The sequence below is a fragment of the Bombyx mori genome, chromosome 10 (assembly GCF_030269925.1).
Source record: "Bombyx mori chromosome 10, ASM3026992v2".
Classification (NCBI taxonomy): Eukaryota; Metazoa; Arthropoda; class Insecta; order Lepidoptera; family Bombycidae; genus Bombyx; species Bombyx mori.
Window position 1 is genome coordinate 4,015,461 of NC_085116.1, and position 452,105 is coordinate 4,467,565.

Below are 452,105 nucleotides of genomic sequence, written 5' to 3' on the forward strand. Positions count from 1 at the left end.
CCCAAGTGTATAGAATCTAAGCATAATCGCTGGAATTAGCTTCTCGAATTCTTTCAACATCAACATTGATCTTTCATTAAATTCCATCCAATTCATCGAGAGTTCACTTTGTGGCGTTTATGAACGCACATTTTTATGATGCGTAAGCCGGAACGCACGAGATGTGGGAAAAAGAATATAGTCTGTGACACGGGACCTTTTTACCGCCGAAAATTTAAAACGTAAAAATAATTTATAATATGTTTATTAACTAATGTAATATAATTACTTTGCCTCATTCAACACCTGCGGTATTGCTTTTTTTTTCATTCAATACATAGTCAGGCTTACAGTTAGCACTAAAACGCCTGACTCGTTAACACAAAAAACATTACTGAAATTATTAAGTATTATTATAATATCATGCTAAAAATAACATTATTTTGAAAAAAAAAATCTAGTAGATCTTATCTTCCCTCATTTCATTCTGTTCGAAGCAGCAGACCTGGCTTCGGTCTTTCCTCAAAAAGCATTTGGCTGTATGGTCTACGTTACTTTTGCATGTTCGATGGAAGAATCAAACATAAATAATGTCTGTGGGAAGGAAAGGTACAGCACTGAGTTAGCCTTGATTGAACACTGCTAAAAATGCTCAACCAATCACGAGGCTCCAAGCATACAGTGGAAAAATGTCGTCGCAATTGTTGATAATTTGCTAAATATTTTCATTTCAAATTATTTTAGTAAACGTAGGTACTGTAGTTTCTCTCCAAAATATAATTAGTAATCAAATATTGTTCTTATTTCACTCACAGAGGCAAAGGAAGTGACTTTCAGTACCTAGGTAAATACAATTTATCTCTAAATGACATTTTAACAATTGCAATATTTTTGTATTTGTAAATAAAAACAAAAGTAACCTGGTTAGGAGTTGTTTTTATTACTTCTATATCACAAAGGAAGTAGTAGCTCTTGACGTAACGCCTTCGTTTGTACAAAGTCATGAAGAATTATGTTCATATTAATTTATTAGTAAGTCGCAAAACTGTCATGACAAGGATAGGAAAGTGTAGTTTCTTCTTTTTTTTTGAGTTGTGCAATTTTTTTTTCAGTTATGGGTGATGAAATGGATCCGTGCGAGTGCCTCTGGAATCATGAGCTGGCCATGCGCCGCTTAATCTCACTGGTAAAATGAAAATATTCTTTGACCTTGTATGTTATTTCTCCAAACTAGTGTTTATCCACGTCAACATAAAATTTGCTGTACATAGTTACTCAATTTCAAATTACTATGCAAAAATAATAGTGATAAACAAAATATTTTATAGAAATTTTAGACAATTATAGTAGTTTAGATAAAGATTCATTAAAAAAATAACTTGCAAAACTTAAAGTTAATTTTGATATTTATTCCTATAGCTTTGATGACACACACCAACTGATGATAATTAATAATTAATGGGTTTTTTTTTTTTATAATCCATTATTCATTCATACAAATATATTTAGTAAAAAATAGTAAGATTTCAATTTGAAACATAATCAGAAATAACAATTAAAATCTTCTTTTGATGATCTTACAAAAGATACCAGATGATTGTAAAATAACAAAAATGTCAACAGTTTCAACTATGTACTAAATAATCTACTACATATTTTAGTAACGACAGTGATAACCTTCCACTAAGTGGAGCATAGATAAAACTTTGCAAGCGTTTTGTTCATTGTTTGTACATGTGATTGTAACTGCAAGTGATTATATTTTAAAATGGGCTTTACTACTTTCATCTATGGCAATATCCTCACTAATATTATACGAAAATTTTGTTTGTTTATCCTTCTTTCAAAATGTAATAACAGATTGATATGATTTTTAAAGTGATAGTATTAGATCAAGAGAGTTACATAGGCTACCTTTTATGCCAAAGAACATTACATTCCCTTGGGGAACTAAACTGACGTTTTTCCTTGAATGCACTGGCTAAGCCGCTTGTAACATTATACATAAAGCTTTATGTAATGTTTGCTTGTAGCCAAGAGTATAAAATTAGGTCATTACCCATAAAATTGCTGTTTAGTATACAGAAAGATAGTCATTTTTAAGTCATTTTTATTATATATGCAAATCTGTATATGGAGTCACCTTACAGGAGCCAACAAACTCTCCAAAGGCATTTTGTACTCCCCCTCAGATATTGAATTTTTTACCTGCCAAAAAGTTGTTCAAATTAAGAAAATGTAGAAATCTGTTGGTGCAAGGCTTGTTGTCTATGATGGATGATGCAAAACTTCGAAAACTAGCTCTTGTAGCTTAGAGACGGTCTATTGCGCCTTACGAGGTTGTCATGTAGGAGCAGCGGGGATGAGCAATTAACTAAGACTGGCTAAGAGATTCGTGAGTTTCTCCATCAATGTGTCCAGTTTCTCATAGTATACATTTGCAGTAATACTGGTACTATTTGGTAAGACGCTGTGATGAATTATACTGGCACTAGACCACCAAACAGTGATCATAACTTTTAAGGGATAAATTTTCCTGTACACTTTGGTTTTTAGAATTGCCTGAGTGCTGACCAAAGTCAAAACGACAGGGTGACCGATTTGATTATATTAAAAAGAATTTACTGGTGGTAGGACCTCTTGTGAGTCCGCACGGGTAGGTACCACCGCCCTGCCTATTTCTGCCGTGAAGCAGTAATGCGTTTCGGTTTGAAGGGTAAGGCAGCCGTTGTAACTATACTGAGATCTTAGAACTTATATCTCAAGGTGGGTGGCGCATTTACGTTGTAAATGTCTATGGGCTCCAGTAACCACTTAACACCAGGTGGGCTGTGAGGTCGTCCACCCATCTAAGCAATAAAAAAAAAATAAAAAAAACATTTTTAATTGCAAGTGACAATGCACTTAAAAATCCCTTCGTTTCTTTATCTGTTCTATTTGTCATGGCTTAACGCGTTTGTCGCGCTGGCGTTGGTTCAATTCGTGCGGAACTCACCGATCAAGTTTTTTTACATTGCCAATATGACGCAAATGGACCAATATTGTTTTGATGCTGAGGTTGAAAGCTGCTGCTAACTCAGCGATAGATTGACTATATTTACCTTCCACTATCGTCTTTAATACGTCTTTGTTGACTTTAGTTTTCGGGCGACCGCGGAATTTATTTTTTCGATTGAAATTTCCATATCGGAAGCATTTAAACCATTAAAGAGTCGTGCGTTCGTTTGTAGTATTCACTCTGTGTGCTTAGTGCGAGTTTATTAACGTTCTCGATAGCGTAAAAGTTAACTCAAGTTTGTATGCAGTTTGAACAGCGCCGTTAGCGGCAAACGTAGGATTTTTTTGTTTATTGCCTTTGTAGGCAGACGAGCGTACGGCCCACCTGATGGTAAGTGGTTACCGTCGCCCATGGACTTCAGCAATGCCAGGAGCAGAGCCAAGCCGCTGCCTACTGCTTAATACTCTCCACAAGCCTCGTTTGAAGAAGGACATGTCATAGCGCTCGGGAAACACCGTGGAGGGGAGCTCATTCCATAGCCGGATGGTACGTGGCAAAAAAGACCTCTGGAAACGCACTGTGGATGACCGCAGTGGCTCCAGGTAGTATGGATGAACTCTACTCCGGTAGCGGGCGGTGCGATGGTAAAAACGAGACGTTGGTATCATCTCGAACAATTCCTCAGAGCACTCCCCATGGAACATGCGGTTCAAAACGTTCCAACTCCATAGCACACGGTATTATAAAACGGCAACTTCATAGGTATTATTATGCTAACATGTGGATATAAATGTCGTGAACTCTTTTTTAGTGCTCATTGTTGACCTTGCGATCTATGATTCTGACTATGAATATACTATTTATTTTCTAAATAATTATAATGCCTTAATATTGCTGAGAAATATATTATTGTGTGTATCTCTTTGAAGACTCAAATATGCTAGTTTTCCAAACCCTTTTAGCGATTCGACTGTTATTTGTTACTCATTTTTTTATCTGTCACGTAAAATGTGTTCATATTTATTGCAGCTCCGTCAAGGCCAATCGTATTGCACGGAAAGCGAATGCCTCGAGCAATTACCAGGGCTTCCGCAGCCGGAGTCGGCTGGCAACAGCTTCATCATGATGTTCGTGATGATGGCATTTGCGTTAGCTATGTATATGATGCGCCCGCGACGCAACCAGATCCAAGATGCGGCCAAACCAGCGCACAATCCTCACGTAAGATTTTACATTGTTGAAAGTTCTTGACTAAGGCTGTCTTCTCCACTTCTTTCTGTCTACCTAAATGCTAGCCTAAGCTATTTCAGCTACGCTCTGACGGGTAGGTCAGCTCACGGGCTCAACCTCAGAGAATTGCTAACACGAACCCTAGCAAGAGCCGTGCTTCGCAAAATCTACCACCGGATCGGAATCGCGACCCACTGAGAAGATCTGGCGAGAAACTCATTGGATTAGGTCTTCATAAATGAAGGATGTAAATAGTGAATTGTCATGTCATTGTCAAACCGAAATCTGCTATGTGCACTTTTTGAGATTTTTACTTTTTGACCTTTTCGGATAGTTCACAGCCCTATCTGCCGTATAAAAAAAAACAGTTATTTGTCTATAGCTTTAATATTTATCTATAGCTTTCATTTGATATAGTTCTTAAAAATAAAATATAATACGAAAATGTTTTTACTCGTTAATTCAAAATAGAATTTTTGCACATAGCAGATTTTGGTTTGACAGCGACGATGTGCTGTATAGGAATACCGAGCAAATAAGTTGATTCAGTATCCTAGTGAAATTTTGAGTTTTGTGTCTTCGACGCGCGAAAACCAAAGATCTAGATTTCTTAATTCGAAAATTTGCCGGTAGATTGACAGCGGTCATCGAAATTGTGACAATGGGCCAAAAATTGGCCCTGATAGCCTTTGCAAGCGCCAATAAAAATTATTATTTTTTATATTGCGTAGCCAGGCAAAGAAGCTCACGGTCCGCCTCGTGTTAAGTAGTTACCGGAGCCCATATAGACATCACGGCTTGAACGCCGCCACTTAGCTTGAGACGTCAGCGGTCAGGCCTGTCTCAATGGTTTTAGTAATTAGAAAAATTTGTACCTGCCCACGGAATTTGAACAACATAGTCGCATTGCTTATTGATCGTAATTTATCTAACGTTTCGAACTGTTGTTATACAGGTACACATATAACAGTTAACTAGATTTTACATCACAGTGAACTCCGATACAAGCTGTTATTAAACATTTAATACGTAACTTTATAATCCCTGTACCGTTTCGATAGAATGCTCATTTATCTTTGATAAATGTACGATACTAATAAATTTATAGTTTTTAAAAGAAACCGTAAGAAAAAGCGATAGATCACATTTCCAATAGAAATAAATATTCAATATAAAACAAGGATTTATTTTACATTTTGCAACTATATGATTCCAATTATTGAAACTACTGCTATAATCATTACATACTATTGTTTTTGATATGGATTAGTTCGGAAAATGTTGCAATGTTGAAGTTTAGATAAACGATCACATAAATAACATGACTGTGTTATCTCTCGTTGGAAAATGCTAAGATATTCTAGCATTTTGATTGCACATATTGTAACAAATGCTATCTGTATTAAATTAAATTATTTTCATCGTTCCATAAAAAAAATATAATTGTCATCGTAGGTAAGAAATGCAGACAACGCTAGTTTTGAGGGACATATTATTATCTATAGCAAAGAATTCTAGCAACCGACCCAACGAATCTGTGGACCGAATGGTAAACAGTCGACGTCGCCCTAAGCACATCATTACGGATCCTTCCGATCCTTTAACAGTGCTTTTAGGTACCTCAAGCACCGGTCATCGTCCTCGCCGAACCCGTCGCTTGCGACGAAGGACTCTATGAGTAAATTAACCCATAGACACAGCCCACTGAGCTTCTCGCCGGATCTTATCAGTGGGTCGTGTTTCCGATCCGGTGCTAGATTCTGCGAAGCACGGCTCTTGCTAGGGCCAGTGTCAGCAACACTTCCGTTTGAGCCCCACGAACTCGCCTACGCGTCAACGCGAAGCTGAAATATCCCCTCAAGACTATCAGTATAAGTAGGGAACAAAAGCAACCGACGTATCTCAAAGTATTGTGTGGTTGACAGTCACTGTTAGTGGAGCATATAGCCCGTCAATTGACGGCCTATATGCAGCCAAGCTACAAAATATAGATTTCGTCTCAGCATTTTTTTTTCTCTGCCTATTTGCTGGTAGCCTAATAGGCTATTACAGCTACGCCCGGGCGGGTAGGTAAGCTCACGGGCTCAACCTGAAAGGATTTGCTAACACTAGCCCTAGCAAGAGTAGTGCTTCGCTGAATCTACCACCGGATCGGAATCGTGACGCACTCAGAAAATCCGGCGAGAAACTCAATGTGCTGTGTGTATCTATTGAGAAGACTTATTCTACATAACTTTGAACGTCACTTGTGCTCAAGAGTGCTCATATTCGCAGGCGTTCTTAGTGTAATGACATAGTAAACTGCATGGTCAATATAGGTAATGGCTTCCTGAGTATGTTAGTTATAAATTGGTAATATAATTTCGTGTAAGCTTTAATTGTTTGCTTGTCGGGTACATGAAAAACAAAACATGTTTTTTTAAATGATATTAATTAAATAGTGTTATAGATAGTTTGTTATCGCTAATGATGATGACCTATCGTGACGCTACATTTTTGTTCTGTTGTTAGAAATGCCGATTTTAAGAGCTATTGTCCAATTTACTGACAATACAGTTTTATTCTAGTGATCTTGAAATTGAGACCGTTCTTTATATGATGCTACCGAAACACGAATGTAAAAGGTTTTTCATTATTGCTTAAATGGGTGGACGACCTCGGATCCAGTCTGATGCTAAATGGTTACCGGAGCCCTTGGACAAAGACAATGTAAATGCCGCAACCCACTTTGATACATAGGTTCTAAGTCTGCCGCACCCTTTGAAAACCGATACTGCTTCACGGCAGAAATAGGGTGGTGGTACCTACCCGTGCGGATTAACAAGTCGTCCTATTACCAATACGCTGTAATGTTTTTTGTTTATCGTAAACGAAGCGTATTCTGAGTGTACACGAGCAGATATCGCTATTATTTCTGGCACGATTCATTTGTGTTTTCCGGTTTTAAAAGCGGTCAGTACAGCCGCTAATATGATACAATTGACACTTCGATGCTATGTCGCATGGCATTCATACTGGTGGTAGGACCTCTTGGGAGTCCGCACGGGTAGGTACCACCACCCCGCCTATTTCTGCCGTGAAGCAGTAATGCGTTTCGGTTCGAAGGGTGGGGTAGCCGTTGTAACTATACTGAGATCTTAGAACTTATATCTCGAGGTGAGTGGCGCATTTACGTTGTAGATGTCTATGGGCTCCAGCAACCACTTAACACCAGGTGGGCTGTGAGCTCGTCCATCCATCTAAGCAATAAAAAAAAAAAAAAAAAAAAAAAAAAAAAAAAAAAAAAAAAAAAAAAAAAAAAAAAAAAAAATTTTGTGGTGACGATTCTCTGGTAACCATCCAAACAGATATAAATTATGATTGTGTTTCTACTTCTATGTTAACAATTTTTCCTAATAGTAGACATTTATAAGGATTATAAGGATAAACAAGTTTGTATTAAATTAATCCGCTCATCTACAGCGAAATAAATTTATACTAATTAATATTGTAAACGTGAAAGTGTCTTTGTTTGTCCTTTTTTCTTTTAAAGTGATAATTTTAGATCAGAATGAAAGCAGCTATAGGCTTTTCTTTTATACCGAAAAAACATCTCATTTCTATGGGGAAATGCACCGACATGCGTATCCTTGATAAGGCAAACGAAACCGAGGGCAACAGCTAGCTGTTTATATGTCTGTACGTGCATGGAAATATTTCCAAGAGGATGCTCGATAACACTGCTGTTTTCCTATTCCTTTGTTTATTAAAATGATTAATTATAATATGTATTACACAATGTTTCCTCTACTGTAATAATCGGTTTCAAAATATAAACTTTGATTTTTCTACGCGTTATAAGTGGCACGCGGTTTTGTGTGCGTTATTTGAAAATTAGTAAATTTATTTATTTATTTATGTACACACAAAAAAGAAGACATAGTACAGAGTAAAAGGAAAATTATGTACAAAGGCACTGCTTATTTCTTTAAGAAATCTCTTCCAGCAGACCTGCGAGAGGATTATGAGAATAATAATTAAAAGTAATGAGTGTGTGTAGAACAGCTAAAATAACAAATACAACAGATTTAATGTCACAGAGGAAGAGTAAATATTTAATACATTATAAAAGTGAAACAGCTGTTAACCATACAATAGATACGTCCACTTTGTGCCTCAATGTTGGTCACTGATGGTGGTGACACCATTCACGTCGATTCTCTGGGCTCGACTGAGCACTTAACATCAGCTAGGCCGAATGGTCGTACACATATTTTAAGACGAATACTTAATTAGCATGTTTTATCCATCGGGGGTCTGTGTAAGAGATCGTTCAAAAGAGAAACATTGGCGAAGTGCAATATTGTATGTTTTTTCTCCTTCAAGTAAGCTTTAACACGGAAATTTTATTTTACGACGACACGCTCAACGACCGTACTTATTTTCGATTAAAAAAATGTAGTATTCGTCATAAAAGAGATTTATTAAGAAATTGAAAAATAAAAAAATATGTAGTTATATAGTACTATATGATCTGAGGGTCGTGGTATATTAATTGCCCGAGGTTCCAGTTAAAATGATCACTTTATAATTTAATTCGCCACCTGCCCTGGTAAAACTGTAAAGGCCTCAAGGACAGCAGTGACTTCCCATACATATTTTTTTTTTTTTTTTTAAATAAATCAATGATGTAGTTTCCCAACGGTATACCTACTAATATTGTCCGCATTTTAAATAAATAGGTAATATAATAAACTAAATATACGCATGGTATCTTTAGTTACTTCTAACTTTAATTGACTATAAGTATTTAATTATAGTTTTTACTAAAACCTATGCTGATAGCCTTGAGAGGCTATTTCAGCTTCGCCCTAACGTTGGTGAGCTCACGGGGCTCAAACCGGAGTGTTGCTAACACTGGCCCTAGCAAGAGCAGTGCTTCGCAGATCGGAAACGCGACCCACTGAGAATATCCGGGAGAAACTCAGTGGGCTGTGTCTGTGGGTTAATTTACTCGCCAAGCCCTTCGTTGCAAGCGATGGGTTCGACGAGGACGGTGATCGGTGCTTATGGTACCTAAGAGGACCGTGAAATAAAGCTAGTTACAAGAGCGCCCCTTTTATTTTATTATTTTTCACACCTTTTGCCTACAAGGGCAATAAAAAAAATGTAGTATACAAATTCTACTGGCTAACAAATAAGATATTTTTTTTATTATTTCAGGACCGTGACGGTGCTCCCCCTACACCTCCAAGAATTTAATCAACACTTGCCGAGGCGACTTGTTCATCCCGAGTGGTCGTTGCCACCTTTGAATTCCAGTTATTTGTATTATAAACACAGAGTTGTGATACAACACAGACTCGACGTGTATTAACGTAAGCTCTTGAGTGTCCTATCTACACATAAATGATTTTCATTAAGTGATTTGTGATATAACAAAGATCATCATTTCAGAACATGTATTGAATTAACGTTCCGTTTACAATGTAGTCACTTGATTATTTCAAGATTTTCCATTATGAGATGCTAAAATAAATTAATAAAGGTTTAGATTTAAAAAAAAAACCAAACATATTTATATGTAACGGGAATTCAAATAATAGTGCAATATTCGAATATCGTGAAAACAATTCAAAAGAAATGATCTGATGTAGATTTTTAAGGAAATTTAAATGAAGTAGGTATCTACCGTCTTTTTGTTTTTAGAAATTTGAACATGGCAATTCCAAATAAATATTAAATTATTAACGAGAGAAATATGATTTCTCTCTCTAGCTCACAGATTTTATTTGGAATGTAGCAAACGCACGTATACTTTGTTAACGTTGGTTTTGAGTAATGAAACGAGATTATATAGCTTAGTATCAGTTAACCAAACATATCAACATCTCTGTGTAATAAAAAAAGTGCTGGTACTTGGCAAATGCTTATTATCCTTTATTTTCATAATCAATTAAATATAGGTGTTGTCACAAATCATTGGATTCCATTACATCCACTTAATGTGTTCCAAAGGTATTTATTTACCTATTTACTAAATAGAGCGACCTTTGTCCATATTTATGTGAAAGTGGTGGAACAATTTATTTTCAACCATCTAAATGTTATACATTAACGATACTGCTATATTCCATTAGTTTTAATTCAATTATTTCTTCGGGTTGGGCAACTGTTTATGTATGTACTCATATCATAAAACAATTAAGATTTATTTACATATTTACCATGTGCAGACAAATAAATATTAATGACATTAAAACTGTGTTTGTTTGGAGGCGTTTTCTGTTTCTGTACCCTTTTTTATAGGTTTGTCTGTCTTCCTGGATGAATGGTTTTCTTCATACTATTTTACGAATATCAATTATCTAAAATAATTAGCTAATAATAGTTAGCGTTGTAGCTAAGAAATTCGACTTTTTTTTATCCTACCTATGCTGAAAGCGTTGAGAGGCATTTCAGCTTCACCTTGACTTGTAGGTGAGCGCACGGGGTCCAAACCGGAGTGTTGCTAACACTGGCCCAAGCAAGAGCAGTGCATCGCAGAATCGCGACCCACTGAGAAGATCCGGCGAGAAACTCAATGGGCTGTGTCTGTGGGTTAATTTACTCGCCGTGCCCTTTGTCGCAAGCGACGGGTTCGACGAGATAACTATGACCGTTGCTTGAGGTACCCAAAAGCACCGTTATTGGATCGGGAGAACCAGTAATGACGTGTTTAGGGCATTCGACAAAAGATACTGGTAAAGACAAGAAAATGCACGTAACATAACATAAAATTTAATGTCGCTTATCCCGGTATGATTGTCAAATATTAAAAGTATCAAATTAGGAAAATAGCTCACACTAATCATTAGAAGAAATATATGCAATTTAGGAGAACAAAATGTATTTTTCCTATTGTAATTTTAGTAACTAACGAACGTTAACGAACTCATGGCCCATCTGAGGTTAAGTGATTACCGGAGCCCATAGACAACTAAAAAAGACTAGAATATAAATGCCGCCACCCTCAAGACGAGTTCTAAGGTCTCAGTTTTTATAGCACAGTAGAACGGCTGGCCCGCTCTTCAAACTGAAGCGTATTACTGCTTCACGGCTGAATAGGCAGGGTGATATTTCCTACCCGTGCTGACTCACAAGACATCGTAACCACCAGTAATTACACAAAATACAATTTTGCGGGTTTGATTTTTATTACACGATGTTATCCCTTCACCGTCGAAGTCAATCCTGAACATTTGATAAGTACGTAATTTGTTAGATAAACTGGTACCCGCCTGCGGGATTCGAACACCGTTGTATCGCTTGATACGTCTGCACCGAGCATCTTATCCTTTAGGCCACGGCGACGACATATCTGTGTGGCCTCTGAAAGGGCAATTTTTTTTTTTTTTTTTTGCAATAATTGGGATATAAACAAGCACAACACAAGACACGTGTAAAAATTTATTAGGTACTAGAAATTAAAACTGTTTAAAAGTATGTATGTACATATATTAACATTAACAGTTTCATTCCATGATTTAAAAATATTGTACTTTGTACAAGAGCACTAGATAGTCAAAATGAAACATCAATATGAATTGATATTTGGTTAATAGCTTTAATAAGACTTGCGTCGGCTAAGTAGGCCGCGGACTAAGTGTACCCCTGACATTGCCATGTCCACGAACAATAATGGTGAGTGCTGTATTCTTGTCTATCTATAAAGGTAATAAAATTAACAATACTAGGGCAAATATGAAAGATTTTTAGTGTCATGTTTTAATATTGTATATAAAATCTTAATTTATTTAGCAATCCAAAGTCAAATGTTATATTAATATTAATATGTTTTACCTAGAAAAAATAAATTTTAGAATATTGTTGTACTTAAAGAGCCCAAAATCTTTGAACGGAACTACTATCTGCGACACAAATTAGAATAACCGAGAACATTCTGGATACAAACAAAATGACAGTCTTCTTGAATTTCGAACTTTCAAGGTAATTAATGAGCCGCACAAATGTTTATAAAACCCTTTATCTAATTATACCACATACTTATTGTAATCTAAATGAAACTCATTCTTCTTTGCCCCTGTAGGACCCCATAAGGACACGAACAAAAATAAAAATTAAACGCTTTAAAATACAACAGTTCGTCACTTGATGACCCACATTTATTTCAATGCGGAAATAGTGGATCATGAATCTTGTATCCTGTCAACTTCGTCTTTAACTTTCTTGAGCAGGGTGGTCATTTTTTTATAATTTCCCGTCGAATTTGGCAGGTTTTCGAAATATAAAACGTCACAGATGTCTTTGGCGAATTTGGTCCCGCTCGGTAGCTTGCGGTAAGGAGACGCGATGTTGAGGACCGGAGTGCCGTAGTCCGTGGTCTTCACTCGACCTGTTTGCTGTGCGTCTGGTGTTTTCAATACATCGGTGTCACTACCAGCTGTAGTAGTCGGCGTTTCGTCATTACTGCTACAAGTTGTGTCGCGTTTGGGAGTGAGGATTTGATCTCTGTTGTCCTCTGAACGCGCTTGCTCTTTCTCGACGACCTCTCTAGCCGGTCGCGGTGTCAATGATGATTTCTCATCGCTTAATACTGAGTTCGGTGTTGGAACTCTCCCGGCATCATTGTTAGATGTTACATTTTCAACAGCGATGACTTCTTTCTCCTTATTTTCTGCGTCGATTCCATTATTACTTTCATTCTGAATTTCTACGTCTTGTGCAGCTTCCTCATTTGCAACTTCATTTTCATTTTCAATGACCTCTAATAATAACTTCTTCTTTGCTTCTAGATCTTCGATACTCGGACTATAGCGGCCATTAGAAGTATTCGATATTTCCTGGAAAGTAATAAACTGTTTAAATATTGTAAGTGATACAGGCAAGCACTGGACAAGATTACAGACGCAACAACAACAAGCGTAGCGCAGTGCCACCAAAATGTCTCGACGGATATGAATTAGGAATTCAATCATTATATTCAGAAAATATGTTTTTATTTTTAATCGCGAAAGAAATGCTTATTAAAGCGGCAACACTTTCTTTACTGGCAACATAAATCAGTAGACAATTTAGGATCATTGATTATCTGTGTTCGGTAGGTGCGCCTCTTCGTTGTAGTTTTCGTACACAGAATTGATGTCCATAGATATTCGGAAATATTGGATTGAAGAACGCATCGTTGTGTTCGGGTCGGTGAGATACGTGGGTCGCACCGTCACATCGTCACCTACCCACGTGCACAATGAATGACTCGTTCACTCCATAACTGCTCATTCAATTGCAAATGTCATCATAAAAAGTTTGGACATCTGCAATAGAATTTTATAATTCCACATCTTATGGAAATCGTGATAAATCGACAACATATTCGAAATAAAGACATATTTCATAATATGTAATTTTAATGTTTGTAACTATGTGCACTATAATTTAAGATTTAAATTAGAAGTTAAAATTTTAAACAAACATTTAAAATTAAATTTATTTATTTATTTCCATTAATACTCATTAGACGAGCCCGTAAACATCGCTAAGTGATTGTCGCCACTCACATTGAGACAAGAGGTAATACCAATAGTTATAATTTTATAACTACCTACTATATTTATAACCAATTATACTTATACTTTTTTACCACGCTACCCGCCAGATGCCTTAAAAGGCCATTTTAGCTTTACCTTGGTTCATGGGCGAGCTCACGGGGTTGAGAGAATTTATTAACACCAGCCTTAACAAGAGCAGTGCTTCGCAGAATCTACCACCGGATTGGAAACCCAACCATTAAGAAAATCCGGTGAAAAACTCAGTGGGTACTATTTATCACTTACTGATTGAGGTTGACATTTCAAGAACCACCAGTCTAATAGGGCGGTAGATGGTCAAATGTTTTCAGAGGTCGTTACGCCCACACGACTGCTGGTTTTTTATTGCCTCACATTGATAGTAATGCAAAACGGCGATTTTATATAGTTTTTGCAAATTTATAACATTGTTTCTGTTTTTTTATAACAATAACTTGAACCCTTAATGTTCCACTTAAACCTAGTATAACTCAAATTAATTCTAAAACATTTAGAGCCGGTAGGTACAGTAATAGTCTAATCGCTGACAATATGTATTTTTATACACACTTTTTAAGTTCGACATTGATTTTTATTTATTTTTTTGTCCTCATCTATATATTAATATGTGAAGCAAAAACTTTGTACCCCTTTTAACGAAAATTGCGCGGACAGAGGGATAGGGAATTTCTCACACTTATACAAAATATAGAGAAGGAGTGCAGAATGCTAATATTTTTATTAAATAACACCTAAAATTACATTAAACCAATAAAGAAAACATTACACACACTAACATGCATTTGACACACACACGGATATATACTATTTTGTTTATTGTTAAAGTGGTCAAGTTGAGAATAGATTAATATTGATATCTTTAATATTACTAGAGGTTCTGCAGTAGTCGAAATTCGACTATAATTAATTGGATTTGTAAGTGTATAGACTATTATGATTATATTTTCAACGCCCAGACTACACTATAGAAAAATATTAATAAAGACAAACAATATTTAATCTATTCTCAATTTGACCACAGACGTCAAGAACAAAAGTTTGACAATAAATAAATAGTATGCATGCGTGTGTGTGTCAAATACATGGTAGTGTGTGTAATGTTTTCTTTATTGATTTATTGTATCTTTTATGCATTATTTAAAAAAAATATTAGCATTATGCACTTCTACTCTATATTCTCTATAAGTGTGAAAAATTTCATACTCCTCCGTCCGCGCAATTTTCGTAAAAAGGGATACAAAGTTTTTGCTTCACGTATTAATATATAGATTTGTCTATAGTGTAGCCTTAGCGAAATCTCTGATTATAGATGTAAAGTCTTTGACGATAGAACCATGATACTGTTCAAGCTTATAATTTCGATTAATAATTAGGTATAGTCGAATTTCGACTACCGGGCTACCACTAGTAGTAATAAAACGGATATCATAATGCTTTCGGTAGTTTAAATTTTCATTTATAATGCATTAAGATATATATAGTTTATTAAAGGATAATCATAAAAAGTTACTCACTTGTCCCTATTCACCCTGGCATGGGGGTGAATCGGGTTACGTATAGGGACAATAAAGTTTTTCGATAGAGCTGGCACTATTTAGTTGGTAAGTCGGTACCTTACTTTATGTACCTAATCAACTTTTTAACATCTTTAATGAGTTAGAAAACTATGATGACTAAATTAAACTATTTAATATATTTTCAGTTTAGCAAAGTTAAATCTCTAACAACCCAACAAAAATATAGTGACATCCCAGATTTGTCCCCATTTACCTCTAGTCCCTATTCCCCCAATCTACTGTTTATAACAAAATATGACAGCAGCCTATTTTTAAACTACCAGTTTGTGGAATACTTTACAAACTGCAATTCAGTTGAATTAGTATCTTTGCTTAATATAAATTGAATTAATAAAATATCATAATAAAATTTGAAAGCTACATTAACTACAAAACTGTAGAATGGTCAACACTATAACTATATAAAACTGGTAAAAAAATTTGCACTTACTATTTCATCTGTAGCTGTTACGGGGTCACTAATTGATACGTTCTGTGTTTCATTCAATGTTTTTATTTTTTCCTCCATATCTGTTTGTGTATGTGGCGGCGGAGGTGGCGGCGGGGAAGGCGGTAGAGGGGGAGGAGGAGGAGGCATCTCGTCTGGTAACGGAGGGACAGTCGGAAACGCTATCTCCTCTGAAAATAATATAATGTTGTCATCTTCAAAATGTAACCAAGGATAATTGAAGACATGAAGGGGTTAAATACCATTTTTAAGATTTCTGAGTTTTTACATTGAATGAAGGTGTTATGTGCCTATAAACCATATAACACCTTAAAACTCAAGGTTTAAAGGCTATTTTTAGAAATTGCATGTAATCAAGGAATTATGTACGAAAAAAAATTCAAGTAACAAAACTTAGTTGCCTGTTTTCTCAAAATTAAGAAATTGTATCATATCCCCTTCATCCACTTGTGTCTTCAATTGTAATGTTGTATGACAGTCTACTTTTGTGTGCTTGAATCGAACTAACCATCTCCGCTGTCGAGTTCCATTTCAGCTTCGCCTTCAGGTTTTTCCAAATTTGATGAGGGAAAGAAAGTAAGTTTCTTCCGTTTGTAAGCCTTCATCGCATTTGGAGCCAAATTTTGCAGCATTGCTATTTTACTGTCCTGTAAGGACAAGGATGGGAAGCCGAATTGTTCGCCTTCCTGAAAAAACATAACAGATGTAATGTTGAGCATGCTGCCTCAATGTCAGTGTGTGAGATGCGCAGTAGTACCGCATATTGATAAAATACATTCTTTAAATTCTTGTTGGTTATTTCTTTTTTTGCAACAAACCTCTTTGTATCTAGAACTGGCGGGAACATTGAAACCAGGGAAGTCGTAGATCTTTTTAATATCAAACTTGTCTTTAGAACCAGGCTCGCATACTTCACCATCTTCCTCGTCAAGTTCTGTTATTGGATTACCCTGAAAAATCGCTTTGATATTACATTGTTACTGGTGGTAGGACTTTTGTTAGGCCTTATGAGTAGGTACCACCAATCTATGCCTATTTTTTCTGTGAAGCAGTAATGCGTTTCAGTTTGAAAGGTGGGGCCGCCGTTGTACTGTAAAACTAAGAACTTAAACTCATATCTCCAGGTGAACTGATATTTACGTTCTAGATGTTTATGGGCTCCAGTAACAAATTAATAAGAGGTGGGTTGTGAGCTCGTCCACTCTTCTAGCAATAAAAAACAACTAAAAAAACCTATACTTTTATATACATTAATAGATTTACAATTAATCTAGATTGAACTTCCATCTGTCTCTTGGTTATAATTTGTTATTAATGTTATTATAGATATATTACTATGAGGCATAAGGCATAAAACACCTTACCATGATAGCATTTATTTATTTACAAAACTATCCCTGAAAAAACTTATTGATAAGAAAAATTTAAATGTTATTTCTGCCTACGCATGTTATTTTAAAGGTTTGTTGGGAATCTCAAATTATTGAATATTATTTGAAGTTAAAATTAAAAAAAAAAAAAATATCTTACAGAAGAATCAAACATTGTTATTCCAGAATGTGATATCCGAGCTTCCTCTAGCCATCCTGGCGGATACCCCAACACCCTCATGCGATAAATATGCATTGGTAATTCGTGTCTCTTCAAACCTAATGCGTGTCGAAGTTGTCCAGAAATACGGCCAGGCACCAAGTGCCCATACTTTTGTTCATCTTCCACATGGTAACGGCTGGAATATTATAATTTTATTTTTTAAAACATTATTTTATGTAGCTTGCAGGACATTTTAAACCATTTTTGCTGATGATCTACACTAATTGCAATTAAGTATGAGCTTGTATGCCCTACTTCATAAATGTAGATTAATGATATTTTATCAGTATTTGGTGAATTACTTAGCAAGAAGATAAAGAGGAGAAAGATTAATGTATACTCAACAACTATTTCAGAAGGTATAATACATGCTGGTATTTTGGGAGTTCTGTGCCACAGATTGACGATTGCCCTATCGTGGTTATGACATGAGCAAACAAAAAGTATATTAATGAATATTATTAGGCAACAAAAAAAATATTGAATAAAACTGTATAACTGTTTTTCAAATTTATATAATAATTCAAATTGAGAAATCTCTCCTTTCTATTCCTCCTTTTTATTTCAAGTCAATTAACTATACTTAACAAGCAGTCGTTGCATAGAAAATTTGTACTGAATTATGTTTTATAATAATGAAAAAAGTTAAATAATAACAGTTTTGTAAATCATTTATTAAATTATTGTTTTGATTGAGATTATTACATTATTAAATAAAATATTTGCATTTACTCACCCAACCTTCGTGAAATTACGCCGTTGTTCGGCTATTCGAATTGCATCTCTAGGCTGTTTGCATTCTCTCAAAGCATGGCTACCATCACAATTAAAACAAATTGGACCTCGTTTTAACGGGCGGACTGAATTCAATGGCAACTCTGTTTCCACATTATCTGATATTAAGTTTGATCCCTGAAATATTGCAATGATTTGATTATTTATGATGCTCATTCTTAATTTATTTATATATTTTTTTAATAAGAAATAAATGCGTCAAATACAGCCTCAATAATAAAAACTGTTTGAATGTGAATGTAGCAAAATATGGACTCATAAGTATTTTTGACATGTCTTCATAAGCATGTATCCCCATTAAGAAACCAATAATTTATTTAGGTATTTGTTCCACTCTACAAGCATACAGACTACATAGCATGCGTAAGGCTATCATCAAACTGTTAGAAACTGCAATTTCATTTTAGGAAGGCTGAAACACTTTAAACTTTTTTTTCCTTTAGTTGGGCAGATAAGCTTATGGCCCTGGTGGAAAAGTGTTACCAAAACCTGGCCTATTTTTTGAACTGTAAAAACCAACAAATAGGCAAACGGTTTTCTCCTATGCTACCCTATTAAGATTGCATAAGTTAAAAATTATATTTGCAAATTGAATGAAATCAAACAAAAGGTCATAAAGTAATATTTATTATCCTAACCCTGACTAATCTAGAAATGGCATACAGAATTGCACATACAGTTGTTTAGATTATATGCAAAAGTGTGTATAAAATTCTTATCTATACTTAATAATAATATCAATAAATGCAAAGCTGAGTTGGTTGCTTAATACCTTTCACAGCAATTATTCAACCTATATTTTTGAGTAATCAAAAACTTCATAAACATTTTCCGGAGTACAGAAAAGAAGATAGAATATAATATTCTATTTTAAGAAACATACTATTCTTGGACAGTGAAACTCTTGTCTACATTAACACAAGTAAATACACTTTACAAAGGCCGATTTAAAATATTTTATATACATTAAGATGTTTTTAAGATCTTACCTCACTGTATCTAGGTATTTCTTCAATAGCACAATTCACACTTGGATCTGTATCAACAAAGAAGAGACTATCATCTACAGTCTTCACTTCCTCTTGTTTAGGAAGTTCCTCAACAACATCTTCTGGCCAAATGTCAAGTTCTAAGTCTGTCTCACATTCTGAACCTTCTAATGCATCGTCATTATGAATCTTTATAAGTTTCAGCATAAACGCTTTTACTTTTTGCTTGTAGCTACTAGCCAGTTTTTTGTCTCTAAACTGAACGCTCACAAGAGGTGTCCTGTTTACACAGCCTACTACACTACCGTCGCTATTCGATGTAGGAGTGTCTACAGAAATATCATCATTAAAAATTTTAGTGCTTTCTTCAGTACCTAAGTCTTCATCTACACATATTGTATATAGTTCACTAGAGTTGTCATTAGATCTCAAGGGTTGATTCGTTATTTTCCCTCCATTTCCCTCTTTTTCATCAGCATTGTTTTCTCCAGCATCCTCGCACGAACTGTCAATATTTATAACGTCTACAGGTGTTTCCTGGATAACACAATCGCTTTCAGCGGAATAAGGCACTACATCAGTATCTAAACGCCTTATTTTTGTCTCCAAAACGTCATCTTCACTGCTGAGTTCGAGATCCTCATTGTCTAATTCATAAATGATATCTTTGACACCAGTCTTCCTTTTAGGCATGATGATAATTTTAGATTATGATTGTTGTAATTTATGCATATTAAAGCATATGCAAGACCGATAATTTGATCAAAAACCTCGTTAAAAACTAAAATAACAATAAGTTTTTCAGTTGTAATCAGACAACATTTCACAATCACGTCAATTCTGTCAACATAGATAATACACATAACCAAATATATTAAGTGTTTAATGTATAATCTATGCACATTATATTTTTTTTTTTTTAATTTATTGAAAGCATTGGCAACACGGCCATCAGCTTAAACTAATTTTACAAAAAAATAGAACATGAACTAGAACTTACAATAAAAACACAAATAAAAGAAACAAACCAAACCAAGAAACAATTACAAATCATTGAAAACAACAAATTCATGACAAAATGAATTGCAAGAACTTACTATAAAAAAATACAAGTTTTCTTTCAACAAACAACAAAAAAGAACATGAGTCGTTATAAAAAAATAATTAATTAAACTTGCACATAAGCAGGAGACCTATGATACATTCATGAATTATACATTCATAGTCGTCCTATAGTGTGAAGTACAAAATTATACACTATTGAGAATAGTTGTGGAAGCTTTAAAATACCTTGAATGGAATTAGGAATAGATTTTAAGCCTGTGTCTTTACATAATGCATTAAACAATAATCTCTGTTGATTGAATTCAGGACAATTAAAAAAAATATGATCTAGATCACACATGCCAGAGTTACAATAAGTACATGCAGCTGATTCACTTAACTTTAATCTAAAAAGATGCGCAGGAAAATGGCCGTGGCCTATACGTAATCTACAAATAATCGATATAAAGGCTCTTCCCGGGAAAAATCTAAAATTATCAAACCAAGATTTAGTACTAGGTACTGGGACTATTTCAGCTAACCATTTACCTTTCGTTTCTCTGGACTTACACAAGTAATTAGACCAACGTTTCATCATATTTTGTTTAATTGAATAAACTAAATCTGAGTACGGAACTTTAAAATCGGAAATATTTATATCTTTTGTAGATTTGGCTAATTTATCAACAAATTCATTACCCACAATACCAGAGTGACCTGGCACCCAGCAAAATTCAATAAATATATTTCTGAAATACAAAAAACTCAAACAACTTCTTAACTTATAAATTAAATAATTTACAGATGCACTAATACATTTATTTTTAAGAGCTTGCAAGGCGCTCATTGAATCAGATAGAATTAAAATTTTGTTCCCTGCAGAGTAATTTACTCGAATGTGCTCTAAAGCATATATAATACCTAGTACTTCAGCCGAAAAAACAGAGAAAAAATTGCTACATTTATAAACTGATCCTATGTTCATGGACGAATCAAAAAATGCAAAACTAGTTCTATCTTTAGTTTTAGTTAGAGCCATCTGTATACACTTTAACAAAATCAGTCTTATCTTCAAGGAACTCCAGAAAATCATTTTTAGATTTAAACTTGATTAGATCAACAGCCACATCTCTCAACATGTCATGAAAGTTATATTCGAAACAAGGCAATAGGGTAGACCAAAATACCACATCCTGAAATTCAAAATTCAAGTACGTTATGGCACTGGATATCGATGAAGAATTAGGAAGCGGAATTAAATTATAATTTGGAATATTTGCATACTTCAAATACCTGTAAGTTACTTGATTATCACGGCTAATAAGCTTAAGGCAATAATTATCTATTATAAAACTTCTTCGTATGAATAGAGGAACAATACCAGCCTCAACTTCCAAGGAATTAATTGGAGACGACATCATAGCACCAGTAATTATTCGTAATGCTCTATTTTGCACAATATCTAATTTCCTAAGAATAGAAAAATTCGCGTCCGAAAAGAACATACTGCCATAATCGAAATGGCTTCGGATTGTTGCAATGTAAATAGTTTTTAAAACTTTGGGATCAGCTCCCCATTTTACTCCAGTTAGCGATTTTAATATATTCAAACCTAATTCAGCTCTTTTACAAATAACATCAATATGAGTTTTCCACGAAAGATCAAAATCTAGAGAAAGACCAACATATTTTACGAAAGATTGAGCAGGAATAATATCATAATTGTATAAAACTTTAGGGTAATGCAATCCATTTTGGGAAAATAAAATTGCAGAACTTTTGGAAATATTGACCTCAAGCTTTAGGGAATTAGTAAGTAAATCGTAAATATTACGCAAACAACTATTCATAACCGATTCACCACTTTTAATATCATTACAGTTTACATAGAGAACAAGATCGTCAGCAAAAAATAAATGTTTAACAGAATTTGGAATTTTCTTTATGAAACGTACTAAACTAAGTATAAATATGAGAGGTGATAAAACGCAACCTTGAGGAGTACCTTTAGTAGAAATTTTAGGACCAAATAAACTAGATTTAATTTTCAAAAACATAGAGCGCTTGTTCAGAAAATTGTACAGCCAGAACAGAACATGTCCTGGAAAGCCTAAAGAATGTAGACTTTCAATAAGGTAGGAATGATCTATATTATCAAAAGCCCCTTTAATATCTAAAAATACCGCTAATGTAAATTGATTATTATGGAAGTTATTTTTAATATCGCCAATCAAACAGCTTAAGTTATCTATCGTACTTTTACCTTTACGAAATCCGTATTGAGTACTTGGTATTAAGTTGTTATTTTCAGTAAACCACTCTAACCTGTTTTTTAACATAGTCTCGAAAATTTTCGAAAAACAAGAAGTTAGAGAAATGGGTCTGTGAGAATTGATACAGTTGGGATCATTGTAACATGAATCTTTCAATAAATTAATAGTGAACTTACCATTTGGTGGTGGAGGAATGTAAACACATAGAATGTCAAAAGAAAAATTATTAATGTAAACTGTAATTAAAATATTTTGAAAATGATATTGAGAAATTGTGTCTATTATTTTAAATTTATACTTAGAGCGTAATGCAATAGCAACCCCACCATGTGGGTGGTTGGAATCTCTTCTTATAACATTAAATCCAGGTAATTTGATGATTTTATGTGAAGTTAACCAGGTTTCATTAAATAAAATCATATAAAACACTTGTCAAGTTTACTGAGGAAATCTTTTAGTTGATCTAATTTAGGAAATAAACTTCTAGAGTTCCAATGAATGATATTAAACTGACCAACAGAATTATGCATATAAGATTGAGTAGAAATAACCATAATTTATGATGTAAAATTTGTTACTAGCATTTCTTTAATTAATTGAGTAGATATAGGTCCAGAAGGGGATTTAGAATCCTTTTTTTTTAACAATTCTATTAAAGTTTTTGTAATGGTTCTGATGACAATTTCTGAATTGATAATGTCTGAAATTAAAGCCCTACCTTGAGGGGTCTTCGCAGATATAGGTATGCCAGAAGAGGTCACGGGGTTCTTAATTACAGGATTCTTTAGTATGGCTGCGTATGATGTTTGCTTGCCGATAATCTTATTTTTTACTTCAGCAACCTTGGCTGCCTTTACTGAGCAAGAGTAAGAAACTGCAGAATGTGGCCCACTGCAGTTGGAGCACTTGAAGATGTTGGGAGTGCTGCACTCCCTATAAAAATGATTGCCTGAACAAATAGAGCAAACTTGAGTGGCTTTACAGGCACCACTTCCATGTCCAAATTTGTAGCATTTGAAGCACTGTAACACAGGTCTAATATAATCCGAAACAGGCATCCAAATATGCTCGTATGTGACATGATCAGGATGGCTAGACGCCAAAAATGTAACCAGCACAGTTTGCAGTGGCTTGTCACTTCCATTTTCTTGTTTTTTGAAAAATCTTTTTACTCCGAGTATTGTGCATGTAGCTTTTAAATTTACTAAAAGAGATTCTTCATCTAATTCCACAGGAGCTCGAATAATTCCTTGACTCTCAATGCTATCGTAAGGTATTTTTGCTGTCCAATTGTTTAACTCCATAAAGCTTACATCTAATAAAAAAGCGTTGGCATCCCGAGCACAGCCAAAGTAAACTTTAGCAAAAAAGTTTCCAGCAGCTTTGACATACTGTACCCCTTCAACATTTTTTAAAGTTTTGTTTATTCTTAACAGGTCCATTGGGACTCTGTTATTTGGTTGCGAGAGGCTTGACTGAAGAAGCACTGGATATTCTTTTTTTGTAAGGTCTTCATATAGAGCATGGTGGTCTTTAAAAAGACCGCGCTTATTTTTAATGAAAGTCATTTTTATTTTGCGGCTTTCGTCGTATTCAGATGAGGTCAATCTTCGTTTTCCCATTATTTTGGGAGCGGACACAGGGGCGGAGCTGAAGCCCTCACCCCCGTCGTCATCGTCCATTAATACGGAACACACTTATGGAATATAATTTTAAACTCTAACACAGTGAAAAATTAAGAAACAATGTCGTAAAAAAGGGCTAAAACCAAATAAATATAAATGAACTTGAAAAAAGCGCCTATTTATTTTGACGTTCCCGCCCTTTTTTCTGCACATTATATTTATGATCCACAGATAAGATTGGGGTGATCTGTGTTATGATCTGACATCTGACTTTTTGGGAGACTTTTTGGCGGGAACGCGAGGAGTGAAGTTGTGTGATTTGTTTTATTTTGTCTATTTAGTGTTTCTTCAGGTTTAAATGTGTAATAATGGTGGTTTATTATCTGCTTAATATCTGTGAAAGTGCACAAATGTGGGAAAATGAAACAAAGCCGCTGGACGTAACTTTTCGGGATCCTCCAAAAAGTCCACTGAAAAAATCTTAGTAAATGACCACCATTTTACTGAGATTATCTTTCATCCCATTTCATTACATTTAATTTCATCCCAGTTGATTAATGTCTCAAATTAATCATCTTCATATCATTTCACTCCATAATATCATTTTTCATAAAAATATGATTATAAATTAAAATAAGACACGACTTAAAGGTCTCAGTTACCAAGTCATAAAATCCCTTAAAAAAAATCTGACTTTTTGGCGGGAACGCGAGGAGTGAAGATGTGTGATGTGTTTTATTTTTGTCTATTTAGTGTTTCTTCAGGTTTAAATGTGTACTAACGGTGGTTTATTAAGTGTTTAATATCTGTGAAAGTGCACAAATGTGGGAAAATGAAACAAAGCCGCTGGACGTAACTTCTCGGGATCCTCCAAAAAGTCCTCTGAAAAAATCTCCGTAAATGACCACCATTTTACTGAGATTATATTTCATCCCATATCATCTCATCTTAACATGTTACATATTTCATAAAAAATATATAAAAAATTAGGCTGTATGGTATGATACCTTTGACTTTCCATTTGGAAAAATAAAACTACTACTTACTTACTACTTTACTAAATCGAGTTTTCAATGGTTTTGAATTTTAAATGCTAAAATGTCTTTACTGTTACAAAAAATTGCAACGAAGCATGTTAAAACATTAATAATAAAATATGAGCCGTGCGTTCTAGTTATATCCAATCGAAAATTGAACATTGTACCATCATTTTACGGTAAATATAATAATAACCTTAACCAATAAATTGTGTTTATCTGCTTGATATTATACAACACAAACCTATTTTGACTATACAGATGGCGAACAAGACCCGGCTCCAAAGTTTTTTACACCAAATGTACAGAATCTATTAAAGAGATTGACTCGGCCAGATTTTACTAAAGTTTTCCGCAAGAGAAACAATCAAGGTCTACATGCCCTTAAAACTCCCAAATATAAGTTTCTCACGAAAGAAGAGCTTGAATTGGAAATTGCTAAAGCTAATGAAAAAGCCGATGTGCTTCTTCAAATACCTCCTGTCCTCAAAGTGAGTAGTTTTCAATAATTTACGTAAAAAATTTTATTTGAGTCCAAACCCACGTTAAGAACACTTTCTGTCACTCGTGGTAATCACAACCCAGCCACTGCTGAGAACTAAGGTCGGAACACACATACAAATATATTGATTCCAGAGAATAAGTGCTATCTACTAAAAGTTAACTGTGTTATGTGATGTGAACTGTGTGTGATGTATGATTTAGCAGTAAATAAGTTATGAGGAAATTATCAGAAATGGTTATTTAGAACACTACAACTGAATTGCAGTTTGTGATCAAAAAATTAAATTAAGCCGTATCTAAGGGATGAAAGTACATGAATGTTTAAAGGCGAATGAAAGGTATAAATAAGCATTGGCCAAGTAACAAAAGTTATTCTAAATTTTAAATTTACAAAAAAATCATTTCAGATTCACAAACCCATTGATGAGGTTTTATCAAGAGACCCAGCTTTGATAGGATATGACACATCAAAATATTTGTTTACCGACATCACATTTGGTATTGCCAATGAAGAGAGGATTATTATTGAAAGGTATTTAATGCATACAAAAGTATACTAAATTGACAAATATATTTATCACCATTACTTTACCTATAATATGTAATTTAAATAAATAACAAGAAGACAATTTAACATCATTGTGTCTTCTACTTGTCAACTTTTTTTATAGACAATATTCATACACTCAGCATTATGAAAATACAAATTTTATTTTGGTTGTTGTCCATGTTCACAAGGAAAAGATATCACTAACATAATATTAAGAGAACAAAAAATTATTATTTTTAACCCACTTCATCTATATTTAGTTTTAAAAATCCAAGAAATGAAACTTGAGAAATAAGGAGAGCACAAAGTAAGTTTAATTTTCTAATTTGCATAATGGGATCGTGGTTCATATATATGAAAAACAACAACATATATAATTTTGTTTATTTTCAGAGACACTGATGGAACTCTGCGCAGTTGTGATCATGATATCAGAAAGAAATTAAATCAGGTAAGCTATATTATTATAATGTTATAATGGAGAACAAAAGCTCATACAATTAGAAGGAAAATTTTATTTCTACATTTAAAATACATTCTTATACTCTTCAGGTGTACTTTCCAATAACCGGACGCAAAATAAGAGAACCACACATGTTTTCTGATGAGGAAAAATTTCACAATCTGCTGGACAGGGGAGAGTACGAGTTTGTTCTGGATCGAGCCTGCATACAATATGAACCGGACGAACCAATATTCCAAAAGATTACCAGTATTACATACCAGCATGTGGACAATAATAAATGTTACAACACATTAAGGTTTGAATATAAAATATTTATTGCCAATGTTCATTCCTTTTTGCTGCTCAGAAAATTTGGCCAGAACTCACTACTGCACTGTAAGAAAAAATGCCAAGGTGGTGGAACCCACTAATATGAGCTTACAAGATACCCCTTACCAACTGTAATTACGAAAGTGACATCATAGTATCCCTGGTATTGTTGACGCACATGCAGGGAACAAATCTTGAGGCAAGTGACCTCATCTGAACACTTATGGTAATAAATAAACAAACGGACTTGTAGCCAATGAAAATTAGATAAAAATAAGTTTATCTGATGCTACCCAAATTCCCAGTGCTAAGATATAATAGGTAGTATAAGTGTTAAGATATAACCTGCATTCAATAATAGTTTTGGTTGTGTAACATTTTTGTAACTGGGTGGGCAAGTTTTTTATGGGCCATTGTTGCTAAACAGAAGAAAGCTAAAAATGTGTCGTCGTGGCCTAAAGGATAGGACGTCCGGTGCATTCGTGTTGAGCGATGCACCGGTGTTCGAATCCCAGGCAGGTACAAATTTTTCTAACGAAATACGTACTCAACAAATGTTCACGATTGACTTCCACGGTGAAGGAATAACATCGGGTAATAAAAATCAAACCCGCAAAATTATAATTTGCATAATTACTGGTGGTAGAACATCTTGTGAGTCCGCTCGGCTAGGTACTACCGCCCTGCCTATTTCTGCCGTGAAGCAGTAATGCGTTTCGGTCTGAAGGGTAGGGCAACCGTTATAACTATACTTAGATCTTAGAACTTATATCTCAACGTGGGTGACGCATTTACGTTGTAGATTTCTATAGTCTCCAGTAACCACTTAACACCAGGTGGGCTGTGAGCCCGTCCACCCATCTAAGCAGTAAAAACAATTTATAAATTATACTGACTTACCAAGCTTACTTAAATAGCTCACTTCTCTAAGAAAGCTATTTTGCAATGTGAAACAGTATGTATGTACAGTAACATGACCTTTTATATCCTCACAGATCAACAAGACACTTTGGTTCAATGACTTTTTACCTGACATGGCATCAGAGTATTGATAATCTGATGCTCGAGATCATACAAAGCGGTTTCATCAGAGAGGCGGTTTTGCTTGCTGCGCTACGGCACGATGTTCACAACGACGTGAGGGAAGGTACCGCGGCACAGTCTTTAGCTCAAGAAGTAAGCACACATTCCCTATAATATTAATGAATTGATAATAGGCCATTGTTTTTGCCTCTGTTTTTATGATATAATTTCGTACAAGCTCTTTACTTACACTTGCTCTGTGGGAGAGAGACAGATCACCCCTCTAAATCTCACCAAAAAGGTTTGTTAGTCATCAGAACACTGTTATCCAATTCTGAAATTGTATCTTATCTATACATATAAATAAAATTGGGGTGTCTGTTTGTAATATTGAAACAATCGCTTTTTACTACATGCATATGAATATATATACGGTACATACAGCAAAATAAGATTTTTTTACAATTTTTATCTGTCTGTCTGTCTGTTTGTTCCGGCGAATCTCTGGAACGACTGGACCGATTTTGACGAGACTTTCACTGATAAGTAGCTGATGATATAAGTTATTTTTCGGCCTTCGCGCTTCGCCCCGCGGCGTCACCCGCGGTACGACAATAACCGCGGCTAACATCGCGGGACTCAGCTATCGATAATAAAATGTAATGTTTCCGAAGCGAAGCGAAGGCGGGTCGCTAGTAAATTATATAAACGTAAATATTAAATACCCTAGTCAATTGTTTTAATGGCTGTGTTACTTTCACAATGTTGTAATCTCTTCCAGATTTTTACCACACCTCTGCTGCTATCTAAACTAGAACGTCTCACTGAGGAGGACATTCAGCTTGACAGTAAATGTATTCAGTGCATAGAGAAATATATAGTGAGCAACTCGACGATAAAGAGTCAACATGAATTAGCGCTGCAAGGCTTCAAAGAAGATTTCCAGCACCTCTCCGAGCTTAGAAAGGGTTTAGAAAAAGCTCATGGAAACGTTTAATTTTGATTAGATGATGGATTGTGCATTAAATATTTTAGTTATGTAAGAAATTGTTGTTCTTTTTTTATTATAACTAACAAGAGAGTTATGGTATCTTGTATTAATATTTTGTATCAGATACTCAACTGAAGTTAATTCGTTGTTGAATAATATACATATAAGCAAAAGAAGTAAATTAACCCATAATACTGATTGCATTTAAATAGTTTGTTAAAAAATGTACTTCATAAACCATTTGAAATAATGCTTCTGTACCGTATGTGGTTAGATACGTATATTACTATGTTATTAAAATTTAATCTTGAACATAACATGTTGTTATCGGTAGGCCTCCCACAAGATGAACCGACGACATGATGCTATGCATAACGTTGGATGCAAGCAGCGCAGGACCGATCGTTGTGGCGAGGCTTGGGGGCCTATTTTTTTTTACCCTTGCACGCATACGAGCATACGACCCACCTGATGGTCACCGTCACTCATGGACTTCAGCAATGCCAGGGTCAGAGCCAAGCCGCTGCCTACCTATGCATGCCTATGTCCAGCAGTGGACGTCTGTGGGCCGATAGATAGATAGAACAAAATATGCTGGTGGTAGAACCTGTTGTAAGTCCGCACGGGTAGGTACCACCACCCTGCCTATTTCTGCCGTGAAGCAGTAATGCGCTTCGGTTTGAAGGTTGGGGCAGCCGCTGTAACTATACTGAGACATTAGAACTTATATCTCAAGGTGGATGGCGCATTTACGTTGTAGATGTCTATGGGCTCCAGTTACCACTTAACAACCAGGTGGGCTGTGAGCTCGTCCATCAAAGCAAAAAAAAATACTTAGATGAGATTGACATCGATCGTACTTATTATAACCTAAGCGCCATTTAATATATACGCAATAATAGGGTATAAAGTATGAAATTGCCGTTCTATTGTAATAGGTACTTCGAATTGACATAGAACCTTCATGGCTTGAGATTTTTTAGTAAAACTTTATTCAAATGGTACCTATGAGGTTCTTCTTTTAAAAAATGTTCAACATTCGATTATCGACTTTCAGTTGGGTTTTTTCATTAAGCTTAAACAAGATGCGATACTTCGAAAATCGAGTGATTTTTGACTAAGAGTTCCGACGCGGAACTAACGCTGCAGAAACAGCTTGCAATATCAAGCACCGTTTGATTTTGGTTTAAGCGCTTTCGTGATGGAAATTTTGATTTGAAGAACGAACCACGTGGAATACGGTCGGTCTTGTGATTAACAATGAATTGAAAGAGATGGTGGAAGCCGATCCGAGCCAAACTACCCAGGAGTTAGCGGCATGGTTTAACGTTACCTTACCAACAGTATTGAGTCATTTGCGTCAAATCAATAAAATAAAAAAATACGAAAAACGGGTGCCTCATAATTTGACTGATCTGCAGAAAGAAACTTGTGTTGCCTTGTTGAATCGATACAGAAGTGAAGGAATTTTGGATCGAATTGTGACATGTGATGAAAAGTGGATTCTTTACGATAACCGTAAGCGAAAAATGCAGTGGCTGACCCTAGGTCAAACGCCGCAACAGTGTCCTAAAGCAAAGCTTACCAATAAAAAGATAATAGTAACTGTTTGGTGGTCTCAGCATGGTGTTATGCACTATAACTTTCTCCGATCTGGCCAAGGAATAACGGCATGTCTACGTGCCAAACTCCAAACAAGGATAGCAAAACTTGCAATGAAAAATAGCCCCGACTCATGAATCGATCTTCGCCATTATTGCTCCATGATAACGCGAGACCTCATACAGCACGAGAAACCGTTTTAACTCTACAGGAACTGCAATTAGATATTATTCGTCACGCTCCGTATTCGCTAGACCTTGCTCCAACGGACTACCATTTTTTTCGTGATTTGGAAAATTTTCAACGTAATAAAAAGTTTTCTTCCCAGGAGGCAGTACAACATGCTTTCACACAGTTTGTAGAATCTAGATCACCAGAATTCTATGGCAAGGGATAAATGGCCTTCCTATTAGATTGCAGCAATGTATAAATAATAATGGTAGATATTTTGAAATAAATATGCTAAATGAAAAAAAAAAACTAATTTCAGTTTTTCAGTACAAATCGGCAATTTCATACTTTAACCCCTAATATATTACATACGAAAACTGAATGTTGGAAACAAAATATAGTAACATGACAATAGTATTAAACAGCTAATCGTAAAAGTAGTCTGAAGTTATGCCTAGAAATAATCACAGTGTAATATATTAGTTATGGTAATAATTTCGAACAAAATATAAACTTGATTTTGAAATATTTCTGGTTCCATGGAAGTCCGAGCTTGACTTTCAAGTTCCAATCGTCAATCCTATTGTCAATATTTTTGAAATGTCATTTTAACTAATATTTTTTTTAGTTACAAAACTAAATAAATGCCCACAAAACGCAAGCTTAGGTCCTTTACGCCGTTATTAATAGAAGCGGAAAAAAGATCTGTAAAAAATGGAGTTCACCACGCCGTGTTTACTTCTAGGTTTGATAAATACGTCGGGGATTGGAAGAACGATTTGAAGGACGGTTAGTGTCGTTCTAAGGTTATTAATTTTTATTTATTGGTTACTGCTCACTGGTGGTAGGACCTCTTGGGAGTCCGCACGGGTAGGTACCTCCACCCCGCCTATTTCCGTCGTGAAGCAGTAATGCGTTTCGGTTCGAAGGGTGGGGTAGCCGTTGTAACTATACTGAGATCTTAGAACTTATATCTTGAGGTGGGTGGCGCATTTACGTTGTAGATGTCTATGGGCTCCAGTAACCACTTAACACCAGGTGGGCTGTGAGCTCGTCCATCCATCTAAGCAATAAATAAATAAAAGTATATATATGTAAAGTAAGCTAGCTGTTCGCATTAGAGAATTACACTATTGCTCCTATGCTATGTAGTCTATTAAATAATATTATCTACTGAATTGTTCAGGGAAAGGCGCTTTTGTCACTGTTTCTGGAAAATTATACGAAGGAGACTGGTATAAAGGTTTTAGGTATGTAGGTGTCGATTATATTTTATACTAGCTGTACCGGTCCGCTTCGCTGGGCATTTAAAATTAACATTATTATTTCTCACCCCCACAAAGATGCTCATCATTGGCGCCCCCGAAACTGGTGTAGGGATTCCAACACTCATATATGTATTAGCCTAGTATAGATTATAATATGTAATAATTTAGTTTTAACTATTTTCACTAATCAATTTTAATTCATTATAAGGCTTCTACTAATAGTCTACCGTCAAGTTCGCTCTTAAATATGATTTATATTTTATTTTCGTTGTTGCGGAATTTATATTACATCGGAAAAAGAAACCGTAAAACGGCTTTTAAATTTATAAATACCTATAGAGAAAATTTATTAAAATAGGTAGGTATTCATTTACACTTTGATTCAGGCACGGTTTTGGTGTCTTAAGTAATAAGCTGCCTGATAATACCTATAAACTGGAGTACCGTGGCGAATGGGTTCGCGGAAAACCAGAAGGTGTCGGTTGGCGTTATTACGGCAATGAAGACGTTTACTTCGGTTTCTGGAAAAGTGGTCAAAAACATGGGTACGGTAAAATGTGGTATTCTGACAACACCTTTTACACCGGGTATTGGAATAAAGACCAGAGAGAGGGATTGGGAATGTTTGTAGAAGGTGAGTCTACATATGCGTGTTTTGCTGTTATGAAACTAAATTGAAAATAATTATAGTACAATAAAAGCTTTGTCGAATTTTAAGGATTTTAACGAAAACCTTTTTTTTGCCTTTGTCCTATGTCAGCATATGAATATATACACGTGTACATATTATGTACTATATGTTATTACAAATTATCATACCCGATCCTGTAAACAGAATGGTAAATAGTCGACGTCGCCCAAAACACGTCATTACGGATCCTCCCGATCCATTAACGGTGCCTTTAGGTACCACAAGCACCGGTTACGGTCTCGTCGAACCCGTCGCTTGCGAGCGAATTAACCCACAGACACAGCCCACTGAGTTTCTCGCCGGATCTTCTCAGTGGGTCGCGTTTCCGATCCGGTGGTAGATTCTGCGAAGCACTGCTCTTGCTAGGGCTAGTGTTAGCAACACTTTGATTTGAGCCCTGTGAGCTCACCTACACGTTAGGATGAAGCTAATATAGACTCTCAAGGCTATCGGCATAGGTAAGAAAAAAAATATTATGAACTTTTCGATATTGTGTCTATGCTGAGATTTTTAAAGGAATCAATGGCAAGTTTAGGTTACTAAAAAAATGTAATAGGACACTACTATTGGTCGATGAGGAAGTAGCAGTTAAGTATATAGCTTTGTAGCCGGAGTTAAATCGCCAATGATGACAATTTCAAGTAGGCTACGTATGCAAGTAATATGAAATGCTTGGAAAAGAGGAAGAGGTAGAAAACCTACGAAACCTACCTAAGAAAAAATGGATGGATTGCGTGAAAGACGTTATGTGTAAGAGGGGAGTGAGCGAAGAAAGGTATATGATAGAGGAGTATACATGTTGCGCCGACCCCAGGTGACTGGGAGAAGGGCAGGAGAATCTTGATGATAATGAAAACTTCGAAAACTATACTCCAGTCTCAGAATACGATTAAAATTTTCGTAGTTAATGGAAACTGGTATGAAGGCCACTGGGAAAAAAATTTGAAGAGCGGTTTTGGCAGATACTATCACATGCACACTGGACAACTACAGGAGGGCTGCTGGGTGGAAAACATCTGCGTCAAGTCAATGATGTTAGATATTGATGTGAGGCAGTATTGTGATAGGCCCACACAATATCCGATACCAATGGTTTGTAACTTCGATTAAGATTCAGACGAAAATACATTGAAAAAAAATCCATATTCAAATCACGTTGGAAATAATCAATTCATCGTCATAGTTAACTTTACAAAAAATAGTTGGAATCTAGCAGAAAAACATTAGAACAGGAAGCGCAGAAAGTGCACTAATTAATACCTATTTTTGGTTAGTAGGTATAGGACTACATAGTCCCTTCTCGTAAAAAGCCATTAATAAATTCACCGGTCAGTGGGCAGCAGCGACTTTGGTGTATTCGGTATACCGAATTGATTTTGAAGCGACCAAAGTCGGGCAGTATACTGCCCACGCTACTCTTGCCTATTTTTACCGCGAAGCAAACATGCGTTCCGGTTCGCAGGGTCAATACAACGGAGACTTCAACCACATCACTCAGGGTTAATCGTATTCAAATTGTTATTTCTATGGGCTACCTACACTATAACTTAATACATACCTATAAAATAGAGTAGGTATATTATTTCTTTGCAAATATGTAATACTTCTGAATATGTTTATTTTTGGGTAGGTACATATTTTATGAAGGGGTTTATGGGATAATATTTACGTTTGAAGTGCACTGGTTTAACACATTATGAATTTACGTTTGCATTTATCGTTCATTGTCTTAGGCGCTTACTAAGTATTCTGTGTAGTCATTTGTGATATTGAAACCGACCATTAAGCTAACCATAACAGAATATTTAGGTACTTGCAAAGATAAAACTTGACCTCGTTTCGGCATATAGGTAATATTAAGCTATATTATGTTACTACTACTAGTCAAAATAGACTCGCATTGCTGGCCGATCTGCGATTTGCCTTTGATCCGATCGCTACCAAACTTCAAAGGATCCTCGCTGGACCAATCTAAATCTGAAGATTTTATCGAAATTAGCCGTGTCGAGGTTTTTAAGGAACATCACATCGACTTCTTTAAACTAAGTAAAAGATGTATACATACTTACACCTAATTAAAAAGAATGGCGACAATATACCGAGAGTTTAGTACCTACGCGAACCGTTCATCAGAAAGATGACAGAGCCGATAACTTCTGAAGAGTAACGTTTAAAAAGTTATCTACCTTGTGTTGACGGTTAGGTTAGTTACGCGGGACCAATCGCCCGCCACTACCTACACGATACAGATTGCGGCTTCATAACAACGCTAAGTATTTCTGTATGAAAATTGCTTTCGGTATATTTTGAGGTTATTGTTAGCATTATTAGCGTTCAGGCTTCAGTGGCAGTTAAATCTGTATTCAATTAGACAGGTTTTTTTTTTTAATTTAGTGTGATTGGTCTGACTTGGCAATTTTCTTTTCCTTCAAACCCTAATCTATTAAAAAAACAGTAGACTTGTAAAGTAAACAAGTGGTAGTCTTTTTAGTGAACTTTTTACGCATGCACCTAGTTTTAATTTAGATATTGTTCTTTATTTAAATTAGTTATCACTTTCAGGAGCAACTTCAGGACTCTCGACTTATATTAGAAAAGAGCGAATTCTGGGTAAAGCAAAAAATTGGTAGAATTGATAAAAAATTACAAACGTGCATTGATAAAATGAATTCAACGTGACTAAAGATTTTGTAACATAATTTTATACACATACAGTACATTTAAAAAATATTTATTTGATATAATTCTTATTTTATTACACAATGTCATTATCACATCACAATTTACATAATAAAATGGATTAAGTAGTAGCTAGCTATTTATTTAATTTTAATTGTAAACAGTACATTTTTATGCCTCTGAATTTGTGTTGGCAGTAATCATACCGAAACTATCATTTCGTTCCACATTAAGATCAGAGCTATTCATACGATACCGATTTTCAATGATCATGTTCGAGATTCGTTAGGAATCACATATTACTAATCAATGCTACGACATCAGTGACAGGCTATTAGTGTTGTGGTAAATTTCAATGAGGTTATTCTATCAGGGCCCCCGATTCATTTCCCAATACGAGTGAAATTTTACATTACAATTTTTATTACATTACATTGAAGATCATTTAATTTTGTACACAAAGATGAATAGTAATTTCAGGTTATAATGCCAAGTAAATCTTTTTATAATTGAAGCCAAATGCATCATTCATGGAGCGATAAGCTCATTAATGTCTTCATAAAAACGCAAAACTCTGTTTTGGTTATTAGATAAATTTCAGCAAATTGTTTTGAAATGTTGTTTATCATTGACATAAAGGCCTTCGAAATTGTTTTCGTAATGATTTGTTAAATGCGAGAATATTATTTCTTCTGTAATTGACCATTGCTACACCACTTCTAATGAACCCGATTAACAAATGGCTATTTAATTGGTGTAATATTCAGTATTAACTACCTACTCATAATGATTCCAAACATTAATATTACATTAATTTACTTATCCCTTCAAATTATCATGCCATATCACTTCAATTTAAATTCAATTCATAGATTATCAACGAGTCGATTTTATATTCTTTGGATTTTATTTTTATTGATTTTCAAAATTTAATCATACAACATTGAATACATCGTTGACCAAACAAATTTATGGAGATTCACTTCTCAACCTTGTCATGTTTAGATAAACATTTGACCGAAAATTAAAATAAACGTAAGTATTTTAATGAGATTATTATTATATTAAGTTTTGAGACCGGTACAAAGATAACAAAGATACACGTAGATCCGTAGCTGAAAATAAACGTAGAAACAACGGATACAATGAAGGCACGTGTTATCGCGCATTCGACGTCGTCCAGTTTACATGTTTAAGTACTATTTTACAACTAAGTACATAATTTTTAATAAAACCAATAAAAGGCTAAAAACAATCCCAGTAAATAGTAAAAAGATCAGACGACCCGACTTTGGTCCAGCAACGTTAAGCTGTTCATTCTGGCGTCGTGGTCGCCCATTTCGATCTGTTCTTTGAGCAATTCTAATTCTTTGATACCTGTCACCGTGACTTCGTACTTGTGCGTCGCCAGGGACATGTAAAAATGTATTGCGAACGCCAAAAATACAATCATAACAGGTATAAGGACCACACAGGCCGACCAAGCTGCCGTCGGACTCAAATCGTAGAATTTAACCCAACATAGTATAGCTATCTCTATCAAGAATAAGATTAAGCCTAAGAGGGTCGAAAAAGCCCAAGCCACTTCGATGTACCAGTGGAGTCTCTCGTGTGGCGACTCATGGACGAGCGCTATACTATGCAAGTTGCCGACTGCTTCGATGTTTGGCAAAATGCAGGTGCTAATCATGAGCGCGAGCATGTGGACTGCGACTAAGAGTGTTGTGCACACCGTGAAAGCGACGAGCATCTCCTTTGGTACTGCAGTGGGGGCTGGATTTAATTGTACTTCGACCATAGCCACCTGAAAATAAACGAACCCATTTATGTTTTAAATCGAAATACAATAATAATACACGTATGTATAATTTGATTATAATATTGAGTACATACGTGTTTTAAATCGAAATACAATAATAATACACGTATGTACTATTACTTAATAATTTGATTATAATATTGAATACATGATTATGTATACCAATAAAAAATCAAATATTTTTTTATTTTCAAACCGTACTCTGACATAGATATCGAAACAATGATGTTAGAATAACCTGGCGATAACTTCGTAGATTATCTCTAACAATTACTACCTATATTCACCCTATAAGTAGGGGTGTGAATGTGTAAGTGTGTTTGTTCCTCCTTTTTTCACGTCAAAACGAAACCTATACCTTCCTGGTTTTGTAAACTTAGGAAATTGACATATTTAAAAAAAAGAAGAGATAGTTAATAGGGTGACACGCGGGCGAAACTGCATTACAGCCAGTAATATTTTAAACACATAATTGTACGATTCATTAACAATAATACGAATAGAAGTTGAACAACGCCGAAATTTATGATTAGTAGATTTTAAACGTGACTTCTCTTTGTCATAATCGATGAGTTCGACGAGAACGGTGACAATTTTATTGTAGTAGTAGTTCTCACGTATCCCTCATGAATAATACTTTTTCCGGTTGAAATATACCGTGTGCCGTTTTCTGTGGCCTGACAAAGTGGATGCGTAATTTAATGACCATCAGTTAAGCTGTAATATCGTGAAATGTGATTAACAGATTCACTTTCGCTTTTATAATATTATGATATTTATTTTATAATATAAGCAATAGTATGGATAATATGTTAGGGGGCGTCCATTAATTACGTGAGGTGTTCTAGGGGGGAGGAGATCAAGCTAAATATTTCCAAATCTCACTTAGGAGGGAGAGGAGGGGTTTTGGCAAATATCACGTAATTATATTTCTCGCAGAAAACGGTGTAAAATTGCGTGAAAATTTATTTCTAGAATAAAATATGGCCAAATCTGAGAAAATAATATTTTTCGTATTCATCCGAACTTCGCAGAGCAGCAGAGCAAGTTTTTTTTCTCAATAATCCAACACGTTTACCGTCCAAATAGAAGTTTTGAAGAATCTTGCGTTAGATTAGAGGAGGGGGAGGGAGTTGAGAAAAAATTTACGATATCTCACCAAGGGGCAGAGGGGTTCAAAAAATTCTCTAAAACGCCTCACGTAACTAATAGACGCCTCCCTTACTACAGTTCTTACCATAGCGAAACCGGAAAGTAGGGCAGATGTTTTGCTGGAAGCCTTCAGTTTCGCCCTACTAAGCTGCAACTTCCTCCACGAGAGGTACGCCGGCGTATGAAGCCCGTCCCCCGACTGTATCGGCGTCTCACCCGACATAACGCACTTGTGCTAATGCAAGACAATGACAAATTAAACTAATTTAGTAAACGGTTTGCGTTTAATAGTGTGAGAAAGGTTAAAGGGACCTTCGTCACTAAGACCATCTAAATCAGGCCTTGCATGATAAGCCTGTCTGGGCTATTTTATCATGCAAAAACCCGATTTGGATGGCCTATCTGAGCTATTTTCGGATGATACAATTACCTGTGAAACTTATATTTGATTTTTGTTCAATCTGTAATCACCAGGGTTATACTTATACCTAGAATTCAGCTTAGTACCACTAAATAAGCTAGGTAACACTAAGGCCCTTTTAGTTCTAGTCTAGAGGACAAACAAGTGTTAATGTTATTAACATCTCAAAATTAAAAAAATCCACAAAAATTAATCAAAAGCCCATAATTGTTATAAGAGTAAGAGTTAATTTTAATATGGTTTATTTTAAATACAAAAATAATTTAATTACGCAATTTTCTAAAACTAAACTTTGTCATTTCCTTTACTTTGTGTTTTTGTTTATCATACGTTAGTTACATTATTACATTTTAACATTCCATAGGTCTGTTGTTAAAAATGTTAATAACAAAACAAACAAGATATTATAGTACATAAATTGAACCTAAATCTTAAGTTATTTGTAGGCAGCGGCTTGGCTCTGCCCCTGGCATTGCTGAAGTCCATGAGCGACGGTAACCACTCACCATCAGGTGGGCCGTATGCTCGTCTGCCTACAAGGGCAATAAAAAAAAATCTTATCAACCACACAAATTGAAAAATATTATTACCGTTTAAATTTGTATGAACTAATCTGTTCTCAAAGGCTCACTATAACATAATTAAAGTTAAATAGGCACAAGTCATACATATTATTAAATAGTGAACTAACACATGGTCGGTATTGATAACTCTTAAAGTTTTAAAGATTGAGTTCTTATACTGGATAATAATTTTTAATAAAGTTATTTTTATTCAATATATTTTATAATTATTTGGAATTTACTACTTTATGTGGTAGTGTTTTGAAGCATTGCAAGTATTTGAGAAATTAACTTCAGCCTAGTATTACTTGACCATATAACTTGAAATAGAGAAACCCATCTGGCCTAAATGAAAAGTAAAATTCATAAAAACTGTTAATCCGTGGTTAAAGATATTCAAATTTCTCATTTACGATTAGCACAAAGTACATAGATAAACTTAAGCAGTTTTTCAGTTAGAACAATCACTTTTCACATCACTGACTGCTGCTATAATACTGCCTCTGATTAAATGAGCCATATAGATAAATTCAACAAGCACAACATATAGAACCCAAGCATGACAAAATGAAGATGAAAAAGAAAATTGTGCTATCATCTTTGACTATAGCACAATTATACCTAACAAGGTCATTATTATTTTGGATATTTCGGCTAATAATTATAACAGGTGCCATACAAACCAATAGTGTGCACTAGAGCTAAATCTACTTATACTATCAAAGATACAGCTAAATGGTGTTTTTTTTTATTGCTTAGATGGGTGGACGAGCTCACAGCCCACCTGATGTTAAGAAGTTACTGGAGCTCATAGATACCTACCACTTAAATGCGCCACTCACCTTGAGATATAAGTTCTAAGGTCTCAGTATAGTTACAACGTCTTCCCCATCCTTCAAACCGAAACGCATTACTGCTTCACGGCAGAAATAGGCAGGGTGGTGGTACCTACCCGCGCGGACTCACAAGAGGTCTTACCACCTTGCCACCAGTAATTACGCAAATTATAATTTTACGGGTTTGATTTTTATTATACACGATGTTATTCCTTCACTGTGGAAGTCAATCGTGAACATTTGTTTAGTACGTATTTCATTAGAAAAATTAGTACCCGCCTGGGATTCGAACACCGATGCATCGCTCAACACGAATGCACTGGACGCCTTATCCTTAGGCCACGACGACTTCGTTAAAGCCAATCAGGCCAAATGGCAATCAGGGCCAAAGTGTAATTTTAATTTACCACAAAATATTGTTGTATGTGCACTGAAAATACTTTTGTATAATGAGATTGAAGCTATAATATAGTACTTCAATATAAACAAAAATGATAATGGGTGGTAGTGCATCTTGTCAGCCTGCATGGGAAGGTACTACCACTGTATATTTCTCCCGCAAAGCAACAATACATTATAGTTTAACGGGTGTGGGGGCAGCTATTGTAATATAGAACTGAGACTTAGAACTCATATCTGTGTCATTTACGTTGTTGATGTCTATAGGTTCCAGTGAACACTTAAGATTGTGTGGACACTGAACTCATTCACTTGTGTAAGCAATTCAATTTCCAAGAGAGACTCTTGTGGAATAACAGATCTTTTAATTTCATTATATGTAGGTAGATAAATTGTGAGCAATCAACACTTGATATGCAAATGAGTATTTTTCAAGTTTTTTCTCAATGTGCGAAGGTAGGTCAGTGAAGATTATGGGAGTCTGATAATTTTTTTTTATTTTGATGGTTGGACGAGCACACAGCCCACCTAGTAGTAAGTGGTAAACAGAGCCCATAGACATCTACAACATAAATGCTGCCATCCACCTCACGACATGAGTTGTAAAGTCCTACCCCCAGTAAAAAAACACAACACAGAACACAAGGTTATCTAAATCTTCACATAAGTTAATTTGTTGTTTATGAGAATTTAATGGGGTTTTTAACTATAGATTCCATTTAAGTAGGCTGTCTAATTTTTTGTTGTAAGAATGGCTCTACAGGATTCTACAGGCTAAAAGAAACAATTTTCTGATTTGGTTAATAACAGGTTGATTGGAAGGAAAAATAATATAGAGGGTAAAATTTCTTAATCGGTGTATTGTGCATATTTAAAATGTGTGTTGTGAAACATTTCTATTGCAAACCCTTAACCTTAATAATATATTTGTTAAACTGAATAACTACAAGTTTCATTTACTTTAGTATGGTACAACACCACATGAATCATGAACAATTTGATAACAATTAACAAATTATTTATTAGTACTTCAAGCAGATTTACCAAAAATACATGAAGTACACATTCACTTGATAAGCCCTCACACCTGAATTTTAATGGCATAATAAACTCACTTTTTATAAGAGGATAGATCTTATATCCTGCTTCAGTGATCAGAGAATAGAATATTCGGGATTTCGTTATGCAGCCATTCAGTCCTTGATAAAAGAAAAAAATCAATATTTTTAAAAACCCTTGTTTGTTATAAAAAAAAGTAATTTTTGAGTTGTGCATCAAGCTTATATTTTCAGTCTAATATTGATTTCAACTAAAAATTAGTATTAAATAATGTGCTAAACTAAAATAAGTTATAATATAGGATATAATCAACCCATCATACAAAACTAAACTCTACAAACTTGCAGTAGTAAAACTACAAAACCGATAGTACAATGCCAACTGAGTAATTAAATTTATCTTCGCAATTAAGTGGAAGCCACAAACAGATAAATAGTTGCAACATGCTATCTGATTTCATACCTTGCTCAGTTTTGGACACCAATTACTAGAAGGATATCGGCCGCCTGGTAAAACGCAGTGGTAGTTGTTTCCACCAGTACTGGCTGACCAAACCGACATACCTAAACAAGTTGCACGACAATCCTTCCTTCTGAGGCTTCGAGGTCACTAGCTGGTTATTACATTAACATAGATTATTTAGAATTAAGCCAACATTTACTTGAACTGCTTAACCCGTATCCGTAGTGCTTAATTTACAGTGCATAGTTTTTAAAACCAGGCGAATCGAAAAGATATATTACACGGTAAAAAAACTAGCTAGTGTTTCACAGTCCACTACCTACAGTTCGTAAATTAGAAGTTGTTTCCTACCAAATAGTGACATCGACATAATGGCTTATGTCAGACGTCAGTGCTACAGCTGGTAGATACCGTATTACACGTCAGCAACTACCATGACATGGGGTAAATTGGGATCCTGGGGTAAATTGGGACAAACCTGCGGAAGATTCTCAAAGTACCTGTAGCACGGAATCTACCTAATTTTGTTTATGTTAATATTTATCAATGTATAGAAGAAAAACCAAGTTAACTATGGAAGTACTAAATATGAGTTAAGTTGGTCCCAAAAATTCGTCAAATTAAATTGAAAATAGTGGTTGAAAAGTGCGTTTTAAAACAGCTTAAAGAACTTTTAAAAAAAGTAATATTATCGTTGTTTTTTCAATAAGATCACAGTTTATATAAGTTTTTAATACACCTGGAAATACCACAACAAACGGTAAGTTGCAATATTCTTATTTTAAATACAATATTTCGACAAAATAAAAAATGTATATTTTTTCCTTTCTTTTTGGGGAAAATTGGGACGTATGTAGGGTAATTGGGAACGAGACTGGAAAAATTAGGGACGAGAAAACACAAAATTGGAACGCCAAAAGACAAAATAGGGATGGCTTGTTAGGGTTGTCACTGATATCTTATAATAGATTTTTTAGCCTATACTATCACTTAATTGCGTGATGTAAAGAAGGTTAATGTGTTTATCAGTTAGTTTATGTAAGTATTATAGGTAAAAGAAAAGTATATATAAAATTACTTTTTTTTCGCGACATTTACCTTGTAATATCTGCCCGGTCGTATGTTCTTTATAGCAATAAAAAAAATTTAAAGTTAAAAGAACTCAAACGAATCAAAACTTTTGTTATTTCAGAATCTATTCACGCGTCGAATCATGATTTTGTTAACATTCAAAACGCACACACAAATAAAAACAGGCCTCAGATTTTAAATGTAACATTAATTAAAAATCCGAGATATCCAATTATGAGTGAGTGAATTAATTGAGTTTACTTATTTAGCTTAGAAAGAATTTCTTTTATTTTTGTTATTATTGGCAGTAATCAGATAAAGCTGTTTTTTTATCTTATTCACCTGATATCTTACTCTTGTTCAAAGATTATTTTGAAAATGTTGATTAAATAAAATTGTATTATTGCATTTCCAGTCCTTTTGTTTTCTATTTTTTATTCTATTTTATCATTTTGTTTCAGAGTTGTGATTTTTAAGGAAATTAAATAATAATTTTCTAAAATATAACATGCACATACTTTTTTTGATCATTGTATTGTTGATTATCATTCACGTCACATCGCTTCGGAATAGAAACCAGCTTAATTTACACTATGTTGTGTATTGTGCTTAAATTATGGATTGTATTCATCATTTCGGTCCATATAAATAATTATATGGCACCTACCTATATATCGCAGTACTGCGAGTTGACAACCCTTACAAATATCCCAATTTAACCCTTAACCGTGTCAATTTACCCCGGACGCTGGGTAAATTGGGACGGCCATTATTTTACCGATTATTTCTTTAAAATTAATAATTAAAATTATGTAACGGTTTTTATCACCTAGGTACGTTCAAGACTCAACTTATTTCTTTGGTTGAGCAGTGACTATTTAATTGGAACTATCTTAAAATTCAATCTGAAGGTCGATTTTGTCCCTATTTACCCCATTGTACGGTACGGTATAGCAATCGGCTTCTTGGAATGTGTTGCAATTGTTGTTTGGCCAAATATTTATAATAATGTCCATTTACTTTTTAAGAATTATTCATAGTCTTATGTAATCATTATATCCTTTCACTGATTGTCACTGAACGACGAACGCAGGCCGGGCATGAGTAGAACTCCAGTCAAAAAACAAAGCCGCAGAGTGGTTATGTTATTAGTAGATTATTTTAGTATGTAGTAAATTTATTTTTACGTCACTGAAGAAATAAATACGTTTTTTTTAATTAGACCATAATAAGGTCAATGCACGCCTTGTAAAAACTGGTTGAAAATATGGAATTCCCTTTAATTTCGACAAGGCAACTACGGTATTAATAATCTTATTCATAGTGGTTTAGAGCTACAGTATTATTGGTTTTATTCAAAAGTTAGAAAAGAAATGCCATCGCAAACGCAACAAGATATGACAAGCTAACAGTTGTCAACTTAGATTAAACACTTCATATATTTGAGATGCCAAAAGGTAATTTTAAAGGAATGGTTTGACGTAGATTTGTTGTGTCGCTTCCATAGATAATAATACACTTAAAACTTAAAACTGTATCATGTTTTCGAGTTAGACAAAAATTAAAATCAATGCAAGAAAAAACAATTAAAATGTTTTGGGTTGTTCAGAATCGATTTACCAAGCAAAACCATTTTTACAAATATACAGCCACGTAAAATCTTGAAGAACTATGAATTGTTGTTATTTAAATTTTAAATAATCGACTAATATCTCGAGCTCACCAAATATTGGATAAAAATTGCCGAGAGTGTGTTATAGTAGAGCTGTACAATTGTATTAAAGTAGATTGAAAGATTGAATCTATATTTAAAAAAATGAATTGCTGTTCGTTAGTCTCGCTAAAAGTGGAGAACGGCTGGACCGATTTGGCTAATTTTGGTTTTGAATTATTCGTGGAAGTCCAGGGAAGGTTTAAAAGGTGAGAAAATATAAAAAAGCTCGGAATTATATAAAAACAAACAATTTTGTTTTTCCTTTGATGTGTCCCCTTGATGTGTCTTTTATTTATCGATTGAGGCAATACGAAGTCTGCCGGGTCAGCTAGTCTTCAATAAATATGGTAGAATATAGTAACAGTGATAATTTTTTTTTTTGGAGTTTACCGCTTGTTATCTAGACCTTTAGGCCATGTGAGAGTGAATATAAGCATAGAGGGCTGCCAGATACTAAAATTAGCTACAAAATGTTTTAATTTGCTAGCCTTGTGTATTAACGGTATCAAGCAGTATTTGACGGTAAGCAGCGGCTTGGCTCCGCCCTTGGCATTGCTGACGTCCATAAGTGACGATGACCACTCACCATCAAGGGGGCGGTATACTCGTCGGCCTACAAGCACCATAAAAAGTATATGTCTAAATCATATTTTGAAAAAACTGTGAAACGAGTGGCCGTGTGTACTTTAAGCAATTAAAGTTATATTTTTCAGTAGATTTTGAGAAACCTCATTTTACAATGCATTTCTTTATTGTACACACAGTTACAATATAATAATTGCGAAAAGTTATAAAATGGCGAGCTTAACTCAACAATTGAGTTATCTACCAGCTAACCGTTCTTAAAGAGAGCTTTACATAGGTGGGTAGAAGAGTACAATCTAATCAATTTACTTATTGGTACAATACAATAATTCAATAATAATTCTTCCCTTAGTTCACTCAATAATAGTTGATAATGTAAAATATCAAGATATCGAGTATTTCAGTTCTGTCTATTTATTACTTCTGTGTGGAGATTAGAATAACTGCTAACACAAAAGTTAAAGAGTAAAATAATAAAAGTTAAAGTGTAAAAACTACTGAAATCTAGTTTTCTTTTATTGAAGAAAAATTTAAAAAATTGCAATCATATGTCGTTATACATAATTCAAATAATGTTGTATGTAGTTCAAACCTAGTGGTACATAATAAGGTAGTTGTACTGGCATCCCTGGTGTTCTATGGTGATGTGATTTGATGCAGATTACAGAAAAAAATCCAGTTCATTTTTCTAACGGTACTGTCGCGGCACAGGAGTGTCCGTAAAAGTCGGACGGGCCTCGAAAATGATAAGCGAGTGACAAGTGAACGATTGTTCTGTGGATAATGTAGGTCGCCGCAGTTTGTTGTCATAATTGATGTGAATAACTGATCCCGTGTCCGAAGGAATATATGCTGGCGACGCCGGTGGTCTGAAGAATTTGTGTGTTTAGTGGATCACTAGTTTTAAACCATGGCTGAAGCTGCAGGTGCTGCCAGCAGCAACCCCAACGCTGAGATTATTCGTGGCCAAGTGTTCGAAGTTGGTCCACGGTACACAAGTCTGCAATATATAGGCGAGGGAGCTTATGGAATGGTTGTGTAAGTAATCTGCTAATTGAAACTTTGTTCCCTAATGTCAGCTCTATAACAGAACACCGGCCCCTATCTAAATTGAAGTATATTTTCCTGTTAATAAGCTGCTCTAAATGTTGTCAATGTCTTTGAACACAATTACTTCAAATTTGTTAATGCTTGTTGTTTTGTTTTGTACTTGAGACAATGTTTATTAGAAGTATTTTGAAACTTTGCTTAAAGTTTGAAATCTTTTATAATTACCTCAATAGTTAGCTATCTGATGATTTTAATAATATGTATGTTAGAAACTAAACTTAAATCAAGATTTGAGACATTTAGTAGACAAATTCTTTGAGTTTTATATAAAGATGGATAATGTAGCTTAACAAATGACTTACAAATTGCTCCATGACATTATATCATATAAAGCTTGAGTGACTGCAATACATAATTTTATATTATTTTTATTTATTGCCCGTATTTGGGCTATTGTATTTCATTACTTTGATTCATAAATAGAAAAATATGTTGATCTTTAATAATAACAAAACTCCTTTTTCAAAAATAATTACTAGGTACTAGATATATTACTGCGATGAATTTTTCATAATGCCACAGTATCTATACTTAATGATCAGTGACTAAAGTTTACTAATTTGAAAAGACTATTGTTAGGTACCTAAGCCAGTGAATAAAAGCTGAAACTTCTTTGAAATTTGATGATATTTGTCCAACAGTTATCTTATCTCGGTTTTATCGATTATCACATTATGTTTTACTTTGTTGTTACTGTTGATAATGACATCATGTCTGACAATAAGTTTTGGATAATTTGATTAATATAATATTAGTTAACAATTTTATATCGTCATATTAAAAATCAATACTGGAGAATTGCATACACTATATTAATATTTAAATCGGAGTATATCTACAATACCATACAAGATAACATTATTATAATAATCTCACTATGAAACCAGAAAACAGAATTTTTAATGGCTGTAGTTATATTAATAGTAATATTTGCACGATGGAGTTTTATAAAAAAATAGATAAAAGGGATTATAAGATGTAAATGTGCAACTTAGGCCTTTTGGAGCTACTATTCAGTACTACTATTTACTACCATATGTTTCAATTGAGTTCAATAATACAACATAACAAACCAGCAGTTTTCCATAACTAAACATCCTTAAATTGTGCCTTCCTTAAATTAAAGTTAGTGTGGGTTGAGGGATCAGCACAAGCACCAGTTTTTAAAGTAACTTCTGTTGCTAGTATTACTACTATACATATATTATAGTATTTATTATATACCAGACGACATATTCAATGAACCTAGAGCCCACCTAGTGGTAATTGGATACTGACAGCTACACTACCATTCAAAAGTTTGAAAACACTAAGGTAATTTCAATAAAAATGTCATTAAAACACCTAAGTCATTATTTATATCACATATTAAAATATATTTAGGGCATAAATAAAATGTAACATAAAATACTTTTCATTAAATTCTTGCTTCATCAAAATAATTCACATAAAATATGTGATATTCATTCTTTTGATTAATTTACCAAAATATTCAGAGTCCAGTAATTTCTATTCATTTTGTAATTATTTCCACCACTGTGCTGAGCTTCATGGACAACGGTTCTTAACTTTTCTAACCAGCTCATTCCATACTAATTAAATGGGAGGGATATCTGGTGACCGATGCACATTTCATCTTGCAAAATTTCTTCCTTTTTTCCCCCACCTATTCGCCCGTAGCCTAAAAGGCTATTCCAGCTAAGCCCAGACCAGTAGGTGAGCTCACGGGCTCAACCTGAGAGAATTTTCTAACACTAGCCCTAGCTCTAGCAAGAGCAGTGCTTCGCAGAATCTACCACTGGATCGCAATTGCGACCCACTGAGAAGATCCGGCGAGAAACCCAGTGGGTTGTGCCTATAGACTAGTTCGCACTTCGAACTCTTCGTCGGAGTCGACGAGTTCGACGAGGACTGTGATCGGTGCATGAAGAGCCTAAAAGCACCGAGAGTGGATCCGGGGGATCCGACAAGACATGTTTTGAGTGACGGCGGCTTTGCTTTGCCCTGTCGCCTGGGTCGGATATACTATAGCTTTCTCCGATCTGGTCGAGCAATAACGGCAGATGTTTGCTGTGCCGAACTCCGAACAATGATAGTAAAACTTGCAGTCAAACAGCCCCGACTCATGAATCGATTTTCATTATTGCGAGACCTCATACAACACGAGAAATCGTTTTAACTCTACAGGAACTGCAATTAGGAACCATTTGTCACCCTCCGTATTCGCCAAACCTTGCTCCAACGGACTACCATTTTTTTCGTCACTTGGACAATTTTCTACGTGATAAAATGTGTTCTTCCCAGGAGGCAGGCTGTACAAGATGCTTTCACACAGTTTGTAGAATCTAGATCACCAGAGTTTATTGCAAAGACATAAATGACCTTCCTATTAGATGACAGCAATGTATACATAATAATGGTAGATATTTTGATTAAATAAGTATGTTAAATGAAAAAAAAGTACAAATCGGCAATTTCATACTTTAACCCCTAATATTTTTTCATTACAACATTTGGAAAAATCTTAAAATGTTGTATTAATAACACAAAAGCTATTTATAATATTTAGTCAATAGTCATAAAAAATAATAATTTGCAAACAGAAGAGGAAATGATACTTAATTAGCTTATTTATAAGATGACTTATTTGTTAGCAAAGTATTGGCAGGAACAGATTATCAGGAGTAAGAGTTAATATCACGGAAGCATGTATGATTTCGGAATTTTTGAATAAAGAAAAAAATAACGAAATTGTTAACCTCATAAAATTTTATTTCATAAAAACCAGAATTGTCTAGGCAAATAGTTTTCTCAAAAGTTTCTTTTCAGACTGAGTCAAGATAAAGACAAAAGAAATCAAAACAATATACATTAATGAATGAACTAAAATATTTTGGTTTTCTTCAAATTTTATCTGGGTGTGTACCTACTTATGCAATAAGTAAACCAGTAAAATAACTGTCGTGTACTGACCGATGTAGTTTGCCGAAATTGTAATTATGTATAATCGAAATTGGCTTTCGTTTTTTCCCTATAAATTTACTAAACAATGCTACCAGCGTCAATAGTGCTTGTAAAGCTTGCGCTTTCGACCCAAGATTGCCATTTGCGTATCTCATGCGAGGATGATGGGATCGAGACTGGGAATGATCTAGCAATATTCCCTTTTCTGGAACCGCGCAGTGATATGCACAAGATGTTAAGAGCTATTACGATCGCTCATGTTTCGAAGTCTCTTTAGAATTACATAATATGTATACTCGTACATATTTTATTAACTTACGGTGCTAATGCTAAACGGAAACTATGTCACCATACGGCAACGTAAATGACGTCACCAGAATTGTGATATGAAAGCGAAATTTCAATTGTGTTCTATTGATGGCAGTTTTATGTCATGATGAGTTTATTATGGAAGCACTGTGCGGAGGACAGGAAGGAATGGGAGAATATAGTCCAAACAAAAGTGCTCAGTAAAAGTCACGACCCTCAAGACTGCGGAACACGATGCAAGGAGAAGGAGTCCATCAGTGATAACTACTAAACATAAGAGAGACAGAGAGAGAGAGAGAGAACGCTACTCAATTATCTCCGCGTCTCTCTCGTGTTCTTTAGGTTTCCTTTCACAAATTCGTCTTGCATCATGAAAAAGTCCTCTAAATTCAAACGTTTCGTAGGATCGCTTACTATGTACATAAATACATACATAAACTTCAAAAAATCTTGGCCGCGTATTGTTTAAAAATAAAATTACAAGTATGTACATACAGTCGTGGTCAACTAATTAGGGACAATCTCTAGTTACGCCAAATTGTGAAATTTTTTTTTATTTTCCAACGAGTTTTAGCAATATTCCATATCTTTTACATGTAAGTGTAATTAGTCATTTATGTGCGCGATTATACAAACAATAACAACTTCTTAAACATTAAACCTCTTTACAGTATAGCTTATACAATATCATAGTGCTATTGGTTCAAAGAATGCTGGCTGGCCATTTAATTAGGGACACTGAGGTATTGCGTTCTAATTTCATAATTGGAATTTTAAAATTTTTTTGTTTCTTTTCTTATTGTTTAGTGGTCGTTTTGGCGGCAAACCAGATTTTTTATTTTAAGTTTTGAGAATTATTTTGAAGAAAAATGGGCAAAAATAAAAGTTGCGATCCAACACTACGAAAAATTATCATGAAGTTTGTCGAGCGTGGTTGGTCATACCGAAGGATAGCACAACATTTAAATTGTTCAAAAACTATGATATGCAATGCAGTGCAACATTTCAAGCGCTATAACACAGCTTTAAATGTGTCCAGAACAAAAAGATCGAGAAAAACGACTCCGCAAGAAGATAGAAGAAGGCTCTATTTTAATTAAACACGAAGTGTTTGGGGCAAACGAAAGAGCCGGTGTATCTGCGAGGACTGTTCGACGACGTTTGGTAGAAGCAGGGTTGTTCGGAAGAGTGGCTCGCAAAGTACCGTTGTTGAAGAAAGAACATAGAAATGCTCGTTTCGCATTTGCAAGTAAATATGGACATTGGACCTACGCCCAATGGCAACATGTACTTTTCTCTGACGAGACCAAGGTTAATTTGATTTCTTAAGATGGAAGGCAATATGTACGGCGTCCTGTAAAAGCGGAAATGAATCCAAGATTCACAAAAAAACAGGTGAAACATGGTGGTGGAAACATTAAAATATAGGGTTCATTTTCTGAACGTGGAGTGGGACCTGTGAGGAAAGTTCAGGGTAACTTAGACCAACATCAATACAAGGCAATATTGGAAGAAACTATGCTTCCCAATGCTGAGGAGCATCTCCTATTATATGGACGTTTAAGCAGGATAACGACCCGAAACATACCGCCCATTCAGTCAAGTCGTTTCTTACCAGTCAGTTTGTATCGGTGCTAGATTGGCCAGCAAATAGCCCGGACCTCAACCCAATTGAGCACCTTTGGCACGAAATCAAGAAAAAAGTTGCCACTTATCGTAATACAAATTTGGATGAACTTCATGAAGCTTTTTGTGAGGCATGGGCAAACATTCCTGTCGAAACATGTCAGAAACTGATAATGTCTATGCCACATCGGTGTCAAGCGGTAATTACTAACAAAGGTTTTGCTACTGGGTACTGATTTTACACGTAATAAAATGGAGCTGTTAAAGATATTATAACACTGAAGATTATAAGTTTTGTGTAACTGTATTTTTCATTATACTTTACTGTCCTTAATTAAATGTCCACTACAGAATTGTACCTTTATATTTAATACATGTTTAATATTTGATATTAAATACTTTTTCTATTTATTAAATCTTTTATTTACAGCCATTTATAGCATAATAATCGGACTACATTATGCAAATAATAGGTGCTGAGAAATCAATAGGGTTTTATATTTAAATGTACATAGCCGGTTATAGCCCTTCACTATCTTGAATGTCCCTAATTAGTTGACCACGACTGTATATCTCTACATCACCGCAGTTACGTCAGCATTACACAAATAAAATGTGCAACTGAATTGAAATTGTATATATCTTACGAATTTGTTCTAGAATATGGGCATAAATTGTTAAATATACAAATTCACATTTACAAGTTTTAATTGAAATTTTATTTAAAATTAGCAATAATTAGCTCGATTGCAAATCGTGGATATATCAAAATATAAAAATACCGTATATTATTACTGTAGATCTTTAAACATACACCTATAATTTCTTCTGGGACAAATTATCTGTGTAATTGCATCGAATTGTCATAAGATTTAAGAAAAGTTGTGAAACAATAATCAGAACATAGATCAGAAAAAATAAAAGGGGCGCTCTTGTAACCAGCTTTATTTCGTCACATGAACATCTGATGTTACCGAGATCCATGGGGCGACTGTGGTGCCAACTTTTCTAATCAAACTTGCCGTATCTATTCTGGATAAATTGAAATTCATCGCAACAAAAATTTGAAACTAAATTAGGGCGGACTCGGTGTTGAGTCTAAAAATGATATTTGTTTTGAAAATACTCACAGTACTTTGGAGATTGTACAAACATCCCGTCGATATTAAATTAGGATAAAAGGATATTCGTGTTTCTCCAAGGCTTGGCGGGCATCCGTCTTAGTTCCCTGGTCACGTCCGGAAACGCCGGCCTCAGCACTCATACCAATCATTTGTCGCATAACCAATTCAAATGTTTGCTATATTTAACGAAAATTGGGCGAATTCTTTAAGTAACAGATTGTAAATAAGTTTGTAGCACATTAATTACATTGTAACAGATTACTAACAGAATGTATGATAATACATACATAGTAATTAGCATTTCGCTTTTCCATATTCCCTACCTAATCTTTGGTAGCCTAAGGGGCTATTCCAACGCGGACCGGTAAGTGAGCTCACGGGCTCAACCTGAAAGAATTGTTAACACTAGCCCTAGCAAGAGCAGTGCTTCGCTGAATCTGCTAATGGATCAGAATAGCGATCCATTTAGAAAATATGGCGAGAATCTCAGTGGGTTGTGTTTATGGGATATTTCGTACGTCGAAGTCGACGAGTTCGACGAGGACTGTGACCGGTACTTGAAGAGCCTATTAGCACCGCGAATGGTGCGGGAGGATCCGACAAGACATGTTTTGGGCGACGGCGGCTTTGCTTTGCCCCGTCTACCTGGGTTGGATATGTAGTTAGCGGTGGTCACGATAAGAAGGTTATCATGCCGCGCCGCTTTTCAAAGTAGCGTTCTGATGATTCCCTGAGATATTTGCGTATCGGTTCTAGAACTTTTCCATTGAAGATCGGTTCTTGTATTAAATTGGTCGGTGTTTTTTTTTTCGTTACGGTATTTGTTCTTGCAATACAATGTATCAAGTTTTAACGAACTGTTGAATTACTGGTACCTATTAGCGGTCAACTTCTTTTTACCACCCTGTCACCCGCCCTCCTTCATCTACAGTGCTTTCTTTCTTCCCTACTCCAAGCTTCCCGGCTTCCCAGCTCTCGAATAATCTCGCCTCCGTGGTATTTCTCGGGTGGGTCTTAAACGATTTTAACTCGGGTCTCAAGTTGAACAGCAGTATACATACTTGTCTGTGGTATTAACCGCTACTAGGTGAACCGCGGGATCGTCTGCCCATCATGCATTAAAAAAACCCAAGTCTTCTATTATGTCTGAATATATAACATGATTTCTATAACGAACTAAACTTTCTAAATAAACACAAAACGAACCGGTTCTATTAATACTTTACGACAACAATTTCAATCTGTTACTCTTGAATGAGCGAAATAAAAATAAGACGACAATTGCATCTATGAAAAATTCCAACGATAACCGGTTTTTTTTTTCTTAATGTTTTTAGGGGGCATTTACCTTTAATCTCGGAAACGGCTCCAACGATTTTTATTAAATTTAGTATTCAGGGGATTTCGTTGGCGATAAATCGATCTAGCTACGATTTATTTTCAGAAAATGTTTTGATTTATTCGTGTTTTTAATAATCTACTTTATGACTCTTCCCGACATCTATTGGCGAATAATAATACTATTTTTCATAATTGAGAGCAACTAACTGCTTTAAAGACACAATCCCACAAGCTATTTCAGCAGATGGCGTTGTTAAGCCATCCGAAACCAATGAGTGTTTGCTTTAAGGTTAGACCAAGAAAATGAATTCTTTATTTATATTATTTGTGTCTTTTTAACTCACGTGTTCACTTAAAAATGCCTAAACGATCTTGGAATATTTCATAATTTTATCAATATGTAATTCGTATTTAATCAAAAAAAATAAAAAATACCGAGCAAAGCTCGGTCATAGTCTAGTTTCTATAAAGAGTTGTGTGATGTTAAAAATGAGAAATACGAACTATTACCGTTTCGGATATCTGCAAACACTCAAGTCCCCTATGGAACTTTGAAATTGAAGCGGTGTTACTGTTTTTAAAAGAATATATTTATTAATTTATATATTAAAAATAATAGCCTAGTATTCATAATTCAAACATACCATATTTATTTTCTTTTATTTTGTATAGGTAGTTTGGTTAAACCAAAGTAAACTTGGAATTTGATACATCTTTAAGGGCTCGTTTCATATTTATTGTTTTGCGATTTTCAACTTTGAAAACCGTTCAAATAAAAACTTGAAAACAATTGTGAATTGTGCAAAAACATATGTGTAGCATAGGCTACGAACGGGGTCCACAATGAAGAAACAACATTGTTTGGAATCGAGACCGCAAAATTTATAAATTTGTGAAATTACGGCCGCTCCTCGGCAATGTTGTGAATCTACACGGGTCCTTACAATTTTCCTATTTGGTTTCTGTAGGCAGCAAGCAGCTTGGCTGTGCCCCTGGCATTGCTAACGTGAAAAAACAGTGTTGAGCATTCATTATTTAATGGGTCACATGCTCACCTTCGAAGTCTATAAATAACCCACAGTTATTGTGAATGTCGGTTTGACGGGTAGAATAACCGTAATTTCAACACATTTTTGACTGATGTCATTTCACAAGATGATTGACGATATTCAAATTGTGATGATGCCTATGGGCCCCAATAATAACCATTAACCTCTGCGTGCTCATTTCTGGTAATAATAATAAATATCTAGCACGAAAGTTCTGCAAAATATGTCTATTATGCTTCTAAGAACGATTTCTGTCCGATTTCGCATAAAAAAATAGACGGGCCAAATAATTTGGTAAATAAAAGAGTTGATTGTATTAATATGTGGTCAAAAAATTAACAGTTGAATCGCAAACCATTGTCGCTCATTTATTTACCCAACCATCATATCTATATATATCATTTATTTATATTAATATTAATATTATTTATGTTAATCATTTATAAAAATCGATATAGGTATATTATCTAACTCTGGAACGGCTGGGCAGATTTCGTTGAAATTTTCAGGAAATCTTCAGATTGGCCTGCCCGATGATCCTGTGATTCGTAGAAATCGGATCAAAGTCAAATGTAAGAACGACCAGCAAAGCGGGCCGAATTTGACTGGCATACAATAAGTTAACATAAAACTGACACCGAGACAAATTATTAATGCACTGTAATATTCCTGTAATATTATCCTTGGTAGATATTGTAGATAACCATAATTTTTTAGTTTTGCTATTTATTATTTCTAGCGATGTTAAAAGGGCCTCAAACAATCACTTCTCTACATCAGATTATGATTTCGTGAACATTTTTCCAACATTGTTGTCCTGTGACGGAAGGACGACATTTTTACGTTTAGTAAAAAAAAAAGTTTTTTTTGCTTGAGGACTTTTAATCGTTCTGAATGTACATTTTCAATGTCAACAAAATCGATTAGTTTTAGAAAAGCAAGGTAACTAAAGGCTTAAATTTCTATGTTCAAATTCCTCATAAGAAATCTAGATTCGTTCCGCTATCAGTCACATTTCAAAGAAATCATCAAGGCAGTATTTACGATAAGGTAATGAGGTCACGATGAACGGCTGGCTTGTTTCATCAAGTTATTTATTTTTACAGTTACATTATTATTTAATATTATATCTACAATTACCTACAAATGTGTGTGTAGGTATTTGATTTTATCCCTCCACAAGATCAGACCTCTTGTAATCATGAGGGACTGGTAAAATTCGTGCATGTCGCTATGTTTCGATTCCTTTGCTAAACTAAAATGTCTTTGAATAGTAAAATAGCTCTTATAGGTAATGAAATTGATCTCATAGCTCAATGTAAGCAGTGGCATTCATGTCATTCACGCTCTTATAGAAGGAAATCGAGCGTATTCATGTCGGATAACGCACAGTGAACAATTCAATAATCGAATTCAATAATCGTATTCAATATCCATATTTCGATACAATATAACGGTGTAATCGATTTCTTCAGTTAACTACAGCAAAAGCTCTTTGTTCGCAGGGTATATGTTCCGTAAATATGCCGCGAATACAGAGATCGCGAATATGAAAAAGCGCTTTTACAAAGGATATTCGGTTGAATACCTACATATTTGAATCCTTGTACTGCAATGTACTGATTTATCGATTAGATCCGCGGATAGTGAAAACGCAAATAAAGGAAGCACCAATAAAGAGCTTTTACTGTATTTGCAAGGAATTGTGTAGTCTCATCGATAATTAAAGTTTGTGTAGTGGTTTTCATACACAGTGTGCCGACATCTTGTGTATTTTATCGGTTTAATTGTTTTTTATCTGAATTATAAAAATATGGCAGGCGTAAAGAGTATCTTATTAGTGTTAAATTGATTGATTTGCTAAATTTATTTGATTTCAAAATGCTCATAGAGTGATAAAAGTCTTTGAATATAATTGCTCTAACAAACGAAACTATGAAGGAATCTTTAGTTTTCAAATAATGGCATTTTTCTTGTTAGTGCCTAAGTAACTTTTTTGCATTTGAATAGAATAGATAAGTTGTGTGAAATTACCTTATTAAAGTTTAGAATTCAATATCTTTAAACATTTGAACCGAGAAATCTCATTTCTCTGTTAACGTAGATGAATCCATTATTCTACTATAAAAACAATTTAAAGAAGAACCATTAAAATTTCAGAACTTTTTGGTTTATGTAATAACGGAAGGTTTGAACTTTTAGGGCGAATCTGTTTTTTATACCGGGATAATATATCATTTTTACTGGCCTTCAAATTGGTGGAAATACAATATCTTCTGTGTTCTTTTAGCAGTTTTTTAACATAAAACATACAAGTTCTAAATTATTGTGTAGTGATGGATTCAGTCTACCAGTTCATTTAGCGCTTGAATTAGCTGTTTAAATCAAAGATACTAATGTTTCCTTTATCACAAATCAGTTCCTGCGAGAGACCTATGTTATAACAGATGAAACAAAAAGACACAACATTCCGATAGAGGCACCCGTCACGTGCGGACGTGCTCATCGTCCACTCGATCGCCCGGTCTTTGTTCGCCCGGCTTTTGTTAGCCCGGCCATTGTTCGCGCGGCCTGTGTTCGTGGTACATCTGCCGACTAAGTGCTCTTTCTGGAAGTTTTTATTTGTTTTGTTTCCTTTTGTTGTTTCTGTGTTCGTGGTACATCTGCCGACAAAGTGGTTTCCTGCAAGTATTTATTTGTTTTGTTTCTTTTCGTAATTTCTGTTTTGTTGTGCTTTTTCTTTGTCCTGTAGTAATCGCGCCGCATTGCCACCTGTGTTCAATAGAACCGCTCAGGTCCGAGAAGTTGGGGCCTCGCCGCAAGGCGAGTGTTTTCAAGACCCGGGGCCGCCCCACCTGGGTACTCAGCGATCATGGACGCTGTATTCGCGGAATTCCTCCGACTTCGCCACCCACAGCTCGCCTCGGAGTTTTTGGCCTTCAAAGCCAATCACACTGCGAGCCCTCTCGAGGACTCCGCCGCGCTCGCTGCTCCTGCGTCGCCTGTACCTGCGTGCAGAGCTTCTGCATTGAGCACCGCAGCCTCTGTCGTGCCTGCCGCTCCCGTGTCGCCTATACTGGCGAGAAAAGCTGCTGCGTCGTCCGCCGTGACCATCGTTTCAGCTGAGCGATCATCCGCGGCCTCCGTCGCGCCCTCTAAAACACCTACACTTGCTCGTAGGTCGCCTGCACCCGCCTCCTCGTGCTCCGACTCTGACTCGGACATGGAGGTCGACCTCGCCCCCGCCTCATCGACGGATGGATTCACCCTGGTACAGAAGGGTAAGAAGCGTGCCGCGGAGTCTCGAGCTCCCGCGGCCGCTAAAATTAGCAAAGCCGTGAACGCGTCGCGCCCCCGCCCTCAGACTCCCGTTGCGCCCCCAGCCCGTGCCACTCCGTCGCCGCGTCCGGTGGCACAAAATAAAACCCAGACCCCTCCCCCGGTTATCCTTCAGGAGAAGGCAGCTTGGGATCGAGTTTGCCTGGCCCTTAAGGCCAAAAATATAAATTTCACGAATGCCCGTAACCTCGCGAACGGCATTCAAATTAAGGTTCAAACACCCGACGACCATAGGGCCCTCTCTTCTTACCTCCGTAAGGAGCGTATAAGTTTCCATACGTATACGCTCCAGGAGGAGCGCGAACTCCGCGTTGTAATACGCGGAATCCCTAAAGAGTTAGATGTAGAGCTCGTAAAAGCCGACCTGTTAGAACAAGGCCTACCAGTGAATTCTGTGCACCGTATGCACACCGGTCGCGGTAGGGAGCCATATAATATGGTTCTAGTCGCTCTCCAGCCTACCCCCGAGGGTAAGAAAATCTTTAACACACAGACCGTCTGTAGGCTCTCTGGTATCGCTGTCGAAGCCCCCCATAAAAAAGGCACTCCTAGCCAGTGCCATAACTGTCAATTGTACGGGCACTCTTCCCGTAACTGTCACGCGCGCCCCCGATGTGTTAAATGTTTGGGCGATCACGCCACGGCCCTCTGCGCTCGCGACCAAAAAACCGCGACGGAACCGCCTAGCTGCGTCCTGTGTCGAACACAGGGTCACCCCGCGAATTACCGTGGTTGCCCCCGAGCCCCTAAAATAAATCGCCGCGTCGCCCGCCAAAACCGCCTCCGAGCTTCCGGCCCAGACATCAAAGCCTCGGCACCCTCTGCGTCGCAGGCTAAGCCAGCGTTCGTTCCGGCGGCGGTGCCCAGTGTCTCGGCCTGGGCAAAACCGCTGCCGTACACGAACACGGCTACAACTCCCTCCTCCGCGATTCGTCCCGCCCCCGCGACTCGTCCCTCTCCCGCGACTTGCCCTCCGACCGCGTCCGACAATCTCGCTTTAGCGATCGACTTCTTTCAGTCGATCAACTTTGAGCGCGTTAACGCTTTGGGCGACGCCATTCGCGCTGCCTCCACTGCACAACACTTTATCGCCGTTGTGCAGGAATACGCCGACGTATACGCGTCATTAAATACGTACGTCCTCCCCTCACTCCGCCGGTAATCAATGGCGTATATAAGTAGAATAAAGCCCCTATCCGTAACGATAGGATTTTTTAACGCTTACGGTCTCGCAAATCAACGTGATCAGGTTTCTGACTTTTTGCGTGACCACCAAATTGATATCTTTTTAGTGCAGGAGACCCTACTTAAGCCCGCGCGCCGTGACCCTAAAATCGCGAACTATAACATGGTCAGGAACGACAGGCTCTCTGCCCGTGGTGGTGGTACCGTCATTTACTATAGAAGAGCCCTGCATTGCGTCCCGCTCGATCCTCCCGCGCTCGCTAATATCGAAGCATCAGTGTGCCGAATCTCACTGACGGGACACGCGCCGATCGTTATCGCGTCCGTTTATCTTCCACCGGATAAGATCGTTCTAAGCAGTGATATCGAGGCGCTGCTCGGTATGGGGAGCTCTGTCATTCTGGCGGGCGACCTAAATTGTAAACACATCAGGTGGAACTCACACACCACAACCCCGAATGGCAGGCGGCTTGACGCGTTAGTCGATGATCTCGCCTTCGATATCGTCGCTCCGTTAACCCCGACTCACTACCCGCTAAATATCGCGCATCGCCCGGATATACTCGACATAGCGTTATTAAAAAACGTAACTCTGCGCTTACACTCGATCGAAGTAGTTTCAGAGTTAGATTCAGACCACCGTCCCGTCGTTATGAGGCTCGGTCGCGCTCCCGATTCCGTTCCCGTCACGAGGACTGTGGTGGATTGGCACACGCTGGGCATCAGCCTGGCTGAATCTGATCCACCATCGCTCCCGTTTAACCCGGACTCTATCCCGTCTCCTCAGGATACCGCTGAAGCCATAGACATCTTAACGTCACACATCACCTCGACATTAGATAGGTCATCGAAACAAGTTGTAGCGGAGGACTTCCTTCACCGCTTCAAATTGTCCGACGATATTAGGGAACTCCTTAGAGCTAAGAACGCCTCGATACGCGCCTACGACAGGTATCCTACCGCGGAAAATCGTATTCGAATGCGTGCCCTACAACGCGACGTAAAGTCTCGCATCGCCGAAGTCCGAGATGCCAGATGGTCTGATTTCTTAGAAGGACTCGCGCCCTCCCAAAGGTCTTACTACCGCTTAGCTCGTACTCTCAAATCGGATACGGTAGTAACCATGCCCCCCCTCGTAGGCCCCTCAGGCCGACTCGCGGCGTTCGATGATGACGAAAAAGCAGAGCTGCTGGCCGATACATTGCAAACCCAGTGCACGCCCAGCACTCAATCCGTGGACCCTGTTCATGTAGAATTAGTAGACAGTGAGGTAGAACGCAGAGCCTCCTTGCCACCATCGGATGCGTTACCACCCGTCACCCCGATAGAAGTTAAAGACTTGATCAAAGACCTACGTCCTCGCAAGGCTCCCGGTTCCGACTGTATATCTAACCGCGTTATTAAACTTCTACCCGTCCAACTCATCGTGATGTTGGCATCTATTTTCAATGCCGCTATGGCGAACTGTATCTTTCCCGCGGTGTGGAAAGAAGCGGACGTTATCGGCATACATAAACCCGGTAAACCAAAAAATCATCCGACGAGTTACCCCGCCCGATTAGCCTCCTCATGTCTCTAGGCAAACTGTATGAGCGTCTGCTCTACAAACGCCTCAGAGACTTCGTCTCATCCAAGGGCATTCTTATCGATGAACAATTCGGATTCCGTACAAATCACTCATGCGTTCAACAGGTGCACCGCCTCACGGAGCACATTCTTGTGGGGCTTAATCGACCAAAACCGTTATACACGGGAGCTCTCTTCTTCGACGTCGCAAAAGCGTTCGACAAAGTCTGGCACAATGGTTTGATTTTCAAACTATTCAACATGGGCGTGCCGGATAGTCTCGTGCTCATCATACGGGACTTCTTGTCGAACCGCTCTTTTCGATATCGAGTCGAGGGAACCCGCTCCTCCCCACGACCTCTCACAGCTGGAGTCCCGCAAGGCTCTGTCCTCTCACCCCTCCTATTTAGCTTATTCGTCAACGATATTCCCCGGTCGCCGCCGACCCATTTAGCTTTATTCGCCGACGACACGACTGTTTACTATTCTAGTAGAAATAAGTCCCTAATCGCGAAGAAGCTTCAGAGCGCAGCCCTAGCCCTAGGACAGTGGTTCCGAAAATGGCGCATAGACATCAACCCAGCGAAAAGTACTGCGGTGCTATTTCAGAGGGGAAGCTCCACACGGATTTCCTCCCGGATTAGGAGGAGGAATCTCACACCCCCGATTACTCTCTTTAGACAACCCATACCCTGGGCCAGGAAGGTCAAGTACCTGGGCGTTACCCTGGATGCATCGATGACATTCCGCCCGCATATAAAATCAGTCCGTGACCGTGCCGCGTTTATTCTCGGTAGACTCTACCCCATGATCTGTAAGCGGAGTAAAATGTCCCTTCGGAACAAGGTGACACTTTACAAAACTTGCATAAGGCCCGTCATGACTTACGCGAGTGTGGTGTTCGCTCACGCGGCCCGCACACACATAGACACCCTCCAATCCCTACAATCCCGCTTTTCCAGGTTAGCTGTCGGGGCTCCGTGGTTCGTGAGGAACGTTGACCTACACGACGACCTGGGCCTCGAATCAATTCGGAAATACATGAAGTCAGCGTCGGAACGATACTTCGATAAGGCTATGCGTCATGATAATCGCCTTATCGTTGCCGCCGCTGACTACTCCCCGAATCCTGATCATGCAGGAGCCAGTCACCGTCGACGCCCTAGACACGTCCTTACGGATCCATCAGATCCAATAACCTTTGCATTAGATGCCTTCAGCTCTAATACTAGGGGCAGGCTTAGGGACCCCGGTAACCGTACTCGTCGAACTCGACAAAGAGGTCGACGTGCAACCTAACCCATGCATCAGCCCGCTGAGTTTCTCGCCGGATCTTCTCAGCGGGTCGCGATTCCGATCCGGTAGTAGATTCATTCGCGAAACAATTGCTCTTGAGTTGTTAGGTCTCCTTCGGAGGCGCTCGGGCAGTTGTTAGCAAATCCCACCCCTCTTGGCTGAGCCTTTGCTCGCCCACCTGTCCTGGTGAAACTGGAAAGGCCTTCGGGCCACCAGTAAACTTTCAATCATAAAAAAAAAAAAAAAAAAAAAAAAAAAAAAAAAAAAAAAAAAAAAAAAAAAAAAAAAAGACACAACAGCATAGAGCAGTAGGGAATCAGTAATATTATTTTTACGTGGTCTATATGTACTTATTTACATTATGCTATTTAATTTTAAATTCAGATACCATAGCGGTATATGTAGAAGTTCTCTTCACTAGCGTGCGAGTCGTCTCATCAAGCACGATTTTTTTATTCCACAACATTGGATCTCTGGTCGAGCCGACTTCGAGAGGGACATCTGCTAAACGGACTATAAACAGCTCTGATTCATTTGTCAATCATTACGTTGGCTTGATAAATTCTATGCTTACACTGCAATATAGGTTGTATGGTTATATGCACACTGGAGGTGAAATACTGGTTTGGCCACATGGTGTCGCACGCTACGGCTATTTGAGCAAACAACACACCCACTTTGCTTTATATTGTTCAGACTGGTTTTTAAAGAGGCAACTAAGGGCGCAGTTTCATGTGCATTTGAATTAATCTCTCTCGATAAAAATCATCAAACTAAGTTTATGTAAATTAAATTAAAGAATTTTATCTGGTGTCTACGCATTTCATTTGATTAAATTAGGAAAAATCCAGTGCATAGACATCCATACGTGTAAAGTACTCTAAGCATACTTTTTGAAGTTGAGCTTGTGATTTGGTGAGGTTGTATTATGTATCACGTTCACAATAGTCGTTTTACCTTTCAAACACGATTGCTTCACAACAAATAGGCAGAATACGTGATTTTCAGTTATATAAATATTTATACACACACATATATATATACACATTTATAAATGAACAGCCTAAAAACCTTAATTGGTGTATATACAGTCGTGGTCAACTAATTAGGGACAATTTCTAGTTAAGCCAAATTGTGAATTTTTTTTATATTTTCCAACAAGTCTTAGCAATATTCCATATTTTTTACATGTAAGTGTAATTAGTCATTTATGTGCGCGATTATAAAAACAATAACAACTTCTTAAACATTAAACCTCTTTACAGTATAGCTGATACAATATCATAGTGCTACTGGTTCAAAGAATGCTGGCTGGCCATTTAATTAGGGACACTGAGGTATTGCGTTCTAATTTCAAAATTGGACTTTTAATACTTTTTTGTTTCTTTTCTTATTGTTTAGTGGTCGTTTTGGCGGCAATTCAGATTTTTTATTTTAAGTTTTGAGAATTATTTTGAAGAAAAATGGGCAAAAATAAAAGTTGCAATCCAACACTACGAAAAATTATCATGAAGTTTGTCGAGCGTGGTTGGTCATACCGAAGGATAGCACAACATTTAAATTGTTCAAAAAACTATGGTATGCAATGCAGTGCAACATTTCAAGCGCTATAACACAGCTTTAAACGTGTCCAGAACAAAAAGATCGAGAAAAACGACTCCGCAAGAAGATAGAATGATAACCAGGTTAGCTAAGAAAGATCCGTTTCTAGGCTCTATTTTAATTAAACACGAAGTGTTTGGGGCCAACGAAAGAGCCGGTGTATCTGCGAGGACCGTTCGACGACGTTTGGTAGAAGCAGGGTTGTTCGGAAGAGTGGCTCGCAAAGTACCGTTGTTGAAGAAAGAACATAGAAATGCTCGTTTGGAATTTGCACGTAAATATGGACATTGGACCTACGCCCAATGGCAACATGTACTTTTCTCTGACGAGACCAAGGTTGATTTGATTTCTTCAGATGGAAGGCAATATGTACGGCGTCCTGTAAAAGCGGAAATGAATCCAAGATTCACAAAAAAACAGGTGAAACATGGCGGTGGAAACATTAAAATATGGGGTTCATTTTCTGGACGTGGAGTGGGACCTGTGAGGAAAGTTCAGGGTAACTTAGACCAACATCAATACAAGGCAATATTGGAAGAAACTATGCTTCCCTATGCTGAGGAGTATCTCCCTATTATATGGACGTTTTAGCAGGATAACGATCGGGTCGTACCGCCCATTCAGTCAAGTCGTTTCTTACCATTCAGTTTGTATCAGTGCTAGATTGGCCAGCAAATAGCCCGGACCTCAACCCAATTGAGCACCTTTGGCACGAAATCAAGAAAAAAGTTGCCACTTATCGTAATACAAATTTGGATGAACTTCATGAAGCTTTTTGTGAGAGGCATGGGCAAACATTCCTGTCGAAACATGTCAGAAACTGATAATGTCTATGCCACATCGGTGTCAAGCGGTAATTACTAACAAAGGTTTTGCTACTGGGTACTGATTTTACACGTAATAAAATGGAGCTGTTAAAGATATTATAACACTGAAGATTATAAGTTTTGTGTAACTGTATTTTTCATTATACTTTACTGTCCTTAATTAAATGTCCACTACAGAACTGTACCTTAATATTTAATACATGTTTAATCTTTGATATTAAATACTTTTTCTATTTATTAAATCTTTTATTTACAGCCATTTATAGTATAATAATCGGACCACATTATGCAAATAATAGGTGCTGAGAAATCAATAGGGTTTTATATTTAAATGTACATAACCGGTTATAGCCCTTCACTATCTTGAATGTCCCTAATTAGTTGACCACGACTGTAGAACTTGTTTTAATACTGCTAGGACACAAGTGCGTTAAAGTACACCTTAAGGTCACGCTAAAGTGCGTACTATTAATCTTAAAAGGCTTTGTTTGAATTGAATAGTGTCGGGTTGCGTTGCCTAGTGGTTCAAGTTAATGTGGTGCCAACCAAGGAAGCGAGCTTCTTGGATTAATTCAACCTCTGATTGTTGTTATTAACTTTGCCATTAATATTGTAGTAGCAAATTATATTTGTATAATTAAATGTCTAATTGCTATAAAACTTGATAGTCGGATAATACAAAAAAATATATTTGAATATTTTGCATAGTGCTGATTGGGTATGGACATGTGATGAGACGAAATGAAAATGAGGTTGGTGATACGTGAATTGGATGAAATGGATTGCGTGAAAAACGATATTTGTAAGAAGGGAGTGAGCGAAGAAATGGTATATGATAGAGGAGTATTACTTCTGAACACCAAAAGGGTACCACAACCACATTCATTCATGCTAGTAGAGTCGTCACCTTTTTTCCAAATTTACGCATTAACTCCTATAATAATGTCTCTATCCAAGACTCGCCATTCTCAAGGAAATATCATTAACGTGAAAGCAAGTGGTTAGTTGTAAAACTAAACCAAAAAAAACATAGAATAAGGCTGTATCGACTGCACTTAGTGTGATAAAAGCGAGAGGAGTTTACAGTTAGATCGTCTACATAGATCAGAAATAATAAACAATCTATGCTAAAAAGGCTTCATTTATACTTCACGCTTTCCGAGCAGTTACCATTAACCTAAATTATTTTAATCATGACGTTCCTGTCGTCGGGACGTTGACCTCTTGTTGGTGACGTCATTCTTCTTTCATAGTGCCAGTGACGAATCGTTATTAAAGCCCATGAAAGGCTTGCCTTGACGCCGATGAGGCCTCGCCTTTTGTTTCCCCTGAAATTGATGCCGCTCCGGTTCCAGTTCCCTAGTGTCGTAACCAGTGACATTTAATTAATTTTCATTCCCCGACAATAGTGGTATTTTATGATAACGACGCACACACAATTAATGATTTGCGAGTTTACTCTATTATTATTACAGCTATCAAATTACGAAGGAAGAATATGAATCCCACAATTATTAATAGTTTAAAGTCGCCTTTTGATTTTGTGATGTTACAGTAATAACTAGCTCGCCCGGCAAACGTTGTTTTGCCATATAAATTATTTCTAGGACTGATTTGTAAATCTAAATCATTCTCGAATCCACCTGAAGGTACACAGAAAATTTCATTAAAATCGGTCCAGCCGCGTAGGAGGAGTTCAGTGACAAACACACGCACAGAAGAAATCTATATATATATGTCGGCACACGTCAGGGATGGCTGAGCGGTAGTTTCGTCATCACTCGTATTCGATTGAACTCAGTTTAGTTAATAAAACTTTTTGAATAACAATTATTGAAACTCAACACACACAACTTTCACAATGACTGGATAAACCGACAGTTTCGTTGCACATACCGACAGACCGACTGACTGAGACGGACGGAATGACTGCCTGACACGGAATGCCACGACTCTGTCCACGTACCGCCATTTTATACTGTGGCGTTACGTAGTCTACCCTTCATTTTGTGATATTTATCAAAACAACATCTCATCATTTAAAATAATAATCAAAACCACCGTCTTAATATTACTAAAAGTCGTTATCCACGACATATATATGTCAGCACACGTCAGGGATGGCTGAGCGGTAGGTTCCGTCATCGCTTGTATTCGGTTGAACTCAGTTTAGTCAATAAAACTTTTCAATAATAATTATTGAAACTCAACACACACAACTTTCACAATGACAGGGTAAACCGACAGTTTCGTTGCATATACCGACAGACCGACTGACCGACTGACTGACTGACAGAGACTCACTGACTGAGACGGACGGAATTACTGTCTGACACGGAATGCCACGACTCTGTCCACGTACCGCCATTTTATACTGTGGCGTTACGGAGTCTACCCTTCGTTTTGTGATATTTATCAAAACAACATTTCATCATTTAAAATAATAATCAAAACCACCGTCTTAATATTACTAAAAGTCGTTATCCACGACAACTAAAAGTCGTTATCCACGACATATATATATATATTAAGATCTACACTAGTAGCTTTATATTCAAACGCAGTAATATTTTAGGCGTTAAGACATATTGATGCTTTTTGAATTTATATCTGTTTTGTCTAGCAAGTACTGTGACGTCATAGCGCCTGTCGTAGTTAAACCTTGCATACTTCCATTTTTCCTGTTTCAAATCTGCGGACGTGTATTACGTGCTTAGAACGATGACAATTCGCATTGTGGTACTCGAACACAGCTGCGTCGTCTGAATCGAAGAAATAAAGCTTTTTTTATTTTTTTTATTGCATAGTTGTGTGGACGAGATCACAACCCATCTGGTGTTAAGTGGTTACTTGAGCCCATAGACGTCTATAACGTAAATGCCGTCACCCACCTTGAGATATGCGTTCTAAGGTCTCAGTATAGTCAAAACGGCTGCCCCACCCTTCAAACCGAAACGCAGTACTGCTTAATGGAAGAAATAGACAGGGTGATGGTACCTCCCCGTGCGGACTCTTGCCTAAGCTGAAAAAAAAACAACTGAAAGTCGATAATCGAAAGTTGCACATTTTTTAAAAGAAGAACCTCATAGGTACCATTTGATAAAAGTTTTACTCAAAAATTTCATACCATTAAGTTTCTATGTCTATTCGAAGTACCTATTACAATAAAACGGCAATTTCATACTTTAACCCCTATTTTTATGGATGTGTTCGGAAAGGCGCACCGCGATGCGTTGTGGGATTATGCTCATCCTTTACAAAGCATTCATCTTTAGTGCGTTCGTAGCATCCGTCCATTGCAAGTTTATCGGAATTTTATGAGTTTTTCGCCGGATCTTCTCAGTGGGTAGCGATTCCAATCCGATGGTAAATTCTGTGAAACACTGCCAGAGTTAGCACACTCACTCAGACTAGACTACCAGCGAATAATAATCGGAATCCGGGAGAGTACGGACATTATCAACCAACAAAACCTGTTCATTCCTTTGTATTCGAAGTATAATATGACTTCATTTGGACAATAAAAAAATATTTTGAACTGAAAGTAAATTCGGTTAGTCGAAGAACAGGCAACTATTTGTTGGCACCGTCATCTATCCGAAGAAGCCATTATTATTCCAAGAATAATTGGATATACCTTCAATTTTGGCAGAGGTGATTCTTCGTATTATATAAAAAAAAACAAATGACTTCAAATCGACAGAACGGCTGATTTGAGTACACTGAAAGGATGAGGACATTACAACGTGAATGCTGCCACCCACAATAAGACATGAATTCGAAGTCTCAATTGTCTCACCGAATCGGCTAAAATCGACAGAACTGTGGTACATAGCCGTGTGGGCTTACAATACGCCTTATCAACAACTACTATACACCAGATGGATTGTGAGCCCGTATATGGTACAAAAAGAAGTCGATTTAAGAGATTAGTGTATTTAATATTTTTATAGCATAAATCGGTGGACTTTCGCTGTATCTTTATTAAAACATGGCTCTTGGGACGCTCTTTAATCATAAAAATACTAATTAATCAAACATGCTTTGCTGGGGGCTCACATATATTATAACACTCGATAAATCTCAGGCTACTCACATCATGTAATACGACACGGCAAGGCCCATCTGGGACCCGACAAGGGTCTGATGCGGGTAAAGTAACAAGACTAAACGGAAACTCTACACGGGAGGAGGTTGAATACACTGGTCTTGGTCGTGGTACCATTAACCTAATGAAATGTTACACCGCAGTAGGAGTGGGTGATATAAATCGTATATAGATTCAATATCTATATATCGCAGCAATATCGTTGAATCCGATATCGCCCCGCACGAAATCTTTATATCGATATCAGCCGATACACGATATTGCTCGATGTGATGCGCATCGGCATATCGTACCGATTCGTGAATCGAAACCTATATTTCGATATCAGCCGATACACGATATTGCTCGATGTGACGCGCATCGGCATATCGTACCGACTCGTTAATATCAGCAATATTCGTTTGGTTCGTATCGAATCGGCCAGAGTGAGCGAGCGCACGATAGGGATATCATGTGATTAATGAAACAGAAACAGGCATTATCCATACAATTGTAAACCTTATATTTAAGTCCATATGTCTGTAAATTATTCTTAGCGTATCAGCAGGATACAATTTAGGAAAGAAGTTTTAACTTTCGACCCTAACTTGAATGCAGTATAGCCTATTTGCATCGTTGAATTTAATTTCACGCGCTTTGACCTTGAACTAGAATTTTTGGACAAGTGTTTATAAATATGTACTTAAAAGTTTTTTGTGTTTGATTTTTAAAGTACACATTTTTCTATTTTTAGTTGAATCCAAATAATTGAGTTTATTTCTTGTGTTTGTATTAAACTTTTGAAATCTACACTCTTTTGGTATATTTTGTAATTTTAAATTAAGACACAAAATACTAAAAACTGAAAATAATGTAGCCAGTCCTGTAGTAGCCTGGTAAAAGCATGAAGGAAAGTTTTTCTGATATTTTTATTTTCATGTTCTTTTTATTACTTTAAGATCATATTATAAATTGATATCAGAAAACCAACCGTATAACGTTGACTTAAATCTATATCTACTACGATATTATATCAGCGTATCGTTTCAAATCTCAAATATCATGAATCGAGAAAATCTACTAGCATCCATCAATATATAGATTCAGAAAATATATAGATTCAATATCCGATATTGATCTTCGATATATAGATACGATTCGATACGCGGCAAAACCGATATTACCCACTCCTACACCGCAGTGATATCCTAAGAGCTTTAAATCACTGTATCGCGTTCTCAAATATTAAATGTTTTTAATCGACTTAAAAAAGAGGAGATTCTCAATTCGACTGTTTATTTTTAATGTGTATTGTTATCCCAGAACGTTATTTTAGGTGAACCGATTTTGACGATTCTCAATTTCTTTGAAGGATTTTTGCTCCTCATGCGTCCATTGACATGACATGACGTGAATGTCGTCATCGGCATTTTAGCATGATAGATATCCTTTAGTCTTCGGGTGGTGTCTTTCTTGAACAGATATTAATGTTAAAATATTGAAATCCAATAATTGTGGGATGATAAAACGTCTAAGTTAAAATATGTGTAAGTGAATATTTAAATCTTAATTTATTGTATCAAGAATGTATAGCTTTGTGATTTTTCATTATATTTTCAATTTACATATTAGAAAATTTCGCCCGCCACGTCTGTCTGTATGTCTGTATGCTATAAACTTTAAATTATCGCACAGATTTTGTTATGATTTACACTAAAGGACGGAGTCTTTCATGAGGAATGTGTTTAAATCATTAAAGTTTTGTGAAAATCGTCTTGAAATATTATTGTTAAAGATGTTGGGAAAAATAATACCAACTAAAAGTTTCACTGGCTTTCGCCGCGTAAACCAATAAAGTAATATGATAACAAAGTATCGGTATAATTATTATTATTTTACGGCAACTTTTTTGAAGTAGTAGTTCAATTTTACATGTATTTTTGTTACGTTACTGTTTCGCGAAGTATTATGCTTTATTTGTCCAGCAGTGGGCAGATAAAGGCTGATGATGATGATGATGACTCGTCCAAAACCGGGGCGGGTTGCTAGTATTATAATAATTCAACTTTTAATCGTAATATTTGTGATATGTGTTTGATTAGTACATTATCTCGTTCATTAGTCGGCCCGTCAGATAAGATATTACTGACGTAATTTACAACCTTTGCTAGTAAATGTTTCGGTTAACCTTACTAACGTTCTGATAATCAAAGTTTTAAAAAATACAGGACCATCAGACGCTTCATCTTATACCTTTAAACGAGAAATTCTTATATATAATCTGAATCTCTGAAAGGGCTCCAACGATTTTAATAAAATTTAGTATACAGGGGATTTCGGGGGCGAAAAATCGATCTAGCTACGATTTATTTTCAGAAAATGTTGTTTTATTCGTGTTTTCAATAATCAACTCTTCCCGACATCTATTGACGAATAATAATACTATTTTTCTTAATTGAGGGCAACTAACCGCTTCAAAGACACAACAAGATGGCGCTATCAAAAACAAATCTTCATCTAGTAGAATATTATACTGTTTAATAAATAATAAAAACGCTAATAAAACTTTTACGACCATTCTTTTTGGGATTGTTTAGGATCGACTGAACAAAATTTAATGCCTGAACTCGTATACCTAATTTAACTAAACTAGATTAGTATAGGACTGAAATTAAAAGTAATTTCGTTAAATATTAAAGCTTTCCTAAACTACGTGTGTGTTAATTAAAAAGGGTTTACACTCTCGTCAATTAACTGTCCAAGACAACAAAGGCCTTTAATAATAAAAGAGATTTTGCTGGAATACGAACAGGGTACAGATAAATGAGAAAAAAAAACGGCCATATTAATTTAGAATTGCCCTTGTAAAGCTAAAATAACAACGTTTTATTCGTAAGAGAAATTGTTACCAATATGAAGGTTGGTCTATGTTACTGGATTAAACAAACGTAACGAGGCTTGTAAATTCGGTAATGGAAAATGTACGCATTATTACGTTTCTGTATTTATTCATCCAAGAGTCACTGTAATTTCTATGTTATTAATTTAATATTAACATTTGTTTTTATAGCTAAAGCAAAGAATCCGAGAACCGTTGAATTCCCAGAAAGATAACAGGGCTGATTTATAAGTAAAAGGTTATTCATTTATTTTCTTTCTTCCTTTCGGGATATTATGATATCAAAAGTTACTTGGTGAAAATACGACAGATACAAAGTTTATTAAAGCCCCGCTTTATTAAATTCGTTTAAGATTTTTTAAATTTCCTTCTAAGATACATGGCTAAGGGTTATTCGCCTAACTTCCAATGGATCGCTAACTACCGTCAAATGTTTTTTATTTATTTATTAAGTTCTTTAAATTTTTCCGAACTATAAGCTGAACTGGCACTACAGGCTCGTACAAGAGGCAGACTTGGAGACGTACTAACCAGTTAGAGTAAGAAGTACATTGTGGACTTTAATTCAATGGCTTGGTACACTGACATCCAGTTTGTCAACCCGCTCTAAATATAAGTGCTAATAATTTCATAAAATCTAAATACTCGTTAAATCGTTCACTGGTGGTAGGACCCCTTGTGAGTCCGCACGGGTAGGTACCACAGCCCCGCCTATTTCTGCCATGAAGCAGAAATGCGTTTCGGTTTGAAGGGTGGGGTAGCCTTTGTAACTATACGGAGACCTTAGAACTTATATCTCAAGGTGGGTGGCGCATTTACATTGTAGATGTCTATGGGCTCCAGTAACCACTTAACACCAGGTGGGCTGTGAGCTCGTCCACCCATCTAAGCAATAAAAAAAAAAAAAGTTTCCCGTATCAAAAAAATCCTGTGTCTTATCCGATAGCCATGTTGAAACTTTTTATTCTTATCGATATGTTTTAAGGATCATGCATTAACTTGTTGGAATCAACCCATGAAAAGAGATAAGAATACATAATTTCTATCGAGAATCCTCCCCCCCCCCCCCTGAGTGCTTTTGATAGCTATTTTGTGCGATCAAGAAAATCCTAATCCGATAAAAACAAGCGTAGCGCAAGTCATAGGTGGCCCGTTGGTATGACGAAAATTGTTTCATTCTTTTCTCTGTTTATTGCATTCGAGAGCCCGAGAGGGAGATTTTTGAAATTGAAAATCATAACGAAAAGATTGGATATAACAAGAATTCTTTGTTACAGTATATGGTTAAATATATAATAATTCAATTACATCATTGAAAACTTGAGAGAGAATAAAATCATATAGATATTTACATAATTTAATTGATAATAATTTTAAACTTACATATATAACTCTAGTACAAATTTTCAAACACTAACAACACCTTTTATTTTAAATTTCGTGTTCAGATAAATATGATAAAAAATGTATATGGTATATACTAGACCGTAGCTTTTTGTCCTCTCAAATTCGGATTGGCTAATATTGGAGTTCTATTAACGCAACGGGCTGGCAATGATCGAATTGTTCAAATGTTGATTCAGGACAGAGGGGTGTCCTCTGTGCCGTGTATTTGAGTTCAAAAGTCACTTCAACTGTTGATGACTTTGAGTGGCGCTGGCCGAAACATGTGAACAAAAGCTCATTTTCAAGTTTCGAGTAAGTTTAAAACTCATCAATGCAATGCATTGCACGGCGAAGTCTTTCAGACTTTGAATGAAGTAATAAAAGAAAGTCTTGTGGACTAACTATGTTAAACACGAATTTAGCTAAAGTATAAAGAAAAAGTTTTTCAATAACCAACCAATTGAGAACAGTTGCCGATAAAAACAATTTTAACATATTCAACAATTCACATAAGAACAACTTACTGAATCTTAAAACGAATGACTAACCCACTAAAAGTAGTTTTTTTCTATGTATTGACACATTTTTTATTGTTTTTATTGCGTAGACACTTGAATGAGTTCACGACCCTCCAGGTGTTGAGTGGTTATCGGACCTCATGAACATCACCACGAGAATTCTATCACCCACCTTAGGCCATGAGGTCTATGTCTCAATTGTATAGTATCACGAGTGTCCCACTCTTGCACATTGCTATATTGTATATACATGTATTGCTTTGCGATAGAAATATGGTTCCTATCCCTGCGGGCTCACAAGACGTCCTTACTAGTAATTAGGCATACTATATAACATATTATAACATAATCGAAAATATTCGATTTTCTTTAACATATCTATACTATCTATACTAATATTATAAAGAGGAAAGATTTGTTTGTTTGTTTCGAATAGGCTCCGAAACTACTGGACCGATTTGAAAAATTCTTTTTCCATTAGAAGTCGACATTGTCCCTGATGAACATAGGCTACTTTTTTTTTTTTTTTTTTTTTTTTTGTTTCATGTGTGTTTTAATGTTTCCGAAGCGAAGCGAGGGCGGGTCGCTAGTATTATTATAAAACACGAACAAAACTGAACACGTCAACAGGAAAAAGTCTATTCGATAGATCAAAGGAGGCAAATATCCGATTTAAATCTAATATGACTGGAAAATAAAGTCACACTCGTGTTACTGGCATCTTTTTTAATTTTTTTATGACATTTGATCTCTAAAGTATTGAAACTCAAACTTTGACAATTTGTCAATTTTTTTAATTCATATATTTAAATTATGAACTCATCTTTGGTTTTCACACCCAAGCGCTAAATCGATTTTGATTAAATCGTGTGGGAATGGATAACTTTTTTCTATTTTTTATTGCTTAGGTGTGGGCGGACGTGCTCACGGCCCACCTGGAGTTATGTGGTTACTAGAGCCCATTAACATCTACAGCGTAAATGCCGCCACCCACCTTAAGATATGAGTTCTAAGGTCCCAGTATAGTTCACGATTGACTTCCACGGTGAAGGAATAACATCTTGTAGCAGAAATCAAACCCGCAAAATTATTATTTGCATAACAACTGGTGATATAACGTCTTGTGAGACCGCACGGGTATATATCACCAACCTGGCTATTTCTGCCGTCAAGCAGTGAAGGGTGGGACAGCAGTTGTAACTAACTAACATGAACCCTAAGGATTCTGTTACCCCCTAAGGTGTCAAAGGTTAGGAAAATATACTAATAATACTTAATAGTAATTGTGGATAATTACTGTAAATTTTATATATTCAGCTAACTAACCTAACTAACCTGGGCTTCCAGTTTCCAAATCAGGATTTTTATTGATCAGTTTTCAAATTTATCTCATTTCGGATAAAATGTACGCGGGGCACGCGGTCCTACATTTTATTTGACTATACAGGAAACCTGAACTTATGCGACCCGACTAAACCAGTAACGTAACAGAGAACGGACAACCTAAATCGATGTACCGTAGACTTTAGAAGCACACTAACAGAAGACATTGTTACGCGCTGGGGGTTCGGGATAAATAAAAATTCTACCGAATTACAAATTGAAACTGTGTTCTACACTTAGAACAACACAGAACACTTTAAAATTCTCAATTAGCTTCTTCAGGCGATCCGTTCGCCGTTTCGCTTCGTGTAGTTCCTATTACGAACTGACTGCGTGCCATCTCTGCCACGCTTTTAAAGTCGAGACAAAATTCCCAGAATCGTCGGGAATATTCCACAAAAGTCAAGTATTGTATGTTTCCGCTATCTGACAATAGATGGCGTTGTACTCCTCGAGCGTTCTAGGTGTTACTGGATCCTTAGATATTCGTTTGGCGACTCAGCGATAGATGGCGTTACTCTTACCGGCGTAACAATATTATGAAATTTCATCTCTAAATCTTTTTTTGATGAGCTGGTGAGGTAGCCGATATTGAAAAAGTAATACTGTTATATATTGTATCTCGTTAGATTAAGGGGATTGAGAGGTGAAACAATAAAATACATAGTTTTTCGTAATCAAATACAACTAACATTACATTAACTTCCATTTTTGCGTACGATATCACGGAACCCACCTCTGTTCGTTTATAAAAACACGCGTTCATCTTTTTTATATTATGCTAATAAGATTATTATTCTTAGAAAAGCCTCTTAGTGTAAAATGATTGCGGGAGTTTTCTCGCGCGTGTTCGTAAAACAATCTGTTTATGATCACAAGAATATTAAGCGAAATTGAAAGTACAGCTTTTGGTTTTCCTTATTTCTTAAATCTGCAATATGGAATTGCAGATTTTCTTATCTAAGTTTTACATGGAGTTTTCAAATAGCAAAAAAGAGAATCCCTACAATTTCGTCTAGCATGCCTACCCATGTGTCTGGGACATTTAACTTAATATTATAAAATCATGTTGAGCCACCGACGGGGCTTGATATCATCCGAGTGCGGAGGCCAAAAGTCTGGTCTCGTTGTGGATTTGATACAAATACAAATTTGATATTTTTTTATTGGCCTTTTAGGCAGACGAGCACACGGCCCACCTGATGGTGAGTGGTTACCGTCGTCCATGGACTTCAGCAATGCCAGGGGCAGAGCCAAGCCGCTGCCTACCGATGATTTGATTTGATTTATATTTATATCAGATGGACGGCTGTAACAACTTCCACTTGAGGTGGCTGGATCGGTCCTTGCGAAGTAGGTGAAACGTAGCCGTAATGTTTATACCTTCCGGCTGATGTAAACGATAACGAGTCTCTACTTCGAATGTTAGCTGCATCGCGACAACCAAAGGGATCCAATGGACACAATGGAGCAGAGGCTCTCCACTTGTCCGGTATGGGAGGAGCAGTGTCGTGTCCTTGTCGGTCAAATAGAATCTGACTTTTTGTCAATCATTAGTGTAGTGATGAGTCGTAATAGGACGATACGAGACGGTAGACTCGCAGGAGATGATGAATCGTGACAGAGGCCTCTCCCTCACTATACCCGTTCTGGAGGCAGAAAAAGGGGCTACAACAAACTCTAGTTCCTGTGAGAGGCGGACTCCTTAGGAAATCCGGTTTGGGGCAACCGGCAACCACAAAGCCGCGCCACATAGATTAAAATTAAGCAGTGATCGGCGTAGATAAAAAGAATTTATTGATTTATTAGAGAATCTCAAAATGAATCATTTATAAAATGTTATCAGGTACAGCTTAAAAACATCAATAGTTTATTTTTTTGTTAAAAAAATTTGTAATATTCTCAATCCAATGTTGGTCTTCTAATATATTTACCAACGAAATTATAAGTAAAATGTTCACTACTTTGATTGAGATGTAATACATAACTTGTTCTAATATAATAAGTTATTCCATTAAGTTGATTGATCCAATGTCTTTACGATAATACAAGAAAATCTTGAATTATTTACTTATTTTTTTTTTTTTTTTATTTGCACTGCTTTTGGTTGACTGGTAGAGAATGCTATAGGCATTAAGTCCGCCAATGTATATTTTACATGAAGTGTAATAAATACATAAATAAATCTTATTACAGCTCTCTGTATTAGACAAATCATTGAATTGTTTTACTTGTACCGATTGGTAGACGATATCGACGACCACCTGTTGTTAAGTGGTTATCAGATTTAGACCGCAACACGAATGGCGCTACTCACCTTGAGATTGAAAACTGAAGTCGGAATTGTTAAGTAATAACCGCTATTCAGCCCTCAAAGCTGAATCGCATGATTGCTTCGCGAGAGAAACACACTAGACGGAGGATTTCACCTTAGCGGACCCACAGTCCATTAGAGATTAAACAAAATTCTACCTCTCTGATTTGAATTAAATAATATTATTCCTTAATAGTGAATGCGGTTCGTAAATATGTGTTAACGATATATCTTGGTATTTATATAGAAATATCGGTAATAGCCACATTTTTTTAACTTTGATACAATATGAGTTATTGAAATGAATACCCCAAACCTCCCTTTTTTTTGCTTAGATGGGTGGACAATCTGGTGTTAAGTGGTTACCGAAGCCCTTAGACATCTATAACGTAAATGCCGCCACCCGCCTTGAAATATGAGTTCTAAGGTCTCAGTATAGTCACAACGGCTGCCTTACCCTTCAAACCAAAACGCATTACTGCTTCACGTCAGAAATAGGTAGGGCAGTGGTACCTACCCATGCGGAGTCACAAGAGGTGAACCTTGTGACTCCAGGTACCAGTAAACTTTTTACGACTAAGTGAAAAACTAGCATGGAGGCATTTAAAGTCCATTCGTATTCATTCTATTTTGCTGTAGTAAATTTCGGTATCCCGACAAAGGACAGTAGAACAGTAGGTACTAAAAAACTGTTCCGGACATGAGGTACTTCTAACAGTGCAAAATTTGAAAAAATATACGTAAAAAGTCCAGTATATAGGTTATATAATAAAAAAACAAGATTTCCAACTTCAGCAGCACCAACCTAATAGTATTTGTGCGGTGTGGACGCAGGAAGCACCATACGAGACGAAATCCACCTGAACTCCCAATATAAACCATACGCTTAGTATGATTAGTATTCGTATAGTAGTCAGAATGTAGAAAAAAGAGGTAAAAACTCCAAAAAACAATTGCATGCAGCTCAAATTCAGGTCTCCAAAAGGTATTCTCAAAAAAGTAATCTTTTGGGGAGTTTAACGAAGGAGGGAAGATCTTCCACCGAGCGGGTGATATTGCTCGGTAGACCGACGGTCCAAATGTTGTTGTTCGGAACTTGTATATATGCGCTTTATCTTGAAAATGTCGTAAGCGAGATTCAGGCATCTGTCAATTATCTTGCGTTATATGATGGCTACCCGCCACAATCTCAATACTTAAGTAAAATAATAATAGTATAAGCTTTATTTATATGTTAAAATAGATGTTACTAGAGTCGGTTTATGATTTACATTTTTGTTCCCAGTTCTGCCTTCGACAACGTGAAGAAATCGAAAGTCGCAATTAAGAAAATATCTCCATTCGAACATCAAACGTATTGCCAGAGAACATTACGGGAAATCAAAATTCTAACTCGGTTTAAACACGAAAACGTAAGGAAATATCCGTGTCATTGCTGAATCATTCATTATGGTTCTTTACATTATGCGATTTAAATGGGAATGTTCGTTTACAGATTATCGATATACGAGATATTTTAAGAGCTGAAACTATTGATCAAATGAAAGACGTTTACATCGTTCAATGCTTGATGGAGACCGATCTTTACAAGCTGTTGAAGACCCAGGTACGTTAAAACTATATATCCGAAAGAAATTGCGCAACTAACATACACTAGGGACATTATCAAAGGCCAAAAATTGAGGGCTTTCAATTTTAAGTTAATACGTACTGAAAACTTAAATAACGCATACATTTTAATGGCTAAAAGTGATTGGTGTAAAACTAGATTACACAACTGTACAAAAAAATTCGTTCTTTGTCCTAACGTTTGTTCTAGGTTTATCCGGTTAATTATTCACAAAAACTAAAATAAAATACCTTTTTTTTTGCTATAAAGTTTGCTTTTGTGATAGTTATAGTAATAATAATAATTTTTAATTTTATTTTATAAATTTTAATTAATTTTAATACTTTCAAAAAAACCGCGCTATGAGAGTGGGGTGTTTACGTTTATACAATCGGAAACAACGATCAGGTGTTTTGTACAAGCCCAAAAAAACTTAAAATGTCACGAAAGTGTAAATACGATGCTGATGCGTTTTGTTTCATATTATGTGGTACAATTTATTAAAGTTCAAAAGCAAACTTTTTCATGCCATGTTTTTTTTTTTTTTCGTCTAGTTACGATCTAAAATACCGAAATTTTATGCTTTGCAATCAAAGTCAAATTTGGTGTTGACCCGTGTTATATATTCATATCTGGCTTTATAAAATGATATTTGACTTTAAATAATCGAATGTATTTTTTCATTTGTCTTCTTTGTTACAGAAATTAAGTAACGATCACATCTGCTACTTCCTGTATCAGATCCTTCGAGGACTGAAATATATTCACTCTGCAAACGTCCTCCATAGGGACTTGAAGCCTTCTAATTTACTACTTAATACCACGTGCGATTTGAAGGTAAGAAATTATTCGATTTTGTATGTCACTCGAAACTGTCTCCTTAGTTAATAATAAATTATTGAAATAGCTTTCCTATTATTAGAGAGGAAAAACGAATGTTGTATTTTGTATTCAATGTTGAATGCAATATACATAGTATAAATTCTTCTTCTTCGCAATCGTGTCACTCTTAACAGAGTGGTCGTGATCGTCATGTAGTGTTGGAGTGGGCAGACTTGATGCGTCTCACGATGTCCCGCCATCTCTTCCTCCTCGAGGCCATTCTACTGCACTCATTTAGGGGACCTCTTATTACAGTTTTAATTTGGTCGGTCCACCACATGGGTAACCTCCCGCGCGGTCTTGTGTATATATAAATATTATAGATTATATATATATATATATACATGAAAGTCGTCAAACATCAAAGTCGTAAGTACCTTGAATTCAACCACAAATCTGAATCGTTAAATTTATAAAACGATCGTATGATGGAAAACGTCGTACGAATCTCAAAGTACCCTACAAAAGGGTATATAAATTTGAAATCTTTCGGAAATGGCGCGTCGTGATGACGAAGCCTTGTAATGTCACACGGGATGTATATACGTTGAAGTGACGATCGACGATTTTGCTATAAAACAATCACGATAAGATAAATCTAAATGCTAATTGTGATATTTTTTTAGATTGTTATTTTGAAGCTAAATATACGGAAACGGCGTAATTTGAACTAAATGTTGCCGAACACGAGGTAGCGAGGCGTGACAAAGTACCACGCTAAGTTTTTACGATGTCATTCCGTGTTGTCGATCGATAGCGCTCTAAAGGACTATTTATACGTCTCCAGTGGCTATTTTAATGTTCATAAACGAAGAAATATCACTAAACTAGTACTTTATTGTGAGACGTTTATTGATACCTATGAAAGAAGAACATTGTATTTCATGGTTTTATTTATTGTACGAGAGAGAGAGAGAAAGGGAGCTTAATGCTACTTACATTTGAGTCTATATAGATGATCGGATTATCGAAAATCCTGTATAATGTTATTATACTGTATATAATCCTAATTTCACTTCATGCGAGCTTTGCAACCTCTCGGTCCACTGAGAGGCTTTGGTTCTCTTTGTATTTCGTGCCGTAATATCCACAACGAATACTTTGAGGAATTATTTGAAATGTATGTTTTGCATTCGCACCAATTGCCATTGGGAGTAGAGGTTATCTCTACTGTCCGTGGGCTTTCGGAGATATTTTAGGCTTTGGAGTGAAATTCAGTTGTTTAAAAAAAATATATAAAAATATTATGTAATAGTGGTTTTTGATAAACGAAAAATGAAAACATTATGTAATGTTCATAATAAATAAAATATGCAAGCAAAGTCATATTTTAATGTAAAGATACATCAATAGCAAAAACTCCGTTCGTATACTGAAACGGGAGAACTGAAGCGTTTAAAGAATTCGTTCGGCTTGGCAATAAAATATGTTCAGACTCTAATAAATTTGGATCGCCTATTCATAGATATCATCCAAAGTCATATTGTATAATATTATGGAAGATATCGAAGAGATAGGTATTACATACTTCCTGTCATTGACAAGCTTGAGCCAGGTATTGTGTGCAGATTATAAAAAAAGGAACTAGAAACAAATCTCGCACGGTCAAGTTGCTTTCAGCCTACGCCATAATATAATAGCATATATTAAATAGCTCATAGCACAACAATATCGCACACCATACATTGTTAAGGACATGTTATGTACTATATATTATTGGCTTAGTATACGGCTTACTATAGTATACTATACTACTTACTATTATTATATATTATACTTACTATACTATACTTACTATACGCTATACTATATGGCACTAGATCTAATTATTTAATCGTTTCATAATAATATATAACTTAATACAGGCGATAAACAGTCAAACAGTATTAAAACTGTTCAGAAATAAAGAAGATATACGGGGTGTAATACCAAGCTGTGCAGACAAAACATTAAATTAAATAATAACGTCATTTTCCAAATCCGCCTAAAGAATTCTATAGCCAATACACGTTTTTTCGGAAATGGACAGTGAATCCGCATTCAATCACACGTCAACCGAAAACGTCCTGAATATCGCAATCGTGAATTTGCTGATTTCAATTATTCATCCAAAACAGTTCTTTACATACGACAAACAGACGTAAGCACCAAATGACGTCAATCATGGGCTTAAATTGCAATACGTATTGTCTTTGCTTTGCTTCGATCTATATAAAAACTGCTTCTGTCATTATCATATGGTTGTAAGCTTAACATATGCGGTGGTACCAACTATGTTATAGAGTTACATTCCAAGGTCTTTGTAAAAATTACCCTTTTTTTTTTCTTAGTGTCACACAACTCTAATTTGTATTAAAACATTTTTAAAGGCAGGTTTTTTGATATTGGAAGCAGCAATAAATCTATTTTTTGCTAAAAACTATCAATCTATAAAATGGAAATTTCACATAGAGTGCTTTTAATTTGAGAACACACATATACAAGTGTGTATGTATTTTATTTTATGGAATCAAGCTAGGCCGACTCTATCTAGTAGTTGGTACAAGGGACAAAAAACTATTATATAAAAATAATTTTGGCTTACATTATATATATATTTATTTCCTTATATTTGTAATTCAAAATGTGATTCGATATGGCAGGTTCAGACGCTTAATTCATTTTTCACTGAATATAAAATCGTAGTCTAACTTTGGAGTGCTCACAGTGTACATTAATAAAAGACAGGATTGATAAATCATTCGCATCGATGGTACGTCAGAAAGTTCCGCTATCCTGGATTTTGACTGTCTTGCCAATGTTTTAGCATGTCAGTCGAATTTCAGAAGTAAGGTATCATTATAAACAACAGGCTTATTAAACAATGGTTCCATTTGCCTTCTATTACTATAATAGCTAATAAGCTCAGCACTAAAAAGGTTAAAGTCAGGTCCAGCCAAAAACGATTACGTGACTCCAACGACCAATTCAATTGCGTTTAAATAATCCAAATTTTTATTTTTTATTTTTTATTGCTTAAATGGTTGGACGAGCTCACAGCCCACCGGGTGTTAAGTGGTTACTGGAGCCCATAGACATCTACAACGTAAATGCGCCACTCACCTTGAGATATAAGTTCTAAGGTCTCAGTACAGTTACAACGGCTGCCCCGCCCTTCAAACCGAAATGCATTACTGCTTCACGGCAGAAATGGGGAGGGTGGTGGTACCCACCCACGTGGACTCACAAGAGGTCCTGCCACCAGTAATCCAAATATGCACTAATAGCTACTTAATGTGCACTTAGTATCGATCGTACTAACCTATGTCTAAATACATCGGACGAGTTATTATATTACGAGTAACCTCAATCAAAACAGTAAAAAAAAATATAGCAGTACAGTTCTACTGAGAGTACTATAGACGTTTTACGGTAGATGATTCTAGAAATAAAAAATTCATAGCTTCTTCAGTGTCTTACCAACCGTTAATCCTGAGCAATGTATTACGGCAACGTCGAAACTCCTCGAGATCTCGGCTTTTCGAGTGAAGGGGCTCGTTACAAGTGCTTTTCACGTTTTGGTTCGAGCGGATATACAATTTCTTTGCATATTTTGTTTTTTTAAAACTCGGGTATACTTTAGTGGAAGCTCAGTTATTTTTTCGTTGCTGTTACAATAATAAGTTGTTCTGTTTTTCTTTTGCGAAAACAATAAACAAAAGAATTAAATTCTGATCTAAGTACTCCTATTTTGAATATTCTTAACTTATCTTTTTTTTGTAACTTTTTTTTTATTGCTTAGATGGGTGGACGATCTCACAGCCCACCTGGTGTTAAGTGGTTACTGGACCATAGACATCTACAACGTAAATGCGCCACACACCTTGAGATATAAGTTCTAAGGTCTCAGTACAGTTACAACGGCTGCCCCGCCCTTCAATCCGAAACGCATTACTGCTTCACGGCTGAAATAGGCAGGGTGGTGGTACCCTCCCGCGCGGACTCACAAGAGTCACAAGAGGTCCTACCACACGTAAAAGTACTTCTGATCTACTCCTGTTTTAAATATTTTTAACTTATCGTTTTTCTTTTTGTAACTTAGGATTGCTTTGTTAATTTTTTATTATTGTATTGAACAGATTTGCGACTTCGGTCTGGCGCGAGTTGCGGATCCTGATCACGACCACACCGGTTTCCTCACGGAATACGTAGCCACGCGCTGGTACCGTGCTCCTGAAATCATGCTCAACTCAAAGGTATATAGTCTATAATATTATTATATCGAGAGGTGAAAGGCTATTTGGTTTAAGGGACATTTTTGCAACTTTAAAAGATAGGCATTTAAAATTAAAAATTTGGGAAAAAAATATAACAAAAAACTTCTTCAGCTATTTGATTTAAGGTAAACTTAATTAAAGTTCATTTAAAAACATCGAATTGTTGATGTAATTCCAAATAAAATGAATCTTTAATTACAAAGATAAATGATGTCGCATATTAAGCCAAATGTCGTTCAAACCAAATAGTTTTTTACCACACAATATAGTTCGGCTTGTTGTATCATGATGAAAACTGATAAATAATAATTTTCGAATGAAATGCTGAACGTACTTCGTTTTCTTCTAGTCAAAAATCGCGTTACAAGCTTATAAGAAAGACAAAACGTATGAAAATATCCGTGAATTCGTTTGAAATCCACTTGAACAAATAATTGAGATTACTAGAATGATTTTGAACAGCAAACATTGATAATACACTCACTAAATATGTTATTCGATAACACCGTAATACGTTACTATGTATGTGATATTTATTAAACGCGACGCGTAATGCGCCTGTATCGATGACGAATTGTATTTTTGAATGTTTGTTAAATGAATCATTGTTTTACTTATTAAGGCTAAGCGTAGACAACAATAGATGCTATGGCCCAAATTATTTAAATTTTCTCGCTTATCTATACTATTATCTTGTTACGACGATTTTTAGTTGGAATTCCCTATGTTCAGTGCTGTCGCGAGCGCGGTGGTCAAAGGTAGGCAAAAGATTGCGGGGTACGCGATTATCCGTGTTAAAACAAAAAAAAAACATGCTAATAATATTATAAATAGTATCGATAATCTATTGAAATAATGTTATCTAAACAAATACAAAACGAACACCAAGAACGAAGAATGTCCGATGGTTTCGTCTAAGTAATCTAGACTTTTTATGATTATTCTTAAGTTGGCCGACGCAGTTTTAGCAACGAACATACCACTCCATATACATAAAAAGTAAAAGCAAATAAAGCTCGCATCATAAAACTCAATGCCTCAAGAGACAAAACTGAGAGAATTTACGTTCCGCATAAAAGTCAACCTAAGCTGGAGTAATTTCTGTCCTGGCCCCCAAACTTGGCAAGAATTACACGTATCGTACGCAGAGGTATCTTTACATCGAGGCCCCGAACCTATTTGTTTACAGAAGAATTCGCATTCACATTTCACCTCCGCAATATACTTCACAGTTAAATGTTGAACGTGCCTGTGCGATAAAACACTTGAGGAAAGTAATACGATTTAAATGAAATTCTAAAGGACTTCTTAACTCACCAAATAAGTAGACTTCATTTGCTCTAATTGATTATTAACTTTATATGTTTCTAAAAATATAATAAACACATTCTTAACATGTGAAATATATCCTGAAACTTCCCTTACATATTGGCTTTACGTATTTCATTAGAACATTTTTGGATTCAATACATTCCTGCTATTCTCCTCGTTTAGGATATTTTGGCGTTATTCGCTGCCTCAATGTCAGTGAAGGCCTATAATATATGGAGACAAGAATCTTATCCGTCTGGCGTAATCGAGATCAAGTTTTGAGATGAAACGACAAAACAAAGCCCTAGTCTCTACATAAATTATATAATTTATTATGTTATTATCTGCGGCTTTATTTTGCCTTCTGAATAAACTATGGATGTTTTCAATTCTCCCTCAGAATTTATTACGTATTTAAATTTAATTAAAACAAAATGTCTTTTTCTCTCTCGCGCGATATACCGGGTAGACCTTAATAAAATTTCGTTTTTAAATCTATAGGAGACCGTACAAGCTCACGTATTCATAAATCCACAATTATTAGGTTGGTATTGTAGTCATAAATCTAGTCCCGAACGTTGACACATTTTAGGTACATCTGCTTGGGCGAGTAATGAAATTTTCTGATATAAAACGATTTTTGTTTTAACACAGGGCTATACCAAATCAATAGATATTTGGTCAGTGGGATGTATTTTGGCGGAGATGCTGTCCAACAGACCTATATTCCCGGGCAAGCACTATTTGGATCAATTGAATCACATTTTGGGAGTGCTCGGTTCGCCGAGTCAGGAGGATCTTGATTGCATCATTAACGAAAAGGTAAGCCAGTTGTAATATACCGATGAATTGTGAATGTTTAATATCCGAAGGGCCGAGATTAGTGGAAATTTTGAATTTCCTTTTAAAGTACTTTTGAAACTAATAAAAACTGTTGCATCATATTCAACTCAGTGTTTTACATAATGTTTAACAATTAATTATGTCTAATATTAAAATTTGTTAATATGAATTTTATCTGACTTGAATTTTTTGAATGATATAGTTTAGTATTTAGTATAATTCGACGTCGTCCAACGGTCATTACGAATCCTCTCGATCCATTAACAGTGCTTTTAGGTAAAACAAGCACCGGTCACCGTCCTCGTCGAACCCGTCGCTTGCGACGAAGGGCTCGACGAGCGAATTAACCCATAGACGCAGCCCACTGAATTTCTCGCCGGATCTTCTCAGTGGGTCGCGTTTCCGATCCGGTGGTAGATTCTGCGAAGCATTGCTCTTGCTAGGGTCAGTGTTAGCATCACTCGGGCTTGAGCCCCGTGAGCTCACCTACTAGTTAAGGTTACGCTGAAATAGCCTCCCAAGGCTATCATCAGCTTAGGTAAGAAAAAGAAAAATAGTATTATTTTAATTTAGAGACTATATTATTTATGAAGAATTTGCTCATTGTAATTACAAAGGTTGAACCATCTGTTTTTTTATTCCTTTGTCATTCTAAAAACTACACAGCCCGAGGCTACTACCATTACAGACATCCACTTTATTACATACAAAGGAAAATCCATTTTGATATCTGAGATCGCATCATATCATCTGTTCAACTATCCTGAAAATGATAGTCTACTGTTAATTATATATAGACTTATCGACAGTTACTATTAAAAAACTCGTTCGACGTATAGACAATTGAATCTACACCTCTCATTATACTCTGTAGGCTTTATTGCATCCTTTTGTCTGTATGTTTAGTGATTTCGTTTCTTATAAAGAGTGAATTCATTTCATACCACGTGGTAACTAATATAATAAGAGTGTGGGTGGGATAGTGTGAGTTTAAAAGTCTTTAATTCTTTTTTTCGGTATTTATTGAAAGAAATTTCGAATTTTCTGGTTATTCTGTTTAATTATTTTATTCAGGATAAAATATATTATAAATGGATTCTTTCGTGAAGTGGCGACTTGAATCGCACGTAATGATGTAAACTCTTCGTTTTTGTGCTCTTTTTCTAAGAGCCTAAGGGTTTTCTTGAGTTGACTTGGTTGAATAAGATACGTATTTAGACCGCGAATCAAATGAGTCCTTTAAAGGAGGGTCATTAAGAGTCTATGTCCCATTAAACTCTCAATACTGTTGAGCTGCATCTTAGTTTACCTTAATATGTGAGTGACACTTTGTCTGCCTATTCGATATTGTTTCGAGGTTTAGTTAATGCTTTGTACACGGTACTACTACGGGAAGTTTTGAAATCTAGTTGTTTTGCTATAATATGTAATCTTTTTATCTATCGGCTTATTCAGAACGTTGTAGGTAACATATTTATGCAATCGCAATGGGCTTTTGATACTGTTATATTAATTTTTTGATGTTGACTAGCAACATACATATTTTTTAATTAAACGTAATCATACGTTAACAACAAAATAAAATTGTTGCTAAAAGTAATGTGACGATGATGTTGAAAGAAATTTTCTGTAAATAGTCTTCGATTCAACATATTTGTTACAATACTTACAAATTAAGTGCTTTACAAAATTACTAAGGTTCTAACAATAACAGCTTTATAATATTATATTCAATTTTATTACTCTCGGGATTGCTCGATGTAAAATCAGCACAACAAAGACGTAAACGGAATGTTTTTAATTTTCCTTTTAAATCGACTTCGTCTATTATACGCAGCGTCGCGAGTGGAAAAGTTTTCATACCGCTTTTGTATAATTTTGGGCCTGAAATTTGCCGCATTAATTAACCTCATCAAAAATTCAATTATAATTGAATATGGCAATTCCGAAAAGGGCACATGTCGCATATTTTGTCAAATACGTTTTTTCATATACATGTAGTTTTGAGGCTTACTTACACCCATTTTATAATAATTCCAGTAATTTTCAATTACTAATTAACACTAAGATATATCTCAAAAGTTAATATTTTAAATTTTACACTGCTTTGAAAATAATCAGATATTTTTTTTCATTTCCTGAACATTTTACATTTTCAGAGATGTGCCCTTTTCGAAATTGCATATTCAATTATAAAAGACTAGCGACCCGCCCTCGCTAAGCTTCGGAAACTATAATTTATTATTGATTTCTCCACTATTTAATGGATGTTATTATACATATAAACCTTCCTCTTCAATCACTATCTATTAAAAAAAACTGCATCAAAATCCGTTGCGTAGTTTTAAAGATTTAAGCATACATAGAGACAGACAGATATAGGGACAGAGAAAGCGACTTTGTTTTATACTATGTATTGATTTACGAATGTTTGCGTTTGCTCCTAATGTTTAGCCCAAAATGTTGTTTGCTGTTCAATCAGGCTCGTGGTTACTTGGAGTCGTTGCCGTTCAAGCCTCGCGTGCCGTGGGTGGACCTCTTCCCCGGAGCGGACCCTCGCGCCTTGGACCTGCTCCATCGCATGCTGACTTTCAACCCTCACAAACGCATCACGGTCGAGGAAGCCCTAGCCCATCCGTACCTCGAGCAGTACTACGACCCGAATGATGAGGTATGTAATAAACGTTGTTTTCATAGACGCTTGTTTTGAATTGGATTCTACTATTATTGCTTATGGATTTGACATTGACCAATTCAAAACATCGAAGAAGTGCGTTTGGCCTTATGACCGAAAGTAATAAGATTTGACAACAATAAGACAAGACATGTCTTCGGCCTTACGATCAAGAACAATGAAGACGTGGCTTCGGCCTTTAAAACTACCAAAATTTTCCAATTATTACCAAAAACAAGACCTGGCTGTATGGACTAAAGTCCTTGGCCTTTCCCATTAGGGATAAATTAATATCATCATCATTGTTTTGAATTGTACGTTGCATTTTGAGTTGCACATGCATGCAGTGACTATGGTGTGTATGGTCGCAGACGCGGTGATTTTATCCCTTAGTACCAAAATATTTGCGAAGCAATCATGCTGAATTCATGCATGAATTGGAACACGATTATCCCATACTAGTAAATACTTATGCAATTAATTACAATCTTAAGTGAAATTCGTTTATTTATTGTATTATTATAATTCGATGAAAAGTAAATTTAACAATTTTATGTTCTATAAATAAAAACGAAAGCAAACAGGTGGCATACGATTGTAATTAAATGAAAAAAAAAAGAAAATATTTGAGAAAAAAAAAAAAAAAAAATGCCCGCTGTGTTTGTTTCGCCGGTTCTTCTCAAGACTGTGGCTTTTTTTGGAACCGGTGGTAGAGTTAACATTTTCATTTATATTTTACCATTCAACTAGTGTGTTTTTGATGACATCCAAGTTGAAATAAATGGTTTTGAATTTGAATTTGTATTTCAAAAGTTATATGAAAATCGATGTAAGTTAACAAAAAAAAAAGGTTTCACTAATAATAGGAACGAATGTCTTCTAGTAGCACGCAAATTTACGTAATACGTTTTAAACACTTTTTAATTAAATGCAAGCTTTTGCGTTCGGTGAAAAATTATGCACGGTCCTTGAAAGGGGGCTTCAGAATGAAGCTACGGCGGTGTAATTAAGGCTTTAAGGCAAAGCATTACTGCGGGGCTTAGTGCTCGGGCACCTGAATACGTTCACTTAAAACGAGACTTATGATTAGACTAGAGTCACTAGACTCATGTTTATGTAAAACCGGCCAAGACATACAACCGAAATTTTATACGTAATAAGTCGTACATGTACTGTATTTGAGCGGGTTCTTCACTAAGAATGCTTAGGAGCAGACAATTCGGTCTACCCTTTTGTAGAGATATACGATACAGGGAATATCTTCAACCGAGCGGGTGATATTGCTCGGCAGACCGACGGTCCTGGTGCGCTGATGATGAAGTGTGAAGGCTGCAGTTGTTCCGTCGCAGGTCACCAGTTTGGGGAGCTTAAACGACGAAAGGAATATCTTCCACCGAGCGGGTGATATTTGCTCGGTAGACCGACGCGACGGTCTGAATGTTTTTTTTTTATTTTTATGATTGATAGTTTACTGGTGGCCCGAAGGCCTTTCCAGTTTCACCAGGACAGGTGGGCGAGCAAAGACTCAGCCAAGAGGGGCGGGATTTGCTAACAACTGCCCGAGCGCCTTCGAAGGAGACCTAACAACTCAAGAGCAATTGCTTCGCGAATGAATCTACTACCGGATCGGAATCGCGACCCGCTGAGAAGATCCGGCGAGAAACTCAGCGAGCTGATTCATGGGTTAGGTTGCACGGCGAACTCTTTGTCGAGTTCGACGAGTACGGTTACCGAGGTCCCTAAGCCTGCTCCTAGTGTTAGAGCTGAAGGCGTCTAATGCACCCGCCACACCCCTTTCTAGTACTGGTGTTAACATTGACACTTTACACAAATCGATGACTTGTAACGTGACTTTTTGGCGGGAACCCGAGGAGCGAAATTGTGTGTGTTGAACTTGTTTTATTTTGTCTATTTAGTATTTCTTCAGGTTGAAATATGTGGTGGTTTATTAACTAAACTCTAAAACACTAAAAACTGTGGAAAAATGAATCAAAGCCACTTGACGTAGCTCCTTGAGATCCACTGAAAAAGTCTCAGTAAATAACCACAATTTTACTGAGATTATATTTCATCTCATATCATCTCATCTCATTTCATTTCATTTAATTTCATGCCAATTGATTAAGCTTCCCTCATTTTTCCCTCATTCATAAACTGTAAATAATTAAAACGGCGAATTATAAAAATCTTATTACTTGACGCTGGCTAATGCACAAACCGTGCTGGAGCCAAAAAAGTATAGAACAATAAGAAGACTTCTAACGTCCTACCCTCTTTCTTCAGTATACCCATGATGGCGCTTGCAATAGCGCCGCTATATCGGGAATTCATTAAATATGAGTCTTAATAATAAACCGTTGAATAATACTGTGTGTAATGCAGATAGCCGGAAAAACTTAAAACAATTCACAACAGTCTTGATGCAACTACCGTAAACAAATCTCATTTGGCCTGGGGTGGGCAATTGCAGAAAATTAATTTCAAATTGAAAAATAACAGGAGACACCCCTGTTACTGTATTTCGTATTGATATTAAATTAAGGTTTGAAGTCGTTCTGATGAAATATCTATTATTGACATTCTCGTATATTTCTCGTATTCTATTCTTGATTTTTATACTTGGATGTTTCTATTTGCATGCGACTACAACGTTCAAGGACTTCATTCGTTTGAAGGAACACAAAGTTGTGTTTTTACAATTCAATTTCTTTGGCTTATTCCTTATTGGCTATCCATGTAATAATATTGAGCGATATATTGAGCGTTGTATGGAACTGTTAAATTTGTCTAGCGTATTTTCTTTTAACAACAAATAACAAGAAACTAACAACAAATAATACGTGTATACTTTGTTAGCCCAACAATAATTAAAATTGAATATTATGCAATTTCGAAAAGGGCACATCTCTAAAAATGTAAAATGTTCAGGAAATGATAAAATCTGATTATTTTCTAAAGCAGTGTAAAATTTAAAATATTAGCTTTTGAGATATATTTTAGTGTTAATTAGCAATTGAAAATTACTGGAATTATTATAAAATGGGTGTAAGTAAGCCTCAAAACTACATGTATATGAAAAAACGTATTTGACAAAATATGCGACATGTGCCCTTTTCGAAATTGCATATTCAATTGCAAAGATAACGCGTGTGCCTTTGATTCGTGATGTTTCTCTGTGATTATGCGAACAATGATTCTGCAATTTCATTTTGTCGTTCTTCAGTCTTTTGTTATTGTGATGTGAACCCGACGGAGGCCAGACATCTAAGCTTCAACGTGGCAGTGACGATTATTGTGTACTAACAATAGCTCTGAAATGTTTTGAGCTATTTTTATTAAAATTATTTCTCAATCGCCTCCATTATAATTTTTTATAATATAATATGGCTATACATATATTGTATATTGTTATACATATGTATAGTATTTCAATATACCTACCATTATTTACTTTGCACTACATTTGGTTGACTGGTAGAAGATAATTTAGGCATTAAGTCCGCCAATGTAATTAATTCTAATAAATAATGCATGAAGTGTAATAAATAAATAAATCAAATAAAATAACTGATTCAATATCTATTTTTTAGTTTATCTAACCCATACTTTGACAGTTCTGCTTGTGAAATAAATGTGTATAAATTCTTGTATGTGACGTAAATTTATTAAATACGTCGGCAGGCTAGTACATGACAATAGACGATATATCGCTCGCGCACGCTTCGAGTTGCTTCGTAAACTTTCCAGGAAATTCTGCACCCAATACAAATAACTTTCTTTTCAATATTCTCTACGGAAATCTACAATACAATACCGTAAACTTTCCTATGTTTTCATGTAGTCGATTTTTCGTGTTTCTCTCGTCGTATGTGGATGATTTGTATTATTATTTATAAAAAAAAAACTACAGCAAAAAAACTTTTTTTTGCAGCCCGTAGCCGAGGAGCCTTTCCGTTTCGCGATGGAGCTCGACGATCTCCCGAAGGAGACGCTCAAGAAATACATATTCGAGGAGACGTTGTTCTTTAAACAGCAGAACGAAGACGCGTAAGTCTAGAAGAAAGTGGATACCGCTCGCCCCCACACTGTGAACACATCGCAGGAAACGGGGCGATCGGCGTTCTGCGCGTTCGCTCACTATTGTTCACCTCTGACCCGACGACCAGGTAATTTATCAAACTTATCGATCGAATGATGGGACGTCGTTGAGTGGAAAGCACTCGACCCGCAATAATACTTAAAAATGAGTTTTCTGCAGGACCGAAAATTAAAGGCAAAGGGAGCTAGCCGATAAACTCCGCGCGTCACTTTTTTTTTAAATTATGTAACATCGAATGCAATTCTAGAAACTGTCATCACTACATAGTATAAATCAAAGTAGCTTTCTCTGTCCCTATATCCCTATGTATGCTTAAATCCTTAAAACTACGCAACGGATTTTGATGCGGTTTTTTTAAATAGATAGAGTGATTGAAGAGGAAGGTTTATAGGTATAATAACATCCATTAAATAGTGGAGAAATCAATAATAAATTACAGTTTCCGAAGCGAAGCGAGGGCGGGTCGCTAGTATTTAATAAAAGTATAATCGTGATTTTTGATCACACTTGCAAATTCAAAGGCAAAATAATAAGAATGCGTCTAATGATTTTTATCATTCCGATTGTAAAAATTCAAAGGTGTGCATGCGTCTTGACTTCTTTCGACTCAACGCGTCCGATTTATCTTATCAGCGCATCTTTACATCGAAACCAACGAAATTGAATGTAATGTTGAACGTATTAGTAATAACAAAAGTTTTGTTGGTTCGTAATTCGGGAAACTTGAACAATAGTTTGAACGCCAGAACGATACGATCGAGAGCCTAATAACGTTCACGTCAGTCGAGTTGGCTGAGGACTGATTTACACAAGGTGAGTTTCGTTACTCGAATACGAGAGCCTATTGTGCGATTGCTGCCTTCAACAACGACTATCGCCTTCAACAATGATAATCGCTACGACTATCGCTTTCGACAATCGTAATTTTTAGAATCGGGCGATCAGAAGGCGAAATTTCTATGTTCATGTTACATTAGGTTTTTGTACTATGCGTGCCCTATAACAGGGATTAAAATCGCGATAGTGGGTGTCTTTATCTTGTTTATCTCTGCCGTGACGTAATAACGTTGCGGTTCAAAGGATGGGAGGGTGGTGTACCAACGCAATTGTGAGTTCCTTCTTATTCAAGCCTAAAGTTGAACATACACGTAAATAGGTATCGTTTAGTTCAGTTGGTTCGTAAAACAAAAGCAAGCATATTCCAAATGTTGCCGTCTGCTCCTATTCAAGAAACTCTCGTGGTGTAAATCAGCGCTCACAGCTGTAACACATTCATTACGCGTAGTCGGTTAACCAAAGTTGTTAGTTAACCATGATGTTGTATTAATAAGTATTCTTGGAGTTTCAACTCCGCTCTTTGTTTTTTTTTTATTATTATTAAATAATATGTAAGTGATTTGAGAACGAACCGTATTCAGGTTCAATGAACCGTTGGGAACTTTATAGCTCCGAATGTTATTTTTCATTTCCTAGACGTCGCTTTTCGAACCTGTGCCGATAAAAACAGGGCTGCCACATTCAGCAAATTAATTATTTTTGTTTACATCAAAATAAATATATACGAAATAAGTAAAATGATTAATCTGATAATTCTATAAACAATTTCAAGTTAATGTTTTTTTTTTGGCAATGTTGATACGATTAAAACTACGTACGTGTTCTGTCTTAAGAACACTGTAACAGTATGACTGGTTCGTAACTTAGATGGGAAACAGAAAGCATAGATAATATTAATGAGTAGTAAACTATAGTGTCATAGATAGGATTTTTCTGAAATTTATAAACGTTAATGATACCTAGTCTTACGATTTCCGGCACGTGGATGTTCGAAAGTGTTTGTGGATAAGTTTTTTTTCGAGGTATCCATCATCGTTGGCTTAAAGGTCTCGTTACCGGGCCATAAAATATTATAAAAATATATCTCTCATCGTTATAGAAATCGCAGTATTAAAAGATTGTTTCGCATTCGTGAACGGTGTACGATCTCCGGCTCATAGTCAAGCCCGCGTCGACGAGAGAAAGAGACAAAACAGTCGGGACTTGATGCTTTCATGAATATTTTTAGTATATGAGGGGGGATATATAATGAGAACAGAGCGAGACGGACGATTTATGGCCGTTAGGGGGGAATGTTACTCAGGGTTCGTGTTGAGAGGGTTAATTCCTCCGTGAAGTTATGCAAACACAGCGCGGCTCTTAGTTAAATGTCCGTCGTGTCAACTTGTAGCGACAGGACGAACTCGTGGGCCGTATGTTTTTAACATATTTATGTATTCTGAGATGTCATTAAATAACAATTTGAAGCACTAAATAATTCTGACGTCATCATAGCTTACGGTTCTGTCTTATAAGTGCGCGTTGTTCGTTGAAAAACTTGTATTCTACAAATAATTTTGACATGATTAAGTTAAGGTTAAGCTAAAGCGCATATTGTACGCCACTGCCGGTCTGCCGGCCACAGCTTCAGACGAACATCGGAAGTAACTGCGCATACATTTTGATGATTAGACCACGTTCGCATTGTCGAAAACTTAACCGACCGTTAATACTGTAACATTTCCGCTAGAGAGACATTAAGTGACTTGTACCGACGTACAATATGCGTCCGAGCTAAATGTTTGTTTTAAGTGTAGGTGTGATGTTTGAAAACTTGGATGTGCTATAAAAAAATTAATTCTAAATGTTATTAATGAATTTACGTCTTCCTTCTCTGTTTGCATGCTAGCGCACAATAAGACGTTTAGATTAGTTGATACTTCATATCGAATATTTTAATGCGGTGTTTTAATTGAATTTTAAAGTTAAGTTGTTTATTGTGTGGCGTTTTCCAATCGAAAACGAGTTTTTCAGCGAACCGAGAATCGGCTACGGCGAGACTCCGCGGGCGACGATGTTGGTCTAATCTGTTGTTAGTTTCATATTGTTAAGACGTTGTTGGATAGCCGATGCTTCCATTTCATATCTGTTGGAACGTGTGCGGTGTATTTCTGTATTAAGACTTGTATAACGTTGTTTGTTAAAGAATGTTTTAGAATGAATATGGGGAGGCGAAATTTTGTGGACGTTTAGCTCGCTGGAGCGTTTCGTGTTTCTTAAAAAGAGTTTTTCTAAGTGTTATTTCGATTAACTCGTATATCGTCGGGCTGTAGTTACGGTGTTGCAATATCATAAATTTTCTTTTTTAAAAATAAAAATAAAATGTAACATTATAACGCAAATTATTAACTTAATTTTTATATAGATTAAAAATATATAATAAGTTTTTTCACTCTCCCGAACAAATATCTGTAGCTACAGCCGTTTAGCGTATAGTTACATAAATTATATTGAATTCATCACCGACCCACGCTAAAGGAGTATTTCTCGTTCTATTATAGATTAAAAGTTTGTCGATCGTGTAATTTTTTTACTTATAATACGATATTTTTTTGCGATTGCTTATTAATTGTTGTTATATTAAACGAATATTTGGATGCAATGCACGGGCGTTCGTGACGTTGCGTGATGTGATGACAATGCTGCGTGACGCGTGACGTCACGGGATATACGTTTAATGTAATTTCATTAAACGTGATTAAATGGCGTAATATCAACTGTATTTATTAAAAGATAAAATGCTTAATCGTTATGAAAAGACAGAATGATATTCAGAACGCGCCTATGATAATTATTTTTCATAGTGCACTTGTAACATTTTCTCCGGTGTAATATGAGGCATTATTTAAAATCGTGTTCCCGATTCAGACGCACAAATTAACAATCTCTGCTTGTAATTCCAATTAAAATGCTATCTCACGTTGATGTGGAAAATTCAAATGAAATAAAATATTAAAACTGTTTTTGGGGTATCGCACCGGGAATCCCATGGCGCCTCCGTTTCATACACATTTAACCGATTAATTAATATTACCGGGCGCTGGCCCGACAAGCAACACTTTAATTATTAAGCCCGAACGCGGCGAAGAGGTCGCCGAGAATAAACGTTTCATCAAATTTTTGATCCATTTCAGTACTTCCTTTAGTAGTAAGTTCTGCTTAAAATGTTTTTTATAATCTTGTAACACCATACACCACCAATTATTTATTGTTAAAATATGAGTGTTGCCATATTTTCATAAGCCATCATGTACAAATTGGATATTTGTAAGATCGTTTGTTATCTGTCGACAGTTGAATATTACGAAAATAAATCAAATCAATGAATTGCCTTGTTTTATTTATACAAACGTTCCGTTCACAGTATAATCCGGCTATTTTCATAGTTTATGAATTTGAAGCAGTGTTTCGAAATAGTTTGTCCTATATCAATAAGGTGATTTATCTGGTAGTTGTCTCCTACCGTAAAACTATCATTTAAATAGCATTTTGAGATAGTTAAGCTGTAACTATAAAGAAGACAAATGCAGAATAGGGTATACTTAATTAAAAATCTATACGTAATATGTACAACAATGTATGACAATCCTTTTAAGACGGAGAATATTTAGAAAATATATGGTGTTTTGAACCATGGCTAGCTAGTTCTACCAAAAACACCAAACATTTAGTTAAGAAATACCGAATAAAAATGTGTACATAGATTACTGCAATATTTGTATAGATAACTGTGAGTAATATCATAGTTATTAGGTTCGAAATTAAAGCAATAGGTTTGTACACTAAGATAAAACGTAAAGTAGTCAAATAAAAAAAAACGAAAATTCCCTGTAGCTCTCACGATAGATTTAAACCTTTAATGTAATAATATAGAGAGCGACGGCGTCGGCGTGGAGAAAGCACGTGTCTTGGAGCACATAAACAGGCTTTAAATTTCGTAAGTGTCTTTATTTCCTTAATCCGAACAAAAGGCTGCGTCGATACGAATTGAATTAGGAGCTAATAAAATGAAATAAAAATAACAGCTTTATAACTAGGGGTTCCAGATTAATGGATGAAGTGTAGTACTAGGGATGGACGAGAGTAAATGTATTCATATCGATTTTTTCGATTGTAAAAACATCTCGATAATTTTCTTTCGCAGTTTTGTTAAAGCCACAAATCACATTGACAACAACCCGAACATGCTTCCATAGTATGAAGTCGGAGATGTTTAAAACATTGCAATTACATCACGACTACTCAGTAGTAGAAGCTTTGCTGTCCCTGGCATTATTGACTAGTATGTGCGACAGTAACCACTTACCATTAGCTGGAACGTAAAAACGATGACTAATAGAGCTTGTTCAGACGTAGCGAGATAACCGTAAATTGTAAACCGATTGTAGTTTGGCACCGATTACGATTATTTTAAAACGGATCTCGGACTCTGCCATCGCATTACGTAGCGTCGGTCGAGAGACGGGTAATCATCCGCCCGCTGACATCGACCGTTCGATCACCCCATTTAGAAGGACGTCGCCGTATTACACAATGTACCTATTTCGTTTTCCCTTTTTTGTTTATTCTCGTGGGGAATATGTAATCAGTTTTTATCGGTGGGAAAAAATTTCAATTGCGTAAGCGTACTAATTTATAAATTCTGTTCCTTTTTTCCCATACCCGATTCTGTGGACCGAATGGTAAACAGTCGACGACGTCCTAAACAAGTAATTACGGATCCTCCCGATCCATTAACTGTGCTTTTAGGTACCTCAAGCACCGATCACCATCCTCACCGAACCCATCGCTTGCTACGAGGGCGGCACTGAACATTTCGGGAATTAACGAAGTGACACAACATTACTATTTAAAAATGTATTTATTGCTTTTCGAAGTATTCTCCGCGAAATTTGACACATTTTTCCATACGATGGAACCAATCATTGAAGCAACCATTCCATTCGGAAGTTGGGGTCTCCAAAATGGCCGTTTTGTAGGCGTCCACAGCTTCTTCAGGTGATGAAAATCTCTGTCCACGCAATTTATTCTTTATTTTAGGGAAAGTATAGAAATAATTAGGGCTTAGGTCGGGGCTGTATGGCGGATGGTCTAATAATTCTATGTTTTCTTGCTCTAAAAACTCTTTTGTTCTGTGCGCGGTGTGAGAACTCGCATTGTCGTGATGGAGGATGATGCGGCGGTTGCAGTTCTCTTTACGGAGTTCAGAAACGACCTGTGGCAAACAAATGCTAGCATACCATTCTGCATTAACCGTTCTTTGTCCCTCAAGAGGAATAGTCGTAACATGGCCGGTTTTGGAGACAAACGTGGCCACCATTTTTTTGCAACACTCCGTGAACGAACAATTTTTGTTGGCTTTAACTCATTTTCGAACACCCAAACTCGTGACTGGTTTTTTGTTTCGGGTTCGTACGCGTATATCCAGGATTCGTCACCTGATACAATGTTGTATACAGCATTTGAGGATCCTGCGTGGAATCTTTCGAGAGTTCTGACGCACCAAGTAACGCGAGCCGCTTTTTGCTCTTCACAGAGCGAATGCGGTATCCATCGGGAAAACAACTTTTTTACACCTAATTGTTCATGCAAGATTATTTGTATTTGACTCATACCAATGTCTAAAGTCGCCTGAATTTCGCGGTATGTCACATGTCGATCTTCCTCAATCAGCTTACGCACAGCATCAACGTTTTCTTGGGTGAGTGCAGTTTTTGGACGACCTTGACGGGGATCATCACTGAGCTTGACACGTCCACGTTGAAACTCAGCAAACCAGCGATAAATTGTGGTTTTGGATTGGGCTTCATCACCAAATGCAGAAATCATCCGGTCAACACACTGTTTTTGTGTTAAACCACTTCGAAAGTCATAATAAATCATCGCTCTTGAATTTTCTCGAGTCAATTCCATTTTCTTAACGACTAAACAAGTTTGACAAAACCTCGTGACAAGATCTTTTTTAAATAAATAAATGGTATTCGATTTTTAAAACCAAGGATTTTTCAATTAAAAAGATTTTAATATGACAGGAACAGTGGAAATATTCCATTTCCGATACTTTTAGTGCAGCCTAGTACGAAGGGCTCGACGAGTAAATTAACCCATAGACACACCCCACTAAGTTTCTCGCTGGATCTTCTCAGTGGGTCGAGTTTCTGATCCGATGGTAGATCCTGCGAAGCACTGCTCTTGTTAGGGCCAGTGTTAGCAACACTCCCGGTTTGAGCCCCGTGAGCTCACCTACACGTCAAGGAGAAGCTGAAATAGCCTCTCAAGGCTATCAGTATAGTTTCTTTTTTCCCGGCGCTAGTTTGAGTAGGTATATGTTTTTCTAAAAAAAACGGCTTCGAAAGCATATATTACAATAGACAGCGGCAAAGCTGTCTGTGACGACTACTTTTCCTCGTGTAGGTCGTATTCACATTGGACTATGTAGGCAGTAAACAATCAAACCCAAATAGCATCAACAATAAAGGGTTATTTTTACCGAGCTCCCACTGGTGTACGAACTTACAACATCTTGTCTGCATACTTTTTATTTCAGGATGATTCTCTTACTAAAGGCTTCAATATGCATAGTACGTAGACTTGAGGATAAATATGAACCTCAAATGCTCATTAGGATCTAGTTAATAATAATTAAAAAAACTAAGTCCAGTTGAGATGTCACTTGGGTGAGGCTATTTTGTATTTTACTGAACTAATGAGGCGATAACTCATCGAATGACACTACTTAAATCAAAATTTTCAAATAGGTGAACTCTCAGCCAATTGATTTTAGCACTTATTAGAGATGGATAAAGCCACCGACAGTTTGGAGCATCTGAGTCAACGGCGGTACTTCTTTGTAATTTGGACCGTATGTTTCATGGGGAGCGCTTTAGCTACGCCCTTGATATTGATATTATGGCGTCCTTGAACGACAATACCCACTAACCATCATACAAAGATAATAGATAAAAACACCACAACGTGATTTACCGTCCACCTTGATACAAAAAACAGCTAAGCTGTGTAAAACAAGAAATGAAACCCAGTGCTCTCAATTTCGAGGATGTAAGTAAGGATTCAGAGACAAACGAAGTAGAACGAGTAACGAAATCAAATGCCGGCTGTTGTTTTTGGAAGTTTGTAACTCGAGACCAATTGAATGATGATATTATCCATTTTAACTCGGCAGCTTCTTAAACGATTTATAATGAGAAAAGTTTTGTTTATTGAGCGAGCGAAATGTTTTGTAAAGTTTATTGTTGTTTATTTTCTCAATACGAGTGACCCGGGATTCTTAGTTCATACTTACCTAGTCAGGTCATAAATTCTGTCACATGTTTAATGTAAAATAATTGAAACAAGTTTATTCATTATGTAACCATTCATATACCAAAATGAACTTAACAAAACATAGATTTTTATGACACTAAAGTTTATTCAAAATGACCTCCGTGATTTTGAATACAGGCCTTCAATCTGCGCGGCCAGTCGTCTATCGCAGCACGAACGAGGTCCATGTCAATATCGGCGGCTGCCATAATCAAGGATGTCTTCAGTGACTCCAATTTGGGATGAAGCTTTGAGCACGCCTTTTCCTCCAAGTGTTGCCATATCTTGTAATCTAACGGATTCAAATCTGGACTGGAGGAGGGCCAGTCTTCGTGCCGGATGAAGTCGATTTCACGCGCCGCCAGCCAGTCTTGTGTGCTCTTCGCTCTATGAGCTGGCGCCGAATCTTGTTGGAATACCCAGTGCCTGTTATTGAACATGATATGAGAAACAGGTTCCACAAGGTTCGTCAGGACTGTATTTTGATACACAACTGCATTTGTTTTTACACCTTTCTCACAAAAATGTACCTCTGTTAAGCCCCAATAAGAAACTCCCAACCATACCATGGGCGAGGATGGAAAATGACCTCGTTGGACACGCGGAATACGGTTGCTCGCTTCTTCACTACTGTGTGCGTACACCTTATCATTTTGTTTGTTGTAGCTCTCTTCTACGGTAAGAATTTTTTCATCCGAAAAAAGAATTTCCCGATATTTTTTTCCCGCGTACCGCTTCAACAAAGCGCGGCATCTCTTCAGTCTCAGGTCCATTAGACGAGCATTCAAACGATGTCCTGTTTTTCTTCGATATGCCCGAAGCCCTAAGTCTTCATTTAACACCCTTTTCACCGTGGTTCTGCTTAACCCCATCTGAAGGGCCAACAGTTTCTGCTTACGTTTGGGATTTCTTGAATTCGCGCCTTCACATCTTTTATCACTGCTGGAGTCCTAACAGACCGAGGGCGACCACTTCTTGACTTGTCATCTACACTAGAGTCTTCATTGTATCGTTTGATGGTACGATAAACGAATCTTTTGGTTATATTCAAATTTTTCAGTATGTTAAAAATTTGAATTGGCGCGTAACCGCAACGATGCAACGCAATAACTGCAACACGGTCTTCTTTAAGCGTCCACTCCATATTTAAAAATGAGTAAAATTCTAAAAATATACATTTTTATTTTCATGAACAATTCGAAATTCGAAATCAATAAACTTTTTTGTGGCCAGCATTCTAAAAGAAAAGTTTTTACTGTGTGACAATACTTATGACCTGACTAGGTAATTATACTGTATCTGATGTAAGAAAAGGGCGTCTAAAAAGTTTTTAAATAAATTTTATTTAACAAGAATTTTTGATTTCGTTTTTGTCAGGAGGAATTCGCGGGACTTCTGCCCACCACTGGGGATGGCGGGGGCATGTCGGAGTCGAACCGACTAAAACCTCCTGTCGTTCAAAACCCACGTCCGAGCCTCGCATGATACAGAACTCATGAAAAGGCAAAGGAGGGAGAGTGAAGCGTTATTGCGGATTACATCTCCGTCCCCCTCGGAACGCTGGACCGGCGATCGTCGGCGACACGACCACCAGCCCTCTCGGTCGACAGGCTATCCGAAGTCCGCCTAGATGGCGACGGTTGCAGTAGACTATCCCACGGAATAATCCGCTAGGCCAGCACCAGCGTGGGTCGAGGATAGCCGGCCTTCTATCACCCGGAATGGCGTGCAGAGCAGCTTGCACGTCGTCTTCTTAGGCTCCCCTCGCCGGATGGTAGACCGACATGTGAGGGGACCCGAAACACTTAGAGGGCCAGGGCTTGGGTGAGATCCGACTCCCTGGCCCCCGCTCTACGGCGGTGGACTTGTGCGTCTCTCACACGCCCCGTCACCTCCTTCTGCGAGATGGTGCACTCGCACAGCCTTCCACGACTCTTCGTCGCCGAGCATCGATGCTACAACACTCGGCAACGACAAGTGGTTTCATATTTTTGCGACGAGGACACGGCTCTACCCCTCCCATTTGGGCCAGACCCAAGGGAGCGTCCCAGCCAGTACACATGCCGAGATGGTGCGATAGCTACGGATGACCCTGACCGCGATGATGCGTTGCGGCTGTTGCAGCAGCTTCGCCATTCCCACGGCTAGGGACTGGTTCCCACATGGGCGCCCCGTATAAGGCCATTGATCGCACCACCTCTGTATAAACGCGGCGCGTCACCTGCTCAGGCCCCCCGACGTTGGGAAGATGCTGGCTTAACGGACCAAGAATTTTTTATAAGGTATTTCTGTCAGTCTTTGATCAGTGTGTGATGTTAGTGATGACATGATGGTGGAAAACCTTCAAGCAACTCAATGAGCAAGAGAGATGGCTAAGATCTTAGTTTTCCTGCGAAATACGAATAAAGAATGAGGAGATTCCCAGGAGAACCGTGGTAGCCGACTTTATTGTTATTATATTAAACCTTTCTCGAGTGGCAACCGCGCACCGGAAGACGTAGCGCGGGTGCGTTCCCCATAAGGCTTAGGTCGGGGGGGGTACGGTAGGGGGAGCTATATCCAGCAGTGGACGTCTGTAGACTGATGATGACCCGTGTTAGAAACTTTCCCAGAAGTACCTATCGCAACTGAATAAAGTTTCATCTCAATTGGACAACTGACACTCAAATATGTAAAAAAACAAAAAAAACACTTACAAACATTCATTTATATGATACAGAAGATAGATAAATTTAGTCGCATTTTACTTTTCATATCACCAATCTTTATCATCTTTAAACACAAACTTCGTTATGAGCTAATCTTGTCCGTATCGAATACACATCTGAATACTATTCTTATTTTCTGAGTTCGAACCTTTTCCAAACGTCCATTGAGTCTATAAATATATCGTATGAACGATCTACTTACTTACACTCTTAAACTTAAATTATGCAAAGGTAACTTTCTGAGAAAAATATCTTTCTTGTATATTAATGTATGAACTTTTGCGTACTAATACGCATAGGTAAATCTGAAGTGATTCTATTTTCGTTCACATTTGACGCAGCATTAAAGCGTATTTAAAGAATTCTGGAAATAAATTTCAAAGAAAACAACCTGTTATTATTCTAAAAATGCATTCACTACGCGATGCTTCGTAGAACGTAACTTTACAGAACAAAGAACAAGAAAACTTGAAATTATTAGTCGTATTAGTAGTAGTAGTATTAGTATAATATTAGTCGACTTGGGAACTTTGTAGTCGTCGTGGCCTAACGGATAAGACGTCCGGCGCATTCGTGTCGAAGCGATGCACCGGTGTTCAAATCCCGCAGGCGGGTACCAATTTTTCAAATGAAATACGTACTCAACAAATGTTCACGATTGACTTCCACGGTGAAGGAATAACATCGTGTAATAAAAATGAAACCCGCAAAATTATAATTTGCGTAATTACTTACTGGTGGTAGGACCTCTTGTGAGTCCGCGCGGGTGGGTACCACCACCCTGCCTATTTCTGCCGTGAAGCAGTAATGCGTTTCGGTTTGAAGGGTGGGGCAGCCGTCGTTACTAAACTTGAGACCTTAGAACTTGTATCTCAAGGTGGGTGGCGCATTTACGTTGTGTATGTCTATGGGCTCCAGTAACCACTTAACATCAGGTGGGCTGTGAGCTCGTCCACCCATCTAAGCAATAAAAAAAAAAAAAAAAAGAATACCACAAAATACATTCATTACACGCTTACATAATTAATGTGCGTTTATGATCGTTCAGTAAGTAGCTCGGACGTGATTGATGGAAACTCTGTTATGTCTTTGTGGAAAATACTGACGTTGATTAATCGACTAAAAATGGAATCTGTGGGCAGCTGGTCCGAGGAAATCGTGGACGGAAATAAATATCAGTTCCTTCTTATAGGAAAATAATGATAGGACTGGGGTCAGGATAAATAAAACATCTTCACCGAAGTATCTATTAATTTTGAAGAATTTGAATTAATACTTTGGTAAAGAGTTATTTATTTATTACAACAATAATTGAGGGTAGATTTTACTATCACAATTCACTTCTTCGCTTTCTTGAGTTGAGCCATTCGTCGTTTCGCTTCAAATAGAACTGTCTTTATATCCCCGATGTCACGCTTTCAAAATCGTGTCGACCAATTTTCCAAAACATTCTCAATACAACTGGAACATTCGAGAATGTTCTAGACTCATTTCGCTTATGTCGAGAACATTCTCGAGGCCATTAGAATACTTTCGATAGAACTACACTGAGACATTGTTCTAGAACATTCTACAAACATTTACAGAAAGTTCGAGAGAGTTTCGGTTGTTTGTATATCAGTTTTTGCTCTCTGAGAACTGATGGCGTTGCTCGTACCTGTATAACAGCCCAATGCGTTGGATTAGATCCGTACCACCTCTGATTCTACCATCTTTGAGTAGCCAAACGTGGTCACGACCCTTAAACATGGTGGTGTAGGAAGGACCTGTTGGGAGTCCGCACGGGTAGGTACCACCGCCCTGCCTATTTCTGCCGTGAAGCAGTAATGCGTTTCGGTCTGAAGGGTAGGGCAGCCGTTGTAACTATACTGAGATCTTAGAACTTATATCTCAAGGTGGGTGGCGCATTTACGTTGTAGATGTCTATGGGCTCCAGTAACCACTTAAAACCAGGTGGGTTGTGAGCTCATCCATCCATCTAAGCAATAAAATAAATAAAAAACATGAAAAACCTGACTGGAGGAAGAGGAAACTAAATATACGTAAGAACAGTTATAATTGCAAAAAAGGCAGTACAAGAGACCCATAACACTACTGAGTCATTAGGGCCACCCCTGTTAAAATATAATGTTGAAAATAAATAAGTAAATATTTATCTTGTTATATTTTTGTATGAAAATTTTTAATAATACCTATTACACTCACATTACGTAAATAAGTCTGTACTGTCGGATTCATTAAGAAGAATTGCTACTTCATTATTCATTAGAACATATAAAGTTCATCTCTTTGATGTGGCACGAAGAGTAATATACCTCGGAACGTGAACTAAACTAATTACTTGGAATCAAAACAATCGAGCCCGATTGAAACATCTTAATGTTATTGGAACACTAAGGTCGTGTCGATACATCGCGGCGTACAAAGGAATTTTATCAGAATTTACAATTATATTGTAACGGTATGTACCATTTTTTTTTTATTTTATGATTGAAAGTTTACTGGTGGCCCGAAGGCCTTTCCAGTTTCACCAGGACAGGTGGGCGAGCAAAGGCTCAGCCAAGAGGTGTGGGATTTGCTAACAACTGCCCGAGCGCCTCCGAAGGAGACCTAACAACTCAAGAGCAATTGTTTCGCGAATGAATCTACTACCGGATCGGAATCGCGACCCGCTGAGAAGATCCGGCGAGAAACTCAGCGGGCTGATGCATGGGTTAGGTTGCACGTCGACCTCTTTGTCGAGTTCGACGAGTACGGTTACTGGGGTCCCTAAGCCTGCCCCTAGTAATAGAGCTGAAGGCATCTAATGCAAAGGTTATTGGATCTGATGGATCCGTAAGGACGTGTCCTTAGGCCTGACGAAGCATCAAAGCTAGGCCTCGACTCCCCGCAACTTCAAGCAGAACTAGCACTTTTCTGGTAATCTGAGCGTGGACACTTACTGGGACGGTGGTAGATCTTATCTTTTTCATGACTGACAAATGGAAAATTTACTTGTTTCCTTTTTAATGGAAGCGCACGTTTGGGTATTTACCGTTAGGAACGTAAGAAAATTTGGGTTAGATAAGATTGAGATAAAAACAAGCAATTTCTTCTCGCCTCCAAATAAAAAAATAGCGATTATAATAAAATTGAAACATTAACATGATAATAATTTATACATTATGAGAGATACTATTTCTTATATGTAGAGAAAACAGAGATAAAATACAAGAAGAGAACAAGAACACATCGACCCCCGATGACAAATATCATGACTAAGATTATCGACCCAGACATTAGCGATATGAGCAGCATCCAAAAATGCTAAAAGAAAACTTAATTGGTAAACATTTTTCTCTCTTATACCTCAATAATTCATATAACATTAAACAGCCCGAAATTCTGAGATTTAATTTCGTTACATTACCGAAAAACTCATGCATCAAGCAAATTCTAATAAATGTTTGTAGGCCCGATCCCAAAGTTTTGTACCGTAATTATATTCAGGGTATGTAGCAGAAGTTTGTCTGTACGTTAAAGATATTTTAGTATGTTTTTACGAAATTATTTATCACATAATTTTTCTACGCGGCTTTGTTTTACTCAATTGATTTTGATAATAAGTACTATTTATTAACACGCTTTTAGTAGCTTCAGACGTATGTATGTTTGTAACGGAATCTGTGAACATGATTTTGATCCCCTTCAAAACGTCGGATTAACGCGAAATTTGGTATACTTACTAAGGACAGATGACAATTCAATATTTAAAAAAAATTGAAAAAATAGAAATTCAACTAAAAAAAAAAAATAGTTTAAAAAAAACTAACAAAACGCTTTTATAGAAAATCCAACTAAAAAATAGAAAATAAATTTTGCTTTTCAGGATATTATCAAAATAACCCTTCTACTCATATCTGTTTATAAAATATTTATAACTACTGATACCATGGACCCCACGCTTTTTTTTACAATAAAATCATTTTTTCTTACGCTGTTTTTAAATCAAATTAATTAAAATTTATTTTCTATTTTTTAGTTGGATTTTCTATAAAAGCGTATTTTGTTATAATAGTTTTTTTAAACTATTATTTATTCCGTCAGAACCAACATGCGTGACCTGCTACGAAGCTCCTTTCGGAGGCTAAGAACGGTTATGATTGAGGAGTATGTTATCTTTTAAAAACATAATACAATAAACCACTAATGAAGGTGCTAGGTGCCTATTTAAGGTCACATTGATAAAGAATATCAGTGCTTTTAAGACAAAAAAATATATATTTATAAAAAAATTGTATTCCAAAATCAGTTTATGCAAATTCAAATGTAAAAATCGAAAAAAAAATTAACTAAATGTGTTTTTTTTTACGTGAAATTGCAAATCGCGTCCTGATTTGTAGAAAATATACACGATTTATTTAAAATAACTCGTTCGTCCCTCGGGCGTACATTTTCACAGTTCAATCGGTTTTCCAATAAATGTGAGCATTCCATAATCTGTTAGCTTCTACGCGTTTGCTACGCTTGCTACGAACGTAACTCGTGTAGGATTTGACAATAACGTGATTTCTGATTTCACATCACAGTATTCCATAAACATGATATGTAACTTTAGTACGCTTATATCAAATCAAATCAAATCAAATCAAATCAAATCAAATCAAAAAAATTTTATTCAACATAAATGAAAGTACATACTTGTTGAACGTCAAAAGAACTACCGCCAATTCACAAGAACTAGCCTCCGTCCTGAGAAGAATTGGCAAGAAACTCAGCGGGCATGTTTTTTTTTTTTAATAAATTATTATTTATTATTTTTTTAATATTACATTATTTTTTTTAAATATGAGTTTTTTACAATGAGTATTATAACGTAACAATTACTACAATATTGAAATGCCCGGAGCGAGCAACTCATTCCCACTTTGTGCAATCTTCTAGATAATCATTGACTTTATAGTAAGCTTTATTGCACAGATGTTCTTTAACAGTTTTCTTAAACCTATGTATATGTAGGTTCTGAACATCTTGTGGGATTTTGTTGTACAGGCGCACAGACAAACACCCGAATGAATTTCGTATCTTATGTAACCTACTCATCGGCACAACAAGCTTGTGTTTGTTCCTAGTATTTCTATTATGTATGTCCGACTTTTTAGGAAACTCCTCAATATGTTTACGAACATACATCAAATTTTCAAAAATGTACTGGGATGGCATAGTGAGAACTTTAATTTCTTTAAATTTCTCCCTCAGGGATTCCCTTGAGTGTATCTGAATTCGGTACTGTCATATCATATTATAATTGTATTTTTCTTTAATCCTCTAAGTAAAACTTGTGAATTAACGTAGGTTTTGTGTGGTAGAACAACGGTACCTTTAGAGATGAAGAAAGTTTTATTTCATTGCATTTTTTTTGTTTCTATGAATATTTCTATAGCTCTATTGATGCCTAGACGTACAAAGTATATTAATATTCCTGCAATACAATAAAAAAATGGACATCACAAAAAAGGACGACGGTCCAATATTATTATACACACATATGTACATACATTTCGATTCTCAAAATTGAAACACGAACACACCGACATGCATGCTCTTAAAACATTAAAAGCAAGAAGAAGTCTCCTGAGAAATAAAGCACGTAAAATCCATTGTCGAAGGGAGAACTTGGAATATAAACAAAGTATTACCTGTGGTATTACGTGGGAACGAAGCGAAAACAAGATCCGACGTAATATAAAATCAAGATAACCTGTTTTCACGTGAAGCCGTCTTCATGTACAAACAACTTTGTGGTGAAGACGAACGAAATTTATCCTCCTTAATAGTTTTTTTTTCTCCTTTATAACCGCAATATTATTTAGATAACTATAAAATTATTATTATTTGAAACAGAAAAACTCTATCGTATGTCATCTATATACAGAAATATAAATACAACATGACTGTAAGTAAGGCATTTCAGGAACAAACAAATAAATAAAGCATATATTATTAATTGAGTATTTTCGTCGGTTTTCAAGAGTAGTAGGAAAAATACAGTGTACAGCGCGCTGTATGACGCCGTGGACAGGGGAAAGTGGAAAAACATCTTAAGATTGAAGCTCATGGGTGATGGTGGTCACGACCCTCAGACAGGAGGAACACGATTCGAGGAGGAGGAGGAGGAGGAATAATTTAAAACCACTATTACGGTTTTATGTCGGTTAAAAATAAAATAAAATAAAAAATCAATTTTATATTCATAATATTTTTTTCGTTGATTCCCGATTCAAATAATATACCAATATACCGTACATATACCTATAACCAATAATACATTTAATATATAAATAATATATGAGAGGAATCTAATGACACATCTTATGTTGAAATCGGTTTTTTTTTCTATCTATTCGCTGGTAGCCTAAGAGGCTATTCCAGCCACGCCCGACGGGTAGGTGAGCTCACGGGCTCAACCTGAGAGGACACTAGCCCTAGCAAGAGTAGGGCTTCTAGTCCTAGTAAGAGAAATGTTTGGCAGAATCTACCACCGGATCGGAATTGAGACCTACTGAGAAGATCCGGCGAGAAACTCAGTGGGCTGTGTCTATAGGTTAGTTCGCTCGTCGACTTGTTCGACGAGGACGGTGACTAGTGCTTGAGGGTCTCAAAAGCACCGAGAGTGAATTCGGGAGATCCGACATGTTTCGGGCAACGGCGGCTTTCACACTTCCTTAAGATACTTACGAATCGGTAATAGATTTAGGTCGCGGTGAAGAGCTACATTCCTCGCATACCATGGTGCTCCGACGGCTATTCTGCAGAAACGGTGGATTACCTGTAGAGAGTTAATGAGTGTACGGGCCGCGTGAGCGAACACTACACTTGCATAAGTCATGACAGAACATATGCAAGTTTTGTAGAGAGTCACCTTGTTACGAAGGGACAATTTACTACCCTTGCAGATCAAGGGTGAAATCCATTAAAAGATTTAGTTCTACTATATAGAATGAGTCGTATAGGTACATACGCGCGATAAATGTTATCCTCGACCGGCAGACTGCTAAAAAATGGAAGCCGACTTCAAATGTAAACCATTACCAAAAACTTACAAAAACCTCATTAGATGAAAAGAAAAAACAACTTAGTTAATGTTTCTGAGGAAATTTGTATTCACCTATAGGCAAAAAATATGTTATTTAAATTAAGAACGTAGGTTTTTTGGTATTCGAAGTATGTTTCAAAACGAATTCATAAAGCGCTGTTTTCTTTATACGATTATATTATTTTTTATCCAACTAAAAGAACATCGGACATATTTTATTTTATTTCATAAAACCTATCAAGGCTGTTTGTTTTGATCACATTATACAATGTAAAAATCAAAATGTACAATTTTGATTCTTATCGTGTCTACTATATTAAGTAATTTTGTCTTGTGATTAAAATATTTTTTAACTAAAGAAATTCTAAACTTGATTGTTTTGTTGTTAGCGATGATTGGCAGATTAGCTTCCGTCTAACCTCTTGAAAAACAGCTATCAGAATCTATGGATACCATTACAATTAGGCTGGGGCCATCTTGACGAGGGAGTACTTATCAAACTGTAATACATGAATTTCTATAAATCCTATAGAATGATAAACAAGCGTACCGTAGTGATTAAAGACTAGTAGTAGTGAGTAATGACAGATTAAAAACATAACGAGAAACATAAGAAAGCAAATAACATATACATACGTATGTAGTTAAGATTAATGACTGTATTACTTGTCCGCCATTGTCTTACTAATATGTACAGCCAGTTCACGGATATTACTTACTAAAGAGATAAGTATTTATTTTCATTTAATACTGCGAAGCCGTCACGCGTTCAGTTTTTGAGGCTGAAAAAGCTGTTAACAATACAAATTAATCAAGATGAGTGACAGCATCCAAGTTGTGGGCTCCTGGCAGCGTAGGACAGGGTCATATTCTCAACTTTGTCTTCTTTGTCTCGTCTCAACTTTGAATTAAAAAAAAACAAGTTTTATTTTACATATTGCTTATTAAAGACGGTGGTACCTACTTATGCGGGCTTACAGTACTAGACAAAGACTTTAATAAAACAACAAACTAATTGTTTTTAACAAAACATAAAACTTCACTTTGTTTCCACAATGCTTAAATTAATATTTATTGTCTTTCTCTTCGTAACGCCAGCCTCGGGGAGATGAGCCTTAAAGTTGTTAGTTTTAAAATATAAGCGCACTCAACAATGAATATCAATTAGTGCCTTTTGTTCTCGACCTTTATAAACACGATTAGTGTAATTTAAATTAAGTTTTTTTCTATTTATTTTAAAGATCAACCATTATATTAATACAAATAATTAATTAATAGATCATTATATTAATACGTGAAGCAAAAACTTTGTATCCCTTTTTACGAAATTTGCGCGGACGGAGGAATATGAAATTTTCCACACTTATAGAGAATATAGAGAAGAAGTGCACAATGCTAATATTTTTTTAAAATAATGCATAATATATACATTAAATCAATAAAGAAAACATTACACACACTACATACCATGTATTTGACGCACACACGCATGCATACTATTTATTGTCAAACTTTTGTTCTTGACGTCTGTTGTCAAATTGAGATTAAATATTGTTTGACTTTGTTAATATTTTTTATAGTGTAGTCTTGGCGAAATTTGTGATTATAGAAGTATAAAATACAATCATAATAGTGTACAAACTTACAATTCCAATTAATTATAGTCGAATTTCGACTACCGCGGGACCTCTCGTAATTATAAATTGTTACTAGACTAGAACACTTTTCTTCGACCAGAGGCAGTTTATGACGGAGTAAAATTTTACCCTGAACCATTTAACTTTCGTAGCCGTCGATCGTTACTTCTCGAAACCTAAAAAATGTGATTGGATCCTTCTTAAGTATTCCCAGAGTTATGTATTAGGTCTCACCACAAATTGGTTTTAAAAAGTAATTAACCTAAGTTACCCTTAAGACGTGGTGGGTAAGACGCCCGATGCACTCGTATCGAGCAATGCGACTATGCCGGTGTTAAAATCTCACAAGAAATTAATAAATTTTCTTATGAAATACGTGCTTACCATATGTTCACGAAAGGATTATAATTTTCGTAATCACTGGTGGCAAACTTATACGGATAAGCACCAACCACCACTCTGCCCATTTCTGTCGTATATACATCACGCGTTCTAGTTTGAAGGATCGAACGACTGTTATACTATACAGTTGAAACTCATTTTAATGACTGAAGTGATGATTTTTGAACCGATTCTGCAATAAAAAACGGCTAGGTACATGTTTCTGACATTGCCAATGTCCATGGGCGGCGCTGGCTACTCTATACCATTTGTGCCTTAAGTACCTTTACCTCAGATGTTCATAAATAATTTGCTTTTAATTTCATTAATACAGCCGACGGCCCTTGTCATTTAACAGAGAAATAAAAACGTTAGACTGAAAGACCAGTGTTTTTAAAATGTACGTAATTTTGCAGCATTGAAACGTGCACATATTCTTTAAATAAACGTATTTAGGTCGTTAAATACAGAATACCACTAAGCAGAAACCACATACAATGGAGTGGAGCCTGTGAAATACGACTATTAGTTTCAGGTTTTATTGCCAACACGCGTAATTTATAAAAGCTAGGTTTAAAGCAAAAATACTACGTGTTTTTATCGTAAATAGTCGGGCTACAGATTTGACAGGTTACCGGGCCCCATAACACTTCAAAACGAATACCACCCCTCACTTAAAGATGTCAGGTAAGTTAGAATTTCTACTGTTGGTAGGGAGTATTGTAAGTAAGCATGGATAAGTACCACCCTTCCTATATCCACTGCGAAGTAGGAATACGTTCCGGCTTGAAGGGTGCGACAGCATTCTACTATTTATATAACTAATACTATACTATACTTAGACCTCATGTCTCAAGGTGGGTGGCGGCAATCACGTTGCGATCAATATGGGAACTAATAAACATTTAACGCCAGGTACTAACGCCTTGAACTCATTAATTCGCCTATTAAAAAATTAAATAAAGACAAGATACCTTACTCATTCGTGACAAATTAAGCAGGTTAGTTAGTATCAAAATTTGGTCAACATTAATAAAAGGCCGTAAGCTAGTATTTTCTCATGTGTTAACGATGCCGGATATATACCATACAAGAACAAATATACGCAGAACTCTCTCTCCAAAAATCTCTCACGAAGATATATGCGTACTTCAACTGAAAAACGAACACCAAACGCATTACCACTACACGGCACCGATCCATTAACGGTGCTTTTAGGTACCATAAGCACCGGTTACCGTCCTCGTCGAACCCGTCTGAACCCATGAAGGTTCTATGTCTATTCGATGTACCTACTACAATAAAACGGCAATTTCATACTTTAACCCCTATTATTTCTCACCTGAACATCACAATTAGAAATAAACACTACAATTAAGAAAGCTTTAATTCAATGGTACATACATACATATAATTTTTTTTATTGCTTAGATGGGTGGACGAGCTCACAGCCCACCTGGTGTTAAGTGGTTACTGGAGCCTATAGACATCTACAAAGTAAATGCGCCACCCACCTTGAAATATAATTTCTAAGGTCTCAGTATAGTTACAACGGCTGCCCCACCCTTCAAAGCTTGCTTCACGGCAGAAATAGGCAGGGTGGTGGTACCTACCCGTGCGGCCTCACAAGAGGTCCTACCACCAGTGATTACGCAAATTATAATTTTGCGGGTTTCAGTTTTATTACACGATGTTATTCCTTCACCGTGGAAGTCAATCGTGAACATTTGTTGAGTACGTATTTCATTAGAAAAATATATTCAGATTTAGCAACAAATTTTAGAAATTGTTCTTCATGACTTCGGCACAATTAATTTGTAACGTGCCGAATAATTAAACGGGCGAGCCTTTCAGTTCCTTTGTAAAGAGAATTTGTATCGGAACAAAACTTTGTCTTACACAATTTGGATAAGACCCTTTTAATAAATTATTCCATATTAGGAAATCTCAAGTAACTATAATATTAAATGTGTATTAGTGTACTTATACATGAGACTATTAAAGATATGGTAGGTATATTATGTATGTATCTTCTATGATATTTCGTACTTTGATTTAAAAAATTGGTAAATGAATAAAACACCCTATCTGATTATAAATTTAAAGTTTATAAACATTATAAATATTAACATTTGTAAAACCCATGGTAAAGCCGCTTAGAATTTCTCTGTAGACTTATTTGAAAGAGAACATAGTATAGAACCCAAAAACACTGCAAACGCGAGTTCATAGGTCCATAAATCCATAATACAACCTTTAATCGCTCACTGGACTCTCTGTTGCGAACGCCCTGAGAGAAGCCGAAAACCGAAGCAAATGGAAGCTGATGGTACAAAGAGCCACGAAGGGCTTTCAGGGACACGACCTTCAGCAATGAGGTATTCGACTAAGAAGAGAGAATCGAAATAGCCTCTGATAAGTAGCAACAAGAATACAGTTAAATGTCACGATAATAACCAAATAATGATATTATTTTAATAGATTCTAATTATACTTATTATTTATTTTGATGAATTTGATTTTTTTCTAATTCTATCCTATCTTTTCTATCCTACCACCAGTAATTACCATAATTATAATTTTGCGGGTTAAATTTTTATTACACGATGTTATTCTTTCACCATTGAAGTCAAACGTGAACATTTGTTGAGTACGTATTTCATTAGAAAAATTGGTACATGCCTGCGTGATCGAACACAGTTGCATCACAAGATACGAATGCACCGGACTTCTTATCCTTTAGGCCACGACGACTTCGACTATATATATATCCTATTGTATTTTTTTGCCGAGAAGCACCCAAGCTATCTTATATGTCAATCCTTTATTTGTGGGCTCCAATAACTGCTAGACATCAAATGTGCCGTGAACTCGTCTGTCCATCTTAGATAATATAAAGAACGTACGTTATTCCATTGCTATTTTGTACTCGTACACGCCAATTGACCCATATTAGGCTCGGTAACAACGGTCGATTGAATCTTAGTACGCACATAAAGTAGTTTATCTTAATACGATGGACAAAAAAAACGGTTGTATGCTTTATTCTTTTTTTTTTATTGCTTAGATGGGTGGATGAGCTCACAACCCACCTGGTGTTAAGTGGTTACTGGAGCCCATAGACATCTACAACGTAAATGCGTCACCCACCTTGAGAATAAGTTCTAAGGTCTCAAGTATAGTTACAACGGCTGCCCTACCCTTCAAACCGAAACGCATTACCGCTTCACGACAGAAATAGGCAGGGTGGTGGTACATATCCGCGCGGACTCAATTCGCAATTATGTCTGCTTACCGAAACACTGAAGCCTATACCGTGTAATTTCACCTTCGGTTTTATCGATTGTATAACCTAAAATACCGGCACCATTTTTAATTTTGAATAAACCGTGAAGAGCAGAACGTTGCAAAGTAAAATAATGTAAAAAAAATATTCTCATTTTCCGGCAAACGTTCTTAAATTATTCAGATTAATTAAAGAGATAACATAATTATCAAATTAAAATTCAAGAGAGCAGCTACGAGAACGATTTACCATTAATTCTAACTTAACTTGAAGACCAAACCGGTTTTTTCCACGAAAACCATGAAGCGTTCGTCCTAAGTGGAAAGAGTAAGTAAAAAGGGTCAAATTACACAGCCACTAAGTACATAAATCTCATACCGTTGTTTGATTTGGACGACAATTTCGTACACGGCTCAATAAAAGCTTCGTATCACGATGTTCCACTATACGTAAAAGCTGGCAAGTAAACCTAATAAACTGACCCAGCTGATCGAAGTATGCTTATATACTCGTGGACGTATAACTATAGTATTATGGCACGCTCTAGCCTTTATAAGGTTACATGTCTCGAAGCTTAATGCTTAGTTGGGCTCATGGGGCGGTTCGCACGTAACATAGGGCTACCATCGCTAAGTGCTTAAGGCGAGCATTAGTGTTGACCTAAATGTAAGACTTGTATATTTGCGACTGTCTGAGCTTATCACGAAGCCATTAAGTTTCGTGAGTATGTATTATTTAAATTACATTATTTCGTTCAATTTCGTCGAGAATCCTAAAACTGCCTGTCTAAAAAGGGCATTATAATAACTATACATTTCACAAACAAATGTCAAAATTAATTAACTAAAGCTAAAATTATAGTAATTGAATGGATATGTTTCTGAAAATAACAATGCACTACTCATTGGTGGATTGATACTCTTATTAGGTAGCTTTGAATATCACAAGTGGAAAAAACTCTTTACAAATTTTCACCATGGTGGTGCGCTCGTTCTATATTTTGGAAGGTTCTGTGGGGGGAATATCACTAAAAGATGAACTAAAAGAGGAGCAGGCCGAGGCTAGGTAATGAGAAGTAGACGTACCTGCCAACCCGTCGCTGGCTTCTTACAGGCTACAGAATCCAAGGAACGAGACTACTGGACGACGCGTAATGGCGGCGGCCGGCGTGACGACTTGACGTCACTCTTCTCAATTGTTTTTTTCACAAAATTGGTATACCACTCGCGCAACGACGAGTACGATCGTCAGTAAGAGTTCGTAATTTAATAAAAAAGTAGTAAAAGTCCATAAAAATATTGAGGTGAAAAAACAAGCGGCGTGTGCGTATACAATGCGGGCGATGCGGTCGGCGATAGTCTTCTTTTTTATTTTTTGTTCTTTTTCTTTTTGAAGTGAAAACTTCTTTAGAATCGTGATTTCAAACCGGATGCAACGGAAAAAACGACAGGTAAGAGACACAAATACAAAAATGTGTAGGATGAAGCCAGCAAAGAATGAGACAAAAATATACAAACTATTTAATACAGCGCCATCTGTGAGATTTTTAAATACTAACGTGTGTATGAAAGCTCTTGTAGTGAATTTTAATTTAGGATTATACGTCAAATTAAAATATCAATTCACAGAGGGCGCTACCTTACAATTATTTACTAATGACAAAATTTTACATATACTTAAGACGTTTAGGATAATTGTATTTTAATTTTGGAAGGTTTCACTTCTACCACGTGTGAATTGCACACATGATTTAAATTTTTTTTTATAACTGACCATGCGATAGGTTTTATGTCTACTCTCATTAAAAAAAAAGAACCAATCACTTTAATTTATCTGTGTCAACATATTTTCGGATTTTATTTCATAAGAAGCATACTCGTGTTTGCTCGTATCGGCGTCGTATTTCAGTCAGTTCCGGACGGACACAGACAATGTCCTAACCATAGTTTAATTTGCTCTCTATTGCTAAAGAATCCTAACTCCAAACTTCGTTTGTCATGGGAGGAATGGGGATGAGAAAACATCAAAAAAATTAATAAAAGCTCCGTCTTTCTGATCTCGGCCTCAGTTATAAACAGATTGCTCATTTTTTACCTGCCGTTGTCTTTTAATTCGAGGCGAATCTAATTACGGAATTCTTCCACTTTATTTCCCTTGGAGTAAGAAAATATTTGGGCTTAAACAGCGTTAATGGCTCGGAAAAAGCTCTCTACAGGCATCGATCGTTGCCGCAATGTCACAATGAGTGTAATTTTGAGGAGCTTTTAACTAAATTAGAATTGAGTTGAGTTGACTTTTACAATTGTTGATGATAATTTCATACTAGCCGATTTCGTCAATAGGGACACCCTTCATCTCCGCCGTGAATAACGTTCGAGTACCTTGATGTGGATAATATTGTTATGTAAATCGAAGGATATAGATTAAGAACGTGGTATTGGTTTAGAAGCTGAGATATGGAGGTGACCACGCGTTACAATATAACGATCTCTAGCAGAGTGTGAAGTTTCTATCGGTGCGGAAAGAGTAGAATTTCAGACAACTATGCTTTTTATTGTTTTTAGGTCGGTGGACGAACTCACAGCCCATTTGGTGTTAAGTGATTACTGGAGCCCATAGACATCTACGATGTAAGTGCGTCACCCACCTTGAGATATAAGTTCTAAGGTCTCAAGTACGGCTTGCTCAGCAAACGGCTGCCCCACCCTTCAAACCGAAACGCATTACTGCTTACGCTTACACGGCAGAAATAGGCGTGGTGGTGGTACCTACCTGTGCGGAGTCACAAGAGGTCCTACCATCAGTATACCACTGCTGAACCAAAGGCGAAGTCCTGTCCCCAGTATCATAATTGATTGTGTGTACTTCTATATTTGACTTGGACATTGGTGCATTACTCGGGGAATTGATGAATATTTATTATAATTTTTTTAAGTAATAATTTACATTTCTCTTAAGACTCCATATTAATTTACACTAACTGTTTAGAAGATAACGGCATTATGACTTAATGACTCATAGCTTAGAATATGAAGTTGTATGCCCTCTATAAATCAACCGATACATTTAATTTTTACACAAACGCTGTCTAGCTAAAATTCACGAATAAAATTATTAAATATCAGTTTCGAATACCCTAAAATCGTTTATACAATTTAATTGAAAATATGTTGGCCTGCCTTTCAAAATCCACAAAGCGTTATGCATTACTGCCTCGCGACAGAAGCGGGCTCACAGACGCCCGACCACCAATATAATTCATGTTATCTAAATGAGAAAAGCGTGCCGTTCACGATTTCACGTACACATTTAACGCCTGGCAAGGCAAACAGAATATTCATAAAGTTATAACGTAGCAAATTGTAACCGAGAATAGCGTAAATGATATTAATCCGATGTAAACCGAGTGTTCTGAACAAAGCCTTCAGTAAAGGGAAGGCGCCGGGAGGGATTTCATAAATTAGTGCCGTGTTATCAAATCGCGTTGTGATATACCTACACATATTTTGATATATTAGTATTTTAACCAAACATTTTGCGTACGTCGTAATGAGTGTAACAACCAAAACGGCCTGGTTATTTGAAAATCCAAGCGATTTTCTTAGTTGTGTAGACAAGCTCATTGTCGACTCACAATACGAATACCTATAGATTAGGTTGAAGTTTTACCTGTGTATGACTTAGAATAGCAACAAGTACTAAGGAATTCACTGTAGACTAGGCAGCAGCGTTTTTTGAGTATAATACAAGAGCATTGCGATCGTCTTCACAAGGGTTCTTTTTAGGAAGCTTAGTGTCGCGCATCGAGCTATGGAGAGGGCGACTATGTTTGGTATTTCTCGAGATCGATTCAGAAATGTAGAGATTCGTAGAAGAACCAAATTTGCTGATATAGCCCGTAGGATTAGTAAGCTGAAGTGACCGTGGACAGGTCACATAGCGCGAAGATCGGACAGCCGATGGGGCAGAAAGATCCTGGAGTGGAGACCACGTACTGGAAAGCGCAGTATGGGACGGCCACCAGATGGACCAACGACCTGGTGAAAATCGCTGGGTCACGTTGGATGCAGGTGACAACGGACCGGCCGCACTGGACATCAGTTGGACAGGCTAATCTCCAGCAGTGCACAGTAGACAGGCTGAGATGGCTGCCATCGTCATTATCTAGTATATTGTAAATTATCATATTGTAAACCGGTAGGTATGTACCACGATTCTGTCTATATAAGCAATAACGTTGTGGTGAAACCATTTAACAGGCTGGACACAACTAGGTTATAGAAAAATAGTTCGCGGCAGAAATGAGCAAGATGCACTTAACGGCTTGTAACCCGGTAAAAAGTTAAAAGCGGTTTTTAATACGCGGATTTTAAATTTATTGAATTTATGAACGTTGTCGTGTTCAAAATTGAATAAGTCACTGTGGAGGCTTTACGAGCACAAACGCGCAGACGACCGCAACAAAAATGTATTTACGGTCTTATTATAAGCAATATAATAATATATGAATTAATAGACACCTTCAGCTCATAGAGAAACTCGTTTACAGAAGGAATATTGCCATTGAAGATAGTTCTAGTATTTTATGACCAATATATTTTTATGTTGAGAGTTTTATGTAGATAATTTAATAGTCTATCTGCCCATTAATCAGAATATAGGCACGTGTAGCACCTTACCTCGGCACATCTCAATAATATTTTCATCTTATTAATTTACATCTGCCACTATTTCGATTTATATCTTTTATTTATTTTGCACCGTGTGCTCCATGGGGCGGGAAGCCAACTCGTCTGCCTACAATGGCCATAAAACATCTCAAACGCATGGAGGTGGCAGAGTTTCTTTTTTTCCTTTAATGGGAGTTCGAGCTCACGATCCACCTAGTATTAAGGGGCCACCGGAGCCTATAAACATCGATATGTAAATTCCGCCACCCACCTTGAGACATGAGTTCCAAGTCTCAGTTTTTACAGTAAAATGGCTATCCCACCCTTTAAACCGAAACGCATTGATGTTTCGAACCAGAACTTTTTTTCCACAGGAGAAAATCGCCGGATCCGTACCGCCGTATGTAGGAGTTGAACCTCACTAAAAACTGCCACTCACAGCCGGCGCCCTGCCCCGGACCGGGCGGGAACCCAGTCGGAGCTATTGAGACGCGGGACAGGGTTTACCCAGAGCTTACGCATACATCCATCCCGCCGTACCCCAGACGCCGGACCGACGGCCGCCAAGAACACGACCGCTGGTTCCCTCGGTTGACAGGCAAGAGCCCGCTTGATGGCGCCGCGCTACACCTTACCCCGAAGCGGTCGGGGGATCGCGACCTACCACGCCGCCCCACGCCTAGGTTCCTCCCCGCACAAAGCGGGTGGAGCCCGAAGCTACAACAGGGTCGGGTTACGGACGGGACCCCGGTCGCGACCCCCTGCTCGGCGGCGGCGGATTTTTGCACAGTGAGGAGAGCTTTACCTCACTCACCCCGCCACCTGCTTCTGCGAGATAGTGAACTCGCAGAAGTCGAGCATAGCCTTCCAAGACTCGTCGCTGCCAAGCATCGACGCCACGACGCCAGGCAGCGACAAGTCCGGTCCTATCTTTGCGTCGAACCAGAACTAGGCAGACTTTGAAGGTCATCTGAACCGCACGGTCCACTGCCAAACCGTTGCCAACCATTCGGTCTATTTTTAAACCTAGTTTAAAGAAGGACATGACATACATCGAGGAATGGTAAGAACGAGGCAAAAAAGAAAGCTGAACACGTCATTTCGGATCCTCCCGATCCACTATAGGTGCTTTTAGGTAGGTACCCCAAGCACCGGTCATCGTTCTCGTCGAACCCGTCGCTTGCGACGAAGGGCTCGACGAGTAAATTAACCGACAGACACACAGCCCACTGAGTTTCTCGCCGGAGCTTCTCAATGCGTCGACCAAGTTCCAGTTCGACCAGTTCGACCTTCCGATTCGGTGGTAAATTCTGCGAAGCACTGCTCTTGCTAGGGTTAGTGTTAGCAACATCGTTGAGTTTGAGCCCCATGAGCTCACCTACTTGTTAGGTTACGCTGACATAGCCTCTCAAGGCTATCAGTTAATATAATAAGAAAAAAATATATAAAAAATCTATATGTAACGGAGTCTTTCAACATAATTTAAATTACTTCAATTACTTCAAGACCTCAGATTAGTTTATAATTGTTCATAAGCATCAAGTACCAATTAACTAATAGCAAACATAACTAAAAATTAAAATAAGCATATTTTTCTTCTTCTATCCCTAAAATCTCAACCAGGATCAACAACATACAAAAAGTATTACTTAAAATTTGGCTTGTTATTAAAACGTGTTTTTTCGTTTTAAAACTATGTCTTGTTTAACATTAATATTGCCTCAAGGTATTTTGGTATTTGTAATCGTTTAAAATACGCGTTCAATAAGTTAATAAATATATGTAAATTTGAACCATACTCTGTCGGTCTACAGTTTGTTGAAAGCTATCGCGATCGTACTAAATCAATTAGTCTAAGTGTATTTAGTCGAAGTGAAATTTAAACTTATTTGATATTGAAATTAAGATAAATTACTGTATACGGTGAAATATTAACGCTTATTTGTGTTCATTGTGTAAGTAGATTGTTTATCATACGCAAATTATATTAAGAGCAATGTTTTTGATTAATTTGCATTTTCGAATACATTATAATTTTATTATACTAAATACAAAATAACGTTATAAACTGAGACAGGAATCTATATACATATATAAAAATGAATTGCTGTTCGTTAGTCTCGCTAAAACTCGAGAACGGCTGGACCGATTTAGCTAATTTTGGGCTCGAATTATTTGTGGAAGTCCAGGGAAGGTTTAAAAGGTAGATAAATATTAAAATGCTCGGAATTAAATAAAAATAACAATTTTGTTTTTCCTTTGATGTGTCCCCCGTCGGACGGATTCCTTTTGTTTGTTTTAAGTTTATTTTATACAAAAGTTTAGGTCTTTTATTTATCGATTGAGGCACTACGAAGTCTGCCGGGTCAGCTAGTTATATAATACAATTATTCATTTATCACACGAGCCTTGCGAAGACTACTTAGTGGTAGGCAGCGGTTTGGTTGTGGCCCTGACATTGTTGATGACCTTGAGCAACGATAATCAATCACAATTTGTCATTCGTTTACAAATAATCATTCACAATGTATGCTGACATGCGCAATAATCGAAAATAGGGGGATTCAGTGATTTGTCTCAAGCTTTTATTTTATTTTTATTGCTTAGATGGGTGGACGAGCTCACAGCCCATCTGGTGTTAAGTGGTTACTGGAGCCCATAGACATTTACAACGTAAATGCGCCACCCGCCTTGAGATATAAGTTGTAAGGTCTCAGTATAGTTACAACGGCTGCCCCACCCTTCAAGCCGAAACGCATTACTGCTTCACGGCAGAAATAGGCGCGGTGGTGGTACCTACCCGCGCGGACTCACATGAGATCCTACCATCAGTAACTAACTAACTAGTACCAGTTATGGTAGCTCGGGATTCCAGAACTACCTGACACCATATGAGTCATGAGCTCACTTGTCAATTACCGCAATTTTTGTTTATTTCCGCATGAAATTTCTATTCGTTCTTCCAATACGACGAAAACGTGTTGGGATTTGATTTTTTTACTGAGAAAATAAATAAGACTAAAACGCAAAATAAGTACCTTGTGATCATTATTGGTATTGATATAATGTGTAAGTTATTAATTCAATTTAAAAAAATATTTAGCTAAATTTATTGCGTTCTCCTTTCTCATAGCGTGTTCATGCTATGGGAGTTCCCGTCCTAAATATATGTAACTACTAGCGACCCGCCCTCGCTTCGCTTCGGAAACATTAAATTTTATTATTGATAGGCGAGTCCCGCCGTGTTGCGCGCGGTACGACAATAACTGCGGGTGACACCGCGGGCGAAGCTAGTCTAAAAAAAGTAGCCTAAGTTACTCCTTATATCATCAGCTACCTATTAGTGAAAATCTCATCAAAATCGGTCCGGCCGTTCCAGAGATTAGCCGGAACAAACAGACAGACAGACAGACAGAAAGACAGACAGACAGACAAAAATTGTAAAAAATGCTATTTTGGTGTATGTACCGTATATATATTCATATGCATGTAGTAAAAAGCGGTTATTTCAATATTACAAACAGACACTCTAATTTTATTTATATGTATAGATTAATTAAATATTTGAATCAAATGTATATAACACAACACAGAACCGCCTACTTCGCTGTGTCATTCATTTATTAATGAAGAAAACCGTTAGTTTTGTGGGTTTTTAAAATTGAATTTTATATCTCATATCTTTTTAATTTATCAGTATGATAAATGTAGAAAGTAATTTAAATGAATCAACTTTATTAATTTTGAACTTAACAAATTTATGATGCTTAATTTGGCAGCGATGGCATCATAACGAAATCATTAGATTTATACAATCTGTCATATTTTTACTTTATCTATCTATAAATCCAGATGATAAAGCTATAAATTCCTGAAGAAAAGCTGAAAGGTGTCTCAAAATTTGTTCCAATTTCCAGCTATGCTGCTATTCTCCCGAGAATCAAACTATGTGTGGAGAGTCATCCGGAAAATATCACAAATAAAGACAAAGCTGCTAATGACTGTTCGTTTGTGACATTCTCTGCTGAATAAAGTGAGTCACACAAACTGTTTCGGCCGTGAAGCAGGGTAATGCGTTTCGGTTTGAAGGGCGGGACAATCGTTGTACTACAAAGCCAGCGCCAAAAAGGTAGCGCCATTAACATTGTTGATGTCTATGGGCTTCGGTAACCATTTAAAAGCAGATAATCCGTCAGCTACTCCAGTTGGCAGCCAGTTGCAACGGCGAAAAATATCAAATGATTCTAAAATAATAAGTTGCACATACCGTTTTGAAAGGCGTATCGCGCGATCCTCGGCCGCTGCCACAATTTAATTTTATTTCGTTACTATTATTAATTTTTACCCTTTTTTTTTTCTTCAATCAGTAAGTATATACAGTTGGCATCAATGCGCCACTTTAAGAAGGCGGCACGACACGAGAACCCTCTCATCGTGGCCGCCGGTAACTACATTCCCTATCCTGCGGACCGAATGGTAAACAGTCGACGTTGCCCTAAGCAAGTCATTGCGGATCCTCTCAATCCATTAACAGTGCTTCTAGATACCTCAAGCACCGGCGAGTAAATTAACGCACAGACACAGCTCACTGAGTTTCTCGCCGGTTCTTCTCAGTGGGTCGCGTTTCCGATCCGGTGGTAGATTGCTACACTGCTCTTGCTAGGACCAGCGTTAGCTACACCTCCGGTTTGAGCCCCGAGAGCTCACCTACACGCTAGGGTAACGCTGTTATAGCCTCTCAAGGCTATCACCATAGGTAGGGGAAAATAAACATTTATTCTATTACTATAATACCTATATTAAATCGCCCGGACTCAGCTCTTTATGCCTTCACCCTGCTCCTTTAGGCACCTAATAATTCATACACAAACCTACACAATCGTGGTTTACTCAAATATGTATATTATAACTTTTGTAAATTTCGAAGCCTACAACAACATTTAAGTACATAATATGTAAAAACTCACAACGTTATCATTCACAACCGCGTCAATTAGAGATTCAAAGCTAATGTCAAAACATTATTTCTCTTTTGTGGGTAAATAAACTGGAGTCAAACTTCTCAAACGGATAATTGCCTATCCTTTACACAAAGCAAACCTCCTCGTTATAACATGGCGACGGGTTGATTGTGTTGATGTTTGCACCAAACATATTACCAGACAGTATCGTAAAATCAAATTGATTTATGGGTATAGAGAGAACAAATGTCATTAAGATCTACTACACTCTTTACTATTTCCTTTTTTAGATTAAAATATGCAAACCATGCGCAGTAAATGAATTACTTATTAATAATGTACCTATAAATGCAAATGTTGAGCTGCTTGCTCGTAATGGTATAATCGTGCCTTATTTTCTTAGTTGTTTTGTGGTACTTACAGGTTGTAACGCGAGAACTAGAGTGCTACGGAAACATAGGCATATAGTCGTCTAGTCCGTCATTTTATCGCAGCTATTTCACTAGGACTGTGATGGAAATAGTGGCACCGTTTCCTTCTCGCACAAATGAGTATCGACTTGTCACGTATAATAACAGAATAATGCAGTTGTATGTGGTGGAACATGGGAGAAACCGCTATTCGCTATCCACGTCAAACTCGTCACTGTGGAGTTAGCGGCTGGGATAGGAAGGGCTGAATCCTGGTTCGCTGACTGACTAAAGAAGACGATGTATAAGTTGTTTTGCACACGTTTTACGAAAAGGCCGCTGAGACATTTGACTACAGCGGAGTACACTGGAGAATGAGTTTTCCGACTAGCCCGACCGTGAGGCTCGGAAGTCCTAACGTCGAGAGTCACTAGTGCAGGATCTCGAGGAGATAGAGTTGCTGTGAAAGATGCTATTAAATAACGCTCATCGATTCCAAAATCCGATGGCACGAAGACTTTTATGCCCAAAACTCCACTCATGAACATGCTTAAAATTATTATTATTTGTATACCCAAAAAGCTTCTAGTATCAGTATCAAAACTAGAATCCCTTGCATTATTGATAAGTAATTTCTAACACGAAAACAAAAAAAGTGAGCATAACAGGAATGTTATCACGTTTGTTAGGCAGACAGATCATGATGATAAAGACTTGATCTAAAAAGTAATTAAAATGAAATCGTTCTTTTTAAAATATATATATATATATATATACATATAGCGACGCTGACGTCATTCGATTAGCTGTTGTTAGCGAAGCCTTTCACAGTGACAGAAAATGAGACTCACTTTTCCAATGAATTCCATTTATGATATTACAAGAGTACAGTGATACCAACACAGAGCTCTGCCTCATTCGGCTGCTCGAGACGGGATGTATTTGTGCGTATTTTTTTTCCTTCCTAAGCTGTTGGTCTTCAGAGACCACTTCAGCGTAACCGAGCGAGTAGGTCAGCTCACGGGGCTCAAACCTGACGTTGTTACTAGCACGAATATATATCTATACTAATATTATAAAGAGGAAAGATTAGTTTGTTTGTTTGTTTCGAATAGGCTCCGAAACTACTGGACCGATTTGAAAAATTCTTTTTCCATTAGAAGCCGACATTGTCCCTGATGAACATAGGCTACTTTTTTAATTATTTTTTTTTCATGTCTATTATAATGTTTCCGAAGCGAAGCGAGGGCGGGTCGCTAGTATATTATATATTCGGTCGTCTGGTTGGTATTAATAATGTCTTTTACAAGTTACACACACAAAAATACAAAAAGTAAGCTTTTGTTTAAGACGAACACAAAAGTTAGAAAGAAGGAGAAAGTAAATAAGAAATAGATAGTTCAAGCAACACAAACAGGTACTACACGAAAACAAGAAATATTAATAAAAAGGCGTAGCACAGAAAGGTGGTGAGACAGGATAGGGTTCAACATAACCCTAACACTAAACTACAATTCAAATAAGGAATATAGTTGAAACCTATTGACCCACTGCAATTCTTTTCGGTTCAATTTATTTCATGAACATTTCACATTTCGTATGTTTTAGCACCTCATCTATATTCATCGCATGTCGAGAGAAGCTGTGGTGCGCACTAAAACACATTTGCCATGGTGATGTCAGCTCGCGTCTGCTACTGGCTATAACAATCAAAATACCCATTTGTTCAGTCTCATACAAAGAGTTCTTGAAGAACCTGATTCATAGTTCACACATTCCTTTTCATAGGCATCTATGAAAACAGAAGAACTGTGTTTATTGATTGTGAACATATAAATGGAATTGACGACATAGAGCTTGATTTGAAAATTTTGCTTATTTTTCAACATTCACATTTTAGTTTAATTTATAATCTATACTCATATTATAAAGCTGAAGTTTGTTTGTTTGTTTAAACGCGCTAATCTCAGGAACTACTGATCCGATTTGAAAAACTCTTTCTGTGTTAGATAGTCCATTTTTTTTTTTTTTATTGCCTTATTATTTTATATTTATTAAGGAAGGCTTAGTTGTTTAACATCACAGCAAAACCGATACAAGTGGAGCAACAATAAAGAAAGTTTAAAAATAGGGGTTTAAATAGCTCCTTAACATTCTATAATACAAAAATATTTTCACTTTCTACGTAAATGAAGTGGGGGGTAAAATTTAGCGTTATGCCTAGTAACTATTTCACGCGGACGGAGTCGCGGACAAAAGCTAGATATTAAACATTAATTCCATTGGAGATGAATCTACGAATCTCCGAATTCACAACAGTTTCTTAATTAAATATTATGTTTACAAATTCACGAAGTTGAGTTTAAAACACCAATATTATTTGTTTCGAAGAGAATGGAGCTTGTAAATGTTGTGAAAAGATGTATCCATATTGTTTACTTCGTGTATCTTATTATGTTAGTGAAATATTTATGGCGTTGGTGTGTAGTATAATGTAATACGAGGTAACAATTGAAGACGCCTACTGTACACGGCCATGTGAAAAAAGATCGTCATTTTTAAAAGGTCATTGATTACAAAATGTATCGATTAATAAAAATAGCAAATAGTTATCCCACATACTATATATGTTTAAATATTACGCTTGTGTTGTAACTACGTTTGTTGTAATTCCTGTACTTAAATGCATAGAGCATACTTATTTTCTTCTCGACGACTCAAAACATAGCTGTGTCTGTGGTTAGCCACAGACGCAGCCCATATTAGCTCTAAAGCTGAAGATCGACTCGTCTAGCAGTGTACTGGGCATCAAGATATTGTCATTAGGCGACATTGTATTGTTTGCAAAAAAAAAAAACGATAAAGGATGAATAAAATATTTCGTTTATTATTAAATCAAGTTTACAACCTGCATTGTGCTATTAAATCTATTTGAATGTAACTCCAGCGACCTCTATATAACTAGTCAGGTCATAAGTATTGTCACACAGTAAAAACTTTTCTTTTAGAATGCTGGCCACAAAAAAGTTTATTGAATTCGAATTTCGAATTGTTCATGAAAATAAAAATGTATACTTTTAGAATTTTACTCATTTTTAAATATGGAGTGGACGCTTAAAGAAGACCGTGTTGCAGTTATTGCGTTACATCGTTGCGGTTACGCGCCAATTCAAATTTTTAACATACTGAAAATTTTGAATATAACCAAAAGATTCGTTTATCGTACCATCAAACGATACAATGAAGACTCTAATGTAGATGACAGGTCAAGAAGTGGTCGCCCTCGGTCTGTTAGGACTCCAGCAGTGATAAAAGCTGTGAAGGCGCGAATTCAAAGAAATCCCAAACGTAAGCAGAAGCTGTTGGCCCTTCAGATGGGGTTAAGCAGAACCACGATGAAAAGGGTGTTAAATGAAGACTTAGGGCTTCGGGCATATCGAAGAAAAACAGGACATCGTTTGAATGCTCGTCTAATGGACTTGAGACTGAAGAGATGCCGCGCTTTGTTGAAGCGGTACGCGGAAAAAATATATCGGGAAATTTTTTTTTCGGATGAAAAAATTTTTACCGTAGAAGAGAGCTACAACAAACAAAATGATAAGGTGTAATGAAGAAGCGAGCAACCGTATTCCGCGTGTCCAACGAGGTCATTTTCCATCCTCGCTCATGGTATAGTTGGGAGTTTCTTATTAGGGCTTAACAGAGGTACATTTTTGTGAGAAAGGTTTAAAAACGAATGCAGTTGTGTATCAAAATACAGTCCTGACGAACCTTGTGGAACCTGTTTCTCATACCATGTTCAATAACAGGCACTGGGTATTCCAACAAGATTCGGCGCCAGCTCATAGAGCGAAGAGCACACAAGACTGGCTGGCGGCGCGTGAAATCGACTTCATCCGGCACGAAGACTGGCCCTCCTCCAGCCCAGATTTGAATCCGTTAGATTACAAGATATGGCAACACTTGGAGGAAAAGGCGTGCTCAAAGCCTTGTGGCGAATCACTTACTCGCCACTACTTGGACAACCGCCTTACAATTCAACAAAATCGCTGTCGCCTATGAATTCAGGCAATCATCTATTTTTGTTGTTTAACACTTCGGAATCTGAAGAAACTGCGGGCAGTACACATCGATATTTGCTGTGCTACCCATCGTTCGTGTCAGTGCTTTACTATTCCTATATGTTATTTCTTTTTCATACCACTTGTGTCATAGTTTGTTAGTGTATATTTGTATCTACAATAAACTATTCAAAGCAGTACATATTTATACTCACTGTGTAAACCATCCTTCGTGTCAGCGCCTACCTAATACAGTTAGAAGCAGAACTAATACAACTACTTCTACAGTGGTACATCTACAGCCTCATCCCAATTTGGAGTCACTCAAGACATCCTTGATTAAGGCAGCCGCCGATATTGACATGGACCTCGTTCGTGCTGCGATAGACGACTGGCCGCGCAGATTGAAGGCCTGTATTCAAAATCACGGAGGTCATTTTGAATAAACTTTAGTGTCATAAGAATCTATGTTTTGTTAAGTTCATTTTGGTATATGAATGGTTACATAATGAAAAACTTGTTTCAAATATTTTACATTAAACATATGACAGAATTTATGACCTGACTAGGTATTATCACTACTCCTGCTTTATCCGTTCGTATTGGGCCCTAACATTACCTTATTTTGTTGAGTCGTCCCATTTATACCAATCCAAGGCCTAATGTTCCGGACGAGGATTGACGGCCAACCGAAGGCGATCGTTAATTTTGAAGCAAAACAAAACAAAGCTAGTTCATACATAGTGTGCAGACTACTTTCATTGGGTGGATCGTGAAACAACACAAATAGGTATGTTTTTGGTAGTGGCTTGACTGACCATGAGCGATGGTAAACACACCATCACATAGGTGTATTCTAGTCGACCTACAATAAAAAAATAAAGAAAAAGATGTGTGGTGTCGTGGGACACCGGATAGGAACGAAGTTCCTTATTATAAAAAATATTAATTTTAAGTTCTATTCGAGGTATAAAGAAAATAATTCTGGTATTTAACTTTTATTATGATTTTTTTATTGATAAAAAAAAACTACTTTACAAAGTTATCAACTTTATTTTATTCACAATGATTTAAAAATATATATATAATAAAAAATATGTTATTTTTTGTACGCTATTAAAAAGTTAAGTCGTACACTGTGTGCATTACTAATAAAAATCTTACGTTACGGATGCTTTTTCCCGGTTAGAGTACCCCTCCGCATCGTCCCATAAGGAACTTCGTTCCAAAAGCAGTACCACTGTCACAATCCGTTTATTTCTGCTGCGAAGTAATCATGAGTCCAGTTAAGTGGGGCAGAGACTCGGAACCTACAATACAATTAGGACATCGATCTTATAGCTCACAAAAAGCTCGGTAAAAAATACTAGTCTAGTCTCTCCATTTGCCAACAGTAAAAAAATATCTAGAGTAAAATAAGAAGAAAAACTAAAACAATAAATGTAATATCACGTAAGACTAGTCTTGTTTGCAACTTATTTCACAGATTTTTCCTTCCGCTCCAATTTGTTAGGTTATTAATCAAAATGTGGGTTGGCGTTCGGTTCGACCCAGTAATACGAACAAAAAAGATGGATGACTCGTTTATTGTAACGAATTATCGATGGGATCAAGTACCTACATATCTGTGTTGACTGATCTGTGAAATTTGGAATATTTGAATGTTTGACAGAAACCCATAAAAGTAGGTGTAATATGAATATGTACAGTTGATAACTAATGTTATGTAAATGATTTTAACAGCTATACAATGCGTGCATCCTTCAACTAAACATAAAAAATTAACACGCCAGTATTTAACGTAATAATAATAATAATTTTGTGAAATAGGTAGGCACCACCATCCTGCCTATCCTCTGTGTGACTGTTTCCAGACATTGAAAACTGCTTGTATCATGACAACATTGATTTACTTTCATTGAATAAATCATCTTTTTTTATTACAATAAGCATGGATAATTCGTTTATGGTTCTAATATTTTTCAATTTTTTTTTGTTAGCTTGGTACTACTTTGAGGTCGTCGTTGCCTAAGGGATAAGACGTCTGGTGTATTCGTGTTGAGCGATGCACCGGTGTTCGAATCTCAGACGGGTACCAATTTTTCTAATGAAATACGTACTCAAAAAATGTTCACGATTGACTTCCGCGGTGAAGGAATAACATCGTGTAATAAAAATCAAACCCGCAAAATTATAATTTGCGTAATTACTGGTGGTAGGATCTCTTGTGAGTCAGCGCGGATGGGTACCACCACTCTGCTTAATTCTACCGTGAAGCAGTAATGCGTTTCGGTTTGAAGGGTGGGGCAGCCGTTGTAACTTGAGACCTTAGAATTTATATCTCAAGATGGGTGGCGTACTTACGTTGTGGATTTCTATGGGCTCCAGTAACCGCTTAACACCAGGTGGGCTGTGAGCTCATCCATTCATCTAAGAAATAAAAAAATAAAAAAACTACTGTTTTCCATTTTGGCTCATAGTAAGTAAGTTGATTCTGTTATTTAATGGTAATTAATGTTCATAAAACATGTTGCCGGCTTGGCAAGTCCCAAAAGACCCGAATTTTCTCCAAAAACAAAATCGCATAAGGGATATTGAGGACATGCTAGAACGAATAAATTCTAACCCAACATTCATGAAACGCATTGGGTCGGGACGTGGGTTCACGAGTTTGACATGCAAACTACTCAACAAGCTTCGGAGTGGCACCTTCCAATTGACCGGAAAAGGATAAAACCACGACAAAGTCGATGAAAAGTCAACATCATGTCGACTATTTCCTTTAACTATAGCGGCGTTGTGCACTCGAAATTCTTACCGACAAGTCAAAGGGTAAATAAAGGATGTTATTTGAGCGTTATGCGCGGGGTTTAATAAAGCTAAATCGACGAAAAATTCCATATTTGAAGAAAGAAAATTCTTGCATTTTGCTCCCTTTGCACAAGGCCACCAATGTGAACGAATTTTTAACTAATAGCTCAACAAATACCATCGAGCGGTTGCTCATGTTTATATTTGTTCATTATTCACTAGATATGGCCCCAGCCGACTTTTACTTTTTCCTAAACTAAAATTACCACTTTGTGGTACCCTTTTTAATTCAGTCCAAGATATAAAGGAGAATTCGTGGCAAGAATTAAACTCAGTTCCGGAAAAACCGTTAAAAAAATATTTTGATGATTGGATTATTCGTGAATGTATCGTTTCTAAAGAAGCATACTTTGAAGGTAATAAAATAAATTTGGATGAAAAAGATTAACATTAGTAGCATTAACATTCTTGCAGAAATATACAATATGTACATTGTGTATTAAATAATAATACAATATCAAAAGTGTTTAGTGGAAGCTTTCCTAAATAATCATTAAGGGCAAAGTCTAAGAGAATGTTTTTCCATATTCTTTTAGTTATACCTTTTTCAATTTATCCTTCGACTCAATGTTTGAAGTAAATTAGTTTATGTCGTACAGATACATCCTTTGGTTTTGAATGTGTTACCATTTTCTTGTTACGTCATTGGATGTCGATGGCAGATAGTATTATTGTTAACGGAAAAGCCATTTGTTATTGTATTATTGCATATAGACTAATCTCATATCATTCACGGTTCATTTCGCTTCGACGAGCAGAAGAAAGAGAGCCTATTATCTGTGGAGTTGCTCATTCTGATTTTCATTTCATTATAAGAAAATTGCGTCATACGGCATTTTTTTCAAAATGTTACTTTTAAATTAATTAATATACTATAAATTTACTAATCGTAATGAGTCCGAAAAGGAACAATTTCGAACGCTTTTTTTTTTATTGCCTAGACAATATACAAGTCAGTATACACGCAAATTTATAAATTTTACAGATTTAATTTTTTAGGAACGTCATTACTCCTTGATCGTAGAATTCGTTTATGATCATATATTAAAACCTTGCTTAGAAAAAATATTTACATGCTCGCGGGATTTGAACACCGCGTAGGCACATCACTTGATACGAACACACCGGCCGTCTAATCCTTTATGGTCGTCAGTGAGTACTTTCCATCAGATAGACTATGACTATAAAGAAAACAAGAAAATATAAAAGGATTCACCACCAGTTCCTGTAATTGTATTCCTGTTATTGAAAGCCTTCTCGCTTCCTCGGTATCAGGAGCATGATGCATCATGACGCATATGAGGTACATCAAAATAAGCAATAACATCTTGATGCACGCGGAATGTTAAAGCATTTTGAGTTGTCGTTAAAGTTAACATAATAAAAGTTGATTTATTTATTAAAAGAATTAAATATTTATTTCAAATTAATGTGGCCTAGTTTTTGATGACACTAGCTTATTGACTGAAATGACGATGACATTAATAATTATTAAAATCATATCGTTAATGTTAAAATCACTAGCGTACGAATCACACTGTAAAGTATGTATTGTTACATGAATGAGTAATAAAATACACTATAGACGTAAAATATATTAATATTGTATCAAGAGCAGCGTCCCAATTCCTCGGGTGTCACGTCACGGCACGACACCAATAAATGAGGCGCCGCGTAACTCTAATCCCACAGTACTCAGCTTACTCGACTTGAATAAATCTTATGACAAGAAATAATATTTGGTATAGTATTTACTACACCACATTGTCAGTAGGTATCTAACACATACGCGATTATTTAGTTAGAGAAAATATGTGAATATCCACCACCACCAAGTCTTAATTAGATTGCGTTATTTTTTTTATTGCTTAGATTGGTGGACGAGCTCACGGCCCACCTGATGTTAAGTGGTTACCGGAGCCCAAAGACATCTACAACGTAAATGCCGCCACCCACCTTGAGATATGAGTTCTAAGGTCTCAGTATAGTTACAACGGCTGACCCACCCTTCAAACCTAAACGTATGACTGCTTCAAGGCAGAAATAGGCAGGGTAGTGGCAGAAATAGGTAGGAAGTCGTCGTGGCCTAAGGGATAAGACGTCTGATGTATTCGTGTTGAGCGATGCACCGGTGTTCGAATCCCACGCGCGTACCTATTTTTCTAATGAAATACGTACTCAACAAATGTTCATGATTGACTTACACAGTGAAGGAATAACATCGTGTAATGAAAATCAAACCCGCAAAATTATAATTTGGATAAATACAGGTGGTAGACCTCTTGTGAGTCCGCGTGGGTAGGTTTTTTTTTCTTCGACGAGGATTCGAACACCGATGCATCGCAAGATGCAAATGCACCGGACGTGTTATCCTTTTAAGCCTTTAGGCTTATCCGCTCTTTGAATGGGAAATAACGATTGCTTCGCAACAGAAACATGGAGGGTTGTGGTACCCACACCCGTGTACGCCTATAATACGCCCTACCATTAATTGCCGGTTAGCGATCACAAGTATGCTAGTAATAAATATGCTGAAAGAGTTCTGCTGCCCATTTTCCGACGAATCCCTTAATCGGCTCTTTGACACCTACGGGAAGAGAAGAGGCGGTGTTATTCTAGGCCGACAAACACCACGGGTCGTACAAAATTCTTTTGTACAATAGAAATATTTTTTCTATAAATATTTATCTTTTTCTATCGAACAAACCGAATATGAGAAGCTTAGCAAAACTTTAATCGCGCTTACAGCAACGAGTAGTAGTAGTAGTAATAGGTATGATTTTCATTTTTGACTAGCCGCTGCCGTCCGCATTTGACCACGTTATGATCTAGTAATAGGGGTTAAAGTATGAAATTGCCGTTTTATTGTAATAGGTAACTTCGAATTGACATAAAATCTTCATGGTTGATATTTTTGAGTGAAACTTTTTTCAAATGCTACTTATGAGGTTCTTCTTTTAAAAAATGTACAACATTCGATTTTCAGTTGTTTTTTTTTATTCAGCTTCGACAAGAAAGATGAATACTTTGAAAATCGAGTGATTTTTGAATAGGCGTTCCGACGCGTAACTAACGCTGCAGAAACAGCTCGCAATATCAATGTTGTGTTTGGAGAGGTGACTGCTAATGAACGCACCGTGTGATTTTGGTTTAAACGCTTTTGTGATGGAAATTTTGATTTGAAGAACGAACCACGTGGAATACGGGCGGTCTTGTGATTAACAATGAATTGAAAGAGATGGTGGAAGCCGATCCGAGCCAAATTACCCAGGAGTTAGCAGCATTGTTTAACGTTACCTTACCAACAGTATTGACTCATTTGCGTTAAGTCAATAAAATAAAAAAATTATGAAAAATGGGTGCCTCATGATTTGACTAATCTGCGGAAAGAAACACTTGTTGAAATTTGTTGCCTTGTTGAATCGATACAGAAATGAAGGAATATTGGATCGAATTGTGACATGTGATGAAAAGTGGATTCTTTACGATAACGGTAACCAAAAATTGCAATGGCCTAACCCCAGGTCAAACGTCGCAACCGTGTCCTAAAGCAAAGCTTAGCAATAAATAACTCTACAGGCACTTCAATTAGAAACCATTCGTCACCCTCCGTATTCGCCAGACCTTGCTTCAACGGACTACATTTTTTTACGTAATTTGGACAATTTTCTATTTCATAAAAAATTTTCTTCCCAGGAGGCTATAGATAGTAATGGTAGATATTTTGATTATGTAAATATGTAACATGAAGAAAAAAACGAATTTCAATTTTTCAGAACAAATCGGCAATTTCATACTTTAACCCCTAATATTAACTAATGCAGAACACTGAAAGAAAACATTATTTTTATATCACAGAACCACGAGACGAAATGCTTCTCGTCTCGTGGTTCCGTGGTATAATAGTATAAAGTTATATGGTAAAATGGTATACAGTTAAGTTCTAAACTGTTGTTAATTTTATACCTTAATGCACTATGTAGGTTCTGTTATAATTCTCTATGACCCTAGTCCTTTGCTTTGAAGAAAAATTATTAGCTTATTACGGCTTCTTTGCAATTTAAAGCGCTTTTTTTTTCCTACCTATTCGCTGGGACCATTTAAGCTACGTCAGGACGAGTAGTTGAGCTCATGGGCTCGACCTGAGAAAATTTGCTGACAATAGCAAAAGTGCCTAAAGGCCTATTTGAATAGAGATCAAAAACTTGATAATAGTTTCATTAAAGTATTAAGATTAGAAATGTTTCAATTTTATCTTTTGATTTCAAAGTCCTTTATTAATTTACAAATTGAATGAGTTTGAATATAGCTACAAATTTACTTTATTCGTACTACCGATTCAAACTCAGATTTACAGCTTGCTCCCAGTCGATGAAATTAATAAGCGTGAAATACAAACGCGAAAGGTATGAATTCCTCTGAGAAGTGTCATCTATACTTAATATTATAAAGAGGAAAGATTTGTTTGTTTGCTTGTATTCAATAGGCTCCGAAACTACTGAACCGATTTGAAAAATTCTTTCACTGTTTGGAAGCTACACTATTCCCGAGTGACATAGGCTATAATCTTTTTGAAAAAAGTTAGGGATCCTTACTAAAACTCCAATAATATATATATATATATATATATATATATATATATATATATAGGTATAAAAAAATACCTAAAATATTCTTTACATCGCGTGTCCTGCGAAAACTATTGATGATAGAACAAAATAATGTACTAAGACTTTGTAGAAGACATTATTATTTACAAAAAGTGTCGCGACAGCATATTTCTAACTATTTTAGTTATACGTTATTATTCTTACTATTTTAATCGTTTTATCGTTCTAACTATTTTAGTTATAAGTGTTATTTTAGTTAAATAAATAAAACAACAGACATCGTTGAAAATTTTGTTAAAGACCCGAGCGGAGCCGGAGCGGGCCGCTAGTTATTAATACTAAAGGTGTTCAATCAAAAGTTAGAAAACTTCGTGAGCAATTTACGAGTTTATTAAAATTTTTAATTAAGTACGATTGAAATGTCTAGGTCTGAATAGGAATTTAACAGTTCTGGTAGATGATGTTTTACTATAAACAATTTACGAATAAAACAATAGGAATACATGGTGAAATTATAACTAAAAATTTCGTCCGATCGACAATATCTCATAGGTTTCTCAAAAACTATATTACTGACTATACTTACCTTACCCACAGATATTGAAATTTATTCTCATCCCTCAGATACACTTATGGAATATCCAAATTATTTTAAATTCGTGCCACTAATTTAAAAAAGAACTTACTGTAAAACACATCAATCATGGTTATGAAATACGAAAATAAGCAATGTCGTTTGCTTGGTTAAAATACTATTGCCAAATATCTCGATAAAACCTCTATGGGACCAATTTGAAATTCTTTCAATTAAAATTCCAAACAGGATTATAAGCGACGGAATTCTAAAGCAGTGATAATTGAAAATATATAATTAGGTTGTAGTAGTTTATGTTTGCCCAATCCTTTATTTTACATTTATTCGGTTTTTTTTAATATTTTCTGATCTCACGATCCACCTTGGTGTTACATGGTTACCGGCGTCCATAATCTCACAGCGTGAATTCTGCCACCCTCCTTGACACATAAGGCTTAAATCTCTATTGAAACCGGAACGCATTATTGCTTTAATACAATGCAACATCAAACAGGCAGGGTGATGGAAGCTACCCGCGCGCGCTTATAAGACGCCCTATTACCAGTGATGACGCAAATTATGATTTACATTCGTTACGTTTTATTCCACGACGTTATTCCTTCATTGTGGAAGTAAATCGTGAACATGCGTTATGTATACGAGTATATTTCATTGCAAATATTGGTACCCGCCACCTGAATTCGCAGATGGATTTTTTTGTTTTCTTTTTTGCTTAGGCGTTAAGTGGTTATCGGAGCTCATATACCATATACATGTAGACAACGTAAATCTCACCACCCATCTTGAGAAATGAGTTCTAAATATCTGTTTTATTGTACAATGGCTTTCCGCCCATCAAACCAAAATGCAGTAATAACGTCGGGGTGATGGTAACTATCCGTGCTGGCTCATAAGACGCTCTTCTTCAATATTATTTTTATGTTGTGGAATCCAATCTACTTGTATCCAGCCGATAGGGCTTACAAGACTGTCCTGCCACTAGTAATCCATAACGCACTTATCATGTAAACGAGATTTGACTACCCAACCAGAAACTACCATACTATTTCCAGTAACTATTCGAGTTTACGAAGAAAGAGGTACTTGCTGTGCTATGTACCATATGCTCTATTCGGTGTGCTCTGAGTGAATGTTTGATATCACTATTATCGGAGCTGAGTTCATTCCTACTACTGGAATTAATGCGTTTATTCATAGTACGTGAAGAGATAATTTTTTTCCACGTACCATTCGACTCTGAAATTAATATTCTAACATATCTTTCTTTAAGCTAGGTTTGAGAAAAAAGTGTGGCTTGATACCTCACATCGCCAACATTCACGAGCAATAGTGGCAGCTTATCTTAAACTGGTCCCTATGTTCATCTGCCATCAAAACATGTATAATGATAATGGCATGTATGACAACATCAAATCAAACACTAAGATTATTTTTATTAAAAAAAAAAGCGTAAGAAAAACGTCAGTTTTATTATTATTATTACTTGGTTTTATAATGATTTTATAACTATCGACTTATTAATAATCATATGTAGTGCATTACAAAAGTGTTAGACGGTTATATTGTAGGATGTTGCTCGTATTAAAAGATGATGATCGGCGATAGACAGCCAAACTTATAAAATACTAGCGACCCGCCCTCGCTTCGCTTCGGAAACATTAAAACACACATGAAACCAAAAAAATAATATAAAAAAAAAATTAAAAAAGTAGCCTATGTTCATCAGGGACAATGTCGGCTTTTAATGGAAAAAGAATTTTTCAAATCGGTCCAGTCGTTTCGGAGCCTATTCGAAACCAACAAACAAACAAATCTTTCCTCTTTATAATATTAGTATAGAAAACTAAGTTTTTTTTTTCTTTTCATGGCATTGTTTGGATCAACTTAACTGTCGCCTGTGCGTTATGCGCGGGTAATGTTCTCCATACAGTCCCCACAAAGCTGGAATGACCCCTTCCATCTTATACTTAAGTTCAGAAGTCAAAGAGAAGCCACAAGAAGCTTAAAATTTATACGTACGAGAAAACGTTTATTTGAAAAATGTATAAATCTTCACTAAGCTTGTTATTGTTGTTGAAATAAATACATTTATACACTTAATACTATAAATGAGAAAGCTTATAAGTTTGTTAATCACGGGAAAATGACATGGATTTCTTTAAAATTTCGTTCAATGATAATTTATACCTTGAACACATTAAATGGTTTTTATCATGATAAATCGTATCACACCAACGCGCAACATCATGATTAACAGCTATAGATAAATACAATAGTATGTTTGCTGTTGTATTGTTCCGTATTTTTACTGTACTTTGTATAAATCGAACGGTAGTTTATGGTCCAAAGTGACTGACATAAGCAATTCATCATACCGGGAAAATGCAACGTCATACATTGTTCCCGGACTACAAATATGCGCGAGAGAAACCGCAGGGTACGAAAAGTACCTAGTTTAGGGAACGTGTAACAAAGTGTAGAATATGATACATTTGTTGCGGGTAGCCATCATACAACGCAAGATAATTGACAGATGCCTGAATCTCGCTTACGACATTTTGAAGATAAAGCGTATATATACAAGTTCCGATCAACCACATTCGGACCGTCGGTCTACTGAGCAATATCTGTATCTAATACTTCCCTTTGTCGTTAAACATACCAAACATTGTTTTAATAGTCATGTCTATGAGCTTCGGAAACCACTCAACACCAAGTGGACCGTGAGTTGGTTTACCCAACTATGCAAAAAATATAAATATTTACGAATTCCTATTGAACAAAGCTTCTACTTTAGCGTATACTTAGTAAAGCATTTGATGGTTTCATTTATCTAAGCTGCCGCAAGCGGCTAGGGTACAACCCGTACAACGTTCGTCCCATAACACTCAACCCTATCGGCTTATCAGAAAATGAAATTAGACTGAGTGTCATCATTTCGCCCCCAGGGAGAAACAATAACCCCAAGCTACTTCTGATGTATTGTTAACCCAATTCAATACAAATTACAGAAACTTTGAAGGCTCCCGTAATTGAACAATCATGCAAATTTTGTTTATATTTTGTCAGTCATTTTACGGTGTCTTAATAAATGAATGCTAATTGTGTTTTTCCCTACCTTTTTGCTGGTAGCCTAAGGGGCTATTCCAACTTCGAGCGGACGGGTAGGTGAGCTCACGGGCTCATTCTGAGAGAAATTGCTAACACTAGGACGGCGACCGATGCTTGAGGGGTCTAAAAACACCGACAGTTGATCCGGGAGGATCCGACATGTTTCGCACGACGACGGCTTTATCCCGTCGTTTGGGTCGGATAAGTAATTAGCGGCAGCCACGATAAAAGGGTTATCGTGTCGCACCACTTTTTCGATGTAGCGCACTGATGCTACCATAAGATTACGTATCGTGTCAATTGTTGTTTTAGTTATACCCCGTACGCTTCATACAAATAAACCGACGACGTACCACTATTACAATTAGAAAACCAAGATTTAGATAAGATTCTTATGCAAGTCTCGGGCGGCTGGCTTGTGTGAGAAGAGGAGAAAGTTTTATCCCACAACCACAACGATTCAACGCATACAGCGCAGCGCATCTTATGCGAGATTAACCACGAGGGTGCTCTTTAGTGGGGCCACTCAACAATTGGCACAGCTCTGATCTGGTGCAGATACTACCCAAAGTAACAATGCTCGGTCATAACCATCATTAATCGCGATTCACCTAACCACCAAAGACTAGAATCAACTCGACGGTTCGCTACACACATAACTCAACATTTTACTGCGTTACTATGTTTTGTATTAATGTACCGGGCTGTTTACTTGTACGATATTCCACAATTTTATGAATCAAGCGTATCTTGTTAAATGTACCGATACAACCGCCTACTACACTCTCGTATGAGAAATCTGAGATTTTTACCATTCGAAAACATTTCCATTTCTGTACAGGTATGAGCGACCGCCGCATTAATGAACCGTAAATTTGTCTAGATAAAAGAAGAGACCAATATCCTCAAGTTGTCATGGTGACATCCGACATACAGATATCCGAAATTCTATCTACCGTGACTTCTGTAACTATAATACATATAATATAAAAAATATTCACAGCGATTAGGTAGACTTTTAATAGACGACGTTACATCATCACTACATAGTATAAAACAAAGTCGCTTTCTCTGTCCCTATATCTGTCTGTCCCTATGTATGCTTAAATCTTTAAAACTACGCAACGGATTTTGATGCGGTTTTTTTAAATAGATAGAGTGATTGAAGAGAAAGGTTTATATGTATAATAATATCCATTAAATAGTGGAGAAATCAATAATAAATTACAGTTTCCGAAGCGAAGCGAGGGCGGGTCGCTAGTAAATATATAAAACCTAAAATACCTTGGGGAAAAGGGAACGATAGTAAAAATTATGCTGCTGCAATGCTCAAAAGGTGTTGATTTCCGTCGTCGGCATTCAACGTCTTTGTTGACCTGGTCCAAGCCGGTGTTATAAATCTCGGCTTCCTTCTTTTTGAATCCTAATTCCCTCTTGTAAGTTACTTGGTCGACAGCGGACAGGATTCATACTTTAAACTCCGGTTTTTGTTTTTTTCGGTGTTGCGATTTTTAATTTCTATCATCCTCCGAAATTCCATAACTTAACAAAAAAAATTAACACGCTTTCTAATAGTTAATTTTCAAAACTAGTAAATGAAGCTTTGCGTCGATAATATTTTCATTTGCAAAATGACCATAATTGAATCATCATTATTTTGTTACCGAGTTCAAAGAAAGCTATCAGTACTAACAAATAATAAGCAACTTTGATGAGAAATATATTACTTAAGTCTGGTCGTGTCCAATTTAATTAGACTTTTTCCTTGTTTTCTTTTTTCGCGATTTCTATAACCCAGACATACTTTGCGATCGAAGCTATAGATAATGTTAACCATATGTCGTCCTAAGCACGTTTACCTACTGCATAACCACGAGCGAGAGTGTCGTGTTATTGCATAAATAGGTGGCCGACAGGGAGGGAAGTGGTGAGAGAGATCCCGCCCCACCAAGTAGTTCGCAGACAACATTTACGTCACAATGTGCACGCCGCCATTCAACTTGAGACATGAGGTCGAAATTACAATTTTATTGTAATCGCTGCTCAAGCCGGAAAGCATGACAGCTTCGCAGCAGAAACGTCCAAGATGGTGGTAACAAGCCGTGCGGGCATACGATACACCTTGGTTTAATCAATTATGTTTTTCATGCGTCGATATCCATTATATTGAGATAGCACCTACTTTAATAATAAAATGGCTGATGGTGGAAGCTCCTCTGCGCCACAGAGTACTATTGATCTCGGTCTGAATTAATGTTGTCGTGGTACAAAACCGAGGTCCTCATTTTTGAGAACAGTTTCCATAAATTATGAGATCCGATATGTATTTAATAAACTGGAGAAGTCTGACTATATTGATGACTATAATAAATTCACCATTCAATTTTCATTCAATAAATTTCATCTGCATAATATACGACGGTTCCAGACCCCGAGTAAAGATCTACTTAATAAATTGATTCTAAAAGCATTTTTTTAGTTTATGGCATGCTGTACTGGAGTCGATAGGCGTTGTAGAATATTTTTACCATAAGTTGAAGTTACTTACGAAATTGCTTATATACATACTAGCAACTCCATCCGATGTCACTTATCCATGCTTGGCAAAATAAATTTAAATTTTCTACGTCATACAGACCCATTAATATTATATCTCTGCAACTTAAATTGCCAAGTTCGTAAATAGATCACTTCACAGCATAACGTTATTTTAAGAAATCCTAATTAATGATTCCATTGATAGTGGTGTTATTACCGGGACGAGTCTTGACCTCAATGTACTTAGTGCGAGTTTTTTTTAACGTTCTCGATCGGGTAAAAGCTATTCAAATTTGTATGAAGTTAGAACAGCGCCCCTAGCGACAAACGTAGGCAAACGTTCCAACTCCATACAAATTCAAGAAGAAGTCCATTTTTGAGTCTGTTTGGGGGAACGAGGCAAGGGGGGAGGTGGGAGGTGGCGCCGGCCATGTTGATAACTTGATTTGATCTTCCTGTGTCGCGTCACAAACCGTCAGCTGTGATTGGTTCCCTGTGTTGTGCACGCGCATCACTGCAGCAAACTACGCTTTCATCCAATTTTATTAGTCACACATTTTTTTATCAACCTCATTTTATTTTTATTTTTTTTGGTAAGTCGTTATCAACTTCTTTATGAATATTATGTAATGTAATATTTTAAATTTTATTCTCAAAATGAAAATACACACATACAAGCAGTGAAGTAACCAATAATACTAATAAAAACCCGAAAATAAATCACCGCGTCGCCCGCCAAAACCGCCTCCGAGCTTCCGGCCCAGACATCAAAGCCTCGGCACCCTCTGTGTCGCAGGCTAAGCCAGCGTTCATTCCGGCGCCGGTGCCCAGTGTCTCGGCCTGGGCGAAACCGCTGCCGTACATGAACACGGCTACAACTCCCTCCTCCGCGATTCGTCCCGCCCCCGCGACTCGTCCCTCTCCCGCGACTTGCCCTCCGACCGCGTCCGACAATCTCGCTTTAGCGATCGACTTCTTTCAGTCGATCAACTTTGAGCGCGTTAACGCTTTGGGCGACGCCATTCGCTCTGCCTCCACTGCACAACACTTTATCGCCGTTGTGCAAGAATACGCCGACGTATACGCGTCATTAAATACGTACGTCCTCCCCTCACTCCGCCGGTAATCAATGGCGTATATAAGTAGAATAAAGCCCCTATCCGTAACGATAGGATTTTTTAACGCTTACGGTCTCGCAAATCAGCGTGATCAGGTTTCTGACTTTTTGCGTGACCATCAAATTGATATATTTTTAGTGCAGGAGACCCTACTTAAGCCCGCGCGCCGTGACCCTAAAATCGCGAACTATAACATGGTCAGGAACGACAGGCTCTCTGCTCGTGGTGGTGGTACCGTCATTTACTATAGAAGAGCCCTGCATTGCGTCCCACTCGATCCTCCCGCGCTCGCTAATATCGAAGCATCAGTGTGCCGAATCTCACTGACGGGACACGCGCCGATCGTTATCGCGTCCGTTTATCTTCCACCGGATAAGATCGTTCTAAGCAGTGATATCGAGGCGCTGCTCGGCATGGGGAGCTCTGTCATTCTGGCGGGCGACCTAAATTGTAAACACATTAGGTGGAACTCACACACCACAACCCCGAATGGCAGGCGGCTTGACGCGTTAGTCGATAATCTCGCCTTCGATATCGTCGCTCCGCTAATCCCGACTCACTACCCGCTAAATATCGCTCATCGCCCGGATATACTCGACATAGCGTTATTAAAAAACGTAACTCTGCGCTTACACTCGATCGAAGTAGTTTCAGAGTTAGATTCAGACCACCGTCCCGTCGTTATGAAGCTCGGTCGCGCTCCCGATTCCGTTCCCGTCACGAAGACTGTGGTGGATTGGCACACGCTGGGCATCAGCCTGGCTGAATCTGATCCACCATCGCTACCGTTTAGCCCGGACTCTACCCCGTCTCCTCAGGATACCGCTGAAGCCATAGACATCTTAACGTCACACATCACCTCGACATTAGATAGGTCATCGAAACAAGTTGTAGCGGAGGACTTCCTTCACCGCTTCAAATTGTCCGACGATATTAGGGAACTCCTTAGAGCTAAGAACGCCTCGATACGCGCCTACGACAGGTATCCTACCGCGGAAAATCGTATTCGAATGCGTGCCCTACAACGCGACGTAAAGTCTCGCATCGCCGAAGTCCGAGATGCCAGATGGTCTGATTTCTTAGAAGGACTCGCGCCCTCCCAAAGGTCTTACTACCGCTTAGCTCGTACTCTCAAATCGGATACGGTAGTAACTATGCCCCCCCTCGTAGGCCCCTCAGGCCGACTCACGGCGTTCGATGATGACGAAAAAGCAGAGCTGCTGGCCGATACATTGCAAACCCAGTGCACGCCCAGCACTCAATCCGTGGACCCTGTGCATGTAGAATTAGTAGACAGTGAGGTAGAACGCAGAGCCTCCTTGCCACCCTCTGATGTGTTACCACCCGTCACCCCGATGGAAGTTAAAGACTTGATCAAAGACCTACGTCCTCGCAAGGCTCCCGGTTCCGACGGTATATCCAACCGCGTTATTAAACTTCTACCCGTCCAACTCATCGTGATGTTGGCATCTATTTTCAATGCCGCTATGGCGAACTGTATCTTTCCCGCGGTGTGGAAAGAAGCGGACGTTATCGGCATACATAAACCCGGTAAACCAAAAAATCATCCGACGAGCTACCGCCCGATTAGCCTCCTCATGTCTCTAGGCAAACTGTATGAGCGTCTGCTCTACAAACGCCTCAGAGACTTCGTCTCATCCAAGGGCATTCTCATCGATGAACAATTCGGATTCCGTACAAATCACTCATGCGTTCAACAGGTGCACCGCCTCACGGAGCACATTCTTGTGGGGCTTAATCGACCAAAACCGTTATACACGGGAGCTCTCTTCTTCGACGTCGCAAAAGCGTTCGACAAAGTCTGGCACAATGGTTTGATTTTCAAACTATTCAACATGGGCGTGCCGGATAGTCTCGTGCTCATCATACGGGACTTCTTGTCGAACCGCTCTTTTCGATATCGAGTCGAGGGAACCCGCTCCTCCACACGACCTCTCACAGCTGGAGTCCCGCAAGGCTCTGTCCTCTCACCCCTCCTATTTAGCTTATTCGTTAACGATATTCCCCGGTCGCCGCCGACCCATTTAGCTTTATTCGCCGACGACACGACTGTTTACTATTCCAGTAGAAACAAGTCCCTAATCGCGAAGAAGCTTCAGAGCGCAGCCCTAGCCCTAGGACAGTGGTTCCGAAAATGGCGCATAGACATCAACCCAGCGAAAAGTACTGCGGTGCTCTTTCAGAGGGGAAGCTCCACACGGATTTCCTCCCGTATTAGGAGGAGGAATCACACACCCCCGATTACTCTCTTTAGTCAATCCATACCCTGGGCCAGGAAGGTCAAGTACCTGGGCGTTACCCTGGATGCATCGATGACATTCCGCCCGCATATAAAATCAGTCCGTGACCGTGCCGCGTTTATTCTCGGTAGACTCTACCCCATGATTTGTAAGCGGAGTAAAATGTCCCTTCGGAACAAGGTGACACTTTACAAAACTTGCATAAGGCCCGTCATGACTTACGCGAGTGTGGTGTTCGCTCACGCGGCCCGCACGCACATAGACACCCTTCAATCTCTACAATCCCGCTTTTGCAGGTTAGCCGTCGGAGCTCCATGGTTCGTGAGGAACGTTGACCTACACGACGACCTGGGCCTCGAATCTATACAGAAATACATGAAGTCAGCGTCGGAACGGTACTTCGATAAGGCTATGCGTCATGATAATCGCCTTATCGTAGCCGCCGCTGACTACTCCCCGAATCCTGATCATGCAGGAGCCAGTCACCGTCGACGCCCTAGACACGTCCTTACGGATCCATCAGATCCAATAACCTTCGCACTAGACGCCTTCAGCTCTAGGAGCAGGCTTAGGGACCTCGGTAACCGTACTCGTCGAACTCGACAAAGAGTTCGCCGTGCAACCTAACCCATGAATCAGCTCGCTGAGTTTCTCGCCGGATCTTCTCAGCGGGTCGCGATTCCGATCCGGTAGTAGATTCATTCGCGAAGCAGCTGCTCTTGAGCTGTTAGGTCTCCTTCGGAGGCGCTCGGGTAGCTGTTAGCAAATCCCACCCCTCCTGGCTGAGCCTTTGCTCGCCCACCTGTCCTGGTGAAACTGGAAAGGCCTCCGGGCCACCAGTAATCCTTCAATCATAAAAAAAAAAAAAAAAAAAACTAATAAAAAAAAGACATCAATAAAATGAATTAATAGATTTAAATTGATTAATGAATAACGATCGTGTATCGGATACCGAATATGCAGATTATTTCGATCAAGACACACATAATGATAATGAAGACGAAGTTCCTACTGCTAGTACTAACCAATTTGGAGAAAGTGATGTGTGGTGTGTCATTTCTGATAGTATGAAGTGCTTAAAAAATATTGTTCTATTTCATGTATGTTCTAGTATTATTAAAACAACATAAGCACATACTTACCTAAACTCTCTATTTATTGCATTGTAATTTAATCTATATATTTGAAACAGAATGAATTGATAACATTTTGGGATTCGGTTAAAAATAGAGTTATTTTTGAGTATAATACGAGCGAAACCCTGGGCAAAACTATTATAAAATTACTAGTACATTTTTAAATACGAAATTGAATTAAATTAATTTAATTATAAAAAAATATATTAAATACATGAATGAACCTTTTATTTCGACCCTAAATACACGATGCGCAGACGACCCCCCACTCTTTTGTCGAGAGTTTTTTTCTTTTTTTTTTTCTCTCTCTCTCTCTCTCTCTCTATCTGACTCTTTGTGAGTCCGCGCGGGTAGGTACCCCCCCCACCCTGCCTATTTCTGCCGTAAAGCAGTAATGCGTTTCGGTTTGAAGGGTGGGGTAGCCGTTGTAACTATACTGAGATCTTAGAACTTATATCTCAAGGTGGGTGGCGCATTTACGTTGTAGATGTCCATGGACTCCAGTAACCACTTAACACAAGGTGGGCTGTGAGCTCGTCCACCGATCAAAGCAAAAAAAAATTTGTACTCGTCTATACCTACGTCCACAGAAATAACAAAATTAACTTACACTTTTTTATATAGTTATACGTAATAACATTGGTTTGTGACCGTGGCCTTAGGTTTACGACTCTCCAGAGTACATACGTGCTGATGACGGGCGTCGCTCCTGCTCTAGTACTCTCGCTATATTGAGTGTTGACTACACATTGTTTTAATTCTCGAGAGAACATATTTTCTTTACTTTAAGAAAATACCTTAATAGAAAAGTTCAATATAGATAATGCAGACATAGATCTAGATTTAAAATCCCTTCGACCGAAGAAATCTTACCTATTTAACATTTCTTTTTTTTTATTGCCGCTTGTACTATAGGATTATCGGCTATAGGCTTCGGCTATAGGCTTGAAACATAAGCGTCCGATTCCTTAGACGCAGAGTTCGGATAAGGCTCAAGACCCGGATGACAAGTAGCGGTGGAACGGCGCATCGCCCCCGTGTGGGATCCCAAAGCGGAAGTCGTTAGCCTTACGACCCTCATCCCTCTCAGTTTTGCTTAGAGGGTTCTAAATGAATCTTTGGATTACTCCACTAGCTCAGAGCTCTGATTAAAGTAGATAGATTTTCCTACGAATATATTTTGTATCCATAGATAATGATTACTAATATCAAACCTAATCATAAAATTAGTCTTAAATTATAAATATTTTAGTAACTTCTATTGTAAATTGAAAGTGTAATCTTAGATATCGGAAATATTGTTTCTCTATAGCATAAGTAAGAGATCTATCAATGGAGTATTTCCCTGATACTGACATTTCCTTGTCCATAATGCAGCTGTAGCCATTTTATTGACCCCCGACCGCCCCACTGTTTCATTGGCCGCGCTTATTTTTTTTTCACTTTTGAGGATCCCATTCAATTGCAAATTGTCTATTCCATTACTGTTCGGGATCTCATATACACGTTACAGTTTCCAAATTTTAATGTCTAGGTAGGTAGGTAACTTTGTTTCTGTCTAGCAAAGGGATCATGTATTGTATCGAATTAAATGTCAAAATTGTTTTCATAATATTAAGTAACTTTAAATAACGAATTATTTATTCTAGTGATTTTTAGAAACACCTACATTTTTGCACGATTCAGTACTCCGAGTATGATTACATTCATATGTACCTATATCAGTGTAAAAGAATGACTGCTCTCTCGATAATATTTTTATAATATTATTATTGATATCATTCATTCGTTTAAGAAGAAATATACTTCGAGTGATTTGGTGCACGAATTGACAACTTGCAGAACTTTAATAAAAATACCTAATTCTCATCGAGAACGTGAGCGACATCTTATTATTGACCCACGAATCAATACGCCGTGAGACCTCGCCGTTTAATAATACAGACCACGCACCCGGGAGTTCATAACATTAATTTTTTTTTTTTTTTTTTTTTATTGCCCTTGTAGGCAGACGAGCATACGGCCCACCTGATGGTGAGTGGTTACCGTCGCCCATGGACTTCAGCAATGCCAGGGGCAGAGCCAAGCCGCTGCCTACCGCTTAATACTCTCCACAAGCCTCGTTTGAAGAAGGACATGTCATAGCGCTCGGGAAACACCGTGGAGGGGAGCTCATTCCATAGCCGGATGGTACGTGGCAAAAAAGATCTCTGGAAACGCACTGTGGATGACCGCAGTGGCTCCAGGTAGTATGGATGAACTCTACTCCGGTGGCGGGCGGTGCGATGGTAAAAACGACATGCCGGTATCATCTCGAACAATTCCTCAGAGCACTCCCCATGGAACATGCGGTACAGAATACAGAGGGAACCGAAGTCCCTCCGCAGACCCAGATTGCCTGTTTCCATCGCTCCATTAATAATTAATAGGGGTGTTTGTCTATCGTCTGTTTGCCATCTATTTTAATTTATGCAAAAACGGCATGAGTTAACATTAAGCGGCATGCGCTAACATAAAATGTATCTTAACTGACTAAAGACTCCAATGAATATAAGAGCTAATAAATTATTATCGTCCTGGTGAAACTTGTCAGGAAATTGCAGGCGAAATATAATTATTGTATTTTCATCGGTCCTTAATAGGTGTATAAAACGAAGTTGAAGATAATTATGTTATTGCTTATATGGGTGGACGAGCTCACAACCCACCTGGTGTTAAGTGGTTACTGGAGTCCACAGACATCTACAACGTGAATGCGCCACCCACCTTAAGATATAAGTTCTAAGGTCTCAGTATAGTTACAACAGCTGCCCCACCCTTCAAGCCGAAACGCATTACTGCTTCACGGCTAAAATAGGCAGAGCAGTGGTACCTACCCGTGCGGACTCACAAAAGGTCCTACCAGTAATTACGCAAATTATAATTTTACGGGTTTGATTTTTATTACACAACTAGCTGACCCGGCAGACTTCGTAGTGCCTCAATCGATAAATAAAAGACCGACGGGGGACACATCAAAGGAAAAACAAAATTGTTATTTTTATTTAATTCCGAGCATTTTCATATTTATATTTACCTTTTAAACCTTCTCTGGACTTCCACAAATGATTCAAGACCAAAATTAGCCAAATCGGTTCAGCCGTTCTAGAGTTTTAGCGAGACTAACGAACAGCAATTCATTTTTATATATAGAGAGAGATGTTATTCCTTCACTGTGTAAATAGATCGTGAACATTTGTTAAGGACGTATTTCATTAGAAAAATTGGTACCTGCCTACGGGATTTGAACACCGTTGCTTTTGCATCGCTAGATACGAATGCACCGAACGTCTTATCCTTTAGGCCACGACGACTTCATAGAAAGATAAGCCGTCCAATATCCATCACACTTTATTCAAAAACACACATTCCGAATTGTAAAGCCATAACTCGTCCATCTAACCATATTTATTTGTAATAAAGTTGTCAAATTTCAAACCAATAGTGACAGCAATAGTTTAAAAATATCAACATTTTCCTTCGGCAATTACATTATTATTCTCTTCAATCAAAATGATAATTCCGAATACTTGGGACCGAAATATGAATTCATATAAATGTTTTTAAAGCAAATAACATATTCATTAAAAATATAGATTTCACAAGGATTTTTTTATAAATAAGGGGTAGCTTTTGAATAAATCCACCTAGAGATCGTTGATGTCTAAGCGCATTATGAAATTAAAACAAATATAATTACTCTCTTAGACAACACCCAAGTGTTAGAGAAGTGTGCGTTACTACCTCCATTATCTACATTGTTTGTGATGAAAACCAAATAAACAAGATATTGAATTACTGGAATTTAAATTGTCAAAAGGAGCTCAAAGGATATCATTTTACAATAAGAAATCAATGAGGTTTATCTCCCCAAGCTATCACTTTCGCGGATGTGTTAAACATTGAATGCAGAAAAAAAAACAAAAAAGATATGTTTGTATTCGACGTACAAAAAACTTTTTTTCGACAAATTGGAATAAATGTTGGATTACCAGTTGAGGTTCCAGGAACTACTGTCAAAAGAGTGCTGAGTAATGATGTGCGACTGCGAACTTATCGATGAAAACAGACATTTTCATTGATTGAATTGAACATTGAACGTCGGAAAAAAATTAAGACCTAAGAGGTAATTTTGTTAAAACAGTAAATTCCGGCGAAAAGGTTTTTAAGGTTAAAGGACAACAAATGACCACAAACATTGCAGAGATGGTAGTAAGTAGGAAGGTCAATTAAATGTTAAAGATGCTGAATTATATGGTTCATTTACAGAAATCTATATAATTAATTTAGGTTTATCATTATTCAGGTTATTTTTTCTATGAAAATTGTGTGAAAATGAGTGCTGTTGCTTATCTATATATTTTATATAGGGTTGAGGAAACAATATTAGAAACGCGGTAGTCGATGTTGATAAAATATTTATTGGTAGCTTATTAAGCAAGCAAACTAGATCGCCCATGGAATCAAATTCACCAGATATAATGTGGTCCAGCACAGACTTAGAACCTTTTACAAAATGCAGCATTCGTAGGAGAAACCTAGCACTAAAGCTTTAATAATTTGAAGCCTCCCAAATAATTTGAAATAAACGCGTAAAAAGTATTATTTAAATATACCTACCTCAAAATTCGTATAATATATTCACAATGAAGCATCTGTCATAGAACTACTTGTAGCTTAGAAGAAGCTACTAGTTAAGCAAAACTAATAATAGTGGGAAAAAACTTAATCTTTACAATTTTTCACCACGGCTGTGCGCTGGTTCTATAATTTTGGCGGTTTCTGCGTAGGCGAGTATCGCCAAAAGGTGATCAAAAAACAGGGGCAAGCCGAGGCTAGATAATGAAAAGTAGACGTACCTGCCAACCCGTCACTGGCTTCTTAAAGCTGCAGAATTCAAGGAACGTGACTGCTGGACGATGCGTAATGGCGGCGGTCGGCCTGACGACTGAACGGCACTCTTCTAAATTTTTTGTTCATAAAACGGGTATACCACTAGCGCAACGACGAGTATGATCGTCCGTAATAGTTCGTAATAGAAAAGTAGTAAAAGTTCATAAAAATATTGAAATGAAAAACAAGCTGCGTGTGCGTACACAATAGCGCGCGGTGCGGTCGGTGATAGGCTTCTTTTTTTTCTTCTTTTTGTTTTTTTTTTAATTTTTTTTTATAACTGGCCACATACGATAAGTTTTATTTCTACTCTCATTAAAAAAGAACCAAATAAAATAGCAATTAAAACCATTATAATAATGGTGCGCGGTAGTAATAAAAAGAAAAAAAACCGCGAACTTGGACCGTAAAAATAATTTGAATTACATCTAAGGACTCACGAAAACCAAAAGAAACGCTAATAAAATAATATTCGAGCAAATACTAAAATGAAACATTATCGATACTTCTGTAATTTTCTGGACCATTTCACAATGATACTTTTGTATTTTTATTACCATTATTTTCTAAGTTGTAGTAAAAACAAACAACTTCGTTTGTAACATTTCCTATCAGTTTTTTGTTTCTGTTTATTTTGCTCAGACCTTTCATAAATAATAGAGATTAAAGTATAAAATTGCCGTTCTAATAGGTAATAGGTACTTCGAATTGACATAGAACCTTCATGGTCTGACATATTGGAGTGAAACTTTTTCAAATGGTACCTGTGGGGTTCTTCTTTTTAAAAATGTGCAATATTCGATTGTCGACTTTCAGTTGTTTTATTTATTCAGCTTAGACAAGAAAGATGGATACTTCGAAAATTCGAGTGATTTTTGAATAAGAGTTCCGACGCGGAACTAACTATACAGAAACAGCTCGCAATATCAATGTTGCGTTTGGACAAGGGACTGCTAATAAATGCACCGTGCGATTTTGGTTTAAACGCTTTCGTGATGGAAATTTTGATTTGAAGAACGAACCACGTGGAAGACACCACATGTACCACAATAACAATGAATTGAAAGAGATGGTGGAAGCCGATCCGAACCAAACTACTCAAGAATTAGCGGCATGGCTTAACGTTACATTACCAACAGTATTGAGTCATTTGCGTCAAATCAATAAAATAAAAAAGATATGAAAAATGGGTGCCTCATGATTTGACTGATCTGCGGAAAGAAACGCGTGTTGAAACTTGTGTTGCCTTGTTGAATCGATACAGAAATGAGAGAATATTGGATCGAATTGTGACATGTGTTGAAAAGTGAATTCATTGCGATGACCGTAAGCGAAAAATACAATGGCTGACCCCAGGTCAAACGCCACAAACAGTGTCCTAAAGCAAAGCTTACCACTAAAATGCTAATGGTAACTGTTTGGTGGTCATTCACTATAGCTTTCTCCGATCTAGTCCAATAACGGCAGATGTCTTCTGTGCCGAACTCCGAATGATAGCAAAACTCAATCAATTCAACAACAAATCAATTGGAATTTTATACTTTAACCTCCAATAGATTCGAGTATGGAAACGATCATTGTATTTTTTTGTTTTTTATTAAAGTTTGCATTACGTCGGTACTATCATATAATTAATTACTCATATAAGGAATAGAACTTGAAAGCAAAAATTGTGTAGGTACATTACCTATAGGTATTATGTTTTATCTTCAAATATAGTTTTTTTTTTATTGCTAAGGTGGGTGGACGAGTTCACGGGCCACCTGCTATGAAGTGGTTACCGGAGCCCATAGACATCTACAAATTAAATGCCGCCACCTACCTTGATAGATATAGTTCTAAGGTCCCAGTTTTAACAATATAAACGGCTACCCCATCCATCAAACCGAAACGCATTAATTTATTAATAGTTTCCTTGTTTTTATTTAAAACAATATTTAAAGTCACTGTGTATGTCAACATCATTTTTAATGTCATGCTGTCCATCTTTACGCAAAAAATGGGTTACATACCTTTATAATAAAGAAAAAACCAATTTAATTTGATATTGGCTACGTATGCTTTTTTTTTTTTTTATTGCTTAGATTTGTGGACGAGCTCACAGCCCACCTGGTGTTAAGTCGTAACTGGAGCCCATAGACATCTACAACGTAAATGCGTCACACACCTTGAGATATAGTTCTAAGGTCTCAGTATAGTCGCAACGGCTGCCCCACCCTTCAAACCGAAACGCATTACTGCTTCACGGCAGAAATAGGCGGGGCGGTGGTACCTACCCGTGCGGAGTCACAAGAGGTCCTACCACCAGTAATTACGCAAATTATAATTTTGCAGGTTTGATTTTTACTGCACGATGTTATTCCTTCACCGTGGAAGTCAATCGTGAACATTTGCTGAGTACGTATTTCATTAGAAAAATTTGTACCCGCCAGCGGGATTCGAACACCGGTGCATCGCTCGACACGAATGCACCGGACGTCTTATCCTTTAGGCCACGACGACTTCAAATTTATTCAGTGTTAACTTAATGTCTAGTCTATTTAATGTAAATATCACAATTCAATATGGGGTCGTCCAACCACCTCTTGAACGTCAGAACATCCCACCGACCTCAAAAGGCTGAGGATAGTCTGGGCGCGTCAGGATTACATTTATCTTTCTCACATTGGTGAAGAAGCTATCAATACCTTGTCCCGAAAACGTCCCAGACAGACTATTACTCATAATATTATTATTATAATATTTAACATAGCAACGCCTCGATACACATTTGAATGGGGTTCTCTAATATTATTTTATTTTATAGCGTTTCATAGAATATTCCTTTCAGATTTTATTGAATTATTGAATTTTGATTTGAATGAAACAACAGTAACACATGCCCAGACGTCGCTTGCGATGAAAGGCTCGGCGAGTAAATTTACCCACAAACACAGTCCACTGAGTTTCTCGCCGGATCTTCTCAGTGGGTCGTGTTTCCGATCCGGCGGTAGATTCTGCGAAGCACTGCTTTTGCTAGGATTAGTGTTAGCAACGTCGTCAGGCTTGAGCCCCGCGAGCTCCCCTACTAGTTAGGGTTACGCTGAAATAGCCTCTCAAGGCCATCACCTTTTTTTTGGTCAGGAAGAAATCGCCGGACTTCCGCCCCCCATTGGGGATGAAGGGCGGGGCATGTCAGAGTCGAACTGACTAAAACCTCCTGTCACTCTGCTGTCGGCTTGGCTCCGATCCGGTGCAGGAACTCACCGAAGCAACCATGCCCAGCACCTGCGTGAGGCGGAAAGTTAGGCGTCCTCTGTCACGAAGACCATCAGCTTAGGTAGGAATAAAAAGTCCAGATGCACCATAATGAAACACAAGTATTATTGACGCGATATAAACATATCTTTTACTAACCAAAAAACTTCGAATTACATATAAAAATTAACCACTAACAATAACTAACTAATAATTTAGTATAATCAACATTTGATCTATCACACGTAACGATGTAACCTAATGTAATTGACCCAGACTTCTACAAAACCCGGGCTTCGTTTCAATCTCGCGAACCCGCAATGGCGTATTTCAATGAAAGTAGACCCTCCATTGTGGAGCCTCCCAGTATTTAGGTCAAGGTTTGCGGGATGTTAAACATTTAGACGGTATTTTTAAATTAATGTTTGATTTTTTTGTGTGTTTACCAAGAAAACTGCTTTTTTTTTGTAATACGTAATAATTGTACAATAATTCGCAGTCAATATGTAGTAGACAATTTTTATTGCTTATGATGGGTAGACTCTTTTACAGCCCTTCTGATGTTAAGTGATTTTCAGGGATGATCAACACAAAGTTAATGGTAACTAATAAATCATTCACAGATATGACAAAAATGGACACACTTGGTGATCACGTTTTTTACCCCTCGAGTTAAGTATTAGAGTGCCAAATCTATGAATCTCTATAGATTATCTCTGTAGATTTGACACATGTAGAGTTAAATAGTGATGCGCCAAATTGTATTTTCACGATTATTCAAGATTGTCGTGACTATGATGAACATGATTGTTTGTTATTTGTGTGGGTGTTTAAAATCCATGTCCTATTTCATTTATACATTTTATAATTATGAACCTTTTTGAAGACATTTGAATGCCTTTTTTTTGAAGTGAAACTTCTTTGCGCGCATGTGAAAAAATTTTTTACGGATGAAACGCAATAATATTAGTGACACGAAAATGTGGGTCGTTTTTGTCCAAGAAGCGGGAGAGAGCGACCGAGACCGATTGAGAGAGAGTGAGGAACTGAGGAAGGGCGAACGTAGTATGCAGCACAGCCATGGAGAGAGAAAGAGCGAGAGAAAAAAGGAGATCGAGAAAATACACCCGCTATTGGTTGATGTATTCATTTGGTAGTTAAATATTAGAACTTTAGATGGCAATTATGTTGCAGAAGGTCTTGTAATTTTTTTATGATTGAAGGATTACTAGTGGCCCGGAGTCCTTTCCAGTTTCACCAGGAGAGGTGGGATTTGCTAATAGCTGCCCGAGCGCCTCCGAAGGAGACCTAACAACTAAGAGCAACTGCTTCGCGAATGAATCTACTACCGGATCGGAATCGCGACCCACTAAGAAGATCCGTCGAGAAGCTCAGTGGGATCAGCCCACTGAGTTTCTCTGAGTTGCATCACTGAGTATGGTTACCGGGGTCCCTAAGCCTGCTCCTAGTGTTGGAGCTGAAAGCGTCTAAGGTAACGTGATGGATCCGTATGAACGTGTCTAGGGCGTCGACGGTGACTGGATCCTGCGTGATCAGAATTCGGGGAGTAGTCAACTGCGGCGATAAAACGATTATCATGACGCATAATCTTATCAAAGTACCGTTCCGACGCTAACTTCATGTATTTCCGGATTAATTCGAGGCCCAGATCGTCGTGTACGTGGTCGTGTAGGTCAACATTCCTCACAAGCCACGGAGCTCCGACGCCTTAGTCTTGTACTACAGTAAACGCAAATCTTTTTTTATTTATTTACATTATCATTAATCAATATTTGTTAATTTACTTTTTTTATGTTAATTCGTTTGAAGGTAATCAGGTAAGCGATAGGCAGCGGCTTGGCTCTGCCCTTGGCATTGCTGAAGTCCATGGGCGACGATAACCACTCACCATCAGGTGGGCCATATGCTCGTCTGCCTACAAAGGCAATAAAAAAAAAAAAAAAAGTTGGGAAATTTTATACATATTTACAAATAACATGTGGTATTTTAATTTGCCACTTCTCATTTGAGATTTCAATAAATTATATTAATTACAATTAAATTCATTAAATTCCTAACATAACCTTTAATAGGTTGGGGAAAAGTATCTTCGCATTTTTTAAGAAAATTAACAATTTTTTTTTTATATAGTTTATTTACATTTAACTAAAGTATGTAGGCACCATTTTGTTCGATAACTTTTTGCCATCTTGTAGGTAGGGACATGATCCCATTGCTATAGAAATTTTGGGGCTTCTGATCAAAATACCGCGACAATTGGTTTTGACAGTCCTCTCGTGATGTTAACCTGACACTGCCTAAAGAATTCTGAAGAGACTGAAACAAGTGGAAATCTGAAGGTGCAAGGTCAGGACTATACGGCGGATGCATTAACACCTCCTAGCCAAGCTCTCTTAATTTTTACTGAGTGGCTAAAGATGTGTGAGATCTAGCGTTATCATAATGAAAAACCACACCCCTTCTGTTGATTAATTCCGGCCGCTTTCTCTCAATTTCTTGCTTAAAACTCATCAGTTGTTCGCAGTAGAGCTCAGAATCGATGGTTCTACCTGGTGGTAACAGCTCATAATGAATAATGCCCGTCCAATTCCACCACACACACAGCATCACCTTGTTGCGAATTAACCCGGGTTTCGTCACAGTCTGTGAAGCCTGACCGACCTTTGCCCACGATCTTTTTCGCACGTTCTTGTCGTACGTGATCCACTTTCCATCACCAGTTATCAGCTTCTTCAACAATGGTTCAGTTTCATTACGTCGTAATAAAGAATCACAAATGAGTACACGGTTCATTAGGTTTCTTTCAGTGAGCTCGTGAGGTACCCAAATATCGAGCTTTTTGTGTACCCAGTTTTTTTTCAAATGCGCCAAAACTGTTTTGTGGTCAATTCCCAGTTCTTCAGCTACATCGTAACTACTGATATGCCGATCTTGCTGCACTTTTTCAAAAAGGGCATGCATTTTATCCTTATCAGAGCGACGTGCATATTTGACATCAAAATTTCCGGATTGAAAACGCTTAAACAAAGTGCTACTCTCACAGACTAGTATAGTACACTAGGTCCATAAACATCGCAAATTTTTTTCGTGGCTTGCGTTGCATTTTTACCTTTTTTTTTTGAATTAATTTGAAGTCGTCGTGGCCTAAGGGATAGGACGTCCGGTGCATTCGTGTTGAGCGATGCACCCGGTGTTCGAATCTCAGGCGGGTACCAATTTTTCTAATGAAATACGTACTCAACAAATGTTCACGATTGATTTCCACGGTGAAGGAATAACATCGTGTAATAAAAATCAAACCCGGAAAAAATATAATTTGCGTCATTATTGGTGATAGGACCTCTTGTGACTTAAGATCACGTGGGCTGTGAGCTCGTCGACCCAACTAAGCAATAAAAAAAAAATAAAAAAAAAAGTTCTAAGGTCTCAAGTATAGTTACAACAACGAAATAGGCAGGGCGGTGGTACCTACCCGCGCGGACTCACAAGAGGTCCTACCCAGAGGCGGATTATCCGTAAGGCAAACTAGGCACGTGCCTAGGGGCGTGTAGTTACAAGGGGCGCGCGAGCTCAGAATTTTTAAATAAATAAAGAAAATAACATTTCATTGATTAAGAACTAAATGCTGATCTATAATCTAAATCTATAATAGATTATATTGCACAAGCATCGATATACTCGTATTATGGAATATTGCAAATCAAAAATTCTTCCACCTGCAGAAAGCTACGCTATTCCCACGGTAACGGGATCTACGCGGGTGAAATCGCGGGACGTTCTCTAGTGATATATTCATAACACACCATCATCTGTCAACACACATAAACATTAAGGCCTATTTCCCAGAGCAGAGAGGAATCATGAATTTAGATGTTCGTTCTGTCGTCCCTCTTGATTTTTTCACAGTTATAACGTCATATTTCATTCGCGCATTAGCGTAAGTACAAGGGTCCTGGTCTACTAAAGTCTAGGGCTTGATGATACAACGTCATCGTAATTGCAAAAACAACTAGTTAAAATTTATAGTATTATGATAACCATTTATGGCCGATACAGGGGTGCGCTTAAAGTGATTGCCTAGGGCGCTCTGGACCTTTAATCCGCCACTGGTCCTATCACCAGTAAAATACATCTGGTGGCGGCATCTACAACGTAAATGTCTCCTCCAGGAGGCCAATGTCCAGCCACTGACCACGTCTGTGGGCTGTAAGATACATAGATAACAAAGGATAAAAGGCAATTGACCGCTTTCCGTGAAAGTTTGGGATACTCTTCAACCATTACGTAAATCTTGTCGCGAACGTCCTACCGTCGAACGGCGAACTCCTAGGGGTCCGCGTACCCCACTTTGAGAAACCGGGCTCTAAAGCAATAAAAAATATTCAGACATACTTACGTGGTCAAATTAGAGATTAGGTACGTTTTCCTACGCTTCTGGATTCTGGCTACGAAACCCTAATTGTGTGACAGTGACGGTGAATATGACGGTGTAGCAACTATATAAAATCAACTCTATTAACCAAGACTTTGAAGAATAACTTAAACCAACACCTTAGTGGCTTGTGACCAAGCACACTTTAAGCTGGAGGTACAAAATATAACCGTTTATTTATATTTACATCTGGAACAAACCTGAGAAAATAGTTGCCTTTCACATGATTTTAAAGTGTAATTTTATTTCTGCTGATTCTGGCTTACTTTATGGCGTGTGATCACAATCGTTAGAAGACGCCACGAATACTAGGGGCACAGCAGACTCACAGGTGTAGGTTACAGGGAAAAGTGAAAGGACCAGGCCGTGGCGCAGTGTATGTCGGCGATACGGAGCTGCTGTGAAAGAGCAACCAGTTCCTGGTGTATCGCGGTTCCGACCCAGGAGGCTGGTTCTAGTCCGGGGGTATTGGAGAACACCAGTGGCACCGCCTGGTACGGACTAACGGGCGGCCGTATCGTGACTCCCGACGTAGAGGCGTCGACTATCAGCTCTGGTGATAGGACCTCTTGTCCGCACGGGTAGTTACCACCACGCTGCCTATTTCTGCCGTGAAGCAGTAATGCGTTTCGGTTTGAAGGGTGGAGCAGCCGTTGTAACCATACTAAGACCTTAGAACTTATATCTCAAGGTAGGTGGCGCATTTACGTTGTAGATGTCAATCATTTACGGTGTGATCAAATAACCGCCCTAACTGGGCTGCCAGTCGCAACCGCCATTCCAGAAGCTGAGGACCGGACGAGATGGAAACAGCTCACGAGACAGGCCACGGTCAATTTTCAGGGACACGACCTTCAGCAATTAAGAAAGCGACGAAGAAGAAGAAGTCTATGAGCTCCAGTAACCACTTAGCACCAGGTGGGCTGTAAGCTCGTCCTCTAGCAATAAAAAAAAAGGTCGACGACTCCGCCGCCGGCCGTCCTTGCTGTGAGCGTATGATTGTCATATCCACCGTGGTAAGTCCACCTTGGTGATTCCTCCGACTCTGCCAGTGCAGTATCGGGCGGGGATCGTGCGTCGGGCGAGAATGCATGAGAATTGATTAGTGGGTGAGCCTTTAACATCTTCGGCCCCCGAGTCCCACATACTCCTTATATAAAAATATAAAAAAAGGCGCAGCCAAACCACACCAACAGATATATTTGTGACATGTGTATTACATATATACATGTTTTGGTCGATATTTATATTATAGCAGCTATTTGAATGGAGTAAACTTTATGATCAATTAAAAACATCGAGCTGTTGATACTAATCTATACTAATATAAAAATCTACAGTGGTTTTTACGGATGTTTAGTTATAACTACTGAACCATGCATCCGATTGACTTGAAACTTGGAATAACATGTAGAAAATAAATGTACTTAATGGATAGGCTAATATTTATATGAGTGTTGAACTCCCTAATAATAATGACAATAAATAATAATGTTAATTTTAAATGCCCAGCGAAGCAGGCGAGTACGGCTAGAACCAAATAAAATTGATCTTTAATTATAAATGTCGCGTATTAAGCGAAATGTCGTTTAAACCAAATAGCCTTTCACCCCTCGATATGATAGGAATAAACATTTAACGATTGCAATACATAAATTAAACAGTGTTTTTAACGTGAACAAGTTTTATTAAAACATTTGCTAAATATGGCGCATAGACTACTATACCATATAGTGAATCTAACGTTAATCTGTAATTGAATTTTTGCCACAATGGACTGTTAGAACTAGGAGTTAGGTATTTGCCTGGCATGAATCCATCACATCATTGACCTATTTTGTTCTTGTATTTTCTCTTTTTCAGCTTAAAACTGTAATATTAACTACGTAAGTAAGACCAGAACATGGCGTGTTTGAAACTATTTATATTTTTAGATATGGAAAAAAAATCATCAACACATAAAGAGAAGATTATATTATGCCTTCCCGTTTCTTCCATTCATCTTTTAATTTGGATATTTTCTGTTTTTTTGTTGCATTCCGTTTATACTTTTTTTCTTCGATAAGTTTCCTCTGCGCCGATACACTTTCAGGGCCATTGATCATATCATCCAGTTTTTCAATTAACAATTCCCGGGCTTTCTTCCGATTATCGTCTTGACAACGACTTGTGTGACATTTTATGACGGTACCTGAAAATTTCGTTTAATCAATTGAAAAAGTGATTTAATTTTTTTCATTTGCAACAATGAATTTTTTGTGATGGGAAGATTGCTGTTCAGGTAAATGAGCTGGCGGGCTCAGATAGTATCGAGGGGTAAATCTGCTCATGACTCATCTGGTGTGGCTAAATAATAAAACAATGGACCTACAAATTATTATTTATTTAAATTATAATATAAATTATTATTTACAAACTTGTGTAATTACTGACAGTTGTAAAGAGCACATCAGTAAGTGCCACTATTCTCACTGTTACTTCAGTTAGCAGTTAAAGATTATGTTTTAACAGTAAGACAACTATGACAGGGACAGGACAGGACAGGGAGGCGGATCTCGCCCAACCCCTGGCCCTCTAGGTGTTTCGGGTCCCCCCTCACATGTCGGTCTGGGGACCGGCGAGGGGAGCCTAAGAAGACGACGTGCAAGCTGCTCTGCACGCGTTTTACGCAAGAGCATCCGGGTGATGGAAGGCCGGCTATCCTCGACCCACGCTGGTTCTGACCCAGCGGGGTATTCCGTAGGATAGCTCACTCTAACCGGCGCCATCTAGGCGGGCTCCGGATAGCATGCCGACCGAGAGGGCTGGTGGTCGTGGCGCCGACGACCGCCAGTCCGGCGTCCCGAGGGGGAGGGTGATGGGAGAGATGTGCTCCACACTAAACGCTTCACTTTCCCCCCTTTGCCTCTTCATGAGTTCTGTCTCATGCGAGGTTTGGACGTTGGTTGTTGAGCGACAGGAGGTTTTAGTCAGTTCGACTCTGACATGCTCCGCCCTTTATCCCCAGTGGAGGGCGGAAGTCCGGCGATTTCCAAAAAAAAAAAAAATATTAATATGAAATTAGTGTTTTGTCGTACTGACCAATTTGATCTGAAATATCTCCTTTTTGGTTAAACATTCCTAATTCAAATTTATAAATTCATTTAGCTCAGCGGTCAGGGAACCGGGGTAAATTACCCCAAATGGGGTAAAATGAAATTGGGGGGGGTAAAAATGAAACTGCCCTGAAATTTTCCCGAAAAAATATTTTTAAATTTAAAAAGCTTTTTCATGGGGGCTATATATAAATTTTAAACTAGTTTTTTCGTCTAATAATACAAGAAAAATATCATATCAATTATAAAATAACACAAAATTATCATTTACTTAAATTTTCTGTGGGGCGATTTTTTATCCTCAACTGTATATTACATATATTATTATTATTACCATTATGTATTACTATGTATTACATTGATAAATTGAATAAATGATGTTTAAATTAAATTTTTAGTTATTTGTTTTGTTTTCAGAATTATCATGGGGGCTATAATATGAAAGATGCTAAAAAGAAGCGATTTCGTTTTTTTTTTGTTCTTACACAAAAATATTTTGGGGTAATAATTAAAAAAGAAGGATTAATGATGTGTACGGCGCTGGTGTTGCAGAAGAAAGCACGGTACAAACTTATAGTCTTTGCTCACCCCATTAAATGCAACAAAGTCTAAATTACAATAAATTAATAACCACCTCACAATTTAAATTAAAATGCATGGGTTACAGTAGATCGTCATAACAATATTTACCTGTGGGGATGTGTGTAAGAACCACACAATTAGAATTCTTGTTTACAGCTGACCCTCCTGGGCCACTTCCTCTAACAAATTTTTCAGATAATTCACACTCATTGATCTTTGGTACTTTGGAATAATCTATTGTATGTTTAAAGGCAGCTGCTAAGCGTGGACTGAAATTTCTAAAATATTTTGAAGTGAGCAAGAACATGTCACACAACTGACCCTCTCTGCAGCAAGGCCTGACCTTTCTGTAAAATAAAACAAGTCATTATTTTTCTATATTATTATTTATTGATATTAAAAATAAAACTACTTATTACTAATTTAGTATATTTGAATCGTGACTTCATTACGAATTCAAATTTTGTTTGTAGCATGTTGGTTTTTAAAAGAAAACAAATATTATGTTTAAATAGGTACCTGATACGCGAAGCTAATTTTCTCCAGATCAGTTAAGTTTTGGTTATTTTTGAATTCGATTTTAATTGAGCGCCGAAAATAATCTGGGTCGGTGAGTTTTAATGATTTCGAGTACATCAACAAATTTCTATACAACCTTAATACTTCTTTCCGGGTAATATTCATAATTTTATTAGTAGATAAGTGAGAAAATTCAAGATATTTATGATTATTTTTCTATGGCCACGAAAACTGTAATGATGATTAAAAAAATGTCGTAATTATGTAATTAAATTCACAAACCCGGAATAAAACAGGTCAAAAGTTCTTATGTTTTTTTTTGGTTTAGGGTCTACCGTCTATGGTTATTTTATTAAGCAGTCTTCCCATTTTTCAACTCACACGGCAAAGGTATTAAACCATACAGCCCAATCCTTTGTATATTGTTTTATGAAAATAGATATGGAACGAAATGAAACAAAGTTGATTAATTTTAGTCATTATTCAATTGACATTGTGGGGCCTTCGCGTGAATCTTGGTTCAGGCAATATGGGGTTTGGGTCCGTTACCGGAATGACTGTGTCCAATTTCACACACACAGCTATTTATTACACAAAAACAATTAGAAGGAGAAAAGCAACAAGCACAAGCACAGTTGGATAGCTCACAGCAAACGATAAGAAAAAGTCCAGGCAAAGAAGGAGACATAAACTGTATGTTATACACTAAACATTCAATATTTAGTCGATCGAGACATTCTTAAGCGAGTAAATGTGACGTCAGCTTTGTGGTCAGAGGTCTGCGGACGACTGGCGCGAGAAGCTGCGACGGCGCGGCGCACTTCGCACCGTTCACACAAAGACTTCTGAACTACGCATGATGTTAAAGGAAACCACGCGAAGTAGGATAAAATATATTTTGGGTTTACTAAGATTTTTCAGTGAACTTTTTGGAAGATCTCAAGAAGATACATTCGACGCTTTGTTTCTTTTTGCCACATTTGCACACTTTCACTGATTACAGTTATTGCTTGTTCCGTACATCGTGTACGGAACATTCAGGCATCATACCTTCGTGTACATCTAAAAAAACACTAAGTTAACATAGTAATAGTAGGTACATAGTAATTTACACAACTTCACTTCTTTCGTTCCTGCAAAAAGCTTCTTTAATACAATTTTTTTTCGGTTTGTTTATCCATTTGTGCAGGCAAAAGCAATGTGAATCATAAGCCATTTTTGGAAGTCTACATCTTTTAGAATTAATCGTAGTTCTATATTTATTATATATTATTTATATTTCTATATTTATTCTATAGGTATAAAGTATTTCTCAACATCTTCATAACATACATAGATCAAACAAATCGCATGATATCTCATTGAGTCACTAGTTCATTACACATCATTCGTTGGGATCAGTCAATACCGTCTTTACCATAAGGGCACACGGGGCCCGTGCCCAGGGCCCTCATTCTCAGGGGGCCCCGAAAGACCGACAATTTCTCTCACACGTTTATTCTCAAAACATTTTTTCAGGCACATTACACTTTTTTCACAAATCAGTAATCACAAGGCATAGTATATGCGTATAATAGAAGATTTTGCTCAACAGAAATCCCGAATGAAAGCGTTATCGAAATCGTAACCAAAAAACCAGCAGCATTCTAATATCATTAATGACATATTATAAACTGTATTTGATTACCTATAATAAATGGGCATACTCACTAAAAAATATTATTATAATTAGCTTTTTTTACTTTCCAAAAGGGCCTCAAATTTTTGTGTGCCCAAGGGCCCCATCCTAGTTTAAGACGTCCCTGGGATCAGTATAGTTTGGAGTTGAAAAGTACGATTCTAATTGGTGATTTAACACAACGTTTTTAAAACAAAAACATTATTGTTTTTATTGAACTGTTATGTGAAATGTTTTATTTTACCAATTTTAATGTTCTTCGGACTTAAATCTTGTAAAAATCGTGTCTTTAGTTAAATTGTGAAAATGTTAACTAAATGAAGAAATAAAAAATTAACTGATCAACATATTCTGTTGGATAATTAAAAAAATATTTAAATCTTTAAATTAATTCCCACTTACATTAAAATAAAAAAAGGTTTTATCATCTCATTTCACTATTTGTCAAAAATGCTTGGCGTTTTGGTGTATGTTCCCTTGGCTTACTTAAAGTGCTTAATGAACAAAACCAAAACAAATTATCACCACACCAGCTTTGACACCAGCTCTGAAAATTAAAGTTGAAACTATTGCAGAGGTGTTGCAGAGTAAATTTACTTTTTCTCTTTGTTCAGTGTTTAATTGCGCTTTTAAATCGCAACGAAGTATTTTATTAATTGAAAGTAGTCCCTGTTGATTTTCTTTGTTCCTTATTGATATTTGAGGTTTCTCCTAAAAACAGGGACTTTTTTGTTGACATCATTTCGTTATTCGGCCAAAATGTTTCGACCTGACGCTTTAGATGAACGAGCTGCATTAGACCGACAGATTATTCACAGCAATCTTATAAATGTCGATGTCATTTCTCAAATCGAAAGAGAATTGCAAGATGAGCCGTATGACATGGTATCTCTAGTGTTCCTGTTGTATGAAGTACCGGATACTGCTTTGCAGAAGTTAGTTACACATCAAAAGATAGTGACAGAAATGCTTGGAACTAATTTGAATTTACTTCATGACTGGTATCAGCATTCAAAATCGAAACCCACTTGGAAACATGAGTTCCTGGAGGCACTTCTTATTTGTCAATTGTTTAACATAGTTCGAAGAATAGGATTTGATGTCCAAACGCTTCGAAAGCATTACCAGACAGATTACCCAGGATTAAGTATGTATGTTGATCCTTTAAGAAAGATTTTATATAAAATATGTGAAGAAATAGACACTCCAAATTTAATAAAACTTCAAAAATCCTTATTGACATATGATATAGATGTAAGCGGGCACAATATATGTGAAATTATATTACTTGAACTTATGTCAAGAAGATTCATAGGGATTAAGTATTACAGACATGATGAAAAATACCTTACTGAAATAAAAATTGATAAGTTTCTGAGAATAATTGAAAACTTTGATGGATTGAGAAAGTTATCATTAGATTTAAAATTTCTACAGAATAAATTTGCCAATGAAACAAATCCAAATAATTCCCTCAAGTGTAAGATGGATACTACATCACAACAAAATGAACAACCTGTATTAGTTGAACATACAAATGAAGGAGGGATTTTTGATATTAACAATCTTTTAGACATACATGAAGATTTAGAAAAATTGCAAATTAATGATGGTTTTCATTTTGAAGCCGATAAGAATAGACACATGGAAGAAATTTATGAAATAAAAAATAAAAATAGATTAGGATTGTGTTTAATAATAAATCAAGAGAACTTCTATCCATCAAGGCAAAGTATAGAACTTAACAATCAAATGGATCCATTACAAACAAGGACTGGATCAACCAAAGACAGAATTGCATTAGAAAATACAATGTCATTATTTAATTTCGTAGTTAATAGTCGTTCTGACTTGGGACACAAAGAGATGATTAATTTCATAAAAGATAATATCAAAAACAATATTCATGAAGATGATAGCATGTTCATGTTATGTATTTTGTCACATGGTGTGCGAGGGCACATTTTTGCAGCAGATTCAGTGAAAATTAAAGTTGAAGATATACAAAAGCTATTGGACTCTGATGAAGCAAAGAAACTGCATTGCATACCGAAAGTTCTTATAATCCAAGCTTGTCAAGTTATTGAAAACCAAAATCCATATCTAACAACTGACTCGCCCTTGGGTAATATATTCATAAAAAAATCAGATTTTCTAGTATACTGGGCAACAGCACCTGAATATGAAGCTATAAGACACATTACTAAAGGAACTGTGTTCATACAAAATCTTTGCAAAGCAATTAGACTTTATGGAAATAAAAAACATTTATCAGATATTTTTACTATTGTCAATAATACAGTCACAAACTACTGCATGAAACTGAATCATCCTCAGGTTCCCATTTATGAAAATAGCTTAAGAAGGGCACTTTACTTATTTAAGCCATGATAGAAATTAAGAATATTAATGTTAAAACTCAAAATTGAATGTAGATAAGAGAAAGTAATCTCCTTCAAGTAGGATGCCATATTTTTATATTGCTAATATTTAGGAAAGTAATCCTATTCTCTTTTTTTTTTGGTCAGGAGGAAATGGCCGGACTTCCGCCCTCCACTGGGGATGGAGGGCGGGGCATGTCAGAGTCGAACTGACTAAAACCTCCTGTCGCTCAACAACCAACTTCCAAACCTCGCATGAGACAGAACTCATGAAGAGGCAGAGGGGGGAAAGTGAAGCGTTTAGTGCGGAGAACATCTCTCCCATCACCCTCCCCCTCGGGACGCCGGTCCGGCGGTCGTCGACGCCACGACCACCAGCCCTCTCGGTCGGCAGGCTATCCGAAGCCCGCCTAGATGGCGCCGGTTAGAGTGAGCTATCCTACGGAATACCCTGCTGGACCAGAACCAGCGTGGGTCAAGGATAGCCGGCCTTCCATCACCCGGATGCTCTTGCGTAAAACGCGTGCAGAGCAGCTTGCAAGTCGTTTTCTTAGGCCCCCACGCCGGTCCCCAGACCGACATGTGAGGGGCACCCGAAACACTTAGAGGGCCAGGGCTTGGGCGAGATCCGCCTCCCTGGCCCCCGCTCGACGGCGGCGGGATGCGTCTCTCACGCGCCCCTCCGCATCCTGCGAGATGGTGCACTCGCAGGAGTCGAGAATCGCTTTCCACGACTCGTCGTCGCCGAACATCGATGCCACAACACTCGGCAACGACAATGTAAATATTCTCTAGGATATAAAATATCCTAAATAGGCTCCTGGATAATCTGATTTTTAAAATATCAGATATTTTGAGATCCTTGAAGTTTGAACCGAGTTGCACTGAGTGACTGTTGTTATTGGGACTTTAAAATTAGTGATATTATCAAACCAAATTCTTAATGATTATTTATTCCAATTGAAATTATAATATTCTATGAAAGAAAAATGCTCAGTAGTTTTATTATATGAAAACAAATAGCAACAATACCTGAACAATACTGTGTTATGATGAATCTCATGATTTGTATTTTTTCCACAAAATAATTTCATTTTTTTTTATTGCTTAGATGGGTGGATGAGCTCACAGCCCACCTGGTGTTAAGCGGTTACTGGAGCTCATAGACGTCTACAACGTAAACGCGCCACCCGCCTTGAGATGTAAGTTCTAAGATCTCGAGTATAGTTACAATGGCTGCCCCACTCTTCAAACTGAAACACATTACTGCTTCACGGCAGAAATAGGCAGGGTGATGGTACCTACCCAGGCTAACTCACAAAAGGTCTTACCACCTGTAATTACGCAAATTATTATTTTGCGGATTTGATTTTTATTACACGATGTTATTCCTTCACTGTGGAAGTCAATCGTGAACATTTGTTAAGTAGTACGTCTTTCATTAGAAAAATTGGTGCTTCCCGCGGGATTCGAACACCGGTGTGCATCGCTCAACACGAATGCATCGGACGTCTTTAGTCTACGGGCACGAAACTTGCGATGGCGGCAGCGAGGCGACGCGACGCGGGGCGGGCAGGTAGCGATATCTCACGCGGGCACGAAACAAGCTGGCAAGCAGTCGCGCTCATACAGTATTGTGCGAATCATGAGTTTACGTCGAAAAGAACTATTGAAGCCTAGTCTCCTAATGAGGGAATTATTATTACTTAGAAATGGTGTTCATCAAATAAATCAACGAAGACGCAATTTGGGAGAATTTTCTACGCTTTATTACGAGCTACGGTGTCATTCAATTAAGTTTTAAATTCTTTGTTAAATTATAAATTCCTCATTATCAATTTCCATTACTAAAATATAAATTCAACACAACACTGTAGCCGCGCAAGCGACGAAACCAAACTAGTTTGTTCTCGTCGCTTCCGCGTCGCCGTCGCCCCATCATCGCCCGTACATCGCTCAATCGCCCCGCTCCGCCATCGCCCGTTTCGTGCCCGTCCCCATACTGTGCAATGCTTTTGTATACATCGCCGCCGCGCCGCTGTCGCCATCGCTCGGCAATCGCAAGTTTCGTGCCCGTAGACTTAGGCCACGACAACTTCAAAACATAATCAAATATAAATAATTATTTATTTATTTCTCTCTTAAAAGTATAGTACAAATACAAATGGAAATTAACCTTATAATTTATTTAGTAAGCCTTTAAAAGAGCTGAAGTTTGTACTAGGTCCAAAGACCTGTATTACTGATCTCCAGGCTCCCTCCTTCTTAAGATAGATAGAATCGAGTAAACTTAATTGAAGTTTAATTAAAAACAAGCAACTCTTGATGCTAAAAGTGCTAATACTAAATAAAATGGACCTTTAATTACAATGTTGAAAGTCGCTTATACCCTCGGGTATATAATTATGCTCTTGAGCATCCGGATTCTGGAGGGACCGATTATCATTTTAATTGTTTTAATTATTCAACAGGTGAATGAATATTAATAAAGTGAAATGTTGCTTAAACCAAATAACCTTTCACCCCTCAATATTGTTGAAAGGGAAATTTAAATAAAATATTATGCATTTCAAGTTATATTTTCAATATTTATTTTAACATCAGTTTTTGTGAAATCCAAAACCGCTTGTTCCAATTGCTGCCTTTCCTCAGGTGTTTTTAACTTAACCCACCTTGCATCCAGATAAGCTCTTTGAAACTTTTGTATAAATTTGAAAGTATGTTTTAATGTTGCACCAACATGTAATGTATTCAGTCTAACATTTAATTTTCCAATAGTTTTAACAAAAGGCAAAGAACTTGTAACAAATCTGTGTGGTCCATGTCTTACTCGTATTATAGCAATTCTTGTGCTTTCATTGCAATATTTAGTTAAAAATCCCGACTTAATAGCAGCGACCCCAAAATCACCATGGATTTGCTGCACTTTATGCAATACTGTGCTATGAAAGATACCCGGTTTCAACTGTAATGGCGTTTTTTCTGAAACTGTTGGACATACAATTTCTACAGTTATATATCTGGAAAAATACAAAAAAAAATTTAGAACCTTATAGCTTTTATTTTAGACGTATCTTTGAATTTTGTAATCAATTTGAAATTTGTTTTTTAATAAAAAAATTCTACAATAAGCTTTGAATTCTGTTGGAGTTTGAATATGAATGTAATGGCAGGCAACACTTGACACATGTAAGGTTACAGATTTCGTATTTAAATGTTTAAAACAAATGACTGTCTTCTCGTCAGTGAAGAGAATGACTTCTCATCTAGACACGGTCAGAGCAACATCTAAGTTTTATAAAAAATAAAATATTGTAAATAATGTTATAGTGTACAAAGTGTATGCAATATAATTAAATTAATTTTTTTTTTCTACCTATGCTGATTGGTCTGCATGAGCCTTGAGAGGCTATTTTAGCCTCACCCTAACGTTTGTAGGTGAGCTCACGGGGCTCAAACCGAAGAGTTGCTAACACTGACCCTAGCAAAAGCAGTGCTTCGCAGAATCTACCGCCGGATCGGAAACGTGACCCACTGAGAAGATCCGGCAAGACGTTTTTTTAACAATAGAGCGGAGTGTTTTTAAATAGCCCCTCATCTACAGAACCCAATCCCCTCAAATTTAACCGTCCAACAAAATCTCATTAATTAAAATAGTTTTAAATGGACAGAGCCGTAAAATCATTAAACAATCTAAAAATGTATTAAGGAAGTAACTATTTATTTACTTACCTACCTATTTTTAAAACGAACCATTATTTAAACTTGAAGCAGGTAAAACAAAAAGACTCGGATAAACTCGGATTAGTAAATAAAAGTTAATTAGTAGTAGTTTTATTTTTCCATCTAGAAGGGCAAAGATATCAGCTACCGTACAGCTTAATCTTTTTTATATTTTTTATTTATGAAAAATGATGAAATGACATGAAGTTGATTAATATGAAACATGGCATGATATGAAATGAAATGAAAACGAAATGAAATGATATGAGATTAAATATAATCTCAGTAAAATGGTGGTCATTTACTGAGACTTTTTCAGTGGACTTTTCGGAGGATCTCGAGAAGTTACGTTCAGCGGCTTGTTTTAATTTTATCACATTTGTGCAATTTCACAGATACTAAACAGTTAATAAACCACCCTTATTACACATTAATACCTGAAGAAACACTAAATAGACAAAAGAACACAAATCACACAACTTCACTCCTCGCGCTCCCACATGCATAGGTATCTGTAACAAAAGCAGAGGAGAAATTCTACTGTCTTGTCCATTTAACAGTAACAGATGGTTAATATTAATAAATAGATCAATCTTAATTAATTATTATCAAAATATCCTTTTGTTTGGATTTTATAAAATCTCGGTATCATTAAATCGGCTTAAAATCATAAATATAAACTTTAACTTGTCCGAAAATTAAATTGTCTATAAGACAAATGGCGCAAGATTTGAATAGGTAGGTACTAGAATTAAACAGAATGCACTAAGAAAATATCACAAGCTCACAACATTTTACATTTTTTACAAATTACTTTGAATATTCACTATAATCATGTAGTTAATTTTGTAATCTTTTCGATATGAGGAATTTTAATAAAACCAAGGCTAAACTCAGTTTCTTATAAAGCTCGTCGCAAGGTTATCTAAGGGGAGGAGAATGCTTGTTTACTATCTATCTGGTTCTGATATCAATTCGCCAAGGCCAACATTATCATAGTTTTATTAGCATCAGATTTAAATGAAAATTTTTCGAGTCTTGAATAATAACGTGATAAGACCGTAGATGCTTAAAATCGTGTAAAGCACTTTTGTACCGATACATTTTTCGTTCTTCCAAAACTTTCAAGACTCGCAAATATGAGTAATGCTGTTTATTTTGTTGGCGTAGACGTGGGTTCAAGCAGCGTTCGTGCTGCACTTGTGGATAACAGAGGACATGTACATAAAACTTCGGTGCGAGAAATTTTAACTTGGAAACCCAAATATAACTTTTATGAACAATCTTCTGAAAATATTTGGAATCGTTCGCTAGAAGTAATTAAAGTGAGTACTCATAATGTATATCAGACGAATATAATTTCATATCTCTAAAGAAAGCAATTAACAAAAAGTTTATTACAAATTTTCATCTTGCACAAGTCTACAGTTTTTTTAATCTGCTTAGCTTTAAAGTAGCTATGGTATAGGCGATCTTGTTTTTGAATATTATGAAGTCTAAATTTCAGAATAGACTACACTTTTTTATAACTTACTGACAAACAATCCTATTCCAAAAAAGCCTTCAATAAATACAGAGAAAGAAAATAATACTCTGGAAATATTGAATAATAAATTAGAAATATTTTTCCTGTATTACTTTAGGACCAAAAAAGTAATTGTAATTATTAAAGTTATTTCTGTTTAGGATGTTGTTAGCGGTACAGATGCAGCTAATATTAAAGGCATAGGCTTTGATGCTACATGCTCATTGGTTGCCTTAGACAAAAACTTCAATGCTATTGCTGTGAGTGATTCAAATAACAATGATCAGAATGTGATAATGTGGATGGACCACCGAGCCTACAATGAAGCAAATGCAATAAATAAAACAAATCACACAGTCCTTAAGTATGTAGGTGGAAAAGTAAGTTTAGAAATGCAAATGCCCAAGTTGCTGTGGCTGAAAAACAATTTGTCGGAAAAGTGGTCACAATATGGACACTTTTTTGACCTTCCTGACTTTTTAACCTGGAAAGCTACAGGCTCCATGAGTCGGTCACTGTGTTCTTTAGTTTGTAAGTGGAATTATGAATGTTCAGCCAGAAACAAACAAGGATGGAATCTAGATTTTTTGCATGAGATTGGGTTAAATGACTTGGCTGATGACAATTATTTCAAGATTGGCAACAAAGTGTTGATGCCTGGAGAATATTGTGGGGGTCTAACTAATGATGTAGCCTGTATCGTTGGCTTAAAAACAGGTACTCCAGTGGCGACATCAATAATAGATGCACATGCAGGTGGTCTCGGTATGATTGGGGCCAGAGCACAAGGCATTGACAGTGATAAGTCATCACGCCTTTGTCTTATTTGTGGTTCGTCCACCTGCCACATGGCTGTGAATAAAGATGCTGTTTTAGTGGAAGGTGTATGGGGCCCATACTATAGTGCCATGGTTCCTAACATGTGGTTGAATGAAGCTGGCCAAAGTGCTTCAGGAATTTTATTAGATCACATTATAGAGAGCCATCCAGCTGGTAGTGCTTTATTAAAAACCAAATCATCTGGGGAGTGAGTATGAAGTACTTTCCATTTAATATTATTATTGTAACTTCTTCAATTATAACTTGCTATGCTATATAACACCTCCTGCTAAGCTTGAGGGAGTAATGTTTTTGTTTGTATTACTAAGATGGATGGACTTATCCACGGCCCACCCGGTGTTAAGTGGATACCAGAGACCATATACATTAACTCGTACAACGTAAATGCCGCCACCCACCTTGTGACATGAGTTCACAGTTTATAACTACAATGGCTCCCTCACTCTTCATATAGAATCGTATTACTACTTCACCGCTGAAATCGAGCGGGTGGTGGTACCTACCCATGCGGGCTTACAAAACATCCTAACACCAGTAATTACGCATATAATTTTTGCGTGTTTGAGTTTTACAACACGATGATATTCCTTCACGGTGAAAGTCATTCATGAACATTTGTGAAGTACGTATTTCATTAATATTGGTACATGCTTGCGGGATTCGAATAGTCGCGTCGCGTCGCTTGGTACGAATGCACCGCGCCTTTTATCCTTTAAGCTACGACGACGTCAAATTGTCAATATTTTTGAATGCAGTTCATATTTCTTGCGGCCTCTTGGTAAACCCCATTATTAAACATTATTACCGTTCATAATTAAATTGTAAATATACATTATTAAAATTCGAAGAAAAATTTAACGGAAATCCCCATATTTGCAGCAGCATTCAGATCTTCCACCAGTTTATTTTGCTTAGTGAGCAAAATAGAAGCTGTTTAAACATAACTGTCGCGCAAGCTACTACCAATATTGAAGGCTTACAAATCGTCAATCGCCTTATAGACAGAGTCCACTGAGTTTCTTGCCGAATCTTCTCAGTGGGTTGCGATTCCGATCCGGTGGTAAATTCTGCGAAACACTGCTCTTGCTAGGGCTGGCTGAGCCCGTGAGCTCACCTAGCCGTCTGTGCGAAGCTGTAATACCCCCTTAGCTACCAGGGAATAGGAAGGTGAAAAAAAGGTCAATCGTCCAACGACTGAGTACAAGTTAGAAAACTGAACATGAAGTTTGTAAGACATAACTTTTACTCTGAGGCGATGAGAAGTATGACCTACACCTGTGTGCTTAGTGCGAGTTTTATAACGTTCGCTATAGCGTAAACGTTAACCCAATTTTGTATACAGTTACAGCGCCCCTAGCGGCAAACGTAGGCGATTAATCCCATTCCCAAATATGAGATCTTTCACATTCTATTCTATCTATCTTTCTATCACAATGATATATTTTTGTAAAATAGTATTCTGTTGGTCTTACCTAACAATAGGCAATTGTATTCAAATTAAAAATATTTTTACACAATTCTAATTTTTTTTTTAATAATTCATTTGCAGAATACGTCGTCACCTAAGGGATATTCTATTGGAAATGGCAAAAAAAGAGGGTCTCAGTAGCATTGATTTCCTAACCAAGGAGGTTCACGTGTGGCCAGATTTTCATGGTAACCGATCGCCCCTTGCAGATCCTACTATGCGAGGCATGATGACTGGACTCACAATAAACTCCAATGAAGAAAATCTAGCCGTCTTATATCTTGCCACATTACAAGCTTTATCGGTAAGCTAGCAGCGTTTTAGCAGATGATAGTGTATGCCAGACGTCCACTCTAAGACAACACTGAACAATTCGAAATTCCTGATTAGCTATAACAATAATACATTAAAATTATTAATGCAATCTGACCAAATTAATTGAACTGACACAAATGCGTTTGAATAAAGATATTTTAAGCAATTAGAGGCTTGTCTGTGCGCCTTGCATAGGTAACATCAATGAGTGACGATTAATATTTACGCATGATGGCAACATTCTCGTGGTTATGTCTATGGGCTTCGAGTAACCACTCGATCATCCGTATAAGCAATATATTAATAATAACAAAAATAGAAGCTATTTATTGTTTAAATTTTGTAAATTACTGGTATTTTCTTATTATCTGTATGTGCGAAAGAACTTTAATTAAAAACAATTAACCACTTCCCAGTTTAGTCGTGATTGTCTCCACCCTAGTAGTTCTATGAAAATGTGATACCTACTCTATTAATATTGTTCATGATACGCTAGCACTAAAAGCCATCTGCTAGATTGCTGACAAAATAACACAACACACAATCTCAATGTAATTTCATTTTCCCAACTTCATTATCATTAAGACATCCCTGTGATATTTTTATCTAAGCACAACAACACAAATATTCAATTTGTATGCAAGTCTTTTTGTTCCAGTATGGTACGAGACACATCATCGACGCCTTGATACAAGCAGGCTATAAACCTTTTAAATCATTGTTAGTGTGTGGTGGCATTATAAAGGATCCGTTGTTCGTATCCACACAAGCTGATGCTGCAAGTCTGCCAATACTGCAGCCTCATGAAAAAGATTCGGTTCTGGTTGGTTCAGCAATATTAGGTGCCTGTGCTTCTCAATATTTCCCGAATATTCAAGATGCCATACACAATATGGGCGGTACAGCTGATGTGATTCAGCCTGATTCAAATACGAAATTATATCATGACAAAAAATACAGGATATTTCTGAAAATGTACCAAGACCAGTTGGAATACAGATCAATAATGAATTCTCAGTAAATATTGATTCAGTTAGATATCAGAATTTAACTACTTAAATTCAGATATAAACGGTGTTTATGTTTATTACACTGTAGTTATCCAATTAAAACAGATAGTATTGGCATTTGAATACATATTAAATGAATTTGATTGCTTTCATTGTGTGCATAGATATTGTGTTTTCAAACGCAGATGACTACCCGCCATTTTGGAACAGTATATGGCTCTAAAAAAGATATATGTGAAGAGTAAGTATGTACAAGATTTGAGTAAACATTACAGTATGGTATCTATAACTAATGGTGCTGTCTGACTGATAATAATAAAATGAAATAAACCTCGAACTTTATGATTACATTACGACTTTTATTGGGTTGGGTCGGGTCGTGAATCTTCGGATGACGCTGTGGATTAGATGTGTGAGACTTGAACCTACGTAAATAATCTATCGCATATCTATTCAAGCTTCCGATCCTCGTGGTGAGGGGGAACTGCTGTAGAGTGCTGGTCGCGCAAATTAATACCATCATTCCATGAGAAGGTGGAATAAATACATAAACCCGCCTGGTAATAAGTGGTATTTAATAGTATTTATTGTAAGAACTCACAACCAGCACAATGTGAATACCGCTGTTCACTTTCACTTGTAGGATCGAAATTATTTTAACTTAATTAATAATTTAGGAGCTGATGGGATAAAATATGTTAGAATAAAAATAAGGCTGTACCAACTATTTTCACTATGAACCTCTGACCTAAAAAAATATTTATTTACATCACTAATATAATATAATCGTTCCACGCTCAACAAACCTCACTAAAGGTAGGATTTTCTGCTGTATTTTGAATTGTGGAACGCTCGGACATACTATTATCAATTATCATACACCCAGACGCCTAATGCGTAATACTTTTTACAATGATACTACACCCACTGGATCAAACCCCAACCATATCGAACGGTAGTTAGGTTTATTGACTACAAAACGAATAGGACTGGTTTTATTATTATTAATTAATATTAATATTATAAAATATTAAATTTTAGGAGGGGGGAGGAAGATCTTTTTAGGAGGAGGCAGGCTTAGTGTATAGTTAATAGACTTATTTAGTATCAATTGAATGTAGTGTCAAAGTGTAATATTATATTGTATTTAATCTATCCTGAGAGACGGAGCCAGATAGTGGGGAGTAATTTTTTAATTTTGTCGTTTTGATGTTTCTTCTGATTTAAGTGTGTAGTAATGTTGTCTTTGGAACTCTCAATATTTTATTTCAATTTCATTCATTTTTCTTTTCGATTTATATACCTTAGATGCTTTTATAGTTTGGTTCATAAAAGATGGAAACTTAGAACTTAAACGACAAAATGTAAGTTTCAAATTTCGGTAATTTTTGTCTGTTCGTCCGTGGAGATGAAATAAACTTATTCTATGGTCATCATAGATTATACACTTAATATATGATGGTCATGTTTGATTGGCAACACTAATTTCTTTCCTTCTCATAGATATTGGGTGCATCTGTAATTTGAAGTTGTTACAGCATAACATAATAGTTTAGATACACTTGCTTTTAGAGCCATGACAGTATTGAACCAAGTTTTATGTAAAGGATAATAATAAACATGTAAAATCTAAGACCAGAAAAACAATATTCAAAATTGTCATTATTGACAAGCAGGTATTTGTACATCGCGACAAAATGAGATTAACCATTGCAATTACAGAATATGGATGTCAGTTGTAGCTCTTGAATTTAGTAACATTATACAGATCAATACCTTTAAATGTCCGTAATCATACACTTATGAAATCTGGCTGTATTTTTTACGGTTCATTTTCATGTCCTCTTAGGTTAAAATGTCTAAGCGAGGTGCCGATGAAGGTGGCAACGGCAGTAGCCAGCCACCGATCAAGAAGGTTCATTTCGAACCCCATCTTATAGGACCTGTTTCTACCTTGGAAGAAATGGACATTAAAGTTTTACAGTTTCAAAACAAAAAATTAGCTCAGGTATGTTTGAATATAACAAAATGTAAGAGTATCTTTGACTAACTGTACCCTGTTCTACTTTGTGATAATGTTTGGAAAAGTGAAACTACTCTAATTGTAATATTGAATTTATAATTATTATTATTGATTAGACACATCTGATTACATTGTATATGAACATATGATGAAATTCAAGTGAAGTTTTGTTTGTCTTTGATTATAGTTTTGTACCTGTTAGTTATGTTGTTTGTTTAACCCTAAAAATATTACAAAGTTGGCTAATTTAGAAACGAAATTGTCATGTATCTTATATTATACCATGGCCATCATTTACTATTGGCAATGTTTTCATTTTGCAGAGGATAGAACAACGACATAGATGTGAAGCAGAGCTCAGGGCTCGAATAGAGCAGCTTGAGAAACGTCAAACACAAGACGATGCTGTCCTCTGTGTAGTTAACCGTTACTGGAATCTCTTGAATGAAGACATCAGAGTTTTACTGCAGCGTTTTGATGCAGAAACAGCTGATGAATCAGAAAACAAAAGTAACTTTATTTTTAACAATTCATTTGTAAACCTTCTTTGTACATCAGGATTTTTTTTTCAATATTCAATTTTTTTTTGTTACTAACAATACCATAGGTCGATGGTCAGCAACTCGCGACTTGCAAGTCAGAGCTTTTTGTCTCCTTGATGGCTTTTCTGTGAAATGCTTAGTTTAGGCACAGAATTACTTATTATTTAGCCTTGTAAGGTACTAGTAAATATTTTTGAAACAAGACTATAAAAAGATACATTAAAAACTGAAAAACTGGCTCTGAATAAATTTCAATTATCTGTCATATTTGGCATATTTGGTTGACAAAGTTACTGACCATTGCCATTAATGAAATAATAATAATAATCATCATCAGCTGCATCAGTTTTAGCTTTAGCTTTGTTTAGTAATAAAAAAAAATCAAAATATTGCTTTAAAACAAGTACAAACTTATACATGATTATTATGATATTGGATATTAACTATAAATAATATATTTATTACTAGATGAGAATGAAGCCACAACATCATTTTTAATGCAGCTGTCAACATGGGACAAGGAAGAGTTAGATGCACAATTGGCTAACAGAGTGCAAGTTAGCAAAAGAGCCGTTGCTAAAGTATTACAAGCATTTGATCGCCTACAACAGAGAAATGATAAAATTTGGCGTGCAATCAAGGGTGATGGAGACGGTAATGTATATCTCTATATTAATAAGATTATAAAGAAGCAAATTATGTTTGTTTGTTTATGAATATATAATTTCTGGTACTACTGAACCAAATTTGAGTAATAACTTATTGTAATAAGATAGTAATCTTTTACTTTTATAGAAATAACTTTTCGGAATATAGTTGAAATGTGCAACATTGTTGCACCATAGGACACACTAATAACATAACTTCTAGTCTATCCTTTCCACTTGGAATGCATGTATGGTTTGGGTATAAATTTGCAGTAATTTGGTATCAATTTATGTATACTATTACACTCAACTATCAGGTGATGGGGAAGTAGTTACATTATTTAAGGGGGTCTACGACATACTTGCATCTCTAGGATAGCCAAATTGTGTGTATTTATGAATTCAAAGCAAATCATGTATGGTTAATACAGAATAAATAAGTTTATTATGTTCTTTTCTTAAAAAATGAATAATAATATGTTTAAATCATTAATGGATGGATGTTATTATTACCCATCAATTTTTAAGTTATTTGTGGGATAGTAGTCAATGTACCAATTTAATTGAAATCTTATGCCTCAGGGGTGGGTGGCAGTCCAATTCACGTTGTGCTGTCTAGTGGCTACAGTAATTGCTTAACACCAAGTGGGTTGGAAGCTCAAAGGCCATCTAGAAAAAAACATCAATGCATAATTTAGTAAGATGAAAATAATGGGTCGTCCGCATAGAAGGTGGGGCAGCCCCATCGTTGGATGCGACAGTTCGTGCAGCCAACGAGGAAGTGACGGCCGAAAATCGACGTCTGCAGGGACTTTGCACCGCGCTACACGAGGCGCACCACGCCATGACGTTGCGAGTCGCCGCATTACATGACTCCCTCAACAGCCGGGATACTGAGAATGCTGAGCTCAAAAATCAAATTGATGACTTGCAGTACGAATTGATGAAGGTACACTTTTTTTAGCTGATCACTTTGTACGTATATCTATAAAAACACTAGTAATAATTCAGTGTTTGATTTGTGTAAACAAATCAATTTATGGCTGTTGTGAAGGATCTGTAACACTGATCATAATTTTAAGTGCCTTATTCACATTTACATATGTAAGGCAAATGTTTTTGTGTTATATAAGACTGCTGTATGTTATAGCCACTGACATTTGAGAGGTGTAAAAAATAAATTGACACAACCGTTAAAGAGCACTGGCACTGTGTTTTTGTATTGAAACTGTCGACAAACAGTATATGGTCATTTGGTGCTAAGTTTTTACCAGAGCTTCAGAGCCGAGGCAATTGTATTGTGTATGCGATTGTCGTATTGATTTCTGCTAATTAATACAAGCGAACCGTGAGCTTTCTGCTGAATCACATTAGTAAAAAAAAAATTGGTTGTCTGTAAATTCGGTTTACTGACGATAGTTGAACGTGATAACGTCATAAGAAATACTGATGGAATGGTTTCATTTTTCAAAAGAAAATTTTAATTTTATTTGTTTGATAGATATGTTGTATGGACAATTGACACCACATTCACTTTTCACTGAACTTCATACTTGACGAAAACATGTAAATGTATTATTGTATAGCAGCTGTCCACGCGGATGCATCGCTCACTCAAGTAGGAGAGTGACAGATGTCGAACGCTGCCGAACGCGGAGGCCGATTGTGCCTCTTTGTCGCTCGTTACGCGCTCTCGCTTGCACTTCAAGCCCTACATGGAACGCCTCAATGAGTCATGTTTTTTCGTGCGTGCAGCCGGCTCCATCGAATTATAAGACGTTGTCACGTCAAAAGCTGTAAAACTGCCTCTTAATATCTAAAGGTTCGATCCCGCAACGACAAGCTCGAAAACCACTTGGCCGAGGCGATAGAGAAGCTGAAGAGTTACCATCAGTCGGGCGTGACCACGGCGGCCAGTGCTCCCGCGCACTCGGGCGCCGCCGCCGCCAAGCTTGAGGACGTCGCCGCCGAGCTCGAGGAGCAACGGGAGCTGGCCAACAATCGCCTCGCCGAACTCGACCGACTGCATCGCCAGCATCGGGACACGCTCAAGGAAGTCGAAAAACTTAAGATGGACGTATGTATTTCAAACGGCTACTGTATGGGGATGTAGTATTAGTATCATGTGTACTCAATGTCTTACCCACTTTTAAATTAGGTTTCTTACAAGTCGTCGTGGCCTAAAGAATAAGACGTCTGGTGCATTCGTATCGAGCGATGCACCGGTGTTCGAATCCCTGGCGAGTACCAATTTTTCTAATGAAATACGTACTCAACAAATGTTCTCGATTGACTTCCATGGTGAAGGAATAACATCGTGTAATAAAAATCAAACCCGCAAATTTTAACTTGCGTAATTACTGGTGGTAGGACGTCTTGTGAGTCCGCACGGGTAGGTACCACCACCCTGCCTATTTCTGCCGTGAAGTAGTAATCCGTTTCGGTTTGAAGGGTGAGGCAACCATTGTAACTGTAGTGAGACCTTAAAACATATTTCATGATGGGTGGTGTATTTACGTTGTAGATGTCTATGGGCTCCAATAACCACTTAGTACTAGGTGATTTGTGAGTTCGTCCACCCATCTAAGCATTAAAAAAAAATTATATAAATTTGAATTCTGTGAATAATATCATTCTAGATCCGACAACTGCCTGAGTCAGTTATAGTAGAGACTACAGAATACAAATGCCTGCAGAGTCAGTTCTCGGTCCTTTACAATGAGTCTATGCAGATGAAGACAGCTTTGGATGAAACACGACTCCAGTTGCAGAACGCTAAGAACTTGCACATGCGACAGATTGAAATGATGGAGGTTTGTAGCTTTCAATACGTTGTCTTGAATTGCTTTATCATTGTTCATGATAAGGTAATAGTATGTCTATTATTATTTTTGATTAGTTTACTACAATTTTTATGGTTTGACTGCTAAATGGTGTGGATTGCAAATGATTATTTCAATCTTCCATCTATATGTGCTGGTGTTTCCCAATGTGAGGCCCAGGCCCCAAAAAGAGGAAATTTAATAACTAAGGGGGCAATCGGACTAAATTAAAATCAATAAATTAAATATAGGAATTAAAATTAAATATAGAAAATCTGTATTAAAATTATTTTTAATTTGAATTTCAGTTTTTTAATATATGTTTTGAAATATTACTTACTGTGTTTTGATAACAATTTCATAGTGATTTCTTCCTAAAACTTATAATTTATGTTTCTTAAGTGAACAAATCAAGTTTTTAATGTTAAAAATTATGTATATAGGGAGCATAAAAAATTTTGAAATGTTACAGTGGGGCATGGCACAAAAAAGGCTAGGAAACACTGATATGTGCCATATTACTTAAATGCTATTAGTACTTTAAAGATGTAATTGTGAAGTAGAAGATTGGTATAATGAAATGGCGAATAAATTAAAATAATAAGAATACAGCACGCACTTCACTTATTAAGATATTGTAATAAATATAATGTGAAGATATTGTATACAACCTGTATTGTATTTAGGTTTTTTATATTGTTTAGAGCTCTCAGCCTACATATCTAATGTTAAGGTGTTATCGGAAACCATAGACATCAACAACTCAAATCCCACCACTCACCTCGAGACATGAGCTGTAAGGTCTCAGTTTTAACAGTACAATGGCTGTCCCACCCTTCAACCCAAAACGCATTACTGCTTCACCGCAGAAAATAGGACGGGTGGTGGTACCTACCTGTGCGGACTCACAAGATGTCCTACCACCAGCAAAGTGATGAATATAGCAATAAAACCCAACTCGTTATGTTTTAGAGTGAAGAATTATCGCGTCAAAAAGCGCTCCGAGCAGAAATGATTCAGTTGGAGGATGTATTGGGGCAGTTGCGAAAAGAGTATGAGATGCTGCGCATAGAATTCGAGCAGAACTTAGCCGCCAACGAACAAACGGGACCCATCAACAGGGAGATGCGACATCTCATTACTTCCCTGCAGAATCACAACCAACAACTGAAAGGCGAGGTACATCGTTACAAGAGGAAATATAAGGACACCAGCCAAGAACTAAATAAGGTGATCAAATTAAGGATTTTCATCATAAATATCTTGTAATATAAATAAACTTTTCAATTAGTGACTCGGTGCCTCTGACTACTGAGGGTCGCCGGTTCGATCCCAATATCGCAGCGGTCGGGGAACCGGGGTAAATTACCCTAAATGGGGTAAAATGAAATTTTGGGGGGTAAAAATGAAACTTTTGTGAGTAAAATGTATATATTGAAGTGAAACTTCTTTAGAATTGTGATTTCAAACTAGATTAAACGAAATGAAATGAAACAAAAAAAATTTTTTTTTTTTTTTCAAAATCCTCGTGTTGTCTATAATGTAAAAGATGCTAAAAAGAAGCGATTTCGTTTTTTATTGTTCTTTGCCATGGGGTAATATCAATTTACACAAAAATATTATGGGGTAATAATTAAAAAAGTTCTCCGTCCGCTGTAATATCGAGTTAACATTCGTGAGACGAACATGTTTATTTGCTCTTTGTCTGGGTGCTTAATGTCTATTTATGTTTATATCTAAATGTCCATGAACTGTGTTAGCTACCATCAGGTAGATTTTTGATATCGTCTGATGTAATATGCTCCACCTAATGTTCCAGGCTCGCAAAGAGGTGGAGGAGGCCAACACTCGTGGCGGAGAGCGCGGCGACGAGAAGCCCCTCACTGTCAAGAAGGAAGAACCCGACCCCGAGGTAACTCTGCTCCGGTGCTAGACGACAGCGCGGTCATTGGAGTCTGTCAAATCAAATCAAATTTTTTTTATTCAACATAAATGAAAGTATATACATACTTGTTAAACGTCAAAAAAAACTACCGCCAATTCACAAAAACTAGCCTCCGTCCTGAGAAGAACTGGCAAGAAACACAGCGGGCATGCCTTTTTTTTTTAATATTAGATTTTTTTTTTAAATGTACCGTACACGTCACAGCTTGACTCAACAATTTTAAATTCTCACACAACATCATTGGGTGTACGTCGTTTGGGACGAAAAAAAGCGCTGAGTTAATTGTGGCTGTCGCAGCTAGCAACGATTGATTGTCGCTCAATTCCTTCGTCGATTAATTGTTGTGTGACGTCAATGCAGGGCGATGACGTCACTTGCGGCAACAGCGCGGGCGAGACGAAGTTGCCTCTCTCCAAAGATCACGGCCGCGCCAAGATGCAGGAGCAGGAACAAATAATCAAGGATCTCAAACAACAATTGAAGTAAGTGGGCGGTAGCTACTAGGGAGTGAGCAATTATTATGAATTTATGTAAGTTTACAGAATTTCAATTTCAGTTTTGTGTGTGTGTTATTTTATAAAATTTTTATGTAAACATTTCGATAGGATTTTTAAATATTATTGAGTTCATTTTCACGGCACCGCTTGCCTCGCCTGCTGTCGTTATGTGCAATAAATACAGTTCTCGTGTATTCATAGTGAGATTAAAATTTTAAAACTATACTAGACCCACAGAAATGAAAAGTACCTAGTACAAATGTGTTTGTCGTGTGACTCTGCCTTCACCAGACGTATGTACCATGCTGGTATCAGTGCTTTATTAGTTTCTGTCGTGAAATCCAGCTTTGTTTGTCACCAAAATGTTACCCATTTTATCATATTCAAGTACCAGACACAATAAATTTTTTATTATTGCTTAGATGTGTGGACGAGCTCACAGCCCACCCGGTGTTAAGTGGTTACTAGAGCCCATAGACATCCACAACGTAACCGCCACCCACCTTGAGATATAAGTTCTAAGGTCTCAAGTATAGTTACGAGGGCTGCCCCACCCTTCAAACCGAAACGCATTACTGCTTCACGGCAGAAATAGGCAGGGTGGTGGTACCTAACCGCGCGGACTCACAAGAGGTCCTATCACCAGTAATTACGCAAATTATAATATATTATTATAAAGCTTTTTTTTTATATATGCGTACCATATTTACAGAAAAGCAGTGAATGAGCAGAAAGAGTTGAAGTTACTCTTGGACATGTACAAAGGAGTCAGCAAGGAGCAGCGGGACAAGGTTCAACTGATGGCGGCCGAGCGGAAGGCTCGACAGGAACTCGAGGATCACCGGCAAAAAGCCAAGATGGCACAGGTCTGTTTCAAATGGTCATTGATACTTCTATCAAGCTCATCAAAATTACACAAAATATCAATATGACAATGTGTGTTTGTGTAGGAGAGTAAACGAGAGCGTCGCATGGCGGACGAGGATGCGCTGCGTAAGATCAAGCAGCTTGAGGAGCAGAAATACGAACTGCAGAAGCAGTTATCCTGTGCGAGGCCCAATGCTGACGCCCTGCATGGCTTCTCCAGGCCCTTCGCTGGATCACCTGTCAGTATAACATATTCTTCTTTTTATTAAAGCCAATGACGCTACAACCCAAATGCAGCCACCAGCCTCAAGGCTCAAAGTGACGGGCCCATCCAGCATAGGTGCAGAGTTGCTTAAAGGTTGAAATAATCATGTAGCAACTCTTATCATTTTGCGCATTGATTCGTTCCATAGTCTTTGCCAGTTTGCTCACTTCTTTCTGATGTGAATACTGGGCCCAATACTTGTCTTGTGTTAAGTCACTTGCCTTCCATCACATAGGCTGAGTCGTTCTTAGTAACTGTTAAATACTAAGATAATGTGAGAGTGAATTGAGAACTTGTGATATACTTTTATAGGAAGAAGAAGCATTACTGAACGAAATGGAAGTGACGGGTCAGGCCTTCGAAGACATGCAGGAACAGAACTCGCGTCTCATCCAGCAGCTGCGGGAGAAAGACGACGCGAATTTCAAGCTCATGTCGGAGAGGATAAAGGCGAATTCATTACATAAATTGCTGAGAGAAGAGAAACAACTACTACAAGAACAGGTATGGGGTTTGTTATAAACTGTCAATTTCAGCCTTATGTAAATTTGATTCAATATTCTGACGAATATTCTTACTGTTACAATCTTAGTTTCACAATCAACTTTTTAGTACTGGCATCGATTTGTTATGTTAATTTGAACTATAGAAATACATTTCAATTGATTTTACAAATAAAACAAAGTTTGCACGGGGCTCGTACATACCTGATCTACTCATTGTGATCTCAACGATTGGCTACTCATTCAAGGTCTCGTAGTTATTAGCAATTTAAATCTGACGATATTATGTCACGAGTTCGATCGGCTAACAACGCGACGCTTGTTGGTTTCTAAATAATTCGGACATTTTGTTCTTCTACATTGCAGGTCATAACTCGCGACCAGCAGATAGAGTCAATGGGCGCGGTGGCGCGGCGACTCGAGGAGAAGGAGCGGCTACTGCAGGCCACGCTCTCCGCCGTCGAGAAGGAACTGTTGCTCCGGCAGCAAGCCATGGAGATGCACAAGCGGAAGGCCATCGAGTCTGCGCAGTCTGCGGCCGACCTCAAACTACATCTCGGTACACTGCACCTCAAATTTACATTTGCCATTTTTTATTTATTTAAATAAAATAAAATAAAATCTTTTTTGACGTGGCCCATATGATTGTAGCGTGTATCACGATTTGAGTGTCGAAAATATAAGAATTTTGTTGTCACAAGTTTTTGTGTCTCACAAAGTGGCACAAGACGACGTAACGTAATCTCCACATTAACTCAGAGATTTATTTCACTCTTTGGCATTCCATACAATATATCTTCATCGTTTTAATCTTAAAACTACAGTCAAAACCGTTTACTGCGACATCGTTTAATACAACATGCCGGTTATAATAACCAAGAACAAAGGTCCCGGCTGAATGCCATATGAATGCCTTATTAAAAATATTGCTTTCTACGACATTGGTAATAACGACATACCTCATAAAACGACCACATTTAACTAATATTTCGGAGAATTAGATCTGTTAGAACGACCGGCTAAGCTGTATTGTAAACAATTTGAATAGGTATCCACATTTGTCTTCAATAGCTTTTAAAATCAGGAAAGAAAACAATAGGATTTAGTTTAGTGTAGGGTTTTTTCTAATTCTTAGAAACAAAACACGTGCATGCGGTAGTCAAAGCCCACTTCTTCATATTTCTTCAGTTAGTTTGTTACTTATCTATACACAAGACGCACCAAAACTTTGTGGAGTTATTCGTGAAACTTTCAAAATCTCGCAAAGATAAAGAAAACAAATTAATATTGAAGAATAATCGCGTATTATGTAAATATATTTTTCCAATAATTCCCTATCGATTTGTTTGTACTTGCACGATACACATTAAGCATCACCGGTTGTTACGACTATCGGTTTTTACGACTGAATATGAGCAGTCCCTTCGATGTCGTTATAACAGATTTTGACTGTAGTTGCAAAGCAAATCAGAGTGAACACTGTTATAGTGTATTTACTAAGCAGGAACGTTCCACTGGCAAACAATTGGACTTTATTGAAAATCGTAGCGACAGCTTACTGCGTCAGTAGCAGTGACGGCTTGTTATTAGTTTAAAATACTAGTTTGTAATACTAGTTTAAAAATTTATAATTATATGTTAATTAAATTTGTCCACGATCGTATTTTTTTTAAATTTTCGTCTAATATGTGTAATCTGTAATCGTGAACAGAGAAGTACCACGCTCAAATGAAGGAAGCGCAGCAGGTCGTGGCCGAGAAGACGAGCGCTCTTGAAGCCGAAGCGTACAAGACCAAAAGACTACACGTATGTAACATTGTAATCCTACATTACATCAGTCATCAACCTGGTCTCATCCCGCACCAATCTAGTGAGAAATTATTAATATAGTTCCTTCGGATTTAAATGCGCAATAATGGTGACTAGTTCATTGTTTAGTATTGGTGGCAGTGCACGAGTGACCGATGATGAAGCTATGTCCCTAGATGAGGCTCCTCGTATTGTTCAGTAATCTGCTGATGTCTCATTAAATTCCCATCATTTTCCTCAGATATTATTTTATTTCATGTCATCTTTGTGATTGATTCCTCATTCATTTCACTCTATTTCATACATATATATTTTTTACTTTATAAACATTTGATCACATTAATATTTCGTTTTGTGAAGGAGGAACTTGCAATATTACGGCGAAAAGCGGAGAGGATGAAGAAAATGGAACAAGCCGGCAGCAGCATGGACGAGGTCTTACTCGAGGAGATCCGCGAGTACAAGGAGACGCTCACCTGCCCCTCCTGCAAGGTAACACTCGCCACCCGCCGCTCTGCCATTACTATTACGTTCATTATTACTGAAGGAAAGACCTTATTGTATTTGCCCCACTAATCGTTTTCATATTATTGTTATGATTTAAATTATTGCACGGTCCTTTTAAAGATATCTTTGATACATTGTTTATCTAATAATTATAACAAAAAAAAATTTTAGTCGTTTTTAAATAGGATTATATTTATTATTTTAATTTACTTTTCTAACATTATGGGGTATCCGGGTTCGCGGATGTCGTCACCCAATTATACTCGTAGATACGACACCAGCCTATTGCTTTGTAATACCGGGGATTAGTTCCAATGAAGTCTCATAACTGCGGCCGAGCGAGGCAACACATCGCGTATGTCGGCCGCGAGTCTAACGTCACCGCTTCCTGTGTCAGGTGAAACGCAAAGACGCGGTGCTAACGAAGTGTTTCCACGTGTTCTGCTGGGACTGCCTCCGCACTCGCTACGAGACCCGCCAGCGCAAGTGCCCCAAGTGCAACGCGGCCTTCGGAGCCAACGACTACCATCGCCTCTACCTCTCCACCTAGACGGTACGCACCACACTGTTACGTCTACTTGTACGCGGTCCCGTCTGGACACGTGTTCCTCCCCGCGGGCTCGACCAGCCGGAGGGCCTCAGCCGACTTGGACTGTCGGAGGATGACTGCGAGACCAGTTGAAGGGACGCAGACTATTTGTTAAATCACACCAGAAACTTGATTAAAACCGTTCAATTTGTTAATTATTAAATAGTAAAAATTGAACAACATTCTGAAAAGTTAAGGGCGATTTACATCGCTCCAGTGATTGGTGATAGTCGATATTGAACAATTTCACTGGATCCTTGTGTACACATGTCACATGAGTAAGAATTTCATTTTGAAATTAATATAATAGCATAATATAAATAATAATAAAAGATCAGTGTCGCGATGCCACAAACAGTTAAAAGGATGTATTATGCGACGCGCAATGGACAGCGTCCGTCGGAGCCTTCGCAATGCTGTCGTCTGTCACTGGATTGATGTAAATTTGCATTACGGACTGATGCGCTAACAGCCGCGACACGAGTGTACAGAGACTGGCTTATTGTTAGTGTTTAATACATAGTTTATTTGTGTAAATATGACTCCAATATCTTGACAGGATAAAAATCGATTCAGTACTTACCTATGTTTAATTGTATAATTTATTTGTAAAAGCTTCGCCTTCAGTACTTTTAAGCGTGTTTGTTGAGTAAAGATCGAGCGCGTGTGGTCGACGACCCGTTTGTCTATGTAGCAACCTTCAACTCAAACTGTACTAGAAGATCGATAACTGTTGACAGCCGTCGCGACACTTAGTTTCTGAGAGTTTAATGTTGATTAATTGTTCGACATCAGTACGCTTAGTGTGAGTTTTTTAACGTTCTCGATAGCGTAAAAGTTAGCTCAAATTTTTTTGCAGTTGGAACAGCGCCCCTAGCGGCAAACGCAGGCAAACGTTCCGAATGCATACGAGTTCACTTTTACGTTATCGAGAACGTTAAATAACTCGCACTAAGCACGCTGATATTCCATTAGTTCTATTGTCCGTGATGATTGTAATTATTTGGTAAGGTAGGTCGTCGGCGTTTTGCGTGAATGTTGAATGAGACAGCCACGCCGGCCCCCGGGCGCGCGCAGTGTACATATTGGTTTAACTTCGATCTCGCACCATTCACCTCATTTATGTGATCCCATTTTCTATCGTTTAAAACGAGATTTTAAATATGATATCCGTTTGATGCAATAAAATAGTAAATCGAACACCTGTCATATTGTTGTCCTCGTATGTACACGAAAGTGGAGTTGTTTAAAGTTTTGGTATTTTAAAACATTTCCATCACGTCTTAGCTGTTGACGGGTATGCTTCAAAGTCGATTATATTGATTAATATAATCACTTGCATGATTTAATCCGAAAAAAATAATGTTAATGAATAATTAAAATATCTTTGGATAAAAATACACTGATTCGAAAAAGTTATGAGTTTACATGAACGATGACGTTTTTTAATATCTTGTCATAGAAAAACAATGTTGTAATGTAGCAGTCGATATTGTCCTTACCGTGATAGTTAAGTAACTCTTTGACTGACATTATTTATATATTTAGGTTTTATTTCTCACCGGCCTTGCATTTTTAGCAAAAGATCTAGGAGATCAACATTAAATTGGCAATGTAAGAAGTATCTAATTATGAAATGTCTAAACTGCAGGTGAATGATTATGAAGTGTTTTTTTTTTCGTCTAAATAGTTTATTATTTAGAATACAAGAAATAGAGAACTTATTTTATTCACTCGTTATAAAATATGTATCATAAATCATAATACACATTTGTTTCATAGTCAGCCTGGAAGTAAAATTATTTAAGATAATGTGCTGTAAAAATCAAGGGAACAATTTATTTGACAGTATTTAGTTTATTATTTATAAACGCGATTGTTTCTACTCGTGTACTTGTTAAGTTTAAGTCGATAACAACAACTGTGAGCGCACGCGAGCGTGTCTCCTCTACAGCTGTAATAATTATTTTTAAGTAGGTAAATTTTTTGTAACGACATGCTTTTTATATTATGTATTATTGTTTTTAAATCTTACTTCGAAAAGGAATAGTTTATGTGTATCTTGTAAAGGATAGTTCTAGAATATAGTTAATGAGACTTGAATTTTCTATAATACGTCAAAGTGCATAAAAAAAATTTTTTTTTCTTTCCAAAAATTACTTTTCGAGAAAATAAAATAATTCAAAGCAATAACCACGTAAATTTTGATTTTTTCATTGATCCATACATTTGATCTACCCTAAATTTGTCATTAGCCTTTTCTTAAAGTTGTAAATTGTGAAACAAAGTTTGAACTTAAATTGTAAATGTGTTGAATTATGTGAAATAAACGTCTCAAATATAAATTACTCGTTTTTGTGTTTTCCTTAATGTTTGGAGACTAAAATGCATCAATATTTACGGCATGAATGTGTACAAAACAAAATGCTCCAGTCTCCTGGCCTGGCTGAGCCTTCCGGCCTCCCAGCCACCCCAGTGCAACTCTGGGCCACCAGCAATCCCTTCATGCTTTTTTTTGCTAAGATGGGTGGACGTGCTCACAACCCTCCTGGTGTTAAGTGGTTACTGGAGCCCAGACATCTACAACGTTAATACGCCACCCATCTTGAGATGTGTTTTAAGGTCTCAGTATAGATACTACGGCTGCCCCATCCTTTAAACCGAAACGCATTACTGCTTCACGGCAGAAATAGGCAGGGCGGTGGTACTTACCCGTACGGACTCACAAGGGGTCCTACTACTAGTAATTACGCAAATTATGATTTTGCGGGTTTGATTTGTATTACACGATGTTATTATTTTATATTCCTTCACCGTGGAAGTCAATCGTGAACATTTGTCAAGTAGGTACGTATTTAATTAGAAAAATTGGTACCCGCCTGCGGCACTTGAATCGCTATATACGAATGCACCGGACCTCTTATCCTTTAGGCCACGATGAATTCAAACAGTTTCTAGTCGAACTTCGGCCATAAGTAGACAATTTAAAAGCAAACTGGTTTTATTAATAATAAAGGTTGAATAGTGAATAACAACTGTCACGATTCTCATTATATGTATTTACATACTACTTTTTACATCTTAATAGTTAATGTGCGAGTCGCATATACTCAAGCTTGCCAAATCAATGGTTTATGTACTTATTTAATTTTAAATAAATTGCTGACGATACAAATGACATCGGAAAAAATTTGTACTACACAGAAACCAATTATTATTATAATTTAACTAATTTTTTCGTAATTTCTCACAAAACCTTATCGACAAATACAGCATCAGTCTCATGTTAATTTTAATTCGTATTACGTTGAACACAACATAAATACGTAAAATGGCAAATAACTTTTGTTCTGTGTCTAATCGAAAACGATAAAAACAAAATGTGAACATTGATGTCCTCAATAAAGTGCTAAATATCAAATTTTAATTTGACTAGATTAAATAAAAAAAAGTGAAATGCACAACACAACTCTACAAGCCATCCTAGCCAGAGATCACTGAACACAATAGTGTCAGTGCTGTCACAATTGACCTGGATCCTTACTGTATCTACACTACTGTATACAAGATCTCACGTTCCAATCTCCCTCGGCTTGCACCAAATATAGATATGTAATGAAAACATAATTCTTATGTGATTTTTTTCTTCGAGCGAATGTGCAGCGGCCTTTACAAAATTCATTGTTTATTATTATTTCTATACATTACGTCTTGTCTAAACAAATAAAAAGAGAGAATAAAAACAAAAGGAATTTAGACTATCAAGTTATCGTTAATAAAATCTATAATCTTAAACTAAATAAGTAGGAAACATAGATCACACAAAAAGTACAAGAATTAAACAATTAAGTAGATGGGATCGAATTTAAGCATTACAGCTGTTAAATACACGTGTAAGATTTTTTTTGCGGTAACAAAACAGTTTTGTTCTTGCTCTATGTAAACTTTGAATAAATACTATTTAAAATAATTCTTATCGATAAACACAAATGAAATGTCATATTCTTATTTACATATACTATAATGCTTTGATTTCTGATTAAATATTCTTATAAAAATTATCTTACAGCATTTAGGAGAACGATCTGGCACAAATGCTATATATATATATTTATACTATAAATGGTTTATTAAATAGGCATCATGATTTTCTTACGAGTAATATTGTAAATATGTTCGTTCTCGAAAGCTGAGCTTGCATGTTACTACGTTTTTGTTTTTCTACGTGTCATGGAGTAAGCAGGACGGACGTGAATAACGAAACGGCACGAAATGTTATGAAGCTCACGATATTATATCTATAGTCTATTCATTAAATATTACATTACACTATTTCTATTTCTGCGCTAAAAATACGATTACGACGCAGATCAGACATTACTCTAATAATTTATTTAATATAATTTTAGGAATCATGACGCATAAGACGTTTATTGACTTTTTTTCAGCCATCGAAATTTTCATCCCGCTGCATTTCAGGACGTATTACCTCCTGTTCTCGGCCGGCGAGACCGTAATCGACATTTGGCATATTTATAATTGAATATGCAATTTCGAAATGGGTACATCTCTGAAAATGTAAAATTTTCAGGAAATGAAAAAAAAAACTGATTATTTTCTAAAGCAGTGTAAAATTTAAAATATTAACTTTTGAGATATATTTTAGTGTTAATTAGCAATTGAAAATTACTGGAATTATTATAAAATGGGTGTAGGTCAAAACTACATGTATATGAAAAAACCTATTTGACAAAATATGTGACATGTGCCCTTTTCGAAATTGCATTTTCAATTAATTAATAATTAAAGTATTGCCAATTAAAATTCGAAATTCCATTGAGGAACTAACGCTTTTATCCAGTTAGGATTTTTGTTTTTGTTGAAAAGAATTTCATTTAGTATCGTTATCGCTTTGGCATTGGAACTGGTGTATAGAGAGTCCGCTAGAGGGCGGAGGGCGCGGCCAAGGCGGCGGCGAGGCGCTGCAGTCGCGCGGACAGCGGCGCGAGGCGGGCGCAGCGCGAGGCGCGCAGGGCGGCTGCGGCGCCGCACAGCGCGCCCGCACACTCCGCCCGCGAGACGTCGCCGCACGACCACGCCTCCTGAAGCGACGAACAATATGAGTGGTCAAGTACCTGAAGGTATGTAAATACTTTTTTTTATTTATTTTTTATTGCTTAGACGGGTGTACGAATTCACAGCCCACCTGGTGTTAAGTGGTTACTGAAGCCCATAGACATTTACAACGTAAATGATCCACCCACCTTGAAATATAAGTTCTAAGATCTCAGTATAGTTATATAAAGCGCCCTGTTAACGATCAAATTTGTTTGTCAAACTTTACGTTTTCATCAAACAATAGCTTAAACGATCAAACGAAAGAGCAAACAAGTTTGTTAAATTGTCCATAAAATTAATTTCTCTTTGCCGTAACGAGACGTCGTGTCGAGCAACGACTGAGATCTTGTTTGACAAACATTCCCATTCAGGTTCAAACTTGTTTGTCAAACACGCTGTCAATCAAGATTTCCATCAAACATCAACCTCGTAAACTGTTTGACAAAAGCGTCAAACAAAGCTGCATGCAGTGAGAATTCATCAGTACAATTGTTTTTATATCTTTAGATTTATGGTAGCTGTAGCAACAACCACTAAAATGTTTGTGAAAATAACATCGTGATTAGTTTTAAAATGATGGCAGTATTCATATTTTAATGACAGACTATAGAAAGAGTGGATAGTGGGAAGGGCTCGTCACGACATGAACCGTCTTGTGAATTCTTTACAAACTATGGAGGATAGAAGTAAGGAGCACCATCCCAGTGCACTAAAAATTGATCGTTGAAAGAGCGGCAAATAAGGTGGCGCCACAGTAGCAAGTGGAAGGAAACAGCGCCAAAAACTACCACACTTCACCTCAATTCAGTACACTTCCCTCTGTTTAAAACTGCTCTATTCATATCATTTCTACTTTCTACACTAGCGCTATTTCGATGAGTTTGCAACAATAACTTGCTCTTTTTACAGGTAAACACTTTTTCAACTTGAGCCCCGCCCCCATACAAGATGGTGCTCCTTACCTCTATCCTCCATATTACAAATATAGTTTCAACTAACCTCTTCGATTAGGTCTAAATCGTCCTCTTCATCGTGATGTGCCAGTTGATTTTTGAGCGTCTGTTGAACATTCACAATTATTTTAATTATAAAAACATTTTAAATAGATCTACGGTGTATATAATATTGAGGCGTATTTGTACTTTGAAAATAAAAGAATATAATATACAGGTACAGGATTTACATGTGTATTTACATGTTGTGCTCAAGCAACACTTCCCAAGCGAACTATGATTATGTCCTCTCCTTTTTGAGGCAATAATTTCGTTATTTCTCTCATTTTTTCTTCCAAAAACAGTGGTATTGTGTGAATAGGGAGAGAACATTTGTGTGTGCATACAAAGCTTTATATATGATACGAACGCTATCGATATTAACCTTGGCGTTTTATTCTTGACTCGAGATCGCCAAGCAGGCCCTGAATGGTGTAAATACCTGTTTCATATTAAACGAGTTAAACCGAACTAACTAAATTGTAAATAAATAAATACTAAGTAAGAAAAATAAACTACCAAACGTATAAATCAAAACAAAAGGATATCGGATATAGAAAAGTGTGGCAGTATAAAAAAATAATTTTCGGCTAATCGATTTCAATATCGATAGTAATAAATAACTTGTGATAAAAGGCTACTTTAAACATAACAAAAAAAAACATATACCAACAACTAATTAGTAAGTACATTGACAAATTCAATTCGTAACTTTTCAAGATTTTTTTTAGTATCAATGAGGAATAAGCTCACAATTCTAGTGAAGCACATATGAGACATGAGCTAGCCTCGCTTAGGATTACTTCGCGGCAGAAATAGACAAGACGGATCCATCACACGGCCCCTCAATATAACTCAACATATTGAGTTATTATAGATAGGAAAACGAAGTTCGGGTTGTAATTCTATAGACGGATGATGAGAGAGTGTTGGTACTAAGTTTGGGTTCATATATACGGACCGTATTGGAATGATTATGTGTTGTAACTGAATTGAACCCAAGACTGACCTCGACCGACTGTCGGTACTGCTCCATCATATTCTTACTTGCGTCGAGTTCAGCCAGTTTCTTCACTACCACGTCCGCCACGTTTTTTTCTGTTACGTCTATTTTTTCTCTGAAAGCAAAAAAGTACTAACTTAAAAAAACGATTATAAAAAACGTGTGGGTGAGTGAGTGCACTGTGCGTGTGTATGTGTCTGATCTGATTGTAGATGTGTACAAACTTTAACTGAATTCTATTGTAATGCAGTAGACTTTTTGGCGGGAACTCGAGGAGTGAAGTTGTGTGATTTGTTGTGATTTGTTTTATTTTGTCTATTTAGTGTTTCTTCAGGTTTATGTATAATATGTGTATAGTAACCGGCAAACATCGTGAGCAAATGACCTTGACTGCGCAGAACCGAATTTTAGATCACTTTGGTGGTGAGGGTGAGGCGCAACGGCAGGGGAAATCGTATCGAGCGCGTTATTGGTAGATCAGTCGAACCTTGCGTCCCGCACCGCGCCCTCATTCCGCTTGCTCCCAAAAGTACGCTTGCGTACAGTGAAAAGTCTATCGTTATTAATCGTTAATAAATTTTGTTATAATTGCTTGTTGACTTTGTTGCCATTGCTATTTGTTGAGTGTTTGTTGATTTTTTATAAAAAATACACTATGCCGCGACAAACTGGTGTAGTATTCAAAAGAAAGGGTAGAAAAATTGTGTACGACGTATATTGCTTCATTATAAAACAGGGGAAGAATGATATTATGGAAAAAGTAAAACAGACTTCGGAAGCAACAAAAACATCAGTGAGTACTGTTAGGTGCATTATTAACGAAGCTAAAGGCTCTGGCTTGCTCGTCGTGCTTGGGACTCCGGGTAAGAAAAGATCAGGGAAGAAGAAAGTTACCGGAATGGATAGTTTCGTTCAATCTGTAATAAAAACATGTAATCATAATAACTACATAACAAGCAGTGAAACTCCGTACCGTAGAAAGGCTTCGAAAATTTTAAAGAAGATATACATTTTAATGGCTCGGAATGAAGTTTACGACGAATTATGAAAGAGCTAGGCTTCAGATGGAAAAAAAAAACAGAAAATAATCGGAAGCTGGTAATTGAAAAAAGTAACATTCGATTACTACGAATCGAATATCTTCAAAAAATAATAAATTATAGACAATAAAGAAGATCGAACCGACCGAGTCGTAAACTACACCGATGAGCCCTATGTCGACTTATCACGATGATGGCGACTCGGGTGATGAAAACAGTGCTGATGATAATGGTCAAGATTATGATAACGAAAAAAAAATTACAAATACCAGCTTCGCTTCAACTGAACGAAGACCTGGCAACAGCTCTAGTTTTGACTTAGTAGAAGGAATATCTATTTTACCCCAAGATTAAATTATTACAATTATTAACCTATATTTTTTGTTGATGTTCTAATAAATATATAAATAAATACATATGTTGATTTTAATAATTTAATTGCATTATGACGCAGAGTAAATAATGTTTTTGCACGTGAGTGTACCATGCGCAAACTTACCCCCACTACGTCAACAAATGCTCAAGAAGTTTGCCGGCTATTATAATAGCGGTGGTTTATTAACTGTTTAATATCTGTGAAAGTGCACAAAAGTGGGAAAATTAAACAAAGCCGCTGGAAGTAGCTTCTCGGGATCCTCCAAAAAGTCCACTGAAAAAGTCTCAGTAAATGACCACCATTTTACTGAGATTATATTTCATCTCATATAATCTCATCTCATTGCATTTAATTTCATCTCAGTTGATTAATGTCTCAAATTAATCATCTTCATTTCATTTCACTCCATATTTATCATTTTTCATAAAAATAAGAATATAAATTAAAATAAGACATGACCTAAAGGTCTTAGTTACCAGGTCATAAAATCCCTTAAAAAAATGTTCTATGATGTCCCGCTACAGATAGTTACACATTCCCTGGGTGTATAGTTACCTGAGCGCGCTGAGCAGGGTGGCATCGTGCTGCTTGTCGTGGTGCGCGGCGGCGAGGCGCAGCGCGCCCAGCAGGCGGGACAGCGTGTCGTCCAGCGCCAGCACGCGCCGCATCAGCACGTCGCGCTCCGGCTCCTCCGCCTCGCAGCGCTGCCGGTGCGCGATGGCGGCCGACAGCGTGCGCAGCGACTCAGAACCCGACTCCACCTCTGCCATAGACAACCGACTCGCACGTTGGCATCTTATGATTCAGACTATCAATCAGAACGGGGGCAAAGAAAACTGTTCCTTACAGCCTCGACTCACTGTAAATATTACTTTTATCTTTCTGCCCGACTAAACTAAAGTACCCTTCGTAATTATCATAGCGTACTCTGAGCAATGAAGACTTGCGGCTGAAAACGAAAACTTTGAAATTTCGATAGTAAAATATTCATAGTAAGACCATCACTAAAAACTATGTAAATATCTACGGTTCTTCAAATAAAAAGTTAAATAACAACAACGAAACTACACAGTCAAAATGAAATGTTTAAACACCTTTCTCAAAGTCCACAGAGTCTCTCTCCGGCGACAGTTCGTCTCCGCTGGAAATGCCGATGCCGTCCGCCCCCTCCGGCCCGGACCACCAGTCCTCGACGCAATCTGTAACGAGTGCACAGAAAATAGAAAACACTTTTCTTAAAAAAAATAAGACGTTAGAAATTCAGATTACAGTTCAACAACCGGAATATAAATTCGATATCTATTGATAAAATATATTTTTAAATTGTACTCTGGGCATAAAATTTGACGCCCACACGGTCATGCGAATTGCGCTTTGATTTATGGTAGAACACCAATTGTCATATTTGTGACTTATAATTTGTTTTTTACTTTAGAATTTCAACCAACTGTTTACGTCACCAAGGCCATATCCCAGAATTTGGTAAAGGCAAAAAGCAAAGATGGATAGTAACGACCGAAGTTCTTCAAACAACCATTTCAAGAATTTACAGCTGCCTTTTTCAGGAATCTATAATGTTAACCCTGCGCAAAGTAGATCACATGAGTGCTCATTTGTATAGTTCAATCACCTTCCTTGCAAGTAGGAGAGCCCAAGTCTTGAAATCAGTTTTAATAAGAATGTAACGCGTGTCGTGATACTTCGGGAGCAAACGGTTGAGTTTAGTCGTCATATAGGTGGATAACTCACCGGGGTCCGTGACGAGACAGGGTTCAGTCTCGGAGTCGAGTAGGTCGGCGGAGTTGTCGTCGGAGGCGTCGTCGTCGTGCGTGGCGGCGGCGGCGTGCGCGGCGGCGGCGTGGGCGATGCTGGTGGCGATGGGCGGAGCGGCCCGCACGGCGCGAGCGATGGCCGCCAGCAGCCCGCCGCGCCCCTCCTCCTCCGGGGTGCCGGCCTCGCCGCTGTCACTGCGACTGTACAACATTAAAATTAAATAATGAGTTCACAAGCTTGAGTAACTAAAGATAGATTATTGATAGTATACTTTTTCATAGATTCAAGTTTTTTTTTTCTCGTACTTGGGGTCTCGACATCTACTGTGTACTTTTGATTGTACTGTTGTTTTTGCGAGTGAAATATTCGTCATTTTTTAAACAATGAACTTTCTTCTTATTTTTTCGTTCTTAGCACTTGGGTTCAGTTTTATTCAATCGTTTGTATAGATGTGTGGGTGCGCACCTGAAGGCGTCGTTGTGGTAGACGGTGGGCTGCAGCAGGTCGGGGGGCAGCCCGTAGGCGGCGAGCAGCGCGCGCGTGAGGCGCTGCAGGCGGCGGGAGAGCGCGAGCAGCGCCCGGCCCGCGCCCGCCGCGCCGCCGCGCACCCGCGCCGCCCAGCACAGCGCCTCCTGGCGACGCTGCTCGCACAGCCGCACCAGCTGCCGACACTCCGCACGTCTGGAATACCGTAAGTTTTATTTAAAATAAAAATTCAGTATTATGCATGCGGGATTCATTATAATCCTACGCAGTTTCAATTCGAAAATTATAAAACATAACCGGACCCTACAGCGTAATTCGGCTTTCAGTACGTTCATTATTAATTACCTTTTGGGTTAAAGTTTGTTGACCAATTCCAATTCTCAGACATGGGAAGTGTATCTATATGATCTATAAAAGAAGTAAAATATGATGCGCATGGCACTTACTTGCTGCTAATTTTATATTATTTCTTCTCCATGTCCATTTTAGGACATTTTTGATTATTATTTGATTATCATTAATGGTGAAGGAAGCGTCACCTCTTGTCGAGCTCGGCGTTGGTGGCGACGAGCTGTCGGTCGGCGTCCCTGAGCGAGTCGGCGAGCGCGGCGGTCTCGGCGGCGAGGAAGTCGTGCATCTCGGCGGCGTCGCGCTCCGCCTCCACCAGCCGCGCCTCGGCCGCCGTCGCGCGCTGGCGGGACGTGCACCACTCCTGCGCGGGACAACAACGCGGCCTCGTCAGCACGCTCCAACGAATACAAGCTCGTCAATTCAATACCAGATTTTTTCTTTTTTTTTTATTGCTGATGTGGGTGGACGAGCTGTGAACTATACGAACATAGTAGATTTTGGTTTGACAACGACCATATGGTGTTTTTGTGTGTTCGGTGTGTAGCCAGCTACATTTTTTACTGATGGCAGGACGTCTTGTGAGTTCGTGCGGGTAGGTACCACCACCCTGTCTATTTCTGCCGTGAAGCAGTATGCGTTTCGGTTCAAAGGGTGAGGCAGCCGTTGTAACTATACTTGAGACTTTAGAACTTAATCTCAAGGTGGGTGGCGTATTTACGTTGCAGACGTCTATGGGCTCCAGTAACCACTTAACACCAAGTGGGCTGTGAGCTCGTCCATCTATCTAAGCAATAAAAAAAAAACGTAGAGGCGATAACGAGACAAACGTTGCTTTATCGTCAATGAGATTAACAGGGACACTAACAATTTGCAGCTTATTGCAGTGGTCGCGCAGAGCGTCTATCTCCGCCCGCTGCCTGGCCGCTAGCTCCCCGGCGGACCGCAGCTGCTCGCCCAGCGCGTGCAGGCAGCCCTCCGCTCCGGCGTCCGCGCCTGCTGAACAAACCTCAACATTAATTACGTTAAACTATATATGTTTCAATACTTATCTATTTTAAAAAAATCCAATGACAGAAATAAAATTAGTGTTATTAAATTATAATAATAATCTAAATGTGCCTATTTTGAGACTGGCCGAAAACGATGTCACCAATAAATATGTCCAGGCAGGCGTTTATCTAAAAGGAGTGGAATTTACATGTACTAATTATATCTCGTCGGCCCCTGTCGCGCGCTTTACATGCCAGCACATCATACTTGGTGGTTTAATGTTATTAATATGAATACGTGAAGCAAAAACTTTGTATCCCTTTTTACGAAAATTGCGCGGACAGAGGAGTATGAAATTTTCCACACTTATAGAGATTATAGAGAAGAAGTGCACAATGAAAATATTTTTTTTTAATAATGCATAAAAGATACATTAAATCAATAAAGAAAACATTACACACACTACCATGTATTTGACACGCACACCCATGCATACTATTTGTTTATTGTCAAACTTTGCAGTCTGTCAGTTATAGTCTGTCAAATTGAGAATAGATTAAATATTGTTTTCTCTTTATTAATATTTGTCTAAAGTGTAGTCTTGACGAAATCTGTGATTAAAGAAGTGTAATAGTCCTTGACAATAGAATCATAATAATGTACAAACTTATAATTTCCATTAGTTATAGTCGAGTTTCGACTACCAGGGTACCACTAGTAATAATAATATTGTAGACCTATTTTCAGCTTGTGTAATGGAACGCGGCGCCGGTCACCGACAATTAGTTTGTCGAGTGATGTCGTGTTTGAACGAAAATGAAATAAATAATAGTTTAAAAAAACAAAAAAATACGCTTTTATAGAAAATCCAACTAAAAATAGAAAATAAATTTTAATAAATTTGAATTAAAAATAGTGTAAGAAAAAACGATTTTATTGTAAAAAAAAGCGTGGGGTGCATGGTATCAGTAGTTATAAATATTTTATGAAAAGATATGAGTAGAAGGGTTATTTTGATAATATCCTGAAAAGCACCACACGCTTTTTTTACAATAAAATCATTTTTTTTAAATACCGAATTGTCATCGGACCTTAATAAGTATACCAAATTTCGAGTTAATCCGACGTTTTGAAGGGGGTCGAAATCATGTTCAAGATTCCGTTACATACTAACAGATGCGAAACCTTTTATTTGAATCTGCACGCGATGCAGAGAGGGTGTCCATGTGAGCTCATCTATCAGTAGATAATAATGTTTTACCACAAATCGACATATGATCATAACAATGGTACATGTATTGCGGAATTATATTAAAATATATTATGACAGCTTACCGATACAAAACAAGAAAAACAATAAATAATTCAAAAATGGAATACAATTTGTTGCCAGCTGTGTTTTTAAATAATACAGGAGTGTCAACACTGCCGTTGTTTACATATGCAAATCCTGAACTTTTGTTTTTAACATAAAGGTTTTAAGTAGGTATATTTTAGCATGTTGTATTTATTACAAAAACACGAAATGTATTGTTTAAAATTTACGTAGGTATTTTTATATCGCAAAATATAATTCTTTCACTATATGCTATTGCGACAAGATTGTAAAATATTTGTATTCACGTTTATTGTCTATCATGTCTATCATATATTTAACGACTCCAAAGAAAGTTTGGGACAAAATGAAGATCTTCAGATCGGGTGATATTGTAAGCCTACGGTGTGAATTTTTTTTTTGCTGTGAATGCTGTCGTTCGGTACTTATAATCTATGCTGGCTTGTCTTGAAAATGTTGTTAGCACGATTCAGGAATTTGTAAAATATCTCGTGTTCTTTGATGGTTCTTGATGAACCGCTACAACCTTCGCTTTGGGGTGAAACCTACGAAGTGATTCCGACGCTCAAATATACCAAGGCTTCAAATGCCAATCATTAACAAAAATACCCACTATGATCTCTTAATCCAAAACCCAGACCCGGTGCACCAAAATCAGGGTCAGTAATCCCTAAATGAACGAGGCAATAACTACTTCATAAAAAAAACGATGCGCGTGCAACTTGGTGCATGTGAATGAAGTGAAACTTCTTTTTCGATGTGTAGTATTGTGGTTTTCATAATTTTTCATCCTTAAATCAGATTGCTCAGCATGTTCGAGTGCCACGCATTCACTCTTGCTCTGTCTCTTTCTAGTATGGTAGCGTTAAACGTTTAACGCAACCTTGTGCCCACTGACTTTCTCGCCGGATCTTTTCAGTGGGTCGCGTTTCCGATCCGGTGGTAGATTCTGCGAAGCACGGCTCTTGCTAGGGTTCGTGTTAGCAACGTCGTCAGGTTTGAATCCCGTGAGCTCACATACTAGTTAAGGTTACGCTGAAATAGCCTCTCAAGGCTATAAGCTTAGGTAGGAAAAAATGCAACCTTGTTGGAAGTAGCATTAGAAGTTTCATTTCAAAAAGTACCGTGTTCAATTTCCCATATTGGCGTTAGAATGTCTTGTGATGATAGTAAGATTGCAGTGGGATAGTGTACCTGCGCCGGCGAGCTCGAGCAGTCGGCGGGTGTTGTCGTCGAGCTGCGCGATGGCGGCGAGGCGCGCGGCGCGCTCGGCCCGCAGCTGCGCGTCGGCGGCGGCGGCGCGCGCCCGCAGCTCCGCGCACTCCGCCTGCAGCGCCGACAGCCGCGCGCTCTCCGCGCCGCGCGTGCTCGCCTGCACGCCGCGCTCGCACCGGGATACCGCGAGCTTTCTGAAATCGCACCACGAACGATCTGTTTATGCTTTATATACAAGTCGTGTTAAGGTTCGAGCACATTATGTCGGGCCGCAGCGGGGCGGAGCGGGCTGCAGCGCAGGGCAAAATGCTTACCTAGCACATTAGTGACGGGCCGGGTCGCAGTGCCTTGACGGATTTTGAGTACAGTATACTGCCTGCGCAACTGCTGTGTATTTGCGTGCAACTGTACGTTATGGATTGCTCTGAGGAAGAACTTTCTTTTTTGTTGATTATCGTAATGAGATCTTGCAAATCATAAAGTTATTTGTATCCTCAAACTAAATTAATTAAAAGTTCTTCATTAATTTTTGTGAACACCACAGGAACACACAAATACCAAAAAATGCAAATATCGTAAAATAAAGAAGTGCGCGCGTGCAATCCGCTTGCTATAGCACCCTGTTGACGGGACGCAGCGGGGCGTGGCGGGCCGCATCGCACGGACGCAAATCCGCGTCGCAACAATGCGAGTCGCTGCGGCCCGACACAGTGTGCGATAACTCTTACAAATTGTATTAAGCGATTTGAGCGGATTTTTGCGCTCCGCCCCGACACGCTGCGGCCCGGCATAATGTGCTTGAACCTTTAATCAACTAATGTTATTACTAACTGTACTTAACTATAGTATAGAGACTGAGCGATCCTAAACCAAAAGCTTTACGAGCAAAAATGGAACTTACGTTTCTATATTTGGCACGATGCCCGCGAGCGCCGCTTCAACGTCCGTTCCCAAGAGTACTGTCTGGGAGGTCCTCTCTGCGTATATCCGCACGCGAGTTTTTATGGCACAGCGTGAAGATGCCGACCTGGAAACGGTCGGTCTCCTCGACGTTGGTGGTGTTGTCTCATGTTTAGGTGAACCTTCGGTGTCCGTCTCACGTTTTCTCCGAGGCAAAGTAGCATATTTATCTGAGGTGGACCGAGTTACAGTGTTCTCTGGATTCGGCGTCAGTCGCGGTCCATTGGTTGGCCACCTTTTTTCTTCACATGGAGAGCTAGGGGTGCGACATCGAGCCGATGAGGTTTTGGTTGGCTTTGCGCGCAATGCGGGACTTTCTCTAACAAGATTCGGCAGATCTCCATTAGGTCTGATCCGAGGTTTAGGGGTGAGCGGTCGAGGCTTCTCTGGCAAAGTTGGTTTCTCTCTGCTTCTTGCACGTTCTCTAGTGGCCAAGTTCGGTCCGCGAGGTGCAGTAGCCGGTCGTGGCGTGGATGAACCGATAGGTGAACTTCGTTTCGGATCGGGAACGTTTACATTTACTCGTCGACGAGGTAGGGGAGGTGCGCCCGCCAACGAGGAGCTCTCAGAGCCGCAGCCCGAACCACACGACACGACACTAGAAGCGCACGATCTGGATCCTCCACCACTGCTGAGTGCGCGGCCGCAACCTTCAACACCGCTATCGCTGCCCGCAGCACCGAGCGCCAGTTCGTCTCCTGCCGGCAAGCTATCGAGATCTCCAAGTGATCTCGCATCTTCATTCGTTTCACACGCGTCTTGCTCCCCTAACGACTGCTTAAAAATAGTTAAAGGTTCTTGTTCTACAGTATCCACGACCACGCCGCTTTCGTCCTTGTTCGGATCGGTATCTTCTTTAATTTCACTTTCTTCATCTTTGATAGAACTTATATTTTCAGGATTTACGGAGATATCAGTTTCGGTTTTCGATTCGTCGAGTTGTTGTTGTTGTTGTTCAGAAATTTCACTGTTTTGAGTGACTCCCGCTGGGGATACGGTATCTTCTACACAAGTAGTACCTTCTTCCATGTCGAGTGTAAATTACATGTTCTGAAAAAAATTAAAGTTATTATGACTTTGAGAATCAAACGTATTAGAACAGAGCAGAGTAATCGGTTTAATGCAAATTTATAATAGTTTTATAAGTTGATGTTGTTGATGATGTTGAGTTGATGAGTTACAACGGGACTGCCGTTATAACTCCGATAGGTTCTCCAACCGCGACTATTTTCGACTATCAAACCCGGAAAAAAATTAATTTGGGTAATTGCTGTTGGCAGGGCTATTTCAATATTTAATCGAACCACCACCGCCCATCAAACAAATAAATAAAAAAAGAAACGCAGACAAACAAGGTACAGCAGTCTTTTGGTCAGTTTTCTTTACCGCTGACTATCTATCAGGTTTGGCAGTCAAAATAGCAGTAATTTAATAGCCTCTTGTATGAAGCCCATGTAACTTTAAATTTGTAATACCTACATAACATTGTAATTAAGTCTATAATGATACCCCCAAAACATATCAACCTAATAATGGATATAATGCAGGTCATGCAAAAATGGACAAATTAGGCCCTATCCCATATAAGCAAGATTCACAAAGATCCACTGTCGCCCAAATCTATTCTTCATATTATTTCATATTATTCAACCATATATTTTCCAAGATCTGAATTAGAACGAAGAAGGGATAATTCCGTAGTGGCAAAACTGTCTAGAATTAATTTCAATGAGATCCGGACTATTTCAATGAGTTCTACGTATTTTTCTAGAAGGTATGTTTACTGTACGGACGACGCAATCAACGATATAAACGAATATTGCGAGTGTGTACTAGACAGTAAAGTTCACGGTTACGACACAGGTTTACGGCTTCATTTGTGTCGACATCACTTCGAACATAAAGCTTGCTTCGTTCTACGTGCACGACGTATGTACAAGGTATTCTACAACATAAAAGCGGTTCGCAAACAGTACATGCTCGATTTACATTAAAATATCCAAACAGAATTACAAGTAGAGAAACGAGTGACAACGGAAAAAACCTATGCACGCCGCATTATGGAGTTTGTCTGTAGAATGCAGCGTTAAACACGCTGTAGTTCTCATGGATCGGAGGCCATTCGACGCTGTCTGTTTCGAAAATGATGAATACGAATATCTCTGTACTATCGATATTTTTGAAATGAATACATGAATTTTTATTTTGTATATTTATTTAATTTACTTTAGATTTTGCATCCATATTACATTCATTAGCGGGCTAAAAACAGAATATTAATAATAATACGAAAACCAAAAATGAAAATGAATGTCATAACTGCCTTTACTTAAACGGGCGGAACTCAAAATCGTTCGAGCATCACGAGGGAAAACGTGCATACATAGATTGTGGTATCAGCTATCTATCCACTTAATCACTTTATTGTGCTTTATGAATATAAACGTGCCGCACTCAATAGCCCCAACTTATTCCTATCTCGTCCTCGAAGGTCAAATATTGTTCGAATTTTAATATTCTCGAATATTTTGAGAAATTTCATCGAGTTGAGCGCGCATCAATTGTTACGATGCGCGTCCGCAAGAATATAAATACAAGTAATAAAGTGCAAGTAAGGATTCGAAGGGTCATCGCTCTTTGCGATTTGCTGCAGGGGGCCATTCAATACGGACTATTTAGATAGTGAGGCAAACTGTGAACACCTAGTACGATTACTGCCAATCTAATTTGTCACGGTTGTAGAGCGAGGCTCGCGTCGCGTCGCGTCGCGTCTGTACAAATGCCTCTTTATAAACAGTAAACATATGGTTTATTTTAAACGACATAAAAAGAACAGACACGTGAAGCTTGTTAGTTAATTGAACACGTTGAAAGGCCACGGCGAAGGTCTAAAGTCGAGGCCACATCATCATACTCTTTAAAAATACAAGTTCTTCACATTCTACCCGTAAACTAACGAGCTAGTTGAAGTTGACCACACATAAATCTCTAGAGACGCATTTTTACGTCGAGGAAACAAATGAATAGCTATATCCGCTTTCAATCCAAGTAAATTGTACTACAAACTATCGTATAAAAGTTGTATTCAATATACATTTTTATCAGGGAGTGAAAACAATATGTTTTAAGAGTTTTAAGTTAATTATTATTAGTATTAAGCGATAGGCAGCGGCTTGGCTCTGCCCCTGGCATTGTTGAAGTCCATGGGCGACTGTAACCACTCACCATCAGGTGGGCCGTATGCTCGTATGCCTACAAGGGCAATAAAAAAAAAGTGCAACTTTGGATACGATTGCGCTCGAGACATTGCTGATATTCATGAGCGCCGGTGAACGTTCACAAAGGGTAAAAATAAAAGTATTCATATAATAACGACGCTCTTTATACATCAGAAGATTCCGTGAATCGAAATGCACTTAAGGAACTTTCCCGGGCCCACGAAATCGATTAGAAAGATTTACTTTACATTCTGCAAGTTGATTGCGACACCGAATTAAGTCAAAACACGTTTTGAAAGTTTTAACTTTTAAATTATTACGAATGCGTTCATAAACCGCAACTATCGCATTAATATTTCACGATAAGATAACAACAATTTATGTAGCATCACTCGATACCTATTGGTGAAACAGTCGATGATTACTCAGATATATAATAAAATCGAATATTTTTATAACGAAATGAGTTTTATCATATACCGGGGAAATTTAAGTACTAGCCGCGATAACCTTTACGTCATTGAAATATGTCAAATGTATAAATCATTGTACGTCTTCTTACAGAAAAAAAATCTTGGTTAGGTACATGTGAGTCATGTCGGTCTGGGGACCGGCGAGGGGGGCCTAAGAAGACGACGTGCAAGCTGCTCTGCACGCGTTTTACGCAAGAGCATCCGGGTGATGGAAGGCCGGCTATCCTCGACCCACGCTGGTTCTGGCCCAGCGGGGTATTCCGTAGGGTAACCCACTCTAACCGGCGCCATCTAGGCGGGCTTCGGACAGTTTGCCGACCGAGAGGGCTGGTGGTCGTGGCTCCGACGACCGCCAGTCCGGCGTTCCGAAGGGGAGGGTGATGGGAGAGATGTGCTCCGCACTAAACGCTTCACTTTCCCCCCTTTGCCTTGTCATGAGTTTTGTCTCATGCAGGTTTGGACGTTGGTTGTTGAGCGACAGGTTTTAGTCAGTTCGACTCTGACATACCCCGCCCAGTATCCACAGAAAAGGGCGGAAGTCCGGTGATTTCCTCCTAGAGAAGGTACATGTGAGTGTGTTAACTCCTATGTAAAACATAAATTGTAATATCATAACGCATGCGAGTATTATTAATCTCTATGCAGCTGCCTGCTGCATATAAAATATGGCAAAATACTAAATATTAATTTAATCATAATTAAGCGAACAACGAATTGTCAAGACGCTTTTTAATGAATTAATTCAAAAAAGTTATCGTGATGCAATATCGATACCAAATTTTTATGTTAACAGTTTGTTGTGTGTGTTGCACAGTTTATACAAAATAATTTATGTGAAATTAACTATAAAAAATCAATTAATTGTAATATCTTAAAACTAGTACAAGTTTCATCGTCTACTCTATAACAGTGGTGGGCAAACATTTTCAATTGCGGGCCACAAAGTTTAAGAAATTCTAGAGGAGGTCCAGAATTATAGAAAAAATGCATTTTGTATTAAAGCTTTTTAATAAACAAAATACCTTTTACTTTTACGCCTTGTTAGGCGTGTGAGACGTGAGGCGTGTGATAGATAGGTGAAAAGCATGATTTTTTCCAATAAATAAACTAATACCTGTGACATACTGCCAAAATAATTATAATGATGGTAAGTTAATTATGAGATAGTGAAAGCTCAAATTTGAGCTCCTTTTTAATGAAAACACCCCTGACGAATATTCGTATTGTTTTAATTAAAAAGGAGCTTTCATTAAAAATTTGAAGATTTTCAATTATAAACGTCAGATTTTATTTTACGCGCCAAAATGCTGACTAGAATATTTAGGATGGATGGACTCTCGGCGGGCCGGATTAAATACTTCCGCGGGCCGGAGTTGGCACACGGGCCGTACTTTGCCCATCACTGGTCCATACAGACTTCGCTCAAAAGTGGTCTTGTCTCAAAGAGATCGCTCGCTATGCGTTTTTCATATTATTATGCGTATTGTCTTTATGAAAAATATTACTTTTCCTATTTGATACACCAAAAAGTTTAATAATATTTTAGTATAAGTACCATAGACACGAAACAAACGAAATTACATCTTTTTACATTCATAGACATTTAAGACATTTAACTCTAGTTATAAAATAAGCATAATGTTTTAGTAACTGAACGCTTTCAGTTATTTGGCTTGAATCCATCTGATGGCGTCAGTTCGACGAGTCAGTTAAATTATTATTAACTGGGTTAATGCAGACAAAGCTTATTGTGCATTAAATAAACAATTTAAAGCCGCCCTACGCCGCGATCTCTGTGTGATTGATCGCTATGATAAAATAACCTTTCGTAATTCTGAATCTGCAACGAGAAGGAATGAAATATAATCAATGCGGGTTCTGTTTATCTACAACTCACGAGATCTCAGTTCGCCTGGTATTAAATAAATGTATCTATTAAATGGTTACTGGAACTATTGGACATGAGACGCCACAACGACACCTGGAGCAATGATTCTTAATTGTATCGTAAGTGCCTTTGAAAAATAAATCATTTTCTTGAAAAATGTCAAGAGAACTTCCGCTCATCCGTTTTTTTTTCCTACCTAAGCTGATAGCCTTGAGAGGCTATGTCCGCGTAACCGGGCGAGTAGGTGAGCTGACGTGGCTCAAACCGGGAGTGTTGCTAACACTGGCCCTAGCTAGAGCAGTGCTTCGCAGAATCGACCACCGGATCGGAAACGCGACTCACTGAGAAGATACGGCGAGAAACTCAGTGGGTTGGCGCTCATCCGTAAGCACTTATAAACGTTCTTCGTGCTATGTACATACTCGTATAAGTCGTCCATTTGACTTCTAAAAACTGAAACGATACCTATTCTCAAACTTGTGACATTCTGAATATTTTATACAAACAAAGTGAACAGTCAAATAATTTTCCAATATTGACAACGCAGACATTTCTTGGGAATCACATATTTAGCGGTATCTATATGCTGTTGAAAAATCTCCCCTCCGTTATAATACTCGTTTACTATACAATAACAGCAGTATAGGTAATTTATATTGTATTTATAATATGTATTTTCAAAACCTCAAACCGCATTATTTATCAAATTTTATTTTACATTGAAATATATTTTTAACGTAACAAAAAATGAATACCAGCTTATTGTGCCGAGATCAACATACCGATAAATCATTAAGAGGAAAAACAGTCACAATTAGCTGGCTACATTACATGACTATAAAAATTATAGCTTTTATTCGACCGACTAACGTCATCTCTCAATATAGATTTATCGACGGTTGAACAGTGGTTATACCAAAAAGCAATTCACAATGCAAATATGTGTGGAAAGAGAAGAATAGTTGGATTAGCTTTTTTCTATCGCTTTATAAATTCGCTTATAAATCTTGCATAAATCGCTTACAAGAGCTTTTGAAAGAATTATTTAAATAGATCTTAACCCAAAGTCCTGGGTATTTTGCTAAGAATATGAATTAAAAAGTTTTAAAGCGTACAATACATCTTGGTACTATAAAAACAGACTTAGAAGTTATGTCTCAAAGTGGGTGGCGGCATTTAGGTTGTTGATGTCCACGTGCTTCGGTGACCAGTTTGGACCGTGAGCTCGTCTACTCACGTTTACTACAAAGGTGTACGAAATTTGTAGTATATAAAAGAGTTTGAGGACCACTGGTCAGACGACAAAAATCATCATCCATAGTCATCAAACAAGAATATGAGCGAAACGGTTTATCACTACATCGCTATTTGTTAACAAATTGACGATGATGGTTGGCTGGAAGGTTATTGCACTTTTCCGATTTGTGTCGGACATTTGATTAGCAAACAAGAGTTCGTAACGGAACATAATTATAACGTTTTATTCTATTATCGGAAGCGTAAAAACGTTCTCCCGGAGTCTCTGTGTAATTTATTTATTCAAGCGAAAATATTTATTAGTAACCATCTAACTATATATTTCTTATACCTTTAAACGATTCTTGTATATATATAATCTGAATCTCGGAAACGGCTCCAACGATTTTCATAAAATTTAGTATACAGGGGATATCGGGGGCGATAAATCGATCTAGCTACGATTTATTTTCAGAAAATGTTGTTTTATTCGTGTTTTCAATAATCAACTCTTCCCCGACATCTATGGGCGAATAATAATACTATTTTTCTTAATTGAGGGCAACTAACCGCTTTAAAGACACAACAAGATGGCGTTATAAAAAAAAACCGAGCAAAGTTCGGTCATCATCTAGTTACGTAATAATAGGTTACTTAGTTCTTGAAACATCAATTGTTCTACCGTCGGTTAGTCGTTCGTAATTTTGTACCCGAGGGATCGGCTTCAGCCAGAAACTTAATTACTTTATTTAAAACTTAACATGAATTGTGATCAATGTAAGTTAGTGTAACACTAATTAATATAATAACTAATGAAATTAGATAATTTTTTTGCCAATTACATTCGAACAAGAACAAGGAAACAGGAAAATAACAAACGAGTAAGCTGACTTGTATTTCAAAGCACATTGAATATTTCTAAATATGCTCTGTATTGATTCATACGAATAGTTATATTGGTTTTATCTATATATTAATACGTGAAGCAAAAACTTTGTACTCCTTTATACGAAAATCGCACGAACGGGGGAGTATAAAATTTCCTACACATAAAGAGAATATAGAGGAGTCCAGAATGCTATTTTTTTTAATTATGCTTTAAAAATACATTAAATCGATAAAAAAACATTACACACACTACGATTTATTTAACACACACACACATTATGTATATTATACCCTTTTGTTTATTATCAAACCTTTATTATTGCTTAAAGCCTGTGGTCGAATTGAGAATAGGTTAATATTGTTTATCTTTAATATTATTTGTCTATACTGTAGTCTTGGCGAAATCTGTGATTATAGAAGTATAAGTCTTTGACAATAGAACCATAATAATGTTCAAACTTATAATTTCAATTAATTATAGTCGAATTTCGACTACAGAGGGACCACTAGTAAGTAAAATAGTTTTGTGATCACAGCGTTGCGTTTGCCTTGCTTTGTGTTGTTGATCACAGATTAGCGTGGTATGGGCATGTGATGCGCAGAGAGAAGATGCATATGACTAGGAGATGTATGGAAATGGTAGTGCAAGGTAGAGGGGGAAGAGGTCGACCGAAGAAGACATGGATGGAGTGTGTGAATGACGAAATGAGAGAGAGAGGAGCGTGTGTTGAGATGACGGCTGATAGAAGAGAATGGAAGAGAAAAATTAGCTGTGCCGACCCCACCCAGTGGGATAAGGTGGGGAAAAAGAAGAGTTTTGTGATCACTAAGTGGTTTGATTATTGAAATGTAGCAACCAATCAAATATAGATGTTCTGCATTTCTTGCTGTTTAGGGCATATTTCTTAAGGTGTTTATTAATTTTATTATAAAGTGTGGGACCTAAGTACCAAAAGAACCTATGGATAAATTGAGTTTTAAGATGGATCGAGACATTATGATTGCGTCGCCTCAGAACCAAATTAAGGTTGTAAATACAAATGGAATGTTGTTTTAAAATTATTTTATAAATAAATAATTACTGAATTGCACTTTACAATTTTGATAAAGCTGATGTGTAGGGTACAACTTAGATTTAAAAGAGAAAATTTTAATGACGGTCCTCTGGGCTTTCTCTAATAGAAATTGATTCGTTTTGGAAGCCCCAAGAAATAATGCAATACGACAAAATAGACTGACAAAAGGCCTGATAGATTTGTTTAAGTAATTTAAAATCCATATATCCATATATATATAGATAATAAACACCCAGACACAAAGCAAACAAACCTGTTCATCACACGAATGTTAGGCGGATGTGCAACACTCAGGGTCACTAACTATTGAACCACCGAGTCAGTCAAAATACGAATAAACATATATATATACGTTGTTCTAACAGAAATTATAAAACCAACGAACGACTCGTTAATTCATATCCGCAATCGATACGTTTCGACTTCCTGAACAATATTTCAAAGTAAAGGACTCGTGTTATGGCTGTGAATCGCAAACGTAACTTTTCTACTGATGGTATGACCTCTTGTGAGTCCGCACGGGTAGGTACCACCGCCCTGCCTATTTCTGCCGTGAAGCAGTAATGCGTTTCGGTTTGAAGGGTGGGGCAGCAGTTGTAGCTATACTTGAGACCTTAGAACTTATATCTCAAGGTGGGTGGCGCATTTACGTTGTCGATGTCGATGGGCTCCAGTAACTGCTTAACATCAGATGGGTTGTGAGCTCGTCCACCCATTTAAGCAATAAAAAAAAAGCGTATAAAATGAAGACCTTTCGTGAACAGTTTTATGCTGTTTCACGGGAACTATAACAATAACTGTCCGTTTGTCATGAATCGTTTTCGCTTTACAGTGAACGGAAAAGACAGGGCGCGACCGGATATGAAGGGCTCGATGTCCAGCGCGACAACCGACCAAGACTTGTACAATAAATACGGTAATGGAAATTATTCAACGACAAGTCAAACAGGATTTTATTCGCTCGCAATGCTTGTTCGTTTTATACAATTCTGTATGACGAAGTACGAAATAAGTAGGCACTTTACATTTCTCATGAGTCGATGATAAAATTACCAACAAGTACACATCGTTCCAGTAACAGTTTCTAGGGGTATGTTCAAAAGTGCTCAAGACGAAGTTCAAGGCTTATGTCCTTGTGTAGGTTAGTAGTAGTGGTTAGTCGAATAATAAACGTATCCAATTTTACTAATAAATATATAGATGTGGCATTGAAAGTACAACCTTAGCTATTGACATTTCTTGACAATAGATCTGATGATTTTATCTAAAACTTTAGACAGGCCATTATTTTCGCCATTACTACGTAAATTGGAACAGATTTTTTTAATTAACTTCAAAACAGAAGAAATTATCCATCGGACTGAATTTTTTTATAATTTTTTTACGAATTTGATAATATATTTTTTCATTTTAACTTATATGACTTCGTGGAAGAACCAGCTTCCAGTATAAAAATTTTATCAACGTATGACCAGTTGTTTTTGAGTTATCCTTAATAATGCACGTTTAATTGACGTCGAAGACTAATGATATTCTCATTTTAATTTGTTGAAAGTCGCTTTAGTTTTTGCTAAAACTTCGCATTATTGTATTTAAGGTTAAATAACGTCAACTTTTAATTGAGATACCCCGCCTAATTAATTTAAAAAGTCAGGTTATAAAAAAGTTCCATATTGTGTCAGATAGAACAAATGTGTATAATAACATTAGACTATCCCTACAGTCAAGTGGGACGACCCGTATTATTGTCACACACCGTTGACACCGCGCCTCTAAAAAAGAAGCCATGTTTTAACGATCCTTTACTAATTGTATAATTAAATATTATATTAACAAGGAGATACGAAGTATCAATAAATATTGCGTGCCTAAGTAAAGGAATGCATTTTACTCAGAAACCTTTTTATCTTATGAATTGATCTAGATTATTCTAGATGTGATTGAGATATTTTTTCGTTTACATTTTTTGTATCGTCACATTTTCTACTTTATTTAATGTAGCGTAGAATATTGTCTCTAATAATGTTGTCAGAGTTGGTATTATTATTCCAATCAACATCGGGTCTCCCTAACAATTGCTCGCTCCCCCGCATTTTGTTCTAAACCAAGACTCACTGAATGTTAAGTTCAAAAACTGGCATTGATTTTTGGATAAACTATAATAAAAACAATATAATAGACGAAGAAATGCATTTTGAAAATTCTGAATCATTTATACAAAAGTATCATTTCTACAAAAGTATCAAATCATTTATAAAATATATTTATATAAAAGACCTAATTTGATTATTAGGCGCACGTGTTTATAATAATTTTAATAACACTACATTCTTTGAAATTTTCTATTAATAGTTTCTATCGCTAAGTATTAATACCAAAATACCAATTAATCAAACATGTTTTCGTTTATCGATAAGATTAAACATTGCTCTAAATCGAAACGAAAAAGTGTACTTAGCAAGACAAAAGTAGATTTAGTAAATTTCTCGTATACCTTTACGAATTTATTTACTTAGAATCTGTAAATATATCATACATTTTCTCTATAATGCATATTTCCCTATGATTATCCTAAAATTAACACAAATTAAGAGTGTACATGTTATAATTTAACTGCACAAATATTTTTTATATCGGGACAGACATGTGTGTGTGTACATCAAATCTCCGGAGAAAACAAAATATATTCTCACCCGAATGGTTGTAGAACAGAAGCGTCAAACACACTTATAGATAATTAGCTAGATAAACAAGTCACTTTCTTTTCACTGAATGTAAACACTGAAAAATAAAACCAATTCATCGAGAAAGTCCGATCGTAAATACGTCAGTTAGCGGGACGGGCGCGGATGGAACTAGTGAGAATAAAAGTTCATCGACGAGGATCGGAGGGGCGCCGCGGAGCGTCACCATGTGTAGCTGGTAATATCCTAGCAGTTCACGTATGCGTTTGGCATATTCAGCCTTTCTACACGTATGCAGTAGCTTTAAAATGGCAAGATAATTATTGCGGTTCCATCTGTACATATAATATATAAAAATGAATTGCTGTTCGTTAGTCTCGCTAAAACTCGAGAACGGCTGAACCGATTTGGCTAATTATGGTCTTGAATTATTTGTGGAAGTCCAGAAAAGGCTTAAAAGGTAGATAAATATGAAAATGCTCGGAATTAAATAAAAATAGCAATTATGTTTTCCCTTTGATGTATCCCCAGTCGGACGGATTCCTTTCGTTTGTTTTAAGTTTATTTTATACAAAAGTTTAAGTTTTAATTTTAATATTATAATATTTTAATTATCGATTGAGGCACTACGAAGTCTGCCGGGTCAGCTAGTTGTATTATACATTTAAAACGTTGACTGAATAAAATGTATACGATTCTAACAAGTGTGGCACATGAGTAGAGTTTAAAGTTTAAACTCACCGTTGCTCTCATTTCATATTATTTTCAAACATACCGGACCGTTTATTTTTGCTAGAAAACTTTTTTTTTTAATTGAATTAAAAAATTTATTTCAATGTATTGAGACCAAACCTTTTTTTTAAAATAACTGTGTGCACACTGAATCGTACTATAGTGTCTGTCCGGTCTGTCGGCTCTTGCATTTTTACTTAAGCGGGCCGTGAGTTTTGGTCCGTATCTAAACCAACACGAGAAAAGTGCAATTCTATTATATTCATAATGACCCTAATTCATTCATTTCATTGTCCGTTTCATTTGATCGATACAATTGCCTCCCATCAGCAGATCGACTAGAATCAATTCACCGGTAAGTAGATGCAACGTATTTGCCGCTAGATTTCACATTTACATAATAGTGCGTCAATAATTTTCTGGTCGATTTAGTATGATAATAATAAATGAATTGTTTTTTGTTTAACTTTATTTCTTGTTGAAGAAAATCTGTACTGACAAATGGTAAAATTATAGGTAAAATTTAATTAGTTATGAATTTGCAGTCTGCGCAAAATAAAGAATAGGTTGTCTATCCAACTTGAATTTTAGCATTCGCCAGTGATTATTATTTATTTTTCTATAAACAGATAGTTATAAACAAATCAGTCTTTCTTATAGCGAATTTGTATGCGAATGTTTCTTCGAATTACATTGCCCTTCAAGTGTTGATTTGATAAGAAAAAAAATAGTGACATATGCGAATGTTTCTTCGAATTACATTGCCCCTCAAGTGTTGATTTGATAAGAAAAAAAAATAGTGACAAAGTAACAAATACAAACACAATAAACATCTGTTTTATTTTTAAAATAAAAAAAGGTCTACTGTAGCGAAAGGGGTATTATGTATGTGTTTTTGTATGTATATATTTCTATGTAAATTAACGTTTTCAGGGATTGTAACGAGCAATTAAGTTTTGCAGACAGTAATATCCGGTCAGATTGAACATAAATAAAACGAGGCGGTAATTTAATTTCGTTGGGGAATGATAGATCTGAAGGTCCCTGCCTATTGCTTTACCAGCTAACTCTACACGATAACTTTGAACTTATAGTTAGCCTAATGAACGGGAAATCAAACAGCCGGCTGCAAAACGACAGCTGGCTTTGTTTACATTGTCGACTTTCTTTTATTCCGATAAATAGCGTTTTTTTTTTTGTGTTCTTTTGTAGAATCCATACTAATATTATAAATATGAAAGTGAGTTTGTTTGTTGATCCTTCTTTCACGTCGAAAAGAACAGCAACGGATGTTTTTGTTAAAGTGATCATTTTAGATCACAAGATTGACATAGGTTATCCTTTATCCCAAAAAAACATTTCCTTTCCACAGGAAATTATGTTTTATTAACTTTACAAAAATTAGGTGATTTCTTCTTTCTTTCACGTTGAGACTTTTCCTTGACTACGCAGTCGAAGCAGTGCGTTAACATCTAGTTGAAATATAACAACATTCATAATTGGAATCCCTTAAATGGTAAAGTACAGAGCTCGCACTTAACACAGACTCGTTGGCAACAGACATTGAGAATGTAGGCCACAGACGCGTGAAGGATAATACTACTTTGAACTTCTCTCGTATTGCAGGAGAACGATCAGCGAATGGCCATGACTGCAGTATTAGCCATATGGTACTTTTGTATAACAGAGTTTAAGTGTTGAAACGCGTGCTATATAAGGCATAGCATAATGATATCAACTATGACCTTGCAAGAATTGAGACGTGGGATGAAGTACTCATAAAAAATAGTTTAAAGCAATATATTGTTTAATTGTACATACTCAGAGTGGTTCTTAACTTAAATTAAAATACATTAGAATTATTACAAAAGAATACATTATCTACACCTGACGTTACCTAACAGCGAACATCTGTGTTAATTGAATATTTTTTTTATTATAGAGCTTACGAGTTCGTCTCTAACGAGATTCAATAATATAAGCCGCGTTATGAATTAACTTGCATTGTGTTTATCTCTCTTTTTAAAGAATTTGTATTTGAACTTTAATAAAACAAAACTATTGCTGTATTGCGTTTCTTTCACAATAAACCGATAGAGCTTCATTAAAACATTTTTCGAATATTAAAAATTTAGAGGCAATGAAATCTAATACCATTCTGTTTTCGAATTGACCTTTCAATGTATAATAATGTTATTGTTTACCTATTTGTTGTAATTTTTTTTTATTGCTTAGATGTGTGGACGACCTCAGCTCACCTGGTGTTAAGTGGTTACTGGAGCCCATAGACATCCACAACGTAAAATGCGCCACACACCTTGAGATATAGTTCTAAGGTCTCAGTATAGTCACAACGGCTGCCCCACCCTTCAGACCGAAACGCATTACTGCTTCACGGCAGAAAAAGGCGGGGCGGTGGTACCTACCCGTGCGGACTCGCAAGAGGTCCTACCGCCAGTAAAAAAATGCCGCAAATCAAAACGATTAGAAAACTTATAAACGGTTACCAATTTCGAAACTTAAAAGTTTTGTAATATGGTTAATAGTTTTTACATCGAATAATAATACCATTGCAATCAGTCTTAACAGTTGTGAGTCACGGCGAACATGTAACCGTGGCCGATGCACTGGCACGTTATACTCGTGCTAGCAAAGGTACGACGAGATTGCATCCGTGTCACTACATAATCGTGTAATAAAAATGAAACCCGGAAAATTATAATTTGCGTAATTACGGGTAGTAGGACCTCTTGTGAGTCCGCGCGGGTGGGTACCACCACCCTGCCTATTGCTGCCGTGAAGCAGTAATGCGTTTCGGTTTGAAGGGCGGGGCAGCCGTTGTAACTATACTTGAGACCTTAGAACTTGTATCTCAAGGTGGGTGGCGCATTTACGTTGTGGATGTCTATGGGCTCCAGTAACCACTTAACACCAGGTGGGCTGTGAGTTCGTCCACCCATCTAAGCAATAAATAAAAAAAACATGACGATTAGTCTCGAACGAGCTTGGGCATTGTAGCTGCAAGTAGTTGCAACCAGATCCCGTGTGCAGGGTGGCGGAACCGCCTCTGTACATCGACACGAGTATCAAGTTAAAACCATTGATCCATTGATGTCGATGGATTATTTCACATTAATATTTATTGGTTATGGGTTTATTAGGTTTATTTAGATGTCGTAAGTTTGACATATTCTAGCTATATATATGTTCATGATACGCACGTGATATTAAGACAATTCCATTAAAGCTTAATCGAAGTATACTACTTTTAAAGGTCAAGGAAGAAAATATACGAACATCTTTGCAATTGGTTATATGACGACAAAATAATTTCGATAATATGTATTTATGAGTCAGATACTACATATTATATTGGGTCAATCAAGTGCTATATTAAGAAAGAAACTTTCAATTATTTATTTGTCTTTAAACTTTTTAATTTACACCAAACACGAATAATTTGGCTGGTGGTAGGACGTCGTGTGAGTCCGCGCGGGTAGGTACCACCGCCCTGCCTATTTCTGCCGTGAAGCAGTAATGCGTTTCGGTTTGAAGGGCGGGGCAGCCGTTTTAACTATACTTGAGACGTTAGAACTTATATCTTAAGATGGGTGGCGCATTTACGTCGTAGATGTCTATGGGCTCCAGTAACCCTTAACACCAAGTGAGCTTGTTCACACCACTAGGCAATAAATAAAAAATTATGAGTCAGATACTACATATATTGAGTCAATCAAGTGGTATATTAAGAAAGAAACTTTCAATTGTTTATTTGTCTTCAAACTTTTTAATCTACACCTATCTACAGCTATTGAGGTTCTGAAATAGAAAACCGTCCTACATAATATCACAAACGGCACTAATTCGACGACTTCCTGGAGCGTGTAAATGTGCCTATTTTGACTGGCCGAAAACGATGTCACCAATAAATATGTCCAGGCACGCGTTTATCTAAAAGGAGTGGAATTTACATGTACTAATTATAATATCTCGTCGGCCCCTGTCGCGTGCTTTACATTCCAGCACATCATACTTGGTGGTTTAATGTTGTTAATATTAATACGTGAAGCAAAAACTTTGTACCCCTTTTTACGAAAATTGCGCGGACGGAGGAGTATGAAATTTCCCACACTCATAGAGAATATAGAGGTGTGCACAATGCTAATTTTTTTTTTAAATAATGCATATAAGATACATTAAATCAATAAATAAAACATTACACACACTGCTATGTATTTGATACACACACATATGTATATACTCTTTGTTTATTGTCAAACTTTAGTTTGTCAAAAACTGTGGTCAAATTGAAAATAGGTTAATATTGTTTATCTTTAATATTATTTGTCTATAGTGTAGTCTTGGCGAAATCTGTGATCATAGAAGTATAATAGTTTTAGACAATATAACCATAATAATGTTCAAGCTTATAATTTCAATTAATTAAAGTCGAATTTCGACTACTGCGGGACCACTAGTGTTATTAATAATATCATTGACTTATACACGCTGGACTTTTGAGGCGAAATTCTTTTCATTTCAATTCTTTACAAATAGCCTCACAATAGTATCCATTGCGTGGACAGCATTGTACTTAACACATACGTGTATGAGAAGGAATTTCTTTAAAGTGGCTTTTGTCTAAATTGTCAGTACATTCTTAAAACAAGGAACGTTATTGCTAATGTCACCTGTTTCATAGGTGTTAAAATAATTAGATATACTTAATATAACTATAATGTGAAAAGAAAAATCTGAATGTGGTACATCAATGGCCGTCTGGTGTAGTGGTAAGTGACATGGCCACTACATAAGGGGGTCGCGGGTTCGAATCCCGTCAAGGGAAGATATTTGTATGATAAATATAAATGTCTTTTCCAAGGTTATGGATGTATATTAAAATATATGTATGTGTATAATAAAAATCTTACATTTATTTCCGTTATCTGGAACCTGTAACACAAGTTCTTTACGAACTTATAACGGGACCAATTAACGTGGCGTGATTGTTAGTATATATAAAAAGTATATAAAAATTTTATATTTGATTAAAGAACCCATTGGCGCTTTTATCTTTAATTTGTTTAATGGTCTTCGTTCTTCCTACTTTTTACTTTTATCTTTTGTAACGTCTCTCTAGATGATTTACTTAAGTCCATTTAATGCTCCATCACAAAATTTAGGTCAAGACAATTTGACGGGTATTTTACATTATAAGAACGTCGAATCTGCAGCTCTAGCTTTTTAGTACAAATACGGAAACTAATAAAACGCTATTCTGCCATCAGATACGTCGTGGATTTGGGCTCTGGCGATATTTCATTTCGGCTTGTTTGGACTGGACTTTTAAAGGAGGTGCTCAAACACGGTACGGCCGTTGCATTTCCGCGTAGCTCTCGAAAATAAGGCGTTGATGTTGCTCAAGATTTACGATCCGTGTTAACTACAGCTTAAGTTCCGCTTAGTTATTCATGTACGTAGTTAAATGTTGTAACATTAACTCTTAATTTATCTCGAAGATTGACGAGATAAGATCGGACAGTTCAACTTGAGGCGTCAACGAATCATAGATTTTAAACTTTAGATGGTCGAACGAAGGTCACACTTCCACGATTAAAGTACATAATTGCGTAACGTCGTATGATATAGTCTGATGTTGAGAATGACTAGCTAAATAGCTTACTTCCGTGCATAGAGTCTGTTTGTAACGCTTGATTCGATACATAGATACGGGTGACCTCTCGCCGTGTATCGGTTTTTTCACACGTGGTTTTACTTATTGTGTCAAAGCTAACCAATAATACCTATGGTGATTAAATCAGAAACAAGTTACAGCTAATTTTGATTTAATAGTTAAACAAAACGTATTTACCTGTATGATGCTTGGATGCAAATCAGTTTCAACAGATTTGTATCTGTATTCTATTTCTTTTTTCACTATTTATATGTCGTGGATAACGACTTTTAGTTGTCGTGGATAACGACTTTTAGTAATATTAAGACGGTGGTTTTGATTATTATTTTAAATGATGAAATGTTGTTTTGATAAATATCACAAAACGAAGGGTAGACTCCGTAACGCCACAGTATAAAATGGCGGTACGTGGACAGAGTCGTGGCATTCCGTGTCAGACAGTAATTCCGTCCGTCTCAGTCAGTGAGTCTCTGTCAGTCAGTCAGTCGGTCAGTCGGTCTGTCGGTATGTGCAACGAAACTGTCGGTTTACCCTGTCATTGTGAAAGTTGTGTGTGTTGAGTTTCAATAATTATTATTGAAAAGTTTTATTGACTAAACTGAGTTCAATCGAATACAAGCGATGACGGAACCTACCGCTCAGCCATCCCTGACGTGTGCTGACATCAGAAGTGAGATCAGGACTCTACTCTCACTGGCGTGACGTGTTTGTACATGTTCGAAGTACAGCAAAAAAACATGATGCAGATCAGAATACTAGTAGTGGTACGCCACAAGAGCGTGAATGCAGCATACGTAAGTCGTGTAATAACGTCTCTGTTACCTCGATGGAAGATCTGAGCCACGAAGAAATCGTCACATCTTACGTTCTGGCTCATGTTGCCCAGTTTGACTGTCGACTTCATCACATGGCATTTACTAGCGGAAATACAACACGTAACAAGCTATTGCAAGAAATTAAGGCAAGTGCAAAACTCAAGTGAAACTTCGATCGCAATAATGGATCTGTCATGACGAGTGGGTAGTTCCGACAAGAATTATTTTAAGCGGCTGACTTCTGCTAGAGTTACATGGCACTAGTGCAGTAAACCAGGACATGAGACTGTGAATTGTCGCTGAAATTTTAGAATCTACTAGATTCAATACCAATAACATTACACGTTCGATGAATTCGGGCTCCAGCAAGCAAGCAAACAAGAAAGCAAGCAAGTTTCCGTGGGGAAGAAAAATTGACACATCTGAAGTCGTCGTGACGTGCGTGCTTGACAAGTGTTCGCGGTTGGCTTCCTCAGTGTGGGAGTAACATCGTGTAGGAGAGGTGGAACCCGTAAAATTGTAGTTTGCGTGGTGGCTGGTAAGATTTGTTGCGGTAAGAAGTTTGCATGGTGGTAAAATGTCTTGTGAGTCTGCACAGGTAGCCGGAGGTGAGAATTCCGCGGTCGCGGCCCACCCAGTCTGCGAGAACCGGGCAGATCGCCTCGACGGTACGGAGGCCGGCCGACGGGTCCGCCAAACGACGAGACCACGCCTCCAGCACGGACTGCCGAGATTGGAGCCCCCGCGCTCCGGCTGCACTTGCGCTAGGGCGCGCCGCCTCGTAGGAGACTGTGAGGTATCCTTGAATAACTTTGACTGCGATCGCGCGCTGCCGGCGTCGCAGCACGGCGACGTTCTCGTGGGTAAGGACGTGGCACCAGACGGGTGCTCCGTATAGTACCATCGACCGCACGGGTACCATCACCCTGCCTATTTCTGCCGTGAAGCAGTGGTGTATTTCGGTTTGAAGGGTGGGGCAGCGGTTGTAACTATATCGAGACCTTAGAACTTCTATCTCAAGGTGTGTGGTGCGTTTACGCTGTGGATGTCTATGGGTTCCAGTAACCACTTAACACAAGGTGGGCTGTGAGCTCGTCCACACATTAAAACGAAGAGCGTAATCAAACGAAATTAGATAAGAAGTTTAAAGGGCCGTTTAAAGTAGTTGAAGTATTGGATGGTGACCGTTACACATTGAAAGCTTTAAATTCAAAACGTACTTACAAATACCCACACGATAGGCTAAGAAAAATGCCAGCATGACACATACCAGTCGAGGTTGATGTAAATGATGATGATGAAGAGCAAGCTTAAATTGTGGTGAAAACTCGAGTAAGGATAGTCTATCGGCCGTATTGTGTTCGACCGTACCAGTAGCTATTACGTAGTCGTAGCCCGGTAGAAATCGGTGTCTCTTGAGGCAACTCAAGTAGTCCGTGGGTGCGCGGTGCGCGTTTGGCTCTGGCGGAGGTCGGGGTCTGTAAAGACCATCGTGTGTAGTCAGCGGGTGATGCACACGGGCGATCCACGCTGTGGATGCGCATCATGAGGGCAATTGCGATTGCTGGTCGGCTGGAGAGCCGTGGCGTTAGATATTTTTACTCGGAAGTTTTCTTTGATCTGAGTTCCTGTAAGCTATGCCTGATTTGTACAGAGTAAATTTGAAGTTTGATGAACGACTGTGGTACGTGCTCTGACTGCTGAATAGTGAACTTTGTATACCCTATTGTTTGATTTGGTTAAAATGGTATTAAAACAGTTTAAAGCTTTGATGACTTTAAAGTTTCCGATAAGTCGTAAAGTGTAGTCAGGAGTGATCGAGCGGAACAAGTGTTCTCGTGGATGTTTTTGATTGTAGGTTAACCATCACACGAGGACATGTACAATCAGGAAGACCATGTCGCAATCAACACGTGATTGCTGCAGCCAATACGAGATATGGGACGCAAGCACAGTCTGTCGGCGCTTGATGGGTCAACTATTCACCGGCCGAGCGGAGCGAGGTGCCGGTAGCTGCGTAATATCGGTATTTTTGGTAAATAAGAACAATCTGGTGAGTCGTATTATTTTTATTTGGATTCTGGTGCCGAATGCTCTCTTGTCAAGAAATCTATTAGTAGTAGCTTCATAATTCAGCTATTTTATACGATGGTTCTCATAAAAGGTTTCTGTTGTTTTGACTCAAAACTGTACGGAACAAATCCTATGCGATGGTTTATTGCTTACCTATTGTATGTCATGTACTACCTGATAGTTGTTTTAGTCGGTTCAGTGAGATTGAGCATTCAGCGAAATAGAACTCTTAAATCTAGTGTCCTTATTCGAAGCCCAGACTTGCGTTATTGATGACCAAGCTCGCGATGAGCTCATGGAATTGTTCTTGACAAGAAGTGCTAGAAGCCGTACATCTTTTGAAGTGAAAACTTCTTTAGAATCGTTGCGATTTCAAACCGGATGCAACGAAAAAAAAAAAAACGACAGGTAAGAGACACAAATACAAAAATGTGTAGGATGAAGCCAGCAAAGAATGAGACAGAAATATACAACATACTATTTAATACAGCGCCATCTGTGAGATTTTTTAATACTAACGTGTGTATGAAAGCTCTTGTAGTGAATTTTAATTTAGGATTATACGTGAAATTAGAATATCAATTCACAGAGGGCGCTACCTTACAATTATTTACTAATGACAAAATTTTACATTTACTTAAGCCGTTTAGGATAATTGTATTTTAATTTTGGAAGGTTTCACTTCTACCACGTGTGAATTGCACACATTTTGTTTTTTTTTAAATTGTTCTACCATAAGAATAACAATGGCGAGCCCCTTCGAATTCTTTATAGTTCGCGTGCCATATCCCAAAAGGTTTTTACTTAAAATGATACTGAAAGTAAGAGATTAACTTTGACGAGACCAGAACATTGGAAATTTAGTAAAATTCGATGTTGAATTTTGTTGAAATGAAGACAGATTGCTTTAACTGGTAATAGAACCTATGATTACATAAGGTTGCCTCTAAGTAGTGCTACTGACGAGACTGATCAGTGAGGTGAGAGTATCTCCATCGATTGGTACAGCGGAGACCTGGGTCTCAATGGAGACTATTGTTGTGTTGGTCTACTAATGACCTTGACTCTATATTGTGAAGTGATGTGTATTGGTTTTATCATTTGTTTTAATGATAATGTGGGTGGCAATGCCACTAGCTGTGCCGGCAGCCAGGCCAGGAGCGTTCTATACGATTTTGTTGACACTAGTGATGTAGAAGATGTAGGATCAAACGACCACGATACAACTGACTGATTAAAATAAGGATTTTGTTGTCCTATTTTGTGTGATTAGTAAAGAACAGTATTCAGTGTTATTTATGACTGGTAATTGAACACCTCGCTCGATTTAGGTGTGTTCGTTTTATTGCCGGATGGAGGCATTGCGATGTGTTTTATGGTTGAAGTGGGTACTGGATGGAAGTTCCACTTGCGTGCCGGATGGAGGCATTAGTGTTTTGTGTTGAAGTTGGGTACCGGATGGAGGTCCCACTTATTTGCCGAATGGAGGCAATAAGTAGTCAAGAGCTACTCGATGGAGGTGGCACTTGAATTGGGTTATCGTCACTCGATATAGGTGGCATGAGTTACTCTCACTAGATGGAAGTAATTGTAACGATAGTTTGTGGTTGATACATAATACTGATGAAATACTGCTCAGGTTGAGTTGTTTTGTAATAACTCGGGTTTCTAATGCTTATTGAGCATTAATGAAATTTTTCAGTTGTATAGTGTGTCACGAATAGTTGAGTAATTAAGTTATCTACTCACACAGGTTAACATAGTCTGTTAAAGATCTTGTTGAAAGCTAACGTTATGGTTTGTAATGAAACGAATCCCAATCCTCAATCGTGAATGTATCAGGAGTTGCCGAGACGAAACCTGTTAGATATTACAGAAGGTTGTTTTCCTTGCAGGAGCGTCACACAGGGACGTGTGACATGTCAGAATGGCCGTGTCGTGGATAACGACTTTTAGTTGTCGTGGATAACGACTTTTAGTAATATTAAGACGGTGGTTTTGATTATTATTTTAAATGATGAAATGTTGTTTTGATAAATATCACAAAACGAAGGGTAGACTCCGTAACGCCACAGTATAAAATGGCGGTACGTGGACAGAGTCGTGGCATTCCGTGTCAGACAGTAATTCCGTCCGTCTCAGTCAGTGAGTCTCTGTCAGTCAGTCAGTCGGTCAGTCGGTCTGTCGGTATGTGCAACGAAACTGTCGGTTTACCCTGTCATTGTGAAAGTTGTGTGTGTTGAGTTTCAATAATTATTATTGAAAAGTTTTATTGACTAAACTGAGTTCAATCGAATACAAGCGATGACGGAACCTACCGCTCAGCCATCCCTGACGTGTGCTGACATATATACAACATGTAACATAATTAACGCACACCCTGAAAGTAATTTGTTCAGAATCGGAATCTGGATCGATTTTGATTGTTTTTTATGTACCAAATTTTTATTCTAAAATTTAGTTAAAACTAAGTAAATTACAGTCACCCTACACAGCTAGCTAAACAGTTCATAGAAACGAAAATGGAACGTAAGTCAGGGTATTAAGACTTTTTAAAATGAAATATCTAATTAGTAAAAAAAAAATATTATTTAATTAAATAAATCTGATACTTATTTCAAGGCTAATAGTCTATTACAAAATAAAATACCTACGCACACAATACCAACAGCGACCGCCGGCACACAGCAACACTACAATACATAAAAGAAAACCACGTAATACAAAAATAATTACTATCCCTTTTTTTCGTCGGCTTAATATTCTTACAATAAACGGCAGGCTAATCCCGATGCGACGCGGTTGCGTCGGCGGTGATCAAAGAAAAATCTAAACAACGAAGTCAACAAAATATTTTTGACAAGTCAGTCACGCCGCGTCCACCTTATCGATAAGAGGTCAAGTGATAGTGCAAATAAAATATCTCCCGTATTTCGCTGTCTTTTCGGTCAGTGACCTCCTAGATCAGCTGATTTGACGCCTCTCGACTTTTTTTTGTGGGGGCGAATTAAATCGCTAGTTTATAACACACAATAAGTGCCGAAGAACTAAAGAATAAGATAATAACCGCCTTTGATAAAGTGAAAAGTGACATTGCAGTATTATCTAAAATAAAACAACAAATACGAAAACGGTCATTAAAGTGCATTGAACAAGCGGCGCGGCGAGTAGGTTTCTGTGTGTGCGTGCGCAGTGGAGTGCGTGTGAATCGGTGACCATTTTATTTCCACGAAATTGGAATAACTAATTTCACAAATAATCAATGTTAACGCACATATAAATAATATTTGGTGTATGCATAGCGTTTATACTATTAAAGTCTAATTGAGGTGTTTGAGGGTGTGCGTTAAATATGTTACATGTTGTATATTTCATATTGTGCTTAACGCTCGTGTCCATTTTTTTTCTTGCATATAAACCAATCACATATCAAGATGCATGCGACCAAGCAAATCGGTATCCGGATAAAATATAAATAAACCGTATCAAAATAATAATATATCAAATTTACAGGAATCTAATAGACAGCACAGTATTAATCTCACCCACCTTGAGACGCGAGATCTAATGGTAATGGATCTAAATTAGTTATAGAGGAACAGCCGCCCCACCCTTCAAACTGGAATAAACAACTGCTCCGCGGAAGAACTAGGTGAAATGGATGTACACGGTACCTACATGTGAGAACTTGCAATGTGCCAGTACATACGGAAATTTAAAAACTTCACTGGTCTGATCAATTCTCTATATTATTCCTTTAACGTGAAAGTCATGGGCGAACATGTTTCAAGTACTTTTTTCATTAGACTAATTTTTATCTATCTGCCTTCCAAATTGGATCACCGAGATACAGATACACACATAACACGAGTTCGTTTTTTTGCCCAAGATGTCTTCAAAATTCATGTTTATCTTTAATTTTCCTTTAGATATTTTTCATACAATTGGTTAACATTTAAAGTTATAACCAAAAGGCAATTTGTCACTATCCTTCTAATTGAAATGTCCGCATTCCATGCTTACCAGGCTCACAATAGAGTTATATTTACCTTTTTAAACACACAAAAAAGGGTTACATGTAAATATTTTCTTCAGGAAACGAAACGTTTATTAAAAACATTTTAAAAAATGGGGGGGGATTGATCTGCTGTCGATTGAAGCCGAAATAGACGAAAACCAGCTGCGTTGAATGTGCACGTGTGTAATGTTTACCGATCGCAACAGGCCCACAGGTCTATATGTAGATAAACCATGAACGTACTATAAAGTATGCTTAATATTAATTTATTACTTATAAATAAATAAATTAACATCGTAAATTTATACAATTTAGTTATGATGTGCATTTAAAAAGATTTTTATATAAAAAAATTATTTTATAAAAAATCTTTTAAAATAATCGTCATCAAATGCTGCGTCTACTGAAATGGACGCGCTGAACAATAGCCTTACTTTGATTTGTCTTAAAATAGTTTCGTAGATTTTTTTATACAGTTTAGTTCCAACATAGGTATCAGCTATAAATACACATATAATGTAACGCGTGAATCACTTTCCGATCGTTCGAATAAGGTTCTGGCGCTTTGGATATGGCAAGGACTCTTCCTCAAAGTTCGTTGCCCGATTATTTGCATCGTATCGCGACATCGTCTGCATAGTTATCATTCCTAGTTTTATATTATTAGTACGAAACTGCATTGCTTCTTTTTTATTATGCAACGTCTCTATTTTAGTACAATTATGTGGCACATTATTGGAGTCAACAACACCGGATGCTTCGTTTCGATAGTTTTTTCACTAGAAGAAGAAAAAAATCGAAACATAAACGAGATACGATTTTTATTTACTTTAAACCTACTGGCCGGTCACATCTACTCGTCAAGTCTTACGTCAGCGACGAATACAAAGTTTAATCATTGTAGTCGTACAATAGAAACGCTATAGGCTAATCGACGACTACCTATATCCGAGTAAGTGTGTTGAAAGTATTCGATCCCCTATTATAGGTTATTATAGGTAGTGAACACTAAGAAATAGGTGAGTATATTTTACTGGAGTTAATTTCATTCAATTCTTTTAGAACCTCTAGCCCTGCGGAGGGATTTTGCTTCTTTATGTCCCAAGGAATTGTTTGAGATGGTTTCGACACCTCCATTATATGGATTTTACAACTGCAGAATTATTAATTATGGTAATGGTGATTATACATTATCCAGGCAGTGCAGATGATTATCAGGGACAATGACACCATTGAGTGTGCCATATGCTCGTGAGCTTTTAAAGGTAATAAAATAGCAGTTTTCTTTATCGAAGTAGTTCAAATACAGTTTGATGTCCTCATAGATTTGATTGTCATAGCGTTCACCTTTCCATTTTCTGTTATGACGCAAGGCTAGTTCAAAATAATACCCCCCCAGAGGATTTATCGCAAAAGGTCACGAAACAATAACCTACCGACGCAGGCCAAGTTTTCGCTACACACAAGTCACAACCGCAGTCGCGACGTTACGACGCCGAAGCGACGACCAGAACGAATCTAGCTTGTCTAGGATTACAATGTACACAAAACATTTCAGGATTAATAGGAAATCTCTCGATGTATAAATAAGTCGCCATACATCGAATTCAGAATAAAATATTTTTAGTGACTAGCGAATGGATACCCCGCCCGTTCCTGCCGACCGTTTGTGAAATAAAACATGCCACAAAGCAGAGCCGTAAACTACATCGTTTTACGATTCCTACCAGATAAACATCAATACGCCTGGAAAAAAGACACGCTCACACCAAAAACACATTTTAACTTTTTTCTATAATACAAAGTTAATAATTGTCAGCGTCCAATTGCAAGCCTTAAACAACTGTGACAATCACTTTTCAGTTATAAATGGAAATCACTCACCACTCTTGTTCGTTATAATAATGAATAAAAAGAAAGCAAATAAAATGGAAGGAATTTTAAGAGCTTTATATGAAGCTACCTACTTATTCGTAAAACCGGTTTCTCGGTATCGAATAATGTAATGAATGGCAATGTTACATTTATGTTTCGATGCCACGGCTTGGTCGTATCAAAACCATCAGAAATGTTCATAGGAGTTAGTGGCCTGACGGGTAAGACGCATGTATAATGCTTGATTTAACCTGTGGTATGGTATCGAAGTATCTACGAAGTTGCGAGTGAAGTGGTCATGTATTTCAGTTTCATGAGTGGCACAGTCGTACAATACAATTTTGAAGTTGTCGTGCCCTAAGCTATTTGAGGTCCAAAGTACCTACTTGTACCAAACGATAAGACTGTGCCAGTGTTCGAATCCAATACTACTATTTTTTCTAATGAAATACGTATGTAACTCGTGTTCACGAATGACATCCACGCCGAAGGAATAGCATCGTGTAATAAAAAATAATCAGAAAGCTGAAGTGGCAGTGGGCTGGCCATATATGCCGTAGGACTGACGATCGCTGGAGCAGACGGGTTATCGAGTGGAGACCGCGCAGCGGAAGACGTAACGTGGGACGCCCCCTGGCTAGATGGTGCGATGACCTCCGCACGGTGGCCGGCAAGAAATGGATGAGGAGAGCCGCAGACCGGGCTCAGTGGTGTGGATTGGGAGAGGCCTATGTCCAGCAGTGAACGACTGTGGGCTGTTGATGATGATGAATAAAAATAAAAAACCGAAAAAATTGCACTCAAATGCTCAAGTCTCACAGTGGCATTCACATTGTGATGTCTATGAACTTAGGCAAACTAGCGACATAACACCAGGATGGTCGAGAGCTTGTTTCCTCGACTATGCAGTAAATAAAACAAATAGCTCAATCAAGATACCGGCTTATTTAAAATGACTATCCATTTATTCTATGTGCACACATATATTTGATATTGGTAATAAAGATATGTTAAAAGTTTAGCAAAGCCTTGAGGAATTCGAACAAGCCAGATTTTCTGGGAAACGATGTCGTAAAAGGCGAAAACACTTGAATAGAAAATAGGCCAACACGAATACGGCTAAAGCATTTTCCTCGTGGAAATTCTTCGTGAATTCTAGTCAAGCCAACGCTAAGACGTTTATAGATATAATTCATGTTTCTCCCTTTTGTTTGGAATGTGGGCATTCGTATCTCACAACAACTTATAAAACAAATCTATGATGAACGTTCTTTGCAACATTCCGATTTTATTTACGCTTATAATAGGACAAATTGGCAGTCCGCCTTCGTAGATAACATCGTTTTAACTATTCCTGTGGCTATACGTTCGGGCTTAAAGGATAAAACAGTCGTTACTACAATATTTCTGAGAATTCGATCACACTTCTAAAGGTGGGCGGTTTACAAGTTGTAGCGTATCTGGGGCTAATGAGTACTACTAGAGGATGTGTGTAAACGTAATGTACGTTAAATAATAATATATAGACCGATTTACTGGAAAATCACTGAGTCGCAGGAGCGCAATAAGAAAGCCGCAATCTCTTCGATATGAGAAATAAATTTAGTTGCCTTTAAATGAAACTAGTTATGATTTTGTTAAAAAAAAAAAAACCAAAGCAATCCGTATATTTGTAGTGATTATCGATTCAGTATTTTCAGACTTCAAGGTCGTCGCTCTAAAAACTATCTAACGGGTTCGACGTATGATGGGCAGTGCGATATGGTTACTTTTCAGATACAAATTCGAAATCTCGTTGAAATGTAATTGTGTAATGTAAAATATTCATGACGAATGTTATAACAAAAAAAAACTTTTTTTTTCGACTACACCTCAAAAATATTTGACCAAGGCATAAACGACGAGACAGTCCACACAATAATTTTTGTGAATTTAATTACTGTTAAAAATAGAAATTTATTGCACATTACATTATCATTTGGATTATATTTTATCTATCATTATTTATCGATCCGGTTCAACGATTCTGGTACACACCTACTTTCAAAACCGGTCTCAATCAAGCGTCACATCTGCGAGTGAAATTTATTATAAGTAATGACTCAACTAATGCTTCTCTAAACATGTGCGATGCAGATTTTAAACGAATAAAATAACTTACACGCCGACGAAAGAAGCTCCGATTTAGGCAGTCCGTTAAATGTGTAACACACTCTTATAAATAATATGAAAACGATCGTTGCAACGAATTTGTCTTTTCAACTTGAAGTCACAGTTGAAAGAAAAAAAAAGGCTATTGAACAACGCACGCGTCCAGTACCGACGCAGGGTTAAACGTTACTGTTACTGTTGATTTGCTGAACCGGCAATGCAACCAAAAAGTCTCAAGACTGAAATGCAAAATGAACAAATGAAAATGCCAGTATGAAATGCTAACTCAGAAATGTCGCTTTAATAAAGTTGAATTTTCAAGCGACGTGATTCAGGAATTGTGACTCGATTCTGATTCTATATTCACATTTTAAGGCACACATTTAGTGTTTTTTATACCTATTAAACGCTAAATCAATTTATACAAGTCCATGTTTAGCTTAAGAGCGTTTCCCATAAAACGTATACATGCATCCTTAATTAATGGTACTGTTCCACTAACGGTGCTTTTAGGTACCTCAAGCACCGGTGACCGTTCTTTACCGTAAATTAACCCTCAGACACAGCCCACTGAGTTTCTCGCCGGATCTTCTCAGTGGGTCGCGTTTCCGAGCCGGTGGTAGATTCTGCGAAGTATGGCTCTTGCTAGGTGTTCGTGTTAGCAACGTCGTCAGGTTTGAGCCCCGTGAGCTCACCTACTAGTTAAGTTTACGCTGGAATAGCCTCTCAAGCCTACCAGCTTAGGTAGGAAAAAAAAAATGTACTGAAATTTGATATCTTTGGAAAATTGCTACAGTTTTTATACATTTTAATTATCTACGCTGGGCATATAATCTTAGTACAGAAAGTTGTCCCCTCCCCGTGTGTTTCATAATGGCGGATCAGTTACCAGAATCCATAAGCACAAAAAAGGGAAAATCATCAAGAGATGAGATATGAGGTGAATATTTCAGTTGTATCAGTATAACGAATACCCTGGAATCAGAACGCATGTTTGCTTTATACATTACTTGTTATTCTCCTAATAATTATTAGTAACACTTATTTATTTTTTAACTTAACTTATTTATTTTAACTTATTTATTTAACTTATTTATTTATTTTTGTTTTTTAAATGAAATTAACACACGTGATTCAAACATGATTGTTTCACCAAACACGGCCTGACGCAGCTTTTCAAGATAAAATCATGATTAACTATCTAAAAACGTTTTAAGCGGTATTCAGTTTTATTTTAGGGTAGGTATTAAATTGACGAAGCGCTGAAGTCTTTGTACAATCCAGAGAATATTTTAGCGAAGTCTTTTCGTTACTAATTTCTGTATTTTGTCATTTAGGAAAATCGTCGTCATACTGATTTATTTTTACAATCACAGGATGTTATGTGTGTTACATGTGTACGTATTGAAATTAAATACATAAAGCTGCAAAGTCAGATTCCTAATTAAGTCTTAGGACTTACCTTAGTTGCATGAAATCCTAAAATATTTGGCATTTGAATATTAACAAATTTTAGTTTTATGAGTTTCAATTAAAACTGGTAAGTAATGACAAATAGATTTTACAGATACTGTTATTATATGAAACAACATGGACCATGGTGTAAGCAAGCGGATTCGAAACAAAAATAAATTCTAACAACAAAAAAATTTGGGAAAAAACAAGTATTTTAAAATGAACACGCAGCGCAAGACCGGTGCTTGTGGCAAGGCCCGGAGGAGACCTATGTCCAATAGTGGACGTCTGTGGACTGGAAAATGTAAATGAACTAACATATTATGCACTAAAAATGCTTTACGCAGCGATGTAGGCTCTTAACTATAGAAAATTATAGAAGTTACGATAATTGACATACACCAAAATTGTAAAATTAATAATTGCGATTAAAAATAATATTAAGGTCTAGACAAGAAACGGTGTTTAGAAAGCCGGCATCATTAATATTATCAAAACATTGTTAAGAACTGTGGCTTACGTGAAACAAACTAATTATTGCCATTTAATCATTATAACAGGGACTTGAACATCAACTAGGCGAGTCGTTACTAAGAGTCAAACCAAATTATAGCTGTTGCTGATACAAGAACCTAAATTTTAAAATTAAGCTGCAATCCTATTATGATTCAGATTATTTACTTGAATAATGATTGTGTCAGCTTAAATCCCAAAGGAAACCAGCAATTTTATTAAAAGATTCAGCCTATCAGACCATATAATTAAATTCCTCGTTCAATATGTAATATGTAGATTCCTATAAATTGAAAATGGAATAATTCGTTAACTGTAATCCAATAAACTCATTGGATGACATTTTTGGGTGGCGCCTGTGAGAGCGGTGTGACCCAGTTTGGAGGTCTACAGCGGAGTCTGCGTACACCGTTTCAAGAGGTCAGCGCGTTGCACGCAGTATCCATGACACGAAAACAACGCGTAGCTTGTAATTATACAGTATCGTATACAACTATCAAATTTATGATATTGCGGCACGTCAGCCCAAATATTCGTATGAAGAAATGTTTATATACTCTAATATGAAACAAACTTTTCGATTTAATACACTCCGAAAAGTCTACATTTTATTTGTTGACTTACAATTCTTGATAGAGACGTATACATACATAATATGTTGGTGAAAAGATGTAGTATTCTTTCATAAATATAAAGTCCGATCGCGGTAAAAAAATATATGAGAATAGATGTTTACAAATTCTATTGCTGTCAGTTCCTTCAAACTGTCTCGAATATAGCGAGAAGGGGACAGCTGCAGCTCACTTAAAATACTTATGCAAAAAGTGGAATTCGACGGTTTATATTGTCCCAAGATTTTGCTGTGCCAAATTTACATACCAAACTTTGAAAACGGCGGGAATATTGGGAAGTTTCGTAAATTTTAAAACATAACTTAATCTTGTAATAATTTATTTAATCAAAAAAATATCCGGGAAGCACGTGTATACAGATAAATTATATTTGCTCTCGAGGTAATCTTGTCAAGAGAGGATAATAGTGGAAGGTTAATAGGATAATAGGTAGAGTGGAATACTGTTGTTTGGATTAACGTTAGTAATCAGTTTCTTCTTAATTTCTCACAATTATGTATGTATGTTAAGACGATTAGACTACTTCTTGATCTTTTTTTTTTGCTTAGATGGGTGGACGAGCTCACAGCCCACCTGGTGTTAAGTGGTTACTGGAGCCCATAGACATCCACAATGTAAATGCGCCACCCACCTTGAGATACAAGTTCTAAGGTCTCAAGTATAGTTACAACGGCTGCCCCACCCTCCAAGCCGAAACGCATTACTGCTTCACGGCAGAAATAGGCAGGGTGGTGGTACCCACCTGCGCCGACTCAGAAGAAGTCCTACCACCAGTAAGTAAGTACCGATCTTAATCGCGTGGGACAAAATCGATACATAGTAATTAGTGCTTAAACCATCATTCGTTTGTTGCAACTCTATTGTTCAGGTGAAAGTTCAAAGCGAAATGTACTCGTAACTTGGTCTGTATCTGAATTAACGAACGCGTAATACGGTAATGTAGTTTCGTAACCGATTCTAATAGCATTACGCGGTACGTTGATTATATTGTTTTCTTTTACGTTCTTTTGGGCATTTTGTTGTGGCAACTTTATAATAAAACTGTAACACTTATGTCATGCTCCAGTTTCAAATTATATATACACGTATATATACATAGTTCTTAATTCAGTTTCAAAACATTCCTATTTTCCATTTCGTTTTACTGTTACTGTCATTTACGAAATTAAAACATTAACACTGGAAGCTGGTCATCGTTAACTGTTGTCGCCATACTTTCACCGAATACAATTCAGTGGGCATTGAATAACAATTTTAAGACAGAACGCGCAGATTCGAAATTTGTATCTGCATATACACATTATACATACTTTTTCGGTGTGGTAGCCATCTGGAATTGAAATCCTTCCTTTCTATCTACTTATATATTCGCCAGAATTTAATACTTATAACTCTACCTAGGGCCATCTCTGATCAATTATTGTTTCCTAACACAGCCATTGTTATAGTGATTTTGGTTTCAGAATTTCCCTTGTTGATGTATCTATATGATTGTATTCTGCCGAATCAAAACTAAAACGGGGCAAAGTGTGATTATGCATTCAAATTTCGTCAATTTAATAATATTTTAACATGGTGTCTGTAGTAGTTATATTGTATTAACCCACTTAAAACTGAATTAATGAGATACAAATTAATTTTGTTATATAATAAAGCATAACAGTAAAACTAGTATACCGAAGGTCAATGTGTGTGAATTAATTCGATCTTTTTTTGAAACTAGTTTTTTATTCTTTGGATGATTTCGAACAAGTCAAATTTAGCCACATTTTATTTTACAAAAAACTTTAATTTATTACAAAAACTTTTAATTTAAATGTTTAGTTAATATTCTACTTGACCTAAATAAACTGCAAATATGTATAATACAAAACAAACAACATAGCAAAACAGTAGTTTACAAATAAAATCTTCACATTCAACATTGTCCTAAAATTAACAAGATGAGCGAAAGTAATGCCGATTACAGTGAAATGGTTTCCCACACACTTTCTCAAGAACTATAAAAGAATTTTATGAATTTAAAGGATTTTGTATTGTTAACCATATTAATTAAGTATGCTTAAGCAATTTGTCTCATTATGGAATAGTTAAATCAAGTTGAGAACTTACACAATTTTTTAGTAGTTTCGTCAATTATAATTACGAATTTGAAATTTAAGTTTGTAATTAATATTAACAAAGGGTTTGTCGATAAAGTAAAATAGGCAAAATTGGTTCTGTTTACATCAACATTCATAAATGTCCCCATTTTGTGGACAGTTTCTGTTTGGCTTTTCAATGTGAGCTTTTGGTCTTAGATCCGCAGTTAACACTAAACATAGCATAACGGGTCAAATGACCTATTTTGAACTTTGGCATTGAAAATGCACGTATTATTTTATTTGTTTTGCACATTAGACTTTATGACTTTTTCTTACCAATTAATCTAGTTATTATACTTTTTTTTGGTTTTTTATTGTTTATTTTGAGTAATACTTGTCGTATACCGTTATCTACACGCTATGGTAGAAATAGATACCAGTAAGTTTTGGTATGATTAGTGTTAAAACAGCTTAAGTGATAATTTCTAAGAGTCACTCTTTCCGAGAAGACTGTAATGCTCTTGTCTTAAAGAACAGACTCGCTAATTATAGCGATGGCCGACGAGTCCGCGTTCCAGGCGTGTCTTCTTCGAGACACCCACTACTGGGCATTAACAAAACAAGCAATTTATGTACTGCCTTAGCATCTATTTTGGTGTAACACTGAGCTTTGAGTACCGTTATAACTTCATTGGATTATGATTAACACTTAATCAATTTTCAAATCATGTATAAGTTTCAAAATCAGCTATTTGCATATTCAAGATACATTTAGAGGATAGCATCATGCCTATTTCTGCCTCTAAGCAGTCATACTTTGATGTTTTGAATAATCTTAGCTACTGTGTCACGGATTTGGATTCTCCATCGGAGTCAGTAACGTTGTTGTCAAAGATATTTAATTTTGTTATTCGTGGTCTTAATAAAGGTAGACGACGATCTTGCCTTGTTTGTTTCCATCATCCATAACACTAGCTTGGCGCTTTTACGCAACGTTACACACAGTTAGTGAGTAAAATGTGAGAAGTTAATTAGAACTCCATTCTTTTCCTATTTGCCGGCAGAAAGCATACGGCCCACCTAATGGTAAGTGGTTACCGTCGCCCATGGACTTCAGCAATGCCAGGAGCAAAGTTAAGCCGCTGCCTACTGTTAACTGTTGTAATGTGTTATTCCGAAACACATCAAGATCCATCCGTCTGGCGAATTTATCGTATTTGCGTTAACACATTCAGCTATTTACGCGTGCGTGATTTAAACGATTTAACAGTTCTAAATACAGATGCGAACCGTTGCATTTAGCTAACGAATTATGGACATCCAAGGCTATCATAATTACAATACAATTTAATGCTTATCTTGCTCAATTAAATCAACAATCTAAGCACATAAGTACTGTACATTATACGATATATATTCACACGAACTGTTATTTACATTTGTCATAAGCAATGTACTGTTTTCGTAGTTTTGTTGCAGAAAATATTCAAGTATATTCGCTTCTTGCTGGTGCAATGAACTCATTCGCTTTATAGTTCCCAACAGTAACTCATAAATCTGGGTCGACATAGGAACAATGAGGCGGTAACAAAACGGTCTCCAAGGGGAAATGTTGCTTATACAAAGGCACAATACGACCGTGATCAGTAAAAGCATAGCGAACTTTCTCTATCTCTAAAATTAGAGCATTTTAGTGGAACAAAAATAAAAATTAATTTATCATGAATGAATTGATGACTATAAGGCACGAAAGGCCTGATTTTCGGAATTGCATACGCCCGAAGAGCGTACGTACTCTTACTGCGGGTGCTTGCTATCAAGGACAGAGTTGATGAAAATACACAGTCTCTTTCTATTGTATATCTTTTAGGAGACTTCAATTTTCAAATAGCTGTGTGGTTTTTATTTTCTCGGTTTCCATTGAGAGCCGTCACAAACCGAATTATATGAAACATTATCTCAGATAATGCAACAAAGGCCTTTCGGGGCCTATTTTCGTTAGTGAAATATGTGACGAAAGAAGTTTTTTCTAATAATTTTCATCTAACATACATACCTTCCTTTCCGTATCAGCTATATCGTTAACGCCTATAAATTTGTTTTGAATAAGTCTGCTCAACGATAATTACTAATTACATCTAAATCGTATTCTTTTGTATACATCTTTTTTTTTAATTCATGCACGTCAATACTTGCGGACTTAAGTAATTATTTTTAGAATCATATTCAATTTATTACGGAAATATGCATGTGTTAAAAGTATGACATTTCCAAAATTATATATATATATTTATTTATTTTTTATTGCTTAGATTAGTGGACGACCTCACAGCCCACCTGGTGTTAAGTGGTTACCGGAGCCCATAGACATCTACAACGTAAATGCGCTACCCACCTTCAGATATAAGTTCTAAGGTCTCAAGTATAGTTACAACGGCTGCGCCACCCTTCAAAGCGAAACACATTACTGCTTCACAGCAGAAATAGGCAGGGTGGTGGCGCGGCCTCACAAGAGGTCGTACCACCAGATATTTATCCACTACAAATTTAAGTGACACGTGTGTTGTTAAATATCATTAATTTTAGCTAAATTTGGTGATGAATCGAAAAGGCGAATGTCGGGGAGTGGCTCCGAAGATAAAATCAATTTCGTGACTTAAATTTACGTTCCATGTAGAAAGTGCGTCGCCATGGCGCCCTCGCTTATAAACTATTGTTTTGTTTTTTACTCTCAAACAGTTACAATGCACCCACGCGCAGCTGCTGCGAGTAATCATGCCGAGTTAGGAACACAATAGATGGATAACAATTTAAAGATAAACGACTCAAGACATTTAATCTCGTAACAAAATTAGTATTTAACAAAGTAAATGGATTTCCCAATTTAAGCTTTAAAGAACTGGCAAGAAACAGTATGCAATTAATTAGATGAAATTCAGTTAATCTCTGATGACTTTATATCGCAGTAAGACCTGTGTCCACGACTTTGTGACTTGGTTCCTCGTGGTCTTTAGCAAGTAATCGTTTAGTTTCCATATTCGTATGGTTTCGTTTCGTAATATTCGTTCGTATTCGTATATACCGTTTCGATATTAAGAAACGTTACAAGCACAGCGCTATTCAGAAAACCAATAACGCCATCTATCGAATACTTAATGTAAGCGCATAATCTATCTATATATTAATACGTGAAGCAAAAACTTTGTATCCCTTTTTACGAAAATTGCGCGGACGGAGGAGTATGAAATTTTCCACACTTATAGAGAATATAGAGAAGAAGTGCACAATGCTAATATTTTTTTTAAATTATGCATAAAAGATACATTAAATTAATAAGGAAAATATTACACACACTACATACCATGTATTTGACGCACACACGCATGCATACTATTTATTGTCAAACTTTTGTTCTTGATGTCCGTTGTCAAATTGAGAATGAATTAAATATTGTTCGTCTTTGTTAATATTATTTATAGTGTAGTCTTGGCGAAATTTATGATTATAGAAGTATAAAATACAATCATAATAGTGTACAAACTTACAATTCCAATTAATTATAGTCGAATTTCGACTACTACGGGACCTCTAGTCTACTTAATAAGATATGAAAAAATCACGATATTTTTTTTTAGATAAAGACCAAATTTCTTCAAGTTATAGAAAACAAAATATAGAAATTTACCCAGTAGTTCTTGGGTGATACATGCACAGTGGCATAACTCTTATAATTTTATTTATACACAACACAAATCTCCATATAATAAATAGCGTTTCAATTCGGTACGTATTCGAGTCAGTACCAGTACTTATATAAAATTGGCGATTTGACTTTTATTAACCAATTTTATTCATTTATTTATCGTGGAAGTTGTTCGTGACCACGTTTTAGATTCCAATAACGGTTTAAATTAAAATAAAATTATGAAAATTTATTTTATAAACTTCATTAAAAATTCAGTCAGAAGTGACTGTTGATATCGATACGGCTGATTACGGACAGGAATAACTAATTGAATGTTTGTTTCAACCCCGGATAGTGATGTATTTACTATGTTGTACCTAATTTGCGTACGTCAAAACATTGACAATCTCGCCAGTTTTTTTTTGTCTGGACATCGTAAACACAGGAGACCACGCGGGGCTAATATTGGCGACAGCTCAAATAGTGTATTTAATTTTGTTCGCCGCACTTCCTCCGTAACTCATGTATAGCCGGGATCTATACGAAAAGGCTTCAAGTGAGGTTCGAATAAGATAGTTAACTAATGTCGCGTATTATGACGTGTACCGTAGAAGTAGTTTGGCTCTCCCTCAAAGCATGTTTCATTTCACGGTAGGCAGCGGCTTGGCTCTGCCCCTGGCATTACTGAAGTCCATGGGCGATGGTAACCACTCACCATCAGGTGGGCTGTATGCTCGTCTGCCTACAAAGGCAATAAAAAAAAAGTGTTTGAATAGAATTTGAAATTAAGTGGCGCAACGGTTACACATCGTGCAATATAGTTAGTTACGTCGGGCACCTCTGCTGACGCAAGTATGCAAAGGCAGATCTTCAACGAACTCAACTACTGAATTGTGGAATTCGCAGACGACGCCATCCACTGGACCGGTGGTTCGATGCCCTTTCCGTTAGATTAAGATAGTAATAAGTTAGTCTTAAGCCAGATTTGGTGTAGAATAAACGTTAGTAAAATACCTTGTTCGTGTGACTTATGCTATGTTGGACAAACTAGGCAGTATTTGAGTAATAGAGTAAAACAACACATTTATGATTGCAAAAATATTAATATATTAAAGGAGAATAAAACAGCATTAGCAACCCACCACTTTGACCAACATCATAATTTTGAGTTTGATAAGATAGAAATCTTGGATAAAGAAATGAATTGGTGGAAACGTAATGTTAGTGAAATGATCTTTATAAAAACTAATGATACTGTGAACAAACGAACAGACACTAACAATTTAAGTATTTTATATAATGATATATTAAAAGAGTATAAATCTAATAGAAAAAAATAACCTTCATTTCAGATATATTTGAATTTGATACTTAGCGAGGTTGGCGCTAGTATAAAATATTGTAAAGTATAGTCTATGTACTGAAGTTTCAATAGTGGGCTAACCTTTGTCACGCAATTAGCAATTTTATGTGTCGTGTTGGCTTTGTTTCCGGAATCAAAAAATAGTAATTAAATAATTTAGTGGCTTTGTAGATTTGTATTAGTCTCTGATGTCTGAGACAATTGTGCAGTGTATGATAGGGATTATTTAAATTCATATTATGGTAAATATGGTAGTTTAGACAATTGTTGTTTTTTGTATGGTAGGTTATCAATTATGTGTAATTTTCAGATGCCTGATGAAGGTCTAATAAAAGACCGAAACGTTGCTAAAATAATAATGTAATTTGTTATAATAGTCCTATCTTGTCCACATTCCTGAGATACACGAAAAATATTTTATAATAATTATGCACGACAATATTGATAATAGTTAGTAAAATACAATTTTATTTTTTAAAACGTCTTCCGCGTGGCCCGCTACTTGACATCTTAACGACAACTTAAAAATCACAACAAAATAAAACAACAATCGACAAAAATGTCGACCGAGGACTCGATTATTTTGTTGTACTCAACAATCGAGATTTATTGGATTGTTCCGAATTGATTGACTCGTTTGACGGCCTTCGTGATGCAAGTTCGGTTATTTAAACATCTGGGACTCGTGATCATCTACCTATCGACACGTGACAGAAGATCGATTGACTGAACATTTCGAATTCTCGATCATCAACTTAATGACTCCCGACCCTAAGTTCGAGGTGTTGCAATCATGATTCGTGCCCGACTTCAACTGCTTAGTTAGTTGCCCAAACTTATTGCGAGAAAAAAATCATCGAGAACCATCGAATCTTTCAAAAGAATAGACTTCAAAATGTCGGTTTCGCCGATCGCCCAATTACGATTAATGGATTGGTTTTTATTCGGAAAAAGTAAATTTTAAGTAGCTAAAATTAAATATATCCATTCTGAAATGAAACTAGCGTGTGAAATGAAAGGTAGAAACCACCGTTGTGACGTTCTTAATTACTTCGACACCGCATTACATCCATGACGTAATCATTCCCATCCCCCGGTCACGACTCTGCTAATGTTGCGTGTAAATGCTTTCGATCATGCGACACTCATCTGTTGCAATTTAAATTGCGACATAATCGGAAACGCAGAACTCTCCTATTTCAATCAATATGTGATTACTAAACAGTGTAGTAAATTATGGGTTAAGTCCCCACAACACTTGCCACAAGCTGTTTTCTTCCGTCACACGAATGTAAATACTATGGGAACTTGGAATAATTGAATGGTTTTTAAGGACGCAGTTTGGCTCTCAGCTCTTGGTAGGGTTTATTGTTATCACGATGTTGATTCATTGATCTAATTTTATAACCAATAAGTCTCGCCGAATCTTCTCGATGGAATCAGAATCTATTCAGCGAAGTACAGCTCTTGCTAGGGCTAGTGTTAAAAAATTCTCTCAGGTTGAGCTCGTGAGTGCTGTATCCGTTTACGCGTAGCTAGGATAGCCCCTTAGGCTACCAGCGAATAGGTAGATAGGCAGCGAAAAAAGTATAATTTTACTGTTCTGTTAAAAATAGTTTGAATTGATGATGACAGTGATGACGACAGGCTGATGTCAATAGCCGAGTCGCTAGAACCTAGAAATACCTACAGATTAAAAGACATCGACATTATGATAACATTAACATATTACTACATATTACATATTACTGTCTATCTTGAGATATATGAGATTCAAGACCTAATTTATAATATTGATTGTACACAGTTGTACTTCGACAGTTTGACACCCCATCGACTCTGGTTCCAATGTCTCACGGTGAGATGGTGAAATCTAATAACAGTATGTGTGTGTTAGCTAATGTATTGTTTATTGTTAGATTACGGTGTCAACTTGTCACTCTCTTCTGCCTTGGTCTCGCATTAGGAAATTTAGTTTGTTTCGATAATGTGAAGCTTCATTCGCCTGACAATTTTCTTCTTAGACACAAGCCATTCCAAACTTCGATACGATGGAAAAAAAAAATTAAAACACGGTATCTATTGTAGCGAGCTGCAGTAAAAAGAAAAAAATAATTTTCTATCGGGTATAAAATAGTAGTGATCAAGATTTTTTTTTATTGTCCTTATAGGAAGACGAGCATACGGCCCACCTGATGGTGAGTGGTTACTGTCGCCCATGGACCTCAGCAATGCCAGGGACAGAGCCAAGCCGCTGCCTACCGCAATAACTCCGAACAATAAATCCGACCATTTGAAGGGGATGAAGTTCAATGTTTCCGTTAGATAGATAGTTAGATAGATACTTAGCAAGCTAATAAATTCGTGCTAAATATGTGAATTATCCACGCTTGGAGAACTCATTTCATTGTAAAACTTATTAGTTGCATTCAATAACAGTTTGATGGTGACGAATTAATGGGTTCGTGTTAACGTCAGCATTATTTCGGTGAACACTCCTAACTTCCGACAAAGCTGTTACGGATAAAACGGGCCTCGCAGATCCGGGCATGTCTACGTCACTGTGCTGTATATGACCTTAATAACGAGCATGCAACACCGGAAACTATATGAGACGGATTAAAAATAAGCTTGCATTTTATGATGATCTTAAACACACTTTTAAAATATTTAATCGTGCTCGAATGTGAACGACTGGATAAAGCAATCGTGTGTTTGGAATTGAATACGAACACTTCATTTCTAGTTAATTTTCGGAACTGTTTATTATTGCTGTCAACAGTAGCCATGTTCGTGGCCCTTTTTTTTGGTCAGGAGTATATCGCCGGACTTCCGTCCATTTCTGGGGATACTGGGCGGGGTATGTCAGAGTCGAACTGACTAAAACCTCCTGTCGCTCAACAACCAACGTCCAAACCTCGCATGAGACAGAACTCATGACAAGGCAGAGGGGGGAAAGTGAAGCGTTTAGTGCGGAGCACATCTCTCCCATCACCCTCACTGGACTGGCGGTCGTCGGCGCCACGACCACCAGCCCAACATAATAATCATAGAACTGGCTAGACAACATAGGGACTATTTTTTTGATATTTCTGAAACTATGCTAAACGTAAAAATGTATTTGCGAGTGGATCCGCATTATAGGTTTGTAGCCAAAAATATAGGATTGTTGCTTATTTAAAAAATATATTTAAAAAAAACAGACAGACAATAGAGAAGGGCAAGAAAGAGCAGTGATTAGAAGTGGTCAGCTGCTTCAATAAGTCTCAGCCACAATCAAAACTACTACTGTTCACAGTATATGTAACACATTGTACACAAGTCAAGTGGTTCCAGGTACTAAGTGCTGAATGTATCATAGATCAATGATATTGATACGCGAGTACTTTTCAACTCAAGGCCAATTCCCACAGATGAGTATTGGTGTTGAAAACTAAATTTCATTTATTTGATAGATTAATGCTATTAAGGGCTTCTACAATAAAGACTGTGACTCCATGTCTGAAAGGGGGTTTAGCAGCCTTGGTGTTGTGATATCTACGGACTCTGGTAAGCAACTAGGCAGTCTTAACAAACACTGAGGCTAGTTAAGTTAATTAATTGTGAGTGTTATTGTAATAGAGTATAACTACATTTTATGGGTATAATTGTTGAGTTTAGAAAAGAGATTAAATTTTCATTCCGCATTTTATGTTTTTAGAAGCATATACATTTTACACATTAACACTGTAATTAATTGCATATTCATTTTGTCTCATATATTTATGCACTATTGTTAATGTTCTATGGCAATTGTGTCATGGATGTAATAAATATTAACAAACAACAATGTCGTTTCTTAATGTTGTATGTAAAATGTCTGATTGTTATTTAATAAACTGTTGCATTTAGAGATTTTTTTTAGATAGTTAAAAGTGTTCTTAATACATTGCTTAAAATAAATAAGAGACACTTGTTTGTTACTAGAAGATAAATTTTAGTGACTATTTTTGATGTAAATAGGCTATTAAGATTTTATTTATTCCATCAACAATGGTATGTCGCAAGAGCTATGCCACTGCTGTTGGTATTGGTCACAAATATACATTAGATGTATTTATTATTTTAATGATATGAAATCTAACTCTTAGGTGAAAGAAATCAACACTTAGGAATATAATAATTTCATTGTTTCAATAATTGTCAATAAATTGTCTATCGAGAATGGGAATACTGCAAATATTACTATACCACCACTACCAGTGCTATGTGAAATACCACATAATATACAATAAAAGCTCTTTATTTATGGTGTATAGATTCCATGAATATGCGCAAATACAGAAACCATAAATATGGAAAAGCGCATTTACAAAGGATATTCAGTTGTATACCTACATATTGGAATCACTCTTATCAACGTTTATGTACTGATTTATTTATTAGATCCACAAATAGAGATAAGAATTGGATTGAATTTTTTAAATTCGCAAATAGTGAAAACAAGAATTAAGGAAGCTAAAATAAAGAACTTTTACTATATATTAAAATGGCAGCAAGTAAATCTAATTTTTGGATTTTTTCCCATACTATATGATTTTTGTAAATGCTAATTTTAGATATTTGCTTAACAAAATTTTAACTAAAATGATACTACTGCCCACATGACTTATGCTCATGAATATCAGTAATTCCAAGGGCACAGTCAAATAAATGCTGAACTGCTGAATGATGAGCTGTAATAATGCAATATTTACCTAATATTGCTTTCAATATTAGGTACTTAGGTACTGCTATTGAACTTAAAAAAATCTCTTCTCATAATTTTAGTAATTATCTTTTTTACATTAAGTAAAGGGTCAATTTACAATTTTCATTTATTGTTAAACATTGTTAAACATTTTTTATTTTGTGTTTTTTTTTTAATTGTTCTTTTTTTTATAAATAGCATTAAAAATAACTAGGTATGATAGTGAGCCTATGTAAATTAGAAAAGTGAGCAAGCCACGAGGATTGCACTGATATCTAAGTCGTGTGAGAAAATACTCATGTTTCCTAATCTAGTTTAATTTGTGTTCTTTCTATTCTTGTAATGCCGGAGGTTTGCAATTAGTATCTATTAAAGTTTTATTCGAATTTCCTCATAAACTAAAGATATATACGCTAAGGTATTTAACTTCACTCAATCAAAACACTAGAAATGTGTTTTTTTGTGACTTTACATCAGTTAGAACATGTAAGTACCTACTGAAGAATTAATTTATGAATTAAATTTAATTACTTACATTCAAATCTTGGACGTGACAGTACTTCTAATTATTTTTCTGTAGAAAATATTATAAAAGCTAAAAACGATACTATTCGCGTTATGTATAACAAAACAATTCAAAAAACACGCGAGCAAACGAACTAAAATAATATTCTTTTTTTCTTATGGCAAGCTATGGCAATTGGTCAAATATTTTTTTAATAAGTTTTATTGGCTTGGAAACAAAGTGTTTTAAGCCAGTGCAATTGGTCATTGTGTCAATTATCTATGAATCTGTCCATTAACAGCTTCGGACTTTTTGGCGGGAAGGCGAGGAGTGAGGCTGTGTGATTTGTTTTATTTTGTCTATTTAGTGTTTCTTCACGTTTAAATATGTAATAAAGGTAGTTTATTAACTGTTTAATATTTGTGAAAGTGCACGAATGTGGAAAATGAAACAAAGCCGTTACTTCTCGGGATTCTCCAAAAAGCCCACTGAAAAAATCTCAGTAAATGACCAACATTTTACTAAGGTTATATTTCATCCAATATCATCTCATCTTATTTCTATTCATTTCATGCCATGTTTTATATTAATCAACTTCATTTCATTTCATAATATCATATTTGATAAAAATAATATATACAAGATAGGGCTGTATGGTATGATACCTTTGCCTTTCAATTCGGAAAAATAAAACTACTATTACTGACTTATGTCAGGATTAATACCACTACATGGAGTTAATAAGTACCTACAACAACTCTATGTACCACTATTATAATGATAAAATATAAATCATACAAGACTTGGCTTCGGCTTTTTTGCAAATTTATTTCAAAAATTATATAGAACAGACAAGGCGTATGGGCTTAGAATCCCCATGCCTTTCTTCATAAGGAATAGTTGTACCAAAAAAAAAAATTGTCTATAGTCAGTTTTAAGCAAAACAACTTTTACGACATGGAACCAGATTCAACAACTTTTGAAATTAAAAATCAATCACATCTTCCGTTCAATACGAACATAAGGTAAGTTTCATTGAATTAAGTTCAGGGTAAATTGTAGTTAGATAATACTTGTTTAGGATTTGATAAAGGCTCTTTAGGTTTGATGTACAAACTCGACAGTCACTTAGATTCTCCTAATAAAATTTCATTCTCTAACGATATTGTATTGTTATTTTACGTTTATGTGATTAAATATATGTACATTAGTAGTATTACTACAGTGAACATAATCATACGATTTTTCAGGAATTTAAAATTATACAACGATTTCACAGAAACCAATGGAACTGCAAGTGCAGAAAGTCAATTAGTAGAGAAACTACAACTGTATGGCTTGATACCAAGATCCCTATCATGTCCGACAAACAAGTCTGATTGCAAGCTTAGTGTAAAAACAGCTAGGGTCATTGATCGGTAAGTTTAACAATAAGTGGCCTAAAGTTATTTTTTGAACCAACAGTCTTTCGTTAGGTCCGCAACTAAGTTGTTGCAGCTTATCAATAGTTTAGCAATGAGTGCTGGTCAATTTTGGTAGATAAAAAACATTTTGAAGCAAACAGAAGTAAACCACTTTGAGACGGATCAGGAGGATCCATTAACGGTGCTTTTAGGTACCTCAAGCACCGGTCACCGTCCTCCCGGAGTAAATTAACCTACAGACACAGCCCACTGAGTTTCTCGCCAGATCTTCTCAGTGGGTTGCATTTCTGATCTGGTCATATATTTTGCGAAGCTCTTACTAGGGTTCGTGTTAACAACAACGTCAGGTTTGAGCCCTGCGAGCTCACCTACTAGGCGAATCTAGAATAACCCCTTGATTATTAGAATAGGTAAAAAAAAGAATTACGCATCATTCACAGGAAGTGTAGCTTTTCTTCATTCATTTAATTGTAGGTATTGCTTTATGAGGATCAGTCGGCTTCAACATTAGGAGTTACTTGCCAAGCCATTTCTAACTTATTGCATGTATTAGAATGATTCAAAATCAAGAAACTTATGTTCTTTACCTGTCTTTGTGATTGAATCCGGTTATTGTAATCCATTATTGTAGTGATTACAATTAGAGATCAAGATTAAGATTATTAAAAAATTAGAGATTAAGATATTAAAATCTTATAATAGTTCTTTATCTATGTTATAACTGAAGACTATCAGTTGTGCCTACAACCTGTGACAAAAATTTCAATTAATGATGTTTTGCAGAGTTCAGTGGTCATGCAAAGGATGTGGAAAAAGGTCACCAATAAGGACAGGATCATTCTTCCATAGGTTACCATGTTCCATACTACAAACCCTCCAAATAATTCTGGCTTGGTCTGAGGATGCTGATTTACAAGTAGCTGCAGAACATTTTGGTAAGTGAGTTGCTTTCAGTTAGTATTAATAAAAAAAAACAAAAAACTTTTTGACCAGTCATGGTTGAACCACTACTTAAAGATCAACTTAGTCATGTTTTTTAGATAGACAATTTATTATTTAATTATAATTATATAACTTAGGTACCTATATAGAAAGATTAGTATATGGATACTAACAAAACTAAATACTGTATGGAGGGTAGCTATCAAGCTAAAGCTAATAATCAAGGTTATTTCGCAAGTCGTTTTGGCTTAAAGGATAAGACGTCCAGTGCATTCGTATCTAGCAATGCATAGGTGTTCAAATCCCGCAGGCGGGTACCAATTTTTCTAATGAAATACGTACTTAACAAATGTTTATGATTGACTTCCATGGTGAAGGAATAACATTGTGTAATACAAATCAAACACGCAAAATTATAATTTGTTTAATTACTGGTAGTAAGACCTCTTGTGAATCCGCACGGGTAGGTACCACCACCCTGCCTATTTCTGCCGTGAACCAGTATTGCGTTTCGGTTTGAAGGGTAGCGCAGCCGTTGTAACTATACTGAGACTTTAGAACTTATATGTCAAGGTGGCTGGCGCATTTACGTTGTAGATGTCTATGAGCTACGGTAACCACTTAACACCAGGTGGGCTGTGAGCTCGTCCACCCATCTAAGCAATAAATCATTAAAATAAAATAAATGATTTATAAACTGTTTAAAGCAATTGGTGGTAAGGTGTCTTGTGAGCCCATACAGGTAGATACCACAACTCTGCCTATTTCTGCCGTGAAGCAGTAATGCATTTAGTGTTTGAACATGGCCAGCTGCTGTACTGTACACACAACAACAACAGACATGGGACTTCTGTCTCAAGGTGGGTGGTGGCATTTATGTTGTTAATGTCTGTGGTCTCTGGTATCCACTTCACACCCGGTGGGCCGTGAGCTTTTCCGCCCATGAAAATAAAAAACTAATTCTACCCTCCGAAGTCTTTGTCAAATAAAGTGGCACAGCACGAATACGTGTTTTTCGATAAAATAAAATACAAATTTTAATACTTTTCATGTAATAAATATTACACTTCCCAAAATTAACATTTTCTAAATTGTTTTACATGCACTCGCCCTGATAATATGGTAAGTAATCTAAATGAAAATGAGAAGACTTGTTTTAATGTATTTATAAATTTTTCTATTTATTTACAGTTAATGATGGTATAGCTTAGTAATTCTTTCGAATCTTAGCTGAATGCTAAGTCTGCTCAGTATTACTACACAGATATTGAAACATTAGTGTTTTTTCTCAGTACCTACCATCTAAAGAAGCTGATAATTATTCATTGCAGGTGTAAAGCAGAAGGTGGCACGACAAATCTTTGATAAACTAGATGATCTGGTGATAAAGGAACATAAAAAATGTCTGCTAGGAGGCGAGAATAGAGTTATTTTGACTGAATTATATCCGGACTGTGTGAACAGACTCTCGCCGGATACAACAGATCAACCTCACTTGCACAGAATACTCATGTTAGCTGATACTAAAGTAAGTTTTTTTAGAAGCTACATAATATGTTATAGATTATTCTAATGCACAGGTAATTTGCTAAAAAGCATTGATACCCTAGCATTGAAAAAACTCGGCCTATGCTCATCAATAACCGAAGCAAGTAAATAAATAAGATGTTTTTTGTAAATCAATTTCTTGAAAATGTCTATTTGGTATTATATATATCCATTGTGCTTGCAGCATGTGAGCAACCCGTCATAATAGCTGGTGGTCAACTGCCTCGTCCACCACCATAATACAGTCTGGATTTTTATTTATTATAAATAAACACGTACCTAACTTGTGTTAACAAAGGGCTTCAGTACAGTAAAAATTCTTTCATTCTTCATTTTGTGTAACAAAATTCACAGTCAGCAGGTGTAATATGCACATGCAGTGTGCATTGCACACATAGTTTCATTATCTTTTCTAATTCTGCCACTTGACAGTTGTGTCATTCTGATTTCAACGGTGATACAAGTGTTAAATATTAATATAATACAATGGAGACTTAAACCATGTGTCTCATACAGAATGTGAGCGGTGACCTTCTTGCGGTAGCAATGTCTATCTAATGCCTCTGAAAGCAGCTTGACATTTAATTAATTGTGATATAACATCTTATAATAATAAATAAATATACACATTTATATTTTTCAGTTAATTCCCACTGACTACAGATTGCATGTGCTTAGAGATGATGCCAAAAAAGGGTTCAATTTAGATGATCAAGTAAGTACTTCACATTTATTTGCTTACACATGCTTTCTATAATGTATAACAAATATGGAGTGTTGGCATTCAGATTGTGAACTCCTGTTGACTGTCCAACAGGTGCTGGAGTCTATCTTCTAAAAATCCAAATTTTGTTTCTTCAAGTAAATGTTAAACTTTATACTTTCATAAGCATGTGCCAAAAATAACTAATACGACTTCCGATGATATGTGAACGACGTGTATAATTAAGTTAAATAAAATCTAAAGTATTGATAAATTTGCTTAATAACCGCGATATCTTTTGCACTATATATCTGAGCTCTCAGCCCCGTATCTCAAGGAGTTAGTGACGTCATTGGGCTCTGGTAGCCGGTCGCCACTGTGAGAACGCCGACTTTAGCTAAGCCGCTAAAACATCCAGAGTAATACCAATTTGTTGCAATGCAGGCCCTGACAGCAGAAGTTCGTCAAATCATATCAGAGACAGTGGAAAGTAATTCAATGGTAGTGAACGGCTCGAGTCTACCAAACGTCGAGGGTGCGTCGTCCATGCAGCAGCTACTGAATTATTGTGATGGCGACATGAAACATTTCCGTGAGTATCGAACTCGCCAATCGTTCGTCTATAGAAAATCTTCACCTTACATATTGTCTTAACTGCATCCTCTAAAATATAGGTTTCCTATATCGTCTTCTCGCATTAAAACTGTATAATCTCAAAACTTACTAATTTTAAAGGAGTGTTTTAAAGGTTTAACATGTCATATTTTTAATAGTAATCATCTTTGCAACGTTTATTTTTAATTTTTTACTATTTACATTATCTGTCTTTTAAAGTAAGATAAAATTATGTATTAATTTTATGAATGTTAGTCAAAACATAGGAAAACTAAAAAATAAATTTTTTTACTAAACTACGCTCTTTTAACAGTATTTATTAGAGAAATACTGGTGATACCAAATGATTCCACATATTAACAAAATTTCCAATATTTTTGGAAATTGTACACTTTTAATGCGAAAGACTTTATTACATTAATAATCATGCAGGAAGGGATAAGGAAGGGTGGTGTAACACGATCGTTTCGCTGTTGAGTGACGTGTGACGTCATGAACCGCTATTACCGCTCTTTACTCCCGCCATCACAGAAAGACTGCTAATTAAATGTCGGTAAAAATCACTCGGTGGTACTCTATTTCGCGCTTCAGACTGTTGCGCCGAGGGCCGTTGGTTCGATTCTCACATCGGAGAAACATGCGTGTGATGAACAAGTTTGTCTAGTTGTTTAATATTTATGTACTTAAGTATTGTATATAAGTGTGTATGCCAGTCTCTGGTACCAATAGCACAGGGAATCCTAATTTGGAGCCGGATGACCGTGCGTTATTTGTTCCCAGTTATTACAAAAATACAAAATACTTTATTTTCAAAAGCGAGTTAAAATAATACAATGATTGGAGTCTCCTTTTAAGCGTGCAAGCCTGTATTGTTATCATTAATATTTATTTATTTAAACCACTTCTGAACGTTTATAATAACTAGCAGCCCGCTCCGGCTCCGCTCGGGTCTTTAACAAAAAGTTTAACGATATTTGACGTTGTTTTATTTTTTTAAATATAAAAACACTTATTGCGGCGTAACTATAATAGTTAGACATAGTATGCTGTCGCGACACTTTTTATAAATAATAATGTGTTCTACAAAGTAGTTATAAATTATTTTATTCTATCATCAATAGTTTTCGCAGTGCACGCGATGTTAAGAATATTCTAGGTATTTTTTTTACGCCTTGGGTTATATTATTGGAGTTTTTGTAAGGATCCCTAATTTTTTTCAAAATATAGCCTATGTCACTCGGAAATAGTGTAGCTTCCAAACAGTGAAAGAATTTTTCAAATCGGTTCAGTAATTTCGGAGCTTATTCAATACAAACAAACAAACAAATATTTCCTCTTTATAATATTAGTATAGATGTGTGTACAAAAAAATACATTTAATAATTTTCTTTGAATTTCCAGTAACTACAAAGATATGGCGGCAGGCGGTGACGCTGTGCGCGGCTTCGCGGGACTTCTGCGCGGGGTCATCGAACTTCGGCGCGTGCGCGGGCGCGGCGCAGCGCTACCTCCACGTCGCGCTCTACCGGCTGCGGCACCGCCACGCGCTCTACGACCACGTGCTCAACCTTGTAGCCAAACAGTTTAACCGAGGGGATACTCAAAGCGAATGAAGCAAGGGTCTTCGTCTATACTAATATATAAATCTACGGTGGTTTTTATGGATGTTCCGTTATAACTACTGAACCATGCATCCGATTGACTTGAAACTTGGTATCCATGTAGAAAATACATGTACTTAATGGACTGCGTTGGACTCCCTACACCAGTGGCGGGGGCGTTAATGATGAGAATCTTTGTGGGGGTGAGAAATAATAATGTTAATTTTAAATGCCCAGCGAAGCGAACGGGTAAAGCTAATTGTATTATAATAACACATTTTTAGACTGGTGGTAGGACCTCTTGTGAGTCCGCACGGGTAGGTACCACCGCCCTGCCTATTTCAGCAGTAATGAGTTTCGGTTGGAAGGGTGGGGCAGCCGTTGTAACTATACTGAAACCTTAGAACTTATATCTCAAGGTGGATGGCGCATTTACGTTATAGATGTCTATAAGCTCCAGTAACTATTTAACACCAGGTGGGCTGTGAGCTTGTCCACCCATCTAAGCAATAAAAAAATAAATAAAAAAAGACTTCAGTCATATAGAAAGAAGAGATTTGCGAACATGAAGTTGGAAAATAAAATGGGAATTCTATTAAAAACCTATGCAAATAATAAAAACTAAATAACAACGTGCCTTATCAATTTAGTGTGTACAGTTGTAAAGTACTTCCAGTAAGTGAAGATAGCTTTAAAAGCAAAGAATTTTTAAAAAGTTCAGCCAAATACAAAGTAAATAAAAATAAATAACTTGGGATTATAATTAACTACTTTATTATATTGGACATAAAAGCCAATATTAGTCATGTAATTATGTGATTAGAAATAGCGTTAAAGTATTTTATAGAATTTTTTTTGGGCGATCGACAGCACCACTAACTCGTACTGAGATTGAAACTGAACTGAACTGGGACTGAAACAAAACTGTTTGATGTTAAGCTTGATGTATACATTTTCGTAATTAAAACAAACTTTGACGACTCCGCGTCCGTGATCATAAAGGAATACTGTAAATTTGAAACTTCGGAAATAACAGAATGACAATGAAAACTGCAACGTTAAACCGTAAAAGTGTAAAACCACTTTTATTCTTGTTACCTCTGTCATTCGCGAAATCTAATCTTTGGTAGGCAGCGGCTTGACTCTGCCCCTAGCATTGTTGAAGTCCATGGGCGACGGTAACCACTCATCATCAGGTGGGCCGTATCCTCGTCTGACTACAAGGGATAGAAAAAAAAATCCTATGAAAATTTATGTATAATACATTTTCTGTTTTTTTTTTTATTGCCTTTGTAGGCAGACGAGCGTACGGCCCGCCTGATGGTAAGTGGTTACCGTCGCCCATGGACTTCAGCAATGCCAGGAGCAGAGCCAAGCCGTTGCCTACTGCAAACTTCGCATTTAAATCGTACTTAGTACTGTTTCGATAAGAGCCTGCCCTACGTAACTACGTAAAGACCGAGGTAACGCCGGATTTTCATATAAATCTTAGTTTGGCGAGCAGTTTGTGCGTGTTGATCGTTTTAACATTAATTTTCTAATACTTAGTTATAACCTAAATTCGGACCGTGCAGACTAGCGCGGAGGCATCCGGTGTGAGGGTAACGAATGCTCATGAATGATTACAAATGGTATAGGTACATATGCCATCGCATGATAACAAAAACAATTTTTTGATGTGAAACATCTATAGCCGCACGTAAAACCGATTTCTGGCGTGGCGACGCATGCCGTGGCGACGCGTCGCCATGCTATATGATGGTATATATATACAGTCTATATGCAGTAGTGTGTACGGTGTGGCGACGCGTCGCCATGCGCAATCGACTGTGCGATTCTCTCCCACTCGATCCAGTAATACTCCGTAGTGTTGTTTACTACAGTACACATAACCTGTGTTTTACTTGAAAACAAATTATTTTTTCGTAATATTTTATTTTATCATTATGACATATTTAGTTCCTATCACAATCTGTTCTTTTCTGCATACTACTTTTACAAAATAATGTCGATGTTTCACATCTGCCAGGCGTCCCGTGACGGCTCACATTTTTTTAATTATAATATAATTATCTTACATTATTCCATTTGAAAACTTGATCACTGTGTGTCATCGTGAGGGCATTTTGTTCACGGTCTCAAACAAAAAATGAAAAGTAAATGGACTGTAGGAAGCCATGTTTAGTATTCTATTGTGCGTGATTTATTTTAATTATTGATATTATGATTGATATTATTTTGTTAACGAAAATTGAATTGTTAAATACGCACGCTCTCAAATTCACCTAATGACTGTTATTTGTATATGTATTGAGTTTTCTGTATTATGTTCGTATATTATCTTCAAACAAATGACTGCGTGTCAATCCCACTTGCAATATTGTTTTTGAAAAGGAAATAAATATTTTAATGAAATTAGTGTTTTTTTTAATGGATTAATTAAATTTTTTAATGAATTAATTTAGGTTTACTGGTGGTAGGACCTCTTGTGAATCAGGGCGGGTGGGTACCACCATTCTGCCTATTTCTGCCGTGAAGCAGTAATGCGTTTCGGTTTGAAGGGTGGGGCAGCCGTTGTAACTATACTCGAGACCTTAGAACTTATATCTCAAGGTGGGTGGCGAATTTACGTTGTGAATGTCTATGGGCTCCAGTAACCACTTAACACCAGGTGGGCTGTGAGCTCGTCCACCCATCTAAGCAATAAAAAAAGGAATAACGTCGAGAATTAATCAGCATTTTTCAAATTTGCCTTAATTCATGGTACTTTGTAGTTCCGCTCAGGTATCGTAGGTAGGTATCGACATTTTAACTATTTCTACAGTAGGTAAACTGTTACTCTTTACCAGGGCTGTCCAAACTACATAATCAACTTTGCGGGCTCATTAAATTTACTACAAAAGCTGAAGGACCACAGATAAAATACTTTCAAAAACAAAATGCTTCCCAGAAATTCCCTCAATAGGTAATAGTAAAATATAGCTTCACTTTTAAATGATTTCATGGGAAGGGAACGTTACAAGAATAAATATAAATTATACCAAATATTGATTATATGTTTGGGCAAAGAATTCTATTATCCAAACTGTTTATGTCCAAAACTATTTTTTGATAAAAACATGCGTCGCGGGCCGCATGTAAACAATGTTGTTTGGACAGCTCTATACGATTAAGATTAAGACCTCACCCCTGAAGGTGGGTGACCGCATTTATACTGTACTATCTATTGGATTTCCGTAACCACTTCAAAAAATTGGACCGTCAGCTCGTTTACCGATTTTTTAAATAATAGTAAAAAACTGCTATGACTATTGAGGCTTTTAGACATAAAAGCCTAAGCTGGATACTTGAAAAGTTCAAAAAATAAAAGAACAAAATAGGTAAGTATATACATACGCACTGCGTGTGATGGAATTTTCAATCAATCAATAATTCAATAAAGGTATTGTTTATGTTACTATTTACTTTTAATATTTAATAGCAAATATGCGACATATTAAATCAACAACACAAATTGTTCGCGCGAATCAATTTTACTGTACAAGCAGAGTGAAATGACAGTACGTAGAAAACAAACAGACATTTATTCTTAAATTGATAGATATATTTAAAAATAATAATAATTATAATAATCTTTTTTATCAAACACTATATCAAGTGAAAGGCACGGTTGAAACCAGTTTGTGGAGAAGTTGTACATACATAGCATTATGTACCTATAATATGTAGTTGCTAGTTGTGTATCCGCACGAGTCTCGGCGACCTGTTCTAATTTAGGCCTGCGGATGCATTAAACTCTTTAACTAGGCCGAAAGGCGAAAGACCGGAACATTCTCGTGCATTGACCAAACTGGTCTTGGAAAACCCTTAAGTGCTCAAGCTAAATGAAAAATAAAAATAATTTATAGATTTTACACTTGATACCAGATTATTTAAGTTCTTTGGCCCCGTTCGGGTCTCGGACAAGATTTTTTTTTGCCTACCTATTGTTAGTAACCTCAAGAGGTTATATTATCTTTACCAAAGGTGTAGGCGAGTTCACGGGGCACAAGCCTGAGAGGCTTTTCTAACATCTGCTTTAGCAAGAGCAGTGTGCTTTGCTGAATCTACCACCGGATTGGAATTGCGATCCACTGAGAAGACCCGGCGAGAATCTCAATGTCCGTGGTTTATGTTGCGTATCGAACCCTTCGATTCATCGATTTGACGGGTTCAACGAGGACGGTGGCCAAAGCACCAAGAGTAAATATATCGGGGGGACCTAAAATTACGTCTTTAAGGAGACGGCGATTTTTAGTAGAATTACACTTGCAAAAATCATGATCGGTTGTTTTCCTCTGTTCTAGCTTCTTTTTTTTTATTGCTTAGATGGGTGAACGACCTCACAGCCCACCTGATGTTAAGTGGTTACTGGAGCACATAGACATTTACAACATAAATACGTCACCCACCTTGAGATATAAGTCCTAAGGTCTCAAGTATAGTTACAACGGCTGCCCCACCGTTCAAACCGAAACGCATTACTGCTTCACGGCAGAAATGGGCAGGGTGGTGGTACCTACCCGTGCGGACTCACAAGAGGTCCTACCACCAGTAAAATGTCAGCTCATATCAGATCTATCTCTGAATGTTTTATTGTGCGAATTTTTATTTATTGCTTAGATGGATGGACGAGCTCACAGCCCACCTGGTGTTAAGTGGTTACTGGAGCCCATAGACATCTACAACGTAAATGCGCCACCCACCTCGAGATATAAGTTCTTAGGTCTCAGTATAGTTACAACGGCTACCCCACCCTTCGAACCGAAACGCATTACTGCTTCACGGCGGAAATAGGCGGGGTGGTGGTACCTACCCGTGTGGACTCACAAGAGGTCCTACCACCAGAGGTCCATTACTCAAAACAACCTAACCCATACATCAGTCCGCAGAGTTTCTCGCCGGATCTTCTCAGCGGGTCGTGATTCCGATCTGGTAGTAGATTCATTGGCGAAGCAGTTACTCTTGCATGGTTAAATCTCATTTGGAGGCGCTTAGGCAGCTGTTAGCAAGTCCCATCCCTCCAGGCTGAGCCTTTACTCGCCCACCTGTCCTGGTGTAACTGGAAAAGCCTTCGAACCACCAGTAATCCTTCTTTCGTAAAACAAACTAAAAAAATATTTAAACAGCTTATCACAATTTACACGTGTAGTTGAACGGCTTACGTAATCAAACAATGAATTAATAACAAACATTACGGATGACAACTTTTGATAGTTTCTGTTTATTATTATGTTGCGTTACGTTTATTATATGATTAACATTAATTTAGTAAATTGTTAACATGATTTGTAACTATTACAAAATTTAACACTAACCGAACAGTCCCGTATGGTCTAGTGGCTAGGATACCTGGCTTTCACCCAGGAGGCTCGGGTTCGATTCCCGGTACGGGAAACCTTTTTTGGGTTTTCCACCAGAAATTTACTAATCTGAATTTTTATTTTTTTAGCTAAGTTTTGAAAATTTTACTTCAATTTAAGCAAAATATTTAACAGATTGAAATAAAAATACGTATTGAATTAATGACGCATTCGACTTAGCATATAGAGTTGGAGGTGGGATATGCATTTACTATAACTATAACATCGCACATACACTCGCAGGTAAGATTTGGGTTTTGTTTTGAATATCTAAGTCACTTTTTACTATTTTTACACGGCTGCCCGAAAATGGAGTGTAATTATTTCACTGAATTTGTGTATTCCACTATAGCTTTTAAATACCTGAACAGATTTGATTTTATGTCTTTTTGTGGTTCTTGCATCGTTCTTACTGATCATAGTTTATTACTTTTTATTTGTTTTTTGGTCAGGCGTGTTTACATATTTCTTGGAACAACCTACTTACATTCTGAACTAATTTTAAATAAAATAATGTTGAATGTATTAAATGTATGTTACATTCATAAATTAATTTGATGAAAGCAGGTCGTTACAGAAAGCTGTCGGTTCTTGTTTGTCCACCACTAGTTTACAACTAGAAAGCTAGATTAGCTGTCTATGTGAGATTGAAAATATTTAAATTTCTAATAAATGTACATATCGACGCTTGAAAGGCAAACGTGACTAAGCGACAATAACTGCTTTGTACATAAATAATAGGCAATAACCATATTCGATGCGCAAAAAAAATATATTTCTAGGGCTATTAAAATCATTTCAATCCTACAGCTCGATTCGTTAAAATAAATTTTGTTTTCAGGTAATTCAACTTTAAATTAGTCTACTGTAAAGTTCATGCATTGTCGCTTAGTCACGTTTGTCTTTCAAGCATCGATATGAATATTTGTGAATGCACGTTTGTTACTGAGACATAGGGATCTCTCTTCCTCTCTTCAATCGGTCCCTCATTGCTGAGGATCGTGACTCCGTTCGATTCCGTCAACCAGCTGTCTCCATCAATCCCGTTCTGTAGCTTGGTGGAGTGCGTCGCTGACAGGTATTTTCAGTTCCTCCGCTTTTTGGTCCGACTATCGTTTGGAGTGACCAAGTATCCGAGTGTCTGGACATGCACTTCACTGTGCCACTGACCGACAAAAGTGGCTACAAACTACAAAAAAAGGTCACAGGCGGGTGCATCACGATGCTCAGCAATATGAGCGATCGACTGAAGGAGGAGGAGGATCGTTTGGGACCTCTACCCTTAGGCCTTTTTCCCTCGATTTTACCGGTCACCAGAAGACGTTCCAAGTTGCTGGTATCCCTGCGTGCAACATGACCAAAATACCGCAATATTATTTGTAGCCAGGTTGTGGATAGACGTTGAGTCTTTTCTATTTTTAACTGCTTGAGAATAGAGATGTTGGTGCTGCGGGCCGTCCATGGTATTCGTAGCATACGTTGCCAGCACCACATTTCAAAAGCGTCGATTCTCTGACATAGGCATAGAGATAGAAATACTTAAAATAGTGTGAAAGAGATAAAATACCATAAAGGAAACTTAGAAATTCTTTGGCTAAATATTAAATCCTTGTAATCTCGTCATTTCATGTAAACAGTTTATGTTTATTTGCCAGTATGCAGGAGCATTTTATTCGGGAACCACTGCTGGCTTCAAGACATGAGATATGGCATATTTACAGAATACTTTGCGAAACATTAAAAATATGTAAATAGTTTTACATAAATTTATAGTGCAGAATATTTTATATTAAAATTCATATCAGTAATCCGTTATAGCCAAACCTCTTCATAGTCTATAGGTACGTGGTTTCTACTTCTCAATAAATCCCTCAAAGCAGCTTTTTCTGACCCGTTGTGAAGTCCTGTTACTGATAATGTAGGGGCGAATAGCGGGACTCACATCCCACTACGTCTAGAATCACCTTCCACGATGGTTATGCACAGCTCTATCTACTTATCTTAGGAATCGGATTATTGGCCGCAATTTTAAAATCCGATATGACAGTTACGGTTATCTAGATATTTTAAATACAAAAAGCGCTTGAACATACTTTCAAATAATCGTAATTATTTCTTGTGTATGTTATTTCAAAATATGTCCAAAAGTTCTAGAAAATGTTTGTAAGTTCGGTTTAATGTTTGTTTCTGGAATTTATCGTGTGGATGAACTTGTGGATGATACAACTTCTCCAGTCGAGAATGAAAAATATTTATTTATTTTTAAAACGATTGAGAGCCTTTGCATTTTTCAAAGTTTCAGTCTAAGTTTCCATTGTTCTTGTAGAATGGGGAATTTTGTTTTTCAATGTATTTCTTTAATTCTTACAGGACCCTAATCTGGAAATGGAAAACAGAGACAAGATCTATTGAAAATGAGTCTTTCAAATAACTACATCCTAATAGCACGCAGTAATTTATTTTTTATTTTTTTTAGTGCTTAGATGTGTGGACGAGCTCACAGCCCACCTGGTGTTAAGTGGTTACTGGAGCCCATAGACATCCACAACGTAAATGCGCCACCCACCTTGAGATATAAAAGTTCTAAGGTCTCACGTATAGTTACACTTACTTTGTTATGAAAATTAATTAGTTAATTTAAATTGAATTAATTTTCTAGCTAGATAATAGTTTTATCATCTATGCTTGTTGATATTGTTTTGCTGGAGCTGGTTATTTCTGCGGCGAACCAGTTTGCGTTCTGGGTTGGAATGATAAGATATTATGTGCGAGTAAGTATACGCGTCTATGGAACTTGGTAATTACCCAAAATCTGGCAGCCGCTGGGCTTATCCATTAATCTTCTTCTCATAGCGGCGTCTCTTATCAGAGGTCGGTAGCCATTAAGACTATTAGATATTATTTTCACTTTTATACTGCACCAAAAGTTACCTCGGTAGACGTCGTACGTTATATCGTAAAAACTTTAACTCTGACCAGGAATTGAAGGCATGGCACAGTAATAAATCAATTCCGTTGTTTTTATTTAAAAGTGGTGTAACCTCATCGTAACTTTAAAAAAATATGTACTCGTTTTGTATAAATATTATCCCCATAAAGGAACTTTGGGGATCGTGTAGAAAAAAATAACGTAGTGCACCTCAAAAAGAAAGAAAGTACAAAAGTCCTAGTTTTTTTTCCACAAACAAATACTATCTTGATGAGAGTGTATTAGAAGCATATTTATTTGATATATTTCCATCAGTTTACCACCTAAGCAGGTTTTATGATTATCAGTTTAACAAATTAGCTCAGAACTACTGACGCAATTAGATTAAAACCTCAATTGATTGTAAATTTTTGGCTGCTTGTAAAAATAGTATCAACGATCTCAAATTTAATGGAGGTTTGTAAATCTAAGCTTTCGGTCGTTATTGCAAAATATTCGAGAGAGAGTTATATTTTAGAAGTATATCTCACTGTTTGCTGACAACGAAGAAATTGTATTCAAATCATGTTACTATCCACGTAGATGTAAGCTTGGTTTGGTTAAATAATGCTTTACAAACAATCAATCTAAAAAAAGAAGACCAATAAACCTACACCTACTAGGAAAATAATGAAATTACGAATGTTGCGCTTTTATTTGAAATAAAACATGTGTCAAATGCCAATAAACAATAAAAGCGTCACTTTGTTGATAAGAAACAATTATATATTTTTATTTTATTTTATTTTAGTATAGTACCTAATACTCGTATAGTAGTGTATATTATAGATATCAATAATTTCAAATTTATGTCGCACATAACTATTATTAAATGTATTTAATATAATTAAGACGTGATATCGGTTTGGTTTGCAAACTTTGCAGGTCACCGGGTCAATGGCCAACCCAGTGCCTCTGTTGTGCGAATCTCTAGTTATTTTATTGCTTATTTAATTTTATTATTTTAATTATAGTAATGAATTGACAATGTTGCAACAAAAATGTAGATACAACTTTACTGACAATCATTTATTGAAAAAATTACAATTGAATAGCATACACTATTATATTGGCTATACCCAGATTCAGCTTGTAACGGTGAACTTCCCGGGAAAAGTCTTGCATTTTATTAAACTTATAAAGCTTTTCTATAGCTTTAATTCCAGTTTAGCAACTTGAGAATTGCGGTTAATCGGAACCGATGTAGCTGTTGTAGCTGGATGTACCGCTATCTGGGCGAATAAATAAAAGATGCAACGGAGAGCGAGTACATAGCGGACCCCAAGTCGGCGGGCGTGAGTCAGTGCGTCAGCAGACACCTTTCGCGATGGTCAACTATCGACGAGTAGTGTATGAGGTAGCGGCGTTGGGCGCGTTATTGGCGCTCGCTGCGGCAGCTCCACTTAATTCTGACTGTAAGGAAGAATACAATCAGAGTCAGAATGGAACGGAAAATTTTCGGGTTCACGTAAACGGGCTAGTCATCGCCATGATGCCGGCCGAGTCGTTTGCCGAATCATTGTTGTCGGCGATGCCCGACTTAGAAGAGCTGTTGGAGTCTGAAGGGATTAATCAGTTGCAACAACAAAAGCCGAAACCTCCGATGGTCACCTCTCCGCCTAAGCCTGAAGAAAAACCTCAAACGGAGTCCGAAGTTTTGGCCACATCTGAAAATCCAAAGCCTACAGAATCGGCGGCGCCTTTGAGCGATGTCTCCATAAAATCAGATACACCACACAATAAAGAAGCGTCCGTAAATAAACAAAAACGACCACAAAGGTATGTTGGAGTCATGACTAAAGTAGAAAAAAATATTAAGTTTGTTTTATTAACTTGATAAAGTTATTGAAACGTAAATTATTTAATGTCCTGGAATAACTCAACGTTATTTAAAAATTTCGTCTCTAAATACCTATCTAATACACTAAAGTAATTCTTTTTTATTGTTAACAGGCTGAAATCAATGCTGGCTAGTTTGTTGCTGCCCCTGATGCGTAAGAACAGACATCACTAAAGAAAAACAATGTTGCTAAGGCAACTATCGCTACACAAATCACTGGAGGAAGATTTAGGAAGTGATACAGAATGCATTTATTAGCAATAAGTTAACATAAGATATTATATGATTGTTTCGTTGAAAATAAATATTCATTCGTATTTAAAAATCCTAACTTTTGGTATTTTTTTGTCACGTAAAAACCTTTTATTTCCAATCCCATAGAAAAAATGGCATAATTAAATAAGATGATATATTAAGTAATTATTAGAATGGAACTATTTTAGCTTGTATCTGTCGATATGTGTCCTTTTATCTTGATTTTAGGAATAGTTAAATTTAGGTAATGGGAAATACACAAATTTTGTTTAGTACATCCCCATTTATTAATAAGTGTAAACAGGCATTCGTGTAACTAGCATTGCATGCAAATTAATCGAAAATAATTAATTAACTAATTCTATATGATGCTGCCCGAAAATCATTTATTAAGAGACAAAACACGCCTCTGTGATGGTGATCAAATAAAGCGTGGGATTGTTAAAGTTTGTAGAACTCTATGGTGTAGCTAACGCGCCGACTTCGCGTGGAAAAATGTTTTAGAATCTGGTATCAATTAAATACTCGGTATTTTTCATTATGTGCGATTCACAGATGATCTCACGGCTCGCCTTATATCAAAGTAATTGGAACCTTGCCCACTTTGAGAAATGAGACTGTAGTTTCACCTAGGAGCAGGACCCAGAATCATTAGGACTTTATAGATAGGTCATCATCATTATCCTGCCCTTCTCCCAGTCAACTGGGATCTGCGCAACATCCATTTCTTCTTAGGTCTACCTCTTCCTCTATATCCTTCCACATTCCTAGTTAACATTCTCTTACCAACCTCATTTGCATTTCATCTCATCACATGTACACACCACCCCAAACGCGCATTTCTCAGCTTCTCTGTCACAGGTGCCGCTTTCAGATTTCTTCTAACATTCATTCCGTATTCTATCCATTCTCGTTACTCCACACATTCATCGCAACATTCGCATCTCTGCTGCATGCAATCGCCTTTAAGACTTTATAGGTTTTTTGTAGGTTTATAGGTTTTTTAGGACTTTATAGATAGGTGACGTCGTTAATTTTCCCTGCCTATTCGCTGATAGACCAAATTGTTCTACCAGCTACGCCCGGATAGGTAAGTGAGCTCACGGGCTCAATCGGAGAAAGTTTGCTAACACTAGCCCTGGAAAGAGCAGTGTTCGCAGAGCAGAATCGCGACCTACTGAGCAACTCAATGGGCTGTGTCTATGTGTGGGTAAAGTCAATACACTCCACAACATCACTCAACACGGATTCATAGACAAATAGAATCTATGACTCATAAATCATTGTTAGTATTTATTTATTTACACTTCTTCATAGATAACATTTTTACAAAAGACATGTAACAGAAACAAATAATCAAACGCTAGTCAGTAGGTACAATGGGATGAGTATACTCTTAAAAATATGTACTAGCATATAGTATAATGTAATGTACATTTATTGTTTATTTTGTACAATGATAGATAACATATTAAGTAAAATAAACAATAAACATCAGAGATTCTCCAGTAAACAAAACTAAAACCAAAATTACAGTGATAGACCGCGACACACTGCTTATTCCTGGTAGATTGAATCTACAGAATCATGATGATTTTATTTACCTTGATTCCAGCAAGAATGATTGCTAAATAATTCGAGAAGACGGATCAGGATCGTTTGGACCTCCGAGCCTTATCTCGAGGAGGTGTTTACTTGTGTAGGAATAGGAATAAATTAGAAAACCAAACTGAGACTAGTGAGTGCTCTTGTCTTTACGGTTTTTCCCTTTATGTGACGGAACCGTTTGATATTTGTTATTTATTTATTGCTTAGATGGCAGAGCGAGTTCCCACATAGTGAGAGGCATTATTGAGAGATGGGAGTAATGATCGTATCAGATTTTAACACATACTTGTTCAAGGGGAAATGGTTTCACCAAACAGTCACGAACACTGTTAATAGATGCCAGCGAAAAACTATAGTATAATATGTAAACGAAAAATTTCGGCAAACATAATGCTATTTGTAATTACAATGTTAACAATAATAATTAATGTGATTATGAATATGTAAATATTAAATGCTAATTATAGGAATGTATATATGAAACACGTTCTGTTCTTATATGAAACTCGGTTATCGTATCGATGACCCGAGGACTGTCAGATGTCGCATCGGGGTTTAGCTCCATCGTCATACACGATACGGACATGTATGTTTGGATTGTAATTGGAATCTGGATACAAAAAAGAAAACGTTTTTCTAAATAAAAGTCGAAATTATTCCGATCACATGGGTCCCAAGTTACTTGTTTAATAATGAAGGCTATAAAAAGATTTATGTTTTGACACATAGCCTCTAGTGATCAATTGTTGCTCTCTTACAAGATTCTCACGCTCTATCAACTCACGCGATCAGGTCAAGTCCAGTCATCATCATTACGAAAATTTCTCTATCCTTTCACTCTCAAAGATGACAGTGAAAGACCGAAACAAAAGAGACTTGTTATTGTCTCGAAGCTGCATATGAAATGATGGAAATACGAGAGGCGATCCAATAGGTATCCGTGTCGTGTTAACCGTTACAGTGTGCTCGATTTGTATGTCCGGACTGGTTCGTGGATGGCCTGTAAAAGCGGCGTCAGAGCAGGCGGGCCGCAGTTAGCGCTTACGAGATCTACCAGGCGCACGCATCATGTATCTGCTGGTGTTATTGTTCGCGTCGGCCGTCGCCGCTCCGCACTACTACAGTCAAACGCAAACAGGAGATTTAAACGTTCGGGCCGACTTCGAGAATATTGTGTTTCTAATCGCAATCCCGCAGAGGACGAGTTTATCATTAGATCTCTTAGAAGATTTGATGTTAAAGAAAAACAAAGGAAGCGACAATCAGTTACAGAACAGAGCCGATGTCCAAGTAATGGAAGCGTTCGTCGAACCAAACACCCCGTACAAAGTTGAGATCGGTACCGATAAGAAAAGCTTTGGAGGTGATTCTCGTGCCGTTGAAGTCGTCATTTCTGGTCGAAGGCGTCTCGATGCAGACGCTTTGGCTGATGAGCGAGATGAGCTAAAACTTCTTGGTGCTACAGAACAGTGTGGACCAGGTCGGGAGCGGGACCCTGACACTCTCGGCTGTCGAGCTAGTGCAGTCACGGAATCGAGCGAATCCCTACAATCCGAACTAGACGAAAAGAACGAAAAAAATAATTCAGAACCCGTTCCAGAAGTGGTTACTACATAATTTTGAGATTTCTAAATCTTCCTTAAGTTACGCCATTTTAGTATTTAATAATTACTTATTTAAAAAAAAAATTGTAAATTATTTTATTGAAATATAAACATAAGTTATCTTGTTATATAATTTTATTTTATTTAACTATTTGCGCATTATAACGTCTAAAACATCGATCGTAGATCTACAATCGATGGTCTAAAATATTTTTTTATAGATTCCGCGTACCCGATTTTATACAAGTAAAAAACATTGTCTATTCGAAAAAAGCTGTTTAGTACACGGAAACTTGAATAAGCATTGTGACATGGTACATATTGTTGATGTTGTCGGCAGCGAAAGAGGTCCATCCTAAAATGTTTTTAACCATGAGATCGTGTGTGTGTTTTTTAATATTTTCAATTTCTTTCCACCATACAACGATAACCCAATCCTAACTCAAACCCAAATTTTTCTTAATTTCTTTCAAGTTCGTGTCGTCATGGCGTAGAGAAATACCTTATGCTGTATGCAACGTATCATCTATCGTTAAACATTTTATAGGTATAGTCGTTTTATCAAATACGGTTCACAGTCCACCTATTGTTAAGCGGTTACCGAACTGCACACACATCGATGCAACGATGCCATCCATCTCGAGACAATGTCACCTCGAAGTCGAAATTAGGTATATTGACTTTCTTTTAAATATGTATAAAACGTAAATAAATTAGTTAAACAGACTTTATCTCACTGAAATTAAGATCGAAATTATTTTTGCCTCGGTTCCCTGTTTGACCTTGATAATTTTTTGTTTATAGAGTGTAACTTCTAAATATCTTTTAGATAGTCCATGTCTTGTACCAGAATAGAAAGCAATGGATCGTACTAAATCTAAGTATTCGTTTCTTTGACATTCGGCTACGAAGCCCTAAAACATTTTATTTCACAATGAAACTTAGGATTTTTACTAAACCATGGTGATCATGTTTAAATTGATGGTGATTTTATTCTTCTATGAACTAGACACAGGTTCATTTACATCTAGAGTTCAAACTGTTTAAATGCTAATAGACATGCCTGCGAGTAAATACTCATTGCTTATAGTAAAGCTTGAAAACAACGATATTTATTAATGCCGTTGTAGACAGAAGAGCATACAGCCCACCTGTTGTAAGTCGTCATAATTGCTCGTCTCAAACTTTCTCCACCACCGCAGCTCTCTTTTGTATGTAATCAAATGGGGGTAGCTTGTATTTGGGTGCTCCAGCACGTAGACGGGATTAGTGCTCTACGCGAGGCCGGACCTGTGCTTTGCGAAGCACAAGTCTGTGTCCAGACGTGGAGTACCGTTTCGCTCTGTCAAAGACTCCCAACATTTTATAATCCAACTCAGGTTTATTGAAAACCGCTCGAAAAAACGAATTTGATATCAAAAAATCATTACATGGGATGATTTGCAATAAGGTTCAGTAATAAATTAACTGTACATTTTCACACTATGGTTAAATTGAGACGACGAGCACCTTAAAGCATAATTTACCGTTCAGCATAGAGAACAAAGGGACAACGAGGACCCTACCTCGCTAGGTTGTAACAGTCGATAGGATCATTTAAAATTACCGGGTTCAGTTATTAATCAGAATATCGATTGCACCTCTTTGAATCACAGTTATCTCTTTCTTCCATAATATCACCTATTTGTCTGCCTTACCGCTAGTTCCTATCTTGATTGGCGGCAGAAACCCGCACAGGGTATTCACTATTTTAGACACAAAACAACACAGATTAGGCTTCCTTAAGTAGAGGACATTTTCGATAATTAAAACTTGAATCTTGTCTCAAGGGAGGCGCTGAATTCAGAATTTGGTAATTACGGGCTTGGATAATCGTTTAATCAAATCAAAAAATTATGTTACAAAATTGTCAGACAAGGATTTTTTATTGCCCTTATAGGCAGACGAGCATACGGCCCACCTAATGGTGAGTGATTACCGTCGCCCATGGAATTCAGCAATACCAGGGGTAGAGCCAAGCCGCTGCCTGCCGCAAAGGATTCTGTGAGTGAACAATTGAATAGAGAGACCATAACAACAAAAAGCTATCTGTAAATTTCCGAGTAAGTCAGTTCAGAGGAAGTCAGTATAGAAAGTCAATTCAGAACATCGGCTTACTTAAACGTTAAGAAAATTTCATTCGAGAAGCTATGTTTACGTTTTAAATAATGAACATTTCAATATCGATTATTATGTAATATCAAAATTTTACATTTTAAGTACATATAAATCTAAGCTCGTTGATTTTTAATCGAAATATTAAGTGCTCAGGTCAAATATTTACAGGAGGTGGGGTCAAGTACTTCGAAGGGAAATGTTTGAACCAGCCAATGACTGGATCAAAGGCAACTTGCGTGATATAGATTTTAGAACTCCTAGTATGACCGATATTCATGGATAGATTAATATTTTTATTTATTTATTGCTTAGATGGATGGACGAGCTCACAGCCCACCGGGTGTTAAGTGGTTACTGGAGCCCAGAGACATTTACAACGTAAATGCGCCACCCACCTCGAGATATAAGTTCTAAGATCTCAGTATAATTACAACGGCTACCCCACCCTTCGAACCGAAACGCATTACTGCTTCACGGCGGAAAATAGGCGGGGTGGTGGTACCTACCCGTGCGGACTCCCAAGAGGTCCTACCACCAGTGATTACGCAAATTATAATTTTGCGGGTTTAATTTTTATTACACAATGTTATTCCTTCACCGTGGAAGTCAATCGTAAACATTTGTTGAGTACGTATTTCATTAGAAAAATTGGTACCCGCCTGCGGGATTCGAACACCGGTGCATCGCTACATACGAATGCACCGGACGTCTTATCCTTTAGGCCACAACGACTTCAGCCCCAATTTACCCATTAGCTATATTTACAAACAATTTAACAACAAAGTTGTTATGAAATACATATTTAATATTTAAAATTTGTTTGAGTTATCATAAGATAGATAGATAATAGTATTTCATAATTATTTTCAAATGAGAATTTCGAAATGACGTTGTTGTTTTAAAGAACAAAATTATCATGATTTTATTAATAGATAAGCTGGCCATATGACAAATCGTTTAAGTTCATCAAAGTGAATTAAAATTTGTGCATCTCACGCTTAATTTGTTTGATTTCGGAAAGGAAAAAAAGAAGGAACTAGGGTACCTACTTACGTTTTGAAACTGAAAAATGAACTGAAAATAAATTCGGATTTTAAAATTATTTATTTTTTTCACATTCAAAATAATTCTGAACACTTCGGGGTCGACCTCTTCTCTTCTAGTCGCATACTTTCATGAAGGTCGCGTCCTTGAAATGCCTTCGTGACTCTTTGCACAATAATCATCCATTTCAACATTCATTCCATTCACATCATTCCATTTCAACAAATTATTATTAAAAATTCTTTTACGCTTTCATCTCGCATATAATGTTACGTCACGGTCTCGGATGAATTATAGTTTTTTTTTAAACTCCATTAGACCCATACTTACGCTCATTATGCTCTGCACAGGTTATATTGGATCTCTGCCTCTTTGATTAGTGTTTTCTAATTCACAGGGAACATTTCGCCGACCATGATTTTTGAGTTCATTGATAAGTGCAGTAGTTCCAAAGGGTTAAAAATGAACTATACGCCGGTGCCTGATAATGTGATGATCACGGAATAGATAAATAACCTTATTTATCTATTCATACGGAATAGATAAATAACCTTATTTATAATTTATATATTATTTTTATATAAATTAATATTATTAATATATATAATTTATATATTCCGTGGTGATGATAATACTCTGAGAAGGGAAAAAATTCTTTCCTATCTACTCGGAGATTCCAAACGGTTGAGACGAGATGATAGTGCTTTCTTGTGCTTGTCGGTTAATTATTATTAGAATGAGTTCTTTTGTGTATTTTTTTTGATTATTGAAAACCAGTGTCATCATTTGTCAAATAATTTCTTTCCCTAAATGATTGGCTGGCCGAAATCGCTCTTGAACGATAAGGTTGCTTATTGTCAAACACACAATAATAATTGTATTGGGAATCTTTTATATTTCATATTTGTCGTAAGTATTTAAATAGTTAGTTTAATATATAGTCCACTAAATTCGACCAGCTTATTAGTCCGAGTGCCCATTTTTGCGGAAAGAAACGCAACGTCCTTTTCATTAATAGTTCAGTATTAGTCGTGATTTTCTCTTTTTTTTATTACGACTGAAATCTTCTGTAGCTAAATATAACGTTGATAAAATGTATTGATTTCTGTAGTCAGTTCAATAATTACCAATTATATGATTTACTCCTTGAAAAAACAGCATAGCAATATCATAACTAGCAAATTACTTTATCCTGCTAAGATTTAGTTAGACGTATTTTCCTCTTACAGTATACGTTTGAGCATATTTCATTTATTTCTGAGATCGTATTATTAAAAAATTTTTTGTAAAAATTCAGAACGGATGACTACGGAATGAATATGATAATGACGATGAAAATAAATAAAGACGATTGTGCTAAGCGATATGATGAGTACGTCCAACATTGAGTAACGTGTTATGTTTAGAATTTCTTATCAGTTATAACATATTATAGTTAAAAATACCAACAATTCTGAATATGACTTATATTTCTTGCAACATACTGAAGCTATTTTACAAACACATACTAGAACTTACTAAATACTACGGGTCGATTCATCTTTCACCTATTGCACACCCAGGATATTATAAACAAAATGCAAAAGGAGTGGTGCTTATGCTATTATACCCTTTTTTTTCGTACCGAGGTCCGAGCTTCCTACGAGGTTCCTACGAGGCACCTAGGGGGCACGCGGGGTATGTGGGATTGGTTCCCAAGAGCGTACCGTGGGCCCAAGGATACGAAATTTAGGACCCTACCCACTAGCGTTGCGGACGAGTCTTCTCAGAAACTACTCGATATTGAAGTGGGCCCTCCAGCCGTAATCGAGATTATAAAGGCAATCACATCTCTAAAATCTACCACCAGGGAACACGGCTGAAGTACTGAAGGCACTTCTGGTTTACTGGTGGTAGGACCTCTTGTGAGTCCGCACGGTTAGGTACCACCACCCCGCCTATTTCTGCCGTGAAGCAGTAATAGGCAGGATGGTCGTACCCCTGCGCTCGGGTTCACAATAGCCCTTCCATCACTTTTATGCAAATTTATAAAGGTTTAACACGTATCTCCTTAGAATTGAAATTGGATCCCAAGGGTTGAATTCCAGTATAGTCGGATCTCTCGATACACTGGGCACCATATACCCTATACATAGGCCACAACGACTTCACCTAATAATCGTGAAGTCAGAAATCGATATGGGGTCGGGTGTACTCGCAATTATAAGATAAAAAACTAAGCCCACAAAATGTTCCCGCTTAAAATATTCAAAGTATATATTTCATTTTAATGTTGTATTAGAAATACAAATAAGGACATATTGATTCTACGCAGTTTGTAGTAATTAATTACCTACTATTTATTACTTTTAAGTACAGTCAGAAAGAAACGTAGTTTATATATTACTGGTGTAAAATAAAATTTCACTTAATTCAAATGACTAAACATTAACTATGCCATTAGTTACATCTATGTTATAGTTATAGTATAGCGCTTCCCTGTAAATGAGCTCGAAGGATGGCTCAGTTAAGTCCACAAGTGCTTGACAGTTTAAAATCCAATGAATATAAAGCCTGTCGCTCTTGTAGGTTATAATAGAAATGTTCTTTCTCAATAAGAATAATTGAATAACAATATAATTTTCAATAACTAACAAAATACTCGTGTTGATGTATAAAACGTTAGCGATTGACCAAGGATATTAGGTAAATTATGTCAAAGGCTTACGTTACTTTCACTTTAATATTTACTTAACTTAAGGAATGTTTTGAATTAAGTTGGAGAAAGTCGAGAAAGAAACGAACCGAAAACCAGTGTTCGACATAATAGAAACGATAAAATTATGCTTACTTCATAATTAAAGTTTTCATTGTAAAATGTATTTGACTTTGAACGTATCAGAGTACTCAGTGACCTCGTTTAAGACTTCTTGTTTCGTGTAGGTAAGTAAGTGGTTCAAATGAAATCATTGAACCATAACAATTACAGTATAATAATTTGATTGTTACAGTACTTAAATAATATAAAAGCGGAAATTGTTGTATGGTTTTTTTTTTCTCGATTTAGATATTGTTTTCTTTTTGTGTTGACGTTATCGAGCTGCAATGGTTGGGGAACTCGTTGGCAGTCTTGCATACTGACTCGAAACGTTACTGCGTGCGCGCGCACTTTCACTTCACGTACGCCTTTTTGTTTACTAAATTTAAATAAAAAACTAAAAAATCAATCGAAATCTTTTGCGATGGATTTAAAAAATAACAATGTTCCTTTAGAAATAAACAATGTGGATCAAGAGCTTGCCAATAAAATTATGAAGCTGTTTACAGGTGAGCTTGTTCAAATCTTAATTTTCGATTTCTATTGCCCTCGATTGAGAATGAATTTGTTTTCGTCACGTCTAAAATCAGAAATATTTTTTAAGCATTTTATTAATTTTTTTCTCTTCTGTTCAGTTTTATAAAATTAGATTTCATTTTAATATTATTTAAGTATATTACGTTTTTGCAGCACAAGATAGTTTTTCTGCCTGCTTACTGCATCTAGTCAATACGCATACAGCTTAATATTGTATTGCTTTAAGTTTATCAGTTATGGCGTAAATGTTCTCTTGCCTATATTATACTATAAAACTAGCAAGCAATAAACACAGAGGAAGATTTTTTGGAAGAATGCGAATGCAGTGTTCACGTTTAATATTTTGATTAGTTGGGTAACTGGATTTATTTTGAAATACGAAAAATAAGAGATTGTTAAATAGCTGGATTTTTCAGAATAATAATATCATATGGGTTTATTAATTAAGTATATATATATACAACCGTCATTACCAAAGATGGACATCAGCGATGGGGCACAGCCAATGCACAGAGTACTGAAAATTAGGTGTCATCATAATATAATAATAAGAATTTAATAAATTTAAAAATCTGCTTTACTAATGGAAGGGGTTATTATGAGTCTGCACGGATGGCGAACACATTCTGTCTATTTCCGCCGCGAAAGTCATGCGTTTCTATTTGAAGGGTTACATAATAAGAAAACATTACGTCGACCTCATGCCTCAAGGTGGGCGGAGTTCGCGTTCTGAAATCTTATAGCCGATAAAAGGATCCACTAATCGCTTAGCACCAGTGTGCTTAGTGCGAGTTTTTTAACGTTCTCGATAGCGTAAAAACTAACTCAAATCTGTATGCAGTTGGAACGTTTGCCTACGTTGGCCGCTAGGGGCGCTGTTCCAACTGCATACGAATTAAAAAACTCGCACTAAGAACACAGGTAGGCCTCTAGCTCATGGAACTCGTCAGTCCATTTGGAAGCAATAAAAAACACATCATAAATGTATTATGTGTCGATCGATTTCAAGTTACAAGTCACGATTCCAAAAACCGTTGAAAATGTCGACATCTAATAAATCGAGTAAAAGTAAGTTATTTGATCAATGTCAAATGCTTAGGTACATAAAAAATATGGCATAGCAAATTGTTACTGCAATGCACAATCTAATTGAAACGGTTAATCGAGGGAATGAGTCGCTAGAATTTCAAACATTTGTACTTTGAAGATATTTGCTTTTAAATAATATGCAAACAACAACGCAATTGTTGTTTAATTAAGCAGGATGGATACCACCGCCCCGCTCTTCTGAGCCGCGAAGCATTAGTGTGGTCAGGTTTGAAAGTTGGGACAGCCAGTCATATACACAATTGAGACTAAGACCTCATGTCTTAGGGTCTCAGCATTTAAACTGTGATGCCTACATGAGCCCCAATAACCAGTTAACATCAGATGGGCCGGAAGATCGTTCACTCAAATAAACAATTAAAAAATATATAGTTTATTATATAAAAAACTAAAAGTAGTGCAATGAAACGAATTTCATTAATGTAAAATTCTAATAAATTGAGATAAGATCGAATGAAATCTAATGGAATGAGACGTAATGAAATTAAATAATGTCCAAGTAAAACTATTGAAATTTAATGAACTTTTTAAAAAAAAACTAGTGAGTCTGTTTCATTTTTGGACACTTGTGCACTTCTAAAACTGCTAAACTGTTACTAAAATCTGCTAAACTGTTACTGTTACTGAAGTCGTCGTGGTCTGAAGGATAAGACGTCCAGTGCATTCGTGTTGATCGATGCACCGGTATTCGAATCTCATGCGGGTACCAATTTTTGTAATGAAATACGTACTCAACAAATGTTCACGATTGACTTCCACGGTGAAAGAATAAAATCGTGTAATAAAAATAAAACCCGCAAAATTATAATTTGCGTAATTACTAGTGGTAGGACCTCTTGAAAGTCCGCGCGGGTAGGTACCACCACCCCGCTTATTTCTGCCGTGAAGCAGTAATGCGTTTCGGTTTAAACTTTAAAGGGTGGGGCAGCCGTTGTAACTATACTTGAGAGTTTAGAACTTATATCTCAAGGTGGGTGGAGCATTTACATTGTAGATGTCTATGGGCTCCAGTAACCACTTAACACCAGGTGGGCTGTGAGCTCGTCCACCCATCTAAGCAATAAAAAAAACTAATCTACTAAACTGTTACAAACCACAATTATTACACTTCCATTTTCTGAATATTTTTACCGCGAACCTGCACTCATGCGGTTTGCATTATTTATTTATTTTATTGCCCTTGTAGGCAGACGAGCATACGGCCCACCTGATGGTGAGTGGTTACTGTCGCCCATGGACTTCAGCAATGCCAGGGGCAGAGCCAAGCCGCTGCCTACCGCTTAATACTCTCCACAAGCCTCTTTTAAAGAAGGACATATCATAACGGACTAACTTGTTTTAAAGTTTTAAGACAGCATTTACGCTTTGATTTCCATAATTACATATTGACAGTAAATTGACACTGCACATAATAAATGCGATTGCAGTTGCAATTGCAACGGTATAACGGATATCCATCTGTCCGCTTTTCTAACAAACGCATGACTTTTTCACGACAGAAATAGGCTGTTTCTAAGAACGCGTATGGGCTCCTAACATGACATGAACAGTATAAATACTTAATTCTATGTTACTTAGATCTGCTCACTTCAATAATATGACCGGCTATCTTAATTTAAGCACTTACAATTAGGTTATTAAATTTGCCTGGAAACTGAGCGTTCTTCACATAGTACAAACTGTAAGATTCTTTGTTGGTCTGTTTGTAATTCTACATACATATTTTAGCATATTTTCATATTTCCGAACAGACTTCAATGCTGTTTTCTCAATAAATAAACAAAATTCAAGAGGAATGTAAGTAAACAAAAAAAAGGAGTAAAATTTTAATTTGTACCTTATTTGTTTTTTATGTTGAATTTTTTTTTATTTTTTTAATTTAATTATGTTATACTTCCAATGCCACTGTGACTAATACCTATAAACCCCGAAACCGAAATTAAAAACGGTGAGTTAAAAAATATGGAAACCCCCTATAAATGCAAATTAAGGCAGCGCTCCACAAAGGAAGAGTTTGGAACTGTGGAGAGTTTGGGACCAGCTGATATGAATAACAAACTTCAGTGCCGTTACCATCTTTAACGGTGATAGAACAATTGAAGAGATCGACAATGCGTGATTTCACTAACTGTTTAAAGATTTTGCAGTTAAAAAAAGAATAATATTACATTGGGTTTTTGCAAGACAAAGTACTAAGTATATGGGAAATTAAAATGGGGCAAAACAGTTCAAGCGAAGGCGGGGCCGGTATTATTAATTATGAAACAGATTCGATGAATTTGTGACCTAATGGACAAGGCGCTGGGTATAATCTTACAAAATCAGCCAGAAACCATTCACTGTCCTAATTTAAACTGCAAGCAGCATTCTTGTCTAAGTTAAGCATGAATAGTTACTTGTATATTCAATAAATAAAATAACAATATAACATATAACTATAACCTTGAATACAATTAATAGAGCAATATGGATACAAAAGGTTCGGGTTTGTTGCTCCGGTAGAATAATGGCTTTTCCTAGTGATTTTTCCGACCAAACGCAATACTCGTATTGCAGTAACTTACACAAGCTTTTTTAAAAATAAATCTCATATAATTTAACGGAATTTAACATAGTTTAGATTGTTTTATTACTGTTCAAGTTATTTTTAATGCGGAAATTTGTTTACTTATTTATTTATTAGGTATACAAGGTTTTCTGGTACCAGGAAATGAGTTTTCAATATAATTGTTAAATCAAGGTCCAAGTTAATAAACCAATCAGTATTACTAACTCTAAATTAAATAACACTTTTGTTAACAATAGAAACAACGAGCATACCATATTTCATAAAATTTTAAATGGGTTCATGAATATCCAAGAATCAATGGTGCGGGGTCAAAATAATTTGTGAAAAAGCATGGTGAATGAAGGCCGTAGTTCTAAGAAGTAGGTATGAACTCTGTGCGAGTGTAAAAAAAGACGATTATGGTCGTCTCCAAAAATCCTCACAGGTTTCTTTCAACTACACTTCTAGTGGGACAATCGCATAGAACGCACGGTACACAACGAGTTCTATCAGACCATCATAAAATGCGGTTTCCTTCCTTCACCAAAGTGTAAAGAGCAAAAAGTCCTACTTGGATTCGAAAAAGGTTTTATTGGTCCAAGCCGCTGTCTTGTTTTTTCAACAGGCTTTTTTTAAATCGCGAACGATCTCACATCCTGAGCAGTATGAAACGGCTACCGGAAAGCACAGGCATGGAAAAGTCAATGCCTTCAGATAATAGGAGGAAGGTTCAATTATGTAATATTAGAGCGGTTGTCTCACTAACACTAACAGTAATGCAAGAGTGCTATGCGTCAGAAATAGGCAGCATGGTGGTACTTACCCGTGCAACATTCAAATTTAATGAAATTCCTTAAAGTCTTAATATAATTTTTCAGGTGAGCACACGGGCTTTGTTCGCGTTGGACCCAAAGGATATTTTTTCCCGCAAAAGTACACCGAAGAAGCAAGTAAAATCTACAATATGCCACTAAGGGACAGTGACGTCTTTGTAGCTAGTTATCCGCGATCGGGTAAATACTAAAACATTTTACGTGATACATATTGGAAATCAGTTCGACTGACCCGATCGGCGCAACAGTTAGCGCGCCTGACTGTTGCGCCGAGGGTTGCGGGTTCGATCCCCACATCGGGCAAACATTTGCTTGATGAACAGATCTGTTTGCTCTTTGTCCGGGTGTTTATTATTTATATGTATAGATTTATACGTATATAAGTTTTTTTTTTTTTTTTTTTTTTTTTTTTTTTTTTTTTTTTTTTTTTTTTTTTTTTTTTTATGATTGATAGTTTACTGGTGGCCCGAAGGCCTTTCCAGTTTCACCAGGACAGGTGGGCGAGCAAAGGCTCAGCCAAGAGGGGTGGGATTTGCTAACAACTGCCCGAGCGCCTCCGAAGGAGACCTAACAACTCAAGAGCAATTGTTTCGCGAATGAATCTACTACCGGATCGGAATCGCGACCCGCTGAGAAGATCCGGCGAGAAACTCAGCGGGCTGATGCATGGGTTAGGTTGCACGTCGACCTCTTTGTCGAGTTCGACGAGTACGGTTACCGGGGTCCCTAAGCCTGCCCCTAGTATTAGAGCTGAAGGCATCTAATGCAAAGGTTATTGGATCTGATGGATCCGTAAGGACGTGTCTAGGGCGTCGACGGTGACTGGCTCCTGCATGATCAGGATTCGGGGAGTAGTCAGCGGCGGCAACGATAAGGCGATTATCATGACGCATAGCCTTATCGAAGTATCGTTCCGACGCTGACTTCATGTATTTCCGAATTGATTCGAGGCCCAGGTCGTCGTGTAGGTCAACGTTCCTCACGAACCACGGAGCCCCGACAGCTAACCTGCAAAAGCGGGATTGTAGGGATTGGAGGGTGTCTATGTGTGTGCGGGCCGCGTGAGCGAACACCACACTCGCGTAAGTCATGACGGGCCTTATGCAAGTTTTGTAAAGTGTCACCTTGTTCCGAAGGGACATTTTACTCCGCTTACAGATCATGGGGTAGAGTCTACCGAGAATAAACGCGGCACGGTCACGGACTGATTTTATATGCGGGCGGAATGTCATCGATGCATCCAGGGTAACGCCCAGGTACTTGACCTTCCTGGCCCAGGGTATGGGTTGTCTAAAGAGAGTAATCGGGGGTGTGAGATTCCTCCTCCTAATCCGGGAGGAAATCCGTGTGGAGCTTCCCCTCTGAAATAGCACCGCAGTACTTTTCGCTGGGTTGATGTCTATGCGCCATTTTCGGAACCACTGTCCTAGGGCTAGGGCTGCGCTCTGAAGCTTCTTCGCGATTAGGGACTTATTTCTACTAGAATAGTAAACAGTCGTGTCGTCGGCGAATAAAGCTAAATGGGTCGGCGGCGACCGGGGAATATCGTTGACGAATAAGCTAAATAGGAGGGGTGAGAGGACAGAGCCTTGCGGGACTCCAGCTGTGAGAGGTCGTGGGGAGGAGCGGCTTCCCTCGACTCGATATCGAAAAGAGCGGTTCGACAAGAAGTCCCGTATGATGAGCACGAGACTATCCGGCACGCCCATGTTGAATAGTTTGAAAATCAAACCATTGTGCCAGACTTTGTCGAACGCTTTTGCGACGTCGAAGAAGAGAGCTCCCGTGTATAACGGTTTTGGTCGATTAAGCCCCACAAGAATGTGCTCCGTGAGGCGGTGCACCTGTTGAACGCATGAGTGATTTGTACGGAATCCGAATTGTTCATCGATAAGAATGCCCTTGGATGAGACGAAGTCTCTGAGGCGTTTGTAGAGCAGACGCTCATACAGTTTGCCTAGAGACATGAGGAGGCTAATCGGGCGGTAGCTCGTCGGATGATTTTTTGGTTTACCGGGTTTATGTATGCCGATAACGTCCGCTTCTTTCCACACCGCGGGAAAGATACAGTTCGCCATAGCGGCATTGAAAATAGATGCCAACATCACGATGAGTTGGACGGGTAGAAGTTTAATAACGCGGTTGGATATACCGTCGGAACCGGGAGCCTTGCGAGGACGTAGGTCTTTGATCAAGTCTTTAACTTCCATCGGGGTGACGGGTGGTAACGCATCAGAGGGTGGCAAGGAGGCTCTGCGTTCTACCTCACTGTCTACTAATTCTACATGAACAGGGACCACGGATTGAGTGCTGGGCGTGCACTGGGTTTGCAATGTATCGGCCAGCAGCTCTGCTTTTTCGTCATCATCGAACGCCGCGAGTCGGCCTGAGGGGCCTACGAGGGGGGGCATAGTTACTACCGTATCCGATTTGAGAGTACGAGCTAAGCGGTAGTAAGACCTTTGGGAGGGCGCGAGTCCTTCTAAGAAATCAGACCATCTGGCATCTCGGACTTCGGCGATGCGAGACTTTACGTCGCGTTGTAGGGCACGCATTCGAATACGATTTTCCGCGGTAGGATACCTGTCGTAGGCGCGTATCGAGGCGTTCTTAGCTCTAAGGAGTTCCCTAATAACGTCGGACAATTTGAAGCGGTGAAGGAAGTCCTCCGCTACAACTTGTTTCGATGACCTATCTAATGTCGAGGTGATGTGTGACGTTAAGATGTCTATGGCTTCAGCGGTATCCTGAGGAGACGGGATAGAGTCCGGGTTAAACGGGAGCGATGGTGGATCAGATTCAGCCAGGCTGATGCCCAGCGTGTGCCAATCCACCACAGTCCTCGTGACGGGAACGGAATCGGGAGCGCGACCGAGCTTCATAACGACGGGACGGTGGTCTGAATCTAACTCTGAAACTACTTCGATCGAGTGTAAGCGCAGAGTTACGTTTTTTAATAACGCTATGTCGAGTATATCCGGGCGATGCGCGATATTTAGCGGGTAGTGAGTCGGGGTTAGCGGAGCGACGATATCGAAGGCGAGATCATCGACTAACGCGTCAAGCCGCCTGCCATTCGGGGTTGTGGTGTGCGAGTTCCACCTGATGTGTTTACAATTTAGGTCGCCCGCCAGAATGACAGAGCTCCCCATACCGAGCAGCGCCTCGATATCACTGCTTAGAACGATCTTATCCGGTGGAAGATAAACGGACGCGATAACGATCGGCGCGTGTCCCGTCAGTGAGATTCGGCACACTGATGCTTCGATATTAGCGAGCGCGGGAGGATCGAGCGGGACGCAATGCAGGGCTCTTCTATAGTAAATGACGGTACCACCACCACGGGCAGAGAGCCTGTCGTTCCTGACCATGTTATAGTTCGCGATTTTAGGGTCACGGCGCGCGGGCTTAAGTAGGGTCTCCTGCACTAAAAAGATATCAATTTGGTGGTCACGCAAAAAGTCAGAAACCTGATCACGTTGATTTGCGAGACCGTAAGCGTTAAAAAATCCTATCGTTACGGATAGGGGCTTTATTCTACTTATATACGCCATTGATTACCGGCGGAGTGAGGGGAGGACGTACGTATTTAATGACGCGTATACGTCGGCGTATTCCTGCACAACGGCGATAAAGTGTTGTGCAGTGGAGGCAGCGCGAATGGCGTCGCCCAAAGCGTTAACGCGCTCAAAGTTGATCGACTGAAAGAAGTCGATCGCTAAAGCGAGATTGTCGGACGCGGTCGGAGGGCAAGTCGCGGGAGAGGGACGAGTCGCGGGGGCGGGACGAATCGCGGAGGAGGGAGTTGTAGCCGTGTTCGTGTACGGCAGCGGTTTTGCCCAGGCCGAGACACTGGGCACCGCCGCCGGAACGAACGCTGGCTTAGCCTGCGACGCAGAGGGTGCCGAGGCTTTGATGTCTGGGCCGGAAGCTCGGAGGCGGTTTTGGCGGGCGACGCGGCGATTTATTTTAGGGGCTCGGGGGCAACCACGGTAATTCGCGGGGTGACCCTGTGTTCGACACAGGACGCAGCTAGGCGGTTCCGTCGCGGTTTTTTGGTCGCGAGCGCAGAGGGCCGTGGCGTGATCGCCCAAACACTTAACACATCGGGGGCGCGCGTGACAGTTACGGGAAGAGTGCCCGTACAATTGACAGTTATGGCACTGGCTAGGAGTGCCTTTTTTATGGGGGGCTTCGACAGCGATACCAGAGAGCCTACAGACGGTCTGTGTGTTAAAGATTTTCTTACCCTCGGGGGTAGGCTGGAGAGCGACTAGAACCATATTATATGGCTCCCTACCGCGACCGGTGTGCATACGGTGCACAGAATTCACTGGTAGGCCTTGTTCTAACAGGTCGGCTTTTACGAGCTCTACATCTAACTCTTTAGGGATTCCGCGTATTACAACGCGGAGTTCGCGCTCCTCCTGGAGCGTATACGTATGGAAACTTATACGCTCCTTACGGAGGTAAGAAGAGAGGGCCCTATGGTCGTCGGGTGTTTGAACCTTAATTTGGATGCCGTTCGCGAGGTTACGGGCATTCGTGAAATTTATATTTTTGGCCTTAAGGGCCAGGCAAACTCGATCCCAAGCTGCCTTCTCCTGAAGGATAACCGGGGGAGGGGGAGGGGTTTTATTTTGTGCCACCGGACGCGGCGACGGAGTGGCACGGGCTGGGGGCGCAACGGGAGTCTGAGGGCGGGGGCGCGACGCGTTCACGGCTTTGCTAATTTTAGCGGCCGCGGGAGCTCGAGACTCCGCGGCACGCTTCTTACCCTTCTGTACCAGGGTGAATCCATCCGTCGATGAGGCGGGGGCGAGGTCAACCTCCATGTCCGAGTCAGAGTCGGAGCACGAGGAGGCGGGTGCAGGCGACCTACGAGCAAGTGTAGGTGTTTTAGAGGGCGCGACGGAGGCCGCGGATGATCGCTCAGCTGAAACGATGGTCACGGCGGACGACGCAGCAGCTTTTCTCGCCAGTATAGGCGACACGGGAGCGGCAGGCACGACAGAGGCTGCGGTGCTCAATGCAGAAGCTCTGCACGCAGGTACAGGCGACGCAGGAGCAGCGAGCGCGGCGGAGTCCTCGAGAGGGCTCGCAGTGTGATTGGCCTTGAAGGCCAAAAACTCCGAGGCGAGCTGTGGGTGGCGAAGTCGGAGGAATTCCGCGAATACAGCGTCCATGATTGCTGAGTACCCAGGTGGGGCGGCCCCGGGTCTTGAAAACACTCGCCTTGTGGCGAGGCCCCAACTTCTCGGACCTGAGCGGTTCTATTGAACACAGGTGGCAATGCGGCGCGATTACTACAGGACAAAGAAAAAGCACAACAAAACAGAAATTACGAAAAGAAACAAAACAAATAAATACTTGCAGGAAACCACTTTGTCGGCAGATGTACCACGAACACAGAAACAACAAAAGGAAACAAAACAAATAAAAACTTCCAGAAAGAGCACTTAGTCGGCAGATGTGCCACAAACACAGGCCGCGCGAACAATGGCCGGGCTAACAAAAGCCGGGCGAACAAAGACCGGGCGATCGAGTGGACGATGAGCACGTCCGCACGTGACGGGTGCCTCTATCGGAATGACGTATATAAGTATGTGCCATTCTCTGTTACACATAACACAGGAATCCTAATTTGGGGCAGGATGGCCGTGCGATTTGTCCCCAGTTATTTATTTATTTATTTAATTGGGATTCTATTATGATTTAAAAAAAATCATTTATGCCGTACACCTGCTCGTGACTTTAATATTATTTTTTGCAACAAATTACGCAGGTACATTTTGCCAACCATGATCACTTGTGAATACACCTCACGTTACGTATATGATAGGAATTAAAAAAAAACTTTTCATAGCCTTAACTTAGAGACCTTTCGGGTTAGTACGCATAATACTACTATGCCACAAATGTAACAATTTATGATGTATTAATTTCAGGAACTACGTGGACTCAAGAACTAGTTTGGATGGTGGCTAATGACCTAGATTATGAAAAATCAGCTGCAGTGCCGCTTACCCAGAGATACCCATTTTTAGAGTAAGCGAAACATTTATTAAATAAGCTAAGACATATTAAACTCACATAATTACAAAATTAATTTGTATACACACACAAATATTTGTAACCTTCTATTTTAAACTTTAAAGGTTTTCAATATGCGTCCATCCCGTCATGAAGAAAAAATTCACGGAAGAGAATAGTTACAGCGAGGACAAACTGAAGCTTTTAGAAGATGTCATCCAACCCGGGACTGATCAACTAGCTTCTATGCCTTCGCCTCGCTTCATAAAGACACATCTGCCACTATCTCTGTTACCTCCTGATCTGTTAGAAACAGCAAAGATGGTTTATGTGGCCCGGGACCCGAGGGATGTAGTGGTATCGTTCTATCACCTCAACAGATTGATCAGAACTCAAGGCTACATTGGAGATTTCAAAACTTATTGGCACTACTTTATTAATGATTTACGTGAGTATTCATTTTTTCGATGGTGTGTCATTAAAGCATTAAACCCATAAATTTTTTTGATCGATGTTTTGAAGTTAACGTTGAGAACTGCCACTAATTTAGCGGTAGTTGCAATATCGACAGTTTCCACTATCACATTAATCCGTTGACTCAAGGGCGGATCCAGGGGGGGGGGGTCATGACCCCCCTGGATCCGCCCTTGAGTCAACGGATCATGGGGATCATGACCCCCCCCCCCTGAGCTGGTTCCAGGACCTAGGTGGACCACATATTGAACGTAATTATTTTAGAACCACGGTTATGGAATATAAATAAGCTGCCTCATTCCGGGCGTGATAGTGCTTCTCTGGATTTCTTCAAGAGAAGATGACAATATGTACGTGTATATGTACAAGTTATTAAGTGTTAAGTTTTTCAAGTGTACAATAAAGAATAAATATTTTTAAGTACAGTACTTACGTACATTAATAAAATACCTACTTTTTACTTGTATCTATTGTTATCAAAATTAAATTATAAGTTCTTGACTTGACCATGACTATGTGACCCCCTCCTGGCACCAAAGCTGGATCCGCTCTTGCGTTGACTTATGTTTGGGTGATGACAGGGTTCATTTTTTAGATCAAAATTTCCATGTTTGAAGCTTAAAAATTAATAACGCGTCGTGCGTTCGTCTTTGATGTTCACTCCGTGCACGTATTTAATGTGAACTGTTTGTACGGCATTGCTGCCGCGACGCAACTCGTACTCCATTATTGTTTGTATTTTTAGCATGTCCATATTGATGAAAAAGATACGATTGTAGTGAAAACAAAACTCTAATAAAACAAATGACTGAACCAGAAAGTACAATTCCATATTATTAAAATAGAATTCATTTGAATTTAGAATTTATTGCCAGCCATACACAGTTGCATTTGAAATGGCAAGTATTATAAAACTACAACTTCATAGGTAAAAAAGACCTATTATTTTTGATAATACTCCTACAACAGTCAAATTATTATTCGAAACATTCTTCCCAAAGAATAGGTCCTTTTATCCTCTATATACTTATATGATATTTTATAATTAAAATCAAATAATAATAAGCGGATCTCTTTTTTAGATCACTGGACTCCGTACTTTGAACACTTAAAAGAAGCATGGGAGAAAAGACATCATCCAAATCTTCTATTTTTGTTTTACGAAGAACTCTCCAAAGTAAGTTTGTTGCAGGCCTGAGGATTTTCTCATTCTAAATACAATGAATTAATTTGGAAATGAGCGAACTTTTTATTTATAAAAGGTCACTGTTATAAAAAAAAACTTCGAATTGTCAGTACATAGTACATATTTACTTGCGTATGCTGGTCTTGTCTCACAAAATTTTACTGTTTCAGGACTTGCAGAAGACAGTTCGTCGAGTGTCACAATTTTTCAATAAGGATTATACGATGGACGAGATAATTAAATTGTGCGAACACCTCAGTATCATGAACTTTAAAAATAACAAATCCGTAAACTTCAACGTGATGGCAGAACTCGGCGTGACTATAACAGGGGAGCAATCCTTCATACGAAAAGGTACATTGGTATATTAAATAGCTTAAACGTAATTTGCTCCACGATTCTAAACGCGTTCTTTTTTTTTTTTTTCCTACCTATGCTGATAGCCTTGAGAGGCTATTTCAGCTTCACCCTAACGATTGTAGGTGAGCTCGCGGGGCTCAACCGGAGAGTTGCTAACACTGACCCTAGCAAGAGCAGTGCTTCGCAGAATCTACCACCGGATCGGAAACGCGACCCACTGAGAATATCCGGCGAGAAACTCAGTGGGCTGTGTCTATGGGTTAGTTCGCTCGTCGAGTCCTTCGTCACAAGCGACGGGTTCGACGAGGACGGTGACCGGAGAAACGCGTTCAAGTTTTGTTATTCGTTATTTGTTATTAATTTGTCGTTATGACATTAAATTGTAACTATATTTTAACAGTAAGACTTTTTCTCCTACGAACCCAGAGACAGGCCAATGAAAAATCACCCTGTCTCTAGCAATTAAAATATAAAAGACCTTATCACTAATATTGGTGATGCTTTAATTTTATATGAACTCTAGGTAAGGCCGGTGGCTGGAGAGACTATTTTGACGAAGAAATGACTAAAGAAGCAGAGAGCTGGATGCAAAACAATCTGCGCGACACCGACCTACGATTCCCGCACTTAGAAGATTTCTAAATATTACAGGATACATCAAACCTAAGTTATGAAATTTTAATAAAAGGTGAAAGTTGGGTGATTTTTTTAGTTTGTTCTATTAGCGTTTCTTCGGATTTAATTCAATAACGGTGGTTTATTAACAGCTGTGATGTTACTACTCGGGCTTTTCCAAAAAGTCCACTGGAAAGTCACAGTATATAGCCGCCATTTTAGGGCCGAGTCACACCGGAATGGCAGCGGCCCCCGGCGGCCTCACGTGGCCCCCATACTGCATGCGCCTAGTCACTAGACTTGCGCAAAACATCACTTCCCAATGTAATGTGATATGACATCACTTTTACAGATAGGTGATATTACTCGAAAACATTACACATCACTCTTAACATTACTCGGTGCGTTCAAAGTGATGTGTATAAACACATCACTTAGGTAATGATTCGGGTGTATAGATACAATGTATTCGTCGTCACAGTATATATTGAACGCACCGAGTAATGTTAAGAGTGATGTGTAATGTTTTCATCAATCATTACCTAAGTGATGTGTATAAACACATCACTTAGGTAATGATTCGGGTGTGTCATTACAGTAGTGTATTACAATACAAAGTATGAACTTTGTATTGTAATACACTGTTATATTACTTGACAGATTGACTTACTTAATAATATAATAATTTTATTTTTTACTTAATATAATTTATTGTGGGATGAACGGATTTCATATGGCGACTTAGACTGCAAATTGAGCTCGACAATAATGTTAATATACGAGAGCAGTAGATGCATTGTTTCGGCGCGATATCCTCAAAGTGCATCCAAGGAGGACTGTACTTTCATTTAGACGCCGTTATTTCTTTCACTTATTAAACACGCATTAAAACAAATAATAAAACTATCTTCAAACAAGTGCTTAAGTAATTCAAATCAAACACAAAAATTAATATGAAATATTACTAAACAATTACGAGCGACTAGCGATTTTACAAAAGTTGCGAATAAAAAATTAAGTAAGTACTTGCGGGGAGCTACCGGCTGGCCGCATGAAAAATATAAACACAAATACCTATATTAAAATTCAGACGTACCATAGGTATAAAAATGTACCTAGCGGCCAGGACATACGGTTCAAAATCACTAGGAATAATTCCGTGTCGCTTGCTCATTTATTTTGCGTCGATCGGTCTGTCTCGCTCGCTCGGTTCCGTTCGTGTATTAAGCAACATTACACGACAAAGAAAGAAACATGTTGGGTGATAGTGTGATGTTTGTTTCCTTCGCGTAATGTGTGATGTTGCATTACATCGTAGAGTAATATTACCCGAGTAATATCACTCGCATTACTTACACATGTCTACTAGTCACCCCTTGACTAGTTTAGTTTCTTCATTCGGCAATGATACTCGTGTGCTTGGAGTGAACATGATGGAATTGGTTATTATATATAACCGCTGTGCCGCGGGCAGATCTACCGACAAGACGCACGTGGCGCGCGGCTGTTCGCTTCACCGCGGGCGGGCGGCGGCTGTGTCGCAACCTTTTCTAGGTTTTCAAGCGATACTGATCTTTTAAGTATATAGATAAAGTATAAAATTATTTCACACTGAAAGTGCTCGCTGCGACGCTGCCGGCCACTGCCATTCCGGTGTGACTCGGCCCTTACTGAAATTAAATTTCATCCCATTTCATCTAGTTTTATTTATTTTCATCTTATTTGATTAGTCTCAAATTAATCAACTTATCCTCATTTCGCTTCATATTATAACAGAATATAAGAAAATCTTAGACGCCGCTATAGCTCTGGTTACCAGGCCATGAAAGCTTAAAAAAACATAAAAAAATAAAATAACAATTATAGGGTGATAAACATTTATTCCAATAATATTATTATGCTCTATTTAAGTATTTCTTTGTAACACCATATCTTAAGTTTACGATACAATGGAGATTTTGTATGAACTACCAAAATAAACGATATAAATTTATAACGGCATTTCAATCGCACCAGCCGTGACATACTAAAAAAAATATCTGCACAAATAAAACAATGCATCAGTCCTTCCTTATTTTTTATTTAAATAATTATACGGTTATACAAAGAATAAATTAAAAGCCAGATTTATCAATCATTCGTTGGTAATATAAAATTCTAAAACAGACTTACAATAATCGCGACAATGGACAACAACCGCGCGCGCCACAAGCGGCTCTAATATAAAGTGAGTCTCCCGCACTAGCGCCGGCCGCCGTCGGGGACCGTTCACTTACAAAAAATCACAAAATTCAAGCGGAAACAATAGGAATCTGAACGCGGCTGGTTCACGCGATCACGTCCGGCAGCAGTGCGTTGTCCGCGGCGGGCGGGCTCGGCGGCGGCTTCACTACGTCCTCACCGTTCGTCAGCGTCTCCTTTATTTCTTTCTTTAAGGAGTCAATAATTGGCTTTTTCGGCACAGCCTTCGGTGCGGTGCCCTTCGGACCGGCGGCGGGCTGCAACGGTAATTATAATAGGACGGTCATTCATTGTCCGGTTAATATGAAAAAAAAAACAACAATTAAAAGCAAATCACCTTGGCGGAAGCGGTCCGGGGCGGCGCAGTCTTGGCTGTGATGCGTTTGTTTGCGAGATCCTTACTTTGCTTGTCCAGAGGACGATTGGAAGCCGTCGTTCTGTTTAAAAATATTACAAAATTAGTTATTCACTGGAGCCACAGACTGTTAATGTGGAGCCGTAATTGACTACATGGATGTGGCACTTCACGAGGACTAATTCGAATATTACGTAACTGTAGTACTTGACTGACCATTATTATAGTTTAAATTATGTAACTCATGCGGTATCACACTTTCACAAAGATTGACAAAAGAATTTTACAACAAGCATGCAATTTGGTAATCATATCTGCTAAAAATCAATTGCCATGTGAATAAATGAATATAGGTATGTATATACATAATATGTATAGCGTGGATAAAAAAAAACATTCAGCTTACAATTAAGACAAGTATATAGGTTGCAGGCGAGAAAGGCCAGAAAGATAAAGCATAACATATTTATTCAAACTGAAATATTATTACATGTACATATTATGTATATCATGTGTAACCATAATAATTCTTAAATTAAAATTATTATCAAAGATCTTAAACGTTGCAATGTCAAGATTTCTAGATAGGCTTATAAAGGTAAATACTCACTTTGTGGGGGGTGCGGGGCGGGCTGCAGGGCGCGCAGGCGGGGCGCGGGGGGCGACTCTTGCAGGCAGTTTTGTATCCTTGACGTCACCGTTAGTAAGTGGCTTTTCGATAGGTTTAGGTTTCGGCTTCGCGGCTGGTGCAGCGGCGCGGGGCGGGGCGCGGGCGGCGGGAGGGCGAGGCGCGGGGCGAGCGGCAGAGGGCGCGGGGGCGGCGGGACGCGGGGCCGCAGCTGCAGGGGCGGCGGTGCGAGGCGCCGCGGACGTCTTTGGAGCAACCTTCGCGCCGAGCGGAGGGTCTCGCGCGGCCGGTTTCGATGTGGGCGTGCTTGGTTTGGCACCACTAGATCGACCGACTGGGGCAGGAGAAGTTTTCGTCGTTGGAGTCGCCGATTTGGACGCGGTTGTGGTTTTCGTAGCTGTCGTCGTCGATTTCGGGACGGTCGTCGTCGACTTAACGGTGGTCGTTCTGGTGATGGCCATCGGTTTCGATGTCGGGAGCTTCGCGGATGGAGGCGTCGGCTTTGGTGGAGCGGCGCTCGCTTTGGGGGCAGTCTTCGTGGTAGAAGACGTAGTACGCGTAGCGGCACTTCGAGCGGATGTCGGGGTCGCTTTTGTGACGGTTTCTGTTTTTTTAGCGGAGGGCGGAGCGCTGCGCGGAGTAGCAGTCTTTGCAGCTGATTTGGGTGTTCGCACATCAGTTTTAGTCGCCGGAGTCGAAGGTGATTTTTTTGTGGAAGTGGGTGTTTTTGTTTTAACAAGAGCAGCAGCGGTCACAGCTCCCGCAATGGCGGTGGCGGCGAGGGCTGGGGCGGCGATGTCGGCAGCGAGTGGCGTGTCGGCGAGGGCGGCGGAGAGATCCACAGCAGGCGTCGGAGGAGGCGTGGCGGCGGCGGGTGGCTGTTCGGCCTCTTCCGGTCTTATTTCGTTTGTGACAGGTACGCAAATCTCTTGAGCGCGCCTTTCCGGAATCCCGATGTCGATATCCGTAACGAGTTCTCCACGTTCTTCGGGCACTACGTCAGGTGCCGGTACCGATTTTTCGATAGAAGGCTGAATTACCGATTCTGCGATTGAACTTTCAGAATCTGCCAGCTCTGTATTCAACAGTGGCGAAATTTCTATCGCTTCCAGCGGTTTTGCAGGCACCGAATCCAGAGGATCCACAGCTTCCAGCGATTCTGAAGTTAAAGGTGCCTTCGCTTCGAGTAGTTCTGTAGTTACAGACGCCAGGGGGTCTTTCACTTCAAGAGGTTCCGCAGTTACAGACGCTTGAGAGTCCTTCACTTCGAGAGGTTCCGTAGTTACAGACTCCTTTTCTTCGAGCGGTTCTGGAATTACAGTCGCCAAAGGATCCTTCACTTCTAGTGGTTCTGGACTTACGGACGCCAGAGAATCCTTCATTTCAAGCGGTTCAGCAGAGACTGACATCAATGAATCCTCCGGTTCTGTCGATTCCATAGGTTCTACTACCTCCGTACGGACCGGTTCGAGGGAGACGTCGGATTTTTCTCGCTCTACTTCGGGCTGATCCTCAACAGAAGCTACTTCCTGGATTGTAGACTCTAAAGGCGTTTCAATTGAAGTGATTAGATCATCGACTGGAATATGACTTTCAGCTGGTATGGGTGATTCACGTGGCAAAGGAACCTCAGCTGGTAAAGGCGAATTCGACCTGGAGTCTTTGGTTACTTTGACTGACTCATCTAATTCTGTTGTTGTTTCACGAGGTTCTAGTGAAGTAGCAACTGGCAGGGGGGAAGATACTGGGTGGTCATCGACTGTGGGAAGTGGATGGTCTGTTTGAATGGTAGATTCCGTTTCAGGAGTAACATTCTCGGCTGGTAGTGGAGATTCCGACGGTAAAGGAGACTCTTCAGGTAAAAGACATTCAGAAGGAAGCAATGTTTCTTCTGTAGGCAGTGGAGACTCAACTGGTACATCATGCTCATCTGACAAAGGACACTCAGCAGGCAATGGAGATTCAGCATGGAATGGGGATTCTATATGGAGAGGTGAATCTGAACGTAATAGTGATTCCTTAGAAAGAGCTGGTTCAGTGAGCAATGGTGATTCAGTTGGTAGAGGGGATTCTCGGGCAGATAAATTTTCTTTGGGAGTAAAAGTTTCACTCGGCTTAGGAGAGTTAGCAAATAATTCGAATTCTTTTGCCGGAGAAGAAATCCTGTTGTTTTGAAGCTCGTCGAAATTTTGGTTTTGGGTCGGAAGAGGTGATGCAACTGGCTGAGGTGAAGGAACAGGCGAATCTGCATTTTCACTTAAAGTAAATTCCTGCCCATACAATCTAATTTCAGGGGGCATTGTGTGTTTAGATGAAATTTCAGGGAAAATATCTTGGGGTTCTTCAGTGTGAATATCTGCAACAACGTTTTCTTTGTCATAGGTTGGTTCAGGTGTAATGGCTTCAGTTTCAACCATTGCATTAGCCGCTACATTAAAATCTTCCACTGATTTTGTTTCAGATGTTTCTTCAGGATTGGGGTTATTTATTTGTTCAGTTAATTCTACTTCCAACACTTTTTCATTGTTTTCTAAAGAGTTCTCAATGTCAGATTCCACTTTCTTATATTCTTCTACTTGGTATCTGAAATCTTCATCTTTTTCATCACCTACTTCACTTGAACGTAAAGCTTGTAAAATATCTACACTTGAATCTTGTATGATTTCTGGTTCATGTTCTTTTTCTAAATCTTCTTCCAATTCTTTGATGAAGGATTCTGCTACTTCACTTTGAATTTCATCATCATGTATTTCATTTTCTGAATTATTTTTATTTTTATCTAATGGTGTGATTGCCCTTAAGTCTTTTTCACTGTCAGAACAGTCTTGTAATTCATCATTTGTAAATCCTAATTCTGAACTTTTCCCATCCGGGATTTCAGGTATTTGCTCAAACATTAATTTGTGGGATTCTGGTGTGTCTGTTTGTATCACTGTTTCTTGTGTAGTTGTTTCATATTCTATGTTTGAGAATGATTGTAAATTGTCAGATGAGTTTATGTTATAATCCACAAAATTATCTCCTTCATTAAAATTACAAACATTATTGGATAAAGCACCCATTTTGTCATTTAAAATCATTATGTCATTGTTTGGTTCTTGACTATTTATGTCTGCCTCAGTTAAATCGGCATCTAATTTTGGATTTACATTTTCTTTGTCATCTCCTTCAGAATTCTCACAGATACCATTCTGTTGTAAATCTTCATCATCACTATCCGGCAGAGGCTGGACAGCATTGAGATCAACCTGTAGATCATTCTTTGTGAGCCTTTCACATGTGTCATCATCTTTTTCTTGATAAAAACTCATGCTCATGGGATCTCTTTCTTTATTTTTTAATCTTTCGAAAAGCTCATCATTTTCTTCCAAAGCAAATGGATTTGCTTCTGCATGTGTCTGAAATACCTATAAATAAATAAAAACAATGTTATTTTCAATCATTGAATTTATTTCTAACCTATATGACTCTTTCCTTTTTTTTATTAATATTTTACACTATATATTAAAATGCACATATTAGAAGTCCTGTACCAGCTGATTCACAGTGCAGGTACTAAAACACTAAGTACTACCCAGTTTACCATTTTATTTTTTGCTCAAAAACCACTCCTTCATTTTTATTTTCTTTGAATCAGTTTTTAGTTCGAAGCAATACGGAACATATATATTAGTAGAAGTAAGAAATGAATCTTGGCATGAAATTGATGCTTCTCTTCAATACCAGTTCTGGGATATTGAAAATCAATTTATATTGTGTAAATTATTTAAAAAATTACTACTAGTCCTCCATTTACATTTTATGGCGGTAGGACCTCTTGTGAGTCCTATTTCTGCCGTGATGCAGTAATGCGTTTCGGTCTGGAAAGCCGTTGTATCTATACTGAGATCTTAGAACTTATATCTCAAGGTGAGTGCCGCATTTACGTTGTAGATGTCTATGGGCTCTAGTAACCACTTTACACCAGGTGGGCTGTGAGCTCGTACACCCACCTAAGCAATAAAAAAAATATTTTGAAGCTAGAAAAGAATAAGAACCACGTACATAAATAAAATAGAAACCACTAAATACATACTAAAATGTTGTGAGCTGTACCCATTCACAAGCACACATCATCATTCTCCTGTCTTTCTCCCAGTCACCTGGGGTCAGCTCCTTTATCATATACCATTTCTTCTCTCACTCTTACCCATATCGTCCTTCACGCAAATCCATCCATTTCTTCTGAGGTCTACTTCTTCCTCTATATCGTTCCACATTCATAGTTAATTCTCTTACTAACCTCATTTTCATTTCATCTCATTACATGCCATACCATCCCAAACGCTCACTTCTCAACTTCTCTGTCACAGGTGCCACTTTCAGACTTCCTCTAACATATATATGCTTAGAAGCACACATCCTTAATCTCTTTGTTAATAAAGCTATCAATGAAATTAAGGCAGTCTTCACTATTTGAAATGAATGTGTAACAAACCTGAATATTACAGAAATCAGTTGTATCTTTCTGTATTCTTTCAAAGTCCTGTATGAGTTCCACGTCCTTGACTTTGTCAGGTTCAATGCCCACATTGAATCCAAAGCCCAAACTATCCATGTTGCAATTATCATTACCATTTATTTGTTCTTTCATAGTATCTTCTATTGTTGCATTCTGAAATTTACAGATATGTTTTTTAAATGGTAAACAGTTGCATATTTATATGTGTGTGTATATCCTAGGGGCAGATAGATACTAAGTTTTTTAAATAATTATGTACTAACACATGTTCACAAACAACTTCCACTGACTTCAACTGATGAAGAAATAACTTCAACTTTTTAAGATAAACCTGAAAAATGTTCAATATGTATCATAATTGGTGGTATATTCTGAGAACACAGGATTTTTTACCTTTATCCTGCCTATTTCTGGACAAACAATATATCAGTTATTTTTCTTTCACTTTGATCTGGTAATCACTTAAAATTATGGTAGATCAAGTCTGGCCATTATATGATAAAAAAAACATGATGAAATTAAAAAAAAAAAAACAATTTATGAAATAGTTTAAAATCAAACACAATCCACTACAAAAACATATTTCATTGGAACTAGGTAATGCATTTTTTTTTAAATCAATGAGTGAGTCAGTCCAATTATGAATTATAATAATAAAAATACAGTACTAACATGATGGCCATTAAGTTGGTCGCAGTTGTCCAAGTCTAGAAGCTCAGCTGGTCGAACAACAGCTTCCGTTCGAAATTGTGTGACGTCAGGAAGATCAATATCGTCCATTGGTAATGGCTTACGCGGAGACTCAGCCAGCAACACGTCAGTCGCAGCACTGCCCGGCACAAACACAGGTGCGTCGGGGTTCAGAGGTGAACTATTCATGTCCACAGAGCTACTCTCCCACCCTGACTGTAATCAATAATTTAACAATAAATACATTGACAAATCAGAAAAACTATGAAATTTAACATTAGACATAAAAGTAGAAAGATTAATGATTCTTTGATTAAAAACATGGATACATTATTGAAACATTGATAGATTTTCTGTAGGGTCCTATTTATCTTTTTCTACTTCTCTTCCTCCTCGTTATTTATTTCCTCGACTATATTAATTTCCTTCCTCCTCGACTATATTTCTCAATTGTTTTAAATAAGACCTACCACATATTTCTAGTTTTATTGCTTACACAGCTCACAGTCCACCTGGTGTTAATATTGGAAGTTATGGATATCAATGTGAATGCTGTTACTCAAGATTGCGAATTGATTAATTACTGGAAAACATAGCTTACAGACTTTAAACATATATTTTATATAGAGTACAGAAAACGTATTCCTTAACAACATTTGAGGGGCAAATGCTAAAAGGCGTACCTTGATGTTATTGCAATTGAATTGAATTGATTATTGCAAAGAAATTGCAATTATGTTTTCTACTATATGTACTTTAAAATGTTCATTATGCCCTTTCACAAAAGATATAAAATTATTATTACAACACAATTTACTGAAATTTGGTTAGGTTATTTTTAAATTCCCACATTTTATTTTTATATTTTATAAAAACACAACCTTTTTTTTTCTTTACTAAAATAAGTCACATTAATCTATTTTGTTCTTCCCTGTGGATTATAATGCAATAGTTATGATAAAATATTGAAAGTATGAAATTTTCAGCTATGTTTGTACACAGGTATTAAGAATGTCAGTCCAATGTGTTGTAAAGATAAAATCAAATAAATTTATGTGAAACGAGACACGTGACGGATGGAGAAAGAAGAGAACATCATTTAAAGATTATAAGCAACTATAATAAACAAAGCCAAAATGAAAAAAAATACAAGCAAGCTTACATTATCCTGACAAGGTGTTTCTGAGCGCGGTTGCTCCTCGGGTTCTTCGCTGGCGTTTTTCTCTTCGCGTTCACCTTCGCCTTTGTAATAGTTCCACTCGTCTTCAGAGTCCTCGCCACTCTCAGCTACATTATCCACTAGAGCACCGTCGACGTGGCCCTCTTCCACTGCACAGTACAAAAATCCATGAACTACTTTTCCGCTAGCGGATTAAACAATCTACGACAATCGACAACAGATCGGCAGTATCAACAGGTGACACACCCTTTGTATGCAAAATTATTCGATTGGTTTTTAATCACAAAAAAGGACTTCACTATTTTCGTTGTGATTAAAGTCACGTAATATAATAAAGGACAATTTCTCTTAAAAAAAAAAACGAAAGATACTACAGTCGTTTCAAACGATTCCGGTTCGATACGTATCTATGAATGATCGAACCGCTGTTTTACCGGTCGCGAATTTAAAACTGTGAGACATTTGCAGACGCCATTTCGAGAACAGGGTAGACACGCCCGGCATTAAAGTTATCTAGAACGAAAAAGTGTACAAACAGGGAGAACTTGAAAGAATTTCATGTGCGCCGATAACTAATGGGGATGCGTCTTCGTTCGTTCTATTTCCAGAACCCGCTCCGCATGAATCAACACAGAAATAACCTTTCACAAACGGTATGTGAAAATTATTATTATCAACACATTCGCTCAAATCCACGTACCGTGAACGGTGATCTCACTGTACAGATTATAATCTTCACCGGTTGTTATTATTCGAGAGTTGAAAATGTAGACAAAACACCGATTGTTGCAACGACACGAGTACCAAGTTTAATCGTACAGACTCGGCGAACGTTCAACGAGCGACTGCGAGAGGGATCGGGGACGGAGCGGGACGGGCAGGACGAGTGGAGCGGAGGGCGGCGCGGTTCGGCGTGGCTACCAGGCGTGTACCAAGATAGGGAATAGGGATGCCCCATCATTTACATCACGCAAATATCGGGCAGCAGATTGTGATGCCAAATATTAATTACGATAATTATTTAAACTCTTCATGACACAACTGTCACCATTACAGACTCTCGGGAAAATTTCAATTACTGGAATATAGGTAAGTATTATTTTAAGCATTTTAAGTTAATTAAAATTGACTTAAAAATATGCATTGTTATTAATTAATTTTTTAATTATTTTTTTGAAAGAATTGTCATTTTTTTCTTTCATAGTAAGGGTGCGTTTTATGAAATTCATTTCTCATTGTGTCTGCTCTCATACAGAAAAACTTAACTAGTATAATAAAGTAACTCCGATTTAAAAAAAATTCTTGTCAACCCAAAAATAAAATAACTTAAAAAACTTGGTGATAATATAATTTTCTTGCGATCGAACTGAATATTTTGTGATAAAGATTAAAATGTATATTTGAAATTTTAATCTCAATACAAAATATGGCTCTAATAAAGAATATAAATAAATAAATAAATCTCAATACAAAATAATAAGAGCAAGTCACATGCTTTGTAGAATATTATCGATCAATTCAATATTTTTCCTTTGTCAATTTACTTAATTATACGGGAGAGAATAAGAAGGCTGACCTGTGTGTGCGGGAGGCGTAGGAGGCGCAGGCTCGGGATTTTTCTCGGCGTCGATATCGTCGACGTCGACGGCGGTCTCCGGGCCTAGGTCCTCGCTGTCGCTGTCCGAGTTATCGACGCCGTTGTCAGCGGGCTCGGTTTCGGCCTCCGCATCTGCATCGCCTCCCGACGCAATATCGACCTGCCGCCTGCATGACTCCGTCTCCACGGCGAATGGCGTTACGTTCGCCAATGTGTTGTCCAGCCTATTTTTTTATTATTTCAGTTAATTATTTATTGTGTTACGGTTCTAGTTATTATATGTCTCATTTTGAAATTGAAGATACGGGTTAGTCCATTTCCCAATTCCAGGTCAAACAACCCAAAGAAAGATTAAGATCAGGCCGGCCGGCAGTTATTCATAAAGCTACGAAAAATGTAAAATTCGAACATAGAAACATAATATGTATTGGTTTTATTTGCTTCCAACAGAGATAGCAGCGTGGATTTTATCAGCTACTCTGTGACATGAAGTCGAAGGTTCAATTGTCTTGAAATCGGCGTCATTGCTTCGCGACAGTAATTGGCAGGATTGTATCTTGTGCGAACTAAGAACACGTCCTACCATCATTTAATGCAGTTTGGTAATCGCTTAATGTACCTACTCAGAAAACATTTCTATCCATTCGCTGGTAAAATTTTAGTCGCCTTTTACGACACAAAAATTGTAGTACAACGTACTAATTTTTTTCACACCGTACCTAATCTTAAATTAGAATAATTTAATGAAGCCAATTTTTTTTTACTACCTATTGGTTTTTTTCGACTAGTCCAAATAACACTAAACTTATGTTAAAAATCTACATTTTAATTTGTAGCCATCGTAACCTACACACATTGTGTACGAAAACGATTGCAGAGAACGATCGTATTTCAAACTATCGAAACAAACGAAAGTACTATGTGTAAAATTTAGATAACTATACTTTCGTTTTCAAACACTCCTATTAGCTGATAAGCTCTGAATTGGCCAAGGTCGTTTTGGTGATGTCAACGTCGAAACGTCGTTAAATTTAAAGAATTTTACATAAACTGGTTTTAAATACAACACGTTTAGGCGTTTTTTTTTTGACAAATTTAACATATGTCTTAAGCAGTTGTTTAAGGAAGAAATATTTGACGGTTACGTAAAATTTTACAATAACTAAAAATAATCCAGGCACTTTTTTTTCCTACCTATGCTGAAGCCTTGAGAGGCTATTTCAGCTTTACCCAACGTGTAGGTGAGCTCACGGGGTTCAAACCGGAGTGTTGCTAACACTGGCCCTAGCAAGAGCAGTGCTTCGCAGAATCTACCGCCGGGTTGAAAACGCGACCCACTGAGAAGATCCAGCGAGAAACTCAGGGGGCTGTGTCAATGGGTTAATTCGCTCGTCGAGCCCTTCGTCGCCAGCGACAGGTTCGACGAGGACGGTAACCGGTGCTTGTGGTACCTAAAAGCACCGTTAATGGATCGGGAGGATCCGTAATGACGTGATCCAGGGATGTGTGTCTATGAATTATTGCTACGACTTTTACAACGACGTTGTACCAGCGAGCGGAGTCAGAGATTGTTAGTGGAAGTCCAAACTTTGACAAGATCAGCATTTCGTTCTAGGTAATGGTGAACGACCAGTAAATTCGCCTCGCAGAGTCCTAAAAGCGCATGCCAATTCTCGTGACATGCTCCTATTCTTCGATAGGTCTCACTATTCCTTAAAGACTTTAGTATAGTGACGTTTTAGCGTCATTTCGACTTGTGCAGAATCGCCACTGATTTTGGGTTTCAATAGGTACCTCAGAAAATAAATAAAGGTTTCGCTGTCAACGATCGGAAGCTAGAATTCTAACCTATCGTATGAGTTTAGGAAATACGCATACGAGATAAGTAGAGTAGAGTCCGAGTACTAAGCATTTTTAACAAAGATACTGAATCGAGCCGTGAGCTCATGGTAGAAATTAGGGTCACTGACTTTAAGACCAATGTGGCGATCTTATAAATGAGCTCCATTTCCTGAAGCACCACGAGTTGACGTCGGTCGGTTTAGTATCGCATTAATTGTATATTATTATTTTATAAGTTTCGAATACTTAATTTGAATATCATACCAATTACCGTATAATAATTTATTATAATAAGAGATAATAATTTATGCAATTGGAGAAAATAATGAGCATAAAAATAAAAGCGTAAAATTGCCAATTACTCTTAATTTAACTTTTACTAGTGGTAGAGCGTATTGTGAGCTTGCACGGGTAGGTCTATCAGGAAGTCTCAGATTTTATGATTTAGTATCCTTTAGACTCGCATACAACGACTTCGCAGCAGGTATGATAGTGACAAAACCTCTGCTATATAGATTTGCAGCCTGGCCTACTTTACTTACCTAAATTGCATACCTACTTTTATATTTATATTTTTTAAAGCATATCGATAAAAAAAACGGATTAACCGATTAAAAGTCGTAAACACAGTCATTAAGTGGCTTTTGCGTCCACATTTAGCCTGAAAAATGATAGAAAGAAACAAAACACTAACATTTTTAAAAAACGTTCCGAAAGTAGTTTAGCTGTTTGCCGGAAAAAAAGTAATAAAATTGAGTAGTCTATAACCATGTCACAGGCTGTAAAACTTTCAGGAGACGACTTCATATTTTTTATGCCAGTGATCCTTCACCTTGATCTTCAATTACTTATTCAATTAATTATTAAAAGACTACAGTGAATATTTAAAACAGTTTCTTAAACTGGCCTATATTTTCTAAAATAAATTAAAACAACTTTTTAATCTCATGCCCAGTGTAACTTTTATTAACAGGGTCATATGTAATTTAGATGAAGTTTATAAAATATCAACGGTTGAACTTTACAGGTCGTAGTGAACAGTGATAAATGTTATAAAATTTATTTTAGACATTTCTAAAAACAGTGTACAGGTTTTTTTTATAACTAGGCCAAGTTCTTCTTATTTTATAATATCTAATTCTTAAAAGAACTACCAATTGTGGCTTGGTCGGACTTTTTATGCGCCAATAACGAAAAATCTCGAAACAATTATAATTTGCGTAATTTCTGGTGGTAGGACCTCTTGTGAGTCCGGGCGGGTAGGTACCACCGCCTTGCCTATTTCTGCCGTAAAGCAGTAGTGCGTTTCGGTTTGAAAGGTGGGGCAGCCGTTGTAACTATAAATCTTATAACTTATATCTCAAGGTGGGTGGCGCATTTACGTCGTAGATGTCCATGGGCTCCAGTAACCACTTAACACCAGGTGGGCCGTGAGCTCGTCCACCCAATAAGCAATAAAAAAAACAGTCTTACCCAAGGTCCATGGGCGGGTAGTTGTCTGCGACTATGTCACGAGGGTCCTTCAGGAACACTACGATTATTGAGATATTATCTGCTGAGCCTAGTTTCTTGGCTTGGATTATCAAACGTTTCGTCACCGCCTTCAAGTCATCTGCACCAAACAAAAATACAAATTATTTACTTTGTTATGAAGTATTATTAATTTTAGCGATTCAATAATTTCGGTTTTAGTCTACTTTAAAACATTTCCTAGTTACATATTTATATAAGTCTGTTACAATTGAATTGATACCGTATTTATTCGTTAGCAATATCTTTAATAAGCCTTATTCGCAACCAACCCCATGTTATTTTCAACATATAAAATAATCTTTCTGAATAAATTAAATGTCCTTAAAATATCAATGTGTCATCTAGCACAGAGGGTGTTGCGAAGTCCATTATGTGTGCAATTTGTTGCGCCACAATAGTGAATAGTGTTGACGGATATGGAGTAACGATGTTTATACTACAATTTTCTACAGTGCCGACAGTATATGAAGTGTCCTTGTTCTGCCTCAAACTTGCCGACATGAGTCAGTGTCGGACCACTTCGACATTGTCTCGCAGACAACGAATACGTGATGAGCCTTCATTTGACTGACAATTACAATATTTAATTGCAACCAAAACGCTTATGATACTCATAACTACGTGATGACCTTGCCACGACCGATTTCAACTTTTAAAACAATAAAAAAATTTCATAGCACAATTCTCACGAGATCTCTATTAGGGCAATTAATCAAAAGTTTATAACCCCGCCTAGCCGTTAGGAGCGGCAGACATATTAGTGTAATATAGCGTGCAAACAAACAATATAGTTCTTGCAACAATGCGAAATGTGGAGTTTTTGGACTGTATGTTTTACGTTGTTGGACGTGTTAGTTAATTAGTTCACATAAGGTTGTTGTGGCTTTCATCGGGTGTCGTGAGTAGGACCGACACACCCAGGGCGTGTCCGGTTCATAATGATATTAGTGTTACATTTAACTCTGCAAAATGTAGTTTTAATAGGTATTTATGGTCTGACTACACTCCTAGACTTTCCTTGCAATATATGGGCGTGGGAGTACCATCTGTACTGCCTTTCCTTTTACCCTGTGTACTCTGGGCAATGACCAAACACCTTAACGTGTTTATTTTATTGTCATTTAACTAAATCTAAAAGTTTTTATTATAGCTGTAACTTCTTGATTTTTAAATTCGAGGAGTGTTTCAAAAGATATGGATTTGCAACTCCGGCTCTTTAGACTACTACCACTTCGTCTGTACGCGATATTAGTACGCGGTACGCGGTAGTAGCAATAGTAGTAGTTTCCTCTAATTTATCTCTAATTTAAACCACAAACTAATTCATATCTTAACTTGACAAATGATTTTTTCGGTCACCGTCCTCGTCGAGCCCGTCGCTTGCGGCTTGACGAGCGAATTAACCCACAGACACAGCCCACTGAGTTTCTCGCCGGATCTTCTCAGTGGGTCGCGTTTCCGATCCGGTGGTAGACTCTGCGAAGCACTGCTCTTGCTAGCGTCAGTGTTAGCAACACTCCGGTTTGAGCCCCGTGAGCTCACCTACATGTTAGGGCGAAGCTGAAATAGCTTCTCAAGGCTATAAGCATAGATAGGGAAAAAAATAATGATTTTTTAATTCTCGAAGCAGCGACGAACATTACCCAGTAGAAAACGTTTGTTATAATTACAACGAGAGTGGAGCGAGCTGCTGGCGATCACTGCAGCGATTACTGCCGGCATGTAACGGTGACGCCGATGGAATGCAACTCGGCCATTGTTCCCTTCAATACGAAGTAAAAAAAAAAGAAAACTCAAAAGAGCCATAATATAACCGCATTCTAGAGTGGTCGTGTCTGCAGAGTGTTCGACAGGTGCGAATTACCTACCATTAACAAACAAGACAGTGCAATTGTTATTGAAAAAAACAAAGGAATTCTTTGAGTATTTTTAAGGGATTCACGAATTGATTAGCGAACACCATTAATGGTGGAAAGTAATAATCATACTGATTGTATATTATGATATGATATATGATATGTAAATTCGTTTGCTACTTTTTCCATCAGCTCACAGACGTCTACAGGTGGACATAGATCTATTAGATAAAAATAATCTATTAAATTAAGATAAAAATGACTACATACTTTAAAGCCTATATATATTATACATCCCACCTGGTGTTAAGTGGTTACTGGAGCCCATAGACATCCACAACGTAAATGCGCCATCCACCTTGAGATACAAGTTCTAAGGTCTCAAGTACCTATAGGTACAACGGCTGCCCCACCCTTCAAACCGAAACGCATTACTGCTTCACGGCAGAAATAGGCAGGGTGGTGGTACCCACCCGCGCGGACTCACAAGAGGTCCTACCACCTGTAATTACGCAAATTATAATTTTTGCGGGTTTCATTTTTATTACACAATGTTATTAAGGAATAACATTGTGTAATAAAAATGAAACCACGATTGACTTCCACGGTGAAGGCACCGTGGAAGTCAATCGTGAACATTTGTTAAGTACGTATTTCATTAGAAAAATTGGTACCCGCCTGCGGGATTCGAACACCGGTGGATCGCTTCAACACGAATGAACTGGACGTCTTATCCGTTAGGCCACGACAACTACATGGGCTATGGGTATAGATTTCATTATTGTTAAAATTCTATATCTAATATTAAAATATTTTTATTGTTAAGATTCTGTTGAACTTATAGATATATTCTTATCATCCTAATTAAAAATAAACGGAGAATATAACACTGAATTCTCTTTTACAAATATAATTATAAAATAGATACGACTACAACATTGCCTATTTATATTTGTTTTGTTTGTTTCAGGATTACTTTTACGATTGAATTAAATATAAGTTATTGAAAGATAATAATGAAATATCAAATATTGTCTAACGATTACGAATAAGCTTATGTGTAAATGGGAAAAATATATTTCATCCCGCAGTGAAAAGTAGGTAGGTACACACACATCATTACGTATATATATACCTATATATTTTTTAATGACGTATTTTTTCCTCATACCGAATATTATATCACGATTTATGGAGAAATTAAAAACATCTAATTTAAAAATTTTAGTGTTAATTGTATCTGACCTTCACTGATCGGATTTGGCTGTGATATACCTACCTACCGATAGAAAAACCGGATCAAAATTATAACCTAATTTTTTTTTATCACTGACTACATAACACTAGAAATTAAATTGTGGATAGGTGCAAGACGGAAATCGAATAACAAATGAGAAATCGTCTCTTCGTAGGGGTAGGCAAGCGTGTAGTCGGATTAAGTGCAATTTTCAAGTGAGCTCATCTGAACCGAACCAGCGCAACCTTCGTACAACTCCGGCAGACGGTGGGATTCTTCCCGTCTCCATTTCGGAAAGTATAGTACCTACTTTTAAGATAAATATAAATGAATATGAACTCAATTTTATAGCATGCCACTAAAAAAACAATATTACCATTAAAAAAGTCTTTGAATCCTTAATTTTGCAATGTATCAAATACAATAAAAAAAGTAGTGTTTTCTGTATATCATAAATGCAACCAAAAAAAAAGTGTACATCGATCTTACATTCAAATAAGTAGCTATAAGTAAGATGTAGATCATTACATTGAAATAAATCATGGTGCAACAGGAAGGCAGGTCGAGACAGACTGCGATGGAATGGGAAATCCTCCCCGTAATATGGCCGCTTTCGTTCACGGGCTGTGGTAACTTCTTCTTTATTTCTTAACGAAAAGGTTCAAAGTACAATGTTACATTTATTTAATATAAAATAGTTGCGAGCTCCGTCAATAAGCCGCTCCTCAGACAGGCTTTCCCACAATTTAGTTTTATTTACGTCTACGTGCCCATTGCCAGGGTCGTCATGTTACTTGTAATTATACTTTTCAAAATAGCAAATTCTAGAACAACTGTTATAACATCTGATAATTTCGAACCAGAGTAAAATTACTTCCGAAAATAAGGAACTTGCTATTTATGAGAAAGACTGAATATGATTATTATTTACTACCTTAATCCGTTATGCCTACATACTTTGTCAAAAAGTTACACAAATCTACATACTTTCATCTTTATACATTATTCCTAATTATGATCAGTGAAAATATTTTTTTCTAAACCATTTAACAACAACATTATAAACTAATGCCTAATTAAGTCGGTTGTTTGCATAACGTGCCAAACAATTTTCAACTAAAATCGTTTGTCATTTGATTATGATAATGGAATCCATACCACGGCTATAATTAGAATGGAACACGAATTCTGTTAATTTGCAAAATACGTTACGCTTAATTAAGGTGGCAGCACGAATACCTGAGGCTCGTGTGGTACGTAATTCGCGTGCATTGTGCAACAGGGAATCCAACACGGGTTGACAATGCGTCTGCGGTTAAATAGCATTATACTACGAAGATATAGGTATTGCTGTTCGAAAATCTATACTAATATTATAAAGCTGAAGAGTTTGTTTGTTTGAACGCGCTAATCTCAGGAACTACTGGTCCGATTTGAAAAGTTCTTTCAGTGTTAGATAGCCCATTTATTAAGGAAGGCTTTAGGCTAAATAACATCACGCTAAGATAAGAGCACCAATAAAGAATGTTTCAAAATCGGATTTTTCCTTTTGAGAGCTTCCGCTGCGTGCGCTGCAGAAACGGTTAAAGTTTCGCTAAAATAATGTATGATAGAATTGTTCCCCTTTAACAGAACTAAAAAAAAGTCCACGACAGCATATGTTTATATGTTAAGGTTGGCTCATTATAACGTTTTTTATGCTAACCAAATTTGTTCTTAAATAAAGCATTATTTGGGAACTATTCCACGCGTACGAAGTCGCGGGCAAAAGCTAGTCATTTATATAATGAATGTAGTTTGTATTGCAAACTATTTATTTATCGCTAGTTCGTAATATGAATAAAACAGCGCTACCCATATTGGCGTGATTCCAATACATTATAACATTATAGTGTGGTATAATTTGGCAATATGGAACCCATTAACAATTCATCAGTCACATGCATAAGTTTTTGGTGCGTGAATAAAATCGACTCATGTTGACAGACACATTATCTTTCCATAATATTATAAATTGACAGAACAGTACTTAGATGAAATCCCGGCTAAGATACGACAACCAACAGCTCGTATTTCGATGCGACAGTTGACAAACATTAGGCCACTTCCACGCTAAAAGCTTTTCGATATACAGACTGTGTCAACGTTATAATGAGGTATATACATATATTATAATACAGCGAGTCTCGTGAGGGGCACATCAACTTATACTGAATATTGAAGGAAGGCCGCATTGCCTACTAAGAGAAAAAAAACTGTTCAAAATATTTTAATTTTCGCCAGCTTTCACTTTTATATTAATAAAACTGTATAATCGACACATTTGTATGGTTTAGTGTTTTTCACTTTACTTTTACAATAAAATACTAACAAAATTACTAACAGGCAGTAGAAAAGTACTTAAGCGTAATACCTGTCACTCCAAAAGAAATATGAGTTTTTTTTGTACTAAAAGCTCTGTGTTCTGAAAATAAGTATATAACTCCTAAAACAGAAGATCATTCCCCTTAAATAGAGTTGAAGCGCCCGAGACCTAAAGGCTAAGAAGCTCGGTGTATTCGTATCGAATATTGCGACTGTGGCAGGGTTCAAAAAAGTGACATTATGTTTCGGGCCATATCCCTTCGGAAATACCACCGTTGAGGGTGCGTGTGAAGTACACAGTACTGGTAAAATGACTGCACGACGCTATTCGCCCGAACGTCCGAACTTAGCACAAGACAGAATCGGAGTAGTTAGGATTGGGCGATCACCCCACACTGCAAACAAGCGCAGGGCCACCCAACGATGCCTGACCGACCACAACTGAAGAACAATGTATAGGTCTTCAGATCACAAGCGGTGCGACTGTTGTTCTGGGAAGGTCAGCTGAAAAAAAACCAGCTGCAAATAACCAGAACCATCGGTGCTCTAATTATCTAGTTTATCTACCCGTTGTTCTTAATTATCGATTCTGCGTCGTGGGAAGATTGAATCACCGAGGTTAGTCGTTTCCTAGATGGCAACAAAGTTTTCTAACCTAACAAGTGTTTACGGGCGACTTACCTATAATGTAATTAATAAAAATAGAAAATGGGAAATTTTATAGACAGCTAATATTAGTGCTAGATCGTGCTTGTGTACAGGTAAATATCACCATCGCGCCTATTTCTGCCGCAAAACAGTTCGTTAACACATCTAAAGCAATAAACAATATTTTTTCTTATATCTGGAACAGGAGGCGTTTCATGTGTAGTACTGGTGTTTACTGGTGGTAGGACCTCTTGTGAGTCCGCACGGGTAGGTACCACCGCCCCGCCTATTTCTGCCGTGAAGCAGTAATGCGTTTCGGTTTGAAGGGTGGGGCAGCCGTTGTGAATATACTGAGACCTTAGAACTATATCTCAAGGTGTGTGGCGCATTTACGTTGTAGATGTCTATGGGCTCCAGTAACCACTTAACGCCAGGTGGGCTGTGAGCTCGTCCACACATCTAAGCAATAAAAAAATAAAAAAAAAGTAACTTTAAGTTCGACAGTTGCCGGAACACCCTGTGTACTATAAAACGGAGGTCGGGTATCGCCGTATCGAAATAGAATCAATTAATAAATCAATTACGTCGTCTAGGCGGCTCCGGTTGCTGTATACAAAAGCACTTAGTATTTTAACTAAGAACAACATAATCGTTCTGTGTCGTATACAAATAAAGATATGTGCCAAGAATAATAGAAAGCCAACAAACAAGCCGAATTATATTTAAGAAAAAGTAATTTAACCTTATATTTATAGATAAAATATTATTTGTTTTCTTTCTTAAATTAGACTTTACGTAGACTTTTTATTGATCTAACATAAGCGTTATGAGTTACATCTAATACCTTATCTACTGTAGAGCACTAAAGGAATTTTGTACATTATGTGAAGACCTTAGATTGGTATTAAAATATACGTATTTTGTTTGTTAAGTTCTAAAGCTGGGTACTCACCTAGCCGTGTAGCACGTAACGTAACAGATACAGTATCCAGTGTGTACGTAGGCACGAGCCCGCTGCGAGCCGCTCGCGGAAGGAGCGGAGCAAGCAACACAAAGGCGGCTCGCAGTGTGCTGGTGGCAGCTCGTAGCTAGATACGCTGTGGACCGTGGACAAGTCGTACCCACTTGCAGGTTGATACAGTATCTGTTACATCACGTGCTACACAGCTAGGTGAGTACCCAGCTTAAGACATTAATAACAGTTATTCTAGCTATTCATTTGAGGATGCCGGTATGTGGCTCCCTCGAACTACAACTATAATAAATACTTCCTTCCAATCGTCTCTCCAACAGCAGTGGTAATAATATATTTAATATTAATAATATTTTTCTTCCGTAGTTTTCCCCTACTTCCTATGTTGAGTACTAGTGTAAAAACGTCGGACGTTGATGTTAAAAGTGGACTGCATCATTGACGATGTGTTGTCATTAAAATGTTGAACTTAAAATATTTTAAGAAAATAATAAAAAGATTTATTATTTCGAACGCGTCTAAAAATAGTTTCAGAAAATAAACTATAATTTGAAATACGAATTTTACGATTCCCTTATCATTCATTGCGCCCATTAATTAACGAATCACTTTAAACTTTGTTAAGCCACGCTACGCTAAGGAAGCGTAATGAAATTGAGTGAGAACTTTCGTGCACGGTCGACGTTCATCAACGGACCGATAATTGGTTCGGGACCTATCGAGGGCAACGTTCAGTTTATTGGAAAGCTAGCGTATACCTATCGGGATTCAGTTTTAATTGAAACTGGCATACTACTATATATTTACTTAGTTTGCAGAATTTCTTCTCGGATGCAAATGCAAACATTAACAGACCATACAGACTTGCAAACGTTGAAATGTACTATTAACTCTAAATTGGGTAGATAGCTCAACTAGAAAGATTAGACTAGAATCAATTACTTCCTAAGCCTTAAATTGACGTTTCCATTGAACATAGAGACCATTTGACCATCTAAAAAAACGTAAACCTTTATCACATTAAATGATATTCTAGTTTTTTTTTTAATTTATTTATTAGTCGGAATCATATATTCTAGTTTGTTTACCAGAATATTATCACATAATTCTTTTGAATTCGAGCGAGCAAAACACACAAATTGCAGTTTATTTCGGGCTCAATAACAGTTTAAATGGATAATTGGTTCGGGACCTATCGAGGGCAACGTTCAGTTTATTGGAAAGCTAGCGTATACCTATCGGGATTCAGTTTTAATTGAAACTGGCATACTACTATATATTTACTTAGTTTGCAGAATTTCTTCTCGGATGCAAATGCAAACATTAACAGACCATACAGACTTGCAAACGTTGAAATGTACTATTAACTCTAAATTGGGTAGATAGCTCAACTAGAAAGATTAGACTAGAATCAATTACTTCCTAAGCCTTAAATTGACGTTTCCATTGAACATAGAGACCATTTGACCATCTAAAAAAACGTAAACCTTTATCACATTAAATGATATTCTAGTTTTTTTTTTAATTTATTTATTAGTCGGAATCATATATTCTAGTTTGTTTACCAGAATATTATCACATAATTCTTTTGAATTCGAGCGAGCAAAACACACAAATTGCAGTTTATTTCGGGCTCAATAACAGTTTAAATGGAAAAGTGGGAAGTGTAAATTTAACTATAACATCAATTGCACAATACGACCCAAATTGCGATCCGGGAATATGTAAACTGAGTTGGAGACGTGTTTCGTGTCAATTGTTTTAATGCAATATTCCGGGAAACAATGCACATCGCACAGAATTTTATGGAAACGTTTTTAGAACGGTATCATTTAATCTGTATCGGTGGGTAGGTGAATAGTGATAATTCAGTATTCAAATTGACTTTTTGGCGGGAGCGCGAGGAGTGAAGTTGTGAAAAGGAAGGAGGAAGCGAGGAGGAAAAGTTAAACAAAGCCGCTGGACGTAACTTCTCGGGATCCTCCAAAAAGTCCACTGAAAAAATCTTAGTAAATGACCACCATTTTACTAAGATTATATTTCATCCCATATCATCTCATTTCATTTCATTTAATTTCATCCCAGTTGATTAATGTCTCAAATTAATCGTCTTCATTTCATTTCACTCCATAATATCATTTTTCATAAAAATATGAATATAAATTAAAATAAGACATGACTTAAAGGTCTCAGTTACCAGGTCATAAAATCCCTTAAGAAAAGTATTCAAATTCATTGAAACGAGGGTGGTTTACACATAATTTCTGATGTTCGAGTATACGAGGTTTTAAGGAAATAATAATATGTATCATTAATAACGTTCTGCCTTTCCTGCTAGTGACTAATTGTATTAAGTAAATCTGATCATTGCAATGAAATATTAATTACTGCATACAATCCTATTAATAACTTGGCGCTTGATGAAAATCTTAATACACTCTTTTCGAGGTTTAGCGAGTCTTTAAGATGATGAAAATATTTACGGTTTATCATGCGTGTATTTTGTTTATTTTACGATAGACTGTGACTACAACACATAAAAACAATTCGAAACATCTTTGTTTAGAAATTATGTTATCAAGTATTTCAAATTAAAATACATATATACTTACGCGTCAAAATTTGATAGCTTGAAACGTAAGAGAAAGTAAAATACCTAGGTAGGTATTCCTTACGTGTACTTTCTTTTGGGAATCATAAAGAAAAACAATGTCATTATCAGATAATAACGGCCTTATTCTCGTAGGTATTCCTTACGTGTACTTTCTTTTGGACAAGCGTTCGACAAAGTCTGGCACAATGGTTTGATTTTCAAACTATTCAACATGGGCGTGCCGGATAGTCTCGTGCTCATCATACGGGACTTCTTGTCGAACCGCTCTTTTCGATATCGAGTCGAGGGAACCCGCTCCTCCCCACGACCTCTCACAGCTGGAGTCCCGCAAGGCTCTGTCCTCTCACCCCTCCTATTTAGCTTATTCGTCAACGATATTCCCCGGTCGCCGCCGACCCACTTAGCTTTATTCGCTGACGACACGACTGTTTACTATTCTAGTAGAAATAAGTCCCTAATCGCGAAGAAGCTTCAGAGCGCAGCCCTAGCCCTAGGACAGTGGTTCCGAAAATGGCGCATAGACATCAACCCAGCGAAAAGTACTGCGGTACTATTTCAGAGGGGAAGCTCCACACGGATTTCCTCCCGGATTAGGAGGAGGAATCTCACACCCCCGATTACTCTCTTTAGACAACCCATACCCTGGGCCAGGAAGGTCAAGTACCTGGGTGTTACCCTGGATGCATCGATGACATTCCGCCCGCATATAAAATCAGTCCGTGACCGTGCCGCGTTTATTCTCGGTAGACTCTACCCCATGATCTGTAAGCGGAGTAAAATGTCCCTTCGGAACAAGGTGACACTTTACAAAACTTGCATAAGGCCCGTCATGACTTACGCGAGTGTGGTGTTCGCTCACGCGGCCCGCACACACATAGACACCCTCCAATCCCTACAATCCCGCTTTTGCAGGTTAGCTGTCGGGGCTCCGTGGTTCGTGAGGAACGTTGACCTACACGACGACCTAGGCCTCGAATCAATTCGGAAATACATGAAGTCAGCGTCGGAACGATACTTCGATAAGGCTATGCGTCATGATAATCGCCTTATTGTTGCCGCCGCTGACTACTCCCCGAATCCTGATCATGCAGGAGCCAGTAACCGTCGACGCCCTAGACACGTCCTTACGGATCCATCAGATCCAATAACCTTTGCATTAGATGCCTTCAGCTCTAATACTAGGAGCAGGCTTAGGGACCCCGGTAACCGTACTCGTCGAACTCGACAAAGAGGTCGACGTGCAACCTAACCCATGCATCAGCCCGCTGAGTTTCTCGCCGGATCTTCTCAGCGGGTCGCGATTCCGATCCGGTAGTAGATTCATTCGCGAAGCAATTGCTCTTGAGTTGTTAGGTCTCCTTCGGAGGCGCTCGGGTAGTTGTTAGCAAATCCCGCCCCTCTTGGCTGAGCCTTTGCTCGCCCACCTGTCCTGGTGAAACTGGAAAGGCCTTCGGGCCACCAGTAAACTTTCAATCATAAAAAAAAAAAACTTTCTTTTGGGAATCATAAAGAAAAACAATGTCATTATCAGATAATAACGGTCTTATTCTCGTTTCAGGTTAATAACCAGATAAAATATCAGCAACGATATTACAGCATTCGCGTTCTAGCATTGGCCAAGTGTCAATGATCCCGCGATATAAGCCGACAGACATATTACTGTGTGCGGTCTAGTACGAAACCAATTGAAATTATTGTTCGTGTGGATTTGAATAATTCAGTTGGCCAATTGTATTTCTGGAAAAGGTATCAATTTCATTTAGAATAGGAATAGAAAAAACTTCATGCATCGATTTACGATTATTGCGCAAGAATCGAATCACGATCAAAAAACGGATTCTGTAGCTGTACCACCGACCTTAGACGAAAACAAAAACCGACATCATTATAAAAAGTGTTTGTTTTAAATTTGAACAAGATTTTTGTTTTTGAAACTACACTAAAAAAAACAAGTCTACGTTGAGGAACAAAACTTGAAGAAAACAAAACTAACTCATCTGAAAAACAGAAAAAAACATATTTTTTTTACATTTTTCTATTCATGCATAATGTGTAAACATGACAATTTACCAGGTCAATTGTAGTGACGAGGCCTCCTTTGCTTGTCATGCATGATTCATGCTCTAACTCACATAAATATATCCTGTCTAACGCACATCACGTCGACATATTTATGGAAGACGGCTGACGAACTAAGTGAAACTTGAAATGGTCACTTGAATGTTTTCAATTAAAATTGATTGATTCTAAAACTAGTACATCAAGTCCATACGCCCACAGTTTCTATAAATACATTTATGAATTAAGTGAAATTCAGGATTGTAACTCAGCAAACATGTGCGAAGGCGGATCTGAGCATATCAGCAGGGATATAAAATCAATCAATACATTTTAGCATGAAATTTATACTGGTATCATTACACGATAATTGCTATCCTAATCTTTAAATTCGTTATCCATTCCCGAAACAGCTAATGATGTCATATACATCAAGGAAACAAATAAATAAGGTAAATCTATACTAATATTATAAAGCTGAAGAAATTGTTTGTTTGAACGCGGTAATCTCAGGAACTACTGGTCTGATTTGAAAAATTCTTTCAGTTAGATAGCCCATTTATTGAGGAAGGCTATATAACATCACTCTAAGATCAATATAAATGGAGCACCAATAAAGAATGTTTCAAAATAGGGGTCTAAATAGCTCTTTAACATTCTATAATTCAAAAATACTTTCAGTTTCTACGTAAATAAAGTGGAGGTAAAATTTAGTGTTATGCCCAAGTAATTATTCCACACGGACGGAGTCACGGGCTAAAGCTAGTAAATAATAAACGAATATTACGAATACGAATGACACTGGCAGCCCTGGTCTAGGCAGATAATTGCATCTCTGGTATCGACTAGGTGCGCCGGGCGGCGGCGCAGTGCCCGCTGCAAGTCCCTGCAGGAACCTATCATACATTAATTTGTTATTTCCGAATCGAACGTGGGCTATGATTAACTTATTACTCCATACAAACTGGACTTCCTATTTGATGACGGACTTAACGTAGGAGTGAGAAATAGCAAGATATTACATTTTTTTGCAAAATAGAATTCAATTGATATAGTATAAGAAAACGAATAATTATTAAAAAAAACATTTATTTAGGTGCCCACAATTTCAGAGATTATTAGCCAGCGATGGCAAACAGACTCACATCTGATGTTAAGTTGTTACCAGAGCCTAGACATCAGAAAAGTCAAAGTAGGTATAAAATGTATTGCATGTCAGCTGTTTCACCCTTCAAGACCGGTTTGTAGCAGATGGCTGGAACCAACCTGCCCGGACTGACCATACGCCTAAATGGTAATTAAGCAAATTTATAAATTTATTGGGGTTTGATTATTTACACAATTTTATTCCTTTGTTGTGAAGTTACGTTATATCTCGAAAACTTGAGAGGTGTTCATTTACTTGTAAACTTTCATACAAGAAAAAACTTTAAGCTTGACGATGTTGCTAACACGAACTCTAGCAAGAGCCGTGCTTCGCAGGATCTACCACCGGATCGGAAACGCGACCCACTGAGAAGATCCGGCGAGAAACTTAGTGGGCTCACGATACCGGTAAGGTCGTATCGTCTTTTATATTTATTTAAACGACTCGCCCAAAATTCAGGTGTCACATTAGTATACGCATTTTTAGTAGATGTAGTATCCTTTTTTATGGTGGAAGAAGATGTGCTGTTTCTAGAGGCGTGTCCTTTCGTGGGGTTCATTCTGAAGTCGATATGTCTGTGTCGTATCGATTTGACTGTTAGCTTACGTTGGCATTTTGGTACTTTAATAATTTCTGTGAATCACTTTTCATTTATATTCGAATTCATCTTTATGACAGTCTCCTGTTTTATTAGAATTTGAAAGCTAACAGAACGTTTGGGCTAAATCCTCTTTCTATTCTCGCATAACCTAATAATTGACAGGTTGTCAAGTGCTTTACTGTTTATTTCCTACTTACTCTTTGGTAGACTAAGGGGCTATTCTAATTTCACGCGGACCCCTAACTGAGCTCACGGGTTCAACCTGAGTTAATTGTCAACACTGGCCCTAGCAGAATCAGTGCTTCTCTGAATCTACCACCGGGTCGGAATCGTGACGCATCGAGAAGATCCTGCGAGAAACACAGTGGGTAAGTGTTTTACTAAGTGCAAGCACGTAGAAGAAAATTACAATTTCGTCTTTTTTTATTAATATTTTCTATAATATTCTCAAATACGTTTCCCATTTTTTTTTTATTGCCCTTGTAGGCAGACGAGCATACGGCCCACCTGATGGTGAGTGGTTACCGTCGCTCATGGACTTCAGCAATGCCAGGGGCAGAGCCAAGCCGCTGCCTACCGCAAAAATGTATTAAATTATCATAAAACGTCATCGAGAATTACGTTAACTTGAGATTTTCAAGTATATTTCCTCTAATTAAAAACAATCGTCATTAAGATCGTCTATTGCGTACTGTACTGGTGTATTAGAATGTAATATCAAAAAACAATAAGATGGATAAATATAAACATAGCAGCTGGGTAAACATAACACAAAATGGACTAAGTGCCACGTTAAACATACATTATTCAACTTTTGTTGTAAATTTGATGAGTCCACTTTGCACCGTCACACGAATCATCCTAATAAACAAGAAAAACAATTTGATTGGCGGAGGTCAAAGCTTACGGTAGCTTGGAACCTAGCAGAGCCGATTTCTTCCTCGGCTATTGACCCCTTGGATAATAATAAGTTAAACGTCCTCCTCCCACGCCGGGTCAAGGGTATTTGATGCTATTTTATGTTGCATGCTACATAATCCTTGAGTCACTATCTAATTCTCTACACGCTTATTTACATTTTGTAACTTTTATAGTCATTTGAGCATTGTTAGAGAGTAGTCAACGACGCCCATGGACATCAGCAATGCCTGGGAAAATGCGCCGCACATCACAGTGCAATATAACTTCTTCATAGATTTGAAGTAGTACCTAATCAATTAGTAAATTTTGAAGTCACCGTGGTCTAAAGGATGAGACGTCCGGTGCATTCGTATGTAGCGGTGCATTGGTGGAATCCCGCCGGCAGGTACCAATTTTTCCAATTTCCCCAGCGTTAAAAAAAAAAAAAAAAAAAGGTACCAATTTTTCCAATGAAATACGTACTTAACAAATGTTCACCACTTCCACTAACAAAAATCAAACCCGTAAAATTATAATTTGCGTAATTACTGGTGGTAGGACGTCTTGTGAGTCCGCACGGGTAGGTGCCACCACCCTGTCTATTTCTGCTGTGAAGCAGTAATGCGTTTCGGTTTGAAGGGCGGGGCAGCCGTTTTACTGTTAAGTGAGATCTTACAACTCATGTCCCAAGATGGGTGGCGGCATTTACGTTGTAGATGTCTATGGGCTCCGGTAACCACTTAACATCAGGTGGGCCGTGAGCTCGTCCACCCATCTAAGCAAAAAAAAAAAATGGGTAAAATCTATTTTACATAAAATGTAGGTGTGGTTTAAAACATACTACTATAATTTTTTACTCTAAGAGCCTGTCTACATTAAGTGCACGCTTTACTTGCGAGTTAGCTTTTCATTTGTATTATATTTTATCTCGATTGTGATAAAATGTAGTTTATGTTTTAAGTTTTATTTTAACTGCAACTTCTTTCATTATACCGAGATAAAATAATATGACTTTCAGCCTAGCCAGAAGATTTTAAGCTCTAAAGTTTTTTAAAAATTGGTTCAGTGGTTTTTGCTTGATATCGAAGGAATGAACAACTCTCTGTAACTGGCTGACCACAAAATAAACTATTTGAAGCCAGATGTACACCTGCACCTCTACATAAATATACATATATCATGACATTTTCGTTTTGTATTGGTATAATGTAAGTTTGTGTTCTATGTGTGATTGATGTAACGCTTTATACAGACGCTGTTGGCACTTTAGGGAAGGCGTTTGTCACACCACTGACAATATCAAACAAACTGGCACGTGAGCCATTTCAACGAACGGATGTAACTAATCCTATTTAGCGGTAATCAAGGCAAATCAAGGTCGGAATTCGAAACGAGACGTTAAAAAAAAATTTTTTGTTATGAATAACAACTAAACATTTGCAGTTGTTTTTTTTTAAATGATTGATTGGAATTTTAAATTGAGTAAGCGATGCATGTATTCGTGTAGGTTCTTAGGGTTCATAAATTCAATTTATTCGAAAGTACAACATGAAATCTATAACCGTATAAATCGGTGCGCTAATTATATCACTATAGGGCAGTTGCAAAAATACTATATATAATATCTCGTTTAATTAATTGGTGTCAATTTATTTGCCAGCATGATGTCGGTGGAAGAAGTCTAGTATTTAGTACTCAAACAATAGTTAAACATTTGTTTTCCCACTAGAGAACAGACGGAAGTTATCTTTTCGTGAATCTTTAGGAGTCCTCATCACGACACAAATCGTGAGGAGCTCCAGCGGAGAATTTAAGATTAACAGATAACTGTATTTAAAACTTAGGGCTGATTTTTCAATAATCACACAATATTTATGCAAAGGAATAATACCTCACAAACAAATGAGATATTTCAAATGAGTGTAATTTTTTTTTTAATTAACTATCTTGGCTTAGATGCGTGGATAAGCATAGCCATCTTCAACTTAAATTCCGCCACCTAGCTTGAGATATAAATTCCAAGATCTCAGTTTCTACAGTACAACGGCTGCCCCACCTTTCAAACCGAGACGCGTTACTGCTTCACGGCAGAAACAGGCAGGGTGGTGGTACCTTATTACACGATGTTATTCCTTCACCGTGGCAATCAATTTTGAACATTTGTAATATACGTACGTATTTCATTAGAAAAATTGGTACCTATTTGCAGGATTCGAACACCGGTGCATCGCAAGATACGAATGCACCGAACGTCTTATCCTTTAGGCCACAACGACTTTCAATTAATTTACCTGATGGCTATTTTTTATCTGATTGATAGTCAATATTAATCTATATAGCGCAATACTTTAGAAATTCTGTTTATGACAGTCGTGTAAAAAACGCATTCGTTAAAAATTAGCTTAGTACATACTGAGAATTTGTTTTGCCCTGATAAAGTTTTAAGTTTATTAGTCAGTGCGATATTTAAAATATCTGACTACATCAGCATTACCTGTTCATGAAATTTTTATTTAGTATGTTTTTTTAAATATTATAATATGTATATGACAGTGTATGATATTTATTTTGTGTTTTGAAATTTTGCTCAATTAAGCGACAACACTGAAAGGATAATTGGTCAGTGCTCAGTAACGCAGACCTATTTCAAGTCATGTTTATTTGATATTTTAATTAAAAAAATGTAGTTATTTACATAATAATTGTAATGTGCATACCTACAATATTTGTATTATTATTGAAAAAGAGTAAGCACTGATTTTCTTGTCAATTCTCCTCAGTGGTGAAACTGGCATTCCAAACTAGCAGAAGACTCATTGCTATATAAAAGTCCTCGTATTGGCTTATTTAAATAAATAAATAAACATTTTGATTTTATTTCACAAGGCTAAAAGTAAGAAGCAATTTTTTTGGGCGCAGATGGCGTTTATAACTTAAAGGTGTCACACACACAAACAGCAGGTGTTACACGTTGTCCAACTGTCCAACCCTAATGTGGTTAACAAATCGGTCAATCTCGATAATCTAGGTTAGATTTCTAAAGAGTGTGCTGTGCGTCGGAGGGCGTCCGCCTGCGCCTTCTTTACATACAATCGTATAACATGAGAACAACCAACAGACGGCACAATACCCTGCGACGGCCCACATCGCGTTTGTGTGAGTCAGCGGCGCGGCGGCGCCGGAGGAACATACGGGCTTGTTTACACACGACGCGATTAATAACAATCTCCCGACTCCAACTTTGCAAACGATTTCGCACATATGCAGACCATAAGTTAGTCATCTCCCATTGTTCAATTCACGTGAAGCTTAGACATCTAACTCGTTGTATGATTGCTGTGATTGTAATCGTAATCTTAACGTTTAAATCGTTTTTTTTTTTTGCTTAGATGGGAGCTCACAGTCCACCTGGTGTTAAGCGGTTACCGGAGCCCATAGACATCTACAACGTAAATGCGCCACCCACCTTGAGATATAAGTTCTAAGGTCTCAGTATAGTTACAAGGGCTGCCTCGACCTTCAAACCGAAACGCATTACTGCTTCACGGCAGAAATAGGCGGGGTGGTGATACCTACCCGTGCGGACTCACAAGAGGTCCTACCACCAGTAAAGTAAATTCTTCATAATTGGTATCTCTTTTAAATTTGTTTAAAAGGATATACTCTAAGATTGTAAGTAGAGCATGTAAGTATCTTAATTTTGAACATAATTCCTTCACGAACCAGTGAAGCACGATTATGTGTCTGCCCAATGAGGCGTGACAAAATAAGAGCATATTAATTGTTCACCAAACGAAAAAGTAATTGCAGACCTCAAAACTCAACTGTAGTTTTTTTATCAGAAATATGCATTAGTATATTATGTGTATTTTTATTAAGTCTTACAAATTTATATTGAAAATTAAGGCTATTTAGTCACTTCTGTAAACTTGTTTGTGGAATTCACAATCTATTATATGTACGTAAAGTATAATATGGATTGTATAAAACAATTGAACAAGTTGAAATGTACTGCAGTCACAAAGCACAATTACAAATAATTGTAAGCAATATAAAATTCTCATCTACAGACAGCAGTTACAGACAAAAAAAAAACAATCTGTGAGAATCTTATGACTGTTTTAATAACATTGGACGTTCACACATGGTCAATCGGAAACATAAACAGGGGGTATATATTGAACTTACTTCAAATTGGGACAACAAACGCAGATGCATCACTATCTAAGATAGATAGCTAAGTTCATATTGCTTTCCAAGGGAATAAGCGAGCTTTTAACTATGTCTGCTGGCAATTATTTTTAATACTTACATCGTCCTCGTTTTTCATGGAAATTCGAGGTATAATCCTAATTTTTCAAAACAATAATTACATTGTACATTGTATAGTTGATGTTGATCTATCAGATTGTTTTAAACGAACGTGTTTTGTGCGTGATGCATGTAAGAGGCCGAGGCCAAGTGAAATCGAACATGCATACCAAAAAAATATATCGCCAAGATTAATTGCGTAGTACAATATCTAACAATCCAATTTTTCATTGACGAAATAAAGTAGAAAATAGTTAATTGAATTGTTATTAATTAATACGTGATCAGGTGAATTCTGCGGTTCTTACGTTAAATTTGGATTGAATGATTTGAATTTGCCTACTTCAAAGGATGACAAAATAGGGTTATATTTCTTAGTTCAAGACCCCGGTCGTCTTAGCGGAATTATTTAGACCATTTTAAGTTAAGCCTAAAAATATTAAAGCACGTAAAGGATGCTCGTTCGCATAAACAGATAAAAACATAAAATAGGTTATTTGGAGTATATTAGGTAGTATATTTTTATTAGAATTTCAAACGTGCAATAACTTTTCAACAGCAGTGACAAATAATACTTAGCATCAACAGATTCTGATTGATTGCATTATCCAATTAATAGAATTCCAATGAAAGTTATATAGAAAGAGAAACATCTGGAAGTAGACACCGGTCGTAGCTATTCAATTACAAAAGAAAGTCGCTCTCGTCACACCTCAAACAAGTAGACGTAAATACACAATATATTCTAAAATTTCTTGACGATGTTCGAAAAGGCGATTTAAAATAAAATAGCATCGGTGTCTCCAGGAGTGGAGAGTGCATTGGTAAGTTCTCTGACAGAATTATCGCGGCGTTCGCGGTGTGGGGAGATGGTTATTTCTGTACATTCTGCGAGAAATGTCGTTAACGTACAAGATATATTACGACCGGCATAATTTGTGAAAAGCTTGCGACATACATGACAGTGACCAATGATGCACATGCTTTGACTCTTTCAATGGTTAAACTTCAAAAATTCGTTCAAAGCAGAAAGATCATAATTACCCATAATTGAATTTACAGCGGGGTTCACTTTCACAATTTAAGGAAATGACAAAATGCGAGACATAATCGCCGACATCAAAGGAAACATTTTATAGAGCTGCTGGCTTTGAAAGTTTGGAAATAGATATCATGAACGTTCAGGACTAAAACATTGATGAGCCAACGGAAATAATATGCTGCGAAATTCAAATTCCGCTTTCTTTACCAATGATTATTATACAATTCATTGAAAAGCAGGCGAAACTGTTTAAATCATGGACAATTTATTGCAATTACAAAATATACACTGTCGTTATCCTATATTTGGTAGAGCATACATTATGAAACAGCGCGCAACACTGCCGCTTTCATAAAAAAACTTTCTGTACCGAATGTTACCAAACTGGTAATGTACATTGTGAGTAACCGACGCCTTTTAAGGAAAGTTTCGAAGAAAACATTTTCATAAAATCTACTTCTGCTTTATTTTTCTTTTGTTCCATAAGAACAAACCTAAACGTAACGTAACTTTAAAGTACTATTATTACAAGAGATCGAACATTTTGAAAATATCTACATAAAAGCCGAGTTCTAAAGTTTTAAGTAGGTTATACACAAAAAGGAATCTGGCTGAGCCTTTGCTCGCCCACCTGTCCTAGTGAAACTGGAAAGGTCTTCGGGCCACCAGTAATCTTTCAATCATAAAAAAAAAACAGACCAAAAAGGGAAGGACCGATAAATGGAGCAAGTCTCATTGCACGATGCCTGTGTATTAAATATGTGAAACAAAAATCCAGCAACCAAATATCACCGAAAGTTTTGTCGACTCAGCAACTTCTTAAATGTTGGCTTCTATCTTGTATCCAGAAAGAAATATTTTATATACCAGATTAAAAATTGCCTGGATAGTATAATACAGCACTCGGTGTTATACTTAAATGAAAGCAGAGTTAATTTCTATTGTTTCAGACTCTAGTGTTTCATAATAAAACCTGTAAAACCTATAATATTACGCTTATGCATACCAACGCAAAACTTCAACATTGGCATCACTTGTATGTTCTATCAGACATCTTCAGTCTAGGAGTGGGTGATATAAATCGTATATAGATTCAATATCTATATATCGCAGCAATATCGTTGAATCCGATATCGCCCCGCACGAAATCTATATATCGATATCAGCCGATACACGATATTGCTCGATGTGATGCGCATCGGCATATCGTACCGATTCGTGAATCGAAATCTATATTTCGATATCAGCCGATACACGATATTGCTCGATGTGATGCGCATCGGCATATCGTACCGATTCGTGAATATCAGCAATATTCGTTTGGTTCGTATCGAATCGGCCAGAGTGAGTGAGCGCACGATAGGGATATCATGTGATGAATGAAACAGAAACAGGCATTATCCATACAATTGTAAACCTTATATTGAAGTCCATATGTCTGTAAATTATTCTTAGCGTATCAGCAGGATACAATTAAGGAAAGAAGTTTCAACTTTCGACCCTAACTTGAATGCAGTATAGCCTATTTGCATCGTTGAATTTAATTTCACGCGCTTTGACCTTGAACTAGAATTTTTGGACAAGTGTTTATAAATACTTAAAAGTTTTTTGTGTTTGATTTTTAAAGTACACATTTTTCTATTTTTAGTTGAATCCAAATAATTGAGTTTATTTCTTGTGTTTGTATTAAACTTTTGAAATCTACACTCTTTTGGTATATTTTGTAATTTTAAATTAAGACACAAAATACTAAAAACTGAAAATAATGTAGCCAGTCCTAAGCCTGGTAAAAGCATGAAGGAAAGTTTTTTTGATATTTTTATTTTCATGTTCTTTTTATTACTTTATGATCATATTATAAATTGATATCAGAAAACCAACCGTATAACGTTGACTTAAATCTATATCTACTACGATATTATATCAGCGTATCGTTTCAAATCTCAAATATCATGAATCGAGAAAATCTACTAGCATCCATCAATATATAGATTCAGAAAATATATAGATTCAATATCCGATATTGATCCTCGATATATAGATACGATTCGATATGCGGCAAAACTGATATTACCCACTCCTACTTCAGTCTCACATAAGTGGTGATAATAATTATAATAATTGCCGAGCATGTGAACAGACCTTATTTCGCGTATAAATACAATAGTTCATATGGTAGATGGTTACAGAGTCTAGAACCCTCATCTCGTACTGTAACAGCCGACAATGAATCACTTGGTCCCACCACTGTCCGTTGATTCAGAGTTTCATGACGCACGATTCTTACAAAATTGGACTACGTAAGAAAAACATTTTATTTGGTTACTATATTTTTGCTACTTTCACACTTCGTTATATACACGTTATATAAATTTCTAAAAATAATTCTTGATTTTAAAGCTGTACAGACGAGGATGTCGAACGTGTAGGCGTTAAGCCAGCTTGCAACAGGAACCTGTTTAGGTCGTGAAACTCATTCTCTTCTATTTAAATCGCGAACCTTTTCTGTAATCGCAACTGTCCAACTTAAATATTCCTTGTATTTATTTAAACGTGCCTATCTTTTGATCTGAGAAAATATATTATAATTTTGTTTATTTTTTATGCGTTGCTTGAGTACCCATGGAGTTTGTCCGTAATATAATACTTTTTGAAGTCAAATCGTGATATCAAAAATCCTCGACGTAGACACATCTCACCAAAGTTTACGATACAATAATTGTACGCGCGATAAACATTAAGCCTCAATAAATAATTTTATATTTTTTATGTATGATTAATGTCATTGTATCACTTATGTCTATCATTGTTTTTACTTATTCCATTTATTACACTCTTTATGGAAAACGCAAGCGTATTTTAATTTATTCGATATACTAAAGAAAATTAATAAGAAAATGAAACCCATTTGCCGAAACAATAATAAAATTAAATTAATTAAACGAAAATCCTTTAAGATAATCTTTACCTCAATTTTATTAACCTATAATTTCCTGACCCTTCGAACACATAGTGGCGATTAAATAATATTATGATACGATCAAAAATTAAATAATTATTATTAAAAGGAATACTGTTCAAAACTTTTTTGGTAAAATTCATAAATACAGTCAAAACCGTTTACTGCGACATCGTTTAGAACAACATGCCGGTTATAATAACCTAGAACAAAGGTCCCGGCTGAATGCTATATGACCGCCTTATTAAAAACATTGCTTTATACGACATTGCTTATAACGACATACCTTATAAAACGACCACATTTAACTAATATTTCGGAGAATTAGATCTGTTAGAACGACCGGCTAAGCTGTATTGTAAACAATTTGAATAGGTATCCACATTTGTCTTCAATGGCTATTAAAATCAGGAAAGAAAACAATAGGATTTAGTTTAGTGTAGGGTCTTTTCTAATTCTTAGAAACAAAACACGTGCATGCAGTAGAGTCAAAGCCCGCTTCTTTATATCTCTTCAGTTAGTTTGTTACTTATCTATACACAAGACGCACCAAAACTTTGTGGAGTTACAACAAGTATTAGTAGTAGTATTAGTAGTTACAAACAAATTAATATTGATGAAAAATCGCGTATTATATCCAAGCTAGACAGCGGAATTTCAAACAAAGACTTAGCAAAGGAATATCGTGTATCACACTCGACAATTTCAACCATTTGGAAAGAGCAATGACGATACGTTAATTAAAATCCAACGTGAATTACAAAATATCTATGCACAACAGAAGTGTTCCAAACAGACCAAAATTACAGATTTTATGCTCACAGAAAATAATATGCATTATACTTATGTGTAATAAACAAAATGTACATAGTTGAATAAATATATTTTTCCAATAATTCCCTATCGATTTGTTTGTACTTGCACGATACACATTAAGCATCATCGGTTGTTACGACTATCGGTTTTTACGACTGAATATGAGCAGTCCCTTCGATGTCGTTATAACAGATTTTGACTGTAATACTAATCTATATCGGCAAGTGTACAGATATCAATAACGCTTACGAAATAACGCAACGAGGTCGATGACTTATTTTAAAATATTTGCAGGACAGCCTACACAAACACTGCATTGGTTTATAGCAAAACGACTTAGCGTGGGTGGACAAAGCAACTTATCCCGTATACATATATACCTAATATTGCGGAGGCTTCAGTAACGAGAGAAACATGATAACACCGCTGCGGCGCCGATACAGCCCGGGGACTATAGAAGTTACAAATAACTTCAAAGATGCAACAAGTTTACCGTTATTTAGTCTGGCACGAGAAACGAGTACTTTATAAATACTTCATACAAATACAAATGAACAAAATTGGAGTGTCTGTTCAGAGATAAAGGTTTTTAAAAACTTATGATGGTCCGTATCATCAGAACGTTAAGACATATGGTCGAAGTCTTAATTATTCGCTTCACAGCAGACAAGGGCAGAATGGTTGTGGCTACCAGTCGTGATTTACAATATATACAATCAGCAAAAATGTAAAATGTATAATGGTAAAGTTATTTGTTTGTATTATTTAAATAAAAGAAGCAGGCCACAGTGCTACGCCATAAAACTTTCCTATAGTACCAGCATCAAATGAAATATAGTCTCCATTCGCTCGGATATATTATAACGACATGCAAAAGCAGAGATTTTTTTTTGTTACAAACAAAGCTTATCTTCGAAGATCAAGTGGTATTAGTAACAAAATTAATACATTCCGGATTCTAGTTCCGTTTCAACTCACAATGAAGTGATTTTTATCGGTCTATTGTTTATCAAAAGTTTTATTGTTCAACTGTGTTGAAATCGTCTCGTGACGTTAACGAAACACGTTTAAAAGATTTAAACACTCATTTTTGTTTTTTGTGTAGCATTTACAACGTTTTCCATTGTTCACTTTCATTGATACATAATATATTTGTTACATAAGTGAATATTTCATACTATATTATTTCATACTACCTATGAATAGTAAAGAGGGAAAAATATTTTGAGATCGTTTTTAGAACATGACACAAGCATTACGCTTATAAACTGCTTCGAAATTTGCGCATTCCAATCATTACCGCGTACCGAAATACCAATACCTATTTCTGAAATGTCACCAGCCTATTATGCACACTGAACTAGAGAAGTATTATATATATAGAAATAGTACGTATGTGTATAAGAAATATATGTTACATAATATTTAATTGAGTCTAATCAAATACAAAATTTAATTACTGTTATTAGGTATTTGTTACTGTACTTAAATTTTGTCTAAAAACATACGGCCCGACACGGAAACCTCCTCTTGGAGTCGGTTAAAAACTACGTCATATTAGGTTGAGTCACAGGTTGTTAAATGTAGAACATGAATATTTCTAAACAAGAATTTATTTTACTTCAGTAAGTATAAATATATACTGTAATTTTTAAATATGAACATGCGCTTTCAAAGTAACGTGAACGCCTTTCTCATTCCATCATTCTCATGCCATTTGCGGTAGGCAGCGGCTTGGCTCTGCCCCTGGCATTGCTGAAGTCCATGGGCGACGGTAACCACTTACCATCAGGTGGGCCGCATGCCCGTCTGCCTACAAAGGCAATAAAAAAAAATAAAAAAAAAACTCGTAAGCTAAAACATTCAATCGAAATCGTTTAGTGCTCATGATAATTATCAGCATCGCCACCTGTCTTCGTTTTCGGGAACGATTCCAATACATTCGGTATGGTAATAATTACATAACCAAAAAACATAATCAAGATTCAATTAAAAATTATTTTGAATATTGGATAATAAATTTAAAATGTGAATGATTTTTCATGCATATTAATAGTGTATTTTTTTTTTGCTATAAATGCAAGGAATAAAAGTATTTTTTATTTTATTTATTTTATTTAATAATTGCAGAAGCAACATTTTTTTGATAATAAGGATTGCTTACTCAACGGATGCCAGAAACGCTATTAGAATTAACAAACATCTAAGGGCTGACTGCCTCTAAACGACTTATTGTTTTCCATAACGGTGACATCCAAAATAAAAACATAGAACATTACGTGGCGATATTTTTAGGACATCTTAAATCAAAATCGTGACGGTATTTAGTGCAACAAGTTTTGGACCTTTCACAGACCGCTTGGCATTTAAATAGCAACATGACTCACGAATCGCTCTTCTTCAGACTATATGCCAGCCACAAATAATAACATTTAAATTTAATAAAAAATTAAACGGGGAACGAACATGCAGAGTACGAGTTTGTAATTTACTTTTTTAGAAACCACTTTGACCACTTTGCATTTAGAGGTTTCCTAGAAATTCAAATGATACCATTACTGCAAGTGCTAGATTTTCACGCAATTAGCGGTTAGTCAGTCGTACCAACGATAGACTTTTTGTTTCATTTCTTACAATATTGTCCGACCTCATTATCTAGTGAATAAAAACAATTTCCTTGATTCGGTCGTACAGGCATAGAATTGCATCAACCTAACAATTAGAAATGACCTTCAACTGTTGCAAAATTTGGACGACAATGAGCCGAAACCAATAGCCAACACCGATATCCGTTGTATTTCAGAACATTCTTGAAGTATTTACATGTACATTCTCTACAATTTATTTGTTTCTGTGTAGGATTAAATATTAATTATTATGTTACAGTCACTGAATCTAGAGGCACGTGGCACGTTTCTTCCGTGGCATCGGTGGTCGCAACACTCGCCGCGATGATTGCAGCTATTAAGATGAGTCACGCTCAACGACGCGACTCAGCACCGCCTATTTTATCAATAGAGATCGGTGATTTGAAGATTTCAGCTCTTTCACAATCACACCATACCGAATGTTTCCATCATTGTGAATTTTGTAATAACAATTAAATTTATTATCTATACTAATCTATACTTCTATACTAATATTATAAAGAGGAAAGATTTGTTTGTTTGTTTGTATTGAATAGGCTCCGAGACTACAGAACCGATTTGAAAAATTCTTTCACTGTTTGGAAGCTACACTATTCCCGAATAACATAGGCTACAATATTTTTTGAAAAAAAATTAGGGATCCTTACAAAAACTCCAATAATATAACCCAAGGTGTAAAAAAATTACCTAAAATATTCTTTACATCGCTGCGAAAACTATTGATGATAAAATAAAATAATGTACTACGACTTTATAGAACACATTATTATTTACAAAAAGTGTGGCGACAGCATATGTCTTATTCTATTATAGTTATGCCGCAATAAGTATTATTTTATTTATAAAAATAAAACAACGTCAAATATCGTTGAAATTTTTGTTAAAGTCCCGAGCGGAGCCGGAGCGGGCCGCTAGTCTGTGATAATTGTAATTCAAACTGAGCAGGTTTTCATCTTCGATTTTAGATTAAAAGATCAGCTGTTCGATGCCGACCTTGAAGGGCACCTGTTTCATAGCCGCCGCGGATTGTGGTTGCAGTACAGCAGAGAAAGCGTCGGTCGTTGTCGTTTCCGCACGAAATCATCCGATAATTATGGCTGGTCAGAGCCACGCTCCCCACGGATGACGTCAGCGAGGCTAATTAACAGGCAAGTACGCGCCACACGCTCGCAGCGAGCACTGTACTTCCAAAGCCGGCAGGAAATCATAGCTTACATCATCTTACTACGTGACCCCCCGTTATCTATTGTCTGTACGTTCAACTTATAAATTGCAAAATTTTAGCCCGATGACTAATGCCATATTTTTCCAATCTACATATCTGCTTTTACTCAAAAAAAAAACAAAGTCGAAAAAATTTATTAAGTACGTGTAGATCTACAAATACAAAAGTATGGTATGGTAATTGCTACTTCTTTTATTTTCGCAATACGCATTGCTGTTTCACGGCAAAAACACGCAGATTATTATCAAAGTTATCCAAAGTAAACATTGAGGAAAACTTGAACCTTCAAAATTATCCCGAAACTATTTGATAGGTCTGCGTTACGTCAATAATTGAAACTCGAGATGTCAATCACCCTCGACTCTTTTGAAGTGCGCCCCTCGCACGTTATTGACCGGCTCACAATCAATCTTGTCACATCTCTTTCTAACTAACATATTCCAACAGCCACATTCAATAAAATTTCTAGCTATTGACATCGACCAGGCCACCACAGAATAATCTAATACAAGAACCTGTATGTTCTTGATTGTGAAAGTAAAATAAATCACATCCTTTTACGGCTCTGAGTGACCCAAAACCTGGGTTTAATGCAGCAACGATAGATATTAAGCGGAGACGTTAAGAAACATCTAAATAAGGCGTGTATATAAATAGTTCGTGACGCTGGAAGAATGGAGATTACCAGCGTAATAAACTTGCAGGCGTACAGGAAAATAAAATAAAACGTTGTGTGAATTACGACAGAGCATTAATAAAGCACCCGCTTTAAGCCCGAAGATCAGTATAAAAAAGTTGTACACGAAATATAAAAATGGATATGACGGAACACGGCCAACTTGCTCAAATTCGCTCAAACCTTGAATTGGAGAGATATGGTCATTAAGGTAGAACCAATAGATAATTGGGTTAGGGTGCAAGGACGCTTTTAGCCAGGTTAACAAATTTTTAAGCTGCGTGAGGCATAACTTAACATCTGCATTAAAACTTTTGGTCATCAAATATAGATCACTGTAAGGACACATTATATGTAAGGACTCAATGATAGCTTTAACCGAAATACTCTCCTCAGCTTGGAATGCAATAAAGTTAAGAAACCCAATTTTAGAAGTCGTCGTGGCCTAAAGAATACGTCATCCGTGTACTCGTTACTGAGCGATGCTTCTACAACGGCTTTCAATTCCCACAGGCAGACTATTCACAAATGACTTCCACGACATAGGGCTAACATTGTGTGATTGAAAAACCCGCAAATATTATAATTTGGGTAACTAGCTTCTGAAGCAAGAGCGTATGACATGTATCGTACGTTTGTATACTCATCGCCATCTTTCAATAATTGTACTGTCATTCAAGTAATGTAATCCTTTATTTTATTTTATTATTTTTCATCTTATTCCAGTGGGTAGGTAGGGGTCTTGTGTTGGTAGTTTCATCTAGAATCCTACTTATTGCGTGTTCCCTAAGCCTTGAAAACACAATTTGCGCATTTACTAGACACCTGGCTTTTACGCCAATGACATCTCACACAAACAACCGTACAACCCGTACAAGCAACGTCTGGCTGAATTTAAAATGGTGTATCTTTAAAGTAGACGGGTAATGATGTATGTTTCTGGTACAAAATGCTGCACAATAAATTTGCGTGCAGTAATTCACTGTATCGGATATCACTATCGGTCCCATGCAAATATATTGAATGGCGATACCTTTGAGCCAAGCCATCAATATTTATGGCTTCAAAGTGAAAAACCAACTCACGATATGCGCTGTTAATGTGCTTTATACAACACGACCAACTGGATAACGAAAGGTACTTAAAGTTTTGGTCGAAACTTTTCGCTATCAAACCACGCATCAACACAATTTCTAATTATGTTACATAGTAATTACAGTATCAGAAGTACATTGAACGTGTGTAGTAAACAAAGATACGTACCATGAAAGGGCCGCTTCCAGGGAACACGTGGAACGCTCTACTATTTTTAGGAAGACAGCTAACGGTTCAAACTTACGTCGGAAGCAATTTTTTTATCCTTTTTTAACACCCAAAATAAACTAAGAACGTTGAGTTGTAATAAACGATGTTACGAACAGAATCTGTATACATATATACAGTAATTATTTTCATACATAAACGAAATTAAAAATGGAGCATTTGATTTGATTGATTGCCAACAACGAATTAATGGAAATACATCTATATATATAAAAATGAAACCCGTTTTCCGTTGTCACGACATAACATGAAAACGGCTTGACCGATTTGGCTAATTTTGGTCTTGAATTATTTGTGGAAGTCCAGAGAAGGTTTAAAAGGTAGATAAATATGAAAATGCTTGGAATTAAATAAAAATAACAATTTTGTTTTTCCTTTGATGTGTCCCCCGTCGGACAGATTCCTTTTGTTTGTTTTAAGTTTATTTTATACATAAGTCTTTTATTTATCGATTGAGGCACTACGAAGTCTGCCGGGTCAGCTAGTATTACAATATATTTATTTTCTAGTCAACACGATAACACCCATACAACGATTATTAAATTATAGGCATTTTGTTTCTATTAAAAACTTGAAAACATATGAAAGATTATTAAAAAGATATACTGTTTTAGTTTTGTAATTTAACATTTTTAATAGACTTCAATCGTAAAGAAAACAAAAAGTTTTTTAAGTAAGTTTTTTTTAAATATTAATCTCGTTTATTACAATAACGTTATCCACTTAATAATTGATATTACTCTTGGTTCACTAAATTAAGCTTTCTCAAGTTCAAAACATATTTATTTTATACATCTTGAAATTGAAATGGATGAAATAATTAATTAAATATAATGTGTCACAATCAAAAACTACACAAAACTTATTACTGGGAAATGTGAACTTGAATACATTTTAAGATGCGCTACGCTCATTCGCATTAAACACTACTTTAGATTGAACATTTGCTTTTGAGGGCAGATAAATTTTACATAGGGACACAAGAGATAATAATATGTATGTTTTTTATAGGGATACTATCATAGCCTTAATTTAAATGTACGGACCACTTCAATACTCTAATGAGTGGCAGTCTCCCCTTACAAACGATTACACGGCAGCTCCGTTAGTAAAGCATAAAACCGATTAATGTAAAACGGTAACGGTTCTAATGGTAACTTTCCACTTTTATGAATAGAGACGAGAAAGTTCGTAATTTTGCTTATTGTTTATCGACGGCTCGAGATGATGGCCCGCTCTTTTAATAAGCTCCTTTGACTTGACGTGGGATGCTTCATTTCTTTCTAAGACTGTTTTCAAACGCGATTGTCGTAACTCAATGGTGTTCGTGATGTTCTAACAGCTTTGTGTTGTTTCAAGCTTTATTTTTGGTAGACAAAGTAAATAAGGCGCAGCCATTCGTGTCTGATCAGTATAAATAGGGCTCGCAACGGGAGGCATTTCGTCACGTAGACGATTCGATTGCAAGCCCTCATTCAGGGAATCAATAGTACGTGGTTGCAATACATAATATGCAGCTGCCACGGATAGCCAGATTACAGAATAAAAATGTAAAATTGTACTTTGTAAAAAATTGATACAGATTTTATCAGAATATAATATATTTTTTTGGCAATAGGGCGTATTGTAATCTCGCACGGGTCGATATTACCACCTGCCTATTTCTGCCAAGAAGCAGTAATACAGTTTAAAGGGTGGGGCAGTCATTATACTATAAAACTTAGAACTCATATCTCAAGGCGGGTGACGACATTTACCTTGTTGATGTCTATGGGCTCCGGTAACCTCTTAACACCAGGTAGACCGAAAGATCGAAAAGATTAATTCGATTAATAATAGGAAAGACCATAAGGATTGATTGACTGACTGACTGACCAAAAACTTACTTAACCTTAAAATCACTTATGATAGAATAAATATTCTGTTCAACGAAATTTCAAACGAAAATACTTATTCACTCGTAGTACATAATATCTCGATGTATTCACTTAAGTTTTGCAGACACACCGTACTGTATTCGAGAAAATTCATCGTGAAAAAGTGGTAATAAAACATCTTCATGTATGCGAATGAGCATAAAATGTGTTTCTGTGTGATGGAAATGTTTTGGAATTGGATTTACTCAGGAATTTATGATTATAATACCGGACCTCTGTCGTTTTAGACTTGCAAGTCAAGCTGGCTGTGTGGATATTTTCACACTTATTAAATTGTTGCACAACTCCCACGAGAAATAACCGGATTCAGGTAGGGGTGACAAGCAAAGGGGCCGAGATATTAACACCACGAACGAAACAACAGGCACAAGTACAACTTTGGGATTTTATTTTAATACGAAAAATAGAGGGTGAAACGTGTTACCTGTGTAAATATCTCTATTATAAAAGAATTTCGCTCCAAAAGGTCTATGTTTTTTATATTAGTATCGAATGGATACGAACCATAGAAAATTCCACTATACTTTTCATGAAACCGTTCAGATCAAATATAGGCATTGCATAAAGTCAAAATTAACAATTCATGTCATCCACTGCAGTCAGACGAAAAGCGTAAAAAAACAATAGGAAACTATTCAAGCCCACCAATGACAGAAATCCATTAGAATTTTATACTAAATGAAGACAAAAGGAAATTCAGAGAAACATAAAAAGTAATATGAAAAGAATGTATTTCAGGGACCGGTTGCCCCAGGTCGGCGTTGGCGTTCAGGTCGTATAATGCGATAAGTTATTCATGGGAATAAGTACTATGTTAGGCAGCGAGTGAGTGGAGGGTTGTAGGGGGTTAACGACCGCGTCGGGACATTACCTCATTCGGACTACAGCTGGTCATGACGTCACCATGCCGTTCGGACTTGCAATGATACCAAAGCTCACCCTTTGTTTTTTTCAAAAATAGTTTATTGTTCTTTGTGGATTTAAATATCAGATACTGATACATCGATTTGATACAAATTAGGATATATCTAATCTTAATACTACAACTAATAATACTACAGACTATATAACTCTAGATCACATTAATACAATTACTTATTTAGACCAAAACCCCCCTTTATATCAAAATAGCAACACAATACTCTATGGTAAATACAAAATAATATTTGTTTTCTTTTTTTAACCGTGTCGCGTACGTCGCGCCTTACCGAAGAGGTCCCTGTTTTTTTTTGTCATTCTTGGTTTCTTTTAATAGTGATTAATGACCGCTTTCGTAAAATGGAACGTATTATGAGGAGATCAAGAACTATACAAAGTACCGTATCAATGAGTAGCGGTACTGCTGTGATTTCTCATCTCAACCATCGAGGCTACAGCGTCGGCCGGCGCGACTCACAAAATTGTGCTCTCGAATAACGCAAGATATTTCATGTGCAACTGTACCTAATGACGGTACGAACGGTAATAGTCTGGGAATATGGCTTGCAACAAACGTATTTAACTGCCTGTTGCTAGATTAGAAAGAAAAGATAAACTGAAACAATGATGCGGCTTTAATAATAGTTACATGCAAATACGTGTTGCCGCCATTGCAGAGCCTGTATCGGCACTAATTCTTTGTAAAAAAATTCTAACTCTAATTCCGTTTCATGAATATCTATTAACTTTGGATATACAACAAACATTTGTAACATCTAACCTATCTGTTGAATGTTGATATTCAAATGAAGAGTTATAATAAATAATCTATAAATCAAAATTATGTTTATTTGAAAATCTAATTACTACAACCTGCACGACCGTTGGAAACGTGCAATATAAATACCTACCGCGTATTAAGTTCAAGTAGTAAGTAAACAAAGAGCCATCGTTAGATTTTTGGATCGACTTACATTAAAAAATCATTGTAATGGCGGAGAATTGCAATAACTCAAATATTACGTAATTGGTTGTTGAGTAACACCAAAAATTTTTTTATTGCCATTGAAGACATAATATGAACCTACCGCTCAACCGATAAAATGTATTTAACGTCGCTGACGGATATCAGTAATACCGGGATAACAGTCTAGGTACCTAGTAATTTTAGTTTTAGCCTAGTATTTTTTTCAAATCTAGCTATAAGAAAGAGAAAGCCACAGAAAGCGATCGGAATATATCCTGAAATTTGTAACCCAAAAAATAGGTCAAAAGGCGCATTGATTATCTTAATCTGTATACCAACGAAACGAAACTTCTATATAAGGTGGTGCAATGGTAAAAAGATAAACAGGATCATGTCAGACAATTCCTTACATTACTTCCATAAGGTAAATACTACAAATCAGATTCAAAAAGATAAGATACAAATTCTCTTGGAAGAACCCCAATATTCCAAAGGGTTCACTAAAACACAATCACTAACTCTTGAACCACATAATACATAATAATATATGTATGTGAAAGATAAGTGAAAGATGTATCTATATATTAATGAAGCAAAAACTTTGTATCCCTTTTTACGAAAATTGCGCGGACGGAGGACTATGAAATTTTCCACACTTAAAGAGAATATAGAGAAGAAGTGCACAATGCTAATATTTTTTTTTAATAATGCATAAAAGATACATTAAATCAATAAAGAAAAACTTACACAAACTACAGACCATGTATTTGACGCACACACGCATGCATACTATTTATTGTCAAACTTTTGTTCTTGGCGTCTGTTGTCATATTGAGAATAGATTAAATATTGTTTGCCTTTGTTAATATTTTTTATATTGTAGTCTTGGCGAAATTTGTGATTATAGAAGTATAAAATACAATCATAATAGTATACAAACTTACAATTCCAATTAATTATAGTCGAATTTCGACTACTGCGGGACCTCTAGCTAATATTAAGTCATCACATCCAGACACGGGCTTTTCCCAACGTATCACACGATAAAGGAGTTTAAAAATTGGCGCCATTTAGGTTTTTTATTCATATTTAAGCATAGGTACGTCTTCCACAAAAAACGGTGAGTGACGAAGATAAAAAAGTAAATAGAAATTTCGTTTGGTTTAGGCTTTCATTTATGCATGAGTTCTGCACGCAATGATAAAACCTAATTCTAAGTTATAATTTTTTTGTTCTTTTAAATTCTACTAGCAGATGACCGAGCTTTGCTCGGTTTTTTGTTTTTTATATAAATTGTGTTTTTTAGAAATTATATTTAAATAGGAATTACATCTTGATAAAATGATGAAATACGAATAATATGAACTGGCTATTTATTTAAAGTCAAAATCAAGATTATCGATAAAGTTGATTATTGAAAACACGAATTTTCATTTCACGAAAAAACATTTTCTGAAAATAAATCGTAGCTAGATCGAATTATCGCCCCCGAAATCCCGAAATTTTATGAAAATCGTTGGAGCCGTTTTCGAGATTCAGATTATATGTATATGTATTTGTACAATAATTGCTCGTTTAAAGATATAAGATAAGATACTAGACTATTAATATTAATAAATACTATTATGTTTCTATTAAACTTGTTTCAACCCATCGGTCAATGTTGTTTATTTTAGGTATTATAAATAACCACCAAAGTAGTATTAAAATGTGATAGCTTCATTATTGGATGTTTCTATAACAGAGGAGTCGGTAGGGAACCGAGGGTAACGAGCTTTTTCGATTATAATTGGAGAAATAACTTCGACCAGCTCCCTTGGTTTTCCTATTTGTGAATCGCGTGATAATTCCTTCCAATTGGGATTCCATCATTATCATAATTAAAAACATGACACTTTCGTTCACTTATTAGAGTGACTCCATGTCATTCTTATAAATAAATAAAATGAAATATTTGGTAGTGAGTCATTTTATAGGGTAAGTGCGAGTGTCACATATTAAAAACAGTGCTCGTGACTCATTGGAATAATGGAAATCTTATAGTAAAAAATACTGTAGGTAAGTAGAATTTCACATATCGGTCATTCCATCTCTTTTCCGAAACTTTAAAAAAAAAATTTGTGAATTTCCATTGCCATTTTTTATGTTTGTTATTTTTTTTTTGGTCACACTTATTTCAGGTTATATATATCTTATATAGATTACCTACCTAAAAATACAATAGGTAATAATATATTTTGATTTACAAAAAATTAAATTAATGTTTTGGACACAGAAGGCAAGACACTTTTGAAGTGTAATTTGCAACACGATAAAAGAGGTTAAGTGAAAAGCCGGCCGGCCGGCTTCATGTATGTACATAGATGTCGTGTGGTACAAGTGGCAAAGCCGGCCGGTGAGCTGCGCGGCGCTCATTCGCTGAGTAAAACGATGTTTTGGAAACTCACACGTCAACAGCACACAGGAGTATGGACACCGCTGGGTCAGGGCGGGCGGCGGAGTCACTCACTGAACAGAGCGTGGAAGGTTCGCGGGGAGCCGGTATCGCGTTGGCCGTTCACACAGCCGGTGTCTCGGGGACTGGCGAGTGGTGCGCGAAGCCCGGTGCAGCGCCCGAGCGCACCCCGCGAGCCGCGCGCCCCTCCGACGCCCGCGCATTTCGCCCTCCAGATGTTACCGGCTGTCGCCATCCGCAGAATCGTCCAGAATCCACTTTTATGTTTTACTTATCAAAATCAGGAATTAAACTTATCCCGAATAGATCTAAATGGTTACTTTTAATCGGAACAGTTTTTGGACTTGATTCAAGCAGTTTTATTATTTTCTTGCAGATTAAGATAACACTAGTATGATCAAAGCGTCAACATCAAGCCGACGACCCCGAAGCGGCTACGGTCCGCCGCGCCTTGCGCTACCTCGCCGAAACTTCGCACTTCACTTTTCCACTAGAAACAGTTCAGAGATCGCCAGCCGTGAAATTACCGCAAAACTGACGTAACAACAGGCTGTCCAAATCTGCCTGACGAAAAAAAAACTGCCTATAACGCCTTCAATTATGTAAATACTTATACCTATTCGATTATTTTTTGTTGTATTGTTCTTACTGCAAGCTGAATGAAAGTTCATAACACTTTCTTACATTTAAAAACATTTTCTTACACTAAAAAATACAGAAAAAATCGTATCGTCGTACCTTAAATTCAAGCGTAATGTGTAGGTACTTGTTATATTAAAAAAAACCGTTTCCATTCGACGTCACTTTATAATTGAAAAGTTACAGGAGGAAGGCATACTTTTTACACTTTAGGATTATGCAGTCTAAACAGCTTCACGGGTTTCAAGACCTGCTAGAGATTTTCCACAGTCAAATAATCCATCCACACAATTTTATACACAGAGTGTGGTTAATCCTACCTAGCTGAGAGCCTTGAGAGGCTATTTCAGCGTAGCCTTAACTAGTAGGTATCCTAAGGGGTCTCAAACCTGACGACATTGCTAACGCGAACCCTAGCAAGAACCGTGCTTCGCAGAATCTACCAACGGATCGGAAACGCGACCCACTGAGAAGAGCCGGCGAGAAACTCAGTGGGCTGTGTCTGAGGGTTATTTCGCTCGTCGAGCCCTTCGTCGCAAGCGACGGGTTTTTTTTTTCGACTACCTGCCAATTAAATCATTAAAATCGATATAAGTATTTCTAGGATAGGCCCAAACAAGTAGTTAAATCAAAATAAAAACCTGTGCTTTGGTTAACATAAGTAGAAACAGGGACTTTTTTAAATATAATTTATTTCAAACTAATGGCCAAAAATTGTACTTTTTTTTTAGTTCTTTCCATGTCCATAAAATTGTCAATCGAGCCTGAGGTCTACCTAATTATAAGTGGTTCCTGTTTTTAAAAGGTTAATTATTCTAACCGACTTTCATGTTTTCAATATTTTTCAAGTTATTACGCATTTAACACTTGCAATTCTTTATAAATACATTGTTCATGTTAAACTTGCATTAAATTAAAAGACAATTCTCATAGAGCAATTACCAATTGTAACGCTTTCACCAAATTGAAAATCAGACTTGCTTACACAAAATCATTCACGACATGTATAGCTTGATATACATTATTTTATACGCATTTATGTGGACTCTAACTGCTGCTGCAAGGTTTAATTATATTTCAAATCTTGGTATTGGAAGGTTGGATGAATTTCTACCATCATTTGTTAACGTTATACATTATAGTTATGTATATCCCAGGCTTATTTTAAAATTCTTTCTCAATTCAAGGGTTAGCAAATATTGTGAACAACCGAGATATAACAGGAACCTAACAAAATAGTTTAGTCCCAATTTGGTAGCGAATTTGCGAATATCAAATATTGTGTTCGTAAAGTTTTAAATCTTTTAATGAACTTATTGGCCCCGCGTTTACGTAATTTCAAATATTATTATGTTTTTAACTGTAAATTTAAGTATTTTAATAAACATAATATTGATAACATTTACGGTTAGACGCCGGATGTCACGAAGTCTTTACTAAAAGGCGATACCCTCTGTTGCCAATTACGTCCCATTACTCATACGTGTGATACTTATTAATAACTCTTTGTCTATTCTTTCATCAATAATGTACCGACTGATCGCCTGGATTAAGAATTCCAAAAAGTACGCAATGCTTAAATTTCTTAAATGTTAATAGGTGCTTACATCAATTGCTATATATTTTAAGCTTATTTTTATATAAGGACCGTGTTACTGTCAACGTTACTTTTACAATACAAATAGATTGCCGGGGTCTTATTTAAATGATATATTTTCCAAACTTTTTCGTATTATACATCTATCATGTTAAATGCATAAAAACTCAGTGGAATCAAAGTTTGAATTTACTCCCAGACAGATGCGTTTAGATGTTAAAACAATTTGGAGGCCGGGTGAGCAATATCCACGCGTTCGTTGAACTTTTGTTCGCAAAAAGAACAGTCTATTGTGAGGAAGAAACGTAAAAATCATCGCTGTTCGGTCGCACGAACACATATCCCCGTCTTTAGCGAACGATGAAATTTAAATTCATAATTAATCAAATTTACTACTACCCAAACTTTTAATTAGAAAAAAGTATTTTGTATTTATTATACGGTCGTGCAGGTCTTAGATATGATTCAATAAAAGGTATCTAATTGTAACATACCTACTGCATCGATGTTCATGTGTGTAGTCAATTAAATAGTTTCGCCGTGTTGTGATAGAGATCGGCATGTTCATAATTTATACCCGATAGTAATAATTGCAATAGAAGAATCATCTTACGAACGAAAATTGCTGCATTATTAAACAACCTATTTCTAAGTTACGCCTCTCAGCTACTTCTCATATGAACGCGGTTCCAGAGATTAAGGATTTCAACACTTACGACGGTTTTATACAAATGAGTTTACATTATGTTATAAATCCAGAGAGTGCTAATCAATGTTGTGCAGGGCACGTGGCGTAACGGGATAGGTTGTGACTGACAGAAAAATTTAGATCAAGGGTTTCTTGCCCTTTAACTTCGTATGTATTCAATTCGGTTAATTTTTAAGAGGTGGATTCTGAGGGATAATGACGAACAACAATGTAGTGACACCGTTGGCAGTTGCGATTGAAGGCCGCTCGCTCGCGTACTAGATTCATCAATAAATAATAAAGGAACCTATTAGAATATTTAAAAAAAAAGATTCAGAACAATAACATTGTCATCAACAAAAAAATTTTTTATGATGATCATCTCTATGACAATCGTAAAAGTATAGCTGGAGTTATCAACTCAACTGGAGTTCTATGGACGTTTTACTAAGAATGACGCAGATCTTGCTCAAGGCCCTGCGTGAAAAAAAAAACAAATGACCTTTTTTTTAACGCAAACCCAATTATAGAATGAATACGATACACATTTACAAAGTACGTATCGACGGAAAGCAATTCGAATTGTATCGAAAAAATTCCGTCGATTATATCTATCATAGGTATAGAACGGCCTAGCCTGATAATTCCGAAGCTCCACTGGACGGAAACCATGTAATGCAATTTGATATGCAACCGAAAAGAAGCCAGAATTAATACCTGGTTCTGTTAACTCCTTTCGTTCTGGGTCAACGACTGGCTCATCGCCTGACTGTAAATGTTTAGGAAAATGTACATCTTATTGTGTTTTATAAGATGCACATAAACAAGTACGATAACGGTACGCAATTTTGTTATTATGAGTGACGAATTATTAAGAAGCGACGACCACCCACGTGTCCCGGAACTCCTGAGATCTGCCGCCACGTATCTGGACGCGTTCCAACGGACAATATATCGTGTCATAAAACTAAAACACGGTATTTTCTATGCAAAACAACATCGGCAACTTCGATAATCGTGACTTGCGTTTTCATTTGTTTTTGACATATTTTCGAGCATTCCTAATGAAATTCCTTAAAAATTGCGCAACTATAACTTCCCGACATTGAATTGATAGGATTACGGAGTTTTCATTTTTCATTACCAACAAGTTGTATACTTGTTGTTTGAGTTCTAAATTCGTTTTACCGATTCTGATAACAATTCCAAATTAGAATATAAACGCATCCTTAGAAGTACCTAATAATGGCAAATTCATGCCATTGTAATGGCATGGCATGGCATTCAAGTTATGTAAGATTAAATAAGAAAGTATTGATTACAGAGAAGAAGATGTTGTCAGATAATTTTTCAACTATACAACAAGACCAAGCACGGCTTGATCTGATCGTGAATTTTTTCTCAACATTCTCCTCCAACTGAAGAACTTGGTTACGGCGCAATTCAAAAACACTATTTGGGTGTGGTTTTGGGTACAAGCAGTGCAGGGGCGACGTAGTAAATGTAAAGATGTCAAAGCCGCGATCGGAGTCCGCGACATAACCAGTGCAGCCCCTATTTCCACGATTTTATTAAAGTCCAACCCCTCACTCTGGAGGGAGCCACTCGGCCGTAAAATAGAATCACTCGAGATAGAACAGCCTTTTGTTAACATAATGAATATTGTTATTATGCTGTTATGACGGTCGCGGTGATAACTATCAACTTCAATTAATCACGCTGTTAATGTAGAAGTACACTGATCTTCAATAATGTTAACAAATGTCTTTTCAATCTTCGAATTTTCGATCAAAAATCAGTTTTTTTTTTGATAGCCCTCTAGTTTTGTGTTGCTATTTTCTTACTATTGCTATGGAAAATGAGCTTGCGTTACACTGGGTGGTAAGTGATAAGTAATATAAGAGGTAATAATACCAGTCAAAGCAAGTCAATACAAGTCTACCATAGAAGGCTGTTCGTTCGTACGAAGTAGACGGGTGGTGCATGGTAGATATAAGATGACGTCATCGCTTTTACATTTTCATACTAGCATTCAACATGGAACATATGGCTCTTCAGAACGCTGAACAAAAATCTGGCTGGAGCCTCTCATATACCAATAGGTCGATATTAGAATACATGGCTTTTAATTGTTTTAATACAGCTGATCGTGTCACAAATTATTGAATTATTAAGTAATTGCGTCATATTCCTTGTTTGTTAGTATACGTTTTACCAATATTAATAAAATTCTTATTGAGAAAACCTTTCTGACTCGTGTCAGAAGTGTTTAAATAGAAACGAGTCATAGAATATGAGCATTAGCAATGAGAATGGATGGATGGAACAGCGTTAGTCAATCGGACCGCATATAAATGCGTTGGTCATCGCATGTTTACAATGCAAATTCATTTTGCACCAGGCGGCCGTACGTACACACATCCAACGTCCGACATGTCATGTGGAGCGAGACTCGCTACTTTCGTAGGGTGCAATCTCTACACTTTCAACGATATTTCGACGGGCGGACAAGAAAAATTATTTCGTCAAAAGCGTTAATTATATTGCTGGTGGCAATAGAAACATAAGAAAGTTTAAGAATAATAAAGTTAAGTAACAAGAAAAGAAAGCGGTCATTGACCGTTAAAATGACAGATAATACCTACACGTGGATAGTAATTATCTTATTATGTGAGTTAGGGAAATGAAATTTAATGCAAAACAAAATTATTGAACGAACATTGAAGTAATTAATATTATTTATTTTTATATAGAATGAACGGTTGAATACAACGCATTTTTCGTATAATGAATTTTTAATATGGCTAATTTTACCGCAGAATCGGAAGGAGAGATAACTCACGTACGGCTCTCAACGTGTAATTGCTTAATCTTGCGAACATTCGCGTAGGTTATAGGAATTCTCGCATACATTCTTAGACGCTAGTCATGTACATAGTGCACACCGAGAACATTATGGCCTATAGTACTTATTACATGTTGCGTATGGAGGAAAGGGCTGTTGTCTACATTCTCCGAGTCTCGCATGTTAATGAGCTCGCCGCAATAGTCCACGGCTTGTTTAGCAACTAGGGCCAACTCTCGTTAATCAATCCACATTCTCTTTTTAGACGGCGAGTTTGTTCTCCTTTTTTTATGAGAACTATTCAATAAGTTTATTTTAAATGTTTCGTACAGTAATTATGAGGTACGTTATTTGGTATGTACAATAGTCGAATGAGTTAATCTTTCAAGACCCGAAATATTCTGAGGAAAATGACTAATCCCATCAGTTTAAACGACTTTAGCAGAATGAGCCTAATTGAACTGGGAAGTCTATGACCGTTTTAGTCATGCTACTCGTTAACAGTAGGTGAGACTACAATTGTAACTAAAATTCAAATCAGACAGATTTTAAAACATTTATCTTTCACTGCTAGTTAAACTCGATCACGTTCCTCTGTACTAATTGTATGAAAAACATCGATTTCTTAAAACTACTCTCTCGCCAACTATAAATGTGTATTCCTTTACACGTATTGTGATAGAAACCTCCCCTATAGTGCCAACAAGGAATACCAAGTTTCATTACAATCGGATGAATGGTTTAAGTATCCATAAAGAACAAACATTCATTTTTATTTCTATTTATATGAAATCTTGTTTTGTATTGTTTAAATCTGTGTACAAGTTTTGTTTTGTGCATAAAGTATAAATAAATAAAATTGTTTGAGAAAAACTGGCACGATCTAATTGAAAAAAAAAGAGTAAATTATAAATATATTCGACGGATCTCGTCTTATACTTTGTCAGTTTGATATAGAAGGGCAAGAACACGGCCCACCTAGTATTATGCGGTTACCGGAGCCTATAAGTTTTACAGCGTAAGTGCCGTCATACAGACTGAAATACAAGGTTGAAATCTATCGTATTATCATATCTATTGTACAACGCCTGTTTCATTCTTCAAAACGAAAGCAGTGATTACGCAAATTTAGAAGTTTTACGAGTTTTTTTTTATTTATTCGTTCATCACTGAAGCCGTTAGTGAATATTTGATACGTCGGCGTAGTCGCATCGCTAGCAACGTACATAATATAAAGAGTAATTACCCATTATACCGCGAACGCTGCGAACTTATTGATGACATTCATTCTCATGCCGCTGTTAATAAAACTGCCAGATCATAGTTCACCGATCGTTAGTATCCAAAACGATAATAGCAATGAATGAATGTTGGCAGATAACAGACTGGTGTCCAACAGTGTCAAGGTCGCGACGGCGCGTTTGTTATGGCGAGCGGTGCCAACTAATGTCACAGCATCGGACCAGCCTTGCCCTTCTAAAACTAATAACGAGAAAAGGCAACTCCGGCGCTCAATTGACAAATAACACTATTGTTAAGCCATTAGACAGTGTTTAATGTTCTGAAAGTAATACTTGACCTACAATAATTCTTTTTGATTGTTAAAGCGTTTCGTTCGTAGCTCATTGTTTTGGATTTTTATCGACTACAAAAAAGGAGGATTATGACGATTTTAATAGAACGCTGATAATTTTTGCATTGAGCCATTTAAATTTTATCCAGTTCTGACCAGTACCTTTTTAGCTATCATTAATAATATATATCATTGTTGACTTCAACTACATCGTTAATATTGTCAATTATTTTGATGAGGTCGTTTTTTTTTGGTAATTTTTTTATATATTGTAGGGGTTCGGGTCTACTTGGACACTGTCGTTTTGAGCATTAAAATCACTTAATTATTTCCCAAAGACCATGCTTCCATTAACCTGTATGTACACGATGACTAATTTCAAGTGTAGCTTCCATGGAATTTCCGCGAGCAACGATTCATTCGTTTATCGCTCTATCATTGAGCATAATGTGTGTTATCAGACTGGCATCGCGCAGAGTCACTAGACAGCGTGGGCTCTGACACCGTGCCGTCACAACGATCAATTCACTCCACATTGACAAATGGCTTGAAGAAACTACACGTACCAAGAATTTCGGAATTGTTTAGAGAAACTTTCCAGTCTACGATTATTATCTAGTTATTGTCTAGCCTATCGTCGTCTTTTGTATGCGGGTATTTATCGCATCAAACCTATAATCAAATCGGAGAAAAGTGAAATAGATGAAGAAACTTTCGCAAGAGTCTTTGTATAACATGATTTTTTTTTTGAACATGCAAACAAGTCTTCTTGTAAGCATATTTTTCAGAACAATTGTAAATATTGCCGTATGAGTAACGTCACTAACGTCAGAGAAAGTGTTGTGTAAGGTGTGTACACCTGACCGAGGGCACCTGGCTGCCAGGTTCAGCCACAACGAAATCGGTTCTTACTTATTACGGAACAAAGTTCATTTTGAAACGAGAACCAAAGGTGGCATTTTATCCAGGGTCACCCTCAGGCATGTTAGTGACGATTGGCCGCCCCTATTTGAATACTGGCTTACGGTATTTTAACATTTTAAATCACATAATCCAATGAATTGGGACTACGTTTATCGAAGCGTGAATGCACGAGCAGCCGAAGGGATCCGAAAATGAAATATTCATTACATTCGTACTTTGGCAAAATGTATTTAGGTGCACGCTGTAACAGAGCAATTTGCACATTATATATCACACTTTCTATGTTCGAGAGAGACAGAAGAACATGCATTCTTCTCTAATTACCCAGTTTATATCATTGAAAGCAAAATAGTCAAATCACCTACGCAGTGATCACGAAGCTTATAATTAGAAAGGCTTCGGTACGCGGTAACATGAGTAGGGCGACAGACTATGCGGTGCTGCTGAAGGGGACGCCGGAAGAAACAAAGTATCCAATTTCTCCACTTCCCTAATTCTGACGCAATTACATCAATGTGGAGCTGCGACGAAGAAAACCGACCGCAGCCTGGCTCAAATCTAGATACCGCAGAGATCTCGTTACGGAACAGTAAATACGTTCTTATTGTTCGTTTACGTTTTTCGCGACATCGTTTTTCCAAATTAAAAAAAAAAACAACTGTTCCATTTTTCTTTTCCGCATTGAACGACTGACAATTCAAAAACGTTACGTCTTGAAATTATTTACATACTGCATAATCCGGTAAAAGCTAATTATTTTCGTTCATTTAAAACACAGCTTGTTGTTTCAAGAGTACTTTCACAAGTCCCGTTCACCGAGAGTGGTACACGTTTATTACTTTTCCCATTGTTACACCGACCGATATTAACGTGAACTAATTGACAGTCGCCTGTTAACTTAAAATTTTCATCCATTAATTTACTTGTCGCACGTCGGTCAAACGTCAGACGGTTACTTCGGTGATGGATGGTCGATGAGGCGTTAGCTCCGAGGGGAACATCCCTCATGCGAGGTGTCAACATTTGAGATTAAAATATTATAGAAAGAGTTAGTACTATTCAAATGTGTGTCTTAAATTAACGAGACACAATATTACAACGAACTCGAATTTACTACAGAATTATTAGCCACTGTATTTATTGTATTAGTTTTGTGAAGAGGCGAAATATTTACAAAACAAAAAATCTTAAAAGGTACACGAGAGCCCTTATCGCTCTGGGCCATGGGCGGGTAACACCAACATAAAACTTTTTACAATAGGATTCGAGATCGACTATAGGATTGTGCTTTCGCCATCCAAAATATCTAGAACCACCCTGTTCTTTGTATCAAATTTATTATTTCTACACGAGGAACGCGCCGAAGGTCAATCAAGTTGGTCATGAAGAAGCCCTCTTCATTTCAACAAAAATACACGTTTTGTCGCGTCATAATCATGTGATACAACATAACAATGAACAAGTGTTAGTTCGGACTGTAGTGTCGCCAATCAATAAGTTTTGGCAGAAGATTTTGAACAAGCTCTGTGTTTTGGTAATCGAATTTATGTATTTGGTAATTAGAGCAATTAAAGAGAAACTTATTTAGTATATAAATAAGTTTCTTTGAAATCAATTTGGGTAGCAAACGTTTCAATTTAAAATGTTTTAACGGAGCTATGCAATTTCGTTATACCGACATTTGCGGTTTTACCTGTCTAAGAACTCGCGGTGACTCACACATTATTTTATGAACTCCAAGGTCAGCACGGCTCGATTGATAGATAAAAGCGGTGTGCAATGTATTCATATTGCTACGCGCACCATGAAATCATATTTTCATACTCATGTCATTTGCAACTGTGTGATAACGACAATTAGCATTATAATTGATAAAAGCCGTGATAAACATACGATTAAAACATTTCAACGGAAAACTATTTCTCATGTTTACAGAGTATTGTTAGCTCATATTGGTTTTTATTTATTTATTGGAATACATGGTTGGGCGAGCTCACGGCCCAACTGATATCAAATAGTTTTTAGAGCCCAAATGATCGAAGAATGAGAGCACGTATGTAACTGATTCGCGAAAGATCTAGGCAGGATAATGGTAACTATCCATCTATAGCTCACATTGCTTTATTTCACGTCGTTGTTCCTTCAAAGATGAAGTTAGTCGTGGACATGTCTTCGGTTACGGTTGATACACTCATTTGCAGAATTTTAACTCAGAAAAGTAACACTGCTCTAAACGATCGTCTTATCTACTATGCCGCTGTGTCGTTCGCATATTTTGATGTCTTAAAGTATAAATATTTAAATGACTAACCTAAAAACCGATCGCGTAAATAAGCAGCAAGCAAGCAAATAATGGACATTAGGAATGATATAGACTAATCTAGAGAGTATAGACGTTGTGAATAACATTGGCCCAGGCCGTATTCAATCTAGCATTTAATCGTGAATGTTACTCGAAAGTTCCGAGGTGAATCGTTAGCTTGTTTTAAGTTTATCTTAAATAATACCTAGCTGTAATATAGTTTCTATTATGTCATTCGCTCAATGATAACGGTCCTATGAGTATCAGCCGTCAAGCATGCGTCGAGCAACGAAATACATGGGGAAGATCGCACGCCATTGGTATGTAAGGCGGTGCACGAAACAGATCTACTGCGTTAACACGATTTCGGGAAGATTTCCAATTCGGTAACACGTATATCATGCGATACGGCTATGAACCTACAAGTGCTTGATTAGCCGCTCTCACGACAACCATCTTCGAAACATTTCCGAAATTTATAACAGCATAATTTCGTTGCATGCAAAGCAATTAAAATGGTGTTTCGGTGTTTTTATAATACACTCTACGTGCGGGCTGTGAGACGAATATATCATAATTTAAAGGCCAACATGTGCGAAGTGTAGAAACTCTTCCAAACAAGAAAGATATTTTTAACCAACTTAAAAGGTATATACATGTTTATGCACATATATAAATGAAAGAAATGAAAGTTTTATAAACTCATACTTAAAAGATATTAATACAATCATTACAACTCTACGTTTACAGTGCAATAATTAGTCGCTAACGATAATAATTATTACTGTAAATTGGGTGTTACGATTGGCAGTAACAGTAGATAATTTCTTGTTCTTTTTATTATTACGAGCCTATGTCTACCACAATTAACTACATATTTCCTTTTATTAATGTATCATTTGAAATTGATTCTTTTTTTGATTGAGTTTTTTTTTTTACTAACCCAATGGCGATATCAACGTATAGTGCCACTATGTACGCTTAGAACTGTAAAGAATATATTACTACTATCATATTAATGTCCAAACATCAATAATTTGGTAAAACCTTATCAAATTTCCTATTCGGATTGTTATGAACATTTCAGAAGTTGTCATATTGGTTCGATTGCTTTCGATTGATGCGCTTATTAACGATCGACGTTTATTTTTATAGAAAGTAGGTAATAGTTGTTTCTGCTTTATCATTCAAGCTACCTATCGCTAGAGGGGTGATGTTATTTACAGAATCTTATACCTTTAAACGAGCAATTCTTGTATATATATAATCTGAATCTCGGAAACGGCTCCAACGATTTTCATAAAATTTAGTATACCAGGGGTTTTGGGGGCGATAAATCGATCTAGCTACGATTTATTTTCAGAAAATTTTGTTTTATTCGTGTTTTCAATAATCAACTCTTCCCGACATCTATTGGCGAATAATAATACTATTTTTCTTAATTGTAGGCAACTAACCGCTTTAAAGACACAACAAGATGGCGTTATCAAAAAAAAAACCGAGCAATGCTCGGTCATCATCTAGTATGTATTTAAGCGTGTATTCGTAGACTTACCCGGATCGGCGGCGAGCTGCCTATAAACGGAGAGGGCGACGTCGTCTTCGGTAACAAAGTCCCAGAGTCCGTCGCAAGCAATCACAACGAAGTCTTCGTCGCCGTCGAGGTCCACTGTCGCGATCTCGGGCCGCGCCGTCACGTACGGCTTGTATTGTGCGTCACCTACAAAAAAAAACAACCATTCACACTTTAAGGACAAAAACATACAATTGACGACTTACAATAGACCCCGGGTGGAAACAAATTAGGACACTTCAGCAAAAAAACCTTGAGAGTTATTTGTGGTCCTTATTAAAAATTGACGAATTACATTTTTTCTGTTCTATTGAATACCGTATTCGCATTTCGTATGATTATAAATTATTTTACTACATGTTTGAAAAACTGATTACCATGGTAAATCAAATCCGACCGTAAAAATCATAATCATATATAATAGTTTGGGACTCGTAATCTACCTAATACATTAATTTTATATATGAAAATTCTTAAGCCGATTGACACTTCACTCTGATAGACGTGCCCTACGATTTCGCCCGCGTTAAAACTTTATTTAGAAGGTATGAAACCCGCATTTCACTCTGGGTCATAAGTTAAGTTCCATTGCAATGGGTACTGTGGCAGTTTTGCTCTGCCTTCCCTATTAGGTTTTCATAAACTCTATCCAGAATGGTGGTTTTTGATGAACGCCTATATCGCAAAAAGAGTATTAAAGTAAAGTAATGAAAGTTTAAATTAAAATATAAATTTAAAGTCCATCGAACTATTATACTAATTAATCTAAGGAGAAGTTGTTTTACAGAATTGTTTGAAAAAATAAATTGGTACAGGATTGGTATCGATTTAACAGGGCCCATATTAGACTAATCTGGCATGAAACTTTGCGGATAGGTAGGTGTCGCTGTCGGGAAGGGAGCTGGAACTAAACGTCGAACCTAATCTCCCTTGGAACGCGATATCGATGAGTTCTAATCTCTCAATAGAAGAGGGAAGCTCACTGAGCGAAAATGTCAATATTGGATTGTAACTATTGTCGCCCTTTGGATTTATATGCGTTACGAGGGATGGCACTTTGATTTCGATCAGAATTGAGACCAATGATTCTTAAATTATGACGATTCATTTTCAGAATAAAATACAGATAACAATAACAGTCACTGCTTTACTAACAGCAACACATAAACACACACACATTATACTCATTCTGTGTTATATTTACATTTTCAAATACCGTAGAGTTAAATGGGATTTTTAAGAGGAATTTTCAGTTTCGACGTCCGTCGTTGCTTCCGCCTTTCTGTCTTCCCCCAAACGAAAATAAATTTACACCATACATAAAAATATCGATAAAAGTCGTAATTTCAAGGCGACCCTAAAATGCAACGAACGCGTGTCCAAGTGATCGATATAGTTCGTGCAAGTTGGGGTTGTAGCAACAGGAGGGTTGAAGTAGAGGAGGGTGCCCGGCGACTCACAGGCGCCCAACGCGCGCTCCTCAACACAATTGAGTTGTAAATGAATGCACTGCTGCTATTGTTTTAACTAGGTACACTAACGCACGTGGGATGTAATATTCATAAGTCGTAATGAAGCCCGGTTGACTTCGTCCAGTGGAACTATTGATGATATGCAACAGCCAGGTGTGAAGAATAGTCAATGAAAACTAAGCTGTTGAATTTGTATTGTTTCAATGGAGTTGGCTACAGTCAACATGTGAATATTTTCATATGACACTGACATATCATGTTTAGGTCTCACTTGCATTGGTATAACTGCCTCCCATGTCCGGCGTTTAGACTAGAGTGTGGTCTCATTACTCGGCCACTCACCAGTGCTAATTTTTCTTTTCCTACCTATAAGCATAGGCATAGACTTGAGAGGCTATATATGCGTTACCTTGGCGTGTAAGTGAGATCTCGGGGCTCAAACCGGAAGTGTTGCTAACACTGGCTCTGGCAAGAGCAGTGCTTCGCAGAAACTACAACCGAATCGGAAAGGCGACCCACGAGAAGATCCGGCGAGAAACTCAGTGGGCTGTGTCTGTGGGAGAGCGCTCATTATAACTTTAAGTACTTTAACTTAGAAGAAGAAAAGTACGAAAATGTGGCGAGTGGGAATTTTATATATGTGTATATATTTTCAATACAGCAATTTACCTATACCACAGTAGTCCTTACACTTGTAACACTTTACTGGTGGTAGTACCTCTTGTGAGTCCGCATGGTTTGAAGGGTGGGACCACCGTTGTAACTATACTGAGACCTTAGAACTCATATCTCAAGGTGGGTGGCGGCATGTACATTATAGGTGGACTGTTAGCTCGTCCACCCATATATGCAATAAAAAAATACCTTTGTTTGACTGGTAGAGAATGCCTTAGGCATTCAGTTCGCCTCTGTACTCTTGTGCAAAAGTTAAATAAATAATTTAAAGTTACTACAACAACTGGGTTGCAATACTCAATAGCTGAAGAAGCTGGAGTCAGATATTCGTATATTTTAACAGTCGAAGATATTCCATCTATCCGTGTCCATTGGCTTCTTCTTTTTTGTTTATTACTTTATAACTTCTAAGCTTTTAAACTCATTATTCCGGTATAATAGTAATAACAAAGGATCTACAAATTTAAGTTATGAACCAGAGAGTGACACAAGCAATAATTTATCTCGAGAAAATACAACCGTGTCATGCGAACAGTATTATTCAAAGATTAAAAACCCACTAAAACGTAAAATTAGTTATATATTATTATTAAGGATAGATTCATTCATATGCAAACCATATAACAGTATAGATCGTACCTTTATTTTAATATTTCTGGTAATTATAGCAGAAGTAAAAAAAAAAAAAAACTGCCTCAAAAAAAAAGGTGCTATTTTCACCATGAATATCGCAAAAAACCTAAACGAGATCTTAAACGTGACATTTACGGTAAATATGAAACGCCCAGCGTGATATCCAGACGCAGCATCCGTCCCTGCGAGGGCGGACACAACAAACAGTTTAATGATCGGCACACGACATCAATAAAGTAAGTCGCGCCGTGAAAAATGACCGTGCACCCGCGCTCTCTCCCAATAACAATATAACGACCGATTAACTTCACTTTTAAGCGTCCGGGGTTCTCGGTAACGCAGATTTTTTTAAATTACTGTATGATTTTTTTAATAAGATTGTTCTATTAAAAGGAATGCCAGTTTTAGGGTACACCTTTATTATCGTATCTTCTTGTTTCTCCATTGAAATCAAATATTTCTAATCAAACGATGTGTGTCTACTGTCTTTCGTCTCGTTAATTCTTGTCGGTAAAGATAAAATTTATGCAAATTGCTCACTTTTTACGCCGTTTTTTTTTTAAGACTTAAGTTAGATTTGTTAAAATACCATTTATTACAAATAATATCGGTTGTTTTAAAATTTAAAAAAAAAGAGTATTTTTACACAGATATTTTCAGCCTTGGTCATGGTACACCTTCGTGCTCTAATTCGTGATGGTTAGAAATTAATTTAAAAAAAAACACATTAATCAAAATTTGTAGTCACCTGGGTCTACTCTGAGAATCTCATTTCGTTAATGCCGACGCTGGACTGTTTGTCACAGACGTCCTGCCTATCCCAGCTGCTATTATAACAATACGTTAATTGACTGACCAAAAAATTTGGACCAATATTTAATAATTGTTTACTGGTGGTAGGACCTCTTGTGAGTCCGCGCGGGTAGATACCACCGCCCTGCCTATTTCTGCCGTGAAGTATTAATGCGTTTCGGTTTGAAGGGTGGAGCAGCCGTTGTAACCATACTGAGACCTTAGAACTTATATCTCAAGGTGGGTGGCGCATTTACGTTGTAGATGTCTATGGGCTCCAGTAACCACTTAACATCAGGTGGGCTCTGAGATCTTCCAACCATTAAAGCAATAAAAAAAAAATCACCAGATAAGAGCGAGCGGTGGAAACTTCAATATCCTATTCCTGTCTACGTACTGTAAACGGGCAAACAACTTATTCAAAAAGATGAACAGTGTAATGCAAAGATTAAAAACATCCGTCGTTTTTTTTTAAGTGATTTTATGACCTGTTAACTAAGACCTTTAAGTCATGTCTTATTTTAATTTATATTCTTATTTTTATGAAGAATGATAATATGGAGTGAAATGAAATGAAAATGATAAATTTGAGACATTAATCAAGTGGGATGAAATTAAATGAAATGAGATGATATGGGATGAAATATAATCTTAGTAAAATGGTGGTCATTTACTAAGATTTTTTCAGTGTACTTTTTGGAGGATCCCGAGAAGTTGCGTCCAGCGGCTTTGTTTCATTTTCCCACATTTGTGCACTTTCACAGATATTAAACAGTTAATAAACCACCGTTACTACACATTTAAGCCTGAAGAAATACTAAATAGACAAAATAAAACAAATCACACAACTTCACTCCTCGCGTTCCCGCCAAAAAGTCCACGTCCGTCGTAAATGCTAAGTCGCAAAGATGACAGGGTAATAGACATGAAGCGTCCCAGTGAAGTTTTTATGTCGTTCCTTCAGTCATACGTCAATAAAAAAAAGTCACGAGCCGTGCACCTCAATCTTGTAATGCGCCTCGGGAGCATTTCGCACACAACATTCGAGTTCTTGAAGTACCTACTTGATATTTGTTCTGTTGCGTTTTTTAACGCTCCACAAAAACCGAATGGTGACAATGGAGTTTTTATGTTTTCCTTGGAAACTCTACCTTGTCAATTTTTTTTTTCTTGGATCCAAATAATTCAGCTATTTCTTTATTTCAGTAGGTTATGCTTTATAATACCAAAATTATTTAAATTTACTCTTAATTTTCACTGGCCACTAAATAGATAGTGACTAACTATTAAAAAAACAAAATCAAATGATCCCTCATCTGACGTAAAGATTACTATTTACTATACTATAAATTGTAAATGAATAAAGTAAATGCGAGATGATATCGTAAATGTTGTTGGTGACGTTGACTCGAATCGCCTCAACAGTCGACGAGACCTCGGTAGCAAGTCCGACCGAGACCATTACCATGTAACAGCTTCTAACATACCCTAACACAAGAACTTGAAATATGTACTACAATTTTTTTTCCGGACAGGGCCGAACATTATACAAGGAGTCCGCGCCTAGGGAGCACGCGGGGTATGTGCATGCAGTCTGTTAAGAGCAGACCGCAGGCTTAGGTTATTTTAGGATAAGTCCGATCGAGACGTCCGATCTCCGCCCGAGGTCAGAACCCGGGGCTTTCCCGCGGTCAACACTACAACCAGACTCGCGGCTCCACTTCGAGAACTTCGAGGCGATCGTCGACAACTAACGACGCCGGTCTCTGCGGCACGGCGACCCATCAGGCAGCACGGGCGATACCGCTGGTATTCCAGGATACCCCGCTGGGTAAGAATCAGCCTGCCGGGTCGGAATACAATACGCTGCCGACCGAGTTGTTCTTCCACAGTACATCTGACAACAATAGCAACGACGGCAATGCAAATCGCACGGCGGAAACCAATCGCCGACGCGTCACCCCATCCTCTTGGTGCAAGCGCTCTAAAGTGGCGGTAGAGTGCAGCGCAGTCTCGACCCCCTCAGGTCACCCTGTGACCATTACTTGGTGGAGACTCCTCACAGAGACCGGAGCTGAACAAACGGCCTCTTCCGACCCCCGGCTCGGCGGCAGCGGAACGGCGCCGAGAGGGAGGAAGAGCTTTCTCTCTCCTGTCCCACCATCTCCTGGGAGATGATAGACTCACAGAAGTCGTGCATCTCGCTCTGTAAAAGCGGGGCAGTATGCGAGCGCATGCTCCGCTGTATTATCATCTTCTCATCATAGCCACTGCAGTGTTGGAATTCCAGCGTCGGTTCCCTCCGGGCGACGTGGTACAGATAACGGCCGAAGCAGCCGTGACCCGTGAGTACCTGCGTCACTCGTAAGGTGTGACGTCCTCAATTGCGATTCACTCAGACTGAGAGGCAGTGGCGGATCGCCTCGACTGTTCGTCACCCGTAGACGGGGTTCGGCATGCAGCCTGCCAAAATTGGAGCCTCCGCGTTCGTACTACCGTCGCACCGGGACGCGACTCTTCCTCCATGGAACGAAGATCGCGTCGCCACGCGCAATCCACGACGAGCGCCTTCACCTCCAGGCCCCCAAACATTATCTGAATTGTGAACTAAGAATGTATGTAGGAAAATACAATGCAGATCATGCGACTTCACACAGAAGAGAAGTAACAGTATTAGTGATATCTTTCTTATTCATAGCCGGGCAAATAATTATCGTTCAGACTCTCTGGACGCCTGTAACATCGCTCTGAAAAACTTACGATAGGAATTTTCTTTCACGAGCACAACATGACTGAACTGTACGCTATCAATAAAAATCATTGATTTACTCTTAGTTAAATCAAAGTATAAGTACCCTTTGTGGCGGGTAGCCATCATACAACGCAAGATAATTGACAGATGCCTGAATCTCGCTTACGACATTTTCAAGATAAGCTTGCATATATACAAGTTATGAACAACAACATTCGGACCGTCGGTCTACCGAGCAATATCATCCGCTCGGTGGAAGATCTTCCCTTTGTCGTATATCTTCCCAAACCCTTGAACATCAAATTTCGGCCTGAAGGCATCTCCACACTCTTAGCGCAGTAGGTAAATGATTATATTTATGTACCCTCGTTTGTCCACTTTTTGTGCGCACGCTACGGTACATAAACGTGGCGCTATGGAGAAGCGAATGATGGCGATACAAAGCTTAGTTTTAATATCGTAACGGCTTTATTAACTTACCAATGGCCCTGGAAACTGCCAATTGACCGTTGACTCGCCACGTGCCCCAGTAGATTACTGTCCCTCCGCTTGTCTCTATCCGATCTCGTTCGTCCTGTATCCAAAATTTATTTATTTATTTACCAACGACTTTCTAAGTTTTCTCTAGTTTATCTAAATATCCTCCAAAATTTCCAATAAGCAACAAACTGTAACTATTTGAGAAATATACTGAAATGAAACATTATAAAGATAATGTTGCAACTCTCAGTATAAGATCACCCAGGTCTCAACATGTGCCCACCCAATGCTAAGTGTAGGCCTCTTCATATGCACTCCATTCGTTTCGGTCTTTTGCCTTTCACTTTCAGTTCTTACCAGCTATTAGCCCCGGGTAAAATAAAATAAATAATACACTAAAATAACCTAACTATTGTGTATATAAAAAACGACTTTAAGACGAAGCTGTTCTAGAATCTTTCTATCCGTCTTGGAACCAGAAATCATAATGGCTGGACTGCATGAACATTATAACGACGAACCTATTTTTATACTAGAAAACACATTTTTTTAATGCCATCCTAATCCATTTGGTTGCTCAATTATTTTAAGCTCAACGATTTGTGAAAATATTACTTATATTGTTTAAAAAACACAAATCAAATCAATCAAGCCAAATCAAGTTTTTGATACCCTCAAAAACGTTATGATAATTTTTTTAAATAATAATTTAACGTTGTTGCTAACTAACCTGTCGTCCCGGTTTGTGCGGGCGCACGAGCTGCATGAGCCGCATGCGCTTGGCGAGCAGCGCCAGCGAGTCGCCCGCCCAGGCCGCCAGCAGCTGCGACCCGCGCAGGCACACCGCCACCGCCGTGCTGCCACCGTTCGCTCGCTGTGCAAACAAACCCTCGCGTCATACATACGATACGATACTTGTTTGAACTCGTTCCAGATTCATAATCACACAATCTTGATTTTTTTTTTAATTGCTTAGATGGATGGACGAGCTCACAGCCCTCCTGGTGTTAAGTGGTTACTGAAGCCCATAGACATCTACAACTTAAATGCGCCACCCACCTTGAGATATAAGTTCTAAGATCTCAGTATAGTTACAACGACTACCCTACCTTTCAGACCGAAACGCATTACTGCTTCACGGCAGAAATTGGCAGGGCGGTGGTATCTATCCGCGCGGACTCACAAGAGGTCCTACCACCAGTAAACAATTATTAAATATTAATACCATAGATTTACGATAGTCAAGGTTTAACATATTTGTTGTGGCGAGTTTATTAGCGTGTTTAATGTACTACCCTATAGATGGCGTTATTACATACTCTGTTCATATATTAAATGGTTTATTATAAAAATGCTTTACCAAGATACTACAAAAGACTACATAGGCGAAGGCGCCATCACATACAAAACGTTTATGAACTTAATTAATAAAATAAAACAAATTCATGTTGCTTCACTCCTCGCGTTCCAGCTAATAATTTCTAATAAACACTTCAGTAAGTTAACAACGAGTAGTAGTACTTAAACTCCTGAAAAGTATCGATAATGTTCTAGTATCGATACTTTAATGGACGTCGAGTGACGACCTGTACTAGATACTTTTGACTAGAATCTGCCCCGGACATGAATATTTTATACTCGATAGATTCGCAGAAATCGCAATTCTATTTGAATTTAAGGTTGCGATTAGCAGAGAATACAGACTTTATACAGCAAATAAGTACGAATGTATATTAGGTTACGTTGTGAACACTTTCCGGTACATTTTTTTTGTACTTAGAGCTTCTTACTTAGCTATATTTTGAATTCACCGCTCAAGGTATACAATATTCCCAGCTTCGCTACCTAAACTTTTCACATTTATCAATCCCTAGTCAACAGATGCCGCTACTGTGTGAAACCAACTGTAACTCTTTTAAAAAAAATGTAATAGGTGACGCTACTTTTGGTAATAGACTAGCATAGGTAGAATAAGGAAATGTGAAGATCATAGAAATAAAGAGTCCCAATCGCCCTCCCCTCCCTTTTTTAGTCGTAGTTAGGAATGCAAAGTATGAATGGAATGAATGAAAGTACGAGAGGAATAAATGTGAGAACTGGTATGATAAAAAGGCTCGGAATGAATGCGTTACCTAGGTTTTAAGCCTCTTATGGGCTGGAGTATAAACTAAAATTAAAACTGAAACAAAAAACGTAGATAAGAATCTCCGGCTTTGTTTTTGCTAGAGGTACTGAAAATCAAAATTGACTAGCATATTGATTGAGGATCCATAGTTTCTCCATACCTCTTGATTACTTTTCCTGATAAATTCTGCATCGGTTCTTAAGAAGGCGTCTCGCATCGCTCGTTGTAGGTCAGTAGTGAAATGTGGGCTCTCAATGAGGTACTGGTGTAAATGCGCCGCGCAATAAGTCGCCGCGGCCGAGCCTGCATGCCCATCATACACTGCATAGAAACTTGTAGGCTCTGTCGTCTGAAAACACAACAAATGAACATTAGGTATTTTGATAAAAAACCATACTAAATATTACGCTAAGATTTCTTTCTTTAAGTTCTACTAGTAGAAGGACCCTCTAGTGAGTCCGCGCAGGAAGGTACCACCACCCTGCCTATTTCTGCCGTGAAGCCGTATTGCGTTTCGGTTTGAAGAGTGGGGCAGCCGTTGTAACTATACTTGAGACCTTACAACTTATATCTCAAGGTGGGTAGCGCATTTACGTTGTAAAAGTCTATGGGCTCCAGTAACCACTTAACACCAGGTGGACTGCGAGCTCGTCCCCCCATCTAAACAATTAAAAAAAGTTTTAATGCTGAAGGCTGACACTATGTACAGACAATAATCGCTCTATAACGACTTCCATAAGTCAGATAAGAAAAGTTGATGACTGATGAAAAATTATAATAAACTTACTTCTTTTCCAAACAGTGCCTCCAAATTTCCGAATTCAACGTGTCTATCTTCCATAACTCTCCTACCGTTTTTGGTGGCACATGAAACAGTCTTGAGATCTCTTTGTGCGATAGGAGGTGGGGGAGGGAGTGTGTCAAGCTTGGAATTATCTAAGTACCGCAAGCATACATTGTTTACACGGGCTGTCACAGCTTGCATCAGTCTCAGCGCTATATAAACTGAAACAGAAAACCCTTTGTTATTACATAACCAATTACAACAGTGGGTTTTGTTGAAAATACGCAAAAAAAAAGTTGACGGTAATGTTGCTTGCGTAATCTAAAAATTACAGGCTCTGGTTGCTAGTATTACGAAAACATACATTCCGTGAGGTTTGTGTTGTAGGATTTCATATTTATAAATTGTTAAAATTGTTAAAATCACTAATTAAATACGTTCCGCCGGTAAATTTTTGATTTCAAGTTACCACAATGTTAAGCCAATATCATATTGTCCTGTTAGGAAAAAAAAAATTAGGCAAATTTACTATTATCTATTCTGATTTTATAAAATATGGCGGGCTTGTTGTCGTTATGAGAGAAAGAGGAGTGAGTGAAGATGACGGCTGATAGAGGAGAATGAAGAAGAACACTTTTGAAGTCGTCGTGGCCTAACGGAAAAGAAGTCCAGAGCATTCGTGTTGAGCGATGCACCGGTGTTCGAAGCTCAGGCGGGTACCAATTTTTCTAATGAAATACGTACTTGAGAAATGTTCACGATTGACTTCCACAAAATGAAACCGGCAAAATTATAATTTGCGTAATTACTGGTGGTAGGACCTCTTGTGAGTCCACACGGGTAGGTACCACCACCCTGCCTATTTCTACCGTGAAGCAGTAATGCGTTTCGGTTTGAAGGGTGGGGCAGCCGTTGTAACAATACTTGAGACCTTAGAACTTATATCTCAAGGTAGGTGGCGCATTTACGTTGTGGACGTCTATGGGCACCAGTAACCACTTAACACCAGGTGGTCTGTGAGGTCGTCCACCCATTTAAGCAATAAAAATTTAAAAAAATTGCAAATTTGCTAATAACGTTAATGACGTCACCTCGCTCAATTCGAACACCTCCATTTAGAATAGAATAGAGTGCAGATAATATCGATATTAATTATGCATTCATGCCATTTGCGTTCGCAATATAATCTTATGCGTTGAGGTTTTCGACTCATACCTGTGACATCAATAGCTCTAATATTGCATTAATCATCATGTGATATAATTTAGCGTACGTAAGGGGCCACTGGTAATTTTAAGCTTAGATGTATTGAATATTAATACGCAGTATGCTGAACTTCGCCACATTGATCCACTAGACTTACGTCTGTTTCGAAATCTTGGCATGAGTCACATAGATCTACATTCATTCATAATTCAAGATAAGTCGCGTTCATAAGTTAAAGGTGAGCTAACAACTCGATACGAAGACATGCTGTTTTATCAGTATATATCACGTGATATACGCCTTATCAAAATATTTCTTGCATTGGATATCAATCAAACCCTTCACATTATCATAGCGATAACTATGTTATTAAATGTGGTCATCCATCGTCTGTTAGGAGGTTTTTCAGTGAATCATTCAAATTGTTATCTTTAAAAAAAAATCAAAAGTAATATAAATTATTATTTAATACTAGCTGACCCGGCAGACTTCGTAGTGCCTCAATCGATAAATAAAATACCTAAACTTTTGTATAAGATAAACTTAAAACAAACAAAAGGAATCGGTCCGATGGGGGACACATCAAATAAAAACAAAATTGTTATTTTTATTTAATTCCGAGCATTTACATATTTATCTACCTTTTAAGCCTTCTCTGGACTTCCACAAATAATTCAAGACCAAAACTACCCAAATCGGTTCAGCCGTTCTCGAGTTTTAGCGAGACTAACGAACAGCAATTCATTTTTATATATAGAGATTATAGCAAATTTTCTACTATGCCGTGATAAAACAAACCTATATTATGCAAACAGTGTAGTCCATCATAATAAGTACTAATAATTTATAGTTCAATAACTTAGCACAACGTATCTAGGTCGATCCTATACATAGGAATTTTGCTTATATAATAATTAAATTCATATACAAATCGACCGGTCAGTATTCAGTTCAGAATGAACAACGGAACTTTTGTTGGTCACAGTTAATGCGGATGATGAAACTAATCAACACTTTGCCATCTATAGATGATATCATTTTTTATAAAAATTCGCGGTCAAAATGAGTCGACTAACAACAACAGGTAATATAGAACAGCGAATATAAGTACTCATGTTTGTGTTATTTTATTTATGATATATGATAATCTTGTTCATTCTAAATACAGATATATGTGATCAATTTCGCCCTAACTTAATAAGGTTATGAACCATATTTAGTTGCGGGGCCTAAATTCTATTTAAGTAAAAAATATGCACTGTAATTTGAACTAGTATGTGATGAAAAAAGCAAGAGCGTCGACGTAGCAACAACATTCATTGAATCAAATAAGAACCAATAAAACTGTTTGCGTCCCCGAATCAATTCTTGCTGTCAATCAACGTAAATGCCATTTACTATCTACACCATCATTTGTGTTCCATATTTTGTCCCGTCTTTGAATCCAAGCTATCCTAAAAACAAACTAAAAAATGTGTTTTTTTTGTAATTCGATGTTTTTGTGATAAATTTTCAAATAAATGTACCAATTTTTTTTTGTTTATACATAATATAATATTATATGTATGTATATGTAAACTTCGACTGACATCATTCGGTATTAAATATGACGAGTCGATGAAACGAGGTATCAGTTGGTCTACCAGCGAATTCAATTGCTAAGCTTCTTTTATTCACACTTTTTTTTATCGAGTAGACGGGTCGTTGAGTCTACTGCCCATTTGATGCTGAACAATCCCAGAGCCCATGGACATCGTAATATGAATACTACCGACGCAACGTTAAGACATAAGATCGAATTCTTTATTTCTCTAATACTCGTATAAATTTTAACCTTTCTAATTGGAAGTATGGTGCCAACGCCGATGAACTCACTCCACACTTTTTTTATGATTGATGGTTTACTGATGGCCTGGATGCCTTTCCAGTTTCACAAGGACAGGTGGGCGAGCAAGGGCTCAGCCAGAAGGGGCGAGATTTGCTAACAGCTGCCTCCAAGGGAAACCTAACAACTCAAGAGTAGCTGCTTCGCGAATGAATCTACTACCGGATCGGAATCGACACTCCACACTGCAACCAGGCCAAGTCTACGCAGTTAACTTTTTAACGTAACCAATTACTGGTGATAGGACCTCTTGTGATTCCGCACGAGTAAGTACCACCGCCCTACCTATTTCTAACGTGAAGCAGTAATGCGTTTCGGTTTGGGCAGCCGTTGTAACTATACTGAGACCTTAGAACTTATATCTCAAGGTGGGTGGCGCATTTACGTTGTAGATGTTTATGGGCTCCGGTAACCACTTAACACCAGGTGGGCTGTGAGCTCGTCCACCCATCTAAATAATAAAAATAAATAAAAAACATACCTGATTCATCAGACTTGTAACCGAATTCAGCAGGATGTTTCTTCGATGCTACTCGCACCTCGTCTAATACGATTCGCCGCAGGGGCGTCATCAGCGTCAGTGGGCATTGTCTGTGAATTAACAAAAGTACATTAAATAATAATAATTTTTAATTTTGCTTTACCTAATTTTGGAAGTCATTTTGGCCTAAGTGATAAGACGCTCGCTGTACTTGTTTTTTTTTTGTTTTTTTTTTTAATGCTTGAAAGATTACTGGTGGCCCGGAGGCCTTTCCAGTTTCACCAGGATGTGTGGGCGAGCAAAGGCTCAGCCAGCAAAGGTTCAGCTAGCGCTGTACTTGTATATGTGCATCTTAAAATCCCGCAGACAGGTACCATTTCATTTGTTAACGAATGACTTATACGATGAATTGTAATAAAATCAAAGCCGCAATTATATTTTGCGTAATTACTAAAGTAAGGTTTTGTATTCTTTATACGAGGAGCACTGCTGCTCGAGATACAGGTTTTTACACCTAGTTCAAGCACAGATGCAAATTATTATTGTGTTTCTATTTCTATGTTGCAATAAATAAATAAAATAAAAATAGATTTCTATACAATGGAGATATAAATCTCAAGGTCAAGATGGGTGGCGCCTTTTACGTTATAATGTCTATGGGTGGTCTGTGAGCTCATTCATTCGTCTAGGAAATTACTATTTTCCATGTCAAATAAGTATCCGTTTTTTTTGTGTTCTTAAATAATAAATTAGACTATTTATGAAATAATTACTGTATGAAATTATATCGTGGGAAAAATTTAATAGAAAAAATCAGAATTAATACACTTAACATATTTAAAAAAAATGTTCAGGACGATCAGGTGTTATGTAACCGAACGATATTAATAGAATGTTAAATCGATAACAGAAACAGAATAGAACTTTATATGAAAAAATAGACGATGAATAGTCGTAGATCTTTATCCGTCCGTGACTACGAACATTGTAAAGTATCCGAAACGTCGAAAATAACATTAAAAAGAGAGAAAAAATACCCGACATTAAATCTTAAAAGTAGTTTTAATTACTAATATAGAAATAGAACTAATGAATAAAAATGACCAAAGTTACGACTGTAGCACTAGAAATAAATCTTTAAAATTGGCGTCATAGTATCGAGAAAACTGAGGAAGCCATGACTGACAATTAAAAAGACTAGACCAAACGTAATAGTTCACTTCAATATACAAAGGTTTTTTCATTTCTATTTACCCGTTGCTTTTTACTTCCGTTCTGATCCAAACCTCGAGATAATTATTCGATACGAACTTACTTTCATTCTCCTTAAAATAAATCGTACACGAAAGTTAGTATCATAATAGTTAGAGCAGTTTAATATATTTTCTTTTAAAGCACAACCAATATTTTAGGTCAACAAAAATTTGCATTTTCCCAAGCGAATACTGTTGAAACGTATTTTAAGAATACTATTTTTAACTCTACGATTTACGTACATAAATAGTAAAATGTTCTTTGTTTATTTAGGCAACAGATCGTTGAGTTTAAAAAAATAAATACACTACGAGGGCATTCACACGTAGTCCACTATGACCAGAAACATATGTTAAGTTTCCCCGGTACGGTAGCCCTTATAGTTTAGTTAAAAAATAAAATACGGACGTATACGTCTGTATGTCTGTTGTCTGTATACAACATAAAGAGGTCACTGCCCTTAGCTCCGAAAAAAGGAAGCAAACACTCTCCTCATATTGACAATATATTTTTGACATTCTTATTCTATCACAAAAACACAACGTTTGGTTTAGATGTGAACAATACAAAATTGTTTACTTTGAGAATGCAAGTCACGAGATGAAAACGTGCACTCGAGCAAATTGTATAAATTGGGATAAACGTCCGAAAATGTCTTTTAGAACGGTGCATACTGAGTTATAAAATGAACATTTAACTGTACCGGGAGTTCATAGTGCGTTGACATCGTCCACGTCGTTACTATCAGGAGCATCCGTACCGTCCCACGCGTCTTTCGTGCCAATTTATACACCGAGGGTTTGTATAAAGTTTATCTATCTATAAAGATTGTCTTTAAGGTTTGGACCATATAGGGTTCCTTACATTCAGTTCAAGGAATAAAGGTAGTCAACGGCAAAGCTGTGTCTCTAGCATTACCGACGACAATAGGCAGCAGCGACCACTTTTCATGGGATCGCATTCATACTAACTACATACATATATTAGATTATTATAGTATTAAATGAGTGGGTTTTATTAGAAACACCTGTATTTAATTACAAACGATCATTCGTTTTGGCTGTTTTACATAGCAACAGGCAGTGGCTTGGCTGTGCCCCTGGAATTACTGACGTCCGTGATGGGAGACGGTAATCACTCACCTTCAGGTGGGCCATATGCTCGTCTGCCTACGATGGCAATAAAAAGAAAATTGTATCGTTAGTAGACTGTTTGACTAATTGTAACAAAAATATCAAATACGTTTTTGTATGCGCGTGTATTTTTTTATTATATATTTTATTTATTTATTAATCCTTTATTTGTTTTTTTGTCATAGCACTATAGCTTTCCAATTATGGTATCTTCACTCCTTTACAGAGAATGCTAAAAAGTTTGTTAAAAAGGTACTTGAATTTACGATGTTCATATATGAATATTGTAACTACCATTTCCGATTAGAAAGATTCTAGAATCAATAATAAACCGATAGCTACATAAGTTTTAATATAGTATGCGATCTAACCTATCCTTAAAAATTTGGCTAGTGGCCTTTGGTATCCATCTAAAATGATCAACGAAATAAAAGTGTACACGAATTCTAACAATAGACGTAATTAACCTCAAACGTTAAGCAATACTACGAGTATAAACTTCGCTTAAGACGAAACTGTTTGTAGGTTGTTTTCTCGGTAGTGTTGCAATTTAACTCTTAGGTATAAATATACGTATGGCTTACATAAATTTAATTTGCGTATTATCACCCACAGCCTGGTGGTTGAAAACGAAGACACAATACGCTTACATATTATTTATACTCTTAACTGGAGATAAATATAATAAAACAGACATAATAAAAAATTCAATTCTCATATATATTTACTGCTAGTTAATAACAGAGCTTTCCTCGATTTTTTTTTCATAAATTGTGTTTTTTTAGAAAATATATTTAAATACGAATTACATATTGATAAAATGATGAAATATGAATAATATTTTTCGATCTTACCGACAGAATAATAATAAAATATGAACTGCTTATTTATTAATTATTGGTAAAGTTGACTATACCACGAATAAAACAACCTTTTTTTAAAAATAAATCGTAGCTAGATCGATTGATCGCCCCCGAAATCTCCTGTATACTAAATTTTATGAAAATTATTAGAGTCGTTTCCGAGATTCAGATTATAAATATAGATTTATATACAAGAAATGCTCGTTTAAAGATATAAGATATATGTAATTATACAATCAAAATATCTTACTTTTATTAATGCTTCGATTACAATTTAAAAATCTACTCATATAATGTTATTTTAATTACTGAATACATAATAAGCACTCGGTAATATTTATTGGCTTTACCATAAAAATATTTATTTGAACAACAAAGAATCAAGTGAAAGATATATGCATGCATGCACGGACGACTGAGCACAATTTGACCTCAGTTACTCGTAGTTTGCCAATTTTTATAAGTCTATTTTAAGATTGTTTGGTACAGAGTACCCCTGCCATGTACAATCGTTATAATACAGACATGTATTACAATCGCATTTATGTCGCCGAATACACAAGTTTTGGTAGCTGTAGACGTTGTCCATTTAAGCAGACCTAAACACTAACATGATACCAATACTTTGCTTAATTTTAGTATGGAAACTACGTCAAGGAAGCAGATTCGAAAAATCCACCCGATACATACTATATACTATCAGATGCAAACGAATTGGTATAGTATATATATGAGGAAACACACTTTTACAGTGTTTTAAAATGCGAATAAGGGTTTCACCGGAGAGCGGATGCAGTGGTTTTCAGAGTATTAGACCAACGTGCTGAGATGATCATCTATTTACTGGTAGTATGGCATATTGTAAACTCGCACGGGTAACTACCACCATACTGTTTTTTTCTGCCGCGAAGTTATGTTTATGTTATGCTTTTTAGTTATACTTTACGGTTTAGAATGTGCGACAAATATTTTACAATGACACTTCAAGCTCATGTCTTAAAGTGTGTGGCGACAATCACATGATATCTATGGTATGCGGTAACCACTTCGAACTGATTGATCTAGTTTTTTTTTACGAGGAACCTTTGTAGGCGGTGGAATTTTGTTGTTTATCTCTCGGTAACACCACAGCTATCAATAATTACGGAGCCCTGAAAACGTAGCAATTGCGTTTACCTTTTAGGGTTCTATAACCGTATGAAAACGGTATCCTTATACATTATCATGTCGGTATTTATATTGCGTACTTTTCGTGATATGTGATACTTTCATTTACTCGCTCAGCGAACAAAAAATTAATTACTTAGAATACCTACTAACTGTGAAAGTTCACGATTGCAAAAACAATATAATTCCCATTAGGATCAGTCATCAGTCTTTATGCAATGCAATGACTCTGATAGCTTCTGCTAACTCAGCGGTAGATTGAGTATCGTGAGCTTCCAATATCGCCTTTAATTCGTCGTTGATGACTTTAGTTTCCGGGCGACTACGGGGTTCATTCCTACGGGGTTAGAACAATATTTCCACATCGGAAGCGTTCAAAAGCTTAACGGGTCGTGCGCTCGTTTGTAGTGTTCACTGTGTATACGTCATTAGTGTTCTGAGCCACATGTACGACATTGCTACCGTGATGGAACTCGTATTTTATTATTGCTCATATTTTTATCGAGTCCATACTGATGAACAAGACAAGTGGAGAATTGAAATTTTATTTTCAACAAAACCCTAATCAATAAAGATATGAATTTGAAAATCGAATTCCATTTTTTTAAATAAAGTTCATTTTAATTTAGAATTTATTGCTGGTTATAAATACTTGATTATTATTATTATTTATTTATATTTATTTAAAATCTTATTAATTACATAATATTTTTTAAAAAAGATATTAAAAATACAATTTTTAAAAAACACTATATAAAAATAGATTGCCGCTGATGGTGGTGTCTACGACACAAGCCACCAGTGGTTAGGACTCCAGAGTGAGAATCCTCCTCACAATGCGTGCAGTATCGAGGATAACTGCTTTCTGTATTAGGCCCTTAACCCAGCTGGATAACGAAAGTTTCTTAAGATGTTGATCGAAACTTTTCGCTATCAAGCCGTGTACCGATACAACTATTGGAACAATGATGGTTGAATCAACATGCCACATGGCGGTAGTCTCGTGGGCCAGGTCTAAATATTTTATTAATTTGTCCTTTTCTGCCTTCACGAGGTTCTCGTCATGAGGAATGGTGACATCAACCAACAGTGCTCGACGCGCAGATCGATCTATTATCACAATATCAGGTTTATTGGCAACAATATACCTATCCGTGATAATAGATCGGTCCCAGTAGAGCGTAACATGACCATTATCAAGAACTGGTTGAGGTTGGTATTGGTAATAAGGTACAGCAGAATCAAGAAAACCATATTTCAGAGCAAGTTGTTGATGGATAATCCTAGCCACTTGGTTATGTCTATGCAAGTACTCGCCGTTAGCAAACCGAGAACAGCCAGAAACAATATGTCTAATAGACTCTCCCGGACGGTGGCATGCCCGACAAATGTCGACCGTCCCATCCTTTAGTATATATTTCCGGTAGTTGTTCGTCATGATAACTTCGTCCATAATTGCAAAGATAAAACCTTCAGTTTCCCCAAAGAGGTTACTGAAAATAGGTTATTATTATTATTATTACATATTATGTTTCAAATGGCCAGTGTTAAAAAACGGCAACTTCATAGGAAAACGCCTAATATCAATTACTTTGAATATCAACCGTGAAAGTTCGCGGTTACAAAACAATGTTGTTCCGTGGTTGTTCCCATTAGGACATCACTTTTATGCAATGTAATGTGTCTCGGGCAACGGCACTGTAACACAATATTTACGCTCTCTTCGGCACGTCTTATAATACATGGAACAAAAAACGCATCCATTCAATTACAATCAAATCTGATAAAACACCTAATTCGGAAAAAGATATGAAACTGGCGTAACGATATAATGGCGTAATTGTAAACATAGCTTTGTTTACGTGCAGGTTACCTACTTACACATTTATTTACATTATTCATGTTACGTATCTAATATGCCTTTACACATATTTGAATTCGCAATCTCTCGATATAGCAGATAAATAAAAAATTCCAGCGTTGCTCATTGTTTCAGAGTTAAATGTAAATATTATTTATGTTGTAAACTGTTAAATATGTTCGGACACAGTAAACTATGCAAAAGCTAATTTGCAGAGATCTATATATTAATACGTGAAGCAAAAACTTTGTATCCCTTTTTACGAAAAATGTGCGGACGGAGGAGTATGAAATTTTCCACACTTATAGAGAATATAGAGAAGAAGTGCACAATGCTAATATTTTTTAAAATAATGCATAAAAGATACATTAAATCAATAAAGAAAACATTACACACACTACATACCATGTATTTGACGCACACACGCATGCATACTATTTATTGTCAAACTTTTGTTCTTGACGTCTGTTGTCAAATTGAGATTAAATATTGTTTGTCTTTGTTAATATTTTTTATAGTGTAGTCTTGGCGAAATTTGTAATTATAGAAGTATAAAATACAATCATAATAGTGTACAAACTTACAATTCCAATTAATTATAGTCGAATTTCGACTACTGCGGGACCTCTAGTAATGATTAATTGACTTAAGATAGTAATCGGTAATCCTTGATAAACTTGGATTGAGAAGAAAATTGGCAATTACATATTTTGAAATTCCTAGAAATAGTACTACTATGTTAGAGTTACTGTTCACGAAATATCTCAAATGTTTTCTTTGTAATTAGATTCGGTATTAAATGTACAATTACAAAACTTTCTAGTCTAATAAGTATTAGACAGATTGAACTTTATTTAACATAATAATATACAGGTTTACATATAGTAATACAGGCCTTTTTTTTCATGTTATTCCTAGTGAATCCCAGCCACGCCAGTTACGCTGCGAGTATCGGGTTATTTTTTTTTAAATCGACGTATTCCTTTGTATTGCCTACCGTAATTGTTTTCTCAATTGGTCAATTCCAGTCTATTGACAAGACTTAAATAGTGAACCGTCTAAATTCATAGAAACATATTTTAATCTATACCTACTTTGTAGCGTTGCAGCTTGTAATATGAACGTTTTTATGTTTCTCAGATTCGTTTCTCATTTCCGAGCGCAGCGCATTATACAAGAGTTCTTCTTAAATTGTCATTATCTCCATATTTTTTTGCAGCTTCTTTGGACTCTTCGTCGTCATTGTGCTACCTTGTGGATCAGATAACCAATCGATTGCCAAATCATAATAATTGTAAATGTGGCTTTTACTTCATTTATACATTTTTCATTCTCGTAGATCAGCAGACGGAGTTCCGGCACGACTACTTTTTAAGCCGTTGTCTTGGCAAGTGAACTCTTTCAAACCGGAACACAAGATTATTTTTTTATTTCAAAAATAAGTTCCGTCATCTCGATCACTATATTTTATTAACCGTTTAAGATTTTCTTAGAGATTAAAACAATAAGGCCGCCCATTGTTACTTGTATTCATATTTCATTCTAAGTTTAATGTAAGCTGGAATCTTTATTTTGTAACTTATATTATTGTGTAAATAATGAATTTGAATACATTATTAATATTTTTATTTAATTAGCTGGGTTTTTTATCTCTTCGTATTTCTAATCGGTACAAAAATGGTTTCCATCTAATGGTGGTTTATTACGCGACATGAAACTTCCTTATTATCTATACAAAAAGTAAAATTATAAACAGATTTTGGTCTGTTCGTCTGTGCAATTATTATGATCAATTTTGGATGTGTGTGTGATATAAGTTTAGGCTAAATATATAGGCTAAAATTCACTCTGTTTCGATTTACAAATAAAATGGTAGCTTTCTGTTCGCAGCTTCGCGCGCGTAGACTAACTACTACCCTTTATATGGCGTGGGCGTAAACTTGTGCCCGACAGTGGGGTGAAAGGAATATTCTTTTCCAGGGTTCAAATTATTTGGAATTTCGTCTTGTGGTATTTGATTCAGTGGTGTAAGCGTAAAACAAAAATTCGAAAAAATCGAAAATGTTACTCATTCACATTTATAATATTACTAAGGACTTTACAAAAATGTATACTTAATTATTATTAGTAAAATATGTAAAAATTATAGGTACATTCACAATCGGAATTCCGCCGAACCTTAATTTAATTTCTTACTCATCATAGTATGTATGACACATCCTATGTGGCCACGTATTTTTCCGCATAGTCCATAATTTACAAAACGTAACTATCGTAAACGGGCATCATTAAACCGCAGAAAATCTTATTGTAGTGGGACAAAAATCCACTATTTGTCCTTGTTATAATAAACCGCATAAACAGACAATAAAACTGTTTAATATTCTCCTGGTGATTTTCGTATAAATTTAACATTTCATAAATATTTAAAAAAAAGTAAACAACACCACGAAATGAAACACCTGAACAAATGTTTAATGTATCGTCAACAAAGGTAGTGTAAGCCCTTTGAAACCTTATAAGGTCAAAGTCCTTTTAGAAAGTTTGTTCGTACCTATACTGTACTCAGTAACTGTTAAATTTTGTAGATAGACAGATAGATCCATATATATATGCTATATTGTATGTACAACAGATTAAAATTACAAAAACATTCTACTGGTCAGCAGTTTTAGCAAATATGCTCAATTTTGTAGTTTCTGCTATCTATGGAATTCAGCCATGGTTACCATCAAACTGGTTACCACAGAAATCTAAATGATAAGACAATAAAGCTATTTTGTGACATTTTTATCCAGGACGCGTGTCACTGATTTACCGCTTGCAACGTAATAATACATATTTCGACTCACATATAAAGTGGATTATGTAAGAATTATTTTGTGATAAGTACACTGCTCTTCTCGTCGGGAAATAAGAAATAAAAATAATTAACGCGATTTAAAAATAATTACACCTTTCAAATAGGTGGTAGTTTTAATCATATCTACACTTGTGACTCGCAAAACCAAAGAAATACTATAAATACTTCCAATAAGACTACACCCGACTGGTTTATGACTTTTGATGTAATTAACACTTTGTTATTTCTAATAATTAAATACAGGGTGCAACGGAATATTACCTGAAGCCGAATCAGAATATAAACTACTAACTAACATGCAACACCAATAATATATTGATTACTAGATGTAAAAAATATTTTTAGTTTTTGTTTTACAAAATTTGTGTGAATACACAATGAATACTGAAGTTTCAAGCAGCCAATACTTTCCTCACACAAAATACCATAAAGACCATAAACAAACTCTGCGAGTGAGTTGATTGTTAATTATTTTATTTATTTATTTATTTATTACACTTCATGTAAAATTTACATTGGCGGACTTAATGCCTAAGGCATTCTCTACCAGTCAACCAAAGGTAGTGCAGAGTAAATAGTGGTAGGTGCAATGAAATTTATATTAGGTAACGAATACATACAAAAAAAGTATATCTACATATATACAAAATCACATATACATATACATATACATATACATACACATACATACATACATACATATATACACACATACATACATATAATAGTTTTTACAGTATTAAAAGGAATATATTAATAAATTTCCTTAACAAATAATTTCATCAAGTTCATGAGGATTCCGCTAACTTTTCCAACAGCATTCGCCGAACCCTTAACTTGAACGTGCAGCGGTTAGTAATAGTCCTGATCTCGAGAGGAAGCGCATTCCATAGCAGAACAGATTGCACGACGAAAGAGTTACGAACATAACTAGAACTATGTGTGGGACAACGAATTAATAGGCTATTGAGAGAACGTAGGGCCCGCTCATGGCTGGAGTGAAGATATTGAAAATAGGAAGTTAGATAGGAAGGAGGTTCGGGAGACATAAGTAAGGAATGAAGAGTCGTCAGTGCACGTAAATTACGACGCTGGCGAATCGGTAGAAGTTTGAGCTGAGCACGATAGGAAGATATATGATCATATTTACGAAGATTAAAAATAAATCGAATGCAGTTATTAAGAAGACGATCAAGTTTATTAAGAAGGTCTGCATTCAGGTCAAAATAACACACATCACCATAATCAATTATAGGGAAGATCAAGGCTTGTACTAGCATAGTCTTGGTCGCTGATGGTAAGAAATTCTTGAGGCGATACAGAGCACGAAGAATTCCAGAGGTTCTTTGTCCAACGTAAGATACTTGAGCTTTCCAGTCGAGTGTGGAGTCTATGTAAAGGCCTAGGTTTTTAACCACGGAACTTAGCGGAATTGCTGTACCATTATAGAATATAGGTGGGAGTGACATAGTAGTTAAGCGTTGGATCATACGAGGACTGCCCACAATAATGGCTTGGCATTTCGTTGGATTCACAGTTAAGCCAAACTTAGTTGACCAACTGCATATGTAGTCCAGATCCTTATTTAGCTGGTTTATTGCCTGAGAAATAGACTCCACAGTCGTCTGTCTATAAAGCTGCAAGTCATCAGCATACAGATGATACGCACACTGAAGATTATGTGTTAAGAAATTTATAAAAATAGAAAATAATAATGGAGACAAAATACCGCCCTGGGGCACGCCAGAGTTGACACTACACCAACTTGAAGAGGTGTCATCAATACGAGTACACTGCTGGCGTCCCCGAAGATATGATGAAAACCATTCCAGTGCTGTAGGAGAGATCATAATATAGGACAAAATAGATAGGAGGATATCGTGATTGACGGCATTGAACGCATTTGAAAAATCAATTAGTACCAGTACTGTGACTTTAGTGTCTTGCATACCTGTCCTAATGTCGCCAACCACTTTAAGGAGAGCGGAAACGGTGGAGTGACCTGGTCGGAAGCCAGACTGGTAAGGGCTCAATAGGTTGTTCCGGAAAATAAACTGCGACAATTGTTTGTGTACGCAGGCCTCGATCACCTTGGATAGAAAGGGAAGAATAGATATGGGCCTGAAGTGATTTGGAAGGGAAGGGTTAGGAATTTTAGGTAAAGGAAGAACATAAGCCTTACGCCACAATGAAGGAAAAGAGCCTGATGATAGGGAAAAATTTGTGATGTGCCATATAGCTGGCAGAAGATGATCCAGGATTGTGACGATCATACGGCGACTTATACTGTCACAACCCACGGCGTTCGATTTTATGGACAGGATAATATTTTACATTGCCAACAGCATGAAAACATTAACAAATTATATCAATAGAGGTTTATTTAGTGACATGGGGGATATTTTCAATGGCTCCCACAAAAAGACAAGCAAATACAAGTATCAAAAATCTAAATAGTTGTTTTAAGGGATATTAATTTAATCAAAACAATCATTCAATCACTGATCTTGTAAATATAACAAATTTAAATTAATTTCCAATAATCTAATAGAGCTAATTTTCCCTAGTGATTCTTGGACTCAACCTAAGGTCCTACCACCAGTAATTACGCAAATTATAATTTTACAAGTTTGATTTTTTTACATGATGTTATTCCTTCAGTCAATCATGAACATTTGTCAAGTATATATTTTGTTAGAAACATTGGTGCCCGCCAGTGGGATTTTAACATTTTTTAATAAACATCGCAAGATACGAATGCACCGAAGTCTTAATCCTTTAGGCCACGACGACTTCCAACTTTTGTGTCTTATTGTGGTATTTTGCTGTGATAGGTTTTTTTTATTGACCTTGTCCCTCCTGCCAGTGAGTTACCAGTTACCGTCACTCATGGATGTCAACAATTCCAGGGGCAGAGCCAAACTGCTGCTTACCATATAAGTATTGAGGTAAATCATTTTAAAATATAGTATATGAATAATTGTCAATTGCTCTATTTATAAATTTATAAACTGTTCAGTTTTATTCAAGGCATTTAAAAAATATCTTTTAATATACTTGCAGTTATATATTTTGCAATAACAATTAGTTTACAGAGAAAGTATAGATGCTTTGCCGCAGTTTAAGCTATATACAGGGAATAGGATGTCTATTTGTAATACTTTGTTTTAAAGAAGAAAAAAATATGCTAAACAAACAATACTTATCACATATTTCTGAAACAATCTTTCACAACACGCTTGTCTTATCAGGCAGTGACTTATCAAGTGGCTATATTTTACATCTGAAAGCAAATTTTATTGTATAGATGAGGAGAATCTTTCTCAATACTAACTTTTCTGTCAAATACTGGGTAGTCCAATAGATAACTTCGCCAGGAAGTTCAGCCTCGGTGATTGTATACCCAGCTATGTTCACTGGCAGCTGGTCTTCGGGGTTCACTGTGGCCGCAAAGTTTTCGAAAAATACCCTATACGATGTCAAATAGTCGTCTTTGTCACCCATCTTCGCTGTTTGAAATTTAGTCAATTTATTTGTTAATTTATTCGGTAAATAATCGATGAAGAAACCCGTGTAAAGTGAAAATCAGAACTGGAACAATTTTAACACTTAATTCAATTACACTTGTGGATAAGCACTGATTCACTTAAATTAAAAGTAAATGATCACATATTGTTATGTAAAAAATAATATGGAAATCGTTTCGAATTAATAATTTTTGAATCAAAACATAAAGCTAACATCACCCTCATTGATGAATGAATTTATGTCAGATGGAGATGGGCGGGGTAGTGTTGTTCGGTGTACATCAAATTTTTAGTATTCGATGCATCGAAATCGTTCGAGTTCATTCAGAGCATTTGTAATGGAACTGTGGATAGCTAAATTACATTTTCGAAATTATTTTTACAAACAGGTACCGTATTACTTAAATATTTTAAAAAATGTATGTTCCAAATTAATGTTTTTCTAATATACTGCCAGAAATAAAGCAATAGGGGTGGCCAGCCAGTCATTACTATACGCTAGTGCTACAAACTAAAAATGGGTAATATTTTTACACAATTTTACTATTTTAATACTAACGGCTGCCTAAGTTTGCCGCTGGGGCTGCTGTTCCAACTGCATACTAACTTGAGTTCACTTTTACGCCATCGAGAACTTTAAAAGCCTCGCACTAAGCACACAGACGTTATGCGCCTCAAGAGTAATCACCACTTCTCCCGGTATAGTATGTCGGTGATGCGTGTTGTGAATTAATACACACAGGATAAAACTCTCATCCTACACGGTTCTGTGGTGAAAGACATGCATCTCTATAAAATACTATTCTACGTACAGTGTCGAATTAAGCAAGCGCGGGGCCCGTAGCAAATTATTTCAAAGAGCCCTTGATCTACTACGGGTTCTTAAGTATAAAGTGGTAAAAAAACAAATCAATAGTCTATACGTTTATTTGCCATCTATAGGTTACAATTTTGTGGGTATTTAGTAAATTACTATAGGCGCTGTTAGGCTCTGACAAGTACAAAAAGCCAGAGATGAGATTTTCTGGCTTTAAAGAATAATTTTGACAAGAAACTAACAATTGAAAACTGATGATACTGCACAAATTATTTTTTTCAATACATATTTCAAAGTTGATATTTAATGCAAAGTATATTATTTTTTTAGGAATAGCTAATGTTATATTTTATCAATGGTGTACTTCAAATAATGTTTGTTTTATATTTATTTATTTGTTTCTTTTATTATTTTTTTAAGTAACTTTTCTAGATTTCATGTGGGCAAATTGAGGAATATTCGTATCAATTTCTCTGAGCAAATCATGTTCTGTATTTATCAAAGCGAGATAATTCAGAGTCTCTTGACTCATGGTGTTCCTTGTGACTGTTAATCTTACAAATAAATATATAATTTTCACACCTTAAATCGAGCCATCTCAATCCTGCTACACATCCACACTGTGTCGGGTAAGAGTGCTTGCATACCTCAGACTTTTTGTAGAGCTGATTATCAGGCTGATTGAAATACTACACGTTTATACAAACTTTTTCTTAATAAGTCACTCAAAAAATTAAGCTCGGGCAGAGATGAGTGGGTTTAAATATGCGGGGCCCCCGTTCGCGCGGGGCCCGTAGCAATTGCTACTCTTACTGGCTTCTTGGTTAATCCGGCACTGTCTACGTATCAAACGACTGTATGAACTTTGCTCAGGTATAGTGATGTTAATTCAGTCAGTCGGGTTTTAGTGATCTTAGTTAATAATAGTATTAATTCTGTTTAGAGAGTGCTATGACATGTATTTTTTCAGCGGAGTCAACAATTTGAAATCTTCAGCAGTAACCAACCACTTTAATGTATCCCTAGAATTTTATCTTTTGGTTTTGCTAAACTTTTGATCATAAAAAAGGTTTCGCATATTGGTAAATCGACTCTCACAACCTTGGCTCTTTCTTTTACATGAAATAATCCGGTATTGTAACACCATCATAGTTATAATAAAACAAAGTTTTCAAAACATTGTTTTCAAGACATAGCATAAAAATATAATAATGATAGGTGATAAAAATGACAATGTGTTCGACGTATATTTCAAATAATGGAATATGGAAAAGAAGGTTATAACAATAGTCATAATTAAAATACTAACACAATACGTCAGTATACCCTAGTCTTCCTTCATAACTCCAATGTCCTACCAACAGTCTACTATCTCAGAAGAATCCGTGTAATCGCCCTGGACTATCTGCTAAACTAGCCAATCACGATGTTCGACCAGCCCATACCGTGGGCCCCGAAGGTCAAATATTTAGGCGTCACCCTCGACAGTAGGATGACATTCCGCCCCCACATCAAGACGGTACGCGACCGTGCCGCCTTCATCCTAGGACGTCTCTACCCGATGATATGTAGGCGAAGTAAAATGTCCCTTAGAAATAAGGTGACACTCTACAAAACTTGCATACGCCCCGTCATGACCTATGCAAGTGTAGTGTTCGCTCACGCGGCCCGCATACACTTAAAATCCTTTCAAATCATTCAATCCCGTTTTTGCAGGATAGCCGTCGGAGCCCCGTGGTTCGTCAGGAACGTCGACCTCCATGACGACCTGGACTTAGAGTCCATCAGTAAGTATCTTCAGTCGGCGTCCATGCGCCACTTCGATAAAGCGGCACGACACGAGAACCCTCTCATCGTGGCCGCCGGTAACTACATTCCCGATCCTGCGGACAGAATGGAAAGCAGTCGACGTCGCCCAAAACACGTCATCTCGGATCCTCCCGATCCACTAACGGTGCTTTTAGGTACTTCAAGCACCGGTCACCGTTCTCGTCGAACCCGTCGCTTGCGACGAAGGGCTCGACGAGTAAATTAACTCTCAGACACAGCCCACTGAGTTTCTCGCCGGATCTTCTCAGTGGGTCGCGTTTCCGATCCGGTGGTAGATTCTGCGAAGCACGACTCTTGCTAGGGTTCGTGTTAGCAACATCGTCAGGTTTGAGCCCCGTGAGCTCACCTACTAAAGTTAGGGTTACGCTGAAATAGCCGCTAGGGCTATCAGCTTAGGTAGGAAAAAAAAAAAAAAAAAAAAGCTAAACTAGATTAACTAGTAAGTTAAGAAGATGTATTTTCTTATTCGTATTATTTTCATTTAAATATATCCATTCCCTTCTAAATTTAATAGTTTTCGTTCCACTTCAATCAGACCCCGGTTTTTTGAAACAAAAATTATTACACCGTACGCGATCATTCCTTTGCCTGTTCAATAAACAAAGCCGCACAAAATAGTCTATAGCCCAAAACCAAAACAAACAGTGAAACAAAAAATCTGTAGGTAGCTACGTAGATACCTGCCTACTTATATTAAATTTAGCAATAAATGAGTGAATACGGTTGAGTGGGTAGGAAGTTGGTATGAAGTAAAATAAATTTAAATACCTAATTCATGTTTCGAAATTTCTACGTAAATCAACATTAATTTCTACCACATTCATGCTTTTGATCACATATTCGTAGGTCCTTTACTTTATCAATTGTAATTATTTATCATTCATACGTGATTGATAATTTTTTGATAAGATTTAAATAACTAACTACTGCTGGTGCTTAAAGACTGCTATATCGTACACGCAATTATTATTTGCGTAGAAAAAGATGCCGTCAATCGCTGGAAAGTACCAGCACTACAAGAACGAAGACATTGATGATTATTTCAGTGCGGTCGGTAAGTAATATGAAATGTTTGAATTGCATACATTTTATTCCGTGCATATAACTGCTACTGAGTGAATCAATGTGATTGCAATTCGAGTTTGGTATCATTTTATCAATTAATCCCTTGTTAAGCAATTGTTTTAACTTTAGCTGCTATAATGGAAATTGCAAGTAGTTTGAAATAATTTTTCAGGTGTACCATTTATGGGTCGAAAAATGATGTCAATGTCATCACCATTAATGGAAATTTCAATTGATGGGGATACTATGACTATAAAAAATTCATCATTGTTACGAACAGTAGAACACAAATTTAAGCTTGGCGAAGAATATGAAGAGAAAATGCCCAATTCCATTATAAAAGTCAGTGCAAGTTTCAAAATACTAAACCAACTATATTATTTTTTTCTGCAATATTTTATAAACATTATTAGTACCAAGTCACCAGCAAAGCAACATATTTCAGAGTGTCACAACAATCACCAATGATAGTGAAATGGAGACAAAATCTGTTATACCTGACACAGGAGCTAAATGTGGACGTCACTATCAGTTTACTGATGAAGAATGTATTGTGGTGAGTAAATAATTTTATAATTTTTGAGAAATGACCAGTTCTCCACAACTATAGATATACAAACAGTGTCTCCTCCAGCAATTGCCCCTACTTTCTTATCATCAATCCATATACAGTGTACTGTTGTAACAGTATCACCTTATTTTCCTACCAAACCACTCCTACCTACAAAACCCCACAATAGAATCTGTACTGCCCACGACGTAAGATACCTTTGCATACAGTATGGCCCACCATATAGGATAGGACAGCCAACACAATTAAGTCTTTAAGTTTGAAAGTAGGCAGCAGAATGAATTTTGTGATGCATTTGAGTTTAATAAAATATCCCTTTCCTATTAATATCTAAATATAATATATATCTAATAATAATGCATAATGTTAGGGGCACATCCAAACCACTGCCTACCATTGAGTACTCTACACAAACCTCATTTGAAGAGACATGTGATAGAGCTCAGGAAACACTGAGGAATGAAGTTCATTCCAAAGTCAGGTGGTACATGGTAGAAAAGATCTCTGGAAATGTGGTGGTTTAGCTAATATGGATGAACTTGCACAGCCATGTGCCTTTGCTCCAATAAGTCATTAAAACTAGAACATAAATTCTTTTACTATGAAGGCATGTACAATGTTAAACAAGTAATTATAAGAGAAAATTTTGTTTTCATACTCGATTAAACATTAAAATTACTCAATTTTAAATCAAATAATACCCTTTAATTAAAAGTAGGTTAAGTCTATTTAATAGTTGATATTTTTCTTCTTCTTCAAAATGCTCAACCATGACAAAACTGAATTCAGTAATCATTTTCTTTCATTATTTCAGACTCTCACACATGAAAATGCAAGTGTTTCTGGGAAACGCTACTTTCGCAGAGTGCAGTAGACCTTATGGTGAAATATGATTTATATGTATAAATAAGTAATTAAAAATTTACAATGTCAATAAGTTATCATTTTTCGAGTTTTACAAGAACTGGTTTATTTGTACTTTTATTAAATGTATGTGCCAACAACAATTACTGTTTTTCTGATGCATCTATCAATATCAATAAGGTAGGTAGTCATAAATGAAAACAAAGTTCTTTTATTAAGACTACTAAACTTATTTATTTCTTATAAACGCCCAACAAGTTATAAACTGCATAAACTCAAGTAATAATTTGCAATAAAATTCAAGCGATGTATTTCAAGGCAATTTAGTTTATGTCTAAAGCATGAATTCATTTTTACTAAAACTTCATTCTAATTCATGGAATTCTTATAGTTTTAATTTAGTAGCCTATACATTTGAAGTTTGTAAAAATTTGTCCACAGTAAAATTACACATCACAAATTTAAAGAGATCACACAATATATAGTTTAGTTGGTTAGTCATTATTTGTAGTTATATAACAAACATATAGGTATACATAAAATGAAAACCTATTCAAACACAAACCTTACAGTTAAAACTTATTCAAATAAATATAAAACCTTTTAGACTTCAAATTGAACAAACACTTAGTGTAACAGCCTTTCAACACAACATATAAACATGAAACAGCTTTTGGTTTTGACTATAAAAAAATAATATCACATTCTTTTACTTAAATTTAAAGCTCGTTAAATAAAGCCAAGCTTGACTAAGTACACGGATGAAACATATTCAAATACATCATGTTACTCTGACTTAAGAAATGGAATTTTAGGTGCCATGTTCACTACAGAAAAAAAACTATTGAAAATCCCACTGCGCTGTATGCCAGGCCAAAGCAGTACTACTGTTGACAATAAATACAACAGGAAAATGTTGTTAATAGAAGAGGATATCCAAGCTACAGTACACAATGTACTGATGGAGATAGTGTAATACTGAAAAAGAAAGACATTTATTAAACTGTGATATTTCCTTTTGTTTAGTTTAGTTTTTTAAATTGAGTTACACACAACATCCGTCTAGTGGAGTTATCAACAAGAGCTCAGAGTGTAGCTCAGCTTATTATATACCAAACCATATACCACTGCTAGCCTTGAGATGTGAAGATAAAGTCTGTTTTGAATTGTATTATTGGCTGTGCTATTCCTTTCCTCTTGATTATTTTTAGTTTAGGTTAATTATAAATAAAATTACACTAAACATTTAATTACCATAAATGGGCTGGTATCTCGTAGGGAATAGAATGAATGGATGTAAATCACCAATTTATTGTAGCTTATTACAATGCTTCTACAAATTTCTTCAAATGTCTTCTCGTGTTGTCCTGTCCAAGAACTAGATCCATAAAGCTGGTTGCATATAACTGGTACCATAAAATCAACAAAATTAAGAATGAGACCCACAATAGCAATTGAAGCTAGAGTATTGAGATCTAATAACCAAATGAGAAGATACATAATTGTCATTGAGCCCACAATGGCACAAGGATGCCATTGTTGTTCCCACAATATTACAGACTTCAGAGAGAGTAAGGCTACACGCCAACCTTCTAAAGTTCGCTTTACTTTTCGCACTTGCTGTTCCTGAAATAAAGCAAATTACCCTCATTTAGACAGTTTATAGATGAAAACCTTGCATAATTATTATAGACTTTAGGTTTAAATATTCAATTTCCTTCCACTCTTCTTTTAATGTTAAAAAAGCTATTTTGTCCATTGCTGAATTTTAGTGAAATGATTCATGGCTTACCTGATCTTGGACTGTACTAGATTTCTCTCCCATTTTTGCGATAAAGTTGTCGTCCTTAATTAACTGTTCTTGTCACTCTTATTAAAAACTTAATAAGCAATGCAATTCGATTTCTTTTTTCATAAATTACAAGGAAATTATTCGAAGTTTGTAGGTAACCAAAAAGAGAAGATTTTACCAGCCACCCATAGAGCTCTCAAATTTTTTTTATAGACAATGTTGCCAACTTTATTTTTACGAATCCACAAATTGTTGTATCGAAACCCACTAGAAACTGTAGAAACCACTAAATTTAGCGAACCCTCAAACCACCAGAAAAACACTAACATATTTTGCTAGACAGACGTGAAGTACTAAAATAATAATACATTAAAGACAATCGTAAGAATCGGATTCATCTACGATTTCTGTTTTTGCAGAATAAATTTCTTTGGTTCCAATTTTGAAGTGAAAACTTCTTTAGAATCGTTGTGATTTCAAACCGGATGCAACGGAAAAAACGACAGGTAAGAGACACAAATACAAAAATGTGTAGGATGAATGAGACAGAAATATACATACTATTTAATACAGCGCCATCTGTGAGATTTTTTAATACTAACGTGTGTATGAAAGCTCTTGTAGTGAATTTTAATTTAGGATTATACGTGAAATTAAAATATCAATTCACAGAGGGCGCTACCTTACAATTATTTACTAATGACAAAATTTTACATATACTTAAGACGTTTAGGATAATTGTATTTTAATTTTGGAAGGTTTCACTTCTACCACGTGTGAATTGCACACATTTTGTTTTTTTTTGTACTATGCCAAATAGGTAGTATGCAGTTATCGCAGTATTTTCCTTTATATTTTGTGTATTTTTTCAACTAAGTAAATGGATTTGACGCTACTGCTCAAATGTCGAAACATCTTTTTGCTTTTTCTTAAAATACAACATCAGGTCAAATCTATATTTATTGTTTGAATATTTTTCATGAGCTTCAAGTTTTCGGGCAACTTGTTTTTCAGTTCACGAATCAAATTTAAAACGGACAGGTTTTTTTTAGCTTAATATGGTGGACGAGATAACGGCCCTCCTGTTTAAGTGGAAACTGGAACCTATAGACGTCTATAATGTAAAGGCGCCACCCACCTCGGGACATGAGTTGTCAGGTCTCAGTTTTACCATTATAACGGCTGCCCCCGTTAACCCTTCAAACCGAAACGTATTACTGCTTCACGACAGAAATAGACGGGGTGGTGGTACCTACCCGTGCGGACTCATAAGACGTCCTAACACCAGTAATTACGCACATTATAATTTTGCGGGTTTCATTTTTATTACACGGTGTTATTCCTTCACTGTGGAAGTCAGTCATGAACAATTGATAAGGACGTATCTCAATAGAAAAATTAGAACCCGCCTGCGGGATTCGAACATCATTGTATCGCTCGACACGAATGAACCGGGCGCGCGTCTTACGACGAATTCAAATTTTTCTGAATGTATTAATGTTCCGTATTGCTAACGTTTTAGTAGGATGACAGCGTACGCAGAGATTCGCTAGTAGCAAGTGGAGATATCGTTCTATATATGGATCTCGAAGGAGGCTTTTCGTTTAATTCAGTTAACCAGGAAAACACAGTTAAAAGTGCCGGAGGCAGAATGAGAGTGCTTCTTTCAGGGCAGTGGAAAAAAATGTCGAGGACAGCTCAGAAACCGTTGTAGACGGTAGAGTTTTACTCTTAAAAGGTTAAGGTATATAGAAGACATCGTTCTGAAGCTAAATGTTCGTATGGCTTGCAATAAATTCTAAATTCAAATAGTCATTAGTATTTTGTCTTCACTACACATGTATATTTTTCATTAACATAGACACGATTAAAATAGGAATAATTATGGAATACGAGTTCCGTCACGTTAGCAATTTCGCACATGTACGATGTGAACACTACAAACGAACGCATGATCTCATTATTATTGATTCGAGCGCTTCTGGCATGAAATTTTTTATAAAAAAATTAACCTCGTGGTCGTCCGAAAACTAAAGTTAAAAACGATGAGAGGCCATAATGGAAGCGGAAGATACCTACTCAATTTACCGCTAAGTTAACAGCGGCTTTCAACGTTAGCATCAAAACAAACACTTTTTCTTGTTTCTTTCTGTGTTTCTGTTTCTTTTTTCTCATACCTATTCTAGTGACCTCGAGGGGTCATACTAGATTCACCGAAAGAGTAGGTGAGCGCACGGGGCTCTAAACAGAAGACGTTGCAACACTAGCCCTAGCAAGAGCAGTGCTTTGCAGAATCTACCACCGGATCGGAAACGCGACCCACTGAGAAGATCTGACGAGAAACTCAGTGGGCTGTGCCTTACCACTGCGGTGGCAGAGATGCATCGGTACCATGGGTGCATATTAGAATAAATAGAAACTAAAAACATTACTACAACTTTCTGTATACTAAACAGCAATTTTGTAGGTAAAAACCTAATACTTCAAATACTTGATTACTTGTAATTTGAAACGTAATAAATAATCCAAAATTAGAACCTAGAGTATTTGAACTGAAAACAAAAGGTACTGGAATGTAAGCATTATTATTTTCACGAGCGCTCCCAATTCTTTGTTGGAAAAATATTTACATTAAACTGGTTACAATTATATATATTTTGGGGTGTTAAAAATATGAAATGCAAAAGAATTAAAGTGTAATAAAATTTTATTTATGAAACTAACGTTTTATATACAAATTAATTAATATACTTCAATTGAACTGATTATAAATAAGTTTTCTTCGTGATTGATGATGCCACTGTTTGTATGATGCCATTTAGGGTAATAATTAAATTTTGCTTTGTATATGTATGCAATGTATGCAAATGTTTAATTTACTTATAACAAAAAAAAACAATTTAATGAAAAACTATTAGTGTAACTATCATCAAAATTAATATGCTAGGTACGCCATGGAAAACTTTTTGCATTAAAAGGGGAAATTAAACAATTAGCAGTTTCAGTTAAATACAAATTATAAATGTTCTGAAGAAATTATTTGTGTCCCCCAAAAAGTTCTAAGATACACTTTAAAGCTATTAAAAATGGTTTTGCATTGATACTTTCTGTTGCTATAAAATGTATGAGGCGCATGTGATCATTGAGGTCATTAAATATTAACTTCAATAATGTGATTCATACAACTACCTTGCAATTAAAATACGTCAAATTTCCTTATTTCCGAACTTCTATAGTTTTTTTTTTCATGGGCACGATACATTATTCGTTAATTTACTGTAAGATTATAAAATAATTCAGTCAAGAGGTTAACTTTGACTGCAATAATATCTGTCTGTAATAGTGTCAATTTGAAACATGAATACTTAGTTTAAATATAATATAAAAAAACACAATTTATCATATTGAAAACATTTCGAATTCTATTTTTTTCTCGTTAGTTTATATAAAAAAAGAAAGGAGGTTGAAATAAATAAAATTGATAATAATTATTCATGATCTACTATTGCAATTTAAATAGGACGTCTTATACACTATACATAGTAACAAAAATTGCACTAATGACTTATTTTCTTTAACTTTATTAAATTCAGAATTTAAAAAAAAAAACGATACAATAGATTTTAAATGATAAAATAAAAATAAATTACTGTTAAAATGTCTTCCTTCATGTTGTACGTAACATTTCAGTAAATTTTATTTATACACGAACTACCTCGGTCCGTTTACTGACTTATGACGTCACAAAAGAATGGAGTAAATTTCAAGGATTTCTATACTTTTTACTCTGTGACCATACACATACCTCATAGTATGGAGGGTAGAGGTAAGGAGAACCATCTCAGTATATTGAAAAGTGTCCACTGAAGGGCAGCAAATTAAGATGGCGCCATAGTACCAAGTGGAAATATTTTAAAAACAGCGCCATAAGCTAACTTCATTTTTGATAGGCAAACATACATTTATTTAATGTTACTATTAGAAGTAGAGGAATCTAAGCTACAACAAAGACATTTCTACCTACCGAAACTACTCATATGAAATCAAATTTCAGCAACTTTGAAACCCGGTTTAATGTTAGCGTTGTTGGCTTTCGTCACCAACGGCTGTGATACATCCTTTTTGCACAGGGCCGAGTTGTCGGTGGACTTGCTCTCACTTGAGTCGCTCGGCCTAAGCAAGTCTTCGGTTACCAGAGTCATCGTGAATCTAGTTCCCGAGACGTTGGACTGTGCATTCGCGTTACTCTTCTGTGCGCTACTGTCGCTGTATCTACGGCTACCGTTATTTAAGAGTTCATTATTCTTGTTACCTCCGCCGGTTTCTATAATTTGTAAATTCAACGGATCTAAATTAGAATGACAGGGGGTTTCGTCTTTGTTTAACTTTTGTTTGGGTTCTGTTTCGAGATTAAAGTTCTTACTGCTGGATGGCACGTCTTTGAATAAGCTCTCCTTGGTTTGTTGGAAATTTAAACCGTAGAAATCTGAAGCTTTGCTTGTTGATGGCTGGTATATGTCGGGCTTCAGTGTGGACGCCCCAGCGAAGGAATGAGGGCTGAGATCGTTCTTTATAATCTTCAAACTGGAGCTGTACGCGTCAATGGACAGAGTCTCTTCGTCGTCTTCTCCTTCTGCACTCTGTGAACGTATTGTCAATAATTATAATTGACTGGAAAGTTAATATCATATATTTTTTAAATAAATAAAGTTTTATTTATTTATTGCTTAGATGGGTAGCCGAGCTCACAGCCCACCTGGTGTTAAGTGGTTACCAAAGCCCATTGGCATCTACAACGTAAATGCCGCCACCCACCTTGTGATAATAGTTCTAAGGTCTCAGTTTTTACAGGACAACGACTGCCCCGCCCTTCAAACCGAAATGCATTACTGCTTTACGGCAGAAATAGGCAGGGTGGTGGTACCTACCACATATCAAGAATTGAGTTTGACAATAAAACGCGGTAGACATGATTGTATTTCTGACGTTGTCCATAAGCGGATGTGACCCTCAGCAACCAAAGACGTAAGCTCAATCAATACATCAATGAGCCATGATTAAATCTCGCCATTATACGGTCAATGATAAGCCAATAATTTAGAAACAATGTTTGAATTACGCGAACCATTAGATCGTGATCAGTGATCGAGCCGGCCGTCGCCTCGTTGCTGTTGAATTCCAGCTCCGAAGCGTTCGACACCGGAGTCAAGTCGCCGCTAATAGAAGAACCTATAAACAATCATAAAATATTTTTTTTAAATCATAAAATACATAAAATCACACACTGGGTGTTAGGAGACCGCTTCCGAAAAGTAGGACAGACGATAGTACTAATGACACCTTTGACGATGGAGTTATTTAGACAAACATTGTAAACTAGCTGACCCGGCAGGCTTCGTAGTGCCTCAATCGATAAATATAAGACCTAAGCTTTTGTATAAAATAAACTTAAAAAAAACAAAAGGAGTCCGTCCGACGGGGGACTCGTCAAAGGAAAAACAACATTGCTATTTTTATTTAATTACGAGCATTTTCATATTTATCTACCTTTTAAACTTTCTCTGGACTTCCACAAATAATTTAAGACCTAAATTAGCCAAATCAATTCAGCCGTTCTCGAGTTTTAGCGAGACTAACGAACAGGAATTCATTTTTATATATAGAGATAAGTATATTATGTGCGATCGCGGGAGTCTGCGCCCGTGCGTTCGTTGATCCGAGCATCAGCAGTTTTTGATTTAGTATTTCATTGCTGGTTTTTTAGTAAGTAATGTATTTTTTATGAAACTATCGTTTCATTTAGCTGCACTAACACGATGGAGCGTAAATAATGCTAATAATACGTTTTAAAAATATGATTTTTTTTGTTAATCAGGATCGATTTTTTTTCCGTCCCATTTTTTTTTTATGTTTGGAGGATTACTGGTGGCCCGGAAGCCTTTCCAGTTTCACCAGGACAGGTGGGCGAGCAAAGGCTCAGCCAGGAGGGGTGGGATTTGCTAACAGCTACCCGAGCGCCTCCGAAGGAGACCTAACAGCTCAAGAGTAGCTGCTTCGCGAATGAATCTACTACCGGATCGGAATCGCGACCCGCTGAGAAGATCCGGCGAGAAACTCAGGGAGCTGGCGTCCCATTATCAAAGGTGTCATTAGTACAATCGTCTGTTTTCGTTTTCGGAAGCTTTCTCATAACACCCATTTTATGACAGTAATAAAATTAAATCATAATGTTCATTGGACTAATAATAATTAGAACAACAAAAAATCTCAATCAAATTTAAAATTAATAATAATAAACTTTACAGTTCTTGCTATTCGTGAAATCGACGTGGTTTACTCGCGATTGAACGTGTGCGAGTATATGGCGGTAATGTGCGTGATAGATGAAGCGAATAAGAGCCATCGCTCTGATCGCTTGTACAGAATCTAAAAAGTACTGTCAGCATGCTAAAAGCATAAGGTTTTGTTAAAGCAAGGTAAAATATTTTTATATTGATTTATTTAAACCTTTTATTCATTTGTTATTTCTTTCCAGATTGGAATAGACAGAAGGCGTCGTTACGACCTGTAGTTTCATAAGAACGGAAAATATTAAATATTTTACCAATGAACCTTGCATCAACCCTAATATCTAGATTCCAAGTTTTATTTTGTACAATGAATTTCAATTTCAGATTCTTTTCTTTCTCTCTCTCTCTCTCACACACACACACTCTTTGACACATTTAAAGCACTGTTTACAAAAGCAAATCTCGTTAGACTTCGTGAATTGCAAGAACGTGCAATATTTGTTTTAAACATAAAAAATCATTACCCTGTAATAATAACTTCGTAATGTACCTATGTACAATATTTAGAAAATTCGTGGACAAGCCTTCGGACCAAAAATATGCTTGAGCCATGCTTTCATGCGAACTTTTAAACAAAATGGCGTGCAACTTATGATGGGATTTTTATTTGCTAAGTACCATTCGCGCAATCTCATGTTAAGAGTTCATGATGATGTTAGATTCAACGTTACTATAAATGTAGGCTTTTTTTAAATTATTATTTTTCTAAGTAAAAGAAGCTACTCTGATTTGCCATATACAGAATAGCTTGTACACTTGTGATACGTACAGGATAATTATTATCCACGATTAGACAAAGTAACCAACGTCTTGTCGAAATAATAGTGTGCAATAAGTCAATAGGCTGTACGGGTTCTATATTTTTTATATTTCGATCCAACACAACTCGTCGTTTATTTGGGCCCAAATAAAGTCAATTATAGAGCAAAATAACATGTAATATCAGATTACTTTAGATTAGATTAATCTAATACACAGACTAGTCTACCCTGGGTTGTGATTGGTACTTTATTATGACGTGACGTTAATAAATTACAGAATATTTTTTCGATTTCAAGTGTAAATTAACTAATTAACATATTGATAACATATTAATTAATTAACATATTTAATTTGAAACAAATTATACTAAGAACTTTTATTATTGTATTGTTTTAAATTTGAAATTGTTTTGTTGTTGGTGCCCGGTTCCCCAGTGGATAAGCGTTAAAATTTGCTTATTTACAATGACTACGACGATTTGTAAACAATTCTCATTTGGTTCAGGAGCCACGAAGCAAACTTGCGTGTTCGCAATTTTACTGAAAAATTCTGAAAACTTATACTCGTAAATTGGTTACATATTTCTGGTAATGAAATGTGAATAAATTAATTATCGAATTATTTCCAATTGAACACTTTATATATTTGGTGTTTAATCAATAAATACCAATCGTAGTAAAAAAAAATCGGTAAATAAAACTTATTAAAAAATATGGAAATATTCTTCAATGGATTATTATTTTATGGCACTACTTTTAGATAACATGAAAGAATCGAAAAAACTTTATAATGCCACCCCCGATTTTCTATAAAGGACATTATTTTATCATTGGCACTGGCGATTTGTGTAATCTACTATAGGTTTATACAATGGCAACACAGCGGCCTCATTGCGCACTCTGTTCTCCCCCCACTATGAAGGCGGCAAGAGAATCCAATATTTCGGTATCTATTTGTCTCACTTTGATGATGATAACATTCGAGGTCGAAAGTTGTTCTTTTTTTTTCTTTTTTTCCTGAGCTGATAGCCTTAAGAGGCTATGTCAGCGTAACCGGACGAAAGTTGTTCTTTGTTGATGCAATGTGTGAGTGGTGTGGGTGTACCTGCAGTAGGGGCGTGCGAGAGGGCGCGCAGGGCGGGCTCGAGCGCGCAGAGTGCGGCGACCTCCCCCTCCCACTGAGGGAGCTTGCTCGACACATTTTTACTCCAATTGCTACTGGAATCCACAACGTTTTAATGCACCAGCCGTCGGCCGGCATTTGGACTGTGTGTTTGAAGTGAATATTTCCGCAAAAACGTTTATCCTTCAACTACATATGAATTTCTGTTTGTTTTGAGTTCCCTACCACGGCTGCTATTTCATAGAATGCACATTCTTATCTCAAAATTCGTTTCCGCATTTAATTATACGAAATAGTTGTTTAAATTGTTCATTATTGACTAAATTGTAGTAGCTGATAACAAAAGCCGAAACAGTGATAAGAAAGACCATTGCCGCTAAATCTACAATCTCAATCGCGCGTCAATCATTAAAACTATCGAGCTATTTCAAAACAAGTCATTTTTTAGATTTAAGATTTTTCCGATTTCATTAAATATCTCTTATTTAATATGGATTTTAAAATTGCTGTTTAATTTAAAAATTGTTGCAAATTGCTGTATCAGTAAGGTCTTTTCAAATTTCCGTCTCGAATTTCAAACGTGTTTGCGGATTAGGGAATGACAAGCTAAACAAAGCGCACATATTTTTACAAAACCCCTAATGATAATGGCGAAATAAAACATGACGATCAACATACTAGTTCGATATTTACAGGATGAAGAAAAAAAAACTGCCAAATAAAACCAAGCATTTTTAGCAATTTCGATGGAGTGAAGAAGAAGTGAATCAAATGTCTAATTGATCAACTATGTGAACATTTACAGTCGACTTTATGATCAAGACTACTCTTCTAGAATATTCTAGTTACTTCCAGTAGTGAAGTTTGAATCAGCTAAACTCTATACAATTATTAAAACTTCAGATAAGCATTTACATAATATATGCGATACCTTTCCGAAGAGTTCTTGTTTTCTGAATTTGTAGCGTAGTTTGAGTTAGGTGAGGATGGCCCAGCAGAGGAGAGGCCGCTAGGCAATTCTCCCGAGGAAGACATCAGCGACGAAGGCCCACTCCAACCGACACCTGATGTAACATACCACTTATTTCAGGTATCGGAACAAGAACTGAACTAGACATTTATATAATATACAGATTGAAGACTTTTCCAATGGCCTAAAAGATAAGACGCCCGATAAATTCGTATCTAGCGACGCATCAGTGTTCGAATCCCGCAGGTGGGTACCAATTTCTCTATTGCATTACGTACTTAACAAAAAATGTTCACGATTCACTTCCACGGTGAAGGAATAACATCGTGTAATAAAAATCAAACTCGCAAAAATATAATTTGCGTAATTACTGGTGGTAGGACCTGTTGTGAGTCCCCACGTGTAGGTACCACCGCCCTGCCTATTTCAGCCGTGAAGCAGTAATTCGTTTCGGTTTGAAGGTTGGGGTAGCCGTTGTAACTATACTGAGAGCTTAGAACTTATATCTCAAGGTGGGTGGCGCATTTACGCTGTAGATGTCTATGGGCTCCAGTAACCACTTAATACCAGGTGGGCTGTGAGCTCGTCTAACCATCCAAGCGATAAAAAAAAGTCTCAAATTAATCATTTTCATTTCATTTCACTTCATAAAAATAAGGATACTTGAAATTAAAATAAGACTTGACCTAAAGGTCTTAGTTACCAGGTCATAAAATCCCTTTAAAAAAATGTGTGGTGGAAATTAGCACCAACTCGTTCACCCATCCAAGTAATAAAGTATACAGACTGTTGGTTGGTGAAGGCGGCTTGACCCGCGGCGGCGGCGGCGGCGGCTGCAGCAGCACGGGCGCCGCCGTCACCCGCTCCAGGAAGGCGTCGAGCTGGCGCAGCGACAGCGCGTTGTGCAGCGTCTCCAGCGGACGGATCGCGGGCACGCCGCCGAAACCTTCCAGCGCCGCTGACGTCACACACGCGGGTCGTCAATTCACAACTTACAGAATAATCATGTGCGCCGACAACTTTCGCTTAAATAACGTACACATATCGTCTTCTCCCATTAAAACTGTACAATTTCTAAACATACTAATTTTACAGGAGAGTGTTTTAAAGGTTTAAAATGTGACATTTTTAATATTAACCATCTTTACAACATTATTTTTTTACTTTTTACCAGTTACATATCTGTCTTTTAAAGTAAGATAAAATTATTTATTAATTTTGTATTAACAAAATTAGTATTAAGTATTGTCACTACTATTAAGTATTGAAAACATAGGTAAGCTAAAAAAAAAACTAAATCATGCTCTTTTGACAATATTTATGAGAAAAATACTGGTGATAATACCAAATGATTCCGCATATTATAATAACTCAATTTCGAATATTTTAAGAAATTGTACATTTTGAATGCGACAAGACGATATTATATTATTGCCACATGATTGGCCAAGTTTTGCCTACGAAAATACCGCTAATTACAATTTATTTATTATGATATATTTCATTCGAAAGAAATATCTACTATTGCGTATCCTTACCATTTGCAGCAGACGTGGAGGGTATCATAACGCGGAGATTAGGGGCAGAGCTGGATCCGGAGATGACTGCCGTACTGAAGAGTCCCGCGCCTAGTTTGCCGCGCGCTCCGAGTCCCAGCATCTTGAGGTAGCTCATCTGGCCGGCGATGCTGTGCCGCTGGCGCCGCCCTGCGGCCCACACGCTACAGCCCTCCAGCCGCGGCCACGAGCTCCCACGAGCCCCGAACGTGATGGCGGACAAGGGAAGCTCGTTAGTCGAGGATTCGACGCCCTCCACGTTAATGAGAGGAGTGACCGGCTCGCCCGGGCTCGGACTGGAGCTCGAGCCGCGCCGGGAGGGCGTCGTCAACGTTAGTGCGGGTGGCCGACATTCTGTCGACGTTGGGGGGACACGGGGACGGGACGTTACGTGAAATGCGAGCGAATGTTAGCACACGGGATGAAAGAAACAAAAACATATTAGTTATATAGAAAGAAAGAAAAATAAATAAAATAAATATATAGGTAGATAGTGTGCTCCCAAGCGTACTGGTGGGACAAGTGGTGGTGGCGAGCTCGCGACATCGACATCGCACTGCTGTATCGCTCTTATCGAGTCGTGTTGCAATTTGACGAGAGTCACTCGGCTCTAGGCACGTAACGCAACCCTCTACATCTCGGGAGTACTCGCGCGTTCACGGCGAGCGTGATCGCGGGAGTAGACGCGCGACTGCGAGTTACGTTCACGGTCATACTTATATGCTACGGTGTTAACGTGAGTGGTCCGCACAGCATAGCATGCACCGCGCAAACAATAGTCAAACGCGCACACACACACCGAGACGCACGGACGAAGCGCAACACACACAAGATCGCCGGCCAGAGTGAGCTCGACGACACGAGTCCGCCGCGACGGTCACTACAAACTCAAATCAACAAATCAACACACGTATTGACTCCACAATGAATGCATTAAAAATGAACGATATTTGATGCACTCACCTGAAATACAACACAAGTTTTCTCATTCCCATACGAATACGTCGTACCTGCCGAACCAAGCGTGTACTTCTTACCTTTAACTATTTAGATGCTGATCAGCAGACACGTAGTAACTAGACGCACAGTCCCCCGCCCGCTACGACACAACACCGTGTAGACAGTGAGATGGAATGCTAGAAGCGCCGAGTACTGACCTTGTCTGTCGACGACCTGCACGCCCTGGTAGCGGAGACAGCCGCTGGACCGCATCTCGCCCAGCTCCGACACTGTTTCATCGAGTCATACAAACGCTTTTCCTACTATATTATTACGGCAAAATCTTTCTTTCAATTAGATCTCTTTTAAATCTAATTGAAGACATGATTGGATGAAAGGGTTAAGTACCATTTTTAAGATTTTTTAGTTTTTACATTGAATGAAAGTGTTATGTGCCTATAAACCAAATTAGACCTTAAAACTCCGGGTTAAAGGCTATTTTTAGAAATTGCATGTGATGAAGTTATTTATGTACGAAGAAAAAATACAAGTAAAAAAGTTTGTTGCCCGTTTTCTCAAAATTAACAAATTATATCCCCTTCATCCATTCATGTTTTCAATTATATGAAAGAAGTCCAATTTTCCTGTATATATACATATATTTGATCACACAAACTCTGCATGCACTAAAGCAGTCTTATTAGATACGAAGGCTCGTCTTATGAACTACAGGCAAAGCCGTACATTGCGGCAATGCTTACTAAAGAGGACTTTTCGATTGTCGTTCGAAGAATTATATTAAATTTAAAATTATACCCTAACCTAATTACCAATAATAATAAAATATATTAATAATACTAATACCGATCCTACTTACTGAACCAAATAAAACAAAAAAGCAGCTCTAATAAATAAAAAATGAAAACTAAAATAATAACTAATGGTTATTATTTTCAAAATGTTTTTTTTTACACCTGAGACATTATATTTGTCTCGTTTTAAATTTAAAATGTATCTATTTGTCTCTGTCTGTTTCCCCTATTACATCTTCGAAACCACGCAACCGATTTGGATACGTTCTTCGATAATAGCAAAGGCGATTTACGAGGAAGGTTTGAGTTTGTAACTTCCAGTTAATGTACAAAATGGCTGAACTATAACGGTGCTGCCAGAACATTGCTGCAAGTTGCCGTTTTCGTCCACTGCCTTTCCTAGCTTTGGGCAAATCGAGAAAGTCTACGCGGGCGGAAAGCTACATGACATGTTTAATAGTCTGTGACCGTTAATGTAATAGTGATATTCGTTGTTTTATTCTAATAGCCGCATCCTCATTAATTTATTATATCTGAATCTTTTAACAACAATCGAACTTAACATGCGTCACAATACAAACAATCCAGAAGATAATAAATAACTATGGCAATACTCTATAAAAATGCTTAAAAAAAGGAAGGAAAAAATCGTAATAAATATATTATGTTGAACTTTTATAATATATTATGTAAAGGTGCTATTTTTATTTTCAATTGATTTGGTAGTCTCCGTGAGAACCACTTTCTAGCCCTCTGTAGGGTTTAGTGCAGAACGTAGACGCATATTGTTTTCCAGCGCACGCTAGACTTCTAACACATGCTATTCACAACGTGCGCCCAGTCTAAAGCTTTCGTTATAAATCCTGGGGTCGTGTTAGAAAACATTATTCAGACTTACGTATTCAGAGCACGCGGCCTTCCTTCAAGAAGCTACTTACCGTTGTCATGGCTCTGCTTGTGTTGGTCGTAGCTTCGGGCCCGCGGCGGATGCTCTTCAGACGTTTCTTTAGACGATTGCTGATCGATCTGCAATCCCCGATAAACAATATGCCCGTGATACTGTCATATATAATAACCAAATTAAAATATTATAATTTATCATTATATCGAGGAGTCAAAGACTGATTGTATGTAATGAAAGATGCGTTTTATTTGGTACTAGCATCAACAGTTCGATGTATTTAATTGAACTTCAATTAAACTTACTCCATTCAAATAGCTGAAGAAGTTTTTTTGTTATGATATTTTTTCCAAAGTTTTTCAAGTTGTAAAAATGTCACTTAAGCCAAATACCCTTTCACCTCTCGATATCAGTAGGAATAGTAGCTATTCCTAATCGAGGTGAGGGTGGTATCGATACACGATAAACACTTACAAACAGATATATTAATATATTAAAAACAGTATGTATAAAAACAATTTAATATTAAAATGAAGTGATAGTGCAGTTTCATTAAAATTAAAATGAGACTTGACCTAAAGGTGTTAGTTACCAGGTCATAAAATCCGTTTAAAAAAAGTATCGACGCACCTGTGCCGCGGCGTCGTCGTCGGTGAGCGTGCGCACCCGCAGCTCGTGGTTGAGGCGCGCCGCCAGCGAGGACGCCTCGTGTCCGCTTACAGTGTGATGTAAATTACTGATCAATAAAACACACAATCAAAACAACTACTTTGATAAAACCAGTTTACGGAACCGAGACATTTAACAAACATTCGGTGGTGTAGTAGATGGCGCCTCTAACTGCTGGGCCGATGGTCGTGGTTTCTGTTCCCGTGTGGCAAACATTCCAGTGATGGACAGGTTTGATTGCTCTGTGTCTGGGTGTTTAATATAAGTGTATGTATAAAACATATAAACATGCATATCAATCACTGATTCCCATAGCACAGGGAATCCTAGTTTGGGTTTAGACGTCGTGTGTAACCTTTCCCCCCATTTATTAACAAAATGTGCATACCACCTCGACATAATTTCAGTTTGGCTACTTTTTATCATATAAAGATAAATATGGGATTTCTAAATAACATTTGAAAGTGGAATTTGATCAAGTGCGACATTGATCACGTGGAATAATGTAAAAAATTAAATTAATTTTTTTTAAATACCGTGATGCGAAATGTTGTAATTTTTTTTTTTCGAACCATCGGTGATGTGATGTGTATCGTATTCAAAACTGAGTCGGAGTAGTGTCCTTACCATATCGGTATGGGATCGGACGCCTTCAGCATGGTGGTGCGTCTCGGCGAGAAGGCGCTGTCGAAGTCGTCCGCCGCGTCCTGTAACGTATCGTCATGCATCACCTACCGGGGAAGCGAGAAAATTCAACCGTTAATTTATATACTGTATTCTATTTTATCCTTTATCCCTGAGAGCGTATAGCCTGAAATAGATAAAATTAATAAAACCAATCAAACAAACGATCTATAAATATGTCCTTATCCTTTATATATCCTTTTAGTTTTAGTAGCTAATAACAAAAAATGTGTGCATACTTTTTTTTCAATATTTTAATTTCATAAAGTTAGAGAATGTGATACATTAAATGATGAAACTAACGATAAATATTGAGGTATCAGTGAATCCGGTCGAATTTTGATATTAAAAAAAATGGTACTATCTCAAGCTACTGCATCTTTCTTATAGCTAGATTGTCTAAGAACTTAATGTGAGGTTCAAATCAAAACTATACATTTGAACTATAAGAGCAAACTTATAGCCCGTCGTTATGTTTTAATAATATTTTTTTCATTAATGATTAATTAAAAAATTAAAAATTAAAACTAGGGAGAGGAAGAAGTAGACCTAAGAAGAAATGGATGGATTGTGTGGAAGACGTTATGTGTAAGAGGGGAGTGAGCGAAGAAATGGTATATGATAGAGAAGCATGGAAGGAGAAAATATGTTGCGCCGACCCCAAATGACTGGGAGAGGGGCAAGAGAATGATGACGATGTAATAAATAATTAAAAATAAACATATTACGAACAGGTTGTAGAGTTTCTTGACTGGCTGTGTTGTCATCTTCCCCTTCCTCTTCGATGCATTTCACCTCGTCCGATGAACTCTGCTCACAACATTCAAACATTAAATCTCAGTCAACCCACTTTAGAAACGAAACACGTTCATAACCCTTTTAGTGCTGAGCTTACTTTCACATATTTGGCATAAATTGTTACGGAATTTATGAAAAAAAGTACTTTATATTTTTTAAACATAAAAGTCTATGTTAAATAACTTTAAGTGTTTATTTATAAATGTTATTTTATCTTAATAAAAACGTTACATATGCGCGCGCTAAGACACGTCCGAACAGGTCGATACCTAATACCTATAATCAAACTGCGCAATAATGTGTATTCCGACGCTCCGCACATTATACGCATCATAAAGACTGCAACTATCGTTGGTTCGCGCTCAAGGGGCTAATATATGTTATTGAACGACATCTAGGATGAATGAACAACATCATACCATAAAATTGAAATATGTGAATTTTCTAAATGAATTAGTTCGCATGGTGAGCAGTATCACGATCCTTCCTATTTTTGCCGCTACGCTGTCACGCGATTCGGTTTGAGCGCTGAGTCAGTCGCTATATAAAATAATTAAGACTTCAACCTTTTGTCTTTTGCTTAGGTAGCTAGCGCTGACGATAACCACTCACAACCAGGTGGGTTGCATGGTCATCAGCCTACAAGTGCAATATAAAAATTTGTCTAAAGGTGTCAGGCGGCATTCACATTATGATATCCGTAGGCTGCGCTTAGGGTGTTAGTGGCCTGAGTTAGTCCACTTAACTATATTAGTACTAAAAGTCTGCATACCGAGTTATTAGTAGTGGAATGATTCCGGCTGTGTGGTCGGAAGCCGGGGCCGGGCGGCAGGTTCTTCTGCACGCAGCAGTTCACGCCGGGACTGAAGTGGAGCTCCACGTGGAATCTGTTCAATCAATATTCTCATCATTATCCCAGATCAACCCTAAAAGGGAAGATATATAAGACCTTAAAAACGCCTACCGTCTTGTATGGATCAGCTTGTTGGACAACAAAAGTGGCGGATGAAAGGCAATTGCATGCAGCAGAGATGCGAATGTTGCGATGGATGTGTGGAGTAACGAGAATGGATAGAATACGGAATGAATATGTTAAAGGAAGTCTGAAAATGGCACCAAAGAAGCTGAGTAGTGCGCGTTTGGGATGGTATGGATATGTGATGTGACGAAATGAAAATGAAGTTGGTAAGAGAGTGTTAACTATGAATGTGGAAGGATATAGAGGAAGAGGTAGACCTAAGAAGAAATGGATGGATTGCGTGAAAGACGATATGAGTAAGAGGGGAGTGAGCGAAGAAATGGTATATGATAGAGGAGTATGGAAGGAGAAAACAATAATGATGATGATGATGATATCCCAGATCAATCCGAAGCCTCAGGATGTAGCTCCCTTAAGGTGGACAAAATGTACTATTATAGTATTTTCGTTCGGTCCGTAATTAACTTCTCCCACCCGCTTCGCCTCGATACGGCTAGAGACGGGTTGTTGTGGCTCCGATTCGATTTGCCATATGCTCGCATACATTCAGTTGTATATAGATCTCTCTTAATTATAACTAGGCGAGTCGACATTTAAGAGTTTTTAGCAAATTTTCTCAAAAGTAAATCTTCATAATGAATAGACCCCGAGCGCTATGATATGTCCTTCTTATAACGAGGCTCTTGCAGAGTCGTCAGGGAGATGGTTTCGAGTCGAGTTTTGACTCCCTGCAGAGGGCAATGATTGTACTAAAAACTAACTCACAGAACGAAATGAACAGTTGAACCATTTTAAGGAACCAATTCACTTTACGAAACAAGATTTTGTGAACAAATTCCTGAACGATTTTGTCAAAGTGTTCATAGTTTCTACTTAAAGTATTTACTAATGTAAGCCTTGTAAGTTATTATTACCTTTCTTCTGAAAACGGATCTTTGGTGGGATCTTCGTAGAGCATAACGACAATCTGCGACATGTAGTTCAATTCCGACACCATCGAAACGTACTCCATCGCACGACGCCATTGCTCATCTTTCATCACCTACAAATGTCATAACATGAATTTCTCTAGTTCTACCAAAATCACTTCTAGAGCCGAAGCAACAGAGTTCTATTTTGAGAGGACGGATAGATAACCATTGTTTTTTTTTTGAACTCTTTGAGCGCGAGCCGACGCTTGATCTATTAAAGCGTCGGAATACCGACTATTTGATTATAGGGATATACATATTAGTTATCGAACTGTACGGGCGAGTCTTAGCACGCACATGTATAACGTTTTTAATAAGTTAATAACATGAATTTAGCCTTGACTTCTGTATTTTTTGTTAATTAAAAAAATATATAAGGTACTTTTTTCAGTTCATTAGCAATTTCTGCAAATTACATGAAAATAAGCTCAGCACTAAAGGGGTTAATCATTTCCGTTGTGCTGTCCATGTGTTCCGTATCTTTTAAAATCAGTAGGGGCGTGAGCTCGAATACAAGGCCAATACAAAAAGAAGTATTAGTGACTCACATCCAGCAGGCCTCCGAACCTCAGTACGGTGAGCAGGGAGTGCACGTGGCTCTCGCTGGTGAAGTACAGTCGCGTGCGCACGTGGCGGCCCGGGCTCGACACGCCGTGACTGTACCTGCACATACAAACGTAGTTTTAATCCCATTCTAATCAAAAAGAAAGAGGAACTTCTCAATTCGGTGCGCACATTTTTGACTCTTAAGCCTAGAATTCGCATCGAGTTCTTTAAATCATGTTTTAAATTTAAGGTGATTATTTTAAGAATCTTGTAAACATCACGTCATAGATATTCAAAACAAGTTTCCAACTTTGTTAATTTACCGATTTAGATTTAAACGTGAAATAATAGCTAATTAACCGCTTAGCATCTGTGAAAAAGCATAGGTCTAGAAAAACAAAATTAAATCTTTGGACGCTGCATTTTACGAAGAACTCTCAGTAAATACCCACTATTTTACTAAATATGTTAATTCACACCATCTTGTTCAACATTGATAGTGTCGTCTAATTTGAACTCATTTAATTCTTTCCTATTTTATGACTTTAGGCTTTGTTTGAAATATTTGGTTCTACGGGCAACGGCCCGTTTGTCTGATCAAGGTACGAAAGAAGTACAAAACATCTTTGCTGTTCATTTTGTCATCTATGAATGTAGCTTCTTAACAGCTATAGAGAGTAAAGGTAAGGAGTTTCATCTTGTGTAGGGGACAAGTTGAAAAATTGCCAACCTGTAAACATCAAGTTATCGTTGGAAGACTCACCGAAATAGCGCTAGTGTGAGAAGTGGAAATGGTATGAATATAACAATTTTAAACAGAGTGGAGTGTGGTGAATTTTGTAAAAACTTTCCACTTGCTATTATGGCGCCACCTTAATTAGCTCCTTTTTAACGGATACTTTTTTATACAGTGAGATTATGCCCTTACTTCTATTCTCTATAGTAAGAAAATATCAAATATGGCAATTTGGAAAAAAGCACGTGGAATAAGTTATAAATAAAGATAAACATCAAAAATACTTTAAAAGATTCCTTCATTATTTCGTTTTTTAGCTTTGTATCAAATAATTCCAAACTTACCTAGGATTTAATCTATTAACAGTCTCTTCGCCGGATTCTTCTATATTTCTTTGCAAATCTGCTCTTATTTTTTTCAACAATGGCGTACATATCCCTTGACCAATTGTTAACTTTTCTTGCATCGTCAAACCATATTCCTAAAATATAAATATAATATATATATGTGGAAAAATAAAACTTTTTGTTTTACTATTATTTTGATGTCTGAATAGATTTGTAAGTATTTTTAAAAAGCGGTAACATTTTGCTTGTCCGCTCGTTGCCGATGATTAGAGCTGTCAGCGTTATAAAAAAGTGGAGGTAGTCCAAAATAAAGTTTGGTTATGGTGTGATATGTGTGTTTTGTTTTAAATAATTTTAAAAGTAAAAGTGCGATAAACGATGGAATTTCGGCATATCCCACATATATCCACATAGGTATATGGTGCTCACATTTTATTTTTATCTTACCACTTCCGACTTTTCGAGTAATTTATGGTTTTCGTGTTAGACGACAACGGTACGATATATATTATGCTCTGCGTCTTTCGAATGTTCCCAACATAATCACAACTGCATTTACGGCTTAACAATAAACTGATCAGGATAACTTTTAAGTCGAAAATGTAAACAGTAAACGCAAAATCAAATCGTAAAAGTAGCAAAATTATAATTTGCGTAATTACTGGTGGTAGGACCTCTTGTGAGTCCGCGCGGGTAGATACCACCGCCCTGCCTATTTCTGCCGTGAAGCATTAATGCGTTTCGGTTTGAAGAGTGGGGCAGCCGTTGTAACTATACTTGAGACCTTAGAACTTATATCTCAAGGTGGGTGGCGCATTTACGTTGTAGATATCTATGGGCTCTAGTAACCACTTAACATCAGGTGGGCTGTGAGCTCGTCCAGCTATCTAAGCAATAAAAAACAAAAAAAAAGTTTTAATTATTTAACGGCCGTCTTCTGTAGTGGTAAGTGACATGGTCACTACACAAGGGGGTCGCGGGTTCGAATCCCGCCAAGGGAGTATATCTGTATGATAAATATAAAATATCTTTTCCAGGGTTATGGATGTATATTAAATATATGTATATGTGTATAATAAAAATATTACATTTATTTCCGTTATCTGGTACCTGTAACACAAGTTCTTTACGAACTTACCATGGGACCAGTTAACGTGGCGTGATTGTTAGTAAATATTTATTATTTATTTATAATAATAGGATATCCTTGGTGGTCGGGTACCTGCGGTATGACGATGTCCGCCAAATATTTAGCATATATGTAAAGCTCCTCGGCGCAGTCGAACTGCAGCGTGTGCTGGTTGTGCTGGAGGTCGTACTTGATGCAGTCGTATATGTCGGGGATCTTCGAAATATCGTAAGTTTTGTTTTTCGTGCAGAAATCCTTTTCTATTTTACCCCAGCGTCGACCCATCAGCTCCCAGGTCTCGCCGTGGTATAGAATAGTGTCTGAAATTAACAATGTCATACATTTTTAGCTATCTATATATTTTGAAAAATAAAAACGGTGTCTTATACCGCTAATTTAATTTCATTTAATATACTAAAAGTATTTATGAGGCGCTTTGTATCATTTGCGCCAACAATTTTATTAGGTTAATAACTATATGAGCAATTTTAGCAAATAGAGATCACACCAGTTTTACGCCACGTTTATGTTTTAGATGACGTTGTAATTTGTATGACAACTTAACTCCAATAACAACTTAACACCAAGAGGTATATAAAAACGGTATAAGGTAAAACTTCAAAAGTATTTTCTTGCCTCTAATATTATATGTCCAATATATTTTTCTAATTTTTTCGCTTTTTCCCTTTTATCGTTTTTCAAATTACCCCAGCTAAAAAGTTTTCACTTTTAAAACCAGATTATTTGACGCTTGGTAATATCCACGATTTTGAATTTTGAATTCCCGATTTTTAACGGTGTTGCCATGAAATTACTGTTGAACCGCGAAGTAATTAAATCAATTAAAGACATGAGTGGATTAAGGGGATATGATACAATTTGTTAGTTTTGAGAAAACGGACAACAAACTTTTGTTACTTGTACTTTTTCTTTGTACACAACTCCTTCTACATATTCAATTTCTAAAATTTATAGGCACATAACACCTTCATTCAATGTAAAAACTCAAAAATCTTAAAAATTGTACTTAACCCCTTCATCCACTCATGTCTTCGATTATGTCTAGTTCGAGGCCCGTGCCCGGGCGGTACCTTTGGTCTTGGGGTCGTCCCGCTTGGCGAGCACGATGCGCAGCAGGTGGTGTATGAGCGCGTGCACGTGCGCGCAGCACCGCGCCGGGTTCTTCACGAACTCCATAGCCGTGGAGATGCTGAGCGAGCCGCACGGGTTGATGCGCCACCGGTCCTCGTCCGTGAAGTCGCGGTCCACCTGCATCGCCTCGTGCAGCCGAGCCTTCGCCCTGGACAACAAACGTGACTCTATCACGCGCTCAACTCAAATATTGGCTCTGGTATTTTTTTACATACTCCCTCCTCCAACAAATATGGCAAAAAAACACATAAAATCGTACTTTTTTACTTAGACGACGACGAGCTAACACCCATCTGGTGTTCAGTGGTTACCAAAGCCTATAGACATCAAAAATGTACAATCGGTAGACAGCGGCTTGGCTCTGCTCCTGGCATAACTGAAGTCCATGAGCGACGGTAACCACTCACCATCAGGTGGGCCGTGCGCTCGTCTGCCTACAAGGGCAATAAAAAAAATCGTCAACCACTTTAAGACAAGTGCTCAGTTTTATAGTATAATATCGGCTCCCCACTCTTCAAACCGTTACGTATCACTACTTCATGGCCGGAATAGGTAGGGTAGTGGTACCTTATGGTCCTATCTTTTAGCCCACGACAACTTCATTAATGATTATTGTCACTTAGTAAAAGCGAAATTCAGATATTCACAAAATCGTGAGAGTGCGACAGGGATAGAGAGATGTTCTGTATGCACCCGCTCTTGAGACATCATTGTATAAAAAAAAATTGTATAGTTTTCAAGAAAAGATCTCCTTTTAATGGTATTTGGTAATACATATAACCCATTCAAAATTGAGAAAATACTATCAAAATTGGATAGAAAACAAAACAATTTCAATAAATCATTTAGTGTGTAATCATTCATACATTTAGCGTATGTTTCATAAAGGACATGTCCGGTGCGTTCGTATGGAAAGATGAGATATTTCCGAAATTCGAATTCTGAAGTTTTCTATAGAAATACGTATCTAACGTATCCTTGAACGGTAGCGGACCAGCGACATGGTCATTTCGGCCGCGGAGCCGTTGTATTATAACAAAATTGAGAAGTTCGACTCCGTATTAACAGAACGGTAAAGGTCGCCAAATGATTGATACCTAAAAACCTAACAAAGTACGACATCACTTTCAATGAAACTAAATTCAAAAAATATCAAGTGTTTCTGTAACGGTAGACAAACTCACATGTTTTGAACCTTCGAAGAGTCGCAGTCGTTGTCTAACAGCCCGTTGGTGTTGGCCGACTTCACCATCTGCACGAGGATCGGCGTGAGTTCTCCCTCGAGCGCCAACAGTCCCTTCGCGAAGGCGGCGGCGGTCATTTGCACGCGCCCCTCGTCGGACGCATAAATCTTGAGGTCGTGACGGAAAGTCGAATGGAGACGCAGAAGGCCGAGACCTTGGGTGCCGGCTTCACCTGTGCGTCGTAAGCCGAACTTATAAAGAGTAAATTAAAACATTACCTAAGTTAAACGGTTAGTCGTAAGGGAGTTAAAAAGTTATAGATACTAGTAATAATACAATATTAGTAATTTAGTCCACACACGTGTTAGTCAAAGGTCGAGTGGAAGCGACTCACGAGATTTGTCGGAAACGGTCGAACCTAAACGGAAAAGTTTTTTTTTTTTTTTTAAAGGTATCACATCGCACATTAGACAGCGGCGAGGGCTACATAGTACAGACGGTAATATAGATGTAGAGGTGGAGTGTGTGTAACCTGGTATATGGCGCCCCTGTCCGCCGGGGTACATACAGCGAAACATCCGTCCGAGCTCCTCGGCCTGGATGCGGCCGGCCGGCGTCAGCTCGCCGCCCCACTTCAGGATCAGCACCAGCGACGGCTCGCCCGCGCACCCTACTGCCCACACATACACCATCAAACCTAATCAGCTACACCCTACCGACATCAAAACCGAAGTGATCTCTTAAATATATGTTTCGTTAAAGTAAGTTCAGAAAGTCGTCGTGGCCTAAAGGATAAGACGTCCGGGGCATTCGTGTTGAGCGATGCACCGGCGTTCGAATCTCAAGCTGGTACCAATTTTTCTAATGAAATACGTACTCAACAAATGTTCACGATTGACTTCAACGGTGAAGGAATAACATCGTGTAATAAAAATCAAACCCGCAAAATTATAATTTGCGTAATTACTGGTGGTAGAAACTCTTGAGTCCGCGCGGGTAGGTACCACCACCCAGCCTATTTCTACCGTGAAGCAGTAATGCGTTTCGGCTTGAAGGGTGGGGCAGCCGTTGAAACTATACTGAGACCTTAGAACTTATATCTCAAGGTGGGTGGCGCATTTATGTTGTAAATGGCTATGGGCTCCAGTAACCACTTAACACCATGTGGGCTGTGAGCTCGTCCACCCAACTAAGCAACAACAAAAAAATAACTATTTTAGGTAAGCAGCGACCTCCCTGAGTCGCAGGCATCCTTGTGCAATAGCGACCACTCACAATCTGTTTTTACTCATTGCTTATAGAAGCAGATTGGTTCTGATAAATTACAAATAGTTTTATTTCACAGGTTTTAAGTGATTACCGGATTATAGATTCACACTTAGAGACATGGAATTGAAGTCTTATTTCGAGGTACCTCATGTTTCCGATAACACTATTAATCTACAAACGCGAATACTTTAATGGTATGCGACAGAGAACGTAAAAATAAATGAAATTATGAAAAAAAAATCTTAATGTGAAAACTCAAGTGAGTGCAAAAATTGACAGTTTTGTCGCATAAAGCTATCGATTTCAAAAAGCCCGCTACAAAAAATGCTATGGATGTATCATAGATTCGTCTCCTCGTTACACATTCAAGTTATTAAAATAAATTAAAGTGTATTTTTACTTGTTTACTTCCTACGTGCAACAATTTAATATTCAAAGCAAACGTTTTGTTATTTGTTTGGCAACACTCAAACACATTATGCATGTTAGAATCAACATTTACTGACAAGTCACGTTTTTCACGGAAACAATTAGAATGTCTAGATCAGTGATTCTCAACCTTTTTTTTTGTTGCGGCACATATTTAACGATTTCAAAATAAACTAAAATATACTATATATTTTTTTTGTGGATTTAAATATATATTCATGTTTAAAATATTTTTCTTTTAAAATGATATAATTTAATAATATTAACATTATTATATATTCGCAAAATTTGGCGGCACCACTTTTGAAATTTGGCGGCACACAAAAGTGCCGCGGAACAGTGGTTGAGAATCACTGGTCTAGATGAAGTAGCGTGCAAAAGGTAACCACCTCATTTATATGTGAGGTTTAACGTTTTGTATTAACAATGTCAACTCAAAACCCAAACTAATTATTGATTTCAAATTCAACTATAATTTCGAATGATAGAAATTCGCTTCAAATATCTAAGCGGTGGGCAGTGACTTTGCTTTATCAGAGACATTGCTTTTATATAAACGAGCGACGAAGACAATTTCACTTCTAAGGCGATTAACAAATACTTTCATAATTTAGATCCGTATTTACGTTAACTTTATAATTACGTTAGAAAATCATTAACAGTAAAAACGTTTGTACTGTAAAGTGTAAACAAACCTAGCGACAGGTTTTCTATTCTGGTGAACTTCTGAATGTGGCGGGAAATTATTTTGATTGTAACACTCTATACTAGTCTATACCTTAGTAGTAATTAACTGTCTCTGGCTGCGCAACGCACGGGTTGGGCCGTGCTGGTGTGGGAGCCATATGTAATAGTTTCATTGATTTTCATTTCAGTCAATGTCTCAAATCGATCTATAAATCGATCGACTTATAATACAAATATTGGACGTGCTATACAAGAAAATTATCAACGTAAAAGACTGTTGTAAAAATTTTGAGTCAAAACATCGGCCATTCTATGTTCTAAAATCAAAATTTCAATGCTAGCGTTTAGCGTCCATTGCCGCCTACGTTTGCAAATCTAATTTAATTTATATAAAGAAAACAATTATCAGACGTATGACGGAGCGTCGTCACTCGAGAACCGCTCGATCGATTTGGTAGTTAGAAAACTATTTTTCATGACCACTCAGTCAAGAGTGACACGACTGAGAAGAAGAAAAAGAAGAAAACTATTTTTAAACTTTAATCTCGCTTTTACTATTTCCGTCCCCTCGAATACTTTGTAGTTTTGTGATCACAAATGCAAATATAGATATAGTAATAATGTTTACGATACAAAAATACGATACGATTGATTTGTTTTTGTTGTTCGTAATTATCAAACGATGTTTGTGTGAAAGAAAAGGTAAAAACTTCATTAGAAACATTTCGTATAATTAACCATTGTCAGAGCATCACCATGTTTGTTTAGTTGATAAATAAAACTATTCTAAGCGTTCTAATATTCTATTATTCAAACGGAAGTCCAGTCGATGAAATTTATTTAGAAGTAAGTCGTCTCTATTCCTTTTAAGCAGTCGTCTCTATTCTCTATTACGGATCTTTCGACTGAAGCGTTTGTGGAGAGTGGAGGGTAGCCATCATACAACACAAGATATTCGACAGATGCCTGAATCTCGCTTATAACATTTTCAAGATAAGCTTGCATATATACAAGTTCCGAAAAACAGCATTCGGGCTCTTGCTAGGGTGGTTGCTAGGGTTCGTTAGCAACTTTGTCAGGTTTGAGCCCCGTGAGCTCACCTACTTGTTAAGGTTACGCTGATATAGCCTCTCAAGGCTCTCAGCTTAGGTAGAAAAACATAATAAAAACATTCGGACCGTCGGTCTAACGAGCAATATCAGCCGCTCATTGTAAGATCTTCCCTTCGTCGTATGCCCCAACGTTTTTATTCTTACAAATCTTAGGCTAAAGTTAAATGAAGCATAAAAGAAAGCGTGCGGACCGTGCGTGGGGGGCGCGTTACCGTCGTCGGAGCTGGAGCCGCGCGGCCGCCCGCGGGGCTGGTACTTCATCTGCACCTTGCGGTTGATCCCAGAGAAGTGACCGTACCTTTATAGGTAAAAAAAAAACCTATATTTAACATTTCATTCGCGGAAATCTGTATCCAAACCGTAAATATATCCATATACCGACAGGTGAAAGGCATTTTGGTTTGCAAACGAAATTTGGCCACTTTACAGGAGAGCCATTTTAAAGTTTAATTTTTTTTTAAAATATCGGTACGAAAAAACTTCTACAACTATTTGAGTGAAGTAAGCTTAATTGAAGTTCAATTAAAAACATCGCAACGTTGATGCTAACACGTTGTTTGTAACTTGTATGTATGCCTATCTATGACTCTTAATTTTTTTGTTTATAGAACATAGTCAATAGACATCACAATCTGGATATCGACACTCTTGGAGCCAATTATGGAGTACAACCGTCGTAAGCCCTCAAACAAGACCACCAATTTTATTATTTATAGTACATTGTTTTGATTTTGATTGTATGCAATAGTCGATTTTCGATATAATTTTCTAGATAATTACGAAAGGCACATACATTTCCAGAACGCTTTTGAGCTGTTCGAGTTTCCCCTGCTTCTCCTCGATCTCCGGGTCGGCGTGCCTCGTGTGTATGTCGGCGAGCAGCGCGCGCGCGATGTCCAGTATCTCCTGGAGCTGTTTCGGCTTCTTTAGCTTCACGTGTCCGCGCTTGTAGCCGTCGTATTTCTCAAAGATCTCGAAGAATCTGCGAACATTTTAACAGTGACATCTAGAAATTTCTCGAAACCCAAAACGATGTACGTTCGATTTTTAAACCTTTCGAATGCGTACCTCGGATGTCTGACTTCTACCTTCATCTTCTGTTTGGGAGTTCTGTCGCCGTGCCTTATGACGCCTACGACGCATCGGAGCTCCATCATCTTGCCAAAAGTGGTGGGAACAATGGGGGGGTCGTCGAGCTGGAAGGGCACCGACCACGGTATGTGCAGCGTCGGTGCCAATTCCCTCAAAATCATATTACCGAGTATCTTGGCGCAATCGTCGTAGTACTTATTCGAGTTTTTCACAAACGAAAATCCGTTCACGTCACACACGAAGGACTTGCCGTTCGCTCTGGAAACGATATTCATAAATAAGTGAAATTAATCAGATATATCAACACGAAGATCACGTTTGATCATTACAAAGTATTTCAATAGAGACATTAAGTTTCAATCATTGCCCTCTCACCTCAACAAATCGAATCCACAAACGGTTTGCTTGAAGGCCAGGCACACTTTCCTCGAGATCAATTTCTCCTGGTTGGACAGGATCACTGGATACCTGATTTCCTTGCCTTCAGAGTCTCTCTCCACTTTGCCGTCTAGAGCTGGACTCTTCCTGGCTTCGGCGTGTGCATAGTCGGGGCCCACCGTGTACACCTTTACATCTGTACCTGTGTCGCGATAACACTGACAGTCTAAATATAATACGGGAGCACAGATTATATTTCATTTTTGACATTTAAAATAATTTGTAATACTTTAAGGTCATAAAGTGTCTGTAGGTGTGTTTTTTCGCGAAATCGCAAGGAGCGAGGTTGTGTGAATTGCTTTATTATTCTATTAATTATATACTACTCTTTATTAAAAGTGCTTTATTAAATAATGGTGATTTATTAAAAGTTTATTATACATGAAAGTACACATATGTGAGAAAACGAAACAAAGCCGCTGAACTTAACTATTCGGATTCTACGGAACTATTCTAAAAGTCTACTGAAGTCTCCGTAATTTACGTGGTAAGGTGCGCTTAACGATCGGCTTATCCGCCTGCCTCTATTTGACGCAGAGACTTATTTTTCACACAAACAATTACCAAGTTTCAATTCGTTTATTTATGCTGATATAATACTTTTCATATTTTTCACTTTACTGGTGGTAGGACCTCTTGTGAGTCCGCACGAGTAGGTACCACCACCCTGCCTATTTCTGCCGTGAAGCAGTAACACGTCTCAGTTTGAAGGGCGCGGCAACCGTTGTAACTATACTGAGATCTTAGAACTCATATCTCAAGATGGGTGGCGGCATTTACGCTGTAGATGTCTGTGGGCTCCGGTAACCACTTAAAACCAGATGGGCCGTGAGCTCGACCACCCAAAAAAAAACTTCACCTTTAATATTCTTTACCATATAACTAGAAGATTATAAAGATTAAAATTGGACAAATCATCACAATGTCGTAAAGATTTTTAAGTCATGCAAAAAAAAGTAAATGCAGCTGTGAACTCACCATCGGTCGGCATAAAATCTTCATAAATAAAGGATCCAGTCTTTCTGACTCTGGACTCTGGCGAGTATATACTACTGCGACTTCCAATCTATAACATATAGGACTATTAAATCGAAACTGCTTATTTTACATTTAGAACGTGAATATTTTCAAATATGCTTCTTACTGAGGAACAAGGTATTGCGAGCCCACACGTGCACCATAATCCCGCCTACATCGAAGACATGGTGACCTGAATGATACGAAACCCGGCATATTTGTATAAAGTAATACGACTATGCCGATGTACAAATCACTCAAGGGCGGACATGTTCACGAATAACTTCCAAGAATTGATGACATGGGTGGATGAAGGGGTTAAGTACCATTTTTAAAATTTGTGAGTTTTTACATTGAATAAAGATGTTATGTGCCTATAAACCATATCAGACCTTAAACATCCGAGTTTAAAAGTCTTCAATTGTTAACATCGTATATTAAAATCAAATAAACTAAAATAACAAGTTCGCGGTCGCGGTATGGCGCTTTGTAGGCTCACATAGATAGGTATTAAATATTCCTGCCGCGGAATGGGCACAACTGACGTACCTTCCTAAACAGGCGTTGACTGCCTCCCCCAGCCGACGTCGGGTAGTAAATGTATATATTGTGGTCCTCAGCGGACACGGGCTTCTCCACGAACGGCTTGTTGAACACAACCCCGTTCACTTCGACGTGGTCTTCAGATTCAACTAACTCGTGATCTGAAGAATACGACAGCTGAGCGTTACGTAGGCCCGTATCCAAATTATCAGCAGACTATATAACAAAAAGCTGCTTCATAAAAATTCTAAATGTAACTGTCGCAACGCACGACAGGCGATCGATTTAGGTCTCCGAACCATCAAAACTATACGAATGAATAATAATGAACTTCCAAATATAGTTAGTTTTTCGATTTTCACGGATCGTTTTTTTTTTTCAACTATAAAAAACATAATTTAGTTCGGCCTTTCCCAAAGTGGTTAGTTCGCTGCAGGCCTTAAGAGGGGACGGTAAAAAACCCACAAAACAAATGGGGGCGTTGAGTAGAGGCTCGGGAGGCGATTTGTAATTTCATCTAGGAGGCTCTTAGGCACCGACTGAGCTCTGGCTATAGTGGTGTTTAAGTAGGTGAAAAAATGGGGGCGCTAAAAAATATTTTTTTCTCGAAGTGAGCAGTTAATAAGTTTGGGAGCCCCTGGTTTAGTTCATTAGTCAGTGAACATTTTCTCAAAAAATTTCTCGAAGTTAGATAGATAGAAGAATGGAATTATTAATACATTGATTGATTTACTATTAAGTAACTCACGTTTTGGATCTGGTGAGTCTCTATCCAGAACCGCGTACCGTGGTATCTCTATACCTTCCCCTTCCAGTATGGCGTAAACTCTTCGACGGTCCTGTGAAAAATTTTAAAAGAAAAATAAACAATATTTTAAATTAAAAAAAGTGAACACATTTTTAGACAATAGTTCTTAGTACCTGTATGTCGTATTGCATATGAAGATTATTTATCACGTAGGGTTTCCTTAGTTTCTCGTACTGTATCGCTTTGTCCAATGGGAAGCCTTTGGAGTGAAATGAAATCAGACAGTCACAGATAGGCCACTCCTCCACTGGTTGCTGTAAAAATAATAATGTCGTTTTAAATTTCTAATACAAAAGATTTTTTTATACGAATATATCAAAATTAATTATTTGTTTCGCTATCTTCCTAATTAAAATAATATCGAATTGAAATAAATTATGAATATTATTTATGATAAGAGGCGCGTGACTTTAAGGATTATAATAAATTAATATTGTTTTCCACTTATGTTGAACCAAGTGGTATTTATTATAGTATGTATTTATTGATGCTTTTACGGCATCGGAAGTGTAAATAAAGTCTGGAATGTATGGGAAGGGACAAGTTGCCCGTATAGCGAAAACCACGAAGCCAGGTCGAGGTTCACTCTTCTTCTTCGTCGTTTCCTCATTACTGAGGGTCGTGATCACCTTGATCTAGTTTCCTCCAGCTTGTACCTTGTAGCTTGTACCAGCTTCCTCCAACATTGCCTGCATTCGGCCTGCTTAATGACACCCGGGACGCTGGTGTTTGTGGCCTCCTTTACAATGTCCGTCCACCTGGTTGGCGAACTTCCTCGACTTCTCTTTTTTTACACGTGACCTACAACTATTAGTTTTTCCAAGTTGTCAGGATTTCGTCGGACCACGTGTCCGAAGTACTTGAGGAGACGCTGCATACAGATTGTAGATAGACGGGTCTTTTAGCTCCGAGAGAATTGACACATTTGTTCCATGATATGCCCAACATTTTGCGCCAACACCACATTTCAAATGCGTCAATTTTCGATCGGGTACGGGGTCTTGAGGGTCCACGTCTCAGAAGCATACAAAAATATAGAAAAGATAAGGGTTCGCATGAGCTTTATCTTAGTTTTTTTTGATTATGCTGCGATTTTTCCATATCTTCACCAATCGCTTCACGGCTGATTTTCACTGGGGTTTACTAGTTATATTTAAATTAAATCATCAAAATAAATTTTCAAAGCAACAATGACCAAAGTCGACTCTGTCACTGCATGACAAACATACAAAAACTAACGCCTAATAAAGTAAGAAATTCTTTTTCTTCAGTTCCTTCTTTATTATAGTATATATTGATTGATGACGCAATGTTCGGACAAGGTAACACGTCACTTTGCTGAGGGGTCTTGTTGTCCATTGTCACTTGAATTAAACGATGTGCATAAAAAAATCGTGTCAAGAGTTTTAAGAGAGTGCTTATTGAGAGTAATGCACAACAATTCTTTAATTTATTAACATGTCCAAAATTCAACATTTCCAAAAAGCATTAGGAAACTTTCTAATATGCCTCACACAAGCTTAACACGCAAACAGCTTAGTAGCGAAAGCATCTAAATTGAGATGAGTTGGTGGATTAGAGTAATTTAGAATAATTTGGTCCTGCCTTTAACACCTCGCCCTCGGCATTGATCATAACAAATTTTAGTGAAGCTGAAATTTAGTAACGTTAAAGGTAAAAAAAGACAAGTGTTCTGCATATTTTACAGTGCAGAGAACCTTAAGGATAACCTCCTCAGGGAAGACCAGCATCTTGATGTATTCGAACTCGTCGAGCCTCGTCAGGATCTCCTTCATGGGTTTCGATTGTGACTTCTTCGCCATGGCACATACGCCGACCACCACTTTTTTTCCGCCGCCATCGCAGTCTAATGATTCGCATAGATCCAATTCACCCTGTTTGAAAATAAAAGTATCATGATCGTTATATCGCTCGTGACCTGTGAATATCATGCTATGTGCATGAATGTTTGCCTATACTTATTGACATAATTATAATTAGGCATTCTGTTACTCTGAAAGATTCAAGTCTAATTTAGAATGTACCTACATATTGCTGTATTGTTAGTGCTACGAGCCCCAATGCAATTTTCTGTGTCATTTTTTTAACTTCATTATTTTTGTATATCTATATAAAATATTAAGCTGTTCTACTATCGCATATCGCGTTGCTTATGCCCTTTTTTTAATTAAGAACCAATAAACTATTTTAGCTTTTTAAATTTATATAATAAATATCCAGTTTTAAATACGAAGAAGTTATAACAACATAATTCGTCTAATTGTTAATCGATGCAAAAGAGTTCGTCTATCGGTGAGTATGAAGAAGATTATTCCTTCTTTGTACAATTGATTGTCTCAAACCCAAAGAAAAGTTTCCAGCGTCTCTTGTGATATGGGATTGCATGTCTGCACAAGGTGTTGGTGGTATGCAGTTTGTGGATGGTTCTATCAGTGCTGCGTGGTATCAAAACCTTTTGTAAGAGAATTTACTGCTCTCTATTCCGTCACTCAAGCATCAAGAATCCTTCATTTTTTAACAGGATGGTGCTTCCTGCTATACTGCAAGGACAACAAATACGTGGCTACTGGCGAAAAGCATCCCTAAAACCGGATGGCCATCTAACAGCCCGGACTTGTCGCCAATCGAAACCCTATGGTGGAAAATGAAAATTTTTCTCCGTAAAAATCCATCGGAGGATCGAAGAGCGACTTAAAGGCTAAACTCTTGGCTGTCAGGGAGTCAATTACGCCTGAGGAGTGTTCAGCGTTGGTTGCAACCATGCCTCTTCGCATTAAAGCTGTCATTGAGAGCAAAGGCGACTCAATTATGTGGTAGACGAACTATTTTACGTGAGTGACAAGGATAGACGAATACTTTTGCGTAATGTTTTTTAGATTTTTTTATTTTATTTTTTATGTAATGTAAAATCATGAAAGAAGTTATGTTAAAATCAACTTTAAAATGTTACTCAAATTGTGGTTTACTTTTTATTAAAAATTCATAATTATTTTACCAATATTTACTTTCTATATTTTACGCTTTGCACTACTCTCCATACTAGACGAACTATTTTGCATCAGGGCTCGTATACTACTATCACTATTAAAACTCACTATCACTCACTATTAAAACTTAAAGGAATTATTTATTTATTTATTTTTGAAATGAGCAATATGTAGGAAAATAACCAATCTCAAAAAATAATTGACATAACAACATGTCCTACAAATAATAATTTGTTAAGATTTATTTTCAAAGATTTTGACCCACTTTTTCGAATAAGTAGGATAACACAGCTGACTTGGGAAGGTTTAAGTTTAAATTTTATTCAATGGTATTGCAAAATGGTTGTCCCACACTTCACTTCATTTTTCTGTGCTATAGTGTACATAAGTATGTTATTCTCAATTAACAATGACACAATCAAATTCACTTTAACAGTATCATCGGTAACCTGATATGCAAATAAGAATATTCCTAGATAAAAAAATTATTTAATCTTGGCATCAGTTTTTATTTAGTTGAGCAGTTGAAAAGCCATTGGACACCCCAAATGAAATCAGTAGTTCTATAAGTACTGCTATTTCTAATTCAAAGTAATGCATTCCAGTCTGAAATTTTGGAGAGACAATATTACAATTGTGATATCAACTTTACGCTTCAAGGTTCATGACAATATTCACATTATGAGGTGAGTAATATCTCATGAATACTAATCAGAAATAGAACTCGAGAAATTATCTTGAAATTTTCTATTATTTTATGCAAATTTCTTTGATTGAGAAAAATGGCACAAGCCTTGGTAGTGATACAGGTAGTCATGCTGGTGGCAGGACATCTTGTGAGTCCACACAGGTTAATACCACCAACCTGCCTATTTCTGCCTTAAAGATGTAACACATTTCGGTTTGAAAGGGCTGTAAAAACTGGGATCTTATAACTCACTTCTCAAGGCAGGTAGCAGTATTTACGCTGTAGATGTCTATGGGCTCCTATAACAACTGAATTCCAGGTGGACCATAAGCATGTCCACACATCTAAGCAATAAAAAATTTTGTAATAATTATTGCCACAAAGAACAAAAGTTAGAGTTTCAGAAATAATAATTCAAATGATTATTAGTATAGACAATATCAACTATTTTCTAAGCCAGAAAATACTTCATCTTGAACCAAATACAAACATTAAAAGGCAATGTGGTTTTTTTAATCATGAGGTAACATGATATAAGGGAGTGTGAATTAAATTACCTGATGTATATAATTTCTTAAGCTTCTTCATGCCACAACTCAAAGTAAAACAGTGTTTTTGTCTATAATTCATAATGAGAACAAAACTTAATTTTCTTTTTAAATAATTAGGTTTTAGGGAGAACATTTAAACTTATGAAAAACACAGCATTTTATTAGTTTATTAATGAAATAGTTACATTCAAACACTTGATAAAGAATAATATTATTAGTTCAAGGTTGTGCATAAATCTACTCTATGGCTTTTATGGGTTAGGATTTAAATAAATGATAATAAATAGAGAATTAAAAAGGTAACTTTATCCCTTTTTATATTATGAACTCATTAACATAAAAATTCCTCAGAAAAATCATATAATTGCATTTCTTACATCTGGTAAACAATCATCACAATAACATATTTCATCATCACTCTGCTTTTTTTCCCTCCTCCATTTTTTTAAACGCCACCAATCCTTAAGCCACTGCCACTCCATGCTCACTCACTTTTTACACAGCTCTATCTTTATAATATTATCATAATTAAATGATAAGAACAACCTTGCTAAGGATTGGTTAGATTTCAAATTGCGATAATGAGATAAACTTGACATAAATTTACATACTATATTACCTCACTTGACATTGTAGTGTGTTGCTATAAATAAATGTTCTTATGTAAACAATGTTATTTTAATTTAATAAGGACTGGGAAGTTCAGTTAGTAGTGTTATCATTTGAAGATAAGGGGAAAACAAAACCAAAGTTTGTAGATCATTTTCTGAAGAATGGTTCACTTTATTTTCTTAGTTTTAATTATTAACTAGGTTATCAAATTTAATTGTGTAGACATTTAATACCAAATGGGTTTCTTTGAGTATATATAATTTCAATTTAATTAGTGTTTTAAAAATCATTTTACTTATTGCTATTGTGATCCAAATGAATCTGTTTCAGTACAATAAGTATTGTCTTCCATATTTGCAATCAGAAGGCCATATTTGTTTTGTATTGCATTGTAGATGGAAATGTCATACTCACTATAAAACATCTGACTTACAGATCTTATGGGAACAAGATTTCCATCGTCACCAACGTAAAATTGTGGTTGAGTAGCTTGTCGCAATCCTTGATACCCATGTTCAAGCTCAGTATATGACATATCACACATATAATGAACAACTGTGAGACTTATTTAAAAGGGTAGGGTACACTTCTATTAGAATAGTCTTTCATGAAAATTATGAATAATAAATTAATATTGGTTTTGATTGAGAATTAAATCAATTAACTTAAATTTTTTATCATTTTAAACAAATTCATGTTGTGTATTTATTGTACACAAACTGGGCTTCTTTTATTAGTTTGTGTAACTTAGTTTATCCTTCTTCAACAGACGACAATTTTTGAAGTTAGAGCGAGGTAAAAGATTTTATGCTAAATAATCAGTCTGTTTTTAATCTACAAGCTTTTTGACGTGACAGTTGACTCGCTTGCCAATTATGTAAATATCGGTTTTTATTTGTGACACCGAAATAATTACCGAAAGGATTTTTTGGACGATAATAAAATCCGAAATGCAAGAAATAAACTAAATTATTTCAAAACACACCCTCCATTTTTCATTTGCTTTTTCATGTGATTCATCCACCGTGTATCAAAACTATCAAACCATGTCAAAATTACTTTACCGATACATTTATATGTATTTGGGTGTAGCAGAAAAGGGAAGATCTTTTACCGAGAGGGTGGAAATTGTTCTTTAGACCGAAGGCTCAATTGGTTGGAACTTGTATGTATTCATACGTATCGTGTGTTGTATGATAGCTACCCACTATAAGAAAACCTAATAACCATAATTTTTGCTCCACTAGCGTCCCTAGATTAGAATGTAGGAATTGGTAAAGTTAAAAAGTTTAATAGGTGAGTATTTTTAAGCTCCATGATCCGAAACACAACTAGCTATCTGTCTGATTATAGTTTCAAATAAATCAACTTCACTTCATTTCATCTACAACATTATTACTCCATATCGTTGCTATTAAATAACAGAATGTATAAAAGATGTAATAATAATAATGTAATAAAAGATTGGACAGTATGGTATAATACTTTTGATTTTTTTGTTGGAAGATGAAACCACTGCTACAATTGTCAATATAATTAACAACTTTGTATGTGTACTAACTATAGTTAACTGTGAAGTTTACTATCTATAATACCTATGTATAATACCTACAACCTACATGTACTAACTATGGTCCTACATTTCTAAGTGTAGGTATTGTCGACTATTGTCGAGACTTTTTGGCGGGAACGCGAGGAGTGAAGTTGTGCGATTTATTTTATTTTATCTATTAGTGTTATTTAGCGTTTCCCCAAGTTTAAATGTATAATAACAGTGTTTATTAACTATTTAGAATCTGTGAAAGTGCACAAATGTGGGAAAATGAAACAAAGTCGCTGAACGTAACTTTACGGGATCTTCCAAAAAGTCCACTTAAAAAAATATCAGTAAATTACCACCATTTTATTGAGATTATATTTCATCCCATATCATTTCATTTCTATGTCATCCCAGCTGATGAGTGTCTAAAATTAAAACCTTCATTTCATTTCATTTCATTTAATTTAACGCCATATCGATCTTTGAATCGATTCGAATCGTAGCCTAATAAATCTATTCATTCACAAAAAATCGAGGTCCTAAAGATGCGATTCCTTAAAAATCGATTTTTTCAAGTTTGCATTTACAATGCATTTATAAATCAATTTTATGAAAAACAAGAAAAATACCATAATAAATGATCTCTTATCAGTAAATCACGAAATTTTTTAGTTCAGGGAATTCAATAATGACAATCACAGAAAATTATTTTTTAATAAATGAATTTATAATTATTTAGTTATTTTCATTACCATGTCAGAGTATCAGGTTAGGTTTAAAAGAAGACATTTATTTTCTAAATATATTTGTTAAATTAAGAAGTGAAGAAAATTGATAATTCAGCTTATAGCAAATTTTCTTCTTCTTCTGTTTGATTTTGGCTCGCGCGGCTTGCGCATTTGCCACAAAGCAAAATAAAAGCTTGGGAACTACGTAATAAAAAATAAAAATATTTTTTTTTTTTTTTTGAACGGATTCGCAAGGGAGAGATTAGGAAAGTTAGAGAATATATGAAGATACATATATAAATAAGATTAAATTAAATATGTACATCATTAGATAATATAAATAAAGACAATAAACTGTATACATTAGGAGAATTCATAGATAAAAGACACATAATGGAAGTAGGAAATGGAATACGTAATGAAATCAAATTTAAATAGAAAGAAGAGCAATCATTTAGAGAGCAAGAAAAGAAAATGTGATTAACGTCACAGACTTCAGCACCGCAATCACAGGCTGGATTATCAACAATTTTGAATTTAAAAAGATGGGCTGGAGTGGAAACATGTCCCAATCATGCGAATGAGACATGTTGTTACACGTTTAGCGAAATGAATTTTGAAAAACCACGGCTTTGAAGGTATTGTGGGTTGAATAGTACTATAAGATTTCCCTTTTGACTGGCTTGATTCAGTCCAGCTACTCTGCCAACTAGAATGAAGGAAATCTTGAGACAAGTTCACCAAATCACATGTATAATTTTTAAAAGGGAAAACATCCCCACAAGTTATAGCTTCCTTGGCCAAGGTATCAGCTATTTCATTACCTTTAATTCCACAATGACTTGGAATCCAAGCAAAGCTGATCTTTAAATTGAGATTCATGCACTGAAAAATTATATTTCTTATTTCTAGAATTACGGGATTCGAATTACGAGATTTAAATGGGAATCTCATTAAAGCCTGCAGAGCGCTCTTAGAATCAGAAAAAACTATTGTTTGGTTCAATTTAGCTAGTAAAATGTATTCTACAGCTTTTAATAAACCCACACATTCACCCGTAAATACAGATGTTTCTTTAGGGAACTTCACTTTTTGAACAATCTTGTATTGGGGATGATATACACCGATACCAACACAACTGTTTTTTATTTTAGATGCATCGGTGAAAATAGAATGATATCCTTGCCAGTTTTCGTTCACAAGGGATTTGAATTCAGAATTAGATTGATGACGATTTGAACTAAGAAAATTTAAATTAACATTCGGATTCAAAATTAAAGAGTCATAACTAAAACAAAATAGAGGAAGATAATTAGAACCGTGGGTAGGAGACTCTAATGATAACAATTTTCTATAGCTTACTACAAGACGGGGAGGCTGCTTATGTTTCCAATATGGAGATGTGTTTATATGTTCACAAAGATAATTCAACTTTGATCTCAATGGGCGATTAGAAAATTGAAATGAACGGAATATATATCTATCCGATAAATATTGTCTGCGTAAATACAGAGGCGGGTCATTACATTCTACTTGTAAAGCATTTATGGGGCTTGACTTCATAGCACCGCATACAATTCTTAAAGATTTTGACTGCATTAAATCAAGTTTTTTAAAGGCAGAAATATTGCCAGGCTCTAAAATAAAAGTACCGTAATCAAGAACACTCCTAATCAATGCATTGTAAAGTAGCTTTAGACAAAATAGGTGAGCACCCCACCAAACGCCCGAAAGACAACGCAAAATGTTCAAGCTGCGTTCACATTTCGAAACTACGTAATTACAATGAGGAATGCCTGTGAGTTTTGAGTCCAAAACAACACCAAGAAATTTTACTTCTTTTTTTACAGGGATTTTAAGGTTCTCATAAAAAACATTAGGTTCTGCTGGACGTCGCATTCGACTAAAAAGAACAACACTACTTTTGGACGCAGACAAATCCAAACCATTACTATCCAGCCATTTTTTTAAAAGGCACACATTAGATGTTATAGCTACACTAGCTTCTTGTACTGACTGAATGGAATTATATAAAAGTAAATCATCAGCATATTGCAAAACACTTATACTACCATTAAAAGAAGATTCCAAGTCATGGGTATAAATATTGTAGAGAATAGGACTCAATACTGAGCCTTGAGGAAGGCCCTTAGTCAAGACCCTAGAAACTACAGAGTTATCATCGACCGTTAAAGATAAAGATCTATCAAGGAGTAAATTAATGATAATATGAATAAGTAACGGAGGTGTTTTAATGGTAAGCAACTTATGTTTAAGTACAGAAATTACAACATTGTCATATGCTGACTGTATATCTAAAAAAGCAGAAAGTATTGATTTATCAGCCAATAAGCAATTACTTTCGACAAAAAATTCAAGTCGATTTTTTACTAAATGTTCAATTATTTTCAATAAAACTGATGAAAGAGCAATTGGGCGATAGGATAGTGCGTTATCAGACGGTTTATTCGATTTTAAAATGGGAATAATTATTTGTTCTTTTAAAACATTGGAACAGAACCAGAAACCATAATATGATTAATAATGTCTAAAAAATAAGTTTTCGCATTATCAGTCAAATTTGAGAGAAAAGAATAAAGAATACCGTCCGGCCCCGGAGCTGAGTCCCGAACAACCGAGAGAACACCCTGCAGCTCGTTAAAGGAGAAAAGAGAATTCAATTCTGAGTAATCTGATATTGGAAGAGGAATGTTGTGAAATTGTACTGAAGGAGGAGATAACTTACTTAAAAACTCATTTGCTATAGTGTAAGGAAGTACAGTAGATTTAGATTCTTTGTAAAGCGATCTAAACCTATGGATTTTCTGCCAAACAGCACTAGGCTGGATATCAGGCGAAATTTCAGAACAAAACTTTCTCCAGCTGTCACTTTTTTTTCTTAAAAATTTTACGGGTCTCAGTGATAGATTTTGAGAGTAAATCGAAATTTTCAGAATTAGTATATGCCAAATAATTCATTTCAGCTTCCTTTCTACTTTTAATGGCCTCAGAACATTCATTGTCCCACCAAGGTGGGGAGGGGATTTTACCCTTAGAGACCCTTTTAACTGGAAATGATTCATCCGCTGCTTCAATCAATATTTTAGTGAAGCTGTCAGCAGAACAGTAATCAGACTGCACCTGATTAATTTTCATATCTACATTTTGTCTAAATACATCCCAGTCGTTATTTCTGATACTATATTTCATTCGAGGTTTTTGAATATTCGTATTAATATTTTAATTTTTGAGCCATTAACTCTTTAACCGACAACACCGTAATATTACGGGTACATTTAACCAATCCTCTACCCTCTATATTGTATATTATATATGATTAAAATAGATGAATTCAATATAAGTGTAAAGTTAACTGAGTATCTAATTATCGCAAAAATGTGGTCCCTGATTCTCTATTGGTTGAAAGTTAAAGTTGAAAGTTAAAGTGCGCGTAGCGCGTAATTTAAATTACAAATTTGAAAAAACAAAATGTGTGCAATTCACACGTGGTAGAAGTTAAACCTTCCAAAATTAAAATACAATTATCCTAAACGTCTTAAGTATATGTAAAATTTTGTCATTACTAAATAATTGTAAGGTAGCGCCCTCTGTGAATTGATATTTTAATTTCACGTATAATCCTAAATTAAAATTCACTACAAGAGCTTTCATACACACGTTAGTATTAAAAAATCTCACAGATGGCGGTGTATTAAATAGTATGTACATTTCTGTCTCATTCTTTGCTAGCTTCATCCTACACATTTTTGTATTTGTGTCTCTTACCTGTCGTTTTTTCCGTTGCATCCGGTTTGAAATCACGATTCTAAAGAAGTTTTCACTTCAATAAAATTTTATGGTCTTTACCAAAACTGAAAAAATCGAATGTCGATTTTCAAGGGTGAAATATCGGTTCACTGAATCGATTCAAAACTACATATCGATTTAATCTTTAATAAAAATCGATATTTTGGTTCAAAAAATCGATTCTTCGATGATTCGATCTCAAATCGCATCCCTACTACATAGTTTAAATGGTCATTCACAAATTTTAACATTAAAAAAAAAAAAAAAATCTTTTATTACGAGTTAACCTTACGTGGAGATTTTTGAAAAAAGCGCGGGAAACTTCGAATGTGCTGGTCGTTTAACTATAATTAAAATTAATTTTTGATGTTAATTGGATCAGTTGGGTAATATAGTATTAATATTTTAGTATATTTGTATCTATTTAATCCACATTTTATTATTTTCTTCGTTTGATTTGGTAAGTTATTCTTATAATTTCTTAGATTGTATTAATGTTTGATCCGGACGACCCTGGGGGCTACGGCCCCCAGGTGTCGAATGAAATTACTATTGATTTTAATTCTGGAATAGATACTGAGGGATCCGTACTAGATTCAGATTGCTCTAACCAAACTAGAACTAACTCCAAAAGAAAAAGATCACATGTTAGTAAGATCTGCAAGCATTGCAACAAGAAAAAAAGAAAACATCTTAAATCTGTTATTGATAGTTGTGAATCAGACTGTAGATGTGATTTAGCCCCTCCTGCAACCATTGATACCCCAATGCAGTCAAATTCTCAATCGATAATTAATGCAAATTCAGCGTCTCAATCTTCTACTGACAACAAAAAGCGGACACAGCAGTCTATAGGTAGAATTCTTTACCAGTCGTCAGATGCCTCGCCTTTTATAGTCCATGTTCAAAAAATACAACAAAATCCAAATGATAACTCCTCTATCCACCCAATTTCATTTGGGCAGTTTTTAAAAAAAAATTCATTTAAAAATATTGTAAATGGTAGCCTGAAGCGCATTGGTCGAAACAGAATTTTACTTGCGTTTAGCCATTTTGAAGATGCTAATGCCTTCCTACATCATCCTGCAGTAATTAAGAACAATTTTAAAACTTTCATTCCGACTAATAATGTAACACGTATGGGTGTAGTAAGAGGAATTCCAACGGACTGGACAGAAGAAGAGATTTTAAAAAATATAAATGTTCCATTCGGATGTGGACCTATTCTTAAAGTAAGAAGATTAAATAAAAAACAAATTAATAATGGTAACACTAATTTTATTCCAATTGAAACAGTAGTGCTCATCTTCGATGGCCAAGTCTTACCAAAACGTGTATATTTATGTTATAATTCTTTACCTGTTGATCTGTACATATACCCAACTATTCAGTGTTTTCAATGCTGTCGATATGGTCACATTAAATCACAATGTAGGTCTTCTCCCCGTTGTTTTAAATGTGGTAATGGCCACTCAGGGGACAGTTGTAATATTGAAGAGGAAAATGTCATATGTTGCCTTTGTTCTGGATCACATTTCGCCACTAGCCGCAAATGCCCTGAATTTTTTAGACAAAAATCCATCAAAGAATCTATGGCCAAAAGTTGTCTATCATATGCAGAAGCCCTGAAATTACATCCTCCTGTTGGTAGATCATATTCAGATGTTCTGTCCACTCCAATATCTCCTCCTATATCACATATTAAAGTTTCAAATCCAAAGTCTGAAAATGTCAATAAATCTTACAAAAAAACAGTTTTTCTCAAACCTAAAACACCAGTGCAGCTTAGTAAAGGTTTTGACAAAATAGCTCATGCAAAATTAACCAATGAATATGATATTCCACTATAGTCCAGGAACAGGATATGATCACCACTCACTTCAAAACTTGTCAACTCGTGATTTAATTCTCACTCTTATGAATTTTCTTCTTCAATCTTCACAAGTAATTTCTGAACATTCTTTACCGTCCAACACTGCCACTCTTCTTACAGATAAATCTGTAACTAACAACAATAATGGATCAGTCACAAATAATTCAGTGGAACTGTCGCAGCATTAGCTCTAAGAAATGTGACATTATCTATTTAGCAAATAAATATCAACCTTTTTTAATTTCTTTACAAGAAACTTGGCTACGTCCAGGTTTTAATTTTAGAATTCCCAAATACTCTTGTATTCGTGAAGATAGATCAGATGGATATGGAGGTGTAGCACTTCTCATTAAAAATAATATTAGTTTTTCTCAGTTTACTATTCCAAATCATAGTTCTGATTTTTCTATTATTGCCATTACCATTAACAACATATGTTACGTTTCCCTATATATTCCACACCCCACTTCTAGTGTGTATAATGAAATAGAATCAATTTTTTCTATATTTCCCAATCCGATCTTAATCATGGGAGATTTCAATGCTCAACATGTAGCATGGGGCAGCTCCATTAGTAATCATTATGGCTCTCGACTGTTGGATATGGTCGATAAGAATAAATGGTGTATTTTAAATACTGGTAAGGCAACTCGTCGCACACAACCCCATGAAGAAATCAGTGCCCCTGATCTTTCAATCTGTACTCCTAATCTAGCTTCTATCGTTTCCTGGAATACTTTATCTTCTAGTTATGGTAGCGATCATTTTCCAATAGTGATAAATTTTCCTATAGCAACATCGTCCCGTACTAAATGTCGCTCCCCGAGAATGAAATTTAAACTTGAAAATGCTAATTGGTTTTCGTTTAAAGAAGAAGTTGAAAAGGTTATTCCTAACCTCCCGATAATCACGAAAAACAACCATGAAGTTTGCGCAGAAGCATTTGCTTTGTCATTGATACAAGCCGCAGAAAAGGTGTTCCCAGTAAAAAAACACAATCATAATAAAATGATACCATCTCCGCCTTGGTGGGATAATGAGTGTTCATTAGCTATTAAAAAAAGAAAGCTAACAGAAAAAATATATAAAGAATATTCTACTTCTGAAAACTTTGATTTATTATCTCGTGTAATGACTGAAACAAAAAAGCTTCTTAAAGTAAAGAAATGGGAAGGGTGGAAGACCTTTTGTGCGTCTCTATCTCCTGACGTATCACCCTCTGTAGTTTGGCAAAATATTCGCCGGTTTCGATCAGCTTTTAAGGAACCTGGTGCAACTTTTCTTCCTAATGATATAGCAGACAACTTCTTAGATAATATTGCCCCTCCGCTAGTACCGAATTTCTTTATCTCTCATACTCTTTCCCCAGTAATTAATACCAACAGCTTAACTAGTCTTGATTCTCCTTTTAGCCTTTCAGAGCTGAAAGGAGTTTTAGCATACGTTAAAGATTCTGCCCCTGGCACTGATGGTATACCCTATTCGTTTTTCTCACACTTAAGTGATTCTAGCCTTCTTTACTTTTTAAGTTTGATAAATTCCATTATGATTTCTGGCAATATCCCCACTTCGTGGAAATTACAAGAAGTAATCTCTATTTTAAAACCGAATAAGCCTCCTTCTGATGCGAACTCGTATAGACCAATAGCCCTCGCATCTGTTCTCGCAAAATTAACAGAACATCTAATAAAAAATCGGTTAGAATGGTTTCTTGAATCTAATGATATTCTTGCTCCGAACCAATACGGCTTTAGGAAAGGTCGGAGCACTATGGATAGTCTTGGAATATTTACAACTGATATTAGATTATCCTTTAGTAATAATGAATCAACACTTGCAGCATTTTTAGATATACATGCTGCTTACGATAACGTCGATCTTCACATATTAAAGCTAAAACTCCTTAAGCTCAATGTTCCCTTTTTGATTACTAATTTTATTATTAATTACTTGTCTGGTAGAGTAATAACTATGGATACGGGCGATTCAAACCATAAATCTAGAACTTTATGGAAGGGCTTACCCCAGGGATGTGTTATTAGCCCTACTTTGTATAACATTTACACACATGACCTAGATAAAGCAATTCAAATACCTAATGGTGATTCTAATAACGTGTCTATATTACAATATGCAGATGATCTAGTTTTATACGTTTCAGGGCGATCTGTTTTAGAATTAAGTGACTTTTTAAGTCGAGCATTGTCCAAACTTAAATTTTGGCTTGACTCCAACGCTCTTAATCTTTCTGTTTCAAAAAGTTGCATTGTGTTATTTTCTAGAATGCGGCTTCCTCCTCCTGTTTCCGTATATTTTGATAATGAACTTATTCCATCTCATAATGAAATAAAATTTTTAGGAGTTATTCTAGACGCCAAATTATCAGGTTTATCACATTGTTATTACGTTATAGCTAGATGCGAACGAGTTTTGAATATTATGAGATGTTTAACTGGAGTCTGGTGGGGTGGACATCCATATAATCTAAAGCTCCTATACAACGCTCTCATACGAAGTATTTTAGATTATGGTACTTACTTTCTTGAACCATGTAATGCAGTCGGACTAAATAAGCTTGATGGCATACAATCAAAAGCTCTCCGTTTAATAACCGGTGCAATGAAATCTAGTCCTATCAATGCTTTACAAGTTGAGTGTGTTGACCCTCCTCTGCGACTCCGTCGTCAATATCTTTGTGACAAGTTTCTGTTCCGTGCTCTACAATTTACCAAGCATCCCCTTCATACCAAATTATCTACTTTATCACATTTAGTTTCATCTTCCCCCTACTGGAGGCACAAGTCTCTACCTTGTTTAGTCGTGAGTTTTCGTAAATTTTCCTCTTTGCTTGCCCCCACTCACATGTCTCATCGTCTCTCTATTTTTTCTGCTGAATATTAAGCATTAACTCTTGTTCCTAAAATTCATTTTACCTTAGATATATCTCGAACCATTTTTTCTGCCAATATCGATTTTAATATCATCTTAGATAGAGAGTGGTCAGATCGACATTACATTTATAGCGATGCATCTAAAAATTCTTCCTCTGGTCTCGTTGGTGTTGGAGTTTATCATCAACAATCAAAAATTGTCCAAAAAATTAAACTTCCACCAGAAAGCTCTGTTTTTACTGGGGAATGCTACGGATTATTTAAAGCTATAGAATATGTTAATTTGATGAAATTACATAAATCTGTTATTTTTTCTGATTCCAAAAGTGCGCTTCAGGCACTCCAGAAATTTCCTTTCAAATCTTGCGCCAATTACCCTGTTATTGTAGATTGTAGAAAATTACTGTGGGAATGTAATTTAAAAGGTTTCGATGTCATTTTTGCCTGGATTCCTAGGCACGTGGGTATTTCTGGCAATGAATTTGCTGATAAACTTGCCAATGATGCTGTGGATTGTGGAGATATTTATCCATACAAAATCTTCATAAATGATCTTTTGTGTCTTCCGAATTCAGACCTGCGCGAATCTTGGGGACAAACATGGGCTATTTCTAGTCAATATAAAGGAAAGAATTATGCCCAAATACAATCTGTCATTCCTACCAAGCCTTGGTTTTACAATTTTAGATTTAGTAAGATCACGACTACTATCATAATCCGGATGAGACTGGGTCATGCTTGCACTCCATCTCATTTGACTAGATTGGGTATAGTCAATAACAATATGTGTGATTGCGGCGCTGATGTTGGCAATTTAAATCATATTTTTTTCGCGTGCTCCTTAAATGACTGTTCCTCATTTATTGATTTATTAACATCCCTTGGTATTCCACTCCCGACTTCTATTAATACTTTGCTGTGTACTATGAACTATGATATTTATTTATGTATTTCAAATTTTATCCTGAAACATAATATCAAATTGTAATTATGTATATAAATACCTACCTGATCCATTCTTTTTAATTATCCGTTTTTTCCTTTTTCTCCTGTTTCCCTACCTTTACCCTTGTATGTGGCTAAATGCACAAACAGTGCAAGCTAAAAAAGAAAAAAAAAAAAAAAAAAAAACATTAAAAATAAATACATACGTACATAGCCTCTAATTTTTTAAATAATAAAAAACACAGTAATATAATGACTGCCACAACAAAATTTTCTTGTTCTCCGTCTAAGGAGTCTTTTTATGAAGCCGTTCAAATTTTAATAACCAAACCCCATGTTGTCAATAAGAGATTATGGGGTAGTAAGATATGGTTAAAACATAATTGTATAAGTTTGGAGGAAACAGTAACATGGCCAAATCACATTCATAAATTAGAAAGTGTGAGTACACCAGAAATCGAAAAGTACATAGATTGTATGTATAATACCATGAAACTTCAAAAGTGTGATGGTGATTCTATTTCAGATTGTTTTGAAATAAATATCTTAGAATTGTTCCCTAAAAACTACGCTGATAAGGCATCATATCAATTAATAATCATAAACAAGCTTGAGAGTTATATAATATTTTATAATGTAACACCTAGTGAAGTAATACAAAATACAACTCCTTCATTTACTTATGGTATTCATGTTGAGAATGATATGATTGTCTTGAATGCACACTGTGATGGTAAGTTAAATCATTTCAGTACACCCTTAGTTTTAGATCATTTTATTTATATTAATTTATACTATAAACACAAAGCCTATTAATGACATTTTTTAGATGAAAACTCAAAATCATACATGTGGCTCAAGAATAAGCTCTTACCACAGTTTATCAAATGGACAACTGAAACTGAAAGCAATAATGGAAAGAAGAAAATCTGCACAGCGTCTTTAACTTTAGTATCAAGTAGTAAATATTTTGAAAAATATAATGAACTAAAACTCAAGTATGGGAAAGACTTAGTTAAGGTATAAGATTATTACTTATGTGTCGTTTATGAATGTGTGATAGTACATAAATACTTATAGTAAAACATGAGAGCTAAAACCTAAAGCTCTACACTGGATCTAAATATAGCACAGTGATTCTGTAAGTATTGAGATGAGGCACCAAGTAAGTGATTGCCAAGAACAGAGATGGAAAACAGTACTAATGAAAGTAGGAAAAGTAATTTGCATATATAATGTACTAAAGGGATTCCAAAAAGAAATACAAAATAACTTTTTAAGTAAACGAAAATTTCTAAGAGAACAAAAAAAAATCTTAAGAGTCAAACTGTTAACTTATTTCTTGCTTTCAGGAACTGATAAGAAATAGATTGTTTGTTAATGATGTAAGCTAACATAGTGCTATTGCAGTCCTGTCTTTTTCTTCTCCAAAAAAGTAAGTGCAGGCTAGGCAAATTCCAATACAATTAAGACTTCAGTCACATGTCTCGTGTGGAAATTTTAATGAACACTTAAGCACTAAATTTTGTTTATTACATCAGAAAAGCAAACTCCTGGTCTAAGCATATCTATACTAATATTATAGAGGAAAGATTTGTTTGTTTGTTTCGAATAGGCTCCGAAACTACTGGACCTATTTGAAAAATTATTTTTCCATTAGAAGCCGACATTGTCCCTGATGAACATAGGCTACTTTTTAAAAAAAAAAATCTTTTATTTTTTTGGTTTCATATGTGTTTTAATGTTTCCGAAGCGAAGCGAGGGAGGGTCGCAGTGAAATATAAAACTTTAAATCTTATAGAGATTTAATATTTTAGATTTGGCCAGAATGTACTGATCCTACAAAATTTGTATATGAAGATGTTGCTATTGCAACTTATTTGCTCCTGCTTTGGGAAGACCGAAGTTTAGTAAAGAAACAAACATTTGTGGATCTTGGATGTGGCAATGGTTTATTGGTGTATATATTATGTAAAGAGGGCCATGCAGGACTTGGAATTGATGTAAGAAAAAGAGAAATTTGGGATATGTATCCGCCTGAGGTAAAATTGAAGGTAATTTTTTATAATAAATATCGTGGGGTGAAAGGCTATTGGTTTAAGCAGCATTTTACTTATTACACAACATTTATCTTTGTAATTAAAGGTCCATTTTATTTGGTATTAGCATCAACATTTCAATTTCTTCACATAGCTGAAGAATTTTTTTTGTCATTTTTCAAATTTTGACATATTTTACAAATTTTAAACTTTAAATGACTCTCCTATAAAGTTGCAAATTTTGCTTAAACCAAAAAGCCTTTCACCCCTCAGTATGGTTATAATTATTATTTACAATATTGTATTAATTTTCACATGATTGTTTTGTTTATAGATGAAAACTATTGTACCCTCAGAAAGCAATCTGTTTCCAAATGCTGATTGGATTATTGGTAACCATTCTGATGAATTGACACCTTGGATTCCTGTCATAGCAGCTAAGAGTTCTTACAAATGCAACTTTTTCCTATTGCCATGTTGTGCATTCAACTTTGATGGGTCCAAATACCAACGAGTGGATTCTAAAAAAAGTCAATACACTGAATATTTAGAACACGTAAAGAAAATTTGTGAAGATTGTGGTTTTATAACTGATCTTGACAGACTTAAAATACCAAGTACGAAGAGAATATGTTTAGTAAGCAATGGTCGAATGTACAGTCCAGACACTTATAAAGACAGTATTAATAAAATTTCTAAAATTTTCAAAGAGAAACATGCACGTGGTAATGTAGAAAATGACACCTGGTTGGCAGATTTTAAAGCTAGAGAATCTACACAGAAAGTACGGAATTGTACACAGTTGGATAAAAACCTAATAGAGTCAATAGTAAAAATAGTGACAGACTGTTTGCTTGAAGGGTGCAGTAAAGACTGTAATGAACAATGGTCTGTTGGAAAAATTGTTGAAATAAGTGAACTAGTTTCACTAATTCCAAAGCAAAATCTTATTAAACTTAAATCTGAATGTGGGGGTTTGCAAACTTTATTAAAGAACAATCATAACATATTTCTTGTTTCTGGTGGTAAAGTGCAGTTGAGGTATCCTAAAACAGTAGACCAAGTGATTACTATTCAAAAGAGACAAAAAATAATTGACACAAAAATACAAGTAAAGCCTTGCTGGTTCCACAACAACCATCCTCAAGGGTGTCCCCTGTCTAGCATCAATTGTAGCTTCCTACACAGTAAAGGATAAATTAATAAGAAAGATGAAGTTTTAATTAATTTATTTTTAGCAAAAAATATAAGAATGAGTACCCGTTCCACAAAAATATCCAGTTTAGTAGCTGAGCATTAAATTACTCTTTTAACGATAACCACTGGTCCAATGCAGTGTTTTCATATTTTTTCCACTAATCATTGTTTCTGAGAAGATTCCCCTGCACCCAATATATATTATAATAACTTCTAAAATTATCCAAAACGCTAGCGTACCTCATTTCTTTTATAAAGTCTATAAATTAATCTAAATATCACAAAAATATTAATGTACAGTTAGTACCTTGATGGAATAAAAATATAATGGGTAATTAATGGCTTGTAGATAAATTTTATTCTATACTGAAGAAATTATTTAATGCATTAAGATTCTTGTCATCCACTAATTTTGCAGCTTCATGTTCGCCCATAAATGAGCAAACCATTCGTAATGTTGTCCAGATTGTTGATGAACTTGTATCAGTATTTAGTGCATTTGGATACAAAGTTTTGGCTTTGAACTGTTGATTCAATGCCACTAAGAAATGTTCAGCTGCTTGCCTGTGTGCTCCTAAATTCATACAAGTGATTCCAACATTATACCTTGCTCTGATAAATCCTGGTTCTAAATTCAATGCTTCATGATAAGCCTCAACTGCTTCTTCAGAGCGGTCACTGTTAGCCAATGTGGCTCCAAGCCTGTTCCATAACTTGGCATTATCACTTGCTACCATTAATGCAGTTTTAAAACAGTCAACTGCTTTGTCATATTCTTGTTTTATGTTAAAAACAACACCTAAGGCATTTTGTACATCAGCATCAATTTGGTTAGGATTCAACTGTGCTACTTTTAGATACAAAGATACAACATGAGCTTCTAATTCTTTTAAGTCTAACTTCTTTGGATCAATATCATGAGGGAACAGATCACTGTATTTAGGACTTGCTTTTAACCAATCCAATAATGAAACAAAGGCATATTTAGGCATATTTTCGTTGGTATAAGCTGCTGCAAGTGTTATATATGCTTCTAGCTGTCTTGGATCAATTTCTAGTGATTTCTTAAGAGCAGTTATTGCCAATGGATCTTGTTCATTCTCAGCTTGAGTTGTTCCAAGTAGAAACCAAGCTTCTGCAGAGGCTGGTTGTTGTTGACAAGCTGCTTCAAAACAAAGAACAGCTCCTGGAATATCTCCTAATTTCAATTTTTCTTTTCCAATTTCCAATGCACTTTTATTTTCTAACATGACATTTCCCTCAGTGAAATTATATTCATTAGGAATACCATGGGCAACCTCTGAATTCCAATAATCAGTGACATCACTGAGTTTATCCCATTCATCTTTATATTTTTCTGCCATTTCATCAATAATTTCATCTTTAGACAGTTTTGCCTGGTTTCTATCAATATCTTCACCAAATTTCATTTCACCAGAACTAATTCTTTTCATAAATGACATAAATTGATTGTAACCAAGTTCATCATCATTCTGATTGCTTTTGACATACTCGGTTGCCTTTTTTTGCACATCATTGTCAGAAGTTGTCATTGCTCCATAATTTTGCACTAAAGTTTTTGGAACCATTGAAAGAGATTGAGAGTGGCCAATTCTAGTTTGATGCATCATAAAAGGTATAGTTCTTGGCATGGAAGGTACTGGCATATAAGATGTAGAAGGTCTAGCTATACAATTCAAATTTGATTGTAAAGAAGTTGACGGACTTTGTATACAATTAGTGACTGTTGTGTTGTGTTGAGGTAAATTGCCAAGTAATGCATTCATGTTAAAAGACTGAGGTATATTTTGATTTTGCGATAAAAACTCTTGAACATATCTATCGGACTCCGATCGGTGCTGCAAACTGCCTGTATCTCGACGCACTATGTTGGAAAATTGTACAAGTGCATTGTTTCCACCACAATCACCACCAACAAGTTTGTTTAAAGACATTTTTTATATACCTGATTATTTATTTACAATGAATGACTTGTCACACGTACGTAGTATTCGTACAAAGGTCAATGCTCGATCAATGCTAACTATTAGTAAATATCAACATAGGTTTTTGCTATCTTTACTAAGCCCAGCTATTTACGTACAATTATACTTAACTTTAACATCAACAATATGTATTTCATTATTTTTAATATAAATTATTTAAAATATCGTTAATTTGTGTATTAAGTATCCACAGATTTTTTTTTTAAGAGATTTTATGACCTGGTAACTGAGACCTTTAAGTCATGTCTTATTTTAATCTATATTCTTAATTTTATGAAAAATTATATTATGGAGTGAAATGAAATGAAAATGATTAATTTGAGACATTAATCAACTAGGATGAAATTAAATGAGATGATATGAGATGAAATCTAATCTCAGTAAAATGGTGGTAATTTACTAAGATTTTTCAGTGGACTTTTTGGAGGATCCCGAGAAGTTACGTCCAGCGGCTTTGTTTCTTTTTCCCACGTTTGTGCACTTTCACAGATATTAAACGGTTAATAAACCACCATTATTACACATTTAAACCCGAAGAAACACTAAATAGACAAAATAAAACAAATCACACAACTTCACTCCTTGCGTTCCCGCCAAAAAGTCCAGTACAGGGGGGTGCAACTCCCGGGTGAATGAAGTTAGCCCCTCAAAAAAATTTTTCTTTCCTATTTTCTACTTATTTTCTATTAATTCGTTTGTTCATCATTTGTTCATGATTGTTCACTATCAATAATTGTTTGTTCCTCATTTATTTATTTAAAAATAATTATTAAAAATATACCTACAAGTTAGCCCCTCAGTTGCAATTTTTAATATTTTTTCGTCCTTAATGACTCGGACATATTCATTTTCGATTGTTTTTATATAAAATACGTTTGTTCTCTTTCGAAATAACTCATTTTTTGTTTAATTAACTATTTGTATTAGTATGCAAAATATGTGTACTGCGCATGTGTCAACTATAATGCCTAAACCTTCTATGCGGTTTTAATTGTGAAAAAAAAACAATTATAAATCCTGAAGGATCAATTAATTGGTACATATACAGTTTAATTAAAAAAAAATAAAAATAAAAAATGAAATAATGTGCATTCGCGTAAAGTTAGACCAAATGCATTTTTTCCATACTCCTACCTATCGTTATAAAGGTATAAAAAAAAGATAGGTTAAGAGTTCACATAGGTAATATAAACAAATAAGTAAATATGTTCATTATTTCTCTTTTAAGAGATAATGTAGGTATACATTATAATAACTTTTTTACACAGTCGAAATTATATTCATAACATTAGTAAAATAACATTTTAATATTTTTTTTATAGGTTATGTATTGAAAGTGTTTGAAAATTATTTCATGTTTTAGCTGGAAAACGACATAGAGAATTATATGCAATACAAGATAATGGGCTTCATCAAATGAATTCGAATGAAACCAAACTGTTTACCATCCAAATTTGATTGTTGGGCAGATAGAAAACGAAAATTCACTCAAAGTGAACCTCGGCCTGCATTTGTGAAACGGCAAAGACTCACTAATACTCACTGTTATCAAGGAGATTGGAGAGACGACTAAAAATGAGATGTGTCATATACCTTTGCCATATTGTAGTCAAGGTAGGTGTAACTGTCAATAATTAGTTACACTCACAGATCTCATAATCAAATAACAATATCAGAAAAAAGGAGAATAGTTTGTTAGTTAGTGGAAGTAGCCAGAATGGGTAAGTGGACCTCAGTTCCTATTACATAAGGTTCTAGGAAGTTTGTGATAATGAAAATTTATCACAGTGTAATATAACTTACTTACTTTAACAGCAAAGGAAAACATTGTGATGAAACCTGCACAGGTCCTAATAACATTTAGGTAAATGTTATTAGGATTTTCTTAGGTGTGTAATCCACCAACCAGCACTAGGCCAGCGTGGTGGACTAAGGCCTAAAAACCCTCTCAATGGTAGTGGAGGCCAGTGTCCAGCAAGGGGAGATTTATATGGGCTGATGATGATGACTAGGAAGTTACATACTACTACTACTACTACAGTACACATATAATCCTATATATTTACAAACTATAAGTTTGTTGGGTACCTAGAAATTGCTAACATTATTTTGTATTTCCAGATGTTCAGCCACTTGAAAATAGGTGTAGTAATGACAAAGCTATCCAAGTAGCTCCAGCACAGGAACACAAAGGCAAGGCAAGTGTGTATTGCCCCATCACCCCTTAATATATCTGAAGCAAGTACAAGTAAACAATCAGAACAGTGATGAGTCAAATGCACCAGCAACAGAAGGATCAGCTGTTGACTATGAGTTATCTCTCTATATCTCCACTCCATCAAAGACTTGTGCACTTCAGAGTATAGCTCTCAAGAAGACTACAAAAGTTGAAAAAATGAATCTGTTAACAACTTCATCTAAAGTGAAAAATAAACCACATTTATTTATTGGACTTCCACAAGAATTATATTTCATAATAGGCTTGATTGAGAAACATACAAATGTTTCTGAACAAAATATTATATTATGTTTGATGAGAATAATATTAAATAGAACATTCTCTCAATTGGCTGATGATTTTGATTTATCTGTAAGTCAAGCAAGCAATATATTTTTCAACAAACTCCCAGAAATTGCAAATGTAATATCACCCCTTGTTAAAAAAAAACAATACAATAAATATATATGCAGGAAGGATAATTGATGTCAACTTGGTGGAAAATAGAAAGTTTTTAGATAGTTTGCCACCTACAAAACTCTTTAATTAAATAAGTAATCCTTACTTATAAATAGGAAGTTTTGTAAGTATTTTCACTCTTCATTCAAAAACTACTGAACAGATTTTAATAAGACTTTTATGCTGGTCTTCTATGGCTAGCAACTCATTATTATTTTGATTCTGTTTTCCACAAATGTGCTAAATATGGGCTTATATATATGAAAAGGAATAAATATTAATGTTATGTAACCTTTGTACCTGTATGTTAAGAATAATTTTTAATAAAACATAATTTAAATTGAAATATTATTTTTATTAAATCACATTCACTTTGTACACATCAATATTTTGTACTCCCTAAAAGGAAAATAGGTATAAAGTTTTTTTTAAATATTTAACATTACATTTTTTTGTAAGATTAGAAAATTGTTATTCTTCCAAAAAGAAACTACATTATCTAACAACTGTGCAACTTACTCGGAATCAAAATCAATACCTACTAATTATAGTGACCTGATTAGTTTTTTCAAAGTTGCTGGATGCTACACAAAAGTAGCAAGTTTTACTTTTAGCACAATACATATGCATTTGAACTTGTGCATAATATCTTTCTTTAATTTTTTTTTGCCTTTTTATTTATGGAAACATAGCATTACTCACTTGCTTGTTTGTAGATCTATCAAAAAAACATAATTTATGTTTTTTTTAGCACAGTGAGCAATACCCTATTATTCATATTAATTATATAATATGAATAATAGGGTATTGCTCATAATTAATATGAATAATAGGGTATTGCTCACTGGCACTGGCGCGGCGATGCGAAAATTCATTACTGAATTATTTAAGAATGATAGGCATAATATAATATTTTAATTCGCGATCTGTTTATAATTTTTAATATATGATTTAAAAATAAGTTATCTTTAATATTTTTAATTTTGTGATTTATGGGGTGGTCACAGTCATTATTATAAAAATAGAAATTTTGAGGAAATATAAATGTTTAATACAAATTATTTTGATAATCGAAATAAATTCATATCAATCCAAATTCATATTTGAACTATGAAAATTGTATGGTATGTAAACAGAAATATATTTTATAATTATAATGACTATTTATTCCATGCAGTATGCAAGCTGTGCAAGCTTCTCTAACCGACACTGCAACTAGAATAAAGTCTAATAAAGAATAAGAATAAACTTTTCTTCGAAGCTCAATTCAACAAGGGTATTCAATCAGATAGCTATCTATCTGTCGTTCCTGTATGAAATTTTGGTATGTCGAAATCTTGGATAAATCCAGCAAAGCTAAATAAAGTATTTACCTAAAAAATATGTTTATGCTTAAAGTCACGTGTTTATGTTATTCGAAAGTATTAAGCTCCAAGCAGCATTTAGCTCCAACTAAATTCATTAAGAACCAATTTTTCAATCGATGATTAAAAAACATTAATACTGAGAATGAATATTTATTTATAAAATACACATATGTTTTCACCACAAATTTTGCACGATAATTTAAATTAATATTCATTAATATTTAAATTAATATTCATTAATATTAATTTAAATAAATATGAATTAATCTTCTTCTTCTATAACCCATAGTCAACAGTTGATCCTTCTGTTGCTGGTGCATTTGACTCATCACTGTCAAATTTGTCCTCAGGAACAACAGTTTTTTTTTTGCTGGTTCTGATTGTTTACTTATACTTGCTTCAGATATATTAAGGGGTGATGTGGCAATACACACTTGCCTTGCCTTTGTGTTCCTGTGCTGGAGCTACTTGGATAGCTTTGTCATTACTACACCTATTTTCAAGTGGCTGGACATCTGGAAATATGAAATAATGTTAGCAATTTCCAACAAACGTATAGTTTGTAAATATATAGGATTATATGTGTACTGTCGTAGTAGTAGTAGTAGTAGTATTTAACTTCCTAGTCATCATCATCAGCCCATATAATATATCCCCTTGCTGGACACTGGCCTTCACTACCATTGAGAGGGTTTTTAGGCCTTAGTCCACCACGCTGGCCTAGTGCTGGTTGGTGGATTACACACCTAAGAAAATCCTAAGAACATTTAGGTGTGCAGGTTTCATCACAATGTTTTCCTTCACTGTTAAAGTAAGTAAGTGATATTACACTGTGATAAATTTTCATTTTCACAAACTTCCTAGTACCTTATGTAATAGGAACTGAGATCCACTTGCCCATTTTGGCTACTTCCACTAACTAACTAACTATTCTCATTTTTTCTGATATTGTTATTTGATTAGGAGATCTGTGAGTGTAACTAATTATTGACAGTTACACCTACCTTGACTACACGATGGCAAAGGTATAATAATACGACACATCTCATTTTTAGTTGTCTCTTCAATTTCCTTGATAATAGTGAGTCTTTGCCGTTTCACAAATGCAGGCCGAGGTTCACTATGAGTGAATTTTCGTTTTCTATCTGCCCGACAATCGAATTTGGATGGTAAACAGTTTGGTTTCATTCGAATTCATTTGATGGAGCTCATTATCTTGTATTGCATATAATTCTCCATGTAGTTTTCCAGCTAAAACATGAAATAATTTTCCAACAATTTCAATACATAACCTATAAAAAAATTATTAAAATGTTATTTTACTAATGTTAGGAATATAATTTCGACTGTGTCAAAATGTTATTATAATGTATACCTACATTATCTCTTGAAAGATAAATAATGAACATATTTACTTATTTGTTTATATTACCTATGTGAACTCTTAACCTATCTTTTTTATACCTTCATAGCGATAGGTATATAGGAGGATGGAAAAAATGTATTTGGTCTAACTTTACGCGAATGCACATTATTTTATTTATTTTGTTTTTAATTTTTTTAATTAAACTGTATACCAATTAATTGATCCTTCAGGATTTATAATTTTTTTTTTTTCACGATTAAAACCGCGTAGAAAGTTTAGGCATTATAGTTGACGCATGCGCCATAGATTATACACTTATGGCATGCGCAGTACACATATTTTGTATACATTTATTCAACTAATACAATTAATTAAACAAAAAATGAGTAATTTCGAAAGAGAACAAACGTATTTTATATAAGAACAATCGAAAATGAATATTTACGAGTAATTAAGGACGAAAAAATATTAAAAATTGCAATCGAGGGGCTAACTTTTAGATATATTTTTAATATTTTTTTAAAAATAAATAAATGGGAACAAACAATTATTAACAATGAACAATCAAGAACAAATGATGAACAAACGAATTAATAGAAAATAAGTAGAAAACAGGAAAAAAAAATTTTTTTGAGGAGCTAACTTCATTCACCCGCAACTCCCATACAAAGAAAAAGAACATTCAACTAGCGCCATCTTTAGGAACCGGCGAGGTCATTTTTGAAACGTTTTGGCCTTAATGAACTAATAAACTCACTAGATGGCAGATACGAGTTCTGACTCAATAAAAAATGTTAGCGACTTTGAAGCAGTGCTTCCACTTTTAGGGAATTCTCCCTTTTTTAGGGAAAATAGCTGATATTTTGGATGATAAAGACAATTTAAAAAATACCAGGATTTAGGATATTTCGGGGTAAAAAGCAAAGCCTATACTAGTAACTGTTGTGAATTTTAAAATAAACGATAATTAAAGTAAAACAATGAACATTTTATTTTATGGAGAGATAATGACATTAAGTCGAGTTGACAAGTAAAAGAATATAACAGAGTTGTGTATAAAAACTATAAAGAAGGTTTGATTCAACAGTAACCCTCTAGTAAAGTAAATCATAGATTAAGCCACTGCTTTTTTCTTAGGGATTCCCCAGAATCCCAATAAGTATAATCCGCCAAATTTTTATTTACCTATTTTCGTTGTTGTCACCAGAACTTACTTGTATTGTAATATACAGGTACTTCATGTACCATGAAAGATTATCATGGTAATTTCATTTACGAAAACCTTGTAATTGTCATTTCACTTTTGCTAGCAGTTCCTTCTTCAAAGACTGAGGTGGAAAGATTATTCAGTGTTCTCAAATGTAAAAACTGACAAAAGAAACAGGCTTTCTAATGAAACCCTGAACGGCTTGCTTCATAGAAAGTTGGGAATGCCAGCAAACAATTGCTCAATTTTAGAACCGACCAGTGTTAGGTTGCGTGCAGCAAAAGAATATAAAAGCAATGCGTCGACTTCCTTGAAAATTCTAATCCTATAGATCTATGATCTTCTGGGGGCGTTTATATTATATATTTTCTGTATTTTATTTATGCTTTCTATATAAAGGATTTATGAAAGTTGTTTAGGGAATTTTAGGGAAAATTTCAAAAGAAACTAAGGTAAAATATGGTAAAAAAAAAAAAAAAAAAGTTTTCAAAATGTCGTAACGCTTTAATTTTTTAAATCGTTTTTTGTTTGGTCTTGGTTTGAGTTATTTTACGTTGTAGTATTAATTTAGAGCAACTTTTAGCTTTGTGAGAATATTAGACGATTAGACATTGAGAAACTCTGGTTTGAATTCTCTTTAGACATAACTTGGCTCCAATACTTTTTTCTTCGTTAGCGTTTCGTAAGCCTGTGTAACTATTCTCATTTCTTACAGAAAGTTTATTATAAAAAATCAGCATGCCTCTAAGATCGAAAATGAAATGCTATTTCGGATGCCTTGATAACGGTGAGTTTACACTATTTCCCCGGTATATTATTTGCTAACAGAATTATTATTCATAATATAATTAAATGAATTAGCACCAACTAATGGTCCTTCCTATTTCTGCTGCCTAGCTATCATATATGTTAAGTTTTGATCAAAACAGTCGGTATTAAGTCTCGTACTATCACACACACACCTCAGATAATAAAATTGTCTCGAGTGGGTGGCAGTATTTATGTTTTGCAACTCAGCGTATTATATGCTTATTGTCAAGTGGGCCCGAACTAGTTTTTTGGAATGATCAATTAAAGACTAGCTACTAAAAACTTATATTGTCTTAATTTTACATATTTCAAGGTCCCTTCCATACATTTCCGAATCCACAAAGTTTGATAATAGAACAAATTGAGAGATTTAATAAATGGAAATCTGTACTAAGTGCAGAATCTCAGGAAAAGGGTGAAAAATACATATATAACAACATTCGTCTTTGCAACAGACATTTTGAAAAGTGCTTCATACTACCATCAAATAGACTTACTCAAAATTCAGTCCCAACATTATTTCTTGGTAAATCGTAATAATTAATATTACACCTTATATTTATGTAGTAAAACCAAGATTTGTCATTATTTTCTGATAATAAAATACTTCAATAAAAGTAGGTAGTATTGATAGATAAAAATATAAATAAATGGTATGGGATTATTATCCTTTAAGTATTTAATTACAATTGTAATTATTTTTAGTATATGAGAATGTAAGTGGAAATTTGTTAGAAGTTATAAGAGTGTAGATAGAGATTAGTGTAGATGTAATTATAGAATGAAAATATTATAATTATTATAACAATATTAATTGTTTTGCTTGTAAATATTTCAGGACTAAATTATGCAGCTCACATCGAAATTGATCAGCCACAGTTGTTGAGTGGAATTGTGCCGCCTTCAAGTATGAACAATATGATAAAACTTGAAAGTGTATCATACAGAAGTAGGTGCCAATATCTGTATTTTTTAATAAACTGCTCTAATACTGAACACAAAATTATTCATGCAAAAAACCACATTTGGATAGTTTGTCTAGTATATTTGATTTTGAATATTATACACTTTTCTTTTCAGCCTTGAGTAGAGCTCAAATTCTAATTTGACATATTTGAAATTGATGTCACAAGTAAAAGTGTTAAAGGATAAATGTAGAAAGCAAAGAGATGATATTAAAATGGCAAAGAAGCTTTCCAGGACTAAAGTTTTTCTTAAATACATAGATAAATTACCTGAACCTATAAATCTTTTTACAAAGATGCAATTAAAAAATGCATCTAAGCCTAGAGGGAGGAGATTTTCTCTAAATGAGAAAATTATGTCATTAACGATTCTAAAGCAGAGTCCGAAGGCATATAATTATTTAAGACAGATGTTTGTTTTACCATCAAAACGAAGCCTTCAGACTTTGCTTAGTTTATTTTCTGTCAAACCGGGTTTGAATCTACACATTTTAAAAGATTTACAATCTGCAGTGAGGCTAATGCCTGACGAGAAAAGAATTGTGAATCTAATGTTTGATGAAATATCACTTTGTCCTGGAGTGACCTATGATCCTGATATAGATGCAGTGATAGGATTTGAGGATATGGGATCTAATAGTAGGAATAAAACTCTGGCTGACCATGCACTTGTATTTATGATTAAGAGTGTCAAAAGTAAATGCAAACAACCCATTTGTTTTACTTTTTGTAAAAGTTCAACAAAAGCTATACACCTAAAAAACCTCATAAAAAATATTGTGCTAGAATTACAAAACATTGGTTTTATTGTTATTACAGTTATTTGCGATCAAGCCAGGACAAATGTCAACGCACTAAAGAACTTACATCAGGATACAAGGGAGAAATATTTGAAGGAAGGACATGGAGATTACATAGAAAAAGCCATTGAAATTGGCGGAAAAAAAATATTTCCTCTATTTGATCCACCACATTTATTGAAAGGTGTGAGAAATAATTTACTGATCAAAGATGCTTTATTTGTGCAGGATGGTGTCATGAAGCGAGCAAAATGGGATCATATTAGAATGTTGTTGGATGTGGATGATGGTGATGACGAAATTAGATTAGTCAATAAACTGACGGAAGCACATGTTATTAAAGAAAAGATCCCAAAAATGAAAGTGAAATTTGCTGCACAAATATTCAGTCAAAGAGTCTCATCAGCTATGAGATTCCTTGCAAGTGAGTGTTGTATATGATTTTTTAAATTCAATTTCATTTATGTACAATCAAATTTTTTTTAGTAGATGTACTACTTATATATATGATTTAGCTGAAAACTATTTAATTGATTATGTTAAGAAATTTACGTTTTTCTCCTGAATAATTCTTGTCAAAGCATTAAATTGCTGTTACGCTTAACCTTGCTTCATTTATAATGTAGTGAACACAGAAACAAATTAATAATTTAAGTATTTCTTCTCTTTTCAGAACACAAAATACTTCCTGAGGAGTGTTCACAGACTGCTGACTTCCTTTTAATTTTTGACAAATTATTTGATTCATTTAATGGTCATTCTTATCAAAATTCTCCAAAACAATACAAAAACTGCTTAAAAAGAAATTCTCCTCATTTTAATTTATGGCATGATTTACTGCCTATATTAGAGTCTATTAAATTCGAATCAGTAGTTATAAAAAATAATGTAGTAAATATTAAACACGAGTCAATTCCTTCAATCCAAAACTGGATCCATAACATCAAAGTATTTAAAGAATTGTGGCATCATTTAAATCAATACCACAATATCTGCAATTTACTTACTAGGAATTTCAATCAAGATCCATTGGAGAATTTCTTTAGTAGTATTCGAAGTAACGGTTTTAGAAATATTAATCCTAATTGTAGTCAATTTATTAGTGCTTTTAAAACATTGCTCATTAATAATTTTAGTTCACCTCATTCTCTAGGAGCGAATTGTGAGAAAGACAACAATAATCCAATGAAAATCTTTACAAAGTTTTTCAATCAGAAGTCTGATGACATTCCCAAAATAGATTATTCTTTTGATATTGACCACCTGATATTAGTAGTGGGTCAATTAAAAAGTAGCGATTGTTTAATTTATGCTGAATCAAAGAAATATGTATCAGGATATATTATAAAAAAATGTAAATCAAAGATTTTTACTGGATGTACTGCTTGCATGCATGATTTAGCTGAAAACAATTTAGACATTAATTCCTTTATCTACGAGATTGATTACACTAAGAAATCTTTGTTTCATCCCAATCACAATTTTATCAATTTAATGAACAATATTTATTATACAATTGTTGCATGTTTACGTCTTTCTCCCGAATCATCCTTTTTAAAGCATAAAATTGCTGTTGCGCTTAATCTCGCTTGTGATTATAGTTTTATTACGTGTAAGGAACACAAAACCAAATTAATTAATTTTATTAATGATCTTGCAATTAGATTAATAATATATAGCTGGTGTACTGGTGTAAATCGTATTTTGCATGGGAAAATTTCGAAATTTGATAAGAATGACCTGGTGAAAGTACAAGCCTTTGATTATTATAACAAAAAATATAAAAAATAAATGATTTTGTTGAATTAGCTTGGTTAATATAATTATAAATTATTTTGATTTCTTGGTGGTAAAATGAAATAGAATATTTTTGCAGAAAAGCATGAAAGCATTCTGCAGAATGGACAGCAGCGTTTTATGAGTACTATACAAGAATACTACAACTACTGACTGGAATATAAATGGTTGAGGTTGGGTGGGCCCTAAAATCCTTGGGCCCGCGATCTGCTCTCAACACCTGCAGATCGTTGAGTCTCACATACCCCGCGCGCCCCCTAGGCGCGGGGACCTCGTAGGAGGTTCGGCCCCCGGCTCGAAAAAAAAAAAAAAAAAAGGGCATATTGTATAGTCATACCGATATGTATCCCCATCCTGCCTGTTTCTGTCGGGAAGCAGTTATGCTTTCCTGTTTAAATAAAATACAGCACAATTGATCTCAGATCCAAAGTTAGATGATGGCATTCACGTTTTGTTTCCTGGTGTTTGATAACCAAGTTACACCAAGTGGCCTGTGACCACGTTCATCCTTCTACCCAATATAAAATAATGTTTTTATTTTTGTAGACAAAGGTTTGATAATGAAAAATTTTTATGGAAAAATTATAAGGAGCACTAAAATGTCTGAAACATGAAAAGATTGATGCACTATATTTGGACCAGAACGTGTTATGTAATATATTAATTTGTAAGTATGATTACATTAACACAAAATTTTTCATGGTCGTATTTTTTCAATATTTGTTACATACTTAAGATACTTTGTTTCTCCGTTTCAGAAGAGAAACTGATTCAGCAAGGAACGTGAACTCACAAGGGATCTTAATTTTTTTTAAATATGTTTATAATTTATAAATTAATAATTGAAATAGTTCATAAGATCTAAATTGATGCCAATTTTGTTTTAAAATAGGTTGTTTAGTTCTTATAGTTATAGTATTACGTTTGAATAGTTGTTGTAATTAGTAAGTTAGTAATATATGAAAATACTGATATAAATTTTTGTAAATTCTACGAGAAGATGATTTTAATTAATGATCAAAAGTCAATGGTCTTCAAAAGCATTATTTGCAATTATTTAGATTAACTGTGGAATATATTTGCTAAGTTGTGTTTTCTGTATGAGCATATCTAAATGAAAATGCCCAAACATGATCACGTTTCTTACATTTTCATGATGTGAAATCAATATGCTTGTGACTGAGTATATTAATAATTTATTAAAACTTAAGTGCTAGACAGCAACCCCCTATGGCACTGCTGAAGTGTATAAACACTGGTGACCACTTATCATGAGCCGGGTTGCGTGCTCGTCTGCTGTTGAGGGCAATAAAGATTTTCGAAACCCTTTCTATTATTTAGATGTAATATTAATGTACATTTAATTTGGATTAAAAGATAAATTTACATTTTATGTTTGCATGTGTATGTTTATAATTCATTTGCATGTAACGAACATCAGTTTCTTTTGTAACAAAATGCAAACTAATGGTTTGTAATGAATGTAATTAACTTTAAGATGATTTTCTTTCAATCTGCTGTTTGTTTCATCTAGTATTACCAAAGCTAAAGCATCAGAAAAGTCAGTATAGAAATGATTTAGATAGGGAATAAAATAATTCATGTATTATTGTAATCATGTCTAAAATTTCTATAAGCGTCATTAAGTACAAACTATCAATATTTAACAGTACTTTAAATCATCATTACATTTTTTGTTTTTTTTGTTTTTCAAATCATGTAACAAAACGTTTGTGCAGAACAAAATGTCACATGTTATGAACATGATTGTGGGTTAATCGTTTCTTAAATTTCTAAATGTTTATAAGAATGCTAAGAATAATTTAGTATTCACTTTAGTGTGTGTATTATCTCTACAATGCTAGTTTAAATGACAATTATTGTATGACGAAGCATAGGTAGTGTTTATAGATGTAATATTTTCATACAAGGTCTGTCACGATCAACTTAAGCAAGAACAGCTATCATTAAGAAACAAATTTATTAAATTTAATTCAAATTGTCTACTATGTTTGTAATGGAAAGCTGACATGTTTATATTTCGCACAAATGACTTAATTGACATTGAATGATTTGATTATCTAGACTTGATTAACTTTTAGATAACTTTCGATTTAATGTTAACCTTTAACTGGTGACACGCCAAATTTATAACACTATAAAGGACATGACGTCTCACAGACTACTACTTGTAAATTCATTTTTATTGTGAAAATCGACTTGAGTGTTTCAAAATTGCCTTAATATTCAATCAACGGTATATAATGAAAAACACATTAGTAAATCAAACCAAGTTTTTTTATAAAATATCGAGAGAATCGAGTAATAACACTTAAGGGTATTTTACAGCCTTAATTGGTATGAGATCCTCATTTCACATTTCAGCCGACCTTATGCGAGAAAAACGATAAAGTTAATATCTTTTACTTAAAATCTAATCTAGAAGGAACGAAAAAACAAAATAGTCATTCCCAAAAACAAAAAATAAAAATTCTGACAATGACTCAATTCAGCATACATTACTGGCAATTTTTGCACAAAGGGCGTGAACATTGCAAACATACGGGATCGCAACACCCGACACACGTGTACACAGTCATTCTGTGCAATTTGGGTGGGCAAATCCTGCATGCCTTTCTTTTGCCTTGACTAGTTTCATGACTTTGGACATCTTCTTCGACCATATCGTCATCCAGAATTCGCTTTATCACGAAGCGTAACTCCCTCGGTAATTGACTGCAGACTACGCGTCTCTGAATCCATATTCAGAAACGCGTAGTCTGGTCCCCCATGGGAGAACTAACGAACGAGCTAGTCTTTAGGAAATCTCCCCTT

At 36.7% G+C, this 452,105-nt stretch overlaps 22 protein-coding genes, 8 long non-coding RNA genes and 1 other non-coding gene across 96 annotated transcripts; 21 read left to right on the top strand and 10 right to left on the bottom strand.

Annotated features, from left to right (window-relative positions):
* Positions 1-560: 560 nt before the first annotated feature.
* On the top strand, positions 561-10,448 carry LOC101744423 (small integral membrane protein 14). 3 transcript variants are annotated; one of them, XM_004930328.4, is made up of 4 exons: positions 561-823; positions 1,092-1,165; positions 4,007-4,198; positions 9,410-10,448. In XM_004930328.4, the coding sequence occupies exons 2-4, from the start codon at positions 1,094-1,096 to the stop codon at positions 9,446-9,448; spliced, it is 303 nt and encodes a 100-aa protein (XP_004930385.1). In that variant the 5' UTR covers positions 561-823; positions 1,092-1,093; the 3' UTR covers positions 9,449-10,448. The 3 variants fall into 3 exon arrangements, with proteins under 3 accessions (XP_004930385.1, XP_062526419.1, XP_021206408.1); XM_062670435.1 differs by having other exon boundaries at positions 581-732; XM_021350733.3 differs by having other exon boundaries at positions 609-1,011.
* Positions 10,449-11,621: 1,173 nt separating this feature from the next.
* Positions 11,622-20,046, bottom strand: LOC101744667 (zinc finger CCHC domain-containing protein 8 homolog). The gene is made up of 7 exons (XM_004930330.4): positions 19,176-20,046; positions 18,128-18,303; positions 17,329-17,527; positions 16,617-16,748; positions 16,307-16,484; positions 15,781-15,968; positions 11,622-13,029 (listed from the first exon to the last, which is right to left on the bottom strand). Exons 1-7 carry the CDS (start codon positions 19,866-19,868, stop codon positions 12,376-12,378), a joined length of 2,220 nt encoding a protein of 739 aa, XP_004930387.2. The 5' UTR covers positions 19,869-20,046; the 3' UTR covers positions 11,622-12,375.
* Positions 20,047-24,397: 4,351 nt separating this feature from the next.
* Positions 24,398-29,053, top strand: LOC101744809 (small ribosomal subunit protein mS22). The gene is made up of 7 exons (XM_004930331.5): positions 24,398-25,333; positions 25,416-25,645; positions 26,066-26,190; positions 26,602-26,659; positions 26,761-26,969; positions 27,979-28,159; positions 28,788-29,053. The coding sequence occupies exons 1-7, from the start codon at positions 25,216-25,218 to the stop codon at positions 29,001-29,003; spliced, it is 1,137 nt and encodes a 378-aa protein (XP_004930388.1). The 5' UTR covers positions 24,398-25,215; the 3' UTR covers positions 29,004-29,053.
* A 683-nt stretch (positions 29,054-29,736) lies between these two features.
* Positions 29,737-35,543, top strand: LOC101744955 (MORN repeat-containing protein 3). The gene is made up of 5 exons (XM_004930332.5): positions 29,737-31,559; positions 31,957-32,020; positions 32,425-32,672; positions 33,634-33,821; positions 35,292-35,543. Exons 1-5 carry the CDS (start codon positions 31,415-31,417, stop codon positions 35,406-35,408), a joined length of 762 nt encoding a protein of 253 aa, XP_004930389.1. The 5' UTR covers positions 29,737-31,414; the 3' UTR covers positions 35,409-35,543.
* Orai1 (ORAI calcium release-activated calcium modulator 1) lies at positions 35,445-42,498 on the bottom strand. Of its 3 annotated transcripts, XM_012693912.2 has the most exons (4): positions 42,221-42,498; positions 41,714-41,797; positions 38,465-38,614; positions 35,445-37,212 (listed from the first exon to the last, which is right to left on the bottom strand). In XM_012693912.2, the coding sequence occupies exons 3-4, from the start codon at positions 38,600-38,602 to the stop codon at positions 36,685-36,687; spliced, it is 666 nt and encodes a 221-aa protein (XP_012549366.1). In that variant the 5' UTR covers positions 38,603-38,614; positions 41,714-41,797; positions 42,221-42,498; the 3' UTR covers positions 35,445-36,684. The 3 variants fall into 3 exon arrangements, with proteins under 3 accessions (XP_012549366.1, NP_001128236.1, NP_001166804.1); NM_001134764.1 differs by lacking the exons at positions 41,714-41,797; positions 42,221-42,498 and adding an exon at positions 42,120-42,218 and having other exon boundaries at positions 36,685-37,212; NM_001173333.1 differs by lacking the exons at positions 41,714-41,797; positions 42,221-42,498 and having other exon boundaries at positions 36,685-37,212; positions 38,465-38,602.
* Positions 42,499-42,554: 56 nt separating this feature from the next.
* On the top strand, positions 42,555-43,697 carry LOC134199460 (uncharacterized). The gene is made up of 2 exons (XR_009973965.1): positions 42,555-43,428; positions 43,652-43,697. It is a non-coding gene; the product is annotated as an uncharacterized LOC134199460 (long non-coding RNA).
* Positions 43,698-46,164: 2,467 nt separating this feature from the next.
* On the top strand, positions 46,165-93,219 carry Erk (extracellular regulated MAP kinase). Its single transcript, NM_001043456.1, is given in 8 exon segments — positions 46,165-46,527; positions 78,700-78,826; positions 78,910-79,020; positions 79,726-79,860; positions 84,024-84,140; positions 86,127-86,294; positions 88,798-88,986; positions 92,921-93,219. Coding segments are annotated over 8 exon segments (1,095 nt in total). The 5' UTR covers positions 46,165-46,399; the 3' UTR covers positions 93,041-93,219.
* Positions 93,220-165,202: 71,983 nt separating this feature from the next.
* On the bottom strand, positions 165,203-165,873 carry LOC101745101 (mitochondrial ribosome and complex I assembly factor AltMIEF1). The gene is made up of 2 exons (XM_012694081.4): positions 165,535-165,873; positions 165,203-165,362 (listed from the first exon to the last, which is right to left on the bottom strand). Exons 1-2 carry the CDS (start codon positions 165,697-165,699, stop codon positions 165,324-165,326), a joined length of 204 nt encoding a protein of 67 aa, XP_012549535.2. The 5' UTR covers positions 165,700-165,873; the 3' UTR covers positions 165,203-165,323.
* Positions 165,874-167,722: 1,849 nt separating this feature from the next.
* Dredd (death related ced-3/Nedd2-like protein) lies at positions 167,723-169,681 on the top strand. The gene is given in 1 exon segment (NM_001114865.2): positions 167,723-169,681. A coding segment is annotated over 1 exon segment (1,632 nt). The 5' UTR covers positions 167,723-167,971; the 3' UTR covers positions 169,604-169,681.
* Positions 169,682-172,153: 2,472 nt separating this feature from the next.
* Positions 172,154-173,482, bottom strand: LOC101745251 (ribonuclease P/MRP protein subunit POP5). Its single transcript, XM_004930334.5, has 2 exons — positions 173,330-173,482; positions 172,154-172,613 (listed from the first exon to the last, which is right to left on the bottom strand). Exons 1-2 carry the CDS (start codon positions 173,347-173,349, stop codon positions 172,163-172,165), a joined length of 471 nt encoding a protein of 156 aa, XP_004930391.1. The 5' UTR covers positions 173,350-173,482; the 3' UTR covers positions 172,154-172,162.
* Positions 173,483-173,865: 383 nt separating this feature from the next.
* On the top strand, positions 173,866-178,822 carry LOC101745392 (FGGY carbohydrate kinase domain-containing protein). 2 transcript variants are annotated; one of them, XM_004930336.5, is made up of 5 exons: positions 173,866-174,054; positions 174,487-174,641; positions 175,003-175,868; positions 177,231-177,453; positions 178,123-178,822. In XM_004930336.5, exons 3-5 carry the CDS (start codon positions 175,138-175,140, stop codon positions 178,483-178,485), a joined length of 1,317 nt encoding a protein of 438 aa, XP_004930393.1. In that variant the 5' UTR covers positions 173,866-174,054; positions 174,487-174,641; positions 175,003-175,137; the 3' UTR covers positions 178,486-178,822. The 2 variants fall into 2 exon arrangements, with proteins under 2 accessions (XP_004930393.1, XP_004930392.1); XM_004930335.5 differs by having other exon boundaries at positions 174,049-174,641.
* Positions 178,823-179,925: 1,103 nt separating this feature from the next.
* Positions 179,926-193,835, top strand: LOC101745732 (E3 ubiquitin-protein ligase Bre1). Of its 2 annotated transcripts, none has more exons than XM_062670391.1 (17): positions 179,926-180,150; positions 180,324-180,482; positions 180,821-181,007; positions 181,508-181,693; positions 182,418-182,635; positions 183,509-183,763; positions 184,326-184,499; positions 185,481-185,738; positions 186,328-186,420; positions 186,814-186,935; positions 187,663-187,816; positions 187,901-188,056; positions 188,395-188,586; positions 188,952-189,144; positions 190,297-190,391; positions 190,755-190,886; positions 191,299-193,835. In XM_062670391.1, the coding sequence occupies exons 2-17, from the start codon at positions 180,330-180,332 to the stop codon at positions 191,449-191,451; spliced, it is 2,721 nt and encodes a 906-aa protein (XP_062526375.1). In that variant the 5' UTR covers positions 179,926-180,150; positions 180,324-180,329; the 3' UTR covers positions 191,452-193,835. The 2 variants fall into 2 exon arrangements, with proteins under 2 accessions (XP_062526375.1, XP_021206387.1); XM_021350712.3 differs by having other exon boundaries at positions 179,938-180,150; positions 182,415-182,635.
* A 693-nt stretch (positions 193,836-194,528) lies between these two features.
* Positions 194,529-251,109, bottom strand: LOC101737831 (myosin-7B). 9 transcript variants are annotated; one of them, XR_009973957.1, is made up of 13 exons: positions 218,603-218,763; positions 207,072-208,180; positions 206,150-206,364; positions 203,495-203,625; positions 202,818-202,990; positions 202,258-202,473; positions 201,769-201,992; positions 201,114-201,218; positions 200,575-200,782; positions 198,610-198,718; positions 197,986-198,042; positions 197,608-197,667; positions 196,557-196,592 (listed from the first exon to the last, which is right to left on the bottom strand). XR_009973957.1 is itself a non-coding variant. In XM_038013285.2 (13 exons), exons 2-12 carry the CDS (start codon positions 208,157-208,159, stop codon positions 197,636-197,638), a joined length of 2,541 nt encoding a protein of 846 aa, XP_037869213.1. In that variant the 5' UTR covers positions 208,160-208,180; positions 218,603-218,763; the 3' UTR covers positions 196,557-196,592; positions 197,608-197,635. The 9 variants fall into 9 exon arrangements, 7 of the variants coding, with proteins under 7 accessions (XP_037869209.1, XP_037869210.1, XP_037869211.1 ...); XR_009973958.1 differs by having other exon boundaries at positions 196,557-196,625; XM_038013285.2 differs by having other exon boundaries at positions 197,986-198,025.
* On the top strand, positions 218,882-221,202 carry LOC134199473 (uncharacterized). The gene is made up of 2 exons (XR_009973981.1): positions 218,882-219,053; positions 220,952-221,202. It is a non-coding gene; the product is annotated as an uncharacterized LOC134199473 (long non-coding RNA).
* A 537-nt stretch (positions 251,110-251,646) lies between the features above and the next one.
* LOC101746064 (uncharacterized) lies at positions 251,647-260,166 on the top strand. Its single transcript, XM_004930340.5, has 7 exons — positions 251,647-251,943; positions 252,169-252,336; positions 253,126-253,277; positions 254,616-254,812; positions 255,476-255,547; positions 255,980-256,127; positions 257,552-260,166. The coding sequence occupies exons 1-7, from the start codon at positions 251,876-251,878 to the stop codon at positions 257,761-257,763; spliced, it is 1,017 nt and encodes a 338-aa protein (XP_004930397.1). The 5' UTR covers positions 251,647-251,875; the 3' UTR covers positions 257,764-260,166.
* Positions 260,167-263,115: 2,949 nt separating this feature from the next.
* On the top strand, positions 263,116-263,187 carry TRNAE-UUC (transfer RNA glutamic acid (anticodon UUC)). The gene has a single exon. It is a non-coding gene; the product is annotated as a tRNA-Glu (tRNA).
* Positions 263,188-266,887: 3,700 nt separating this feature from the next.
* On the top strand, positions 266,888-268,292 carry LOC101746207 (uncharacterized). Its single transcript, XM_004930341.5, has 2 exons — positions 266,888-267,900; positions 268,075-268,292. The coding sequence occupies exons 1-2, from the start codon at positions 267,449-267,451 to the stop codon at positions 268,133-268,135; spliced, it is 513 nt and encodes a 170-aa protein (XP_004930398.1). The 5' UTR covers positions 266,888-267,448; the 3' UTR covers positions 268,136-268,292.
* A 2,193-nt stretch (positions 268,293-270,485) lies between these two features.
* LOC101746349 (uncharacterized) lies at positions 270,486-271,556 on the top strand. The gene has a single exon (XM_004930342.4). It carries the CDS (start codon positions 270,893-270,895, stop codon positions 271,439-271,441), a length of 549 nt encoding a protein of 182 aa, XP_004930399.1. The 5' UTR covers positions 270,486-270,892; the 3' UTR covers positions 271,442-271,556.
* Positions 271,557-275,447: 3,891 nt separating this feature from the next.
* Positions 275,448-291,207, top strand: LOC101746489 (luciferin sulfotransferase). Of its 4 annotated transcripts, none has more exons than XM_062670428.1 (7): positions 275,448-275,538; positions 282,497-282,631; positions 288,400-288,499; positions 288,610-288,932; positions 290,041-290,135; positions 290,315-290,498; positions 291,028-291,207. In XM_062670428.1, exons 2-7 carry the CDS (start codon positions 282,583-282,585, stop codon positions 291,144-291,146), a joined length of 870 nt encoding a protein of 289 aa, XP_062526412.1. In that variant the 5' UTR covers positions 275,448-275,538; positions 282,497-282,582; the 3' UTR covers positions 291,147-291,207. The 4 variants fall into 4 exon arrangements, with proteins under 4 accessions (XP_062526412.1, XP_004930400.2, XP_062526415.1 ...); XM_004930343.5 differs by lacking the exon at positions 275,448-275,538 and adding an exon at positions 277,684-277,935; XM_062670431.1 differs by lacking the exon at positions 275,448-275,538 and adding an exon at positions 287,847-288,053 and having other exon boundaries at positions 282,513-282,631.
* Positions 291,208-292,979: 1,772 nt separating this feature from the next.
* Positions 292,980-379,783, bottom strand: LOC101737962 (protein piccolo). Its single transcript, XM_038013517.2, has 15 exons — positions 379,263-379,783; positions 366,788-366,897; positions 363,219-363,436; positions 362,592-362,780; positions 361,037-361,180; positions 360,307-360,400; positions 353,485-353,649; positions 305,627-305,765; positions 302,291-302,535; positions 300,697-300,863; positions 299,517-299,750; positions 298,821-298,997; positions 294,326-297,750; positions 293,698-293,797; positions 292,980-293,617 (listed from the first exon to the last, which is right to left on the bottom strand). The coding sequence occupies exons 1-15, from the start codon at positions 379,430-379,432 to the stop codon at positions 293,447-293,449; spliced, it is 5,748 nt and encodes a 1,915-aa protein (XP_037869445.1). The 5' UTR covers positions 379,433-379,783; the 3' UTR covers positions 292,980-293,446.
* On the top strand, positions 301,039-317,681 carry LOC134199466 (uncharacterized). The gene is made up of 5 exons (XR_009973974.1): positions 301,039-301,803; positions 302,762-302,913; positions 307,317-307,539; positions 308,513-308,643; positions 316,937-317,681. It is a non-coding gene; the product is annotated as an uncharacterized LOC134199466 (long non-coding RNA).
* On the top strand, positions 318,995-332,334 carry LOC134199464 (uncharacterized). Its single transcript, XR_009973972.1, has 2 exons — positions 318,995-319,552; positions 332,099-332,334. It is a non-coding gene; the product is annotated as an uncharacterized LOC134199464 (long non-coding RNA).
* On the top strand, positions 340,569-343,769 carry LOC134199472 (uncharacterized). The gene is made up of 2 exons (XR_009973980.1): positions 340,569-340,964; positions 341,738-343,769. It is a non-coding gene; the product is annotated as an uncharacterized LOC134199472 (long non-coding RNA).
* LOC134199440 (uncharacterized) lies at positions 368,508-374,698 on the top strand. 2 transcript variants are annotated; one of them, XR_009973927.1, is made up of 3 exons: positions 368,519-368,839; positions 370,677-370,912; positions 374,285-374,698. It is a non-coding gene; the product is annotated as an uncharacterized LOC134199440 (long non-coding RNA). The 2 variants fall into 2 exon arrangements; XR_009973926.1 differs by having other exon boundaries at positions 368,508-368,839; positions 370,677-374,698.
* Positions 379,784-382,723: 2,940 nt separating the features above from the next.
* LOC101746635 (fatty acid-binding protein) lies at positions 382,724-384,745 on the top strand. The gene is made up of 4 exons (XM_004930344.4): positions 382,724-383,156; positions 383,340-383,509; positions 383,613-383,723; positions 384,553-384,745. The coding sequence occupies exons 1-4, from the start codon at positions 383,087-383,089 to the stop codon at positions 384,610-384,612; spliced, it is 411 nt and encodes a 136-aa protein (XP_004930401.2). The 5' UTR covers positions 382,724-383,086; the 3' UTR covers positions 384,613-384,745.
* A 70-nt stretch (positions 384,746-384,815) lies between these two features.
* Positions 384,816-386,585, bottom strand: LOC732887 (ADP-ribosylation factor-like 6 interacting protein). Its single transcript, NM_001046888.1, is given in 3 exon segments — positions 384,816-385,580; positions 385,857-386,228; positions 386,395-386,585. Coding segments are annotated over 3 exon segments (597 nt in total). The 5' UTR covers positions 386,428-386,585; the 3' UTR covers positions 384,816-385,388.
* Positions 386,586-389,083: 2,498 nt separating this feature from the next.
* Positions 389,084-422,050, bottom strand: LOC101746775 (inositol hexakisphosphate and diphosphoinositol-pentakisphosphate kinase). Of its 22 annotated transcripts, none has more exons than XM_038013562.2 (29): positions 421,689-422,050; positions 418,115-418,291; positions 416,510-416,650; positions 416,337-416,427; positions 415,595-415,749; positions 415,007-415,094; positions 413,966-414,170; positions 413,567-413,848; positions 413,292-413,480; positions 412,711-412,796; positions 409,534-409,674; positions 409,002-409,233; positions 407,757-407,965; positions 406,759-406,985; positions 405,534-405,670; positions 404,456-404,570; positions 403,851-403,978; positions 402,730-402,844; positions 401,892-401,969; positions 401,103-401,206; positions 400,437-400,542; positions 399,844-399,931; positions 398,312-398,383; positions 397,137-397,508; positions 396,386-396,556; positions 395,560-395,692; positions 394,611-394,723; positions 391,520-391,623; positions 389,084-391,034 (listed from the first exon to the last, which is right to left on the bottom strand). In XM_038013562.2, the coding sequence occupies exons 1-29, from the start codon at positions 421,797-421,799 to the stop codon at positions 390,438-390,440; spliced, it is 4,767 nt and encodes a 1,588-aa protein (XP_037869490.1). In that variant the 5' UTR covers positions 421,800-422,050; the 3' UTR covers positions 389,084-390,437. The 22 variants fall into 22 exon arrangements, 21 of the variants coding, with proteins under 21 accessions (XP_037869490.1, XP_037869497.1, XP_037869492.1 ...); XM_038013569.2 differs by having other exon boundaries at positions 409,570-409,674; positions 421,689-422,022; XM_038013564.2 differs by having other exon boundaries at positions 409,534-409,671; positions 421,689-422,021.
* A 5,571-nt stretch (positions 422,051-427,621) lies between these two features.
* LOC101738223 (probable tRNA (uracil-O(2)-)-methyltransferase) lies at positions 427,622-436,288 on the top strand. 4 transcript variants are annotated; one of them, XM_038013261.2, is made up of 5 exons: positions 427,622-427,790; positions 433,566-433,772; positions 433,869-434,059; positions 434,857-435,093; positions 435,413-436,288. In XM_038013261.2, the coding sequence occupies exons 2-5, from the start codon at positions 433,745-433,747 to the stop codon at positions 436,274-436,276; spliced, it is 1,320 nt and encodes a 439-aa protein (XP_037869189.1). In that variant the 5' UTR covers positions 427,622-427,790; positions 433,566-433,744; the 3' UTR covers positions 436,277-436,288. The 4 variants fall into 4 exon arrangements, with proteins under 4 accessions (XP_037869189.1, XP_037869186.1, XP_037869187.1 ...); XM_038013260.2 differs by lacking the exon at positions 427,622-427,790 and adding an exon at positions 433,221-433,480; XM_038013258.2 differs by lacking the exon at positions 427,622-427,790 and having other exon boundaries at positions 433,189-433,772.
* On the bottom strand, positions 428,588-438,879 carry LOC101746999 (peroxisomal targeting signal 1 receptor). Of its 24 annotated transcripts, none has more exons than XM_062670406.1 (6): positions 436,583-438,879; positions 435,429-435,599; positions 433,156-433,195; positions 431,742-433,058; positions 429,436-431,538; positions 428,588-429,335 (listed from the first exon to the last, which is right to left on the bottom strand). In XM_062670406.1, exon 1 carries the CDS (start codon positions 438,228-438,230, stop codon positions 436,632-436,634), a length of 1,599 nt encoding a protein of 532 aa, XP_062526390.1. In that variant the 5' UTR covers positions 438,231-438,879; the 3' UTR covers positions 428,588-429,335; positions 429,436-431,538; positions 431,742-433,058; positions 433,156-433,195; positions 435,429-435,599; positions 436,583-436,631. The 24 variants fall into 24 exon arrangements, with proteins under 24 accessions (XP_062526390.1, XP_062526405.1, XP_062526403.1 ...); XM_062670421.1 differs by having other exon boundaries at positions 428,588-428,955; positions 429,210-429,329; positions 430,101-431,538; positions 431,742-433,195; XM_062670419.1 differs by having other exon boundaries at positions 428,588-429,019; positions 429,210-429,329; positions 430,101-431,538; positions 431,742-433,195.
* Positions 438,726-441,304, top strand: LOC134199461 (uncharacterized). The gene is made up of 2 exons (XR_009973966.1): positions 438,726-439,895; positions 440,403-441,304. It is a non-coding gene; the product is annotated as an uncharacterized LOC134199461 (long non-coding RNA).
* Positions 441,305-442,459: 1,155 nt separating this feature from the next.
* On the bottom strand, positions 442,460-444,205 carry LOC134199458 (uncharacterized). The gene is made up of 2 exons (XR_009973962.1): positions 443,330-444,205; positions 442,460-442,840 (listed from the first exon to the last, which is right to left on the bottom strand). It is a non-coding gene; the product is annotated as an uncharacterized LOC134199458 (long non-coding RNA).
* Between the last annotated feature and the right edge of the window lie 7,900 nt (positions 444,206-452,105).

Bases quoted from the DNA above. Each gene is read 5' to 3' on its own strand.
- LOC101744423 (XM_004930328.4), top strand. From the start codon at position 1,094: ATGGGTGATGAAATGGATCCGTGCGAGTGCCTCTGGAATCATGAGCTG. The intron at 1,166-4,006 runs GTAAAATGAAAA...TATTTATTGCAG, and splicing joins TGCGCCGCTTAATCTCACTG to CTCCGTCAAGGCCAATCGTA. The intron at 4,199-9,409 runs GTAAGATTTTAC...TTATTATTTCAG, and splicing joins AACCAGCGCACAATCCTCAC to GACCGTGACGGTGCTCCCCC.
- LOC101744667 (XM_004930330.4), bottom strand. From the start codon at position 19,868: ATGCCTAAAAGGAAGACTGGTGTCAAAGATATCATTTATGAATTAGAC. The intron at 18,304-19,175 runs GTAAGATCTTAA...GCAATATTTCAG, and splicing joins AAATACCTAGATACAGTGAG to GGATCAAACTTAATATCAGA. The intron at 16,749-17,328 runs GTAAGATATTTT...GCGATTTTTCAG, and splicing joins TAACAATGTTTGATTCTTCT to GGTAATCCAATAACAGAACT.
- LOC101744809 (XM_004930331.5), top strand. From the start codon at position 25,216: ATGTCTTTACTGTTACAAAAAATTGCAACGAAGCATGTTAAAACATTA. The intron at 25,334-25,415 runs GTAAATATAATA...TTGACTATACAG, and splicing joins CATTGTACCATCATTTTACG to ATGGCGAACAAGACCCGGCT. The intron at 25,646-26,065 runs GTGAGTAGTTTT...AAATCATTTCAG, and splicing joins AAATACCTCCTGTCCTCAAA to ATTCACAAACCCATTGATGA.
- LOC101744955 (XM_004930332.5), top strand. From the start codon at position 31,415: ATGCCCACAAAACGCAAGCTTAGGTCCTTTACGCCGTTATTAATAGAA. The intron at 31,560-31,956 runs GTTAGTGTCGTT...TGAATTGTTCAG, and splicing joins GAAGAACGATTTGAAGGACG to GGAAAGGCGCTTTTGTCACT. The intron at 32,673-33,633 runs GTGAGTCTACAT...AAATTTTCGTAG, and splicing joins ATTGGGAATGTTTGTAGAAG to TTAATGGAAACTGGTATGAA.
- Orai1 (NM_001134764.1), bottom strand. From the start codon at position 42,218: ATGTCGGTTTGGTCAGCCAGTACTGGTGGAAACAACTACCACTGCGTT. The intron at 38,615-42,119 runs GTATGAAATCAG...GTCTTGCATTAG, and splicing joins GGTGTCCAAAACTGAGCAAG to CACAAGTGCGTTATGTCGGG. The intron at 37,213-38,464 runs GTAAGAACTGTA...GTTTATTTTCAG, and splicing joins TACTTTCCGGTTTCGCTATG to GTGGCTATGGTCGAAGTACA.
- LOC101745101 (XM_012694081.4), bottom strand. From the start codon at position 165,699: ATGAATATTACCCGGAAAGAAGTATTAAGGTTGTATAGAAATTTGTTG. The intron at 165,363-165,534 runs GTACCTATTTAA...TTTATTTTACAG, and splicing joins AAATTAGCTTCGCGTATCAG to AAAGGTCAGGCCTTGCTGCA.
- LOC101745251 (XM_004930334.5), bottom strand. From the start codon at position 173,349: ATGGTTCGTTTTAAAAATAG. The intron at 172,614-173,329 runs GTAGGTAAGTAA...GTATTTTTCCAG, and splicing joins ATGGTTCGTTTTAAAAATAG to ATATATAACTGTAGAAATTG.
- LOC101745392 (XM_004930335.5), top strand. From the start codon at position 174,456: ATGAGTAATGCTGTTTATTTTGTTGGCGTAGACGTGGGTTCAAGCAGC. The intron at 174,642-175,002 runs GTGAGTACTCAT...ATTTCTGTTTAG, and splicing joins GTTCGCTAGAAGTAATTAAA to GATGTTGTTAGCGGTACAGA. The intron at 177,454-178,122 runs GTAAGCTAGCAG...TTTTTGTTCCAG, and splicing joins CCACATTACAAGCTTTATCG to TATGGTACGAGACACATCAT.
- LOC101745732 (XM_021350712.3), top strand. From the start codon at position 180,330: ATGTCTAAGCGAGGTGCCGATGAAGGTGGCAACGGCAGTAGCCAGCCA. The intron at 180,483-180,820 runs GTATGTTTGAAT...TTCATTTTGCAG, and splicing joins AAAACAAAAAATTAGCTCAG to AGGATAGAACAACGACATAG. The intron at 187,817-187,900 runs GTCTGTTTCAAA...GTGTTTGTGTAG, and splicing joins AAAAAGCCAAGATGGCACAG to GAGAGTAAACGAGAGCGTCG.
- LOC101737831 (XM_038013281.2), bottom strand. From the start codon at position 208,159: ATGGAAGAAGGTACTACTTGTGTAGAAGATACCGTATCCCCAGCGGGA. The intron at 202,474-202,817 runs GTGACGCTTCCT...ACGGTATTCCAG, and splicing joins AACGCCGAGCTCGACAAGAG to ACGTGCGGAGTGTCGGCAGC. The intron at 201,219-201,768 runs GTGAGTTATCCA...CACTCGTTACAG, and splicing joins CTGTCTCGTCACGGACCCCG to ATTGCGTCGAGGACTGGTGG.
- LOC101746064 (XM_004930340.5), top strand. From the start codon at position 251,876: ATGGAACCAGATTCAACAACTTTTGAAATTAAAAATCAATCACATCTT. The intron at 252,337-253,125 runs GTAAGTTTAACA...GATGTTTTGCAG, and splicing joins ACAGCTAGGGTCATTGATCG to AGTTCAGTGGTCATGCAAAG. The intron at 254,813-255,475 runs GTAAGTTTTTTT...TATATTTTTCAG, and splicing joins TCATGTTAGCTGATACTAAA to TTAATTCCCACTGACTACAG.
- LOC101746207 (XM_004930341.5), top strand. From the start codon at position 267,449: ATGGTCAACTATCGACGAGTAGTGTATGAGGTAGCGGCGTTGGGCGCG. The intron at 267,901-268,074 runs GTATGTTGGAGT...TATTGTTAACAG, and splicing joins AAACAAAAACGACCACAAAG to GCTGAAATCAATGCTGGCTA.
- LOC101746349 (XM_004930342.4), top strand. From the start codon at position 270,893: ATGTATCTGCTGGTGTTATTGTTCGCGTCGGCCGTCGCCGCTCCGCAC.
- LOC101746489 (XM_004930343.5), top strand. From the start codon at position 277,851: ATGGATTTAAAAAATAACAATGTTCCTTTAGAAATAAACAATGTGGAT. The intron at 277,936-282,496 runs GTGAGCTTGTTC...ATAATTTTTCAG, and splicing joins AATTATGAAGCTGTTTACAG to GTGAGCACACGGGCTTTGTT. The intron at 290,499-291,027 runs GTACATTGGTAT...TATGAACTCTAG, and splicing joins GCAATCCTTCATACGAAAAG to GTAAGGCCGGTGGCTGGAGA.
- LOC101737962 (XM_038013517.2), bottom strand. From the start codon at position 379,432: ATGGGTGACAAAGACGACTATTTGACATCGTATAGGGTATTTTTCGAA. The intron at 363,437-366,787 runs GTATGTTTTTTA...TTTCTGTTTCAG, and splicing joins TTACAAGTCTGATGAATCAG to TTTATATAGCGCTGAGACTG. The intron at 293,798-294,325 runs GTGAGTATTTAC...ATTTTTAAACAG, and splicing joins CGCCCCGCACCCCCCACAAA to AACGACGGCTTCCAATCGTC.
- LOC101746635 (XM_004930344.4), top strand. From the start codon at position 383,087: ATGCCGTCAATCGCTGGAAAGTACCAGCACTACAAGAACGAAGACATT. The intron at 383,510-383,612 runs GTCAGTGCAAGT...AACATATTTCAG, and splicing joins TGCCCAATTCCATTATAAAA to AGTGTCACAACAATCACCAA. The intron at 383,724-384,552 runs GTGAGTAAATAA...TCATTATTTCAG, and splicing joins CTGATGAAGAATGTATTGTG to ACTCTCACACATGAAAATGC.
- LOC101746775 (XM_038013558.2), bottom strand. From the start codon at position 421,799: ATGTGTGATATGTCATATACTGAGCTTGAACATGGGTATCAAGGATTG. The intron at 418,292-421,688 runs GTAAGTCAGATG...ATTTTCAAACAG, and splicing joins ATCTTGTTCCCATAAGATCT to GGTGAATTGGATCTATGCGA. The intron at 415,095-415,594 runs GTACGTCAGTTG...TATATGTTATAG, and splicing joins GTCAACGCCTGTTTAGGAAG to ATTGGAAGTCGCAGTAGTAT.
- LOC101738223 (XM_038013258.2), top strand. From the start codon at position 433,292: ATGACTGCCACAACAAAATTTTCTTGTTCTCCGTCTAAGGAGTCTTTT. The intron at 433,773-433,868 runs GTAAGTTAAATC...GACATTTTTTAG, and splicing joins CTTGAATGCACACTGTGATG to ATGAAAACTCAAAATCATAC. The intron at 435,094-435,412 runs GTAATTTTTTAT...TTTTGTTTATAG, and splicing joins CGCCTGAGGTAAAATTGAAG to ATGAAAACTATTGTACCCTC.
- LOC101746999 (XM_062670407.1), bottom strand. From the start codon at position 438,230: ATGTCTTTAAACAAACTTGTTGGTGGTGATTGTGGTGGAAACAATGCA.